This window comes from Rhamphochromis sp. 'chilingali', assembly GCF_963969265.1.
Source record: "Rhamphochromis sp. 'chilingali' genome assembly, chromosome: 3".
NCBI classification, from domain to species: domain Eukaryota; kingdom Metazoa; phylum Chordata; class Actinopteri; order Cichliformes; family Cichlidae; genus Rhamphochromis; species Rhamphochromis sp. 'chilingali'.
The window spans coordinates 44,352,912-44,865,460 of NC_137931.1; the positions used below are offsets into that span (position 1 = coordinate 44,352,912).

General features: G+C 41.2%; 23 protein-coding genes and 2 long non-coding RNA genes across 38 annotated transcripts in view; 10 read left to right on the top strand and 15 right to left on the bottom strand.

Moving 5' to 3' along the window:
- Positions 1 to 4,434: 4,434 nt before the first annotated feature.
- On the top strand, positions 4,435 to 14,624 carry LOC308393337 (vitamin D3 hydroxylase-associated protein-like). Its single transcript, XM_080877021.1, has 15 exons — positions 4,435 to 4,629; positions 4,979 to 5,092; positions 5,438 to 5,578; positions 5,918 to 6,051; positions 6,203 to 6,409; positions 6,507 to 6,547; positions 6,673 to 6,797; positions 8,764 to 8,889; positions 11,058 to 11,155; positions 11,390 to 11,489; positions 11,568 to 11,611; positions 11,714 to 11,753; positions 11,829 to 11,937; positions 12,486 to 12,631; positions 14,255 to 14,624. Exons 1-15 carry the CDS (start codon positions 4,450 to 4,452, stop codon positions 14,375 to 14,377), a joined length of 1,728 nt encoding a protein of 575 aa, XP_080733147.1. The 5' UTR covers positions 4,435 to 4,449; the 3' UTR covers positions 14,378 to 14,624.
- Positions 14,625 to 33,920: 19,296 nt separating this feature from the next.
- Positions 33,921 to 47,558, top strand: LOC308393336 (vitamin D3 hydroxylase-associated protein-like). The gene is made up of 15 exons (XM_080877020.1): positions 33,921 to 34,243; positions 34,581 to 34,694; positions 40,288 to 40,428; positions 40,572 to 40,705; positions 40,857 to 41,063; positions 41,161 to 41,201; positions 41,327 to 41,451; positions 41,681 to 41,806; positions 41,897 to 41,994; positions 42,229 to 42,328; positions 42,419 to 42,462; positions 42,568 to 42,607; positions 42,683 to 42,791; positions 42,978 to 43,123; positions 47,291 to 47,558. The coding sequence occupies exons 1-15, from the start codon at positions 34,064 to 34,066 to the stop codon at positions 47,411 to 47,413; spliced, it is 1,728 nt and encodes a 575-aa protein (XP_080733146.1). The 5' UTR covers positions 33,921 to 34,063; the 3' UTR covers positions 47,414 to 47,558.
- A 14,083-nt stretch (positions 47,559 to 61,641) lies between these two features.
- LOC308393335 (vitamin D3 hydroxylase-associated protein-like) lies at positions 61,642 to 78,577 on the top strand. Of its 4 annotated transcripts, XM_080877018.1 has the most exons (18): positions 61,642 to 61,758; positions 62,898 to 62,970; positions 63,549 to 64,020; positions 64,097 to 64,654; positions 65,562 to 65,675; positions 65,914 to 66,054; positions 66,939 to 67,072; positions 67,270 to 67,476; positions 67,562 to 67,602; positions 67,722 to 67,846; positions 69,073 to 69,198; positions 69,963 to 70,060; positions 70,260 to 70,359; positions 70,546 to 70,589; positions 70,688 to 70,727; positions 77,000 to 77,108; positions 77,538 to 77,683; positions 78,031 to 78,577. In XM_080877018.1, exons 4-18 carry the CDS (start codon positions 64,475 to 64,477, stop codon positions 78,151 to 78,153), a joined length of 1,728 nt encoding a protein of 575 aa, XP_080733144.1. In that variant the 5' UTR covers positions 61,642 to 61,758; positions 62,898 to 62,970; positions 63,549 to 64,020; positions 64,097 to 64,474; the 3' UTR covers positions 78,154 to 78,577. The 4 variants fall into 4 exon arrangements, 3 of the variants coding, with proteins under 3 accessions (XP_080733144.1, XP_080733143.1, XP_080733145.1); XR_013970965.1 differs by having other exon boundaries at positions 62,898 to 64,020; positions 77,000 to 77,082; positions 78,031 to 78,167; XM_080877017.1 differs by having other exon boundaries at positions 62,898 to 64,020.
- A 14,144-nt stretch (positions 78,578 to 92,721) lies between these two features.
- Positions 92,722 to 98,654, bottom strand: LOC308393808 (diencephalon/mesencephalon homeobox protein 1-A-like). Its single transcript, XM_080877818.1, has 5 exons — positions 98,466 to 98,654; positions 96,351 to 96,518; positions 96,002 to 96,180; positions 94,700 to 95,135; positions 92,722 to 94,508 (listed from the first exon to the last, which is right to left on the bottom strand). The coding sequence occupies exons 2-5, from the start codon at positions 96,502 to 96,504 to the stop codon at positions 94,090 to 94,092; spliced, it is 1,188 nt and encodes a 395-aa protein (XP_080733944.1). The 5' UTR covers positions 96,505 to 96,518; positions 98,466 to 98,654; the 3' UTR covers positions 92,722 to 94,089.
- A 40,771-nt stretch (positions 98,655 to 139,425) lies between these two features.
- On the bottom strand, positions 139,426 to 142,283 carry LOC308393394 (transmembrane protein 275-like). 3 transcript variants are annotated; one of them, XM_080877114.1, is made up of 2 exons: positions 142,174 to 142,283; positions 139,426 to 141,769 (listed from the first exon to the last, which is right to left on the bottom strand). In XM_080877114.1, the coding sequence occupies exon 2, from the start codon at positions 141,745 to 141,747 to the stop codon at positions 141,178 to 141,180; it is 570 nt and encodes a 189-aa protein (XP_080733240.1). In that variant the 5' UTR covers positions 141,748 to 141,769; positions 142,174 to 142,283; the 3' UTR covers positions 139,426 to 141,177. The 3 variants fall into 3 exon arrangements, with proteins under 3 accessions (XP_080733240.1, XP_080733241.1, XP_080733242.1); XM_080877115.1 differs by having other exon boundaries at positions 139,426 to 141,788; positions 142,174 to 142,254; XM_080877116.1 differs by having other exon boundaries at positions 142,179 to 142,248.
- A 2,159-nt stretch (positions 142,284 to 144,442) lies between these two features.
- Positions 144,443 to 149,935, bottom strand: mknk1 (MAPK interacting serine/threonine kinase 1). The gene is made up of 14 exons (XM_080877632.1): positions 149,783 to 149,935; positions 149,103 to 149,165; positions 148,526 to 148,628; positions 148,305 to 148,403; positions 148,130 to 148,227; positions 147,888 to 147,967; positions 147,705 to 147,778; positions 147,488 to 147,592; positions 147,333 to 147,388; positions 147,142 to 147,237; positions 146,830 to 147,024; positions 145,745 to 145,909; positions 145,579 to 145,622; positions 144,443 to 145,251 (listed from the first exon to the last, which is right to left on the bottom strand). The coding sequence occupies exons 2-14, from the start codon at positions 149,154 to 149,156 to the stop codon at positions 145,032 to 145,034; spliced, it is 1,389 nt and encodes a 462-aa protein (XP_080733758.1). The 5' UTR covers positions 149,157 to 149,165; positions 149,783 to 149,935; the 3' UTR covers positions 144,443 to 145,031.
- A 428-nt stretch (positions 149,936 to 150,363) lies between these two features.
- On the bottom strand, positions 150,364 to 156,996 carry mob3c (MOB kinase activator 3C). Its single transcript, XM_080877633.1, has 4 exons — positions 156,675 to 156,996; positions 153,980 to 154,591; positions 152,951 to 153,153; positions 150,364 to 150,607 (listed from the first exon to the last, which is right to left on the bottom strand). Exons 2-4 carry the CDS (start codon positions 154,395 to 154,397, stop codon positions 150,578 to 150,580), a joined length of 651 nt encoding a protein of 216 aa, XP_080733759.1. The 5' UTR covers positions 154,398 to 154,591; positions 156,675 to 156,996; the 3' UTR covers positions 150,364 to 150,577.
- A 5,052-nt stretch (positions 156,997 to 162,048) lies between these two features.
- On the top strand, positions 162,049 to 175,964 carry elovl1b (ELOVL fatty acid elongase 1b). 2 transcript variants are annotated; one of them, XM_080877814.1, is made up of 8 exons: positions 162,049 to 162,189; positions 173,659 to 173,759; positions 173,847 to 174,037; positions 174,234 to 174,314; positions 174,420 to 174,476; positions 174,570 to 174,675; positions 174,890 to 175,026; positions 175,118 to 175,964. In XM_080877814.1, the coding sequence occupies exons 2-8, from the start codon at positions 173,690 to 173,692 to the stop codon at positions 175,448 to 175,450; spliced, it is 975 nt and encodes a 324-aa protein (XP_080733940.1). In that variant the 5' UTR covers positions 162,049 to 162,189; positions 173,659 to 173,689; the 3' UTR covers positions 175,451 to 175,964. The 2 variants fall into 2 exon arrangements, with proteins under 2 accessions (XP_080733940.1, XP_080733941.1); XM_080877815.1 differs by lacking the exon at positions 162,049 to 162,189 and adding an exon at positions 170,590 to 170,901.
- Positions 175,965 to 176,732: 768 nt separating this feature from the next.
- On the bottom strand, positions 176,733 to 183,974 carry zfyve9b (zinc finger, FYVE domain containing 9b). Its single transcript, XM_080878517.1, has 15 exons — positions 183,486 to 183,974; positions 183,251 to 183,350; positions 182,967 to 183,169; positions 182,735 to 182,846; positions 181,284 to 181,406; positions 180,890 to 181,045; positions 180,553 to 180,777; positions 180,392 to 180,474; positions 180,147 to 180,251; positions 179,917 to 180,067; positions 179,185 to 179,265; positions 178,782 to 178,944; positions 178,428 to 178,533; positions 178,162 to 178,341; positions 176,733 to 177,385 (listed from the first exon to the last, which is right to left on the bottom strand). The coding sequence occupies exons 1-15, from the start codon at positions 183,687 to 183,689 to the stop codon at positions 177,224 to 177,226; spliced, it is 2,154 nt and encodes a 717-aa protein (XP_080734643.1). The 5' UTR covers positions 183,690 to 183,974; the 3' UTR covers positions 176,733 to 177,223.
- A 1,968-nt stretch (positions 183,975 to 185,942) lies between these two features.
- Positions 185,943 to 197,512, bottom strand: btf3l4 (basic transcription factor 3-like 4). Its single transcript, XM_080878062.1, has 6 exons — positions 197,345 to 197,512; positions 196,942 to 197,003; positions 189,164 to 189,277; positions 188,839 to 189,040; positions 186,620 to 186,679; positions 185,943 to 186,379 (listed from the first exon to the last, which is right to left on the bottom strand). The coding sequence occupies exons 2-6, from the start codon at positions 196,993 to 196,995 to the stop codon at positions 186,333 to 186,335; spliced, it is 477 nt and encodes a 158-aa protein (XP_080734188.1). The 5' UTR covers positions 196,996 to 197,003; positions 197,345 to 197,512; the 3' UTR covers positions 185,943 to 186,332.
- A 2,660-nt stretch (positions 197,513 to 200,172) lies between these two features.
- Positions 200,173 to 203,659, bottom strand: ptgfr (prostaglandin F receptor (FP)). Its single transcript, XM_080877888.1, has 3 exons — positions 203,524 to 203,659; positions 202,390 to 203,197; positions 200,173 to 200,547 (listed from the first exon to the last, which is right to left on the bottom strand). The coding sequence occupies exons 2-3, from the start codon at positions 203,182 to 203,184 to the stop codon at positions 200,239 to 200,241; spliced, it is 1,104 nt and encodes a 367-aa protein (XP_080734014.1). The 5' UTR covers positions 203,185 to 203,197; positions 203,524 to 203,659; the 3' UTR covers positions 200,173 to 200,238.
- A 9,649-nt stretch (positions 203,660 to 213,308) lies between these two features.
- On the bottom strand, positions 213,309 to 225,876 carry st6galnac5b (ST6 (alpha-N-acetyl-neuraminyl-2,3-beta-galactosyl-1,3)-N-acetylgalactosaminide alpha-2,6-sialyltransferase 5b). Of its 2 annotated transcripts, none has more exons than XM_080878706.1 (5): positions 225,737 to 225,876; positions 224,960 to 225,181; positions 217,901 to 218,310; positions 216,235 to 216,342; positions 213,309 to 214,383 (listed from the first exon to the last, which is right to left on the bottom strand). In XM_080878706.1, exons 1-5 carry the CDS (start codon positions 225,824 to 225,826, stop codon positions 214,140 to 214,142), a joined length of 1,074 nt encoding a protein of 357 aa, XP_080734832.1. In that variant the 5' UTR covers positions 225,827 to 225,876; the 3' UTR covers positions 213,309 to 214,139. The 2 variants fall into 2 exon arrangements, with proteins under 2 accessions (XP_080734832.1, XP_080734833.1); XM_080878707.1 differs by having other exon boundaries at positions 213,316 to 213,435.
- Positions 225,877 to 235,088: 9,212 nt separating this feature from the next.
- On the top strand, positions 235,089 to 302,332 carry slc44a5b (solute carrier family 44 member 5b). 4 transcript variants are annotated; one of them, XM_080879095.1, is made up of 23 exons: positions 235,089 to 235,381; positions 254,609 to 254,657; positions 267,882 to 267,955; positions 273,011 to 273,095; positions 273,377 to 273,461; positions 273,595 to 273,708; positions 275,785 to 275,845; positions 275,947 to 276,070; positions 277,825 to 277,908; positions 279,306 to 279,418; positions 279,713 to 279,844; positions 280,455 to 280,554; positions 280,640 to 280,732; positions 282,027 to 282,114; positions 282,571 to 282,833; positions 282,941 to 283,035; positions 283,138 to 283,241; positions 283,357 to 283,430; positions 283,911 to 283,981; positions 284,416 to 284,504; positions 288,998 to 289,082; positions 290,736 to 290,854; positions 302,251 to 302,332. In XM_080879095.1, exons 1-22 carry the CDS (start codon positions 235,345 to 235,347, stop codon positions 290,831 to 290,833), a joined length of 2,118 nt encoding a protein of 705 aa, XP_080735221.1. In that variant the 5' UTR covers positions 235,089 to 235,344; the 3' UTR covers positions 290,834 to 290,854; positions 302,251 to 302,332. The 4 variants fall into 4 exon arrangements, with proteins under 4 accessions (XP_080735221.1, XP_080735220.1, XP_080735222.1 ...); XM_080879094.1 differs by lacking the exon at positions 302,251 to 302,332 and having other exon boundaries at positions 290,736 to 290,991; XM_080879093.1 differs by lacking the exons at positions 290,736 to 290,854; positions 302,251 to 302,332 and adding an exon at positions 289,327 to 290,612 and having other exon boundaries at positions 235,092 to 235,381.
- On the bottom strand, positions 294,979 to 301,191 carry LOC308394673 (LIM/homeobox protein Lhx8). The gene is made up of 9 exons (XM_080879097.1): positions 300,885 to 301,191; positions 300,144 to 300,221; positions 299,359 to 299,484; positions 299,063 to 299,184; positions 298,207 to 298,427; positions 297,955 to 298,058; positions 297,117 to 297,212; positions 296,432 to 296,621; positions 294,979 to 295,532 (listed from the first exon to the last, which is right to left on the bottom strand). Exons 1-9 carry the CDS (start codon positions 300,963 to 300,965, stop codon positions 295,456 to 295,458), a joined length of 1,095 nt encoding a protein of 364 aa, XP_080735223.1. The 5' UTR covers positions 300,966 to 301,191; the 3' UTR covers positions 294,979 to 295,455.
- Positions 302,333 to 310,362: 8,030 nt separating the features above from the next.
- Positions 310,363 to 324,579, top strand: erich3 (glutamate-rich 3). Its single transcript, XM_080878528.1, has 14 exons — positions 310,363 to 310,586; positions 311,900 to 311,993; positions 312,085 to 312,210; positions 312,328 to 312,399; positions 312,521 to 312,649; positions 315,112 to 315,270; positions 315,549 to 315,749; positions 316,076 to 316,256; positions 316,369 to 316,555; positions 317,524 to 317,753; positions 317,842 to 317,982; positions 318,170 to 318,523; positions 320,310 to 320,444; positions 320,526 to 324,579. Exons 1-14 carry the CDS (start codon positions 310,567 to 310,569, stop codon positions 323,714 to 323,716), a joined length of 5,220 nt encoding a protein of 1,739 aa, XP_080734654.1. The 5' UTR covers positions 310,363 to 310,566; the 3' UTR covers positions 323,717 to 324,579.
- A 130-nt stretch (positions 324,580 to 324,709) lies between these two features.
- Positions 324,710 to 338,010, bottom strand: tnni3k (TNNI3 interacting kinase). The gene is made up of 25 exons (XM_080878717.1): positions 337,905 to 338,010; positions 337,575 to 337,683; positions 337,314 to 337,399; positions 335,282 to 335,379; positions 334,901 to 335,011; positions 334,729 to 334,827; positions 334,494 to 334,632; positions 334,068 to 334,212; positions 333,882 to 333,986; positions 333,695 to 333,789; positions 333,457 to 333,606; positions 333,295 to 333,378; positions 333,153 to 333,209; positions 332,546 to 332,638; positions 332,409 to 332,466; positions 332,119 to 332,313; positions 331,307 to 331,411; positions 331,168 to 331,220; positions 329,931 to 329,983; positions 329,293 to 329,425; positions 328,850 to 328,959; positions 327,346 to 327,405; positions 327,086 to 327,255; positions 325,988 to 326,067; positions 324,710 to 324,987 (listed from the first exon to the last, which is right to left on the bottom strand). The coding sequence occupies exons 1-25, from the start codon at positions 337,942 to 337,944 to the stop codon at positions 324,908 to 324,910; spliced, it is 2,508 nt and encodes an 835-aa protein (XP_080734843.1). The 5' UTR covers positions 337,945 to 338,010; the 3' UTR covers positions 324,710 to 324,907.
- Positions 338,011 to 339,519: 1,509 nt separating this feature from the next.
- Positions 339,520 to 343,327, bottom strand: fpgt (fucose-1-phosphate guanylyltransferase). Its single transcript, XM_080878718.1, has 4 exons — positions 343,136 to 343,327; positions 342,881 to 343,048; positions 341,913 to 342,005; positions 339,520 to 341,509 (listed from the first exon to the last, which is right to left on the bottom strand). Exons 1-4 carry the CDS (start codon positions 343,206 to 343,208, stop codon positions 340,101 to 340,103), a joined length of 1,743 nt encoding a protein of 580 aa, XP_080734844.1. The 5' UTR covers positions 343,209 to 343,327; the 3' UTR covers positions 339,520 to 340,100.
- On the top strand, positions 343,297 to 347,227 carry LOC308394407. Of its 2 annotated transcripts, none has more exons than XR_013971207.1 (3): positions 343,297 to 343,357; positions 344,087 to 344,236; positions 347,091 to 347,227. It is a non-coding gene; the product is annotated as an uncharacterized lncRNA (long non-coding RNA). The 2 variants fall into 2 exon arrangements; XR_013971208.1 differs by having other exon boundaries at positions 343,312 to 343,357; positions 344,110 to 344,236.
- On the bottom strand, positions 344,764 to 353,407 carry acot11b (acyl-CoA thioesterase 11b). The gene is made up of 16 exons (XM_080878719.1): positions 353,152 to 353,407; positions 352,288 to 352,486; positions 351,158 to 351,227; positions 350,651 to 350,711; positions 350,455 to 350,556; positions 350,214 to 350,349; positions 349,981 to 350,134; positions 349,195 to 349,314; positions 348,913 to 349,051; positions 348,718 to 348,773; positions 347,640 to 347,706; positions 347,445 to 347,528; positions 347,056 to 347,189; positions 346,016 to 346,147; positions 345,723 to 345,849; positions 344,764 to 345,573 (listed from the first exon to the last, which is right to left on the bottom strand). Exons 2-16 carry the CDS (start codon positions 352,475 to 352,477, stop codon positions 345,415 to 345,417), a joined length of 1,731 nt encoding a protein of 576 aa, XP_080734845.1. The 5' UTR covers positions 352,478 to 352,486; positions 353,152 to 353,407; the 3' UTR covers positions 344,764 to 345,414.
- Positions 353,408 to 353,939: 532 nt separating this feature from the next.
- On the top strand, positions 353,940 to 371,273 carry ssbp3b (single stranded DNA binding protein 3b). 2 transcript variants are annotated; one of them, XM_080878720.1, is made up of 18 exons: positions 353,940 to 354,122; positions 354,846 to 354,918; positions 355,059 to 355,120; positions 355,208 to 355,292; positions 363,760 to 363,849; positions 364,962 to 365,036; positions 365,264 to 365,326; positions 365,408 to 365,471; positions 365,583 to 365,656; positions 365,878 to 365,942; positions 366,036 to 366,084; positions 366,359 to 366,394; positions 366,496 to 366,550; positions 366,636 to 366,700; positions 368,578 to 368,656; positions 368,817 to 368,845; positions 368,934 to 369,035; positions 369,177 to 371,273. In XM_080878720.1, exons 1-18 carry the CDS (start codon positions 354,067 to 354,069, stop codon positions 369,204 to 369,206), a joined length of 1,152 nt encoding a protein of 383 aa, XP_080734846.1. In that variant the 5' UTR covers positions 353,940 to 354,066; the 3' UTR covers positions 369,207 to 371,273. The 2 variants fall into 2 exon arrangements, with proteins under 2 accessions (XP_080734846.1, XP_080734847.1); XM_080878721.1 differs by lacking the exon at positions 364,962 to 365,036.
- Positions 369,289 to 376,214, bottom strand: dio1 (iodothyronine deiodinase 1). The gene is made up of 4 exons (XM_080878722.1): positions 375,611 to 376,214; positions 375,393 to 375,536; positions 374,903 to 375,102; positions 369,289 to 374,519 (listed from the first exon to the last, which is right to left on the bottom strand). The coding sequence occupies exons 1-4, from the start codon at positions 375,945 to 375,947 to the stop codon at positions 374,454 to 374,456; spliced, it is 747 nt and encodes a 248-aa protein (XP_080734848.1). The 5' UTR covers positions 375,948 to 376,214; the 3' UTR covers positions 369,289 to 374,453.
- A 5,609-nt stretch (positions 376,215 to 381,823) lies between these two features.
- Positions 381,824 to 461,638, top strand: glis1b (GLIS family zinc finger 1b). Its single transcript, XM_080877293.1, has 11 exons — positions 381,824 to 381,921; positions 382,023 to 382,331; positions 414,232 to 414,424; positions 415,666 to 417,175; positions 436,745 to 436,906; positions 440,935 to 441,045; positions 446,112 to 446,253; positions 450,112 to 450,286; positions 458,665 to 458,795; positions 459,618 to 459,773; positions 459,875 to 461,638. The coding sequence occupies exons 2-11, from the start codon at positions 382,055 to 382,057 to the stop codon at positions 460,009 to 460,011; spliced, it is 2,994 nt and encodes a 997-aa protein (XP_080733419.1). The 5' UTR covers positions 381,824 to 381,921; positions 382,023 to 382,054; the 3' UTR covers positions 460,012 to 461,638.
- Positions 461,639 to 461,650: 12 nt separating this feature from the next.
- On the bottom strand, positions 461,651 to 477,505 carry LOC308393736 (adenine DNA glycosylase-like; the record flags this gene model as incomplete). Its single annotated transcript, XM_080877691.1, has 23 exons — positions 477,289 to 477,505; positions 476,767 to 476,897; positions 476,538 to 476,577; positions 476,389 to 476,462; positions 476,256 to 476,297; positions 476,096 to 476,167; positions 475,881 to 475,994; positions 475,692 to 475,789; positions 475,472 to 475,616; positions 475,282 to 475,369; positions 475,025 to 475,207; positions 472,833 to 472,978; positions 472,593 to 472,742; positions 471,466 to 471,516; positions 471,243 to 471,385; positions 470,960 to 470,979; positions 470,306 to 470,410; positions 467,872 to 468,059; positions 464,304 to 464,384; positions 464,122 to 464,178; positions 462,348 to 462,462; positions 461,913 to 462,040; positions 461,651 to 461,818 (listed from the first exon to the last, which is right to left on the bottom strand). Exons 1-23 carry the CDS (start codon positions 477,392 to 477,394, stop codon positions 461,651 to 461,653), a joined length of 2,445 nt encoding a protein of 814 aa, XP_080733817.1. The 5' UTR covers positions 477,395 to 477,505.
- Positions 477,506 to 496,393: 18,888 nt separating this feature from the next.
- LOC308394137 (cyclin-dependent kinase 4 inhibitor B-like) lies at positions 496,394 to 502,051 on the top strand (the record flags this gene model as incomplete). The annotated part of the gene is made up of 4 exons (XM_080878310.1): positions 496,394 to 496,516; positions 498,826 to 499,006; positions 499,090 to 499,258; positions 501,469 to 502,051. The coding sequence occupies 4 exons, from the start codon at positions 496,394 to 496,396 to the stop codon at positions 501,470 to 501,472; spliced, it is 477 nt and encodes a 158-aa protein (XP_080734436.1). The 3' UTR covers positions 501,473 to 502,051.
- A 6,294-nt stretch (positions 502,052 to 508,345) lies between these two features.
- The window catches only part of LOC308393847, a 5,164-nt gene continuing 960 nt past the window's right edge, over positions 508,346 to 512,549 (bottom strand). The window contains exons 2-3 of one of the 2 annotated variants that reach the window (XR_013971039.1): positions 511,857 to 511,925; positions 508,346 to 509,446 (exon numbers count right to left, since the gene is read on the bottom strand). This is a non-coding gene — a long non-coding RNA (uncharacterized lncRNA). Of the gene's footprint in view, positions 509,447 to 510,858; positions 511,034 to 511,856; positions 511,926 to 512,549 lie in introns of those variants that run through there. The other variant, XR_013971040.1, reaches the window with a different exon arrangement.

Sequence of the window (512,549 nt, forward strand, 5' to 3'; positions counted from 1 at the left end):
TTCCTTCCATCCCATCATTTCATATATCACTCTCCACTTGCTGTCTATCTGAGAACAAGGCACAACTTGCTATTGCAATAAACTATAATCTAATTATCCACACCTAACAACTCTTGCACTTAATCTAAAATAAAATGATGACAGAAAAATGTTATAGCACTGCCTTTAGTAGCCTCATACAGCGCCTACTGTTTCCTCCTCATGTCCTTACCAGCCATGTCTGCACAATGTTATATCATGAGTAATATTTTTTTTAAATCCATCTAAATAAAACACACACATGCACACACAGTGACATTTTAGACCTTCTTCAGAATACTGTATATACTATGGGCATCATGGTGCTGATCCAGAATCCTTACATTATTATTCATTACTAGAGCTACAATAATAAAGCAATGAGGAGGGGGAAGTAAAAAATATGAAATAATGTATTTATGATGATTCCATTTGTTTCACTATCCACTCTGTGCAGGGCAAAGCTTATTACATGTTTAAACTGTAGAGATACAATCATTTTACTGCTGTAAAATCCAACTTTTGTCTTATTTAAAATATAAATCTAATATAATCTGCTTCTTAATGTATGTTTTTTAAAATACAGCTTGTGTTTTTTAATATATTATAATTATAATAATTATTATGTGGACATGCATATTAGATCGTTTTTTAGTGAAATATAATCCCTCCAGAAAGGCAGGAAATGCCCAGAAACTTACTCTAAAACTAAATATGTTCTAAATACTTTAAAACTAAATATGTTCCCTAAAACGGTGACAGAGCTACAGACCCATGACAGCCTTACACAGGTAGCCAGCAGCTATGACCAGCACTACTTGTGCAGTTAATAAAAGGACAGGTAATGTTTGTCGCGCTGTTGCACACACAGCACGCTCGTTTGTTTCAGTTCGTCAGTTGCAACAAGACAGCTTACCAACGTGTACGTAATAAGCTAATACTCCTGGGTGCTACACACTACAGTGTGCGCTGTACACCTACTTACTGGTTTTGTCGCATCAGTCTGTGTCTCTGAGTTAACTTGTGTTTCTCCTACAGCTCCGGACCGCAAAAAATGCGCGTGCTCTTTGTGAGCTCGTTCCCGGCTCGTAACCAGCGCGTTCTGCCGTCGAGGGCGATCATTGGTTAATAGTGATCATGTGACTGATGCAAGCCAGATCCTTTTATTTAGCAAAACTGTGATTAATAGTTAAATATTATTGTTGAGGGGCACAGAAAGGACTCCGCACGCACACACACATAAAAAAATAAATAAAATTTTTTTAAAAGTTGCCTCAACAAAAGGGCACTTTGGGCACTCATCAGGAAAGGGGCGGGTGCTCAAGCCCCTCTAGCCCCCCCCCCCCCCCCCACGTCCCTGGTCTACGTTAACAACAGATACTGTAACCCTGGACACGTCTCCGTTAAAGTTTCGGTATACCGTCCGGACCTGGAGCTGCTAGCTGTTAGCTTGCGGCCATATTATCTACCTCGGGAGTTCAGTCATGTGATCTGTGTGTGTGTTTACATCCCTCCGAGGGCTGACTCAACAGCTGCCTGTGAGAAAATACACACAGTCACAGCAAGACTTCAGACACAAAACCCCGAGGCTTTCATTATTATATCTGGAGACTTTAATCATGCCACACTGGATTCTACTCTGGCTGCTTTTCACCAGTTTGTGAATTGTCCCACAAGGAGCAACAGGACAATTGACCTACTGTATGCTAATGTGAGAGATGCATACAGAGCCACCCCCCTCCCCCCACTAGGGAAGTCAGACCACAACCTGGTTTACCTACAGCCACAATACACACCCCTCGTCCAAAGGCAGCCTGTCACAACGCGCTCCATCCGGAGATGGACCCCAGAAAAGGAGGATGCTCTGAGAGACTGCTATGACACCACAGACTGGGATGTGCTTCTGAGCCCACATGGTGAGGACATAGAGGGGGCGACACACTGTCTTACAGACTACCTCAACTTTTGTGTGGACACAGTCGCCCCTGCTAAGACGGTACGGTGTTATCCTAATAACAAACCGTGGGTAACACAGGAAGTCAAAGCTGTCCTCAACATTAAGAAGAAGGCTTTCAGGAGCAAAGTGAAGGAGGAGATGAAAGCAGCACAGCGGGAGGTGAAACGCTGCCTGAGGGAAGCAAAGGACACCTACAGGAGGAAGGTGGAGCAGAAGTTGGAGAGGAACAATATGAGGGAGGTCTGGAATGGTGTGAAAACCATCACAGGCCACAACACCAAGAAAAGTACAGTGGGGGGGACTGTGGAGAAGGCAAACGAAAGAAACAGGTTTTGACCAGCCCACAACCCCCACCCTCACCCTCACCTTTACTACAGAGTCCTCTCCCCACTCTCCTACCTCCCTCGCTTCCCCCCTTCCTGACACTATGACACCCCCCTCCTCCAATCCCTCTCTCAGCAGCAAGACATCTCTCCCCCCCCCAAACATCTCCCAGTGTCACAGTGGATCAGGTCAGGAGAGAACTGAGGAAGCTTCGCCCCAGAAAGGCAGCAGGCCCAGACAAGGTATGTCCTAGGATGCTAAAGGCATGTGCTGCTGAACTTGGGGAGCCGCTACAACGAGTCTTCAATCTCAGTCTGCGACTGGGGAGAGTGCCCGCCCTATGGAAGACATCCTGCATCGTCCCGGTCCCCAAAAGGAACCGGCCCAATGAGCTGAATGACTTCCGAACGGTGGCACTGACGTCACATCTTATGAAGACTCTAGAGCGGCTCTTCCTCAACCTCCTCCGACCACAGGTACAACATGCCCAGGACCCACTACAGTTTGCATACAAGGCGGATGTCGGAGTGGAGGATGCCATCCTGTACCTCCTGCATAGAGCCCACTCACACCTGGATGGGGGAAAAGGCACGGTCAGGATCCTGTTTCTTGACTTTTCCAGTGCCTTTAATACCATCCAGCCCTGTATGCTTCAGGAAAAACTGAACAGGATGGAGGTGGACCCCTGCCTGGTGGCTTGGATCTCCGACTACCTCACCGACAGACCACAGTACGTCAGGCTGAAGGACATCACGTCGGACACTGTGGTCAGCAGCACAGGAGCACCACAGGGAACTGTGCTGTCCCCTCTTCTCTTCACCCTGTACACCTCTGACTTCTGCTACAACTCTGAATTATGCCACATTCAGAAGTTTGCAGATGACACAGCCATCATGGGGTGTATCTGGGATGATCAAGAAGAGGAGTACAGGAGCCTGGTGAGGAACTTTGTTGCATGGAGTCACACAAACCACCTGCAACTCAACACCTCAAAGACTAAGGAACTGGTTGTGGACTTCGGGAGGTCTAGAGCAGGTCCACTGCCGGTTCAGATAGAGGGGGAGGAGGTGTAGGTGGTCAACATGTACAAGTACCTCGGGCTGTGGGTGGACAACAAACTGGATTGGTCATGCAACACAGAGCACCTGTATAAAAAAGCCCAAAGCCGACTGTACTTCCTCAGGAGGCTGAGGTCTTTTAACATCTGCAGGAAGCTCCTGTGGATGTTTTACCAGTCAGTGGTTGCTGGAGTACTTTTCTATGCTGTGGTGTGCTGGGGGAGCAGCACAGCAAAGGAGGACTCATCCAGGCTGGAGAAACTGATCAGGAAGGCTTGCTCTGTGGTCGGCATGAAGCTGGACACTCTGGTGACAGTGGCAGAGAAAAGGACACTAAAGAAACTGCTGGACATTATGGACAATGCTGGGCATCCTCTGCACACGGCCATAAACAACCAGAAGAGTCTGTTCAGTGACAGGTTGCTTCTCCCCAAGACAAGAACTAACAGACTTAAAAACTCCTTTGTCCCACACGCCATCAGACTGTTAAACTCCTCTCTGGAGGGGAGAGGGAGGGGAAACAGGAGGACAAGGGAGGGGGGAACAACTAAGCTGTAGTGCCTCTTCACTTCACTGTGCAATACCTTTTGTGTAATACTTTTGTTAATAGTCAATGGTGCAATAGACTCAATACTTGAAATGTGCAATTCACTTGTATTTTAATTTTTATTCCTATTTATCCCCTTCGTATATTTTATTTATATATGTCTCTGTATTTATATGTGTGTGTGTGTGTATATAATATTCTGTAACTGTAACTTCTGTCGGTGCTGTGCTTTTGGAAACCGAATTTCCCAGAGGAACCCACCCGAGGGATTAATAAAGTTTTATCTTATCTTATCTTATCTCTTATCATATTAGTTGTTGGTGGCTACTGGTTAATGAGTAACTAAAAAAGGCTTTTTGTCTGTCCTGAAGTTAATCAACCCTACATGCTCACCACGCCCACTTTAGTTCACAGCTAAAACAAGGCAAGCCTGTCGCATTTAAACAGCTGTGTGTTAGGACCATGTGGCATTTAAACCAATTTACAGCCCCAGGACAAAGACGAAAATCATGCAGAACACTGAACCGTTTATTAAGAGAGTGAAGATGGACAACTGGACAGCGGCTCTGCTCACTGGTGTTGCCTGCATTGGGGGATACCTGGTTGTGTGGGTGAAAAAGATCAACAGCCTCCGACAGGCGGAGGAAAAGATCAAGAGAGCCAGAAACAGGAGAGATGAGAGCTTGCAGCACGCAGAGCAGGCGGTGCTCCGGTACAAACAGTCGGTGAGAGTTCAGAGCTTTGGGGATTTTTCTAGTTTCTCTTTATCGAGAAATGTCCGCTAATGATCTGCTTTCAGTTTAACCTGGTGGAGGGTTAGTCACTAAATATCAAAATACTGGCACTTTTCAATGTCTCCATGCTTGGGCCTACTTGAGCATGAAAATTAAAGTTATGACTGTGCAAACCGTTTAAGTGCAGTGAACTCATTGCTGTGTTTGAGAAAGTTTGTAAAAAAAAAAAAAAGTGGAAGGAAGAATCCTGAATCTGTACATGGATGTGGTTCCGTCTCTTTGTTGCAGCCTTTAAAAGAAATAATAACATAATGATTCTGTGTGGGTCTGTGTCTCCTAGCATCCGACAACTGACTCTGCTTTCATCCTGACGCTCTCCCTGTCTGAGCTGACACAGCAGCTGAACGAAGGTTTACTGCGCCCCGAGGATGTGCTTTACTCTTACATGGAAAAGGTTCAATATCCAGCATGACACAAATCTTTCATAATAGATCAAATACAGCAAAAGTCATTTTTAAACAAGTAATCATTTAAATTAGTCAGACTTTTCTTAATGTTGTTTATTTTTGACATTACTCCTACTTATAACTCACTGCTTTTTAGTTCTTTTTACACAGAATTGTCTTATTACAGTTAAAGTTTAGACACACTGGATAATAATATTCATATAAGCAACACAGACTGATGTGTCAAGTAATGTCTGTGTTTCCAACAAGAGTTTAATATTTTACAAAGATTAAAATCCCTTTAGGTGAATAAGTTAATCTCAAACTGTCTGTGCTTGTTTCCTTTCCAACAGACTCTGGCTGTAAACAAAAAGCTGAACTGCTGCACTGAAATTTTGCTGGAGAGTTTGGACCAGCTGACAACTGTTGGCTCCAACAAGGATGGTCTCTTGTACGGAGTTCCAGTTAGCATCAAAGAAAATATTACATTTAAGGTATTACAAAGGTTATGCAATGCAAATTTCAGTTACAGTTAATAATAATAATAATGGATTGGATTTATATAGCGCTTTTCAAGGCACCCAAAGCGCTTTACAATTCCACTATTCATTCACTCTCACATTCACACACTGGTGGAAGCAAGCTACAGTTGTAGCCACAGATGCCCTGGGGGATCGAACCAGCGACCTTCCGGTTGCAGATGACCGTGGCTCAGGGGGTTGGGAGTATTGAAGTATTTCCCATCAGTATTTATAAGTATGGTACAGTATTCTCGAGCATCATAGCTCAGGTATTTGATGTAACATTATCATCTTTGTTTTTTCCAACACTAGAATCATGACTGTTCTTGTGGTGTGGTCATTAACCTGGACCAGCCTGCTGAAAAGGACAGTGTGCTCGTTCAAGTCCTGAAGAAACAAGGAGCTATTCCCTTTGTGAGAACCAACTTGCCTCAAGCTCTTTTAAAGTACATCTTTTATCAGTTACTCACATAAAAATCTACAGCACATTTAAAACTGAGTGCATGTGTTAAGTTGCCTTTGTCCATTCCAAATGTGCAAATAATGAAAATATGAATGAAAATAATATGCAAAGACTCATTAACTGTCTGTTGACAGCTATGACTGCAGTAATCCTATCTACGGGCAGACTGTGAACCCTCATAACCCCCAGAAGACCTCTGGAGGTTCATCTGGTGGGGAGGGGGCTCTCATCGGGGGAGGGGGCTCTCTGCTTGGTATAGGCACTGATATAGGTGGCAGTATCCGTATTCCTGCATCCTTCTGTGGAATCTGTGGTTTCAAACCAACTGCAGGTCGGCTCAGGTGGGTCTCATTCAGTCAGTTTCCTGGAAATTTATTATACATTGAGTTACACTGAGTTAAACTCTTGTCTTTGTTAACACTTTTGTGTAATGATTAGTTTACAGGGCCTTCGTCCAATTTATCGAGGGCAAAAGTCGGGTAAGAAACATATGTACTTTACATATAAAGTAAATGTAGTTACATAACCACTGTATAGCAATATTTCACAGACACAAACTGTCTCAAATATTTGAGTCACTGCTTTATATTTCGTATGAAACTAGTGTCGTCATCTCCTGGACCCATGGCAAGAGATGTGGACAGCCTGGCTCTGTGCATGCAGGCACTTCTTTGTGACCACATGTTTTCTTTGGACCCCACTGTTCCACCATTACCTTTTAACATGGAGGTGTGTCCTGTACTGTGAGGTTCATATAATCTGTTAATGATTTTTTTTTGGTTAAAAACTACAAATTAAACCGATACATAGTTGTCCTAATCCTTCACTTTATATTACGCTTTACAGGCTGTAATCTTAAACTTCGCAAAAACATCTGATTATATTTAATTGACTCAGGAAATGAAAAAACCCCCCTGTCCCCTTCTGGCTGCCTCTGCCTCAATTTTATCCCACAACTTAGACATTCACATTATTCACACTCTCATCACACATACATATAGGATCTCGGGGGTGGGCACAATCACGGTGTCCAAATCACCATCAGGGTGTATACCTCACCCCTGACGTCGTTGCCCACCTCTCAATTTTAAATACACTTAGTCATTGAGGGTTAGCAGGAGGGACTATGCGCTTACCTGCTGCTCCTTGGCAGGTAGCTCCATGCCCTCCTGGGTTTTAATTGCACCTTAGAACACATATGCATCAACACTACAATGAGCGGGTGGAGGGAGGTTTGGAGTCTTCTCCCACCCCCATTCTCTGCGGCCTGCTGGAGCGGGAGGGCTAGTAGGAGGAGTTGGCCGTCCGACTGCGGTCTGGGGTGTGGGGCCTCCCTGCTGCTGCGGAGTCGGGGTGGTCTGCCTCTCCCCACCGCAGGGAAAAGGGTAACACCACCTGGGTCTGGGTGCAATTCCCCCCTCCAGGGGCAAGGGTACCTAGACCCGGTTTGTAGAGTACGCTTGGGGAGTGTGATTGTGTGTACAGCGTCTCTTTATGTCTGTCTCCACGTTGGTTGAGTGTGGAGTGAGTGCATATGAGAGCATGAGGGTGGGAATGGATGTTTGTGTCTGTGTGTGCCTGTATGTCTGTGTCTATATGTCAGGTTGGGTATCAGATGCCACCTCTCTGGGGACACCTTAGGCCCTCCAAGGTTTGGAGGCCTATCTCCACCCACCACCACTTCCCCTGCCGGTGGCGGACTCCCTCAGGTGTCGGTGTGTTGGTGGTTCTTTGTGTCTGGGGGTGGGCGTCCGGGTACACACCGGCTCACTCCTTGGCGGCCGCTTGTCGGGGCCTGGGGCCTGGGGCTCGCTCGGGCCCCTTTGGAGGTGGGGTGCCCCCGGCCTCTCGGCCTAGGGCTCGGTCACTCAGGCGCAGCTGGGGGCCGGCGGAGCTCACGGGCGCGTCACTGCAACTCCCCCTGACTTCTGCTCCGCGGCTGCTGGGCGAGCCCTCATCTGGGACTCTCCTCAGCTCTTACTGGGACAGTGGCGCGGCTGCCCCTCTGTTGGTCTTCCATGGTCTCTTGTGTTCTGGGGGCCTCTGGATGTCTGGAGTTTTGATCTCCTCCATACCCGCTTCACACCCTGGAGGACGGGGCTGTGGCCCCCCCACACTCCCTAGCAGATCATTACATGGAGAAACCTTTGGAATGCAAGCATGCTGATCCACACAGGTATGCACACATGGGTATTCACAGACGCGGACTAAAGCTTTCTTGGCTGCTGCCTCAAAGCACACTGTGCGCTGTCTATCTTGCGTGCTGCACAATATCGTTTATTACTTAGTAAATACTGATATCTATGACTAGCTAGTTTATTGTGATGGTGCTTTGTTTTCTCTATTATTATGTTGCTCTTTGTTGTTTGCTGTCTCCTCTGTTTGTTTTTGTTTGTTTGTTTGTTTGTTTGTTTTTTCTCCATACAGGTGACCCAGGAGTTTTTTGTTTTTTTTTTTTTCTCTCTCTTCCCCCCCCTTCTCACCGTCTCTTCTCCCCTTTGGTTTTCTTTCTTTCTCTCCCCCTCTCTCTCTCATTCATTCCCCCTGTCCTATTTATTAAAAAAAAAAAAAAAAATGACAAAGGATGAACTGAAGCTCTGCCATCACGTAATGTCGCATACTGCTGTTTCTGATGTCATTTAGATAAAGAAAAAAAAAAAAAAAAAAAAAAGGAAATGAAAATTCTAACCCTTAGATATACAGAAGCTCCAGACCTCTAAGGATCGGTTATTTGGAAAGCAATGGCTACACGCATCCATCTCCAAGCATGGCCCGAGGCGTCAGAGAGGTCAAAGCTCTGCTAGAGCAAGCAGGGCACACAGTAAGACGTCACCACACACACTATGATCACTGTCAAGCCACGTATGTGATTTAGGGCTGTGCGATATCACCAAAATCTCATATCCCAATATAGGACATTTTTCATCCTGATAACAATAGATATCACAAAACAGGGCATTTTCTGTAAATTCTGTAAATCTCGGGCAACTCGACTTGCGTGAAGTATTTTCAGCTGGGCGTTGTGTACCTGGAGTCGAGTACTTTGAGCCATGCATGAAGTTATACATTTTTAAACATAAGTTGTGACAGGGGCTCCAATTTCTATTTGTATGTATTTATTACATGGCGTGCTGCGGGGAAAAGCCTGTTCTAATGTTTGAGTCTAAAGTTTATTTTGAGCACCTGACGACTCTTTTTTGCTTCCCATCCATAAACTCACTCCATACGCTTTCACATGATTCTTGTGTAGGTGGTAGAAGAAGTTTGTCGTGTTTGAGTCTGTGGTGGTGAGTGGTTTGCAGCGTAATTTGCATAGTACAGTTTTCCGCTCCGCGTCAGTCCTTTCATAACCAAACCATGTCCATGCTTCAGAGGTAATAAGGTCCTTGATTTATTTTGACTGGTCCTTCCATTTGGAGCTACCTGTTGTTGCCTCATTTTCACTGGCTAAGCTGGTATTCTCTGTGTCCCGATGAAAAAATATTGCTGTAAACAGTTTATTTTGCGACACCATGCCAAACGATAGCATATAATTTGAAATGATAGATGTTTTCATAAAGTCATCTGATATACACTGAACAAAAATATAAACGCAACACTTTTGTTTTTGCTCCCATTCCCCATGGGATGGACGTAGAGACCTAAAATTCATTCCAGATACACAATATAACCATCCCTCCCAAACAGTGGTCACAAATCAGTCCAAATGTGTGGTAGTGGGCACATCTGCTATATTGAGATAATCCATCCCACCTCACAGGTGTGCCACATCAGGATGCTGATCTGACATCATGAGTAGTGCACAGGTGTACCTCAGACTGCCCACAACAAAAGGCCACCCTGGAATGTGCAGTTTTGTCTCACAGCAAAATCCCACAGATGCCACATGCAATGAGGGAGCGTGCAATTGGCATGCTGACAGCAGGAATGTCAACCAGATCTGTCGCCCGTGCATTGAATGTTCATTTCTCAACCATAAGCCGTCTCCACAGGCGTTTCAGAGAATATGGCAGCACATCCAACCGGCCTCACAACCGCAGACCTCGTGTAACCACACCAGCCCAGGACCTCCACATCCAGCAGGTTCACCTCCAAGATCGTCTGAGACCAGCCACCCAGACAGCTGCTGGAACAATTGGTTTGCACAACCAAACAATTTCTGCACAAACTGTCAGAAACCGTCTCAGGGACGCTCAACTGCATGCCCGTCGTCCTCATCGGGGTCTTGACCTGACTCCAGCTCGTCGCCGTAACAGACTTGTGTGGGCAAATGCTCACATTCGATGGCGTCTGGCACGTTGGAGAGGTGTGCGCTTCACGGATGAATCATGGTTCACATTGTTCAGGGCAGATGGCAGCTGAGAATGTCCCAGTTCTTGCATGGCCAGCATACTCACCGGACATGTCACCCATTGAGCATGTTTGGGATGTGCTTGACCGGCGTATACGACAGCGTGTACCAGTTCCCACGAATATCCAACAACCTCGCACAGCCATTGAAGTGGAGTGGACCAACATTCCACAGGCCACAATTGACAATCTGATAGACTCCATGCGACGATGTGTTGCACTGCATGAGGCAAATGGTGGTCACACCAGATACTGACCGGTTCTGGGTCCCCAGACCCCCAATAGTGCAAAAAACTGCACATTCCAGGGTGGCCTTTTGTTGTGGGCAGTCTGAGGTACACCTGTGCACTACTCATGATGTCAGATCAGCATCCTGATGTGGCACACCTGTGAGGTGGGATGGATTATCTCAATATGGCAGATGTGCCCACTACCACACATTTGGACTGATTTGTGACCACTGTTTGGGAGGGATGGTTATATTGTGTATCTGGAATGAATTTTAGGTCTCTACGTCCATCCCATGGGGAATGGGAGCAAAAACAAAAGTGTTGCGTTTATATTTTTGTTGAGTGTATTTCGACATATCGCATAGCCCTACGAGTCATAGGTCATTAATCCTGTCATTTTTGCCTTTAGCTCGTCCCTTACTGTCCACTGAAGATGGATCAAATTATCCCTGAACTATTTTTAAAGGGTTTATTTGCAGATGGAGCTACCACCCTGCTACAAAAACTGTGAGTTGTTCCATTTAATAAGTCAGTTAGTACCATTTGTTTTCTAAACTTAAATCATCTAACATTTAGAGATTTTGTTTCTTTTTAGTTCTAACCACTAAACATCACCATGCTGCCATTGTCTTTACGAGCAACATGGGGTTGTGGTTCTTTTTGAAACCATTACAGTAATTCTCAGTTCAGTGTCTCTGAACAGACTGTTTTCTCCTGTGCCAATGATCTCTTTCATTTTAGGGAAGGGGGACCTGTGGACCCTTGTCTGGAGCCTCAGGTTTTTCCTTACGGCTTTCCCAAGTGGTTGAAGAAAACCATTTCATTCTTGCTCAAACCCGTGGTGAGTCCTTGGTTTAACAGTTAACTTCACAGTTCAGTCTGATAAAACATTTATAAAGATGCTGATTTTTTTTGGCAGTTTCCTCGTGTTTCTGCCAACTTTGATGCTCTTTGTGGAGTTGGGTGAGAAAGTATCCTTGAAATTCTTCATTTGTGCTTGAATCGTTTCTTTGTTACATTTCCATGTGCTAGGAATTATATCCAAACGTTCTGCTTCATTCTTAGATCTGTTCCTGAGCTGTGGAAGCAACATGCTGCTGTTGAGGTACTGTCAGCTGATGATGCATGGTCACGTATGAAAGTCTGAAGGAGAAATTGAGATTTCCTGTGTTTTCTTTAGGACTACATTCAAGAGACAATAGCACATTGGAGGAGCTGCAACATTGATGTGCTGCTGTGTCCTGTGACTGGTCCAGCCTACAACTTCTTATACTGTGGCAAACTTTTAAGTATGGCTGATTATGATAGCTGTAAACTATAAAAGGCAAAAGATTGCAGGGACTAAGAAAACAACCGCTTTATTTTTCCAGTTTAATTTTTATTGTGTTTAGTACTTCTATTTGTAAATGAAGTTTAGCTAAAGGTGTAATTCATGTTGTAGTGGATTCAGAGAGTTTCCTCACTGGGGAACCGGATACATATAAGAAACAAAACAGAATGACAGTGTACAAAACAGTTACATGTTACAATACAAGAGTGTGACAGGACTTAAAAAAGTGAAGAAAAAGAGACATTTCATCAAAGATGAGGACGACTGCTTTTGTCTACTGCTGGGAAAACTGGGCATTACAGGACAGAGTGCAGCACAGTAAGAGTCATGAAACTGTCTCCAGACATTACTTGATTAAAAGGTAACCTGGATTACAACATCTGGATAAAGAGCAAAGCAAAGGCATTACTGCATTAACTACATTATATTTAAATTAAACAATAATTGCATTTGTAAAGGCTAAGAATGGTGTCTATGTTTCTTTATTTTTGTTTTCTACACCTTCAGCTGCTGCCAGCTACACGATGCTCTACAATCTCCTTACCTTTCCTGCGGGTGTAGTCACTGTTTCCACAGTGACCACAAAGGATGAGGAGGAACTCAAGCACTATAAGGGCTGTTATCAGGACATGTGGGACAAACTCTTCAAAGAGGTAGGCAACATGTACCAGTGAGATAAGACTGAGTGAGAACATAGAGCCAGATTTACTAACATGTTGTCTCAGGACAAAACTGGGTTTTAGCATTAAAAAGGCATAAAGTAGATTTTTGTAAAGAAAGTGCAGTAAGAGTAAAATTAGTGCTGCATATCGATGTTGATTCAGTTTTATCGCAGACATCCAGAAATATTATAATTCTGATCATTTATCAGTACATATTCCTATTGTTATATCTATGTATAAAAACAAAGCTGACACATGTGAGACTTTATTAGAAGTGTAAGCATCACAGCAGATGCCTTTGTGTCAAAGTAACTGAGGATAAAATACAGAGAATGTGAATCAGATTTTCCTGGCCTGTCTTTTTATAGCAGATAAATGCCTTCAAAATATTGTGCAGTAGATTAAAAACTGTTGCAGTTGTTTCTGTTCTGGACGTTTTCACTGTAACTTAACGCTTGTTCTTTTCTGCAATTTAAAATAAAAGTAATGTTTATATCCACGTTGTAGACTGTGTCACTATTTTCGCCCTGCGGCATATGAATTGAAATCAGCTGATTGTATCTCATGTGCAAGTGCAACCGATAAGCAAGATCGATAGGCAAGCAGACTAACCATTCCAAGGAACTGACTACCAAACCACTTAATGCTAAATTTATTCAATGAAGTCAGAGGTGACTTGTAACCTTCAAGCTAAACGAGTCACACAATGCCAGCGGCAACAAAACTGCTTCCAGCTCTTCAGTTTCACAGCCTGTGCAATAGGGTTCAAAGAGAAGCGGCCAAAAAATGGAGAAACAGGGAGGAGGACAGCACTGATCCTCAGAAGAATCAGACCTTTGAAGGACATCATACTAAACAATGTATTTATGTTGATAAAAGTTATTAAGTAAAAGTGTGCTTTTAAAGTTTTATTATACTCCACTTAAACAGTTATAATTCCAGGATCATGAACAGCACACGGTTTTCAGCACATCAGCTGTGCTCCAACACCATTACTTATTACTGGTGGGTCTACACATATTCAGCTGCATGCACTTTGACAATACGTGAGATCACAGATGTACACGCGTACACATAAATCTGGTGTCATAGACTCAGTGTCAGGCTAGCTTTTCATGCAGCAACAACAAGTCAGGAGCCCCTGATGTAAAGTCTAAAATACAGATACATTTATTTTTTGTATACTTGTGAATGTGCGTCAGTGTACTTTAATGTGGTTTCAATCAGCTGCTGTAGCACATCTGTCTCGGGCTATGTAGAGCTCATCGTTTGATGTTCCCTATTACTCATCTGTGCATGTTGAAGTAATAATAAACATTACTTGCTTGAATCTAATTTTTCCCTTAGTATCAGTTTTATCTTGTAATAACTAAATTAAGAAATGCAATTTTTTTCTGTGGAATGTTATTTAAAAATGTGATGTATTACTCTGGACATTCACTTCAATTCTATGTACTTAACATGACTTTACACAGAACCAAGAACTGAACCAGATCAGTCTATTGCGGCTCCAATATTTATAGAGTTTCTTTTTATCACAGTAGGTGGATGAAGGAGACTGTGGTGCGTTCAGCTGCTGAGCATTAAGTGACAGGAGTGTGTTTTTGTGTTCAGGCAGTGACTGGTGGTGAGGGTCTACCTGTGGCGGTTCAGTGTGTTGCTCTGCCGTGGCAGGATGAACTCTGCCTGCGCTTCATGAAGGAAGTGGAACAACTGGTCAAAGAAAGCAAGAAATAAAGCTGCTTTCTTTGTCAGTCTCACAGGAGAGGCTGCAGACTTCAGAGGAAACATGTTAACTTGAGTATTTCCTGTAATAATGAGCTAATGGTGTCATAAATGGAATATTCTCTGCACTACAAGCTTAATCTGGGCACTTTCTGTTTTTTGGCTGTTTGCTAAAGGTTAAATAAAAATTAACTGGCAAAATTATGCATTTATGTTTTTTGTTCTTATATTTTAAAGGCAGGTCTTTTATATATGGTCTTGCTATCACCATTGTTATCATGATCATTTATCCACTTTTAGGAACCTGCAGTCAAAACGCTTCATCTTTTGGTGTATTTATTAAAGCATTGGATGATCAAAAATCAGCACATACATGGATCTCTTCTGTTCAGAAAACTACAGTGTGTCCGAAAGTCTCCTTCTATTTCAATCGCATCGCTATAAGTGCAGTGTTAATTTCTGCCGATAAGTTCCACTTTGTTCTTACTGTTTGCTACGGTCCTGCCGTATCACGAGTCCGAGGAGCACTAGGCATGTTTTTCTCCATAAGTGCGGGGGAATAGCGATCTCCAGACGTGTGCGTTCCTGTGCAAATGTGAGTCAAAATCCCTCCAGTTCTACGAGTCCATTCCCACTTATAGCACGGGCTGTACTTTGACGTTAATTACAGGGGGTTTATGCTAGGAGATTTATCGAGATTGATAGAGGCATGTGACTAGGGTTGCCAACTCCCTGAAAAATAAATAAGGGACACCTCGTGGCCAGGGCCGGGCAACCCAGTTGTCTTCACCCTTCCCAGTGTGGTAGCTCTTTTTTTGTGTGTGAAATTATTTTTTAACCATTTGACTTGAACTTGATTTAAGCAGATGCATATTCTTTGTGATATGACCATATGGGAAACAAATGATCATTTAGCCATTTATTTTTAGCTCACAATGACAACATTAACACAGTAAAACAGGTCTCTTTCTTAAACAGAAGCCTGTCATGCTTAACTTTTGAGAATATAAGTAAATCTTTCTTTAAAAGAACTCTGTCCTACTTAACTTAAAATTATATAAATTAATAGAAAGCAATAGAACGAAAAATATTCTTGTAACTGTGCACATTTAGTGCATTTAGTACAATTGGCTTCAGCTGAGGTATTATTTCAGCTTTTCTAATGCTAATCAGCTGCTCCTGTTTGTAAACCCGCTTGTTCCCATGATTACGCATCTTAACTCATCATCATTATTCATCTATGTATTACTTTTATGTATTAGTGATCTATTTGTTGTAATCATCTATCCTTGCAGTTGTTTATTACACAAAATAAATTATATTATCACACTTCTGGCCACATAGCCCTGATATTCACTGCACATGCCCATATTAACCTTAACCAGAGGGTTTAAAAAACAAACAAACCAGTGTTTACATACCATATCTGCTTCTGCCGTGGCCTGGCGGACAAAAAATTGGTAAAGGGTTCCCCGAGCTTTCATGCCCCTCATGTTCTTCATGTGCCCACCAATAGAAGCATGCCTATGGAAAAAGTGCGCCAGCACACAGTGCAGTGCGCTTTATAGTGCACTTTTCCAGCCAGGTGTTTTCCTTTTCCCATTCCTCCCTGTACTTTTGCAGCCTTTTTTTTTTCTTTCTCTGAGCGAACAAACATTGCTGCTCTAACGCTGGGCTCACACTGTGCGATTTTTGGCCCATTTTGAGCCGATTTTTGAGTCGTGCGACCGATTTGGTGATCAGCCCGATTTTGGCCTTCATCGTGCGTCGTGTAGTATACGTGGGGTAACGAGAAGCGATTAACACCTCACGACCAGCTCCCGATCATCAATCGCTCGTGAGGGTGTCACCGCAGCTGCTCACGCGCAAACACGTAAACGTCGGTGAAAAAGACGTTGCAGCACAGCTGTGCAGCGTGTGATCTGGACACAAGCGATGGAGGCACAACTTGTAGAACTTTGGAAAGCTCATCCGAGCCTTTTCGATGTGGCATCACAAAATTATCACGACCACAACAACCGTGAAAATAGTTGGATTTACACTGCTGCTCAATCACAGCTGCCTGATCATGTTTTTCATTAGCAATTTAGCAAAGTTGATGGTGGTGGTGTGTCTGTGTGAGTGTAAGACAGAGAGAGAGAGCGACAGATTTTCTGTTATAACCTTCATGTTATGGACGCACAGTGTGCCGTCCGAGACTTGCACCGCAGTGTCGGCGTTTGTTTCCCTGTTGACCATGCTTCTTGTTGTGGTCATCGGTTGTCTTCCGGTATTTTCTCCGCAAGCGACCTTTCCTCGACCAATGAGATGAGCGGTAATCTGAATTGTCATACTCGAATTGTCATAAGTGTGCTGTCAGCTCATTGGTCACAAAGCAGGAGAGGGGCTGGGAATTATGTTTTCAAACAAAGCGTTAATTCCATTAAAAGTTATAGACTACTTTTGATTCTCACTGTATTACGGGACAAAGTGCGTCCCTTATTAGCTCAATACGGGACGTGTACTTTTGTTTCGAAATACGGGACGATTCCGTTTTTTAAGGGACGGCTGGCAACCCTACATGTGACTTACCACCGTAGCATTTGTTGCGGGTTGGATCTGTGCACCGCAGTTGGGTTATTTAGCCACTAGAGGGCACTGAAGACCATGTAATTGCTGACCTTTCCTAATTTGGGGGCATTAGGTCTTTTCTGTTGCCTGAGATATGCAGATATTCTTGTTTCCTGCCTGTTCAAATGGGATTGTGGGACTTTCTTATGTCAGAGCATTCAGCTGATTATTTGTGTTACAGTTCATTATATTGGCATGATGTTGGGAAGTGACGATTGTTGTTTACATGTGAAAATTGTTTCTCCTTGTTTCTTGTTATTCAGAACCACACGTCTGTCCACCCCTCCCACATTCGTTAAGTATGCCTACTGCTGTACTGTTGAGCTGCTGTTAACTTCCATTAAAGTATATCCGGACATCACTCTCTGTGCCCCACTCTCTGACCGGAGTTTAAGTCCTGAGGGAGCTATCATCCCAGCATCCCAGAAATAACTCTCTAACATACAGTCTGCAAGCAGTCAACTTCCAAAAGAGAGTAAACTATCTTAGCAGTTATAGAAAGATTTACATGAGAATGTGCATCTGTCTGATTGGTTGAAAGAATGACACAGGGAAAGAGCCGTGGTTAAGAATTGGCACTCCCTGATTTGTTCTCCTGATAGTCTTTCCACGTGGCAACAGTCATTGGCTTACAGTGAAAGATCTCACTTGACAGAGTGCCCCGTGTGAGAAAACACCTTACCTCAGTTGTTATCAGGGATGTTTTATTGTCATGCTGATATCAGCTTTAACCGACACAATAAATTCTCTCTTTCTTATTGCAGAGAACGCTGTTAACGCTGTTTGAGACGACCAGGCCCTCAGCTGCCACACCACTTCCACCCGCCCCCAGCACTGGCACACTAACACTCAGGGAGCACCAAGTGAGGTGTGTTCTAAGGTCAGTGAATCCCAGGAAGGCGGCAGGTCCTGATGGAATACATGGAAAGGTTCTCAGAGCATGTGCTGACGAACTGACCGGAGTCTTCACTAAAATCTTCAACCTTTCCTTGTCATCAAACACTGTCCCGCCCTGCATCAAAACCTCCACCATCATCCCCATCGCCAAGAAGACAGCTGTGGCCAGCCCAAACGACTACAGGCCTGTTGCACTTACGCCTGTAGTGATGAAGTGCTTTGAGAGGCTGGTCTGTCAGCACATCAGGGCCGGTCTGCCTCCCAGTCTGGACCCCCACCAATTTGCCTACAGGACAAATCGATCCACCGAGGACGCTATCACCATAGCGCTCCACACTGCGCTGAGTCACCTGGAGCACCGAGGAAGCTATGTGAGAATGCTCTTTCTGGACTTCAGCTCAGCATTCAATCATATCATCCCGGAGATCCTGGTCCAGAAACTGTCTCACCTGGGACTCTCCACCCCCATCTGCCTCTGGATCAAGGACTTCCTGACAAATAGACCACAGTCTGTCAGACTCGGCCCCCACCGGTCCAGCACCATCACACTCAGCACCGGGTCTCCACAAGGATGTGTTTTGAGTCCCCTCCTGTTTACGCTCTACACATCCGACTGCTCGTCTCCACGTCAGCGTCTCCACTTTCTGAGAGTGCTCAGGAGGAACAACCTGGAGGAGAGGCTGCTGGTGACATTTTACAGAGCCACCATAGAGAGCATCCTAACGTACGGCATAACAACATGGTATGCAGGGTGCTCAGCTGCGGACAGGAAAGTACTGCAGAGGGTCATTAACACAGCCCAGAAGATCACTGGCTGCTCTCTGCCCAGCCTGGAGGTCACTGCAAACTCTCGGTGGCAATATCATCAAGGACCACTCTCACCCCAGCAACCAACTGTTTGAACTATTACCGTCAGGCCGACAGTACAGGTCACATAAAACCAGGACAAACAGATTCAGGGATAGCTTCTTTCCCAGAGCTATCACCGTAGTAAATAAGCACAAAACAATTTAACCTGCTTAGCTATACCATACCGTCACTGCCATTATATTATGCTGCTATTCATACTGTCATTATATTAATGCTGCTATCCTGTATATATCATACTTACTATTGTTTGAGTACTTGCGATTGTTTTATTGTACTTTTTATACTTTTTATATTTTACATTTATATTTATTATTGAATCTTGCACCAAGGGAGTGGCACTCCAATTTCGTTGTACTCTGTACAATGACAATAAAGGCTATTCTATTCTACAAAAAATATAGAAGTATAAAAGGACATCTTAACCATACATGAAAATATTTCTCCCTAACACCATCCATTTCATGTAATAAAGCATGAAAAGGCACTAAAAGCCTGAAAACTAGAAGCATGTCAATATTAGGCAAAGGGACAGTGCTAGTACAAGTTTGAAAATATTGAAAATTAACATTAAACGATAGGTATCGAAAATAATCTGCACAAAACACACCTATATCTCTTTGCTCTAAGCTGTCTGTAACATTCGTTTTATGTATTTTACTAAAGTCAAGTCAGTTGTATTTGTACAGGCTAAAGTCATGTGTGTTTAAATTGCTTCACAGCTAATGTTTAAAAAATAAGCTCACTAACATATAAAACAGAAACTGTGTGTGTGTGTGTGTGTGTGTGTGTGTGTGTGTGTGTGTGTGTGTGTGTGTATTTTAGTTAATGAATGGCAATGAGCAATCTGTGTTGCAACATCTATGTCCTGAATGTGCAGCAACTTATAGATACTAATCTTCAGAAAAAAGGTTTTGAGGTCAAGGTAGCTGGTGCAACCCAGTTTATTTTTTAAATATAGTTAGCATACCATGATATTCACCCAACAGCATATGTTTCAAATTATTTTGGATGGAATTATATTATAAAAATGATAAATTACTCTTTCTGGACTTTAAAGTGGGCTAATTTCCTGTTAACTGCTCCTTCCTGATAGTTAACATGTTCCCTGACAGCACTCACTGAATTACTTTGAACTGAAATTATTGTAAAATAATAATAAGAAACCCCCAACTTATTTTCATTGATGGTGATATGAGTTAGTACATAGTACATTTGCTTTTGTGTCGTATGTCATTCATTATGTAAACTTTTGGGAAAATATTTTTTTAATTTCATCATAAATAAATAATGAAAATGTTGCATTCTGAGCAGAAGATGATACAAAACTGAGAAGGCTGACAGAAAGAGTTCTATTTGCCAGGCCTAATATGATGAACCACATCCCCTAAAATCAAGAGAGTCACAAGCTCAAACTGAGTAAAAACAACAGAGACAGAGAGGTCAGAGTCAGAAGCTGTATGAGAGCCCTGGTGGTGACATCCTTTACTATAAAAAAGCTCAGAAAATGATTGCACATATTAGCAGAAACTTCCAAACAGACATTCAATGGAGTATTAAGAACAGCCTCAATGGTTTTAAATAACACAAGTGGGTTATGACTGTTGGAAGAAATAATATTTGCAAAGTATTCCCTTTTTGCCTCTTTGGCAGTGTTCTAGTAGCAATTCCAGCAGTCTTAGAGTTTGAAATAATATCTAGAGCCACAGATTCCAAGATAGTTTGACAGCAAGAATAAGACCAGGAATTAAGGTCTTCTGTATCAGAGGAGACAAAGTCAGAAGGGCCACAGGGCTGATTAAAAGCAACAGAAAACTGCGTGGCAGTGGAGGGGTTAATAACCCGACAGTGCAGAGCGGCAGCGCGAGATTTAACTGCAGTATGTGTAAAAGCAACATTGAATAACACAGGCATATGATCTGAGAGCACAGAGTCACAGATCTCCAGGTTAGTGACAGGCAGACCACATGAAAGAACAAGGTCCAGTGTGTGTCCGTGCTCATGTGTAGGGCCTGGCACGGACTATACCAGGTTAAAAGAGTCAAAAGGCCCAAAAAGTCCTTTACCAGTGGTTTATCAGGACAACACACGTATATTAAAATTGCCAGCAATAAGAACATGATCATAGTTGGGCATAATCCCAGCTGGAAAAAATGGAAGTCGTTTATGAAGTTCTTGTTTTATTTCCATGCAATAGATGAGGCGCAGAAAACCGGGTTTGTGTGACTCACCTCAAGCGAGGTAAGTTCGAAGCTGGAGAATGAAGGCTTCAGAAAACACTGCTTACATTTGTCATCCTTTTTGTAAATAGCCGCTGTGCCTCCACCTCCGCCTGACGTCCGTGGCGAGTTAAAATAGCAGCAATCCACTGGTAGAAGTTCAGACAGAGCACTGGACTCGCCACCACTCAGCTACGTCTCAGTCACACACAGGAAATCCAGATAACGGGAACCGAAAAAGTCCAGAAGATCAAAAGTGTCGTTCAAAAGCGATCTGTCACTCACCAGGCCAATCCTGGCAGGAGCTGGAGCAGGAGCTGGAGCTGGAGCAGGAGCTGGAGCTGGAGCTGGAGCAGGAGCTGGAGCTGGAGCAGGAGCTGGAGCAGGAGCTGGAGCACGAGCAGGAGCAGGAGCAGGAGCTGGAGCTGGAGCTGGAGCAGGAGCAGGAGCAGGAGCAGGAGCTGGAGCAGGAGCAGGAGCTGGAGCTGGAGCTGGAGCTGGAGCAGGAGCTGGAGCTGGAGCAGGAGCTGGAGCAGGAGCTGGAGCAGGAGCTGGAGCAGGAGCAGGAGCTGGAGCTGGAGCAGGAGCAGGAGCAGGAGCAGGAGCTGGAGCAGGAGCAGGAGCAGGAGCAGGAGCAGGAGCTGGAGCTGGAGCTGGAGCAGGAGCAGGAGCAGGAGCAGGAGCTGGAGCTGGAGCAGGAGCAGGAGCTGGAGCTGGAGCTGGAGCTGGAGCAGGAGCAGGAGCAGGAGCAGGAGCTGGAGCAGGAGCTGGAGCTGGAGCTGGAGCAGGAGCTGGAGCTGGAGCTGGAGCTGGAGCAGGAGCAGGAGCTGGAGCTGGAGCAGGAGCAGGAGCTGGAGCTGGAGCTGGAGCAGGAGCTGGAGCAGGAGCTGGAGCTGGAGCTGGAGCTGGAGCTGGAGCAGGAGCAGGAACTGGAGCAGGAGCTGGAGCTGGAGCTGGAGCAGGAGCTGGAGCAGGAGCTGGAGCTGGAGCAGGAGCAGGAGCTGGAGCTGGAGCAGGAGCAGGAGCAGGAGCACGGGCTTCAGCAAGTCGAGAAATCCGACGCAGCGGCCTCAGGTTTCACGGCGGAGGTCATCAAAGCCGACCACGACTAAGCAGATGTTGCCCCCCTGGTGTGACAGGTGCCTGGGAGGGGTGCGATCCTAGATCCTGCAGCTTATAACGGTATACTTTCATTCACGAGTTCACAACAGTCTTATTTCTTCTACTGTGTTACCTATTAGTCATTTTGAGGACTAGTAACCCACCTGTATATTGAAATAAAGAGGCACAGATCATGAACTTGTTTACGTTTCAACTGCAGGATTTATTCTGCAGATTTGCCTCCCAGGGGGGTTTACGCTCCTCCCGGCCGCTATGCGCCACCTAGTGGTATTTTTTAAGTAATGCCATGGAAGATGTAAAGTGTAATTAGAAACTAGAAAGCGAAAATTTCTGAAGAAATTTTAAGTGTGCCTATGCCGCCGCTAATCAGTATAGTTTGCCATTCAAACGGCTACAGAGAGCAAAACTCAGCAGAGCAGCCATTCTCCACCATTAACTATGGTAAAACCAAACACCGCTCGCGCCTCACAGATGACAGCTTACAGTTTTGTGTAAAGATGAGGTGACTTCGTACAGCCCCAATTTGTAGACGCTGTGCGCAGAGGTTCATAAGCAGACCCGACAATGTTTGCATGAACACACTTTGAAGCATTACGTTATGGACCACTTTTCACACATAGTTGCTGTACCCACACAGCCGGCTGTAGCTTTTCATCTCACAGCCCGACACATACAAAAAAAAAAAAAAAAAAAAAAAAAGCAGAGAGAGCACAGACTTTACACCTGAGAGGCGTGATTGCAGATATCGCTGAGGTGGGTCCACCTCCCCTGCAGCGGCACTGCAGACCACGCCCTGCCACACACATCAAACACGTAAAATAAATATTTATGCACTTTTCATTCACTTTTTGTTTTTTGTTATTTTTACACAGTGTTCTGAATGATTAACAATGGTCTACAGCCAATCTTGTGTATTATTATACAAACTTTGGTTGTAAGATTCAGATAACTATTTAATAAAAGCTAAATATTTTATATGAGAGTAAGAAAGAAAAGTATATCTTTGTCTCATACTCTCATCAGACAATACATGAACCTCTCAATAAACAAAATATATGCTCGGCTTAAATGACAAACCGCTATTTTACACAGTGGAACACTTATTTTTAAACAAAACCAATGCAGTTCGCCACTGACAGTGCTTACCTTTGCACATCACAGTAAACACTGAACCAAGATGGCGCCCACGCGAACGAGGAATCTGAACTACGGTGTCCTGCAGAGGACAAATGGTCAAAATTGCTAAAATTTACAACATATATGCAGCTCAACAGCGACACCTTGTGACTTATTCCAGTCACTACCTTACATATACATAACGTCTTACCTGACATTCAGTTCACCGGACACTCATACTGAATCACCAGCCCATATAAATGAAAAATAAGTCCAGCAGCCAACCAAGAGTCATCACAAAGACTAGGGGTGACACGACAGCGTGAGCGGGCCTGGGTGTCAGCCAGCCCAGCCTGGGTGTCAGCCAGCCCGACCTGGGTGGCAGCCAAGCCGCACTAGCCAGCTAGCCGGCTAGCTGCCATGCGGCGGTGAAACGAGAGCGTGAGCCGGCCTGGGTATCAGTCAGCCCGGCCTAGGTGTCAGCCAAGCCGCCCTAGCCAGCTAGCTGCCATGCGGCGCTAGCAGTAACATCGTGAGAGATATGGGACTTCTTGATAAAATATGGGACTTCTTGATAAAACGAGCAGATATTTGAAGTTTACACCCCTACATTCTCGCCTGAAAATAGGGGAGGCTGTCATAAAGTTCAAAATCAGTAACTTAGCGCGCACAGCTGTATAGAAACTCCGTCGTGCTAGCTAGCACGCAGTACAGTTATTGTAACTGTCAGCACAACGAAAATAAACTACACCTAAACTCTGTTTATATCTGACCCAAATAGAGTGCAGTTAATAACGTCTTACCTGAAATTCAGTTCACCAGCCGCCTGCTTCTCCTGCATTGGGTTTCCCTTATCCACGATTGAGCTCCGCGTTAGCCACCACCGGTCGATCGGTGTTTCTTTCCCGCATACGAGGGGAAGAGACATATACCGGTGGCTAACGCGGAGCTAGCTAGCCACCGGTATATGAACAACTCAGTTATTTTTTCCACATCGACCAGCATCATCGGCCCATATAAACGAAAAATAAGTCCAGCTAAGACAAAGACTGTTTGCGGAGCGATCGGGGGTGAAAGGAGTTAGAGACGCCTCACTGAAAGCCAAGCCTGGGTGCTTTTGAGCGAAGCGGCGCTAGCTAGCCGGCTAGCCGGCCGGCCAAACTAGCTAGCCGGCTAGCAGCAACATCGTGAGAAATCTGTTGCTAATATTGGATGTTTTGACAAAACGAGCAGATATTTGACGTTTACACACCTACATTCTCACCTGAAAACCGGTCGATCGGCGGCCGCCTCACATGTTTCTTTCCCCACATATGAGGGGAAAGAGACACATACCGGTGGCTAGCTAGCTCCGCGTTAGCCACCACCAAACAACTCAGTTTTTCATCATCGGCCCATATAAACGAAAAATAAGTCCAGTGTGAAACAGTCGCTTGGCGAGCGATCGGGTGGTTTAGCGAGTGTCAGCCTCTTAAGTTTAAGACAAGCCCGGCTGCTTTTTAAGCGACGCGGCGCTAGCTACCCAGCTAGCGTCAGTACACAGGAACTACTTCCGGTAGTTATACAAAATAAAAGCGTCCACAGGGACACAGCGGCCGCCTCGCATTACTCCCGACATACCACTAGAGTGAGCCAGCACACCACAAATGAAGTTTTCTTGTTCTCCATTCATTTCAATGGGAAAAAACTTGCATTAAAATATTCATATTTAAAAAACTATAGAAGTAATAAACACCAAAAGTCATAGCAACTCATTCCAGCTCCAGCCGCACACAATGATATATCATATGTAAACCTTGTCTCAAAACTGTGGGGCGAGTTAAGGTCCAAAATTTCAGGCGGAAAAAGAATAATAATAATAACTAGAAAGCGAAAATTTCTGAAGAAATTTTAAGTGTGCCTATGCCGCCGCTAATCAGTATAGTTTGCCATTCAAACAGCTACAGAGAGCAAAACTCAGCAGAGCAGCCATTCTCCACCATGAACTATGGTAAAACCAAACACCGCTTGCGCCTCACAGATGACAGCTTACAGTTTTGTGTAAAGATGAGGTGACTTCGTACAGCCCCAATTTGTAGACGCTGTGCGCAGAGGTTCATAAGCAGACCCAACAATGTTTGCATGAACACACTTTGAAGCATTACGTTATGGACCACTTTTCACACATAGTTGCTGTACCTACACAGCCGGCTGTAGCTTTTCATCTCATAGCCCGACACATACACCAAAAAAAAAAAAAAAAAAAAAGCAGAGAGAGCACAGACTTTACACCTGAGAGGCGTGATTGCAGATGCCGCTGAGGTGGGTCCACCTCCCCTGCAGCGGCACTGCAGACCACGCCCTGCCACACACATCAAACACGTAAAATAAATATTTATGCACTTTTCATTCACTTTGTTTTTTGTTATTTTTACAGAGTGTTCTGAATGATTAACAATGGTCTACAGCCAATCTTGTGTATTATTATACAAACTTTGGTTGTAAGATTCAGATAACTATTTAATAAAAGCTAAATATTTTATATGAGAGTAAGAAAGAAAAGTATATCTTTGTCTCATACTCTCATCAGACAATATATGAACCTCTCAATAAACAAAATATATGCTCAGCTTAAATGACAAACCGCTATTTTACACAGTGGAACACTTATTTTTAAACAAAACCAATGCAGTTCGCCACTGACAGTGCTTACCTTTGCACATCACAGTAAACACTGAACTACGGTGTCCTGCAGAGGACAAATGGTCAAAATTGCTAAAATTTACAACATATATGCAGCTCAACAGCGACACCTTGTGACTTATTCCAGTCACTACCTTACATATACATAACGTCTTACCTGACATTCAGTTCACCGGACACTCATACTGAATCACCAGCCCATATAAATGAAAAATAAGTCCAGCAGCCAACCAAGAGTCATCACGAAAGACTAGGGGTGACACGACAGCGTGAGCGGGCCTGGGTGTCAGCCAGCCCAGCCTGGGTGGCAGCCAAGCCGCCCTAGCCAGCTAGCCGCCATGCGGCGGTGAAACGAGAGCGTGAGCCGGCCTGGGTATCAGTCAGCCCGGCCTAGGTGTCAGCCAAGCCGCCCTAGCCAGCTAGCTGCCATGCGGCGCTAGCAGTAACATCGTGAGAGATATGGGACTTCTTGATAAAATATGGGACTTCTTGATAAAACGAGCAGATATTTGAAGTTTACACCCCTACATTCTCGCCTGAAAATAGGGGAGGCTGTCATAAAGTTCAAAATCAGTAACTTAGCGCGCACAGCTGTATAGAAACTCCGTCGTGCTAGCTAGCACGCAGTACAGTTATTGTAACTGTCAGCACAACGAAAATAAACTACACCTAAACTCGGTTTATATCTGACCCAAATAGAGTGCAGTTAATAACGTCTTACCTGAAATTCAGTTCACCAGCCGCCTGCTTCTCCTGCATTGGGTTTCCCTTATCCACGATTGAGCTCCGCGTTAGCCACCACCGGTCGATCGGTGTTTCTTTCCCGCATACGAGGGGAAGAGACATATACCGGTGGCTAACGCGGAGCTAGCTAGCCACCGGTATATGAACAACTCAGTTATTTTTTCCACATCGACCAGCATCATCGGCCCATATAAACGAAAAATAAGTCCAGCTAAGACAAAGACTGTTTGCGGAGCGATCGGGGGTGAAAGGAGTTAGAGACGCCTCACTGAAAGCCAAGCCTGGGTGCTTTTGAGCGAAGCGGCGCTAGCTAGCCGAGCTAGCTAGCCGGCCGGCCAAACTAGCTAGCCGGCTAGCAGCAACATCGTGAGAAATCTGTTGCTAATATGGGATGTTTTGACAAAACGAGCAGATATTTGACGTTTACACACCTACATTCTCACCTGAAAACCGGTCGATCGGCGGCCGCCTCACATGTTTCTTTCCCCACATATGAGGGGAAAGAGACACATACCGGTGGCTAGCTAGCTCCGCGTTAGCCACCACCAAACAACTCAGTTAGTTTTTCCTCATCGACCAGCATCATCGGCCCATATAAACGAAAAATAAGTCCAGTGTGAAACAGTCGCTTGGCGAGCGATCGGGTGGTTTAGCGAGTGTCAGCCTCTTAAGTTTAAGACAAGCCCGGCTGCTTTTTAAGCGACGCGGCGCTAGCTACCCAGCTAGCGTCAGTACACAGGAACTACTTCCGGTAGTTATACAAAATAAAAGCGTCCACAGGGACACAGCGGCCGCCTCGCATTACTCCCGACATACCACTAGAGTGAGCCAGCACACCACAAATGAAGTTTTCTTGTTCTCCATTCATTTCAATGGGAAAAAACTTGCATTAAAATATTCATATTTAAAAAACTATAGAAGTAATAAACACCAAAAGTCATAGCAACTCATTCCAGCTCCAGCCGCACACAATGATATATCATATGTGAACCTTGTCTCAAAACTGTGGGGCGAGTTAAGGTCCAAAATTTCAGGCGGAAAAAGAATAATAATAATAATAATAATAATAATAATAAATCCGAGCAATAGTAATAAGTGTGCCTTCGCATAGGCACACTTAATAATAACTAGAAAGCGAAAATTTCTGAAGAAATTTTAAGTGTGCCTATGCCGCCGCTAATCAGTATAGTTTGCCATTCAAACAGCTACAGAGAGCAAAACTCAGCAGAGCAGCCATTCTCCACCATGAACTATGGTAAAACCAAACACCGCTTGCGCCTCACAGATGACAGCTTACAGTTTTGTGTAAAGATGAGGTGACTTCGTACAGCCCCAATTTGTAGATGCTGTGCGCAGAGGTTCATAAGCAGACCCAACAATGTTTGCATGAACACACTTTGAAGCATTACGTTATGGACCACTTTTCACACATAGTTGCTGTACCTACACAGCCGGCTGTAGCTTTTCATCTCATAGCCCGACACATACACCAAAAAAAAAAAAAAAAAAAAAGCAGAGAGAGCACAGACTTTACACCTGAGAGGCGTGATTGCAGATGCCGCTGAGGTGGGTCCACCTCCCCTGCAGCGGCACTGCAGACCACGCCCTGCCACACACATCAAACACGTAAAATAAATATTTATGCACTTTTCATTCACTTTGTTTTTTGTTATTTTTACAGAGTGTTCTGAATGATTAACAATGGTCTACAGCCAATCTTGTGTATTATTATACAAACTTTGGTTGTAAGATTCAGATAACTATTTAATAAAAGCTAAATATTTTATATGAGAGTAAGAAAGAAAAGTATATCTTTGTCTCATACTCTCATCAGACAATATATGAACCTCTCAATAAACAAAATATATGCTCAGCTTAAATGACAAACCGCTATTTTACACAGTGGAACACTTATTTTTAAACAAAACCAATGCAGTTCGCCACTGACAGTGCTTACCTTTGCACATCACAGTAAACACTGAACTACGGTGTCCTGCAGAGGACAAATGGTCAAAATTGCTAAAATTTACAACATATATGCAGCTCAACAGCGACACCTTGTGACTTATTCCAGTCACTACCTTACATATACATAACGTCTTACCTGACATTCAGTTCACCGGACACTCATACTGAATCACCAGCCCATATAAATGAAAAATAAGTCCAGCAGCCAACCAAGAGTCATCACGAAAGACTAGGGGTGACACGACAGCGTGAGCGGGCCTGGGTGTCAGCCAGCCCAGCCTGGGTGGCAGCCAAGCCGCCCTAGCCAGCTAGCCGCCATGCGGCGGTGAAACGAGAGCGTGAGCCGGCCTGGGTATCAGTCAGCCCGGCCTAGGTGTCAGCCAAGCCGCCCTAGCCAGCTAGCTGCCATGCGGCGCTAGCAGTAACATCGTGAGAGATATGGGACTTCTTGATAAAATATGGGACTTCTTGATAAAACGAGCAGATATTTGAAGTTTACACCCCTACATTCTCGCCTGAAAATAGGGGAGGCTGTCATAAAGTTCAAAATCAGTAACTTAGCGCGCACAGCTGTATAGAAACTCCGTCGTGCTAGCTAGCACGCAGTACAGTTATTGTAACTGTCAGCACAACGAAAATAAACTACACCTAAACTCGGTTTATATCTGACCCAAATAGAGTGCAGTTAATAACGTCTTACCTGAAATTCAGTTCACCAGCCGCCTGCTTCTCCTGCATTGGGTTTCCCTTATCCACGATTGAGCTCCGCGTTAGCCACCACCGGTCGATCGGTGTTTCTTTCCCGCATACGAGGGGAAGAGACATATACCGGTGGCTAACGCGGAGCTAGCTAGCCACCGGTATATGAACAACTCAGTTATTTTTTCCACATCGACCAGCATCATCGGCCCATATAAACGAAAAATAAGTCCAGCTAAGACAAAGACTGTTTGCGGAGCGATCGGGGGTGAAAGGAGTTAGAGACGCCTCACTGAAAGCCAAGCCTGGGTGCTTTTGAGCGAAGCGGCGCTAGCTAGCCGAGCTAGCTAGCCGGCCGGCCAAACTAGCTAGCCGGCTAGCAGCAACATCGTGAGAAATCTGTTGCTAATATGGGATGTTTTGACAAAACGAGCAGATATTTGACGTTTACACACCTACATTCTCACCTGAAAACCGGTCGATCGGCGGCCGCCTCACATGTTTCTTTCCCCACATATGAGGGGAAAGAGACACATACCGGTGGCTAGCTAGCTCCGCGTTAGCCACCACCAAACAACTCAGTTAGTTTTTCGTCATCGACCAGCATCATCGGCCCATATAAACGAAAAATAAGTCCAGTGTGAAACAGTCGCTTGGCGAGCGATCGGGTGGTTTAGCGAGTGTCAGCCTCTTAAGTTTAAGACAAGCCCGGCTGCTTTTTAAGCGACGCGGCGCTAGCTACCCAGCTAGCGTCAGTACACAGGAACTACTTCCGGTAGTTATACAAAATAAAAGCGTCCACAGGGACACAGCGGCCGCCTCGCATTACTCCCGACATACCACTAGAGTGAGCCAGCACACCACAAATGAAGTTTTCTTGTTCTCCATTCATTTCAATGGGAAAAAACTTGCATTAAAATATTCATATTTAAAAAACTATAGAAGTAATAAACACCAAAAGTCATAGCAACTCATTCCAGCTCCAGCCGCACACAATGATATATCATATGTGAACCTTGTCTCAAAACTGTGGGGCGAGTTAAGGTCCAAAATTTCAGGCGGAAAAAGAATAATAATAATAATAATAATAATAATAAATCCGAGCAATAGTAATAAGTGTGCCTTCGCATAGGCACACTTAATAATAATAATAAATCCGAGCAATAGTAATAAGTGTGCCTTCGCATAGGCACACTTAAATACTGATTTAACACTGAACGATATAACAAAGACCAAATTATAACTGGGGGGTTCCCTTTTTTCCTTGTATGAAGACATAAACTGAACTAACATCCCCATAAGCCTTTTTATCTCTTAACTTTTTAACTATTAGTGTAATCCAGATTTACCAGCCACACATTTCAACTTAAACACAGATGTTAACCTTTTACACAGACATCAAGCAGACATCAACAGGATCCAGAAAATGCCGAGACACAAACGATCTTGGGAACAATCCATGCGCTGGTCAGAAAACAGCAGAAAAATTCCTTCGGGAAACCTTTAGCTTCAACAGCCAATATCATTAATGTAAATTGCAATACAAAGTTATGTGAACGTAGTTTCAAAAGGATTACATCCAAGGCTTTTATTCGTTGTGAAGTTATTAAAGTTTAAATCGTGTAACAGATACATATATAAAATAAAAAATATGAAATGTTGATTTGAAAACATTGAAAACATTAAATAACACCAGCTGCAGTAGTGGTGGTTTGTTGTTCAGGAGAACAGTTTCCAGTATGTTGGCTGATCAATTTTTTGCGTTTAAAAATAATCGTTACGCTGATTTAACGCTTTACAAGAAGTGTTTTTCATTATTATTTTGTATTCATATTTACATACACTTTTATATTGTTTATTGTGTTTGAAGGAAACGGTTTCCAGGGCCTAATCCGTGGATCGACTTCCTTCGAGGCGTGGACGTCTATCAGCAGAGAATGTACCTTCACCTATCAGCAGAGAATGTCCCTTAGTCTGTAACACAGTCAAATATATTCTCAAGTAATATTCAAGCATGCCATTCAGCGTGTTAGTACGAGCTCGGGAGCAGCTTGGGAGAACAAGAAAACAGAGACTGCTTTAGATTGTCTTCCCAAAGTGACTCAACTTTATTCACAAGTACAACAGTTTATATAGAGGGTAAAATTCATGAGACAGCAGATTATCAGTTTAAACCAGTACAGACCAAGATAAGGCAGCGTCTTCCTGCCCTTGGGTGAAGAAGCATCCTTTGTATAGTGTATCAGTTCAGCTACAATTGTGATTATCTCAGCGACATATTTTCAAGGCACAAAACAAAGTTCTTTCATTAGTGAAATCTGAAACAAACCATTTGGCCTTCAACAGGCATCTAAACGATTAAGAAACTAATGTAGCTGAGGGAGTGATCTCTGTGGTATTTCAACCTTGTACCAGCCTGTGATTCTCACACATCAATTCTTGGGTCAAAGAGAAAAATAACTAAAACAAAGGGGCCTTATTGAATGACAGAGTTTTCCTGCATAATGTCACTATAAAACAATATCCAGTAAATGCTAACCGTAGTGCTAAAATACCTAACAGTGTTGTTGGACAAGAAATCTTTTAAGTCAACAGTGATACAAATTTAATGGGATTTAGTTGCATTTAATTTGTAAGTGTAGCCGGATGGGCTACTCGCCTTTCTTTTTCTCTCTCTCCCTCGCTCGCTCTACTGCGCTTGCTCTCGGCTGCGCCACTAATTGGGAACCCACCTGCATATTGATTGCAGGGTGGCGCCAGTCCATATAAAGTTAAGCCTGTCACGGCTGGGGCGGCAGTCGTGTGGAGGGTGAGAAAGGAGGATCCAATAGCAGACAATGGCGGAGGTGCAAGTGGGTTTTATTTACAGTGCACAAAACCAAGGTGTGGGCAGAACCGAACATAAACCTAAACTGGGAAAACTAATACGAAATGGAGGACATAGAGCGAGGAGCAGAAAGACACGAAGAAACATGGAACAATGTAGACTACACAGGAGATTCACAGAGAAACACAGACGACGCGACGAGAAGCACAGGCAGACACAAAATATAAATACACACACCAGGTAATCAGGAAACGGCACACAGGAGGGGACACAGCTGGAACTAATGGGCATAACGAGACACAGCCCTACAAAGTAAAACAGGACACACACAGGCTGTTTTACAACACAAAACTCGGGGACCTGTACAGAGCACAGAGGGAGACACAGGTAGGGAAAAGAAACACGACAACCAAACCCCAAGAACTAATACAAAATCAGAATAAACTAGAAAATAATAATCATAAACTCAAAGCGATGGGTCACCGACCCAGGACCATGACAAAGCCGGTGTTCTCCTGGTTTATTCCTCCCATCCGTTTGGCAAAAAGCAGCAGCCAATGCTGGCACACCACAACGGATTGATCAGCAAGCGAGTAGATCATATGACAGCTACAGCGCGGCAGTTTGTTTTATTCCGGCGTTGCGGAGAGAAGTGCTCCAGTTATCTCCACCAGTGAGAGTATAGCGCCTCCGGTCCTACTACTTTTATTAGCATTCACAATTACCGGAGGTTAAGGTTATATTTATCTGTTGTTATAGGGTTTGATTGCTGCCTTCACATCTCCCTGGCAAACTGCCCGACCTTAATCGGAAGAGTGAAACGCCTTCCCAGCTGCTGTTGTGAGGGCTCCTCCTCGGTGGAGCCTGCTGTCTTGTCTTGTCTCGTCGTGAAACTGTAGGCTTACCTTTTTCTGGTTCGCCTAGTTTTATTTTATTTTATTCTGGATTGTTGCTGGAGTTGTAGTTGACTCGTGGGGCGTACGCCTTCCAGTATTGTGTGCGTGCGCGCGCGCGTGATTTCTTTAATTAAAGTTGGTTTTAGTTTTTTATGATCTGTAGCGAGCCGGACGCTCAGTGTCCTTTTATTCTTTTAACGTATTTCTGTGTTTTATTTCGGTGAACGGAGGACGTGCCAGTGGCCCTGAGACCTCAGGTGGTGGGTCATTTTCGCACTTTCTTTTGTACAGCACCGGGTGGGCTGTAGTGATTTTCTTCTTGTGGTGCGTCGTTGTTGACAGTGTCCTAAAGTTTTAGGACACTGTCAACACGACGCTACATTTGATTTTCTAATATTTTATTTATTTTTGTTATAAATAAAACAGTTTTAATATTGGAGCCAATCTGCCTCGTTGTGCATCCTTGAATCTGTGCGGCCTCTCTTTATTCCTTTTATCTATTTTTCTTAAATATATATTTCCTGGGGGTGAAATTCCCCTATAGCGTTGTCATTTTATTATTCTTTTATAACTCCGCCGACCACTTGGTCACATAAGCAAAATGTTAAAACGTAAGTTACCACAAACTATTTTTTAATTTTGCTGAACAATAAATGTTTATGTCAGTTAACATTTAGTATTTCTCACTCAGAAAAATCAAGCTATTCTTACTGCTGTGTACTCACAATGAATAAGTTGCTCTAACTCAGCAATCTTAAGTAAGCTGTACTTTTCTTTAAGGCAGAGATTTTGCATAATTTATTTACATTCTGAGAACTAATTAGATTTTACATTTTGGAATGTGGCTTATTATTAAAATGAAAGGACATGTTGCTGTGCATGTAGATTAGGGAAGCTACGGTACACAACACGGCCACGCCTAAAACAAGACAAGCCTGTCGTCGTGTTTAAACATCTGACTGTTAGGTCCGCTTGGATTTTTGCATCTTGCAGCCACAGGGCAAAGACGAAAGCCACGCAGAACACTGAACTGTTTATTAAGAGAGTGAAGATGGACAACTGGACAGCGGCTCTGCTCACTGGTGTTGCCTGCATTGTGGGATACCTGGTTGTGCGGGTGAAAAAGATCAACATCCTCCGACAGGCAGAGGAAAAGATACAGAGAGCCAGAAACAGGAGAGATGAGAGCTTGCAGCACGCAGAGCAGGCGGTGCTCCGGTACAAACAGTCGGTGAGAGTTCAGAGCTTTGGGGATTTTTCTAGTTTCTCTTTATCGATAATCTCAGCTAATGATCTGCTTTTAGTTTAACCTGGCAGAGGTGTAGTTATTAAATACCAAAATACTGGCACTTTGCAATGTCTCCATGCTTGAGCATGAAAATTAAAGTTATGACTGTGCAAACCGTTTAAGTGCAGTGAACTCATTGCTGTGTTTGAGAAAGTTTGTAAAAAAAAAAAAAGTGGAAGGAAGAATCCTGAATCTGTACATGGATGTGGTTCCGTCTCTTTGTTGCAGCCTTTAAAAGAAATAATAACATAATGATTCTGTGTGGGTCTGTGTCTCCTAGCATCCGACAACTGACTCTGCTTTCATCCTGACGCTCTCCCTGTCTGAGCTGACACAGCAGCTGAACGAAGGTTTACTGCGCCCCGAGGATGTGCTTTACTCTTACATGGAAAAGGTTCAATATCCAGCATGACACAAATCTTTCATAATAGATCAAATACAGCAAAAGTCATTTTTAAACAAGTAATCATTTAAATTAGTCAGACTTATCTTAATGTTGTTTATTTTTGACATTACTCCTACTTATAACTCACTGCTTTTTAGTTCTTTTTACACAGAATTGTGTCTTATTGTGTGGATGCCTTAATAGGCATCCACACTATTGAGTTCCTGTTTCTCTTTATTCTTTATTATTCCGGGTGTTTCCGTACACTTTTCGCCGTGGATCTACTTCCACAATTTTTGTGCTATTTTCACCGTTCAAACTCTAAACTGTTCTGCTCTTTCTGCTTATGCCGGCTATGACTTTTGGTGTTTATTACTATTATACTTTTTAAAATATTACACTTTTTTCCTTTAATTTGTCCCATTGAAATGAATGGGAAACTTCCACAATTCTGCTAAAACTTTCTTGTCTTTGAAACTTAACTACTGCCTCATACTTTCACCTAGAAACTCCATTCAAACTTTAAAACGTTCTCAAATGATTGGGCTATTCCTGTATGATTCAGCTTTTTCAGATCTTCTACTGTTTTCATCTTATCTCTCTTTAAGTCTTCAGTTGCAAAATTGTGATTTTTCAGAAAATACATGCGTTGCTATGGTTGCTATGCAATTAACTCAGAGGGGACAGTGAAACTGTTTGAATTTTCTCTTCATGTCCAAACAACTTCTTGCTACTCGCTCAATTTCCACTCAAGCCCCACAGATTATACACCAAAACGTAGGTATTTTTGCTGGCTTTCAGAAAATGTCCCTATCATTGTTGTGGGACTCATAGTTATTTTGCAAATCTCCTCAGAGTAACACAAAGTCAGAAAACTCTCCATATAAACTCAATGGAGAGTTTGTTCAAAATCACCGCTGGATTTCTCTAATGAGAGGCATTTTCAAATTGTCATATCTCCTTAACGAAGCGAAGTTAAGACATGAGGCATGTCCCGGTATATCTTCAGACACTCCTGATGCTCACAATTCAAGAATTATTTTCTCACCTATTACCGTTCTGAGATGAGTTAGACTTGTTTGAGGGTAGGAAATTTGTCCCTCGCTCAGATTTCATCAGATTTCAAATTCTGGAAATGAGTCACTTTTTTCTCTCATCATATCTTTTTGATGGATTTCCACAGAGCCCTGAAAATTTCCATGACTGTTCACCAAAGCCTGCTGTTTCTTACGGTGAAAGAATGATTTTGATGCTCCATATAGATTTAGAGTTACCAAAGGTTGTTTGAGAGCAAGTCAAGGCAGTTTTTGCTTCGCCTCTACTCAGTTACAGTGTATTACAAGTCATATATCTTTAATAATTTATATTTTATCTCTGAATTATGAAGACCTGAAGATTCCCCCATCTCTTCTGAACAAAACAATGTCTGAATGACCGTTCTAGCCTCTACGGTTAGGAAATTATGGCCATTTGTTCGAGGGGAATCCTGAATGTCAGAAATACACTGAAGAAAACTCACACCTCTCTCTGTGTCTGCGTGTGTAAGGGCTGACTACAGCAGGTGCAGCTAATTTAACTGACCTACATATACCAAGCCCAGACTCTCAACAGCTCCTGTTCCCTTTACTGTCTGTGTATGTGTGTCTGTGTATCAATATTTCTCCTATGTTTAGGTATTACTCCTCAATCATAGTATTTCTGCTAAAGCAAAGTACTTCTACTACATCTTAGTACTTCTGCTAAATCATAGTATTTTTTGAAAAATCATAGTATATTTGCCAAATCATGGTATTTGTGCAAAATCATGGTTTTGGGGCCAAATCATAATATTTCTGTTATGTTATAGTATATGTGCTGAATATATTATATGTGCCAAATCACAGTATTTATACCAAATTATAGTATTTATGCCAAATTACAGTATTTCTGCTAAAAAGCAGAAATAGTCCTTTTTAGCAGGAATTTCTGCCAAAAGATAGTATTTATGTTAAAACATAGTATTTCTGCTAAATCAGAGTATTCCTGCCAAATCATAGTATTTGTACTGAAACATAGTACTTCTGCCCAATCACATTATTTGTACTAAATGATAGTACTTGTGCCAAATCATAGTATTTGTGCCAAAGCATCGTATTTGTATGGAGTCATAGTATTTCTTCTAAATCATAGTATTTCAATCAAATCTCAGTAGTTGTTGTTAAAACGCAGTATTATTGCAAAATCATAGTATTTGTACCCATTCATAGTATTTCTGCTAAATCATAGCATTTGTGCCAAATCATGGTATTTGTGCAAAAACATAGTATGTCTGCAAAACCATAGTATATCCCTTATGTTATAGTATTACTACTAAGGCATAGTATTTCTGCCAAATCATAGTATTTGTACTAAATCATAGTACTTGTGCCAAATCATAGTATTTGTTGCACATCATAGTATTGGAACCAAAACATAGTATTTGTCCCAAAGCATCGTATTTGTATGGAGTAATAGTATTTCTTCAAAATCATAGTATTTCAATCAAATCTCAGTAGTTGTGTTAAAATGCAGTATTATTGCCAAATCCTAGTATTTGTACCCAATCATAGTATTTTTGCCATGTCATTGTATTTGTGCCAAATCATAGTATTTTTGCCAAATTGTGGTATTTGTGCCCAATTAATAATTCTGTTATGTTATAGTATTACTACTAAGTTGTAGAATATCTGTTATGTTATAGTGTATCTGCGGAATATAGTATTTGTGCCAAATCGTAGTATTTATACCAAATCACAGTATTTGTGCTAAAACATAGTATTTCTGCCATATTGTGGCATTTGTGCAAGAACATTGAACTGTTATGTTATAGTATTACTACTAAGTCATAGTATTTCTGCGTTGTTATAGTATTTGTACTAAAACGTAGTATCTCTGCCAAGTCATAGAATTACTGCAATTTCATAGTTTTTTTTTAGGAAATCTGTTATGTTATAGTATTACTACTAAGTCATAGTATTTCTGCCAAATCATAGTATTTGTGCCAAAGCATCGTATTTGTATGGAGTCATAGTATTTCAATCAAATCTCAGTAGTTGTTGTTAAAACGCAGTATTATTGCCAAATCATAGTATTTGTACCCAATCTTAGTATTTCTGCTAAATCATAGCATTTGTTCCAAATCATGGTATTTGTGCAGAAAACTTGGTTTGTCTGCAAAACCATAGTATATCTCTTATGTTATAGTATTACTACTAAGGCATAGTATTTCTGCCAAATCATAGTATTTGTACTAAATCATAGTACTTGTGCCAAATCATAGTATTTGTTGCACATCATAGTATTGGAACCCAAACATAGTATTTGTCCCAAAGCATCGTATTTGTATGGAGTAATAGTATTTCTTCAAAATCATAGTATTTCAATCAAATCTCAGTAGTTGTGTTAAAATGCAGTATTATTGCCAAATCATAGTATTTGTACCCAATCATAGTATTTTTGCCAAATTGTGGTATTTGTGCCCAATTAATAATTCTGTTATGTTATAGTATTACTACTAAGTCGTAGAATATCTGTTATGTTATAGTGTATCTGCGGAATATAGTATGTGTGCCAAATCGTAGTATTTATACCAAATCACAGTATTTATGCTAAAACATAGTATTTCTGCCATATTGTGGCATTTGTGCAAGAACATTGAACTGTTATGTTATAGTATTACTACTAAGTCATAGTATTTCTGCCAAATCATAGTATTTGTGTGAATTTGTATACTGTAATATCACTGTAGTATGTAGTGGCTAAGTAGGGGGTGTTTACAGTGTAAATAGGTCATCTCTTGTGTTGGAGTGCCCTCTTGTGGCGCCTTTTGGGTAGTGCCTTAGTAAACGTGAACCCTGTAAGAAGTGGTATCAGACTGATTTGTAGTGGAGGAATTTGTTGCCAGTGTTCTTAATCATAGAAACCACACCATATCACCTCTCCACATCCTCCTACTGTATGCCATGCCTCCCTGTACCATCCATCTGACCGCCAATAAACTCCACCTGTGGTAATCTAATCCCTGGATGTCAGTCTCTCCTTCTGACCGAGGATAGTTACTATTGCAGCACCACCCAGCATTAAACTGACGTACACCATTCTGTACAATAGTATTTGTGCTAAAAAGTAGTATTTCTGCCAAATCATAGTATTACTGCTATTTCATACTATTTAAGCGAAATTACAGTGTTTCTGCAAAAACATGTTTGAGGGGTGGAAATCTGTCCTCCTCTCATTTTTCAAACTCCGAAAATTAAGCTATTTCTTCTCTCGTCATGTCTCCGCGACGGAGATACAAAGAGCTATGTAAATCGTAGTCAAAGTACACCAAAGTCCGCTGATTCACCCAGTGCAAGAATTATGCTTCTATCCCACCTAGTTTTTGAGTACAAATTTATACACTATCACAGACCGGTAATTCATATTGATAATTTATTACAATTCTGCAAAGTTTTATGATTTTAGCAGCTTTTCTAATATGGACCTCACATTCTTGTTAACAGTCTATGGCAGAAATACATACAAGTACACAGCCTGATGAAGCAGACAGAAGCAGTACCTCTGATTGGTTCAGCATTTTCACCTCTTATCAGCACAAATCTCAGCCTCTTCTGCTGTTTTCATTAGAATTGTAAGCTTTTCCACCTTTTTTCAGTTACGTGAGAACCAGTTTGGCTCAATGAGTAGCTGAAAAATGTCAGCCTCTTCTGCTGTTTTAGCAGGATTTCAGAGTTCAGCTTTTTCACTTGTTTTAAGCACAAATTTCAGTTTCTTTACCTCATTTCACAACAAAGTTCTTCCTCTTCACCTCTTTTCTGCTAATTTGAGCTTATGCTCCACAGTGCACATTGTCCCTCTCATCATATCTTTGCTTGTGACCAGAACTCATTTGGCTCAGAGGGTAGGGCATCTGCCGTGAGACCCGGTGGCAGAGGTTTGAATCCTACCTGTGACAGTTGCTACACATGTTCCCTGCTTGCATGCGCTCTGCTTTCTTGTGTGTCACTGCTCTCCAGTGTGTCATTACACATACAGCCATCTTCAGCAAGTACTTCTGCTTCTACACCTCTTTTCAGCTCATCTTTTTGCTTCTTTGCCTCTTTTCAGCAGAAATTCTTCTGATTCACCTCTTTTCTGCCAAATGTTTAGCTTTTTCACCTCTTATCAGCACAATTCTAAGCAGCTTCTGCTAATTTCACCACAATTGTCACTCTCTCCACCTCTTCTTTGTGTGAATGAGTTTGGTGCAGTGAGGTGAATTGCTGCCTTTAGACCAGAAGGGCCAGGTTCGAATCCTGCTCAGGGCAATGTTTTTTTGTTTTTTTTTTTTCAACCTTTTCAGCTTTTTTCAGCAGACATCTTCAGCGTTAAGGCATCCACACAGCATTTTCGCAGGAAATGCAAATTTTTCTAGTTACAGTTAAAGTTTAGACACACTGGATAATAATATTCATATAAGCAACACAGACTGATGTGTCAAGTAATGTTTGTGTTTCCAACAAGAGTTTAATATTTTACAAAGATTAAAATCCCTTTAGGTGAATAAGTTAATCTCAAACTGTCTGTGCTTGTTTCCTTTCAACAGACTCTGGCTGTAAACAAAAAGCTGAACTGCTGCACTGAAATTTTGCTGGAGAGTTTGGACCAGCTGACAACTGTTGGCTCCAACAAGGATGGTCTCTTGTACGGAGTTCCAGTTAGCATCAAAGAAAATATTACATTTAAGGTATTACAAAGGTTATGCAATGCAAATTTCAGTTACAGTTAAAGTATTTCCCATCAGTATTTATAAGTATGGTACAGTATTCTCGAGCATCATAGCTCAGGTATTTGATGTAACATTATCATCTTTGTTTTTTCCAACACTAGAATCATGACTGTTCTTGTGGTGTGGTCATTAACCTGGACCAGCCCGCTGAAAAGGACAGTGTGCTCGTTCAAGTCCTGAAGAAACAAGGAGCTATTCCCTTTGTGAGAACCAACTTGCCTCAAGCTCTTTTAAAGTACATCTTTTATCAGTTACTCACATAAAAATCTACAGCACATTTAAAACTGAGTGCATGTGTTAAGTTGCCTTTGTCCATTCCAAATGTGCAAATAATGAAAATATGAATGAAAATAATATGCAAAGACTCATTAACTGTCTGTTGACAGCTATGACTGCAGTAATCCTATCTACGGGCAGACTGTGAACCCTCATAACCCCCAGAAGACCTCTGGAGGTTCATCTGGTGGGGAGGGGGCTCTCATCGGGGGAGGGGGCTCCCTGCTTGGTATAGGCACTGATATAGGTGGCAGTATCCGTATTCCTGCATCCTTCTGTGGAATCTGTGGTTTCAAGCCAACTGCAGGTCGGCTCAGGTGGGTCTCATTCAGTCAGTTTCCTGGAAATTTATTACACATTGAGTTACACTGAGTTAAACTCTTGTCTTTGTTAACACTTTTGTGTAATGATTAGTTTACAGGGCCTTCGTCCAATTTATCGAGGGCAAAAGTCGGGTAAGAAACATATGTACTTTACATATAAAGTAAATGTAGTTACATAACCACTGTATAGCAATATTTCACAGACACAAACTGTCTCAAATATTTGAGTCACTGCTTTATATTTCGTATGAAACTAGTGCCGTCATCTCCTGGACCCATGGCAAGAGATGTGGACAGCCTGGCTCTGTGCATGCAGGCACTTCTTTGTGACCACATGTTTTCTTTGGACCCCACTGTTCCACCATTACCTTTTAACATGGAGGTGTGTCCTGTACTGTGAGGTTCATATAATCTGTTAATGATTATTCTTTTGGTTAAAAACTACAAATTAAGCGGATACATGGTTGTCCTAACGCTTCACTTTATATTACTCTTACCTCACCTGTTATTAATGTCCTGAGATACAGAACTAACTTTACAGGCTGTAATCTTAACCTTTGCAAACTGATTATGTTTAATTGACTGAGGAAGTAAAAAAGATTGACCCTTAGATATACAGAAGCTCCAGACCTCTAAGGATTGGTTATTTGGAAAGCGATGGCTACACGCATCCATCTCCAAGCATGGCCCGAGGTGTCAGAGAGGTCAAAGCTCTGCTAGAGCAAGCAGGGCACACAGTAAGACGTCACCACACACACTATGATCACTGTCAAGCCACGTATGTGATATGAGTCATAGGTCCTTAGTGTTGATATTTGTGTCTTTAGCTCGTCCCTTACTGTCCACTGAAGATGGATCAAATTTTCCCTGAACTATTGATAAAGGGTTTTTTAGCAGATGGAGCTACCACCCTGCTACAAAAACTGTGAGTTGTTCCATTTAATAAGTCAGTTAGTACCATTTGTTTTCTAAACTTAAATCATCTAACATTTAGAGATTTTGTTTCTTTTTAGTTCTAACCACTAAACATCACCATGCTGCCATTGTCTTTACGAGCAACATGGGGTTGTGGTTCTTTTTGAAACCATTACAGTAATTCTCAGTTCAGTGTCTCTGAACAGACTGTTTTCTCCTGTGCCAATGATCTCTTTCATTTTAGGGAAGGGGGACCTGTGGACCCTTGTCTGGAGCCTCAGGTTTTTCCTTACGGCTTTCCCAAGTGGTTGAAGAAAACAATTTCATTCTTGCTCAAACCCGTGGTGAGTCCTCTAATTCTGTGACAGGAACATATTAATTTAGAGATTGGTTTGAAAATTAATTTTACACCTCAGTTTGTCTTCTTTTGGCAGTTTCCTCGTGTTTCTGCCAACTTTGATGCTCTTTGTGGAGTTGGGTGAGAAAGTATCCTTGCTATTGTTCATTTGTGCTTGAATCTCAGTTTCTTTGTTACATTTCCATGTGCTAGGAATTATATCCAAACATTCTGCTTCATTTTTAGATCTGTTCCAGAGCTGTGGAAGCAACATGCTGCTGTTGAGGTACTGTCAGCTGATGATGCATGGTCACGTATGAAAGTCTGAAGGTGAAATTGAGATTCCCTGTGTTTTCTTTAGGACTACATTCAAGAGACAATAGCACATTGGAGGAGCTGCAACATTGACGTGCTGCTGTGTCCTGTGACTGGACCAGCCTACAACTTCTTATACTGTGGCAAACTTTCAAGTATGATTCACTCAGTATGACAGACAACTTAGTTTCTGTATTTATCACTTTGTTTTTAAAATACTGTAATCTAAGGACTTTAAAGATGTTTAAAATGTGAACACTTTAAACATCAACATTCAACAACATTTGTAAAGGCTAAGAATCGTGTTTATGTTTCTTTATTTTTGTTTTCTACACCTTCAGCTGCTGCCAGCTACATGTTGCTCTACAATCTCCTTAACTTTCCTGCGGGTGTAGTCACTGTTTCCACAGTGACCAAAAAGGATGAGGAGGAACTCAAGCACTATAAGGGCTGTTATCAGGACATGTGGGACAAACTCTTCAAAGAGGTAGGCAACATGTACCAGTGAGATAAGACTGAGTGAGAACATAGAGCCAGATTTACTAACACGTTGTGTCAGGCCAGGCCATCCAGTACATTACTTAATTATTCCCAGGTGAAGCCAATTTGTTACACAACTCATTACATTACATTCGTATTTCTCCATAAAATTAGTGCTGCGTATTGATTTTGACTCCAGTCGATTCAGTTTTAACTCAGATCTCCAGAAATATTATAATTCTGATCATTCATCAGTACATATCCCTATTGTTATATTTGTATAAAAAAAAAGCATCACAGCAGATGCCTTTGTGTCAAAGTAACTGAGGATAAAATACAGAGAATGTGAATCAGATTTTCCTGGCCTGTCTTTTTATAGCAGATAAATGCCTTCAAAATATTGTGCAGTAGATTAAAAACTGTTGCAGTTGTTTCTGTTCTGGAGGTTTTCACTGTACCTTAACGCTCGTTCTTTTCTGCAATTTAAACTGTGTCACTATTTTCGCCCTGCGGCATATGAATTGAAATCAACTGATTGTATCTCATGTGCAACTGCAACCGATAAGCAAGATCGATAGGCAATCAGACTAACCATTCCAAGGAACTGACTACCAAACCACTCAATTAATGTTCCCTCTAAGCTGCGCACGTGCTCAATTGCGCACTGCTGGCACGATCTCTGCGCACAGAAAATCTGCGTTGCGCACAAAATAATTCTAACCTGAATTGAAATTAAAATGAATACTTTAACAATTCTGTTTTGCAGTGTTAGTCAGTGAGTGACTGGCTGCTCCCGTATGGGATTAGAACGATGCCACCTTATCCCGTAGTCCAGCCAATGATGCGATTCATATTCGTATATACGCAGCTAATCAACGTGGTTGACAGGCTATGGCAGCGTCCTTATGTGCGACACCGGTCTTTTAGCTGGCAAAGCGGCTGATGTGGAGTGAAGCCATGTTAATGACAACATGTACAACCATTGGAGATGTGAGCAGGACAGACGGAGCAATTGACGGAAAAAGTGTGGACTTTATATCAGTTTTTAAATTGTGTTGATCGGCCACGTAAAACCAGAGTTATGATAAAAATATCTGCAATGTTTGGTTTTCTTCCTGTTTACATTTACTGCCCCAGGGCAGCTTGTAGCCACAGCTGCCCTGGGGCAGACTGACCGAGGCGAGGCTGCCATATTGCGCCGTCGGCCCCTCTGGCCAACACCAGTAGGCGGTAGGTGAAGTGTCTTGCCCAAGGACACAATGGCCGAGACTGTCCGAGCCGGGGCTCAAACCAGCAACCTTCCGATTACAAGACGAACAGCCAACTCTTTGAGCCACGATCGCCCTATTACTATATAATTAATTGCCCAGCATTGGTCATTATTTACTGTATTTTGCAGACAGAGTTACAGGACTCTCTCACAGACCACAGACTCATAATACAAGTCAGAGCTTTATAAAAAAAAAAAAAAAAAATAAGAAAAAAAGAAAGTTGTGTTTTTGAAATTGGAGTTCAAGTTATTTTTACTTCCAATAGTGTTAACATACTACACAGGTCAATGATTAGATTTTTTTTTTTTTAACATTGTCATTGTAAGTGGGCTAAAGCACTTAATTAAAAGTAGTCTAACATAAATGTAAACGTTGTAATTGGATTATTTTAATAAACCATGTAACTTGGATGGATTCGATGCTGGTGTGACCACAGTGCACACGTCTGCTGTTGCTCACAGTGGTCCAAGGGACCGCTCAAGGAGTTTGCGTGTTCACTCAGACACGTGAAAAATTGAGGGAAAATTGCACTCAATGCTAAATTTATTCAATGAAGTCAGAGGTGACTTGTAACCTTCAAGCTAAACGAGTCACACAATGCCAGCGGCAACAAAACTGCTTTCAGGTCTTCAGTTTCACAGCCTGTGCAATAGGGTTCAAAGAGAAACGGCCAAAAAATGGAGAGACAGGGAGGAGGACAGCACTGATCCTCAGAAGAATCAGACCTTTGATGGACATCATACTAAACAATGTATTTATGTTGATAAAATTTAACAAATACATTTTGAAACAGTTATAATTCCAGGATTGTAAACAGCACACGGTTTTCAGCACATCAGCTGTGCTCAAACACCATTACTTATTACTGGTGGATCTACACATATTCAGCTGCATGCACTTTGACAATACGTGAGATCACAGATGTACACGCGTACACATACAGGTCCTACTCAAAAAATTAGCATATTGTGATAAAGTTCATTATTTTCTGTAATGTACTGATAAACATTAGACTTTCATATATTTTAGATTCATTACACACAACTGAAGTAGTTCAAGCCTTTTGTTTTTATATTGATGATTTTGGCATACAGCTCATGAAAACCCAAAATTCCTATCTCAAAAAATTAGCATATCATGAAAAGGTTCTCTAAATGAGCTATTAACCTAATCATCTGAATTAACTCTAAACACCTGCAAAAGATTCCTGAGGCTTTTAAAAACTCCCAGCCTGGTTCATTACTCAAAACCACAATCATGGGTAAGACTGCCGACCTGACTGCTGTCCAGAAGGCCATCATTCTGGACATCATTCCCTCAAGCAAGAGGGTAAGACACAGAAAGAAATTCCTGAACGAATAGGCTGTTCCCAGAGTGCTGTATCGAGGCACCTCAGTGGGAAGTCTGTGGGAAGGAAAAAGTGTGGCAGAAAACGCTACACAACGAGAAGAGGTGAGGAAGATTGTGGAGAAGGACCAATTCCAGACCTTGGGGGACCTGCGGAAGCAGTGGACTGAGTCTGGAGTAGAAACATCCAGAGCCACCGTGTACAGGCGTGTGCAGGAAATGGGCTACAGGTGCCGCATTCTCCAGGTCAAGCCACTTTTGAACCAGAAACAGCGTCAGAAGTGCCTGACCTGGGCTACAGAGAAGCAGCACTGGACTGTTGCTCAGTGGTCCAAAGTACTGTTTTTTGTTTTTTTGTTTTGTTTTTTTTGTTTTGTTTTGTTTTGGTTTTTTTTGGATGAAAGCAACTTTTGCATGTCATTCGGAAAGCAAGGTGCCAGAGTCTGGAGGAAGACTGGGGCGAGGGAAATGCCTGAAGTTTTTTCATTTTTCAGCACAACCTGGCACCTGCTCACAGTGCCAAAACCACTGGTAAATGGTTTACTGACTATGGTATTACTGTGCTCAATTGGCCTGCCAACTCTCTCTCCTGACCTGAACCCCATAGAGAATCTGTGGGATATTGTGAAGAGAAAGTTGAGAGACGCAAGAGCCAACACTCTGGATGAGCTTAAGGCCGCTATCGAAGCATCCTGAGCCTCCATAACACCTCAACAGTGTCACAGGCTGATTGCCTCATGCCACGCCGCATTGAAGCAGTCATCTATGCAAAAGGATTCCCGACCAAGTATTGAGTGCATAACTGAACATAATTATTTGAAGGTAGACTTTTTTGTATTAAAAACACTTTTTTGTTATTGGTCGGATCAAATATGACATATATGAATATCACAATATGCAAATTTTTTGAGACGGACCTGTACATAACTTTCACGTGAACTCTGCAAAACCTTTTTTTTTTCTAGCTAAACGCCTATCCGCACTATTTGGGGATTGTGCTCTTTTGCCCTGTTTAGTAAATCTGGTGTCATAGACTCAGTGTCAGGCTAGCTTTTCATGCAGCAACAACAAGTCAGGAGCCCCTGATGTAAAGTCTAAAATACAGATACATTTATTTTTTGTATACTTGTGAATGTGCGTCAGTGTACTTTAATGTGGTTTCAATCAGCTGCTGTAGCACATCTGTCTCGGGCTATGTAGAGCTCATCGTTTGATGTTCCCTATTACTCATCTGTGCATGTTGAAGTAATAATAAACATTACTTGCTTGAATCTAATTTTTCCCTTAGTATCAGTTTTATCTTGTAATAACTAAATTAAGAAATGCAATTTTTTTTCTGTGGAATGTTATTTAAAAATGTGATGTATTACTCTGGACATTCACTTCAATTCTATGTACTTAACATGACTTTACACAGAACCAAGAACTGAACCAGATCAGTCTATTGCGGCTCCAATATTTATAGAGTTTCTTTTTATTACAGTAGGTGGATGAAGGAGACTGTGGTGCGTTCAGCTGCTGAGCATTGAGTGACAGGAGTGTGTTTTTGTGTTCAGGCAGTGACTGGTGGCGAGGGTCTACCTGTGGCGGTTCAGTGTGTTGCTCTGCCGTGGCAGGATGAGCTCTGCCTGCACTTCATGAAGGAAGTGGAACAACTGGTCAAAGAAAGCAAGAAGTAAAGCTGCTTTCTTTGTCAGTCTCACAGGAGAGGCTGCAGACTTCAGAGGAAACATGTTAACTTGAGTATTTCCTGTAATAATGAGCTAATGGTGTCATAAATGGAATATTCTCTGCACTACAAGCTTAATCTGGGCACTTTCTGGGTTTTTTTGGCTGTTTGCTAAAGGTTAAATAAAAATTAACTGGCAAAATTATGCATTTATGTTTTTTTGTTCTTATATTTTAAAGTCTTTTATATTGTCTTGCTATCACCATTGTTATCATGATCATTTATCCACTTTTAGGAACCTGCAGTCAAAACGCTTCATCTTTTGGTGTATTTATTAAAGCATTGGATGATCAAAAATCAGCACATACATGGATCTCTTCTGTTCAGAAAACTACAGTCTGCAAGCAGTCAACTTCCAAAAGAGTAAACTATCTTAGCAGTTATAGAAAGATTTACATGAGAATGTGCATCTGTCTGATTGGTTGAAAGAATGACACAGGGAAAGAGCCGTGGTTAAGACTTGGCACTCTCTGATTTGTTCTCCTGATAGTCTTTCCACGTGGCAAAAGTCATTGGCTTACAGTGAGAGATCTCACTTGACAGAGTGCCCCGTGTGAGAAAACACCTTACCTCAGTTGTTATCAGGGATGTTTTATTGTCATGCTGATATCAGCTTTAACCGACACAGTAAAGTCTCTCTTTCTTATTGCAGAGAACACTGTTATCACACCCAGAGCCAAGAAGGTTTCTCCTGTATGAAACTGTGTTGTTCATATACACACACAGGCCCTGAACTATTTACATCTTTTGGCAACAAGTTGTGGAATGGCTGATTCCACTTTCCTTTATCCCTGCAAAATGGTCAATTTGGTAAAGTAAATCCGTTGGGCATCTTTCTTTGCCTTTAGACAACAATTCTGATGGCAAAAGAGCCAAACAGGACAGACAAAAAAAAAAAAAAAAAAAAACATACATGAAAATATTTCTCCCTAACACCATCCATTTCATGTAATAAAGCATGAAAAGGCACTAAAAGCCTGAAAACTGGAAGCATGTCAATATTAGGCAAAGAGACGGTGCTAGCACAAGTTTAAAAATGTTGAAAATTAACATTAAACGATAGGTATCGAAAATAATCTGCACAAAACACACCTATATCTCTTTGCTCTAAGCTGTCTGTAACATTCGTTTTATGTATTTTACTAAAGTCAAGTCAGTTGTATTTGTACAGGCTAAAGTCATGTGTGTTTAAATTGCTTCACAGCTAATGTTTAAAAAATAAGCTCACTAGCATATAAAACAGAAAGTGTGTGTGTGTGTGTGTGTGTGTGTGTGTGTGTGTGTATTTTAGTTAATGAATGGCAATGAGCAATCTGTGTTGCAACATCTATGTCCTGAATGTGCAGCAACTTATAGATACTAATCTTCAGAAAAAAGTTTTGAGGTCAAGGTAGCTGGTGCAACCCAGTTTATTTTTTAAATATAGTTAGCATACCATGATATTTACCCAACAGCATATGTTTCAAAGTATTTTGGATGGAATTATATTATAAAAATGATAAATTACTCTTTCTGGACTTTAAAGTGGGCTAATTTCCTGTTAACTGCTCCTTTCTGATAGTTAACATGTTCCCTGACAGCACTCACTGAATTACTTTGAACTGAAATTATTGTAAAATAATAATAAGAAACCCCCAACTTATTTTCATTGATGGTGATATGAGTTAGTACATAGTACATTTGCTTTTGTGTCGTATTTCATTCATTATGTAAACTTTTGGGAAAATATTTTTTAATTTGATCATAAATAAATGATCAAAGAACATGATCATAGTTGGGCATAATCCCAGCTGGAAAATCAGAGAAGTCGTTTATGAAGTTCTTGTTGTATTTCGGGAGGCGATAGATGAGGCGCAGAAAACCGGTTTTGTGTGACTCACCTCAAGCGAGGTAAGTTCGAAGCTGGAGAATGAAGGCTTCAGAAAACACTGCTTACATTTGTCATCCTTTTTGTAAATAGCCGCTGTGCCTCCACCTCCGCCTGACGTCCGTGGCGAGTTAAAATAGCAGCAATCCACTGGTAGAAGTTCAGACAGAGCACTGGACTCGCCACCACTCAGCTACGTCTCAGTCACACACAGGAAATCCAGATAACGGGAACCGAAAAAGTCCCGAAGATCAAAAGTGTCATTCAAAAGCGATCTGTCACTCACCAGGCCAATCCTGGCAGGAGCTGGAGCTGGAGCACGGGCTTCAGCAAGTCGAGAAATCCGACGCAGCGGCCTCAGGTTTCACGGTGGGGGTCATCAAAGCCGACCACGGGCACTAAGCAGACATCAACAGGAAGCAGGAAATGCCGAGACACAAACAATCTTGGGAACAATCCATGTGCTGGTCAGAAAACAGCAGAAAAATTTCTTCGGGAAACCTTCAGCTTCAACAGCTGTAGCAGTCCCCCGGACCAAGGAAGAAATAGAGAGAGCCTTGATGGGTGCAGTAATTTTTACATTACCACAAAAACTGGTCTGAGCTGGAAGTGCAGCTTGCCGCTAACTAAGCAACAGAGCCCTGTACTGGAAACTACGTGTAGCTGCTCAGGCTTAGATCAATAAACAAAACTGGACCTTTACGCTCCCACCAAATCATGTATTATAAACAACATTCTATACATGATTTCCAGCTTTAACATATGCACATTACTACAAGAACAACACAATTTCAAATACATCATCAATAAACCTTCGCTAAAATACGCCTGGTGTGACAGTATTGATTGAAACATCAATTAGTTATTTTCTAATAGAACTACAAGCTTTTGAACAGGTCGCTCAACTATGTGAGGTTTGTGTGCTGTTCCCTGCTTCTTTGTTAAGCTTCGATCACCAACTTGAAGCTTGACTGTGTGGACCAAACCATCATCTTCTTCTGATGCTTCAACCACTCGAGCCAGTTGCCACTGATTTCTGTGAAGCATCTCTTCTTTGATAATGACTATGTCATTGACTTTAAGATTTCGATGTGGTACGTGCCACTTTTCCATCTACTCCAAAACTGCTCAGTGAGATACTGGACTCTGTGCCACCGTTAACTTGCATATAAGTCTTCTTTCGCGAACTTTCATGGTGAAGGCAGTGCAACCTTTGATTTCATCACTATCAGGTGATTTGGAGTTAGAGGTTCAGGAGATTTAGGATCATTGATTCCATCGACGCTCAGTGGTCGGCCATTAACGATAAACATCGCCTCATAGAATAGAGTTCTTAGAGAGCTGTCATCCAGCCTGCCTTGGCATTGAGCAATGGTGGCATTGAAAACATTGTGGATGGTTCGAATCTGTCGTTCCCACACACCTCCGGCGTGGCTAGCAGATGGGGCACTGAAGACAAACTAACACTGTTTATTGGCAAGGAATGCTTCTAAGGCATCTGTGTCATATTGTTTAAGAGACTCTTTGAGCTCATTTTTGGCTCCAATAAAGTTTGTACCCTGGTCACTGTACAACTTACAAACAGCTCCTCTTAAGCTGATGAAACATCTCAGAGCGTTGATGAAAGAGTCAGTAGAAAGATCCTCAAGCATCTCAATTTGGACTGCACGTGAGGAAAGACATGTAAAGAGGAGTCTGTATCTTTTATGCTCTTTGCGACCTTGTTTTGTGACAAATGGTCCGAAACAGTCCATTCCACAATGCATGAAAGGATCTGAGATTTCAACTCGTTCCTTTGGAAGTTCAGACATGCGTTGTTCTTCTGGTGAACGTCTTGGTTTTCCACATTGAACACATTTGCTTATAAGTTTTGCAACTTCCTTGCTCCCACCAATCACCCAAAATCCGTTTGATCTGATTTCCATGAGAGTTTGGCTTCTACCTTGATGACAAATCTGTGCATGAAAAAGAGCAATGATCAACTTTGAAATGTGATGGTCTTTTGGGAGGATGATGGGGTGTTTAAGTCCCTGACAGAGTGTTGACTTCTTAAGTCTTCCTCCAATACGGAGAAGTCCTTGATCTAGTACTGGATCTACTCTAAAGAGGGGACTTGAACTCAGAAGGTTATTTCCCACCTTCAACACTTCCATCTCTCGAGAAAAGGCCTGCTGCTGAAGAAGCTTTTTTATTATTTTATTATTGTGTCGGCAGCTGTTTTCCGTTCGTCTACTGTTACAAAATTGCCATACTAAGCTTTGCTGGATCTCAGTCTTTTTTATCCTTGCAACCATTTTAAGGAGCATTGACCAGCTTGAAAGCCTTGACAAATGGCTGAGGATATTGTCTTGTTCACTTGTTTGAGTTGTGAGAGCTTTGAGTGCTTTGACGTCTGGATCCCCTACTAACAACACAGCTGACGGGCTGGGTGCATATGAAATGTCATGTTCCCACAGAAACTTTGGACCAGACAACCAACATGTTGACATGATCTCTGATGCACTGAGCCCTCTACAGGCGTAATCTGCAGGATTCTGAGCTGGTGTCAATGTAGTGCCACTGTTTGGGATCTGTAGTTTGTCTAATTAACTGGACACGGTTAGCAACATAGACTTGGAACCGTCGTGACTCATTGTTAATATAGGCTAAGACTACTTGGGAGTCAGTCCAAAAGAACTCTTCATTAATGCACATCTGAAGCTCTGCTTTTAGCATGCTGCTCATTCTGGCTGATATGACTGCGGCTGAGAGTTCTAATCGAGGGATACTTGTGACCTTGGTAGGTGCGACTCTTGCCTTAGCCATAACAAGACTACAGTGGACCTTCTCATTGCTGAGGTACTTAATATAGGAGCATGCACCATATCCTAAATCACTAGTATCACAAAGGTGGTGCAGTTCCACCGTTACAATGTCTGTTAGTTCTGGTGGGTGGTAACATCTAGGCACTGCAACCGATTTTAGTCTTTCCAAACCATCTTTCCAGTCCTCCCACCGTGAACGCAAGTTGTCAGGAAGGGGGTCATCCCATTCAGTGTCTCTGTGACACAGTTTCTGTAGGATACCTTTGCCTCTTAAGGTGAAGGGAGCTACAAACCCTGGTGGGTCGTACAGGGATGAGATCACTGACAGTATGCTCTGGCGAGTAGGAGGCTGGTCCTTAGTGTTTATTTTGAAATTGAAAGTGTCATTTTTGATTAACCACTGGATGCCGAGCACATGTCCTTCAGCTGTTGTGTCAGATTTGAGATCGAGCGGTTCTGTGGTGTCTGCTCTGTCTGAGGGTTCCAGCTGTGAATTGCATCGCTTTAGTTTTGAGTTGAACTTGTGCAGATGCAGACCGCCAAGTCTACAAAGTGCTTATGTTTCGGTGATGAGTTCTTGTGCCTCTATAACTGATGGGACACTAGTTAGACCATCGTCTACATAAAAGTTCATTTCAACAAACTCTGAGGCCTTAGGATAGTCTGCTCTGTGCTGTTGTGCTAAGTATTTCAGACCGAAATTAGCACATCCAGGGGAAGAACTGGCACCGAATAGATGTACAGCCATTCTGTATTCTCTGGGTTCTGTATCTAATTGTCCATCCTGCCATCACAGAAATCTCAGATAGTTGCGCATGTCTGGACATAGGGCTGGGCGATATGGCCTAAAATCCATATCCCGGTATAATTTGAAGCACGTGCGGTAACGATATATATCGCGATATATTCTTTTCTTCTGTATAACGTATTTTCCACACTATAAGGCACACTTAAAATCCTTTAATTATCTCAAAAATCGAGAGTGTGCCTTATGTATGAATTCTGGTTGTGCTTACTGACCTCAAACCGATTTTGGCGTGCAGAAATCTGTTAAAAAATGTTTTAGTACAACTTTGGTAAGCCGCCCTGCTTGATGGATTGTCAGAGCATTACGGCTGCTGTGGTGAGAGCTTCGCGGAGTAATTTGGGTCCAAAACTCCGTCCGCTTCGGGTCCCAAAGTCAAACGAACACTGAGAGTTAAAAACGGTCTAAATTCTTTCATCTTTAATAAAATGATCAGCGTTGCTGCTTTACCAGGTGTAACAATTACGTTTAACATCCAGGCATCCATGAAAACAGAAGTTATTAAATTTAATGGAGTTACAAGTTAACAGGAAGTTAGCTTGCTAGTTTACACATAAACATGACATACCATGTTCTGACCGAGAGATTTTGGAAACTAATTAAAACGTACAGCTCTGCTACCACTTCCGACATAAATGAAGACAGAAAACTAAACAACAGTGGCATTTGCAGGGTTACTTAAGTTGGACTACCTGGTATATAATGTCGTGCTATGTGATTGCTAGCGACACAGCTATGTTAGCATAACATTAGCACAGTGAAGCTGGAGGATGAACGCCAACTTTTTTTCCACTCGATAAAAGTTAGCGTGACGGATTCTGGTGGTGAGGGACAAATGCAATCGCATAGCAGGATGCTATACACGGGGAAAACTTCAGTCAGGAGAACAACTGAGATTATTCATCCACAATACGAGGTTAGTTATTAACCCTTTATGACCTACCATAGAACCAAGTCCGCCAGAGCTTAGTTTATATTTTTACATGCTGTAGTGCCATTTTTGGGAGCATTTCAAGTTGCTATACATTAATACAACTGCTATAGCCCAAATTTTAATAATATTTATGCATTAAATCCATAGTAACCACATAAATTGCAAAAAAGTGCAATAAACTACAGAAAATCTTTTTTTTTTTTTACATATATTTCTAATTAGAGAAATTTAAGAGGTTTAGCCCTCAAAACTTTAAATACAAAAAAGTTCCAAAAAATTGTTTACAACCACAGGAAATTTATTTTGAGTGTCTTCATAGTTTTATTTTTGAGATACACCAATTTTTATATACTGCAGAAAAAATGAAAATCGATCCTATGATGCAAATTTGCAAAGAAAACAGCATGTGCATCAAAATAAACTATTTAAAGCAGTGCAATTTGAGTTCCAGAAACTATTCAGAAAAGCATAAAGTCAAACATGACAAACACCAGTATAGGCTTTTAAGGCCTACAAGTAAAAAACTACATTTTCCGCAAAAATGACGGTCAATTAAGGTAAATACAACCACGTCACTGTTATAAAAAAGACACACAGCTTATCATCTTATAGTTCTAAAATCGCTGTTGTTAATTCGTTTGCTAGATTAGCCGCTAGCATACGCACTGTGTTGGAGGCTTGTTTCTAGCTAGTTAGCGATGCTACACACCTGTTACTCTAATAGTTTGTATTATTGAAGGATTCAGCACTTCTTATGTTTTTTTTTAATCCATTTTTAGACAGCGATGAGATCAGCTGCACACTCCACAGAGGCCCAGAGTTACTGTTAATATTAAAAATATATGCTGTCCTTTGAGATTTTAACATAAGACTGTGAGTGTAATGGATCTAAAACTGTTTAAATCTTCAGAGCCCTCTACAACCTGGTAACATGGAGACTTTAAAAACAGCAGCATGAGGTTTCAGTAGTGTAGTGTGATTTGTTCTTTTCATTTAATAATAATCTAGGGCTGCTCAATTAATCGAATTTTAATCACGATTACGATTTGGGCTTTCAACGATCATTAAAAATGACTGAGATGATTATTAGCCCCTCCCTCATGCTTTACTCTTGCGCTGCTCCGTGTGGCAAATCGAGCGCACCTCTCTGCATTTCGAACACGCGTCACAACAATTAAGAGGACCCGAGGGAAGCTCGGAAAGCTAAGCAGAAGTTATTTGGAGAGGAGAGTGACTGCCGTTGGTTGAAAAAAGAGGTAAAAAAACCCAAAAAACTTCAGTGGTGTGGAAACATTATGGGTTCGCGGAGTCAGACGTGTATCAAGTAGACATAGTGTGTAAACTTTGCTACGGTGTCGTAGCTGCACCACAGAGCAACACTGCAAAGTTCACTAAACATAGATGTTTACATTTTTCATTTATTTCTTATATTGCAAACATTTGCACTGTTATCAGTATTTTTACACTATTTTATATTATTTTTTAAAGTCATTCAATACATTGTTATTGTTAACCTTTTAAAGCCGGTCAGAGCAGCACGCTCCGTTTTGTGTAACTATTTTTAAATCCCTGTAGAACCTGAACCATGTAAGCTAGCGCAATTTAATTTTTTTGCATATATGAAACCAGAGGAGTTGTACTTACATCTTATGCCATCAGCTTGTCCTAGGTCCCGGTTTCCTTCCACATAAAGCTTTGCAAAAATTGCATAAAAAGTGCTTGCAGGAACAAAAACATAATAATCCAGAAACACGCTTTGCCGATCCGATCAGCTGATCGTAATACTTCCCACTTTGAACAAGACGTCATGTCCGCCATTTCCTGCCCGAAACCGGACGTGACGTCATTTTCGCGGAAAACGTAGTTTTTTACTTATAGGCCTTAAAAGCCTATACTGGTGTTTTTATAAGTCATGTTTGACTTTTCTGAATAGTTTCTGGGATGCTTAGAACTCGAATTGCACTGCTGGAAATAGTTTATTTTGATGCACATGCTGTTTTCTTTGCAAATTTGCATCATAGGATTGGTTTTCATTTTCCTGCAACATATAAAAATTGCTGTATCTCCAAAATAAAACTATGAAGACACTCAAAATAAATTTCCTGTTGTTGTAAACTATTTTTTGCAACTTTTTTGTATTTGTATTTGTATTTTGTTTTAAGGGATAAGCCTCTTAAATTTCTCCAAGTCGAAATATATGTAAAAAAACAAACAAAAACGATTTTCAATTTTTTTGTAGTTTATTGCACTTTTTTGCAATTAATGTAGTTACTATGGACTTAATGCATACATATTATTAAAATATGGGCTATAACAGTTGTATTGATGTATAGCAACTTGAAATGCTCCCACAAATGGCACTACAACATGTAAAAAAAAATACTATAAGCTCTGGCGGACTTGGTTCTATGGTAGGTGTTAAAGGGTTGAATAAATATCATCAAATAATCTAGATCTCAATTTCAGTGAAAATAATCGTGAGTATCATTTTTGCCATAATCGAGCAGCCCTATAATAATCCATATTATATCAACAACTACATTCACCCTGGAGAGAAACTAGTGAGGGAGACCATCAGGACCAAGCTGAGTTTCCTGGGTCCAGAGGTTTGGAGAAACTTCTTCCCTTTCTTTCATCACAGCTGTCCTATGCCAGAAGTTCTGTTGACCCACTGAAAGAGGCATCATTTAAGAAACAACAGGAAGACTGAAGCTCATCGCATTGATCAAGCAGAACTCATGATCTTCACCAGCAGCTCCCTGACAGGGAAATCTTCAGCACCCCTAGGCCCGCCCCAGGTGATGAATAAACCCAGCATTTCATGAAAACTGTGATGGTGACCTTTGCTTTGTGTAATGTTATAAATACTCTGATACTCCCCAGAGGCTCCGGACTTTTACATAAACATAATATATTCAGTCCTGTAGAAAGTTATATATTTAAAAATATATGATCCTCTCTGGTTACTCTGGTATGAATAACTCTGAATTACTGTATGGTAAATAACACTATCTGCAAAAAACTGTGAAAGAATTCCAGATGACAAGTTTGTAGTTCAACATAGAAGTGATGACCTTTGACCTTCATCAGGTTTTATTAAATTGTGTTAGACAAAATCTCATATGCTCTTCATGCAGCTGAGTACATCAAGTGTTTAAAACGGAAGCTGTGCAGGTCTGAGATCAGCAGCTCTCTGAAACACCAAATTGAGGTCCTGTTAATGCTGATATATAGTGACACAGTTACATGGGTGATTAATCCTTTTGGTTTTTTGTCTTTAACTTTATCAATGAAACAGCTGCATCTTTCATTAACCTTTGTACTATTTTCATCAGTTAATTTTGCAGTTAACATATGAACATGTTGGATGATCTGTCTGCTGTCACTGGGTGGTGCTGAGGTCTGAATCTGAGGGCAGCTCCTGTAATCACAAAGACAACAGAACCATCCATCCATCCATACATTCGCTTCCGCTTATCCTTTTCAGGGTCGCGGGGGGCGCTGGAGCCTATCCCAGCTGTCATAGGGCGAGAGGCGGGGTACACCCTGGACAGGTCGACAGTCTGTCGCAGGGCCAACACACAGGGACAGACAACCATTCGCACTCACATTCACTCGCACATTCACACCTAGTGGTAATTTGGATTATCCAATTAACCTATCCCCACAAGCTGCATGTCTTTGGACGGTGGGAGGAGGAAGCCGGAGTACCCGGAGGGAACCCACGCAAACACGGGGAGAACATGCAAACTCCACACAGAAAGACCCCATCAAACTCAAATATAAATTTTATCCCTCAAAATTGAAATAAAGCTGATTCTTCTGTCCTCACACACTCAGGATCTGAAGTTCTTCCCTTGCATTTTTTTCAGTATTACAGTACACTACAGTACTTTAATCCATAGTTCCTGATTAATGAGGAGTTACTGAAGTACAAGCTTTAAAAAAAAAATGTTACTGTCTTTACAGATGTGGCAAGAGACTGAAAACATGCTGTTGTTTGCACATATTTAATATTCAGCTCTGCACAGGAGCTGCAGGAGGGTGCAGCCTGTTGTTTATAAAGTATAATACTTGTAATAAAAGTACAGTAACAGTAATTAGTGACTGAGCAGCCCGGAGCGTTTCTCTTGATTTCTTTAGTCAGGGTAAATTCATTCACCTGCATGGGTTAGCTAAACGAACCCTGACAGCCGAGTGCTCATTTTAGCTAGCTAGGTCTCAGGAGCTAGCTAAGGATGGTAATTACGGAGTAGCTTACAAACACATTTAACTTACCAATCTCTAGGGGGGCTAGTGCTGATGGGCAGTCATAACCAATCAATAGACCTACTTCACAGTTCTGCAATGGCTGTAACTTGTTAGCTAAGCCTTCAAGGTGTGACCACTGAAATGCAGTTTCATTGGTAGGGATATGAGACGTGTCAACTGGGTTAAAGTCACGAGAGTAGGCTTGTTCTATTCGGACACAAGTCTCAGAGTCAAACCCACGCACCTGTTGTTGGCAAGTTTACTTGCAACAACTGTGTCGACGGAAGTCATGGTGCTAAGCTTTAACTGCACTGGTTGGGCATTTACATTTAGTTCTGAGGCCAAATCCTCTAAAATAAAGGATGAGTCACTCTGGGTGTCAAGCAGGGCATATGTAAGTATTTCTTTCTCAGGCTCAGATGCAACTGACACAAATACTGGTACTATGCTGGATGTGGAAGATGTTTTGCTTGTTAGTACATGAGTCATAACATTATGCACTTCCTTGTTTGCACCTTCATCTGGGGATTTAGAATCCTCAGTTTTCCTTTCTTTAGGTTCATTCGCTCTTTTTGTGTGTAGACAGGTGGGGTGACGCCGGCCACACTTACTACAGGAGTGACGTCCTCTGCATTCTTTGGTTACATGACCCCTTCTCAAACATCCAAAGCAGAGAGGATTTTCCTGAATGAAAACTTTCTTGTCATCACTAGTTTTCGCTGCAAAAGCAGGACACTTAGCTATGCCATGCGATTCTTCTTTGCAAAACTAACATGGGGGTTTAGGTCTAGAAGTGGATACTGGGATTGGTGGAGACTTTGGTTGAATGGTAGTACTGAGTGCCTTCGCTCTTTTAACGTGCCGCTCTTCTGATGCCCTTTCGTTCATTAGGAATGGTGAGGCAACAGGATTGCAAACTACTTTAGCTTCGTTTTGTATGAACTTTGTAAAGCGAGCGAAGTTGGGGTAGTCTTGGCTTTTGTCTAGCTCCTCCACTACAATGTGGCTCCATCTCTGTACTATCCACTTAGGCAGTTTTCTTAGAAGCTTGTGATTTTTCTCACAATCAATAAGGATATCTAGGCCTTTGACTTGGGGGATAGCCTCTGCACAGCTTTGGAGAAAATCTGCAAACTCCCTCAGTGCTATAGGATCATTGGCAGCTATTTTAGGCCATTTTGTGAGTTTAGCCCTAAAGGCTCTTTGGATAACGAATAGGCTGCCATACCTTTCCTCTAGAACGCTCCAAATGCCTGCGTATGCCTGCTCACTGTTGGGGAAGAAATATCCCTCTACTGCCTTTCGTGCTTCACCTGCAAGATAGCTCTTTAGATACAACATTTTCTCACACACAGGTAGAGGTTTGTCACCAATTAGTGCCATAAAGGATACCTTCCAATCCATAAACGTTAGGGGGTCGCCACTAAAGATGGTGGGCTCATGTACAGGAAGCCTGTTTAGGGTAAGAGCGCTGGCAAGGGCTTGAACTAAGCTAAGTTCTTCTTGTTCTGGAGTAGTATTGTGAGGTCTAAATGTCGGTACTCTTTCCTTTTAAAGTCGATCATTAAAGAGCTGATTGATATTTTCCTGTCGTTTAGCAATAACTTCCCAAATGTCAGTTGTAAGCACTGCACAAGCATCCATTCGCTTAACAATGTCTGGCGTCATGGATTGGCTGCGGCGAATGGGTTCATAATGCTGTTGTACTACAGCGTGCTTGTCTCTTATGTCATGACTGATATTATTTAGTTCTTTAGGTGAGCAGAAAGTTTTCAGCTTTGTTCTGATTTCTTTAGCTGCCTTCTTCCAAGTGTCATAAACCTTGTTAAATGCCTTCTCATTTTTCTTTGCCTCATATTCCTGCATTTCTTTACCTTTTTCAGTTAAATGCCTTTCCCGATTGCTGGTTCTCACTCTTTGTTGCTCTGAGTCGTCGGCTTCTTCAGCAGGGTTCAACATTTTGTTACTGTAATGTGTATGTTGCTCTATGTGATAACGTCTGGACTTACTTTAACTTTTTGGAAACAATGCTCACATCAAACGTTTACATCACATAAATAAACAGATTAGCACCCACATATTGGACAAAATGTAACTGTAAATCCTGCTGATATACCATAACGTTACTTTCAAGAAGAATAAACCAATACAATTTAAAGATTGTAATTACTTAGTGCAATACAGTATACCTTTAAGGCTGTAAACCACAAAATATTTAAGGCAAGTTACTCTGAATTAGTGTGCAGACATTTTAACTTTGTTATCAGCAAAGTCCTTAATGGGCATAACACCTGCACCTTTGTAAAGTGACCATCAGAGTTCAAAGTGGAGGTAGGCGATGAAGCAATGATGATGTCGACTGGTGTAGAAATTTCTCACAGCTGACACACGGACCCAGCTCGACAGGCACGGGCTGCACTCATCTGGCATGGCAGCTAGCAAGTAGTCTTCACTCAGCGACCGAGTTTTCACTGTAGCAGTCCCCCGGACCAAAGAAGAAATAGAGAGAGCCTCGATGGGTGCATTAATTTTTACATTGAGATTCATTCAGAATCTAACAGTGCTGAGGTGCGCCAATGCACTGTGAAAACTAAACAAAAACACAAAGTACATTTTCTTAGACGCTTATTACAAATATGAACTCAAACAAAGCAGAAAATACAATAAAATATCAACTAAGCAATCAAATACAAGCTGGAAGTGCAACTTGCTGCTAACTAAGCGACAGAGCCCTCTACTGGAAACTACGCGTAGCTGCTCAGGCTTAGATCAATAAACAAAACTGGACCTTTACAACAGCCAATATCATTAATGTAAATTGCAATACAAAGTTATGGGACGCTTAAATGTAGTTTCAAAAGGATTACATCCGAGGCTTTGATTCATTGTGAGATTATTAAAGTTTTAAATTGTGTAACAGATACATATATAAAATAAAAAATATGAAATGTTGATTTGAAAACATTTAAAACATTAAATAACACCAGCTACAGTAGTGGCGGTTAATTGTTCAGGAGAACAGTTTCCAGTATGTTGGCTGATCAATTTTTTGCATTTAAAGATAATCGTTACGCTGATTTAACGCTTTACAAGAAGTGTTTTTCATTATTATTTTATATTCATATTTACATACACTTTTTATATTGTTTATTGTGTTGTTGGACTAGAAATTTTTTAAGTCAACAGTGATAAAAATTTAATGGGATTTAGTTGCATTTAATTTGTATGCAAGAAAAATGTTAAAACGTAAGTTACCACAAACCAGGCACGTGCAGAGGGGGGGCTAGAGGGGCTTGAGCACCCGCCCCTTTCCTGATGGATGCCCAAAGTGCCCTTTTGTTGAGGCAACTATTTTTTTTAAAAAATTATTATTTTTTAATGTGTGTGTGAGTGCGGAGTCCTGTCTGTGCCCTTCAACAATGATATTTAACTATTAATCACAGTTTTGCTAAATAAAAGGATCTGGCTTGCATCAGTCACATGATCACATTTAACCAATGATCGCCCTTGTCGGCAGAACGCGCTGGTTACGAGCCGGGAACGAGCTCACAAAGAGCACGCGCATTTTTTGCGGTCCGGAGCTGTAGGAGAAACACAAGTTAACTCAGAGACACAGACTGATGCGACAAAACCAGTAAGTAGGTGCACAGCGTACACTGTAGTGTGTAGCACACAGGAGTATTAGCTTATTACGTACACGTTGGTAAGCTGTCTTGTTGCAACTGACGAACTGAAACAAACGAGCGTGCTGTGTGTGCAACAGCGCGACAAACATTACCTGTGCTTTTATTAACTGCACAGGTAGTGCTGGTCATAGCTGCTGGCTACCTGTGTAAGGCTGTCATGGGTCTGTAGCTCTGTCACCGTTTTAGGGAACATATTTAGTTTTAAAGTAAGTTTCCGGGCTTTTCCTGCCTTTCTGGAGGGATTATATTTCACTAAAAAACGATCTAATATGCATGTCCACATAATAATAATTATAATTATAATATATTAAAAAAACACACGCTGTAATTTAAAGAACATACATTAAGAAGCAGATTATATTAGATTTATATTTTAAATAAGACAAAAGTTGGATTTTACAGCAGTAAAATGATTGTATCTCTACAGTTTAAACATGTAATAAGCTTTGCCCCTGCACAGAGTGGATAGTGAAACAAATGGAATCATCATAAATACATTATTTCATATTTATTACTTCCCCCTCCTCTTTGCTTTATTATTGTAGCTCTAGTAATAAATAATAATGTAAGGATTCTGGATCAGCACCATGATGCCCATAGTATATACAGTATTCTGAAGAAGGTCTAAAATGTCACTGTGTGTGCGTGCATGTGTGTTTTATTTAGATGGATTTTTTAAAAAAATATTACTCATGATATAACATTGTCCAGACATGGCTGGTAAGGACATGAGGAGGAAACAGTAGGAGCTGTGTGAGGCTACTAAAGGCAGGGCTATAACATTTTTCTGTCATCATTTTATTATAGATTAAGTGCAAGAGTTGTTAGGTGTGGATAATTAGATTATAGTTTATTGCAATAGCAAGTTGTGCCTTGTTCTCAGATAGACAGCAAGTGGAGAGTGATATATGAAATGATGGGAAGGAAGGAAGAAGAGAAGCAAAGAGTGATTCACAGGCAGAGCCTAAATTATTTCTCACAGTTTTTTGTTGCCAAGCGCTGTCACCAATCTTTGCATTTTGTTATTATCTCATGACACTTGTTTAATCAGCTACCATCTCTCCTATGGACTTTTTAATGTCTACAGTCTCAGATCAACACAGCCCTGCCCTCCAGCACTATCAGCAGCAGCCCCTCAACAGCAACATTGTACCCATCAGGTAAAACATTGGCTACGTTTGCTTTGCCTTGTTGCCCATATTAGATTCTTGATGAATGTGTGTTGTTGTTATTCAGCCTGGTTCAATGAGCCCCATTTTAACTTTGAGCACCCGCCCCTTTAAACCTCTCTGCATGGCCCTGTGTGTGTGTTTGTACGTGTGTATTTTAGTTAATCAGTGGCAATGAGCTGTCACTGTTTAATGAGAAGCAAGATAATAATACCAATCTTCTGAAAATGTGTTTTTGAGGTCAAGGTAGCTGGTGTTCATTTTTTTAAATAATTAACATACTATGATATTTACCCCACAGAATATGTTTCAACAAAGTATTATGAATGAAAATATGTTATAAAGGCAATAAATGACTCTCTTTTTTTACCTTTTACCTTTTTAGTATTTGCCTGTGGCACTTCTCTACTGATAGGTATCATGTTATGTACACATGTAAACAAACACACACACACACGTGTATATATACACGCCTGCGAGGCATTGGCTGGTGCCACAGCTAATATGTCTTTTAATGTCACACATTGCGCTGAATTCATTTTTACTTTCATTTTCTTTTTCTGTCTTAGCCTTTCAGCTGAAAGTTTTCACACTAAACTCTTCAATAAGTCACAGCGAAGGTAGGAGAGGCCCAAGTGTCATTAAGAGATTTGATTGGGTATTACAGTGTCGGCAATGAAAATGAACGAATGGGCTAGAATGGTGCGTGTATGGTACAGTGCGCAGCGGTGCTTCAATTGGCCCCGAGGTGCGTCGGGTAAATTAACTGTCCACCCCTAAATTAAGGCACGGTACATGCACAACACGCCCACAGCTAAAACTGTCATGGTCCCTGTGCCTCCCCGGCCAGCCCAGTGTGGCCACAAGTGTTTGTTGTTTTTCTCTCACGCTGTCTCTCCTACCTGTCTGCCTGGGCGGAGCTCTGATTGGGCTCCTGCCCTTGGCCCACGCACCTGCAGCTGATCTCGAGCGGATTGCAGTTCTCTGGCTCTTAAGGCTGGGGCTCTGAGCTGTTCGTCGCTGGAATATTGAGTAACTCTCGTTAGTATTGCCTGGCTTCCTTGCGATTCTACTGTTCCCGTGTTTGCCTTCGACTTACCCTCGTCTGTGTAAACAGGTTTACCTGGATCAGCCCTTTTGTGACCCCTGGACCCCGTGAGTAGGAGAGTGAGCTGAGCTGCTTGTGTGGAGACTGTTTGGACGAGGAGCAGAGCGAGTGCGAAGAAGTGTGTCTCCCCAGCCAAGTGATCCCCGGGACCCTGGTGTTTCCCCCCCCTTCACGTGTATATAGTGCACCAGTGTGATTAATAAAGTGTCGTTGAACTGTGCTACCTCAGTCTGCGCCTGAGTCCGTTCCACTCCCGTGACAAAAACAAGATAGCCTGTCGTGTTTAAAAAGCTGTGTGTTAGGTCCACTTGGATTTTTGCATTTTGCAGCCACAGGGCAAAGACGAAAGCCACGCAGAACACTGAACTGTTTATTAAGAGAGTGAAGATGGACAACTGGACAGCGGCTCTGCTCACTGGTGTTGCCTGCATTGTGGGATACCTGGTTGTGTGGGTGAAAAAGATCAACAGCCTCCGACAGGCGGAGGAAAAGATCAAGAGAGCCAGAAACAGGAGAGATGAGAGCTTGCAGCGCGCAGAGCAGGCGGTGCTCCGGTACAAACAGTCGGTGAGAGTTCAGAGCTTTAAACACTGAAATGTTTAACTTTTTCTTTAGATAGAAATCAAAACAAATGATGTGCTTTTAGTTTAAGCCTAGCGGAGGTTTAGTTATTAATTTCCAAATTACTGACACTTTTTGTTGTCAAAAAACTTAAAAACACATTAATATTATGCTGCTCTTCTGGATTTGTTTTGTTGGCCCAAGTTGACACATAACTTCACACACGCGGTTTGTCAGCTGCACGTCTCCTGTTCCACCTCACCCTAAAGTTGCTCTGTTGGATCTGTGGTGGCCCCTAAAGACGAAGCACGCACAAACTCCAAAACACTTGCAAAATCCAAAACTTTTGTAAGTGTTTTGGATTTTGTGCGTGCTTTGTCTCTAGGGACCACCGTAGAAATCTGGTGATTGTGTAACGCGAGGGCTCACTAGATGGTTTGGAATCTCTCTGAATAATTAGGAACAGCAAGATGGAGATGGATAACTTTTTAGCAGCCTCTTTACTCTCCACACCGCAACAACTCACACTTTCTGTGTACCGCCCTCATGAATACTTCACTGGCCTCTCAGAAGCCAGGAAATCTTGAACTCAGATCAGAACAGGGAGAACAACTAGGTAGATATAACACATATTACTGGTTTGAACATGCATGTCTAAACATTCAAACGTGTAAACATGTAAATATCAAAACACGTAACCACCAAATAGCTACATAACTAGCTTTATAACCTTTGTAAACACCTCTTTGTATATCAAATTAGATTTAAATTTACTTCTACACTTTACAATTGTGCAGAAGTACAGGAAGTAGGAGTCCTGAATCTATACACTGATATGGTTTTCTTTCTTTCTTTCTTACAGCTTTATAAATTTTTATAACATAATGATTCTGTGTGGGTCTGTGTCTTCTAGCTTCCCACGACTGACTCTGCTTTGATCCTGAAGCTCTCCCTGTCTGAGCTGACACAGCAGCTGAAGGACGGCTCACTGAACCCTGACAATGTGCTTTACTCTTACATGGAAAAGGTTCATTATCCAGCATGACACAAGAGTTCACTGCCTAACATAACACAGATCTTTTTATCTGAAGGTTGACCGAAATACAATATATACACCAGTTTATTTTAGCTAGCATAAACACTAAGTAATCTATTTTATTTTCCAGTGAGAGTTTAATATTTTACAGAGCGCTTACACAGATCAGTATCCCTTTAAAGTAAATAAGTTCACCTGAATCTGTCTGTGCTTGTGTCCTTTCCAACAGACTCTGGCTGTAAACCAAAAGCTGAACTGCTGCACTGAAATTTTGCTGGAGAGTTTGGACCAGCTGACAACTGTTGGCTCCAACAAGGATGGTCTCTTGTACGGAGTTCCAGTTAGCATCAAAGAAAATATTGCATTTAAGGTAAGAATAATTTAATAAATTAATGTATTTGTAGTGCAAACAAATGGCAGTTACGCTATAGGCAGTATAATAATGGACGAATGCAGCTAGGACACCAACCATTGCTTTCTGGAGTCCAACCTCAAGATGAACTTTTCCACCATTGCCAAGTTGGTTGCAAAAAGCTAAACCTGACATGGAGGAGTGGGTCTAAATTGCTCACTTAGCCAGTGAGCAAGCAGTTTCACAATATCCTTGGGCAAGATACTAACCCATATTTGCCTACTGGTGGTTGTCAGAGGGCCCGGTGGCGCCAGTGTCCGGCAGCCTCGCCTCTGTCAGTGCGCCCCAGGGTGGCTGTGGTTACAATGTAGCTGCCATCACCAGTGTGTGGATGACTGAATGTAGTGTGAAGCACTCCGGGGTTCTTAGGGACTAAGTAAAGCGCCATTTACCATTTTACCAAGTATTAGAATTAAAACAGTTAATTTTATAAATCATGAGCAACACATAAATACTGACTCTAGTTCTTATTTCCACAGAACTTGGAAAAGCTGGTTTTAAATGGTTTGCTGCCTATGAATTAAATGAACTACACAAAAACTATGATGTTACAATCTTTGATTTCATTTGATAATTTAAAAAGGTTTTAGACACATGTCTTTGTTAATTTGTGATCACGTTTACTGTGTTGTTTTATCTTTCTCAATTTCTTGGCATTTTTTGTAAGCAGGTCCCTCTTTAGAAAGAGATCTCAATCTCAGTGAGAATACTGTATAAATTAAGGTCTTAATAATAATGTTATTTATGATCTCTGAATTTCACTTACAGGTTTTCAAAATATTAAGGTATGGCATTTGTGTAGTCTTTGATGCACTCTTGTGTTCTTTAATTTACTTCACAAGGATCATGACTATTCTTGTGGTGTGATCATTAACCTGGACCAGCCCGCTGAAAAGGACAGTGTGCTTGTTCAAGTCCTGAAGAAACAAGGAGCTATTCCCTTTGTGAAAACCAACTTGGCCCAAGCCCTCATGAGGTACATTTTTTTAATCAAGAATTCAAATTTAAAACAACTCTGTGTACTCATGGGTGAATGAGGAGAGTGCTTTAAGTCCCCTGATAGAGTAGAAACACACTATATAAGAACCAATACATGTACCATTTGCATCTTCCATGTGTGTATTTTATGTAAAGACTCATAACCTGTCTTTGTTTGTCTGCGTCCACCTTTAGCTATGACTGCAGTAATCCTATCTACGGGCAGACTGTGAACCCTCATAACCCCCAGAAGACTCCTGGTGGTTCATCTGGTGGGGAGGGGGCTCTCATTGGGGGAGGGGGCTCCCTGCTCGGTATAGGCACTGATCTAGGTGGCAGTATCCGTCTTCCGTCTTCATTCTGTGGAATCTGTGGTTTCAAGCCAACTGCTCACCGACTGAGGTAGATCCTTTTTAGTCATAGAAAATTATTGTAAATTGATGAGTTAAGGTTTCTTTATTTGTTAACACCTTTGGATAATGATTAGTTTACAGGGTTTTCGTTCAATTTGTCGAGGACAAAAGTCAGGTAAGAAACCAGCACATGAAGTAAATGCAGATTATATATAACCAGTGTCTAATAATATTACACAAATTTTCTGGAACATTTTGTTCAAAACATTTGCTTTATGCTTGCTACTAAACTAGTGTCGTCATCACCTGGACCCATGGCAAGAGATGTGGACAGCCTGGCTCTGTGCATGCAGGCACTTCTTTGTGACCACATGTTTTCTTTGGACCCCACTGTTCCACCATTACCTTTTAATATGGAGGTGTGTCCTGTACTGTGGGATTCATGTCCTCTGTTGATGATCATATTTTCTATATATTTTCAGATCATTCATAGATGTTAGAAACTAGAAATTAATCAAGTTAATTTTCTTAACACATCTCTCTATGCTAAAAGACGAAGTTCTAAAGGACAAAGTTAATAGTCTTCCTATAACATTTCCAAGTGCTTTTTTTTATGAGAGCAAACGATTTTCAACATTTTCACCATTTCTAAATATACCAGTTTTCTTTTGAACACATACACTATTTCTGTTTACACACAATCTTTGAACTGTAGCAGAAATACAACAAAATTAACCTGGGCCAATAATATAATAACCCCCGGAAAAGCTGACCTTTTTAAAAGTCATTGCATTTGTAATGTTCAAAGCTCTTCAAGTTAAAACTGAGGGCTATTTTCCAATTTACAGTACAAAAACCTCAGGAAGGGTTTGAGCTGTTGAGAAAGCATCATGTAAAAAAAAAAGCAAATAAATACATAAATAAAGTTTTAAACTTGAGAAAAAGAATTGTTAATCCTTGCAAAGGATGAGATGGTTATACAAAGTTATCACAGCATTTCCAAGTGTCACAATGTGGAGTCAGAAGTATCAAGAAATTCAAAGAGAGCCACAGAGTACAGAACAAGCCTGGCAGAGGTGAAAATTGAAAGATTTAATTGATTCTGGGAAGAAAACTAGTGAGAAATATGTCTAAAGACCTTAGCCAGGACACTAGTGAATGTCTTAACCAAGCCTGGAATTGTAATCTCAAAGAAAACATTCGCTATGACCCTGCATACAGTCAGGTCCATAAATATTGGGACATCGACACAATTCTAACATTTTGGGCTCTATACACCACCACAATGGATTTCAAATGAAATGAACAAGATGTGCTTTAACTGCAGACTGTCAGCTTTTATTTGAGGGTATTTAGATCCAAATCAGGTGAACGGTGTAGGAATTACAGCAGTTTGCATATGTGCCTCCCACTTGTTAAGTGAACGTTATTGACTGGCCTGCACAAAGCCATGGCTGTAATCCCATTGAAAATCTGTGAGTTTAAACAAAGACCAAAGTAAAATAATGTAACCATCCAAAATAAAATTAAGATGCTTGGAAAAAACCGTGTTAACAATCCCTTGCTCTTCTTAACAGCACTTGGGAATACTTTTAAAAAGCTGAAATTTTCTTTGGTGGGCTAATAATTCTGTCCTCATCTACAGATATACAGAAGCTCCAGACCTCTTAGGATTGGTTATTTGGAAAATGATGGCTACTTGCAACCGTCTCCAAGCATGGTCCGAGGTGTCAGAGAGGTCAAAGCTCTGTTAGAGCAAGCAGGGCACACAGTAAGACGTCACCACACACGTAATCGTTACTGTCCTGAATTGTTATGAACCCCCTGTTATGTTACAGGACAATCAATCAATCAAGGCTTTATTCGCCACATGCACGTTGCCCTGCTGTGAAATGGCCCCCCCCCCCCCCCCCCCCCCCCCCGACCTTACACACACAACACAGACATCACATGGGGATACAAGTCGGAAATCGGTAGCGTTACAGAAAAACACTGAAATATACACTACAATGGGAAAGTACAAGAGGAAAAAAAGAGACCTCTACTCATGCTGGGCTCCTGGGAGGACAGCATGAGAACGGGAAACAAAAAAAACCTCCTCTGCACAAAAAGCACATAAATGTCCACAGCACAACATTGGGGGGGGGGTGAAGAGTAATCCGAAGCAAACGCAGCAGCCATCCTGCCCTGCGCTATTATTCCAGCGCGGGCCCTGACCCGCCGTGTTCCCAGGAGGGAACAAGCATCGAAGGCGTTTGGAAAGGGAGGGGGGATGAGTGAGTGCGTATCAGTGTATGTGTATGTGTGTGCGTGTCCAGAGTTCAGCTGAGACAGTGTCCAAACTGACCCTTTTAAAAGTTAAGCCATCTAAAAAATCTAAAAAATTGTTAAAAGTATTTTTTTATATAAAACTTCTTCTGCTTGGCTTAAAGAGTGTAAATATGTACACACACACACACACACACACACACACTAATAATCACTGCCTAGTATTTGATAGCCATACATCTTTAATGTTCTCTTTTATGCCTTTAGTTGGTTCCTTACGCTCCACTGAAAATCAGCCAAATTGTTCCTGAGCTATTAATAACGGGTGTATATGCAGATGGTGCTACCACCCTTCTACAAAAACTGTGAGTTGTACCTTTTAATAATTCATCTAATCACTTCTCATGAACTTAAAACATCTAATAAATGTATGATTTTTTTTTCAGTGCTAAGTTGCAGGTGCTAGCATGATAAACTAAAATACTGTAGAATACTAAAATCATTACATGTCATTAAGTGTCAACACAGTTATTTTGTGTGTGTAAATAATTCATTTCATTTTAGGAAAGGGGCACTTCTGGACCCTTCTCTGAAGCGGCAGGTTTTCATACACTCGCTCCCTAAGTGGTTTAAGAAAATCCTTTCCTTCCTACTAAAACCTGTGGTGAGTTTTCTCATTTGGTGACAAACATGTGTAAATTCAAGCACAGGACTGAACATAATCTTGGAACTTTTATCTGATAGAGCCTATGTTGTAAAGTGCCAGAATGTTTAAACTCACAGATTTTCAATGGGATTAAAGCCATGGCTTTGTGCAGGCCAGTCAATAACGTTCACTTGTTTTTTGCAGTCACCTCGTCTGTCTTCCAACGTGAGTGCTATTTGTGGAGTTCGGTGAGAAAGTATTGTTGAAATTCATCATCTGTACATGATTCTTTTTTCATATAATACATGTAATGGGCAAAGTCACAAAATAATGCTTTATTTTTTAGATCTGTTTCCGATCTGTGGAAGCAACATGCTGCTGTTGAGGTAACTTTAACTTTCAACTAATGATGCATGGTTGAGTATCACAGTACAATTTCAAAAGAGGTGGGACACTGTGTATAACGTAAATTAAAACAGAATGCAATGATTGGCAAATCTTACCGACCTACATTTATCCACAATAGCACATAGAAAACAAATCTAATATTCAAACTGAAAAAATAATGTATACCATGTTCAGAAAAATGATTCTTCTACTACAAAGCCATGCTATTGTAATAGCTGCAATATACACTTTAGCATTGACTTGCTCAAATATCTTCAGCAAGAAAATATCATTCTAATGGAAGTTTTATGTTCCTCTAAACCTAAACCTGTACATATGTCTGTGAAGGTTAAACCTGTACACAACTTTCAGCATTAAAAAGTGTCTTTCCAGATATGCAAGCTGCCAATGCCATGGCACTGAAACATGCAGGCTTTTGAACTGAGCACTAATAACAAACCAGATGGTTCCTTTTTCTTTAGTCCGAAGGATGCCGCATCCATGTTTTTCAAAACTAATGTCAAATTGTGATTTGTCTGGCCACAAAACAGTCTTTCACTTTGTGTCAGTCCATTCTAAAGAGGTTTGGCCCAAAGAAGGTGGTGGTGGTGTTTATGGATTATGTTCATATATGAATTCCCGTTTGCATGAGCTTTAGAGCTTTAAGCTATATTTCAATAGCGACAGCTCATTTGGAAGAATTGAACATGATTTACTGAGATACGGAGTTCAGCTACTGGTTTGGCGATTGACCCATCATAGCAGAATCTTAGAGGTGATAGCAATTAGAAGTAGAGTATGGTAGTGGTGAAGATGAAGCTGGAGGCTTGCATGGAGCTCTGAGTGGACAGGCTAGAAGATGAGTGAACTAGAACAACGCTGTCGACACTGAGTTTGGCAGTGTGGAAAGAAAAAGTTATATAACAAAGATTAGCAGCCAAACATCCAGGACAGCAGGCAGATGAGTGATCGTATAAAGACAACACATAAGATTCATTTGTGGATAGCATGGCGAACTGTGTTCGCAGACAGTGATCTCTGGAAATGTTGCTGAGCCAAAGCAATGATTTCCATGACAAAATCATCCCTGTTTTTAATGCACTGCTGCCCAAGGGCCCAAAGTCTCTGAATCATTTAATGATAATGTACCATAGATAATGAGATAGTTAAAAGTCTTTTTGTTTGTCAATTTTACATTGACAAATATTATTTTGAAATTGTTCTGTAATATGTAGATGCAGTTTTCTTTACTTCTGAGAAACTCTGCCTCTCTGAAAAACTTTATTTTTCCATCAGAGTCATGATACTGAGCTAATTAGCTGCATCGGTTTCATCCAGCTCTTTATTTCTCTTTTTTTCACATATCTTTTGGCTTTTGTTGACCCCCTTACACCTTTTTTAGGTCTGTTTTTGCTGTCATCAAAAACAAAATAAGGTAATGTTTTTCATGAAAAAATTAAAAACATTCGAAAAGGTGCAGGAGGCATTGTAGCAGTCAGGTGCAAGTGAGTTAAACATGAAGGGAAGTATTTTCATGTGTGATTTAATATCCATATAGAAAAGAAGAAAATGTAATGAAGCGATTTTAATGAAGTAACCTCTACCTCATAGACAGTGTTGGGAAGTTTACTTTTAAAATTTATTCCCTTACAGAATACATGCCCCAAAATGTATTCTGTAACGTATTCCGTTACGTTACTCAATGACAGTAACGTATTCTGAATACTTTGGATTACTTAATATATTATCATGCTGTTTACAACTACGTGAATGTACTATTGCTGTTCCACACCGTAGTAAAGGGACCTCTGACTAATACCTTGGGCTCGTAGCCAAAAACTAGCTTTACTTTGTTGTCTGGGTCACTTTGCTAGTGAGAGACAGAGAGAGGCGTTGAAAGACTGCTCCAACGGAACTTATTGTTTTCAGAGGAAAACACGAACACGGTGTACAGTCGAGTCTTAATAGCTTACTTACACCTGGGCTCGTCAGGCTCTCTTCTTGGCTGCAGTGGTTATTATTATATTTACATGCTTCCAGCTCCCGTTTTTGCTCGATGACAACTCGTACCTTTCCTTTTTCTCCCTCCTCGCGCTCACAGACACATAACGGGTATGGCAGTCCATTCTCCCTGCAGCACGGACTACACTGCCTATGATGCTACATTCTTTAGAGCTATACCTATAGCATTCTGCCTGTTAGCTTAGCACAACAACAAAAAGGCGCTCTCTCTCACCCAGGAAACACGCAGAGAGAGAGAGCGTCACCCTGTAACCATGGCATCCATAGCTGTCAAACAAAACCCAAACAGTCCTGACCCGCGACAATATGAAACAGGGAAGTACCGCCGTGTAATCCATTTATTTCAACAAAGTAACTGTATTCTGAATACCACCTTTTTAAACGGTAACTGTAACGGAATACAGTTACTCATATTTTGTATTTTAAATACGTAACGGCGGTACATGTATTCCATTACTCCCCAACACTGCTCATAGATACCTCAGAGATAAAAGTGGGTGAAAAGTCAGAGAGAGAAAGGTTCAAGGTCAACAACACTGAGTGAATGTACACAGAGGAAGAGGGGACAAGAGAGTGGGGGATGCAAATGTGAAAATTAGTATAGAAGAGGGCCTTCAGGGAACCAATCCAGGGCGAGAATGGCATTTTTTTTGAAGGAGAAGGTGGCTGAAGCAGTCCACAGAAGCCAAATCGAGGGAGGCTCCAGCCAAGAAATTGGTGTATAGACCCAGAGAAACTGGTGCTGGAGCAGAATAACATCATCACAGTGGCCCGCATGTGGCCTCCATCTGAGGGCCCAAGAGATAGTGACTCAGGAGGCATGGGTCACCCTGCGTAATGTCTGCAGGTGGGAGAAGATATCTGCGCATCAGTGGAGAAAATCCCTCATTTGATGGACAAAAAAGCAGAAGAGCAGAAGAGTTCATGTGGAAATTGGGGCAGGTCTATGACACACTGGGCCATGTAGCCAGTAAGTCGAGACAGAGAGCCACTGGCAGACAGCAGCAGATCTGGATTCCCACATGCCAAATTAGGCAAGATCGGAAGGTCACAAACTCTGTAGTTTATGGAGCTCAGTGAAAATGATAAGAACAATAAAAATAAAAAAAGAAGACTAGACGCTGCATCACAAAAACAATCCAAGCTGGGAGAGAAGCAGGGACCAATGGCCAAGAATACCAGACCCACCACCCAGCGGGAAGAGTGATTATTCTGCAGCCTGAGGGTCACAGAACAGTAAATATTTGGGAACAAGGGTGTGTGTGTGTGTGTGTGTGTGTGTGTGTGTGTGTGTGTGTCTTTGTTGGTGTTATTTGTACCCAGGGGGTATGCAAACATGGCACACAGCCCAGAGCCTGTCTTGGTCAAATTGACTAAGTAAACAAGAGAATGTCAGATTTTAACATGTGTGATTAAAAAAAAACAAAAAACACTTATATTGTGTATATTGTGATTGGCATAGTTATAAATAAAAAGTAAGAAAAGCAGTCCTATGTGAATAAGTTGATGAAAATCGTGTTGAAATTAATATTCATATGTCATTGAACTATTAATAAATCCTAGTGAAGAAAAATAGCATAAACTGAATAAACGTGTACGGAAGTATATTCATATTGTGATTTAATATTCATATGTGATAGAATGTTTTATAAAGTTAAAGTGCAACATAGAAAAGTAGAGAATGCAATGAAGTGATGTTAATGAAGTAACCTCTGCTCTAGTTAAAAGTGGGTGAAAAGTAAAGACAGAATCATAAGGTATGAAGGTAAGATGCAGTAGGTATGGATATGAGATACCTATTGTGAACAGAAAATTTACAAGGTGGTAGAAAAAATGACTATGTTGGTGGACAACATATATAGAAAACCATCTAAGGTTTTAAGGTAAACCAGCATTTAAGGAGTGGGTGGATACAAAATCAAACCAAAAAATTCTTTTTATTTATGGGGATTTCAACACAGATGTGATAAGTCCAGAAAAACATTAATAGACTGTATTTTAACTAATGAATCAGAAAACAAAATTGCCTTCTAATTAGTGACATCAGTGATCATTGTGCATTTTTTCCAGTATATGACAACAATCATATTAACGACAAACAGGAAAATAAATTAAAATAAAACAGGTGAGAACAGAGGAATCCATGAATGCATTTAAAAGTGACCTACTTGAGGGGAAATTTGGAGGTAGTGTCTAAGGAAAGGGATATTGATAAAGTTTATGAGACATTCTTAGGAAAATTTAAATTATTATATGACAAGCATTGACTAATAAAGCAATACTGCAACAAAGAAAAATATGCAGTTTGCCCATGGATCACAATAGGATTACAAAATGCATGTAAAAAGAAAAATACCATATATACCATATGAAATTAAAAAGCTGAAAATAAATATAACAAAATGTAAATTAAATAGAATTTTGACAAAAATTGTGCAAATTTATTAGACATGAAGAAAAACATTAACAGAGATTTGGAAAACATTAAACACCATTATAAAATAGGTCTAGGCATTTAAATTACCCTGTGTAATAGGGTATTAATAAGGATACAAATATTAGTGATGTTGATGAAGTAGTTCATGAATTTAATAGATTCTTTGTAAGTGTTGGACCAGACTGATAGAAGTTTTGCAGCGAGAGCAGACAAACTTCAATGTTTGTATCAGCTGTGGAAGAAAAGAAAATCATGGACATTGTTGGGAAACCACAAAATAAAACTTCTACAGACTTTAATGGCCGTGATACAAAAATTGTTAAATAAACTATTAATGGTATCTCTAAAGCTTTAAGCATAAATGTGCGAATTCTCTCTACAAACTGGTGCATTAACATCACAAAAGTGATACAATTGTACAAAAATGGAAATCACAAATTACATGTACAGACTTTCACAATTCTCCAAAATACTGGAAAAGGTTTTCATTAACAAGCAGGGTTTCGTGAGGCTATGGGCAATTCGTTGATAAACATAAAATATTAATGGACTCAGTATGGTTTCAGATCAAACAAATCAACTATGGCATTACTGGAATTAATTGAAAACATCGCTAATTACATAGATACAAAACACAATATAACAAGACAATGCACACTTTAGAGTTTTCATTGATCCAAAAAAGCTTTTGATAAAATTAATCGTGAAATATTGAAATATTACTTGATAAAATGGAGCACTGTGACGTTAAAGGAGTTGTGCTTCAGCGGGTTGAGAGGTATTTGGAAAAATTGGGAAAATTGGGGAATTTTCATTTAGTGTGCAGACATTGTTTGTAGAGTCCTACAAAGGTCCGTATTGGGATCAAAATTGTTTATCCTGTACATCAAAGACATATGTAAAGCATCTGATATATTGCATTTTATTTTATTTGCAGATGATACAGATGATACAACTACTTACTGCATTAGGGCGCATTCAGAGCAGATCTTGAAAATTGTCACACAAGAAATGATTCAGTTAAAAACATGGTTTGATAAAACTAGTTATTACTAAATTTGAACAGAGCAAGTGTATACAAGAGCTGGGGGGAAGAAATGATGATTACTGTAAATCAATAGATTGCTAAGCACGAGGTAGGGATTAATAAGTATGTACATACTTCTTCCTACTCCATTTTGGACGTGATGATCAAGTGATTTTATGTCATATATGTGTGTGTGCACATATATATATTCAGCTATCTATGTATATGTTTATGCGAATATATTTGTTTGTTTGTTTTGTATGTCTGAATTATAAAAGGTTATCCCATTATCCCATTCCCATTGCCTCCAACCTCAAGAAGGACTGGGCAGTTCCCCTCAGCCATCGGTTCCATCCAAGCCCTGCACTGCCTGCTGTGTAATACTCATAGGATCAGAGACTAGACTATTTATCTAGAGTTCCTGTTTTGGAGTGCTGGTTCCACAGATCAACATAGGAGGAGACCTCAGAGTAGAACCAGGACATGCAGAAGAGGTTATTTCTCTTGGCTCGCCTTGAAAGGCCTCGTTGTTCCCTCAGATAAACTAGAGGAGGTGGCTGGGGAGAGAGAGGTCTGGGCTTTGCTTCTTAGGCTGCTAACCCTGTGACCCGGCCCTGAATAAGTGGAAGAAAATGGATGGATAGATATTAAAATTTCTCAGTTTAAATATTTCAAAATTTGTAAATCACTGCATTTTGTTTTTGTTTACATTTTACACAGTCTCCCAAATGTTTTGGAATCGCAGTTGTATAAAGGATCAAGAAAATTTCCTGTTTTTTCTTTAGGACTATATTCAAGAGACAATAGCACATTGGAGGAGCTGCAATATCGATGTGCTGTTGTCCCCCATGATAGGGCCAGCCAGCAGGTTATTGCACGCTGACAAAGTTTCAAGTATGGTATACTGAGTATTAAAAAAAAAGCATTATTGTCCATCTATCTCTCTCTTTTTTTCATTATTGTAATCTCAGGATAAGTTTGTGGATGTATGAAATGCTCCTAGGTGGCAGCATAGTTCCTGGGATTTGGGATCACATAACAATTATCTCATAAAAAATTAGGATTGCTGCCCTTCTCTAGTGCTAACATGCATGATTAAAAAAGGCAGAGAGTGAAGAAAAACAATATCTCCAGACATTAGTCAATTAGGAAAGTCACCTGTAGATTAGAACATTTGGACAAATAATAATATAAAGGCACTGTTACACTAAATAAATCACATGTTAATTAAAGAGCAACAGAATTTTGAAGGGCTAAAGAAAAGTGAATCTGTCTTAAAATTTTTCATCATAACTAATCTACTTGTATTTTCTGTTATTTCAGCTGCAGTCAGTTGCACGATGCTCTACAATCTCTTAAAATTTCCTGCGGGTGTAGTCACTGTTTCCACAGTGACTGCGATCGATGAGGAGGAACTAAAGCACTATAAGGGCTGTTATCAGGACAGTTTTGACAAGTCCCTCAAAGAGGTAACACATACCAGTGTGGGGAGACGGATTGAACACATTTACTGTGAGACCAGTTTTTCATGCAGTTTTAAAATTTCTAAACAAATGAATACAACTTTCAACTACACTGACTACACACAGGAAGATTTCAGGTGTGGTGGTGGGTAGGCCCATCTATCCTACATGGAACCAAGAGCTAAACCAGATCAGACGATTGAGACAATTTTTTCTTGTGGTTCTGTAATTTATTGACTCTCAGTTATACATGAACTTTATTAAATGTTCCACAATTTGTTAGTCAGCTCGAGGCAGAAGACTGCGGTCCAGCTGCTGAGCATTAAGTGACAGGAGTGTGTTTTTGTGTTCAGGCAGTGACTGGTGGCGAGGGTCTACCTGTGGCGGTTCAGTGTGTTGCTCTGCCGTGGCAGGATGAGCTCTGCCTGCGCTTCATGAAGGAAGTGGAACAACTGGTCAAAGAAAGCAAGAAGTAAAGCTGCTTTCTTTCTCAGTCTCACAGGAGAGGCTGCAGACTTCAGAGGCAATGTGTTGACTTGAGTAGATCCTATAAATGAGAGCTGAATCTTTCATAAATAGCAGAGCATTCTCTTTTTTTACAAATATAATCTGGCAATTTTTGTGCCTTGACTATTTGGTAAAGTTTAAATAAATTTTAACAGTTAAAATTCAGGTTAAAGTCAAGGCAGTTTTATTTCTTTATGCCAAAATCACATGTAAAGGTTCTTCACAGGGAATGAACAAATAAATACATACAGCCATTAATAAATGGAACAGTACATTTTAAAAAATTGAAATCACTAAGATATTAAAACAGACATAATTTATATGTATAGGAGTATCTATGAAGCGCCTTGAGGCGACTTTTGTTGTGATTTGGCGCTATATAAATAAAATTGAATTGAATTGAGTGTGTGTGTGTCTTCTTATTCAGTCACAATGACGGAGATATTCATGATACAATATCTGGGTTAAAGAAAGCTGGAGGACGCAATGAAGTAAGTTAAAAATCAGCATCTGCTGTCAGTCAGGATAAACATATTGATACTATTTTTATGAGAAAACTTTAGGGGACCATTCGTTCTCGTCATACTCGAGAGGTCAAAGTAGATTCTGCTGCCCGATATTTACCCTGTAATATATGCTTCAGCACAGTAAGGTGTATTAAACCCGCTAAATAATGCTATTTTGTTTTCTTTAGACTTTTAAGTCCACTAATTGTCTGTTGACAGCTCCCTTCTGACATGTAACCGTCTCCTGGCAGCTCTCACTGAATTACTTTGAAACTAAAAACTGCTATTCTTAGGCGAGCTCTACTGATTATCAACTCCTTCCCTATGAAAAGTTACTGCGTGTGCAGTTAATGCGCAGTGATTTACAATAGACATACATTTTGTTTAACATGCCATTCACCAGATGATTTCTATTTTGGAGTTTTTCTTTTAATCATAACAAATGAGTGGTAAAATTTTCCTTGCAAATTTCATGAATGGAAGTAGTAGACCAACAGGTTGGTCAAAGCTTTAAAATTAACATTTTGTAAATAGATGTGTAATTAGCACATGGAGCCATCTGGTAAATAGTAAATGGACTGGTTCTTATATACAGTAGCACTCTTCTACTGTAAGCTGCTTTATTTAACATGCTTCATTCATCCATTGAAACACAGTCACACAAGCACTTTTTCTACACCTAAGGGCATTCTAGCTGACATTTACACATATTCATACTCTGATGAATGCATTGGACAGCAACTTGGGATTCAGTCTCTTGCCCAAGGATACATCCAGGGCTCAAACCAGCAACCTTCCAAGCTGCTCTACCTCCTACACTGCAACCACCTGATGAGCCATTGTCAGGATGTCAGGGGAACATGACGGTTTCCACAAATGTTGCACACTCTGTGGTGACCCTATTTTTATAGGATTAAGCTTAAGTTTATAAAAATTTCTCAGTTTGTTGGAAGATGTAATTACACACTAATTAATGTATATTTATGTATTCAATATTAAGATTTTGTATTAAATAACCTTTAAAAAAATGACTGCCTGCACATTTAACAAACCAACCCTTCTGGGGGAATGCTACTGTCCACCTGTTTCTTGTGAATAGCTGTTTCAGGAAGACCCCCACCCCCTCATAAACTTCTACCAGAAGAGTTCACCCTTTTATCAAAGTATATTGAGATTCATTTCAAACATGCTTTCAACCTGTGGTCATGTATTTTATTTTGTTAGTAGATTCTTACTGTTCTTGTTTTTGACCCAGCAGTTTTTGCTGTTGTATGAAGAATGTGGTTCATTATTGACATGAACATGAATATTAGTGCTTTATTACTAGATAACCAACAGAACTTTACTCTACCACTGATTTTTGAGGTTGCATCTTCATGCTAATTTGCCCCCTTTAGAAAGTTAAAATGTTAATTGATTCAACTCAGCTCTTTCACATGCAAAAACAAAATAAATATCATGCAAAAGAAAAAAAAAACAACAACAACAAAAGTGTGACTCAAGTATGATTCAAAAGTATTTTTAGTATTAATACTAAATATAGTTAAGATCTTAACTTAATTATCATTAGCATTATTAATATGTTAATTGTTTCATAAATCATGACACACTCCCTCTGCAAGTGTATCTAGAAAGTTCTTTGACTCTTTGCTAAAGATTGAATAAATGTTAACTGTAAAAATTAAGGTTTTATATTTTTTTAAGACCAGGCTTTTTATTTTGTCCTCTGCTCTCAATTTTACGTAATAAAGCTTGAAATTAAATTACGGACTTCAGAGAAAATGCAGTCATGTAATAAAAAATGTTGAAAATTAGAATTCATAACAGGTATGAAAATTGGTAGCACACCCATGTTTCTTCACCCCAACCAATACATTAAATAATACAATACATTAAATATATATATATGGTTAGACTACATGTCTTTGGAGTGGAGGATTGCAAGTTCAATTCCCGCCTGGGGTGTCTGCATCCAGTAAGGGTCCTAAGGCTAGACCCCCCCATGCTAAGCGAGCCTACCGCGGACATGATAGATGAATATGAAGGCATGCTGGCTCGGACGTCGCCCGGCTCAATAAGGTCCGCGTCAGGTGATGAGGAACCAGGGCACCCTGACAAGAAATGGGCTACTGGAACAAGAAGCTATCAGTGAGCAAGAGACAAAAACAGGGCGTTTTTGGCATGCTACTACGCAAGTAACCCTGGCAGAAGGGGCTACATGAATAGGATGAGGGACCTATGGATTCTTCGATACCCAACATCCACGACGACGAAACAACTAGTAGCTCAGTGTTCCAACATTCAAAAGAAGGGACTGCTCTCACAGCTAGAGATTGATGAGGTACAACATAAATGCCACGGCAAGGGGGAGCCAGGACACCAGGTCAGGGGGGAGATATCATCACCCCCACCTGAGATGGTACCACGCCCCAAGTGCGATAGGAGAAGGATCGTTGAGTGTGAGAGGAACTGACCTGAAAGATAAGATCATGGCCAAGCTTGAAACCTGGACCCCCCACAGGCGGTTACCCAGACTACATGAAGTACCCTCAGAAGGTCTGCTAGATGATGTTACGGACGATACCTAAAGCCATCATTACCAAGACTAACAAGCTGATTTACAATATGGCAGCAGTGACAAGTGAGATGCGTGGCTACAAGTTGAACAGACACAAGGGGGCAGTACCCTCCATGGAGAAGGAGGCTAGAGGTTAAGATCAAGGTAGCACTGAGGGAGGTTAGCCAACTATCAAAGCTGCAGAAAGGTGGGACAAGGTGTCCCGTTTGGTTCTTTTGCCATCAGAATTATTGTCTAAAGGCAAAGCAAGATGCCCAACGGATTTACTTTACCAAATGGACCATCCCAGCCTTACCGTAATGGTCTATTTGATTTACCTTTGCTTTTATTGTTTATTTTATTGTATTTTATTTCCACTTGCTACACACGGGACAGACATGACTGGGGGAACGAAAAGGGTGAAAAGGTGTGAAAGAAAGAGAAATACAAAACAAACAGAGAAAAAATACATATATGAATCACCTGGATCACCTGCTGAGAAAGAAAAAAGAGAAAACAAGCAAAAAAAAAGAGAGAGTTGTGCAGCACGTAGGATCAACAGCACACAGTGTGCTTTGAGGTAGGAGCCAAAAAGGGTGTAGTTTGTGTGAGTGAGCACCCGTGTGTACACCTGTGAGCATGATTCATTAGTATAATATGAAATAAATTCTACATGTGTCAAGTTGTGTGCCAATATTTGCTGTGTAGTAGAACTGAGACATAAGTCATTGCAAAAATTTATTTGAAATAATATTTAAATTCTCGGTAGAGAAAGCAGCTGGTGTCCTACAGCTCCAGGTGGTTTGCTACGGCGTTGATTAGCCTTTCCTCCATATTGAATGAAGAATGAAGGGCTTTGGCTGGATCTACCCCTTTGACCTAGGTCAGAGCATCACGTCACCAGGCTCTTAAATGGTTGTCGCAGCGTGACTTGACGCTGGAGTTCCTATTTTTCCAACTTGAGCGGTAAACGCAATACGGTCAAATGCACAAAATGCAACACACAAACAGCCGCGCGTATTTTTATTCGCGCGAGCAAGTAGCGCGACTGACGCGTTTTTGCATCGCAAATCTGCTTCTGAATTTTCGCGGGATGTTCTAGAGGGTGAATCGGGAGCCCGGGAGATAATAGAAAGAACGACAACCGCCCACCGAATGGCCAGGCACTCAACAATGCTATACCAAGATTCACGCTCTGACAGTTTCCTGCTGATATAGACCGCAGGGCAGTGACTCCCTTTACCTGCGGGACAAAATGGCCTCCAGCCCTCTGTTCAAGGCATCAATAGGCAGAATAAAAGGGAGGGAGAAATAGGACTGTGAAGCAGGTGTTCCCCACAGAGAGCCTACTTCACCTGCACGAATGCCGCCTGGCACTGCTACCTTGACCTGGGGCACCCTTCCAGCTGAGATCAGTCAAGGGGCTGATCAGGTTTTTCAAAGAACCGTCTCAACACTTTTTTCTGCTCTCTCTTTCTAGTCCCTGTCAGGACTCTTGCTGCAGCATTTTGGATTAACTGAAGTTTTTTCAGGGAGTTTTTTGGACATCCTGATAATAATGAATTACAGTCGTCCAGCCTGGAAGTAATAAATGCATGAACTAGTTTTTCAGCGTCACTCTGAGACAGGATATTTCTAACTTTAGAGATGTTGCGCAAATGGAAGAAAGCAGTCTTACATATTTGTTTAATATGTGCATTGAAGGACATGTCCTGGTCCATGAGCGCTGGAAAGTGGCTGGGGCTCCGAACAAACCGAATGGAAGTGTGACAAATGTCAGCAGAGAAGCGGTTTCAGCCTCTCTCCGTGCTTTAAGGAGGTTGAGGTGTTATATCTGTGTGACCATACCATTTCATGGTCTACGTCACCCCCTCGCCATGTGACCACGAAGGGTCCTTGCCACTTGGTGAGTAAGTTTGACCTGGAATAAAGGAGTAATACAAGCACTTTATCTTTACCTTCCTCCCAGTTTTCTTTAATTAGGTCAAACAACCTCCATGGCTTCCGGATGAACAGTTATTCAAAGGAAGAAAATCCCATTGAGGCCTGGGGCAGATTCCGCACTGCAAACAACAGAGGGTCTAACCAGCAATCCCAATTGCATTCATCCTCGTGAATTAACTTACGGATCATGGACTTTAAAGTTTTATTCAGCCTTTCCACCGGCCCATTAGACTGAGGGACAGTGTTGGGATGTAGATATATATTTTTAATGCTTATTTTCTGCTTATATTGTTTTATGTATTTTAATAAGAGAGGCCTTTGGAAACCAAGCCCAGACGAGACAAAAACTAGGTCAGAGGGTGACAGGTCGCCCTGGCAACAGACTTTAGAAAGGGGAAGTTTAGTGCAGAGCTGCACAGGAAATCAGACACAAAAAGAAAGAGGAACTAACTGTGTGTGTGTGTGTGTGTGTGTGTGTGTGTGTGTGTGTGTGTGTGTGTGTGTGTGTGTGTGTGTGTGTGTGTGTGTGTGTGTGTGTGTGTGTGTGTGTGTGACGTGCTGCAGAACTATATAACCATGCTGGCTGCTACTGCATTCAGACCTGAGCATGTGTGTTCGGTCTCCATTTCCCGAAATGTAAAATAAAGATTATTTTTTTGAGCTATAAAATTTTTTTTTATTTATTTATTTTTTTTAAATTAGGATTTCTTCAGTTTTATTGGCCCACCCAATGCAGGGCCAATAAAACCGGGCCTCTATTCGCTCCACAGTTTTAACAGAACCCATATGACACGCAATATGGCTGTAATGAGCCGCCTGGAAATAATTTCAGGCGGCTTTTAGACACCAACAAGCAGCAACTACAAAATACTTGTCATTTTGTATTATGATTTATGTCCACTTTGTTTGTCTTGAGTTTATTCTATAGTGCCATCGTTGTTCTGTTTAGCTTTTGATTATTCGATTCCCTCTTGTGTTTGTCCTCTGTGTCTCTTTCTGTATGTCTGTGTTTATATTTGAGTTCATGTGTCTTGCTTCCCTCTTCGTGTTTCATTCTTTTCCCCGCTGACTGTCATGTTTATCCATGTTTCCCCAGTCATGTCTCTGTGTTTCTGTCTGTGTCTCTGTACGCATGTTCCTGTTGCTTCCTGTTGCTTCCTGTTTTACTTTGGTAGGCTCCTGTCTGTGTGCACCATGTTTGTTTTTCTTCTCTTACTTTGAAGGTACCTCGTCTCATGTGTTATGTTTAGCCTTGCGTCCTCTGTCTCATTCTGTGTAATTTGATATGCTGTGTGTTTCCTCTGTGTTCCTTGAAGAGTCCTAGTCCTGGTTCTAGTTTTCCCCAATTTGGTGCCATGTCTCTAGTTTCCAGAGTTTTAGTTCGCACTCTTTATTGCTACAGCAATAAAGCTGCCTCTTTGAGTTAACTTTTTGAGTTTGAGTCCTGCATTTGGGTCCACATCCTGCCTGCGACACAGTGACATTTACTTGTCTTATTTCTTACTTAGTTTTTCTCATATTATGTTTCCTTTCTTAAATTCTGTCATCTTGTACTATGTTTTTATGTTATTTGATTATTTTCAATATACAGGTCAACAGCTGTTATTTTAGATGTGCTATAGAAATAAATCACACACACACACACACACTTTGACTTAATGTGTGTGTATACTCAGACTTTTTACTTTTTAAAACATGTCAGTAAATTGTGTATAAGCATTCTATTTGTATTTATAATATGTCAGTATATTTATGCTATCTAAATCTCATTTGCTGGACCACATGTGGCAGTATTGCTTATGTAATGACAATAAAGAGTCTTGGCTCTTGGATATTGAAGCTGAAATGAACGTTTTTTCTGTTAAATAAATAAAAAAGTAAAAATGATGTATAAGTCTTCAACAATCATATCAACTCTGTTTTTTTAACATGACTTCACATCAGAATAAATGCACTCATGCACAGGCAGATTTCCAGTGTGGGTATGATAATGTAATAACAGGCCCTTGAACACAGGCATGTAAAAGGCCGGTCCATCCTGCACAGAACTGAGAACTGAACCATGAGGTGACTCCAATAATTTTAGAAGTTTTATATCTTTTTTTCTGCTGATTCTGTTACAGTTTTTGTCACTTGTTAGTCTCCTTGAGGTCATACAGATATATACAGTAGTTCCATAGTTTGTCAGTAGATGGAGGCAGAAGACTGTAGTGAGTCCAGCTGCTGTGTTATTTTGTTCAGGCAGTGACTGGAGGTGAGTCTGTCGGTGGTGGTTCAGTGTGTTGCGCTGCTATGGCAGGATGAACTCAAGAAAGCGGAACAACAAACAAAGCAAGAAGTAAAGCCTGTTTTCTTCCTCAGTCTTGCAGGAGTGGCTGCAGACTTCAGAGGCAACATGTTAACTTGAGTATATCCTGTAAATAAGAGCTCAATGTGTCATAAACAGTGGAGCATTCTCGGTTTTAAAAAGATGATATGTTCAGTTGAGTCAATCCTGTGAGATTCTAGTTGCCCTTCATATTTTATGAACGATAGCATGAAAAGGTGCTACAGATGCTTCAGAGAAAAATTAGATCATGTAATCACGAGGGACAAAAACGTTAAACACTGTAGCAAAAGTAATGCCTGAGCATTTGTACCCTGACATCAGGGTACAAAAAACAACAGCTTTTCTTTCAACTGATTTGCACGGGAAAAAATTTGATTATTATCCACAGCAAAAATCTGTTAAACTACGACTCTTCTTTCTCTCTTTCCTGTACATCTAACATCAGCTGTTAACATATATTATGTTTGGCTTGTGGTAGATTTATGTGTCCTTTGAATTACTCCTGTTCAGTAAACTGTTCTGTTGAACTGTGCCAGTATTTAATAAACTACCTTCACCTACACAAACGCGCATCCTCGAGGCACCCGAGGACGCGTGTGAAGGCACAAAACATCTTCCTTTACCTTCTCCCCCCTCCACCTCAGCCTTTCCATCACGGTCCCACAGATGAGCGCAGATCATTTTCATTCATATTGTGAGTGATTGTTACACTGATGATAACAGGAAAAAGAAAAGAGATAAAGGAGACTAATGACACATGGCGCCTCCATCTCCAAGGCCAGCGCACCATGTCGTCATATTGTGATTACCCTGTGCTATTGTAAATATGTGTTTCTCTTAGGCTTACATAAATTTACATATGTTTTAAAACTCTCCTGGGATGGGAAACCATTAGGGACAATGTTAGCGTTTTCCATTATAGGCACCCACGTTTTCAGTGCTGTTTCACAGAATGGAAATGGCCATGCGCATGCAATAGAGGAAGGAGGGCACATTAGGCGAGAAGGAGAGCTGGAATTGAGAGGTTGTTCTTAGCATTATCTGAGGCACATAGAGAGAGAGTGTGTGGCTCTTGCTGTGCTACTCAGTCAGGGAGCATTAAGCTTTAAGAGGCAGTGAAGAGTCTCAGGTCTTCTGAGGGAACTTGACATTGTTCATAAATCCCTCAGGATCTGAGACAGAAGTAATGGTACACACACACATACAAGTGCCTGATTTCAAATTGGCCTATTAAATACAATTTTGCAGACATTACGATACATTTAAATATTATTTTTGTCCAGCATTGTGAAAAAATAAAACATACAATATTTGTTAGTATGCCAAAAATGTGTAGTCGTTATGTCATATCTTCGTTTTATTTTTTACAATACTATCAAAACCTTTTCCCTTTGATTTTTTTAATTTTAGCATTAATATTTTGCAAAATGGATAAAAGTGTTCTTTTGTAAATGGTAATGTGTTATGTGTTTAGTCATTAGTAGTAACTTAAATTTTGCTGTTATTGGCAGCTTTCTGGAAATCATTGCAGATGAAAAATTGTTGTTTTCAGCTGATGCAACGAAATTAATATTTTAATTTGGCCTAATTAATATAAGCTCTCCTTTGGAGAATGCAAAGACTTATGAGTTTATAAGTAGTACAATGGCTATTTCAGTTATTGTCTAATAACTGCTTATTATACAATACAATACAATGCTGTTATTGTATTTTATTTTGGATGTGTCATGTGGTTTGAAGTTTCCACTGTGCTGAGAACCAGGCAGGTTTTAGCAAGAACCCCTTTCCCAGCCGCCAGCACTGATAAAAGAGGAGAAAGAAATTAATAGCAAATAAGATTTAAAATATGTTGTGCAAAGAGATGGAGCATGGTGTTTCTGACTTCACAGGTTTGTGGCTGCAGGTGTAGCTATCACATCAGTGTCTTTGATACCGGGTAGTGCACAGATGGGGAAAGTTCATATCTTGTTGTATCTTGTTGTAGCATACATAGGCTTGTAATACACATATGCCGTAATATTACATTTTAATCCTGGTAAATTTAGTCATTTCCTGTAACTTAGTTCTTACTGTGAATTCTGCACAGCTCCTTTCTAAATTTGAACAGGTGTGTGATTGCAACTGTCCAAAAAACGTATATACATCTGCATCGCCAACACAGCAACTAGTTTTTTACACTTTTTAAAGTAATTAACAAAACCCTGTGCATTTGCTAATCATAGTCTTAAGGATTAATACCATAATGTTTTCATAAAAGCTACTGAATATAGCACCAAAACTTGAAAAAGAAAATAAGTGAAAGAGAAGGAACCTGTTGTAATCACCTAGTGAAAGCATCCAGTGGTCTTCACAGTCAAGACAGTGCCAGGTGTTATTCTCATGTAACGTCTCATTGATAAGAGCAGCAAACACCTCATTTACAGGAACCTTAGGCTATAAGATCAGGTACTTTAAAAGCCATCCAAACACATTCAGACCCTGCCTGTGAGCCAGCAAATAAAACACCTTGATATCACCACAACTAAACTAGGATGATTCTGTCTTAATGTCCCATTTCAGGGACCAAGGAGCCCATAGTCTTTATGGCTCCACAGAATTGCAGGAAGTAATGTTTGACACAGCAGGAGTCCTGCCTTTCAGATGATCAAAGTGACAAGTTCATCCTGCAACCAGAGCCACTTACAGGCGACATCAAGAAGCAGCAAGATTGGCAGCTTTTAGGTCCTTGGTCCATTTCATCAGCCATTACTACCAGCAGTGGCGGCATGCTGTGGAGGACTAGTGGGAGGAGGGGAAGGCAGATTAACAGACAGCTGATACAGGTGTATAGGCGGTATCAAACAGCAGCTCTGTCAATACTGCAGGCTTCAAAATTCTTCAGATGGGGCTGGGATCCCTAAAGTATGCCCACTGATTTCACTATGACAGGATTAACTGGGAGCTTCATATGATTTTCTCAGATTCTGTGACTCAACAATTCAGTGATCCACGTTCTATCGGCTTTAAAGGCCCCTATCCCAAGTTTCAAAAGCTTACCCTTCGGACAACGAATGCTCTTTTTCTCCCATGGTTCCGCTTTTCCTTTTTTGCTGCATTCACGTGTTCATCAACCCCCGCATCTTTGCCAACTCTCCCATCCTCCTTTCTCTGCACATCTGCTAGGTTTGGGTTTTCCTTTCTTCCCTCCAGCGCCTTGCTTGGCCCAAGGCCCTTATAGCCAAATTGGTTTACATTGGAGAGATAAATGCTCTGCAAATGCGCTTAAATGCGTACAGTAAAAAATGCAGACAGTGCGTGTCAGGATTATCACCCAAGTCAGGGGGAGAAAGGAGAGCGTCTCTGTAGCACAAAGCTTGGGAGCCAGAGTGAAGCCTGCAGATACAGTCCGTCTCATCCACTTCTCAGGAGAAAGAGAGGAGGATTTAGCATTTGCATGCTAGTCTGTAATTCCTAGCATTATATAACTTGTCGCCAACAATCAAACTCCTGTGGTATTGTGAAAGTATTGTTTCACATGGGTGAGCAAAGTGCGGAGTTTCACTTTGGGGGAAGGTGTTTTTTCGTGGTGCTGTATAGTGGCAGTTGGTCCAAGATGCATCCCGGAGACCACCCTGTAATCCCAGTTGGAGTAGCTATTCTTCAACACAGCCTGAGGCCCAACTAGAGAACATGCACTTAAAAATCCTGAAAATATACAGCTTAGCGCATAAATGACTTACTTGGGCGTGTGATATGTTCAAAGGGCAATTTAAAGATTTTTCACCAGAGATGAGGGATCAAGGATTTAGCACATTATAGCTACTTATGCTGTTCCCCCTGTGTGAGTGTGCCATGTCCACATCTGTAAATAAATCATATTGCCTGACTGTGATGTGGGTGCTGTAACAATACAAGTTGCCTTTATAGGCTACTGACAAAGAAACCGTGACGCTCAGTGTGTGTTCTTTCTTTGAACAGTTTATATTTATTGGGATGGTGAAACACTATGAAAATGAACCCTTCACGTGGTTAAATGTCTTTAACACTTTGCTAAGCTTATTCAGTATTTGTATTCAGAGATGGGCTGTAACGCGTTACTGTAATCCGATTACTTTGTTCAAGTAACAGGTGATGTAAGGGATTGCTATTGCAAAAAAATAATTAGATTACTGTTACTTTCCCGTAAGCACACTGCGTTACTGCGTTGCTAAACTGTCTTGATTTTATTTGTGAGAGTGTCTCATGACAATAACGTAACCACGTGTGACAGACATGTGCAGATCAACAATATGGAGCGCGGGAGAGAGTACGACCATGCAGCGTTTAAAGTGTGGACGTACTTACATTACTTTAAGTTTTAGTCTGTAAAAAGTGACAAAAACATTAGCGTCCGCTGTACGCGCGTGGGAGGAAAGCTTCTTTCTGCAGTGAAAAATTTAACTTCAAATCTGAGCGAGCACCGAGCACGCTGCCACGGGAATGTCACATTCATAGACAAAGCACCGGACCCCCCCACTGACATGACCGCTGTATTCAGGTGGTGTATCATGTTTTTAAAAAGTAACTAAGTAACTAATTACTTTTGAAAATATGTAATCAGTAAAGTAATGGGATTACTTTTTTGGAGACGTAATCAGTAATTAGTTACTAATTACTTTTTTCAAGTAACTTGACCAACACTGTTTGTATTATATCAGCGGTCCCCAACCCCGGGCCTCGGACCGGTACCGGTCCGTGAGTCGTTTGGTACCGGGCCGCGAGAGTTGAGGCTCAGGTGTGAAATGTCTGGTTTTCAGGGTTTTTATCGGTTTTCAGCGTTATTTTGTTATTGTTTTTATCGTTAACTCGGTTTTCCTGGGTCTTTTCACGTGTGTTATCAATAAATCTTCTTTTTTCGGTACCGGTACTAGTTTTATTTTGTTGTATTTATCCGCGACACCTTAAAGGCCGGTCCGTGAAAACATTGTCGGGCATAAACCGGTCCGTGGCACAAAAACGGTTGGGGACCGCTGTGTTATATGACACACACAAAATCCTGTTTTTAATTTCTGTGTCCACTTTTTATGTACAGTCTATAGGACTGACATCATCATTTCCATGTTTACAGCATTTTCACTGCTAACAGAGAAGCATTATTCTCTAAGGTAATGTTAAAGCATATTCAGTTTGATATTGTTTCCTTTCTGGCACTGTTCAGAAATGACAAATACAAGATTTGATGCACAGGGAAAAGATGCAACAACTCAAGTGAAGCCATTTCCAATGACAATGTTCAGACTCACATATGAAGAGTGCAAAACTGTAATGGTTTGGGCTTAACATATGGTTTCCCATTGTATTGTGTACTGCAAAGTTTACTTTAAATGCAATTGCATGTTTTAATAACATTTTTAAAGTTTCTAGTGTAACTTAAGGAGCCCATTACAGGCTATACGCTGTAAAACAAAAATAAGCTTATCTACACAGAGGCATTATCTTAACCTCAGAAAGCCTACAAGTGTAAAAGAGACATGATTCTAAGACGCTGTGCCATCACAAGGTGAAAGAGCCTTCACGTTGCAAAGGCAGGCAGGCAGGGCTTATACAAAGTGAAGAAACAGCTTTCTTCCTTCCCACCTGCTGCTGCTGTCGTCCCCTGGGGGACACGAAACTGCTGTCCCTGTCTGCTAGCATCAGTGTAAAAACCCTCCACATGCTCTTCTGTTTGGATTTGGATGTAAAACTCCCAAGAAAGACCAAAAGCAGCCCCCCCCCCCCCCTTCTCCAGCCTCTCCCCCCCAAAAAACCTTTTTCTCATCCCCCTGACCTACCCCTCCCTCCAAATCAATGCAGTCCTCCCAGACCTCCCAACACAAAGCCCTTAGAGCAAACCCAGCACAGAAATCATAGCACACCATTCAATCATTGTTTTTTCCCCTCTCTCACCCCTTTTATGGTCCCACTAAAGGTTTTAACCGGGCAGAGAAGGAGGGCTGTCACTGAGGAAACCTTAGCCCATTGATGAAGTGACAGGAGCTGCCAGAATATGATCCTAATCCTGTTTCCAGCATTCTTTTAGCCTGCTGGCATCGCAATTCCTCCACACATTCTCTGAGCTGTCAACTAGGAAAATCCCTCTAATAGCGCATTGCCCAGATACACATCAAAGAGCTCCTGGAAACCTTCAGCGGCTTAGCTGCCATAGACACACTAGCACACACAAACACACCATTCCCAATAACATACATCCACATGATCTTTAGGAACACACAAAACCCAGATGTCCGTGGAAAATTGACCACATATTTAAAGTAATAAACCAAGGATATTGGAATGAGTGATCTTTGCGCCCCCAAAATTATTTTTACACGCTGTAACCATGCCCTATTTTAAAACAGCCACCTACCTTTTGCTAGTCAGAAAGTGATATAATCTTTATGGTCGTGGATTTACGGGGCAGGACAGAGCAGGGGGAAAACAGGTGTCTGAACTTTGCTGACTCTAGAAACCCTTTTAGCCCTATTTTATCTCATTCTATTCTTACTTAATCCATCGATATTCCAACCAAAGGTAATCTTCTTATGGCGAAGCATTCTGTTTCGGTGCAGCCAAACCTCTGCTGACAGGGTGGGGGAAGAGGGGAAGCAGCGAAAGAGAGCGTATGAGGAGTGGGTGGGTGGATGGTGGATTGGGAGACTCTTTAGGGCCTGACACTGTGCTTCAGTCATTTCATTTGGGATTAAATCTTCTGCAGTGAGTGAACAAGTGGCAGGTTCTCCCCTATCTGGTGTGTAAACCTCAGCATGAACCCTGTGGATAAATTATTTATGGATCATCAAGGTGTCTTCAATAAAACAGGAACTAAAATTTAATTTTTACTATAAAAAAGTGAAGGTAAGTTTTCTGAAATTTTAAACCATTTATTATGAGCTAGACTTTCTCTGGTCTGCACAATCTAAGCCAAGCCCACCCTTGTTTTGTTGCCAACTTATTCTCATTGGAAAGTAACGTCTGTGAGAGGGCACGGTAACTGGTTCAATATCCTGGTTAGAAAGTAAATGGCTTTCCTGGTCTTCTTCAGACTCACCTTTTGGCTAACTTCCTTCAACTCATCCCACAAGAGTTTTATCATGTATTTTATGAAGAAGTTGATTTTTTCTCAATGTCACATTTTCTTAATAAATACTTAATTACCTAATAAATAGCTGGTTTGAAAGTGTTAATGAAAAAATACAGACAGACATTTTCATGCTGTGAACATAAGTCATTCTTATGTTTTGATTTATTCCCTTGCATTGAACAGATAAATTACTCACATTTAAAACAAATGAGAAATACATGTTTTCAATGTACAGTCATATAATACATAGAGAACTGGCCTGTGCATTTTTCTGCTGAAGCCACCGGCTCAGGAAAAGTGGTGAGTTCAGTCTGACAAAAATAAATGTTGGCGGTGCGAAATTATTTTTAACTGTGCCTCATCTGCAGATTCTCCTCTTTGCTTCATTTTCTCTGTTAGGTCCTTTGCTTAAAGCCAAAACTGGAAAATACATGGGCTACTTCCTGTTAAATCCTTTAAAAAGAAGAGACATGGAGGTATTCCTTACTCAGGAAGGTGGACAAATACTGAAGGATATTTACAATGCTCAATGGATTCTTGAAAGCTGACCTGAAAGCTCTGACTGTGAAAGTCATCTATCAAGAAAAATGTATTTGGTTGTGAGATTATAGTAACCAATTTGATATCAGAACTTTACCCTGCTGCCAATGCCATGTCAACTATGTCATGTGGCTATAAGCCATGCTTCAGTGGGGTACAAGCATGCATAGTTCGAGTTCTTGTAGGATTATAAGATTTTTTTATATATATATCTTTCATATCTGTCCTGGAATGAGACTGACAGCTCTGGAGGTCAAGCCTTCCTGCAGTGACTTTATAGAAGAAGCTTAAATCATAGTGAACAGCTGGCATTAGAACTTCCTGATTCTATTGACCAGGTGGTGTCAAATGCAAGCAAGTGCTAAACAGTGCTGTTCAGTCACAGCTTCAGTCCAGGTGGGATTTTCATTAAGTCCGTTGAGTTCTTGTCATAATCGTATTTTCTCTTCGGTCTATCCAGCAGAGATGTTCTTTGTGTTTCCGTGTGCTCCCAGCAGTGAGCCGCATGCTCAAATGATGGTGTTGAGGATAAGGGCAATACATGAACTGACAACCCTGGCACTCAGTTAAAGGAGAGCCCCTAAAACATGCTTTATGCTCTTTTGGTGTGTACTTACAAATACTTTGAAACTGGGTTTATTTAAAATCGACAAAAGAGCAAACAAAAAATCTCAGCTGTGCAATTAATTTGTATGAGCACAAATTTGAAATGTGGGCAGACTTTGTGATTCTCATTACAACATCTGAAGAGCAAATAATCTTGACATTAAACTGGAGAGGGTTCTACTGCGGTTTTGGAGGTAATTCTGAATTCTGGGTGGACACACAGTTCTTTTGCTGGTTCATGAGAGGTCAGGAGGAGGTGTTGTTAGGTCACCTCCTGTGCAGGCCTCCATTCTGTAGCGTAGTCCCTGACCTAGAGGCCAAGCACGTACAACGAGCAGCCAAGCTTCAGTTGGGGAGTGTATCCAATCCCAGCGAGGCCGCATGCTGCTTGGCCCTCAGACGGAGGTTTTCGATGCTGGTGGTCTTGCTGTTGAGGCTTCCTGGGAGGTTGCCCGGCGCTGCCTGCAACAGTGGGTTGTTCCATACCTGCTGAGCCTGCGACAGGGTCTGGTAGTAGGACTGGCAGGGCAGCGACCCCAGTGGGGAAGGCATGTTAACGTTCATGCCCAGGTAGGGCAGACTGGACGGCGTGCTCATGTCAAACGATGGGTAGTGCACCAGGTTGTTGGTGGCCGCCATGTGTTGCCGAAACTGCTCCTGCAGGCGAAAGAGACTGAGAGGAGACGAAGCGTAGGAGTTGCTCTGCGCTAGACCACTGCTTACACTGCTGGAGGAGGGCAAGGCGGGGGAGCTCAAAGGAGAATCTGGAAGACAGGAAGCGAGAAGGAGGACTTCAGTATGTTTTGACGCACCTTTTGCATGGATAACTTCTGTATATACCGTCCATTTGAATGAATTCTATAAAACTATCTCGCACATGGATGGATTTCTAAAATAAAGTAATTGATTAGAGACTACAAAAGAAAGACAAACTGAATATGTTTGTTTTTTTTACCTGAGCTTGGACTCAGCCGTTTACAGGATGGGGAGCTGCTCCCTGTCGGCAGTACCCCCTCCCCCTGAATCTCCTCCCTGAGTTTCACCCTCGTCTCTCCTCTTATTTCGTCCTCCTCTCTGTCAGCATTATCTTCTGCTGCTGACTCGCTGTCTGATGGTTCAGGGGAGGTGACGTTTACTTCCACGCTCATCTCGCCAGGCTGGGGCCGTGCTGCTGCCTGCCTCTCTGTCTCTGAGTGAGAGGATGAAGAGGAGGAGGGAGGAGGAGGAGTGCGAGTCTCAGGAGCCAGGGTAGTGGCAGTAGTGAGATCATTCTTGGAGTCCTCTGTAGCACCTTCGGCAGCTCCTTGAGTTTCTTTCTGTTTCTGGAGCTGCTCCTTTTGCAAGCTGCGCTGCTTCTTACGAAACTTGGCCCGACGGTTCTTGAACCAAACCTGGCAGATAGAAAAATAGATAAGTGCCTGAGTAAAAGAGTAAAAATACATTAAAAGTTAATATTCTAATATTCTTCTTCTTGTGTGTTGTAAAAATTTAGTATGGCTACCATGGCTCTTTGGACAAAAACCCCTGATGTGGTGCACATGTGAAAAACTAAACTGAGCCTCAGGAAATTCATCGTCTACCAAGGCAAATGTCCTGTTGTACAATTTTAATGAAAAGGATCCAGTCAGTCTTTCAAGCAGGTGTGTAAATAATGAAAACAGCAGGCCATTTCCCCAATTTCATTTTTATTTTTAGATTTTGCAGGGTCTAGAACGTCACGCCAATGAAAAACTGTAGTCTTACAAGACTCTTATTAGAATACCTTGATATGTTTTCTGATATTTAATGAACTGCTTTTGCCTTGATCTGTGATAGTTTTGCCTTAAAAGTGACTGAACGCTGTGCATTTCTTAAAACATTTACTTCTGCAGAAGCTTCTGGTCTAGGTCTAATTATGGTTAAAGCATGATCTTAAAAAGATCTTTTACGTGGCTTTTTACCAAGAGAAAAACTACGAAACGAACACTTTTTTTGCGCACCCACCTGACTAATCAGGGAGCCTCTTGGCAGGTGGGCTTTAAAAGATACAAAAGGCTAAATCTGAGTATGCCAGAGTTTCAAACAGAGGTGAAAAGCAGTGCACTGTATAAGAAAACAAACGTAAGACTATCCTTATAGGATAGTGAGTCTGAAAGAGCACAGTATCGGCTCGTAAACAGCGAAAAACGACCATTCATATCACGTGACTGCGTTATTTCACATTTTTAATAGCGAAACGAGACTGCTAGACAAATGAATTTTGGGTTTGTTTTTTTACCTGTACACGTGCCTCGGGCAGGTTGGTGCACATGGCCAGGCGTTCACGCATCACCACGTCAGGGTAGTGCGTCTTCTGGAAGGTTTTCTCCAGAGCTTCCAGCTGCTGGGCGGTGAACGCTGTCCGACTGCGCCGCTGCTTTCGGTGCTGGGAGCCATAGCGGGCCTCAAGGATAATGTCTTGAAATGTACAGCCGTTGAGAAACAAGAAACATGACCAGTTTAATTTAGGGACAAGCTAAACGTTCACGCGAGCACCTTCACGTGCCAGGGTCACATAAATATAATAACTTAACTGAGAACGGGAGGAAGTGACAATTTGGGATAGAAAATGAGCAACTGAGTCTTACCAGCCAGTCTCTCCGCGAGAGTGAGCGCGTGCACCGAGGGCCTGTAGTCAGGCGCGTGCTGTGCTTGCTGCGCCGCCTGCTGGTGAAGGTTGTACATGGCGCTCAGTGAATTCATGGCGTGCAGAGAGTAGCCGTTCACTCCGTAGTGCTGCATGACCGGCGACCTGACTGAAGAGTCACAAGCTGCTGTGAGTTTCAGGCCTCGGAACAAACAAACTTACTTCTAAATAAAAGTTTAAGCTCCAGGAGGCCATTTCTTATTTTTTATTTTTGTGTGCGTCTTTGTTCCGAGAGGAGAAAATTAAATGGCAACAGGTGAAAGACAAGCTTTAGACTCCCGCCAAAGGGAAGATGGTTCATTTTATAAAAGGATAACAAAGCGAATAACTGATAATGATTTATGAGTTAATATACAGTTAGAATTTTCAAAGAACTTTCATGTGTGTCGTCAGATCCGCACAAATGTAGCAAAGTAAAACGAAAAACTGAAAGAAACTAAATCAATTTAGTCAAAAATATCATCAAAAACATGGAAACTAGAAAATCGATAACTTTTATATTACATTTGATTAAAGACCCCAGCACCAAACACTTTTTGTTCAATTTAGTGTTGAGAAAAGTCGTAAAATAGATTCTCCATTGATCTCATTGCTAATAATCTGCTTTGTATTTTGCTAATATAAAGTGTTGTTTCAGATCAAATGTATTTTTAAAGTAGTGTATAAAGTAGAATTTTCAATATCGTCTTTTTTGGATTGTTGCATTATTCTGTGGCTTTTTGTGGTGATTTTACCTTATTATTATTAGTATTGTAATACAGTTCTGTAAAATCATTATTACTGAATTATAATGCAGGCATGTATTATTATTATTATTATTATTTTTATACAAGTCTGTATAGTAATAATAATAATAATAATAATTATTATTATTATAAATTAAAGTGGTTTAATTTATATCCAAAAATATTCCAGTGAAAATTATCTTCAGTATTTTTTATCCACGGTCTGGGTTTAAAATGAGCTTTTACACTGAATATATTTTAATCATGATTATTATTGTTATTAATATTTTAAAGGTTTATTTTTGCGCGCTCGCAGTTCACGGTAATCGCTGCCAAACCTCTGCAGTCTGCACCGGCAGAATTGCGGGAAAATATTTACTTTGCTCCCTGTGAGTTCGCATCGAGTGGGAGCCGTTTATTTCAATCTGTGGCGGGTCCCAGGTCGGTTCCAAGCGCCTAGAGGCTGACGGCGACGTGTGACAGGTCTGCGGTGAAATATGCACAAGATCGCCGGTTGGACTCCTGTTTAATGTGGGTGCAAATAGGTTTCAACTATACAGGACTATTAATTTATCATCAGGCCTGACACGTGAAACGTGGGCCCCGGTGGGCGTGTGTGTGTGTGTATAAATCACTGTTTGAGAGGAAACCGTGTAACTAATACAAAATTTTCTTTCGCTTTTAATTTTCTTTTTCTTTTTGTCTGTTTCATTGCATTATTTTGCTAAATGAGCCTCTGGCTGGAAGTATGTAATCTGCTAGTTTCCCCCCACATCTACAGCTTAAAAATTCAACATAATGCTCTTCTTTCAGGACAATGTCACGATGCCTCGGGCTCTGATTTAAGTCTAATTATGCTAATTGCCGTGGATTTATGAGTTATACTGCATTTACTAAAGAGTGCCTTGGGGCCGTAGTTCTGTATGCGTGGCGTCAATCCATCACCATTTACAAACTGAAAAGGCAGAGAGAGCGAATGGGAATCATTAACCTACGGAAAATTAACAACATGGAGTAACACACCGAGAGGAACCGAGGGATCTTCTGACAAATCCTATAACACTGCGTGTTATTTTACAGTCAAAAATAAAGGGAAACCGAGCAAACACGTGCTGTTATTGACCGCTGCCACTGTTTATTTTGGACACCTCGAGATCGCTGCACTTTGGGAATCATTTCTATCAGGAAGTTTGGAACACGATGTAAGCGAAGACAAAAACAGAAGAGACAAGGCTAAAACAGTTTTAGTTTAAACGTTTGTGTAGTTTAAAATCTAAAACCTGTAGGAAAATGATCTGTAATGCCCAACTTGCGTTCAGCAAACTTCTTACCTCTCTGTCTTATAGAAATTTCTCAGCCGAATATTCGCCTTTCAAATCTTCTGCTCTAAAATCCCCAGGTGGTTGATCATCTTATTCAGTTCATTACAGTTTTTCATTCAGCCAGATATCCTGAGAATATTCCGGTCTGTCCGCTCCGTGCACCGGCTCGCTTCTCTGCTTGAGGGAGGATGCCGAGCTGCCATCTATCGGCCTTTAAAGCGCTCCGGGTGGGGTCACCGGGGCGCCCAGACGCTTTCCTCTCTGTGCCAATCACGTCGCTTTCCTCATCCACCCGCCCCACCTCTCTTCTATACACCTCACTTTGTGGGTGAGTGCTGCACCGAGGTGCCGCTGTACTTGTTTTAACACGTTCTGTCACATTGGACAATTATTATTACTATTATTATGATCATTATTATTATAGGTCCTCCTTGTTTTAAGCATATCGCTCGCAGGTGACCGTGATGATGAAATGCGTGTTGCTTTTTGCAGGCTGACGAAGTTTCATCTTGATAACTTAAAGTTGTTTTGTACAAATGTAAAGAGAAAATTACGCGACAGCGTGAGTTTGATTTCATAATTTCAACATTACAGGGTTATTCTGAGAATTTGTTGCTGAGTAAGCGCTTAAACCCACTTCAAAGGGGAACCTGTACTTGTTTTCATTTCTAATTCTCAGTTGCCATTCTTTACTTTTAATTTTAGTATGTTTCATGCTGCTTTATTAAAAAAATTTTTTTTTAGAAAATTACTTAATCCACTACAGAGAAAATACAAAAATAAAAAAGTCCATTAAAGCTTCCGTTTGTTTGCCTGTCAGTGATGCTTTCTGGATTGATTTTTAGCTCCAAACAACCTTTTAGAAAACAAAATAATGAAAACAAATCCGAGATAATCTAGAAAGTAAACATTTGCTTCACATGATCTTTAATGTTTGTAAGAAATATGAGCTGATTTAGATGAAACTCATAAAAATCAGCAAAAGGAAGGGGGGAACGTTAATCACACGGGTCTTAATGAAATGATATGCAAATGACGAGAAGCTACTGGCCTTTGCTACCCTCTTGCAGTGACTACAGCGACTTTCAGGTTAATTCCGTGCATTAATTTTATTTTCCTGCTGCCTGGCAATGACTACATTTTTTGGTCGGAATGCAGCTGAGATGGAGAGATGCGGGCTGGGCTGCACTGCCTCCAGCAGCTCCCCGGCCCCGAGGGATTTAGGTTAGGATTGGGTAGACAAGACGCCATTTCACCCTCCAAAAAATGTCTTAAAATGACTGCTGGTAAGAGGATTAAAACAATAATGCCCCTCTCTTCTTCTTCAAGGTTTTTAGAAAAGATTTCTTCTTCCGAGGAAAAACCGTTTAGGCTGGAATTAAGGGCAGCGAAAGTAGCCTTTTAATGTAAAGCTTGCATATTTTGTTGAATTTTCTCCGAGAGTGAGGGAGAAAGACGAAGGTGGGCTGGGAGGGGGTTAAAATCCTAAATTTGATCTTTGCTCACCTTCACTCATAGAACTTTAGACGTCTGAAAACAGGCTGTATGCGCCTTATAGCTCACGTCAGCGCGTTTGAGCAAAGATCAAAGTCCCTCTTTAGATTTTTCATGTTGTTGAGCTAAGGTCGGTGTCTTATAGAGCTTAATCGAGAAAGTGCAGAATATGAAAAAGCAACAATGAAAATCAACGATTTATAGCAACAAGTGGGTTTCACTGCGCACATGGGTCTTAAAAACCTGTTAGCTAAACATAAGTTCCGATTTCATATATATATATATATATATATATATATATATATATATATATATATATATATATATATATATATATATATATATATATATATATATATATACTCCGAAGCTATGTTTTGTCCTATGCCTTTTTTTGCCGGAGAGCATTTGGGCAGAGAGGAGAAGAAAAATCGGATTAACTTGTGAACCGATGAAAATAAGAACTTAAACTGGAGGTAAATCTGTCCAGTGTCTCTTTGTGGGAACCGTTTCTAAAGCAATTAAAGCGAGAAGGAATTCCTCTCAGCTGCTCTTCCTCAAAGCAGCTTTTTTACGGAACGTATAATGCGGGCTAATGTCCAGCATGGCTGAGGGTTTTAGCGCAAGTGTCAAGAGGGCCTGCTATTAGAGTGATATTAGGCCAGTGGAGCAGCAGCCCCTCCCACGCAGGGATTGAATGGACAATAAACTCACTGTGATTTACAGAATTGGTTTTAACTTGTAAAATAACATTTAGACAAATTATAGATGTAATCTTTTAAAATGTAATCTTCCTAAAAGTGAAGATGCTTTCAAAATATTGTTATTAATAGTCGTTATGTAGCTATTATAAATTATAAGCTTATTTATCAATTAAGAAAAAGGAGTGAAAAACAGTTTTAAAGTAGTATTCGGTGAGATCAGCCCTTTCCCTTAGAAGAGGTGAGTCTGGGTTCTTATTAGCATGTTGCAGAACTTGCCCCAGTTCCTCTGTCTTCTGTTTATTTCTTTAATGTTGGACAGAATCATGATGTTGAGCTCAGGGCTCACACTCGCTGAGGCTCTTCATGACTCTGGACTCTGGGATGTCACATTTTCAGGTGATGTTTTTTTTAAATTTAAGTCAAAATAATAGGCATAATCTCAGTTTTTAAAAGTATTCGACTTCTGGTGCCTAAAAGATGATTTGGACAGGCATGTCTGGATTAAATCCCAACAGTGTGTCTATTGTATGTGGTGTAACAGAGCAATTTAAGAACAAATTAAATGTATATGAATTTGTTTACCTTTCTTACTGGTCTATCATTAAGAGCTTGTGATAAGGGGAGAGAATGTTTGACATTTATAATGAGAAAATGTTTGTTTCATTGAAACGGTTTAATAACATCTAATCTAAATTTCGGATGTGGATAAAACAGGTCATTTGAAACATGACTAATGGGATTATTAATAATGCATTATTATCATTATTATGTATACTGATTTACCTTTAGTGAATATAATGTCTGCTTTTCTGAGCAAAACATCACCAGTCCCACTGGTGTCACCATTGCTTGTTTAAATGTTCACTCAAGTTTATTCGGTTCTCAACCATCTAAAACTGTAAAATATAAAAACTATCAAAATATTACGATTTATCAGTCAATTGATTTGCAAATCATTGACGTTTAGAGAAAAAATCAGTAGTTCCAAATTTGTTATCCCTTGCAGAACCTCACTGCTGTTTTTGAGGCCTAATGATAAAGATTATTCTGAATAAAACCCGTAGTTCACCCCTCGTCATTTACCATTTTCAAACCACACTTCTCATCCTGCTCACCTTCAGGATCTGAGCACTGTTCACCCCAGGCTAACTTTCTAAACCCCAAATTCATCTCAGATTTCTGTGGATTTTATCAGCACACTCATTGTTCTCTGCACTCTGGCTGCATTCAGGCTTTATCATGTTAAAGCCTCTCCTCAGATCTGAGTTATCGCCTTTGCTCTCAATCATCCTCGCGCCTCAAAACTTTATCCCTGCATCAGGACTTTGGCAGCCTGAATCAACGCTCAGCCGAGGAAGCAGCAGCGATTTATAAATCATCTTCAGTTTTTAATCAGGTTTATAACGCATGAGTGTTTGTAATTTCTTCTCCTCAAATGGCTCCCTATACTTCCAAGTGGCATTTTACATCAACTCCAGGAGAAAGTTGATGCCTTCAGCCTTCAGAGCCCATTAACTTTTGTCATTAGGTTTTCTTTAACTTCATGAATATATTAGGTTTCAAACCAGCTGCTCTGGCCGGCACATGCTCTTAGTCAAGGTTAGCTTGTGCTCATTTGGGTAAAATTAATCATTTTGATGTATCGTTTAGAATTGACTGCTTCCATGGGACTTGTGTGACTGGAGTAACAAAGCAACTTGCCATTAGCAATTCTCCAGCTGTGTATTAGCAGGGCGTTCACCTTTAAGACCGTCCTCATATGTGTTGAATACCTGATTTAAATGGACAAATCTCCAGCTCCATAGACTTTGTTTCCAGACTTCATGTATTAAAACACTTATTTTAAAAGTAAACAGCTTTCTGTGCGACAAAAGCAAAGCAAAGCATCACATTTAAAACTGCACTAACTGCCTTTTATTTCGTCATGTCAACACATAACTTACACCTTTTTGCATTTATTAACTTGCAATGTTACAAATGCTAAATTGTCAGTGCTCATCACTAATTTGTCTGACAGCTGCCTGTTGCTTACCACATAGCCTACATAGTGTGAGTCTAATAGATCTGCTGTAAACACTGGTGACTTACTCGCCCCTTTTATCGCCAACTCTTTTCATAATACACACAGTTGTCAAATCAGCTGTTTATGTAAAATTATTATTAGTGTACCGTTTTATAGAGTACTCTGCACTCTCTATACACTGATTAATATGAGATAGTAAAAGAAAGAAAAAATACACATACATTCAATGCAACTGTCATTTTTCTATGTTATCTAATGCAACTCAAACACCAAAAGCTCAGTCAGAGACTCGGGTGTGTTACCCCAGCAGCTCACGATGTAGCCTCAAGCCTGCAGATTCGACCAGTTAGCGATGTGGTTGTGTTAACCTCACTTCTTCTAACTCCACAACCTTCAGATTTCACTTTCAAAATAGCCTTCAGGCCCACCTGATGCTGACTTAAGTGCCATCACTTAAGAGCTATTTTTAAAATACTCCACAATATCTATAAAAATCTCCCCAGAGTGGAGCATGCATCTGAAACTTTCTACATTAAGCACTTTGGTAGAAACCAAAGTGAGGTGAACAGAGAGCACTGAGATAGAGACACAGTTATTCTCCACATGTGAGGCTGACCACAAGTTGTTCACTCTATTGTTTATCCTTGTATGATCCTGTAGATGCGGCGCACCATGCAGCAGCCAGGGCCGCTCCTCTGAACGGTTTCTGTGGCAGACTTGACATATCGAGGTTGGCAGGTTTGTTTCCTCCCTCTTTCTCAGAACTGGTCTTTGGTTGTGCCCCTCAGGCTGCGGCCCAGCACAAGGGTTCCTATTGTCAAGACCTAATCCAGGGGCTACACAGCTTTAGCAACATGGTGGGATAAAAGCCCATCAAACCACTGCTTTATGGGGGCAAATCTTTCCTAATCCCTCGCTTTATCTAAACAAAAGGAGAGAAACAAGAGGATAGAAAGAAATTGTGCAGACACAGGGCAAGACCGGGAGCTAAGATGCAAAGAAGTAGTTTCACTGGAGAAGCTAACCATTTTTGACAGGCTTTCACTAAAAGACTGACAAAAAACAGACACCAGGATTCCAAAAAGGGCTGTACAGGGTTTTTTTCTTTTCGAAAGTTAAGCTTTAAGATCCTTAGAGGGATATGTTGAAATTAGCGAGATTAAATGCAAAAACCTTAACTATTAAGAGTACTTGGCAGGGGACACCTGTCAGATGGGGACGCTATAAAAATTTGTTCTCGGTTTGCTCGGTTGATGTAAACAAGCGACAACTGTGTGATCTTGAACCTATTCTTTTGCGCTTTTCTCAGACTGCGAAAAGGGAGTATGGGAATTTCTCTTTCCCGCCTCACACACTGCTTAAACCCCCCAGCTCCATCACACCGACTGGGTGTTTCAACCATGAAGTCTTTACTTTTAAGAACCGAAGTCAGAGAGAATGTATTTCATTCAATGTGTATGGATTCTTTAGCAGACACTAAAATACAGCAACAAATTAATATTTTGATTCAAAGCCTGTTTTTTAGTTTATCTGCAACATCATTGAACTGGCTACTCATGAATTCCTGAAACTTACATCTTCATTATTTATATATATATATATATATATATATATATATATATATATATATATATATATATATATATATATATATATATATATATATATATATATACGTATACGGACATATATATGTGTGTGTGTGTGTGTGTGTGTGTGTGTGTGTGAGAGGGTGTCGGGGGCAAATCCCCTGACCCCATTTCATGTCTGCTGCCAGTTCCAATTTCTATCTTTGCTCTGTGGCAACTCGCTTCGAATCCCAAGTGTCGCATCTGCAAATGACTGTGAGTTAGAGGCTCCATTTTCTGCCACAGCCAAGATGCTCCACAAGAGGACCATTTGGAGCCCGGCGGTCACAGAGCCGAGCAAAGATTGAGAGCAAGCCAGTTCTGGCTCTATGTACATAAACCACGACAGCCGGGGGGCTTTCAATGTCCCGCTCGCTCTCTCAGGTACATGAACAGAAACACGGTGACATACATAATTCACCACCTGACAGTAAATACACTGCCCTCATCCACACACACAACGATGTTCAGGCTTTTGAGCACAAACTATTTTACGCGCATTATATTCCTTATTTTTATTTGACTGCCCGCCCCCTGCTTGCCTGTGTTGTTGCCTCTCGAATGGGGTAATTAAGAGACAATAGGCTGGGGATGTTCATCAGGGACTGAGTGATTAGTGATTCATTACATAAGCTTAGAATGAGGAATAAGAGAGGAGGGAAGTGGCTGGTCTTGGGTGGGTGGGTTGGGTGGGAATACTGAAACAGCCTGACAAATTGCCGATGGATTTATCCAGTGTAATTAACTATCACCGAGGGAAAGGGCTGGGACTTGGGATATCAGTAACCTACATGGAGCCATCATGCGGAGGGGAAAACTCACCTGCCAGCACCTCCACAGCTCACATATTTATACAGTGTCTCACTACTTTTTTAGTGATTCACAGAATTGTATTCTTTTCCTTTAACGTGCTGCAAGACTTATTATTTCCCCAAATATGTGCTGCTTAGGTATCTGTATAGCCTGTAGCAACTGGGTATTTTCCACCTGAGAAAACTGAGTAAAAACTACAATGGGATCATGCTACCCATGATGCCAGTGAGTGGTCATATTGTACCCATCTTTCAATATATTATTTGTTCAGATACTAGATAAAGATACTTAATATGGAGATAAAGCAATGCATTACACAGCTGAAACCATGACACTGATATTCCTTAAAGGGGAATGTCTTTGTGAGTAGGGAGTCATTTATCTCATGCTTTTAAGTCAGTAAAACCCGTTCACGTAAGGATGCATTCAAAAGTGGATGTGTTCTGACACGCCATTTTGATGCATGACTGAAGGTTTGAAAGATCTTCCCACTGGTAAACAGGTGGATGGACATTTGTGGTTTTTCCTGCTGCAGCAGATAAAGTTTTTCCAAGGTGTGGATGTCAAAGGTGAAAACAACACCAGTAACATTGTTACATTCTGCTCTGTGATTCTCTGACTTTGACTGATAACCTTCAAACTGTGAACTATGACAGGCCATTAGAGAACTGGTTAACCAACACAAGAATCTGAACAATACTAATTTTCTATAGTCAAAGAGTATTTTGTTTATAATATGCTATGGAAATATGTTGACGAGTTATGCTGTCTCCTTAGATTCGTATTTATATACAGTACTAGAAATATACAAGAGCGAATGAGAACACAACCTTGATAGTGTTGTGGGTAGTGTTTCCCCTCTTGAGTCAAATGAAATGCTTATGAACATCTGTTCTGCAGATAGTTCTGTAAATACATGGACAGACATCATGAGCATCACAGCCAAGCAAGAAACACGCACAACACTCTACAGTTGTGTAGCTGTGACCAAAACTCAATAATCTGAGGGTGTGGTCGAACCCTTGAGTGCTGAGTTTATATGTTATAATGTAGCCATGACTATGAGTCATATATAAAAAATGCTGGCAGGTTTGCAAAAACTGGCACAGAAATTCAAACCAAACTGCTAAAACATTTTTCTTTATTTGAGTCTGTTGATTTTTAATGCATATATACATTTAGTGCTATGTTCAGTAGAAATAAAATAAGAAATAAAATTCTATTCTTTGTATGGCACACACACACACACACACACACACACACACACACACACACACACACACACACACACACACACACACACACACACACACAAATGGCTTCCATCCACTTCTTGACTGTAATGTATAAAGTAGGAAAGTCTATATTCCTGTCTTCATAGTCCTTCCAAAGCCTGCCTCCCATGCAGGAGTAATCCTCTCTGGTCCATATCAGCCTCACAAAGCAGCACTCACTTACATGGAGAACTTGGTTTTCTCTGTCTGTTTTATCTGATTTGGAAGCACTTAGAAACAGCTCTAAGTCTTTCCTCAATTAAAGGGATGGGGAGAAAAAAAACTCAGCCGGTGTGATAACCACTTCCCTTATACAAGCTACCGCTCAACATCCAACATCTGTCTATTGTTGTTAAATCTGCTTTAAAGCATCTGCGGGTCATCTGGATTCAAACATTTAGTGAATTGAGGCTCATCTGTTGAGCTTATATCACTCTTGAGTTGCTTTCCTCTCCTCTTTACTAGTGAGAGCCCCTCACGAGAATAACGGCTCTGTTTCAAATACCTCTTGAAAGTTTCTACCTAACGACTAATAACTGAGCAGTAATCGCGTATCTGTATGTGTGCAGAATATACCGTTTTTATTAACAGCACTTATTTTTGCTTACTCACAGCTCCTCACTTATCAGCTTGCAGAGAGTGCAAAGAGTGCAGCACACTGGACTTGTTAAGTCAAGCTCTTTCCCCATAAGCTTTATTATATAGTGTTTTATGAAATGAGCATAAGGGATTGTTTTATTGTTATTTTATAATCTGGATTTATGCCTTGTTCGGCCAAAGCCTTCTTAGAAAGGCTTTGGATTGCCATCAGGACACAGCGACATCCAGCATTAACCCACTGAGTGTCCACGGGGATGCCAACTGAACATGACCACTTACACTGGAGTGAGACAGACTTTGGCAAGAAGAGAAGAGACAATGGTTTAAACTTTGTGGCTAATTATATTTTAATATTTCTCTGTTTGCTCTGAAAGTATAATATATATATTCACAGTTCCTGTGAATAATTTTTTAATATCCACAGGAATAGAGGGAACAATAAAAGAGCTTAGTAAAATTTAAAGTGTAGACTTTGTTACATTAAACTACCCTTAATTACTGTGTTTCAACAATGGGCAGTAAAGATGGCATAATATTTTATTGGGTTACCTGCAGATCAGCAGGCCTGCTCCCAGACATTTGCTTTCTAATTACATACAGTCTGGTGCAAAGACTGCCGCAGAGATGGCAAGCCAGTGTGGATATAAGTGCTTAAGAAATTACAGTGTGACATGGCCTGAGGCCATCAATCTCTCTGCAGGGAGGCTGCAGTGGACCACTTAACTTACCTGCACACACAGATCGCACCAATCAGGGACGTATGAAGAACACTCATTGCAACACTAAAGTGGTTGAGGTGAGACAGAAAGAGTAAGAATGAATTGAAAGGGCACAAAACATCAACAAATTTTCAAGCATCAGGACAAATCGGGTACAAATGGGGAGAGAGGGGCTTTAAGAATAATAAGGTTTCGTGCTGGGCCCAACTGGCCATGTAAAGAGTCGGGCCATCCTGGCTGTCAGATGGCGACTGAGCAGAAACCACAGGAGTGAGAGCCGCAGTCTTCTTGTTAGATAATCCCTCAAGCACACATCGCTCACGGGGGGAGGCCTGAAATAAAGAGGCCATGGATATCTATACATGTTTATCTGTTTCTAATTAGCTGATTCCCAAAGTGGAGCGTGAGCATGAGAAAACTAAAACATGGCATGAAGAGGATGCCTTTTTTCAAAATACCTTAAAATAATTTCCCACATTTTTTTTATACATTCTCTTGTTTTAATAAACGCTTCACAGTGGGACTGTGATGGTTTATGTATGTATTTATTACAACGTGTGTTTTGAGTGCTTTTTCTTGCCTCAGGGTCTTGCATATTATTCACACACACACACACACACACACACACACACACACACACACACACACACACACACACACACACACACACACACACACACACACACACACACACACAAGTATCAGAAGAGCCCTTTGGCAGAGATCTGACTCACATGAATATGAATGAGGAGGTAACACACAGGGGAAAGCTGGAGAATCTGATGACAGTGCAGGAAAAGACCAGAGCATCTACGGGGATGTATGACTTCTCAGCCGGGCCACTGATATGATAAAGTGGCTGAATTTGAATAAATGTGTGTGTGGGTGTGTGCGCCGTGCCTCTGAGCGGGTCCCATCAGATGGACATGAATAATGTATCGATAGCCAGCCCCTGTGATAGTCCATACAACCCTGCGTGTGTGCGTTGTGTTTAGCCTGCCCAGCTGGCAGGGTCACAGGGGATGCACACACATTATGTCACAGTCCCTGGAGAGGTGTGGGTGCATGTTCCCTTTTCATCATCAATCAGCAGAGCAAACTGTTTAACAACAACAAAGAGGCAGTTAAGAGGCCCCTCAGTTCATGCCAGAAGTGGTGATAATTACCCAAACATGAAGTTGTCAGTCTTCTCCCTCTTCAGCTTCTCTCTGCATCTGCCCCTTTGTGCGCTGAGTCAGGCGTGACTCACTCACAAGTGAGACAGACAGTAATTGGTGAGATTGATTTTTAAAAGCTTATTCATTTGACCTGCCCCTTGTCCATATGGAGCATTTTCTATAAGCTTGATAAATGCCTCAATACATTTCCACGTGCTCTTTGCTTCCCAAAGGTTTTGTTTCCATTTTGCAAAACAAATTTAAATCTCTGCGGTTAGCTGTTTTCTGTGCAATCACCCATTTCTGCTAAAAGGAGCAGTTAAACACACCCCCTGTCAAAGGTCTGCCTAAAGATGCCAAATGCATTACACTCCCAGATCTGCCTCCACTTGTGTGTTTGCTCATCTTTCGACATGTTCCACATAGTGACCTGTTTTCGCTCTCAGTCTTAGTCCCTTACAAAAAACAGAAGCAAACAGAAATCAAAGAAGAATCATTTGTTAAAAAACTGTGAACGAAAATTCATGGTCCAATGTGTTTGGAAACAACTCAAAACTCACCTTTTTAAAACTGCTTTATTTTCTCTTTTTAAATCTTTTTATGACTTGTAATCTGATGTGCAGCACTTTGTGATTCTGTCTTGAAAGGTGCTATATAAATAAAAATTTATTTATTTATTTATTTAAAGCTGATAAAAACTATTTTTTATTTGGTAAAAAGCCGGTTTTTATAAGTGAAAGTAGGGAAACTGCCCGAGTAGTGATATCATTTTGTTAAAAGCACCAGTTTGTACATATAGTTGTGTTTTTTCTGATTAAAGAAGTGTTTAAACGATTCATATTTAGTCTATTTGTAGCCTGTCTCGGCTGCTCTTTTCAGCAATGTGTCTTTTGTCCTGTTTGTCGCCGCTCACACCCAGCTTGGTTGTGGCAGATGGCTGCTCCTCTTTGAGCCTGGTTCTGTCGGAGGTCTCTTCCTGTTAAAAAGGAGTTTTTCCTTCCCACTGTCGCCAAATGCTTGCTCATGAGAGATTGTCTGCTTGCTGGGGGTTTCTCTCTTTGATTGTAGCATCTTTTCCTTACAATACAAAGCTAACTAAATTATACTATATATACTATATATATTATAATATATATAAATGTGTGGCTCAAGCTAAATGCTCCACTGTTTTCTGGTCGTCAGTCTTCTACAGAGCAATGTGTATCTATTTACTACTACTTGAATTTAAGTGATTTAATCAGAAAAAATCTCAAAATTATCTTTCATGTAAAATAAAAGGCATAAAAGATTGAAGTGACCCCTTTAAAGTCATATATACTCAGGTTTGCTTTGTTTCCCCCCACAGTACTTCACCAAAACACTTGCACAACTTGAACACAGTGTTAGGAGCAATTTAAAGATCATGGAGAAACAAGCACCCTCGTGATCTCTGCCCTTTGGAGCGCTTGGCCCTCGATTGATTTCTGAATTTTTCTGCCTTCAACACATCATTATGTGTTAGCAACAGTAAAGAAACTCCTTGTTTCGACAGTGTACAGTAAAAGACAAAGCACAGGAGCTGAAGAAGAAATGAAAAAGGAAAGATAATGGATCTTTAACTGTATACACTAGAAATCGTTCATGTGACCACCTGACAAAGAAATAACAACCTTATAATATTAATCTATTTTTTTCTTTTTTTACTGTACAGCTGTGATTTTTGTTGATGTTGCGTACAAGTGCGGCTTTACTTAAATTCTATCAGAGGACTTTATTTGCACTGAGAATTTTGCAAAGGCAGACTTGAGAAACGTGCTCTCAGAGAGTTGGATAGCCTTGAAACACAGAAACTAATCCATGGTATTGATCAGTGTGTTTCATATTGGCCCCTGTAATCCATCAAGCTAACAAGGTGGGATAGGCCTAATTTATATCATCTGAAAGGTGTAATCAAAGATGAATGAACCCTAGCGTGATAGAAATGTGCGCTGGGTCATAATTTCTACCACTGTGAGTAATGGTAGGAAGGGATAAACACAACGGCCGCTGTGGAAAATAGGCAGAAATAAACCCAAGGTTTGTAAAGCCCTGCTGAGCGTGCATGTGTGGCAGACTTTTTTCTACCACCACCTCTGAAAAACTTTTTTAAATGAGATGAGCATCCTAGTAAAGCATGAACTGGCCATAACATAAAAAGGGAGTGTATATATATTTATGGATAAGCAAACTTTACTTCTCTGGAATAGCCTACTTCATCTGGGGCTTTCACCTCAGCCAGGCTTATTCAACCCGACCTGAAGTGTTGTCACCAACGCAGCCAACAAAGCTGTAATAATTTAAACTCCTGATGAATTTTGAGCACTTTAAAATTCAAATCCAAATTCAAATTCAAATTTTATTTGTCACGTACACAGTCATACACAGTACGATATGTAGTGAAATGCTTGGACAACTGCTCGTGACCTAAAGAAAACAAAAAAGGAAAGGCTATGAATAAGATAGGAAATAAATATGAAAAATTAAAAAGGGTAAATTTAACTAGGAAGGAATAAAATATAAATTAAGGTTAAAAATGAAATAACTGTACAACACAAATTAGAATGAAGGGTAAATTTAACTGGGAAGAATAAGATAAAATATATAAATTAAAGTTGAAAATAAAATAACTGTACAACAAAATACACAATACACAATATAGAACTATATAAGAATGTATGAAGAAATCTAAATATAAATAAATATATACACAATAACAGCAGCTGTACAAGTATTAACCGGAAATGAAGAATATAGTGACCAGTGTTGTGCAAAAACAAAGTCCAGAAAGTCCAGTGTTGTGTGTAAGAACCATATGTGTGGGTCAGTACTGTGTGGTGGTGTGATTGAGAGACCGTATCGCCTGCGGGAAGAAGCTCCTCCTCAGTCTCTCTGTGTTTATGGCCTTTATGTACTCTTTACAGTAATTAAATGAATGAGCCGGTCAAACAGCTCCAGTTTCCCCTAATGGTTCCCTTTATAATAAAACCCAAAGGTACAAAAATACTTGTACAACATGTAAAATAGTTAATTTTTTATTTTATGTGCACCAAATACATTTCTTTATGTATTTATCTGTGTCTGTATCTTATTCTGTATGATCTAAAGTAGCACACAACATAAAATTTACATACATTTTTTTAAAATGATACAATAACACCTTTAGGGAGAAAATGTAAGGAGATGACACGTATCTACAGTCATCTGCTGTGAATTATTTGAATGTACATGTTGCCAAAAGCTTCAATAATATCTTTATCCACTGTACAACAAGGATGCTCTTGTACATGGCTGACCCGGAGGGTAAAAGATGGCAGTGAGGGAGCCTCAAGCGGCTGCGGAGAGGTAGAGAGAGTAGCAGTAAATATATGTGTAAATATATATAAATGTTTCCTTTTAAAAAGCCACTTAAGAACTCCAACCCTTTAAATAAGGCCAGGAATAATCTGTTTCCTCCTTTGCGGTAGATCCAGCAGGGATTTGCAGAAACATTCGGCAGTGACACAGATCTACATAATCATTTTAAGTTTCTACCCGCTCCTTCCAATGATTCTCCTGCTGTCACTTTAGATACCGCTAAAACTGATTTGGGCTCCCTAATCTCCCAGTATTTCTTAGACTTTAAAAATCTCTAATATTATAAGGAGATTATTTCATTTATAATTGATTGAGTGCATTTGCTGTAGTGCCACTTCAAAGTTGCTGAATTAAAGATGCATTTAAGAAGCCTGGTGCCGGGCGTTGTGAGTCGCAGGGTGGGGTGTGAGGTTATGATGGAGAAGAGGATGGAGGAGGGGGGTTTGGGAACAGTGGAGGTGGTGGTGGGGGGGAGGAGGCTTGTGTCTTCTCGGTGGCTGATCCACGGAGATTTCTTAAAAATTGGCTCTTGCAAAGCACCGCGCTTGGAGAAGGCACGAGGGGACTGGCAGCCCACCAGCCGTGGCAGCAATCTGTCTGAGGTGCCTCTCGTTACATTTGCTTTCTCAGAGATACGGCATCAAGTCCTGTCCATCCTCAGAGTTCTTCTAAGAACACATCAAGAGGATGATTCTCAGGTGAAGTCCGCTTTACCTGTAAGGCAAGGCAAGGCAAGGCAAGTTTATTTGTATAGCACAATTCAACAACAAGGTGATTCAAAGTGCTTTACAGAGACATTAGAAACAAGAACAAATAAAAAGCATGATTTAAAATTGAATAAAACAAGCAAATAAACTAACTAACTAATTAACAAACAAACAAACAAACAAACAACAGTATATAAAATCAAAACAGATAAAATCAGAACAGTAGATAAAATCAGTAGTTAAATGTAAGTTTTGAAATTTAAGCTTAAAGTGTGGATTTGGTGCTTTATTCAAATGCAGCTGAGAACAGGTGAGTCTTCAACCTGTAAGAGATTTTACCTAAATATCTTCCTTTTCTCTCAAGTCAAACCACTTGGGAAGGCCAAAAAAGTGTCCGTTTTTCAAAAGCCTTTTTGCTTAAGCTCCATCTTTGGATTCCCCAGCACACACGACCCTAAAATCTTCACAGGCCCAGGCTGAAATATGAAGTCCCCTGATTCCTCCATCTGCCCCTTTCCCAAACTGAGTAGGGCTCCCACCTCCTCATTGGCTTACCAATACCACTGGTCTTCATTAAGGCAGAGAAAGAGATAGAGAGTCTTTAAAGAAAATCCTCCCCAGCCCGAAAGAACAGGACGAAGATATGGCCTATTGGAGAGCTCAGGTCTATTGGAGTGCTTAGTTCTGACTAAATGAATCTTGACAGTGAGGAGGATGCTCTCCTCCTGCCCAGTATTGTACCAGCCAATATGTGCCCCCCCCCCCACATCAAGCTGCCTTAGATGCTCTGACTCCCCCTCCCCTACTTTCTCCAGCACCACCACGGCCCAACCAGATCATAATCCTCTTAACGCTTTGCCTTATTAACCACTCATCTAAATGACATGAAAGCAACCGGCTGGAGAGGGGAGAGGAAAAAAAGTAAATTATTTCCATTGGAATAAAGTCCTGGCCCTTTCACCATACAGTACTTTGTATTTCACATTTGATTATGTGACAAGTGTATCTAAGTCTGCTCGGGGCTCAAGAGAAATGTATTTTGGAGCCCATCAAGCAAAGCAAATTTAAAAGAGGGTCTGACGTGCCCCGTGATTGTACATGCTCACACACAAGCTGCTACACACACACGCGCACACACATACACACACTCCTAAATTGAATTCCAATTAAGACCCAGATGACGAATAAATGGATGATCCATTTGGCTAACTCTTTCAATTGCAGAAACTGTGAAACACTGATCCCTCTTAACCCCCGAGGAATCCACTCATTAGGCTCCAATTCTAAATTAAGAATTTACCTCTATTTGCCCCCTTGCCCTTTATCATCAACCCGCCTATACAACCTGGTGAACCTTTATATTACTCAATACCAGCACCTGTAAATTAATTCTTGGTTCAACCATCTGACCCAGTTTTGGCTTCAGAGGTAATAGAGGTTTGTCCCTCTGTGTATTCTGACCAAAGCTTAAGGATAACTAACCGTGTGGAAATTACTTGCAGTCACAGAGCTGCGTGCGCACACACACACACACACACACACACACACACACACACACACACACACACACACACACACACACACACACATGCAAGTCAACTCTTGGCTGACATATTGCAATCAATATATGAAGTCCTTAGGTCAACTTCATATTTCAGTGCGTGTTCTTTACATCACTTGATACACTACAGATTACAAGTGTATGTAAAAATCACTGTTCTTCTTAAAAACAAATATATATATCTTCTAACTACATTTATCGACAGTTTTATAAAAGGCTTTAGGCTGTTTCAGCTGGTTCTTTAAGCACTTTTTCCAGCCATGACTGTAACGGTCAATTCAATTCAATTTAGTTTTATGTATATAACACCAAATCACAACAACAGTCACTTTAAGGCGCTTTATATTGTAAAGTAAAGAGCCTAAAATAACAGAGAGAAAGCCCAACAATCAAATGACCCCTTATGAGCAAGCACTTTGTGACAGTGGGGACAAAAAACTCCCTGTTAATAGGAAGAAACCTGCAGCACAACCAGGCTCAGGGAGGTGCAAAGATCTGCAGAAACCAGTTGAGGGTGATGGGAGGAAGATAGGATAAAAGACACACTGTGGAAGAGAGCCACAGATTAATAATAACTAATGATTAAATACAGAGTTTTGTTTAAACAGGAAGAGAGGGAAAGAGGTGAGTCCTGGTCCTGGGACTATGAACCAGAGGTTGTGTTTGGACTCTGGGGCGATCGTGGCTCAAGAGTTGGGAGTTCGCCTTGTAATCGGAAGGTTGCCGGTTCGAGCTCCGGCTTGGTCGTTGTGTCCTTGGGCAAGACACTTCACCTGTTGCCTACTGGTGGTGGTCAGAGGGCCTGGTGGCACCAGTGTCCGGCAGCCTCGCCTCTGTCAGTGCGCCCCAGGGTGGCTGTGGCTACAATGTAGCTGCCATCACCTGTGTGTGAATGGGTGGATGACTGGATATGTAAAGCGCTTTGGGGTCCTTAGGGACTCGTAAAGCGCTATATAAATACAGGCCATTTATTATTCTGTTTTGTTTATTATCCGAGTGTTGGTAGTTTGAGTCCTTGTTTTAGCGCTTCTTGGTTTCTTTCCTTAGTTTACCTTCAAGCTTAGGTTTAGTTCTTATGCTTTTGTTACTGATTCCTGGATTTTTAGGTTATCCCCGCTTTTCCTGTGTTTCCCGTTAAGTTTCTGTCTGTGTAACATCCTTTGTTAACTACTTCCTGTGTATTCTGATGGTGTATTGAGTTTGACTTCCCTTGTCTTGCTATCAAACCCTTCTCTCGATTTGTCCCCGCCGTATTTCCCACCTGGTTTACCCAAGTGTCATGACCTTGTGTATAAATGTCTGTATCTTCCCTTGCTCTTGTCCTAGCTCCTCCACTGCCATTATCTGTATTTGTATTTTTGTGTATTTGGAGAACCTAAAGAAATCTAATGAAGTCCTGAATACTGGATCTGGATCTTACCATTGTGATTCGTGACAATAAGAAGGAGCCGTTTCCAAATAATTTTCACGTTGTCTTCAAAGTGAATTGGTGGCTTTCAATATTTTGTTCACGACGCGTTGCTGTTTAAAGTTGATACAGATTCAAGAACTATTACCAGTAGTCACAGAATTAAGTTTGCCTCATCATCAGACAACGATGACTGCGGTTCACCAAAAGTCTTTGTGTTATTCACTAATCTCATGTTGTAAATGTAACTACTTCAATGTGAAAAAACAATGTTAATTAGATCAATCAGAAGGAAATCAATTAAAAAAATAATCTTAATTTGATTCACAAACAACAGGCAGAGTTTTAAATATCTGGGGGAAATAAAGCTTCTCATGTTAAATAAAAGAAACCTGCATATTCTCTAGCAGCTGTCCAGGTTTAAAATTCCTCATACACTTCCTGCCTGCTAAGCCAGTGTGTGGACTGTATTATCGTGACTGTGACAGAATCTCACACCATGACCATACATGACACTGCAAGGCCCGAGTCCGTGTTTAGCCAGAATGAACATTCCCCTCATGTCATCAACGGGCAATAAGTAATATATTATATTATTTGATTGCCTCAACTCCCACAGGACACTAAAAAAAGTGCTCCCCTCAAATATCATAAAATGCAGAGAGAATATACACGTTGAAATAAATATTGTACACCACTCAGAAAATTGATTTAACAGCTCCTCAGACTTTTCCTCCATTCTCTGTTGCTATCACTCGGGCACTTTTCGGCATGAAATGCAGAGCACTGGTGTGTGTTTGGACCTGCTAAGATAAAACGGAGTTCAAATTCGCCTTTTCATTTTCTCCCCTAAGTGAACACCATACTTCTGTTAAGTTGCCTAAAGACACCATGTCCAGGGGCTTTGTAAGGTCTGTTTGGTTTCCCCACATCTTGTTTTCTTATGGCTCCTCAGCACTCTAAGTCCTTTCAGGGAGTTTATGAGGGCCTGCCTTGTGGAGAGAAAGATCTGGCTATGTTTGCTTTGGGAATAGTCTCCTGACAGGGTGCTAAAGGAGCATGTCAGAGCACGGGTCCCAAAGTGTTTGGGTAAAGAGAGCCGCTACCTCTTGCCACTGAGGAATCCGCCCTTCTTCGGTAATCTGTCACACCTCCTTCCAAATAAAATGGCTCAGAGATTTTCACAGAAGTCTGTCAGGGTTAATATTTACCCCGTGCCCTTTGGTCAAGAGGGAGAGAGAGACAGAGGGATGGAGAGAGTGAGAGAGTAGAAGTTTTTTACAGGTAGTCCTCACAACAACATAGTTTATCTGACTTTTTTTTTTATTCTAATGACCAGATAGAATTATGGTGTTAAAATCGACCAGATGTCATATAAAAGGAAATACTGGCATCTAATATGCCTTTACAGAGTTCACATTTCTCTACTTAAAATTGAAACCTGGATTCAAATGGTCATTTTTTAGCTAAACATCATGAGTGAAAGCTAACCTGGCTCTCCCAAACAACATTAACACCCACCCAACAGCATGTTACATCTCGTTTTGTTAATTAGTGCAAAAGTAAAGCATGAAAACCACAATTTGTTTCTGCCGATAACACACCATGAAATCACAAACTGTCATTCTCACTCTTTGATTTTGTACCTGCATACCAAAGAGCGATCTTTAGGGAGCTAGAAGGTGAATACACTGGACACTGGCAATGTACTGCTATTATTTTTTGTGGATAGATGATTTTAAAACTCCCTTGTATTAGTTCCTCTGTTTTTTTTCTTCTGTCTGACTGTCACAGCCTGTCAAACACATGTGACGGTGGATGAATTGGGGGAGGAGCTGCAAGAGAGTACAGGAAGAAGGAGCAAGTGGGACGTAGGGGAGGAGGCAGGGGGATTTAGCATGGCCTGTCGGAGGGCTAATTCCTGTGCTGGCGTTGGAGCGCCTCAGCTCCGCCATGGCTCAGATATTCAGATTTGGGCTGGGCTGCCATGTGGGCTCTGAGATACTCTGCAACCGGCTCCTCCCCCGCTCTATTCAGGGCCTGCGAGAAGCCTAGGGATGGCGTTAAAAAAGAAGATTAAGTTTCCTCTAGAGAGTAAAGCTCCTTAAGGGGGTATCTGTGTGCCTCAGCCGCCTGGTCAGTGAAGGATGCGTGAGGGGGGCCTCGCCATGAACTCCGCTGAGACAGTGGAGGGTGGCAGGGCGGGTTGACACGCAAGAGGTGGGGTAAAGAAACCGAGGGAGGCTGACCTGACTCGCACCCCATAACTCCCACCACTCTGACCCTAAATCCTGCTCAAATCCTGATCAAATCTGATTCACAGGTTTGGTGATAGCTGAAAGAATCCCCTGATAAATGATGGTATCAGTTCAAAGGATTTGATTTGACTTGTCTGGCTTTTACTAGGTAATCATGTCATTTCAGAGTAGATCTCAAACGTTTGCTGAGCATCTCCAGTAGGGTTGGGAAATATAGCCTCAAAATTATGTCACAAAATTTTTAAAGAACATTTGCTGTAATGATACCGATACTAATCCTGAAAAATACAGAAAAATGTTTTATGGGGTAAAGCAGCTTTCAGGTTGCAGCTTTTACTAGTGCAAACAAAGGACATTTTCCATCTTTTTCCAACAAATTCAAAGTGTGAATCTATTGCCATAAGATAGAAGCAGCAGCATCAGCAGCATAGTGTAATAGCAGTGAGACAGTATATATCAAATTAAATACAAAGGTAGCGCATTTAGGGTTTTACCTAAACTTTTCTAAGTATAACATAACTGTTTAACACTTTAATAATAACAATGACTAAAGTAACTTAATTTTGTAACTCATGATCTGCATAACAGTTATTAAATAAATTAAATTCAATATTTTCTACTTTAAAGCCAGTGGGTGTCATATACTTCACCAAACAACATGTAAACACATCAGCGATGGAGTCATATGGAGTGCGGTTAGCGAGTGCTCCCACGTTGCTCAGCTGAGTCAACAGTGTACGTGACGGTGTCCTTTTGCTTCGAGTACTGAAGCAAGTTTGTTGTTTCCACTTTTAGTGGTTTCTTGAATATTTTGCAAAGTACTGTCCTTTGTTGGAGGTGCGACCTCTCGCTCTCACTCTCAGACATGGTTGGGCTTGTGTTATGGCATTCGTATATCATTGATGTTACAATGTGATACTTTTTATTACATACAGATTTATGCCAGCATTATTGAGGAGATACAGTATCTCTTTATGTAAAGGCCTCTGTCATTGTTAGACCTTTAAAACTGCTCTGTAAATGTAGTAGATACAATTTGTAACTGAGACTAAAGGCTAAAACACACAATATGTTTGTGAACAAAGAATAAGCTAAATGTCAAAACGATAAAGTAGAACCTTTCTTTTTGATGGATGGATGCATGGATTGTGTCAGAATCACTCGAGCATCTGTACTTCAGATATAATCATTCAAGACCACATTTATAGGCATCTCCCATTTAGAAGTAAAAGAAATGAAATCTTCCCTTCAAACGGCTGCGATTCATTCCTTTGAATGTAAAATTGCATTAAACATTCCTTTAGTTGATTAGCAACAACGCAGACAGGGTGGAAAAAAAATCTAATGGTTCCTTCATCTTTGCAGCATAGCAGGGCTGAAAAAGCCTTATCTGCTCCATTCAGCAGTGGTCTCTCCTGGGAAGGGAGAATCACTGTGCTGTGGGACTGTCAGGTCCTGCCAACAGACGTAATGGGCCCTAATTCCACTTTAATGCAGTCTAAATGAAGTGTCACAGGAAGATTGATCTGGTGTGGGCCTTGTCTTGATGAAGGTTGTTCTGGTGAGTGGGTGTCTCAGTGGACATCTGGTTACTCTCTGCAATGCCCCAAGGGCCTCATCTGAAACCTGCAGAGGAACCTGTCATGCTATGCATGCTTATGTGCATAATTGCACATTCAAAGAAATCATAAATATAGTTGAAATTCTGTAATGTAGTCAAAATGAGAGAGTATTTTTCTTGATAAATGCTAGCAGATGAAGGGACTCATCTGTCCTGTCTCTAATGTTTTGAAAATCGTCTAACATTTGCTCAGCTCCTTTTCATGAAGGTACATTTTTCGTCATGTTCTGTTGTCTGACAGGTGCATAGGCCGGATAATGCTGCCAGTGGGAGACTTTGCAGGAAGCTTAAATACAACCAGTCCTCCTACTGTACATATCTAAAACCCCATTTTACTCCTTTCCATTAATAATTCTTGTCCATAGAAAAGGATTTTACTCACTGTCAAGTTTAAACTGCTACTTTTCCTGTATGTAGCGTATTAGGCTAATCATGCAGTAATTCTCATTCCTCTATGCCTGTCAAAAAATGTATATTTAGCTGGGCAGCCAGTTTTGACACAATCAGTTTTTCTTTTTTTTAATCTTTATAGTGGAGGTCCTAGGCAGGCCAAATGATTCACAGATGTTATTGTTTATTTCTGTTGGTCCATTTTTATCTTTTGGGCCTAATGATAAGGGAAACATTTTTGACACATATTATAAAATATTTAAAATTGATGATGAATTATGAAAAACAATAATCATCTTGCACTTGCACACATATATATCTAGTCCCCATAGAGCATTACCAGGATATCAGATTACGTAATTTTATTGAACTTGGGGAATCTATTTGTTTTTAAAATATTCTAAAGGTTTTGTTCAGAATTAATTTTGCTTTTCTTTATTATAACACAGTCCATTTTTCACTTGACCCTAATGATTTGATGTACAGCTTTAAATAACACCTATAGTTCCCATTTTATGTTTAAATCCCGTTCCTGCGGTGGTAACTATTAGTCATGAGGCTCACAGTACCAGACACACTTCCTTCAGTTAAAGTAGTCCTCTACAGTTAATTGAACTCCAAAAACGATATCTCATGGAGTCAGGGTTGGAGAGCAGGATTGCAACAAGCATGGCAGTTTGTTAGTAAGTGTGTGCAAGAACACGTCAATTTTATTTATTTATTTTTTAAACTGTGCATACTTTGTGTGTATAACTTCGGCATTAGAAGCAGCGGGGCACGGGATGAGCTTCCCAGGTGACCCAGAAGACTGCAGCAAGTGTGTCAGTGTCAGTTTGATTAACTCTAATACCAGGGCTTTTGGCACATGTGGTCAGGTTAATGAAACTCAGTGAGAAGGCACTTTCTCCTGGTTCCCTCCCTGCCAGGAAGCTGTGGGTGACGGGATGAGGTTCAGTAGCTCACCCCGTTTCTCCCTCAGCAGCCCCCCTCTCCACCAACGGGGCGGTCCGATACCCTCTTTAGGTGCCAGAGCTGTTGAGATGTATGACTCTTCAGCTGTACATCCTACCTTCTTCATCATATCCTGCTGATTTTCAATAACCCCTTCAATTTATACTCCACTAATGAGATCATCTGTTTGGTTCTGTTTGCTATGGGGAAATATCAAATATAAAGGGACATTTTAAAAAGAAGACTACTTTTTTCTCCGTTTTTAATGGTTTTATCCACATTAACTAGAGAGAAAACTTGATTTTAGAGATGTACATGTGGATTACTCGAATCCTGAAAACTTCCTGCTTCAGAAATTATACCAGTAAAATATTTTTCAAACACACACTCGTTTAAGGTTTTCTTGGGGTTGCAGAGGTTATCATGACAACTATTCTCCAAAACTGCAAAGTGTTTTCCTTGCTCTCTCTTTTTTCAGTGACAGAGAAGTAGGGCACACCGGAGAATAAGCAACACAATTGGAAGGTATCCTGTCGCTTTAAGAGGGGGACCCATCTAATCTCTCCCTATCCACTCAGGCCCTGGATTTATAAATTTCCTGCAATCTCGATACTCAAAGCTGTCTTGATTTTGAGAGTGTGTGTGTGTGTGTGTCTCCTTGTGAGAGAGGAAGTTTAGGACTGGCAAGAGGTACTATTGGGGGGTTGTGGTTTGTTTGTGCTGTCCTTTAGAAAAAGAGCTTACGGGTTCAGCAGAAGAAACGCGGGGAGCTAATGTGAAGATTTAGGACTTTCTCCGAGGCTTGGCCTCTTCTAAGCTGTGTTTGCTTGAGCCGTTTGTGGGGTCCTGCTCACACTAAACCCAGATTAATATTCCCCCCATATCCAACCAGCCCAGACACCGGCTCCCGGCCTCCCTGTCCCCCCCCCCCCTTCCCTGCCTTTTCTGGCCGTGATCATCTCCCTGCCTCTCATCTTCCTCTTTATCTCGTCTAAGTAAGCACCTTTCTCACGGCTTCCTTCCACGAGGGGGAAGCAGCAGGAGGAGCATAAATATGTTTTTTTCCCTATCACTCCTCATTGCTCACTGACCTCTCTAGAGGTGTGATTATCAGAGTGACTGCTAAGCCCTGAGATTGCTTTTAGTCAGGTTCACCAGGGGAAAGTAAGGCTGGCTTTAATGGCTCTGCATTGGTTTACATGCAACCCAAAAAACACAGAAAGCATTCTACTTATTGTATCAGGCAATTATTCTCAACACTTATGAAACAATTTACCCAAATAAAAAATAAATTTATATCCCAACTCCCCTAAATTCTACCTTTGTTTTATTCATGTGGCATCCGCACATTTACCCTTCTGCAAATGCCTCATGCAAAAATGTTGAGCGTTACGGCTATTTTCCAAAGCTAAATGCTGTTTTGTATCAAGTGTGGACCAATTTATAACTGATATTTTGCACAAAAACAGCATGTTAGTGACACTTTGCTAGTGGTTTCCAAGACTCTTCTTCTCCTCACTTTTTTATTTTTGTTTCTTTCCTTCTTCTTGTTCCCTTTCTCGCATCTGGATAAAGATTGAGGGAAGAATAACAAACACATTTTGAGCCGAGGAAAAAGGAGATGAATTTGGCGTGCTAAACAGGCAGGCTAAACCCATTACCTAAGTGTTCTTTATCTTCCCCTATGCTTTTGTTGTTTAATCAGCTTTGTATCTCTCTAAATCCTGGATTGAGATAACAAACAAATGGATGAGCTCAATGTGCAGAGTAAGAAAGCCTTTTTGCTGGCACCTTTCAGCATCAGATACTATCCCGGTACTGCACAGTGGTCAGAAAGAAAAAAGAAGAAAGAAAAAAAACTTTGTTACATTCTTTGATTTTTGAACTGGGCCAACGTCAAGTTGTCCATAAAATTATCTTCTGTGCAGCCTTCTTGATGTTTGGGAATAGCCTTCGGAAGAGGGGGAATGGGGAAGTAAATCTCAAGCTCCCAGATTTGCAATCTTCAGCCACAATTTGTGTCTCCTTCTTCTACATAAGAAAAGACGGATTCTAGATTATCTCTGGCAGTCAAAGCCCGGGAGAGTCAAAGACTCTTTGAATACAGATGGCCATTTGCTGCCAATATGGTTGCATTTGTTGTTATAAGAGTGATCTGTGGGTCTCTGTGAATATGGTTTGTATCTGTTTCCCTCATTTTATGTTGACCACATATGGTTAAAGGTGATAGTAAACTTAAAACAAATGAAAGTGATTCTTCTTCATTTTTAGGATCATTTGTCTTTGATTAACACGTTAACAGGTTTTTTGTGTTTATTATATTCTGTTCTTTTGTAATTTGTATTTAGTTAATTCCCTTTCGCTCTCTTTAGTTACATCAAGCCAGTCATGTCTCAGTGTTTTTTGTCTTGTGTTGATGCTTCCTGTCTGATTTTGATAGTCCCTCATATTGTGTGTGTGATGTTCTGCTTTAATAATAATAATGGCTTGCATTTATATAGCGCTTTTCGGGGCCCTCAAAGCTGTACAATTCCACTATTCATTCACTCTCACACACTGGTGGAGGCAGCTACAGTTGTGGCCACAGCTGCCCTGGGGCAGACTGACAGAAGCGAGGCTGCCATATCGCGCCATTGGCCCCTCTGACCACCACCAGTAGGCAACGGGTGAAGTATCTTGCCCAAGGACACAACGACCGAGACTGTCCGAGCCGGGGCTCGAACCAGCAACCTTCCGGTTACAAGACGAACAGCCAACTCTTTGAGCCGTGATCGCCCCACATTGCTTCCCTTGATTCATTAGTAGATTCTGTTCAGCTGTGTACCCCAGGTGTTTCCACTCTTCAGTTTTCCTCATATATCCTCTCGTGCTTTGTGCTGCATCTTTCCTCTATAGTGTCTAGTTCCAAATTCCTGGTTCATGTCTTTCCAGTCCAGAGTTTTATATTTTAGTTCTTGTGAATTCCAGCAATAAAACAGTTTTTTGAGTTCACATTTTGTCTCCAGATTCCTGCATCAGCGCTAAACAGCAAAACAACTACGAGTTACTCTTGAAGTTTGATCTGGAATAGTCGCCTTTGATAACCTGTCCTCAATGTGGAAGAAAAAAGAAAACCTTTATGTAACAGTAAATGTTTATGTCTTATATGTCTCAACTAAGATGTGATTTAGGCTATGTCCACACGTACCCGGGTATTTTTGAAAATGCCAATTTTTCTATGCGTTTGCACCTTTCGTCCACACGTAAAACGGCGTTTTCGGTCACTGCAAACGGAGATTTCTAAAAACGCCTGCCAGGGTGGATATTTTCGAAAACTCCATTTTTGCATTTACGTGTGGACGAGAAAAACGCAGAAAACGCAGCGTCAAAGGTGTGCGCCTTTTTTGACGTCACACTGTGCGCCACGTTATTGTTTCGGTGAAATGAATTTCTACAATACTGTTACTGTTAATTGTACTCTCTGCAGTGTTTAAATGCTTACATATGCACACAGTTACTGTCCCTCCACACATACGACTCGGTTCTGCTTCTATGCCCCAGCTTTGTTTACTTTTTCCCACCGAGGCTTCCAGACTTCTGATTGGCCAGCATTTCTGCACGGTTAGGAATATATCGCCACCTGTTGCTTTGGCATGTTCATAGCAGCGTTTTCCTTCATTTCTGCGTTTACGTGTGGACGGGATTATTTTTTAAAACGAAAACGGAAAATCTCCGTTTTCAAAAATACCCGTGTACGTGTGGACGTAGCCTTACTTTTTTCATTCATAATTTATTATCATTATCATTGGATTCACCTAACAAAGTGAGTTCCTAGTTCAGTTCTGGGAGGGGACACAAAGCCCTTTGGGGGTACATCAGGAAGGGCATCCAAAAAAAACCCAAAACTGCCAAATCAAACATTTGGCACTGCCCCCTGCAGGGACCCCTTGAAATGACAATGTGGCCGTTAAATATTACAGTGGCAAGGCAAGGCAAGTTTATTTGTATAGCACAATTCAACAACAAGGTGATTCAAAGTGCTTTACAGAGACATTAGAAACAAGAACAAATAAAAAGCATGATTTAAAAATGATTAAAACAAGCAAATAAACTAACTAACTAATTAACAAACAAACAAACAAACAAACAAAACAGTATATAAAATCAAAACAGATAAAATCAGAACAGTAGATAAAATCAGTAGTTAAATGTAAGTTTTGAAATTTAAGCTTAAAGTGTGGATTTGGTGCTTTATTCAAATGCAGCTGAGAACAGGTGAGTCTTCAACCTGGATTTAAATAAACTGAGTGTTTCAGCTGATCTGAGGCTTTCTGGGAGTTTGTTCCAGATATAAGGAGCATAAAAGCTGAATGCAGCTTCTCCGTGTCTGGTTCTGACTCTGGGAACTGATAAAAGACCGGATCCAGATGACCTGAGGGATCTGGAAGGTTCATACTGGGTCAGGAGGTCATTGATGTATTTTGGTCCTAAACCATTCAGAGCTTTATAGGCCAGCATCAGAACTTTAAAGTCTATCCTCTGACGGACAGGCAGCCAGTGTAAGGACCTCAGAGCTGGACTGATGTGGTCCACTTTTTTGGTCTTAGTGAGGACTCGAGCAGCAGAGTTCTGAATGAGCTGTAGTTGTCTGACTGATTTTTTAGGTAGACCTGTAAAGATGCTGTTACAGTAATCAAGCCTACTAAAGATGAATGCATGGACTAGTTTTTCCAGGTCCTGTTGAGACATCAGATCTTTGATCCTTGATATATTCTTGAGGTGATAGTAAGCTGACTTTGTTATTGTCTTAATGTGTTTTTCTAAGTTTAGGTCTGCATCCATCACTACACCCAAATTTCTCGCCTGGTTTGTGGTTTTTAGATGTATAGATTGAAGTTCTCTGGTGACCTGTAATCGTTTTTCTTTGGCGCCAAAGACTATTACCTCAGTTTTGTTTTTGTTTAGCTGGAGAAAATTGTGGCACAACCAGTCATTGATTTCCTCAATGCATTTACCAAGAGCCTGTACAGGGCCTCGGTCTCCTGGTGACATTGTGATATATATTTGTGTGTCATCTGCATAGCTGTGATAGTTTATTTTGTTGTTGTTTATAATCTGTGCCAGTGGGAGCATGTAGATGTTAAACAGAAGGGGTCCCAAGATGGAACCTTGGGGAACTCCACATGTGATACTTGTCTGCTCAGATGTGAAGTTACCTATTGATACAAAGTATTTCCTGTTTTCTAAGTATGTTTTGAACCAGTTTAGTACAGTTCCTGAAAGACCTGTCCAGTTCTCCAGTCGTTTGAGTAATATGTTGTGGTCAACTGTATCAAATGCTGCACTGAGATCCAGTAAAACTAGGACTGACATTTTTCCACTGTCTGTATTCAGACATATGTCATTAAACACTTTGGTCAGAGCAGTTTCAGTGCTGTGGTTCTGTCTAAAACCTGACTGGAAGGCATCGTAGCAATTATTCTGTTTTAAGAAGTAACTGAGCTGTTGAGAAACTGCTTTTTCAATGATCTTACTTAAAAACGGGAGATTTGAGATCGGCCTGTAGTTGTTCATTTGTGTCTTGTCAAGATTGTCCTTTTTCAGTATAGGTTTGATTACAGCAGTTTTTAGTGATTCTGGAAACACACCTGATAATAAAGAAAAGTTGACGATCTGTAACAGGTCTGACTCTAAAGTCAGTGAATGCAACATTCTGAGGTTTTGGTTGATATCTGAATTATTCTCACCGTGGATTCTGTTCCTCGTGCACCGTCATGGTAATGCCAACAAAGTGATGTTGCAGAAAGAAAATGCAAATGTGCTTAACTCACATTTTCATTTGACTCTTGACCCTTAAAACGCAATGTGTTTTTGCAGATCAATTCAGCAACCACCAAGACCCACAAGCAATACTGCATTACTTGTTTCGAGAGCTCGGAAGTTCCTCAGAGTGACACCCAAACTCATCTTTGAAAGAAAAAGAAAACATGCACAGAAACAATTCTGTTCAGACCAGTGAAAGTGATGATCAGAGTGGGTGCAGGCGACCTCAATGTGCATCTCACAGTTGAATTCCCCCAGGGTAGAGGGGCTCATCGCCCTGTCTTGTTCCCCCCATCAGCTACACACAGACACACACACGGACACACACATGCACAGAGTCTTGGCATTCTGAGGGAAATAGCCCTCATTTATTATTGCCACACTCCCTCGACTCGTCCCCTCGGTTCAGCGGGTGCGCCGCCAAAGCACGTCTTCCACCGCCAATGTCACACAATTACCTCTTAACTGCTCAAACAAATAGAGCGACCCAGAGAGTGACATCAAATCAAAACTGTCACAGGTGATTGAGTCTAGTCATCAAGGCAGCCGCCCGCTACCTGTCAGGAGAGTGTGGGAATGAAAGGGAAAGGGAGAGAAGAGGCGGAATGTGATAGCTGCCTTATAATAGACCCCTAATAATGTATAAACACCCCCTCTCTCGCTCTCTCTCTCTCTTTTTTTTTGCTGTACTCATATTAAAGTTGGGAACAGAGTGCACAATGCCCTCCTTTTCAGCCTCTTGGGACTCAGGATGGAGAGAAATGGTGGTGAATGGAGTAATGATAGGGAAAATGATAGAGGGGAGATTGAAATTTCCATCCGCTCTGAACCATGCCAGCTCTGCTCCTGAAAAGACATTGGCTGCTAATGGGGTTAGATCACACGCATGAGAGTTTGAGGGCTGAGTGATGTTAGCTCTTGATGCTCAAGACGCAGATAAAAATAAATAAATAAAATAAAATAAAAGTAAAACTCCCTTTAGATTTGGTCATTGGGTGAGTAGCCAGACCACAGATTCAGCCAAACTCTTTGGGTTTCACTCTGCACAGGAAATCACAAGTGGATCCAGAAAACAACCAGGTGCAAAGGACACAGACAGGCAAATGATACAGGAGGGGAAAAACAACAAACTAAAGAGCATGAGCAAAGGGTTGAGCAAGAGCAAGCCAAGGGGACATTAGCTATATGATGATGTTGTCAATGCCTGATGTAAATTCGAGAATGACACAGTCAACAGACATGGTTGGCTGCTCACTGCAGCAACGCGTCGGGGCTGTGACACTGACAAATGGAATATTTCACCGGACTTAATCAGAGGAAATGGGGTTTGGTCTGCAGGTGACACAAGTCCCGCTCCAGTGCTTACAAAAAGGAAACTGATTTCTTGCTTTGAGACACCCATCATTTCTGTATATTTCTGTCTTTCTCTTACTGTTTTCCTGTCATTCCAAGAGATGCTTTACCATGTGTGCGCAATATAAGTACTTTTAATGAATGATGAAACCGTACAAACGAGCTCAAGCAAGAGTATAATAGACATAGAGTGTGCAGTTCTGTTGACTGTTAATAGCACTACAGCAAAAGTAGGAAAGAAAAATAAGCTTAGAGGCTGTAGTCCAACAACACCATGCGTACAGGTATTGCTGCATGTTTACTATATTCAGGTTAACATGCAAACTAGCGCTAAGTGCTAACTGGCAAAAATAAAGATTTTGTGGTATGCGTCAAGTAAGATTTTTCTGTAAATAAGAGAATAATTTGATCATAGTTGACATGCTTATAGCCACTTTATTAAGTACACCTCTTCAATTGCTTATCAGTGCAAAACTCCTGATAATCAGCCAGTCACATGGAAGCAACTCAATGCATTTAGAGACATAGACGAGGTCAAGACGACCTGCTGGAGCTCAAACCTAGAATCAGAATGGGAAAGAGAGGTGTGACATGCGTGTGAACGTGGCATAGCTGTTGGTGTCAAATGGGCTGGTCTGAGTATTTCAGAAACTGCTGATCTACTGGGATTTACCTGCACAACCATCTCCAGGGTTTACATAGAGAAAATATCAAATAAACAGCAGTTTTCTGGGTGAAAATGCCTTGTTGATGCCAGAGGTCAAATAAAAATGGACAGACTGGGTCAATCTGATAGGAACAGTAACTCATGTAACCATTCTTTACAACCAAGGAAGAGCGTCTCTGAATGAAACCTTGAAGCAGATGGGCTACAAGAGCAGAAGACCACCAGCTAAGAACAAGAAACTGAGGCCACAATTAAAATGATCTACTAGAAGATTTTTTATAAGTGCCTCATCTGACAAGTAGAATTTAGTAAAAACAACATGAAAGCATAAACCCATCCTGTTCCTGTATCCATTGTTCAGGCTGCTGCTGATGGTGTGGCTATATTCTTTGATAAACCTGAGTATTTTTGCTGACATCCCTCTGTTACACACTAATGACTTCTTCCAGCATAATACACCATGTCTTGTGATGGAACAACAGATTCACGTTATAGATGCACAGCTGACAAATCTGCAGCAACTGCGTGATGCTATCATGTCACCATGGACCAAAATCTCTGAGGAATGTTTCCAGCAACTTGTTGACTTTATGCCATAAAAACGAATACTAGGAAAGTGTAATTAATTAAATAAGTTTAAATAAGACATGAAAACGACTGCCTAGATACCATTCATTGATTTACAAATTCAACCTAAAACCTCAGTTTTTAGCATTATGGTTTTTGTCATCTTGTGAAATGTGAAGTGAGTTTATTTTGGGAAGATTGGTCATCAGCAAATTCTGTCAAGTTTGGTTATTAAGTTGTATCAACAGACTGTAGGGGCACATCATAGAGATACGGAGCATATACCTGAGCATTGTTGATAAGTAACATACGAATAAAATATTCAAATTTCACTCATCAAAGCTGGATCACAGATTCTTGGATGGTCTATTAATAAAGTGAAATACAAAGCAAATCATATTATATATCATATTTAGGAATGTTGAAGCCTAGCACACTCAAAGTGAGAAATTAGTACTGTAAACGTATTTCTGCTAAAGTTGGGCGTTTAGCACAGATGTCTATGAGCATTAGTGTTGTGTGTAACAGAGTTGGGCATTACTGAAATCAAATTACATTTTTCAGTTATGTGGTATACAATGATGTCATAACTTGAATTACAAAGGTTCTTTGGTTATCGGCATGTCAGGTTTCTAAAACGGGAAAGAAACGTCAAATAAACATGTTTTTCTGCTTCTTGCGCACTCACGCTAGAATCAACTGATTTCATCCAGGACAGAAATAACTGCATAATAATGCTAAAGCAACTCAAGGTTTTTGCAAGCATCTTCTCAGACAGAATGCTAATGCTAAGCTAGCCAAGAATCCAGCGGGATAATTTAAAGCTGAGCGCTTGCCTCAGCAGGCAGACCCTGAACACTGGTTTGAATCTTTGCTATGTGTTCTCTGCATTGTGTTCATACCTAAAAACTAAAAGAAAGATCTCATGTGTGTCCTCATTAGGAGAGGGATTTGTGTTGGTGCGTGGACTGTAGCTTCTAGGTTTATATTGTTAACTGATAATCATGTGACTGTGCGTTTCAGGTCATTTGTTACAGAGTAACAAGACAGTAATGAAATGAGTAGTTTAATTCATTATTTTCTCCTTAGCTTGCAATTATGTAACAATTATGTAACATTCTAAATTGCTTTCAAGAAGAGTAATACATTGTTTTCTTGAGTAACAACCCCAGCACTGATGGGCATACACCTCAATAGCCTCAAGTGGCCATTTGAGAAAACGCAGCTTCTGGCATTTCTGGAATAATTGTAATTTTGCAGCTCTACTTGAATTAGACAGCTGCAGGTGCTAAATATTAAGTCAGGGGATTACCAAAGTCATTATCTTTGGTCCTCCATAACGTCCACACAAAACCTTCAGAGAAAACAGTTGAAATGTCTTAAAGCTGCTGAGATACTCCAGTCTGCCCCAAAGACGCAGCATCCTAAAGCCATGCTAAACACTTGTGGCTTGAACAGTTGTGGCTACACAACATAGTACAATAACATTGTGTTCTGACATATTGTGTTTTGCTTCTGTCACTGTGCCGCAGGTTACCACAGAGTTGCATAGGAGCAGTGATTGATTTCCCTGCTTAGAAAGTGGGGAGAGTAGACAGCACACGGCTGCTGCACAAGTAAGAGAGCAACGTGAGGGCAAACAACAATGGGTGAGGAGAAGAAGAAGAAACAATAAAGAGAAGTTGTTGTTTTTTTAACTTCCTGCAGGTGACTTTGCTGTCTGAACAAAAACAGCACAAAGTTAGCATCAGAATTCATGCCATGCGAGACTCTTGCTCACAATTAGCCTTATATAAAATTGCCACCCAGGAAGCAACAAAAAAAAGCTGACATCCATCTCCTAACGCCTTTGTTTCCAGGACGCAGCATGGCAGTGCCACCAGAAGCTGCATGTGGCTATGAGACTGGTGATTTGGTGCCTCAAGTCCAGTAGTCCCATGTAGCGTATGAATCACAGCAAGGGGCGGCTGCCCTGTCACAGCGGCTACAGATCAATGATAATTACCACCTTGACATGAGTACGCTTATTACTGAACAGGATCAGGGACAGGGGCCCGAGTTGTGGTGGCCGTAGGGCCCAATCGATAGTCCCGGAATAATGGCTCTCTGGGGCCCTAGATTGGACTTTGCCACTAAACAAGCCATTACAGCTGCACGCATGACAGCTTAGGTCTAGATATGCGTCCTAACTCTCCTTCTCCTGAAGGCTTCTCTCTCAGAGCTCGCCTCACTATGGCTCTCACATGCCTCAGTACTCAATCTTGTCATGGACTGTTATGGGCAGGCGAGACACATGCCTCTGGCTTTGAGACGTGTTAACCAGAAGTGAGTGATTATGGGAAGCATGCTGCTACAACACAATGTGCTCCTGTGCAACACACCAGAGAAAGGGGCCTTGCAGTGTGACCTGATGATTGCCACTGAGTACCGAGATCAAACACAGCTGCACCGCAGTGTGTCTACATGTGCATACCAACACACACGCACAAACAAAATACACAAGCAAACACATCAGTGGGTATAAGCGATGCTGATCCGTCTATGGCAGCCCTCATCTTCTTTTCTCTTTGATTTTTACCATTTCCCTCCTCCAGATCCCTTGTTTTTTTTCCCTCTCCTTTTTTAATCCGGTCATACCTGTAATCGGGCTCTGCGACAGGAAACTTCAGAGAATCAATTAGTCCTCGCCTCATCCGGGAGCCAAGACGATTCCTCTCGACTTGAGCCGCAAACTCCTTCTATCAGGAGTCATTCTGCCTGCCTAACACCCAGACTCCTCTCTCCTGAGCCCGGATAGGTTTGACTCTAAGCCTCTAAAACGTTGACAACCCAAAGCGCCTTTCTCTCGACAAGCCCTAACCGCCTGCCTCACCCCGGCCCCTTCTCCTCTTTCTAACCGTCATTGCTACTAAATAAAGAAGGATTTGGGGTTTTTTTCTCCACAGCAGAACTGTGATAATAGTGCTGCGTTATGGTGCTTCATCCACAATTTAATAAACAGTCCCTTTTACAAAAACATCCCAACTACATTTTATGCTAGAGTTTGATAAGACTGGAGAAGCCGGTGACTCCGGGCCTTCCTTTATGCTTTCAAAGTTAGCCACTAAAGAGGCAGTGTTGTTTGACGGTGTTGTTTTTAAAATGCCGCCACATGGCATAAAGGAAAATGCAAACCTGGGACTCTGCCGGCTACAGCGGGCCCTTGAGTGGAGTATGGAACAAACAGAACACTGAGGGGTCAGATTTAATACCCCCGCCCCTGCCTTTTGTATTCAGATTAAAGACTAAGGAGGATTTGCAGGAGCCTAGAGTCTCTTGTTTAAAGACTGTGTTCTCCACTTAACCTGCAATTTACCTGTCACTTAAACCAGCAGCAGCAATCATCCACACCTCTGGAAGTGAAAGGAGCTGTTGTTTTTCTCTTGGTTTTTTTCACAGCTCTGCAGAAAGGCTTTGTGCTCACTAAAAGTGGCATAATGAATCCTCTGACAGATGCTGATTAAAGGAGCAGCGGCATTTTGTGAAAGATAGGTAATGCTTTGGAAATCAACACAAATGAGATTGCCGCTTGCACACACATAACGCACACGCACACACCTCTACTTCTAATAAACCAGAAATCACTTCTTCACCAGCTGGACTGTTCTGATGAGGTTGACTTCACTGTGTACTCTCTGGAGTGCCATGAAAGAGATGCCTGCAGGACACGACGCAGAAACACACTGGGAAGCCTTTTGACTTGATTTGTATTGCCAAGCTTTCTCATCTGCTCTAGTGAAAAATCCTGCCATGGAAACCTGACCTTCTTTTTCCCTCCATAACCCTCTCACAGAGGCCAAGCATGATTCATCTCCCCCAGACCAAGTCCGGGAAAGAATGAAACTGCCGTCATCTTTCTACCCCACCTCATCCATTTCATCCTCTCCTGTGAGTTGTCTTGCCCTCCGCTGGACGGCCATAATGCCCTTCTAAATCTTCCTCCTGAACAGAACTAGCAAGTTCCACAGCAGCACTAAAGTGGACCATTCGTTTTCACAGCACGGCCAAAAGGAGTAATGGGAGTGATGTTGAGACATTATCAGTCACTCACGGCTGCCAAAGCTCTGTGAGTCACTTCTGCCCCCTTTTTTTTCAAACTACCGTGTGCAGATGCCCACCGAACTGCCTCGCTCTTGATGGAGCTTTACACAAGTCTTTGATACGTCCCTTAATCTCCACTAAACTATCCCACTGGTTTTAACACCCTTACGCATTAGCCTATGTCTTATAACTTAAGAGTTTATCGTTATGCACTAAATTTACTTAAGACTCAAGGCAGCTTGGAAGCTGTGTGCGTACAGCGTGCAAAATTATAAACCTCCTGACTTAACAAAGAAACTTAACAAAGAAAATGGAAAATGTTCATTGTTTTCGAAATCACTACCTTCTGTAATTGAGCCATAACAGATTTGGAAAATCATCTTGATGCTGGAGATGATTTTCCACTGGGTCTGTAAAGACATTTAAAGGAAATTTAAAGGAAAGTAAATCTCTCTTAGTAAGCCCGAAGGGAAGGGCAAGCCCGAAAACAAAAGCCACTCGTCTAGTGAAACCTTCTTCCTGATTTCCTTGTGTTAAAGAGGCTCACCATGTGGTGCAATTTATTTTTAGAACATTTCCCGTCCTGCTCTTTCCTTTTCCTCATTCCATTCCCTCTTTCTCGAAGAAGTCAGTTTTCTCCGGTGCCCGTGAGAGTTGCCTTCGTTATTTGGTGGGAACCCACCTGTCCGCCTACACATCAAACCCATCCCCGGTGGGCTTCTGTGTTAAATTCCGAAGTTAAAACCCATTACCGAGCTATCAGCCCACTCGTAATGCTGTCTAACGACCTCATTTCCCTAAGTGTCGGCCCTGTCACTCAGCAGAGACCCTGTCAGCATGGCCTCCCGTGTCCGAGGGTCCCGGCTGCTCTCGGGGCATCACCGCCACTGCCGCTGCACGCACCTCAACTCGGCCCATCCTCATCAAAAACAGGATAGAGCGCTCAATCTCTAAAAATATGTCAAGGCAAAGTGACTGGGGACACAGGGGGTAAGAGACTTTGGAATGAAAGTGCTGGGTATTTCATTTACCATATCCACTCTATTAGTCGGAGCGGCACAGTCAATCAGAGCCCCATTTTGATTCGAAGGGAGTCAGGGGAGTGAATTGGGACACGGCAAAATGGCTGACGGTCACGGCGTGGCCATTCCTGCTCAGCCGAAATCAGTTTTAGGAGTTGGTGTGTATAAAATGGATTATTACCATATGGATCCAACACATCGCTGCCCGTCCTTGTTAACTCAGGAGGACGCAATGAGCAGGCGCAGTGAGCACAGTGATGAGAGGGGGGTGAGGCTGAGGCTGAGAGGGTCGAAGCCGTAGGTGTAAGTGTGCGTCCGTGTGTGCGTGTGATTGTGCTGTCTGCTCAGTCTCCTCTCCAGGTCTCCTGGAGTTCCTTTCTACGAAATGATTTGGTAAGTATGGAACGGGGCCCCTAGGCCACACAGGCTCTGCCCTTCTTTTAGGAGTGGATAATTGACTCCTTTTCCTCCTTATAATTCATTGCTTGCATATGCCAGCTAATACAGCAGCTGAAAACTGCTCTGGCCCTCATCTCCCTCGACACGCACATGCACACGCACATCGCTGCCCAGAGGAATGAGCGACGGAGGAGACACTGAGCATAAAAAATGGGGATGACAAATGGGAGCACTTCTAGATCTATGAATGAATTATGTCTTCTAAATACCTTGAGCAGAGGCAACTGTCAGCCGTCATCTATACTAATCTGGGACAAAATATGACCAGCTCCACATTGAAAACGGAAAGAGCAGAGCTGCTAGAGAATGAGGCGAGAAATGAACGTGCAATCAGGCCATTAAAATGTGGTGTCTGATTCAGCTTTGGTGGACATTTGCACATTTATCATGAGATGGAAATATCCCCCCTCCCCTTTGTCATTTTAATGCAGTCCCTTCCATTCAAATAGATTAGGATTATGCCAACAGGACAGAGATATCATTTGTTTTACAATAGCAGAGTCAGCACTCACACCAGTCATTAGGAATTAGAAGAAGGCAGCCGCTGTTTGGAGGGACAGTGCGCAAACTGAAAAGAAGGATAAAATTAATGGCACTTCATCTTCAGAGGTGGGATATATTAAACACCCCGTTTCCCCCAACAACAGAAGTGGGATGGAAAGACAAATGGCTTATGCAAGATGGAGGAGGAAACTATTTATGAGCTGTAACAAGTTCAGTGTGTATGAGACACACTGGGTCACTCACCTGGTGATGATTATGTTCACAGAAGGATGCAAAGACACGGTAACCTTGCTATTGTTCTAGCTTCCTGTTATCTGGGAATGTAGTGTATTACCTGTGGGAAATGCATTTTTACAGGCAGCAGCTCTGAGACAACCTGGACGTGGTTCAGAGCCACAGGAGGATCACAGGAGGCCCAAGGACGATGCAGTACAGCCACCAACAGGAAAGCACAGATAGAGGCCGTGGTGCATTCGTGGTCCACACACTGTGAATGTGAGAAAAAATAATAATAACAGTGACCACCCATCTGGTGTAATGAAAAGTCCGTTATGTTACTACCATGATAACAATATTCTATATTGATTAAAGAAAAAAATCAGCAGTTGGATAGAGTATTTAATTAAAAATAAAGCCTATCGCTTTTTATTTATTGGTTCTTAAAGGTGTTTTTTTTTTTTTGCTTGATCATTTTCTTTATTTGACATTAAGCACGTGTGAATTAGCAGATTATGCCGTTATGCTTTTAAAATCCAAGCTCTCAAACATGTTTTGTACTGAATTACTTTGTTCCACACAAAGAGGCACAAGAAAAAGATGCAAAAAGAAATCTATGAAAAATGCGGATGAAGGCGTTAAATGTAAACATTTGACTTCTGCTATAAAATAATTTCACTGTTAGACTGTTAGATTCAAAGTAAGCGGAGAGAAACTCTGTGGGGATGATACTGACTTTAAATTTTAAATTTTCTGCAAAGGTGCAGTTTAAAACTTCTGCAACGTGGACCTGTGCAGTTTTACATTTGTTTTTTTATTCATACTTGCCCATTACGTTAATATTAGAACGAGACTGTCTTAATTCTGCGGTATTCATTTTGCTAGGTTGGGGACACTTTAATTATGTTCTTCTGGGGTACAAACTAGAAAAGCGTCAAATTCTTACACTTTTTAGAGTTAAATTTTACTTATTACTAATTAAATGTCCTTCACCACCACATTAATCCGAATGACCACCCACCCCTCCAAAAACAGAAGAAGAAGAAGAAGAAAGAAAGGTTAGTGTACCTTGGATGATTATCGCGCTCAGAAACACGGTGAGAACGACGATACTGCCCTCTAGTGTCCTAAAAGAGCATTGCATCCTATACAGGCCAAGAAAGGAAATAAATACTTTTTCTCAGTTATCTGATTTGGGGATATTCATATTAGCGTTTTTGTTTTTCTTTGTTTTTTATGGTGATAATCTGAACACTGAATTTAATACATAATCCACCCACCTGCACAAATCATCAGACTGTCGCAAGGCTAACACATATAACCGTTCGCACTCACACCAGTGCGCATTTTAGAATTACCAGTTACCCTTACCCAACTGATTTCGACTGCAATAAGCTAGCACAAGAGGAAACGTGCAAACACCACACAGAAAGGCCCGGATGGTGGAGTCGAACGAGGACAACATGATCAGACTGAGTCAGTCACAGACTTGGATGGGAGAGCGCGAGGTAATAATTATTCATTATAATTATTAATTACTGCAAGACTCACCAGTGACACACTACACACTACACACACACATTTCAATGCACACTTAAAGCTATGTTTACATATTGGGTCAGTGAACGGCGCATAGTGACACTCACCCTGCAAAGGCATCTTGCAAGATTGCTGGAAACCCACAGAACCAACTTTGTGTGTGTTTCAAATATAAAACATCTTGGCTTACATAATATAAAGAACTGTCCGACAGTCCTTTAGTTATCTAGGTGTTTGTTATGCCATCTGTAGACTTATACATACAAAATGCAATAAAAGGAAAGTCCCATCACTTGTTTAGTATATAGCAAAGAATTATTTGGAGAAGCTTTATACAGACTTAATACTTACCGATGAGTCAAAAGATTCAGGGTCTGGGCACAGTAGTACTGCAATGTTCGTCCCATGACTTGGAGTAACTACTAAGAAGAGAATAGCAGATAATTTATCACTACACGCAGTACAGCTGCTGGCCATAATGTTAGGTTTAGATTGGATATACGTAATTATTGCATCTGCATTACTGCATTTATCAGCGCTGATGGGTACTCGATGTTCGATATAAAAATATGAGGGCATATTTAAGTGGAAATAAACACTCTTTCAACCGTAAAAAATGTATTACCAAGAAGCATTGTTACAAAAATCGCTCAGACTTTCATAAGTTTTGTCCCATGTTTATAAAGCAGTGATATACGGTACTGCTTTTCATCCACAGGGTGGAGTCATGAGATCAGATATATCTCCCGGCTGAGCCGAACTCTTTTTAAGCTGATTTTAACTTTGAATCAAGCAACGAACATTCAGTTTGAACCATTGCTCAAATTAAACAAACTTGCTGCTCTTTAGGTTCATTGTATCCACTTTGTCTAGACTCTGCTTGTATCTCTGTGTCCAGAGATAAAAACTGTCAGACATCAATTTAATGTGGTGAAAGATGATGAGACGATTACTCACTTTTATTTGGATTTTATTATTTAATATGCTAGCCGTGGTAGGTTTTTTGGGTAGGGAAATACTTTACAGCAATGTTCCTGCAGCAGTGTGTTGATGTGTAGAAAATATATGAAAATAAATATTAAAGTGTTTAATGTTTGAATTAAAGAAGAAAAAGTAAATGTCAAGATGTTCTGTGCTTGTGTGGAGGAGGAGAGACATGAGATCATTTTCTGTGAAAAAGTGAAAAAAGACATCATCATCAACAGAAAGTATCACGAGTAAAATTAAAATACATCTGTTGGCTGATATATTGCTTTATAGGGCATTACACTGTTATTAATGATGATGCATCATTACAGTGCATAAGTAATATTCTGGTGAAAACAATTAAAAGGTTTACTTCAGTGGCTGACAGACCCCAAACTGTCATTCTTGACTTTTATGATTAGGTTTTACAGGTAGCTGCAAACCTTTTATAGCTTTGCAAAGACAGTTAATTTACAAATAATATATCACCATCAGATCAACTAGAATAGATTAAAGCTACTTTATAGGTTATTGAGTTTGCGTTACTCTTAAAGTTTAGAGTTGTGGCACGATTGCTCCATTTTTTCTAACAAAATTAATTGTATGCTTTTATGAATAAAACTCATTTTGTTTCTGCTTTACTTGATTTTCTCTCAAACGTCCCCCTTTGTGTTAGACAGGAGTGGGTGCTCCTTGAGATGATCTTGACCTGTGTCCAGTACAGACAATAAATAATTCCTATTCCTGGAGGCTTCTGTGGGAATACTTCCACTATTATGATCCCAGTGACAACACAGGTCAGAGAAAATTTCCAGTCATTGCTTAGCCTCAGAGCGTCCTTCATGTTCCAGCATGCCTCAGGAAGTTGTCTGCCATTTACTGCACACTGCGCTCTGGCTCGGGGCTTAGAAATGCCTCGATCCTGAACAGAGAGAATAAAACCAGAGCACCAAACTGGAAATGCACACTCCTGCAAGCCTTTCTAATAACAACAAAAAGGAAGTATAAAGAGAAACTCCACATTTACGGTAAAAAGAAGCAGCTGCAAGAGAGTAGTTCAATTCAATTACATTTTATTTATATAGGACAAATTCACAAAAACACTTGCCTTAAGGTGCTTTATGCAAGTTACAAACTACAGTATTCGATAGAAAACAACAATCAGACAACCAACTATGATCCAGCACTTGGCAACAGGGATGGGCAACTGGTTATACACAATGGGAGTAAGACCTGGTACACAGGAGGCTTATCTGGTGGTGGTTAGGGTTAGAGATGCTAAGTATTTTGTTGAAGTGACCAGGATGGACAAGATTAGAAATGAGTATATCAGAGGGACAGCGGTTTGGAGACGAACGTAGAGAGGTGAGGCTGAGATGCTAGGCTGGGATGGAGGCAGATGACCTGCTATAGCTATTCCTAAAGCGGCCAGTCAAAAGAAGAAAATGATATCTATGGATAAAAGTTCAGATGTGCCTTGGAATGGTGATTTGTTCAGGGTTTAGCGCACCTCTCATCCATGATAGTGGGGTTAGGATCAAGTCTGCATGAATGGATGGAAGTATTTTTTTTAGATAAAAATTGCTCAGTTACATTAACCTTTGCTGAGTTAAACCCAGCCCTGCGCTAAATTAATCCCGCTGTGCCATTCTTCAGAGCAGCATGACCTCATTACTAGTTGAGCTGAGGTTGCCAAGACATGTCACCTTCTTTACAGAAACGAGTCATTGAATAACTACAGACACCCACACAGCCTGCCTGTATCCACTCAAAAAACACTGCAATAACAGTGGGCGTTGGCCACCGTGTTATCTTTTCCGTGGTTTGATTGTGTGAGGGGAACACGCTGTGTTTGAGGACAGCTGATGTAAAACGATGAGTAAACAGGGCTTTCGCATTTGCCAGCAGCTGTTGGGTCAGACGCCAAATGATGGGCAACGTAGCCGTTTGTACAGTCCCTGCTGGGGTTACTCAGATAACAAATGACTTATCATCACAGCCTGTGCATCTTCTCATTTAGCCTGACAGTTCCAGTGGCTTTGTTTCTGTGTATTCTTCACAAAGGGGGTCAGTAGAAGTATTATTATTATAATTTGCTCAAGATAGCATCCTTAATAGTTTTAGTGAGCTGTCTGAATAGATAACTCTTAACTTGAACAGAAGTATATAGTGTATCTATATTTATAAAATATACAGGGGTCCCAAGCATGTATTAGCACCTGTAGTAATCATGCACGACAACACAAGTAGAGAAATTCACAAAACACTCCTGAATCTATTTTAGCACAGCTCAAGGTTACACCATCACTCAAAGCAGCTGGTGCAGGAAATAAGAAGAAGAAAGAAAAGTTATGTTGAAGTGTGTAGAAAAGCTGTGACTGCATTCACCCGGCTTTTATAACTGCACTGATCCTCCTTCACAAAGGTGGCAAACACTAACCAAAATCAATCCATAGGAAACGAATACACAATGAATACACAATCACTAGATGTGTTCTACAACAAGAACTACATAACACAGGCACTTGGATTACGGTATCATCTCCTTCCCTGTTTCATTTCCTGGAAAGATAATGTACATCCTGGGACAGGGCAGTAAAAGTACAACTTCCTGAAACACACGGAATAATTATCAGGGAGTTTGCACAATACATTTACGCTCACAGGCTGAGTCTGCAGGCCTTTTCGCTCTTGTATCATATTACCACGCCATCATTCTAGTTACTTAAGTCATGTGTTATTTGAGTTTACCAACTTTGGCATGAATAAAGTACGACTTAGCTTATAACTTATAGTAGCAATTAATCCTTGCAGTCACGCCAGACAGTGTAAACAGAACAAAGTCCACGCTATGTAGTGATCTGATCTATGTGGAAGTGCTCTCCCGGGAGTCAGAGCTCAGAGTGGGTTTATCTCCAGTAACACCAGTGCCACAGGTCTCTGTGTGCTGCTCAGTGGCTTCATCCTGACAGGAAGGCAGGGCAGTGGCTTCCCCTTGGATGGAGCTGGATTTGTGAGATGAGCTAGGGGAGTTGGTGGGGCTGAGCTGGACAGCTGTCGTGTCCTGAAGCGTGTGCTCGCTCGTCTCCATCTCAAAAGCAACTGCCCCCATCCTCATCAGCGCCCATTTCTCACCTCCTTTGGCCTTATGGGCAGTGTGGGCTTGAGGTCTCCTGCTGATGACACAGCAGGCTGTAAAGAAAGCCAGCGCTATGAGTAAAAGAAGAGGCCCAATGAAGATGGGAGGATTGCTTGTAGGGATAAAGGTACCAAACGCAAAAGCTCCCACCAGGGTGATGTTGATGCCAGCCAGCATGATGCACAGCCCACAGGCGCAGCACAGGGCTGGAGAGGGCATGCTCTGGTGCCTCGGAGCATGCTGCTCGGGGGTCTTCTTGGGAGCAGATGAACTGGAGTTTTTTTCAGGTAGCACCATGTCTCAGGAGAGCTCAGAGAAGCTGTTGATCAGACAAATGGCTGAAAATAGATCATTTGATCTCTTTAGAAAGAGAGGCTGAAAAGTAACATGACACATTTTAGAAGCAGTGCAAATGTTTTAAAGACTTTTCATTCTTCTGATTTTGAACTCTGGCAACTTTTTTTTCTTCCAAAGTAATTTCTTAGCTGTTAAAAAACTGTGAGCATTCCCGTCTAATTAAACGCATTAGTTATGAGACTTTAAACCTCAACAACATTAAAGCGCGAATACAATTCATCGAAGGCAACAACGCTGATAATGCCAAGTGAGAATCTGCAAATATAAAAACAGTCTTGTTCTCTCGCCGATGGTCCACAGACACACACACAAACCTGAAAGCAACACTTGCTGCAAAATTTCTCTGCACCATTCTGTGTCGCTTACCTTACATCGGACACATGACTCTGGCCGTTTGGGCGCTTTGTCCGTGTGTCATGTTGCACAGGAGCGGCGGGTGTGATCTGCTCCTCCTGCAGGTGAGCAGCGGAGTGATCTGCAGCTGATGCACTGCTGAATATCGGCCACTGGCTGCGCTGTGGAGCTGCTTCAAACAAACAGCCCAATCACAGCCATCACCCTCTGAAGTGCTTAAGCTTCTAACGTGTCACATTAAAGGTGCTCTCGGGAAAAGTGGAAACACACACACCACTGCACTCCTACATCTATCTGATGTTTATTTCCTTAAATCTAATGATGGGAAAAGTTTGTGAAACCTGGGTTATTAAAGTGCAAAAAAGAAAAAAGGCTCGAGACTATGGCCTCGCTCCTCTTTCTCCTTTGCTTTTCAAAGAAGTCTCAGCAAGGACACGGCCTCTGTTTCTTACCAGTGTGCGTAGAGGTTATTCACCATCTCCTGTCCCCTCCTCAGCTGTTTAGTCCAAAACAATGAGTTGTTACCATTTATCACTCCTGACTGAAATAAATCTTTGTAAACTAAAGCACATCTGCTGCAGTGAAAACAAAAATCCATTTGCTCACGTCTTGTGAACGAGACCTTTGAGTGCACAACACAGTAATATTGTCTTGATGTAACACAGCTTAGACAAGAAGAGCTTTTTATTGAGAACACAACATGCCAGTGAAAACACGCTCTACACATGAGAGCTTTATGCATAGGACCCCATATGAGCTTTGACACATTTCAGAGCGACTCTATAATCGCATACCAATTACTGCATCTCATTCTAGGCCATCTCAAGTAGACGGAGGGAAACAAACAGCTTCTTTTATGAATCATACTAGTGTGGGGGCTTTATCATAGCAAGCAGTCGTTTCCTAACATGTGTATTCATTCTGAGCAAATCTCCATCAATTCATGCCAGCCTATGAAGGCCCTTAGTTGCTATAGGGATGGGTTGTCCATGGCAACAGTGTGAAATAAGGGAATGAGTTGGCACTGGCACATAAACTTTGTAAGGTACGATAAACAGGAGCCTTTGGAGATCCCATTCAAACACAGACAGTCTAAATTATAAGACAACATAAAGAAAAAGTAGCTTCTTCTAAAAACAAAATCAAAAATCAGAAAATATCAAAGAATTCTCAGTTCATCCATAACAGTTTCCATTGGCACAGACAAAATCAAAACAGGGACGATTAAAAAAATATTTAACAGTTTTATAAACTCACTTCACAGAATGGAATCACGTATCTCACTAGTGTAACATAAACTATTCTCTCATCCCTTTAAACCAGCCATGCAGGGCTTGTAACAGGTAGATTACACAGATACCATCAACAAGTGCTTGTGATGCAAATCTAGAACAAGGAAAGGCTTATCCACCGCTAAACGTTTCTACTCGCTGTCAACCGCTTTCCCTCCCAGTGACACTTATCTGAAGCAGCAAACGATCTCGCTCAGTCCCGTTCTACTTTTTTAAGCCACACCATTTGCTTTAGCTGCAGCTCTTTTGAGGACTGGCAAACCCAGTCACTGCTGGTTGATCTAAGCCAGCGAGCCAGCCCAGGAATCAGGAACACTACAAAATACAGAGACCATACCTGCTGCTCATAGGGTGAATAATCTTTGTGTGCACACATTAACATCATATATAAAAGTCCCACAGTTCAGCTTTAAGTCTCATGAACTGCATAAAACTTAAAACAAATGCAATTTTCACATTTCAAGTAATTTAGACTTAAAAATATATATATATATATATATAAGATCACTAAGACAATAAGAAATTAAGCAAAACCTCTTGGAATAATCTGCATCACAACACCAAACATGACCTCCAACGAGAAGTTATAGCAAAAGCGCTGAAAAGATAAATACTATTTTTAAGTGTCAAATTCATATCATTGGTGAAGCTTTAAAAACACAAGAACCTCCCATTCTGGGCAAACTAAATAAGATATTTATTTTAAAGTACATCAGTGCTGCAGGTAGCTTGTATTGACATGAGAAGAAAAAAAACTTTAAGATCCAGTCTCACTCCATGAGTTTCTGCAACCTCCAGCCACACTCTCAGGTAGTCATGAAGACACAGCTCGACAAAAGAGTCAACAGGTAAAACAGGGGAAAGGCCCTGTTTAACCCTCAGACTCCTCTAAGTGTTGTCTGTTTTTATCACTTAAATCACATACATTCACACATAAAAATCATATAAAAAAAATTAAAAAAAAAGAAAAGAAAAGAAAACATGCTTTAAAAAAGCAACAAAAAAAAATCCCTTTTCTTTAGTCACTAAAAAGCTTTCAAATAAAATAACTAATTCACAGCTGGAAAAACAAGTAATAAAATAAAATAAAATCTACCTATAAGACGATATTGCATTAAAGCAGCAGCTGCTGCTGCGTAGCTGTCCTGATTCTTAAAATGCTGTTTTTGGTGTTGATATGTATTTTAGTAAAAACTGCTGGCACTGAGAGCAGTTTCTGGTGTTTTGGGTAACGATGACTAACCCAACCTGTGAAGACAATACATAAATTTCTTAAAGCCAAAGTTGTTCTGAAAGAAAATCAAACCTTTGTTAAAAATACTCATCAGCTTAAAGTAACTCCTGGCCAAATCCTGGAAGTTTTACTGTTTTCTATTAGTAGGCAGAAGCTGAGGTTTAACTGCGCACTTGATGTTCAAACTCTCACTGATAAGAATACTGGCCAAGGAGAGGACTTTCAACAACAGAGACACTTTCCATACTGTGTGACCAATCCTACAAGGCTCCCTATAAAAATAAAAATCCACACAGGAGGTAACTAAAATTATTCAGATAACACGATAAGGAGGTTAAGGACCCTCAGGCTGTGGCGTCATCTGAAGTGGGTGCAAAGTCTCCGTGCCGGAGAGCACTGGACTGTGCCCGTCTGCGAGCCAGCCTGGAGTTAGAAGGAGGAGAAAGCCTCATGGAGCAAACAATGGCTCCGACGTCCTCCCGCTGCTCCTCGTGCTGGGATAGCTGCCGGTTGAAGGCGATGGCTTCTGCTGCAAACTGGGTCAGATCTTTGGTGCTGCTGTTCCTAGAACAAGAAAGAAGGCAGAAAAAGATATGAGAGACATCTAAGCACATTTCTGCCACTTCTCACTTTAATAATGTGATTAGAATAAAGTATCCTAGATCCTTGTTTCATCTATCCCAATATTTTCCATCTTAAAAAACAAAAAAACAAAAACAAAAACCATCTTGAAGCAGAGAGAACCTGAAATTGTTCTCAAAATTAAAAAAAAAAAAAAGTTGTTCATAAACAAAGGTATGTGCAGAAACTCTAGTTTCCTATGAAAAACCACAAACACTAAAGGTCTGATTCTACTTCAACCACAGAAACGGAGCTAAAATAAAGACAGACCTCTGCAGAACACGAGGAGTTGGAAGACCTCTCTCTGGAGCATTCTGGAAAAAAATAAATAAATAAAAGAAAGAAAGAAAAAAAAAAACTCACAGCTGGAAAATAAGGACAATAATTCCAGCTGTCTAACATTAGACAAGTAGTGCTCAAATGTAATTATACCCACCCCCTGCACCCAAGGGTGCTTGAGGACCTGAGCAGCACTGAGGCGCAGAGTGGCGTCCCGAACCAACAGCTTTGATATGAGGTCCTTGGCACCCACTGTGATGTGGGCCCAGTCCTTGTCTGGAAATTCATATTTGCCCTGCTGGATGCTCTCAAACAGGTGACTCTGAGGGGAGAAGATCAAATAACCTGCTGATAAGTACATGCCATTTACACACACACACACACGCACACACACACACACACACACACACACACACACACACACACACACACACACACACACGCGCACGCACGCTGCATTATTGTGCTGCATTCATTTTTGTAATGGTGTTGTCATTCTGTTGTGCATTATAAATTCAGACCTCACACCTTCTTTACAAAAGTGAGCTTTTTCTCCAAGCAGCACAAAATTCAATAAACCAAACCAAAACTCCGCTCAAGCCAAGATAATGGAAGAAGAACCGACGACATCCATCTAGATGAAGTGAAAGCTAAAACAAGGTTTTCCCTGGTAAATCTACAGAACCTCTTCCCATTTCTTCTCAGCCCTAATACTCTACTACAAAACAAAAAAAACAAAACCCCAAACTGTACTGAAAGTGTTTGGCTTTTCTGAATAATTCACATAAGAGCATTTGACATATGGGTCAACAGCTAAAGCCAAATCAGCCGTAGTGCTCCTATACATCGGCTTTTCTCTTTTTTTTTTTTTTTTTTAAAAAGAGATTTCAACCTACATCTAAGCCTAACTTTACCTACATTACTAATTATGTTTCTTAATTAAGCCAGTATACAGCAAAAAAAGAAAAATTTTTAGTTACTTTATTTGAACTGTCTACCATGGACATGATAATCAAAGAGGCCAGCATTAAGATGAACAAGCTGTAATGCCAGCTAAAGGAGGCATTACAGAGCATGTGTTCTTTTAAGACCTCTAGTCTGTAGTTTTATATTATTTATAATGTCTTCATTTCAGAATGATAAGCGGGGACACACAGTGAATCTCTGGTGCAAACACTGCTGAGCTGAGCAATTATCCATGGGATGGATGCTAAACAACAGTGCTGATTGGAGGGGGCATACCTGGCATGTTCTGCATCTTTCTCCCCGATCCCAGCCACAGTCAGAGCCACAGTGTCCTGTGAAGGGTGGGCTGCCACTCAGTAAGATGTAGAGGATGACCCCGAGGCTCCACAGATCGCAGCGTTTGTCGTAGAAGGAGGCCTCATCAGTGAACACCTCGACTACTTCTGGAGCCATGTACTCTGCCGAGCCACACTGAGAGAGGGCAAAGATCAAAAGCAAAGAAGAGGTAAGTCAGTGTAATCCCTTATTAGTTAATTGGACAATATTATGTGTCTATACTTGGCCGACAATTTAGAATTAGACACTTACTGGTGTTGTGAGCTCTGGGGTTGTTATGGGTGTACAGGCACTGCTGAGCTTTACTCCACTTCCTAGATCAAAGTCACAGATCTTTACTGGCGACACCTAAGTAGAAAGAGAGTAAATATATGATTATGTTGTTAAATTATAAACCTTAAGGGATAATTAATGCCTTTCTCAACTCATTAAATGCCAATTACCTGATCAGTGTATTCACAGAGTATGTTTTCTAGCTTAAGGTCTCTATGGGCAATGCCTGCAAACAAAAACACTGTCACCTTTACACTCAAAAACAAAAACAAAACCTCTATTTCCTTTGGATTTCAGCAGAACACCTGCTTGAATTTTGACCTACCTTTTGTGTGTAAAAAGTCGAGAGCTTGGGCAATATCTTTCACTACCTTACTAGCCTCCAGTTCATCAAAGTGCTTTCGGTTTTGGATATGTGTAAGAATAGAACCTGCAGAAAGAGAAGAGGATCACTCACGGGTATATTTGTGCGCTCATAATGAGCCATCTGGCAACAGCTCTGTTTGCATTACATAACTGTTGTGTTAATTATTCACACTTACCACCACGCAGCTTTTCAAATACCAAATAAAAGCAGTTGTTGTCCTCAAAGAATTCAATCAATTCCAAAATATTCCTGGACAACGATATGTTTAGGTGATCAGAATTGTTTTTATTCTGGATAAGTTTTCTTTTCTCTCTCATTTTTTTTTTTTTAAATATTAATCAGACAAAAATCAACTCACTTATTTCCTTGACACTGATAAAGAGTCTCCACTTCTCGAAAGACTCTGCTGCGGCTGTGTCCTGCACTCTTTTCTATGATCTATGAAGGCGAGCAGCAGAAATTGTGATTCAATGGACATTTTGATTGACTTTAAAAAAAAAAAAAAAAAATGCAGTACAGCTTTAAAGAAAATGTTGCCATTAAAGAGCAACCCAACCTGTTCAAATGACATTTAAATTTGGCAAAACTGTCCCTACTTACCTTCACGGCATACTCATGTCCATTCTGCAGGCTGATACATCCTTGAACTTTAGCATATGCTCCCTGGCCGAGCACCTCATGAGTCAATTTGTAGAGATCTGAAGAAAATAGGAAGTGTTGGTCAATTTTCCTGCTTTCACACGTACTGCATGTGTTTCAGTTTTAGCCTACTTACCATCAAAAGTGCCAGTGGAGCTGTCTGTCGCTCTAGTTCTTTTCTTCTTCTTTCGTTTACCTGTATCTGGGATGTTCACTGGCTGGCTTTTTTCACACTCTGTAGAGGCAGAAATGAATCCATACACACAAATTAAAACATTGCAATTTTTTTTCACAGTGCTCTCGCTTTGTAAAGTTTACAAAGCTATAGAAATGCTAGGAAAAGTAAAGCATTTGTACCTGCTGGGTCTTGGGAAAGATTCTGTCTTTCCTCTGAGGTATTTCGGTTCTCCTGAATGCTCCCACAGTTTTGCCCTACTTGGCCCAAAGCAAGGGAGTTACCCTGTTACAGAGAAGGAGGCCATACGGGGGGGACAGGGGGAGGGAATAGTGCAAAATCAGCCAGTGATCAATGTTGGTACAGTAGAGAAAAAGCAAATGAAAAAAGCAAAAAAGGAAAATTTTAATTTGGCCTTGGTAATAAATACTAAAAATAAACACTAATCCATAATATAATAAAATGTTCTGTACATATCATAGGCTTGCAACTGTAAAATGACTAACTGCAGTTATAGGGATGCATCACCACTACTTTGATCATTACAACCACCTATGGCAGTCTGCCAAAACAGTGATCAATATGATAATACTGGAAACTCCGTGACAGGCCTTATCTGAACTTTACCAGAAACATTCAAACAACAGGGCACAGTGCTTTGATGAAACTACTGTGCACCATTTTCTGGTCCTTTTATCTTATCAGACATGTTTCAGGAAGTCAGCTTTTGTAATCACCACTAATCATAGAGTAGATCACCTGGAGGGAGGGCTGGAAGGGCTGCAACTCCGTCATCACGCCGTGCCTCACCATATCTGCCAACTGCCACATACAAATATAGTTAGTCACGTAAACATACGTAACAACTAAATACAATGCAGTGATGAGGCAAAAGGCTAGAGCAATGGAGAAGACACCGCCCAGCGTTAGCTTATGTGTTCCAGTTTCCTCTTTCTTTCATTCTTTGGTATTACATTGTGTATCGCTCTGAGTTTGCGGTTACTGTTCATCTACATGACCGCAGAATATTCACTTACAGCAAAGTTTATTGAATTAGTTAGTTCATACTAGTTAAATGTTATGTTTCGGTTAGAAAAACACAAAACTGATAATTAGCTGTTAGCTAATGGAGTTATACCAGCAGTTTGTATCGATACTGAAGTTAATAAATATGTGTACGGACAGCCAACAACGTCCACTTAGATAATTACTTAACATTAGCAACGTTGTCCTAGTTACCAGGAGGGAATTCTGTATAAAAGATCATTACGGCATTACAAAAGCCAGAGCTAGCGGTGGCTGCCTACTATAGCTGTTGTTAGCCCCAGCTAGCAAGAAAGAACTCAGATAGCTTGCTAAACCGATTTACATGACCAGTTGCTAACTGTATTCAGAGACTGTTTAAGCGACGTTAAAATAAAACCACAAATGCAACAAACCCTTCAAACGTGGACTCCACGCCAGCCAAATCCCTGCAGTCAAAGCCTGTGACAGCTGATGTAAGCTCCCATTGCTTTCTGTTATCGATCAGTCCAAACAGCTGATGACGTACCGGGCGGGAAAACGCGAGAGCAGACGTTTGCCCCGCCCCTTTCCGGATTAACTCCTCTCCCATTGGTAGCGTGACCGCACTGATGCAACGTCACTTGGCAGGGTTCGTCACCACGCCTCAGTCCACGTAGTGGGGATTTTTGGTGCATGATGATGGCCTTTATTTATCCATGTAACAGGTTTGGCAAGTGAGCAGTGATAATAAGTATGCTATATCTGTTGTTGTTGTGATTTTCTTTTTCCTGCGAAAATGAAAGCAGACGCGATTGGCTGATGGGAAGAACTTTTATGCCCTTAAATCAGATTTTAAACAGTGAAAACACATCGTACAAAATACAAACTCTGGTCAACGAGAAAACAAACAATGCATCAAAACTTACACGAAGATAAAACATATACATGCACAAGAGGAAAGACAGAGTACAGGAGATGCAGTGTATAAAACAATACAGAATAATGAGGAAACTCACAGCACCATAATGAATGTGAAGTGAAAAGTTCTGTAAAGGAACTTTGCCACCATCTGCAGAAGTCTACTGAGTTTATGGGCCATGTCATATGCTTGGAAACCACTCGTACAAGTGTACACAAAGCAGTTCTCTGTCTGGTGTTTTGATGCGGAAGTTTTCTCAAGGGGCTCAGATAACGTCATAATGTAAACTCCTTTGTCCATGTGGCTTTGTCTAATTGCATATCTTCTCTGTCATCTCTTTCTGCAGGAAAAGAAAAAGAGGAGATGTTAATAGATAGAGTCTAATATGTTGTTTGAGAAAATGAATATTTACACCGTCATGATTCTGAGAAAGAAAGCAGTTGCTCCTTGAAGACTAAAAACAAACATAATTTCCTGGGGCACAAGAGGTGGGGCAATAAAACGAGGTCTATTCAAAAGATTTATCTTTATGCAGCGTGTTGACATTAATGCCTTGTCCCTGTTTTCACATTGCAGGGGGAATTATGCAGCCCAAGCGAGGTAATGATGATAACTGCAGCTTTTTATTGACACTTGGAACACCATTCCCCATCAGCTCACATGCGATAGAGGCTCCTTAGTTGGAAAACAGAAACAAGTACAGTCTTTAATCACATGACTATCCAAAGTCAGCAGATTCTCTTATGAGTCTTTTCTCATCAGACCTAGCCATTTCCTGGATACATTTTGTTCATGCTGGAAAACTGAGTGAAAACTAATTAAATTTGTGTGTCATATGGAATATATTATCTTAATGAGAACGCTATGAACTTCAGACTGAGTGATTTTATTGTCGGTGCCTTCTATGTACAGTGGCTTGCAAAAGTATTCGGCCCCCTTGAACCTTCCCACATTTTGTCACATTACAGCCACAAACATGAATCAATTTTATTGGAATTCCACATGAAAGACCAACACAAAGTGGTGCACACGTGAGAAGTGGAATGAAAATCATACATGATTCCAAACCTTTTTTTTACAAATAAATAATTATTCAGCCCCCTGAGTCAATACTTTGTTGAACCACCTTTTGCTGCAATTCCAGCTGCCAGTCTTTTAGGGTCTGTCTCTACCAGCTTTGCACATCTACAGACTGAAATCTTTGCCCATTCTTCTTTGCAAAACAGCTCCAGCTCAGTCAGATTAGATGCACAGCGTTTGTGAACAGCAGTTTTCAGATCTTGCCACAGATTCTCGATTGGATTTAGATCCGGACTTTGACTGGGCCATTCTAACACATGGATATGTTTGGTTTTAAACCATTCCATTGTTGCCCTGGCTTTATGTTTAGGGTTGTTGTCCTGCTGGAAGCTGAACCTCCGCCCCAGTCGCAAGTCTTTTGCAGACTCCAAGAGGTTTTCTTCCAAGATTGCCCTGTATTTGGCTCCATCCATCTTCCCATCAACTCTGACCAGCTTCCCTGTCCCTGCTGAAGAGAAGCACCCCCAGAGCATGATGCTGCCACCACCATATCTGACAGTGGGGATGGTGTGTTCAGAGTGATGTGTTGTGTTAGTTTTCCGCCACACATAGCGTTTTGCATTTTAGCCAAAAAGTTCCATGTTGGTCTCATCTGACCAGAGCAGCTTCTTCCACATGTTTGCTGTGTCCACCACATGGCTTGTGGCAAACTGCAAACGGGACTTCTTATGGTTTTCTGTTAACAATGGCTTTCTTCTTGCCACCATAAAGGCCAACTTTGTGCAGTGCACGACTAATAGTTGTCCTACGGACAGATTCCAGAGTCACCATGGGCCTCTTGGCTGCATTTCTGATCAGCGCTCTCCTTGTTCGGCCTGTGAGTTTAGGTGGACGGCCTTGTCTTGGTAGGTTTACAGTTGTGCCATACTCCTTCCATTTCTGAATGATCGCTTGAACAGTGCTCCATGGGATGTTCAAGGCTTGGGAAATCTTTTTGTAGCCTAAGCCTGCTTTAAATTTCTCAATAACTTTATCCCTGACCTGTCTGGTGTCTAAATCCAATCAAGAATCTGTGGCAAGATCTGAAAACTGCTGTTCACAAACGCTGTCCATCTAATCTGACTGAGCTGGAGCTGTTTTGCAAAGAAGAATGGGCAAGGATTTCAGTTGCTAGATGTGCAAAGCTAATAGAGACAGACCCTAAAAGACTGGCAGCTGGAATTGCAGCAAAAGGTGGTTCTACAAAGTATTGACTCAGGGGGCTGAATAATTACACACACCCCACTTTGCAGTTATTTATTTGTAAAAAAGGTTTGGAATCATGTCTGATTTTCGTTCCACTTCTCACGTGTGCACCGCTTTGTGTTGGTCTTTCATGTGGAATTCCACTAAAAATGATTCATGTTTGTGGCTGTAATGTGACAAATTGTGGAAAATTTCAAGGGGGCAGAATACTTTTGCAAGCCACTGTATGTACGCTAAACTGGAAAACACACCTACTCAAAGATGAACAATAAGCACATCAAACATTCACGCAGCTGGGATAAAGCTGGCAAGATGGTAGATATTCTCTGCTAGACTGACAGTTCCTCCGTTACAAAACCTCCATCTGATCCTTTTTCATATGCATCCTCACTTCACACTCATACATCTGATGTCTCACCAGAGGCTCCAGCTCAGAGTGATCAATGAGGTTGAACTCTGAGATGAAATAATAATAGTGTTTGTAGCAGGTATTGATGTGGGCCTCTGCACCCATACTGCAGATGCTGTCAAAGTGATGGATGTAAACGTGCACAAACACCCGGAAGAGACGGCTCAGGATCTTCTTGCACACCTGCTGGAAGTTCTTGGGGAAAGGTACTCCTAGGATGAAGAAGGAAAACAATAAGATATAAAAGGACTTCTATTCAGAAGCTGGTCTAATAAAATAATAGATTTGATAAAGGAAACTGTAGGACTCAATTGTAAATGGATTTACCATGTATGCAGATTTAAAAAGCATCATTAATCATGCTTATCTACAATAGGGCTATTAATCTACTGAATTTCCTAAATAATCTATTGAATAGTTTGTGTTTCAATCCCAAAACACTTAATAAAAAATATCTGTGTTTTGTGCTGAAGAGCTGAAAAGGCCGTGTGAAGAACAATCTAATTATTCGTATTTAATTTCTAAGCAAAGCGAAGACAGCATTGCTGTCTTATTCTCCCTCAGGTCCATGGAGGATTGTGATAACTGAGCAAACGGAGGGACAGAAACACCCTGAAGGAGTTGTCAAGCACTAACACACAACCAAAACCCATTCACACTCGTGGGAAATGTTTTCATCATACCTGACTAGCATGTCTAGGCTTGACATAAGAAAAGAGAAGTCCCAGAATGTCAGTGCTAACCACTGCGCCACAGAGAGGCTCTGAGCTCACGCTTCTGTGACGCATGAAGTTCTCACCTCTAATTTAACACTATGATCACCTTGTCAACAACCCCCTCTAAATGTCAACATTTTATTGTCTAATTAACCTCTCCTTGAACTCAATCATTGCATTCGTGAGCTTAATGAAGGAGACAACCTCTGCACTCTGTGCTGATACTTTAGTATAAAATCTCTGCAGCCAGCACTCAGTCATGTATTAGCTTACGCACTCAAGAGCAGTCCGATGGTTTCATTTGTAAACTCCTCACACACACCTACTCTTGTGGGGAAGATTTCCTCATTATTGATCAGTGACTCTATCCAGTCCATCAGCAGATTCATGTACTTGAGAGCAGGCAGCTTGGTGGGTCTCTTGTAGTCTTTACCGTCCTGCCATCTGTACTCATATCTCAGTCCCCCAGACATGATAGGGCACGTGCGCTCGCTGCAGTACTCGCTCACTGTGCCATAGATTAGGTTAATTCTGTTGAAGAAATCCACCACGTGAACAGCAATCCAGTCATTGAGGTTCTCGCCTTCTGGGAGCTGAACTACTTTCCTCAGGTCCAAGCCAGATTTGAGCGAAGCCTGGGCCTTCTTGTACAGTTCAAACCGCTGCGTACCGGGCTCAAAGCGCTTCTTTGGCCTAAATGTTTTGTCTTTGCTAAACACTTGACCAAGACACAATGCCATTGACTCAGTTATTTCCCCTGAGATAAGGGGAGAGTGCGCAATGATGAAAAATAATTAGGTTGGAGTATGAGAACGTGTAGCCTTCCTGGGAGAGGGGAACCAGTCTGATTTCAGCTCTTGGAATGGTCACAGGTGGTTAGCGTCTGTCGTGTAGAGACTGCAAGGAGCTCTTGTTTTCATTTGGCACGATGGCACTGTGAAGACAATAACAGGCATGTTTTGGGGTGAATAAAACATAAAAGATAAAACAATTCATGCAATATTTAATTACAACAATTGTTATAGCTACCATAAAGTAAAAAAAACAAAACAAAAACCTACATTTTCCTAAAGAAGACCAGCTAAAATGTTTTTTTATAGTCACAGCTGCTCTTTGTGACCCAAATGACCTCAAAGCAAAGTTTTCAGTTGCAGCTACCAGTAAAAATAGCAACACTTTCAGTCTGCTGTACCAAAAGTCAGGCCAATTGAGTCAGGCATAACTGGGAAAATGAATAGTATGCTGTGATCCACTAAAGATTAAACTGTCCTCAAGAGGACTGTGTGAGAAAATGTCCTGAGTCAAATAGTTTTAATGCTCTTAAAGGCAGAACCACAACTTTAATTTTGTGCGGGACACACACACACGCACGCACGCACGAACGCACGCACGCACGCACACGCACGCACGCACGCACGCACGCACACACACACACACACACTAAATATGGATAGAAAACGGCCCATTCTTCCTTGAGAAAGTGGATATGAAATTAAATTAAGAGTTTATGGATATTTTTTGTGCAAAACTATTGTCCATCTGTCTGGTGATTTGCTTGTATTGGGAGCATGACCTCACAGGTTTTGAATGTCATGGTAATGAAGCAGTAATGATTGCACAATTTATTTGATATAATATGGTAAATGGTAAATGGCCTGTATTTGTATAGCACTTTACTAGTCCCTAAGGACCCTAAAGCACTTTACACTACATCCAGTCATCCACCCATTCACACACACATTCACACACTGGTGATGGCAGCTACATTGTAGCCACAGCTGCCCTGGGGCGCACTGACAGAGGCGAGGCTGCCGGACACTGGCGCCACCGGGCCCTCTGACCACCACCAGTAGGCAACGGGTGAAGTGTCTTGCCCAAGGACACAAATATTAACTTGGAGGATTTACTTTAAAACAAGAAGATGGACGGTTACATTTTATAGTCTCAAATATGTTTTGTAAACATGTTAGCGTGGCAAAACCGAATTGAATTGTACATTTCTATTCACCGTTTGAAGGATGTGGGAAGAATGTCCAGAGATCTGACACCTAGATTAAAGCAGCTGTGATTGCAACACATGATACTGCAGCCGCATTGAGTCCTGAGTCCCATTGTTAACCCTCTCAGGCCCAAATTACGTTTTTTGTTGCTAATGCACAACCAAGTCCTGCAGTGGTACTTCTGAGTAAAAAAAACTCATAAAATATGTATGTGGGGTAATCAGGTTGTTAGTTCTTAACTGTTGCAAATCTGCAACGTCTGCCTGGAGAGGGTTAACTGCCGTATTCAGAATTTCCCACGGTTGTAACTGAGGCTCTGGTGACTTGAATTAGCAGATGTTTCTGTCACTTCATGCCAGTCTGTACTCCCAACACGTGATATTGATATGGGTGTTGTTATCTTTCTATTGACAAAATAACCTCAAAAATCACAACCCACAGGCCTCTCGCATGTTTGTAAAGCTTCTGGAGGACTGGGGTCCCTCCTGTCTTAATCTGAGGAAAAGGCAATGGCTAAAAATAAAAACACATGTGATCATCTCCATTGGCTCTTTCCACTAGCTTTCATAGTTTGCCTGATCTCAGTTCAAAACTCACCACTGGGGGAACTTGAATACGTGGTCAGTCGATAGCTCTGAATATGTCCATAACAAACGAGAGTTAGACAGAGCTTCATTCACTCCTAAACTCTGAGAGACACTGGTTCAGTTAAAGATTCAGCTCAGACATCTTTGGGATACGAAAACAGTTATGATTTATACAAAAGTGACAGTATGAAGGAGGAAGTGACTGTTGACCAATTTCTGTCCCTACTTGCCTGAGCAGTCACACTGAAGCATGTTAGAGCATGCAATGTGGCATGCATGCTTTGTTTTCTTCTTTTTCTACCAGTTTTCCATCAGACACTGCAATTTCTTGAAAGTCTTTCATTTCGTGGTGCAGCAACAACAAGAAACAAATTGTCAGTGGGAAAGCAAAACAAGACATTACAGAATGGAAAATCTCTGTGCACTGTACCTGGCCGAAATCCTGCAGCGGAGTATTTGGAATGTGGTGGAGAGTTGTGGGAAGTTCAGGGAGGATTCGAGTGTCTGGATCCTTTGATTCTAAACTCCCTGTGAAAGCCTGCTTCAGTGACTCTGCCCCCTCTAGGTCCTCTGAATTTTCTCTCTGCTAGTTGCTAACGGTCTTAAGGGGCTCCAACTTCCCTCAGGAAAACAGACAACACACTAAAAGAGAAAAAAGATATTTGCCTTCTCTTCCTGTAGGTGATGTCACTTCCTGACTTTGTCTAGTAGGTTCTGCTATCTGTGTGTGTGTGTGTGTGTGTGTGTGTGTGTGTGTGTGTGTGTGTGTGTGTGTGTGTGTGTGTGTGTGTGTGTGTGTGTCAGTATGTGGGTGGGTGTTTGGAGGACCTATAAAGTGAAAGAGAAGAAGGGCTGAAAAAGGCCTTCCCCGAACACTGACTCTGCCCTCCCTCTTTTCCATTTTTTTTTCTTTCTTGTCGATTTGCAGGCAAAGCAGCCAACCCTCTTATCCAACCAAAGCCCAGCCCTCTGGTAAAGGTCCTGAGAAAACATCCCTTCTCTTGAGCCACTTATAGGACACAGGGAAAAGAATAATCCCACAAACATTTCTGGATGCCTGGCAGTCCACGACCATGATGCCTGGCTATTTTTTATGAAGTCTCAATAACATATTATTTAAATTCTTTGCCTTTTAAAGAAGTTGCTTTGGAATTCAGTAAGTTCCCTACATGGAAAAACTGCTCTTTGAAAGACACAATTTCTCTTTAAACGACTAAAAAAGCTCTGTGTTCAAATCATGAACAAACAAGCCACGTGTGACTTTAACAGTCAAATTCCTTGTGACCTTAGAAGGTTATCTTTTTTTGTGATAGCTGCTCTGTTTGTCTTACGGAAAAATGGTGATACTAAAGTGCACAGGCTGTCTACACCATGCATGAAGAAGCTCTCCATACTTTTTGTGAAATTGTTCCCTCCCAGCTGATAATATTGTATATGTTTGTGTGTCTGTACATACATATGAATCCATATATATGTGAAAACATATTGATATGTCTATTTGACAATACAGTCAAAACTTTATGGTGGGTGGGGAGTGGGGGAAGGTAGATCTAAATTGCAGTACTCCAACATTTCCACCTGAGGTCAGCATGACTGTAATGATGGCGTGTGGGTGGAGATAATGAGAGGCTAGTCAGAGCTATCAGTCAGTTATCAGCAAGGGAAATTCCCTATTTACTGATGAGCAGCTGATTATCTTTTTAAATAACTAAATCATGATCACATGTCAGTGATTAAAAAGAACTGACAGGTCAGATTGTTTTTGTTGGTGGTGGTTTTTTGATGCCATACATTTAACAATAAAATATAAAGTCACTAAAATAAAACATAAGTTTACTATAACATTCATAAAGAAAGTACAAAGCCTGGTTAATGGTTGTGCAAAACACAAATAGACTGAACTGCTTAAGTAATTATTGAATTATTGTGTAAGTTGGTCTTGGTTCATTTTCTAGGTTTGAAGATTAACTATAAAATATTAAGCTGCTCCAATAACTGAATCTGTGTAATGGTTGTTTCCAATATTGTGAAAAGAAATGTCCGTGTATTAAAGAATCAGGAACTTTCTGGCACATTTGAATAATCAGTGTATGCTTATTACATTTACATTATTATAGTTTACTTTTTCAACCGATCATTGTGTTTCAAATGACCAAAAGCATTCGAACAACTCATTTATCTGAGTTATTCAAAAAATATATTCATCAATATAAATAAATAATAAAGCAGAACGTTAAAGAGAAATAATTCAAACTCTGAAATTTATATCCTTCCCTTAAGTTGAAATAGATTCTGATGTAATGATTGTTTACAATGTTATTCATATTTTTTCCGTGACATACACAGAAAAGCATGGATGAATCACACAGGTGTGCATTTATGATTATTCCTTGCCCTATGCTCTAGTTTTCCATGTCAGAGTGAGTGTCATCATCCAGATATGTGACAGATGAGGAAGCTGAACCAGTCGTGCATTTCCTCACCTGCCTCATACCATCACTTAGTGTAATACTCTGCTATTATTCTCTTAAAAACCCACCACCTTAAGCACCATATATTTTTCCACTCCTTGAATGTAGCAGGTAGATTTTCTTTAAAACAAAACAAAAAAGAACAATTTTTTCACATGCATATGATGAAAAACATTTAACCTTTAAAAAAATAAAGCAAAAATAAATGCCTTAAATGTATAAAACGCACAATTTCATAGAGTTACAGTTTAGTACAGCTGTTGGTGTTATGTATCTTGAACTATTGCTGGATAAACCTACATGCTCTAAGTTTGTGGTTAATATTAATCCAGTTTCAACAGCAGTATTTGTACTCAGTTGTTCTGGAGCTCAAAAGTGAAAAGTATTGTCTCAAATTAAACTGTACATTCAAGCGGAGGTTATACATTTTACAATATTATTCTCAAACATGGGTTTTCACTGTTTTGGATTACTAACCTGCAGGGTCGAGAAGACCTTTTCAAATCCTTCAGAACTGTATAAACTCTGTTTATGTTTATGTCTCTTATACTGTATTTCTATGTTTCCAACTGCTGACTGTTTTGTAAAGGTGTCCCTTCTTGGCCACATTCACCTTAAAAAAGAGACTTTAATCGACTTTCCGATTAAATAAAGGATGAATTAAAAAAATAAATAAACAATCCTAAATTAACACACGCACACATAAATGTTATAGTTATGGTTATGACCATAACATTAGTTTCATTGTTGTTTATTTATAATGTTTTCTTGCGCTTTACTCAATTTCTTCAATTCATTACATAATTTGCTTTATGATGTTTTATATGATGATGTAATGTTGGCTTGTATGGACCCCAGTAAGAACAAAGGTCATCAGTTTGTGACTACAGCTTTAGGCAAGGTGGTGAGCCTACGACATTTGCAGGTTATTCATTACACCACAAGTAGAGCACATGTCTGATATGTGGTGTCATGGCTTGGCTGGAAGCCTACAGATCTTCCACAATGGTCATTATAGTTAAATCTCACCACCAGGACTCTGCTGCCCAGGAGATTTGAATGCATCTACTGTTTTTACTTTGAAAGGCCAGGAGTGTGTGACAGCTTTGGGCAAATAGAACCAGCTCAACTGAAAAAACAAGCAAATAAATTTTTTTTTTAAATCGTAGTGTGTTACATAAACTGACACATGTCTGGCATGAGGAATGCAACACGTGTGTTTATATAAAACATGTTGCTTCTACTTGTTTGACAGACAAGCCGACTTTTATCGCTTCCTTCCATCATGTTTTGTTGAATAAGAACACCAGCGTGTTGTGCCACATGTTATATCCTGCAGTACACTTCGAAAAAAAGTAAACACTGTTGAAGCAATAAAAGGCACAGCCGGGTTGCTGAACTGTGTTTCGGGCCTACTATATATGTGTAATTATTCTATACGCACGGACTGCTTTTGGTGTGATTATTTGAGTAGCTTATTAATTGGCTTATTACTTACTTATTACTTATTTACTGGCTCAGTTCCCAGCTATTTTAAACAAGCTATTGTTGAACCAATATTAAAGAAACCAAATTTGGATCCATCTCTTCCAAGCAGTTACAGGCCAATATCAAAACTACCATTGGTGTCAAAGATCTTGGAAAAAACAGTTGCAGAACAACTTAACAACTTTTTGGAAAAGAACAATGTTCTGGACATTTTCCAGTCTGGTTTCCGCAAATTGCACTCCACTGAAACCGCTTTGCTTAAAGTGTCTAGTGACATTCTGATGGCAGCAGACTCTGGAGAGTACACTGTTCTGGTTATGTTGGATCTCAGCTCTGCTTTTGATACTGTTGATCACAGCATCATGATAAATAGGCTGAAGGACTTGTTTGGGATTACTGGTGTTGTTTTAAAATGGTTTATGTCGTATCTATCTGAGAGATCCTTTACTGTCTGTATAAATCATGTGCTGTCGGAAACATCAGTTCTGTCTTCTGGGGCACCTCAAGGATCTGTTTTAGGTCCTATTCTCTTTTTGCTGTATATCCTCCCTCTAGGCCACATTATCAGGCGTTACAATAATATTTCTTATCATGTCTATGCTGATGACATTCAGTTGTACTGTTCTTTCAAAGCTTCTGAGTTGTATAAATTGTCTTGTTTAAATAATTGTCTGTCAGAAATCAAACAATGGTTAAATGACAGTTTCCTTCAGTTAAATGCAGATAAAACAGAAACTTTGATTATTGCACCTGATCACATGCTCTCAGAAATTAGGCAGCATATCAGTTTTTTAGACCCTTCATTTCAGTCGAGTCCCAGAAACTTAGGTGTTATATTTGACAGTTCGATGTCTCTTGAGAAACACTCTAAACAACTTGTCCGGAACTGTTTTTATCATCTAAGAAACATTTCTAAACTCAGGCTACTGGTGTCAAAGGCAGAACTTGAGATGATGATTCATGCTTTTATCTCTTCTCGTTTGGATTTTTGTAACGGTCTTTTTACGTGTCTCAACAAATCAGCTCTGGATCGCCTTCAGTCTGTACAGAATGCAGCGGCAAGACTTTTAACTGGTACAAACAAGAGGTCACACATTACTCCAGTTCTGGCTTCTCTTCATTGGTTGCCTGTAAATTTTAGGGTTCATTTTAAAATTTTAGTTGTAACTTTTAGAGCTCTGCACGGTGAAGCTCCCCAGTATATCTCTGACCTGTTGAAACCTCATGCTTCATCCCGAGCACTTAGGTCTTCAAGTCAGAGGCTACTGGTGGTCCCACGTACCGGGTTTAAAACACGTGGGGATCAAGCTTTTCAGGCACTGGCACCTAGGCTGTGGAACTCTCTGCCGTTGTCTTTACGCTGTCTAGACTCTACTGACTCCTTTAAAAAGCAGCTGAAGACATTTTTATACAATTTTAATTAATTTAATTAATTTTAACTTGTATGTCTGATCTTATTGTAAAGCACTTTGTGATTTTTATCTGTGAAATGTGCTATATAAATAAATTTTACTTACTTACTATTTAACTTACTAATTGTATTTTAGTTTTTCTCTAAAGATATGGCAACTTACCTATACTCTGCATACTTTTATTCACATATGAGAGGAACCAAACTCAAAGTCATTTCTGTGTGTCAGTCGTTTTTTTTTTTTACAATTGTAACCAGTAGTAGTTACAAAGAGCAGAAAATGAGCTCGAAACTCTACAGAATTTACATTACAAACTGTTACAATGAAACATCTGTGAGTGACCGCGGAATGGAGACGAAATGACATTTGATACACTGAGATGATTACGTCCATATTAAGCGACTAGCTCACGCCAGTGTAGAGATGACTCCACCTTTTTCCGCCTCCATCAAAGGGTTGGGTCAGGAGGAAGATTTAAGCCGAGAGGAAGAGGAAGCACCGCTAACTAAAGCCACGCTTTGCGTCTTTTCTCCAGCATTCATTCGACAGACTCCACAGGTTTACTTCAGTAAAAGTGAGTAGCTTTTGGACATTGTTGTCAGACTGTTTAACAGTGAGTTAAATGTTGACTCAGGGAGTTACTTTAAGGTGCTGCAGTTTTTTTTCCTCCCTCAGGGGAGGGGGCCAGATGTCAATTTAAACAATGTCAAATTCAAAGCTTTCTTTTGTTGTTTGTCTTTAAAGGCTCTTTTTTTTCTTACGCCTACAGTAAAGTAAAAAAAACAAACAAACTAGAATTTTTGTGTATATAATCTTCTTTTTTCAAAATTTTTTTAAAGAAAAAAACAAAAACCCTCAAAGTTAGGCGTTACCCCCTAACCAGATATCCGGTGTTGACAGATATCCGGTGTTGACTGGACTAATTGTATCGCCTGTGCACCTATTGTTGTTCTGCACTTTGAAGGGTTTTGATGTCATTTGCCATTTTGTAGCTGTCATGCATCTAAAGGGAGGCAATAAAGACAGCATATTAATGTGCATACTGCAAGCTCCAAATGTGCTTCCGCGAGAAGTGAAATATAGTTTACCTGCTGGTCAAATGTCACAACGGTTTCTAACGGTTAACGCTAAGCCAGAGCGACGCAGAAGCGCACACTCAGCTTCCTCCAGCTCAGAAACATACTCGCCTTTAGCTAATCTGTCAGGTGAAACATGGTTACAAAGTCAAGTTGTTGCATATATGAAGGGGCAAAACAACAACAACTAAAAACAACTTTCACACCACTAGCAAAATTTAGATTCTCCACTAAATGCTGTGTGATCTCTTATAGTGGCGAGGCAGAGAACTACATCAAACATCACATCTGTTATGTAACATGTGATTGACAAAGAGTAGGCGTGTGCATGTATTTTTAATTAGTGTAACTTATTATTGTGTAATGTTAACATCCATAAGTGCATTTAATGTATGGAAAGTCTGACTATAGAAGAAAGGGATGCCATGCTAGAGATTTAATGGCATTGCTATGCATTTGATTGCCCACAGTCTCTGCAGCCTCTGCATTATTTGAATTGCCACAATTTTCCACTGTTTAGCTGGAGAGATTACACCGATGCAAGAAGTAGTTTGGTTAAACAATTTAAGCTTTGTACAGTTTTGATTAGTTCATGAATGTGTTTAAATGCCCCCCTCCCCCCAGTTATGTCCCTGTGAAAGTAGCCTTTGATGGTTTCCAAATTGTGTGCCAAGATAGATTATGGGCTACTAACTGAAAGTTACGACAAATGTTTACAATGTCAACAAACAATTGTGTGACTTAGACAAAAAACCTCAAGGTCAACCAGCCCAGCCATATCTCTGATAGCAATGTAAACACTACAGCAGTGCTGTGGCTGTTAACAGTTCAGCATCATACTCTTATCACTTCACCTTCAAATGTCAACACCTTCTCCGATGGCCTTGGGTAGTTTCAAATAGGGCTGGGCGATATGACCCAAAATTCATATCTCGATATTTTTTAGCTGGATGGCGATATAAGATATATATCTCGATATATTTTTTTAAAGCCATAAAGTAAGAACAAAAAGAGAGTTCTTAGTCAAAGCTGTGTCCCAGATGTCACACAGGCACTTTTATTAACATAGAACAGATGTACATAAAATTTACTCAAAAATAAATTATGAGCATTTATTAAATAATAATGCTCCATAAATAAAAGAAAACAATGTTGTTTTTGTGCATAACAAAAAGCTCACAATTGTGCAGTCAAAATGTAAACTAAAAGACGCTGAGCGTAATAACAAAGACAGACAGATTTCACAGCTGCTCTGTTCCCAAGTTTTACTGCGTGACTGACAGCCTGGAGTTTGAAATCCGCTTCGCAACCACGTCTCTTAACAGGTGCCATTTATGGTCCTTATACACAGTAGGGTAATATTACGTTGAAGCACAGTACGTATCACTCCGCGAGGCTCAGCCGTAATGCTCCGACAATCCATCAAGCGGTGCAGCTCCGTAGCTTACCAAAGTCGTACTAAAACGTTTTTTGACAGATTGCTGAGCGCCGTGTTCCACATAAAATCGGTTCGCGGTCATCAAGCACAACCAGAATTCATACATAAGGCGCGCTGTCAACTTTTGAGAAAATGAAAGGATTTTAGTCCGTGCAGCACCTCTGGGCTGCATGGCGTTAGCGTGGTTAGCTCGTTAGCGTGGTTAGCTAGCTAACACGTTGACGCCGTCCAGCCCCACGCACGGGGCAATGCGCAGTAACTCGTTAACGGAGATTTGCCGTGTCCATCTTGTCGCTTCCTGCAGGTGAAGCGATGGGGGAGGAGGGGAGGCCGAGTAACGTTGCGTAAAGACGAAAGTGGACGAAAGAGAGGCAAACTTGCGGCTCCACATAGACTATATCGATATAAAGGATATTGTCACATCTTATATCTCGTATAAAAATATATCGATATTTTTTAAAAACTCGATATATCGTCCAGCTCTAGTTTCAAATATAATCTTCAACCAGTAGAAATGACACTGGGTCTTTTTAAACGGTGTGTTTCTGACTATGCTTCTATCCAGCAGTGCCGAGTGTGGTGGTGGTGGTGCAACCACACCTCGCATGTGTAGTGGGGGATGTGTCATTTTACTTCACCTCATGTTAAAACCTGTTTTTTGGGGGGGGTTTTTAAATGGGGAAGCAGGATTTTAAGGTTGCTTCCCCAACTGGGTTAGTTCACTGACATTTTTAAGATCTGCCCTGACATGATTTTTTTTTTTTTTTTTTAAACTCTGTGTGTGAACTTGGCAGATCTGACTGCTGTCAGTTAACTTAAGGCTTCTATTGGCTCTTTAAATGTTTTCCAGAAACTCTCTGAACTCCTGCTTATTTAGACAAATGCCTTCATAGTCTCTATTTATGGACCGACTTGTTCTAAAACAACTTCCTTGGAAAATTCTCCAATTGGGAGTAAGTTGCACGTTCAAGGAACCTGCAGTAAATTTGACCTCTGATGTCTATAAACAAGTATTTTAGAAGGCTCATTTCATGTTTCTCCATTCGGGTGGAGAAGCTACTGTACCTGATATTCAGCATTTCATTTAGCCAAATGTCTGAATGTCACTTAAGTGCTCACATGCTGATAGGGAACTTTGTCGAGGGGAAGAAGTGTGACGTTGTCAATTAACTGTTATCTCTTTTGTTTGGGGTGTGGCCATAATGCGCATGAACGGCAGCAGTAGACAGTATGGGTTTCAGTTTGAGGCCTTTTAAGTGAGCAGATCTAAACAGTTGATCTAGAAGTAATTAAAGCTCAACGTTTGATGTGCACTTCAGTCTGTATAAGCATCTAATATTTGAATTCCTATGTTGTAATTTAAATTCTTCAATTCCAAGAAGAGGAAGTAAAGTACTGATTTTATGTCCTCCAGTATGCTATGACTGGTTCTGTGTTTTGACCAGCATGTTTAGTTACGGTGGCTAAATGGAAATCAATTTTCCATTCGCTTGTATCGTTTTATGGAAATGTGTGCCAAAGGTCAAATGATACAAATACTGTAAATTAAAAACTGACAGACTGATTAGTAATACTTGAACCCTTTGTTTTGTTGGGGGAGGGTTGCCCTTAAGAGTTTAAGTGTATGTGTGTGTGTGTGTGGATGTGTGCAAGCCTAGGTTCCTACGTTCTGCAGGTATCCAGACAGACACAAAGTCTCATTCACTCATGTTAAAGTCTTGCCCAGTCTCAACATATAAGATAAAATTTTATTAATCCCTCGGGTGGGTTCCTCTGGGAAATTCGGTTTCCAATAGCACAGCACCGACAGACTTGCAGAACGTGAGCAGAATTTTATTTTTATATATATATATATATATATATATATATATATATATATATATATATATATATATATATATATATATATATATATATATATATATATATATATATATATATATATATATATATATATATATATATATATATATATATATATATATATATATATATATATATACACACACACACACACACACACACACACACACACACACACAGAGACTTATATAAATAAAATATACAAAAGGGATAAATAGGAATAAGAATACAAGGGAATTGCACATTTCAAGTATTGAAGTCTATTGCACCGTTGACTATTAACAAAAAGTATTGCACAGTGAAGTGAAGAGGCACTACAACCTAGTTGTTCCCCCCTCCTTTGTCCTCCTGTTTCCCCTCCAGAGAGGAGTTAAACAGTTTGATGGCGTGTGGGACAAAGGAGTTTTTAAGTCTGTTGGTTCTTGTATGTTTCAATATCAAGTCTGAGTTTTTAGGTGCTGTAAACTGACTTGCATATTCACTTCTGTTTTTAATGAGGGATTATTGCAGACATTACAGTGTGCTCACGTTTGGCTTTGTCTCTTAAATTGTTTAGATGGCTTATTACTAATCTGAAGAGTCAAGTTCCTGTGTTATAATAGCTGAATGAGGAAACACGCCCAACTTTTCATATTACTAATGACTCTAATGTCTGGTTTAAAGTCTCAGTCCTAAGAAAATAAAACTCATATGCATCCTCCAGCTTCGCTTGTTTATGTTATTAAAGTTTTTTTTTTTCCAAATAATTCCTTTATGCATGACCACAGATTAAATGATTGCACCATGCAAATTTACTTCATGCTTCCTGTACGTGCTAAAGTGCAGTGGGGTTGTTTTGGTTACCCCCCCCCCCCCCATTTCTCTCTCACGCACTCACTCACCATGAAGTCAGGTGGGTTCGCAGAGTGGACTAACAGCTATGGAAAGTTTCAGAAATCTGAGACCTGTACTCTGACAGAAGGAAGGAGGGAGGTGCTTTAAGAGAATAGGAGCAGTGTTGAACGTCCAGACGGCAGGTAGGGGAGATGCAGCCCCCCCAATACCATACACACCCAAATACAATTGAGGGGGGGCGTGAACATGCCAGTCCTGAGACGAGTTCAGCAACATTCCTGTACTGGGGAGTAGTGGTTTCTACAACTTCAGCATTTGGTTGTTGTTTTGCATTTTATAAAACATGTCACTTGGTGAGACTAAAGCATGTTTTCAGTCTTATCATATGTAAAATCTGCTATGGCTGCTTGATAATATGCTAATCTGCATTCAAATCTGAGGATTTTGACTAGTCACTGTTCCAATATCACACAAGTTCATGACAAAGGTTCTTTAGACAAAGGATATTTAATCCAGAATAAAACCAGATTATGCAACTTGTATTATGTCAGCAGTCTGTGTATTTTTGCCAGCAATCAAAGCCTGCAGAGTAAATGCTGAGGTTTTTGTTCCTTGCTCTATAGATTGAATCTTCAGAGAGTCTGTTGGTGGGGGAGTATATTCATAATATTTTTTTTTCATTAGGCTTATATAAGAGTAAAATTCTTAGACCACATCTTAGGAAAATAAAAACAAAATGATTAACTTAAGCATGCATGGAAAAAACCTAAATATTTACATAATTGCTGAGCATTCTTTCAATAGCATTACTGTAATGTAATATACACTACGACAAGTTTTTAAATTTGACACGTGCACTCAGGTGTTCATCCAGATACTTTCACATTCGCACACTTTCTCAGCCTCGCTGCCCCTAAACGGTCGTCTCGTTTTTTGCAAGTATGTGAGAGCACATACCTGTCCAAGAGGTACATGTGCTCTCAGTGTGTCAGGATGACGAAGCTGCAAAGCAAGTTGGGGTTTGGTTGAATGAAACCAGCTTATACAGCCATGATTACAGTTATCAACTTCAGATAAAATTGTATAAAATGCAGTCAGCCTGAAGATTGTGGTCCCAGGTGACAGTTCTGTCCCTGAGGACATGAACATACTACTAATACCTTTTTTTGTTTTCTCTGGCGTCTGTCATCCAGCTGGCTTGACTGGAATGTGTGTCGGCGTTTTGCCACATGAGGTTCACGTTAATTTAGCTGACTTATGTAGCCAGTCAGTGTGCTGTCAGGTTTTTGATGTTGCTGCCTTTAGGACTTTCTACCTGAGGCGAGACTGCAGACTCTCAGGAATGCAGTTTGTGTTAAACAATTGTTTAAAAATTTCCAGTAGCATGCCTTCAGAGGTGACGTTCATACACTCTATAGAGTAATGGACGTTTTTGCTTTATGTAATTTGACCAGTTATTTTTACCCTGGCGGGAGAGCCTGATTTGTCACACCACTTTGTGACATTCTAGTGGAAATTCTGGGAGACTTGTGCTTCCTGCTTAAAGCATTTGCAGCACACAGTTTGCTCACTGTGCTCTTTACATCTCAATCTACTGAGATTCTACAGTTTAATTCTGAGCTATTGGTAAATATAAAGTTTGCATCAGTGTCAACAGTTGAAGGTGTACACCTTTCAAGTGAATTGATTTTACCGTGTAAAATGGGCTTTTGGTGTGTGTCTGACACTGAGGTTAACACAACGTGTGATGTGTGCAATATTACCAGCTTATGTGTCTGAAAGCATGTACATGCTTGTACTTGGAAGGTTTTCACGCAGTTTGACATCTGACGTCTGTCAAGCAACTTTTGATTTAAAAAAATAAAAATACAGGTTTTATCAAGATGTTGCTTTAACTTTCCCTTAGATCAAACCAAAATACACTGAATATTTATCTGTCAGTCATATGCAGATAATGGTCTGAGTGGAAGTGAGATAAACATCAAAACTGTGCTCAGCGTCACGTTTATCAGTACGGGAGTAAAGTGGCTGATCTTGGAAACCACCGTTTGTGGCACTTCCGCTTCTGTCATATTCTGTATTTTGTTCAATGGGAACAAAAAGGGTTACTGGTTTCACTGAGGAGCATGACTGTCATATTTGAAAGGGCTTTGTCAGCACCTCAAACTGCAGCTGATCTCGTTTTTGTTGTCAGGTGTGTTTTGGTATTTGGAGGAAGGGCTGAAATGCACTGGAGTGCTACCTTCACTCCCCCATGTTGCCCCCAGGGCCAGAACAACAGGCGAAGCTGGCTGGGTCGGATACTGTCTCACTAAACGGGGCCTTTTCCACTATAAGCTCATTTGTGTCATGCTTGCAGCTGGCTCGAGCTGTTTTTATCAGTGCTACAGGCATTTTATGGGCTCTTGTTTCTGTGTCCTTATCGGCCTCTTTAAACAAAGGTGTGTGTGTGTGTGTGTGTGTGAGTGATCTTTATACAAAGCTGTCTAGTAGACTGATAATAAATGTGTGGAATTTTAAAAACAACTTTTTTTTTCTTTCATTTTTTTTTTTTTTTTTTTAAATAATGATTGCTTGTAGTTTTGACTAAAACTCAAACCCACTTTTTGTTACTTACAACTAATGTTTATTAGATCCCAGTGTTTCTGTCCTATTGAACTTTAGCGTGTACAAAATCTGTGTTGCCAAGGCTGAAATGATCCATAACCGGGTTTTTCCTGGAAGCTCTAGATGTGCCTTTAAGGGACAAATGAGTGTGTCTTATCTTATAGATGTTAGATGTGTTTTCCTTTCATTTTTTTTGACCATGTAATAAGATTAAATTACATTTATAATACTTAAACTTTCTTTTTTTCTTTTTTTCTTTTTTTTTTTTTTAAATGAATCAATCGCAGTCTTGGTGTTTGGGAAAGGCCAAAAACTCCTTGGATGCCAAAGGTGTAATGTGCAAAAGCATGTGGTGTAACTCGTACTACACATTTTTTGTTTCTCCTTATGCATGGCTGGGTGTGGCAGTGGGATCAGGATAAGAAGTTTCCTACTGAAAGCAAAACCTCCTTTCACAACACTAAAGAATTTTAAGCATTGCCATATGAGTCACTTCTTCCCATTGCAGCAATTAATTTCATCTTCCTTTTGCTTTGCTATCCAACCCTGAGCAAACATCTTTATAGCTCTCTTATCTTGCCTTGTAGTTTAAATTTATCCAACACCTTTTTTCACTTTTTCCATGAGGCCACCAGGAGAGGCTTCTTGGATTTTTCCTTTTAAACTGGACTTGCATGTGTACCTAATGAAGCTGTATTTCCAGTTGGACAATACAGGACAAACACAAACTATAGGAGGAGGCTAGTCTGCCTTATTGAGGCATTTTACTCATGCCGTGGATTGTCCAGCAGTGCAGGAGAAGAAATGGAGGCTAGTTTTGCTTTATGGGTGTTGGCCAGGCCGAGGACCAGTAAAGGCGTAACAATGGCTCCCTTCATGATAACAGAGTCTCTACTGATTTCTCGCCCGCTCCCTGTGAATAATATTATCAGCCCACCCCTGAGAGGAGCCGTACAGGGTGACTCCAGAGTAGGGTTTCTGGTGTTTCAAGTGAGTGAAGGGTGTGACAAGGAGAGCAAAGTAAGGAGGGGGTAGGCGAGTGGGTGGGTGGGTTTTGACGGCAGCTTGGTGAAACCTGGGGGCGGTCACAGAATACATACATCAAGGTAGTGTGGGATTTAAACGGAGGTAATCTCTCACCTCAGTAGTTCTCTCTCTCTCTCTCTCTCTCTGGGTTACACAGAGCAGCCACTCTCTTCCCTCGCTCGCTCTCGTTCAGGCTCAGCCTCTTTCCCTCCCTCTCCTTGTGTGAACTAGTTATTCATCCACTGTATGAGTCAGGGAGGGTGGAGTTATGGAAGACCGCTGTACCAGTCACACTTTGTCAGTTTACTTTCTCAATCCCATCTCTTTCTGTCACTTCTCTGCTGCTGCCGTCTGCCCTTGTACTTTACACTTAGGCTTTATCGTGCTGTGCAAGAGGAGTCCACTTCGGCTTTTTAAGTGGAAATTTTTTGTCTCAGCAAGGGTAAGTTGCTCAATGTTATGTTAAAGGTGAACTAACTTGTGTGTGGAGTCTGTCAACACTTCGAGCAGTTCAAGGTTGTTTTAAGCTTCTGTACTCAAAGGTTTTGGTTCCTTTCGGTCAGGCTGCTTTTTGTCACTGTTGTTATAAGATAATTGACTGTATGCTTAACAAATGGGTTCCTGGTTTGCTCCCCCTCCCCCATCTCCTGAAATTTTTTTTTTTTTTTTTTTCCCATCATCTCTGCTGCTCCAGTTTGTTCATCATTAACTCTTAACTCGTGAGCTCCCTTTTTCCATCCCTATGATTCATTGACATGGCTCTCTTAAGAAAATGTTTCCCCTCCTTTTTCACTGTATCTCTGCTGCGAACCAGCCACACCATTTAAGTCAAGGTCATTTAGTAATGGATAGGTGGTTGTAGTGGGACTGGTCTTTTAGGACTTCACTCAAAGTGTAAATTGGAATTCTAAAAAGCTTTTAATGATTTCTATTCAAAGTAGAAAGGGCCTTCAATGGCCACATGCCAGCTTGCATTACATCATTGGAATCTAACTTTTTTTTTTTTTCTGGACCCCTCTCAACTATAAGAGGAAGTTGGTGTTGACCTGTGGAATTACTGATAAGAGATGAAAAGTGGCGACTGGTCGGGCTTCAGTGTACTGCTAGTCCAAATCCTGTGGTGATGCTGATGTTTAACTGGTGGACAGTTGGGTGGCGTCATGTGTCGGTTAATTGATAACTGGGTGCAATAAATGATACTTTATTATCCAGGTGAGGCAAACTGACTGCTGTTAGACAAACATTATTGGTGGTAATAATTCTAGTTTCTCTCATGGAGAAATGGGCGGGGGGGCATCCTGTCCTGAGAACACAAAAATATTCATTCTTGGTTGTTTTGTCATGAATCACAAGACTATCCTTCTGACTTGCACAGTCAGATTTATTCTAAGTACCCTTTCTAGGCAGTCACATGTTGCCTGTTCATATTTGAAAATGGGATATTTTTTGGATTACTTTCATCTTGTTGTGGTGGGATTTCCTTAAACCTGCACTTTTTAACAGTGGTGATGCTGTATTATTATTTTTATGAAAAGCATCACTTGCTAAACCATAATGTGATCAATTTAACTTATCAGCATTTTCCCTCAGAACAAGACTCTGTACAACAGACATGATGATACTCTTGTTGAAATGTAAGGTGCCTGACCAAAGGCCTCATCCGTCAATTCAAAAAAAACAAACCTTTGTGTAAGAGGCGTCTGAAATACACTGATTGTCATACTCGAATTTTCATGTCACAAATAAACAGCTCTTTGGTTTCAAAATGTCGTTGGAAGGAAGCGATGTGGCTATCACAAGAAGTGGTCTGGAATGCTGCAGTAAATTTGGAAGCTTAACAACTATAAAAACAGTGGTGTTGACACAGTGCTTAGGTTAACAATTTCTTGAATGTACAAAGCGACGAGGAAGGAGGATGAGTTTGACACAAGACACTAATCCTGTGATGCTTCAATTATTTTTAACTTTAATATTGCTTGAAATATTAAAGTTTATCACAAACTGTTTGAAATGCATTTGACTTTTGGATTGTGCAACAGTCACTTTCTCTTCTGTTTTCACTTCGACTTGGTTTCTGACTGAAATCCCATTTGGGGGGAAAAACAGAAGAGAAAATGACTTTTGCACTTTTGCACAAATTCCCCAATCTGATTTCTAACTTTAAAAAAATGGATTTCCTGCCTATCAAATCGATCTAGCTCATTGTTCACAAAATGCATAACCTGAATCCACATGTACTTTTCTTTGCCCCTCTAGGCACCCGTGTGAGCTCGGGTCACCTGACCTTCATTCCTCAGGCTTAAATTATTAGCTTTTAATTGTATTGACTTTAGGAGCGCTGTACTTTTTGGCAGTGAAAGAGCATTGTAGACTCGTATCAAACAATGCATCCTCTGGGCCCAGTGTGGCTTGCGCTGACCGCACCCTGCGTATAAATATGTTTTGTGGTTTACATTTGAAATCTGCTTTAAACATCAGAAAATGTCCAGTTTTGAAAGCAGAGCAGTTTTCTTGTGTGCCGACTGCTTTTAGTGGTCTCTATAAAACTGCCATGTCACAAGAAGGAGCAGTCGTCAGTTTAATGGGTTCAGTGACCAGAAACTTAAACTGCTGGGTTTATTGGTGGAGGCAGTATTGTGCCTTAACTCGTGGCCTGGCTCTTGTACACAAACAGCCAGCCTCAGTGTGGGATGAGGGATGCCCTCAGTTCCTTGTAGCACCTCCTCTCAGATATCAGGCCATGTCTGATGAGTGGTTCGAACCAGGGCAAAGCATCTTGGGAATTTCTGTTGGGAGTGTTTGTTTGGTGAGGGATGAGCTCTCTGCTCCAGTAACTGCGTTTCAGACCTGCTGAATCAGGAAATGTAAGAATGCGCCTCCCTGAGGACACCGGCAAGACAGAGGGAGGGGGGGTTGTATTTTTTTCTTTAGAAAATAATTTTGCATGTTTTAATTTCTCTAGAAATGTAACTGTTTAAAAATTATCTGTTCAGGGTTCTGTTTGAACAGGAAAAATGATCCCGGCATGACAGGTTTGACCTTGAACCTTTGTGTTTTTGACACAGTTTAAAACAAATGCTGTTCTGCTTTGAGTCAAATTTCAGCCCTTGGGATATTCTCATGGAGCTCTGGAAGGATTGTTGCAGTGTTTTCCTTTCAGCTAAAACTAACAATGAGCTTTTTGTGTATTTGTTTGCAGATAATTGGGTCATAACAATACAAGAGCCAATATGCTTCAGGAGATTCAGGAGATGGGCTCACATGCCAAGGATATCTATGATTTCCTTCTGTCGGGACTTGGTAGGTTTAGTTTTTTTGTTTTTAAACACTGAGAAAATACAGACTTGTGTTTGTTTGTCTAAATATATTTCCCCTTCCGCGCTCTAGATCCACGGATCACAGATTATCCTCTGATGCAGAGTCCCATAACCATGACGACAATACTGCTGGGCTACCTGTTCTTTGTACTGTACCTCGGACCTCGCTTAATGGCCAATCGCAAACCTTTCCAGCTCAAGGAGCCTATGATAGTTTACAACTTCTTGCTTGTGGCCTTGTCAATATTCATCGTATATGAAGTAAGAATCTGTTATCTAGCATTTAAAATATTAAAAGAATAAAGTTAATGCACATTGTTAGCATTTCATCATTTATTCAAGACTGCTTTCCTCAATGGATATTGTTGGATATATTCATTTGGTTGAACCTGCATCTGTAAGGATCAATGCCCTCAGCAAAGATAAAGTCCTGATAAACTTGTGTTTTTATTTGCAGTTTTTGATGTCTGGGTGGGCCACAACGTATACTTGGAGATGTGATGCAGTTGATACCTCTAACAGTCCTCAAGCACTACGAGTAAGTCGCCCTAACTCTATAACAATTACTATTATTAAAGACGATGAATATAAAAACTGACTTTCCTTCCACTGAGTCACAAACTAAAAAGTCTCTCATTGTTAGATGGTCCAAGTGGCGTGGCTGTTCTGGTTCTCCAAGATTATTGAGCTGATGGACACAGTAAGTTCGCATATTCTGATGCCATGGTTTATAAAATGTGCCTTAATGTTCAGTTTTAGTAAACTGTGTTCTGACCAGAATCCCCTCTGTTAGATCTTCTTTGTGTTGAGGAAAAAGCACGGCCAGATTACCTTCCTACACATCTTCCACCATTCCTTCATGCCCTGGACCTGGTGGTGGGGAGTTGCGTATGCTCCAGGTAAGTACATAACCTTAAGTTGTCAATGGTTAATGGAGGAGGGAGGGGGAGCATTGCGGAAGTGTTATGTAGTTAGCTCATCCTGCATACCAATCTTGAAGATAAGATAGTCTTTTTAAAGCCTTTCAAGAAGCTTTGTGCAGATGACCTGACTATCGATATGAAAATGATTAACCAAGGGAATTCGGTCTGATGTTTGTGGTTATCACTTCAGGTGGAATGGGATCTTTCCATGCCATGGTAAACTCTTCCGTCCACGTTGTTATGTATTTCTACTATGGCCTTTCTGCTGCTGGACCTCGCTTCCAGAAATTTTTGTGGTGGAAGAAATACATGACTGCAATTCAGTTGGTACGTATAGCCTATACTGACTCAGTGGTGTTACCAGTAGAGCACATTTTTATTGTGTATTTGGCTAATTTCTCATTTTTCTTCTCAATAGATCCAGTTTGTGCTGGTATCTCTCCATGCTACCCAGTATTACTTCATGAGCAGCTGTGATTACCAGTTCCCTGTGATCCTCCACCTCATCTGGATTTATGGTACCTTCTTCTTTGTTCTGTTCTCCAACTTCTGGTTCCAGGCTTACATTAAGGGCAAGCGACTGCCGAAACAGTGTCAGAACAGCACAGCTGTGCACACAAATGGCAAATGCTGTGAGAATGGCAACAGTGTGAAAAACGGTACTGCCAATGGTGTATCACACGGGGTTACCAATGGCTCGGTCCACCACGAGAATGGCAGCTCTTACATGGGTAAGATGAAGAAGGCCTAGGAAGTCTGGAAGGAAAAGCCCAAGATGTATGGCCCTGTAAACCTGATAAAACTACTACAGATTCCAAATAATTTGTTCCTTTCTTTTTCTGTTTTTAGTTTTCTATGTAAAATGTGGGAGGATGATGTGGTCAGTGACTTCAACGGGTGGGGTCCCAAATTTGGTTGTTTGGTTTGTTAGTTTCTTTGCATTGGGGAACCATCTATGGAACACAATGTATGAAGAGAAGATGTTTTGACCCATGTTGTCTTCACTGATGTTGCAAACAACCTCCTAGTTCAGTATCACTCTGGTGGCCTTTCACCACACTTGTCTTCACTTCTTATCTGACCCCCATGTCCTCCTGACACACTGTGGACAGATGACTGTACAGTTTCTATCAAACTTGAAGATGCTTTTTGTAAATAGTTTTACAAAAAAAAAAAGAAACTAATTGTATTGCTATACTTTAGACTTTCTAAAATTTGTTACTTTGTATTTAATTAATATGCAAATAAATTCCATTTTAAATGATCAGCGTTGACTCCCCCCCCCCCCCCCCCCCCCCCCCCCCAAACTCTGACAACAGTTTATTGGATATGTAACTTGATTTCACTTAGCAGATCTTTGGGCTCCAACATTTTGCTGTCGCAGCAAAAGCATTTGCATTGTCTGCATGTGCTTCTTGTCTCTGCCATCCCAAATATGTGCAGCAAGTAGGAGGTCAACAAGGGCTCTATTCTTCATGGCACAAGGCAGAAATGGCATCCCGCAGACCGGAACCACCAGAACAATTCCCGCTCAAATCAGTTCATCAGGGTCAGGAATGGGGTGATTGCAAAAAGGTTTACTTTGCCTGTGTGAGGCAGATAATTTATCTGCCTATCCAGAATATAAAATGATGTTAAAATCATTAAATTACACTGCAGATTTTTTTTTTCCCTTATTCTGCATAGGCAGCCATAAATGAACTTAAAATTGTTATAAATTGGATAACAATTCAGAACTTTTAGTTGTTGGTGTGTGGGTTTTTTTTTTTTTTTAAATGGTGGGAGACCTAAATCGTTTATAGCTACAATATAATGCCTTTTGATGGTTATATTAAAAACTGTAAATTTCCAAAAGCAACCTAAGGAGGTCACAAGTACATGTTTCTAGGTCTTACAGGAGCAAAAGTCAAGTCTCTAGGAATGAGTTGGGGGGGGGGGCGGTAAAAAGCATAACCTTCCTTTTGATGCAAAATGGCAATATTTCAGTAAAACCGCTCAGGGTCCTTGGGCAATAGACAAGAACTCAGTCACTGTTGCAAGTTTAATTCCAAGCTAACATTACATTTCATGAGCAGTCAGTTAAAATTCATCAAATATTAAAACATTCTCCAGGCATTCATTCAGTGCGCATGAAGCTGCTATTTGGATTTGATACATAACTTCAAGTCATTCTCTTAGCTTTAAGGTTGTGAGCTATCACTTTAAAGGTATTGACTGTAAAATATGTATTAAACATTGTGACATTGATGATTTCAAGCCATGAAATTGCTACTACAGTGCAAGAGCTGCACCCTTATCTAATGGTCCATCGTAGGTTTCATGCGTAGCCTGATTGATTGTGGCTGGGCCGAGTGAGATCAGAAAACCACAAAGAGTCAGATCTCTTGGATGAGATGGATGCGGACCTTGGATATGATCCGCTTTGCCTTTGGAATGCTTTTATTGCCCTGAAACTGGTGAGAAGTGCTGGAGATGAAGCAGTGGTCAGGGTTAAGAAGATGAATTAGTGGAAAGTCTGAGTTCTCTAAGTGATGTTCTCAAGGATGTAAAAAATGAGCTCCATCACTATGGGCTCGCCGTCCCTCTTGCGCCCCCTGCTGTGGATGACAGGAATCAGCACGCTATTCAGCGCATTGAGGTACTGAGCTGGGAGGGGCTGCCCATTGCTCCCTGCCACAAATCCAGCCTGAAATAACAAATAAGCCACTTATTAGTTTTTAAAAAAGCCACAGTGGTGTTCTAAACTTTGTTCAAAGCTTTCTTTACTAATGAGATAAAATTCTAGGCTAGGTTTTCTAATTTTTTTTTCCACAAGAGAACGACGTGTTGCTGTAGTCAAAGTTCATACTGGGAAGTAACACAAGCTGTTTTATTTCACAACAAAGCTCGTGTTACTTGCAGAAGTGGGTGTAGCACATTATCTCAGATAATCTGTCTATAGACCACAGTCTGCACGTCCAGCCTACGATATGGAAGCTTTGGTAAATCCGTCTTAATCACCACATACTGTATGCGATCTGGTTCTCAGTCATTGCTGCTCATCTTCTTATGAATGGAAGGTTTTGCTACTATAAATCACCGGCCTGCTCCAATACACATTCAATTAGCTAAAAACATTTTTGCATTAGTGTCTTTTTTTCTTATTTTTCCGTCACTTAAAAATGTGTTTTTTAATTTGTCTCGACCAGTGAACAAATTTTAAATAGTTAAAAATGAACTCTGCTCTCCATCTAAATTACTAGTGCAGTGCTACGTTTTTACCATAAAGAACCCTGACTATTTTTTGTATTTTATTTTTGATTATTATTGTTGATGTGACCTTACATGGCTCAGGGCTGATGCTTACAAGGCCAGTTTAACCAGACAAATTGGCAGAAATAGATCACACGTTAGTTAGTTAGTTAGTTAGTTAGTTATACATCTCTCTCTCTCTGGCTACAAGAAGCTAAATTCTTTAAAGACCTCTTGGGAGTCAAAAGTGACACGCAGTCCCAGTTTGGCCATCCCGTCCTCTTTCAGCAGTTTAAGGTGTGGACACAGTGCCAAGCAAAATGCCCGGGCGATTCTCTCCGTGAGCCGGTTGTGTTCAGCAGAGTCAGTCACTGCTCCTTTGGGATTATCACCTGTCTGCAGAAAAAACACCTGCACAAAATATTCACGCAAATGTAAAGACGGGTGGCTGTACACATGGACATGCTAACTTTTTTTTAGCAGATCATTATATATACTTCTGTCCAGCGGATGATCTTTCCATTTTCTTTGTATTCGGACTTCTGGAACATCTTGGTACTGCTGATAGACTCCATTGATTTCCCATCGATGGGGCTGATGATGCTGGAGAACACAAACATTGATATGCGGTTACATGTACACACAGTTTAAAACAGACTGAAAAGGATGTGTCCTGCTTACACTGGACTCTTACACGCTTTTTTGCAGCTCTTTGTTGGGGTGTTCCAAATTCTAATCAACTAATGGCCCACCGTTAGTTTTTCACAGCTACCTTTTGAATGGGTGCTATATTGTTCTACTGGACTGAACACAAAAGCCTTCCTGCACTTCAAACAGTTGGACACACTCACCCCTTATTCACAGTGCATTTCTCCTCCACCCACTGTACACAAACAAGCTCCTGGCTCTCTGATTGGTCCAGCCGTCCACAGGTGACAGTGTGGTCTTTCATCTCCCGTAGTGATCGACGGAGCTCCGCCATGGTTTCCACGGTGATCTGCACCATTAGCCCATCTGCGAAGAGGGGACAGCGATACAGGAGAAACACACACAAACACACACCAATGGGGAGACACACGCCTAGACAAACAGTCTGTTAAAATGTACACAGACACACACATACAAAGATCAACAAATTCTGAATAAGCCAGTTTAAGCAGGGGCGCTCTACTTAAAAATGTAAATGATGGCTATCCTCAGAGGTGAGGAGAAAGTAATGGTTAACCTGGCTTCTCTGGTCAGAGGGTATCCTACCTTCTACAACGCTGGATTTGGCCAGGTATCCTGCTGACGCTTTCAGCGCACTACTGAATATAATAAAGCATGATCCAGTAACTAGGAAGGAAGGAAGGAAGGAAGGAAGGAAGGAATGTCATTTTGATCAGTCTTTACAGTGACAAGGCAAAAACTACAAGTGCATGCACTGCCACCTAGAGTCACATAACTGGAACTGGCCGCGATTAACATCTCGAACCACTGTTGTTCTTTCATTTTCGAATTTTCTCCTACTTTTGCTCCGCTGCACTTAAGTTCACACTCAAACTGTTTTGTTTTATATGCAGTTCCATGAGCTACATATGTTTAGATGCACTGTAATAATATTCAGTGGGTTTGCACAATGTTTTTGTTGTGCAGAATCCATTCAGTTTGTGCAGCAAATTTACTTGAATGCCTTCTAAATTTGAAATGTGTAAAATCTATTCTTTGCTTCCAGTGTTCTCTGGAGTATATTCAGCTAAAGATTTACTGTAAGCGATAAGATTTCATTGATCATTTATCGATCATGCTTAGCTGTTTCAAGCTTATGCATATCTTTTAGCTGATTTATTAGATCCTCGTCGTTTAACAAAACTAGAGAAGTATTAGTACTACTATACTTTTAGCTGCTGTTTTAGCCTCATTTGTTCAGCTTAAATAAAGTAATTTCATATTAGCTGAGCAAAACTTTCCATGTGTCCCTTCCTGCCCCAACAACTGTGTTGTTACCTTTACGTGGTTGATTGTGGATGCTGATGGCTTGGGTCTGATACTGGCCATCGTCTGCTTGGACACAGATGAGGTGGGAGTCTGCAGTGTCATTGAAGCATGCCCCTATTGCCAGCACATGCTCATTGGACTTATTCACAGCCTTCATTAGCTAACATGGGAGATAACACGGGTAAATGATAGAGAAAGAAACTATATGTAAGAGTTAACTCTGTGAGGCTTAGTGTTACCTCATTATACCCAGTGTTCGGTATTTTTATGCAAGTCCTATGAGCTTCTAAGTCCACAGTGAGCCCCGATACCACTGGTAGGCTGTAACGGTAATTCCTAAAGTCCTGGAACAAAGCAGAATGGTAAAAAGATCTGGTGTCGGTTACACCATGTTTAATAAAAGTTGTGACACCAAACTTCCACTGCTGACAGGAAGGGCGGTTTTGCAACAACACAAAAAAATGTTACAAAATGCCATACTCACCACTAACAGTCGCATTATTGTGTGACCTATATCCCCAAACAAGGGCTTCCTAAAGCGTACACTGTACAGAGGGCATGGGTAAACTGGAACAAGAGACAGAAAGTGGGTAACTGGGGAAGAAACATTATAACTCAGAGAGCTTACATAGTTGCCTGGCTTACATCTGTACTCAGCCCCCAGTCGCAGCATGAGGCGCAAGGGAAAGGCTTTGGCCCAGGCCACCTCTGCTCTGTGGACCAGCAGGCCAAAGAGGTAGGGCTGGTTTGGCAGAGGTAGACCTTGAAGGGACTGGAGAGTGGAGCGAACGTACAGGAAGCCTGCATGATCCTGACTGCCAAAGAAGCTGCTGCCAAACAGGGAGAGTGACAGGTGTTTCACAACCTTCCCTACAGAAACATAAAGATGTCGAAACGTGTGTTATTATAAGAGGGAAGAAATACTACAGTCGTGAAGTAGAGACTGATAATATTCTGTGTATGGGCTTGTAATGTCTCTGACCTGTGAAAGTGTCTCTGTACAGCTGAATGAAGTGCCTAAAAATGTCTTTGGGGAAGCTTTTTTCTTCAGGTAGGCACTGCAGCAGCACCACCAGCTCCACCTGCCCTACAGCGTGCATTCCCTTTGTTGTCACACACCAGCACTTCCTGTTAACGTCTAATCAGGGAAATCAAGCATAAGCTGGCAGTCACATATGGACATTTTAAACAACAAATACAAGATGTAAGAGGTAGAAATATATACTCAGAAGTTATATTTAAATTTTAAAAAAATGATCAAAATATTTTCTGCATAGTGATGTAATTCTTGACACTGCTCAATTTTAAATGTGTACATTAAGTTCTGTATGCAGTTCATAATGCACAGTAAAAGGCAAGAGGGGAAAGATACTCACAGTTGACCAACTTCACCATAGCGAGCAGGTTAGCATTGAGAACAAACACCAGAGGCTTGGGTCTGCCGCTCTCCAACTCCTGAATAAGGAGCATCTCGGAGGGCTGCTCCTCCACAGTGTAGTCTGGGGGGTAGATTAGAACATCTTTTAAAGTGTTTTCTAATCTACTCTTACTCACCACAAAAAACAGCCCAGTATTAGATTAAAGATTAATATTAGAGTGTGGCTCTAAATAAGATGGCAAGTAGCAGGTAGCTGTTATTAATAACAGATCAGTTTTATTAATGCCTTGGGACTGCCCCATTTAACCAGGCATCACAGTGTCCACGTAATAAATTAAAGTAGCAGCATTCGAGTGTAGTAAGTCAGAACACCCAACACATAAATAAATAAATAAATAAATAAATAAATAAATAAATAAATAAATAAGGACCACACATGTGGAAGGATTGCCTGGTTCTCTTAAACAATGCAATCACAAAGAGCAGCAAAGAGGCATCGGAGCATGTGCACAAGCTAGAGCAGCTGAGTGAGCATGAAAAAAATAATTGGAATTATTTACAGCAAAGTAGTCAAATGTGGCTCAAGTTGTTGGTAACATAAAGACATATACAGATTCATCATGCATATTTGGTATTGTGAAATTATGAACTGGCTCTTTAGATTAATGGGTGGAAATCATGCATATATGTAATACTTGCTGTAGTTGTCCCTTCTGGTTAGTGCTTAAACCAAAACAAAGGTGCTAGTTTCTGGTCAGTGGTTCCCTTGGATGGGATAAGAGTTATAAAAGGGGAGGGGCAGTGAAGCTAAATTACAATTACAACATTTGCCCTGAAAGCAAGCCATGGACAGGTCTGTGAAAGGTACTGTTGGTTAATGCTTAAATAAGATTGAAAAAAAAAAGCTGCACTAACCATCCAAACATCAAAGCCTAGAAAAAATGTCGAGGCAAATCTTGGCTTCACCATAGTGGGCTATGGAGAGAGAACACTGTGTTTTTCTTGTCATAAAATAGTAGCTTCTGACAGCAAGTAGCGGAACAAGATGGACACTTTACAGAGTCACTTGTTCCTCATTTCTTTTTTTGCACACCGAAGTTGTTTTTCTGTATTAACTATGGGGAATGTTATAGGCAAAGGAGGGTGAGCAGAAAAAAATGAGGAACCACTAATTTATTCAGTGTGAATCTGTAATTGCTGCTTTCACTAAACTATTAACTGCTCAAAATCAGAGACCATTTTTTCCCCTTGCCATGGGCTGCCCAATTTACATAGAACTCCTATTTCTTTGTGACCCGCCATCAATATTTGCACCATGCACTATGCAAGACATGAAAGCATTAACAAAAGGGGAGGAATATAATGAAAAACAAGAAGTATCTGGATCTGAGGAGGAAACACAATAAGTTTACTTTACACTTTTAAACTCTAAATTCGAGCTAGCCCTACCTCCTTTGACTCCTGTGGAGGTGAGTATGGGTGGCAAGCCATCCAAGGGAATGAGGTTAGCAGAGCTGCTCACTAAAGCTGTGGTTCCCCAGCCGTAGGGACCACAGGCCTCCTGGAGTTGAAGGGAGGCAGAGTGAGAATACATATATCATTCATTTTCCTCTAAATCACAGAACAACAACAACATTTTCCCTGTAGTCGAGTTTTAGTGGCACGTTTTGGGTGAACCTACACCAATCATTGTTCCATGTGGCCTCAAAGTTCTCCTGATCTGGGGTGAACCCACAGGACTTTTAACAGGCCCACCCAGCACTCGACTCATCAGCGGTGAGAACGCGGGCTCCCTGACGGGTGTGGTCGGGGCAGACTCTGAATGCTTATTGGTGAGGATTTCGTCTGCAAACCACACCCTTCTTTTTCCTTTTGGAGACATCCCTGAAGAGAGGATACAAGAATGATTTCTGCATGATTTCAAAAATACAACTACAGCAATACCTAAAAAAAAATTACGCTCACTTTTAATGAGTGCTGAATGACAGGAAATGCACACTCGTCCCTCCTTCCCATCCAGGTGTGTAAGTTTGAACTTCAAACTGGAGCAAAGTGCACAAAAAACCTGACGACACACACATGCACACACACCACACATGAACAGAGACACACACGTACACTCCACTCCACTTACAAGTTGCTAATTTTATTTCACTTCAGATTTAATTACACAGAAATGAACTTTTAAATCATTTTTTACCTTCCCACAGGCACGGCAGTGGTGCCTCCTCTTGGTGAATGTAAACTTGATACCACACTTCATGCAGACCTGCGCTTCGGCATCGGGGACCCACACGGGGGCCACCTCACCAAGGACAGTGACTCGATCCTTGGACAGAATGCCAACGGGGCTCGTCTCAGACATGTCATCGAGATCCACAGGAGAAGTAGCGCACTCACCCATCGCTTCCTCCCCGCGGCCTGCCCCAGCCTTATTGGTGTTTGTCTGATCTCCTCGAGATGGTCCCTCCAAGCTGCAGGTCTCATCCTGCTGCTCCAGCCCACTTTCCTCCCGCTCCTTCTCCTCAATCACAGAGTCTTCCTTTGATGGGAGAACCGGCGACTTCTGGTTCTTCTCTTCCTCCTCCTCTGCCCACGCGGCCTCTGCTGGGCCCAACACTAGAGGGCTTGGGGACTCCTTTTCACCCCATGTGGAGATGGAAGTCACAGTGCAGCTGCCATTCTCCACTTGGGAAGCAGATTCAGTGGGATGTTCAATAGGTTTCTGCTCACAAGGTCCAGATTTGCTTCTGAGCGTCGCATCCGATGTGGCTTTAGATGGAGATTGCGGTCTGATTTCTCTACAGTCCAGTGCAGGTTTTGACACATCTCCATCTTTGAGCACCAGCAGACAGGGTCTGTTCAGCCAGTGGTGCTTGGTGTCCTGAAGAGACGTACTGTCCCCTTCATCTGTTTCAATGATAATGATATCACCAGCAAGAAGGGAAAGTCAACATCTCCATCTCTCTATCTGTCAAACATACACACACTAGGACATACAATGATGCACGTCCTGCCTGCTCATTAAGGCGAAAAAGCTGTTCACTGTTAAATAGACATCTTCTAGATTTCAGCCCTCACTAATGGCAGCATTAGTGTGGTTGCCCTTGAGAGGTGTATCTGATGATCAAAATAGCCAGTGGTAGTTGTACAAGAGATTAATGATACCATAGAGCAGCTGGTTCCCTAGAGAACAAAAAGTTGAGCAGTAACTTTGTGTTTAAACGTGTCAAAACCGTTGCTGCTTCCTTATATTGAGCCATATTGTTACACAAACACAAATACACACACAGAGGCGGATGTTAAATATGTGTAATGAACAAATAAAAGATGTTTCAAGTGACAGTACTGTGTTTATTGCATGTTTCAGAATAAAAATATGCAAGTAAGCCGCTTGATTCTGCAATCACTCCATTCAAGGTTTCTACATTAAGAACACCTCCCGTAATTACAGCCAATTACTGATTCAATGCCCTTCCCAGCACATTAGCAGCCGGCAGCGCAAAGGGAGTTAATGTATGCACAACTGATGTTTCATTGAGCTACCAGCGTTTCCTGAATAGGCCGGTTTAAGGGGATAAGGCTCTTATAGGTTTAAATGCAGATCGTCATGTATTTGATTATTCGATTGAAAGTCTTGTCAAAACATTGGGCGCTACTGACTAACTGTACACGTTAAACTGCACTGCAGCTCATTTACAACAGAAAGCCATCCTTAAAAAACATGAAGAAAAAATAAAAAGCTGGCGGCGTCATTTCTACCGAAGGCAACAAAGTGAAGACTTCCCGAAACAGCGGCGTGCCTGCCTGCACCGATCCGGCTCACTGAGCGCTCACTTCCCGGGACAGTGACGCATTCCACACACGTGCAAATGTTTAATGTGCTCGCGGGCACAGAGGCCGGAGGCAATGCGACATTCATCCCGCACCCCGGTACACCGGATCAGCCGGGACACTTTATTGAGGTGACGCTGAGTGAGGCTACAGTGGAGTATGTATGTAAGCAGCCCGTGTTCACGCGAAAGTGCGCAACACGCACACATACGCGCACGCGCTTTTCAGATGACGCGGTCTATGCGCGCAGCCAAGTGTTATATCAGCGTTTTTTTCAGTGGCACACACACACACACACACACACACACACACACACACACACACACACACACACACACACACACACACACACACACACAAGCGCGCGCGCACAAGCAATGAATGGGAGTAAACGCATTCCCACCCCGGTATTTCCAGAGCAATCAAACGTCTTACCCTCAGTTATTGCTCCCAAAAGGCTTTCATTCTCATCATCCCGCGCTGTGAAGAACTTCAGCATTTTATCCTGTTACATCTGAGCGCGGAGGAAAATGGATTCAAGCAGCAGTGCCTTGCTCACAAGCGAAAGATGGGATGAATTCGCCTCTCTCTTACCCCCCCTTCTGTGTGATCTCCCTCCTCCCCCGTGCCTCTCTGCAGCTCTTTGAAGAAACTCAAGAGGTGTGCAGAAATGTCCCTCCCCAGTTTGCTGTCCACACAGCCCGCAGGACGGTGTACAAGCCAAGACAGCAGAGCTAAGGTGCCAAACATAAAAATCCAGCCTTATGCACGACCTGTCATTCTGTAGGAAACTGACGAGGCTTCTTTTCACATGAATCTGCACACAATTCTTTGATTTATTGATAAAAACATTCAGAACATTCAGTCAATGATCACAGCATCATTTTAAAAAAATGTTAAACGTCTTTTTTGTTTCATAAACAAAACACACACAAAAAATCTCTTAAGACTGGCTTTAAAGACCACAGTAATCTGATAATGACTGACAGTGTGGAAGAGATTCACCGTTTACCAGATGAGCGTTGGGTTCTTATTCTTTTCTCTCTCTCTCTCTCTTTTTTAAATACACAACCTAGTAGTGCTAGTGTGTGACTCAGACATCTGTAGGTCATTGGAACTGTGGGATATATTTGGAGATACTGTCTGATATGCCCGGATCACTACACTCAAAAAGACAGACGGAGGCTCCACTTCAGTCCAGTGAATTTTTCTGTCAGTTTGCCTCGTTCTTTGATGCTTCATCAAAGTTCTCCACGAGATCTACAGAACAGCAAAAGCACAGCATTAAATAGTTAAACTAGAGGAACAATCTAAAGTCACATACATGAGTTCAACTGTAGTAACTTTTCAGGGCTGCAGAAAAATATTCAAAAGAGCAAATTGACTTAAATTGAGTAAAAAGAGCAATCTTCTATACTACGATGAAAATTTAACAGAGTGTAGCTGTCTCTAAGTTTTCATTCTGATCATTCTTCTTTTTATTCATGTGACACTGCATACCTGGCACATCATCATCCTCTTCCTCAATGTCCTCTGGCTTTGGAGCCTTGCTTTCAAGAGCTAAGACGAAATGCACAAAAAACACATTTTAGCTGGAAAGTGATAGAAAGTTGCCTCAAATAATGACTTTTAACCTATGATGAAGCATATCTGTATACGAGTGTTCTCTTCCAGTATGACAGTACTCCATTCACAAACCATGAGCGATGGATCATCGGCAGTGGCCTTTGGCATCACCATGTTAGCATTCTCCACAATAAGGGAATAGTTTCAGAACAATGAGGCCCAGAGACTTGAAGAATCAATGAAAGGAGCACTGAAGCTGCACTGGTGGCATGTGGAGACACCGCTTGTCTCTGTATTTGGCAAACAGAGGTGAGAGGTTTTTTTGAGCTGAGTTTTCTATCATATATGCTGGTATTGATCTCTATGATATGCCAGTATTGGCTCATATCACTTGAAATTGAGACTTATTAGACCAGGCAACATTTCTTCCAGTCGTTTATTGCCTTAGCTTGTTTGAATCGCAGTCTCAGCTTCCTGCTGTTAGCTGACAGGTTGCTGGTTCAGAGATGATTTTTTTTTGCAAAACTGTTGCCTTTCTATTGGCTTGAAGCAGTCTGGCTAGTCTCCTCTGATCTCTGGCATTAACAGGGCATTTTCATCCCGAGAACTACCACTCACTGGATATATTCTCTTTTTCAGACCACTCTCTGTAAACCCTTAGAGATTACCTTCTTGTGCGGGAAAATCCCAGTAGATCGGCAGCCTCTGAAATACTCAGACGAACGTTTTCATGGCATGGCACCAAAAACCATGCCATGTTCAAAATCACTTTTACCTTTCTTCTCCACTCTGATGCTTGGTTCTGTGCCTAAATGCACTGACTTGCTCTCAAGTGATTGGCTGCTTAGATATGTTTGTTAAAGACCTAATAAAGTGGCCAGTATATGTTTATACCATCTTGGCTCATCTGGAAAAACTCATCTTTAAAAGATTTGCTTCACCTTGAAAAGTAAATATTAAGTATAAAGTGGATTTTGCATATTTAACTGTGTTGTAACTCTTCTTTGGCTAGAACTTGACCGGGGTTCAAATGGAGCAAACTGATCTGACGGGTCATACAGCAGCATAGAAAGTCAGAAACCTGCATATACACTGAATGTTAAGACAAAAAAAAGACATTACATGGAGAAACCTTTGGAATGCAAGCATGCTGATCCACACAGGTATGCACACATGGGTATTCACAGACGCGGACTAAAGCTTTCTTGGCTGCTGCCTCAAAGCACACTGTGCGCTGTCTATCTTGCGTGCTGCACAATATCGTTTATTATTTAGTAAATATTGATATCTATGACTAGCTAGTTTATTGTGATGGTGCTTTGTTTTCTCTATTATTATGTTACTCTTTGTTGTTTGCTGTCTCCTCTGTTTGTTTTTTTTGTTTGTTTTTTTTTTTCTCCATACAGGTGACCCAGGAGTTCTTTTTTTTTTTCTCTCTCTCTTCCCCCCCCTTCTCACCGTCTCTTCTCCCCTTTGGTTTTCTTTCTTTCTCTCCCCCTCTTTCTCTCATTCATTCCCCCTGTCCTATTTATTAAAAAAAAAAAAAAAAAAAGACAAAGGATGAACTGAAGCTCTGCCATCACGTAATGTCGCATACTGCTGTTTCTGATGTCATTTAAAAAAAAAAAAAAGACAAAAAAAAAAAAAAAAAAGACAAAAAAAAGACGAAGAAGCCACCACAAGGTCGCACGGCTCTCAATCGACCTCTGTGATGTTAATGTGGCTTTAACTGTTCCAAGAAGCACTTGACCACCTGAACCGTTCCTAGAATCAGGACCAGGAACCAGGAAGAACTGGATAAACTGCACATTTCCAGGTGGACAAAGATTGTAGAGCCTTACCCAAGAAAACCAGAAGCTGTAAATGCTTTGGAAAGAGGATACGAATATTTTGCACATGAGCTGCTGCAAGAATTTCTTTCCCATGAATCAAAGTATAATCAACCTGTGGTGTCAACTACAAATTATCCTCCCAAAAAGGAAGCGAGTGAAAATGAATCCCAACTAAAAGGAAAAAGTTTAGGCGTTTACTTAACAGGTAAACTTTGTGTCTCCTACCTCTTTTATCCTTTTTGGTACAAACAAGTTAAGCTGATACCAAAAATGAACATAAAATCAATGAAATAAAAATCAAAGCCCTGAGGGGCGACCCACCTTGCCGAGGGAACTGTTCTGCGAGCTTGCGCAGGCTGCTGAGGCTGTCTGCTCCAAGCTGACTGAGGATGGCGGGCAGCATCTCTGTCATCTGTTTGGTCTCAGCGTGGCCGGTGATCACAAAGGTGTTGGCGGATAGAGAGGCCTGAACTTTGGGGTTGTTAAAGTGAATCACAGTCCCGTCATCCTTGATCATGTTCACCTGAGGAGAAAAGATCACCCAAGTTCTCTCAAGTCACCCAAGTCCATGCACGTTATTGATACCTTTGAAAAACTAAACAGTGGTCTGCTCTACACGACCGCACATTCACCTACGTCAGTTTACCTCCTCAATGCCAGCAATATTGTTGACAGCAAACTTCTTCAGTGAACTCTGAAGCTTTTTGTCATCAGCTGTTGCAGTTCTGTGAACCACCTTCTTCTTCCTGCGTGCAGTGCCCTGAGAACATAAAACATACAATCAGATCAACACTTTTCTAAGTCATAGGCTGTGACTTAGAAACAGAAGAAAGGAGGAAAATACAGTGACAGAAAACGTTTGGCTAGTTACAAAATATTGTGTTTAAATCCTCTGTCCGGTTCTGATTGCTTACCACTTACACTTTCACTAATAGTTTTAGTCATCATTTAACCTTTTACAGAGTGAAATGATGTCTTCAGCTTTCTTCCCTGCCTAGCCAGTCACCCTGAAGCCAAAAGTAAACTACTGTGCAACTAGAGAGATCAGAGCCTGTTGCATAAAAATACCATTGTGAGTTAATCAGTTATAAAAAAGACTTTAGCTTCAATCATGAGGAAGTGCATGGGCTGATCTTTTTTCGCAGTTTGCATGTGTGTGTGGCGGGGGGGGGGGGGGGGGGGGATTAAGAAGGTATATACAGCATCAACTCAAATGTTTTATCATCTCAAAACAAAACATGTCAACACCAATAACAGCAGACAACTTTGAAACTGGTTTTCAATTCACACCCCTAATAAGGGCATAGGGGGGCCATTCACTGTAATATAAATGGTTAAAGATTAGAAGAAATAATGGGTTAGAGAATAAATCACATACTGAATCCAAATCATGCCGTTAGATACAAAACAAATAATGTATTCATCTATTTGGCGATTGACAGAATTTTCTGAATTATTATGAATTAATCATTCGAGGATTAAAAGTAAAGCCTAATCGATATAAGAGTGATACTAGTGGTCATTTAAAAATCTAATATTCGATTATATCAGCTGATATTTTTTTCTTTCAGACACAAAAAATACCAGTAGTGCCAGCAGTACCCCTCAGCCTCCTAGTAGAGACACCTGTCAATAAATACATTTTAAAGTCCGACATACAAACTTAACCTTGAGGTCGACGTCACCGATATTCAAACTCGTCCAAGTTTTTTAGTAGGTACACATGGTATCAATTTATATCCTACGTTGCTTGGTACTCAAGTTCACAAACTTGAGAACTTGGTGACAACGATAGCACACATGAGCCGTGAAAGGCTGATGGACTTCCCTAACATGTGCCCTCATATCATGGTTTTCTCTGTTTCCTGTCTATTACTGTAAGGTCTGTACAATATAAAGCATCTTGATTCAACTCTTGTTATGATTTATCGGGTCCCAATCAGCCCAAATAGTAAAGACAAATGAAAAATGCATGCCATGGAAGAGTTTTATCAGACGATAATTTCAATTTTATTGATCAGTTCAGGTTCATATATATATATATATATATATATATATATATACATATACATACATATATATATATATATATATAAAAAAAAAAAAAAAACACCCAGCACGCCCCTGCGGGCGGTTTATCCTTCAAGCTCGGGTCCTCTACCAGAGGCCTGGGAGCTTGAGGGTCCTGCGCAGTATCTTAGCTGTTCCCAGGACTGCGCTCTTCTGGACAGAGATCTCCGATGTTGTTCCCGGGATCTGCTGGAGCCACTCGCCTAGCTTGGGAGTCACCGCACCTAGTGCTCCGATTACCACGGGGACCACCGTTACCTTCACCCTCCACATCCTCTCGAGCTCTTCTCTGAGCCCTTGGTATTTCTCCAGCTTCTCGTGTTCCTTCTTCCTGATATTGCTGTCATTCGGAACCGCTACATCGATCACTACGGCCGTCTTCTTCTGTTTGTCTACCACCACTATGTCCGGTTGGTTAGCCACCACCATTTTGTCCGTCTGTATCTGGAAGTCCCACAGGATCTTAGCTCGGTCATTCTCCACCACCCTTGGGGGCATCTCCCATTTTGACCTCGGGACTTCCAGGTTATACTCGGCACAGATGTTCCTGTACACTATGCCGGCCACTTGGTTATGGCGTTCCATGTATGCCTTGCCTGCTAGCATCTTGCACCCTGCTGTTATGTGCTGGATTGTCTCTGGGGCATCTTTACACAGCCTGCACCTGGGGTCTTGCCTGGTGTGATAGACCCCAGCCTCTATGGATCTTGTGCTCAGAGCAGAGTTGGACAGCACCAGGGCCCGACATGGTTCACGCCTACTGGCTAAAGAAGCTGACTGCACTCCACGAGCGTCTAGCAGCACAAATGAACCAGCTGCTAGTTAATGAGAGACACCCGGAATGGCTAACCGAAGGTCGGACGGTCCTGATCCCCAAGGACCCCAAGAAGGGACCGGTCCCCTCCAACTACCGACCAATAACCTGCCTCAGTACTACATGGAAGCTCCTGTCAGGCATCATATCGGCTAAGATGAACAGGCACATGGGTCAATACATGAGCGGGACACAGAAAGGAATTGGCAAGAATACCAGAGGCGCAAAACACCAGCTACTGGTAGACAGAACAGTCAGCCGAGACTGCAAAACCAGACTGACCAACCTGTGCACTGCCTGGATTGATTACAAGAAGGCCTATGACTCAATGCCCCACAGCTGGATACTGGAATGCCTAGAATTGTACAAGATCAATGGGACCCTAAGAGCCTTCATCAGGAACTCAATGGGGATGTGGCGTACAACACTAGAGGCCAACTCCAAGCCCATAGCACAAGTCACCATCAAGTGCGGGATCTACCAAGGAGATGCTCTGTCCCCACTGCTGTTCTGCATAGGCCTGAACCCCCTCAGTGAGATCATTAACAAGACTGGCTACGGATACCGACTACGGAACGGAGCAGTTGTCAGCCACCTCCTGTACATGGATGACATCAAGCTGTATGCCAAGAGTGAACGAGACATCGATTCACTGATCCACACTACCAGGCTATACAGCAATGACATTGGAATGTCGTTCGGACTGGAGAAGTGTAGTCGGATGGTAACAAAGAGAGGGAAGGTAGTCAGAACTGAGGGGATTGAACTACCAGAAGGCAACATTGCAGACATAGAGGACAGTTACAAGTACCTGGGGATCCCGCAGGCGAATGGGAACCATGAAGAGGCCGCTAGAAAAGCTGCAACCACCAAGTACCTGCAGAGGGTCAGGCAAGTCCTGAGGAGTCAGCTGAATGGTAAGAACAAGATCCGGGCCATCAACACCTATGCCCTGCCCGTGATCAGGTACCCTGCTGGGGTAATAGGCTGGCCAAAGGAGGAGATAGAAGCCACTGACATAAAGACAAGAAAGCTCCTTACCATGCATGGAGGGTTTCACCCCAAGTCCAGCACCCTGAGGCTGTACGCTAAGCGGAAGGAAGGGGGCCGGGGACTGGTGAGTGTCAGCACCACAGTCCAGGATGAGACAACGAACATCCAAGAATACATTGGGAAGATGGCCCCAACTGACCGAGTGCTCAGTGAATACCTCAGGCAGCAGAAACCCAAGAAAGAGGAGGGAGACGAGGAACCATCATGGAAGGACAGGCCCCTGCACGGTATGTACCACCGGCAGATAGAGGAGGTGGCTGATATCCAGAAATCCTACCAGTGGCTGGACAAAGCTGGACTGAAAGACAGCACAGAGGCACTAATCATGGCAGCACAAGAACAAGCTCTGAGCACAAGATCCATATATATACATACACATATATATATATATATATATATATATATATATATACACATACACATATATATATATATATATATATATACATACACATATATATATATATATATATATATATATATACATATATATATATATATATATACATATATATATATATATATATACATATATATATATATATATATATATATATATATATATATATATATATATATATATATATATATATATGTGTGTGTGTGTGTGTGTGTGTATATAAAACACCCAGCACGCCCCTGCGGGCGGTTTATCCTTCAAGCTCGGGTCCTCTACCAGAGGCCTGGGAGCTTGAGGGTCCTGCGCAGTATCTTAGCTGTTCCCAGGACTGCGCTCTTCTGGACAGAGATCTCCGATGTTGTTCCTGGGATCTGCTGGAGCCACTCGCCTAGCTTGGGAGTCACCGCACCTAGTGCTCCGATTACCACGGGGACCACCGTTACCTTCACCCTCCACATCCTCTCGAGCTCTTCTCTGAGCCCTTGGTATTTCTCCAGCTTCTCGTGTTCCTTCTTCCTGATATTGCTGTCATTCGGAACCGCTACATCGATCACTACGGCCGTCTTCTTCTGTTTGTCTACCACCACTATGTCCGGTTGGTTAGCCACCACCATTTTGTCCGTCTGTATCTGGAAGTCCCACAGGATCTTAGCTCGGTCATTCTCCACCACCCTTGGGGGCATCTCCCATTTTGACCTCGGGACTTCCAGGTTATACTCGGCACAGATGTTCCTGTACATTATGCCGGCCACTTGGTTATGGCGTTCCATGTATGCCTTGCCTGCTAGCATCTTGCACCCTGCTGTTATGTGCTGGATTGTCTCTGGGGCATCTTTACACAGCCTGCACCTGGGGTCTTGCCTGGTGTGATAGACCCCAGCCTCTATGGATCTTGTGCTCAGAGCTTGTTCTTGTGCTGCCATGATTAGTGCCTCTGTGCTGTCTTTCAGTCCAGCTTTGTCCAGCCACTGGTAGGATTTCTGGATATCAGCCACCTCCTCTATCTGCCGGTGGTACATACCGTGCAGGGGCCTGTCCTTCCATGATGGTTCCTCGTCTCCCTCCTCTTTCTTGGGTTTCTGCTGCCTGAGGTATTCACTGAGCACTCGGTCAGTTGGGGCCATCTTCCTAATGTATTCTTGGATGTTCGTTGTCTCATCCTGGACTGTGGTGCTGACACTCACCAGTCCCCGGCCCCCTTCCTTCCGCTTAGCGTACAGCCTCAGGGTGCTGGATTTGGGGTGAAACCCTCCATGCATGGTAAGGAGCTTTCTTGTCTTTATGTCAGTGGCTTCTATCTCCTCCTTTGGCCAGCCTATTACCCCAGCAGGGTACCTGATCACGGGCAGGGCGTACGTGTTGATGGCCCGGATCTTGTTCTTACCATTCAGCTGACTCCTCAGGACTTGCCTGACCCTCTGCAGGTACTTGGTGGTTGCAGCTTTTCTAGCGGCCTCTTCATGGTTCCCATTCGCCTGTGGGATCCCCAAGTACTTGTAACTGTCCTCTATGTCTGCAATGTTGCCTTCTGGTAGTTCAATCCCCTCAGTTCTGACTACCTTCCCTCTCTTTGTTACCATCCGACTACACTTCTCCAGTCCGAACGACATTCCAATGTCATTGCTGTATAGCCTGGTAGTGTGGATCAGTGAATCGATGTCTCGTTCACTCTTGGCATACAGCTTGATGTAATCCATGTACAGGAGGTGGCTGACAACTGCTCCGTTCTGTAGTCGGTATCCGTAGCCAGTCTTGTTAATGATCTCACTGAGGGGGTTCAGGCCTATGCAGAACAGCAGTGGGGACAGAGCATCTCCTTGGTAGATCCCGCACTTGATGGTGACTTGTGCTATGGGCTTGGAGTTGGCCTCTAGTGTTGTACGCCACATCCCCATTGAGTTCCTGATGAAGGCTCTTAGGGTCCCATTGATCTTGTACAATTCTAGGCATTCCAGTATCCAGCTGTGGGGCATTGAGTCATAGGCCTTCTTGTAATCAATCCAGGCAGTGCACAGGTTGGTCAGTCTGGTCTTGCAGTCTCGGCTGATTGTTCTGTCTACCAGTAGCTGGTGTTTTGCGCCTCTGGTATTCTTGCCAATTCCTTTCTGTGTCCCGCTCATGTATTGACCCATGTGCCTGTTCATCTTAGCCGATATGATGCCTGACAGGAGCTTCCATGTAGTACTGAGGCAGGTTATTGGTCGGTAGTTGGAGGGGACCGGTCCCTTCTTGGGGTCCTTGGGGATCAGGACCGTCCGGCCTTCAGTTAGCCATTCCGGGTGTCTCTCGTTAACTAGCAGCTGGTTCATTTGTGCTGCCAGACGCTCGTGGAGTGCAGTCAGCTTCTTCAGCCAGTAGGCGTGAACCATGTCGGGCCCTGGTGCTGTCCAACTCTTCATACTGGAGACCCTTTCTTGGATATCTGCCACTGTGATGGTTACTGGACCCTGTTCAGGGAGGTCGCTGTGGTCAGCCCTCAGATCCTCTAGCCACTGAGCATTGCCGTTATGGGTTGCATCCTTCTCCCATATGCTCTTCCAGTATTGCTCCGTCTCCAGCCTTGGTGGTGCTGTTCTCTTATTGTTCCCTTGCCACTGAGAGTACACCTTTGCTGGTTCTGTGGAGAACAGCTGGTTTATTCTCCTGCCTTCTATCTCTCTGGTGTACCTCCTCAAGCGGCTGGCCAAGGCTGTGAGTCTTTGCTTGGCAGTTTCCAAGGCCTCAGGTATGGACAGCTTGCTGTATTTCTTAGGCACCTTATTTGTCGCACCTTTCTGCAACTCCGTTAGTTGGCTAACCTCCCTCCGTGCTACTTTGATCTTGCCCTCTAGCCTCCTTCTCCATGGAGGGTATATATATATATATATATATATATATATATATATATATATATATATATATATATATATATATGTGTGTGTGTGTGTGTGTGTGTGTATATATGTGTGTGTGTGTGTATATATATGTATATATATATATATATATAGATATAGATAGATAGATAGATAGATAGATAGATAGATAGATAGATAGATAGATAGATAGATAGATAGATAGATAGATAGATAGATAGATAGATAGATAGATAGATAGATAGATAGATAGATAGATAGATAGATAGATAGATAGATACTTTATTCTGTGTCTAGAGGCAGAACTGGAGAAAACCCCAACAATCAAGTGACTCCCTTTGAGCGAGCACTTATGACAGTGAGAAGGAAAACCTCCCTTTAATTAGGAAGAAACCTCCAGCAGGTCCAGCCTCAGAGAGGGCCAGCCATCTGCCACAAGCAATAGGGAGGGTGAGAGGAAAGAGAAGAGAACAGAAAAGGTGAGCACAGGGAGACCAGACAGAAACCAGACTGAGGGAGAGGAGATAAAAATATAATGACATGTTGCAGCGGTGTATAAACACAAAGAGATGAAGCACTCAGTGCATCACATGCAGTTCTGCAGCAGTCTGACCTATAGCAGCATTACTAAAGGATGGTTTACTGTCCCCTGAGTCATCCCTAACTAAGTTGTATCAAAAAGGAAAGTTTTGAGTCTAACCTTAAAGGCAGAGAGAGTCTGTCTATGAATCCAAACTGGGAGCTGGAAGGAGATCTGCCTCCTATTCTACTTTCAGAAACTCCAGGAACCACAAGTAAGCCTGCAGTCCTGCGTCTTTAAAAGATGACGGGCCAGACTATTAAAAACTTTGCATGTGAGGAGAATGAGGCAACTTTTTTAAAAGGGTTGATATGATCAAGCATTTTATTGTGTAAAATTAGGAAAAACTGTAATAAAATACATAAATTATTAAAATTATCGTATATCAGAACTTTAATACACCACTTAATGGGCACTTTAATGAATACTTGATTCATTTTTTCATTTTTTTTCTTTTGTTTTTAATCAACCAATTTGATTGTCCAATCAGTGCTTATTTTCTGCAGGCAACACAATTAAAAAAGACTTTAAAAAAGAGCAGTAACTGGTAATTATAACCACGAACTGGAGAACTACAATAACCACCCTGCTTAATGTGTCCTAGGTGATGCTGTACCAGCTCAGCAATCAAAATCCCTTCATTTTTGCAACTTACCTTTCCTCCTATCCGCACCTGGGCTTGAAGTTTTGCCAGTTTTTCCTGATTCATGTTCTCAACTATAGGAGGAAAAAAATAAAGACAAAATACATTTATTTTTAAAACAACGGGAGTATTTGAATGCTGCTGCAAAATTAGCTGGAGCAACAATATGAGCAATGTTACAAAAATACGGAAAAATATCATTATTATTACTATTATTATCATTATCATAAAAACAAGGCGAGAGAATAGAGATGTTAAAGAGACAGGAAAGCTAGATGTAGCAGATACAACTGTATCTGTAGCTCCAGAGCTGACACTAACTTGACAGCAGACGCGCGTGTGTGTGTGTGCGCGCGCGCGTCTCAGACAGCTGCTGAGATGAAAACACAACACTCGGCCCACAGTGAACACACACCGTATCGCTGCTACGCTCGCGCCGGCATTTGCGCTCCGTCCGCAAACCAACAACCGCACGGGCCGCAAAAACCGCACCCCTCTCACAAAAGCCAGCATCTACGGGAACGAGCCTGCTCCATTAAGCACAGAGGCATGCGGCACCGAAAGATGGAGGTGATGAGGAAGAGATGACGTCACACATCATATGGCTGATCTCCCCCCCCCCACCGTCCCACCCCTTCTTCGTCTCCGACCAGCGGGAGGGATTTGGTGTCGTGCTGCCACCTATGGGATGCTGTTTAAAACTACACTAATAACTGTAAAGCGACACTGTCAGCGGACTGGACCACAGTGTGGGAAACTGAAGCCACTCTGGTTATTACCCGTGTACATGTCCCCTTATAGTCAATATTACAGAACAAACAAAAATTGCATGACGAGTGTGGGAACAACGTGTGGCCGCTAGTATGTGTGTGGGACTTTTCACTGATGCCTGATAAATCTAACTTTTAAAAACTCACTCAGTCACAAACTGCACAGTTGCAGGTTTGTCATTGCAAATGCATTTTTCCCAGTGAACAGTGCTACGTTAAGCATGGATGGAAGCAAACGTCTGTTTTTATGGCCTTCTGTAGCAGGCTTATTTATTCATGTATCCCCTGTTTTCATCTGCTGTTCTGCTGTTCTGACTAACTGAGCTCGTCTTGAACCACAGGCTTAGTGAGAGACTTAAACATGTTGAGGTGGGTGCTGTTGTGGTTCCTGGTTTAAACCCCAACCAGGGCCTTTCTGTCTGGAGTTTTCATGTTCTCACTCATGGGTTTCCTCCAAGTACCCCGTCTTCCATCCACTGTCCTAAAACATGCAAACATGCATGTTAATGTTAATTCAAACCCAAATGTAGAGAATAAGCGCTGTGTGAATGTGTGATGTTAGTCCATTTCCAGTTCTGCTTTTGAAAACGATTGTTAATCAAACAATGTGTGCCCATTTATAAAGTTCTGCATGAAGTGACAGAGTGGAGCTTGGAGTGGAATGTAAGTAGACGTCTACAGTGCTTAAAGCAATGTTATAAGACTACAGTTCAGGACACTCAAAGTAAAGATTGTATCTCATATTTCTGTTTTGTCAACAGATGGGATGTAATAACTAACTAAATAATAACATGTCGTTTTAAAATGACACTCACAAAAGCAGCAAAATCCATTCTTTTTCAAAATACATAATAATTTATAATAAGAAATCACCGATTTCTTGCCTATTCTAGTCTCATATTTCAGACTCCTTGGGGCTAAAACAAGACGCACTCTGTCCTCGAAAGATGTTTTAGGTGGAGAAAACCTCGCTGTGAACTCACATTATCTTGACTACAACGCATTAAAAAAAACCATTTCCACCATTTTCTCTTTAATGTTTATGGTTTGTTTTTCCATTTTCCGTTTTATTACACAGTACAGCACAAACACATTGGAAAGTTTTGTGTTGTTTTGTAAAAAAAAAAAAGTGTCATGATGCAGAAGCACCGGTGCGAAAAAATCACATTTACAAAGTAATAACGCACCTACCAGCAGACTACTTACTGCTGAAAGACGATCCTCTCAAAACATCTGCTTTCGTTCTGATCATGATCACACTTGAATGCAGCGTTACATACTTCAATCAGAAACTTCTTACTCTGATCATTCTTTACAACACTTTGAAAGAAAAGCACAACACTCACCCGAACCATTTAAAACATCAAACATACTGATACAGGCAAAAATCATGTTTTCAATTGGTCCATGTTATAACATAATGCAGGCTTAAATTGTTTAAAGGCTGGTACAGTATACACCATCACGTTAACAGCTCACACACTATAAAAAAAGAAAACACTTGATGACATTCAAAACACTCAATGAGCAAAAGTTTACTGTTGTGGTGAAATTGTTGGGAGAAGCTTGTTTTAAACATCAACTAGACTTTCAGCACAAAATATTTGCTTCAGGTAAAACAGTCCTAAGTACCGGTATACCCTTACTGCTTCTGGTCCTGCTAAATGCCAGGGTTGCCTCTTCTCTTTAAAAGCATGAAAGCAACATGGCTTAAGTTTGCAAAGTCGCATTTGAACAAACCACAAGACCTCTTGAATAATGTGCTTTGGACAGACAGCACCAAAGTAGAGATGTTTGGCATCAATGCACAGCCATGTTTGATGAAAACTAAGTACAGCACAATATTAGCACAAAGACATCATACTGATGTCAGCATGGTGGTGGAGGATGATCATTTGTTTTTTTGCACGCTTATTGTCTCTTGCACATCTGTGCAAACCAAATGATTAACACATTATACTGGAATCCTTATAATAAAAAGTTAACATGTAAGGTCAAAGAAGACTCAGTCACAATCAATAAATAGTAGTGCAAAGACACAGGCTGGAGCTGCACGTGGAACAAAGCCAGGAATGAATAAAACAATGTCTACGACTTAACAGTGACTGTTAGTTCGTCTCTAACACTGTGACAGTTTTTGATAGAACTTGTCTAGTGCCCCTGATGCAGAAGGCGGGGCTAAAAGTTTAGAACAAAAAGTCAATACCACAATATACAGTAATAGTGACAATTCATGGTGATCATTTTGCAAATGTTACAAGAAAACATTTGTGGTTTGTGTAAGTGCATTTTTGATAGTCTTCTAGTGTCTCAGTGCGTCTTATTCATCTGCAGGAGCTGAAATGGGATGAAACTTTGCAAAGAGGAAGAGCGCATGCAAAGGAAGAATCAAAGGAATTTTGTTTTGGACCTGGGTCACTTTAAAATTGACCTTAGGATAAGCGTTCTTTAGAAATGTCCTTCTAGTATTCCAAATGATTTTCTTTCCTTTTGTTTTTCAGCACCTTGGCGTTCTCAGATAAAAGACTCAGGACAGGGTTCAGGTGATGGATTTGATGACTACATCATGCACAGGTGTTTTACCGAGGCAGCGGCAATCAGATGACCCACTGGAGCTGCTGGTCTCCGCTGAGCTGTGGAGCATACTGCGCTGCCACCGATGGAGGGTGTAAAATTTCGAGCCACAACAGCCGTGAAGCAACATGAAGATTTTCCTGAGAACAGCCTTCCTCAGCAGGATGTAGACCCACGGGTCCAGGATCTGGTTCCACGTAGCCATGCGTATAGTCAGCAGACTAAAAGACGGAGACTCATCCGTGGCTCTGGTACTCAGAATGGTGACATGGATCTATTGGAGTGGTAGAAAAACAGTTATTCTAAATATTTATCAAATACTTTAATAGAAAACAATTTTAGACTGGTTGTGTTAGACTGGTTGTGATAGACTGGCTGGGAAGTTACAGGAAAAACGAGGTAAGATTAGTGTGTGCAATTTTGCATCTTTGTTGTTATTAAGAGATCTCTAATTCAAAGCATTTACTTTCTTTCTTTTTTTTAAATATTAGAATTGCTTAATTTGAATAATAATTCAAAACCACGATTATTTGGAAGAGTCTTCAAAGCAGCTGCCATATTTTTCAGCTTGTCAGGCATCTATTGCTTGGCATCACAAGTCCTTAATTAATACATTTGCTGATTTCCACCAGTGTACAACAATTAAACATCAGACATCTTTTACATGATGATGACAAGGATAGAAAAGAACAGTGATGGAAGTGGAGAAAAACCTGTTTGTATCAAACCCTTTAAAATGCAAAGACAGACAAACAGAGCTTTCTTAGGGCACCACAGACATGCTCGGGTATAGTAGGATCTGTTTTCTCACATTCTGTCTCCGTTCCTTTTGGTGATAACAGCTATTATTTCTGCTTATTTTTTCATCACCTCTGTTTCATTTTCCTCCTTCTCATTTCCATATCATTGTCATTTTTAAAGGCCTCTCGATGGAAAACCCCGTCACCAATCACACTCGGCTCCATCACCGCTCGCTTATAGGGGTCATGTTACTCTCCACCTCCTTTATCTGGGAGTCTGCATTATGATGACTCTTCTCTCTGTCTTCATGCTCATGCTTCTGCAATCGATTTTCTTCCAAATGGTTTCATCTTATCACATTTATTGCACTTTTTTTTTTTGACTTTTTGTTTTTAATTCAGTGTTTTTTAATTTAAATTTCAGTTTAAATGTTCAGTTTTAGTTTAGTTTTCATTTGTTTCAGTGTTACTTTTATTTTTTTATTGTTATGAGTGTATGGAGGCCATATGTCAGAAGCAACATTTATGGAAATCAATGTAGGTGCTAAAACAAAAACACCTTTTGAACGCCGCTGACTCACAGTCTTGCAGACATGCAGAGTGTCAGTAAACAAATCTATCAAAGTCTCATCAAGGAAGCTGAAATATTTGTATTCTTTTTTCAGTTTATGGGAGTTTCAACGATCTGGTTTTTATTTTTAATTTAACTCACTAAAATGTTTGCTCACACCTGGTTTTGGTTTTAGCATTTAGTTTTAGTTGACTATGATAACACTGTTATTAAACTACTGTGAAAATGCAAACATTACTTAAATTTGTGTGTTTAATCTAATTGACATGAACCTTTTAATCTTACTTGGTTACATTGACTTTAATGTAATTTAATTTATTGTTTTATTTGGGAATTTTTAATTAAATAAATACTAATGCTGCAAAGAATCAGATGACTGGTAATATTTAATCTCAATTTAATTTAATCTCATTCATTTAGTATTGCTGTCATTAATATTTTAGCTATGCTCAGTTAGGCTTCTATTGTTGTGGGAGTGTGATGTGGTTTCTTGTTCTGACCTCCAGTAAGCAGCTGTTAAGTTTGCTAACAATTCTAGTATTTAAAAAAAAAACCTCCCATTATTGCTGTGATGTCGATGTACTTACTCATCTTCAAAATGCATCATGGACACACTGACCAACAGCAGTAGTTTAATGATCAGAAATGCAACATAACACTGCTTTAACAAAGATATATGGAAAGGCTTTAGGTAGCAGGGAACAAATCCAGCTTAGCTTCCTCAGTGTCACTCTACGCTCTGTAATTTTTCGTTTTTCCCTGTAATTTTTAACTGTCTGTTAAAGGTGTGCTGAGGAGGTCTTACCAGTAATGGGCCCCAGCATATGCAGGACACCAGCATGATAGCCAGGAGCTGGCAGATCATCTCTATGTGATAAGGCATGCTTCTGCAGTGATGCTTGTGGCGCAGTTTGGCCTGTATTAGAACACAGCCTGTTAGCGTGTTGCAGGCAATGGAGATCAGCAGTGCCAGCAGCCCCAGCAATGAAAATAGCAGCGGCAGGAGCACATCCAGCCAGTCTTTGGTTTGCTCGATAAGGAAAAAGCACCAGCTCCTGGACCTTTGAACCTTGTAGGGCTTCGACAGCATTACAGGCAGCGCAGCCACCAGTGCAGCAAGCAGCCAGGTGACCCCAAGGAGCCTTTTCATGTGGTGTGAGGCCAACACTGTGGAGTGGAAGATAGGCTTAGTGACTCCAATGCAGCGCTCCACAGCCATAGCACTTCCCAGGAACAAGGGGCTCAAGCCAAAGAACACCATACATGCCCCAAAGATGGTGCATATGATTTGATAAGGATCAAAATTCTCCCATTTCTTTTCAGCACTGTACACAAAAAGCACCAGGGATCCATTAATGAGGTGACCCAGCAGATCTGTGATCACCAGGCTGCTGGCAAACAGCAGGAAGGATGCCCTGGACTTGGTGCGGATGCTGCTGTAGGATTTCAGCAGAATGAACAGAGCAAGGCTGTTGGAGAAGATGCCAACAGTCATAGAGATTACTGATGCAGTGATAGACAGTTCCTTCTGGAAACAGGTGTTATTGGTGGGTCTAACCTCTGACCTGCAGCTGGACTCTGAACTCCCATTAGCTGACATGGCTGGAATAAGTCTGAAAGAGAAGGTAAATGGAAAATATCTGTGTGATTCAATTAGACCAAAACAATGGTTTGGATGAAATCTACTGATAAAATTGACTTGGAAGCAAGTAAGACACAAGTTTAACATTATTAATATTTTCAAGAATAAAGCTTATATACACTTTAAACTCCTATTGCGATTGCTTTTGTAGTAATTCCCACTCATCCATTTCTCTTTCCAATAGGAACAATCAGACCACATCAGAGTGCAGTGAACGCTTCTTTCCTCAAATTCATGACCTTTTTCTGACTATTGAAGATTCCTCGGTTTGGTTGATTTCAATAAATAATTCCTTACCTCAGGTTTGGGCTTCGCTGGGATAGCTCTCCATAAGTTAAAAGCCCCCTCGTTCTCTGTCTTTAAAAACAGAAGAGACGGCAGTTAATGTTGTTCCAGTCCTTGTTCCGTCTGCGTACAGCAGGTGCCAAGTCTCGATGAGGGCGCATAGGCGAGCTCTGAGCTCAGACGCAACTCAAGAGGCTGCACACCAAGAAAGAATCTGCTTTCGTCCTCTTGTATGTGCGTTAACACTCTGGTTGGGGATTGCACCGACTGATAAAATGCTGCCAAGCTAACATGATTTAATTATTGTTATTAATGATTGTAATTATCCATGGAACGAAAAGCGTCTCCAAGTGTGAGCAAATATATCGAAAAGTTTTCCTCTCTTTTCTGTATTGTTCTATGTATTTAGTCGCCCGCACTATTTACGCAGTTATCAGCAGTGTCGGTCGCGTCTCCTGAATTGAATATTCGATAACAAATGTCTTCATAAAGTTGAACCCAAGCGCCCTAAGACCACATCAGTCTTCTCTGGTGGACGTGCCCAGGCGTTTGGCTCTTCAGGGCAGTGTCCTTTTATTTGTTGCACTCCAGATTATTAGTCAACCCCGCCTTTTTTTTCTCCACATGGTAAAGTGCAGCCGGACATTAAGTCATTTTTGTTCATCTGCCATCAGGCGTCTCGTTTTCCACGGAGGTCTGCTAAAGAAAGAAGCCATGACCTTAAGAAATGCGAACAAACTAAAGGCTGGTGAACTGAGCAAACCAAAAGTCCCATAAAAAGATCAGGAAAGGCCAGCGACCTTCTAAGTGCGCATTTCTGTCAGAAGAAACAACCCATTTTAGTTGTTTTTTTTCTCAGAAGTTTTAAAAGTCATGTGAAGGACATGCTGTGCTTAACATTATTTTAAAGAAGTACTAAACCAAATCATCACTGCAGTCTGTGGAGACGATGAAGGGTTTGATCGAAATCGATTCAGTGTTCAGAGCCAAAAAAGCAAATGTCATCTTATCATCACTGGCCTCATTTTTCTTCTTACTGCTCATCATAATTCCACTGGCGACTGCTGGACCGGAGATTTGTTTGTGTTGGGTGACGAGCACCACGTGTAGTTTTGAGCCATCAGCCTCAATCGGATATAAGAAAAGGGTTTTAGAGGTTCGAGGCATTACTTGATCCAGTGCATGAGATTTCTTTCAGGTACTCCTGAAGTCACAAAATAATTTAAATAATTTTTTCCACTACATTTGCAAAACTAACTTAAACCTATTTTGATATGTAAAATCTGTAGAGTTACTCATTTAAATAATGCTTTAAGCTAAAACTGCAGCTGTTTTATGGCTTATTGAAAGCTGACATGTCTGGAGACTGGTAGGTCAGCAGCAATTAAGAATTTATACTCTTCCATAACTACAGCTCACTTCCCCACAGTCTTTCTCACAGACTGACTCTTCTCCTGACTCAGTGTGGTTCAACTCCACACATTACCCAATCCACATCTGTCCTTCTATCATATTTGTACGTTTTCCTTTGTCTACTAAGTCTGATTCTAGAGATTCTCGCTTCTGACAAAATACATACAATCTGTTAGGAGTGCTGTTTATACACGCTGCACATGATTCTAGCACTGCCTACAAAGCAGATGGAATATGTTGAAGTGCAGTTTTGTCTGCTCCAGGAGCAAAGTTCAATCTTTTTGATCCTTTGTGATTTATCTGATGAGGAGGACAAATTGCGTTCATACTCCACATGCTCCACACTTACTTGCTCACAACAAGGAGCAAAGGTTTCTAAGAGGAAATATTTATTGCAGGGGAATAGTAGAAGAAGAAGAAACTAGTTGCACACATACTGCTGATACTTACATGATTATGATTACTTATGAATCATATGATTATTTGGAAATGAAAAAGAGGTTTGGGTGTTAAATGACTGAAAACAATAAAACCGTTACAATGATGGTGTTTTTACTTAAAAACAAGATTTTTCTCATAATTTTATATATTAGGAACAGTAAAGTTGTATTTTTTCTTAGAAGTGACCTGATAATCTCTGTTACCTCAGCCACACAGAAGTTATAGCTCCTGGATCAAAGCCTTTATTGATTTGTATCAGTAGCTTGAAGTATTAATAAGAGCACAATAGTCCCAAGTTCTTTTTCTTTGCTATTGATTTCCATCCTTTGAATAAAATAAGCCAAACCATTAAGCAAAAAAATAAATAAATAAACGTGCTAAAGACCATTCAGGAATAATAATGATATATTTTGCCAGAACAATCAATTAGTAATAAAAGAAACATACCTACTCTTATCAAATTAGATAAGAGTAGGTAATTTTTATGAAATGATATTTTCATAAAATAAATTGCCAGTGAAAGCGCAGTCTGAACAATGAAGATGCAGGTCGGAGATGATCCAGCAGCCTCCCTAGCTGCGTGTCATAATACAGCTTTCAATGACCACAAGAAAAGATGAATGAAAAGGAGAAAAGGTACTTTTCTTTTCCATTCACACGGATTTTATCTCCTGAGTCTGTAATTACCGTTGTCTGTTCTCAGTGCGAAAACAGAATGTCTTATCATCTTGAAGTGGTAATGAAACCTTTCTCTTTGCTGTCTTATGGTGGTTACTAATTATCTGAAAAGGTAACTCCTGATGCAATCATCTGAGGAGACATTACACCTTCTACTGTAGTGTTGACAAGTAGCAGAACCAGCATAAGCACAGGCATGGGAGCACAATCGCGTTCTTTTGTTGGGTGTATCTAATGGGGCTGTTCTAATAGTCAGGCTGACTCAGCAGGGTTCAGATGGAGCTGTGAGCAGATGGGGCAAAAATGGGAAAATAACCCATAATGCAGGCTTTTTGCCAGTGGTACTGTTACTTCTTCTTCACATCTCCCATCATCTCAGAAAACCACTCCAGAGCAAAGACTCACAGGTAACGTACTTTCTGTTCTCACTCGTCTTCTCTCTTCCGTCATTACTTTGCCCCATTTGTCACTCAGTCTCTGCAACCCTGCCCAGCAAATGTCCTTCAGTTTGAAATTGTTAATTCAGCAGAGTTGGTGCAAAGTGGGAGAAGTAGCAAAATGTGCTCAAAATGGAGTCACTGGCAAAACTGTTGAAAATCCTCAGCAGTTTGGACACAGGTTGGATGAAGGCCAAATATCTCACATTAACCTCGTTTTCAGATACAGCACAAATTTGATCATGCAAGTACTTAACACTTGAGAGAGAAGTGGATTATCTGACAATAACAACAGCCTACAGCTGCCAGTTCCTGGCTCACCTTCCAGATCCACATTGTAGTTTTGTGTCATAGTCCCTCTTCCCTGACCTTGGATACACGACAGAGATCTGTAGGGACATAACTTATATTGTGATAAAGGATTTATGGTCTCATTTTACATCTGCTGTCGTTGCAGTGAAGTTAAAATACTAATTAACTAAACCTACGTCCTTCTCATGTCACTTGCTTCTGTTTTTGCTGTTTCGCTAACAGTCTCTTCTTTTAATTACTTTTCTATTTTTGAAATGATCATGTCAGATTCTCATAAATAACTAATAAAGTTTCCACTCTGTGCCACACAAATAAACAAGCACAACTATCTGGCTCTGAGGACTCACAAATGGGTGCTGCTGTATGTAGTTTTGTGAAGCTGCAGGTATCAAATAAGCTCAGAGGAAAGACTCCTACAAACAGCTTGAAGCAACAAACAAGTTCAGCTCCTGTTGGTATTTACTCAGATCTGGAACACATTCTCTTGAGTCTCATTAAGCTAACGACCTTTGTGCGCTCCTCCAGCATGTTAAACAAGTACGCCTTTGTCTTTTGTGTTTTTTCATGTTCAGACTTTCTTTAACTCTGTAATCAATGAGAAAGTTGAGGCTTCTTTTTCATTGGCAGGAGTTCTTTTTATTATGAATTAGGAATAGTGTAGGAAAGTATTATGATTGCAGGCAGTGTTAGGGCAGCCAGCTCTAATACTCTCCAGGCAGTGCAGATTATTTATGTGTTCTGTCACTTTTTCTCTGCCTTGACTCATTGGAAAGGCTCCCTGTCTGTGTTCCAAGACCTCCTGTTTTATAAATCAAGCACTGGGTAAAAATATGAATAATGAGAATAAAGAAACAGATGAAAAGTAGCTGCTGCTGCTTTTTGTCTTTTAGCAACATGAAGAGTAGCAAGAAAGGAAAGAGATTGTTTCTTTTGTTTTTTACAGACGTTACAAGGCAGCACTGGAGGCTGTTGTTGTTAACAAGGACCCCCAACTGATCCTGTATGGAAAACTCTTTCTTGATGAGTTTAGAATAATGTTCCTCAATATAAAATTGTGAAGAATTGAATATCTGATCATCTACAGTACATAATGTCTTCAAAAGATTCTGAGAATCTGGCAAAATCTCTGTGTCCAGGGCCAGGGGCAATATGATACTGTTATGGAAATGACTGTATGGGCTGAGGAACAGCTCCAGAAACATTTAAAATGCCATTGACAAGTGTAGGTCAAAGCTCTATCACCCAAAGAAGAAACCAGTGCTTGTGGAATTGTCAGTTTACACATCTGGAAGGGCGCTATTGGTGCTGCAAGGTTTTACAGCAACAGATGCTCCCATCCAGATGTTTTTTTCAGGCAAAGCCTTGCATATTTGTGTACACTGAGTCTATTATAATAGCGTGCGTGCAGTACGGACTTTTCACCAACTGAAAACATTTCATGCGTCATGAAATGAAAAAATATGAGAAAGAAGTCCTGAGACTGGTGAGCACAAATGGGACAACCTTCCTCTAACAAAAGTTCAGCAATAACATCCTCAGTTCTCAAGACGTTTGCAGGACTATTCCTAAAAGAAAAGGGAATGCTACTGAGTGCTAAACTTGACCCAACTTTTTTGAGTCATGTTGCTGTCCTCATATTCAAATTGCCCTTTTATCTTTACTTGAAACTACATTTGATGCTTTTTTTATGTTCTATTGTGAATAAAATATGGGTTTATGAGATTTGCATTCTGTTTTTATTTACATTTTATACACCGTCTCAGTGTTTCTGAGTTTGTACATTCCTCCTAGCTCATGTCTGGTTCACCCTCTGGCTCAGGGGGTTCAGTATTCTTCCCACAGTCCTGAAGGACACGTTGGAGAGCTCAGGAATGGACCATCACCTCACTACATGGACTTTGGACTACCTCACCGACCGACCACAGTATGTGAGAACTCAGGGCTGCGTGTCGGACAGGGTCCCACAGGGAATGGTTCCGGCTCCGTCCCTCTTCACCATCTACACTGCAGACTTCTCCCACAACTCCACCCAGTGCTTCCTGCAGAAGTTCTCTGACGACTCTGCAATAGTCGGCCTCATCACTGATGGGGGCGACAAGGATACAGAGGACTGACCCATGGTTTGTGGACTGGTGCCAGCTGAACTACCTCCAGATCAACACTAGTAAAACCAAAGAGCTGGTGGTAGACTTCTGCAGGCACAAACATCCTCCATTGCAACCACTGAACATCCAAGGTATGGACATTGAGGCTGTGGACAGCTACACTTGGTGTTCATCTGAACAACAAACTGGACTGGACTCATTACTCAGACGCCCTCTACAGGAAAGGGCAGAGCAGGCTGTACCTGCTGCAGAGACTCAGGTCGTTTGGAGTGGAGGGCCCACTCCTGAAGACCTTCTATGACTCTGTGGTGGCCTCAGCCATCTTTTACAGTGTGGTCTGCTGCGGCGGCAGCATCTCAGCCGGGTACAGGAAGAGACTTAACAGGCTGATCCGCAGGGCCAGCTCTGTTCTAGGATTCCCTCTGGACCCAGTGGAGGTGGTGAGTGACAGGAGAATGGAGGCTAAGCTGTCATCCCTGTTGGACAACATCTCCCACCCCATGCAGGACACTGACAGCACTGAGCAGCTCCTTCAGTGGCTGCAGCACCCACGGTGTGGGACGAAGAGATTTTGTAGGTCTTTCCTCCCCACAGCTGTCAGACTCCACAAAAAATGACTTCAACTGATCAAACACACACATCCACACATGTGCAATAACAATAACACTAAGTGCAATACTCTTTTCTGGCATCGTTGTATTATACTCAATTGTATATAGCATTTGTATTCTATTTTATTCTATTGTATAAAGTATTTTATTTTATTCTATTCTATTGTGTACAGTTGTGTACAGTATATTATTCTTATCTTATTCCAGTGTTTTTTTCTATGTAACTTTGCACTGTCCGCTTTCTGCTGTAACAAAACAAATTTCCCACATGTTGGACTATTAAAGGTTATCTTATCTTATCTTATGTTTATATTTGCACAGAAATAGATTTTTTTTTTTGCAGGATTTAGTTAAATGTGACCTCTTCATAGAATTATGACTATTTAGAAAAAAATAAATATGCTCATTCATGGTCGATCATAGGAGCACTTTACACTGTTTGCCTTTGACTAAAGTGAGCGATGGCACATTGCCACTAAGCTTAATACTGATTAACAGAAAATAAGCTAATAAGATAGTGCTGGTAGTGACTCATATAATGTAAGAGATTTGTGTTTCATTTGTTTACCACAGCGACCACACACTCCCAAGCTGTGGATTTTACTTAACTTTGCTTCACTGTCTGGGTTGAATCTAGCTTTTGTCTTTTTAAATGTTCATGACTAAACTTACACTTGCTGTAAAAGTTGAGATTGAGAGCTTACTGCTTGAGCAAGTTTTCATGCAATTTGTCTCATACAAATTGAAGGACAATATTTACTAGGTTAAAATATAAATCTAAGAACATTTAATAAATGAGGTCCCTAAGCACAGTGTTGCACACATAGCACCTCCTGACACAAGAGTTACAAGAAGAAAACAGCCTGTTGTGTCTCCATCTGCTGGGTTTAAGATGAAAAGATGAATTACATCTTAATTTAAGTTTACAGGGATCTATAACATAAACAAAGATTAATATGTGTTTTTCTCTGACAATATCTGACAGAGCTTTAAAAATCCAGAACTAAGTAATGATAATCTGAAACAACTGTTTAAGGTATCAGAATTCATTTTTTAATAATATTGTAAAGGTATTTTTGATTTAGACTATCTTTTAGTTAAATGATGCACATTCATATCAAGCATATCAAGGAGTCATTTAAGTCGTGCACAAAATAAGTCACATCAACATGTAGTGAGTATATTTTCTACCCTTTCCCCAAAAAACAGTAAGATGACCAAACTTTTCTTGGATGAATTCAGATTTCATCATTACAACGTTTACTTTAAAGAAAACATTTGCATGGTAGAAAAAAGGCAACAATGATTTTAGTGTGTTGTAATCAATCAGATTCTCTAATCTTACTTTCATGGAAAACAGCAACATTTTATCAGATTGTATCTTACATGTGGGGATGCTTCTGCAGAAAGCTTTCAAATGACAAAGCACTTAAATTTATTGAGCTATGAAACATTCAAACCATTTTAGTACATTTTGGTTGATTTAAATCTAACGTGTACAGAAGTGTAAGCTGTCTAGCTTTTCTCTTCAAACCTCTGGCATTAATAGTTCATTTTTACCCAGAGAACTGCTGCTCACTGGATATCTTTTCTCTCTTATTTGGACTATAAGACCAGTAAATCAGCCATTTTTGAAATACTCAGATGAGCTAATCTGAAAAAAAGAAAAAAGAAAAAAGAAATCTACATTCAAAGTACTTTAAATCACCCTTTTTCCCCATTCTGATGGTCAGTTTGAACTTCAACAGGCCATCGTGACCATGTTTACAGGTATAAATACAGCCTGACACATTTCTCATATATAGTACTAAGATGTTATCAGAGGAATTTACCGTGTAAAAAAAATGCTGATAATCTGTGAAGCCACCAGGTGTCAGTGTAGACTCAGAACATACAGACCTGAATGGAAATTACCATTACAATATTCAATTTAAGCACTTGTTTCAATATTTCTCTTTAAAGATAATTTACAGTTTTTTAGGCATTAAGATTGATGATGTGTAGTCTGAGAAAACTAAACACCATGAATTCTTATCTCTCACGTGTCTTGGCTCCACATAGGATGATGGTATTTTGCAGACTTGCTGATAAAACTCAGCTGTCATGAATAGGACATATTTGTCACTAGCCAATTTCTGTGCTTCCACAGAGTATATGTGATATGTACCATAATGGAAAATACTCCTGGAGAGAGGAAATTGTGACTTTATCCTGCTGCTGTTTCAATTACTCCCACAGAGACCTCACAGCCAAGCACAGAGGGAATATCAAACTCAAATTGGAACACTGGTAATGGAAATTATAGATTTGGGGATTTGTTGGATGTTTTGCACTGTTTCTGGTAGTGACTCAGAGAAAACATAGCTATTAAATTGGATTAAACCTTTACTACCAGGGCAACAAACACTGATATGGCATAAATATATATGTGCGTACATTTTATGATCAGTTTCCTATATAATCAGTTTTGTTTGAAGGGTCTTAATCCAGAAGAGGTTACATGATTTATATTTCAGTGTAATCCAACAATAGTAAAGACACTTACAGTTTGCCTATTTTTTGTCAGGGAGTAGTGATCAACAAAAACAGCCCAGCAAAGAAAACAAAGGCATTTTACACACTAGTATTATTAGTATTAATGTTATAATGTTTCTATAGTATGTTTGTCACATGAAATGTGCCGTATCGATAAACTCAGCTTGGCTTATTGCTTCTCTCTGTTTCCAGTGATTTTCTTAGAATAAGCTCTGGGTCATTTTCACTTACAGAGATAATGATGGTAATGGTCTTTTTATCTAACTCAGAATATTTTAGTCAAACTATTTATCTAATAAATTATTATTACATTTAAATGATGTTTTAAATGCCATTTGGCATCCAAGATGTATGATCTGATAATTTTTTCAAATTGCCTACATCACAGCTTTGATGTTATCCTTTTTTTTTTCTTTGAACGGTTCCACATTTAATGGAAATGATTATGCGGCCTCAAGGAGGTGTTTAAGATAGCAACAGCAGGCTCATTTGCAGCCAACTTGTCCTTTCAGGTCTTTAAAATTCAACCTTTCTACCTGAAGAGCCAGTAATTGGTGCACAGTGCACACTGTTCAGATCTAAGGAGCAGTGAGTCCACTTAGCATGACACCGCAGCACAGCGTGGGCTTTTCTCAGAGCACCTGAGAGCCTTACAATATTAAGATTCAACCTGAGTGCTGGTCCTACTGGTAAAATGTGAATGAACACAGAAACAGGCAGCACTCTGCCTTTTTCTTGCAGCCCGCCTCTGCGGGATGAAACAACTTGAATTCTGCAGTAGTCATGCTGCTCCCCCTAACCCCGGAGATATGGTTGGATAGGTCAATATCAGGCCCAGCTAGAATCCAGTTTCCCTCTATTGGTATGCTGAACAGAAGGGAGACAGAAGCCTGTGGGTCAAGACCGAAGCGGCTGCTCAGGACACTTTGATATAATCATTTTTATCTGTGGTAGAGTAGCTGACTTGGCTGGAAGTCAAGGAAAAAGCCTTTGAGGACTTGTTCTGACATTTGGATTTAATCACAGAACAAATCATGGCCTCGAGTATCAGACACATGGGCTGGCAGGGCTTTCTTGAGGGCAATCTGTTACAGAGAGCTAGAGAGCAAAATGAGACCTAATTATCATGTCTCTATAAACTGGACTGTGTCTAAATACGACTTCCATCGAGGGGAGATTACATTTACACATGATGTACTGTGCCATGTTTGTGACAAGAATTTTATTTCCATCACATTTAATGCCAAATATTGGCAAACTATACATGACTTTCTTACAAGAATGTGGAAACACAGACATTAAGAGCATAAATGATCCAACCCAGTAATGTAAAAATTCAGTCCAGCCGTGCGTTGTCACTTGGTTGGTCCTCCACTTTCATTCAGGCTGCACCTATCGGATAAATTCCCATGAAATTTGTCACAGACATTTATATCCCAAGAGGATACGCTTTTACATCCACCATGAAGCTGACATTTGTGCTTGTGAGTGAAGTGTCTCATGAATTCCAATCACTTTAGTCGAAAATCATAAAGCTAGGTTTATTATTCATGAAAATGATGAATATAGTCCCTTCTTTTTTCGCCACGCGTGAATGGACCTGTGCATAAAAAATAGCAGTTGTAAGCATGGCATTTCATGACATAATCATCAGTGAACACCAGCAGTAAAGTGGTCTGTTAGCCTACTACTATCCTTTATTCCATTTTAATTGATAGAATAGATGAGACATGCACCCAGTTTTTCAGTGTTTACTGTTTTCCTTTTGCCTGTTTCCTCTCTGACAGCTCAAGTGTTACTAAAGCGGCTCTATTTTGTGTAAAAAGCACACTTGAGACAACCCTCATGGCTTTGATTCCAGTATGAAATTCATCCTTTTAGAGTTACACTTCCAAAGCATTGTTGAGGCTTTGTGCTGCTGTTACGCAATGATCCCATTCTGCCAAGCTGCTTAGACAGTCGGCTAACAGCCACAAGCAGCTCGCTCTGTCCTGCTGCTGTCTTGTGTATTCATACTGGCCAGAGAGGGAATCTGAACGCTGAAAACCATCCACACACATATTTCACATTTCTGGGGATCGTCTCTGGGGTGCATTTCAGGATCCGGCTGGATTTGCAGTGTACGAGCCATTCACGGTGGTGACGATGGGAGAGGGCTTCCAGTCTGGCTGGTAAAAGTGGATGTCACGAGTTCGAGCCCAGTTTGCAAATACCGCCTTCTCTGTGATGAAACGGTGGTGGCTTCCTCGCCGATTTCTCTCGTGAGAAAGATACATGGAGCACTCGTTGGGCCCCGAGGGCTCATAGTAATGATATGGTACAGTAGGATGGGAGGAGGATCTACACAGGCGAGAAGAGAGAGGAGGAAGCCATGAAATAGCATGAAAGCCAATGCGCACAGGGGGGATGTCGAAATAGTGTGTAATTATGAGATTCATGGTTGGGGAGGGGGAAAGAAACAAGTCGGAGAGGGGAATAAAGAGAAGAAGGAACAAAGAAAAACAGAAAGATCAGAAGAATCTGCACTCACAGAAATGTTCATTATACACTCTCCTATTCATCTGACACTCACGCTAACACAAAGCTCAGTGGAGGAGCTTTCTGTGACACGTGAGAGTGCCATGAATTTTTCAAAGTGTTCTTTGTGCTCTTGTCCTTGCGGCCAAATTTTAGAAAATAAAATCAGCAAATTTTCCAGTGTCTCTTAAATGCTAAAAACACATGGTGAAACCTGTACAGTATATTTTCAGCAGCGCTGTTTCACTGTAAAATGTGAAGATGTTTTCAGTGGTGCTGTCGTCCACTGCAGGGAGTAAATGCTATATTACCAAGTTGGAAGACATCATTAAAGATGCACTAGACACGATTTTATGTGGAAACATCAGTGGTGTCGGCACACACTAAATCACAGAGTGAGGCTGCAGCACAAAACAGAAGAAGTGTTCCATTCGCTTCATGCACTATTTGGCCCACTGGCTCAAACAGGAAGTGACAAACTGAACCTGCCGTGAGGATAAAGCATCTCAATGCATATTTTAACAGACAAAACTCGATGCTAAGGAGAAAATAACATTCACAAACCAGTGAATAAGGGTTAAAAGTGCGTGCACGTGTGACACGCTCTTTCTCAGTACAATTATTTAATTCTAATAACATTCGGCGGATTGGTATGTCTTGTTTTCTGCTGCATTGTGCAGCTCCAAACCCACTGCACCCATCAGACAAAGCTAGTTAGTAGATGTTAAATATGGTGGAACATTGATATTTCTTTTGGGAGTTGGTGGAGAGCAAAATGCTGCAAAATGCAAAATGCTCAGATGATTAAGGAGCTTATCTAAATATTTTTTTTAATAAACATTGCTGTAAAGACACAAGAGTTAGCCTTGGGATCATTTAAATATGTGGTCCCTGGCTACATCTTAAAAGGTAAAAGGAGAAGAAGAAAAAGAAAACATACCAAAAGCCCAATAGTGAAGGGAAACGAGTTGGCAATAGGAGAACAACCAACTCACTGCTTTGTATCTGCTTATCAATCAACTGATTATTAATTTATTTAACTGGCATTTCAAACTCTGCTGTCTGACGCTGACGGGTACAGAGCTCCACTCTAACACACCTTTACATTTAATGCAGACTGACCAAAAGAGCTCGTCCTCAAAGAAATAATGCAGTCCTGTAACGTCAGACTTCTTTTCATTTGTTTTTTGTTTATCCTAGTAGTAATAAACCGACTAAATAGTGGAGAAACCATATTGTGTAAAATCTGACAAATATGAGAAACATTCATGTATTTAAGATTTTCAAGACTAAATAACTGTACGTCTGTAAAATTAAACATTGCCAATAATAATATGTCATTTCATCATAGGTTTTCAATGCTCTATTATTCAGTAATTACATTGTAGTCTATTAAAATTCCCATCACACATCTTGGTACTAAAAAACATATCATATTTTAGAATGGTGGGGTCTTTACTTTATAACATCAAATGAAAACCCTGCTGGCCTTTTACCCAATTATAAACTGACACAATATTACTGAAAACCAAAATATTTGAATTGCATGGAACTATGTTTTGGCCATGGTGGTTTATCAATAAAAATCTACAAGTCATATTATGCTAAGTTTAAAAAAAAATGAAGCAAAGCTAATAAATATTTGGAGAAGAAAAAGAAACTGCAGGAATCTACCTGCAGAAAGCAGGAGGCACCATGCCATAGACGTTGATCCTATCACACAGCTCCAGGGCTATAGCCATAGTAAACCAGCCGGTGCTCAACCAGGAGTTGGAACTCTTCCTGGAAGAAAAGAGAAGCTTACCATTTTCACAAAAATATACTGAGCGCACTTCCTTCTTACTGCCTGTTCAGAAAAGATTAAAGATGGTAAAACCGTAGTTTTTAGATTTCATCTGATCAGTCGCTGAAGAGGAAACCCTGTAGCTGACTGTGTGACAGTTGATACATGGGCAAGAAATAGAATAGAATAGAAAATAAAATAAAGATAAATACATAAAAACATTCATTCTGACACTGGCTATTGCTACATGAGAGCAGAAGTCACTGGATTGCCATTCAAATGCAACATTTTTCATTCAGTTTTCATTCTGTTGGCTTATTGTTCACATGCAAATGAGTTTAGATGAATAGCTGCATTCACGACAGTGAGGTGTCTTTGTCTGCCTTTGTCTTTTTTTGCAAGGTCACATTCAGCCATTTTCACTTTGCCTGTCCCGCGTATGCAAAGAGACAATTACCATGTATTAAAAGTCAGGAAACGTGCCTCCGCTTCATAATCTCTATAAAAGCAAAGAACGTGTATACCTCTTTGGTAACCCAGCTTGAGATTTTTGATGATAAAATGTTTTCTTTTTTCCAGCTGAGACTTTTGTGAGCTGTTTCTTTAGAATGTTATTACTTTTTAATGCAATATTAAAGATAATTTTATTCGAGATGCAGGATTGGGACTACAGTGCAAGCATTTCACTTCCTGATGCCTACCAGCTGCATAAACCTGTTAGGCTTTCCCATAGGACAATTATACCTTTGCATAAAATGTACACTGGAGGTATGTTATATCTGTAGATCCCTCTGAAACCTTACACTGATGATGAAATGATGTGCTGCTTCCTGGAAATGTAACTACATGTCACATGAACACAGCCTACAATGGTTGTGATTGGCCAGTTTAGTAGCATGGATTCTTCCCATGCATTACTTTTTTTCTCCAGTTTTCAGATCAGTGAGTGAATGATGATGATAGCCTCAAGATAAGGACTCACAGATGTCCTGAGGGGAGATTGCCAAAACGATCACGAATGCTGGCAAAGGTGTCGGCCACTCATGTAGTTACATCTACAAAGATTGAGTCACATGTATCAAAGGGTTCTGGCATGTCTGGGAGCTGCTGCAGCTCTTCATTAAAGCCTCATCCAAATCGCAGCCTCTCGCTCAGCTCATATATCCATCACATCCTGTTTGCACAATCAGGGTTTGGAGTTTGTTCACAAATTGCATTTTACATCTCGAAGGTAATATCAGTGTCTGGTGCATCCTGTTGTTTTTGCATTCTTTAAACTGTGTTTACGTTTATGCGTCAAAACAAAAAATAATGAATAATGAATCCCTTACTCCTGCCTTTGCTTATGACAAACATATATCTGCTGTGTACTGAATTCTGTACATAAAACAATAGGTAGGAAATTAGTGCTTTCTATCTTTGTAATATATTCCCCTAATATAAACACTACTGACAGTTCTTTTGTGTGTTGTGTGTCTCTTGATTTCTTTTCACCTCTCCATCTTGTCTCATTCAAGTCCCAAAAATATAAAACTTGCTCATCATGTGAATATTTACCTGTCAATCCCAGTTTCCTTTTTAAATAGTTCATCAAACTTCAGCATCTTGATCCTGGAAATAATGTAGATTTTAAGTTTGGGTAGCAGCTGGTTTAAAAGCTTTAGGTTGTTGTAAACATGGCCTTTTCCATCACGTCTCATGCAACTGCTCGGTCCCCAGAAGATGAACACTGTGTCTTGGCTCATGTTGAGGAGCTCCTGCCTGCTCCGCAGCACCCTTTGCAGGCTGGAGTGGGCTATAACACGCAGGCTTGCGCGCCGACCGACATCCTGCTGATACCCGAGGCTGGGAGCATCGTTCATACGAATAACACACTCAGAGCGGTCGATTTCTTCGCCCCTCTTGCTCGCTGTCAGTTGCCCAGAGCTGGTCACCAGGGCACAAGTCCTGCAGTGCATGTTCAGAGGCTGTGAAGTTCAAAGTTAAAAAGTCAGACATCGTTGCAGTTTCATTCACATTATGTAATGAGACAAAGTGGTGGAAGAGAAAAATCCAACTACAAGTCGCAGATGGACTTAACAGTTTCAGATAAATAAGTTTAAATCTCTCTGGCACTCCGTAAAACCAGATGTAGCTTCAGAGCGAGGTCCTAACTTGATGTGCAAGATACTGTATTATTTTTACTTACATGATTGAAAATGTATCTTAAACACATGAAGATAAAAAGTGTGTTAAAAAGTGTTTTTTAGCCTTTGAGAACCAGAAACCAACAATATTTGCGTTCAGTAGTTGTTGACGTATTTAAATGTGGGAAATGAGATACTATCAAGTCAAATCTTATTTTTTCTGAGATGCTCTGCTTGATTTTAAAATGTGGCAACCACGAAAAGCTTAAGCAAGCTTGAAGGATATAAAGCATCAGCAAAGAGGATTCTAACACTGGAGTTTAAAGCAAATTCGTGTAGAGCCCTTTCAATCATTGATTATGATTCGGCTGCATTCAGACGGGTCTTGAATCAAGCAGGTAGACTTGTATTGGGCGACTCTGTCTGTTATTTAAACAGTTGACAGTATAGAGCAGAGGCTATTTGACACAGTGCTTTCATTTTCTATCAACATCACACATTCAGCAGTTTTCACTTAAAATAAAAAAAAACATAAAACAGGGACAACATGCACTGGTCAACATCCTGTTCATGCAAGCTTTTTGTGCAGCATTGGAGTGAAGAGTGCTTGTTTGGGCTTGAATTGAACCAGGTATTCATGTTGCGGCATCCAACCAGGTTTTTCAAACTTGAAAAATGCGAGCTCAGACTGAATGATCCGACAGCAAACACCCAGAGACTCTTCACATGAATTATTCCCCACCCTAATAGAGAGCTGCATCGGCATTCTGAACTGTGCTCGGTACTTCACACTCCCACTTCTGAGGTGGGAACGTGTGTGTGTGTGTGTGTGTGTGTGTGTGTGTGTGTGTGTGTGTGTGTGTGTGTGTGTGTGTGTGTGTGTGTGTGTGTGTGTGTGTGTGTGCAGACAGGTGATTTTACCAGCGCCAGAGGCTGCACTGCTACCACAGCTATATTTATAATACACCCCCCCACTATCTCTGTGACCCCACGCTGAATGATTGCCATGTGTGCATGTGTGTCTCTTCGTAAATGTGTGTATGAGTGCAATGTCTGGGGATGTCTGTAAATCTGTGTGGTGAGTTCAGTGTAGCCCCAAAATATGTAATGAAATCATGTTTCTCTGGCAAGAATTTGCAACAGTCTGAAAAACATCTAGATCCAAAACTAGTTGGAATTCCTTCAAACGAACACACTCAAAGTCTTTGTTCGGAACACTCATCACATTTCCATTCTCCAGCAGATTTCCCCCCTGAAAATCATCCCTGTTGGGATGTGCGCGCTCTCTCAATATCAGGTAGGTTGGAGCAAATTACACACTTGGTTGCACAAACACACCCTCCCCATCTTGGCTGGGAAGAATCACAGTCCTTTTAGGTCTTTCTTTCTCTGCAGACAACAGAGAGACAGAAAGTGCATTTTCCCCTAAGCACTGTCCAAGCAATTACCGCAAAGCATAATCCAAATTATAATAATGTTAAAAGTCAGGAAGGTGTGTTAAACAAGTGAAAGTCAATTGAAGGTTGCCAGGCTGGTGTCATAGTTTAAAGTGCCTGTAAAATAATAAAAGTGTCCTTGACAGCGATGCTGAAGTTCCAGCTTCAGCTCCCAGAGCTTCTGACAGCTTGATGTTGCTGGGAAATAGGCACTTATAAATCCTGTATCACAGCGAGACTGGCTTTCAAAATCACAAGCAGAATATTTCAGAGGCCAGGCAGCTGAAGGTGCAACCCACAGACTAGTGACTGGATAAATAAATGAATGGAATTCATTACAAGTAGTTTTCACTCATAATCAGCCTTGAATTACCTTTGATTTGTCCTTTGATTCGTGAAACAACCATCACTTTAACACCTGCTGACTCCTACGCACACATATTCAGACTTTATTATGCAGACAGAAGGTTGTCTACCTTGATCAATAGTGCACAACCTATAAATCAATACGCTTTCCTGAATTAACGTGACCTAAAAAGACACTAATTTCAACCGAGGCTGTTCACTGAAACATGATGAAGCTGACTGGATTAATGAGGTCCATATTGTTAACAGCAGGACAAGAAGATGCAGTTCGGAGTACGGCTCTGGTTCCAGTCCCAGTCAATTACCGCCCACTCTCTGACTCCAGACTAATCAGTATGATCCTGATTATACACTTCCCAGGGGAACCCAAGATCATAATTGCTTTCAGAGCAAACCCCATCAGTCAACCTTTGATATTGAACAAGAGCTTCTTCTATTGTGCCTCCAGTCTCCAAATTCATGTCTGCAAACCTACTCGGTTAAAAAAGGTTACAGTGCACAGACTTGCAGGAAGAAGTCGTGGGATGTGATATTTAGAGGTCAGACAGACCTGATGAAGAAAACCTGGGAAAAAAACGTCTCTTGCTGTCGTAATTAACCACAGATTAAACCCCAGATAAGGAACCTGAAGATTTATACCTGCTTGTCTCTCACCACCAGTTTCTGACTTATCTTTTGGACTAAGTTGTTTTTTTGGATTTAGGTAAAGCTACCTGTTATGTTTATGATCAACATGTAGGGTCAAGGTTGGAAAAAGAGCATGTTTTAGCCAAAGACATTACGAAACTGAATTACCTTCAATCAGAGATTTTTTGTCCACTTGTTCATATGACTGTTAGATATCCAGGTAACTTGCTTTGGTGTCTGTTTAGCACTGGTTATAATGGTATTAGTCTACAGAGACTGCTAGAAGGTAGTGGAGTGGGCACACTCCATACTGTATCTCAGCTGACTCTTAGACTCAAGCCCAGTGGTCTCCATAGAGACATTTTCAGAAACAATAATTGGGGCTTTATTTATTTTATTTTCAGCTGCAGATTTGAAGTTCACTTATGGAAGCTTAACTGTAGAAACATGCTATCTACAGTGTGCCTCAATAATTAGTTTGTAATCATTTTCAGATAATAACAAAGCTCTGCATACACAGAAAGAATGCACAGACAATAACTGCTTGATTTGGTTTTAGACTTTTTTATTGGATTTCTGATTATTGTGAGCAATAGAAAGACTTATCCTGTGATAGGAGCAGTAGTGGGGAAAAAACAAGATGCGTTTTCTGGAAATGAATCAAAATCATTTAGATGTTGAACATTGTCACTGAATACTTTCCAAAGTGCACAGAATTGGGCTATAGTGGCTCAGCTGAGAGCAGGAGGAGATGGAAAAAGCCCCTCTTCTGTGGCACGAGGGATTCACGATCAGTGCTGCTTTCTTTTCCCAGAGACCAATTAATTACAATGAAATCCTCCCGACAGTTCCCCTAGACATCTCATTAAGCTCCTGCCAATGACACACAATCAGGTCGCGATTCCAAATCTGTTCTCAATTTGAGGAAATAGTTAAGACAATAACAGCACCTGTCTTCTTCTTCTTCTGCTCGAGTCAACTAAGAGAGAGAAGAGACAAAAAATCATTTCCTGCTGGTGATGTTTACGATTTCCTCTTGACTATTGCTATTCGCCTAATTTTTCAGTAAAAACTAGACAACAAATTAGGCGTTGTATTATCATTCTGAGTGTTACAGCTGATAACATCGCCTGTTTTACCAGGAGTGCTCCCTTACCTTGAGCTGAATTTAAATGTGTATATCCTAAGTCATCCAATAAGAGAGCTCAAAGAGCTGAATTTATTTTGTTCCTGCTTTTTTCCACACGCTGACTGTTAATATAAGCTGCCTTTGTACACTACGAGACAGCTTTAAATTGAACGTCAGACAGGTAAAGACAGAATAAGCATTATAATGGCACCCATTCCCCCCAGGCTGGCTGCATTAAAAGCTGTCAGAGCACAAAGAGGCATTGCCCATAATAAGTAGGTACATCATAAAGTTGCGCTGGCACACAGTCCGCACTCGTGCTTTCACACCGGCTTTGTGATTAGAGACTATAAAGGCCAATGTAGATTGGCTCTGCTGACAGTTCTTCAAAGGTCAACATCTCTTTAACTCGAATCGGCAAAACATCAGTGAGGCTGCAAAGATGAGGGGCCAAGCAGAAGATGGAGCGAGAGTGTGTTAACCTGTGTGTGTGTGAAAGAATCTGTTCAAGTCAGCAGCTCTAATCACTGCAACACGCCAAAGAAAAGAAACACATACCAGAGGCAGAAATCTCCCCAAAAGAAAACTTGCAGACGCTGCGAAAGTCATACAGAGAGAAACACAATGAGAAACTATTCCACACAAATATGCACCATAACTCTGATGTGTGATCTCACAGTACGGAGATTTGTGGGGTTCAAAGCTGCTGTTTTCTTTTCACACATTTAAGCAACGAAATGAGAACAGAGGAAAGCCAAATGTTAAGCCTATAACCCTCTGCTACATGAGGCAGCACAGTCTTAGTGATTAATGTGTGCTGGGTGTTTTGCCACCTCTTGGGTGATGCATAAATGAGCAAAGCCGCCACAGACCACCACCCACCTTAGTGAAATCACAGCCCATGTGAACAAGATATGCACATAAGTTAATACAGGCAATAATCAGGGTCCAGCAGGCACACCAGATAGAGCTTTCCTCACATTCCCAAGCATCTCTGGCTCTGATGGGGGCATAAAATTTTAACAGCGTGTCTGCGTGAGTGTACTCGTGCTGTGTGATGGTGTGTGTCTCTGTGTCTGCACACACACTTGTGTCAAAGCCAAGATTCCCTCCACTAGAAGCAGCAGCAGACCTGAGATGACCCTAAAAGGAACTATACGCAAGGATCCACCCACTCCACAGATCCTGCAGCAGGTCTGCTCTGGTTAGTCATTCTTGGGCTCTGACAGAGGATGAAGCAGCAGCAGCAGCAGAGCTTGAATCTCCCCCAATGGGAGGGAGGTACAGAGTGACACTAAGCAGTATGAAACTGTCGCAGTGTGGATCCATCACAAATCACCTGTCAGCTAGGAGGGGTTGGATGAACGGGAGAGACCATGAATAATAAAGTGCCCACGCGCAAAGTCCAAAGTGAAGCAGCTTGCGTTCATTTCTCCTAAGACTACCTGCAAAATCTGAGCGCTGATCTTAGAATCAAGCTTACTCAAGACAGCACAGAGACAAATCCAACAGGCCTAAGTGCTGCCTGAGCATTGCAGCATGCTTTCCACTCTGCTGTGTCCTGCTGTATATCGTTCTCAGCGAGGGGAGACGTAATGCTGTGTGAATGCTCCATCTATCTCAAAGACGAGCCTGTGATAATGCAGTGGGTCAGAGAATCGGGCCTTTGTACTATATTACTGTTGAAGGTGCCGCTTACACGACCAAAAGATTACAGTGGTCATATCTTGAGTAGACATTATAGTTGAAATGCACCCTGTTTTAAGTGCTTTTGTCACTAAATATTTTATGCCGAAGACATTAATTATGAATTAAGCAACAGAGTGAACTATAAAGAGAACTTTGAGGTCATGCTTAAGAGATGAGATGGTATTATAAAAGCCTTTGAGGGCAAAATAAACCTTTAATAGACTCGTGCTGCTTTCTTAATGGAAAGTGTTAAGCAATTTTAATTAACTGGTTTTTAGAACTTTTTTATTGTTGTGAAAAGTTCAAACGAAAAGACCTCACTGCTGCTGCTGCTGCTGCTGCTGCTGCAAAAAGGAAAAAGGAAAACTGTCTGGCACATAAAGTAGTACAAAAATTAAATACACAAATGAGTTTTCAGTCACTGGGGGGGATTTTAAAAAACACATTTTTAGTGGACACCTGAACTCTGCATGCTACTCTCTGCTTTACCTGGATGACAGCAGAATACAAATTAGGTACAGCTGCTAAAAAAACAACAAAAACAAAGCAATCAGCGCAATCAATGTGCTTTCTGATGATGTTTATAATATGACCATCCGATTACAAAGATGTCCAAATGCACAGGGTGAATTCACCTTCCTTTGTGTAGTCTGATGGAGATGGTTGGAGAACTGTTAATTTGTCAAAAAACGTCATAAAGATGCTGAATTCGAATTTCTTGCTCTTTTCCAAACATTGTCACTCTGCGGTATGTTATGACCCATGAGTTTCTGTCGTGTCACTGGTTTCTGTGCGTCCATGTGCCTAAATCAAAACACATTTAGCCACCAGACACTTCACTTCACCTTCAAACATATATTTTCCAGGACTAAACCTCCTCCTCCTCCTCCTCTCTGTGCAGGCACCTAATGCACTGGCAAGGACCCAAACACTCCAAACAAACACTGCTATTGTGTGTTATGTTATATCTTTGATATCTTTGAAAATGGAAACAGTTTCATTATTGATTTTCAGGTGAGATAACATTACTGCTAAACATCTGAGATGATCTATATCCTGCACAGTTTCAATTCCTAAGCAGCTTTTATAAAAAACAAAAAGACAAAAACAAATGTGGACCATAATATCTCTGTTTGTAATATGCATGCAAGTGCTCTGGAGTTTCAAAGAACCAGGTGCAGCATCATTACCGCCCATAACAGGACTTGACTTGGTTCACAGGGAACAGATGGTCCGTATTTACCTTATGATCCATGACACCTGAGTACCCCTCCAGAGATGTTGTTTGGAGTCTCTGTGATCTGTCCGGTACTTTAGTGGACTGAACTCGCGCATCCAAACGGTAAGAGGACGATGAGGACGAAGAACTTGATGAGGAAGCTGATCTGTCACCAGAGCTGCTGTTGTACACCAACAAAAAGCCGGTAACCATGGTAACGATGATGATGCCACCAACCCCTTGGCACTGCAGGGACACGTGAAACACCAGAAAGACAAATCTCAACATCACGCCAGAGCATGATTCAGCCAGTTCAGGACCGACACAGCCACAAGCTTGAGGATGAAATCTGCACCTTTGGTCAGGATTGTTTTTCGTTCTTTCTTTCTTTTTGACTAATTAACTGCCAGCTTTCAAAACAAATGCAACATAACAAATGCAAGGCTCAAAACGTAATGCCAGCTATTCTTCTCAAATGCGCTCAACATGCTCTGTCAACAAGGAAACACGTTTTAAAACGAGGCTGCAAAAATACTGTTAGGTTGCTCAGTTCAGACGTGTCATATTTAACCCTATCCCCACTCCCGACCCACGCAGGGAAAAAAAACTTTAAACGGCCGAGCTGTTGTAGGATTATTCTCTGTGAATATTACGCGTATGTGGCAAAGTGCAACTGGGTCACATTCGGTGAAAGAGCTCAGTCTGCAACTCCACTTCTGAGAGGCAGAAATATATATATATAAAAGCTCCCCACAGCGGAATATTACAGTGATACTTCCGACGGCTTTCATTCATAATTACCACTTTTATCTTCATCTTCATTTCCCCTTTTGTCGGCTCTTCATGCAAGGCGTCGGGACTCTTCAGCATGCAACACTTGAGCGGCGGCATTACTGGGATCACCGCGCAGCTAAAGAAAACGACACTCCACTACTCTTCTCCCGTTCTCTCCTGGAAGCCCTCATTCAACAGCGCGCTCCTCATGGTCCTAAACAACTCTACCTCCCGACTTTCCTCCGTCAGCCTTTTCTAAATAGTAATACTCCTGCACCGTTTCTCTGTCAATATAAATTCACATGTATTAATCTCTGGTGTTATAGACATGTGAATTTATTTTAAAAAAAAAATACTTCAAATGATTAAGAAAAAACAGGCAAAAAAACATCTGTCCCCCATGTTTCTCCAAAGCTCTCAGAAATTAGTTTAGTTAGATATATTAAAGCATCAGCTGGGCAATAATTGATTCCATGCCAGATGGGCGGCTCTGAGCATTTCTGCCGTTCTCTGGGTGAAAATGTGTTGATGCCAGAGGAGAATGGCTCGATTTCTGTGAGGCGATAACAAGACAACAGCCACTCAAATAACCACTCGTTGCCACCAAGGTATGCAGAAGAGCACCTCTGTTCCTTGTTGAACCTTAAATCAGATGAACAGCAACAGAAGACCACGCTAGGTGTCATTAATGTCAACTAAGACTGGGAAGCATGAATCCATCCAGTTTTGGCTCACTGTTTCTGGTATAATGCCATAGGGGGTCTCATTTTGACACACCATGGGCTCCATGGCACCAACTGAGCATTGTTTAAACACCACAGTATTGTTGCTGACCATGTCATCCCTTTATGACCACAGTGTACCCATCTTCTGATGGCTGTACAATGTCTCAAAACTCAAATACTCTCCTACTGGTTTCTTGAGTTTGACAATGAGTTCACTGCACTCAAATGCCCTCTGCAGTCAATCTCAAACCAATCTCAATCCAACAGAGCATCTTTGGGATATGGTGGAGTGTGAGATTTACATCATGGATGTGTAGATGACAAATCTACAACTACAATCAATATGGACCAAACCCTCTTAGGGATGTTTCCAGAACCTTGTTTAATCCATGAACAATTAAAGCCGAAGGAACTGTACTAGCAAGATGTAACTGATAAAGCATCCGGTATCTCCTCAAGAAATAAAAGAAGCGTGTTGCACTGTTTTGTTCTAGATGTGAGGCATTTGGTAAAATAGAAAAACAAATGAGGCAATATTCTGATTATATTCTAAACGTTTAACTTTACCTGGGTTTTTACAGTAAATAAAAATATTCAATACATTTACATATATTTCATTTTGTGTCTCCCTCTACCTGATGGGTCCACTGGTTTCCTACCACAATGTAAAGACAATGATTTCTGCAGGTGTGAGATAGAGCTTTAGTTAGTAAGCACTGTGCAATCTTTCCAAATATATCAATTAATATATAAATAACTGAATTGGTATTTCTTTAGATTTTTTTCCTTAAAGTTCCAGAGGTCTACCAGCCTTCTTCCGAATGCACAATGTTACAAATAAGTTCCCCTTGTTGGAAAACCTTAGATGGCACCACCCTACTGACAGTGTGTTGAATAAGGTGCTTTTTTCTGAAAGTGTATCTGTATATACTTAGACAGTCAGAAAAGGAAATGTAATTTTGGCTGTAGTCACGTACTGGCTTTATATCATGAATTAAATATGTCGAGGGAGTGAAAGCCTTTTGTATTTGAAATGAATCTTGTGCTGCACATTATAAACTGAAGGAACAGAAGGAGTGATTTCAGAAAATGGTTTTTGAGTTATTTGAAGAAACCTAAATGTTTTCTTGCTTATGTCCTTATGTCAGTGATAAAAGACAAAAATGAATTGTTTGGTGCAATTTTTATTAGTAAAGTAGTTTTTTTTTTTTTTTTAATTCTATTTAAAAAAAAAAATTTCACAAATCATGGTCACAATACATAATGAAAATGTTGCGATTATACACAAAAAAACAAAAAACAAACAACAACAAAACAACAACAAAAAGAAACCCCTCCCTCCCCACCCGAGGCTCATGTAAAAAGAAACAGAACAAAACAAACAAAAAATGTATGTCACACATCTGGAAAATACGTTTTTATATAGTCAATAAATGGGTTCCAAGTCGCAGAGAATTTTTGTTGTGATGAGAGAACTCTGTATCTAAGTTTTTCCAGTGGTAAAAAAAAAAAAAGCACCTCCTTTAACCATTGTACGTATGAAGGAGCCTTATCAGACTTCCAGTGGAATAGAATAAGTCTACGGGCAAGCAATGTAGCAAATGCTATGGCATTTTCCTGAGATTTACTAATTTTGTATTGAGATGGCATAACTCCGAAAATGCCAATGCGGAAATCAAGCATTAAGTTCTGCGCACTGATATGAGATAATACTTATATATATTTCCCCAGTAATTATCCAGGTTCAGACAAGACCACATCATGTGACCCTCATTTGCTGGATTATGTCCACACCTGGGACAGGCAGGATCGGCTTCTGGGAAAAACTTTGAAAGCCTCTCTCTTATATAATGAAGACGAGGAAGAATTTTAAACTGAATTAAACCATGGCGAATGCAAAGGGAGGAAGTATGTATACGATTCAAACAAGATCTCCACTCATCATCAGATAAATCCACCCCAATGTCTTTTTCCCAATTATTTTTAGTTTTTTCCCAAGTAATAGGCCTTAAGCTCTGTATCAGCTTGTATATGACGGAGATTCTCCTTTTGCCAAAAGGATCCATTTCCAAAATGGTATCCACTTGATTTTTAGGAGGTAGGTAAGGGGAAAGAAGGAAACAATGTTTTTGCAAAACTTCGTATTTGCAGGTATCTAAACATATCAAAAAGTAGATTTTTGAATATCCCATTTAAGCACAGGAATATATATATTTTATTTCTCATCGCAACATGAGCTACTAAAGCTCCTCACAGGGGATGGATTTGCTAGAACAGGGGTGTCAAACTCAAATACACAGTGGGCCAAAATTCAATATTGAAAAAAAAATCTTCCTCCAGATATAAGAATGAATCTTTTCTTATGGACTCAAACACGTTTTGCTGAAAAACTGAATATAGAACAAGCAAAGCTTAATACTAAACAATATATATATTAGCTGTATAATACCAGTAGGCCAGCTCTAATAGTAATTTGGTATGGCTTCGCGGGCCAAATGTAATTAGGCTGCGGGCCAAATTTGGCCCACGGGCCAGAGTTTGACACCTATGTGCTAGAAGCTGGAATCAAGTCAGGAGCCATCTTTTTATAGGCTTCTTCTAGTATAAACTCTAGTTTAAATATAAGAAATGTATGTGAAAAAACAACACAAAGTACAACAATTAGAAGATGATCTTTAAAAAAAGAGAAAAAAATCCGAATAGCCTCCTTAAAAGCGATGGGAACAGCATGTGTCCTCTTTTATGTTTTTGGCCTGGATTTACAAAACTGCCTTGTTGAACTAATTAGCTCAGACATTCTCTGCATGAAAGAGAGATGCGTTGATTCATATAGAATATAAAAAGATACAAGATGACACAAGATAATGCAATATATTACATCACAGTGCAATGTGTCATATGGTTCAATGTGTTACCACATAATTTGATAGCATAGGACACAAGAACAAGTAATATTTAAAAAGACAGAGTGATATTGCATAACCACATTATAATTTTATGTTCCAGTTTTATTTTACATCAAAATGTTTCCTATAACCTCTCAGTTGCTCATTTATTCCCGAGCTGAGATTCTGCTTCAAACGTGCAAAAGATGACAAGATTAATCCAAAGGGTCTCAAGATGACTTACACCAAATGTGAGAAGATTCACAAAAAGATGGTTACTTTTCCTGACTTATTTTTGTGTGAAACACTCACTGAGATTTTGTCTGTTGACACCTTCAAAATGAAACAGTGAGAGAAGACGCATGCAACGACATAAGCTCCATGTTGAAAGAGTCATGGTTGCTTTGTGTTAGGTATTAAGGTCTCATAGACCAGAAAGGAAAAGGGTCAGTGCTTCAAGACATCCAAAGAATAGATGCAGCTATTTGAAAAAGCAGATTCAGTTTAAACTAAAGCTTGGACACCATCTGTCCAAGAGCTAAAGCTTGGACAGATGGTCTCACATTTGACTCAAGAATAGTTTGGTACACAGTGGACTTTACGGTCGACTCGATGATTTCAAAGAGACCAAGTCCCGTGGCTGCAAAACAAACCCAAATCATTACCCCTCCACTTCTGTGTTTGACATTCAGCAGATATGAGCCCTTTGTGCTGAGGTGCTGTTTTTAGTTTTGCTGTGATTAAACTGCAGGAATGTCTTAAAGACAAAAAGACCTGGATGGCCGCTAACTTTCTGCTTCTTAATTCAGATCAAACTGAGGTATTTGTACTCGGCCCTGAAAAGCCTAGAAATATGGTATCTAAGCAGATTCTTACTCTGGATGGCATTACCTTGGCCTCCAGTAACACTGTGAGGAACCTTGGAGTCATTTTTGACCAGGACATGTCCTTCAACGCACATATTAAACAAATATGTAAGACTGCTTTCTTCCATTTGTGCAACATCTCTAAAGTTAGAAATATCCTGTCTCAGAGTGACGCTGAAAAACTAGTTCATGCATTTATTACTTCCAGGCTGGACGACTGTAATTCATTATTATCAGGATGTCCTAAAAACTCCCTGAAAAGCCTTCAGCTGATCCAAAATGCTGCAGCAAGAGTCCTGACAGGGACTAGAAAGAGAGAGCAGATTTCTCCTGTTTTGGCTTCCTGTTAAATCCAGAATTCAAAATCCTGCTCCTCACATACAAGGTCTTAAATAATCAGGCCCCATCTTATCTTAATGACCTTGTAGTACCATATCACTCTATTAGAGCACTTCGCTCTCACACTGCAGGCCTACTTGTTGTTCCTAGAGTATTTAAAAGTAGAATGGGAGGCAGAGCCTTCAGTTTTCAGGCCCCTCTTCTGTGGAACCAGCTTCCAGTTTGGATTCAGGAGACAGACACTATCTCTACTTTCAAGATTAGGCTTCAAACTTTCCTTTTTGCTAAAGCATATAGTTAGGGCTGGACCAGGTGACCCTGAATCCTCCCTTAGTTATGCTGCAATAGACGTAGGCTGCCGGGGATTCCCATGATGCATTGCGTTTTTCCTTTCCAGTCACCTTTCTCACTCACTATGAGTTAATAGACCTCTCTGCATTGAATCATATCTGTTATTAACCTCTGTCTCTCTTCCACAGCATGTCTTTATCCTGTCTTCCTTCTCTCACCCCAACCGGTCGCAGCAGTTGGCCCCGCCCCTCCCTGAGCCTGGTTCTGCCGGAGGTTTCTTCCTGTTAAAAGGGAGTTTTTCCTTCCCACTGTCGCCAAAGTGCTGCTCATAGGGGGTCATATGATTGTTGGGTTTTTCTCTGTATCTATGAAGCGCCTTGAGGCGACTTTTGTTGTGATTTGGCGCTATATAAATAAAATTGAATTGAATTGAATGCTGTGCATTATAGCCAAGCATCTCCACTTCAGTCTCAGAAGCAAGTCCTCTGATCTATTTACATCCAACTTTACAAATCTTTGCCGTTGTGTTCGTTGTAAAGAGATTATGTTTTCTCCTGGCAAACCTTACAAGTGAGCAATTCTTGTTCAGACTTCCTCTAATTGTACAGTGTTGAACTGTAGCACTTAAAATGCTAATAGAGGCTCGTAGTGTCTAAGGGAACCTGATGGAACGTCCACTTCTAGGAAGATTGTGGTCTGAATGATCCAGACCAACATATTGTCAAAACATTTATAGATGTGCTCACACTTGCTCGAGGTCAGTTAACCAAACGCATTTGATTAGCACCAGGCTGCTACTTATCCTCTTAACTCCTATGGAAGCAATAAGAGTATATTTAGTTTTGACAGACATTGGTATTTCAATATAAGCGAATACTGTACAACTTAGACAGATACAACTGTTTTTGAAAACCCATGTAAAAAGGCTTGATTTACTTTGTTATATAGTGTTCAAAGCAATCATTTACTAACCTAAGCCTCTGAGAACAACACTGTCAGGTCATGTTTGTTGATTTCAGTCAGTATAATTTAAATTAAGTCCTACATAGATTTCCAAAGTTAAGATACTGTCATGTGTGAACATTTCTGTTTAACAAAAGATCAGCTTAAAGAAGTGAGTTATATTATAGTGGACTTGGCCAGTGAGCGATGAAAACCTATGATATCGTATGACCTACCACGCTTAGTTTAGAGCAGTGCCAAAGTTAAAATGAATTATATAACAGAAACAACCACAGCTTGCAGGTTGAGGCAATAATGATTACCTGCAATGGATATGCAGTATAACATCCACACCTTAGTTTTGTAAAGAGTTTTGTTATTGACTTTTTTTGCTGTGGCACTAGATGATAGAAGCCTACACCACCGGTAGACTATTTGTAATCGCCAAATTATCTGCAACACCAAGGAGCAGTGTCTCATACAGCACCTTGTTATCGTGAATCCAGAGGATTAGGTGGCTAGCAGTCTGTGTGTTTTGATTAGACGAGTCCCCGAGGTCTCAAACGCATCTCAAAACACAGCCTCAGGGAGCACACGGCAAGCAAAGCAAGGCAAATGTCTGTGGAACAAAACCTTTTTTAATTAACTCCGACCTCCTATTCGGTGAGGCGCCAGGCAGCTGTCTGGCTGTGTTGAGCCAAACACAATATGAAGGAAATAATCTGCTCTCTTTGCACCTGTTTGCTGTGCCAATAGCAATTACTCGTTATATTGTCCCCAGTTTGAAGAGTACATGGGTGACATCTAAAAAGCTGAAAGTCGAGACAGTGCTCTTACCTCCCCAGTTAACAAAGTTGTTTATGTTAAAGAGTAAAACGCTGAAAAGTTTGACAACAGTGTAAATGAATCAGAGCTGAGCATCTTCATGTATATTCACTGGTTTAATGACATTTTATTTTCTCTCCAGCAGAGCTGCCTAGACAAAAAGATACTTTATATAACATTATAATTATTGCCTTATTATTGCAAAGTGATGAATAATAGTGAAGAAAGTGAAATACCCAGTAGTATCCTTATAAATGATTTGAAAAACCAATGCACCGGTTTAGCTGTATTACCAAAATAAGTCTGTAATGCACCTGAAGATAAGAATGGTGCAGGTGTTGGTGTGGCAATTAAAATGTTATTGCACTCTCTCTCTCCCAGGCAAACACTGGAGCCTATACTTATCACACAAAAGAGAGAGTATCAAAAGCTGGATACAAGCTCTGGCATTGTGAAACCCAGAAAACACAAAGTGTCCATTCTCTTTGTAAATTGTCTCCCCTTACACAAAGATCATTGACTCCTCGGCCGGCATCCTCACCAATCACAGATGCAATTTCCTGTTACCCATTGTGCAATGTATGTCTCTCAGATTTGTTGTGTTTATCCAACTGATTGAAAAAAAACACTATACCAATGACCTGCGGCACTCTATACTTGTTTTGCTCATCAGTACGGCGATGCTCGGTCTGTACATTGGCACTAAATTACCCTTTATGAATGAACTCATGGAGGGTTTCAATTTGTAAGTGTCTGCGGAGTTGATTGAAACTGCAGCAATTGTAACCACTGAAAGAAAAAGACAAAGGGTGATTGTGTTAAAAGCATCGCCTTCTGCCTCTGATTATAAAAGTTAAAAAAAAACTCACTCTCCGAGCTGCAAGAGGAGAGCTGATGTGGATAAAGAAATTACCTGTTTTTCATAAGGTGTGAAAAAACAGATAGCAAACAGCGTAAAATGTGACTGCATCTGTTCTGTACCCTCATGATTATGCAATAAGCAAGCTGGTGGCATCCATCTCTTTCACTGAATGACAGTGGAGGAGATGGATGCAAATGGAAAGTCTGGATAATACAGTTAGCAGGGAGCCACAGTCTACCTACTGTACGAATCGTGTTATTGTTCTTATATATATATATATATATAAAAACACCCAGCACGCCCCTGCGGGCGGTTTATCCTTCAAGCTCGGGTCCTCTACCAGAGGCCTGGGAGCTTGAGGGTACTGCGCAGTATCTTAGCTGTTCCCAGGACTGCGCTCTTCTGGACAGAGATCTCCGATGTTGTTCCCGGGATCTGCTGGAGCCACTCGCCTAGCTTGGGAGTCACCGCACCTAGTGCTCCGATTACCACGGGGACCACCGTTACCTTCACCCTATATATATATATATATATATATATATATATACATCAATTGTATTAGTCACGCCTGAGGGTCTCAGTTGGATCTCTGTGTTGTTTCATTTAAACTGTTCTCATCCATAAAAAGCTGAGAAACTATTGTCCTACACCAATGTCACAAAGACAAATTGTCCTACATTTACTTTATTGCACTTGGCTATAATGTGATTCTGATTCTCCTGGTGTGCTACTGGCAGTGAATCTGCCACATCAACATGCAATCTGTCCCCGGGAAGTCAATCCCTTCTTAATGACCAGCCTTTGGCAGCCTGAGCTCTCATTACTTTTATTCACAGCGCTCTAAGAGAGACATCACTTTTTAGATGTCAGTTTAATACAAATGCCCAGTCCAGTTTCTCATTAGGTATTAACATTTCAGATATACTGTCATTAAAAGGTGATTATATTCCATTATAATGGAGGTAACATCCAGGGCTGATCTCTGAGGTTGCAGCTTTAATAGGTATGGTGACCAATCAACTCTTCTGCTCATTGATTTCCTGGTTAGTCTCCACATCCTGAGTGGACATACAATACCCACAATCAATGTTTTTCCATGAGTGCAAGACTGAGAAGTGGCCTTCTTTCACCACATTTCTCAAAATATGCAAACACGTTTTGCAGTTTATTATCTCTGCCCGTGCGCTCACAGAGGTATTGTACTTGTTCTGTGCAGCTGGCCTCCTCAGCATCATTTATTTTCAAGGCTGACTGTGATTCCAATGTCGAACACTAGGTGATTTTTAACAAGTGTCAGACCTGATTTAAAAACCGATCCCTTGCAAACCTGAACCTCTCAGATTTTTTGGCAGGTTTTCTGTCACTTTTGGTGACTTCAGGAAGATGTGCAATGTGACGAAAAACCCAGCTGAGGTCAGTGTTTCTCCACTGGACGGCTCAGTGCGGACAGAGTGGCCACTGCCTAAAAATACTAGCTGCAAAAATGACTGTATTATTAATTAACACAAGTAGCGGCTACTCCTTTTGCAGGAGTTAGCGTGCTAACTCTAGCCTAGCAGTTCACCAGCTGCTTAAATCGGCTGCTGCCTGATGCCCAAACTGCACAATATCCTGCGTGTGTGAGAGAGCTTTGAATGTAACAAAGGGAAGCGGGACAGGGGCCCGGGGTGCGCAGCGTCCCCTTTAAGGCCGTTTTGGAATAATTAATGACGTCGCGCTGTAAACACGACTGACGCTCAGCTGCGTGGCCGAAGCATCCTCCGACCAAGAGCCCAAGACCTCTGTGTTTATTTCACGACGGGACTACTGGGAGGCATTGAAACAGCTGGGGTTCACCTCGTCTCTCATATGCAGTCTCCAAAACCAAGACGACGGTGCTGCATCTGTCCTGCTAAGTGCCATGGCTAGAAAAACGGACATCCCCACCTCTTACTATGGTGAGTCGGGTTGTCTTTGTTGTAGGAGATTTTCTTCTGCCTTTGTACCGTGTAACGTTATGACAGCAGGATATAACAATATCTTCTTTGGCCCGAGTCTTTATTATTAACCCTTTGCTGTGCGTTCAGGGACGGTAGCTAGCTTGCACTATCAGCTGCTAACTATTGTAGGGCTATTTAAAGGTTGGCGTGAAATACGCAGTAACGGTGTGACAACATTTCAAACGGATGTTGGCTCAAATAAGTAGAAGGACGTGTTTTCGAGTTTCGTTGCAGGATATGCTTCGAAAAGAATCCGTGCGTCTGGCTTTGATTAACTGCAGTGCTGTGATCTTTTGCCTTGCTTTGTTTACCAGGTGTAAAAGTGCCCACGGTAGGAGAATAGTCCCATCTCCACTTTCTGCTCCACTTATTATGTCGCCTTTGTTGTCAACGCCGATGTATTTATGCCCTATAACTGCTGTATACCATCATGACAACGGGACAGCTTTAGGGTTTTAGTGGGAGCTGCAGTTAGCCACCATTATCGATTAATCTGCACACAATTCTGTCGATTAATTGATCAATTTTTAGTTAGAGGGGAAAAAAATGCCCGTCGTTTTTTTTCTGATGCTCCAGATGATGTCATCAAATTGCTTTGTTTTGTCCTACACCAATCCAAAGCCAAAAGATGATCATGTTTTATGATAAAAGACCAACTAAGTAGCTAATTAGAGACAGGGTCGTTATAAAATCATTTTATCATAATACTTAATGATATTTTAGTTGGAACAGTCAGATGATAATTCCTTCTAAAGCTTTTTATAAAGCTGACAGTGCATTCGTGTGACAGTCACCTAATGCATTCGTCATTTGAAGTTAACTAGTCCCCTGCTCACTCTGTGTAATCCTTTTAATCTCGATTAATATTCCCTGCTGTGATTTACAGGGACTTAAGCAAGGTAGGTCACCAGTGTCCACTCCTGAGAACTGTTTAGCCTATTTGACGTCCAACAACATTTGGGGTTTAAAATAAAATGTGCAGGAATAATTGAGGTGTAGTGTTTTTTTCATTGTTTCCTAATTTAGCATTCCAGATAATGTGTCTTACAGTAAAGGTTAACAGCAAGTTGTCCTTCTTCCGTAACAAAGGATATTTCTTCTCTCCCACTTGCATGTTTTTGCCCCTGCAGGCATATAATGGAATATATAATCCATGTGCAGATCCACTGTCCATTAACCCGCTTGAGTAATCATGTTGTTCATCAAAACAATATAATCCTTTATCAACACCAGATGCTACACAGACAGTAGAGTATTTTTTATGAAACAAAGAGTTCCCTAGCTAATACAATTTTTTTTCTCTCTATTGAATGATTGACCTTTTTTCCCCTCTCACAGATTTACTCCTTTTTTCAGCTGGTACTATTGGGCTACTGAAAAGCAAAGCTACGGTGTCACTGAAATCCAGACAAAGCTATCTGCCACAGTGATAGGCCAAATCTTTGGCCCTTTTATGTGAGAAATGTGAGAAAGAATCAAAGGTATACCAAAAGATATGTTTCAGTTATTCGGTTCAACCGCTGGGATGATGCAGAACTTAATTTGATAGATGATATGTCATTCTTATCGGTTTTCACACAGCCTTCTGCATTATTATCAAGTACACGTGCATTTTATCATGAATCGTTGATCAAATTGTACACAGTCACAATGCCCACAAAATAACTCAAAGTAGCACAGGCATTGTCAGGTCTGCTCCTGACAGCTTCTACTGGGGATAGCTGCTGTGTTTTCTTTTTTCTATTTTTTCCTCCCTATATTCTGCCCCTGTTTGTCCCCCAGACCTCATGACTCCAGCACTCTGCCAGTCAAGACTACAGCCTGTCAGCAGTAGTTGATTCTCAGTGCTCTACACAGACATACAGCTCACCACTGGGAATGTCAGACTCCAGTCAGGTCCTGTTCACAATTTTAAGCTGGTACTTTGCAGCGCATCATAAACCTGACATGTGTAAAATGCCACGAGTAACAGGCTAACTGAAGCAAACACGTGTATAACTTGTAATGTATACATTATTAATGTACAGAATACGGTTGGCGTTTAGTGTACCTGCACTTATATTCTATTGCATTGATGGATTAGAAGGCAGCAATTAATTAGGGGATATAATTTAGCCTTAATAGCATGGAGTTATTGTGCCTCCCAGTGTTCAGGTCAGCTACTTTATGTTGTTGACTCCCCGGTGCTTTTATTCAAACGGCTAGCTTGGCAAAGGAGCAATGTAAAGGTTTTTGGGTTGTTTAAATTTAATACCAGAATACTGTACATCATGATATTGTTGAATTACACTGGAAAGTAAAGTTTCACACACTAAAACATCTGTTTTGTGGATCACAGCACATAGTGAGTAACCCTAAAAGTTCAAAAAGACTGATAAGGCTGAAGACCTTCATGATGACTCAATGATGAGCACTTCAGTTTATTTTACTAATGTCACACTGTTACCTACCCTAATATAAAGTTAAGCTGATTAATGATTGTATTTGTAAGAAAAAGAGCAACATAATGCATAGAGCCATAATATCCTTCACATTCAACTGTCCTATATTTGCTTAATAGTCAGATTCAAGTGTTCTCTTGAGGCCAGTTTATTATATAACATTTCTAACTATGTAGCAAGTGTTCACTGTACTGCTGAAATGTTCAGTCAGTCAGAAAAATAGGAGAGTAGCTCATAATCATTCTGTGACAGCTTTGTAAGTAACAGTATAGATATGAGTTCCATTCACCACAGAAAGTGTTGAGTCGGGCACACTGTTAATTAACAAATTTCTCGCATGGGCAGCTTCCCTAAACGCTGCATTTTTATACTGAGTCAATGCAGACTGTTGACAGGAAGCTGAGGGCAATGGTTTATAATCGAAACATTCACAGTATCTTCGTGTGAAATTGCAGTTGGAGAAGGTTGCGGCTGAATGGCCCATTTTGCACCCTAGACTAAGTGCTATTAAAGGCTTTTTAAGTGACACTATTCACTCCAAATACCTGTTTCAAATGAAGACTAATGCTCACCCTGCAGAGGATTTTGTTAGTATTTGTGGCATTTCTTCTCATTATTTTTAACAAGAGCATGTGCTTTTGTGTGCATTTTCTTAAGCAATAGCCATGCCAGTGCCTGAAATTTGAACTATATTATTCACACTTATGATAGGGTGTGTCAGTAAATATTTTCTGAGATTCACTTTTGCATAATACTGGATGGCCGTTCATTTGAGTCTGTGAAAAAGACATTTAGCAGAGAGGTTTTCGTGGGCAAAACGAGCAGAATTGAAATCTCCACTTAGCAGAACAAATATAGTCAGTGTTTATTTAGGACTAAAAGGATAAGTGACACTGAAAGTGACTTATGAAACACAACCCAAAGACCCATGCCAGGCACATAGTCTTGAGTTGTTTTAAGTCTTGGGTGATCAGTGGAACTAGAGAAGACTTGTGTGCCCGACAGCATGGCTACCTGTACTCAAACAATCCATGCATTTTCTGCCATTGATCCAGATTTGGATCACAGGGCAGCAGTCGCTCAGACCTCCCTATCCCGGGCCATCTCCTCTGGCTCATCGAGGCTTTCCAAGGTCAGCTGAGAGGGATAATCTCTGCAGTGTGGGCCTAGTAGCACGTGGTTAAAATGTCTTACCTAGGAGGTGTCCACAAGGCATCCTAGTCAGTTTACCGAACCACCTCATATGGTTCCTGCAGGAGTGGAGCTGTGGCACGAATACATCTGACGGTAACTAGAGTTAGTACTTCACACTTTTCTGAATGAGCATCAGTGTATTAAAGTGGGAGATGCTGATTCTCATCGCAGTTGCTTTAGTCTCAGCTGCAAACCACCTTAATTTATTCTGGCAGTCACTGCCTGATAAGGCAGAAGAATGACATCATCTGCAAAGAGAAGAAATGTGATCCTGAGGCCGCCAATGCAGAAACCTTTTGCCAATAGGCTCCACCTAGAAATTCTATACATAAAAGTTAAGAACTGATTGTGACCTACACCTGTTTTCGTACCTTGGCTCGTGTGATTAGGTAGAGGATCATTAGGGGGTCCATTGTCCATCTTGGGGTGGGGGGCACTCCCACAAGGCTTAAATCTCGGACTCTTCACCATTTGAACCTAGAACTGAAGAAGCTTCTTGGATGAGAGGTGAAATGTCTTCAAGCAACTTAAAGAAGTCCAGACGCTTTTCTTTCCAAGCTCCTTAGACCTCTTGCCCTTCCTGAGTTACCTGATTGTTTCCCAGAATTCCTTCTAGGATGACCGAAAATCTTGCTCCAAGGCCTCACCAAACTACTCCCACATCCCAGTTTTCTCTTCAGCTACTTCTATATGCAAATTCCACTTAGCTTGTCGGTAACCGTCAGCTGCCACAAGCCACCACAGCTCACTTGGACTCCATCTTCAGCTTGATGGCTCCCTTCACCTCTGCTGCCCACCATTTGGTTAAGGGGCCAACCACCTAGTGGCTGCTGCTCCTTACAGCAGTGTCGACAATGGACATGTGGACCATGGACCACTCTCTCTCAATGTCCCCAGCCTCCCTTGGAGAAGAGCTTTTGCAATTAGTATGCCTAAAAACAGAGAAGATGAGCAGAAAGTTATGCATTTGAGACAGTGAAGTCAGCAAATGTTTTTAAATGTTTGCATACAAGTGACTGAAGTTATTAAACTAATATCAATTAATTTGCTTTAATCACCTAATATATTAATGGACTAATTATTACAGTTCTACAAGCCAGGTGCTTGACATTTAACAACAGACTAAATTGACAGACCTGGATTTTATTTCTGCGAAGCATTTCGTCCCTTCGAGCTTCAGCAGTTTGCCAGCCTTTTATTTAAAAAAATATAGCAGTAGAAAAGAGTGCATATGATGACATTTTTTAATAGCAGTGTTACATCCTTCCTACTGTGCTGCTACTCCTAAAAGCGCAATTGCATCATGCTTCACATAAAACTTTAATGTGTAAAATGAGATGAGGCGCATAAACAGGAAAAAAAAAACTCATCTCAATTAGTCATTCAATGATTACAGAAATCTTAAAATCTAATTTTCCTAAGTCATGCAAACAAGCCTGCCTAAAGGGTAGGATTATATGATTATTAGGATTATATATGGTAACTTTTTCCACATATACTAATTATCAGAGCTGATCAGTTCTGTTTTCGTTGTCTTTAAAGGCTAAGGCTGTTTTCATACATCACTACAGAGGCACTGTGAAAGAAAGAGTGGGTAATTGCAGGAGTTTGGCCTTTTTTTATGTATGTAGAGTATGACACCCTAAATATGTGTTTTCTCACCTTGCATATTTGGATATTGAGATCTATCCTCTTAACTCTTAAGTCTTTATAAATCCTGACCTAAGCCAGTTGAGCATGTCACTAATCTACAGTAGCAGTTGCGAGTCTCATGTCACAGAAACCCAGGGCTGCCACTGACATGCCTGGAGCCTCCAGCAGAAGTAACCAAGGTCACAAAGATACAATACTGCTACTTTTCTGCTTGGAGCAGCAGGCCAAGCTGTCAGCATCTGACACTCAGATGCTGACACCCCTCTCGGGGGCTGAATCCCATCCCATGTCCCACTATTCTCACTGCTTGAAAGGATGTCAGTTACCACTATGTGCCCAGTAAATGCTCTTCATTTACTAGTAGGAATTAACCCAGAGGACTAGCAAGTCAGATACTCCAAGTGCAGTTCTTGACCATCTGCTAAGATTTAAGAGGATCCCAAGGGACTCCAGTACATAAACCTAAACCAGAGCTTGAGATGTTGTTGTCTTGTTACAATGAGGAGAAAAGCACTTTAAAGGCTGTACTGTACTCCAAAGAGAGAAAGTACAAGAAAGGAAGAAATATGATTCTGTGCAGAAGAAAGGCAGAGAAAAAGGGTGAGATGATGCTACGTAGAGATTTGTCCATTTTTCTTTCCTTTTTTAAAAAACAAACAACACTAAGTCTTCTGATGTAACTGTTTGATTCTTTCAGAACAGATTATTGTGTTTTTGGCATGAAACTGTAGGAGACTTGCAAGTTAACGTTTGGCTTCGTGACCCTGTGTGATCCTACGTGTGTATTTCCTGATTCAACTATGAAACCTTGACAATAAACCTGTGCTTTACAGAAAATCCTGGTATCTCCTTTTATAGTTAATCCACCCAAGTAGGTCTGTTGCTACTGTGTCATGCAGAAGAAACCTGAATATGTGTAGCTTTTTAAATAAAGACTACAGGAAAACACAAAATCCCAAAGCCATATTACTGATGTTGCTTTCCTCTATGGATTGGCAAAAGCCAGTGCTTTGATCAAATATGAATGAATATACTGTACACAGCATTCAGACTTACAGACTATGCCTCCCCTGCCGAGCAACATCATTATGCTGAATTTTTAAAATTTCTGTTTTCTCTTTTTCTTTTTAACTACTGCTGGATCTAACACTCTAACCCAACGTAGCTCTGACAGAAGTGAAATCTCTCAGCACTTCACTCTCTCCGGCTCCTGGAAATGTGGATTAATACAGAGAGTGAAAACAACAAAAAAATAGTCCTTTCCAAATGGCTCCTTTGACCCAACCCATGCAGAGCACCTGCAGTGTTCGAGCTGTTTGCCTGACCACTGTATGAAAGAGGCCTGTGTTGGACAGTGGAGCCAGGGGACACTGGTGCCTGTGTCTGCCTGTGCTGATGTTGGATGTGTTTATGGCTACAAGCTGAGTAACCCTGGGAAGGGGAAGGGTGGAAACGGGTTAAGGGAAGTGAACAAGTTGTAGTCTGGAGGGTGTGTTATGCTGTACTCCGCAGTTAATATTTCCACCCATTTTATGTGTGGTAATCGATATATGATGTAGCGCAATAAATGTGCGTGTAATCTCTGAGCAAGTGACTCAAAGGAGGTAAGTCTGCAGGTTATTCTCCTAAATTTTGAAATGCACTGAAATGAACTGCTTCTCTGACTTCTCTCTGAAGTCCTATCACTCCAGGGCAGTTGTTAGATCTGGTTTGCTTCCAGCACTGTCACTTTGAAGTTGATTTTCTGTAGTCAGTGTTAGCACATCCTGCACTTCAGAATCTGACAGTAAATATGGGCCTTGAAGGTCCCATATCATACCCCTTTTAACACATTAACGCAAGTCTCACATATCTCCAAAATGTGTCTTTCAAGCACAGATCATTCTTTCTTCCATCTCTCTATATGCTTTTTTTTGGTTCGCTGTTCCAGTGGGCTGTTGCAGTATCTGTAGCTTTAAATAATAATAATGGATTGCATTTATATAGCACTTTTCGAGACCCTCAAAGCACTTTGCAATTCCACTATTCATTCACACACTGGTGGAGGCAGCTACAGTTGTAACCACAGCTGCCCTGGGCCAGACTGACAGAGGCGAGGCTGCCATATCGCGCCATCGGCCCCTCTGGCCAACACCAGTAGGCGGTAGGTGAAGTGTCTTGCCCAAGGACACAACGACCGAGACTGTCCAAGCCGGGGCTCGAACCGGCAACCTTTCAATTACAAGACGAACTGCCAACTCTTGAGCCACGATCGCCCGAAATCCAGCAGGGCTGCTGCTGCCTACACCCTTTCAGGAAGACGTATATGCGAGTACAGAGAACCAATGAGAGCAGCATTCACTTGTAGGGCTGGGCCATATCACACCGTTCACGGTAATACCGGTATAATTAGGGATGGGTACCGGTGTCCGGTGCCATCATGGCACCGGTTCTGACGTAAACGGTAGTAACCAGACCGAAAAGCAGCGCACATTTCGGTGCTTTATTTCGGTGCTTTTTTTTCCTGAGCTGTGATACACTTCTAGCCAATCATTTTACGTTTCCGAGGATAGTAGGCGGGTCCAGGTACGTACGTTCTTTTAGAGCAGAGCTACAGATTAAAAATGTCCAAGGCGAAGCGGTCAAAAGTCTGGCTGTACTTCACAGCAAAAGATGCAAACTCAGCAGCAACAAGTGCTTTAAGCTGATACTGTGATACTGTCAAAGGAGGTAACACCTCGAATCCGATGAAACACCTGGCGACGCATAGCGTTTTTTTTAAAAGCCCAGAAATGCGCCGTATTTGATAGCTTGCTGCGAGACCTCACACCGAGCACATCTACTGCGGGTGGGTTGCCTGTTATGCAACATCCCCCCCAAAACACAAAGAGGAGAGTCCTGGCCCCTAGCCCTGCCAGTGTAGCAGAAATGATGAGGATGATGATGCAGCAGCAGCCGTTCTTCTCTGCGTGAGTAGCTTAATGTTGTTCGTGTGTAATTTACGTTGAGTAGGCTAACCACGTCATTACATTAATGCATGTAAGGTGAACTAGCAAACATCATCATAGCTACATGCGGCTGTCTTCTTGTTTGATGGCAGATACTCTCTTCACCCTGGCCAAAAAGGCTAAAATGACCAAAGAAAAAGTGGAAAACAGCTGAACATGAGAGGTTTAGGACAAAGTTTGTGTTTTTTCCATTGTTTAAGCACTGCTTCCAGCCAAGAGTGATACCATTAGGGTTGCCAACCGTCCCTTAAAATACGGAATCGTCCCGTATTTCGAAACAAAAGTACACGTCCCGTATTGAGCTAATAAGGGACGCACTTTGTCCCGTAATACAGTGAGAATCAAAAGTAGTCTATAACTTTTAATGGAATGAATGCTTTGTTTGAAAACATAATTCCCAGCCCCTCTCCTGCTTTGTGACCAATGAGCTGACAGCACACTTATGACAATTCGAGTATGACAATTCAGATTACCGCTCATCTCATTGGTCGATGAAAGGTCGCTTGCGGAGAAAATACCGGAAGGCAACAGATGACCACAACAAGAAGCATGGCCAACAGGGAAACAAACGCCGACACTGCGGTGCAAGTCTCGGACGACAGTACACCTAAAGCTGGGCAGACACTGTGCGATTTTTTTTTCAGTCGCGTTATTCAGCTCCTGCTCAAACTGCACGATTGACTCGCAGGGGTTAGAAGTTCATAGGTCACGATGTACTCTCACACTATACGGCCCGATGCTCTGATGCCTGACCTGAGTGCTCACACTGTGCCTCCATAAAATGAAGGTTATAACAGAAAATCTGTCGCGCTCTCTCTCTGTCTTTCACTCACACAGACACACCACCACCATCAACTTTGCTAAATTGCTAATGAAAAACATTGATCAGGCAGCTGTGATTGAGCAGCAGTGTAAATCCAACTATTTTCACGGTTGTTGTGGTCGTGATAATTTTGTGATGCCACATCGAAAAGGCTCGGATGAGCTTTCCAAAGTTCTACAAGTTGTGCCTCCATCGCTTGTGTCCAGATCACACGCTGCACAGCCGTGCTGCTCCATCTTTTACACCAACGTTTACGTGTTTGCGCGCGAGCAGTGTGAGCGGCTGTGGTGAGACCCTCACGAGCGATTGATTGATCGGGAGCTGGTCGTGAGGTGTTAATCACTTCTCGTTACCCCACGTATACTACACGATGCACGATGAAGGCCAAAATCGGTCCGATCACTCAAAAATCGGCCAAAAATCGCACAGTGTAAGCCCAGCATTAGAGCAGCAATGTTTGTTCCCCTCAGAGAAAGGGAAGAATGGGAAAAGGAAAACACCTGGCTGGAAAAAGTTAATATGGGCATGTGCAGTGAATATCAGCGCTATGTGGCCAGAAGTGTGATAATATAATTTATTTTGTGTAATAAACAACTGCAAGGATAGATGATTACAACAAATAGATGACTAATACATAAAAGTAATACATAGATGAATAATGATGATGAGTTAAGATGCGTAATCATGGGAACAAGCGGGTTTACAAACAGGAGCAGCTGATTAGCATTAGAAAAGCTGAAATAATACCTCAGCTGAAGCCAATTGTACTAAATGCACTAAATGTGCACTGTTACAAGAATGTTTTTCTTTCTATTGTTTTCTATTATTTTAAGTTAAGCAGGACAGAGTTAAAGAAAGATTTACTTATATTCTCAAAAGTTAAGCATGACAGGCTTCTGTTTAAGAAGGAGACCTGTTTTATTGTGTTAATGTTGTCATTTTGAGCTAAAAATAAATGGCTAAATGATCATTTGTTTCACATGTGTTCATATCACAAAGAATACACATCTACTTAAATCAAATTCAAGTCAAATGGTTAAAAAAATAATTTCACACACAAAAAAAGAGCTAGAAAATTCACCACACTGGGAAGGGTGAAGACAACTGGGTCGCCCGGCCCTGGCCACGAGGTGTCCCTTATTTATTTTTCAGGGAGTTGGCAACCCTAGATACCATATATGCCCCACAGCTGCAGAAAAGGCTAACATTGTTATCTTTTTACAAAAAACAGCTGAACATGAGAGGTTTTTGGACCAATTTTGTGTTCTCCATTCTTTAAGCACCGGTTTGAGCACCGTTTGAGCACCGGCACCGTTTCAAAAGAACTGGTTTGGTACTGGTATCGGATAAAACCTAAACGATACCCATCCCTAGGTATAATGTTGGGCAACGATAAAAAAATGAAATATGGCGATAGAATATGGGTAAAACGCACATGTTTTCATATGCACATGACGGAAAAAGCATGGCGGCGACGGAGAACGAGAAGGGCGAAAGCGGATCGTTAAATGAAACAGATGAACCAGAACTGGTTTGTAAAAGTGCTGCAGCTTCACTGGTGTGGAACTGGTTTAGCTTTCGTCCGTCAGATACACAACAAAGCACTATTTTTGGTAGCGCATGCTAGCGGGCCGTCGTTATTACCGTGTTGTTTGGAAAATACGGCGCACTTAAAATCAATCCTTTGATTTTTCTGAAAGTCGACAGAGCCCCTTATAATCCCGTGTGCCTTATGTATGAACTCTGGTTGTGTTTACTGACCTCGAAACAATTTTATGTGCACGGCGCTCGAAAATCTGTCGAATGTTTTAGTTCGACTTTGCGAAGCTACGAAGCCGCACCGCTTGATGGATTGTCGGAGCGTTACGGCTATCATAGGCGGAGCCTCGCGGAGTGATACGTACTGTGCTTCAACATAATGTTACTGTATTGTGTGTGTATAAGCTCTTTTTAAGTTTTGTGGATATCATACATGGTTATGCTGAGGATGTGTCGGCCAGTTTCCACTGGAAACGCCTTTTGGTTAAACTGTCAGCGAGGAATTTGCATTTGCACTGTTAATTTTTATATAACTTTAATGCACATAAAAAACAGCTGCTTGTTTAAGTGAAAATACATTGATGGGGTTTTTTGCACTAATAAAGTTGTGGAGTTGTAAAGTATTTTGTCTCGTGTCAATTATATCGTCAGTTATATCGTTATCGCAAATTTTCAAATGTATATCGTGATAAATATTTTTGGTCATATCGCTCTGCTCTATTCACTTGACAGCACAGCAGCTGATCAGGAGTTAAGTCTGTTGCTTCTAACATTTTGTTTGAGAAGTTATTTTTAAATGTAAATACAGGATTTCAGCAGTGCAGTGCAGCGGCTTGAAAAAGATGTCTTGTGTCAGTGAACTAATACGTAGTTAATTGGCCACATCCAAGTCATTATTCTATGCTTGTTCCCTCCCAGAAGAAACAGAAAAATGTGCATATGAGAACAGCTTTATTAGAAATGGAGCTGTATTGAAATGCAGTATATGTGAGGACAGAGAGGAGAAGGGACGAGGCAAACGGAGAGGAAAAGAGCTGACGAGTTAATACACCCAGTCCTTTGCTTATTGGTTTATATTGATCATGAAATTGTCCACAGATGTCCCTTAAAATGATATTTTTAGCATAGATCTGGCTTGTGTGCTTTCACTAAACAATAAACATGTTGTTGGGTTCGGAGTTGGCAGTGGTAGTCTGTTCTGCTCTGCCGCCTTGGTGAGTTTGATCTAGCAGGTAGAAATCCAGTTTTCCACCTCCTGCAGTTTCTGGTTAGAGTAGCTGTAGAAACTGGCAGCAGATTTTTACAGCTACCTTCGGTGGCTGCGGTCCAACATCATGGAGCTGGAGGTTCCAAGGTTCCAACAAGAGAATCTAGTAAGAGGTAGCTTAATGATTTCCAGGGCTCCCACAACAGCGTCCTGGGGGGGCCTGCTGGGACTAGCTGGTTAATGTGCCGGAGTTTTCAAAACTACATCAAGGAAATTCTGCTCGCAGTCGTGGTGTGCAGGTGAATAAATGTAAAAGAAAATGTTCAAATTAGTCACCAGATAGACCTGGTTAGTCCGTTCAATTATACTCTGGGAAACAGAGTGGGACATAAACAATGTTATGGTGGCTTGGGGTCAATAAAAAAGTGTATCAGGCAAGTTGATTGACCATCCACTGGCACTGACCACCAACCAAAGTCACCCGTGATAGAAACTGAGTGAAATAAAACATCAGTTTCCTAAAAAGTGTTTTGTTTCTTTTTTTCCTGGAGTCACTATTTCATTGTAGCCTAAATAACAAGACTTGCATGAATTATTCAGGCTATGCAGCATCTTTTTGTAATATATATGTTGATGACAAAAGAAACAATCATACAATAATCACAGGTGGAATATATGATATACCCACCACCCCTTCTTTCTGATACACATACAACAGGAGAAATCTTGGTAAAGTGAAAGAAAAGGTTTGTCTCAACTTGCGGGCTCGTTTCTGTTGTGCAATGAAAATAGTAGCGTGTAAAAGGCCAGTAAGAGTCCTCGTCACACTAGCTGTTCTACAAACCTAAACATGTAGGGAAAAGGATCTGCGTCCATCAACTGCTGAAACGTCTTTTATGAGAGAGCAAAAGTTGCTTGTATGCAGATATCCTGTTAATTTTATGATAATCGAAAGTGTTTAACTATTTTTTATGCATGTTCTCACACCTCCAAATGAATCCATAAATCCTATTGCTGTGGGAGACCAGCCAGGAATACAAGTGGAATTGTGGAGAGATGTTTCTGCCAAAGCCTTTGTCTGATCCTGATGTATAATTCTTCAGCCCATGAAGCCTTATTTTCTCAGAGCTTTCGATTACCACCATGATTGTTGGGCTGTGCATAAATCTTTCAGTCACAGAAGGACACGGTGGCATTATCTAACACTATGTCAATAGAGGAGACCAGCAGTTATGCAGCTAACAGCGACTCTAGCTGTCCCAGTGTAGCATGCCTGCCAGGCTTTTTCCGAACGTTTTTGACTACAGACCCCCCTTCAGTCTGACTACAGCCAGCAAACTCCACCAGACTCATCTCCTACACTGGCAGACTGCAGTGCAGGCTAAACAGCCGTTATCTAATGCAGAGTCTGCTGGTGGCCCAGCATCGCTGATGATTTTCAACACTTTCTCTTAACCCTTCGCTGAAATCTGATTTGAGGGTCGGAGAAAGGTACAACAGCCGGGTGGAAACACTCAGGCTCGTGTTGTGAGTCAGGAAAGCAGCTAAAGCTAAATTTAGCTCAGGCACATATTCCTTCTCCTCAGTGCTACTGTGTTAGAATGAAGAGGTGTGAGATTTTTTTTTTAGTGTATCTAGATATTAGGTATTTATTTTAGATATGAGTGAACTGAATTGCTGAATATTTCTGCTATTGTAGAAATCGGGTTTTTAAGTTCCTGTTGCAGCATTGTTTTGGCAGTTTTGGGTTTTAACCAGTGCCAGACCACTTGGTCCCTCTGCTGTGAAAAACCTGGAAAAAACTGTGCCCCCTGACATTTATTGCACCACAATCTGTCTTCTCACCACTGACTCTCCTTGATCCCAGTGTGATTCAGCTCCACTCACCATATGGACTAACCTGTTTCCACCGCAATAGTTCCAGCACTGTGGAGACGGACTTTTGTAATATTAAAATAAAATCTGTATTCTTACTAATAGTTGCCTTGTCTAATAGTCTAATTGGTTGAAATATTATGTTAATGAGATGAAATGATGCTGTTATAGGGAAGTGTTTCCCCAAACAAAGATTTTACAGTTATATTAACGACCACCCAAATATATTTGTTGACCTACTTTAGCATTTTTCTTTTATTTCATCACATCCATTTGAAAGAGCAGCATCGTCTGCCTTAGGTTTACACTTGAACAAGCTTTTCAATGTTCATTGGCTGCTAACCAGCTAACTGGGCCCTTACTGTCTACAGTTTCTTCACAGGCAGACAAACAAGGTCGCCCTAGTATTCAGTATTCAGAGAATCAGACTGCACACTGCCTTATTCTTATCTGTATCTGTATCTTTGGGCTACACCCAACAGAACCTGCAGCAGGTGGTGAACGGGTTTATGTGGCTACCGAGAAAAACAAGGACTACTGGTGCACACGGCAGTCCACTGCAGTCTACCTGACTGTAGGTGCAGATAAAGAGGATTATAGTTGCTTCTCTCTTTGTCTGACATAAAGTACTTGGCAGCTAAATTATTTGTGGAGGATCTCATAGTATTGCCCTGTTGTTAGCGTTGATTATTTCAGCTTACCTGTTGTGTATCTGTTACACAATTTTAGCATTTCTGTGCTCTTTTGTCAACCTTACTGACTTCTGAGTTAAAAACAATAAGCTCAGCGTCGTCTTATTCAATAGAAGTGCGACAAAAGCTGCAAAGAGCATCTGGTTTTGTGACATTGTGTCCTTGGGTGAGGAATTCACACAATTAATCCAGAGCATCTACCATTTTTTGACCTAAAACACCACTCAAGTGAGTGACTTTCACTGATAGCCAAGCAGATGGCTGGAAACGGAAGTTTTTAACAGCAAGGACAAACGGAAAGGAAACATTTAAATTCTCGTGTCAAATGAAGTAGCATGAGGGGGACAGCTCGTAGCTTTTATTGCTTCTGTGACAAAGAAGCTGAAATTGTCATCATCACACCTACACACATTCGAAAGTACATCCTTTAAAACCTTTGATCTTCTTCTTTCCTCTCTACTATAGGTCTTTATCAGAATGGAAAAAAACACGGGACCCCTAAAACAGCTCTACCAGAGTTGTTTTTGTGTGCTCACAATACTGCGGTGATATCAGTGTTATATTTCCACTGATCCGTGAACAGTTGATGTGTTTGTTGCTTCATATAACTGAATGTTTCAGATAATATGGTCAAGAAAGACAGTGTGACACTTTCCTGATGCATTTGGTTCTTATTATTTTAAAAAGGCCAGTCTCACACAGTAGCCAGGCTGGTTGGGGTCGTTATACTTCAGATGCTGGTGTGGTTCACTGTCTCGTGCTGTGGACAGTGTTGGTCAAGTTACTTGAAAAAAGTAATCAGTAACTAATTACTGATTACTTCCCCAAAAAAGTAATCCCGTTACTTTACTGATTACTTATTTTCAAAAGTAATTAATTACTTAGTTACTTTTTAAAAACACGGTTTACAACCTGAATAGGTGATAAAGTGATAGATCTTTCAGCCCAATTCTACTTTTTCTGCATAATCCATCATACAAAATGTAATCAAATGGAAAAGTCTCTTTTTAAAACTTGTTTTATTAGTTTTAATCTTTTAACTTTATGCATCAAGCAAAGATTTAATTATATGCAACATTCTCTGACTGGAAGAAATTAGTTTAACATTTAAACCTATTTTCTGCACATTCCAGCTCATAAAATAAAATATTTTTTGTGTTTACACTCAGTCTTTCAAATACATGCAAGTAAAACACAGCAGAAAATAAATAACATCAAAGACTCAGCGGTCCTGTTGCTCTATTTTCACCTGTAAAGCAGGAGTGGGGTAGGCGGAGGTTTACCCTGGTGCAGGTGTGCCGCGGTCAGTGGAAGAATCCGCGAGTTTCTCTGTGAGTTTCCCATTACGTCGTAGCTACTCGGTGCTTGTTGGAAGTTTAGGGGTTTTTTTCACTGTAAAAAGAAGTTTTCTTCCCACGCACAGCGGACACTAATGTTTTTGTCACTTTTTATGGAATCAAACTCAAAGTAAGGTCAGTACTTCCACGCTTTAAACGCTGCACGCTCATACTCTCTCTGCACTCGATATATGATCCACTGTTGATCTGCACACAGCTGTTGTCACGAACGTCGCACTCGCTTACGTCACTGTCATGAGACATTCTCGCAAAAAAATCACGGTTTTAGTAACGCAGTAACGCAGCGTTCCTACGGGAAAGTAACGGTAATCTAAATACCGTTTTTGCAATAGTAATCCCTTACTTTACTCGTTACTTGAAAAAAGTAATCAGATTACTGCCCATCTCTGGCTGTGGATGTCTTGCTGTACTACTATTTGATCTTCACTTGCGTGTGGTGCTATAAGCATTAAACTTGTGTGTATCATCCTTAATTGTAGCTCAAAGCCCAGCAGTTGCTACTTCAGTTATTGAGATCTGTGTCATGCCAAGTCTGCTGCCATCACAACTATACAGTCTATTTAAGCAACAGCTAGTGAAGTCATCCACTTCCTCTGTTTTACTCTCGTAGTCCAGTGGTTCAGACTAGTGCCTGATGTGCTCAGGGTGCATTTATCTCTCCCAACAGATATATGCATATGAACATGTAGAATATTTTGGCAATTGACAAAATGTTTCATATTTGAAGCTTTCTGGTTTCTATTTGTAGTCTTGAGTAATGACCCAGTAATGTTCAGCAGGCTTTGGTTGCATGCAGGTATGCAGTCTCTCTGGAAAACAAAAGAGGGACCGTTTTTTCGACCCGTTATCTGATGAACCTTTCTTGTTATTTGTGTTTTTATGCTTCATCTACATACATAAATGACAAATGGTTCATTATTCGTGTGTAGCTTTTTTTGTTCACTTGCCGCAAGCCCATTTCTTTCCTCTTGGGTGAGGGTTTTGGCATTTCTGTCCTTCAGACTGCAGCACTTTAGTAAAAAATGGCCTGCATTTGTATAGCGCTTTTCTAGTCCCTAAGGACCCCAAAGCGCTTCACACTACATTCAGTCATTCACCCATTCACACACACATTCACACACTGGCGATGGCAAGCTACATTATAGCCACAGCTGCCCTGGGGCGCACTGACAGAGAGGAAGTAATGTGATTTTAAAGGACTCTGACTCATTTTACTGTCTTTCAGTGTGTTGTCATTATACGGCAATATTGGCTTTAGAAATCCCTCTTGTCACACCACATAGGAATAACACTACGCCAGACACTTTTTCAAGAGTGGTAAAACACTCACTTTGGGATCCGTAATGTAATCTGGCAGTTTGTGAGGAGCAGCTTCTGGGCTTTACTGAAAGACGGACGTGATACAGGTTGGTTAAAGATAAACTGAACATTTCATGAACAGTAGTAAACGGACTATAGAGGAATATGTAATTCTAAAAATGCACAAGTGTACACAGTCCACTGAAAGAAAGTTGAGCCAATGCTTTTGTTCATTTCACATTAACCTCTGCAGTAACTCATGCTCGATGGCAGAGATGAATTAACTTTGGCCTTCAATGTTCAGCTGGGCGCTCTCATTGTGTTAATTTTTTGTTTTTTGATGTTAGGTTTCTGTTAAGTCACTTCCTGTTTTATTTTGTAACTCTTCACCTGCTTATACTTTTGATAATTTTACTTCCTGTTTTGACCCGTTTGTGATTGTTTGCCCCGTCGTCATTACTCTCCTTGTTAAGCTTTCTAGCTGTGTGCTTGTGCTTATCCTCTTGTTTTCTAGTTTATCCTGTTTATTGTTTCATTTGTTATTTGTGTTTTCTTGGATTTTCTCATCTTGTGACTTTTTTTGTTTGTTATTTTGGAACTTTTCTTCAGACTTTATTGGCCCAACGCAAAAGCTTTACACCATATGTGTCGCATGCTCGGCCCAGTGAGTTGCACCAACACCCTGGACATCTTGCCTTTTTGTCTGCCCCTGTATTGTTTACCTTCTTTGACTTCTTCTCTGCAAATAATTAAAGACTTTATTTCGATTTCACTGTCTGTGTCCTGCGTTCTTCAGCCGCGATTGTTCCAGTTTTTCAGGTAAAAAGCCACATCAGACGAAAGCGATTATCTTGATGTTATACTTACAGGGAGCACATTTTAGGCCTAAGGTTTGTATTTTCGCCTGATAATAGAACTAGCATTTAATGCAAACATGCATTCCCTTTCCTTTTTTCATTTAAGTGATGAATGCAGGTTTTTTTCAACAGTAATGACAAATAAATAAGAGCTACAGAAAATGCAGTAACTTACTTTCTGTGCTCTAACGGTTGAGTTCCCTTGTTCAGGAGAGCAGAAAGCACGCTATACTTTGCAGTTTGATTACTAAAATGCAACATTACTATACAGTAAATGTTTTTAACCAAACAAAATCAAACTGACAATGCTCTTTGTGGAGATGTATTGATTTCTGGTCTTTTTAGTGGATACGAACATGATTTTTTTTGTGTGTGAATTTTTTTTTGGGGGGGGGAGGCGGTTGTGGGTGTTCTAAAATAGTACAGTACATTAAGAACAGGCTGAATAATATGTATTTGCTATGTACAGTGTACTCATTCCTCACACTTTCAGAAGCAAAACTGGCTCATACGTCTGGACAGGATCAGCCTGGGAAAAAGGCAGATGGGAAATAGGCCCACTCGTGATGCCCCTAAGTCTGCCCCAGCTGCTTACAGATATTGCACTCCATGTGTGATGATTAATAGGTCCTCAGCAACACGTCATAATTAGTTTCAGGGTGCAGGCTACTTATAGACCAAAGAAGCAACCGATGATAAATGCAGTTGCATCTGTTTCACATACAAGTCAGAGTACGGGTGACAAATAGTGCTGCAACTGTGCTTCAGTTTCAAGTTGGGTCAAATGGGGAAGCCTCAGTATGACCCAAATAAGCTGCTAGGATTAAGACTCGTTAAGATGATTTATTATACTTCCCTGTTCATATTGTTTTGGCCTTTACTGTAGTGCTGCCTTACTGTACTGCTCCCACTCTGCCAGATTTGCTAGGAAACTTGCACTGTGAAATGACCTAGTTAGTTGGTGCTGACCGTTTGAATGCCACAGCAGGTGAACATTTTCATCGCCTGTGCTGTAATAAAGTGTTTTCACAGATTTTTAGCAAAATGATCCTGCTCTTGTAATGTTTCTTTTTGCTCTACGTTTTTGCTCAAAAGCAGAAGCGTCATAAAAATGGTCATCTGACTTAAAGAATATTTTGTCTGTTTTGCTGTGGCATTATCTCTGTGCACTGTTTGCTAACTCTGTCAATGAATAGCTGCTTCGTTTGATCGCTCCACAGTATTGTTACTAATTTGTCTGCACTGTTTTTTGTCTTATAGGTGAACCTCGCAAGTTTGACCCGAACTTCAGAGGGCCTGTTCAGAACAGGTACTAAGCATCCTCAGACTACTGTGTAAAATACATTTACAGACACACTTTGAGACATTGTATCATCACCCTCATTCGATAGTTTATAACAAGAAGCTAATTTTTATTCACCTGGATTGTGTAAGACTGGAAACAGAAGACACCGATACAACTTTTTAGTGTAATATGCATTTTTTTATTTTGATGAACTGACCTTCCAAACATCTGACTTCTTACATGTGTATTGAGTTTGCTCACTGTATCATTTTTTTGGCGCACACTGCTGTTTGAGGCTGACAGATTGATTATTTGTCATGCTACATTAATAAAGACTGAGGCCTGAGTGCTGGCAGATCTCTACACTCCACCACACAGATCAATGGCCATAAGTCAAGCTGGTGGCTGGAGTTAACCCAATGACACACATTAGCAGCCAGCCAGACACACACGAAACAGATGTACACACAAGAGATTTCATGATAACGAGTACTCTGTCTCCAGGCTGTAACAAAATGTCCACATTACTAAGTGTTAGCATTATACAACAATGCACCGAGGCTCTTATTTACTTTTTTCAGCTAGCAAAGTGATAGCAAATACTGAGCTTGACACTGCTTATATCTGTAGTAGCCACTGTCTGACAAATTACATGTGTGCGGAAAAAATAAGTGTGCCCTATGATTCAGTAGCTTGCACAACCACCTTTAGCAGCAGTAAGTTGGAGTATTTGTTTTGTCAGACTTTATCGGTTTCTCACATCATTGTGGATCATTTAGACCTGCTCTTCTTTACAGTTTGAAGGCATTTGTTTATGCACAACTTTCTTAAGCTCCTGCCATAACATTTCAGTTAGGTTGAGGTCTGGACTTTGACCGGGCCAGTGTGACACCTTGATTCTTTGCTCTTCAGTCATTCTGTTGCAGATTTTCTGTTGTGCTTGGGATGATTGTACGGTGGCCCTGAGAGGCCAAACGGACTGCAACTTAAGAAAACACCAGCAATAAGAAAAACGCTGCAAAAGCACACAAAACACAAAGGAAATAGTAAAAAACAAAACAGAAAAAGGAAAAACAGATTTCCAAAAGCACAAGGGAAGTGTTTCTGGGGAGACAATAACCCGACGAACCAAAACATGCTAGGTAAGTGTGTTTTAATCTCATAGGCTAACACACTTATCTTTCATCTTTTCTTTCCTCACAAAACCAATAGATCCTCCACTTCTTTTAAGTGTTTCCCAGCGCATTTCTTAGCATATTTTGGTTCCTGCAACTGGTCCGTCAGGTTATTGTCTCCCCAGAAACACTTCCCTTGTGCTTTTGGAAATCTGTTTCTCTTATTTCCGTTGTGTTTTGTGTGCTTTTGCAGCGTTTTTCTTATTGCTGGTGTTTTCTTAAGTTGCAGTCGGTTTGGCCTCTCAGGGCCACCGTATGATTGTCCTGCTACGTGACCGAGTTTCAGCCAAGTGTTAGTCACTGGACAGATGGACAGCTTCACTTTTGACTCTAGAATACTCTGATATACAGTGGAAGTTGACTCAATCAAAACAAGCCTAAACCGCCATGCTGATAGTTGGTTTTAGTGCTGAGATGTTATGTTTGGGTTTTGCCAAATGTCCAAAAGACGTTGTTCCAGAAATCTAATAGGTAATTTAGATGCAACTTAGCAAACCTAAGCTATACTGCCATGTATTTTGTAGAGAGAATAGGTTTTCTCCTGGCAGCTCTTCCAAACAAGCCATACTTATCCAGTCTTTTTTCTAATTGTACTGTCAAGAGCTGCTAATAAGCTTCTGCTAATGCTTGTAGAGTCTGAGATGTAGCTCTTGGGGTTTTTTGGGGGGGTGGGTTGCAATTTCTCTGAGCACAGTCTGATGTTGAGGTGAAATTACTGGCAACTGTCTTGAATGTGTTCCATTGTACAGGAAGAATCATAGACTTGAAATTGTTTGGACATGTCCTTCCAAAATAATGGGCAGCAGCAGTAGCCACTTTAAGGTCATTGCTGACACTTTCCTTCTTGACATTGTGTTTATATTAACTTCAAAATCCTTGGACTAAATGAAGAAATGGATAGGCTCAACACAACAGGAACTCAGCGTAATTGGCAGTCCACAAATATAATCAAACAGTATATGAACGACTTTGGTCTTTGCGATGCATGGCGCTCTCTTCACCCCACCAGTAAGGAATATACTTTTTTCTCGCATGTTCATCACTCTTACTCTCGTCTGGATTATTTTTTGGTCAGCAGCTCACTGCTGTGTGACATTTCAGACACTGAGATTCATCCTATAGCTGTCAGCGATCATGCTCCTGTATCTTTAACACTAATGCACAAGAATAATACTACGCCAAGTAAAAACTGGAGATTTAATATATCACTACTTAAAGATGAAGACTTTATTAAATACTTTAAAAAGGAATGGACTTCATATTTAGACTTTAATGACACTCCCGGAATATCTGCTTCTGTTCTATGGGAAGCAGGGAAAGCTGTGATGAGAGGTAAAATAATTTCTTTCTCATCACACAAAAAGAAAGAAGAAAACAAAAATATTCAGGAATTAGAAAAAAACATCAAATCACTAGAAGAAGCCTACGCGCCCCACCAAGATCAGGAAACATTGAACAAAATATGCAAAACAAAACTAGAATTAAATGAAACTATTAATAAAAAAACACAATTCCTTATACAAAGACTTCGCTTGCAGAATTTTGAACACAGTAACAAATCAGGTCGATTTCTAGCTAACCAGCTAAAAATAAATAAAGAAAAAATAACTATATGTGCTGCTAAAGATTTATCGGGGAACACAATATATGATCCTGGAAGAATAAACAACATTTTTAGGGATTTCTATGAAACTTTATACTCACCACAAATAAACCCATCTAAAAATGAAATTGATCTGTTTCTTGACAACGTAACTCTTCCAAAATTACTAGACAGTCAAGCAATGGAACTGGATTCGCCACTGACGCCAAGTGAACTCCAGGAAGCCCTGATAAGTATGCCCAATAATAAGGCTCCAGGTCCAGACGGCTTCCCTGCAGAATTCTACAAAGAATTCTGGACAATTTTGGCACCAGTATTCCACAGCATGTTGCAGGAAATCGAGGAAAAGGGCAGACTACCACCAAATATGAATTCTGCCAACATTAGTCTCCTGCTAAAACCAGGCAAAGACCCTTTATTTCCCTCAAGCTATCGTCCAATTTCTCTTTTAAATGTAGACCTTAAAATAATCTGCAAAGCTCTCTCAAAGAGATTAGAGAAAATGACCCCCCTCTTAATTCATCCTGACCAAACTGGTTTCATAAAAGGTCGGCACTCCTCAACAAATACACGTAGATTACTTAATTTAATAGACTACTCATACGATAAAAACATCGAAACCATAATATTATCTCTAGATGCAGAAAAAGCATTTGACAGAGTTAATTGGAAATTTTTATTCGCAACTTTACACAAATTTGGTTTTGGAAACTCTTTCATAAACTGGATAAGAATATTATACAATTCCCCAACGGCTCGTATCAGAACAAATGACCAGACATCCTCCAGCTTCTGTCTCCTGAGGGGCACCAGACAGGGATGCCCACTCTCCCCTTCACTTTTTGCAATTTTTATCGAACCTCTAGCAGCAGCATTTAGACAGGCTACAACAATTAAGGGCATAAAATGTAAGAACATAGAACATAAAATCAGTCTCTATGCGGATGATGTGTTGCTTTTTCTGCAAAACACACAAACCAACCTCTCTGAGGTAATTACTTTAATAAACTGGTTTTCAAGAGTTTCAGATTATTCAATTAACTGGCCAAAATCTACAGTTCTCCCCATTAACTGCTCCTTCCATAATTCTTCCTCTGCCCCACTGCAATCCGGAAATATTAAATATTTAGGTATTAATGTCTCTCCTAAGCTTTCAGACTTAACTAAACTAAACCACATCCCACTTCTAAAGAAAGTAGAAGGCGATCTGACTAGATGGAAATCTTTACCCATATCACTCATGGGAAGGGTCGCCACTATAAAAATGATGATCTTGCCAAAAATAAATTACTTATTTTTGATGATCCCTAACAAACCATCACAAGATTGGTTCAGATCTCTGGATTCATATATTTCCAAATTCCTTTGGAAAGATAAATCCCCGCGTATTAGCTTAAAAACGCTACAAAGAACCAAGGATAGAGGAGGATTAGATCTGCCTAATTTTCACCAATACTTCTTAGCCAACAGGCTTCAGTTCATCTCAGAATGGTTAAAACATACCTTCTTAGTTGAGCCCTGGCTAGATGTTGAACAGGCACTATGCAAGGATCTAGAGATTTCAGACCTACCATTTATTAGCTCAAACATCAAAAGACATGAATGCTTTAAAAGTATCAACATCAGCTTTTCTCTAACAGCATGGTGGGAGTTTCTAAAAATAACGGAGTCTTCATTAATCCCATGCAAACGTACACCTATCTGGAATAACCCTGACATATTACAAAACAATAATATGATTAATTTCCCAGAATGGAGTTGTAAAGGAATTAAATACTTAGAACATATATTAGAGGGAACAGAATTTATTCCATTTGACAGACTAGTTGAACAATATGGGATCAACAAGACAAGGTTTTTAGAATATCAACAAATTAAATCCATAGTAAAAAAGAAATTTAACCTCAGTCAAGTTGAATTACAAACACCACTAAGTGCGGCACATTTTCTTACTCTTAAATCCCCCAAATTATTATCTAAAATATACAGAACACTTTCGAAATTAGATGAATCAATATCCCTTCCTACTGCAAAGTGGGAAGCAGATTTATCAGTCAACCCAGACCAAAACTTCTGGTCTCAGATTTGCTTAAAAACTTTTAAATTAATTAAAAATCCCAGTCTGCAATTAATACAATACAAAATACTTCATAGAGTGCACTATACAGGTCATCGGATGTTCAAGATGGGCTTTACATCTTCCAACAACTGCTCACACTGTCAAGGCAATACACCAGACAATTACATCCACGCTCTTTGGTTCTTTCCACCAGTGCAAAAGTTTTGGCGCGAGATATGTGAAGACTTATCAAAGTGTCTGAAATGTAACATTCCAACTTCCCCCTTAGTGTGTTTGTTGGGCAGCTTAGATAATGTCACTTCAGAAAAGAATATAGCCCATATGATCTTCACTGCCCTATGCATAGCCAAGAAAACAGTCCTCATGAACTGGAAAAATAAAAATAATCTTAATTCTAACCAATATAGAAATTATGTATTAGATTACATTAGTCTTGACACAGCCTCTGCCACCACATTAGATCAATTGCTCTGGGCCCCTTTTATCAGCTCCATCACCTAGTGGGGGTGGGGGGTCATAGTTTGGTCCCGCCTTCACTGTTGTGATTGGTGAGGGGGTAGGGACAGGCTTAGGGCGTCGGGGGGTTCCCCGGAGGCATCTTCCTTGGGGGGCTCAACCCGGGGTAGCGGTCACGTCCAGTTGGGGGCTCTGTTGGCTCTCAGGTGACTGTTTCCTCGCGGCTGCGTGCAGCGGGGCTAGGGGAGGGTCTGTGCTGACGGACGTGGGTTACTGACCTGGCAACCTGGCTGCCCCTGGGTGGGTCCGGGATGGGCGTGAGGTTCTGGGGGCGCTCCGTCTCTGGGCTGGGACCCGGACCGGGCCTCGGGGGCTTGGGTCCTGGTTGGTGTGTTGCCGGGGTTGTGGGCGGGTGGGTGCATGGGGGCCCGGCCCTGGAGCAGGGTGCCGCCGGTGCGTCGAGCCGCCTGGGGGGCTCTTCAACTGGTGGGGGGGATGGTCACATCTTGCAGGAGCTTTCTTCTCTTCAGGAACTCTCTGCAGGAGGGGGAGATACAGGAGAGGTGGAGGAAGATCTCAGCCTGGGCGTTTACCGTCTTATGTAGTCTGGAAGATGTGTGGATGGTGGGGTGGGTGCAGTTTTCTCTGTGGTGGGGTTGGGTGGACTGTCCCGGGCTCTGTGGAGCCGGAGGGCGCTACTGCACTGGGCCCCGGTCTGATGGGCCTGGGCCCCCCTTCCCTGGCGGGTCGCGAAGGGTGGGAGTGCCTACTGGGGTCAGCGGGGGAGCTGGCCCCAGGGAGGGGTTACCTGCCCCTCCCTTCCTTCCCTCCCCATCTCCAGCTGCCTCCCTCTTCCCGCTCCTCCACAACCACCCACACATGCAGGGCCTTGGAGTGGGGGTATGTCACCAGGGTGCAGAGGAGGCTACCCCCCCCCCCCCCCCCCCCGTCCCCTTCTGGCTGCCTCTGCCTCAATTTTATCCCACAACTTAGACATTCACATTATTCACACTCTCATTACACATACATATAGGATCTTGGGGGTGGGCACAATCACGGAGTCCAAATTACCATCAGGGTGTATACCTCACCCCTGACGTCGTTGCCCACCTCTCAATTTTAAATACACTTAGTCATTGAGGGCTAGCAGGAGGGACTATGCGCTTACCTGCTGCTCCTTGGCAGGTAGCTCCATGCCCTCCTGGGTTTTAATTGCACCTTAGAACACATATGCATCAACACTACAATGAGCGGGTGGAGGGAGGTTTGGAGTCTTCTCCCACCCCCATTCTCTGCGGCCTGCTGGAGCGGGAGGGCTAGTAGGAGGAGTTGGCCGTCCGACTGCGGTCTGGGGTGTGGGGCCTCCCTGCTACTGCGGAGTCGGGGTGGTCTGCCTCTCCCCACCGCAGGGAAAAGGGTAACACCACCTGGGTCTGGGTGCAATTCCCCCCTCCAGGGACAAGGGTACCTAGACCCGGTTTGTAGAGTACGCTTGGGGAGTGTGATTGTGTGTACAGCGTCTCTTTATGTCTGTCTCCACGTTGGTTGAGTGTGGAGTGAGTGCATATGAGAGCATGAGGGTGGGAATGGATGTTTGTGTCTGTGTGTGCCTGTATGTCTGTGTCTATATGTCAGGTTGGGTATCAGACGCCACCTCTCTGGGGACACCTCAGGCCCTCCAAAGTTTGGAGGCCTATCTCCACCCACCACCACTTCCCCTGCCGGTGGCGGACTCCCTCAGGTGTCGGTGTGTTGGTGGTTCTTTGTGTCTGGGGGTGGGCGTCCGGGTACACACCGGCTCACTCCTTGGCGGCCGCTTGTCGGGGCCTGGGGCCTGGGGCTCGCTCGGGCCCCTTTGGAGGTGGGGTGCCCCCGGCCTCTCGGCCTGGGGCTCGGTCACTCAGGCGCAGCTGGGGGCCGGCGGAGCTCACGGGCGCGTCACTGCAACTCCCCCTGACTTCTGCTCTGCGGCTGCTGGGCGAGCCCTCATCTGGGACTCTCCTCAGCTCTTACTGGAACAGTGGCGCGGCTGCCCCTCTGTTGGTCTTCCATGGTCTCTTGTGTTCTGGGGGCCTCTGGATGTCTGGAGTTTTGATCTCCTCCATACCCGCTTCACACCCTGGAGGACGGGGCTGTGGCCCCCCCACACTCCCTAGCAGATCATTACATGGAGAAACCTTTGGAATGCAAGCATGCTGATCCACACAGGTATGCACACATGGGTATTCACAGACGCGGACTAAAGCTTTCTTGGCTGCTGCCTCAAAGCACACTGTGCGCTGTCTATCTTGCGTGCTGCACAATATCGTTTATTATTTAGTAAATATTGATATCTATGACTAGCTAGTTTATTGTGATGGTGCTTTGTTTTCTCTATTATTATGTTGCTCTTTGTTGTTTGCTGTCTCCTCTGTTTGTTTTTTTTGTTTGTTTTTTTTTTTTCCTCCATACAGGTGACCCAGGAGTTCTTTTTTTTTTTCTCTCTCTTCCCCCCCCCTTCTCACCGTCTCTTCTCCCCTTTGGTTTTCTTTCTTTCTCTCCCCCTCTTTCTCTCATTCATTCCCCCTGTCCTATTTATTTAAAAAAAAAAAAATGACAAAGGATGAACTGAAGCTCTGCCATCACGTAATGTCGCATACTGCTGTTTCTGATGTCATTTAGAAAAAAAAAACAAAAAAAAAAAACTTCAAAATCCAGACCTGAAAAATTCTAAAACGTCTGTTTTTATAGAGGCGGTCACGCTTGCTGGTGAACTGACATTTGATATTTAATATACTATTTAAATTTTCACATAGGGCTTCTGCGTTTTTGTTAACTATTCATCAGAATCTCAGCTAAAAGCTCACAAAACCATTTCAACAACATCAAACAGCTAAAACAGCTAACAATTAAAGAGCAGGTAAACATCCCCCGTTTACCCGACAGCACGGACAAAAGCCGACATCTGACAGATTCAGAAACTGCAAGTTTCGTCACTTTCATTCCAGAGTTCACTGAACCAGCAGCAAAAGAAGACGAAAACTATGCTTCATGTTTGAAAGACATTGTCATGAATTCCCTCTTACTTTTGCTGTCTTATTTCCTGCATAGCTCTATCACTCAGTGTGCTTTGAGACCAGATTTACATCAGAAATCTCTATTTTCTGCATTATTCGCTAGCTTATTACGCACCAGTCTACCATTTTTACCACCTGTTTTTCCCCCAAAAGTGACTCTGACAAGAAAGCCTAATTTCTGCTATTCAATACCAAAGAAATGTTGACTTTCACAAATTATGCCAAATTTTGCAAAGCTGTGTTTCTAATAAAGCCTGAGCAACTTTCTCTGCTTCATTTCAGCAGCATCAAGCTTTGTCCATATGTTGATTCATATTGTTATAAGACAATTATTTTTTGATCTGCCGCAGCACATTTTCAAGGGTGTCATGTGCTATAAAAGACCAGACCAGGAAAAACTCCTTTATATTTTTCTGTTTTATCCTCAGTTAGTTTGACACAGTGGCATCTGCTGTGATGCTTACACCTGTGATGAAGTGCTAGCTTTATTTTGACACCAAGATATTTTACACAGAGTTTGTAATTGCAGAGAAAAAGTCAGGTCACGTTGGGCATGTCATTTTAAAGCAAGACGCTTTAAAGTGGGGGGGGGGGGCCTTTACGGGTTAAGTAAATAAAAATGTAATTTGTTGTTATTCATCAGAGGTTGTACTTACTTGATTATATAACCTGCAAGAACAAGATTCTTTTTATTACGTCCTGATACATAAACATGTAAAAAGGCCATACTTTCTTCTTCACGTGGCTGTAAATCTGATGAAAAAGATTTGATATTAGTAGCATCTTTATCCTTCCTCAACCTGATAAATTAGATTGTAAGAAAACGTTTTTTTATTACAATGACAGGTGGGATTTTGCAATGAAGCAAAACTCCTTGAGGGTGTCACTGTAGGCTTTTCTTGAATTAGTCATTTTCAGAGATAATGTAGGTTTTTACTTCTTTTATGTCCAACGTCAGACTGGCACGCTGCTGCGGAGGCATGTTCCAGTTCTCCTGTGCCTCTTTATCCCACCCTCTCCAGCCCATTTCTCCGCTACTGGTGGGTGAAGGCACCAAGGATACTTTGATGTTTCTGTGGCCCAAAGGCTTTTCTTAATGAGAACTGGAAGAGAACCAACTCTGTGGTCGCCTTGTTTTCATGTAAGCTCAAAGCCTAAATGAAGTAACCATATCTGTTGATTGAGCAGTCCTCTGCAAGCTACACAGGAGTGGGCTTGCTGTAGTGCTAATTTTATTTGCCTATAAGAGTCAAAGATCCAGTCATTGTCACATCTCCACCACTCTAATGTAGTCCTTTCTATAATTACCCCTTCAATAAGTGTGCCGTTAAACTTTGCTTCCGATTCTTTCTCTTCGCCCGAACTGGGCCTAATGTTTGTCAGGAATACTGTTCACTTGGAAATTTGTCCCTAATGGCTCTCATGACCATGTGAAATATCCCTTTTGTGTGAAGATCTGCCCTCCTTCCTGTAAATGTCTGTTACAAAGGAGGGACAGTCTGGCAGATTCACACCACAATGGCACCCACGCTATTCTGTGGCACTTCTGCCATCTGTGTCACCTTGGCTCCTGCAGAGTATCAGCCTTGCAAATATAATACTGACACAAAAGTTTCCCGTAGCACTGACAAAGGTTCCAGTACTGACTTTTTTTTCTTGCTAAGCAGTACTGCGTGCAAACAGAGTCCACAAGCAGAGAAAAGTGTTGGTTCGTGTGAACGTATGTGTAAGAGGCATCTGAAGAGAGCTAAAGCTTGGGATTGAGCCCAGTTTGGAAGCCAAATAGATTTTGTTTAATTATGTTTTCCTGAGATAAGAGAACGAAGCAGAATTGTTTTCACTCTGCTCACTTTGTCAGCTTCCCTTAAACACTGACCGTAGCACGTTTCAAGGGTCGCTTTCTTTTAGCGCCGAGTCGCTGTGTTTGCACTGTGTCCTCCTTTGTTTTTTTAATTGCAGTTGTTTCCATATGAGGGGAATGAAAATCACAACAGACTAGGGCTGGGCGATATATCGAGTTTTTTAAAAATATCGATATATTTTCATACGAGATATAAGATGTGACAATATCCTTTATATCGATATAGTCTATGTTACGTTATAATTATACTTGTGGAGCCGCAGGTATACCTCTCTTTCGTCCACTTTTGTCTCTACGCAACGTTACTCGGCCTCACCTCTCCTTCACTGAACACAACTCCGCCTCCCCCATAGCTTCACCTGCAGGCAATAACAAGATGAAAGCGGAAAATCTCCGTTAGCGAGTTACCGTGCGTGGGGCTGGACGGCGTCAACGTGTTAGCGAGCTAACCGCGCTAACGAGCTAACCGCGCTAACGACATGCAGCCAGGAGGGGCTGCACGGCCTAAAATCCTTTCATTTTCTCAAAAATCGACAGTGCGCCTTATGTATGAATTCTGGTTGTGCTTACTGACCGCGAACCGATTTTATGTGGTACACAGCGCTCAGCAATCTGTCAAATGTTTTAATATGACTTTGCTAAGCTACGGAGCTGCACCGCTTGATGGATTGTCGGAGGATTACGGCTACCGAGGAGGAGCCTCGCGGAGTGATACGTACTGTGTGTGTATAAGGACCTGTTCAGAGACGTGGTGCAGCTGTGAAATCTGTCTCTTTGTTATTATGCTCAGCGTCTATTAGTTTACATTTTGACTGCACAATTGTGAGCTTTTTGTTATGCACAAAAACAACATTGTTTTCTTTTATTTATGGACCATGATTATTTAATAAATGCTGATAATTTATTTTTGAGTAATTTCTTCATGTACATCTACGCTGTATGTAAATAAAAGTGCCCGTGTGACATCTGGGACACAGTGTGACTAAGAACTCTCTTTTTGTTCTTAACTTATGGCTTTAAAAAAAAAAATCGAGATATATATCTTATATCGCCATCCAGCTAAAAAATATCGAGATATGAATTTTGGGTCATATCGCCCAGCCCTACAACAGACCTACAGTAACAGTCAGTGTGACGATGAAGCGATTTCAGCTTAAGACTCCCAGCCCTCATATCTTCCCAGTTCATCAAACAGGATGTGTGACTGAGTGATAGCTAACTTATTTACCAGCTGGAGGATAGAGAGGGATTCAATAATTGCCATAGCAACACTGACAGCTCTTTTTTGAATTAAATGAAACGATACTCTCTTGCCTCCCTTTGTTAATAACATGCACAATCTCAGCAACTGTTTTGCTGGTAGTGTAGCAGGTTGTCTGTGTACACCGCATACCCACTGTCAGTGTAAAACTGCCGCTGTGTTCACTTGGGAGAACTGTGCCCACTTCAGTTGCCTTTGTTCCTCTCTTATCTCCAAAAAATAATTGCAGTGCTTCCAGAAAATGGTTTACACCTCAAAATATTTCACAAGTGCCAAGTGTCTATTTAAATCATCAGATAAATCTCTCAGTCAAGTCACTCTCTGAATTCATTGTCTCATCTATAAAATGCCAGAAAATTGTTACAAATTGTAACAGTTTCTATCACTCCATAATCAAAGTATTGATCTTGGATGTGAAACCAGATACGGTAAAGCCATCTTTAAAAGCACGTCCAGGTTTTGAGTGGCTAAATCACGTTTTGTGTTCGCAATTATCTGCAGTCTTAGTGCAGGTCAGATCAAAGAGATGATAATAAAGTCGTTTTAAAACCGCAAACAATGAGTATAGGCTGCCTTGCTGGGACAGAAGAGATTTCCTGCCCTCTGTTTTCAGCAAGCTACCACCGCTGCTAAGACAGATTGCGAGCTTTACCGCAGTTATTAATGCAGGGCTATAAAAATGATCTACTTACTGTACTTGAAAACAGTCCTAAATCCTTTGCAATCCAAGCTTAAATTAAACAGCAGAGTCTAAATCTCAGAGTCTGAGCTAAGCATACAGTCTAAATAGTTTTGCTTGTTTCCTTAAAAATGCATTCAGTTTACTTCACTCACTGTAAACACATTACTGTCTATTTAAGCTACTCTCCCTGTCTCCATGGGTTCCTCCACGTTGTGTATTATGTCTGTACATCAGTGGCGTACATCTTACTGCCTGCTTGGTAATTGTGAAGTAGTGTTTGGAGGCTGAAGAGCAGTAGTGCCTGTAAACAACCGTGTAACCATGCTGCATACAAAACAAGGACAGTTCACTTGTTCAAAGAAGCACACAGAGGAAACACTGCACTTCTCTGAGTTTAGGCCTCCTTTGACCTTGGCTTTGAAATCCAGAGGAGATGAGGGTCTCAAGTCAATTTCATTACCATATGGTGTAAAGGGGAGGTTATGCATGTATGGTACTGCTGGGCACGGTAGATTAAACTTGGCTTCATTCATGGCTGAGGCTGGCACTAAGAGGTTCTGAAAACAGGCTGGATGGACAGCATTTTTTAAAAGGAAGTCGGGGCGGGGGGGAGGAAGCTTGTTATTTGGGAAACACTGAGACGGTGAATAAAGACTCAGAGGGAGAAAGACTCTGAGATGCAGTTTTAAACTAGCAGACTAAGGCTGCTGAAGTGAGAGTGGAAACTTCAAATAACGGTCTCTGTGGCTGCGGGTCAGTTAACCCTGAGAGGCATTCAGAGTCTCATCAGGAAGTCAGTAGAGCTCCACTGCAGGTTCTCTGAAAACACAGATGACACTTACTCGTCTCTGGAAGTAAAGTACTGAGCTAAAACTCCGTTACCATACAATAGCAATTACATTGTCAACACACACTATGCATTCTTTCTCTCTGTGAGGTGAAGCTAATTTCATATTCCCCCTGGGGACACTTTACTAAATATATTTGCATATATTACTGATTTCCACTGTTTTCCACTCGTAATCTTGGATTCCTGCGTCACACACTGTTCCCACATCCCTCTTCTGTTTCCAGGAGCTGCACTGATGTGGTTTGCTGTGTTATCTTTGTCATTGTCATCCTTGGATACATCGCTCTGGGTACTGTGGGTGAGTTTGACAGGTTGCCAGTGATTACATCACACAAACTTTCTTAATGACACACAAACGTGTACACACGATGATGAGGTATGTGTGGCTGTGGCGCAGAAAAATGAATTTCTTTGATACCCTGTCCTTGCAGGTAGTTTAAAGCGCACCATATGGCTGATGGTATAAAAAGGAAAGGTGAATGCAAATCGTGTGCTCTGCCTGTGAGGTTTTGTCTGAAGAGGTCAAAACTCCAGCCAGTGTTGCCACAGTTACTTTGAAAAAGTAATATATTACGGACTACTGATTACTCCTTCCAAAAGTAACTTAGTTACTTTACTGATTACTTTATTTTTAAAGTAACTAAGTTAGATTACTAGTTACTTTATTAGTTACTTTCAGAAGCTGCCAATAACACTCCCCACTGCCTCAACATAAAAACATCAACCGATTTTGCCAATACTCACTTTATTGGAAGTGTATTTTAACAGTAATGTCAACAATATATCTCCTGACATTTGAAGTTGAACTTAAAACTTTTTTCCTGACAGAAATACTTGTTTGTATGAAAATAAAGACAGTCTTGTTACTTCACTTAACATAAATACTTTTTATAAAAAAACAAACAAACAAACAAAGAGTCTTTCTTGACTTCCCTTAAGATACTTTTTATACCATCCACATGTAAGCACTATTGTCCGCTTTTGTAACTTTGGACTAATCTTATGAAAAAAAAAAAAAAAAAAAAGAGACTGCAGGTCCAACTTAAATTGCCTTACTTCCTTGCAGGTAATTGTTTTAAGTTAATCAACTTGAAAACTTTAATAAGTTTATTAAGTGACTTTGATAAACTTAATTCAATTACTTGTAAATAGTTATTTAAATTGGATTCCCCATTCTCTGTTTTTTCAGTATATGTTGTCATCGCATGTTATGGGGGAAACAGTAGAGTGGAGCGAGTAAACCAGTGGTTGTACCTCATTAACAGAAGCTTCTCAAACCTTTTGTCAGAAAGTCGATTTCTTTTAGGCGTGAGCACCAAACCTCCCAGACTAAAAAGTCGCTCCACAGGAGCACTTGATGGGGTTGGAGTGTTATACTTTAAAAAAAATTGTCTTTATGCTTGAAAATTTATGCAGAATCTGAAGGTCGTAGCCTGACATCAGGTAGTCCATGACTTCTTTTTCTGCAGAATAGGTCTCCTCCTCTGGCTCTGCCTCAAAAGTGAAAAAGTCCATCTCACCTTGGCTGCTAGATGTAGTAGCACTGGGCACACTGGCAGGGTTTTTTGCCAGAGGAGCAGTGGTGCAACACTCTGCTGTCAGAAGCTGTTTTACTCGCTCCCTCCTTCCTGCATCTCTCAGCCATCGGAGTTTGAATTTTGGACAACTGGCAGCTGCAAGAAGGGCATCTTTGTCATCCAGCACACCGGCGAAACGAGTCTGAATAGCCTAAAAAACATAATTGATATTTTTATGCCTACAATTTATTATGTTATTGAATTATTTGCAAACCATGCCTAATATGAGATCAGTATTATGGATTAATTTTGTTTTAGGTTACTTGTAAACATTTTAATTGTTTTAATCTTATTTTTCAATGATAATTAATATTCTGTTCCATGTTTGTGAATTGTATGAAGCAAAAAATCTGACTAATTTCAAGATAGAGCGTACCTGTACAATGGCATCTGGAAGGCCTGCAGTCATCCTGGAGAGGTCATCTTTCACAGCCTGGGTCTTCTGCATCAGAACTTCAAGTGTTGGTAGTAAAGTTCCATATGTCCAGTGCTGCAGTCAGAGGTTTCATGGCCATGCAGTACTCATGCAGGAACTGGTATTCTTGATCTTTGAAGCACTTCAGTCCTAGCTTTGTGCACAGAGTATTCAGCTCACCCATGGGGATTTCTGCAATTCTCTTTACAGCATCAAAAAAGGAATTCCACCTTGTGGATGTTGGTATTAGGAGCTTTCTTTTGCTGATTTCTTCCACTGTTTCTGATGCAAGTGTAGATCTACTCGATTTGGTCCAAAGAGCTGTGCATTTTGCTGTGCTGCTCCTATACACAGCCCTGCTCTCTGCATTGGTTGTTAAATGTTTCTCCACATCACGTGTGCAAATTATGTTGATGGTGTGCGAAGCACACCTGCGGTGCGGGGGAAGAGACAGCTGACCATCACTTTCATTCTCAGCCGAGAGGATTTCTGACAGATCAGAAAAAGTGACATCATCGTCTTTGGGGCTGGACTCTTCCTCCTCCGTCTCATCATCGGACTCCGTGACAGGATGATAAACTTGAAACGCCTTAACAAAGTTGGATCCATTATCAGTAACTGTTGCAACTACTTTGTTGAGTAATCCATAAGAGGAGTGAATGTTTTCGATTTCTGTACCAATGACATCATACGTGTGTCTACCACGAATTCGCCTACATGCTAATGCAACCTTGTGACGCTCTAATGTGGTTCTACTGATCCAGTGGAGCGTTACTCCCATATAGCTTCTGTTGTTAGCAGTCCAAATATCCGCGGTAGTTGAAACAAAGTGTGGCCTTCAAATTTCTCTCCATTTCTGTAAACTCCTTCTCCAAGTAAGAAGTAAAAGTCGTTCGGTGAGGCAGCTCGGCATTAACAGAAGTAGGGATCTTTTTTATTATGGCACGAAACGAGGGCGAGTCAACAGTGTTTATAGGTAGCATTTCTTCTACAATATGCTGCGCGACCAACTTCTTCAATTCTTCATCACTTACTGGTTTTGCACCAAAGTCCAACTTTTGTTGTTTGGGGGGTGTAGGACCTTCTGCGGAAGTCACGGCTCTCTGCTTCGGACCACTTGGTGGGACTCTCTCTGTGAGTTTGACTGTGCTGTGCTGCGACTCCAAATGTTTCTTTAAGTTTGACGTAGTGTTTTTGAAGGTAGATAACACTTTTTCGCCAACACAGAGTGTACAACGAACCTTAATATTTAAATCTTTAGTTGACAGAAACTCAAAATAGTGACCATATTTCCAGCTAAAGAACGAACATCTCTCTCCCTCCATTGTTGTTTACACTTTTTTACGTCGCTGGCTGCTTGTGAGCGGGAAACGTGACCTGTCGCTTATGTGACGTTTCACGACACGTATGCGTTTGTCATCCGCTGAGACGAAAAGAAAAAACCAAATCTTTTTGCTTAAAAAAATAGTAATGCACAGTGGTTTGGACAAGTAACTTTAATCTGACTACTGTTATGGAAATAGTAACGCGTTAGATTAGTCGTTACTGAAAAAGGGGTCATATTCGGAGTAACGCGTTACTAAGCAACGCGTTACCGGCATCACTGACTCCAGCTACACTTGTAATATATCAAACAACTTTACTGCTTGACCAAAGCTGTTCAATATACACTCACCGGATGCTTCATTAGTTGCTCCTTAATGCAAATGTCTAGTCAGCCAATCATACGGCAGCAACTGAATGCATTTAGGGATGCAGACAAAGACGACTTGCTAAAGTTTAAACTGAGCATCAGAAGGGAGAATAAAGGTGATTTAAGTCACTTTGTGTTTGACATGCTGGTCTGAGTATTTCAGGAACTGCTGAATTGCTGGGATTTCGCAACCCAACCATCTCTAACGTTTAGAGAAAAAGAGAAAATATCCAGAGAGCAGCAGTTCTTTGGCTGAAAGTCCCTTGTTGATATCAGAGGTCAGAGAAAAATGGCCAGACTGCTTCAACCAGGATCTTTTTTTGGCACCCATAGTACCAGCGGAGCATTATTTCAAATGCCACAACCAACCTGAGTGCTGCTGCTAACAATGAAACTACATTGTTATGTGCCATGCCACAAGGCTCAAATCATCTGAAACTGGTTTCTTGAAAATGAAAATTAGTCCACTGTGTTCGATCCAGTAGAGCACCTTTAGGACCAAAATATCCCAGGAATGACTTCAGCACTTAATTAGCATAGTTCTGAAGGTTCTGTTGACTTTCTAAAATTTGACCGTCTTCCACCTTGGAAGTGTTTTACCTTGTGGTAGCAGCGTCTACACTCTGAGGTTTTGTTTGACAGTAATATACCACAAAAAAAACTTCAATTGTCAGCACTTTGTTTTTTTTTTAGTTGACCTGGTCAGAATTTCTAGAATCCCATTTCAAAGAATGGGAGTTTCTCATGATAAGTAGAAGAAGTTGGATATATTTGACCTTTCTTTCTTTACTCACTGACCAGCACGTTAATGCATCTCTTCTCTCTTTGTAACACAAAGTTGGGGAAAGTCCCAGTGCTGTCACTAAACTGGGCTTTATCTTGCCAGCTTACTGCCAGTTGATTCATGTTTCAGTAATTGGAAAGGACTTCCTGTTTCCAAATAATTTTAAAAAGAGCGACGTGTATGACTCCGCACGCAACATGTCTGCAGTCACCTAAAGAATGTGGCCTTCTGCCTTCATCCTTTGCAGTTTCATCCTCCTTGTTGTGACTTGTAGAGCATCTTAATTGTGCTGCCTCACATTCAGCACAGTCCCTCATTGACTGGCAAGGTGAAAGGCTTTAACACTGTGTTGTTTAGCTTGGCTAAATTAATGAAACACAAGCATTGCTCAGAAAATTGATTTTTAGGGTTGCCACCGTCCTATCTAGAGAAAAAGAACAGAACAAATTAAAGGATTGATTTCTTTGTCTTTTGTTGTGTTTCTTCTTAATTACTATTCATACCCTTGCTTAAATAAATGAGCATTTTTGTATTCTTAATTGTTTTGGTTGCTTTTTAACATGCATGACCTTGGCATTAGGCACAAATGTTATTGATATAGTGCAGAGGTTTCGTTTTGTTACAGCTGTATCTGAATGCTAATGTGTGTCTTTTGGTTTTTATCAGCAGATCATTTTCTTAGTTATATTCAAAGTAAAGTAGATGTCTGAAAATGTTAGTATTGGTCATTTAGGAAAACAGACAGTCTGAACTGGGGTGATGGGCTGGCCAGTGGCCTCATGTTCTTCAGCAGGTAGACCAGTTTGAGTATGATTTGGGGGATGATTGTGCAGATTTTAAAATCCAAGCACCTGAAATGAAAAGCTCTGTTGGTGTCGTTTCAGCCTGGATTCACGGTGACCCCAGGAAGGTCGTCTATCCAACAGACAGCCGCGGTCAGTTCTGTGGCCAGCAGAACACCCCCAATGCGTGAGTGGAAAACTGTCTTCTTCTTAAATTGTTTACAGTGGAATAATTATGTTGTCCAATTTGTCTGTCAGCATTATGTTGTTATCTTTACATGAACAATAGCCATTGTCTACCATTCAGTACACTGAGATGATTCTTGATTAATCCTGGCAAGTTTTATTGCACAGCACACTGTGAGTGTGAGCACCTCCATGCTGGCTGATAAAACATTGCACAGTAATGGACTTTTGGATCTGTCTAATCTGACTCCCCTTTTTTGTCTTCATCTTTTGTCTTCACAGAAACAAAGCCATATTATTCTACTTCAACATGCTGAAATGTGCCAATCCTGCAGTTTTAATTAACCTCCAGTGCCCTACAACCCAGGTAGGAGATTGAACGAAGCCCCGTTTTGTAGCTCTGTGTACAGTGCTTGATGTCTCTCTCCAACTTTTTCGCCACGCACGATTATGCAAGATTGATGGGCGCTCTCATTAAGACGATGTGTTGCCTTCCTCAGCTCTGCGTCTCGAAGTGCCCTGACAGATTTGCCACTCTCCTGGATGCAATGAATACCAAAAACTGGGAATATTACAAGCAATTCTGCAAGCCAGGCTTCGAGATTGGCAGTAAGGTGAGAGATGGAGGGTAACGGGGCATTTTGTTTTTTTGCAAACTCAATGGAAGTGTGAGATTGTGTTAAATCATCGCTGCTTTGAGACCAGCTCATGTACAATACATTGGACACTTAGCTGGGAAATATGTGCAGTTACTTAATGACACGTGCAAAAATAAATATAAAAAGAGTGTATACGAGTATCTTAGGCTACGTTCACACCGCAGGTCTTAATGCTCAATTCCGATCTTTTGATCAAATCCGGGTTTTTTTGTCTGCGTGTTCACACGACAAATAAAATGCGACAGCAAACGCGCTCTAGTGTGAACGCGCTCTGTTTAGACCCAGACCAAACAATATTGTTTGACTGATGGCCTTAATATAAAGACTTCAGACTTTACGTTTCCCAATTTTTACTTTAAGTTATTTTGTTATTTACATAATAATGTAAATAACCTAATAATGATCCTTATTGCTGCTTTAGAGGAGCGGTGCTGCAAAGGATAGCTGCAGATTTCTGTCAGAATCTGCAGATTATACAGAACAAATAAAATGTTCACTGACATCTACGCTGGATGGCCAGGAAGCGTTCGCAATGTCTTCTCAGGCGCTTCTCTGGCGCTGATAATTAGCGTCTGTCTTGTGTCAGTGACGTAATTTAATGCGACATGACCATCAAACAGCAGTCGCTTTCTAAAACATCGGATATGTATCGGATTCAGTACCACGTACGAAAGTGACCCAGATCGGATTTGAAAATATCGGATTTGTGCCGTTCACACTGTCACACCATGATCGGATAGATGGGTCGCATAGGGTCAAAAAAATCGGATTTGATGCGCTTTCGCCTGCAGTGTGAACGCAGCCTAACAGGCTTGAAAGTCAGTATTTGGTATCTGCACCTTTATTCTTAAATACCACCTGATCCCAAGCTTTCTTCAAGTAGTCTTCAGGAACAGTTCTCCAGGATTCTTGAAGGACATTCAAAGCTCTTCTTTGGATGTTGCTGCCTTTTGTTCTGTTCTCTGTCGAGATGATTCCACACGGCTTCAATACTGTTGAGGTCCGAGCTCTGAGGAGGCCAATCCATGGCTGACAGTGGTCCGTTGTGTTTTTATATCCAGGAATGCTTGTACTGCACTACTGTTTGGGAATATTGTCATGCTGAAAATGAAGTCGCCGTCAATCTGACACTTTTCGGATGGCACTACATGAAGGATCACCATCTGATGGTACTTCTCTATGTTCAGAATTTGAACAAGACCCTCAACACCACAGCATGACTGAGCCTCCACTATGTTTCACAGACACACTGTGGAATGGTCAGGTGCATCTCTCAGTTCCTTTCAGGACTTTGTTGGATATTTGTTCCTATTTCTTAGATATTTTTTTAGGCCTGACACTTGACTCGTGACTTTAACACAGAACTACTCCAAATTTTTCAGAGCTCTTTGGACCTTTTCTTTTTTATCTAGAACATTTTTGAAACGATTTAATCAGTTTTAGTCTTTCTAATAACGAAGAGCACATTTGGAGTGAGCTTCGCGAGATGGGCGGAGGTGAGCTAGCAGCCACTCATGCTTATCACAGCCCTGTTCCGTCAGCTGGCAGCAGTTCGGTGGCAGTGACGCTGGCGTTATGGTGCATGAAAGTGAGGTGTTGTGTGGGAGCACTTTACAGCTCAGACTGTCTGAATTGAATCATAGTTTCCGCTTTCCACGTCATCACTAAGTATGACAAACTCTGTTACATCTGTCTGTAAAATCTGTCAGTTGTGTGTTTAGTTTACTTTAGATACGTTTTTATTTTTTAGATTAATGATAATTATTGTAACTTGCATAAGTATTTTTAAATTGAATTTATTTATGGTGCATTTTCAGTTGGACATTTCATTGCAGGACTTGAAAGAGAAACATACAAGATTTTTTTAAATACTCAAGCAGGCACGACAGATTCAAACAAAACAAGATCACAAAGTTTAATAGAGAAGAAGTTCTTTTCTGTCTTTGTAATAAAGGCTGCGAGGAGTGAACGCTCAGGGAAAATCACTTGTTTTCAGCTCTTTGAATCATTATCTCTTCTGTTCCCTTTCAGTCAGTCAGAGAAGTCATACGAGATGAAGACTGCCCGTCTATGATTGTGCCAAGCAGACCTTGTAAGTGAATCCGAGCAACTCTAAATACATTGCCTCAATAACTTACTGTTTGTTCTGCCAAGAGGGTAAATACAACAAAAATATCTACAAATGTGTTTCAGTCCTTCAGCGGTGCTTCCCTGATTTCATTAGAAGAAATGGGATTTTAACTGTAGCCAATCAGACCATCTTCAAAGACGGTGAAAATAACAAGAGAAGTGTCGACGATCTCAAAGATGCTGCCAAGTAAGATCTGCTCCCCTGCAACACCAGTCTTTGCCCTACTTGTTTAACGGGTTCATTTTTAGCAGTAGGAGAATCACAGATTACGATTTGGCAAACAAAACAAACAATGAAACTACTTTTTAAAAATCCCCTCTAGAATAAAGTGTTTTTAAACTGTTATACTGTCTGTAGGGATGCCGACTCTGCACCCAGAGAGATCTGGACAGAAATAACAGGGTAGGACCAGTGGGCATTTTACTGATGCCCATGAATGTGCTCAGTCACATTCAAAGTCATCTGCATGCTTATTGCATGAAAATAAAGCTTACCTACAAACTCAACAGCCTGAGCCAATGTTATGGGTCTCTACAAGCTTAGCTGCTTTGTATGTATGTATATATCTATATGTTATCAGCATGTAAAAGGGCAGAGGCAGCAAACTTCAAAAATCATGTATTTAAACCAGTGAGCTGATATCATGATCATACATGATTTGTATGGCTGCAGTAATCTACCTTGAATAATATAACTTGATGCTTTTTCTTTAGCCAAGTAACCGCCAACATAAAGTAGAAAGGGTTAAAAATGATTTATTTCAGCTTTTTAACTTTGCTTCTGCTTTAGCCAGTTGCTTTATATAGACTAACCTGCTGTTTATCCATAAGAATACATAACTATATTTTTGTTTGTGGCATTAGATGCAAAATAGGGCAAGTTAATACCTCAAAACATCAAGTCATCGCCTCTACCTTCTGTGTGAAGTAAATTGGAGAGTGCTGTGCTGCCCCCTGGTGGTCATTAGTTTTGCTCTCCTGGCGCAGATTGAGCGATCCAAACTCTTGTATGTGTGGACACTGAACAGTGACCTTAATTAGACAGTAAGATTTAGAATTGATGCTGGCGTCCTGTTTGTCCCACAGCAATGTTATCTTGCCCTCTATGTCTCGCCAATTTCAAGATATACCTGAGTCACTTCTACAGTAAACTTTTCAGTAATCATATTCTGACTTTGCTGCCAGTTTTGTAGTTTAAATACTCTCCAAGTGTTTAATGACAAGTGGAGCTATTTAATGAACCCAGAAGGCGAGCTTTCCTGTGAAATAAACAGGCATCTTCTTTTGTGCTTATCTGAGTTAGAGTGACGGGGACCTGAGGTCTATCCCAGCTTACACTGGTGTGGTATGCCCTGGACACGCTAACACCGAGAAACAAACTCACATCCACACCTACCGGTGCAAAATTTCTGATTCCTGTTCTGTTTGAATTCTGATATTCAACAAAAACTCTGTGTGGGTTTTAAACCAGAACATCTTCAGATAGAAAGATAATACTGAGTCTGTGACGTTTACTATCTGAAGCATTTATGTTATTACTGTGGAGATGAAAATGTGGCTCCTGATCTAACACATCCATTACTATTTGCTTTACCACAAAGTGCTCGTCTGAATGATATTCACTTCTATACTATTTCCCACCCTGCTGTAATAGCTGCCAGTACTGCTTCTGTAACTCTACTTGTTTTGTGGCTCTTTGATATGGAACTTGAGCAGCTCTTACAACTGACATTATCGAAAGCATTTTAGAGCTATAGCTGTCTCTGTTCCATGATGAAAGCAGTAGAGATCAATCGGCTGTCAAAACGTTTTTGAGAAATCCTTGTGAACTAAGCGGCATTGGCCTAAATCCACCAAAGTGCATCCCTGTGCTGTTTAATCACTTTCTGTCTACTCCTCTTCCTCCTATTTTTTCCATTTCACCTTTTTACTGAACCACAGAGGTATCGCCAGTCTGCTGAATGCCAAAGAAGTCGGCATGAAGATCTTCGAAGATTATGCAAACTCCTGGATCTGGATCCTCGTGTAAGAATGGCCTTTCCTCATTTTAGTGATTAAATTCATATGAAGAGAAAAATCTCTGATTCATTGATGAGATTATGAAAGTGTTCACATTATTACTTTGATGAAGATGCTCCTGCTGTTTGTGATCTTTTAACCCATCAATCCAGTGTCAACTATTATTTGCAGTCATGTTTAAAGAGGAAGTTGTTTGGTTTGTTATTAGAACAACCAAACTTGTGATCCACTAAAAACGGTGGATATACTTTAATAATATAAATCCTTTAACAAATAGAAACTGATAGATCTTATATTCTGTTGTATGACGTACATCCAGGCCTCAGACATTTGTTGTGTCACCTGTAGCAGAGGTTATTTCTCATACGTGTTTTGCACATTTGTTCACCAGTCTCACATCAGCTTCCTGACATTTTTGACCGGATCGGTGGATTTGCTGTGATATGACAGAGAATTCTTGAAACTGTCCAGAGCCAGAGGCAGCAAAGCTAAATCATAATGCACCAACATGCTTCATGCTGGTCAGAACACCCAAACAACTCAGGGATGTTTTATTCCTGTTTTCAGAGCTTGTTGGTCCTGGAGACACTGATTGTAACAGCAGTTTGACTGTTTTCAGGACTACTGCCTGAGATTAGTTTCTAAACAGCAGCGTCACAAACACATTGCAGTCACAACACTTGACACCAAAGATGAAATCGAGGCTCTGAGATGCTTTTAACTAAGGCTTCGTCCACACTAATACGTTTTCGTTTGAAAGCGCATCTTTTTCTCCCCGTTTTGTCCTCCCGTCCACGCTGAGACGCCGTTTTCGTTCAAGGCAAACGCAGCGTTTTGAAAACGCTCTCCAAAGCGGATACATTTGAAAACACCGTTTTCCCGTCCCAGTGTGACAGCGAACCAGGAGCCTTTTCGAAAACGATGACACATTTTAGTCATGTGATGCAGTCATGTGACCCATTAAACTACGATAGCAGAGGGCAGTGGTTGTTTTGTTTGCTCTCAGTTTTGACAGCCCTGTTAAAGATTAATATCAGTTTGTAAATGCTCCAGCTTTTCTTCAAATTCTTTAATTCTCACTCGCTTTTGCAACTTTGTACTTTTGTGTTACTCGCAGCAACAACTCCAGCTCATTTTGCCGCGACATTTCAAAGAGCCCGAAAGTAAATAAGCGGCAGACAGAAATCCGAATCTTCTTGCATTTCACGCATGCGCAAAGCGCCTTGAGGCGACTGCTATGTAAATAAAATTGAATTGAATTGAATGCGTAGGACTGGAGCGTAAGCATTTTCAGCCGCTTCAATGTGGACGCACAACTCTGAAAACGACTGAAAACACTGGTGTGGACACGGAGCGTTTTCAAAGACTTGATATTGTTTTTTGTTTTGTTTGTGGTGTTGCAGAGGTCTGGTGATAACCATGGTGGTCAGTCTGCTCTTCATCTTGCTGCTGCGCTACACTGCTGGTGTGCTACTGTGGCTCGTCATCTTTGGTGTCATCGTTGCAGTGGGATACGGTGAGGATGCAGAAACACTTGTAGTCATGTGGCTTGCTGTGTATTTAGTCCAAGTGTAAAAAACAATGAAGTGAATGAACTGAAGAAGCTTCTCGGATGAGAGGTGAAACGTTTTCAAGCAACTTAAAGAGGTCCAGACGCTTTTCTTTCCAAGCTCCTTAGACTACGATGACCTGGATGACTGAGAACCTTCACAGACGTTGAAAGAAATTCTTTTACCTGAGCCTTTCCCACCAGATGTGCTGTGAGCAGTCATGGCTAGTAGATCGTCTTCACTCTTTCATTCTCTCTCAGGCATTTGGCACTGTTACTGGGAATACAGCAACCTGAGCAGGAAGCCAGGCTCCAATGTCACCATCACTGACCTTGGCTTCCACACAGACTTCAGCATTTATCTTCAGCAAAGCCAGACGTGGCTCATCTTCAGTAAGTTGTCATCCACTAGCAAAGCAGCACTTACTGTAACGCTGGTTTCTGCTTTACATGCACGGCAGTTTCCTGGTTGTATGTATTACTGCTGTTAATTCCTCACAAACCAAACAGAAATTGTGACATTGTTTGTCTTGGTGAGCTTTTCAAAACTGTGATTATAGCAAATATTTTTGATTTAGATGCTTGCACTGGGACTGTTTCAATCTTTTATGCGTGTAATCCCAACCTTTGCTGTCGTGTCAGGTTGGTATGTTGTTCTGTACTTACAGACATCCTGTTCTTGTGGAAAGGAAGTCTCTTGACCTCCTTGTGGGAATTTATTTAAATTTGGCACAGATGTCCGTTTGAACTCGTTTGAACTGATTAGATTTGGATGATCAAAGGTCAAGGTCACTCACTGTCAGCACCCAGAGGGAACTGCTTTACATCTGGCACAAACTGACTTGGACTCACAGATGACCTGATCAGAAATTAGTATTCAAGGCCGCTGTGATCTAACCAGCGCTTTTTAGCCATGACTCATGTGCTCATTTTGAGCGAGCACTTTCTGAATATCTAAAAGCATATTTGTTACGCTGCTGTTGACTCGACCTTTATTTTGCAGTGATCTTGCTCTCTGTGACTGAAGCCGTCATTGTGATAATGCTGATATTTCTGAGGTCGAGGCTGCGCATCGCTATTGCATTACTGAAGGAGGGAAGCAAGTGAGTATGGATCCTGCTTCTGATAATTAAACAGTGCGTTTTGCTCTTTTTCATGAATTTAATGTTTTTCTTGGGGGTTTTTCAGGGCAATCGGCTACATCATGTCCACCCTCTTCTACCCTGTCATCACCTTTTTCCTTCTGGCCATCTGCATCGCTTATTGGGCTGTCACAGCAGTGTATCCTTCCAAATACTGACAAACTGAAGCAGAGTTTCGTGTAGAGAATTAAAGGAGTTGAGCTGCCTTGAAGCAATCTGTTTTTTACTACAGACGAATTGCAGCATGTTAATTAGAATCATCCACAGGATAATGTGTAATATCAGTAAAGCTGTTAGATTAAACAGGTTAAATTCAGGTTTTTTGATGTTGTGCCACAGCATAATTTATCTCAAGACACTTGAAATAGTAAAGTAAAGACTACAGTATTAGAGAGAAAGCTAGTAGTTCCCTTTGAGCGTGCATTCAGCAACAGTGGAGAGGAAAAAGTCTTCTAGAACCAGGCACAGGTAAGTCAGACCTCTGCATGGATTGGTTGTTGCATATGCTCACAGGTGACTTTGCTAGGTACACCTTGTTATCACAAGGTTGGACTCTCTGTTACTTTCATAACTGCCTCAGTTCTTAATGGCATCAACAAGGTGCTGAAAATATTAATTTTGGTCCATGTTGTCCCGACAGCATTACACAGTTGTTGCGCATTTGTCGGCTGCACGTCTAGGATGCAAAGGTCCCGTTCTACCACGTCCCACGGGTGCTGTGTTGGATAGATCTGGTAACCGTGGAGGCTGTTTGAGTATACTGAACTCATTGTCATGTTCAGGAAACTAATTTGAGATTATTTTTTGACATGATGATGGAAGTGGTTGTTGCTGAACAGCCGAAAGTATCCTCCACACGATTACACCACCATCACCATCCTGAACCAGTGAATTAAGGCAAGAACGTCCATGCCATCATTCATATTGTTTATGCTAAATTCTGACTGTACCATCCAATTTTCCCAGCTGAAACTCATCAGACCAGGGAACATTTTTTTAATCTTCTGTTGTCCAATTTTGGTGAACTTATGCTGCATCAGTGTTTTTTAGCTTACAGGAGTAGCGTCTGTTTTGGCCGTCTGTTTCAAGTTTCGATATCTTGTGCGTTCAGAGATGCTGATCTGCGTACCTTGATAAGAATGATTGTGGTTGTTTATGTTACTCTTCCCTTCCTATCAGATCGAAGCAGTGTGGCCTTTCTCCTATGACCTTTGACATCAGCATTTTCACCCAGAGATGTTCAGCACTTAGTTGCTTCTTTGTGATTTGCTGATTAGATATTTGTGTGAACAATCAGTCGAACAGGTGTACCTAATGAAATGGCCCGTGAGTCTGTAACAAGTAAGTGAAGCAGTCAAGGAAGTCCAACTACATGTTCTTTAACTCACTGATTCTTGAGTGTTGAATTTTTCCTTTAACTAGTTTACCCTCAGCTTCTTAGCATCATCGGGTAACGCAGTCTACAAGGTCACACCTGCTGATGATAAATGCATGTATGCAAACCTCACATGCAATCCACAGGTTAGCCCTATGCTCCCTTACAGTTTATTACTGAAAATGTTTAGTTACCGTGTAATTTCTCCATCACTTGGCATGAAAAACATCTCTTGATCGGATTCGTTCTCAGCAGTAAAGTGTAATTAGTCAAATTAGGTGTAATAGCTGCTTTATGTCTAATTAATAAAATGTCTTAATGTAAATACATTAGATGTTCCGATGTAAATCGAGTTCAATTAGTGGCTGGCAGCAACAAACATTTATCTGACAGATGTTATTTATCAGCCAACAAGTAATTTGAGCATGTAAACAGATGAATATTCAAGGATTCCCTTAAAGCTATTCATGTGGAAATAATTTATATTCAAGGTAGAGGCAGGAAAGACAAGAAGAGAAAAGTATCTTGATTATGGTGACAAACAGAATCCTGTTATTTCTATCTGACAGCGCATCAAGATCTAATCTGCTGCTTTATTTCAGACCTTCAGTAAGACCAACATTACCAAGGTGTGCCCCGGGTCACAGTGTATGTTCGCCTTCTACGGTGGGGAGAGTCTGTACCATCGCTACATCTTAGTTTTCCATCTGTGTAACCTCTTTGTGTTCCTCTGGCTGGTCAACTTTACCATCGCCCTGGGCCAGTGCACCCTGGCCGGGGCCTTCGCTTCCTACTACTGGGCCCTGAAGAAGCCAAAAGACATCCCTGCCTGCCCCCTCTACTCCTCCTTTAGCAGAGCTATACGGTGAGTACAGTCCCAAAACAAGCGCAAATCCACTAAGACGCTGAAACGTGAAAGTAAGAACGTGAGGAAAATGTTTTCATTTAATATTCTCCATTCTTGTGGCACAGTTATCACACAGGTTCTCTGGCCTTTGGGTCGCTAATCCTTTCTGTGGTGCAGATGATCCGAATTGTTCTCGAGTACCTGGATCACAAACTGAAAGGCAAGCTTGGAAACCCTTCGAGGCCTCTTACTAATTTATTACTGATTGTTTCAAATGACTTTTTGTTGATGATATTTATTTATATTCCTGATTTTTATCCAGTTTCTCAAAATGCCTGCGCTCGATTCTTGCTCTGCTGCCTCAAATGCTGCTTCTGGTGCCTGGAACATTTTATCAAGTTTCTAAACAGAAACGCATTCATTATGGTGAGTAATTTCTAGTAACACTCATTTATTGCAGACATCTGTTAGCAGCTGTTAATTGGTCCAGCTTCGGTGCTTAACTACCCGCAACCCAGCACTCACTGCTTCTCACCAACAGATGGCAATATATGGGAAGAACTTCTGCACCTCCTCCAAGGACGCTTTCTTCCTCTTAATGAGGAATGTTGTTCGGTAAGTCCCAGTTAAATGTTTTAGAGCCACATGGCTAAAAAAACCCTCAGCAGAGTACAGATGCTGCTGAGGTGGTAAAGCTTCTTCTTTACCATAAAAAATGCCAGAACGTAACAGATACGGGCAAAAAAACAAAGAAGTATATTTACTGTCATCATGTTTGTGAAATAATGGGGCAGTTTCAGTTGACGTAATGCACGGGAGTTTGTATCTCTGCTGTTTGTGTTTCTCTTCTACCTCAACTTGAGGTTGGCTGTAACTCAGGAGGTAGAGCAGGTCATCTAATTGGAAGGTTGGTAGTTCGATCCCTGGCTGCTCCCGTGTGCATGCCAAATATCCTTGGGCAAGATACAAGTTGCTCTCTGATGTGTCCATTGGAGTATGAATGTAAATGTTGGGTGAATGAGGGTGCTCAGCTGGAGGTGAGAGGCACTATAATAGGAACCAGTCCATTTACTCACGTTGTCTTCCTCCCGGCAGGGTGGCCGTCCTGGACAAGGTGACCGACTTTCTGCTGTTCTTGGGAAAACTGCTTATTTCAGGAAGTGTTGGTGAGTTTATCTTTTATTTGGATGCATGCAATAAGCTCTTTATTTACTTATTTAATTTGCATCATTATAAGTTGACACTTACATCCCAGTAGGTGGCTGACATGAATTTGGAGGACCTTGATTTTACTTCATTTTATAAGAGCTTATATATTAAACGTAAACCTTGATTCTAGAAGTTACTCTAATTTATACTTGCAGTGTTTGAAAGGACTTATTGCGTGGCCTAACCACTTGTTTTGTTTCAGCAGCTTTTTATATCTGCAGGTCCTTTATTGTAAACCTTCAGTATATCATGAGACCCTTGTTTCAAGTTCCACCCACTCGTGTTTAATCTGCTTTAAAGCCGATGAGGATTTGACAATTTTTGTTTATTTCAAATGATGTAAGAAAATATATATTTGCTTGTTACTAAATCAGATTTTTTTTTTTTTCAGGCATTCTTGCATTTTTCTTCTTCTCGCGTAAAATACCGTTTTTTCAAGAGGAGGTGCCATCACTAAATTACATTTGGGTCCCTCTATTGGTAAGGAATTAAAAATCTACAATGAGAATATGATTATACTGTGATGAATATAGTTAGTATTTGGACAATGACAGACTTTTTCTGTCAAAAAATCAAACAATCAATATGTGATTGAAATGTAAAGTTTTACCTTTATTCATGGGGTTTAACAAAAATGTGTTTGTTGTTTGTTTTATCTTATTTAGGTACATAGTACCCAATTTTCAGAGGCTCACAAGTAATTCAACTACTTACTAGCAGGCAGTTTAATGGCCTCAGTAACCCTGGATCATATACAAATAAATCTATCAGAGTTCACTGCTGGCAGAATTATTTCCATGGTTGAAAAAAACAGCAACAATGTTATTAACTAGGGGTGCAACGATACTCATATCGATATTGAACCGTTCGATACAGTGCTTTTATGTGGGTCATTCCTACTATTCGGTGCCCTTTCAGTGTGATCACTCTTCATCAAAAAATACAAAATTTTGAATTATTTTAACATTTCATCTAAAAGAGGGATTTTCAACCTATAAGAAAAATGTATTGGTCCAGCTAAGGATATTATATTATAATATTTTTTAAAATCAAAGTCTTTACCCATGACGTGCCAAATGTCCACCCTGTTACAGGACATTCAATTTTCTATTAATAACTGTTTTGAATACACAGTTATAGTAATATTTACATTTTCTAAAAGCTACAATGTCCCTTTTTAAAATCTGCAAGGAAATTTCAAGGAAGTATTTTAAACAAGCATTATATTGAAAGAAGACAGGTTCAGTTTTAAGACACAGTGTAATTTCAAAAGATTGTTTTTAGATTCAAAGGGAATATAAAAAAAAAAATTGGCTCCATTTTTAAGTAACTTAATTTTGCTGATTCATTCCCTCCCAATAACCAAAGAGACATGCATTATGTTTGTTGATTTGATTTAATTAACAAAAGAAACACACAGGTAACAGGGTGGACAGAGGAGAAACAGGGTGGACAGGAGGTAACAGGGTGGACATAACATCAGTGACAAAAAATACCACCTTAAAGAAACTTTGAACACCTTCACCATGCCCGTCCAACCAACACAGGTAGATACATGTCCACATTAAACAAGCAAATTTTCACTGTACACCCAACATAATGAACATTTTTCTCACACATTTTACCTATGCAACAGACCAGCAACTCCAGTTTTTTTCAAGGAAATCCCACACTTTCCTCTCCAGCTGAACTGACCTCTTATTAATTTATTAATGTTCTTAATTTATAATTTTTAAAATTTATTAATTAATGTTCTTATTAATGTTGGTTCTTTCATCAGACACACAACCTGGTCATCCCTATACCAGGTTATGTCCTCACGTGGACTTGGCCAGTGGAACTTGTTGGTCCCGTTCTTGTGAATGCATTTCACTTTAACATCCTCTTCAACCTCCAGAATGATTCCTGGGTAGGGTTCACCATCGTAGTTGATAATCCACCACTGACCAATATGATCTTTTGTGATGTTCTCAGGCCGGGTTGGTCCCTCAGTGCAATGTGGACTTGCCTCTTGACTAAGGCTTATCTCCTTCAGGCCATAGCATTCACAGTCCAGTACACCTTTGTCTGCCTGGCAAAGGCAGGTTATGTCCCTGTATTTTATTGTTCCTGGAGAGAAACTGAGTACTTGGTGGACTTTCATGGTTCCTTTGACAGGCACAAGTGTCGGTCCATCAATAATTTCTTTTACTTTCCTCTCAACATCATCTTCTTCTAACCTTGAGGGTCCTGGTTGCGGGGCATTTTCTGGCTCTAGGGAATATTCTGGACTTAGGGGAGGAGTATTCATAGCCTCAAATTCTGTCCTGCCTTTGGCACTAGCCCTCTGCTTTCTTTTCCTTTCTCGCCACTGCTTTCTCTGTGCTCTCTTCTGTCGTTCACTGAGATCTGCCACTTTCTTTTTTTTCCCTTCCTCTCTGTCCTTTCTCCACTTCTCTTTCTCTTTATTGAGATATATCTGTCTTCTCTCAGGGTCAGCATCACGACGTGCTCGGTAGCGCCGCTGCTTCTCCGCAGCAGACATTGGTGCCATTCCCTGAAAAATGTATACTATTCAAAATCTTCTAAAAGTATATATATACAGGTTAATAATAATTACCAATACACACTTGTATAGATAACTCTAAACACTAAACTTCTATCATCTTACGTCCCCCCTGTTACCATGTGTCCCCCCCTGTTACAGTGCATAGCAATAACAGGGGTGACGGTAACAGGGGGGAGATTTTATGCTAAACTTAGCCATTACTACTAGTATGATGAACAACAAGCTAGTACATGGTGACCACTAAGAACCATTTTTAACATGTTTATTAGCCATATTATAAAAATTACAAAAAAAATTTGTTTCCACTATTAATAAGCGTAACAGGTTGGACGTGTTATGCTTTGCCACATTACAAAATCTTGCTAAAACATTGAAAAAAGGGTTGATTAAAGAGTGGTACTTACTCGTCTTCTTCTTGAAAGTTTTCCCTCCAAAATATGTTACATCCGGGAGTGTCATGTGACTAAAAGAATAATCAGGTGATGTGTTCTATGGAATTCTTATCAGAGTAACAGGGGTGACAGTTGATTCAGGGACACAACATTTTTTAAAGATTTTAAGTATTAAACATGCATTAATAATAAAAAAGAACATTTGATGAGGAACATTAGAAATAAGCCAATCCAGAAATGATGAAAAATCTAGATTTCTTTTTTTTTTTAAGTTATATTTGTAACTGAAGTCGAGCAAGCATGACTGGGGACATAGTACTTTAGTGACTTGTGCTAAAATAAAAGTAATTTACTTTTAATGTATTTATCCTGTGTATATATCAATGTGTTCTATGGTAGAGGGGGGTTAAACATACGAGAAAATGGTTTAGAAATAAGCATTAGACAAGTTTTACACTAAATATACCATATTATGTCATTAGGACTCAAATGGCACCGAATAGTAAGAATGACCCATGTTCGGTACGCATATGTATCGAACAATACAAAATTTTTAATTTATTTGATCAATTTTTCTTCTGACGATGCTGTCTGTGTTGAGCGCTCAGTGGATCTGCGCTCGACTACTCCGCCCAGGCTGCACTGTCTAGCGCAGATCCACTGAGCACAGCGCAAGCTAGCAAGACAGAAGCTAAGCTCGTTGAAACATGGCAAATTGAACCTCCCCCACCCTCATTCAGATCTGGCCTTTGGAACTATTTTGGTTTTCATGTGACGTATGACCCTGAAGGTAAGCGCGTCATGGACTAAAGTAAAACAGTATGTTGGATGTGCCACGCAATGCTCAATTACATGGGTGGGAACTAGTGCGTTAGCGCAGTTAGCTCGTTAATGTGTTGGCCGTCTAGCCCCATGCACGGGGCGATCCGTGGTAGCTCTTTAACGGAGATTTGCCTTGTTGTGGCGTTAACGTCATTTCAGATTAACGCTGACAGCACTAGTAGGAACACAACGAATATGACTGCACATTTACTCCGACATCATCCTCGTGCAAAGACAAGTGGAAGCAGACAAAAACAACAAGCAGCATGCTACAAACTTTACCGAGTCATTTAGACAGCCGTTAGCACAGGATTCTCCTTATGGGGACCTGATATGTTTAATATCCTGCTGAGAATATAGCCCAGAAGAAGCGTATAGTATAGCTTTTATTTTGGAAAGAGCCATTTCTCTGTAATAAACTCTTTTCCAAAGATTAGTGATTTCTCCATCAGATAATTTATTATTTTATCCCTTTGTTGTTTCAGCAACATTAAATTTAAAAACTGTACGTTTGAGTTAAAATATATATTTATAATTTTAATGAATGACAAATTAAAAAGGCATGAACATTTTTTTGTATCGAAAAAATATCGAACCGTGAATTTTGTGTATCGTTGCACCCCTATTATTAAGTTATGTTAGTTTGTCTAGTTTAAAGTGAAAATGAGTGACTACTATAAAAATAATGTTAAAGCTGAAAGTCTGGACTTTAGTCACATCGTGATTATTTGATTTAAAATTCTCTTTACAGAGGCACAGTCACGAAACATATATTTATTCTGACTTGGTCTTTTACACAGAGCACAAAAAAATGATGCAATCTATATTCTTTGTTGTACTTTGTTTCCTTGGTACGGTGGAAAAATCACTTCTTATGTTCAGACTCAACCAGTGCTTCTAAGCAGCGCTCCTCTACTTGTGTTTTGTTTAAATATAGTCGAACCATTATTTTGGCAAATATTCAATAATAAATATTTAACTCTTGGTAATTACATATTTATTCAGAGTTGTTCTGGAAAGCTTCACAGCTTTACACAGTTGCAGTTTTTACAGTGCTGCACAAGCTAATTAATTTGCTCCAGGATTTATGACTCAGCGATTTATATTCTTCATAATGTTTTTGCCGTTTGTTGCAATGCAGTGTGCACAATAAAGCTGGAACACAAGACTACAGTTAAAAGTGTAAGACTTTCACCTGTTAACTCTTTCAGACGGTGATATTTGGATCCTACATGATCGCACATGGCTTTTTTAACGTCTATGCTATGTGTGTGGACACATTGTTCCTGTGCTTTTGTGAGTATGCTGTTTCATGTTTAGTTACGGTGCAGAAGCACTTCTGCTGTGGTTAAAAATCGAATGTCAGCAGCTTTGTGTGACTCTTTCTTCCTTTTAATAACTTGAAATAATCGCTGTCTTGCATATCTTCTTGTTTATCATCTCTGCTGAGTCTCTGCTTTCCTTTCTCTTTGTGGCTGCCGCTCTGTGTGCTGTTTGCTCGTCCTGCTCCTCCTGTTCCTTTGCGGGGACCTGGCCTCAGGTGAAGACCTGGAGAGGAATGATGGTTCTTCCTCCAGGCCCTACTACATGTCTCCTGGCCTGCACAAGATCCTGCGCAAAGGAGAGGAGGGTGCCAAAACTTGCGCTGCTTCCTGAGTGATGCATTTTACTAAACTCTTGGCTCTCTGACTCGCTTCTCCATATCTGACGTGTGCGTGGGGGTCTGGACGCTCGAGAGCAAATACTGTAGGGCTAAACATTGAAACTGGATGCACCCCGCCCAGCCTGTCAGGGATGACCTGTGCATGAAAGGACATGCTGTTACTTCGGGTCCTCGCAGAAAAGGCATAGGGGACTAAGATAACTGTTCACTTCCTCTCTCGAGCCAACTCAGATACTTGCCTTTTTTCTGCTACACTTTTGTGTTTCTTTGTCATTTTCTCGTCTGTATTCTCTGCTGACCTCTGCCTTACCGAGAGGGTACACGTCAACTCGCAGGATGGATGCACAGGCTGAAAACTAAAAACGAGACAAGCTTTTCTTTCTTTTTTTTAACCCAAACAAACACGAGGACCGTAAACAATGTACAGATGCCACTTTGACATAAGGCATCACCACGGAAAAAGTGGTGGACTTATGGGGCACCCTCTTGTCGCACTTTGGTCTTCTAATGTAAAATCATGTTTTGTATGCACTTTCACATACAGGAAACGAACCATGTGATTTCTTTCTTCTGTGTAGCATGATTACTTTGCTGGCTGTTGGTGTTTACCATTGGTTTTATAACCACTATATTTATACTAACACAAGCACACAGATCCAAAAATGGTGTGAACTCTGCACTTAGCAAAACAGGTTTCTCTCATGTTAAATCAGCGTCACATTAAAGTTTTCATTATGCTCATAGATGTACTGTAAACCAGACAGAGGCTTTGTTGGAGGTCAAGACTTCAAAAGACATTTAATGGTTTATGCTTAAAGAAAAAAGATGTGAACCGAGCCTGAGCGTTTTCAGGAAACTTTTGAATGCAGCCACTAGTTTATGTGCCTAGATGTGAAAAAAAATAAATAAATAAATGTTCCTCTTATTCTGTTTTAGACCTAACACCAGGAACCTTTGCGATACAGTTTATAAAAGGATGTCAAAGCCATTTTTGGTAAATTTTTTTATTGGATGGTTCAGATGTTGTGCTGTTTTAATACTAAGTATAATACACACATCTGTCTGGAGGTTATTCAGTGTTCTTTTTGTATAGGAGAATTTTTTTATCAATGAATCCAATGAAAATGTGAATCTTTGTTTTCGAATAAACATAAATGGTTGAACTACTGACCCGTGCATTTCCAGAGGCGTTCATTTTTTACAATCAAGGTGATCACAGGTTAAATTTTGATGTGCTGCATGATTCTCTCGCCATTGGTTTTTAACATGCTGCTGCTGCCTCGTAGTGTGGGACCTGGAGGTGAACGACGGCGCTCCAGCCCGGCCCTACCGCATGAGCAAAACACTGAGGAAGATCCTCCACAAGAAGAACAGAAGGAAGTAGCAGGAAGGAGAAAGAATAAAGGTTAACACCAAAGCATGGTACAAGCCCACGTGGCATATGGGAATAAACACTTTGCCATATTTAATGGAAGTGTACACAAGTTGAAGCTGTACACTATAAGAGACAACTTGTAGCTAAGCAACATGAATAATTAGATTCACCCACACATAGTAATTTATGGACTCGGTGATAGTTATGAATATTTTTATATGTGTCTATGTAAAGGAAATGTGTGTATTTGTGTACATTTTGCTGCCACATACTACACAATGCAACAGATTTGTTTTGTGTGCGTCTCAGCTTTGGGTTCGTGTAGTTGCCAATTTTCACCACTTGGTGGTGCCAGTCGTTACCAGATGACCTGTACACTGTACCTGAGTTCCTCACATTGAGAAAAATATTCACCACTCATTGCTCACTGTTTTTATGTTTAATTGCCAAGTACATGATGGCACAGCAGTTCAGATTACTTCAGTCTCAAGTGTGTTTTGCTTTGAGTTTCTGAATATTGAAGTATACGTGCTTTGGACATCTTTATCAAGATAAGATAAGATAAGATAACTCTTTGTCATTGCACAGTCATACATAGTACAGTAGTACAATGAAATTGGAAAAACTGTCCTACGTCGGCACTACATATAACACAACACGACACGATATGACACATCACAACGTAACAAACAACACAACACAGTATATTAACTTAGTATAAAAAAGAAGAATAAGTGTATGTGTATTGCACACTGTTATTATTGCACATTAATTATTATTGCACCTTGTTATAAATATAAATATTATTGTTATCGTTTTAAACATTGTTACCTCCCCCTAAAAAGTCCAGGGAGGTATCCAGTCAGGTCAGCTATTTACATTGATCAGGGCTATTGCCCTGTTGTAACAGCTGTCCTTGAGTCTATTTGTTCGGGACCTCAGCAGCCTGAACCTCCTGCCAGACGGCAGCAGCTTAAACACCCGGTGTCCTGGGTGTGTGCAGTCCCGTAGGATGCTGCGTGCCCTCTTGAGACAGCGAGTGCTGTACAGGTCCTTCAGGGAGGGAAGAGGATGTCCAATGATTTTTTGGGCCATGTTGATGACCCTCTGGAGTGCCTTTCTGTGTGCTGTGGTGCAGCTGGAGAACCACACACCGATGCAATATGTCAGCACACTTTCAATGGAGCAGCGGTAGAAGACGGTCAGCAGCTCCTTCTTCAGGTCCATTTTTCTGAGGATTCTCAGAAAGTGGAGACGCTGTTGGGCCTTCTTTAAGACCGCAGAGGTGTTAGAGCTCCATTGGAGGTCTGTGTCTATGTGCACACCCAGAAACTTGAAACTGGAGACCCTTTCCACGCACTCCCCGTTGATGCTGACAGGCTGCAGCTCGGACTTCCTCCTTCTGAAGTCAACTACCAGTTCTTTTGTTTTGGTGGTATTGAGGTCCAGGTTGTTGTCTGCACACCAATCTGACAGCCTCTGAACTTCAGCTCTGTATGCAGTCTCATCTCCCCCTGAGATGAGCCCCACCACAGTGGTATCATCTGCAAACTTGATGACTGTGTTGTCTGGGTGGGAACTAACACAGTCATGTGTGTACAGAGTGTACAGTAGGGGACTCAGTACACAGCCTTGTGGAGAGCCGGTGTTGAGGCTGAGGGCTGAGGAAAGATGAGGCCCCACTCTAACTCTCTGTACACGGTCTGAGAGGAAGTCTCTGATCCAGCGGCAGGTGGTGGAAGGAAGTCCAATTTCCAGCAGTTTATCTATTAGTCTGTCCGGGAGTATCGTATTGAAAGCAGAGCTAAAGTCAACAAAGAGCAGCCTGGCGTAACGGCCCTGCACTTCCAGGTGAGAGATGGTGGTGTGGAGCGTTGTAGCAATGGCATCTTCAGTTGATCTGTTAGCTCTGTATGCAAACTGGAGCGGGTCGAGTGTGGGTGGCAGGCAGGACATGATGTGACGTCGGACCAGTTTCTCAAAGCACTTCATTATAACAGGTGTTAGAGCAACTGGTCGGTAGTCGTTGAGGCTTTAACATTCTTAAAGGGATATTTAACAGCAAGAGATGTCTAACAGGTCTGGTTTATTAGCTGTGGGGGAAGCAGAATGACATTATGTGTTTGTGTGCAGCAGAAAATGCAGAACCTCCGAATTCTGCATGTGTTTTGATGAGGGCTTGTGTATCAGTGACAATGCACTGAAACCAGTGACAGGTATAAAAGTGTTAAAGTGATCATCTTTGAAAGTTACCTCATTAATGTTAGAGTCCATTCTTACTGGATTTAAAGGCTTCCATCACAGGACGATGACGGCGGTCACTTTGAATAGACGTCACCGACGGCCTTAAGTGATTGTGGATTTCCAAAATAATCCGAGTGCCCTTGGACGCTTCCTGTAACCACGCCTACAGTTAGGGCTGTCATGGTATCGTGTTTTCACTGCATGGTTATCGTGGTCAGACTAATCCAAATAAAGATAAAAATCATCATCTCTGTACAGACCATTGAAAAGCAAATAATGCTGTCAGTTTAAGTCGTCTTTAATATTGTGGTTTTTGTGTGTTTTGTTCCTATTTTTATGACACTAACCACCAGTCCAGGAGGTGGAAAGAGAGCCTGTACCCACAACTGTGCAAATGGAAATATAAATTAATTGATAGTGAAAATACAACAGCAAATCCACAAGGCTTAATGTCCGAGTTTTAACTCATTGCTGGATTATTTGTGATATAATCATATGTGTATTATTGAAACAGTATCGATATGTATTTTTTAATATATGATGGCTTTTGTCGGTAATGATGCCTCACACAACCCCTGCTTCTCTACTGACCATTTTTATCTTTGATAAGTTTAAGAAACATATAATTAGGTCCCATTATGTGGCAAACGTGTGCATGTAACACGACTGTGGGGCAGAACCAAACCAACAGTAGAGGAGCTGCTTTAAAGATGCTGGATTGGTTTTAATAAGTCTTTTAAGTTCACACTAAGAATATTTGAGTCTTGTATTAATAACCTTAAACAATAACAAAGTTTGTTATTGGAGTAACAGTGTTAAGTGTTTTTGCTACTATGTGTCCTGTTCTTGCATGGTTGTTTGTAACACTAGTGAGTCGCTCGTGTCAAAGCTGCCGTTGGATGGATTTATTAGGTTGGTGAGCCACAGATGAAGCTGATTCCTGTCTGGGAAGAAAAAGATTTAGAGGATTTTGGGAGATCAGTTTGTGGTTTCAAATTTCCCTCAGGCATCGACGTTGGCGAGAGCGGCTCTGTGTGTCAGCCCTGTGATGGACTGGCGACCTGCCCAGGGTGTACACCACCTCCCTCACACCTTGTGTTTTACTGCCATCAACCTTTTACTAGGTTGTGCTTTTTTCAGAGTAGATTCACGCACCGCTTAGAAAGATGTTCTTTAGATCTTTCAGACGTGACTCATGTTTGTGTCTCTGCGGCGTGCTTGTCAAAGCTGAGAACCTGCCCTCATGAGTGACAACACTGCCAGGCTGCCTCACACACCTCCCGCCCCTGTTTGAGCTGAGCACGCTGGGACATGTAACATTAAAAAAAAAAAGGAAAAAAGAAAAACAACTCCTTGTGTATCTGAAAGAAAGAAGAGAAATGATGCATGTAGAGCACAGTGGGGCGTATTACGCATGCAGCAGGTTGTTTTCTTTGGTCTTTTTCTTCTTCTTTCTTTTCTCCACACAAAATAACTACCGTACTCCCATCGGAGTTCGATATCTCTTTGTGTATGTAACTCAGGTTCAGTTTCACTCCAGGTAGTGTGACTTCGTAAGATCTGATAAGTGAAGTAAAAGTGTTTTTATATGCCTTCTCCTCCCTCCTGTGTCTGGAAATTGGATTCTTTTGGTCAACCACAGTCAGCAAGTAGACACAAGTTAAACGTCGCTCTCGGTATAACGCGAGACAGTTTTCTAACCACAAGCTCTTAAAAGTCAAACTCTGAAGATGCTCGAACCTGTCGTAAACAGAAACACTTCAGTTCTGTCTGTATGTCTGCAATTAAAAGTTTCAGGTGTTTGTGTCTAATCAACACATGTTGCCTGTGTGTAAGTTTGACATACAGATATTGTTGTGTTTTAATAATGTTTGCTTTCATCAATAAATCGTTTTTTCTATTTCCTAATTTGTAAACATGCCGAGCCGTGAACGCAGCACGGCCTCAGCTCTCGTGTGTCAAAGCTTTTCAATGACTCCTCCCGGGTTTGTGAAATTAGACATTTATTCTCAAAAGAGACGACACATACAATAAATTAAATTGCAACACTGCTATTCAGTTCATCTTCATGTGGAGTCGACTTTTGTGGGGCTGGTGGCTTTCACTAAGAGTAGCACAATCAGACTTTGTCACCAACAAACAGACAACAAACAAATATAAATATATGACGTCGTGTGTGACGTGCACCGAAGCGTTGCCATGATACATCAGTACATTTAGGGCTGTAAATTATAATGATCCAGAATTTGCTTAACAAACAATATTACGGCAGATTTTATGGTTCACAAAAACTTTAAATTATATTTACCACACGTATCAGATACTGCTGCTAATAATGGAAAAACATTGGTCAGCTGTGTGTGAGTGTAAGGGAGAGAGAGGGCAGCTCAGGCGTTAGACACAGGCAGCGAGGTCATGGCGTGGGCTGGCAGCAGCGGATGAAACAAGGATGGAGGCGAGTGTACTGCAGACACAGAGCAGAGTGACAATATTGATCCAGGTCAGTTTTCCACAAATTGTATTCAAATATGTAACAGACGACAGCACAGTTATGTATTTGCATTGTGATTTGATTGGATGTTTCCTCGTTGCGCTCCTGACAGGGTCAAATATTACATCTCCACAAGGGTTCGAACAGCTGCTCCCTGATTTTCTCATCACAGCGGACGGAGCTGCACATTTGCTTTGTCACAGATTTTATGCCAAATGCCCTTCTGGATGCAACGCTCCCACTTATCCAGATCTGGGACCCTAACCCCCCCTCCTACACACACACACACACACACCCCTCCCTGGCTGGGTTTGTGTCTCCTCCTACTATCAAACAGGGAGGGTGAAATGCTACACCAAAGGCAACAACAACAAAAAACATTATAAGGTTGATTATCTGCTATCTGACGACAAAACTTCCCAATCTCATCGTGTGCGGCGTGGCTGCCAGATCATTTTTTATTACCTGCGCCATTTCATTTGTCATCCTATAGTCTAGTGACGTCATCTACCACTCCTCTAACTTTGATGTTATTTTACTGAGACAAAATCTTAAGCAGGATAAAGTTTTTCTTTCTTCGTCTGGATTTATTCTAGTCGTTTCTACTGATTGTCTAGTTTTCTGGGTCAAAGTAAAGCAGGAGATGGAATAAAATGCTGGTTGTAATATTTAAAGTTCCTGGATTTAAAATCATCTTTATTTCAGAATAATTGTGTTTGGAATTTAAGATATTTGTCCATTTATCCTAAATGCAAATGTTCAATGGGGGCAATTAAAATAAAATAAATATATATCGTTTAGAAATAAGAGAATAAAAAATTCTATTTAATTTAATTACAGTCATGGAAATGTATAAAAAGTCTCGTGCTCACTGTCTATGAAGGAGTGGAGTGCTGAGAGCATCGACCCCTCTGGACCTCCGTAGGCGGTGTATTGCAGCTCCTCGGGGGTCGGGGTGGGCTGGGACAGGTGGCTGGGCTGCAGTGAGGTCATGGGGGTGCTGGAGGTGTGGTTGGGGCTCACGTGCTTCTTGTGGCGTGCTCGACAGTTCTGGAACCAGACCTGAGTTAACGGGACAAGCGCCTTTAGCAGGACTGCATTTGAAAGTCCAAGATAGAAGCACGTCACTGTTTTAGCTCATGTTTCGTCAGCCAAAACAGATGATTTTTTACAGAGTTACAGTCAAGGAGTCATCTTTTGTCCTGTGAGTAAAGCCACTGTCACTGTCTTGTAGTTTTTGGACAGTCAGCAACAGTCAGAACAGATAAAGGTGTCTTATCTAAAAAGGGTTAAACTCTAGAAGCTGCATTACAAATCTGCTTAAAGTATCTCAGGCTTCAGTTAAAGCTTCAGAAAGCATTTTTGTCTTTACAGGCTGAACTGTTTGGTTATTTAGGAGTTTGTTTGGGAACATACGTCGTCCGGATAGTGCAGTAATTACACACAATATACATTATACACACCACATGATATATATTGAAATCCAATAAGAACAAATGTCATAACAGATGATATAGCCATCATCCGTTTGGTCTTCATGCACCGATCTTTACTGACCTGAATGACTCTTCGACTGAGGCCTGTCTGCTCTGCTAGTTTCTGCAGTGTTTGGGCGTCTGGGTTGTTGTCCTGAGCAAACTGAGCCTGCATCACCTGCATGTGCACAAAGTAACACAAAGGTTTACTATGTGGTCCCGTGGGAAGGAAATCCATGATTCATCTGAACATGAGTAACTGTGAGGAGATCTGAGAGCTGCCTTTTAAAGTCTGCCAGAGAGGGTTTAATTCACACAGACGGATAATTCTAATAAAATCATGGAACATATAAGCATTTTGGGATATTCTGCATAAATCTAAACCATTTATTACATTTTAATTCAATAACAAAACTACAGTGGGAATTGCTGAAATAATGTGCATTATAAATATTATTATTGCGAAGATCAGACAAACTTCACATGGTCCAATTTAAAAAACAGATTTCTTATTTTTTTTTCTTCTCTAGTAATTCTGTCCTCTGTGTCATTCAGACTAAATGTATTAAATATCTTGTATCATGTCATCTCTGATGTCAGACACAATGACGCATCTTATCCACCTGTGAAAATAACATCAGGACATTTTTTCCTCTTGAATCCTTTGATATTTTTATTTTTTGACACATAGAAGTGAATTTCCACAATTTAAAAAGTATATGTATACTATGTAAAAAAAAAAAAAAAAAGGAAAAATAATTTTTGAAAGAATTCCAAAAAAATCATTTAAGGGCCAGAAATTCAGCGTTTGTTTGTTTTCTTTTTTATACATTAATTAATTTTTTACCTAAACACAATCTACTTATTTTGTCTTTGTTTTTTCTTATGTGATGAATGAAGAAGAGGAGGAGGAGTTGAACCTGCAGCTGGTCAGCAGTGAAGCTGGTCCGAGCTCTCTTGGAGGGTTTGGGCTGGTTGATCTCCTGTTCGGTGGGCACAGCTCCTTCCATGTTAACGCTGTTTCCTGCAGCCAAATATATTAATATGTTAAAATGAGACATGATACCGTTTCCGGTGGCTTCATTGATGATTCATAAATTTCAAACCGATATTTCAAAAACAGAGAGCAAATTATTCGCGGTCATTTTGGTGGGGTGAGACTTCGGCCTCACCCTTTTCCACCGCCCGCTTGAGGTTGTCCAACATGCAGTCGTAGTGAACCCTGCAAAGCACTTTTCCCTCCACCAGGGCGAACTCCTCCCCGGTGGACAGCTGCCTCTTGCAGGAGAAACAGGCGAAGCAGGCCAGGTGATAGACGTTGCCCTTCGCCCGGCGGACCCAGTCTGTGGAGTGGATGTTCCGCCCGCAGCACGCGCACCAAGTGCCGTATCTCCTGCAGGTGAAGGTCAAAGGAGACAGCCTGATGGTATTTAAAGGATAATAACAGTTTAAATTCCTATAATGATTCCTGCTATTTATGCGTGTAGTTGCACAAAATAATGACCTCACAGTCTAAACAACAACAGGAACGGTGAAAAATCCCACCTGACGTCGATTTAGGCCCCGGTACATGAAATATAAGATGGACCTTTGCCCTGGACCTGGCACACAATTTGTTCCAATTATCCAAACATACGGAATAAAATCCACTAAGTCGTTTTATTAATTTTTATTTATGTCACTATGAAGTTCGTCGACTCACAGAAATTAATGTAAGAAATAATAATGCATTTATTGGTCATTTATTAATTTCATATACATGATATTTGAATAAAATCGGAAACAAATCTCAGGTCCGACTACAGTGTATATTATTATTATTGTTACAATGAAAGCACAGTAATAAAAGCTTAATGAAACAGGACTCAGTGTTCGATATATCTAATTTCTCAAATGCATTACTTGTAGTATTTTTTTTTTTTTAACAGATCGGATTTCATGGGTATTTCCTTTAACGAAAACAGACCCAAACTTATGTTATCGTTGAATCTGCGCTGATAAGCATCTTTAGCAGGGCGATATACTCACCGAAAGTAATCCAGTTTGCAGAAAACCTCTTTTTCTTTGATGTAGCAACTTGTGTGGCTGCCAAGTGAAGTCTGGCACACGCTGCAGGAGAGACAGCGCACATGCCAGCACAAGTCGTTAACCTAAAGCAAAAATATGATGATTTGCTCGGTGAATAAAAGAAGAAAGGAGGGGAAAGAAAAGCAGTTTAGAGCCAAACAGCAGAGGGGAGAAAAAACGTATTCTAGTGTTAAATAGGCAGGAAAAACAATGCATGCAAAATAAATAAAATAAAAATACAAAATGACAGGATTTACCTTTAATAGATATTTATCAACTATTTCCTCGTTGCAGCTCGCACACACAGTTCTGCCCAACAGAGGCGCAGAGGACATCGCCTGCAGGGACGACGCTTCTTCATCCAAAACTTCCACCGGTGCGCCCTGAGGAGATCAGACCTGCGGTTAGAAAATTACGCACAGGAACGCATCCACTCCTAACCTGCAGTACAGCATGAGCTGGTACGCACTGTCACCACCAATAAACAACGTGATTGATAGTCTGAAAAACAACCACAAGAAACTGTCTCTTAAAAATTTACCATTTTTCCCGAATTTCTGTATTTATTTGTTTTAACTGTTAAATCTCGGTCCAGTCACGCCTATCCTTGTCTCCTGGCCACCTGCTGAGTTAGTAATTAAAGTAAAAGGAAAAAACATAAAGAAAAACACTGAAAGCAAAGTTAAGAAGCTCAAAATAGCTAAATCACACTACAGAATAAAATAGGTAAAGCCATAAGGGTCACAGTTTGACCAACGCGAGAACAAAAAGCTTTAAAGTCCAAATCCAAAAAGAAAAAGTCAAAAAGATAGAAAAGTCTGAATAAAGAATAAAGTGCCTTGCGTTTTTATTCCTTTTAGAAGCCAATTAGTGACAAATCCATGAGAAATACATGTCATCTTTCACTAAAAGTTGTCATTTTGTCTGTCCACAGACACAAAAAACAAAATATAATAAATAAAACAACTTTAAAAATTAAAAACAACGTGCTCGTTTTTGAGAATAAACCAAATTGTGGCTGCACCGTTTCCTTCCCGCCTACCATTATGTCTCTCCTGTCTTCAGTGCATTTGCCCAGCAGCTCTTCGTCTCCTTTGCAATCTTCACACATGACGAGAAGCTACGGCGAGAAGAGGATGCTGGTTTGTCAGACTGTCGCAGCTGCCTTAAATGCCCCCTGCTCCTTCCCATAAATATCATGCCTTTCACTTTTCACCATGACAACGCCGGCGATTAAACCAAAATGACATTTAAAGAAGAGAAGGATAGTCATTACTTACAAAAACAGACAACACTTGAACTAATACTCATCCCGTGTCCATTATGTTCTCGAGCTCTGAATTTGTGATTCAGCCGCTGCTCGCGGGCGGGCGCGCGCGCGTGCGCGAGCTGCGGTTAAACCAACCAACACGCCAATTTCACGCGTCAATCAGAAAAGCAGCGCGAGGTCTGAAGGAAAAGGGGATTGATTTATTTAATAACAGCAATTAAAAAGGCTAAGTTCGCCACAAACGTCTACCCCGGGCAACCAAAAGGTGAAGAGGTCTCATTAACTACTTGAGTTTTAATTGCAGAATTCAGGGAGGGCTCATTTTCTTTGACATTTCTTCAAATTGTAAAAATACTGAGCCGCAGCGTGTGAAGGCCGGCTTTAATGACAGACCGAAGCCCACTCTCATTTAATTGGCAAAGCAATTACGACTAATATTTAATCTCTGATACTGACTCACGGCTCAACCTGCTGATCGCGAGTGTACAAGCTACACGCCCGCCCTTCACTCACCTCGTCGTTGGACACCAGAGATCCGTTTTCCTTCTCCTTACCGATGCGACACTCTACTTTTACCTCACTTTTCCAGCGCATGTCTGCGTCCAGCCTGGAAAAGTCGTCCCACTTTCAAAGCGAAGGAAATAAAAAATAAAAAAATCTAACCGCTATCCTTTCCTTCTCCTCCAGGGTTCCTGTGCTTGTGTCAGTCAGTCTGTCCCGAGCTGTTTCCAGAGGGCGTTTCATAACTCCTACTTTCTCCTCGGTGTTGGTCGCGCCTCCCCTTTGGAAATAAGCTTTGAATGCAACTTTTGAGAGGAGCAAAAGTCTGGCGCAGTGAGATTGTTATAAATATTTTTCAAATGAGCGCTTGATTGAAAAAATCCGCATGTTTAAGTTTTACTTCATGATTTCTTTGAATGATATGCAAGTGGTTCAAAAATATTTAAAAGTGTTTAAATATTGCATGTAGTTCACAACTTGTTTGACAGCAGGTTGTATTTCTGCTCCTTCAGAAAGGCCTGCTGAAGCTCCTCTTGCTCCTAAAAACAAAACAGGTGTAATTATGAGGCAAATTATAATAACATGGTAGAATTTACACAAGCTACAAGAAAGTGAAAAGCAAGTGGATGGAAAGATGCTCTATTAAAAATAATAATTGTTTAATATTTTTTAAGGCCTTAAGGAAGAACTTAAAGGTAAATTCAGACCACAGATCCTGTGGCTGCAGGCTTTACAAACATGTTTACAGTGGATTTAAGAAAAGTAATCTGATCTCCTCCAGGGTGGATGTAGCCGTGAATATAAAGACCTTCAAATCAGCAAGGTGCAACATGCAACACTGAGGTGCAGTAGCAATAATAATAAACTAAATGGAGATCCAGTAATATATATATATATAAACTATATACTATTTACTAATGTTCTTAGAAAGAAAGATGGGAAAGATGTAATTCCTACATAAAAGGTGCAAGTGGGTGAATTTTACTGCTATTAAGACTCAATCTCTTTATTTTCTAATCTTTACAATATTATTATATTATATTATCCTGTGTGAATATTTATTCTGCCACAACTAATTACTTCTTGAGCTTTGTGCCATCTGAGCAGAAGGCCAAAAACACTTCAATCTCATAGTTTGTGCTCAGTGAAAGTTCCTGTTAGTTTACAGTTTGAGAACCTTTAAATGTGGTCGTTTATTTTATTATTATTAATTAGAGATCATAAGAAATAAAATCATTCTTTTTAGAGGATTTTTTAAAATCATTGTTACTGCACTGTTAAGTATCTCACCCTGTATGGAGGTCTTGAAACTCTGTATTATTTTCCTTTTTCTTTTTTTTAATGCATCATCTTCTCTTCTTATTTTCATGCAGAACAGAACTAAAGAACGTGCACCACAGTCTCTCCAAACCGCTGGACCCACATTGGATGATTTTGTTGGTAACCAGTTTACAGCAGAGCAAACAGCTAAAACCAGTTGATATGCAGCACCACAGACATCCCGAGTCTCTCTTGTTCTGAAGGCTCGGTTATTCAGTTTTGTGCTTCCATTTGAATTATTAGGAATCCTTTTTCTGTCACGTTTGCTTAAATAAAAGCGATTCAGTCTGTAAGAAATCCAACGTCTGTAATGGTTTTAATATCCTTTTTGTTGTGTGTTTGATTTTTTTCTCTGGGTGGAAATATGAGAATTAACTTTCACCGCTCGTCCTTAGGAGAAATAAACTGATTAAATAATTTTATTACTACCACTGTATGACCGTAAAAGCAGCCTATAATATAAAACAAACTATATCCAGTTATTATCACCCTATCCAGCCATCAGCCGCATGAGTACAATATGGGGAAGGAATAATAATCAGCAGACTGCTCTGTAACAGTTGGATGATTCATGAGATGACTGGTTGTCTGCTAAAGCTGCGGCTCTGCCAAAAAAAACAAAGAGGAAAATGCAAATTGTTAATTTTTGAAACTTGGGAAGCATCAAGAACTGATTTTTTTGGTTTGTTTGTTTATTTTATAAGTTCTACGTTAGTTCAGTTCTAAATGAATTATTATTATATATGAGTGTTGGGTTTTTTTGCACATACTGCAACAGAAAGACCCACCTGCTCTAAGTTGGTATGCAAATCAGTGACACGAGGACATTATATGTTCTCTTTAGGTGGAAATGTAGAAATCCCACAGGGATCAGAAGGGCTGGAATCTCATCAACAAACAGCTTGAGCTACTTTAGAGAAAACACAGTTTGTTGCTTTTTTTTTTGTGGTTTGTTTTTTATTTTTGTTTTTTTTCTTACTCTCACTCATTCACCAACTCAAACCTGTCACTCACGCAATCCAACACTCGGCAAATCCTTTCACTCCAGCCACCACACACACACACACACACACACACACACACACACACACACACACACACACACACACAAATGGATATTGTCTGCCCACAGCTGTTTTGGTGGGAGCTCTGTCTGACCTGCACCAGCATGAGCCTGCATCTGTATCGCACCATCGCAGAGGCATAAAGGAGTTAGCGTGCCTTCAACGAGATGTGTCCTGTTCCACCTGGTGGACATGAATGCTCCTTATCAGATCACGCAGCTCAAACATTGCATTCTGCGGATCAGACATTTCAACTAAAACAGACACAGAATCCTTCGTAGCAGAAAGGGTTTTGAACACGGTAGGAAAAAGTCGGAAAACTGATTTATGTTCTTGTCTCGAGTTCACTGGGAGACGCCAAAGGTGAGAAAAAAGACATGAGCATTTTAACATGAAAGACAATCACATCTCACTCCAATTGACCGTCTGTGGAAAACCTGATATGAGCAGATGTTGGGAAAGATGGAGATCTGAGTGTGTAACAGTTGCATGTTTTCATTTTCAGCGTTGCACGGCTGACTTCGAAAATGTTTTGCGTGATATGGACCAGACAAGAACAATTTCTCATCTGTCAACATACTTACAAACTCGTTCTGCTGCTGCACTGCTTTACATCTGACTGTGGGTGGCGGTTTGGGTATATACAGTCTGTGTATAGGTACTCAAGCATATTGTATGAGAGGTTTAAAGTAGGTCAACAATAGTGGCATCTGAGGTGATGCACAAAAGGGTTTAGGTTAGAAGTTGGGTTCACACTTTTGGATCATTGTGGAACCAAAGAGCAAAAGTAAGTTGGTTTTTGTGCTTTTCTCTGACAAAATTGGGGCTATTAATGGATTCATGTATAACTCATATTACATATAAAAGTAGTTTCCACCATAACAACAGTGTTTAAACTCGTTTTAGCACTTTGTCGCCAGGCAAAGTTAAAGGTTAAAACTCACTTTAGCTCAGTGGCCACATACAGCCCAGTTTGATCTGTCGTGGGCCAACCCTGTAAAACCGAACACATGTGAGATTAGTGTATAATTCCTCTTTCTTTTAGTGAAAATAAGTTTGTATGCATTTCAAATTCAGTAAAACAGATGATGAACAGGCTAAGATTTTTCTTTTTTTTTTAAGTGCAGGTTCAACACCCAAGTTTCTCCACAATCAGTCGGTCTGCTGTCATCAAATGAAAGAATTGCATCAACACGGCTCCCTGGCTGAACCACCTTACTTTTGGGCTACGGCAGCTTTGTCTGTTCAAAAACAGTATAACCAGTGAAGATGATGATTCAGGATAAAATGAACAATTCAGACAACCACACGGAGAATGTGATCACTTTCTATAGGACTTGTAACACAAGTTACAAAACAAAGTGAAAGGTTGTTCTATGCAGTGTTTCTATTCTGCAAAAACCTTCCAGGTGGCCAGATCGGACCAGTCAAAAAAACATACAAAGCACAGAAGCCTTTCAAAGTAAAAGACATCAAAATGTGTTTAATATAGTTCTGAACAGATAAATTAGACTGATTGGTATTTCCTTCATTTCATGCACTTTTTATTTTATGCACAACCTGAAAAATAAAATAAATAATTTGGCACAGCCCAGGAAATAAAGAACACTCAGTGCAACATACAGTGCAATAATACACACTGATAAGTAAAATAAGATAACATAAGTAGTAATAAGAAATGTGACGGGGTAAAAGGTCCATCCTCACTTATATGAAGTATGAAAATAGGAAATGTCTGCTGTGAAAATCCGAGCCCTGCGCGTAATTGTTTTGTTTTTTTATGCAAAAATTTCTCTACATACAAATTATATTTTATTATTTCGTGAAAGATTAATTTCCGAGGACACACAACATCCCCTAATATAGTAAGAACAAGGAATGTGGACGAGTCTCAACCAGTGAAGCACTGAGCGTTTGACCCTGACCAGTCTCTCTAAGAAACTCTCCTAATTGGCTACTTCCACATGGACCTTTGCTTTCTTTAGAGCTGCAACTACTCGTTTATTTCATTGAAATCAGTCCAAATTGGGGTGGTTTACAATTGACACAACGAGTTTGGCATGACCTTTTCTCCTTGCTGTAAATGGGTACTCATTGAATTTGAAGGGGGAGATGGGGTGCTGGAGGGTGGGAGGTGGCTTGGAGGGGGGTGGAGGAGTGTGGTTGCATTAGGTGGGGTGGGGGGGAGGCGAAGGAGGGATTGGGTGGAAATCACAGCAGTGAAAATGGCAGTGCAGTGAAAGAGGGGCCTGATTGCATTGGGACAGCATGTGCGAGGGAGCAGCATGCTCAGCCCAATCAGAGCGACACAAGGAAAAAGTGCTCTTATCAACGAGTAATGGCCCACTTCACAATCACACAGGCACAAAACTGTTCTATTTAATGCTGATTGCAAAAACTGCTCCCCCCCATTTCTGAACCGCATGACTCCCCGAGATCTCCCTGCCACCTCCCAGCTTACAGCCAAGACCCTTTCCTGAATGGAATTTATAATCACCCCTCTTCCATTTCCACGCTAATTGTTATTTTAAGACCTGTGTTGTGTATTAGGTGTTTAGTGCTGGTGAAATTTCTGCCGTGATTACTGTGTTTATTGTGAGCGTGAAGGCAGAGCCATCTTAATCCCAGCAGCTTGACAGGTACTGAAAGTTCAAACAGGAAACTCACCTGCCCGGCTCGTTCACCTTTAGTGTACATCTGTACGTAGAAAGGTTATTGATGAAGTTCCACAAAGGATGCTTCCCATGCGGCTCTGATGACTGATGACAGCATGTCATTCCTTTCAACTTCAGTCCCTGTTTTTTAATTTTTTTGTATACGAAACTGTATCTTTAACAAGAACAATGATCTATCTGCCTGTCTAGAGAAAAAGATCGATAGATGTGTGCACTACCTGCACAGGTACAGCAAATACCTAATCAGCCAATCACCTAGCAGCAACTCAACGCATTTAGGTGTGCAGACATGGTGCAAACAACTTGCTGAAGTTCAAACCGGCCGTGAGGGTGGAGAAGAAAGGACATTAAAGTGACTCTGAATGTGGCATGGTTGTTGGTGCCAGATGAGCTGCTGATTTAATGGAGTTTTCTCACACACAGCCACCTCCAGGGTTTACAGAGAACAGTCGAAAACAGAAAAAAATCATCAGTGAGTGGCAGCTCTCGGGGAGAAAAGGTCGTGTTGATACAAGAGGTCAGAGGAGAATGGCTAGACTGCCTCGAGCTGAAGGGAACCACTTGCTGCAACCAAGGTATGCAGAAGAGCATCTCTGAGTGAACATCACGTGGAGCTACAGCAGCAGAAGAACAGGAAACTCAGGCCACAGTTTTTTGCAGGAAGACTGTAAAAATGTTGTCTATCTGATTAGTCTTGATTTTATTTCGATTTCCTTTGAATGGTAGTTTAAGAATTTGGTGTAAACACCATGAAAGCATGGATGGTGGTGTAATGATGAAGGAGAGCTTTTCTTGGCACACTTTGGGCCCTTTCATACCAACCGAGCATGTTTTAAACACCAAAAGCTGCCATTATATATACAACATGTCCATTCCTTTATGGCCACAGTGTACCCACCTTCTGATGGCTGCTTCCAGCAGGATAACACTCCATGTCACAAAGCTTACATCATCTCAAACTGGTTTCCATAACATGACAATGAATTCACAAAGGCCTCCACAGTCACCAGATCTCAATCCAGTAGAACACCTTTGAGATGAGGTGGAAAAGGAGATTCAAATCAACAACAAATCTGCAGCAATTGTGTGATGCTATCATGTCAATATGGGCCCAAATCTCAGAAATGTTTCCAGTACTTTAGTGAATCTGTGCCAGAAAAGATTATTTGTTACATGTGCGGTTAACTTTGCTTCAGGATAATATTTGTGAACAGTCACACACTGCAGTTCTGCTCATTAATCCTCAGCTTATCAAGCTGAATTTATCAAATATACGTGAAAAAAAATTCCCCCAATTCTTAACCAGGGAGCATTACAGATGGTGTGCATGTATGGCATGTTGAAATACAGTTTCTGATGCCTAAACATACTGTGGTTCTTCTCTCAGGCAGGACATTAAAGACCCTGCTGAACGTCTTTACTTGTAGAAGGATGCTGACAAGAAAACCTCCAAGAAAAAGGGGGATGCCGTTCAGCAACAGCATCAATTCTGACCACTGACCCTCCTGTGCACACAGTGCCGTGATCTATTTATAGGTTGCATGTCTGTATCTCCTGTTGAATATTTGAACCGTGTAGAGCAGCTGAGTACAAAAGCACAGATTGATCCTCTCTTGTGAGCCAGACAGTAGCATGGCTCCCCTCCCTGGCTAACCCTGGAATTGACAAGCCATCAAGTGATTATGAAATTGAGCTTTTTCAGAGAACTCAGTGATGTCTGACATTTTGTGTCATACAATAACAACGTAATTAGACGCTGGAGGATAAGAAGCAACTGATGCAACACTTAATTAATCAGTAATACAGAAGATAAACATTTGAGCAAATATACCGTTTGCATTTGCTCAAACATTTAATGAAGCGCTGCCTTCAGACCTGAAACATGCTACTACATCAATATAAAAATTATGGTGCATTGTGGTAAAAAATAAATAAAAATAATAATAATAATGTTTTTTAAAAAACCCATAATTACAACAGTTGTTCACATTTCCACAAGAGGGCCACAGAGGACCTACAGACCCCACTCCAGTCCCACTGTGGATTTATTGATGGTGGTGGAAAGCGATGGTTTTGCCACTGGACCAGTGATTGTTCAGGTCTACGGGTTTAGTACAGCTCACATATTCAGCCATCACTAAGAATCAGTCATGAAGGAGAGAGCACTGATTTTCACGCCACTGTAGCTTCCACTCAGGGAATTTCCACAGCAGCAGGACTATGCTACACTCACCATTTTAGATTCCCAGGGACACTGACAATGCTCGCTAGTAGCATCACATTGTGAGCATAAATATATTGTGTTTTATTAACTTTTAATATTTAGCCCATTAACTTAACTCCTTTTCTATGTTTGTTTGTTGATTTGTTGCAATCTGGCAGGGATAGCTCAGTAGGTAAAGTGGTCGCCCCATGATCGGAAGGTCGGCGGTTCGAATCCACCTAACGGCTACCCTGAGGTACCCCTGAGCAAGGTACCGTCCCTACACACTGCTCCCCGGGCGCCTGCTTAGTGGGCTGCCCACTGCTTCACTGAGTGAATGGGTCAAATGCAGAGAAAAACAAGTAATTTCCCCATGGGGATCAATAAAGTATCCATTATTATTATTATTATCTAAACAGATTGTTTTTGAAATGATATAGTGGTGTTTAAAGATTTGCTTATTTTAGTTCTGAATAGAAAGCTAAACCTAAAACACTGTGATTTTAACAGTCCCAACAACAGCTAAAGAGGGACCCTTTAAACAAATGACATAAAAATATTAGATTTCTTCATGTTTTTATTAAATATAAAGATCCAATATTACAGCTGTGAATTTCAAAAGCAGTTATGCAGAAATATAAGAGAGCCATGGGCTGTAAAGCAACATTACATAAGATGCTAGAGGTTCTTCAGATTTTAATATTTGATCTTCATTGATAAGAGAACAACATGATTGTCTTACAAATAGACAAATGTTATGATAAAGTTTCTTCAACTTTTGTAACATTATGGGCCAAAAGTTGAATAAGTACTTAGTTACTAATGAAAACTTGCAATACAACTTGTATCTTATAATACAAAGTTACAGTTAATCACGCATGCCCTCACTCAGTAAGGTTTTTGGTACCAGGACAAAAACAGGTCTTAAAATGAGTTAAACAAAACCTCAGATGAACAAAAACACAGAACACCGAGAAGCCCAAGAGTTATATCTCAGGCTCTGGAGGCCTCAGTAAATGTTAAAGTTCATAACAGGGCTATTTGAAAAGACTGACCAAGTTTGGCTTTTTTCCTCTGCTACCAAAGTATTTTGGAGTCAAATGTGAGGCCGTCTGTCCAACAGCCAAAACTTGGACCAAACCAGATCATTCATCAGGACGATGATCATAAGAACAACAACAAATCTATAAGAGGCTGAATGAAACAGGAAAGGATCAAGTTGTTGCAATGGCCCAGTCAAAGTTCAGACCTCAGCACGGCTTTAATGCTGTGAGGAGACCTTAAGACTGCTGTGCATAAATATACTTGCAAACACAGAAAACAATTATTGCTTCTGAAGGTGCTTCAGGTGTACTTGGTTTTTCACACACTGCTTCTGTGCACATACAAATTCTTCATCTAAAGCTGTATTAAAATAATTTAAAACCTGGCATTCACATGAGAACAGTTTTTTTATTACAGGATATAAGTTGTATTACAAGTTTTTAAAACATAGAGAAATAAGACTTAAACCCTCTGTCTGTACTTTCAGCTTTAAAAAGTGCTTTACAAGTTGAAAACTACTACAAAGTACATACACAGATAAAAGGTAGGTAGATATATTAAAAAAATAAGTACATTACTTATTTAGTACATAGTCAAACATGGTTCTTAAATCTCAATCTGTGCAATAAAAGAGCATATTTATATCAATTTGATAGGTTTGTATATTTCACTTCACTGCATTAGTAAGATAACTTTGCACAAAAAGTTAAGCTTTGCTTCACATTGAAGCTTTCCCTGCTATTAGAATATCTATCACTTATAATCATATATTTTATGTCTCAAAAGGGCTTTTGTCCATTTGTCAAAAAATATATTTTGCAAATGTGCTTAAACAAGATTTTCAATGTGAAACTTGTAACTATTTTTTTTATTTATTTATTCATTTATAAAGCACATTTAATAACAACAGGGCGTTGACCAAAGTGCAAATTAAACAGTGGCATTAATAACAACAACAGATAACTAACTGCTTCTTATTTTGTTTTCTCATCATTTAAGGTTACAATAAAATAAATAATAAACAAATTAAGGAAGCTAACCGACAGAAGTAGTTGGTGCTCTTAATGGAAAAACTGACAGATGTATATAAATCATTAGTTTGGGACGGACGTGTGCGTGTGTCAGTGGGAATCTGTAAGTGGAAACCAGCCCTGCTGGCAGACTCGTCACGTGATTCGCCATGGCAACCAGGGACTGTCATCAGTTCCGCTGTGGGAGAAGTGCAGCTTCAGTCCGACTCCGCTCAAAATTTACCTTCCTCACTTTATAACAACTCCCGTCTGTTCTGACATCACGTAAACCTGAACGTCTCCCAACGAGCACCGAGTGCCCTGCCTCCATATCTCAGACGCTGGGGGGGATTTTAAAGAGAGGGCAGACTGAAAGCCATGAGTCACCTCAACTCAGGGTAAGAGCAATTTATGTGTTTTATTCAAAGAGGAGGGAGCCGCTTGGTTAAAGCTGCATGAGTTTTGATTCCCCCCCTCGGAGGCTTTACGCCAGTTAACCTCGGCACATTTCTTTTCATGTTTTTCAACTGCTTGAAAAGCTGGAAATTGACTTCATGCTAATATTAAAGATCTAGCTGCATAATAGCAAGAACGCCCATTTAACCATTTAACTATGCCTGCCCTGCTTATAGAAACAGTTTAAAAGTGGTTGTGAGTCACCCACAGTGTCTGTCAATATAGTCAGCAATGAGGCAAATGTTATTGTGTGTGCTAACGGGTCCACTCAAACCCATAAATGAGTCAAAGAAAACTTCATAGGCAGCTTTGCTACACACTTTATTATGAACAAGAAGTGTCACTAGAACCAGAAAGAAGCTGAAACTGAAGTTTCACCATGAATTCAGATTTGAGGTTTTCCATCTAATGCTACTTTTAATGCACCACATTTCAGAGGAAAACACTCTCAGTGGTTTTAACGCAATGCACAGCGATGGGTGACAGACTTTAAGTTAAGGAAATACAAGTTTAAATAGTGTGTGTATAAATAAGTGTTAAAACAAGGATACGAGATGTGCACACACACAGGTGAGATTCTCTGTGCTGCTGCGTTTTCCCCCATACTGGTATATAAGAGAATGCACACAGCATGATTTTTGTCTACAGGATACCTTCATACTGTAACATAAACTATTTTTTTAAAGTGCTTGACTCCTTATTCCTTATTTGCAAAGACTAATAAGAGCTCATCAAGTTCTGTCATGACAAGTAGGATGCCTCTTAACTGCTTTGCAGCCATGTGCCTCCACTTCACCTGCTCATAAAAAACTCACGTCTAGAATGACAGTTTTAAATGCAGTGCTGTGATCCAGGGCACCAGAAACAAACAAGCCCAGTGCACAAAGAGGAGGCAGCCCGGGCTAAGTGTGCCGTTCCCTCTCATTCCTGTAGGTAATCAGACACCTGTAACAGACTCTATAATTGTAAGATCCTGTTGTGTCGTACACAAATGCCGGTGGAAATCAAATCTGTATTGGAAAAAAAATACTGCTTTCACACAGGCCACTCTGGGGACGAGCTGATGTCTCGTTAATGAGGACAAGAGAACAACTGCCAACAAACAAACACGGCGCTGTGCCCCAGTAAAGCATTTGATCAGGGTTCCGGTTTTCCGATAGCTTTAATCAACACACGGCTTACACGCTCCCCCTCACCTGAACTGTGGCTGTTTAGTGCTGACTGGGATTAAATACTTGTGTTTTTGTCTCTGCAGACTTCTTTCGACCTACAACAGCCTCACAGACAAACATCTTGCTGGATACTTTAGCAGCACTCGAATCAAGAGACACCTGCAGAGAGCGGGACTGGTGCGTTTAGGTTTTTAAAGCAAAATTATGAAATTCAGTTAAAAATATCGATCGACGGGTTGAATTTTGTTGATATTATTGTTGTTATTAGATCACCAGGAGTGGGCGCATTGTCCCGGACAAGGAGTACAGACACAAGCTGATCCAGAGAGCGCACCAGAGACACGTTCGAGAATGTCTGGCACAGGCTATTTTCCACAAGGTGCTAGAGATGGAGGTGGGAAGAACACGATGTAAATGAGACAAAGTCAAAGGAAAAAACACTGTCATGTAATCTGTGTAATTTTCCTTATGCAATAAATCCTGATAATTTGTCCTTTTTCCACCCACACAGCGTCTCCACCAAATCGAGATCAAAAGAAAACTGGAGGAGTTTGCAAGGAGGGAAAGAGTGCATAAGATCAAGGTACGTCTTTAACATATAAACACTGCTTTGCTGCCCTATTTTGTAGGATTCCTAATTTATACTGGAAAACTTCTCATATATCACTACATACTATATAATGATGAATGGTGTTGTTTGGCAGGTGGAGCGCTCTAAAAGGTATGAGGAAGGCATTGTCCACATCCTGTCTCCACACCCTCCCGAGGGTGCCAGGGGCATCCGGAAACAGCACTCTGGGCCCGAGGGGGAGCACTCTGACTCCTCTGAGTCGGTGGGTATTAAATCTACTGCTTCAGTGTTTATTGTTTAAAGTGTGACTGTTTAATTAATCATACAAAGTAGATTAGTGTCTTTAAACATGATACAATGATAAAAAATTACACTGATGGTTTTACGAGAATTATGTATGAGTTCGAAGCAGCAACCTTTTGTTGAAGAAGCAATTTTAAGCTCGTCAGTGTAAGTGGGAGAGACGATTATTTATGTATTTATTTGTGGAAATAGATGAAACTGTAGTGTACACTGAAACTGGGAACAGAACTGCTCTGATAAATAATACATTCATTTAGTGCAATAAATATATAAGAAATCAGCGTTCTTTTGTATATGCAAGTACTGACTTTATAACAGATGTTAGATAGATATAGATACGGACATATAGATAAGATAAGAAAGCACACCCTTTCTATTCTATTAAGGTTTTATGCACATAAAACAGAATAAAAAGTCACTAGGTTGTAAAAAATCATTTGAAAAACAACCTCAGATGAAAAGCAGCACATTGTCCTGATATATTTAACAAAAATGAAGCCATAAAACAGAATCAGTGTACCAACTACACTGTTCCTCCTTCCATGGGAGGCTAAGTAGCAGACAGGTGCTGCCTATCAAATGCAATTAACTCATCATCAGCAAGTGTGAGCATCTGTAAAAAAGCAGAAGTTTTGGCAGTTTGCTGGTGTGAAGCCTTCAGGTGCGTGTTAACACAAAGCCAAGGGAGGAGGACATCAGCAATGAGTATAAGTCGAGTTTCAAATAATTTGAAGTCCATCATTCTACAGTGAGAAAGATCATTCACATGTGGAAAACATCCTTTGGACAGATGACACCAAAGTGAAGATGTTTGGCCATAACGCTCAGCACCAAACAAAGAACATCACCACAGATACCTCGTGTTAACGGTCAAGCACATTGGTGGAGTTGGGTTTGGGCTTGTTCTGCAGCCACAGGCACCTCCAGTCGTTGATCCCTTTACACCAGTACAAATATTCTAGAGTTACAAATGTGAGTCCACCTGTCCAACAACAGAAGCTTGAACCAAACTGTGCCCTGAAACGGGAAACTGAGTCCAAGAACAGCAGCAAACCTACAAGAGCGTGACTGAACAAGAAAATCAAGGTGGTGCAACAGCCCAAAGTCCAGACTGCAACCCGACTGAAATACTATAGAGGGACCTGAAGAGAGCTGCATTTAAACAAATGCCTGCAAAACTCAGTGAACTGAAGCAACACTGTACAGAAGAGCAGGCCGAAATTACTCCCCAGCGATGTGAGAGATGAAAACAGTAAACTTCAAGTTATTGCTGCTAAAGGTCGTTGAATCATGGCGTGTTTCACACACTGCTTCTGCATTTTGGTGTATTTTGTAGGAAATAAAGAAACATACAGTGTAGTATGTCCCGTTGTTCATCTCAGGTCACCTCCTTTTAAGGCTTGGATTATATTTTTATTATGTCCTTAGATTCTAGTCTAACTCTTAAGAAGCAAACATCTTGCATTTTCCAAAATGTATAACTGATTATTTCATTGAAGAACTTGCATTTAGTCAATTAGTTAGTCAACTGTTTTGTTTTGTTTCTTAATTGTCATCTTATAGACGGGCAGAAAAAATTAGCATTCTTTGTAACACAAATAATGTTACCTGAGCAAACATGGAAAATCTGACCTGCAGGTAAGGAGATGATGTCCAGGTGAGAAACTGCTATAGTGTATGTTATAACCTGTGCATCCTGATAGTTGCCATGTTTATATTGACACTGCCATTTTAGTATGAAGACTTCCAGCTTCAGCTGTTTGTTTTGTGCGCAGACGAGTGTTCAGAGTGAAGTGCTGGGATTAGCTGTGTGTTATCTTTGAAACATAAAAAGTCACACACCTTGATGCCAGAATAAATAGAGCCAGTAATCCTGTCTTTGATCGCTGTGATCGCTCCTGTCTTTGACCCCACCTTAACTCAACAGAAATCACATACTAAAGCACGCTGAGCCTTGCCTGATATACATCGATGGGGATTTGTTGCTAATAGCTAATATGCATTTTGAATACGTTTATTGTCATCATGATTTCTTGTGAATTTATTAAGAAGTTTGCAGTTTTTAAAAGTAGTGGGAGACGTTAAAGATCGCTAACAATAAAAAAAATTTTAAAAACTATTTAAACAATGTGATTATACTACCAAGAATAAAATATAATTAAAAGATAAAGATTAGATTAGAAAAGAACTGCTTTTTACATTCAGCAACGAATGACAAGCCCGAGGAAAGAAAAGTTTGAATAGCAAATACGCTTCATTTCACAAAACACCAACATAATGAGCAGGTCGCTTTGTGTTAAAGGAAACACAGTATGGCATCACTGTAAAAGCGCACCATAGTGACGGTTCAGGAGCAGTGCAGATTAGCAGAACTGCATAATTAGCAGAATGCAAACTGAATGTCTGTAACGCGATTTTTAGCCGAGCTCATCTCGACCCAACACGGCCCCGGGGAAGATGCAGAGGCCCGTGCGCTTGAAACCGATCCACAGTAACAGCACCACGGCTTCGGTCAGACACAGCTCCCCTTACAGACTGCTCCAATCCTCTCATGACAACCACCTGCCATTCAACTGCACTGTGAGTGTGAGACTCAAGATACTCACCTGTATATGAGTCACAGCGTTTTCTCTGTAGACAAATTAGATTTTCAAGCGATATGAAGTTGCAATTTCTTTTTTTTCAAACTGTATTTTTGGAAACTATCTATTAGAAGTGTAGAGATATAGATGTAGGCCTCAGCATGAAAAATAATTGATAGAATCACACCTATAGTTCACTGCATGGAGAGAAGCCACAATCACAGAGCATCAGTATCAGCAGAACCAGAGTAAAGACTTCATTAACCTTCCTACCAGATGGACAAAGAGCCTCGGAGACGTTTGACTGCAGTGGAGGCCTCCCATGGCATCTCGCCCTATTGCCTCCCAGTTATCAACAACTTTGTCACTCCGGTGCCTCCAGCTACGAAGAGGAAAGAGAGAGGGTTAAAGGGCACTGCCAGCAGTACTGTCAGAGGCCGCAGACTGCGCCCGACCACCGCCTCCAGTGGAGCTGACGTGAGTTAGGTCTTTATCTGTCCTTGTTATTTCCCTGGCAACAAAAGTATCCACAACAAACATTAAACTGCACTTCCTTTGGATAAATCGGGAACAACAAATAGCATTTCCTGTGCATGGCACGCATTTTCTGAGACAGTTCATGACAAAGTTGACAAATGAATAGTATTAATGCGTCCTTGATTATATTTATGATATAGAAACAAATCTCATCCACCTCTGTGCATCGCTAACATCAGAGTTTGGATCAGGAAGTTCAAATATAAATGTAAAATATCTTTAATCAGTAAATAACACACCAAAAACGTGTCACTTTTTCCACCCAGGACGCCCCACTGCTGAGGAGCTCTGTTCACCAAAGCAGAGTGTGTGTCAACATGGTGTACTTTGGCAAAACGGTGCGTCTTTCCAGCGACCTGACCGACATGAGGGACGACGTCAAAGTGTTTCAGCAGCACTGTGGAGGAGAGAACCTGTGTGTGTACAAGGGAAAGCTTCATGAAGGGGGTCAGTGTGTGAAACCGGGTTGTGTTTTTTGGATTTGTATATGTAAATATATACTGACAGATACCCCAAACCATTCAGAATGGCTTTTTGTGCCTCATCATTTCTGCTTCAGAAACTTTCCAGTTTATTTCACGTCGACACAGAGGCTTCCCGTTCAGCTTGACCTTCTTCCTGAATGGGCTGCAGGTGGAGCGGCTGAGCTCCTGCTGCGAGTTCAAACACAGGAAAGGCTCACGACTCGGCGGCAAACACGGGCACTTTGGCTTCACCGGCGTCGAGGGGGCCTCTCCATGCTACAAGTGAGATCTCTACAGAAGCTTTAACCTCCTAGGACCTGGCGTCCACATATGTGGACATCACATTTTGGGTTATTTAGACCAAAATACTCAATTTTGCTCTTCAAAGGCCTGATATCCACTTACGAGGACATTGTACTGCTACTGTTCTATTTAAATTTTAAACGAATATCCTCATATGTGGCTCTCATTTTTCTCAGAAACAAAAAATAGGTAAAAAAAAAATCTGGTAATTCTTTGTTTTTACATTCATCAGGTCAAAAGGTTGAATATAAAACAAAGTGAACAACAAAAAGGAGACATGTGAAAGGAAAAGTTTAACATTTTTACTCATGAATAAATGATAAGCTTCTGTCAGCCACTTTAGTTTAGCATATAAACTGCGTGTAGAGAAAGCAGAGAGCCTGGTTTTGTTCAAAAGTAAGTACAACAAACATTACAGTCTTCTGGAAACCAAACCATGTAGTGTGTATTTAGTCTAACAGGACCGTGTTTGAGCTTTAAACGGGCTGGCAGCAAAATTAATTGGCATTTTTCGACCATATAAACTGTTTTCCCCATTTTCAAATGTTATTGCACATTAAACTAATGGTCTGCTAGTTGTAGCTCTATATTTAAGCAGTCCACACTGGCTAGAGTGTCCCATAGATGACCTTTTTTTGGAGGCCAACTTAGAAGTTAGCCCGCCTTGGTTATCCTGGAAAAAAAGCCGGTGGGATTTTGGATAAATCCACAAAATAAGCTCTGTGGAAAGAAACTTTGTGATACACAGTTTGTTCAACAAGATTATCCCTGCATACTGATGATTTTAAAGTGAAATTAGAATATAAATGAACTACAACATAGGCAGATTACTGTGTTCAGTGTGGTGGTTTGAATGCACCCCACTCGTTCTCTGGGTGGTTTATTGATTTATTTATTTAAACAGGAACAAAATTACTTTTTAAACAGACTTCTTGCTCATTGTTCAGATGCATCATAGCAATGGGACTGGACAAAAAGCCCACTCCTCCACCAAAGAGGATCAAGGAGGATACAAGAAGAGAGGAATCAGTCAACAGCCCAAAAGATGAAGGTGAGATGGAGACGGAGAGGACTGGGGAGGATGCTGGCTCCCACTTGGAGGGTGAAACCAGTGAGCCGCAGAACATGGAGACTCCGGTCAAAGAAGAAAGAGCGCTCGATGAGGAAAAAGGCAGAGGTGGTACAAAAACTGGTGCATCTGAGCACAAACTAAAGATTTGTGTGCCGCGCATACTGAAGTCTGTATCTATAATTCTCTGCTTCAGATTATGAAGAAGACTTTGAAGCAGATGATGAGGGAGCTGCAGAGGAGGCAAAAGAAGAGAAATCCCCATCTCCAACCAGTGCAACAGACAGGCAGGTTAAAGAGAGGGATGCCTCTGAGACTGACAATGATGACAGGGATGGTGGGTGAATCACCTTAGTTGTACACATAAAGCTTAAATCCCTGTACAATGTTTAACTATTTAAAATCTTTTTTTTTAAGACACAAAGTATTTTAATTACAGAACAAAACCATCTTTTGAAATGTTTAAATGTGCATTTTCCTTCTTGTAGAGTACTTATTGGTGTTCATGTGTAACTTTCTCGCAGACATGAGATCTCATTCAGGCTCCAGCTCCTCGGGCAGCGAGCACGACGAGAGTGATGCTGAAGCCACAAGAGACATCAACGAGGACAATAAGGCAAAGCAACAGAAAGAGGACAGTCAGGAGGAAACCATCGCTCAGCCCGAGGAAAAAGATGAACCAAATCCAGAAGAAGATGTTGCCACGGAAGCTGAGTCTTCTGCGGCCAAAGACTCGCACATGGACAGTGCTGGGGACAGCACGGAGATAGAAATATCTGACACCAGCGTCCCCTCAGGAAGTGAGACTAGACAGAGTGATGACAAAGATGCTGAGAAGCCTGTAGAGGAGGGCAACCAGGAGGAGGAACACGAGAGAGGTGAGTAAAAAACAAAGAATATACAAAAACACAACATTCAAGACCACCTAGTTAGTCACATGTTTTAAATACGGCGCTGTAATACAATCAGAGCAGAATAGCTTAATGTCATACTGCTACAATATCATCAACGTGTAATGATTAAAATAAAAATTTTAATAGTGGAAAAATACATGTGTGCCATCGCAATGATTCGTTTTCTATCTGATCCACATTTTATTTTTTTACTTTTTTCCACATTTTTTATATACTTTTGTCTTGGTTTGGGTTTCTAAAAATAATGTGTAAATATATAGTTAAGTAAACAAAGGCAAGCAACACCAGGGGTGAAACTGCAATCAGCGAAGAAGAAGTAAGCAGCCGTGAAGAAAAAATCCCAGTATTTGCATACTGTAGAGCAGCTCAAAATATGCGTCTGTGACGAGCTGCTGCATATTCATTCATTTATCATAAGAAATCTGCTTTTGCATGACAAAGAAAAGCAGATTTGCTTTGTTTTTCCCTTCCTTCTTTTTACCTCGAATGTTTTCAGGGCGCAGTAAGTTACTTTTCCACGTTCTACAGCAGAACAAGCAGAAATGGACGAGAATCACTGACTTCGCACTGTTTTTGTGTTTTCACCTGGAAGGATTAAAGAGATATTTATCTGTCACTCAAATACATTAAATTCCTCAGTCATTTAACCTCCTGTGACCACATATGTGGACGTCACATTTTGGGTTGTCTGGACCAAAATACTAAATTTTGCTCTACAAGGGCCTGATATCCACTTACAGGGACATTATACTGTTACTGTTCTGTCGAAATTTAAATGAATGTCCTCATATGTGGATCTCAAAATCAGGTAAAAAAAAATAAAAATCAGGTAATTTTTTGTTTTTACATTCATCAGGTCCCAATCAGCCCAAAAAGCAAAGAGAAATTAAAAATACATGTCGTGAAAGAGTTCAGGTCTTAGGAGGTTAAAATTCTGGACACTTCTTATTTGCTCCTTGACCCTCTTTGAAGCAGGAGTGGGTTTTTGTCCAGTGCCATTGCTATGATGCACTTGAACAAACGATGTTTGCTTAACCTCTGGGAGGTCCTAGAAAAATGCATACACTATTGGTCTTAGAGCCACAAATCGACCACGCCATAAAAAGTGCTATAAAAAGATTATATATTAATATTTTTTCCACTTTAAATTAGCCAGTCTTTTAAAACTACTTCTCCCTGAAATATTCATACAAAGTTTTAATTATAGTTTCGTTGTTTTAAGGGTTAGGGTTAGGGTTAGCACCAACATGTATTTCGATCCACTTTTATTTTTTTTTTGCAGGAGCATAAAAAGCCCTCCAGGCGGCCAGCTGCTGGCAAGCTCCCCACAAAGACTGAAGGTGGAACGATCACGATCCCTTTAACCGTAATTAATCTGCAGTGAAAAATAGCGTTTATAATGGGTTTCAATGGGGCACAAATCGACCACTAAGACCAATAGTGTAAGTTTGTCTGTAGCTTAGCCACTGAAGCTAATTTCCGGAAGTCATACTGAAATTTTAACAGTAAATGTGACCAAACTTTTTTTTGCAGACTTTCGCTATATTCCATTCAACACAGTGCAAATGGCGTGTATACGAACAATGAAAAATGGCACAAATCGACCCAAGACCACCCAGAGGTTAAAAAAGGAGATAAATAAATCTGCACTGGTGTTTATTGTTGTTGTTATCAAAGACAAATTAATTTTGAAGCTTTAACATGTCCCAGAGAAGGATGATCACAAGTGTCCTGGTCCTTATTTTTCAAGCCAAATCTGTGCAAGAAAAACTGTCAGAAGCCATACTGAAGGAGTCCCAGTGCAGCTCCGAGCCTGAGCTGAGTGACACCAGCACTGAGGAGGAGGAGGAGTCCACACATAAAGGCCCTCAACAGGACAACAAAGGTATCAGATCTTTATTAGAATTAATTCATAAACTGCACAAAGACTGTTCTTTATTTTGAAAGTCCATTTTGTATTTTGCAGATGCAGCTCCAGTCAAGCTTGTCACGCCTACAGAACAACAGCAGACCATTGCAGAAGAGGCAGAATGTGAAGAAAGCGATGCTGGTGACGTGGTGGTGGCACAGACACAGGAAGATTTACCCGAAACCAAAGAACAGAGTGGAGATGATGAGCAGGAGCCTCAGGAGAACAGCAACAGTACTGAAGATGAGAAGGTTGAGCAAGATGACAAGGCTGCAGAAGAGGAGGATAAATCAGAGGAAACGGGTGAAGCTTTGCATCCTTCGAAAGAAGAAAATGTGACACAAGATGACAAGACAACTGAGCATCTTGAAGAAACCCCAGCTGAAACTGCTGATACTGAGGCTGCAGAGGAAGAGGAAGGAAAGGAGAAAACCGCTGAGGAGACTGACGTTCAGCATGACGAGACCGGGCAAGGGGCAAAAAGCAGTGAGGAGGATGAGTCATCAGAGCCGGATAAAAAGACTGATGAGACAGCAGCGCCTGATAATGCAGAGGCAGAGGCAGTGACAGCCAGAGAAACAATAGAGATAAAAGCAGAGTCCTCAAAGGAGCAAGAGGCCCTCAGCTATGAAGAGGCACCTGTAAGTGACGCAGAAAAGGAGGAGCAGGCAGACAGCGAGGACAGAGCTGCAGGGTCAGAAACCGAAGTCAATGCAGAGAACTCGAGCAGCTCGCCAAGTGGGAGTGGAGAAACCACAGTTGAAAAAATAGGAGATAGAGGTGAGGAAAATGCAATAGAAGAAAGCAGTAAAGATGACATTAAAGAAGAACAAGTATTAGAGGATGAGAGTCACGAACAGTGCGAGCTGCGAGAGGAGAGGAGGACTGGAGCATCTGAGGAAACAGGTGAAAAGGAAGACAAAGAGAAAACTGAGGAGGGTGGAAAAGAAGAGGAGGAGAAACAAACTCATGTAACCTCTGATAAAGGAGAAGATGAAAATACTGGGAAAAGAGATGATGATGATGAAAAGGTTAAAAATGAGGAAGAGGGTAATGAGGAAAGTAAGGAAGATGAAGGGACAGACAAGCAGGAAAACACAGCAGAAAGTGCTGAAAATGGCTTTAAAACAAAGGAAGACGAAGAAGAAGCTGTGAAATCTTTGAGCGAGGAGGATAAAGTCGCCGATGACGAGAAAGTTGAAGAAAAGACAGAAAATGATGAGAACAGTGAGTGTGTTGAGAACAAACTGGAAGAATCTGAAGTAGGTGATAAAAGTGAGGGTGACAATGACAATGAGAGTAAACCAGCTGTTCAAGAAAATGATGATGAGGCAGAAAAATCAGAAAATCTAAACAAAGCTGAGAAAAGTGAAGACAAAGAGAAACATGATGAAGAGGATGACAAGGAAAAGGACATAAGTGAAGCACCTGTAGAAGAAGGAGAAGAAATATCTGAGACCACAGAAGAAGCTGAGAAAAGTGCAGACGTTGGTGCAAATGAAGCAGCAGATGGGACTAAATCAGCTGATGAGACGCCAGAGGCTGAGAGTGTTGAGCAAGATGCTGGAAAAACCAGCAACACGAGTGAAAAAGAAGAAATTAATGCTGAAAACGGGGAGATCTCTACTGAAGCCGAGAGCAATAATCATGAAGACGACGGAGAGTCTCAATTAAAAGACAAAAATGACTTGAAAGCCAAAGAAGAGGGTGATGAAGAAAGCAAAGCAGACGGGCCTGCTGACGACGAGAGCGCAGACATTAAAGAAGTCGCAGTGGAGTCTGAAGAAGGTGCTAAAAAACACGATGCTGACGAGGTTGATCAGGCTCCCGGGGCTGATGAGGTAGAACGTGATGCTGAGGGTGACAGCGTGGAAAAAAATGATGAATCAACTCCAAGCAACTCACAGCCTGAGACAGCAGGTACAGAAATGAAAGCGGAGCCTAAATTAGGTGACAGAAAAGACGGCGAGGAAGCAGAACAAGATCAAAATGGCAACAAATCTGACTGTGATAACGAAAACAAAGAGCCAGACTTGGTAAAAAAGGAGAGCAGCGCTGAGGAAAACGTGGATGAGGTCGCAGCTGTTTCTTCAGGGAATCAGGAACAATCACCGGTTGCTGTTGACTTAGATGTTCTGGCTTCCAAATTAGATGAAGAAAGCAAAGATACAAAGTCTGACATATGCCCACAGACTGACGAAAATGCAGTTGGTGGTGATCTCTCTGCTGCCGACGGAGAAAATGGAGTAGACGCAGAAGATGCGAGTAAGGCCTCGGAGGAAGGAGCAAGTGTGCTGCTCAAACCTCAAAACAATGAGGCTGATTATACAGAAGAGACTGTCGCAGCTGGTAGAGAAAGTCCAGAGGCCTTGGCAGCAGAAGACAGCACAGATCTAGTCAGTAACTGGGTCAACAAGCACCAGTCATCAAAGTTTTTCGAGACATTTGTTGAACCACTGGAGGATATGAGGGAGGAGATAACTGACACTCCAGCGTCCAGCTCAAATAAAGAAGAGACAAAATCTACTGAGCTGCCAGGATCAGACAGTCCACTCAAGATGGTGAGGGTGTCTGAAGATGAGGTGAAAGCCTACAGGGACGCTGAAGATGAACTGCAAGTGGAGGAGAAGGCTGAAGTGAAAGACTTAATACTAAAACCTCAAACTGAACAAAGTGAGGAGGAGTCTGCAGCCTTGCAGAAGATGAGGTCAGAAGAGCACAAAGGAAGCATGGGATCTCTTCAAGAGTGTAACGGTCAAGAAAGTGCAGAGAAAGGAATTAATGAGGAAAACGCTTTTTCCAAAACTGAAGTGGAAAGCACTTCAGGTAGTCTTCATTCAGCCACTGAAAAACCTGCGAGTGTTTCTAAGAGCCAACCTGATGAGAAAACTGTCGATAACAACTTCAATGTAACAGAGCCGCAGACTGAAGAAGGTAATCAGTCCACGAGCCCACTTGGAACCGAAGATGTCAATGAAACGTGGGGAAAAGCAGACGAGCAAAGTCGAGAAGTTACAGAAACAACTGATTTTACAACATCGAAGTCTGACGATGGAAGCCCGGAGGACTCGCGCAACGAGGAGATCGAAGGCAAAGCGTCAGACAGGAGCGTCAGCAGAGACAGAAAAGACCTGCAGCTGATCGAAGACATCAAACACACGCTCAGCGCCTTTTCAGTGGATGACACGTTGTTTGCTCACAGTTCATATCCTTTACTGACTGCTGCGAGTGCTGAGAGCGGGCATTAGAGCCGCTCCGGTCAGAGTGACAATGAGGGAAAGTGAAGCTTTACTACTTTTTTAGTTTTTAATTTTACAAAGACGCCTATGAAGTCAAGTTGTACAAATGAAAAGTCTGCAGATTCTCGATGCACAGACAATCATGTGGCTTCAGACAAAATGTGACATGCGCGTCAGTTTTTCACAAAAGCCCTCCGCTGTCTCGTGCTTTCTGCTTTTAAATTACAGCAGCCTCGTAAACCATCATCATCTTTCACCATCAAGAATCCACATAATGAGTTTTGACTGCTGCATGAAATGTTTACAATAGATCATCTCTTCCTTTTGTTGGTAACAAAGAGCTCTTGGTTGATATGAGGTATCGTGTACAGATGCTATCAGCTATCACCTGAAAACAGATACTCGCGCACTCACACTCACACGTGGTTGAATAATTCATAGATGTTGGACTCCCACGTCTTTAGCTTGCCCCAGGTACTCTTTACATTTCCATTGACTGGGTACAAGTGGTGCAGCTTTAGCAGAGATCTGTAATCGAACACTGTTAATGGCATCATCAGTCAGTCAGCACACTCACATAATTACGGGATCGCAGTAGCTAGGAGAATATACAGTAGAACAACAAGAACGCAAAGCTCAATCTTCATCATTAGGCTGATGATAATTAGTTTGGTGGTGACTAGGAAATGTCAAATGTAAGCTCAGTTGTTGTTTGTAATGCTGCTAACTCTACCTCTACTTCCACTGATATGTTTAACATGTATTTGCATTTCCCTTTTGTCTTTTTTTACGGCTAGCTTGGGTTTGTGAGGCTTAATCGTTTCATTTGATATCTGTCAGTAACCGAAAGTTTCTGTGATTTTCCAGCTAAAAATAAAAACAATCAGACAAAAATAAAATACAAAGTTTTCTGTATTTTTTTTTGACAAAAAAATGTCTTTACATTTAAATTTATCATCAAGAACAAGAATAAAGAGAAAACTTTGTTCTACATGTGCGTTTTTAAAAAACAGTGTAACTAAGTTTCAGTTCACAAACAGATCATGCATAGACCTTATGTTATAACCAAATAACAGGTAACCTCAATTATCATCATATGCAGTTTCTACAGATTTATTTATTACATCAAAAATGTCACAAAATACACAACTATCTGTATTAATAAGATGATAATAACAGAGTCTGGAGCTCGGGGAGTGTTCAGTTACTTTCCTCAAAGCTGCCGCTGCTGCTGAGGGAGGAACAGAATCTCATGGTGCTCATGGGATCAGACACATACCCTGAGGATGAGAACAACAAGGATTTTTTTTTTTAATGTGGTGGTTAAGAAGGACAAATAACAGTTCAAGGGCTGATGGGCCAATTCATTAGATACACCTTGCTAGAATTCTTCTTTTTTGCCATCAAAACTGTCTTAAGTCTTCAGGTCATAGATTCAACAAGCTGACTCAAGGAAACAGTTTCATACTTGTCTACCAACAATGTGACTCTCTCTGTTGTTATAGGCTCTTTGCTGCAATGGTAAATGGCCTGTATACACTACATTCAGTCATCCACACATTCACACACTGGTGATGGCAGCTACATTGTAGCCACAGCTGACAGAGGCGAGGCTGCCGGACACTGGGGTGAAGTGTCTTGCCCAAGGACACAACAACCGAGACTGTCGGAGTCGGGGCTCGAACCGGCAACCTTCCGATTACAAGACGAACTGCCAACTCTTGAGCAACGATCGATAAGCGGTTATCTGTGTTCCTGTTGCCTTCCTGTCACGCCATTCTCCTCTGACGCCTGGCACCAACACAGCATTTTACCCATATAACTGCCTCTCACTGGGTATTTTCTGTTTTTTCCAGGTCATTCTCTATAAACCCTTGAGATGGTTGTGTGAGAAAATCCCAGTAAATCGGCAGCTTTGAAAATAATTAGGCAGTCTGGCACCAACAAACCATGCCACATTCAAAATCACTTCAGTCACCTTTCTTCATCAATCTAATGGTCGGTTTGAATTTTAGCAGGTCCGCTTTAACATGTGTACATGCCTAAATGTATTTGCTTGGTTGATTAGAGGTTTGCATTGCATCAGCAGGTGCACCTAATGCAGTGGCCAGTGACTGTATACCAAACCAGCCGCTTTAAAAACGGGTTAAAAATTGGGCCACATTCAAGTTCAGAATGATGACAAGCACTAACACAAAAGTTTTGAAATGCAAGAGATCTACTTAAAAAGTAATTTGTGTAATCATACAGTGTTACTGACTCTGTGTTATGCACACAAACCATTTCGATCGATGGGAGAGAACTGCATGCTCCTTCTTAGTTCCTCCAGTGAAAGCCCTCCAGATGCTCTGCGCTGCTCACTGAAATTAAAAAGAACATCCTCAGCATTTGTTCATTAATCTACTGGAAAACAATACTTTGGAATATATACTGCTGCATTTACAGGGAGAAAGACAGATGAGACGAAGGCAGCTCCAAGCAAAGAAACTCAATATGTAATGTCAGACTCAATAGCTGCCTACTTTCACTTTCTCTGCAGGTGTGCTGTATACAAAATTCATGACAGGTATAAATGTGCAACCCCAGCTCATAATAAGGAGACATAATAATAGGAAAAGGTTATTTAGGTTAAGGAATTTGACTTCATTGCTCCGATTTCTGAAGTTTTTTACAATATATTTACGATCTGTGAAACATGACACTAAATGTGGCTGAAAGTTGCAGAGGAGTTTTTTTTTTTGTAGGACAATATTTACAAAGAGGGCCTTGTCTAATTTCAGTACTCCATATTGACTGTTACCAGGCTCTCACTCTTCTCATGCACACACACAAACAAGCTCAAAGACAAGTGTCTAACAGAGGCCTTCCTTCACAGTCAGAATGACAGGACTGTTTTATTACATTTGCTTTCCTTTGCTTCCTGGTTGGTATCCGAGCAACTCTACTCCCCACTGAATGGAGTTGCTCAATTTGCCTGCTTGTTATCAGCATGACAGTTGTTGAAAGTGTTTACAGGATTTGCTTTTACATCACATGTTCTTGTCGAATAAGCCCAGACATGTTTTTATTGTATATACTCACATATACATTGTTGTATATTTTCATCTCAAAACTGGCCTTTTCTAAATATTGGTTTGGCTCGAGATCCACTTTCTTTATGGCCTTGGCAGGGATGTGCTCTCAAAGGAGCAATCAGAAACTTAGAAAGCTAGCAAACTAAAGAAAACGCGTCCATCTTAGCCAGAAAGAAATGTTAGAGAATTAAGATATTAACCCCAGTGGGCTTTGGCCAGCAGCAGAGGACCAAATGAGTGCGAGTGTGGTTACTGTGCAGTAAATTATTCCCACCTGTTTAAGGAGACGCTCGAGTTGTCTTACCTCTGGGTCCAGAAAGCATAGGCGCGAGTGTTGAGAGCATACTCGAGTTCAAAACGAGAGCGCAGGGCGGCCACGTGGCTCCGGCCGGGTCCTCCTCGCCCGAGCAGACAGTCAGACGAGGAGGAGGGAGAGAGGGAGCCGCTACTGTTACTGGAAGCTGGAGACATCAGCTGTGATACATAATAGAGAAAATGTAATTATTACAACATGCATGTCATGCACAGCAGAAGGCATTTAATTATATGTGGCAGATTATGTACCTCAACATTGCACAGGCATTCCTCCAGGCTGGAAACCACTTCAGAGAATTCAGGCCTGTCCTAAAATTTCAAAAGAAAAAAGAAACTATATTTATTTTAGCATTTTTATAAACACTCAGACATGCATCAGGCCTATCCCCAAAAAGATGCACAGGTGTATTCTCTCCAAAACTGGCGTGTATATTCTGCTTATTCCACCCACACACGAGGCAAAGGTGACCTGTGCTTTTAAAAGCAGCCCTCAGATCTCTCGCCTCGCTGTAAGAGAACAAACACTGCCACCCTGCAAAGCTGTTCAATTATACATCACATCCAGAGAGAGCGTCTGTCTGCATGTCAATGACTGAAGCCAAGACCAAAACAAATGTAGGATAACATTTAGGAAACACTTAAAGATATATAAAAATGGAATACACGTTTTTAAAAACCTTTTCCCTACATTATGTTTTCAAAAGGTTTTACAGCAATTTATTATTAACTTTAGGAAATTTAAAAAAAATGTACATATGTATGTTTCAAAAGCAACAGTTTGCACTTTCAACAAGTTTAAATTACACAGATGTCACGGCCGTTCATCTGGAAATCTACAGTACAGCATGTCCCAGTGTGAAAACCACGTGAGAACCAGTGTACTGCACAGGTGAGGCACCAGGAGAGAAGCCTGCATGTAAGATCCTGTGGCAGCCTGCTCTTGTTAAATAAATGCTTTCATGACGTTGAAGTGGGACAAGCAGATCACAAAAGTAAACAGATAACTAGTTAGCAAACAGGAAGTCGATGTACCACTGAGAGGAAAATGTGCCCGCATGATCAGCCGTGTGATAACATTAAGGGGAAGAAAAGAAGAGGAATCCCAGCTAGTTATAAACACCACAGCACAGAGGGAGGATCATCAGTGTCCTGAGTACTCCTAGATGTGAACAGCGATGCAATAATCTGTCATCTGGGGATCAGCTTCTCTCATTCATTACTGCTGCTTGTGCACTGAAGGAGCAGCTGACTCAGCATCCTGTGACTCTCACAGCCTTATTATGTTTATATAGTAATGGCTGATATAATATGGATGACATCATAGTATTTTAGATTTTAATACAATAAAGCTCTTAATAGTTGAGTATATCCTGACGAGCTGTAATTTAAGAACAAGTTGCGGGGCGATCGTGGCTGAAGAGTTGGGTGTTCGCCTTGTAATCGGAAGGTCACCGGTTCGAGCCCCGCTCGGACAGTCTCGGTCGTTGTGTCCTTGGGCAAGGCACTTCACCTACCGCCTACTGGTGATGGCCAGAGGGGCCGATGGCGCGATATGGCAGCCTCGCTTCTGTCAGTCTGCCCCAGGGCAGCTGTGGCTACAACCGTAGCTTGCCTCCACCAGTGTGTGAATGTGAGAGTGAATGAATAGTGGCATTGTAAAGCGCTTTGAGGGGTCCCGAAAAGCGCTATATAAATGCAATCCATTATTATTATTATCCGAGTAATTACTTCTCAGCACAATCAGGCCGTTTACCTCTGGGCAGGAGTTCCAGCCCCTCATCAGAAGTGCAGAGATGGGTTTGGGAATGGAGTAACCAATAGGAGGCCGGATGTGATGATAGGCCATGTCTGCTGCTGCAGCAGCTAAGGACAAAACAAATATCTTAAATTCAGCTGTAAAAAGTGTTATCTGAACTGCTTTTGTGATCTATTTTACTTTTGTGGTGGTTAGTATTTGTTTGTAGTGCAAGTAGAATGTATGCATGCTTTGTTTACTGCTAATTATCAGACATTTCTGCACTGAGGTGATGAGCTAGCTCATGTCTTTGCATTTACTGAATGTTTTCTTGAAAAGTCTGAAAACTCTAAAATACCACGTGGACAGTCTTTTGGCTAATGTATGGATCGGGCACTAATTTTGCAATACGAGATGTCACTGATTTAACTTCTGTTTGAACTCATTTGATGAAAAATGACCAGGCTTCAGGTGAGCAAAGGGAATTTCTCCTGTCAGCAGCTCCCACAGACAGAGGGCGTAGCTGAACATGTCCGCCTTCACTGAGTAGCGAGTGCACTGGGTGAACACCTCAGGAGCCATCCAGCGCAGGTTCTGCCAAAACACATGTGGAGATAAAGGTTGTTGAAAGCTCAAGAGGTGAGGACGGACGTGTATTTTTAAAATTTGGTCTACTTTAATGGCAGCACACACGTATGCAAACAAAATGAAGCCCAATTAAAACCATAAACGCTGTGTCCCAGCAAGGGCAAGTAGATCATCATAACAGGCAGCTCCCCGGAGATGAAACACACTTAACACCAAACTGCAGGCCAAGCACTGTGCAGGATTGAGTCAGCACATTCATACAAATTCTGCATGAAGGCACTTTTCTTTTTTAGCTGGCAGATAATTGATGGCAGTTGCCAGAGAAAGCACTCACTTGAAGTCCAACAAAACAACAGCTTATACTTTTTATCTTTAAATTTTGAAAGTCACTCAGTCTTTCATGGATGCTGCAGATGGTGTCAGAGTTATTTGGCTAAAGAGGGGAGAAAACTCATTCCATGAGAATTTGCACCTGTCATCAAGTAAACGTGAAAGAGCAAACAGCACTGACCCCTGGCTGCTTGGTCATGTTGTCCTCTTCAACAGACTGTAGAAATCTGGATTCTGCAGAGAGAGGCAACGACATTTATAACATCACGCAATTTACAGGCTGAAAAATGAAAAGTAACAGCAGCACAAGTGCACAAGTGTTCCTGGGTAAGTGAAGAATTAGAATTAGAATTAGATAAGTATTGAGCTACTCGTCATTACAGACCAAGTCAGGCTAAGTGTGCTGAACAGATCAAGAGCAGATTTTATTGTTAATAAACTTTTCTGATGGACTGGTTAAAAATGTATATGCTCGACTGGAGCTCTGGGCCATCAAACCTCGGTTCAGTGGATGGATCTGATCTGTTCGTAGGAACAGTAGAAAGTGTCAGCATTGACCAGCCTGGAACCAAATCTTTTATTGTTTGTAGGACTTTTTTTTTTATTTTGATTTTGAGTTAAATGAGTGCTAGCCCTTCATTTTTTTTTAAGGCTAAACTTACTAATTTTAACCACTGCTGCAAAATTAAAGCGAGAAATTAGCCATCAAGCCTCTGCTAGCTTTTTAGATGAGTTTTTTAAAATCCCTAATGCAGTCTCGCAAGACAACTTTTATCTAATACATTTTTTTAAGAAGGTTTGCTGAGTCTTCCAACACGGTTTCAAGAGTATGGAAGCAACACTGGGAGCCCATTAACCCAGCAGGAGGACCAGTATCTGCTTTGTGAAAAGAGAAACAGGAGGAGCACTCCCAGAGCCCAGAAAACAGCCTCAACCAGTTTCCTCATACGCATGTTTCTAATCAAACTGTTGGACATCGACTCCATTAGCATGAAACAACTTCCTTTAGTGGGATCTGTGCTGAACCCCATCACCGTGTAGCTCCACTGGTATTTTCCAGAAAATAACCCAACTGGCCGGTCCACCAATGGCGCCTATTCGCTTCAGAAATATGCAAGAGCAGCCTAGTGGAGGTCATGTTTGCGGAGCTCTGGCAGTTCCTTCTTGCACAAAGGAGTAGCTACCGGTCCTGCTGATGGGTCAATGCTAATTTTACAACCAGCTCTCCTCGTGTTTTTTGCGACTGAAAACCAAGTCGGGAAGGTAGACCTTTTAAATCAGCTTATGATTGGAAAAGTTCTTATAGCATTTACATTTATCACGTTACTGGAAGTTATTTTATTTGTTGCTAATAACATTTGTAACATTTTAGTTGGACAAATAGAAAAGAATAAAGAAAACATCATCTATGGCCTCACCTCCGAAATCAGCCACCACTGCGTGTCCATCCTCATATAGCAGAATATTGTGACTGGAAGGAAGACATGTATTATTTGCAGTGACAACAGTTATTCTCCAATTCCATTCCAGCACATACGTTTCCACTGTGGCACCTACCTGTTGAGGTCCCTGTGGATAATAGGCTGTGTGAGGTTGTGCAGGTACTCCATGCCCTTGGCCACATCAATGGCAATGATGAGCTTGGACTGCAGGTCGATAAGCCTGTCCATTGACACATCATTAAAGCAGCAACCACTTAGTACTAGATCAATGACCCCTGCCAATCACACACAGCTCTTTACACAGATCAATAGGACAGCCTATAAAGACATCACCTGACCACACAGTTAGCAGAACACTTCATCTGGATCAATGATGATTCAGGCTGAGGGGAAGAGACTGGTGAGGGGACACTTCCGAGGATGATAATGGGACCCGAAATAGTCAACTGCGCCGTGCACACCCCTCAAAGTAACTACCTAAAGTAGTCTGACCTCTTTTTACAACCTGTTTATAAGGACGATTATTACTTACTTCACTGCACCAGAGTTCTACTAAGTTATTTAGGATTCCTTTTTTAATTTGGAAGTAGATTACTAGAAATAGATAGTAGAACGTATGTAACATCTATAATGCTGAGTTTGTATGTAATGGCAAAGATGACTCGGTAATGGTGCATGAAGAAGGGGAGAGCTCTAACTGAACTGTTTGGGTTTGTGTGTGCATACTTTATATATTTATGTTGTTCTGGCACAAATCGATTTACTCAGTCAGAATGTTCAAAGTCTAGAGACAAAAAGTAAAGGCCCATATTGGGATTCTTAACTTATGCTATCCAGGTTAGAGTTAAGTAGTAGTGTATGGTTAAGGTTTCAGGTAAATTGCTAAGACATGATAATTCCCAAAATAACTCACAAAAACTTCCTCACCTCTTCTGCTCATGCAGCAGGGAGAACAATGAGCCTCCAGACACATACTGGGTAACGATGGCAAACTGACTGGGGTCGTCCAGACATGCTCCCACAAACTGGATGATACAGGGATGATTGAGGCAACAGAGGATGGAAACCTCTCTGCAGAACATATCTACATCTGACTTTGAACAGTACGTGTTCGCTCGATAACTACAGAAAACATTAAAGATTCAAGGGTCAATTAGATCTTTCCACCTTCTAATAAATGAATCCAAAAGCATATCATCAGCTGTGTGAATAAATACCGCTTTATGGCGACAATTTTATTTCTACATTTGCCTTTGTAGACTCTTCCAAAGGAGCCTGTGTGGGACACACATAATAATATCAGATCTGTAAGCACATTAGATGGGGGGGAGAAAACAACAGGAAATAGACTCACCCGATCCAATAATTTCATTAAACTCCAGCTCAGACAGCTGTAGGTGGAAGTGAGATGGAAGACTGGCCCTGAGCACAAGAACTTCTGCTTTCTCTGAAAAGAAAATTTAAATAATCATTAACCCTACAAGGCACAATGTTGCTTATGTTAAATGCCTGCACATTTTCCTGTTGAACCTGCAATAGACACACTTTATTTTGATGTGTTATTTTAAGACCATTGCAAAGGTTTAAATCAAATAACATTCTTATAATGGTCACAGGATAGATGGCACATATAGCATGTATAGCAATTAAAATACATTTAAATCAATTAATTTTGGCATGAGTAAAACATTTGACACCTTTATATCATTCCCTGAAATGTAGCTTTCCAATTTCAAACGTTGATATTTACACAGTTTCAAGCTGTGTTTTATCAAATTCATATCAATTTATTATGCTGGAGACGCATCTGTAGTTTACACCACCCCCAATTTCACAGCAAAAGACACCAAGTGTTATTATCAGCAGCTAAACCCCTTCGTTTGGCAGCAGACGTGGCGTGCACTGCCTCGTGAGCTGTCAGCGATGTTGGAAATCAGCTGTGCTTCACTCCACCTCAGTACCTTTAGTCATGCTTTTGATCTTTCCTAGAGGAGACGGAACAGAGACGTAGGAGCCATCTGGAAGAGATGCATGTTCAGACACATTAACAGGAGATTATGTGGGGATTTTAATCCAGATAATATATTTCAAGTGGTGACTAACCCCCTCCTGGCTGAGAGTACTCATTGCAAGGAGAGTCATCTGGACGTTTGTAGTGTTTTAATAAGGTGACTATGGCATCGTGACCTGGAAAAAATAGTAAGTGAGCAGCAACATTTATTTCAGCTTTCCAAGCTTGCTGAGCTCATAATAGTCTAAGCAGACCTTTTTCATAAGCCCACATGAGGCATGTCTGTTCGTCTTTCTCTCCACTGGACCTGCTGGGGTCGCAGGCGACAAGGTTCATGTCTGCACCACTGTCCAGCAAGAATTGTACCAGGCGGATATGGCCATGGAAACAGGCACTGTGCAGAGCTAAACAACACCACAGGACACACAGATAATAATGAAACTCAGTGCACTGTAAAGAAATTAATAAATCAATTAGTAAACGAGGTCTCACCTGTGTGTCCATCTCTGCCCTGATAGTTGATGCTCATGGCACTCTGGCTCAACAAGAATTTGACCATCTCCAGATCTTTCCCGTAGGTGCATGCACTGTGACATGAGATATGAATTTAACATCACCTCAGAGCAATACGTTAGCTGTGAAATGTGTTTTTGCACACTATAAATTAAGCTAAATATACCTGTGAAGTGCTGTTTCACTGAATATGTTCTCCTTTGAAAGACTGTCTGTACCAGAGTACTGTATTAACTCCTTCACGGCTGTGAATTTGCCGTTGTAGCAGGCCCTGATGAAACATAGCATTCATTGCAATTCATGTCATGTACCAAAAACTCAGAGAAGACCTCTAACACTGCAGATGATTTACAAGTGTAACGGCGTATCCCCGTAGATGTTCACAGAGTGAGGCTGTACATCAAAGCTGCCCTGCAGAAGAAAGCGGACAACTTCATGGTGACCAAAACGAGCACAGAAGTGGAGGGGGACGTGATCTTCATTGTCTTGGGCATTTACTGGTGGGGAGAATACAAATGTTAGAGGAAATTCAAATTTAGAATTCAAGTAGCTTCTCTGTGGCTTCTGAAGAAGGAAAAAGCTTAAATCAAATCAAATCAAATCACTTTTATTGTCACATCACATGTGCAGGTACATTGGTACAGCACATGTGAGTGAAATTCTTGTGTGCGAGCTTTGTAAATGCTTTTGTATCAATATATCAACCATCAAGTTTCTCTTACAGACCATCAACCCATGTCAATTTTGATCAGAGCTCTCTCAAGGTCTCGGGTCCTACCGTTAGTTTTGCTTCCCTCACTCAGCAGCAGTTTGACAATACCAAGAAAGCCCTTGGCAGCAGCCAGATGCAGCGGGCGATCACCCACCTCACCACTTGCATTCACATCTGCCCCAAACTTCAGCAGCAGCTTCGTCACCTACAAAACAGGAGAGGACCAGAAGAAGCCCAGAGTACAAATACAGGTGTTTACAAAGATGCTGTCCCCACATGAAGTTTAACATGAGGAGTTTACCTGCTCGTGGCCATTGTAGGAGGCAATGTGCAGTGGGGTAAAAAAGACAGCATCCTGAACGTTAACATAGGCTCCGTGCTGTAGAAGTATGTCTGCAGCCTGGAGGTGGAAATAGCCACAGATCAAGGAACGAAATCAACACGGTCCATAACGGCTGATGATTTTCTCTCACCTCATGATGCCCGGCCAGTGTGGCAACATGAAGGGCTGTGAGAGCACCGTATCCCAACTGCTGCACATCTGACCCACCATGGAGAAGCGCAGTCACTAGCTCAGCATTATCCTGCAGCATGCAAATAAAACAGTAATACTGCATTTCCACAGATCCTGCAGGGTTCAATATAAGCATATGTCATTTTTAATCTGCAGTATTATCACAATTAATAACTAAAAACATGAAGCTATGTCCATGGTACCTTTGTGTGCACTTGCACTCCACCATGTGGTAAAAATTTAGAACGCTATCAACCAGATAACATATAGCATAACAAAAGCAAGACATGGACACGGTTCCACCTTGAAATTTACGTTACTGCCCTTTGCTTCTCTGCACCTTGTAAGCAGCCAGGTGGAGAGCAGTGAATCCATTCCTGGTCAGTCTTGAAGGACGCAGGCCTTTGAGTATCAGGGTGCGCATATGGGCCTTGTTCCCTGGACACAAATATGTCACATTATGCACCAGTGAAATATCTCCTTTCAACAAAACATTATATTTACTGCAAATGAAATAACAGGGTGGACTGGAATGAAAAACTAGAGAAACCACAGTTCTAGCCTTTAGTTGCATTATTATCTTCTATATTTAACCTTTATGTACAGTGATGTGATAAAGTATTTAACCCCATCTTCATTTCTTAGTTCTCTGCATATATATTTCAGATCATTAAACTTAAATTTAATATTAGACACAGTTAACTCAAGTGAATACAAATTCAAATACAATTTCACTTGCCACACCCAAACTGGATTACTGCCAGATCCGCTGAATCAGGAAATCACTTAAGTAGTTGGAAAAACCTCTGAAAAAGCAGCACAGTGACCCCAGCACAGCTATGATCTAAAGAAAGGGCTACAAAGTCATTTCTAAGGCTTTGGGATTGCAGCAAACCACAGCGAGAGCCATTATCCACAAATGAAGAATATTCAACAATAGGAGACTGGGCAAAAATGCCATCGATGGGAAAGTTCCAAGGAGAAAACCACTGCTGACCAAATGAACACAGAAGCTCGTCTCATATCCCAATATTTTGTGGACTGACCAGACAAAAGCAAGACTTTGGAAGGTTTGAGTCTCCTTACGTGTGCTGTAAAACTAACACAGCATACCAACAGTCAAGCATGGTGGTGGTAGTGTTATAGTCTGGCGTTGCTTTCCTGCTTCAGGACCTGGAAGACTTGATGTAATTGATGGAACCATGAATGCTGGTCTACCATAAAATCCCAAAGGAGAATATCCAGCCCTGAAGCTCAGTTGCACCTGGGTTATGCCGTAGATTAATAATCTGAAACACACCAGCAAACCCACCTCTGAAAGGTTTAGAAGTGGTGGAAGGCTGGACGGACTGAGATGCTTTGGCAACCTCAAACAGACTGTTCATGCTTAAACTTCGTGCTTGGGGTGGCTGTGGCTCAGGTGGTGGAGCAGATCAGCTACTGATCGGAAGGTTGGTCGTTCGATTCTTGGCTTCCCCAGTCTGCATGCCAAATATCTTTGGGCAAGACACTAACCCCAAGTTGCTCTCCGATGCATTCATCGGAGTGTGAATGTAGTTTCGTTTGCACTTGTGTTTAGAAGTGCTTGTATGAATGGGTGAATGAGGCATGTTGTATACAGCACTTTGAGTACTCCGGGAGAGTAGAAAAGCGCTGAATAAGAATCAGTCCATTTACCATTTAAACTCTCCAGTGTGACTCAATTAAATCAATTCTGGAAAGACGAGTGGGCTAAAATTCCTCCACACTGTTGTGAAAGACTCAATGGCAGTTATAACAAAAACAGTTACTAGACTTAGGGGCAGTTACTTCTTCATGTAGAGCCAGGCAGGTTTTGGTGGCTTCTTTTTCCACTTTATAAATGGAATCTTGTTATTGTCATTGTGCTTTTTATGTACTCAGGTAATCTGTGTCTAATATTTATTTTTGTTTGATGATCACTCCCAACCAGTCACGGCAGATATCGACCCCTCCCTGAGCCTGGTTCTGTTGGAGGGTTCTCCATGTTAAAAAGGAGATTCCCCATCTCACTGCAGCCACGTGCTCATAGTGGGTCATCTGATGTTGGAATTATCTCTCTCTTAGCAGGGTCTTTACCTTACAGTATAAAGTGACTTGAGGCGACTCTTTGGTGCAATATAAATACAACTGAATTGAATTGAATCTGAAACTTGTGTGACAAGTATGCAAAAAAATAAGAAATCAGGAAGGAGGCAAATACTTTTTCACAGCACTGTACGTTCATTTCAATTCTGTTTAGTTCTGTGCTGCTTACACCACAAACAATAATGTCCGTCAGGCTACAGTAATCCTTCCCTCCACCATCACATTTTGTTGAGGAGTTATTAATAGACTCTAGTAGTCATGCATACCTCCACACACGCAGCAGAGATGCAGCAGCGACAGCCCCTTCTCTGTTCGGTAGCTCACATTCACCTTCTGAAAAGCTTCATCGGAGCTGAGCCACAGAAAAATCAACATCACCTGCTTGTGAACGATATAAAACCACTGACAGAGAATTATTCAAACTAGGTGGAATTCCAACAGAGGAACAGTGCACGTCAGCTTAAATGTAGTTCCTATAGTGACTCATACAGATTGGATCGCTCACAGAAATATAAAGAGTTTGTCACCTGAAAGCGAGCTTAAGATCCACCAGCTCGCTGTCTTTCAGCTGGAAGTCGTCTTCCAACTTCTCAATGATCACAGAGTATGACTCGCCAACTTTCTTCTTCCATTCATCTTTATAACACCATCATCAAGGTGGAACATTAATAACAATGTAATATTTTATCTTACATTTCTAATTATCTATGCATATATTCAACAATCTACCGAGTATACACATAGCCTTTTGCAGCTTCAGTGTCTGTAAACTGTAACTTATCCTCTTGGGCGTCCCTCCTTCAAATGCAAACCTCATTATCAATCATGTGTATACATGTGGGAAAAAAAGTCATTACCTGTACATGTCTGAGATGGTCTTGATTTGTAATTTCCCATTGAGGGGATCCTTCTTGTTTTATCTGTGCTGTATAGTTTGGTGTAGAAACTAGAGTAAGACGGGAACACAATCTCTCCCTCGGCCACAATTGCACAGGTCCACATCAAAAGGGGATCATAGCCATGAGCTAAAAATAAACACTACTGAGTGGAATGTCTAACAACTATGACAACTGATCTCTCTCCCCTCTGGGTGTATATATGTACAGTATAAAACAAAGCAGGTGATTGGTGTCCTACAGTGTCCCACTGTCCCGTGGCTCACGAATCTGAACATGACTTAAATGATTGAAATTATTTTTGGGGGAGTTTTATTTTTATATATTTCTGTAGCTGATCTTCACTGATGGAGGAAAAACTGAGTAAATAGAAGCAATGCTGCTGGACTCTGCAGTCTGTGAAAAAAAAAAACTCAAATAAAGAAGAAAATCCAATATCTCCAGTGATGTATAAGTATGCAGATTTCTCACTTTAAAAAAAGAGAAAAAAAAATACTATTATGGGTCTACAATAAAACAATAAACTTCATAAAAAATATACAAAAGTATTATAACTATTTAATATTAAGGTGGACTATAATCTTGCTTTGTTTTGTCACCTTTCTATATTATTAAAAATATACACTAACCAGCCACTATATTAAATCAACTGCTCATTAATACAAACATCTAAAGCAAAAACATGGCAGCAACTCTACGTCCACACGTACCCGGGTATTTTTGAAAACGCAGATTTTGCACTTTTCGTCCACACCTAAACGGCCTTTTCGGTGACTGAAAAGGGAGATTTTTAAAAACTCCTGCCAGGGTGGATATTTTTGAAAACTCCGTTTTTGCGTTTACTGTGGACCAGAAAAACGGAGAAAACCAGCGTCAAAGGTGTGCGCATTTTTTTGACGTCACACTGTGCGTCAGGTTATTGTTTCGGTGAAATGAATTTCTACAATGGCGGACTTACACAAAATACCATTACTGTTACTCTCTGCAGTGTTTAAATGCTTACATATACACACAGTTACTGCCCCTCCACACATAGGATTCAGTTCTGCTTCTATGCGCCATCTTTGTTTACTATTTCCCGCAGAGGCTTCTAGACTTCTGATTGGCCAACATTTCTACACGGTTAGGAATATAGCGCCACCTGCTGCTTTGGCATGTTCATAGCAGCATTTTCCTTCATTTCTGCGTTTACGTGTGGACAGGATTATTTTTTAAAACGAAAACGGAAAATCTCCGTTTTCAAAAATACCCGTGTACGTGTGGACCTAGCCATGGTGAAGACAACCTGCTGAAGTTCAAACTGAGCATCAAAATGGGGAAGAAAGGTGATTTAAGTACTGGAAGGTGGCATGGTTGTTGGTGCCAGTCAAGCAGGTCTGAGTATTTCAGAAACAGCTGATTAGCTGGGATTTTCCCACACAACCATCTCTGTGATTAACAGAGAATGGTCTGAATGAGAAACAGTAAGCTGCAGTTCTCTGGGTGAAAATGCCTCTTTGATGCCAGAGGTCAAAAGAGAATAATCAGACACCTTTGAACTGAGAGAAAAGCAACAGCACTCTTTCAGGTTTGTTTTTGTCCTTTATTTCACATTTGTCTCATTTTAATCAAGTTTTACAGAAGGCTGAAGTTCGCCTTTGGTTTTACTGTCCTGATCGTGTCCTTCTAACCCTTTTCCTCATAAAGACAACCCTCCCTGTACCTCTAATGAACAGTTTTGACACCTGGTTATATATCAATAAAGATGTGGTTTGATGACCATTAGAAGACATTCTGTCTTTTTCCCAAGGGTAGATGCATGGGTAGAGATGACCTTCATGAACTTCTGATGCAAACACAGTTATTTTGTTCTATAGGCCTGAAATATGACAGAAATTGTTCAGTTCAGAAAAGAGCTTCAAGGATCGTTCCTGGTAGGCTCGCAAGGGGTAAAAGTTCAGGTGATATTGGTATTGTCCAGAGGGGGGAAGGAAAAAAAAGTAAAGTTTTACCAAATTAAATTGGATGGACCCCTCCCTATGTTTATAAAAAGCTTGTATTGCAGATTGTTTAAACAAACAACAAAAACAAAACAATTAACCATTGAATCATCACCCAAACTCATACAGACATAATTAAACTTTACATATGAACTAAATATGCATAAACATCGTCATTTTAGCTGCTCAATCTCCCCTTTATGATGTCCTTATATAGTCCCTTCCTGAGCTCCAACATCTCCTCCAGGTTCTTAGATTGTAAACACTCCTGCATCGACATTAGCTTTGTGTCTTTGGGTAGGGGGCTTGTAGAAGCACTCTGGATGGCCTGCAGCATGTTGAGAGATGTTAAGAAAGAGCTTTGCTGGTCAGAGCAAACTGGAAACAAACACGCGTTCCACAAATTACAGTTGGATGCATCACCAGAGAACCTCAGGACTTCCTTCTCCATCCCCCACATGGACAGACACTTTTCCAGGGTGAACCCAAAAAACTTTAGCTCTTCCATATATGCAGGAGTGCCCACAGTGTACTTGAGATTGTCATTAATCCCAAAGAAGACAGTAACAAAGCTGGTTTGGTCGTGGTGGTTCACACAAAGGGAGTGCATGAAGGCTTCATCGGGCACTGACAGGCCTGGACTGACCCAGCAGCTGCTGATGATGGAGCCTTTACCCACAGACACTCCTGCTCCCAGTCTGGAGTACTCCACCACTGATCCAGCACCCACAGAGCAACTCGCATTGAGGACACTGTACATAATGCAGCAGCCAGAGGAGCCCTCAGGGTTTTCATTCACGGGCACACTGAAGGCAGACGACAGGAGACCCAGCTCGTCCCTCAGAGCTGTGTGCTCAGTGAGGTGAAAGAGGTATTCTGAGGTGGTTCCAATGTGATAAAACTTGGAGTTGTTGAGAAGAATGACATTCAGAGGAGTCCCTTTCAGAAGGTGGAAGATCTTCTGGCGGATTTCCACCAGACTGCTCTCCTCTTTGGTGACATTAGCAGTGTTGTTGGTGTATTCTATTGTGGCCTTAGAGCCCAGTGCTTGAAGAAAGTCCCCGTATGCATCTATCTCACAGCTCAATGGCCCCAACTCTGTCAGCACATTAAGAAGAGACTTTGCAGTATCAAAGTCCACATAATAGGTACTGTCTGTGTAGATAAACTCAGAATCAGTAAACAATCCACTCTGCTGCTTACACACAGCTCCACTTCCTCGCATCTTATCAATGCTTGGCTTGTGCAGGAAGTGCAGGCAGGAAGCATTCTCCATTTCTGAGTACGAAGATTTTTCTTGTGGATTCAACACAAAAACGCCGTGGGTGGTTCCTACTGAGAGCAGGGAGGGGTGGGCTAAAGCTGTAAAGCCAGGTTTATCAAACTTAACACTCTCCTCCTCTGCTATACTGTAGAGCTCTATGTCATCTGCACAGGTCACTAAAACACCAGGCTTCATTTGTGATGGGAAATCCACATACATGGCTAGTTTGAGCTCCAGCATCTGAAAGATGGGGTCACCCAAAGGCACAGCCATGAAGATCTTTCCCAGAGCGCTGGCACTGGGCAAACGCTGACTGAACCCCCCTGGAAGAAGGAGGCGATTTAAAGGTGAGATTGAGAATTAATTAAATAAAGTATGTTGCATTTTATAAAATACGTGAGCATTACTGTAATTTACAGTGGAACAATCAGACCAAACACTTTCATTTGAAGGCCCTAACTTCAAACTCATATAATCATAAATATGGGTGGAAATGCATAACAGATATTTTATTAGGTGACTTGGTAATATTGCCATTCTGTGTTTTGGATTTTGTGTAGAAGTGAAATATGCTGACAGTTACTGCAGCTCATACTGGAGTAAACAAGTAGAACCATACTGAAAATGTAAAGTGAGAAGCCAAAAGAAGACAAAGAAGAAGAAGGAGGAGGAGGAGGAGGAGGAGGAGATCATTTTTCACATTTAAGAATGAAAAATAAGAAATACCTGCATGAATCAGGATTACTCTCAGTCTGCCCAGAGACTTTCCATAAATGTCATTTAGTTGCTGCAGTGCGTGCAGAGTGGAGCCCCCATTCCCTTGAAAAGACAAGGAGTAATAATAACAACAATAATAATAATAACTAAAGCTGCAAGCAGTAATAAGAGGGCCCTTGTACCCTAGCGCACGTCCAAGCATCCTGAGCCATGCTGCGTTCAAGCTGAGTTAAAGCTCTGGTCTGCCGTGACTGAGCAGTGTCACATGGTCATGTGGATGCTAACTAGGTGTTGTGTCATTTAGCTTCTGAACGCTTATGCCCACTAGGTCGTGATGTAGATCAGCGGTCCCCAATCCCTGGTCCATGGACTGGTACCGGTCCGTGAGTCGTTTGGCACCGGGCCGCGAGAGTTGAGGCTCGGGTGCGAAATTTATGGTTTTCAGGGTTTTTATCATTATTTTGTGTGTTATGAATAAATCTTTTTTTTTGCACTGGTTTTATTTTGTTGCATTTATCAGCACCTTAAAGGCTGGTCCGTGAAAATATTGTAGGACATAAACTGGTCCGTGGCACAAAAATGGTTGGGGACCGCTGATGTAGAATACCCACTAACTATATGTCACGCTAACATCATGCGCTGAGCAACCAATTAAAATTTCTGGTACATGGGATGATGATTGTCACCTACTGCTGATTTCCAGGTGCCACTGGGAGGCCCCATAAGTGTGACCCAGTATTGGCACATATTTGTCTCCAGACTGCCCTGCACCGAGTTAACAATCCAAGATGGCGGCAGTGAACGTAAACAGTTGTAAAACTGTAAAATGTTTAATCTGTACAGTCACTGATGTGTATATGTGACATGCTATTTATAAGGCTCTATCCATGCAGTAAAAAAGGTGATGCATTTCGTTAACTACTACTACTGATACTGATGATGATGATGATGATGATGATAAGGTAGTACTAGCTCACCTATTTTCGGTCCAGGAGGATCTGAGAAGACTTTGTAGTGAACTCCAACAGGAAGCTCTTTTCTGTCAACTTTCTCGCTGATTTGCAGCTCATACGCTTTTCTCTGACTCCCGTCCACAGCAGTCACAACCACTACATCCCAAAACTCACCAGGCTGCACCTCTCGACCTTCAGGTAAACAGGAAAAAAACATTCATAGCTACTTTGACTAAACTTCAAGGCACATTGAGTCAGATCATTGACATTTAATCTCACCACGCAGAGAGTTAAACTTTCTGAGTTTTTTTCTTGTAGCAGTTTGAAGCCTCCTTGTACAGTCGTGGCTCATACTTTCGTTTCTGATACAAATTAAATATAGAAACTAGAATGAAGTATTTCTCATATATATTCCACCACGGAATGACAGTCTCTTACTTCCGGGTTTGGTCACATGGCTCGTTGCGCTATCCAATGGGAGGAGGAAGTCGGAGCCCTCGAGTAAGTACAGTAAATCCATTCAACGAGCGTGTGTTTTAGTTCATTGTTGTCATCATTACGCCTGTCTTTACTAGATGCTGTGAATATGTCGTACTCGAGTGCCGCGTATGTGTATAGGCACTGCTAATGCTAGCGTGAACAGATACGTCTTGTTAGCTTGGAAGTTGTAGTGGTTTATGCTAATTCTCGCCCCAACTGTTTACACTTGGTTATAAGAGCTGGAGCGGGAGAGTTACTTACTTTCTTTTTACCTTTCACTGTCAGACTCAACGCAGGAACACACCGGTTACATTAAGTTGTTTTCAGTTGTTTCTACTCACTCAAAATCACAACAGTACCAGGATCGATACTAAGCACCTATTTCTGGCCTGAGTGATAGCCTGCTGCCCTGAACACTGACCCTACAAGCTGCATTCCTGCGGAGTTGCTTTAACATTAAACAAATGGAGTCCTGTATCTCCAAGATAACATAAGTGTAAATTTAGACTGGTTGGCAAAAAAGGCCTTGGCATTAGGCTAAAGGAAAACTAAAGGACCGATTATCATGGTCTCTTAAAAGATAAACAAAGATTACTGCTACATATTACTCTACAAAATTATAGATTAATTAATAGCAAAAATAATTATAATAAAAAGGAACATATACTATGGATATATCTGTATGTATAATCGTAACAGCAACTCCTCAGTGATCTGAGGAGATGCTTTGGTTGAATACTGTGCACTCAGGAAACTTCACATCCTTCATCCAGAAACGCTGACATGAGATCCAACATGTTGTTACGCCAGTCTGTAGGAGAAGAGATTCATCCAGAGGATCCATGCTTGCTCCAAGTGATGTGTGAGGAGCTGATGGAGGCATAAAGGCTCCGGATACAGGTTAGAGCTATGCTGCATTTCTACTGTTACACAGCAACAATGCTGGTATCTCCCCAATCTGAAACAAGGACATCAAATGTCAAGTTTCAGTGCCCTGCAGAGCAGATAGTTTTGAGCTGTAATAAGATAATAATCCAGGAATCTTTGCATCATTTGTTTTACTGAAATTCAGTCTTGTTTGAGTCTGTTACAGTTCAAATTTGCTGAAATTCTACAGTTCAGACTACACCCTTTTATATGCAGATTGTCTTTTTTTTATCCTTGTGTTCAACCCTTTATTTAGCATGAGCATAACTGAATGATTGTGCCTCAAGCAAAATACCTGGAAAACAGCATAACCGACTCCTGCCAGATCAGATTGTTCACAGACGCCTTTTTATTCTACTTTGCTGGCCTCGTGCAGCTGTTACAACACTAGAAGCTTACAGTGGAATACTGTGAGTTATTGTTTCCTCTGATTTTCTTTCTGTTCACTTAAGAATGGTCAAGAATCCAGTGGGAAGTGAGCAACAATAAAATAGTTCAAATAAGCACAATTTTAAGTTTATTGTTTCAGTTCAATCATGATTTAAGATTTTTGACCATCAAGCGTCCACATATGATACAATCAGTTCAATTACATTTGTGCAAAACTATACATTGTGGACTAGAAAAAATATACAGCATCATTACACATGAAATGTACATATTAGCTGCATCAATCGAATGCAGCTAATATGTTTAATCAACAGTTCAGACTTTATTCGAGGTGATACAAAATACACAAAGAAAACTGAACATTTCAATTTTTCTTTTTTTCGTAACAACTGGCAGTGCCAATAAAAACATGGCTGTCTAAAGATAAACAATGAGATTCTGTTAAATATTTAAAACTACGTACCAAAAACAGATCCATTAATCTATAAATTAATATTGCACAGAAGGTTTAGGCTCTAAGAGGATTCAAATCCAACATTGAAAATATAGTGTACCGTTACTGCACCATTATTACTGGTGCAAACAAGTAGAAGCTTCTACAAATCCAATGCCTTTTATAATCCCAGCGTTTCAAAGTTAACGTTGGACTTTACTGGCTTTTGTGAGCACCTTTACAAGAAATGGGACGAACAAAGAGGGCTGATCCTGTTCTTTCCTCCTGATTCTTCTTCTTGTCTCAGTAGACTGTGGTAATACTGGTGTCACAGCACAGAGGGCGGCAGAGCAGCCAAGCTATCCTTGTTGGCCAGCAGGAATTGGCTGCAGGCCGAAAAGGCGCTGTAAAAGCTTGAGGAGAGGCCCGCAATGTCTGTGGAAATGTAGGGGAGGACACCTGGTGTGGCCTGGTTGTAGTAGGTGATCTGAAACACAGCAATCACAGCGTGTGACTGATAATTAACCCTTTCCATTTTTTGCTTTAGTTTTGGAGCGGTGACTTGTTTAAAGCTACAGCATAAAAATGCAGCCCAGCAACTACAGGTTGTGTTTGTGCCCCTCTCATTTGGCTAACCTTGGTAACAGAACTGGACTCTTCCCAGATTGTGAAGCCAGCACAGAGCACCTCTCCCCTCGTGTACTCTTCCGTGGGCGGGTGAGTGGGCAAAGTGACTGAACGTAGAGCGATCAGATACGGATCTCTGAGATGGACAAAGGCAGAGAGCGTCATGAGAACTTATGAAAATGCAAACATGAAGCAGGGAGTGGGATTTCCTCACCTGGATGATTGAGCATCAAGACATTTTAACCCACACAGAGTTTTGTGCGAAATTATCACGTGACGCAAGCAAGGTCATATCAACGCACCTGGAATCACAGGGCTTCCGTCTAGATGCCAGCAAGATGAAGTCCTTCCCCTTTCCCCCTTTAGTGACAGAGGGTGTAGCTACGCGATATATGGTGTCCTCCTCATCTGCCTGGTTGATCACCTCACACTCTCTGCAGTTGAAACCCAGTGATGTGGATGTTTAGAGCTTTTAGATTATTGAGCATTATGTCACATTAAACAATCCGGTTATGTCACTGAGTTTATTTTGAATATCCAGTGAATATAAGTGGGTTCGTTTTCATTCTACTGCAATAAAGAGCTGCATGTGTTTTTGCCCCATAATGGAACGACATTGAGAGATTACATGTAAACGTAACAGTCTGTCAGCCACGTTGTTTACTGTATTTGTTTAAAAGATGCATTAGCAATGCATTAAACAGTCTGTCCAATAAACTACGATTATCTTCCATACAGCCACACTGCCTATGTGCTGGAAATATATGGGAATAATACTGTATCTAACATTACCCTCCTGGTCAGGGGGATTTCCAAGATTTATTTAAATAGCGTGGCAGAGGTGGCAACCGAGTACCTGTCAGCGGAGGATGTGAAATCAGAAAATTCTGTCAGAAATAAATATCAAACCAAACCTGCTGGAAACTAGTTAAATTTGGTGATTTATAATAATTTCCACTTTGCACAGACCTCCTGTCTCCAGAAACACTCATTACAAGATGTGGCTGTCCCAAAAACCATATCAGCCTTGAGTGGTCCAATCACACAAAATGTGTTTTTCTGTCAAGTGGTAGAAGTAAAGAAAAATGTTTCACACATCCTTTGGCTTCAGTTCATTTTTGTGAAATAAATTACTTGGGGAATTGTCAGTGGACTATACCATTATGAGTTATGGGGGGGGGGGGGTCGTTTCTCAGAACATTTATTGTTCTGAGCACAAGCTTTCAGTACCTCATTGTGGTATCTAACACTCTATAGTTAAACTGACAGTAACTTTTCTCCTCAGTAAAAGGATCTGAACTCAGATGATGCTGCTAAATACCAAATGTGTCTAAGTACTGACTCATAATGCCGGTCCCACTCCATTCTCCTCCTCAGGTCTGACAGTAGATGGAACGACTGCTCTGCCGAGACTCTGACGTTCATCTCCACCTTGAAACACAGCATTTGGTTTTCCTCCAGTGTGTACAATCTGACCTATGAATTAAAGACATCCACAAAGAGGAGGCAGGTTCAGTGTCTATAAATAGGATTAATTTCTGGTACCTAACTGGTGATTATACATGCTCCTGGAATGACTTATGCTAACATAGTTTTCTTGACCTATTCTGCAATATTAAAGAATCTACATAAAACACTATGACCCATATTTTGAGCACCTCACTATAACTGTGCAAAATGCTGGAAAATCCAATGAGCTATACCCTGAACAGATATGCAAACATTTGTGACCTTATTTTTCTCCGAAGCCAACACCCAGTTGTTCCTGTTGTCCATTAATTTCAGCGCTGAGACATTGTTGTAGCTCAGGTACATCTGAAAATATAAAGCGTTACTTTGTATACAGTAACATTATCCAGCTCTGAGTGTCTCTGTTAACAAAACAAAAATAAAATTAGATAAAAATTTAAAAAACCAAACAAACACCTGGTTACTTGGATCCCAGGGAACAGACAAGGGCACTTCAGTTTGCTTGCAGGAGATGATATATTTCCTGTAAACATGAAGTACAGCAATGATGTTCTGTAGCTCAGGGCACTACAGAAAGACCAAAAACACAAGCACTTTTACTCAAGCAATGACCCAACACATCATGTTATCAAACAGAGGAATAAAGATTGCACTGTTTAGAGTTGAACAATGAACTCATTATGCCTGCTCGAGTCTGCGGTAAAGTCTGCTCAGCCGTGATGCATTGGTCTGCCAAGTCATTAGCGCCTGCAAACTCTTGTAAACAATGGATTCGGTCATATGACCAAAAAGTAAATCCAGTGATGAGACCGTTTCAGTTCCACTGCTTTATAATGCATCATGATTAACAACATGTTTGCATACAAACACGATTTAAAAGGTTCAAAATGTAATTTAACTAATTTACTAAGGGAATAGATTCATTGTGACTCTTTTAGAAATATTGGTTATTTATTTATTGCAAAGCATTAAATAGCCTAACCTGTACGCTGTCAACAAAACAATCTGCAATAAACAACAATCGTTACTCTGACACATAAACAGAAAACAACCCTAATTGTTTTAAAAGGGAGCTGTTCTACTCTACTGTAGAAGGGTAACTTTGCATTGTACAAAAATCATTCATAGTTATTCTGTGCTGGGCCTTTGTGCAGCCACCTCAGTTGAAAACAAGCCATTTTAGCTCACTTCCTGCTAAGCCAACATGCATCTGATTCGTTGGCCCTCAAAAACTGAAGGTTTCGATCCAATGTGCAGAGCTGTGGACTGGAATGATGATTCTGGAGATATCTACTCTCAGAGACATCAAACGGAGCTCAGAGTAAACCTGCCTTCCTTTGCTGACAAAAACTGAAAATATGTGAGTCTTTAAAGTACTCTAAAGCCTGAGATTTTGGCTCATTGAAATTATCTGCACGTACACCGGCCTCATTTTGGCCTTTTTCAAAATGTGAGGAACCATAACTTTACCAACGTAAATATGACAGAGAATAAGATGACACAAAAATAGCTCCTCCTGATAGAAGATATTTACCTATCAAGGCGAATCTTCTTTCTGGCAATAGCTTCTTGAAAGCGTCTTTTTCCATCCTGTAAAACAAGAGATGATCTAAGACTGAAATTCTTAATATGTATACTGTGTACACTATGTTAAAAAAAGTTTATTTTCAGTTCACCCTTCATCTAAGGGCCTCTAAAAATATAGAAATAAGTCACTCGGATAACTTACCACAGGCTCAGGTCGTATCCGTGGCAGCGTGCATGGTTTCCTGTCACTGTCCAGCACCTCAAAGGTCATAAAGGCACTATTTATGTGGCGCAGAGGTTCTCCACCCTGGTAGGCCTCAGCACAAACTCCCACCTCCATGCTAGTGTGCGCAGGAATGTGGGTTAAAGAAAACATATGCATCCAGCAAACAGCGCTCCAAGTGTTATAATCACAAATTAGAAGGTTAAATATTTAATGAATTGTTTTATTTTCTGAAATATTTGTCATAATGTGTCGCTTCACCTGTGCTTGAAGGCATTGTTAACAATAGCTTTCAGTACCAGTCGGTCGCCGATGTGAGACGGGCCACGAAAATGGAACATGTCTATGGACCTCAGGGTTGGATGAGCGTTACACAGGCGACTGCATCGAAATATAAGGAAAAAGAAAAACAGTGTTTTGATTGGGTTTGTTTGGCCTCATTACAAATAAACAGTTTCTCTTTTGGAAACTCAATCTCCTTTTTTCCAGCAATTAGATGAGAATATCGATACGTGTGGTAGTGCCGCTAGCTTCCACCAAACACACATGACAATAATACACACTCACTGGCCACTTTGTTAGGTACACCTTCATTGTACCAGGTTGGATTGCCTTTTGCCCTGAGAGCTGCCTTCAAACTTTGTAGATTTTGGTCGATATTGACATGATAGCATCTGCACATCCATGATGCAAATCTACCCTTTCACCACATCCCAAAGGTGCTCTGTTGGATTGAAATCTGGTTACTGTGGATCCCACTTGAGTCCAGTGAACTCACTGTAATGCTCAGTGCCACGTTATCCTGCTGAAAGCAGTAAGCAGAAGATGGGCACACAGCATCAACACTCAGGTAGAGTAACCGTGGATTTTCATCCAGGGAACTAAAGCTCACGTGATATCTTGTTGTTTTTGGACCATTCTTACAGTAGGTGTTCTCAATAAAGTGGCCAATGAGCGTAGCTCTTATCCAACTCTTAGTAATCTAACAAATGTTTTTGCTGTTTGAAAAAAATTACATGTATACAAATAGAAAAGCTTTGTGCATACCTTGCTGCAATTGTAGCCACATTTTCCATCCAGGCCATAATCTGGCCCCCAAAAGTGCTGACTTGGTGGTTGGCATGGGGCGGAAGCACCAGCTCTACACTCTCAACACGTGTCCGCTCAGCTGCCACAGCGTCCTGATACTCCTGGCATTCTCCTGATGAGTGCACAAAAACAAGGACGTTTAATGAATCTGTTTTTAAAGTGCCGTGTGCTATAAAGACTTATGTCTGTACCCAGCTGAGCTGTGCTGCTGCTCAGTAGGTCTGTGATAATCTCAGCGTGGATGAGCCTCATCCTCCTCCGCTCTGCTGCCAGGCTGTACTCCATCTGCTCCATTTGTGTGTGAGCAATCACCTGCTTCAGCTGTACCTGTGAGGACACAACAAAAAACAAATTTAAAAAAAAAAAGCCAGAGATGTTAAATCAAATTTATTAAAATGCCCCTCTGCCCATATTTTGATCTGCGCTCTTTACCTTCCCAGCTTCTGTCCTTCTGGCAACAAAGGTGGCAAAGGCGTGGCAAACCTTCCACTGCCTGTCAGTGTAAAGGTCCTCGCAAGTCACTAAAATGCCCACCTGAGATGAAACAAATCACTAACGTCATTATATTCCTTCCCTAAAAAAATAAAAAGTTTAAATATCCCAAAAGCACAGAGTGCCACCCGCTAACCTCCATACTGGACGTAAAGGCTCTGTTGACCTTTGCGATGATATTAACAACCTTTCCTACCCTGGAGGAGACAGACACAGACGCCATTCTTTACTATCAACAAGGAGAAGTATTTGTACTGCACATACTCTGAAACCTTTATGCTATGAGACATAATTTTCAGTCAACAGCAAGGCATGTTTGGCCATGACACTTGCTATCTGCAATTGGAAAGAAATGTTTACTATATTTTCATGAGTCACCTCTTATTTTTTTAACGATTAAAAAAATTAAATTAAGATTTATGGAGAATATCATAACTAATGATTTGTAACCATAAAACTGTCTTTCTTGTTTAGTAGCATTTGTCCTTCAAACTTTACTAAAAGTTGAGTTCAAGTTGACACTTTATCCCAAAATGACCCTTTTTTCTCTCCTCTCCTGGCACTGCATGCAACGTGTTGTCTCTGCAGTCATTACTCAGTTTGAATTAAACCTTGGCAGTCAGTACTAAGATTAATACCTTACCCTATGGTGTGTTCAAAATGAATGTCATCCACCGATGCAGTGATACAGGAGCAACCTGCATGTCTCTCAGCTGGAAGATCAGAGATTACACAAAAAACTTAAGCAGTGCAGCAGAAAGCATATGTGCAAAATACTAAATTTTATAAGGAGAGTGGCTTATTGAGTGGCTCCACAGTGTAGTGGTTTACACATTTTCCTAACAAATAAAAGCTCCCTAGTTCAATCCTGGAAAGAGGTGCAGATCCCTTTGGGGTAGCGTCATACGGCATCCGGCATAAACACTTTGCCAGATCAAACATTTGGCACGACTGGAGATTGTTATTCGGGCTTTTATCTCATCACGTCTGGATTATTGTAATTAATTTGTCAATTTTTTTTAACAAAACTTCCTTGGAACATTTGCAGGCTGTTCAGAAAGCTGCTGCAAAGCGTCAAAGTCTTCTAAGTACTAACATGTCACACCATTTCTAATTTCAGAGTCCACTTTAACAATCTGGTTTTGACTGTAAAAGCTCTGCATGGACAAGCAGAGCTTTTACACCCATACATCACCAGCAGATCCCTGAGGTCACGTGATAAGGGCCTGCAGCACTAAGGGTGACAGAGCGTTTTGCAGCAGTGGCCCTCAGACTTCTATGTAAGAGCAGAATTCATGAGTCCCCGAGTTTCAATTTTTCGTGATACACTGAAACCTGTGAGTATTTTTGCAAATATCCCTGCTCCATAAAGTGAAGGTAATCAGCACTGTGATATGAGCATTCACGTAACATGACTGAAGATTATAGTGGGTGTGACAGCGATTACAAAACAAACAGCATCAAACACGTTTAAAAAATTCAATGATCAGACTCTAACTCATGCCCATTACTTCCACCTACAATATTTCAGTTGAAATGATGGTGGATGGTTAATGGTGCTACCATGGTCTGTATTCAAGGTTGCAGTTGCATTCAAATGTTTGAGTTAATGAGCGACTTGCCAGAAGCAGAGTTACAGAAAGCTCATAAGAATTTTAATGCAATCATTTAGCCTTTATTTGCAGCTTTAATCTCCATTTGGAATGAGGCGCATCGGAGAAGAGAATCTCCGATTAAACTGTACATGTGAGAGTTTTCCTGATCCTTTCCTACCAGATAAACAGGCTGTGGAGTCCATCCACTTCAGCAGCTGTCCAACACTCAGCTCCCCACAGTGATTGGCATGACAGGGCAGCACGATCTGACTCATCTGCACTTCAGTGGGGTTTCTGTACACTTCCCCACTCTCCTGGATGAGCAGGGGGTCCGGCATGGTGTCTGAATCTTTATTTTCTGAAGTCATATCTCACAACTCCACATAAAGGAAATACAGAAAAAGAAGTTACAGCAGAACATTTGGTGTCGGACGTAATGGATTTGATTCAAGTCAGAACAAATGCGATATTCTATAAACATTTGTGAAATCAACAAGCCCAGAACCAAACCTGAAAACTGCAGGTTGATTTCGTCCAGCACTGCAGCATAAGACTGTAAGCTTTAAATAATCTGCAGCTAGGTTTGTCCTCTGTGTTGCTCAACATTTTTTCACCCCTTACTCAGGGATCAGGAGCAGAAATGCATATTTATGAAATTAAAACTCTGCGGCATTTTAGGAAGTGTTCTTAAAACTATGCTAATTTACATGTAGTCTAAATGGAGCTTGTTACTCGTCTTTTTTTAAAAGTCGCTATCACGCAAACTATTTCTGGGCATGCCACTACACTAAAGGGGGCATTCATGGAAAGTATTTGGTGGGACAGAAGTGTTTGCCCACAGCTACTGCTCCAGTGGGGTGAACATTTAGTCACCTGTCTCTCTTATAAGTTATCAATGTAACTTATATATTTGTAGAGAAGTAACACAACATTTGAAATGAGCGTCTCACTTAATTTAATATTTCAGCATTTAAATATGTTATCCTGTGACAGCTATCGCGCTAATGACGTTGAAACAAACGACTGAAAATTGCTTACTCACTTGAAAACTTCCTGCTGAAGCTGACGTCGACAGAAAGTCCGTTTAGTGCCAAAGAGTGTCTTGTGCAAAACACAAAGTCAACAGAAAAAGTGCACAAAGCGACCCCAAAGCGGTGGCTCTTCTCATTTCACCCATTCCTGAATAACACGGCAACTGAATAAACACACACAACACAGGTTTAGTGAAAGGTTTCGCCACTGGAGGGAGAAAGAGGGAGAGAGACCGTCCCCCGTAGTGGGTTTAGTGTTTAAGGTGGAATTAGAGTGAATGTCTTTAAGTTGGGAGATTCAAACCGTTATTCAATAAAAACGTAATACATATCATTTTATAAGAAGCTGAAAAAAATAAAGAAAAAAATCCCGACTACTTGAGAATACTTTTTTAAAAAAAATCGAGCTTTATTCGATTCTATTTTATGGTTGTGTCAATATTTCATTATTATTTTAACTTGACTGAATTCATATAAATATAAAGCTTTAAAGAGTTCTGGTAACCTTTCGTGGGCTGATTAAAAATACGTGTAAACATTTTTAGAAAGGTAAAATATACATTTCCTTTCATTACCAGAATGCTTTATTTACACTGTAAGCGTAACAAAGTCACGAAACGAGGCCTCCACTGTGGATTTGTGCGCTAAATCGCGCACTTTTGTTATCGCAGAACCGACGTTAAAACCAGTAAACGATAAGCACGAAAAGGCAGACCTTAAGGCGATTGTTATGTTTCTATTGGCCTATGGGAGCGTCAGTCAGACGTGGCTCCGCCTCTTTCTCCCCCTCCTCCGGAGCAGGCTCGGTTGAGTCGTCGGGTTGAGGAGGAGTGCGGTTGGAGTGCGAGAGGGTCGCGGCCGCGATGATCTGACAGATGAAATAGCAAAAAAGAGAAAGAGAAGGCGGGCGTCCTCCAAACAAAACAATGTTTCCCAAAGGCAAAGGGACCCCGGTGCCGTCGGACAGCCAAGCACGAGAAAAGTAAGCCGAGAAGCGTTTATTATTGTGTATTTTTTACCTCGTAAGTTGCTCCCTCTTGCTCTCTGTTGTTTGCTGGACAGGCTAGCAAGAGGCGATTTCCTCTTACCGAGAATGCAATTGAATGAACCGCCTTGTCTGCTCGCCATTCCTCCTTTGAGCTGTGTTCTGCTCCATGTAGATTATTGCTGATTTTGTACACATTTCCAGCCGATTCCGGTTGTAGTTTACTTGTGTTTTTATCGGCAGTTGTTTGAGATTTTTGCGGTTATTCGGACGACGGTGCGGAGAGAGTAAAACAATAACATCGCCGTGCTACAGTACATTGTTTTCTCTGTTGCGCTCTCTGGATAGGCTCCGTTTTAATTTCCCTCAGCCCCGTCACTGCCACCAACATACTGTACCTAGCTAATACACAACAGGCTGCTGTTGTTTTCTTTAAATACTTCGCATCACGACGTTAAATTACGCCGTTGCCTCCACACTTTCTTTTAACCTCCTGATTGTTGAGAGTCTTCACCAGCCTTGGCTTTGCTTACGAGTCCCAATTTAATTTTTTGGCATCTGGTATTTGGCAGCCATTGTTCAGAGGGCCTTACCCGACTCTAATCACTCATTGTTCGCGTACAGGAAGATTCAACCTGATGTTTGGTGATTTTGCTTTGCTACTTGGTCAAGTTTGTTAAATTAGACCTCAATTTGTAATTATTTTTTTCTCCCCTGCAGGTTGGCTCTTTACGTGTATGAGTATTTGTTACACATAGGGGCACAGAAGTCTGCACAGACCTTTTTATCAGAGGTATGTGGCATTTAGGTTAAAAGTTTAACCGTATTAACACGTCCTTTATATTTTTAAACATTTATTTTTATTCTTCCAGGACAGTATTGTTAAAGTGTAACTGACACCCATAGATAATTATTGAAATTGTGCTGTCCTAGATCCGATGGGAGAAAAACATAACACTTGGTGAACCCCCTGGATTCCTACATTCATGGTGGTGGTAAGTGTCATCTCTTTGTAATGTAATAAAATGTCTACTTGTGTGTGAGTTGGGGGTTTTTGGCTTCATGAGCTCTCTTGTCCACAGTGTTTTCTGGGACTTGTATTGTGCTGCACCAGAGAGGAGAGAGACATGTGACCACTCCAGCGAAGCAAAAGCTTTCCATGATTATGTGAGTACTGCTTACAAGGAAACTGTTGCAAATATTGCCTTTTGTTCACCAGGAGAAGACAATAAGTTTGTGCTTGAGGCTGAGAAGTGATGTCTTTATATATAACTTTTTTCATTATGTCATAATGTATTCCCTGTAGCACCTTGTAGCTGTATTTAACCATCTAATGCAATTTTAAACACTTTGTGTCTGCTGCTGATTTATGATCAGCTATCATGATCTGTTGGTGTGTTGAATGCTGCGCCCAACCATGAGCTTTATGGGCTTCTGGGAAAATGATGCTGATGTCAGCATGTCCTGAGTCAGACCTGTCAAGTGCTCTCCCCTTAGCCCAAGCTCCCCGCTGCCTCAGTTGTGAAGACGAAGAACCTCCGGTGTGTTCTGCACAGCATCTGAGAATTTCATGCACACAGCTCTATTTCTGTTAAAGACCTCCAGCTGCCTGAATGTGTGGTAGCGCCAATACATGTTGAAACATATTACCTGCAGTGACATAATCCTAATGGATTTGAAACAGAAGAACTGCTGGAGCAGCCTTACATCCTGAATTTATGAGGTGTCACTCGGTACATGTGTATGGTTTGGTAGCGCATTGCTTCTCTTACGATAGCAGTTCTATATTTGCATGGTATGGGTGCTTTGCATCTTGATAATTATGCAGTTTTGAGGTGCTGTTGTCATTTCATTTCCTGCTTTGAGTCAGCATTCAAAAAAAGAACATTAAAAAGAACCTTGCATAGATCAAAAGAAACTGTGAACTGAATGTCTATGGCCTCTGCCGTTCGCCTCCCAACGTCTCTTTCTGCCTCCAAAGATTAAAATGGTGCTGCTGATGTAAATAAAATAGAAAGACTTTTCAGGTTGTGCTGTATCAGCATAGGAAAGACATTAGAGGTTAAGGAGCCCTCTTAGGATGATTGATGCACCGTCCAGTTTGTAGGCGGGTTAGTGGTGTACCAGACAGGAAGGGGTTAAAACTGAGATGTTGGTCCTGCTCTTGGCAGATAGGGTTGTCAGGGTAACAGGCCTCCTGATCTGGCAGGTGACCTGGGAGCCAAGAGAGAGGCTACAGCGTGGCTCTGCCCTTTCAGTAACCACATTCCTTATTATTGCAGCTCATACAAAGGAAAGACTGCGTTTTTGTTTGACAGTCAGCCTTAATTCAACTAGCCTACTTAATGGTAATTGATTGCTTCTGGTTGCTTGCTTGTGTAGAATATGCTTGTCCTTTTCTGTGAATATGTCAAAGATCGGAGAGTCTGTTTTGGGAAAATTGTATTTCCATACATGAATTAGAGAATTAATCTCTGGGAAAATGGGAACATCATTTTTAAAGGAAGTAAAAACACTAAATAGGATGTTAAGTTGTGTCTTTTGGTTTGACTGAAGCCATTTCCTTTGAATGGAAAACATTAAGCAAATGAAGGAACAGTGAAATGTCAGTCTGGGGAGTGTGCTGCTGTGGCGTGGAGCTTTGAGAGTTTCTGCACGGTTGGTTCTCCCTGACATCTTGTGGTTACCCTTCAGTTTGATGTTGGTTCTCTTTGTGTTTATTGAGGAGGTCAATGAAGTGTGTGTGTGTGTGCGTGTGTGTGTGTGTGTGTGTGTGTGTGTGCGTGTGTGTGTGTGTGTGTGTGTGTGTGGACAGTACTAGTCCTTGGACCCAAGCCTTTGTCTAGGTGTGGGGGAGGTGAGTGCTGTTCTGTTAGCCGGCAGCCCTCGTAAAGCTCCGGCGTATTCATGCTGGGCCTGACGAACGCTCCCCAGGGGCCCTGTCGCCATGGTGTCAGCAGCTGATTGATGGCTGTCATGGAGCTGAGGGGCATATTGGAAAAAGAAAAAGGGGAGTGGCAGTGTGGCATATGCCCAGCATCCACCACCGCAGAGGAGCTGAGGGAATAAAAGAGGAGGGGGCTGGGGAGGAAGACTGGAGGGAGATGTAAAGTGGAGGGGACCTGCGAGGGAAAGAGAGCATCCAGTCAGGATCCAGAGTGGGTTTTATGATGTTGATTGATGGTTAAACATTTACAAGCTAAACATAGGGACTGGTTTCTTTTGAGAATCGGTTCCAGTGGAAGAAGTGAGGCTGTTAGGAGCATGCTAGCTCATGAGCCGGCAGTTGGGTGGTCTGTGCTGCGGCTCAAACGCCTACATCATTTCTCTCTTATCCACTTTAAAAAGCTTCATTTCTTTTCTTTCTTTTTTTGATTTATTATATTTTAAAAATTACCCCAGTCAAGCTCTTGGTTATCCTCACCCTCCTCTTTACTTGTTTCTCTTCCCTTGTCCCCACCCCCCTCCCTCGTCTTTGTTTTTGTAAAGGGAGCACAAGCACATCCGCCGCCACTCTGGCCTTTTGTAACCTCCTTCAGTGATTCAAGCATTCAAAGAGAATTTGCTTGGCTGGAATTACTTGTTTGCCTTAAAGTACACACATTCACACGTGCTGAATCATGATGGGTGGGGGGTGGTCGTCTGTCTGTCTTAAAGGAAAAATCCCCTGGGAAGTTGTAAGAAAGGGCCCAGACAAGAGCCTCGTAGCCCGGGGCAGGACTGAGACATCTGCCCTTTTCCGGTACCAGAGAGTCGTTGGGGAGACGTAGCTTATTTAGACCAAACGCAGCACTGGACTCCTTGGAACAGTCCAACAAGCACAGCTGTGGCTTTAGAGCTACATGATAAAGATCTAACATAACATGCCTGGGAACTCACCATGCACGTAGCTTTTCAGTCTGGCAAACAGTGTCTGTTCTTCTACAGGGATGTAGATTGTTGACGTCTTTTTATGACTTTGCGGTCAATACCTTAAATACAGCTTTGTTTTACTTCATTATTTCTTTGCAGGCCTCATTCCAGGAATGGGCTACTTAAGGGTAGAGGATCAAAACAAACGCCAGTTTCGCTTTGGAGGGGCCAGACAGGGATTGTATGAACACAAACCACTTAACAAGCCATAAATGTAGCTTAGCCCTTTTCTGTGATAAACACAGTGACAGCTGCTTTCAGTTTTTTAATGTAACAAAAAAAATACAATCCCCTCTTACACACACACACACACACACACACACACACACACACACACACACACACGGTAGGACAAAGAAACTCAAGGAAAAGAAATTAATGGTTATATTTTAATTGTTAGGTTAACTGTGGGGCTGTTTTGGCTGATGTGCTAAATGGCTAGAAATCATAAAGCAAAGCTAAATCCTTATATCGTTGTTTTCTTTAACAAATGTAAAATTACAGCTTGTAATATCAAGAGCTGTTTATGCTATTTGAACTTAGAACCAATGAACAACTTTACCGGAGCACACATACACATTTTAGATGTAAGTAAATTAATAAAAAACGAGTCTTTATGACATTACTTTGCATTTCAGGAAGTTACAATGAAAACAAAGTTAAAACTACGAATAACAGTTTTACCTACAGTTCCGTCAGTAGGGTGCAAATAAAACCAAACAAACAAAACTAAAAGTCAGCTCAGACAATTTTTTTCCTCCTTTGGATAACCTATTAGTGTCGAGTCCATACATTAGATTTGGATTCAATATATATGATGGTTGCTGAGGCCCCTCACTTCCTGTTTTGTGCCTTTGCTGGTGATTGTTCTCAGTTGTTACAGTTTTGAAAATCAGTAATGCGTCTGATCAATTTTGTGAGGCTTTGTCTGAAGATTAACGTCTGCTACTTTTGGTGAAGGGTAGAATTTTTTGTGTCCTGTTGAAGTCCTCCAAGCAGTATTACAGCATCAATGATTATTAGTATTGTGCCCACAGTTACAAAATTCAGTTTAAAAAAAAAAAAAGTTCACTTTCCCACGTGGACATAATTGCACATCAACATATCAAAGCACCATTTAGATTTGGCCTCGCTTCTGTTTTGCAGTGTCACCTCCGAGGTTTGCTCGCTAACACAGGCAATGCTTTAGAAAACTGAGAAAACTTGCACTAAATTTTGTGAGACACTTTTTTGACAATTACAAAACAAATTAAATAAAAATAAATTAAATTAAATCTAATGTGATAGAAAAGCCAGGATGTCATAAAGGATTCTTATGTGTATATGAAAATTGGCCCAAAAATAACTCGAGAAGGCAGAAAGGCTTTGGGTATCTGCTCAGCTTCACTGCAATAATTTATCGTTACATTAGATTATTGTTGGGCTGCACACCTGCTCTAATCGAGTGGTTGCTCAAGAGAGAAACCAGAAAGACACTCAGGAGTTAACCTTGATCATTGAGCATACGGGGATAATATAAAATAATGAACAGGTAAACTAGTGATACGTCATCACATTTGCCTGTTTTTTGTTTTTAAATTTCCTTTTTTCATTTTAGAGTATTTTTTTTAAGCCTGTTTTGGGGGAGAACCAGGGAAAGCTTTTGTCTTAACAAAGCCTTAGCCAGATATCAACTCAAGCCTTAATCAAATATATGCTAAACAACAATCGCTCCTTTTCTTTTCTTGCAACTTCTTTCACTGGCTTCTAAGTCCGTGGCGTTGTCCCTGACTGATCACAGTGCTGTTAACTTCCTGTCATAAACCTTAAAGCAGCAAGCATATAAAACAGTAAAAATGGTAATAGTGATAACAAAGACTGTGTGGGGATGGGTGGCAAACTAAAGGAAGACTAAAACATCTGAGTAAGGTGTTGGGCCACCACATGCTGCTAGAACAGCGTCATGGAAATTGAGTCTGGACACTGAATTGGAGGGGATTACTCTGTCCTGTTTCCCTCATTTGGCTTTTAATGGGGATGATGGTGTTGCAGCCCAAATTTATCTACAAGAAGGCGTTAAAGTGGTTTAATATCTAATGACTGCGAAGATAAGATAAGATAACTCTTTATTGTCATTGCACAGTCATACATAGTACAGTAGTACAATGAAATTGGAAAAACTGTCCTACGTCGGCACTACATATAACACAACACGACACGATATGACACATCACAACGTAACAAACAACACAACACAGTATATTAACTTAGTATAAAAAAGAAGAATAAGTGTATGTGTATTGCACACTGTTATTATTGCACATTAATTATTATTGCACCTTGTTATAAATATAAATATTATAAATATTATGATTCAGATTATTTTTCATTCATTAAAACATTTATTTGACCCCACATGAAAGAAATCCACCCTCACATCAGGACAGAAACCTTTCATTGGAAGCTTTTATTGATTTCTAGTGACCCTTAATTCTAAGCGGACAAACTAATGCTCACAATCTAACAGAGTCACTGGATCCCTTCACTTTGGGGTCAAGGGTTCAAACCTGTATGTATTCAAACCTCATCTGTTGGGTGATGCGTTTCTCACTTATTTTTTCGTGTGTGCATTTTTGTAGATCAGTGGTTATCATTTTTACATCACTAAGCTGTCAAATATGCATTGATCTTTGAAATGTGGGGATTATGCACTGCGAGCCTGCTATAATAACTCTGTGTATGTAATTGTCAATGAAGAGTTTTTGCTGACACAGCCTGATCACTGTTATTGACGTTCTCAGGCAGAGATTATAATGTTATGCTGTTGTGGGCAGCGCACTGAGCCTCGAGCTCACCAGCTGTTGGTAAGATTTACACCCGTTGGATCCAAGCGGACTATGGCATATTCACAGATGCTGAACTATAACATCCAGGTCAGTCACCCGAGGAAGAAACAGCCCTGTTTCCTTCCATATTGCACTAATACAAGGACATCACAGCTATCAAATATGTGGTATCAAACAATAATCTTCAGTGTCTTTCTCATTGACCAGAATTTAGATCTTACCGTACCGTACTACAACGACTAACACACCAGACACTTGAGCAGGAGACTGAAGCTCCAGTCACACATGCTTCCATAGTGAGCCCTCTTTCAGAGTCATAGCTCTCGCTATCTTAATGCAAAATCGGAAGCAACTGGCCTTCTCAGCATTTTTGTACATGCCGCAGTGCATGACTGGATCCTGATTTCTTAATTGTACTTGGCAGTACACCTGTGTGGAAGTGGGTCTGCATTTGCTTTGACAGGCTACTCATTGTTTATTTTTCTTACAGTTAGTCACCTGGTCTGTGTTTTGCAAGTATCCTTTGGTCAGGATGAACCCAATGCTGCTAAATTTGAAGGGTTTTTGGTTTGTTTGTTTGTTTGTTTATGAGGCTGTGTAAGTTTGACTATTTCCTGGTGACTCTTCCACGTCAGTAAATGTGTCAGGCAGGATCCTGACATCCTCCTCGTTTAATTTGCATGTGGATGACTTGCCTGAGCTTTTTAAATCTTGCAAAACGGGTTGTGTTCATGTATGTGATGATTCAGTTATATTTTCTGCTTGTAACATGTCCTTCCCACTAAAGAAGGTGAAAGTCCTTTTTCTAATTTTGCTTTGATAGAAAGGCATGCCCAGAGAATTTAACATGAAATATATGTAATGTAGTATATAATGCAAATGTGTTTGATTAAAGCCAAAGTGCATCTGTTTAGTACTCTAAACTGCTCACCTCTGTTTAGAATGAAAAATAGATTAATGCAAAACAGCATCAGCAGAGTTGCATTTGTGAGGATTGTGCACAACTCTGTATAGATTAGATTACTCTATATGATCAGAATCATGGATGTTTCCACATGCAAAACAGAGATAAGAACCCCACAGAACTGATATATGTGCAGATTCATAAGCTAAAGCACGGCATCACTGATCAACCCGCAAGTCTTACCAAAAGCTCTGGTGCAGGAGTCGATCTGTGCATTGTGAAAAATATGATCTGCCAAATTAAATTAACATGGATTCATTTTACTGTTTTGATCCTGGATAAAGGAAAGTGCCACACCTTCCTTCACAGCACTGTTAAAATGCTGTGTTTTTAAGGTTTTACTGTGGACACGGGCTCACACAAAGCGTTGCCTCTGTGAGCGTAAATGACCAGAGACGATGAAGATTTACTGAAGTGAAAGCCTCTACTGTCGACACGGGGGGTGAAAATTAAAACCAGCCTTACTGCTCCAACTTGTTTGAATGTAGAGTCGTGAGTTTTTATTGGTTTTCGTTGGTTTCTCTGGCTTTTACCACGTAGAGTATATTAGTGCTTATGTTGAACATCCTCAGTATGGATGTTTACCGTCTCTCAGCATCGTATCATTTAATATGGTACTTGTGTATATTTAATGTTCGGATATTTTTAATAATTGTTACCTAGTGCCCATGAAAGGCTTTAGCAGTTAGGTTAGCTCTAATTCTTAGAAGTTATTTGTACATTTGTAAATTTATATTATTCAGTGATTTCTCACAGTATTATTTTTAATACTGGCCTTCGGTTTTCTATTCAAACTCTGACAGGAAACCCGTCTAATTGAGTGGGCCGAGTAGTGAGTTACTGCTCAAGACGGGGGAGGAAGCATATCAGTAAACTGAAGAGCAACTGATATCTTCACTAATTTGTGCTTGCCTTTATGATGCAGCAGACCATCTAAGGGAACCCCAGATTCTATGAACGCTTGACGATTTCTCAGTCTCGCACCATGCTGAGTTTTCCACGCCGCTCAGTAGAGAAGTGGAATTTATGCTGCCTGCGTCCTGGCGGTGAAGGAGCCTGATGAGATGTGACTTTTCACTGTGGCTTCACTTCTCTCCCTGCTGAGGTATTTCACAGTGGCCCTGCAGTGGCAGCCTGAGCAGATATAATTAGGGAAGGTGCAGTCGATAAAAGGGAGCGTGTTGGATATTGACCAGCGATGTCTGTAAGGCTCTGGGCATCGAGAGCTATATGTGAGTGTGGATGCTGATGCATCCGTTCTTGTAGTGTCAGTGCCTAGTTGCCTACACTTCACTGAATGAGCTACGCATTAAAAAAATATGACTGAATGTTCTTCTCTCACTTGGTGTCTGTTCTTCGGAAGCTAAACCCCACAGCTCTGAAGACATTAGCCCATCTCAGATTGCTTCAGCTACAGGGAAGAAAAACTCAGTCAATTAGGAGCGTGTGACCGAAGCAAATGGCACATTAGTGAATTAGGGCTGCGGTTTGAGCAGGAAATCGGCCCAGCTCGCCCCTGCTGTGCAGCAGCACTTTGGAGCCACTGACTCACTGCATCCCACTGATGCTTATCTGATCCACTGGATTCTGAATCAGCACGGATCAGACCTCAATAAGGACCCCATTAATATATTATTGAGGGCAGGGGTGTGGGGGTGGGTGACAGTTGGTTGAATTAGGTTTAAAAAGGAAATGCATGAAACTTTATTCACAGAGTTGGATAAGATTTTTGGCCATTAACCCATTACAGCTGAGATCAGCTCAGATTCAACCACTGTCCAATTTCTCACATGAGCTTTCCTTGTTAAAAAGTGACGTCTGCCGAGAGTTTCCTCCTGCTCCTTGGATTTGTTGTGGGGCGGTGTTGTTAGAAAAAAAGACTGAAAGCATAACCCAGCGGCTTGACTCGTTCTCCTGTTTTCTTCTTTGTCAGAGTGCAGCAGCAGCTCCCAGCCCCGTGATGGGAGGGATGCCCCCTGGTGATGGCATGCCAGGGGGCCCAATGCCACCTGCCTTTTTCCAGGTCAGTCCATAAACTACGCTCGTATTGTCTGCAACTGTTGGGAATGTCCCTCGACTTTAGCCCCTCTTTTTGATATATCAGCTGATATATCATGTCAACTATTGTTTCATATAAAAATCTAAAATATTATTTTCCTGTGGGGGTCGGAGGGATTATTTTGATGCTTGTAGAGCTTTTCATGTGTTGTGAAGATGTAGGTCTCACACTGCCGCTTTTCCCTTTGTTGTGCTCCGTGTACTCGGCGAGCTAGTAGCAAACATCACAGCGGTGCTGTCTGTCTGGACCCCTCTTGTGCTGTAAACAGGAAGGTGTGGCCAGGCCATTTTCTCCTAATGGAGAAATCGAAAGGTGCAGCACCTTCTGTAAATCAATATCTCATGAAGATAAACTTATCACAGGCAGCTGTGTGGAACCGACTCGTTACGGGTGACATGAAGTTGTAAACCTCTGTCTCTACTAGACCAAACTATTCACAACACATCCAGCAATTTATTATAAAGCAGAAGCCACAAAGCTGCGAGTGATTATGTGATCGCGTTATTCTCAGAATAGAAATTTTGAGGTTTATCCATCAGTGCATGCATACACTCATACTTTCCCTACCAGGAGCAATTTGAGGAGGCTCAATTAGACCCCTCTCTCTGTCAGTTCAGCAACATTAGTGACACAGTGCCGGTGTTTAGTGTTTTTATAAAGCTAATTGCATAGAGCTTAATTGATGCTGTTAATTCAGGAAAATTAGCAGTGATAACATGCTGCATGTAGCACGCTTCTTAATGTCTTGACTGACAGGCAAAAGAGCGTACATCCTCTCCATCTTTCTCTTTCTGTCACTCAAGGCTGTCATTTGCTTGTTCTTCTCTGCTCAGTCTCACACTCTTACTGTTTGGTACATGAACAAGAGTTTTATATTTTGTACGTTTTTTATTTTTTTTGCGCCACACTTTGGTTCTTGCACTCCGACTGTCCTCTGCCCTGCAGTAACCCTGCTTCTCTGTCTGTCCCTCTTTTGTCACTTTGGTTTCTCGCTCCCTCTTTCTCTCTCGTCTCATCCTCCCCACTGTCCCTCCTGTATCGTCCTCTTTGCCTCTTCGTTTTATGTGATGCCACAGGGTCCTCCTGGTCCCCAGGGCTCTCCTCACCCTCAGCCTCCTCCCCCTAACAGTATGATGGGACCTCACAGTCAGGTAACGCTGCCTTTCTCTCTCATTCTCTCTTTCTTTTTCACCGGTTTTGCTATGTGCAGTCATGTGGCAAGGCTGGTTCTCAGTGCTGATGCTTCATGCTTTGGCATTTGTTTCAGCTTAAAGCTTTATGCTGCTTTCAGTATTCACACAACATGAAACCTAGAAATGGGTGTACATTTTAAGAGACGTTTGTCAAATCTTTATTTAAATGTATGTTTGTGTTGTAGTCTTTCATGTCGCCTCGCTTTGCTGGAGGCCCAAGAGGTCCACCCATCCGGATGGCCAGCCAGGTAGGGATCCTGCACACCCACCCACCACAGAATCGTGTGAATTTCAAACTGCAATTTTCATATTCAAGTTTTTTCTACTAGCCACCCGGTGGAGGACCAGGTCCTCATCCCATGCTGCCCAACATGGACCCCACACGGCCACAAGGTGTGTGTCATTTCACTTTAATGACATGCATCTGCACATCATGCATTAGTGTGGAATTATTTTCATTTATAATTATTATTATTTTATATCTTGAATGCCTTTACTCTTCAGGTCATCCTAACTTGGGGCCAATGCAGAGAATGAGTGGCCCTCGAGGAATGGGACCTATGGGGCCTGGCCCTCAGGTAGGCTGCTTACTTATACAGAATCAATCATCACTGCCTTGATGAATCTGTGGTTTTTACCCTATTAGTTCTTGTGATAGGAAGGTATTCGTTTTGCCGACCAAATCCAAACCAAAAGCATTTTGACAGTGTTAACAGATGTGTCCGTAGTAGGTTTGCAAGAGTTTTTATTTTTACCCTGTGGTTTCAGATTTGAAGCTGATTTTTGTTTGTTTTCTCAGAACTTTGGTGGTGGGATGAGGCCTCCACACAACACCATGGGTCCTGGCATGCCAGGAGTGAACATGTGAGCCTCCTGTTTATTTCTAAGTATTGTCTGAAATGTATTTTAAATCAAGTGCAACATTTTACCAAGATTTCCATTTGCGTTCTTATGTAGGGGCCCAGGAACGGGTCGGCCATGGCCCAATCCCAACAATGCCAACTCTGTGAGTAGAAATGCAGGCACACAAATTCACACATAAGCCCAGAGAAATGCTCATTCTTTGCAACCAGATCTCCTCTCTGAGCTGCAGAGGTCTGCAAGGTTCTACTGTGGGGTGGGATGTAATTGTAGTATTATGTATCATGGTTTCCACAGACAGTTGGACAGACAGCCATAATGGTATTAGGACGATCAAATGATGAATGATGACAGTTTGGGGTACGGAAAGGGTTTGTGCTCCCATTTCTGGTCTGTAATGTTTATGTCTTTGGTTTCAGATGCCTTACTCATCACCCTCTCCTGGTGCATACGGGGTGAGAACACATCCTGATGTCTTAACCCTCACACACTACAGATATTACAGCATAGAAGGATAACATTTAATGCATTTTTTATTTTGTTTCATTCTCCAAAGGGGGCATCTGGAGGTGGAGGGCCTCCTGGCACTCCCATCATGCCCAGCCCCGCAGGTTAGTGCTTCTTTGACTTAAGCTGCTAAACTTGAGCCTTTTCTTGTGCTATCCACGACTGTACGTTTACACTTTTCCCCGTCAGACTCAAACAACTCTGGTGACAATTTATACACCATGATCAACACTGGACCTGGCAACCGGAATAATGTGAGTTCTGTTTTATTTCTTTGACCGAACTGCTGATTTCATCAGAAGTAATAATATATTTAGCATAATGTTACAGACAAAACACATAACAGTGGTCCCTCGCTGTAACGCGGTTTCACGGCCTCGCTGTTTCGCTGATTTGATTTTTTTAATTTAATTTTATTTTTTTTGTGCAATTTTGCGTGGTTTTTTTTCTTTCTTTCTTTTTCTTTCTTTTTTTTTTTTTTGACCATTGTCAACCAATCTCGTGCCACGTCTCCTGTACAGTACAGAATGCGTTCGCTTGTCGACTTCACATAAATCTTCGATTGCTAGCAGTGCGACTGTGAAGTGCTGCGCTGTATGTTTGTGCGTTTTCTCCCCAACAAACACAACAATGTTGAGGAAACGTTTTGCCCTGTCAAAGGCAACCGTGGGTGCCTTTGACTGCCGCGATAAACGAGGGACCGCTGTACTGAAAATTTATCTCTTTTCATTACACAAATAAATTCTTTACGTTATTCTCGTGTCAACCGTGTGATAAAGGTACGAACCTGTTGTAACTGTACACCATCAAACTGCCTTTGTGGCTGTGTGAGTGCAGGTGGAAAGACCTGTAGACACATAAACCTGAGCTTTGTTATTATAATTATTTATTTTCTGGTTAGTTTTTAATTTTGTAAGTTTTTACAGCAAAGTTACAACAAAGTTTTTACTAGTTTTGCTACAGTAATGTTGTCCTGTGTGTGGTGCTGGTAAACTGATATACTTAATCTCATTGGGAAAAGTAGAAAATGTGGAGGTAGATGTAGTTCTGTTGCTAGGCGATTGCTAAACATGTATAGTTTTTTTTTTAATTTTTTTTTATCCATGCTTTTTTTTTGGGGGGGGGGGGATTAGATGTTATTGTTAAATACAAACTGATATGATGTTTTTACAAGGCATTATAGATGCATAAATGCTAAAATGGGCGCTTTTTAGCACGTTACTAGGTAGTTGTGAGGAAACACAAAGACGTCACGATATCTGATATAGATGAGACCCTTCAAGGGGCCTAAGATGTTGGATTGCTTAACCCCTGGTGGTCTGAGAGGAGTTTGAGGACAAAGAAACAAGCGCACACACAGCCAGAGGTTTGTGTATTATAGTCAGATAAGGTGGGTGTTTTCCATGGGAAATTTTAAAGAGAAATTAAGGATAAGGCAGCACAACGACAAATATGCAACACTATATGAAGGCACTTAAATCATAGCCATGTAGAAACCACCGGAACTCTCAATAAACACGCTCCAAAGAGTCATTAGGAAGGTTGTGTTAATACATTTTCCCAATTAGTTACAAAGAAAGCTACAATGTTTCATTAATTTAGTTAAAGTTAACTATAATGACTTTGCTTCATGCTGCTGATGAAGGGAGTAAAACTACCACAGAAGACACCAGAAGTATCTTTTTACAGCCTCAGATTGACTCATTGAATGTGTGGGTTTGTGTGGGAAATGCCACTTCCTATTGCATGACATCACGCTTAACGTAAAACACTAGTAATTCTGGTCTTTCTAGAGCACGCTGTCACTGTTTACCAAAGAATACACAGCAGAGACGCAAAGCACTTGTTATACTGTGATATGTGATATTGGAGGCTACTGTTTCACCTACACTCGTGGTAATGAAAGAATCAGACAAAGACTTCAAGCAGAACGTGAGGCTGATCTTATAATGGCATAAATAAATAAATGCACTGTTATAATCTTTAGTAATTGGGTTTCAGGCAGCTTGCACTTTTATTCACTTTACTTTAAGTTTGGTAGTTTCAATTTTGGTAGTTAACTAATCGTACGGCAACTCCGCTACGGAGCTGTGATAAGTGTTCATGCCACTACCCCCCCTCCTTCCCCTAGTTCCCTATGGGCCCAGGCTCTGATGGACCCCTGGGAGCCATGGCTGGGATGGAACCACACCACATGAATGGATCACTAGGTAACACTACTCACCACAGTGCATTAAACCAGCACAGCAGTGAAGTGTTTGGATTGCATCCCCACCTGTTAAAGACAGCACATGTATTTATCTGCACTCACTGTATAAAATGGGCTCATGAACATTGTTTTAATTATTTCACACATGGTTTAATTTTCAGGTTCTGGTGATATGGATGGAATGAACAAGGTAAAAAAAACAACCCCAATGCAGCCATGTTGCTTATCTTTTCAACCCAGATAAACTAAACTGGTAACTTCGTCCTCTTCGTTACTAGAATTCCCCAAACAATTTAAGTGGCATTAGCAATCCTCCCGGGACCCCGAGGGATGACGGGGAGCTGAGTGGAAACTTCCTCCACTCCTTTCAGAGCGAGAACGTAAGTTGTCAGAGTGTTTGTAGCTGTAGCTCCACCGTGATGAAGCCGGAGACACAAGCTAGGACATAAAGCAAGGTGTAAACTATAGTAACACATGGATGTGTTTTAAAGCTTCCTTTTCTTGCGTGTGTGTTTCCATAGTACTCTCCAACCATGACGATGAGTGTGTGACCCCCTCCCCCTCTTCACCCGACCCGATTTGCCATCATTCCGAGGATCTGAAGTCACTGTAGGACATGGCCAAACACATCAGCACCAAATCAGGGACAGGCGCCATTTTGGTTCCACACTAACGCCAGAATGCTGATTGGGGGACAAAAACAAAACAAAAAAATCTAAATGGCTGGCAAACTACTGCTCCTTGCTCAAAATGAAGGACAATTACACCATTTATCACAACCCCTGTGTGAGAAACCAGCTACTGAAATGCATAAATGACACGTTTTATGTTCTTTGCAGAACCTCCTGACCCCGCTCAGTCCTCTCAGCCTCTTTAATCCTAGTGCGAAGAGAAAAAGGTTGGAAGTTTACCTCTTGTACTTTTTAATGATTGCTTTGTGGTGCAAGATGTGCAGGAAATATCTGCTTTTGTCACTTAAAACACTGGAGAGTTTGCATACGCATTGTGAGCTTGGAAAGTCTCTGTCTTGTCATTTTACTTATCGCCATGCATACGGTGTCACAGAAATGGGTTGACACAGGACTGAGGATTTGTCTTTTACTCTGTGGCCACCTTTCTGAATAATGTATTACTCTGCCCAATGCCCACCTTTCTATTTAAAGAGACTTAAAAATGGAAACGATGTGAAAGAATATGGCTTTTATTGTGACAGCCTTTTGCAGCGGTGTTGTTACAGTGTCACATTGATCCAGATTGATCAGTCTCTCAAGCCCTTTTCAGACATGGGATTTTTAATATTGCCGCCTTCATCAGTCCCTCAAAGCGATGGCATTCTGTTAGGCTTTGGTCACTTTTACATCAGTGTTCCTCGCAGCTTTATTCAGACGTAACCATGACAGCTGCAAAGAGAGCCACGGTATGTGAGATATTCACCATATGTGCAAAAGAATTGTCGCATTCGTGGCAGTGAGCATTAGGCATCTAGTGAAGTGTAGCCACACTGTTGAACGTTTAACTCGATGTGACATTTTTACCAAGATCAGGGTCTGTGTGAGTGAGTGAGTGTGTGTGTGTGTGCATGTGCGCGAGTGTGTGCGTTCTGCCACAGCTGCCCCTGCCCTTTGAACACAGACTCTCTCTTCTGCATGGGGAATATGCACTGCATTAGAGAGCGACGTTTTCACCTTACTGAAAATGAAAAATAGCTTCCGATGACATAAAACGTCACGTCATATTTTATTGCTGTTTGGGGCAATCTCTACATCAAAGATGGACGAGAGATATGGGCAGTCATAATCCTGTGCATCGGTTAATGCATTCAGACATGTGCCAAGTTGAAAGTGCTAGGTCGGACCTAGTTCGAGATTTCCGTCGCAATCTTTGCAGAAAAGTGACCGGGGCGCCCGTTCGGGTGCGAAGCCGACGCGTTCGCGGGTGCTGTCAGATTAATGGAAAAGGACTGCATGTCTGAAAGGGGCTTTGTTGTTGACAGTTTGCTACTCTGCCACTCTTGGCTGTTTAAACAGCTGGACTGCTGCCGCGTGCTGTCAAGGGAAGCCAGACTTTGGCATAAAAAGTGAGTGCATGAGTGCTGAGAATCTGTGTACAACATACTACCTAGTGCTGCTCTTCTCTATGTGGACACCTGCTTTAAGATGTGGTGTATATCTCTTTACCTGCCTGTGCTTAACACTCTGTGCGCTTCATCGTCGTAGCCTTCTGTGTTACTTCCAATTTGGTTGATGGATATATGGATGAGTTGCCCATTTTAATCTCTCACACATACTGGTTAACACTTCCTTCCTGTATCACTGGTCGTCCCTTTGGTCCTGCCCGTCTCTTGCCCATCCGCATATTTTTTTATATTTTGATACAAACTTTGACTACATATATTGCCCCAGTTATTCAGTTAGTCAAAGCTTTCTAAACTGATTCTAGTAGGCATCATTATAAACTTAGCCGCAGTCTTGTAAATGTGATGAGAATTTTTGTTTCATTTTTTTCCCTGTGAACATTATGCATTATACACATCTGTCCTATGTTGCCTTTATTTGCTGATATTTTTTTATTTCAAATTGAGGAAAGATTGCTTGTTAATATAATTTTACAATAACTTATCTCACCGTGTGGGCTGTTTTTGTTTTCACCGTACATTAATATTAGAGTAACTCAGGTTTGAAGATACTGCTGAAGCTGTGGACAAATAAACGCTTACATTAGAAAATGAGTTATCCACAAAAAGTGTTGAACTGTAAGTGCTGTTACCACTTGTGTACCTTCTATTTATCAAAAATGCCAAGATTACTAGCACAGATTAACGTCCTGTGTCTTTAAAATGGAGTTGTCATCACATCTTGCTTGCAGTCAGTGCACAGACCAGTGGTGGCTTCGCTAATCGGTGCTTTCACTAAAGCTAGAGGGTGCTGTAGTCAACAGGTACCAGAACAACAAGAGGAAGTCCAGAGGGAGCCTTTGACTCAAAGGAAACTGCAGCTCTGGCTCAACGGCTGTGCATGAAAGATGAGGGACAAATCGTTTCAGCTGTTGACATCAGTGGGTTTGGGACAGTCACCAGCTCAGTTCTGTTACAGTTTGTTCCATGTAGCAGAAATAACAGTTTAAAAGGTGCATGTAGGAAATATTTTACATTTTCTTTGAACTGTGTAACTGTGGTTCGCAGTGGGGATTGCCGTCAGTCTACACTGTATGACAAAAAATCTTTACTCTGCAGAAAACAATCACAGCCAAAGAAACACTTGAAGAGCAGCTGAGATTGTGGAGGCCTCAAAGATGCACTGAGTTATTTGGACGATGTAACCTTAAAGATTATAGGGTGATTTCTAAAGTTATGTCAGTAGCTTTACGTCGCATCATGAATGTTTATCCTTTGGATTAATTCGTGACTGTCAGTAGAGTAAGAGTAAATTTAAGCTGCGAACAGCCACCTTCACGCCATTTACCACCATATAACAATTTACCTTCAACAGTTTTCAACCCACAACTTACCCTTTGCTGGGAGATCGTCAAGCTTCGTTTCACGGCGTAATGGTGAGTGGCTCCAAAGGGTCTTTATAGTTTCGTTTTAGACGTCTGTGTTTATTTTAGCCGGGATCTATTTATTGGCACCTGCTGGAGGAGGCAGTCGGAGCCACTGAAAGCTCCGGGAGTTGCCAAGCACAGCTTTCCCCTAAACTCTGAGGACAAGCACACTTTGCTTTTGACATCAAACTGCTGTTACAATCACATGGTGACTCATTTTTGTTGCACTTCCATCTTGTAAATGTTTTTACTTGCAGCTTAAGAATTTTAAGACAAGTAAAGGCCAGAAGAGCAGCACTTGGAATCTACAAACGCTTGATGAAACGTTTTTATTCTATTAAATGTCCTTCACTTTCCTTGAATGATGCATCTGTTATCTTAATATAAGACTCACTTGAGCATGATCGGTTTTTCCCCTCAATGTCTTTATGTTGCCCTCTAGTGGGCTTCAATACACACAATGCTTTGCAAATGCCCATGGCTTTGACACACATACTGCACATCCATAGTTTGGTTAAACTTTATGATTCAGACCTGAATCCTGACAAAAGTTCATCGTTGGGAGGATCCTACAGTGTTGTGGTTCCTGTCTAACAATGGGAAATGAGGCTAAGCTGCTGCTGGCTAGCCTCCACAGGATGTGGCCTGACTGGGCAGCAGCCAAACCTACCCTCCAACTTCAGTCACACAAGAAATGTTATGAAAGCTGTAGCCTTTGTTCAAAACATATCTGTGTCATATACTTGTAAAAACAGGATTTAAAAAAAATGAATAACTAAAACCTTATTTCATTTCAGTTTTGCTTTTATTATTGCCACAAGTCTCACATTAGCACTAGTGTTTATGAGACAACACAAAGTATTCTGGCAACTAAAAGAAGTCAAACTACAAATTATTAATGCTTGGATCGAAATTAAAATCCGATTCTTTTCTCCAATACAAAATTTTATCAAAATACTTGAAAGCTATCTTGTGCCCTTTCACCAACTACACCAAGATAAGAACCCTCATTAGATTAAATTATGTAACATGGACACTGGGTGCCAAAATCATCTGATGTGCAGATAACACAGTTAGATATTAAGGAATCTGAACTTTACAATCCACACACAGTGCAGAAGGTTTATCATTTCCAGACAAGACAGCAAACAACAGGCAGATTCTCATGTGGGAGAAATCTGCTCTTTGTTGGTATTAAAACTCTGAAAGCATTTTTTGTAATAATGGAGAATTCGAGCTTTGCAACAATCATATTCTCTTTTAATGGGTCAAGCGTGAGTCACAGTGACAAACACAAAGTGGCTAGCATACGGTGCTGCTGCATGTCTGACTTTGACAAAGTGAGTACTCTTATGTTGAGGTGCTACCGGATGACTTCACATCCAAGAATATTCAAATCAATAAGTGTCCAATAATAAATTAACCTACGTAGTTCAAAGACTTCCAGCTAGAAGAGGTTTTGACTGGCATTGTCATGTAAATAGTAGCCAGCTGTTGAAACTGTGGAGAATTCATAAGTGTGCACTTGATAACTGACACTGAAAATGGGAAAACTTTCAGTGCCTTAAATCTTCAGGGAGTTTAACTGAAGAAGCCAGGCAACATAAGCAAAACACATATGGAAGCAAACTACATCTGCTGTCTAGTCTGTGATACAACGAACATGACATGACTGAGGTTGGCCGTCTCCCTGCGTTTCAATGCATCTGGCTCCAGAGACCAGAGGTTTAATCTGTAGCCGTCACTAAGAAACACAGAGAGGGGGTTGCAAGCTCAGAGGCTGACATGTCGTTTAAGACTACAGAAAGGTTACACACCATTTCTACACCTTTTGTGATTAATGTGAACGACTGACAGTAGGACTACATGCTGATGTAGTGGAATTACAGTTACAATGCAGACAAACCTGCGCCATAATAAACCCACCACGCAACCAAAAAGAGAATATGGACAAAAAACACATGCATGCTCACACAAATTACATCTCCTGTATGCGCCGTTTTATCACAACCGCTGAGTGGACTGTCTCCCTGTGTTTGAATGCATCTGGCTCCAGAGTCCAAAGTTTAATCTGCAGCCGTCATTAATTAACACTGAGAGGAGAGTTCAAGCTCAGAGGCTGATATCTTTTTTTAAGACAACATGAGAGCCTGATTGTAAAACCCCCCACCTATATAAGTAATGTATACTGGTTAGAATGTAGATAAAACCCACCCCTTAATAAGAAGAAACCTTTATTCATATAAGCGCAGAGTTTCTTATTTTATCTTCTCCAAGAAGGATCGCACCTCCGCTGGGTTGTAGCCCCAAGGCCCTTTCCCTCCCTGAGGAACATAGTAACAAATGTTAAAAGCATAATTAATTACACTTTATTATAAAGATACTAATTTAATTCAAACGAGAGGACCAGAAACAGGTTTTTGTCATCTAAACTACATATCTGGTCCGGCTGCCATGAGCCTGGTTCAGTGCCAAAAATGTGCCCTTGTTATGCTTCTTCAACTCCTGCACCACACGCGATAGCGTGTGTTGAGATAGTGCAGATTGCACTCACGCCCATAATGCTGGTATGACTTCAAATTGCGTGAGAGAAGCAGTGAGTGGAAAGTGAAAGAATTTGGCCTTGTTGCTCTCTAAATACAACTCATCAATTAGCAGCTCAGAAAGAAACTATTCAAGAAATTGCCCGTTTTTGCACCTGTCTTACCTTGTAGAGCACTTTCCCAGCCTGCAGAATGTAAAGCCTCTCAGGCAGAGCTCCGTATTTTATGGTGGTGACGTCAGTCATTTCATCCACAACCACAGGACACAGGGGTTCACTCTGAACCAGGACCTGTGCCGCAGACAGCCTGTCCTCCAGGCTCTGGTGCTGGTTGATGTCATAGTTGTTCTTAAAGGCCCAACCATCTGCAAGTGAAACCAAAAGTGCGTTTTCACATGATTGCACCAGAACAATATAAACAGAAAGCATATAAGTAGTTTGTGTGTTCATAGAGATAATGAATGCTATAACTGGATTACAAACGTCCAATAGCCAATCACAGATCTGCATCTCCTGGGTTTAGTTTCAAGCTAAACATTCATCAGCATTATTCAGATCTTAAAGAAACAAAAAACCTTCACTTTCTTGCTTGGTGATATTTTGGCCACATGTTTCCACCCACAAATTTCAGGTTCTGCAAACAACTTGTACTCACCTGTCGAATGAGCCTCTGCGATGTAGATCACAAGAAAGTCGGCTACATCGCTGAAGTCCTTGACGAGTTGCTTGAACTCATCAAGTTTGTACATAAACGGGGGTCAGGTGCAACTTCCAAAACTCAGCACAAGCGCTCTGTTGCCTGCAGAGAAACGGCAATGTTGGCGCAAAGAAGCATTGCATAACAGCAGATGAGCCTGGGTTTCTTTAACGCACCTTTTAAATACTTGGAGATGCTGGTTTTCTCGCGGTCCATAGTAACCACAGGTGAGTCTGGAGCTTCTCCTCCCACAAACGCCTCTTCTCCGAGAGACAGCCACATGTGAAAAGAAGCGGTTTTGATAAATGCCAAGGACATAAATGTCAGACCCCAATCCTCATAGTTAAACCTGGGATTCTGGGTCATGGTGATCTTTTCACCCATGCGAAGTATGAACTTCTTCGCAAGGCTTGGTGAGAAAAACTGCAATATCGCCAGCATGAGAAACAGTCCCAACATGTAGCAAAACATGCATGCTGTCGACAAATAAAGCAGAATTTTTTGCAGAAACATGGCAGCAGCTTGCCGGTGGTATGTCCCGTGTTTCAAGGCGTCTCCAGCGGAACTCTTTGGATCGCTCGTTTAAAATTGTTGGTCAGGCTCCCTCCCACTCTGCTGCCTTCACGGTCTTTCGTGTAAGATCGTTCATTTTACCAACAGAAACAAAAACTTCCATTTACACGACGGTAACAGTTGTTATTCTGCGCTTTAATACGCTTTCTGTTGATTACATATTAATACCCGCGTTTTCATCTTGCTAAACATCCCATAGCGTAGTTGGGAGCTAATTTTCTTCAATATTTCCCACCGTGAAGAAACATCAAATCAAAGCCAAATCAAAAAAGGCTGGTAGCTCTCGTTTATACAAACAAGTAGAAGATATAAATGAGTACGACTGTCTTAAAATCAGCCGATGTCCTGTTTTATGTCCTGCTAGTAAGTGGTTGCTTGGCAACATGACCGTAGGCGCGTAAGAGGAGTTCACGGACAAACTGATATTTGGTTATTATAATAAGATTAACTTTAATTATAATTGTAGGTCATCGAGACATAAAATCAACATTTCATTTCATAATACAAAAGTTTGCTCCAAAACGATGCTTTGAAAAGTTTCTGTCCGGTAGTAGGAAACACTGATGATTTTTTTCAGCTCAATGTTTAATTTATCGCTAATGACGTCTAGTAATCGCCTCACATACCTGTATTTTCCAAAGCACCAGTTAGCTTTAGCACCGGGTACCCTACTGATTTGTGGGAGAAGGATAAAGGAGAAAACAACCGCTCCGTGAACACTGCTAACGAGTATGAGGTTGTTTTTCCACAGGGCTCAGTGGTAGTTATTGGCGGTTTGCTCGACCACTGTTTAGCTACATGGGTGTTAAAGGGCAACAGGTGTCGCCGTCTTCTTTTCAGGCCACATAAATGTAAGTTTGACTTAGCTTTGCCTGCTTTCAGTTTATTTAAACACTGGTTTGTTAGCAAGCGTGTTAGCCAAGTGCAGTTCAGCTTTGTAGCTCCCACGTGTGAGTGTATTGTAGTGCTGCAGGTAATTTAACATCACAGGGGAAATTGTTCACAGTGGGATACAAGTGTGTAACCTCTTTTATGGTTACTTCTTTGGTAAAGGCCATAAGGCCTTTCAAGTGATGGCCTTTCTGTGGTGACTGTCAAAAAAGGGAAGAAAAATAGATATAAATAAATATATTTTTCCAGATTAAGTAAACTGGACTTGCCTTTTTCAATACGATGTCAAATCATAGGTTCATGCATACGTGGACTTTAAAAACCTGAAATTACTCATAAGATTTTTTTTTCCATAATTAGCTAAGGGGATGTAGTAATATTGTGATTGGAGCAGCATGTCACATTTCATTGCAATTATTTTGTGTTTCTTGAAGCACAGACAATCTGAAGAAGTCGTTAGATTATGCATCTGACTTACTTTACGTCAAAAGCATATAGCTCAAAAATAAAACTTATGAAATTTGTCCAGTAAGTTTTTTCCTAAGATTGAAATGATGACCAAACGTCATGCAACTAATGGGCATTTTCAAACTCGTGTCTACTTTTGAATTGTTTAAGAGAGTTTAAACTATCTGCTGCACTATTACCTCAATAATAAAATGAGCTCATTAAATTTGGTTTTCATTAATTCCTGAGTATGTTTGGTTTGTTTTTAAAAAAAATAAATGTTTAGTTTTGGTTAGGTCTCCTGGTTTCAGCATTAAATTATTTATTTATTTTAATGTTATACCAACACTTTGTGATGACCTGTCACGTCGACATCCTTGTCTTAGTTATAGCATACACATACACCAAATCTCTTCCTGTATATTAATTTTATATATTATAAAATATGATTATATTTGTGAGTACAACATAATCCAACCTTTTCAGTCAGTTAAGTTATAAACCTAATGAATAATTAATTCTCCTGGAAAAACAGCCATAGTTTTTAGATGAAGTCTAAACCTTTTAGCCATCTCTAATGGGCATGAGTATTATGTAATGGGGGTTTTCCCCCTCTTTCCTTCAGAATAAAATCTATTCCCTTTTTCTGTGGACCTTTGTACAGCAACATAATCCTAAAACAGAGAGCATTACTTGTTGACATTATAACCCTTAAGATTTGTAAGTAGCTTACAAAAAAGCTTCCTGGTTTGACCTGTATTTTTATATTTGTTCTTTTCTTGCTGCCAAGACATTTAACGCCAAGGCCACAGGTGAAGGAATAAGACTAAGTATATCTAAAACTGTCTAATATGCAATAAAAATACACCTAAACACGTGAATTTCATGCAAATTCCAATTGAAACTATATTAAGATCTGCTTGTCCTTTAAAGATGTGGTAGCGCTAGTGATAAGCATATATTAACTTTCACAGTGCACTTTTTTCAGCTTTCCTTCATGGCATTTGCTGCAGGAACAGTCTTGTATTATGTTTTTATTCTCGTCATATATGTTTAAAATTATACGTTGTTCTAAGAAAAGTTTGCATAATATGTTGCATTAGTTACCCAGTGTCAATGGCACAGTTTTCTGTAAACAGGCCCACAGCTAAATTGTGAAAACCGGGGTTGACAACCCACAATGTAACTTTGTCATGTTAAGAGAAGAGAAGCTGTTAGGTTCAGACAAGCCAAATAATGGGGAAGATGTCCCGGGACTGTTGAACTTGTTTTACTTGTTTTCTAATTGCAGGCCACCAGAAAGATGTATAAAAGTCATCTTATCTCTGGGGTAAAAGAAAGGGAGATTTCAAAGTCAAAAAGGCGCGCTTAAGCCTAAACCTAGTTTTCAGTGGGACGAAGGAAGTGCACTTTTTACCTGGCCACATGGCAAATTCTTTCTTTGACCAGTTTCTCCATGAATGAACTCTCAGATGACAGACTACCTTTTATTTTCACAAACATGTTGAGCTTTTCTAATTATTCGCAATATTTGAATTTCATGTATTTATTTACATGGTATTTATCGCAAAGTGAATTTCACTTTTATCTGGCCAAAAAAGTTACATGATGCTTTTCTTGTGAAACAGTGTCATGTCCAATGTTCCCTCTAATTTTTCACGTGTCTGAGCGAACACACAAACTCCCTGAGCGGACACTTGGACCACTGTGAGCAACAGCAGACGTGTGCACTGTGGTCACGCCAGCATCTAATCCATCCAAGTTACATGTTTATTAAAATAATCCAATTACAGCATTTACATGTATGTTAGACTACTTTTAATTAACTGCTTTAGCCCACCTACAATGAAAATTGTAAGTGGGCTAATGCACCAGTGACACACTTGGCTGCCTTCACCACCCGTATCTGATCTTTTTTTGTTTCTTCTGTGCAGCTGGTGAGCAGTAGGTCAGAATACTCTCTACTGTTGACCAGTAGAAGTTGGGCACATTGGTAAATAGTTTTTACACTGTTTTTTTTTTACACAGGTCAATGAGAACCCCGTAATGTAAAGTTTTTGGGTAAAATATGAAGGCTTCCTTCCAGTGTTAAAACTTCTACATTTGCAAACAAAAAAGCTGGGATGCTGTGTAAAATGTTGATTAAAACAGAATGCAACTGTTTCCATATTCTATTCACAATACACAGAAAACTGAGGAAATGTAACATTTTAAGGAAAAGTAAGGGAGGTAGTTTTGAATTTGAAAAAATAAAAATGGTCTCAAAAAAGAGTTGTTTTTATGACTGTGTATTGTGTAACTGAAATATGCATGGTCTTTCTTAAAAAAGAAGCCATCTGGATGGGAGCATATTTTGCTCTAAAGCCTATGTAGCTTTTAGCATTGATGGTGCATTTCCACATGTGCAAGCTACTAGCTCCATAGGCACTAATGCACCCTCATACCACGAGAGATGTAGGCTTTTGACCTGAGTCTTGATAACAAAATTTGTTAGTGAACTGTGTTGAGAAACAGCAGTTTCTAAAACTATTGCTGAACCCGTGAGGTGATTCATTCATGTTAGAAAATCTTTAGATGTTTTCTTTTACCTGCAGCCCTGGAAAGACCAAATCGTCTTGGGAGAAAGTAAAAAGTATAAAAAAAATACTTCAACCCATTAAGAAGGCTTACTTATCTTAGCCTAATCTTATAGGCTATATGGTCAACAAGTACAGGCTTAGTGCCCTCTGCTATGTTGCTGCACAAAGGTCTAAAGAAGCAGACAGCATCTCCACTTTACTTTTTGAAACAATAGTTATGCTGTGTGATGTTGATCTGTAATAAAATGGTTATTGTAAGCTGAGTATGATTTAAGCATGCAGTTAATAATTAAAATTACAGATTAGTATGCCACATACATGTGCCGTTCAATGAATCCTTGGTCTATAAAATGGGTGAAAAAAATCTTTTTAAATGATTTTTTTTTAAACGTAGCATCTTCAAACTGTCCCCTCAAACTCTCTTAGAGATAAGTCTTAGAGATAAGTGCCAGGCCCTGAAGTCTGGCCGTGTTACATCCTCCAATTCATTTTCTGCCGTTTAGCCAAATAGATAAGAGGAAACAGAGGAAACGAAAACTGTCGTTTTAAGTAGCACACAGGAAATTCAAAACAAACTCAAACCTTTAGTTTAGTTTAGTAAATTGGAATAACCGGATGAAGAAACAAAGGCAGCACAAGTCGCGCATTTTTACAGCCGATATTTTCCTCACACTTTACAGCAGCAAAGTGAGCGCTTACTCCCGCCGTTTATCTCCTAAGGCATTTATAAACTTTCCTTCACCTCCGTGACAAATCTAAACAGTTGCGTACTGTTTAGATTTGTCTTTACTGAGCATCTTCGCTTCCATGTAAACACCGCAAGATGGCGCTGCAGAATTGCAATTTTCTTGTTAAGAGAGAGAGAGAAAACCCAGCCACTTACAGGGTGAGGCGCCCGGTCAGCGTCGCAGGAAAGAACCGTTTGATCATAAGCACTGAAATTAAATCTGTGGGTTAATTAGGCAACAGTGGTGGTTTTGATTGGTGGTTTTCTATATGAAGGTTTTGTGTTACCGCTGATATTAAACTTGTTTAGATAATTATTAAGTTTGGCCACAGAGTGGTGGCGCTTGCCTCTCAAATGACTGCCATAAATAACAGGAAAGCTTTAGAATAATTTGTGCTGTTTACATTATTTTTGAGAAATGTTTCCAATTTAAGCGCAACAATAGAGATTAAATCCCATTAATATTACTAGTTATTGAAAACTTTTTTTTAAACGTAAGAACTCGTGATTTTCATGAACAATTAAAGTAACTGAAATCATTTTGGCGGCTCAAGCAAACTGACCAATTTAATTGAATTCAAAGGGATTTATTGGTATAAACAGTTCCCCTCACGTTTTTATTTTTCTTTAAATTAAGCCAAGCCTCTGTGGAAAAGCAGCATGGAAACCACAGACACAAATCCATAACCAAACGAACTACTGAGATGGAGAGTCCTGATCCGATCTGCTCAATAAAAGCCTCGGAATAGCCTTGTGCATATGAAACTATGCTTGTTCTCGTAAATGCTTACATTTCCCTCAGGAGCTGTGGGTCATTAAACGCTGAAATTCAGTGTTGTGACATAGTGTCGATCACATCATGATTAGTAACAGCGAGCTTTGAATGATACCGGGCGCATCATAAACACGCATGATGATGCAGGATATTGCACACAACTTTATGGGAGTTTATTCGAATCTTGATTCGTGCGTTACTCAGAACTGCTACATCGTCCCGATCCAGATCTTATCCCCCCACGGAAACACGGACACCGTCCTTATTGGCGCTCCTGCATACCGGTGCAGCTATTGGGTGTCAATCTCACGCAAAAAGAGGGGGGAAGAGAGAGAGAGAGAGAGAGAGAGGTGTGTGCACGGGATGCTGTGATGTCTGGTCGCCACTGAGAGGATGCTATCGATCAGGCGTGCAAATGCTTCCTTCTCCGCTTTGATAAGCATGGTCGTGTACGCGTTTAGACTCTTTCTGCTCCTCGTAAACAAATTGGACAAGGTAGGTGTTGCCAAATCCCTGAAGTTTCCCAATGTGACGATTTCCCCCTGGTTCATATAGACTGCGGCGATTTGTTGACCTTTTTCTTTTCACGCGCACAGGTAATGTGAGCGGGGACCGCACTGGGTCATTAATGCAAAACTCCTCAGCGCTGTTCGGGATGGTGAGCCACTGCCAGACCCCTGCTTTCACCGACTTCACTGGCTTGACGCTCTCCGTGTACGGCAGCAAGGGAGACATCTGTGCGCGACGAGCAGGGAACGGCTTTGGATCGCAGATTTGCCGGAGCCCTCATGACACCCCGACTCACATGAACTGCGCCAGCCCGAAGCGACTCTCCGCGTCCGAGGAAAAAGCGCATCTGTCAGGCAAAACTGCGCGCTTGTGCTTCTCTCTCCCACCGGTGCAAGGTAGGCTCTGTCGGCACTCCTGCTGCTGAGCATGGAGGATGTTGCAAAGTCCTTTAACTGAGTGGATTCGCCAGTTGAAGGAAATTGAAATGTTTTTCATCTCTTTATTTAAAACAAACGTTATGGCACATTCAGCCAGACAGTTTGACCAGTTAGCAGTTCTGGTTATTTGAGAGTGATTTAAAAAGCCATCATCTGAATGAATATTGCTTCCACATGGCTTCTAAAGAGCGTCCTTTGATATAGCTGCACTTTGGTGTAAAGAGCATTGTTTGCAGTTGTGCGTTAGGCCTTTTAATTAAACTCAGACCTCCTTTGGGTGCTGGCCAATTCATAAACAGTCTATCAAAGACTTCTGTGAAGGGATATAGAAAGCTGCCAAGCAAATGTGCACTTCCTATGTGTGTTAACAAGGAATAGTTGAGTTCAGTGTCACATTGGCTTATCTAACAATAGGAAAACTCTTTCTTGGACAGCTGCAACTGTCTATTTTGTCTCAATTTGAGAAAAATATTAGGGCTTTTAGTTAACTAAGTAGACATGCTTAAATTGCTAAAATATTCTTATATGAGTCCTTTGGTGCCTGTTGGTTAAAAAAAATCAAGAAGCAGGGCTGCGAGTTTATCGGTGAAGGGAAAATCTTTAAAGCAAAAATTCCATAGATGAAAGTGGAATATAAATAGTATACAGAGTGGAAACTGTGTTTTTAGTCTGTGCTATCCTGTTTAGACAGTGTTGTTGTGAGTGGGTGGAGGTAATTACAGCCCCGTCCTAAATTCTGATTAGACTGAACAGACTTTTATATTAGCAATCACCCTTGCAGCAAGAAGAGGATCAACGGATTTGATTATTGTTTCTTGGTCCTAAACACAAACCATATGTCTGCTGAATGTCTCTCGGCATTTATGAGTTCTCTCAGAGCACAGTTGTGCCCTCAGCCCTCCATCCCCAGCATCCCGAACCAGAATGAATTGTCTCATTGTCTTTTCAGCGCTTTTGAACTCGCTTCCCGTAAATTGTGGGAATGCAAGATGTGTTATGTGTTTGTAGTTCACGTTATGCAGATTAACACTGAGGCAGACGCATTCTTTTTTTTTTTTTGGCCTGAATGTATAAAACAATTGAGTGAAATTTTAATAAGGTCATCATTTTTATGGCAAGCAAAACTTCATCCAGCAAGAGTTTCCTTAAGCACGCACTGATTCAGCGACATTATATTTTATTGTAGCATTCAGGAATACAAAGTTTAATTACGTTTAATGTGAACTCTAATGTTTCTAGCCTGCACAAATATGTGCTGCATTACAGGCATTTTTACAGTGTTTTATAGTCAGTCTTGGTGAGCATGGAGTATGAAAATGATCTCAGTACTCATCAGTCTTTTGTATAATGCCTCATTTCAGCCCGGTCATATTACATACTCCCATTTGGGGACAGAGCTGGAATTAAGGCTGCATTCTCAACCATTACTTTAGATTTATTCTGAAAGGGATCTCAGAACAAACAGTGCCTGTAATATTTCTCCTAATGGAAGTGAGACAGCGGAGGAAGACTTAACTCAGATAGGAGATTCCCGACCTTTTCCGTGAACCCTGTAATTGCAAAAAGTGAGGTATTACTCAGTGATAACAGCGATTCAAATGTAGGTGGTGGTGTTTCATCTAATCCTTGGAGGAAAGCTGTCACGCACCACAAGATGTTTGCATTTGGAACTGCTTTGCTGGTTTTCTAATTGCTCCCAAACTACAAAAACCATGCTCTCTGCCAGTTTTTCTTCATTGTGTTCGATTGTTTGCATAAGTGTTTACAAGTGTAAAACCACTGACTTGAATGAGAGTCGGTGAATGAGAGAGCATTCGACAATACATATATATATCTATATATCTATATATATATAGATATATATATGTATATTTATAGAAACTATAGAAAAGCACCATTTTCTCTATTTTTCTTCGCACCAAGTCAAATAACACTTAAATCTGTGCATGACTTCAGACAGTGTGCTTATTTTTTCCGTCCTCTTTGTTAGTTTAACGGTGGCTAATCACTCTAACACTGCAGGTCAACTGTGCTATAAATATTAGCGCCCACCAGCAAAGAAAATATTAAGCCTGCAAGGAAACCAGCTGAATATCAGCTTGAATGAATTGTCTACTCTAGCATCATTTGATATCTTACTGAAGTTTCTCCTGGCCAGAACGATGCTGCTGAGTCTGAGCTTATTTAAGGAAATGTTTGAGTCTGAAGAGTGTGCTGGTGTCCCACACTGCTGCTCTCAGATAATGCACAGGATGTCTCTAAAGAGATGAGTAATCAACATTTGAGCTTGTATGTTTTTGTGCCACATTATCATGTGAATAGCACCGGTGTACCAGTGTAAGCACATAAACTCACCAACCTCCATGGCATCGATCTTATATATTGTAAACAGACACTGTGTGAGCCTACACTGCGTGCACACATCCGCTGATATCCTCAGACACTATTTTTATGGGGAAGTGGCTTTGGTATCAATGTGAAATTCCCTCAGACTGACTTGGTTTCCTGTGTTTTCCCCCAGACGTCAGACTGTGGGGCGATAATCTGACTGTTATGAGAAACAACCAACCATTACAGTGCTGCTTTCAGCCTCTGAAGTGTAATACACTTAATGACAGCTTCCCAGTAGCCCGTGAATAATTTCAGTTGTAAGTGCAAAGTCTTTATTGTGAGAAAAGCAGCGGTTCCAAGCAAACTGTGTGAATTGTTACCCGTGTGGTGTCAAATGTATCTGAAAAACAGAAGAAAAGCTTGTCAGAGTCGCCTTTTCTTAAAAAGTCAGACAAATCAGAGTAATTAAATGTCCCAAAATATCCTTCTCATTCATCAAAACCCAGTGTTCAGCCAAGCCTAAGAGGAAACTGGTGATTACATAAAAATATCAGTATTCCAATACTTTCTGTTGGCTAGATTCTGAGTATAGGCTTTCATCTAAATCATTAGATTTGTGTCACATCAAAATGTTTATATATCTATAATTCTGGGAGAATATTTGTTTCAGCTGTTTCAAGGGGTTTTAAATTTCTTAAACTACCTGTGACTTGAGGCTTAAAATGCCTTTAAGCGTATTTGATGTATGCCCAGACAATATGATTTATTTTGCTTGGATTTCACTGTTTCTGGGGGGAGAGTTCAGTTGTGTTATTGCTGAACTGTTTTGGTTTAATGCTGAAAGGTTAAGAAAATCGACACAAATCAGTGACTTCACATCGTGGTTTGTTAACTTGTTACCAAAAGCAGTCGATGGAGTTCATATAGTTTAGTGAAGTCGTTCATTTTTTTCTCCCCAGTATTCTAACACAAAGCTTCAGGAATGAAAAAGTGTCATAATGTCATAGTTGGTAAGGTAATTAATTAAATCTAGTCTAGACTAAAAGTCTAGAATTTAATGAAAGTTCATGTATTTTTATATTTTAGAGGCTGTTAAGCAAGCTAGGAAAATTTGGTTTTACCCTAATCGGGTCACAAAAAAATCAAAGCAATAGTTAAAGAATACAAATCCTCATCTGGGTTAATATTCAGGTGTTGCAGTGTTTTGTATCATTTACTTTACAGAGTCATTTTTTGTTGCTTGCTTTTTAAACTTTTTGCCAAAACCACATTTTACTTTTTAAATAGTGAATCATTTTCATCTTTTTTTTCTTAAAAATATAATTTTTTTAAGAAAAGAAAGGAAAAGAAAAAAGTTCCTCTGCCGATCACTTTTCTGTTGAAAGGAGAAAAAGCTGACACGAGCACTGAAATATCAGTTTATTCAGTGCGGCTGAAGTTTGAAAGAAGGCTGTGGGTCTCAGTATCGCTGTAACTCCTTTTGCCAAAAAGTAGTGGCAGTGATGAAAAGCTTATAGGCGCTTTTTCTCGAAGATATTTTGAAAGACCGATCAACCCTCAGAAACGTTTTGCTGCTACCGCTGCTCTGTGACATTTGACCTTTTATTGAACGTCTTCTTCGCTTAATTTCTCTGCTGAGGCTAACCAGATAGTGAAAAACTACACAGCACATTTTTTGGTTATGCTTTTTTTTCAGCCAGCTGTACTTTATGTGGAATGCGTCATCGTGAACGGTCTTCTCTTTGTCCGGTTGTTCTCCTTGGAAAAAATACACACGGACCTGTTTATATATAAAAAGTAGCACAGTGATAGTAACATTCTTTTCCTGGGTTTTCTCACCGCTCGGTGCATTCCCATGAGCTAAAGAGCCTCAGCCCACGTCTTTGCATATTGCATGAGCTCAGCAGTGAGTTATGGGCAAATGTGAGGGTGCTGCCTGGGAAGGGTGTTGCAGGGTGTAATATTTGCAGCATGTTCCATTGATTCATAAAGCGAAGGCCCGGTGATGATTCTGCAACGGTATTCCCGTAAACCTCTGCCTGAGACGCTGGATGCTGGGTAATGGAATAAAAGCACTTCCTGAGTCACAGCCACTAGAGAGGGAGAACGAGAGAACACCCCTTGTGTGGCATGTGCTGGGCTGAATCACCTCAGCCCAACTCGGCCTGAGATCCACGTGGTGTGTATGGAATCAGGAGGTACGGCAAAAGGAAGAGACGAGAGTTGCATCAGCTGTGGTCGGATTCTGATTAGATTTGCTAAATGAGCTTCAAAAAAGCTAAAATGTGATGTTTGCTGTGCTTTTCCTTTTCTGTTGTAAGGTCAGATGTTCTCATTCTTATGTGACCATTGTGGTATGACTATGGCATCTCACTCTAACCAAAAGCATTCTGACTTGCATTCTGCCAAGGAATCCAAACAGTCACACAGCAAAAATATGATCTGGTTTGAGTAAGTGTCGAAATATCTCTGGAATACCAGAAGAAATTTGCCCGGGGCCTCAGCTTAATCAAGAAAAAGCTGCAACGTTGGCTCAGATATGTCATCGTAAAAGTGTATTTTTAGCACAAACCTTGCCCAAAACTTTTATGCGCTCTTGGCGGTGAGAGGAATAAGCTGCCAGGTGTCTTTGTTTTGGAGCTCAGCATAGAAAAGATAAAAAAAAGACTTTTCTCTGTTTGCCTGGACAAGCATGCCGCAGCTGACCACACGTCTATACAGTCTGCATTACTCATGCATTTTCAGACAGCAGCGACTCCTCTCGCAGAGCTCTCCGTGTATGACTTAGCACATGGGTGGGTTTTTGATTTACATCCCGGCTGTGCCACTTGCTGTTCTTGGCTCAACGCTGCTGTGTTTCATCAAAGAAAAATCCGCTCCACTCTTGACTGTGGCAGTAAAGACGACCGTCCGCCGCCGTGCTGCCTCGGCTAGAGTGCGCCTGGAAGCTTAGGGGGCACTCGCAGCTGTCAGCTAGAGAGAGAGAGACAGGAAGAGAGCAAGACATGACGGGGGAACGAAGAGGACGTAAGGACTCACTGAGCTCCCTTAACAAGTGCTCAAGACCCAAATTGTATGAGTATGAAAAGGCACTGTTTGCATCCGAGTTTTAAGAGAGGCTCCTATTTCATCTTTTTCTGCCAGAGAGTATGTCAGCAGTTTATTTATGCTACATAAAAGCTTACAAAGTCTGCATCACAGCTCGGTAAACAGATCACCATTTAAACCTGCAGCAAGCGACAGATTTAAATGCGAGTCAGCCTCAACTTCTCTAAACGGTGTCTGAAATGTCCCTTTTTTATGAGGCTGGGCATGTTGGACGTTAATCAGCTAGCCAATCAAACACTGGCTTCAACCGAGTGGTCAAAAACAAATGGGCAAACATGATGTTTTAATGCCTTCATTAGAGTGGAGGAGAAGGCAGCCAAAAGGCTCGAGTTTTATCCTCTCTCTCCGTCTCTGCCAGGAAGCTGCCACGGGGCAGTGCCCAGTCAGCTCACTGCACCATTGGCTGGCGCTGCCCCAGTGGACTATCAGAGACATTATAAAGTCTAATAGTGCAGTTTATATATTTTATTAGTGCTCGTTAATCGAAGCCTAGCATTCTGGAAGAATTAGTTATTCTCTAGTCATGTGCAAAGCGATCCAGCCTGAGCACTGTATTAGCTTACCAAGATTATTAAGTGCACAAAAGAACGATGGAACGAAGGCTGCTTAGAGGAAAACTCGTGCACTGTGTCTTGTCTTAAAGTGATGTGGGTTGACATCAATCATAAACACTGAGCGTGACGACTTGACGTTGTTGGACTCAGATATTAACGTGTGCGTTACGTCTTGGCAGATTTTTAGTTTACGAATCGTCCTTTACAGACAGTCAACTTGCCTTGTGGTCGGGATCTACTGATTTTCATTTATTTATTTATTTTTGTATAAAATCTATTTTGAAACACAAATCTTTGGATAGAAATTTATGATGGCATACGTATCTCTTAAACGCGCAACAACTGATGATTAGTGTCAGCAGGGTGGCGCAGATAGACTGGTGCTTCTTTGTTATTGGTGAGTCTGGACAGGCACGGTTGTGCATGCTGGGAGGAAGAGGAGGATTTTGGGAAAGCGATGCTGCTGTCTTGTTCAGGTTAAGGCTTTTAAGTCCAAGTTGCAGGGAACTGGGAGACTCGCCAGACCGACTCTGGATGTTAATAAAGTTTAGCGGCTCCATGCCAGCACTGTGATCTGCAACGCTTAGGGTTATTTTTACAGACTTTTTTACAGACAATTATATTTGAAAGAGAAGGCTGTTTTTCAGTGGGCTAATATCAGTGCAAGGAGATAATGTGTGTGATAAGAAGATGCAATTTCCCATGATGTGGTGCTGCAGAGGGCTTTTTTTTATGCGTGGGAATATCTTTTGCATGAGAACTTCCCCTGCAGTACTGAAAACACTATATTACACTTTTTGCTTGTAATATTTTAATAGTGGTTTGTTAAAAGCAAACATTTAACTCTAACTGTTCATGCATTTCTCCACTTAGCTTCTCACCCTAAAAGTTATCAAAGTACAACAAGGCTCCGGCATTTTGTGGGGAAGAACGGGGATACAGATCCAACATTTCGGATACCAGTGCAGATGCCTTGGCTTTTTATTGATCTGACACCAGTGTAGAAATTCTCATTCATAATCAGATTTTATGTGCAAGGAAACCTCATTTTAAACACTGTTTTGTTACTTTTTATAAGAAAAGGTAGCAAATCAATGAATAGATATATAGAAACAGTGGATTAGTGTTAATAAGTAATATTACAAGTGAAAAACAGTAAAAAGTATTTACATTAGTGCGTTTGAGTGTTTACTGTATGTTTACTGCTGTCTCTGCTCTCACTTTCACCTTCGGTGCACCTCCTCACACACAGCAGATAAGACACAGGTGAGAGTGAAGATAATGTTCAGTGTGTTATGGATTATATTACCGTAACTGCACTAAAAGCTCCCCAACATAAGCAGACAAGTCTGTCTGTGGAGGTTTTCATGGTTTTTTGTGAACTCACATTTAGCTGCAAACAAGTAAAGAAAAAGTCGTTGCAAGTGAAAAATAAATCTGGGTAGATGAAGTTTTCAAGTTTAAGTCTTCTTTATTTACACGATGACATGGGGAGGACGGAGCGCTTCACAGATATATGACAGCTTGAACAAAGAGGCCGAACAGCGTAGCTATTCTGCTGTTCTTCACTGCTGAATAAAAATACCATCCAATCGTCTGATATTTGTTCTGTTAGCTTGAGTTTAATAGATTGGCTCCGTACACTAGATCAGCCTTTTGTTACCAATTCCCGATCTGACTTTCTGAGTCATAATTGGACCGATGTCTGATCCACTTATCAGATCAGTGCATCTCTTTGGAAGAGTGAGCACAGCTGATTTATATTCCTCGTGGTTTTTCCCCTTTTTTTTGTTTAGCATAACCAAGCGTTGCTTATTTGCTCTCCTCTTTTTACCTGTCACGTCAAGGTCTATGTTTGCCTGACTAGTTGCCAAGCCAGGAGTTGAAGACATTTAAAGCTACTCTGACTTATAGCTGCTGTACTGATGTACTGATGTCATTGTCTTCTAGGCATCTCAGCCTGATTTTACCCTCTAGACACAAAAACCACATCTCACAGATGTGCTGGCTGCTCTGTCCACAAGTTTCCACTGGAAACAGTAGAGACATCTGCTATCTTCTGGCTTCTGTGTCTTTTAGGTTGTTAGTTTTAAATTCCATTTTAAGGAATATGAGCAATTTTCTTTCTGTTTTTTAATATTATTTGATGAAATTCTGAATAGGAAAAACAGCTTTCCGCAAGCATCGTCGAAGACATCGAGTTCTACCTTTTGATTTATTGCTGCCAAGATTAAGAGTAGGGCTCCTTTTCTCCGTTTGTAGAAAGTGTGTTAAATGGGTCCACATTGCACTGAGTAATACCTTCAGTATGCACTCTTCATTAACATGCTTAACATTCCCCCCAAGACCCAGAAGTCAGCTCCTATAATACACTGCTTAACACAAACATCATGTCGTACACTTATGATCTCTTATGGGGCTCGTTGTTGGCCGTTTCAGGAGCGAGCTGATTTGTGCGTTTGTAAGTGTGTGTTTGTAAGTGTGTTAATGCCGGAGTCCAAGCGAAGCTACACGATGGACAAGTTGAACTCTGAACATGAAAGTTGAACTTGAAAAGTTAATAAAATATGCACTTTTTGCCAGCTAACTGGAGCAGAGATCCATTTGAAAACTCTAGTCAAGAGGTTAGTACACTGTGGTCCAAAATGTGTTCTTTTTGTTTGGCTTGAGGATGAAGTCTGTTGCAACACTGGTCATGTTGAATGTTTCCCAAACAGGACACACAACTTAGTTTTTAAAAATAAGAAATGTTAATACTTGGCAAAATAAATGCTGAGCCAGTGCTAATTTTTCAGCAAGTGTATCAATCACCAAAAAGATGTTATGATCATGTAATACTTTAGGACAGGGGATGGTTTTGTGCATTTCCAAAGACTGGATGTGATTATAAACTTTCCTTTAGAAATCCACATGTTGATGCATTTAAAGAGACCTATTATGCTAAATTACATCCTTGTATTTTTATTTTTGAGTAACTTTGCGTGATTTACAGGTATAGTTGTCTACTGTCTGCAACAAGCTATATAAACGAAAAGCATAATAGATAATAATGATGTGCTGGTGGCCAGCTGTTTTGAAAAGGAAGGTTAATAGGAACCAGCTCCTAACCATCCAACTGGCTTGACATGTGTGTCTTTTCTCCTGGTGTTTAGCTTTAAACCTTTACGACAAAGCCAAAGCCCATCAAGAAGAGCTTCATTCACCTTGAAATCAATACACTGAGATGCTTGGATCTACATAGACAAGACACTTGGAAATTCCCATGGCTACAGTAACCAAAAAAAGCTACCCATTGCAGGAAATGTTTCTTATATATCACCCGGGATTTTAGGCAAGAATATTTAGGATGAGTAGCTGGCTTTTTCCCCAGAATGTCCTCACCAAAGCGAGTCAGAGATTTACTGAACTGATAGAGTGAGTGAAGAAAGGAGAGAAGAGCAAGATTTTTCCAGTCTCTTCTTTCTGTTTATCTAACTTTTGCCCTTAAAAAGTCAGCTCACAGCACATGTTGGCTAATACCAATAAAAAGCCTAATCAGGCACTTTCAGCTCGTATCGGCTCTTCATCTAATAGGCTTGTGTTTGAGAGTTGAAATGAATTAGGCAGCGTCAGAGCCATGACAGCCAGGTGCTGAGCACTTGGCCCAGTGTCCTGCAGCCTGAGCCAATTGGAAAATGCTTTGCAGAATTTATCTGCACCCTTCTCCCTTGACAAATTATTTTATTGTTCCTACACAGTTGGTTTTCATTTAGTCTTTTGGCTAATGATCGGCTGAGAGCATGTGCACCATTGTTGTTCCTTTCCCTCAACTTTTCTTCAACATGGATACTCTGACTGGAAGCGTGCACGTCTGATAGCACACTTTCATGACACATAGAAGGTAGAATGTACACAGATTGGGCAACTGTTGCATATACTGTATGTCCCGAGTGTCTATAAACCTGGGAAATCTTTCCCAAGGAATAACTTCTTCTGATCTCCCCTCAGTGAGCTCCAAACCTCACTGCAAAACCTTTAATCACATTATTCAGTGTTTCATGTACCACGACTAGCAGATATGCTCTGTGAGGGCGGCAGATGTGAGAGATAGGTTGGAGCTCGCCTCACGTCCGAGCCCTGCACTTTGCATGACCTGAGCTCAGTACATCAGGACTGGGCCGCTAATCTTTTACAAATGCTCCGAGTCTCCATGACCGGGCCCTCGCAGAGATGGCTTAGTCAAAACATCCCCGCTGCTCCCGAGCACAACCTCGGCCTCTAGCTTAATTCAAACACTGATTAACTAACAAATACCTGCTGCTTGTTCCATGGCATTACACAGCCCGGTGCGCTCCGCTCGGCTCCATGGAGTTTGACAGTGTGTTTGCTGTTCTGCAGAGGAACACAGAGACCTACTGTGCAACAGGCTTTTCAGGATTTGTACGTAAAATGATACAGGACTTGAAAAATCGCTAACTAACAATTTACACTGACAACCATAAACGGAACAGCCAAGATTTTAACTGTTTGGCTTGAATTGTGATTAAGGTCGTTGGCGGTTGCGTCATCAGTGTTTCCTGCCAGTAGATGAAAGAAAAAGAGCATTTTTATCAGATGATACAGGTAGAAGTGATAATCATAAATCATGGCCTTTTGTCGAGAATCAGATTTCATTGTAGTAACCACCAACAACTCCCCAACCCCTCACACTTCCCAAGTTTCTAAGAAAGTCTTAGTTTTCCTGCCAAGCGCACTTCCCATTGAAATAAATAGAACTACTTGTGCTATAACTCGGCATCATTGAGAAACTGCTCTGTTTTTATGAGTATTTAAAACGACATTGTTACAGAATGTATTGTGAAATGAAACTAAATATGTGTGGTTTTCTCAGTAATTGTATGTGATAAACGATTCAAGTTTATTGCTCATTCATTTCTATGCAGCTGTGGCCAGGCCGAGGCTATTGCTAACATTGGGGTGGCACTAAAACTGATGTCTCATCAATTATTTTCAGTTTTTTGTGTGGGGATTTTTCCGTAAGCCAAATCGTCAAATTTGCAGACATGGCTGCAAAAAAGTGGAACAGTTTTGTAGTCATTTGTATTGTTGATAAAGCTGTGTTTAAATAGGTGGTTGCACTGAAAATGTGGCCATGTGCGATCAGCAACCTTCTTCTAGAAAAATAGTTCTGTGAGTATTTGAGTAGCACTGGTTTTTAGGGATGGGTACCAGTATAATGGCACCGGTTCTGACATAAACGGTAGTAACCAGACCGAAAAGCAGCGCACATTTCAGTGCTTTATTTTGGTGCTTTTTTTCCCTGAGATGTCAGACACTTTGGATTCCAGCCAATCATTTTACGTTTCCGAGGATAGTAGGCGGGTCCAGGTACGTACGTTCTGTTAGAGCAGAGCTACAGATTAAAAATGTCCAAGGCGAAGCGGTCAAAAGTCTGGCTGTACTTCACAGCAAAAGATGCAAACTCAGCAGCAACAAGTGCTTTAAGCTGATACTGTGATACTGTCAAAGGAGGTAACACCTCGAAACTGATGAAACACCTGGCGACGCATAGCGTTTTTTTTTAAAGCCGAGAAATGCACCGTATTTGATAGCTTGCTGCGAGACCTCACACCGAGCGCATCTACTGCGGGTGTGGTGCCTGTTATCAGACCCGGAGTTAGCAACATCCCCCAAAAACACGAAGAGGAGAGTCCTGGCCCCTAGCCCTGCCAGTGTAGCAGAAATGATGAGGATGATGATGCAGCAGCAGCCGTTCTTCTCTGCGTGAGTAGCTTAATGTTGTTCTGTGTAATTTACGTTGAGTAGGCTAACCACGTTATTACATTAATGCATGTAAGGTGAACTAGCAAACATCATCATAGCTACATGCAGCTGTCTTCTTGTTTGATGGCAGATACTCCCTGCACCCTGGCCAAAAAGGCTAAAATGACCAAAGAAAAAGAGGGAAACAGTTAAACATGAGAGGTTTTTGGACAAAGTTTGTGTTTTTTTCCATTGTTTAAGCACTGCTTCCAGCCAAGAGTGATGCCATATATGCCCCATAGCTGCAGAAAAGGCTAACATTGTTATCTTTTTACAAAAAACAGCTGAACATGAGAAGTTTTTGGACAAAGTTTGTTCTCCATTCTTTAAGCACCGTTTAAGCACCGTTTAAGCACCGGCACCGTTTCAAAAGTACTGGTGTGGTACTGGTATCAGATAAAACCTAAACGATACCCATTCCTACTGGTGTTGTGGGTTGGCCAAACCTTTGTCCCTCCCATGGTTCTGCCCCTGATCTGTGCTGTTTTGATTGCCATGGTACTCCTATGTCCATGCAGTGTGACGGTGCTGCAGAACTTGCATCCAACATAAGTTGCCAGTGTTTGTCTGTTGATTTTTATACTTTTAAAATGATAGGACACACTGGGGATAATAAATCTTTTACAATTGTTCATATGAATGATACTTTTATAGATATAGTTGGAATTTTAACACTATCTATAAACTGAATGATTTTATTGTAAATGAAACTTGTGCAATGATGTGCTTTAGTTTAAGGGCTGCAATTAAAAATGTTTAACGTATAGCCCACCAAACCGCACTTTAACTAAAGTCAACAGTACTTGTTAGCCATACCCTTGATAGCCTTGGCTGTAAATGTAAATGCATAGGTTACCGCAGCATCCACTTTTACAGGGCCAGTTTGTCATTTGACACAAAAATACGGCCAATCTAGGCCACTGTAAAGATGCCAGTCTCATGCAACCCTCAAGAGCTCCGAGCCTTGAAGGAGCCCGGCGAGACGGGCGAAGCATCGGCATATGTACACTGCAGCCTGCCAAAGTACACTCATTTAACAGCACCGAAAGACTTGAGCTGAGAACCTGCATGTTTATGTTAGGAATGATGTAAAATGGCTAGAATTCATATTTCACATCAAATTTCTGTTTCAAGATGGCTTCTCTCAATTTTTACGTGTAAGGAAACAAACATTTGCATTTCAAAGTTCTTCAAATAAAAATAAATTAAAAGCAAACCATTTTATGGGTTTGGAGACTCTATTGGAAAACAGGTCAGGGGCGAAATGAATATTTTTTATGGTTCATAAAAGAGCTTCACAATGAATGCCAGGTTATGTGAAAGGCTTGACACATGGTACGGGCCAGAGTCCTTCGAGAGTCCCTCTCTATTCAGACGCTTACACTCTCGGCCAAGCCCGGCCAAACAAACCTCACGGCATAAGCCAGGATCCAAATGAAGAATGATTTCTTTATTTCTGCTCTTTATCATCTAATTAAGCTCCTTCTCACCAAAGACCAAGGAAGTCGACATCCTTCACTTTTTACTTTTCAGTTCATCTGTTTCAAGTTCATTTACAATTAACTCAACATTCAGGGCCAGCTTGGTATTTTCTGCCTTTTTAGAAGTTATTTAGGGTCATAGTGTCAAGTGTTTAACTCTCTTTTATATGTTCACTGACTCTATACATAAATATTTGTACATAATATTTTTATTAGGTATTTTAGTTTAGATTTCTATCTGTCAGGGAGCTGTATCGTCCCAGTTATTCTTCAGAGCAAACCTTAAACATATATCCAGATCTTTAGTGCATAAATGTAATATGTACCAGACTATGCTGGTGTTTGAAATATTTCTGGAGTACTGAAGCGTTTCCTTATTTTATAATTTCGTGAAACTCTGTGAATGGACATGCTGTTCATTCAGTATTTATCGTGTTTAAAATAACCCATCGTCTATAAGCCTGCGTACTATATTTAAAAGGACCAAATAAGCCACGTTTCCTTTCTCTGCGCTTTTAACAGAATCAATTTAAAGTCGCAACCTGATAAGATGGAAAAAAGCTGTCTTGTTCTTCTTTGCTGTTCTTCCACAACAAAAAGAAAACGTTTGCGCTACGATATCCGAAATCTCAAATCTGGATGTATTTGTTTCTCTAAGCCTCTACAAGCTGTTGTTTTTCTTTGGATTCAGGCCGTCTCAGTTCAGGCTCCTCGTGTAATTCCAGGCTGCCTTCATGATGTTGAGAGCAGGGCTCTGTGGGATTCATACCATCTGTTGCGGGACTCGTTGTTCTTATTGTCGGTGCAGATACAGTACATGTAGTTCTTCATGATCCTGACTGTATGCTTGTGGTCAGTACTTGTGAATGAATCTGGGGCAGATCAAATGTCTCTGATGGTTTTAAGGGATGTGAAAGAGTTGGAAAAAGAAAACTATGAAATACATGACATAGAAAAATCACATCTCTAAGCTAATATATAAAATCAATACAAAGTTGTTTAAAACAGAATGTAGAACATATAGTTGGGAATAATCTCAGTTAGAGAATAAAAAAGTGCATTGTTCTGATTTATTTATTTATTGTTATTTATGACGTTTTTGGACTGACCCACATTCAGTTGGAGTTATCGGTCGCAACTCCCAAATAATTTCACAAAAGTCACATCTCGCTTTGCTTCTAACCGTCGTCTGACTCACACGGTGAAGGGACGCAGCGAGAGCAGTAATCATAACAAAAGGAATCTTATTACAGCCATTAAACAAGAGAAGGAAAAACACTGTAGGCCTTCATGCTTGGACATCTAAAATGCTTACGCAGTGAGAATATATTTGCTCGTAAAGCTCTTTGATGGTGGCCCTGTCTGTTCCAATACGCAGGGCTCCTGTCTGTGTAAATACCTGCGTATTGACCTCACACCGCACAAGATTAAATGTGTTTCCATAGGTGTCACTTGGTGCCATTTTTGGCTTTAACGGGCCCCACTGTGCCTTAGTCCCTGTAACCGCGGGGGCTCAGGAGTCACGCCATCACTTCTCATGTGGTGGCTAACAGTGGGCTCTTCCTGAGTTTGTAGATGAGGGCTTGATTGAACTGCAGCCCCCTCATCCTCCTCACAGCGGCATTGTGGAAATTTGTTTGATGTTTCGGTGATATATAATGTCTGGTAGACTGTCCATCTCAAGTTACTTAGAGAGCGTGCTCCTGCCTCTGTGTGCTCTCTGTTTTGCGAGTCTGTGTGTGTGTGTGTGGTGTGAGGGGGGTGGTCTTCAATGCCAAAGCCATTGGTGAATGAGGACTCCCCACACAATAAAAGAACGGTATTGCTGACTTCCTTAGGTATGTGTGGTTTGAAATTCAACACAGGTTTGCTCAGTGGAGAACCTGGGCCCCGCTCTTATTTATTCTGTATATTTATGAAAACCCCAGTTCTGTGGTGCCCTCTGGGTCTACGAGGAGGAGGTCCCCAGGCCAGGTTATGGTCATTATTATGGCCCTTTGGTGGGAGACTGCTGTGCAATAGCACATTTCCTTAGTGTTACAGATTATTAGCGATTTTGTATTTGTGTGTGCAAAATAAACACTTTGAGCCAAAGTTAATTCATTAATTAACCACAGCTGGGTGCTCTCATAAATGATCTTTTTATTAGTCAGCGTATCAGCTTGCTACAGTAATCAAATCGCAAATAAAGCCCTGGCTCTTAGTTTCTGCTGTCAAAGCAAATTACACACTTTTAAAAAAAGCTCCTTTTCCTGCATTTTCAGGCTGACTTGAAGCCCAGTCATCTTGACTATAGCTAATATTCATTCTGGACACTGTGGAGGAGCAGTGACCCCAGCTTTAACCAAAGACTTCAAAAGCCAAAGCAATTACTATGCATGCTTTGAACATATCCTTTTCACAAAGCAACATTCCATTATTCTTCCTGCGCTACAACAACAAAAAGTAAGAAAGAAGTAGGAAGTGAAATCGGATTCCTCTTTTGCTTCCCAAAACATCTGGTTTGGCCCTTGTTTTAAACAACTAGCATCCCCTCTGAGAATAACAGAAGGTTATGTGCACTGTGTGTAGGTAACAGAATAATCATTTTCAAATGTTGCTCCATCCAAATGTGATCTAATTACCAACACTTAAATTCAACCTCTCAGTTGGACCACCGACCATCAAGGGAGTTTTCCTCCAAACCTTTTCCTAACTATTCATTTATTTCTCCCCCACTGCTGGCTCGAAACCATTAAAAGTATACAATAATTGCTGAAAACTGATTACTTGTTTTACAGACGTCACATAAATCTTTTCTTTTGTCAAACTGTAACCAATGGCACGGAGCGGTGCCGGGCGAGAAGAAGAGATATTATCTGTCAGAAGGTCCTCGATGCCCCTGCTGCATGGAGATACTCTCATGTTGTGTGGTTGAGTTTGGCCACTGTCATTTCCAAGGAATTTCCTGCCATCTGTGTTCAATCGAATTCTCTCACAGATCTGGGCTTGCTTGTAAATATTGGGTGCTGGCTGAAGAGGACTGAAGAAGTACTGTGAGTTTTGTACCAACAGCCTTTCGGCCCATATTGAAGAGGCCACTGGCACAGCAGGGATCACTGAGACTAAAGGGCAGCATATTATGTGGCTGTTCTGGAAAGGGGTGATTACTTACTTAGCTTTAATTTACATTGATTTAATCCACACGGTGAACTATAGCTAAAAGTGTTGAACTGATCGCACTGAAATGAACAGATACACGTTTCCAGAAAATAAATAACTTTGGTGATACTCCCCGACTTTCCCTTCACCAGCAGCCCAAAGTTTTCCCACATTATCTGTATTCCAGGGATACTCAGTGAGTAAAGTGGTTGCCCCATGATCGGAAGGTCGGGGGTTTGAATCCATTGAATGGCTACCCTGAAGTACCTCTCAGCAAGGTACCGTCCTCACACACTGCTCCCCGGGTGCTGCACTGGTGGTGGCTGCCCACTGGGTGAATGGGTTAAATGCCGAGGAGTAATCCCCCTACGGGGACTAACACACACACACACACACACATTCCCTCATTAATTGTCCTGAATATTTTTTGGCAGACATTTTTTTATTATTTACACTAACCCTAACCTGTTAATCTTCTGACTTTTACTTTAGTGCCACCATGAGATTTACTGTAGTTTTCAATAAAATGTCTAGAAAACAGTTAAAGCCATGAAATTTGGACCAGATGTTAATGTTTCCTTTATGATTTCCTCTTGCACCGTTATCACTCAATACAATTAATTTGCTTTATAAAAACGACCAATTACCATTTTGCTCTGCTGTGCGGTAGCTTGCCAAGCAAAATGTTGAGTACGGTTCATTATCTGTGTTATATATCAGCATGTTGCTGTTGATGTTGTGAGCCTGTTACCATGACGTTTAACTCAAATGTTTGGAAATGCATAACAGTCGGTTACATTTATTTTTAAAGTAAATTTAAAGTAGTAAGAGGAGATTACCGTTAGGCATCACTGCCTGTTGACAAAGGTACGGTAACTTATCAGAGCACATCCCTTTAGAAATTCTTGAGCATGCTAATGATATACTCACTGGCCACCTTCATAGTACTGGGTGGGACCCTTTTTCACTTTAAGAACTGCTTGAATTCTTTGTGGTCAGGTCCATATTGACATGGCAGCGTCTCACAGTTGCGACGGTTTGTCAGCAGCACATCTGTGATGTAAATCTCCTGCTCCACCACATCCAAAGGGTTCTCTATTGGACTGAGACTTGATAACTGTGCAGACCATTTGAGTACTAGTTTGGGATGATTTGAGCTTAGTGGCATATTACCCTGCTGGAAGCAGCCATCAGCAGGTGGGTACAATGGGGCCATAAAGGTAGAGACAGCAACAATACCCAGGTTGTGGTATTTAAACGATGCTGTGTTTCTACTAAGAGAAACAAAGTTACAATACATTACCACCAAACTGCTGATAGGGGAGGACAGATCTGTACTTTCATGTCTTTTTGTTTTATTTCTGTCAAATGCTGACCTGCTATCTAAATGTCACAGGACAAATCTCTCCTCCATCAACCACTTAACCAGTCACAAGCTTATTCGTTTTTCTCAGCAGTGACAATTTCAGTCACCATAGCTGTTACTGTTTTGGTAGTTACAGTAGTTATAAAAAGTAACCAGAGGACTCTAATAGTTTAGTTATATTTTACTTTGTTTCTCATGACTCCCAGCACATTTTTTCCTCTTTTTGAAGTCAGGAAGTCAACTTTCTAATTACGTAATCATTGTCTGCTTTATAAAACAAGTACATGCCAAGTAACTCACTCTAAAGTAGTTCAACTATTTTAGTCTTAACATAGTTTCAGTATCTAAATATGCACAATGTGTTGGTGTTAAAGATGAGTAATAATCAAATATACAAACTTATTGTACAAAATCTGCAAGTAATTACAATGTAACTTTTCTAGTCCCCATAATTTGATAACTTTTTGTAACTTGATATTGTGTCATGATATAAAGAGAAGCTTGATCCTGTAAAGTTCTGTCAAATGTTATTTTGCTCAGAAAACAGGAAAACGTCTGACATGAATCTGTCTTTTGCTTTCCTCTTGGAATGCGTGCAAAACATTTCAACATTGAAATAAAGCCTTCAAATCGAGTGATGTTTGTCTAAAGTTACCTTCTTGAGCCAGACATTCTCAACACCACAGATTTATTGCACTATTACAACAAGTAGAGGTTCAGGCTGATGTTTGACGAAATGGATCTGATTTCAGTGAAGTTTCACAGGGACTTCTGCTGTGTTTTGATACGACTTCAGTGGGCACACAGACAAACTGAGGCCTATTGTTTAAGGAGGGAAACGCAACTTCTGCACTAAATCGAAATGTTTATTTTTAATGGCAGATTTATATACGCTGGTTATTCTCACGAGTGGACTCAAACAAACACGCATACAAAAACACAAGCGCTCAAAAGTAGTCTCTACCTACAGAGGTGTGGGCTCTAAAGCTTTTTAAATAGCCACTGATTTATAACATTTAAAGTACTTTGTAAGATTATTTTGTTTAGTTGTTGAAAATAAGAACCTGATTCTATGGAGAAGTATACCAGACACATTAAAGGCTTTCTCTGAGGGTGCGGTACTTCGTGCTCGTCAGTCCCAAACCTCTGGACTGGCTACATCACTCTGCCAGTATTTACTGCTGCCTCCCCAAACAGAGCCACCTCTTGTCTAGCTTTGAAGCACCTCCTGATCCCATGCCGAGGCTTCAGCGCTCTTGGCCAACCTCCGGAGCCACGTCGTTCACCAGCCTTGTAAAGGTGTCTGTCACCAAGCCAGGCGTCCCTGTCACGTCTGCCAGCAAAGTGCATCACGATTTGTCAGTTTGCTGGTCGATCGGGTCGGTCCACGGTCCTCACTGATGCTTTGTGCGCTGTTTGGCCTTTACATTTATGTGGCTTCGCTGTCAAATTATAGGATGTGGTTTGGCTCAGCGCTGCTTGTAAAACTCTGTGATTAATCCTGGCAGTGTGTAGATTTGCGGGCAATATCTTGTTATCATAGTGATTGTCAGGAGAAAGTTGTGGCTACTTGTGGCTTTATTGTGGTTTGTTGACTATGCACATTTTTGCTATATTAACAAACGTTCTAAAAGAGTTTGACTTGAAGACAAAAGATATGCTTATTTTTGTGATAATCAATCATTGCTGTGGTGCTTTGGGCTTTTTTCTAAATTGCCCTTTGCAGAGGTCACTGTGCAAACAATGGGAGTACTATAAGGACTTTCCCCATATTTCTGTCTGGATTTGTGTTTGCTGAGTTATTTTCTTTTTTTGGTTCAGATGCCATTTTGTTTATGCTGCTCGTGCTAATGTCATCATCCTGCTTTTATACATCTTAAAACCTGGATGGGTCATTTTCTGAAGTTCAGATAGAAACGGATCCGTTTAATAACTGAGAAAAGCTGTGACGTGGAAGTTTTTTCCATTTATGTAAAGCCTTTAAATGAACATATTTAAAGTAACATCTAATTTTATTTTTTTTACTAAATTTAAGTGCCTCCAAAACCGATAAAATATGAGCTATTATTTAAAATTTAAACCCACCCCGCTTTCATCCAATCCCAGTTTCTTTTTCAGCCTTAGGGATCGCCTGCTCAAATCTTTGTTCTCAAAAAAAAAATGATGGCCTGTGAGGGAGCCACCAGTGACAAAATGCTACCACCAGGTGGTGACATGCACAAGTGTAAAGTTTTAATTATGTAAATCAGGGAGGACATCAGGGGTGATCCCAGCCTCTCACTCTCACACATATAAAAACTATAAAGAGATAAATGTTTGTGTGTATCTGGAGTCACATAATCCTGAAGCATTCTCTCCTGTTTGGGATTTGAATGACTCTTTTAGTCAAAGCAGTTGGTCTTTGGGACTTGGCTGGTGCGCAGGCTGGCACTGGAATGGGGTGGGTGGGGTTGGTCGGTGGGGATGAAGATGGTGGGTTTTTGGCTGCCAACTATTTGTTTGTGTTCATGACTGCGGTTAGCAGTGCTCCATTTGAAGAGCCTGGCATTATGAGGACCCCTGCTTCTCACAACATGTTCTCTCTTCTCTAAAAGACAGCAGAGCTAATCATTTACCGACCGCTGCGTTTATCGGCGCGCCTTGAAACTGTGCAGGCACTTAGTAGGAACAACCAGTCGTATCCACGATATGCTGTTTCAGTTTTTATTTACACTTTTATTAACGCAGCTGATTTTTGTTCTTTTCTCGGACACAGTCGCTTCTTTTCTTCACTCTGAGGTTGAACCTGCCCGTTTGGCTTTCTTGCATGTAATCTTCGGTTTTTATGTGACCAAGCTGAGCATGAGAAAACGGGGACAAGCAAAGATACCTGGTCTGTGAGGGGCTAAAATCCGCCAGAACCAATTGATTTTTTATCCTCCCAAGGTTCTCATGTCTGCTGGTTCTTGTAATCCTGCTACGAAAACACTGACATTTCTGTGCTGCACCAGTAATTTAATAGAGTTTTTCTTCTTCCCTTTACTCGGCACCTGCTTTAAGAGGAGCTTCCTCCCTAGACGTTGTTATTTTTCATTTACTTGTGCCCTCAGGTTTTCAATCATACATCCATTTCTAAGCAAACAAATAAGTTCCGGGCCTATGCCGCAGACACAAATATAGACATGAGTTATGAGATTCAGAGGAGTCGGGAAAGGCTTTGGATGCTAATACACAACATCTGCACCGGACAACACGCACAACCAGAGCATCCCACCGCAAAGACCCACAGTCTGCTGACACTCACTTATATGCGCTGACCTGTCTCCTGTCGAAACAGGAATGATGGGGGGAGAACCGTGGCAGGTGGTGGCGCTGGGGCAGACGGGGATAAAATGATCATTATTAACTGTTTATGTGCTGAATGTTATGATTTATGGTGCCAAAGTGGGGCCAGTCGAGGTGTCACGTTGGATTTCCAGAGGCATCTGTCTTGCGGTTTTGGCAGCTTGTTGTACCTCGGGTTCAGATGTTTGCATCACACTCCTCACATCCCATTTCCTTCTCCGACACCCCCTCAGCAGCCTCCCCTTGCTTTAAGTACAGTACACCTCCGATCGCTCCCCTTTCCTCTCCTTAAACCCTCGATCCATCTGCACATCTGCTTTTCATTGAGGCCTGCATGTCTCTAAAGACTTGAACGCATTAAACGCTGGCACAAGTGCAGTCTCACTCTGGCACTTAACACACTGCTTAGGTGACTTAAAAGGGAGAGGCGAGAATTATAGAAAATGAAGTGGCACCAAAATAAAAAATGGCCCCAGATTACCACCAATTACACTTAACAATCCTGTCCAGACCATCTGTTGATCAGATGACCGACTGGTACTGTCTATGGAGAAACATGGAGACTAAAGAGAGTCGGAGGGAGAGAGATTCATATAGGGAGACAGCGACACAGACTTGAAACTATGTAATGATGTGGTTTGATCTTTTCAGTACTGTGTAGATTGGAATGCTTTGTATGGTAATGCAGTCATAACGGAGTATCTTGGGATAATAGTCATGTTGTTTCAGTGGGGTTAAGTTCTGTTTGATTGAAGACACATGTCTGCTCTGCTTTATTAGTCATTTATTAGTCACTGAGGTCAGGCGAGAGTTTTTTAGCCAAGGCACAACACTGCTGAATTTGAACATGACTCTGATCATCAGCCCTGCAGGCAGCCTGAATAGGTGTACAGTTGCAGCGCACCCTAACTGGCCCTGAGCCGCTACGTGAAATTCGTCCAGTTATGTGAAGCGTGTTTAACAATCAGCGTAATCACAGTCACAGTGACCACAACCTTCCACTAAAGAGTGAGTCGTGCCCTAATTATAAGAATTATCGAGTCTGCATTCATTCATTGTTCCTGTCCATTGTCTTCATGTTCAGCCTCCATGGCCACAGCGGCTACATTAATCAGCGGGGAAAGGATTAGAAAGCCCTTTCCACTCACGATCACGATGCATCTGATCTTTATAACTTTGTGTGCTGTGTTCCCAAGGGATTTTTTTCAAATGAGGAAGCATGACAAATGGATGACATCAGAGCAGGCGGAGTGTACGGGTGGCTGGAACTTTATTTCTCGCCACGTAGTCGGCCAAAAAATAATCAAACACGTCCCAAAACAAGTTCTCCAATAACCCCGTTTATCCAGTTATAATTGCAATCTTATTTGAGGGATTAGTTTATATACTCATGTTCAATGGAGCATACGTGCTGGCTCCTTTAGTCTTATTTCCTCTCTTATACATCTCATTGAGCTCTGCAGTTTACTGCCATCCTTTAGTGATGTGCACTGAAAGGAACGTGGTGCTTTAATTATACAGGAGGCAGATTGAGCAATAAAAACCATGTGATGACATTTATGGAACAGAAGATACCACTTTGAATGTAAGAGTATTATTAGACATTGTTACAAAGAGGGCCCGTTTCCTGTCATTCCCAGAAGAGACCTTTTTTTCTTTTTGGGGGTGGCGTCTTAAGAGACAGATAACAATAGACTCCTTATTTGTGGCTCTGTCTTTAGTTGGCAATGCTAACATCAGTGGCTCTTTGTTGGGATGAGCCAGCACATCTGTACATGCTCTTCGTACTGAAAACAGCACTTGCCCCTGGTGGTTCTGGCGCTGCCCTGCCTCTTTCTCTCTGCCCCTGCTTTCCTGATCTCACGGCCTTACAGCATCACTCCCTAATTGGGCCTGAATGTTTGCAACCGTGTATAACAGAGGACCATCCCACCCTGCTTGTTCTGTAGTGCGTAACGGGATTGGACACAGTACTAGTTCAAGTTCAACTTAAGGTTTGGAGTTTCCTCTTGAAGATTTTGTTTTTACGCCTGTGAAGGTTCTCAGTCATCCAGGTCATCGTAGTCTAAGGAGCTTGGAAAGAAAAGCGTCTGGACTTCTTTAAGTTGCTTGAAGATGTTTCACCTCTCATCCGAGAAGCTTCTTCAGTTCTAGGGTCAAATGGTGGAGAGTCCCAGATTTAAGCCCTGTGGGAGTGTCCCCCCGAGAGGGAGAATGGACCCCCTAATGATCCTCTACCTAATCACCCGAGCCAAGGTGTGAAAACGGGTGTAGGTCACAATCAGCCAAGGTTTCGGGTGAGCTCATTGTGAAACCTAGCCCTGACCTAACATGTGATTTCCTGAGGTCAGATGGCCCAAGATGTGAGTGGGCATTAAGGCGAATTGTTTTTACATTTAACATTTACTATAAAAAAAATAATGTGTTGGTTAATGAAGTTGGTTGACACTTAAGAGCTTGGCTAGCATGGTGCACCCATAGTTAGCTACTAAATAGTGCTAACTAATGCCTTAGCCAGACAGACTTAGGGACTAGTCGGCAAACCCCGCCCCACCTCCGGCTGCTGTGTATTCCCCAAACGGTTGTTGAATGGCAGCTGGTTGTCACAGGGTGAAATCGGAGACAAAAAAACCTAATTTCTGCTTATTTTGACTGGTAGTAGAGTTCAACTTCGACTTGTCTGAGCTGTAGTGAAATTTAAACATTTGGCTTAATTAAAAGTTGAACTTTACGACCGCAAACAAAACCTTTCACAATACGTTTAGTTTAAACACGAGTAATCTCCATATCCAATTTGCACAGCGCTTTTCGTCGTTTCAGTAACACTCGGCAAGTAGTTTGCATGTTTTTGCAGACAAGTTGCTGTCTGCTGTGCAACTTGCTGGTGACCATGTCAACCTGTTAGCCAACCGAAACAAATACAAGAAGCTTTTCCGTCTTCACCCCTTGCAGCCAATGCTAGTGACTTTCAACAGCCTCCAGCAATAATTCGCAAACGATTCACAGAATATAATTTTTTTCCCAGCAACCAGTGGTTGCTGGATGGTCACTAACCGATTTCTAGCTCAGTATGACTCGGACCTAATACACACACACATTTCTGGAATTTAATGTACAGGGTGGGCTATTTATATGGATACACCGTAATAACATGGGAATGGTTGGTGATATTAAAGTCCTGTTTGTGGCACATTAGTATATGTGAGGGGGCAAACTCCTCAAGACGGGTGGTGACCATGGTGACCTGCGGTGTTGCTATCAGTGTGTGAAGAGTGGGAGAAGAGGGTTGCATTGACAATCCAACACAATGGGCAGCACATTGAACACATTTTATAAGTGGTCAGAAACTTGTAAATAACTCATGAAAGAATAAAGTTACGTTGAAACCAAGCACACCATTGTTTTTCTTGTGACATTACCAATAAGTTTGATGTGTCACATGGCCCTCTTCCTATTGAAAAAACAAAAGTTGTATCCAAGATGGCCGACTTCTAAATGGCCACCATGGTCACCACCCGTCTTGAGGAGTTTGGCCCCTCACATATACTAATGTGCCACAAACAGGACTTTAATATCACCAACCATTCCCATGTTATTACGGTGTATCCATATAAATGGCCCACCCTGTACTTAAGCTACAGTAAGCACATCTTCTATGGGCTTTTAGTGGACTTAACCTCATAGTAAGCCATATATTTGTCAGACTTGAGTGCAATAGCACAAATTTGCTGAACTCAAGCTCAGCAAACAGCTGCTGCTGCCTGTGTCAGCATCCATCAGTCAGTCTGGTCATACCTTTAGTAATGCACAACTGCCTCAATATAATTTTAATGGGTAAAACAAAAAATATGAAAGGGGAAGTTAGCTGTAGAGAGAAAAGATGTTTTTGTTCCAGGCTATAAACCTGTTTATGTCTGCTCGTTTGAAATTTAGAGTGTGTGGGGATCAGTTGGCTTTCGTTTTGGAGCCAGCGTCCAGTAGCCATTTTGAGGGACTGCAGGTTTTGATTCTTCATGTTGGTTTAATGTTTCCAGCTTCGGATATTGCCCTTGTTCCTTGCTGGCTCATTTCTTTGTTCCTCTATTTAACGGCTGTGTTGCCTGTGAGCTTGTGATGAAGCCGTATAGGCTGCTCAGCCATGATCCATTCAACTATATTAATGGATTACACAGACACACATTTCTCTTTCTCAAGTGTTTTTCAGAACATAACAAGAAAAAAATTCAAACTCAGAGCCAAGGGAATGTAAAGTATGATGCATAGCTGCTTCGCTCAATAGGCGAGTCATAACCTCTGCATAATCCAGAGAATGATCACCTCTCGCTCTTTCATTCACACACACACTCTTCACCTGTCATTCTTGTTGGATGTCTTACATTTCACCTCAGTCCCTGATGCTCTATCTGGCTCCCACCAACAGTGAATTACCATAGCACATTCAATATAAACTGATTTTACGTTTGGATTTGGTCCAAACCTCCATATGGCTGAGGAGGCTGCTGTTTCCCCAACCAGAGCATGACTGATTCTGTTAATGTCACAAAGCTCTAAATCACTGGAGCTCCAACTCTCTGCAGTGAAGGGATCAAGAACTTTAACACTCATGAAACACTTTTACTTCAATGTCCTGGAGAAAATCAGAAGGTGCCTCTTGTTGAAGACAACCCCTGAGTTGCAACACCTGGATACGGGGCTACTTAAGCAATACTTGGATGTGAATATTGGACACAGGAGCATAGTATGTTCATACTTTACATCTAATTGGAAACTGCTGGAAAATTGCGTGTAGAGTCCCACATAAGATCATAGGAAGTCAATAAAACTTTGTGTAAGTGTAACTTTTACTGAAAGAATACACAAAAAAACACCTGTAGATTACTTTGCATGTGCTCAGTGCTTTTTTGTTTTGCTGCTCTACACAATTTTTGCTCAAACATATTTAATCGATCAGGTTTCAGGTTCTGGTTTATTCATTTATATTGCACATTTACCAACAACAGGGTTGATCAAAGTGCTTAACAATCAGCAAAAAACAGCAAGAGATTAAAAGTTAACAAACAAACACACCAACAAACATCAAAGGTGACATAAAACAGGCCTGATGATGGTTAAAACTAATTTGATCCAAAAGCCAAAGTAAAAAAATGAGTTTTAAGACGCGATTAAAAAGAATGAATAGACTCAGAATTGTGAATAGAAGCGGGGAGACTATTCCAGAGTCTAGGTGCTGCAGTTGCAAAGGCCCGATCACCTCTGGGCTTCAGCCGGGATCTAAGTTGTTCTGAGAGCATCTGGCAGGATGATCTTAGTGCCCTCCTGGGCTTGTACAAGCAGAGGAGTTCAGTCAGGTAACTGGGTGCCAAATTGTTTAAAATTTTAAAAGTAAGCAAAAGAATTTTAAAGTCTATACGGTGTTTGACAGGGTCACATCATCATTAATTTTATTCAGTTTGTGGTTTGTAGGTTGGGCAAACAGATGTAGTCATAGTTCATATTTCTCTGTTTGGATCACGTGGCTCTTTCTTTGTACCCAAGAGGTTTTATGTCCTGCTGACTACTTCCTAGTCCGAAAAGGACAGAGACAGAAGAGTTTTGCTGTCCAAATGAAGGGCAGTGCTGTGCATATTTTAAATATATAAAGAAACAAACTTTTGAATTTGATGGAAACAGATGAGACAGGACCTCTATGTAACATCTCGTCTTCTTTTAACGAAGTCTGGGACCTGAGGAGACCAGTTGTTGGACTCGTGGGAAACTTGTCTCATTCTTGTCTGATATAGAATCATAGCTGCCCCACAGTCCTGGGTTGTCATAGTTTTGTTTCATTATGTGCCAGATGTTTTCATCTGGTGCAGTCCCCAGGTCAGTCGAGCGCTCTTCTACCACCAAGCCGCGCTGTTGGAATAGCCACAGTTTGGGGTTTAGCATTGTTGCTGTGAAACCTGTATATGCCTTTAAGCATTGATGGTGCCTTTCCAGATGTTCAGGCTGCTAACTCCATATACACCCCTATAGCATCAGAGATACAGGCTTTTGAACGGAGCATCTCGTATTTTCCAAAAAGAATCTGACCAAATTACAGTTTTCCACGTTTCCTACATCCATTTTAAAGAGCTTGGCCCAGAGAAGACGGCAGTGTTTCTGGATACACTCACATGGCTTCTTCTTTGCTTTAAACCTGCCTTTGTGGATGGCACAGTGAACTGTGTTTAAGACAGTGTTTTCTGGAAGTGTTCCCAATCTCATGGTGTGATTTCCATGGCAGAATCATGCCTGTTTTTAATGCGGTTCCCTCTGAGGGCCCGAGGATCACGGGCCAGTGTTTAGGAATTGGGTTTGTAGTTAAGAGTTAAAAACACAACTGTTGAATTTCTTTTTTCCTGCACATTTTTTTTTAATATAATAAAAAAATGTAGAAATTGTCTAAACACCTTGAGCCACACAAGAACCTTAAGCAAGTAAATATAATGTCAGATGAGCAAAAACAAAAACACTTCACATGTTGCACTGTGACAATTTATATTTCACAAAAATCAAGCCAAAATGCAGAAACCGTATGTGAAGCATTACGTACACCCTTTTGAATTGTGAGCTGCTGGGAGGTTATTTATGAGGCTGTTATTCTACAGTGAAAAGATTATTCACAGGAAAACACTTAAGACAGATGCACATCTTCCCAAGAGTGGATGTCCCAGCAAACTCACACAGGTCAGACTGCGCAGTGATGAGAGAAATGTAAAAAAGCCAAGAGCTTCATCTCTGACGGTACAAATAGAAAAAGACTGAGTGGGCTGCCAGGAGAAAGCCTCCTCTCTCAGAAAAGTTCGAAAGAGCAAAGCGGATATGTTTGGCCATAATGCACAGCTCCACGTTTGGAGAAAACCTAACACCTCACGCCCCAAGGACCTCAACAGCTACAGGCCGGTGGCTCTGACATCCCACCTGATGAAGACCCTGGAGCGGTTGGTCCTGGCTCAGCTTCGGCGCCTAACAAGCTCATCACTGGACCCACTTCAGTTTGCCTACCAGCCTGGCATTGGAGCGGATGATGCCATCATTCACCTCCTACATCGTTCCCTCGCTCACCTGGAGACCGCTGGAAGCACTGTGAGAATCATGTTCTTTGATTTCTCCAGTGCCTTCAACACTATTCTTCCCTCGGTTCTGAAGGACAAGCTGGAGAACTCTGGAGTGGACCATCACCTCACTACCTGGATCCTGGACTACCTCACCGACCGACCACAGTATGTGAGGACTCAGGGCTGTGTGTCGGACAGGGTCGTCTGCAGTACGGGGGCCCCACAGGGAACGGTTCTGGCTCCGTTCCTCTTCACCATCTACACTGCAGACTTCTCCCACAATTCCACCCAGTGCTTCCTGCAGAAGTTCTCTGATGACTCTGCAATAGTCGGCCTCATCACTGATGGGGACGACAAGGAGTACAGAGGACTGACCCAAGACTTTGTGGACTGGTGCCAGCTGAACTACCTCCAGATCAACGCCAGTAAAACCAAGGAGCTGGTGGTAGACTTCCGCAGGCACAAGCATTCTCCACTGCAACCACTGAACATCCAAGGTATGGACATTGAGGCTGTGGACAGCTACAGGTACCTTGGTGTTCATCTGAACAATAGACTGGACTGGACTCATAACTCAGATGCCCTCTACAGGAAAGGGCAGAGCAGGCTGTACCTGCTGCGGAGACTCAGGTCGTTTGGGGTGGAGGGCCCACTCCTGAAGACCTTCTATGACTCTGTGGTGGCTTCTGCTATCTTTTATGGTGTGGTCTGCTGGGGCGGCAGCATCTCTGCTGGGGACAGGAAGAGACTGAACAGGGTGATCCGAAGGGCCAGCTCTGTTCTAGGATGCCCTCTGGACCCAGTGGAGGTGGTGAGTGACAGGAGAACGGCGGCTAAGCTGTCATCCCTGTTGGACAACGTCTCCCACCCCATGCAGCAGACTGTGACAGCACTGAGCAGCTCCTTCAGTGGGAGACTGCGGCACCCACGGTGTGGGACGGAGAGATTTCGCAGGTCTTTCCTCCCCACTGCTGTCAGACTCCACAACAAAGACTTTAACTGAACAAACACACACATCCACACATGTGCAATAACACTAAGTGCAATAATCTTTTCTGGCATCGTTGTATTTTTACTCAGTTGTATATAGCATTCGTATTCTATTTTTATCTTATTGTATATTTTTATTCTATTTTATTCTACTGTATATAGTATATTATTTTATTCTATTCTGTACAGCTGTGTACTGTATTTATTCTTATTGTATTCTAATTTTTGCGTCATAACTTTTGCACTGTCCACTTCCTGCTGTGACAAAACAAATTTCCCACGTGTGGGACTAATAAAGGTTATCTTATCTTATCTTAAATTGTCAAGCAAGGTGGTGGAGGGGTGACGATTTGGTCTTGTTCTGCAGCCGCGGGGCCGAAGCGCCTTGCAGTCATTGAGCCAAACGTGAAAGTGTTTTAAAGTCAAATGCGAGACCGTCTATTGGACAGTGTATTAAATCTTGGGGTGTACTTAGTTCTTCACATAATGCTTCTGCATTTTGCATTGAATCGACAATGACGAGGTGAACTACGTCATATTATGTTGTTCGTCTCAGGTTATATGTCCCTAATTTAAAGACGTTCAAAGGACATAAATTATTATATCCTGATATATAAAAGCTTAGAAGTGACAGAGGGTGCACTTTCTTTCTGTTTAGACTGTCCTGCAAAACAGCAAATGAATTCTGCACCTGTTATTGTAAATCAATTTTAAGACAGGTTATCATCGTTTCTAGATATTTATCTTGTTTATCTCTGTTTGTAATTCGTTTCTTTTCCTGCAAACATCATTATTGTGGAAGGGAGTAATGAACACTGTCTCGTATTTTGTTTTTTTATTATTAATAAAGGCTGGTAACTAGGACATATGTGTGCGAGTGCATGTGCATTCAGTCAAAGCCTGATTGATTTCTAACCTAAGGCGGGGAGATGCTTGGTTCACATCGTCGGGCCTTGAAGATTTCATACAGAAACTCATTTGTATACACTAACCGGTGAGATGCTCGGCCAACAAATGGTAAAAATAAATAAATAAATGAAATAAAACAAAGTGGAGCGGTCCAGATTTTGATAAACAGAGTGATTTGTGTTGCTTGAAAACAGGCGAGAGCTGAAATTCATCTCGCCTTCTGTTAACAGTTTTGAGTGAAAGCAGCGTTGTTCCCTTGGCGATGCTGCACTGTTTGCGTTGCTCGCTTTGCCTTTTCTCTACTTCTTTGTGTTTCTGCTGTGACCCACGAAAAGACAAACGCAGCGGAGACTTGGGCTCGTCAGCTGTAGGAAGGATATGTGAAAATATGTTTGTTAAACTGAGGATAACATGACCACAAAGTGCCCTTGTTTTCTCTTGTCTTTTGTTCATTCTTATAACCTTTTTCCCATATTCCAAAACATTCCCTCCCTCTCTCTCTTCTGTTCTCTTTCCATCTGTTACTAATGTTGTAATAGCTTTCTTACGCCTTTCTTTTTCCTTTTTCATAAATCCCTATTTTTGCACGTTTCACTACATTTAGTAGATTTTCTCCTTTACGTGCTTTTTGTCTTTTTTTCCTTCTTAATGTTTTCTTTCACATACAGAATAGTTGGTTGGTTTTATTAATTATAGCTTGTAGTGTGTGATAACATTATCAGTAATATTGTTAGCAGAAAATTAAATTTAAGAAATTGAGTTAAGAAAGTTGGAACAGGGGACGCGCAGTCGCCTGCACACGAGCGTGGGGATATCGACTTACCCTTCAAAAACATTTCCTCATACACCAAGCCCTCCCTTCTCTCACATTCATCCCTCTCTTTGTTTTTTTATTACATTTATGGCCACAATCATAAAGTATGCAATCTTCATCAAGTAATCGCATTAGACAAACGTGTTAAAAAACACATTTGAATAAAATGACAGGTTATGACAGATTTGAATTTAACACATTTTCCTGTTTTTTTTCTTTAGTCAGAAAAATGAATTTTGTCTTAACTCCTCAGCAGTTATGCTCCTTTTATTTATTTGTATATTTTTAATTTATTTTTTCTGAGATGATAAACATCTTTGTGTTTAGTGCAATAGCTCTTGATTTTTATGTTAACTCACCGCCTACTTACATTAGACTTGTTACAAAATATAAATTAGCCAGTGAAACAAATAAATGATAAAATGTGATAAATGATAACAATTAAAATGATTGATATTTAATTTTTTTAAGTAAAGGTCTTGAAAGATAAAACAGTTTCACTTCATTTGGCTGAGTTAGCTCTTTTTCCAAAATGACATTTGGATTAGAATTTCTTCGTTACTCCAGCACTAATATGTGACGTTATTCTTACAGCCACCAGTCGGATATTGCCAAAGAGCTCTCTGTGTATCACTCGACGCGGTGATAGTTGAGGCAGCCAACAACTATTCCTCGAGAGAATATTCATAATGTAATAGAGTTTCAACATGTCCGTGATTGCATGCATCCCATTGTAAACTGATTATTTTCAGCTGGCTCTTTTTCCAGGACGGTCAGCAGATCACTGAGCTTTAGCTTTAGCCAACTTTTAATTTGAGAGTAACATCGGGTCAGTGTTCTTCTAGCTAAAACCATACCTTGATATCAGCACGCACAACGCATGTGTTGGTCTGCTTTGACAAAAGGTGTGCAGTTTGTGAAGTAGACTATTTAGTAATATTATCTCTGTCCATTTCCAGTGAATGGGACCTACTGCTCAGAGAAGGATGCAAATGCTGAGCTGGGCAATGCCGAGGGCCCCCTGATGCGATGTGGGCAGAGCCTGCTGCTTCCAGCGGGAGGTCATTCGGAGGGGCTTTACTCCCAGAGCCTCCAGTGCAGCAGACCTACACCTGACCTCCTTCTGCAGGATGGGCCTCATCAAGACGCCAGGTGAAGTGTCACTGTTCCCGTTTGATATCATATTTTTCCACTTCCAGTTCTGAATGTTTCCTGTTTGGTGTAGTGTTACTAACAATATGCAGGTACAATATGGTTCTCATTATGTTTGCTATTGTGAATCAGTTGCACACATATGTTGCTAGACAGCATTGCCCAGCGGCCTCATAAAACACACTGAAGTACAACATTTATGCTACACTAATGCAATTCCTCCGTGTGCAAATTGTGACTACTGTTGGTCAAGGCAGAAGTGGATTTGTCCTCCTTCTCCCTCCCCCGACTCCTCTCTCTCTCTCTCGTCTTAGCCATCCGGCTGAAAGCGTCTGGACAGACTTTCATTTCTCCCGTATTGTCTCTCAATATTTCCAGTACAGCCGAAGAGGAAATGAGGCTACCGAATAGAAAAAAAATAAGAAGAGGGGTCAAGTCTTTATTAACAGCAATGATGACAAGGCCTGCCAGTGGCTTTCTCCTGTCCCAGTTAGCATTAGTGCTGTTTTTTCCTGGGCGTGCTCTGGGGAAGAGACAAAGACGACAGCCAGGGAAAAAGAGAGCTCTTCTCACATCACTCAGGGGCTTTGGACAAAATCCATAATGAGCCAACTGACAGGAATGATTATGTAGGAGATCACAGCAACGCATGGAGAAACATGACCTGGGTTCCCCATTCAGCAAGGCAAAGATTCCCACCATAATACACAGTATTGTAAATGGTGACCCTTCATAGGCTGCAATTATACCACCAAAACAGGTGACTCCCTATTTATCCCCACTGTTGGGTTGGGTTTAACCCCTTTGTGTCATCAAAGCCCGTCAGATGGACACACCAGCCAGTGGCCTCTCGGTCTCAGTCGCCATCCAACCCTCCCCCTCGCTCTATTATTAGTCTTAAATGCCCATTCATATCCCCTCACTACAAGAAGATCCTCTTTCATTTATTCATTAAAAAAAGCCACTTTGGATTATCAACAATTTTCTGTTGCTGTTCGCTTGTCATGGTCTATTCCATCCATAACTCCCTTCTGATACGGGAGGCTCAGCTGAAATATTTTAGGTTATTGGGACCTTTTACGTGATTTTCATTTTAAACTGAAGGAAAATAGAGTATGAAACGACAGTATGAAAAGGCAGAACACTGACAGCGATGTTGGTGGGAAGGATGAACCAGCCTGTCTGTCAACAGGCACTGAGCTAATAGTGCTCACATTCCTTTTGTATTTTTCTCCCCGCAGATCCTCCTCTGCCTTCGGGAGGACCCTGCCAGGGGCCTCACCCAGCCTGGGCTGCGGCGCCAGCGGCGTTCGCTCCTCTCTCCCTTACCCAGTCAAACAGGAGAGCTCGATGGGCTACAAGATCTCCAACGTGGAGTCTTCATCTCAGGCTGGATTTCAGGCCCACGCTGCAGGCCAAGTTTTGGAGGTGGCCAGGGATGAGATGGTTGGGTCACTGCATGTTAGCAACAGCGGTAATGGCGTATGTGCAGTGAGCGGTGTAGGTAGCGCTGTGCCAGGAGACGCAGGACAACCGTTTAATAATGAAGATGGCTCCTCCCCGCTGGCTTTGTCTCCAATTGGCTCCCGTCATTCAGCGCGGCTGCTCAGCGCTGGCAGTCTGAAGAGACGCTGCCTGTCCCTGGCCTCGCAATCCACCGCCGCTGCTGCCACCGGTTCCCCATCAGCTGTTGGCACCGCTTCTGAGGAGATCAATATCACCGCAATCATCTGCTCCTCCTCCCAGATGTCGATGGTCGCCTGCGTCAACGGGTTCCGTGCTAACCTCTCGCCAAGCAACACCAGCAGCGCCGGCTTCTCTTCCTCCTCCTCCTCCTCTACTGCTTCCCCACCCTCTAACTCCTGCTCACGGGAAGCCCCCCAGAGGCCCCCACCACACAGCAGCCCCCAGCAGGCTGCACTGCAGGAGAGCTGTCAGCTGTCCTCACCTGCCACCTGCCTGTTGTCTCTTTCCTCTTCCTCATCCTCTTCTTCAGTGTCATTAGGGGAGCCGGAGCAAGGCCAAGGGCAGAGCCTGGGGCTGTGCGAGGAGCAGGGCTCCATGCTGCAGGGGCGTGGGGCTGGAGGAACAGCTGAGGGAGGAGGAGGAGGAGGCTCAGACGGGTTGGGGCTACTGATGAGTGGGGCCCTGATGTCTGGGACTCTGCATTCGGGGCCTCAGGGTGGGGGTCTCCCAGATGGGGGCCAAAGATCTGGGGCTGTCCTCAAGCAGGAACCGCTCGACGACTTCTCTCCCAGCGAAGACAAACTCTTTCAGCACCACTATCATCATCACCATCACTTAAGTGGGCGCAGTGGGAATCTTCGTCACGCTCACCACCCACCTCGATCGGCCATGCCTCCGCCTTACCACTTGCACCAATATGTGGGGCCCACTCCCAACGGCCCACTACACCATCACAACCAGCAGACAACTCCAGGCTCTTCCCTCGGACTCAAGCCAACCTCAGGAGGCCCTGCGGTGGCCCACGCAGCCCCCGAGCCGGAAGAAGTCGGAGGAGGAGGGCTGGTGGATAAACAGGTGTGTCGCTGGATTGACTGCAGTGCTGCTTTTGAGCAGCAGGAGGAGCTTGTGAGACATATTGAAAAGGTCCACATCGACCAACGCAAAGGTGAGGACTTCACCTGTTTCTGGGCTGGCTGTATTCGGCGCTACAAGCCCTTCAATGCACGCTACAAGCTGCTCATTCACATGAGGGTCCATTCTGGAGAGAAACCCAACAAGTGTATGGTGAGTCATCATAAACCACTAAGTTCTTCTCCCACCACAGACCAAAGCCAAAAGATTCAAAACATATACGTAGAATATTGTAAAACATCCCCTCGTAGTCAGCGTTCTTATTCCTTCTGAAGGTCTTCGTTGTATTTATTACTTTAATATGAGTGTAGTTTATCTCATAATTGAAACCATCTGGGATTTTTTTTTTTTGTTTAAATTAAATACAAGCACATATTTCACAACATAATACAGTAATTCAAGAAGATTTTTTTTCTCAGAAAGATACATGTTGTATCCAGAAAAAAAAGGACTGGCCTTGCTTCACTGCTGATTAAATTTCAACAGAAACTCTTATTTTGTTTTGGTTGAGAAACAGTTATGATTGTAATTCCCGTATTTCAAGTGGAACATGCAAAACACAAAAGAGTTTTTCTTCCACTGGAGATGTGAAATGCCGTAAGAGCAGCAGTCCTTCGTCAGCATAAATAGATTTGCGGTTGTATTTGCAGGTAAGGCTTCAGGTTGCACAAATCAACACACTAATCAGCGTCAAGCTGTCACCTCCCAGCGTCCCTTCACGAATGGAAAATGCCCTCCAACCTTTAAAACGATTCAGTCCAAATACACAATTAGTGCACAATTTGTGTAGCAAGAAGCCGTGTTTATTTTCACGGGCACTTCGTTTTTTGAGAAGGGATTCAGTCGTGAAAAGCCAACGCATGTGGTTAACATAACCAAACAATGCCCACATTAAATGGGAGCTTTAAAAGTTTAGCTGTCCCACAAGTATTAAGTGAGTTGGATTCATATCCAAGGCAAACATGAGGAGAAATGTAGTCTGGAGAAGTGAGACACGGAGGCTTCACCCAAATCTCTCTCTGTCAGCGGTCTTCTTCAGGTTGAAGAATTCATCCAAATCCAAATGATAATTGAAAAAATGTATTATATTTCTGTAGCGCCTTGTTCTCCAGATCTTGTTTGTTTTCCTAAAAAACCAGTGGCTTGTGAAATGAACTAAAGGGAGAGGCTGGTTTTACCGTCCTTGTGCGCTAATTAAGACATTCATGCTGAATCTACTAATTCTCCTGCTTGCTGTTACACATCTGCTGACCGAAGGCAAAAAGACACAAACTCAACTGTTGCTGCTGTTCTCCCTGCTTTGCGTCACTCTGGGGTATTAGTGTCTCTGCTTCCTTGGCTCAGTAAAAATTTGGAAGTAATTTGCTGTTCGTGCCTAAACTGTTAATTCAGCTTCAGCGTTGCGTTGTATTACAGGCTTTCATTTGTCCCTTTTTTGTTGTTGTTGTTGTTGTTGTTGCTCATTAAAGCAATGTGTGTTTGCACAGCAGGCACAGCACGTCTGGTGACACACAGCAGATTTATGCGTTTCGTATAGGTGTGCATAAATGTTGCGCTGAGGTGTGTTTTTGGAGATGTTTACCACATGTGAGAGAACAATTCGTCTCAGTGTGGACACGACGCTGGACTTTGTCTGCGGATGTGAGTCACTGTGAAACTCACCTTAACCTCCTGTTTATGCTCAATGCATGAAAAAACAAAGTCACGGCAATGGCAGTACATTGAATCACTCTCACAATAGGAAGTATTGATTCCATGTGCAGTACAATGAATTGTAACACTCGTGGTTTCCCCCCAGAAAAAACCAACATAAATAAGAAATGATTTAAAGCTTGCATCAACACATCTAATCATCTGGGATTTAATGTATGTTGATCCGGGACTTCAGCAGATAAACTCTGAGGCCCTGGGAAAATAAACACACTCTGTGTGTGTGTGTGTGTGTGTGTGTATTTGTAACTCTGTTTGTGTTTTTGTAGTCTATACACGTTTAAGTAAATGCTCTGCCCTCATTGGAAACCTTGTGTCTCTGTGTGCGTCTGAAAACCGTCTCAAGTACCTTCTTAGTTTTTCTTTCTTTCTTTTTCTGGTGTCTGGGTACGTGCGCTTTTTTCCACTAGCACTGATGCCTCTTGTGCTCCTTGTGCTCATGCAATAGACAAAGGCATTTAAGAATTCGAGCAATTCATATAGAGGAAACAGATGAGACCTTCTGTTTTAGGACCAAATGCTCTAGAAACAACAGGGCTAATCCTTTTATTATCTTTCTAGCGGCAGATTCCAGCAGGCGCTCATGAAGCGAGGCCTGCCCGACATCCAAACATAACACATCTCCCCCCCCCTCCTGCTCCATATATACACTCTTTCTACTTTCTTCATGCAGCTGCACAGGAGTCGCTTCATGCTGCATCTTGACGGCAAAAAGTCATTATCACAACACACAGTCGTACCTCGTCCCCTGCGTGGGTCTGTCACCTGGCTAATATCTTACCAAATGTCCCATTTGAGAAATAAGTCGACGACTGAATTTGAGGCTCTTAAAATGTTGCGCTACCTTTTTAGAAAATATTTTTTGTTCCTATTCTCTCCAATTAAAGCCAGCCCTGAGTTGTTGCACAGGGCAAGCAAATGCCGAGGGACACACGGGCGAAAAGGAAACAACATAATCTCTCTGCAATATCCTGTTGTGTTTCATGCCTAATTCACTTGTTGTTTTAGTTTATTGCATTTTTTCCTGCGTCTGCATAAATATTAAAAATATATCCAGCAAGAGCAGCCCTGTCATGGTCCTAGACTTTGATATTGTTCTTCTTTGTCAGAGGCCGGCCTTGTGGATTTGAAGTGTCTGAAGGCTGCACTGGGAGCTATGAACTTCAGAAAACATCTTTCTTAAACCGCTGAAGCGCTGTGTGCAAAGGGCGGCGTGTTTACATGGCACAGTGACTTCAGGCAAGAGTACAGTGTTGTGCTCTTTATTTGGTTGGTTTGGCAAAGCAGTTTAGATCAAATGTTGGAGAAAAATGTGCTCATAAAATTTTAAAACATTGGTGCGCTTTAAATGTTTTTAAAAGGGGCTTATGTTGCGGCGGGATGCAGGATTCATTCTGCACTTCGAGCATAAATAAAATGTTGCTTATTCCAAGCTGTTTGTGCTAAATGTCATAGTAATGGTCTTTCAGAAGGACTTTGTAATTTTAGAACAAACACTGTTGATGCGGTGAATTATGCGCAGCACATGGCAAGTGCAATTTTGTTTTCATATGGAAACATTATTAAAGCTTCATATAAATATATATGTTTTATGTATTTCAGGTAAAATGATTATTGAGTAGGATCTTGTGACATAAGGAGACGTTTTAACTATTTCAAACGTCTCTATAAAATGATACATTTAAAGGTTTTCGTGTTGCTAAAGGCGAGTCAAAGAGCCGCTCTTCCATTTCACAATGACAAAAGCCAGCCAGCATTAGCTGCTTAATAGCGCTCTTTCTAAACGTATGCACATGTGTGTATACGGAGACAAACACCAACAAACACGCTCGCTCTGACTGACACACAGTCAAAGGACTTGTTGAAGGAAAGTTGGATGTTGAGGCCTGCTGGAAAAAGGCATAGATCATGGAATTTCCTCTTTCTTCACTGGTGTGAAACCAGCTAACATATATATTTAGATTTACTAGACTGTTTTTTGGAAGAGAGTGGCTGCGTCCCTCTGCAGCAGACGCTCAGATGTAGAGTGCAGCCTGCTGCCAAGATGCCGTGTGTTTCCTGGAGTAAATGGAGTCTTTTGTGAGCAATCAGCTCAGGTGCATGAGATAAAACAGGGAGTGCCATTAGCTAATTAAAACTGAGGTTCAGCACATGACCCGACTTTTCCTCTGAATGCTGCCTGAAACTGGAGCTGTGTGAGCAGCGGGTGGCGAGTGACGCAGATATTAATGTGCCCGTATGAGCCTCGGACACTTTAGAGGCCACAATCTCTGAGCCCAGCTTCTGACTCCATTCACAGGTATTCATATTAAACTTTCAAGTAAGATCAATATATGAACAAGCCAAAAGCTCAGACTGCTCTAAGCACTCAGCTTCAGAAATGTCTTTTTCTACTCCTGCACCTGTATGATGTCAGTGCCTCCATTCCCAATATGGCTCTAAGCACTGAAACCATGTCCACCTGTTGTTTATGAGGTGCACCGAAGCCCACCATAAGATGCATACGGATTATTTTGAACTGTGAATCCTGCAAAGCTTCTTTAATAAAATCCCAAAATAAAAATGTCTGTGCGTGATTACTCTGTGGCACACAAGGAAGCCGAATTACCAAAACAACATGTTGTGTTTCTGTAAGTCCAACAAACGCTGCAAGCTGCACACGCATATTCAGTCCCACATGGAGGGAGAAGATACGTCTGTGTATGGCTCATTTAAAGTAATCAGTGTCAACAGAAGAGAAAGGCAATGGTTTAGCATGTCAGGAGTAACTCCATGCTCAGGAAAGAAAGCTCCTAGTCTGTTAAGTTGGCGCAAACGCAAAAACCTAATCAGGACCTAATAAGGACCTGGAAGAGATCAACTTTTAGCACTTCATCTGAAGCTCCCTCTGCTACTCATTAAATAATTTTCAGCATTAGCTTTGTCATTCATTCCCCAGGCAAATGAGTTCATCAGGTAGCTACATAATTTCTCTCTACAAACCCATAATTCCATCCTGTGGCCATCCTCTGTCTTCCTGTCATATCAGCAGTGCTGCTTGGCAGTCCAGTCGTCATGCTATTAGTAACCCAACACTGTCCATATGTGATAGTCATATGATGAAATTGCTGGCGAAGGGGCTCTGCCACTGATGTTTTGGCATATAAATGAAAGCCCTAGATAGATGAATGTTGCTTGTTTTCCTTGTTGAGGAGCCCCGGCCAAGAGCTTGTCAGGCCGAAAAAGTTTTCCAGTCAATCTTTGTCAGTAATGTAGTCCAGTACTCAAGAGCCTCCCTCCCAGCATCACCCCACCTTTCCCTTATTGTTCAGATCTGAACATAAGACACTCAATCTACACAATGGCAAAATATACCTCTATTTCCCCTCCTTAATCTGTATGGTTAGTGCTTTATTTAAAGACAACATTTGTAGTTGATTAAATATTGATATAATCACTAGACTTGCTTTTAAATATTAAATGTAATTTTATGCTGCCGTTGGGTACATGTACTTTAGAAAGTTTGCCAGCCCCGAGCTGCATAACATACAGGGAAAAATATTTTATATTTTAAATGAAACGTTTCACGGTGAAGAAAAATGAAAACGCTGGGGGCACAAATTCCTAAAAAGTTATTCTAATAATAAGCAGTGACTTGGGGTAAAATCTTTTCTTGTCTACGTGATTATTTATCATTTAATAAAAAATAATAAAAAACAATAAAGAATCACTGCCTAATGGCACATTCGTGGGTTAAAATTGCCATAAATAATCTGTTTATTTTAATGCCAATTTTCATGCTTTAGAATATTTAATATGCACTGAAACAGAATCTGATTCAAATAAGTTGAAGATTTTCTCATTTTCATTTTATTTCAACATTTAATATCTCAAATCATTTAACTCTGTTTCAGTTGTTTCTACACGCGTTAGCATGTCAAAGTGGGATCGCTATGTTTCTCAGCTATTGCACCACAGGTCTGAAACAAGTTTTCACAGTCGTTTTTCTTCCTCTTTATCAAATGTCGGATGTAAAAATTGCCGGTGGCACACCAGAAATGCAGCTTGGTTGGTATCCAGCTCCACAACTTGTCTCACTGATTGTTTGTACAGAGGAAAATTGCTTGATTTGGGCCCATTCATTGCAAAAAGTGTCACCAGCTTACGTGTCTAAACTGCAGGATTGGAGCTGCTTTGTGTAGAGGTTTTGCAACTGGAGAAAAATGCGTTAGGACAGAATGTTATGTGAGCTTTTAGCTTGGAGGAAAAGTTTGTTATTTAGTTACACACACACACTTGACAGAGCGATGTAAACCAGTGCGTGCGTGGGCAGGTCTGATCTGTCTATAGCTAAACAACAACCGTCCACAGTGGCAAAACTCCCTGAACAGTTCATGCTTGATTCTTGCTTTTAGAAATAACCAACAATGTATCACAATATCAGCAATCGAGCATTTCTTGAAATCTGTATCCAGGTCACCTACAGCCTTCAACCTCTTACCCTGATCAAAGCATGCAGGATTTGCTTCATGTGATCACACTTTAATCGCATTTCTCTGGAATGCCGTATTTTGAGTTTCCCCATTTCCTCAAACTTTTTACCACACTCCGGTATCAGGAGCGGCTGGTCATACATTGCACAGACATTGTGTCATAATTGTGTTCCATCCACAACCATAATTGGTTTAACCTCTCTACTGAGGCAGATCAGTTTACTAATAAATGAGCAATACGAAGCCGGATTGTGTGTCTGAGGTCTCCACAGTGTTCGGACGGCTGTTTCGGGGATACATGGAGCAGACAGAGGATGGCTTGATGGTGAAGATCTGTGAAATCCCTTCTAGACTCCTAAAAACGACCCTGGTTGTTAGCGCTCAGTAGCAGTGCTTTCGCGCTGTGTACAGTCACGGATCATGTGCATTATGTGTGCATAACCGTTTCTCTGCAACAGTCAAAGATAATTATAGCCACAGTTTGTGGTATTTTATAAAGCTAAGGCATAACAGGTTCTTTCTCTTCTGAGGCTGCCATCCTCTCCAACTTCTCGTATTCACACGCCGGCCTTGTTTTGTGCCAGACACATTTGTGCCACAGCAGCCGCTCTGTAAACACTCACCAAACTGGCTGGTTTGTAGTATGTGTGCTCTGTGTCTGTGGAACAGAAGTAAATCTCTTAGTGTTTGCTTTTTTTAAAATTATTTTTTGCTGACTCGTCTGTGCTGCAGAAGTCACTGCAGAGTATTTATTCCAGAGCAACATCTACCCCGAGCCATCCTCGCATCTCCAACCAAAAAAGCAAATAAGAAGGACATTTATACACACCGGGACTACTTTAGTGTCAGGGCCACAGTACAACCCCAAGGCGGCAGTATCCATTCGCCCACCCGGGCACGTACACGGCACCAGACCTGCGAAGACCTGCAGCCAGCGTACATGTGAAACTGAGTTGCTACCGTACAAAATAAACACCAGGAGAAGTACGAGTAAATTATGCAGCGAAAGACATGTTTACGTTTAGGGTGTCAAGTTTAAATTATGCACCGTGGTGTTCTGTGGTTAGTGTGCCGGGTTTAATTTGAATGTTTGTGAGAAAAAGTGAAGGCTGAAAGAAACGGAGCCAGACAGGCAATCCAGCTCCACTGATGTCACCCCAAAAATGACATTTTTGCCCAGAATTCATCACAAGGCATTATGCATGACAAGTGATTTGGTATGCACTGAATGCAGACGTTAAGAGCATTTTTGAAGCATTAGCAAGGCTGCTGCACAGAACTCGAGCTTTTGATACAGGTCGATCAAGCTTTCCAAAGTGAGACCGTGTATATGTGTTTACGTTGCCCTCCAAAGATTGAAGAGAGATTCCAATGAAAGAGTCGAGGTAGAGCATTAAACTATGGTGGAAAATGGTGCAAAGCATTGATTGAAAGCAGTGGAGCAACGCATTACTCAATAGGACATAAAAGGTCAGGATACACAATATGTTTCAGTTTCCTATTACCCTATTTTATGATTGTGTGACCCAGCAGAATTGGCACCACAGAGACTGATATTTAAGCAGGGATTTACCTCTCTCCCATAGACTTTTATGTCCTTAATGATCTTTGTTGCTGTTCGCTTTTAAAAGCATCTGTTTCATGTTCAATCTGTTCAGCTTTGGATTTAGTTTAACATCAACGTAAAAAGGTTTATTTCAAACCAGATTGCTTTTGTTATTTGGGCAGAATGACAGTAGTACTGAGAAGCCTTTAAGTTAAATCATATCCCTTTTGCTCTGGATTCATACGAGAGGCAAAACAAACAAAGCATCAGTCACCCGTTCAATTTCTTTTCTTTTTTAAGAAAATAAGGCCAAGAAATGTAGATTAGGTCATGCATGAACTGAAGTGCAGTTAGGAAATAAATGTTGTATATTGGGAAGATGTTGTAATGGGCCAGTTCAGTAAGTGCTCGTATTACACCTAAGATAAACATAAGAGTGATGAGAAGTTTGAAGGAAATATTCTATAAATATGAAAACATCTACCACAGAATACCAGTGAGTAGAAGAATATTGTTGTTTTTGTTTGTTGTGCTATTGATGGATCGCTGAGTGCACGGTAATTGCACAGGAACGACTGGAGCGGTTTTCCAGAGCAGTAAATGCATCTTCTGATTGAACAGACGTGTAAGTGTCGACTGCATTATTGAAAATACGAATTGAGAACTATATACTGAAATGTGGTCGAGTGATTTATTGAAATGTGAATGAATGGCGATGTGCTTGCGGAGAATGCCCGAGACATGATTGGACTCGACACATCGAATGTGTAGCGCGGCCTGATATATTGCAACCAGCCTCATCCACATAACTGGAAACTGGACCTCGAAGCCCACGGAGAGCAGAAAAGAACACACTTGGCACGGCGAGGAGTGAACAAATCTAGGGGCACCACGGCATCGCAGTTGCACCACATTTCTTAGGCGGCAGCTTTTTTACCCAGAAGGCTTTGTGGTCTGGTCCCCCTCCAGAGGGTTGCATAAATGCACTCTCTTCCCCTTCAGCCTCCTCGAGTCCTTGGGCTGGTGTCGATCACGGTGCCATGTTGACCTATTGTTTAATTTTGCTGGCATGTTTTTTGTTCAGTACTATAGCACTTCTGGCATGGAAGTATTTTGATTGGCAACTCTCTGGCCTTCAGCAATGTTTATTTGTTGTCACGTCAGAGTTATAGAGTTGCCAGTGTGTGCCACAGTAGGCGTGATTCTTTAGACAGCTGTGTCAACTCTTGGGTTGTGTGGAATAGTTTGCCAGAGAGGGAGAAGGGCCTTCACTTCTTTTTTTTTTTTTTTTACCTAACAAGCCTGTGCGGTACAGAAACGCTTGATTCCTCCTGTTCGTTATGTTAGGTCGTCACACACACGTTTAAATCACTGCGCAAGATGGAAAACTAACATTCATCTTATCGGCTGAAACAACAAAAAAGGGAATGCAGAAGAGAAGAGTGTGCGTGTCTGCATCACAATGAAAATAAAACTTGGCCGCTTGTAGTATGAACTATTCTCTGACCGCAGCAAGAATCCAAATTTTAACAAAATAAACACTTAAGCACTTTTATACTGTTAAAAAACAGCTACTGGCAATGTACTTTGGTTTACTGGGTAGATGCTGTGGTTAACTAGTGGGCGTGTTTTTTTCTTTCTGGGGCATAAATGGTTAATGTCAGGAACTGTGGTCAGAGCAGGGGCATCTTTCCAGACCTGTGGCAATGTGCAAAGATGCCAATTTCTCCATTACCAGCAGCCTTAAAGCACTGAAATGAAATCCAGTCCCAAGACGTGCAACGTTTTGAGCAAGCAGGGTGGCACATTTTCTTGGAAGGTTTTCAGTCTGCGAGATTAAGGGCTATGCATGTAAAGAGGAAGCAGATCAACACAAGGCAGGTTAAAGTATAAAAGAATTCGAGTTACGCTTAAAAAGGAAAAGTCACAGAAGAAGGAGAAAATAATGGATGGCTGGTTGGAGCCAGTAAAAACAGACTAATCGTCACATTGGACTCGTTTTACAGCATGTGTCAAATAATTAATAAGAGTCATAAATCTCATCAATTAAATGTAATTATTTTTGTCACCACTGGCTCTTGGTGAATTGGCGTCTATCATCCCCCAATACCAACAGTAAAAAATGGAGACACTAAGGCAGACCTTCCCAAAGTGTGGGGCCCGCCCCCTGGGGGGGGGACGAAACGCTTGGACACTGCTAGCGCTGCGCCCACAGAAACACAAAGCAGGAGATGAAGCATCGCTGCATATGTTTCCAAACCAACTTCATTCTAAGGCTATGTCCACGCGTACACGGGTATTTTTGAAAACGAAGATTTTCCGTTTTGGTTTTTAAAAAAAAATCCCGTCCACACATAAAAGCCAAAAACGAAGGAAAACGCTGCTAGGAACATGCCAAAGCAGCAGGTGGCGCTATATTCCTATCCGTGTAGAAATGTTGGCCAATCAGAAGTCAGCCTGGGTGGGAAAGCGTAAACAAAGATGGCGCATAGAAGCAGAACTGAGTCGTATGTGTGGAGGGACAGTAACTGTGTGTGTGTAAGCATTTGAACACTGCAGAGAGTAAAATTAACAGTAAGTATTTTGTCTACGTCCGCCATTGTAGAAATTCATTTCACCGAAACAATAACGTGGCGCACAGTGTGACGTCAAAAAATGCGCACACCTTTGACGCTGCGTTTTCTCCGTTTACCTCGTCCACGTGTAAACTCAAAAACGGAGTTTTTGAAAATATCCACCCTAGCAGGAGTTTTTAAAAATCTCAGTTTTCAGTCACCGAAAACGCCGTTTACGTGTGGATGAAAGGCACAAACGCATAGAAAAATCTGCGTTTTCAAAAATACCCGGGTACGTGTGGACGTAGCCTGAGCCAAAGACTAGAACATATGATGAAGCAAATCTTCCCTTTAGCTTCACCTGCACAAGTGCCGAGGTAGGTCTCCCTGCAGATTTGTTTTCCCTTCGTCGGGAGCAGCGCTGGGCTGTTCAAATCACTGACAAACAGGATCCCACATTCTTGATTTTTAGTTCACAAACACTTGTTTTAATGAGTAACTACTCCTGCAGATAGAGACAAAATACTGTTAATCTGCCATTCTGCAATTCATCTCATGTAAACAATAACGTGGCGCACAGCTGACGTGAAAAAAGGCGCATACCTTTGACGTTGCGTGATGAACACTGTATTCCTCGTCCACACGTAAACGCAAAAACTAAGTTTTAAAAAATCTCAGTTTTCGCTGCTTCGAAACGCCGTTTAGTGTGGACGACACAGCTGCGTTTTCAAAAATACCCATGTAGGTGTGGACGGAGCGTAAAAGAGTTAGTAGTTTAATTTACTACTACCTGTAATTTGTTGCAGATTACTTGTATTTGCTTAATTGTTTACTAAATGTTTGAGGTGTGAAATAAACCGCAATGGGGCAAAATATGGGCGTGTGTGGTTGGAGGATGTGTTTGTGCGTGCACGCGCGGGGGGGGGGCAACATTTTTCTTGTAAAACAAAGGGGGGCCCAGCAAGAAAAGTTTGGGAACCACTGCACTAAGGTATAAAACACTCCATTGCAGTGCAAGAGGAGCTTATTGGCTGAAGAGGGTAAAAGAGAGACAGCAAGAGAAAGCGAGAGTGCGAATGGAGGCAAGTGTGAGTGAAAGGTGCTGAATAGATTGAAGCCCGAGTGTTAGAGGATGCCGTAGCTCATGGGCCTGTCAAACAGGATCCTGCATTGACTGCCAGTAACATCAGTCCAGGCGCCGGCTCGGAACACAGATCATGTTTAGGATTTTCATTGCGTAACCCCCAGTCTGTCTTTTTCATGGCGGGTTCGGATTTCGTGAATGGGTTTATAATTAATGTCTTGATGGTTACTAATGGCCGTGGCCCTGCAAGCTTTGTGTTGCTCTCTAATTAGCCATTATAAATGCTTAGGATTGCTGCGACTGTAACCCTGCTGTCATGATACAAAGTGGGATGGCTCTTTCAGCAGCTGAACGGAGGCATAATAGGATCATGTCTCATCCCCAAAATAAACACCCAGAATCCTTCTCAAACACAGCGGTCATTGAATCGTTAGGGAACACTGATGCAAGGACACTGTCCAAATCAATTCTTTAACAATTAAATTAAGTCAGATGTGGAACAGATTTGAAAAGAAATAGTTTTGAGACAATAGTGTTTCTCACTACATTGCTAAAGAGGACAGTCGTAGGACCAACAGTTCTGCGACTGAGTGCAGTAAACTGTTGGTCTTATTGGCTTTGAAAACAGCGACCAGGTCGGCAACCGATCGCAGTGTTTTCTTCAAAGCAGCTTTGGTGCAGTAAGACAGTGATGAAACAGCAATAAGATGGAGTCAGTCTGCAATGAGTTTCCAATTGAATGAGGTCAAATTGACAATTACATGCAATCTGTGCGTGATAATAATGCAAATAGCTGTGATAATTCAGCAAAAATCACAAATCTGTTGCCGTCTTCACACTCAGAAATTCACATTAACTGCTTATATTCAGAGTCCAACCAGAACCACACAGATATTCAGAAATTTCTCCTCAAATAGCGACTGCAGGATGGCGATTATCTGCAAAATGACATTGCTGTTATTTAGCAATGTAACTGGAATACAGCTGGCAATCTCCTATTGCAAAAAGATGCTTTGCAGCTAAGTTGCGCTCACCGCACAGGTTGACTCAACCTGATCAGTGTCTTGGCAGTCGGTCTGCTTTTATAAAGGAGACGGCAAACTTTTGCCACAATCTGAGTTGGACTGAGGTTGTTTGAGGGCCTGTTGCCTCCTACCAGGCGACCTGTGAAATTACCTTGCAATCAAAAGTCATGGCCCAGAGGTTGAGCACGCAAAGAAAAAAAAACTCAATGCAACCACCGATTTTTCCTTTTTGCAACGAGGCTGCCGATCTATTTTTACTCTCGTGTCACTGAGGCACGAGCTGTTTGATATGTATGCAATCAATAATACTGCTTTAAAATGAACTGCAGATTTGGCTTGTTTTCATTCAGTCGAGTATAAAATATGTCCACGTGAAAATTATTTCTTAACACCCTGATCCTTTGCCCAGAAGGAAAATTAAATATGCCAGTGCAATTTAGCTGGAATTACGTTTGGTTTTTCCACTAACGCTTCATGATAGCGCAGTAAATATCCTTTTCCCTGTCAGCTCACTTCATCTCAATAAGAACGTGACCCTGGATTTTTTTTTCCGCCTCAACCTGATGAACCCGTAAAACCCAGGCTGCCAGGTTTAAGGGGAAATCACATCTTAGCTCCCTAATGTGAAGCAGGGCTGCAGAGCTGGTCGACATTTGAACGGAGGTCTCTGGATCACAGCAGGTTAAGTGCTTCCATGAAAGCTCACCGTGTTGTTGTGCACCCAGGCTTGCACCGTGCCAGGCCTCCACCGCGGGAGCAGGGGTTCAGACCCATCACTACACTTCCTCCTCAATCTTCAGCAAACAGCGTGCGAGAGAAACAAAACAGCTGGGCTGGCTCATTATGTGAGCCCCATTTAGTCATCATAGGAATGCTTCCTGTTGTGCCATCCACGTAGTTTTTAATCTGGCCCCAAAACTATTCAGGCATGAGTGCAAAATAGCTGTTAAGAACAATTTCTTTAGTCATTTACATGACTACTTCCTCCCACCAATTTATCGGCTGAGCTCTTGCTCTGTTTTCTTGTTCATTCGCATCTGGACAACACTCCCTCCCTCGCAGTCATGTGTGTGCGTGTGTGTACTGATATCTCACATTCATAAATCAAAAAAAATTAGGCAAAGTAGAAAAGATGCTTCAAAGCAGGCGGGTGTGAATTAATTTTTCATCTTATAAACAAAAAAAGCCGCTCGCTATTTTTGATTCTTTTTAATGCTCAATTCACAGCAGATGAAGCTGGCTGCTAAAAGGATCTCGGTTCACACTGGAAATGATATGTGTAAACTATGTAATGCGAATGTTTTAGCCAAGCTGTGTTTAATTTTGTATCTTGACGAAGCGCATGAGAAACCTGCCTCTCCTTAGCTGTCTCGTTGAATCATATGGATATAATTTCATCCATTTACGTTTTTCTGCTCTTTGCTGTGGTTGCCACAGGGCATTTGGAAGCCGGCAGATTAAATGCACATGTTTCTCTCATCCGCAGCCGGGGCACTCTGCTCCACAGCCTTCCCTCGGAACAGATCCTGAAGTGTTGGTGGTTTTCCTCGTTGGTCAGGGCAGAGAAAGACACCTTGTGATAAACCAACTCATTCCCTCAAACTCCCTTTTTCATACCTATAATGTTATACAACCTGCTTTTGAGCATTGGCACTTTATACCATGTTTTATTTGGCAGTGTTTTCATTTGCAACCAACACTTCTTACCCTCATCTTGCCTGCTAAGAAGCCTTAATGTATGCATTGGGTTAAAACTAATTATAGAAAAGAAGTCGTGACTGTTAGGCTCAGAGAATCTTTTAATGGGGAACCCCCAGAACATGAGAAATGGGGAATTTCATGCTAGTTAGCAATTAAACTCGTTAGTGAATGTGCTGATGTAGAGATATGTGATGTAGGAGGGATTTGTAGCAACTCCATTAAGGTGAGCAGAAAATCCTGGAGCTATTTTTGGGGGGAGGGGAAATGACTTCTGTCAGTGATGACCTTGGCTGCAAGGGCCACAGTCAGATATTATTTTTCAGGAGAAAGAAAAACCTCTGATTTGCTTCTGATTCTGTTCTGCACCGCTCCTCGAACACCATTCATCAAGGCTTTTAATCAGATTTCTGTTACACATGTCAGCAGCCATATTTCCCGCAGCACCCGTCCATAACGGCCAGTTTGTTCCCATCATCCGCAGCTCCGGCAGGTTGCTAATGAGCCGCTGCATGTGAGGAGAGCGGTACACTGCTGCCTTTTAGCTCTGAAACTGTTTGGCCTTTTACCTGCCAGTCAGGAGTCATTTCCCATGAAGGCCTCAGGCACGACGCACCGCCACTCTTCTGCATGCTGGGCCCATAATCTGTCTGTTGTGATCGGCGGCCTGTCCACCCTTTCAACCCGCTCTCGCCCCCTTCAGCCGTGTCAGGACCCCGCTGTCATGGCCAATGTTTACTGTGCTACTGAGCACCCCCCAAATCAATGGTGAGATGGTGTCAAATGGGGCTCAAATCCCACCACGCTGCCAGCGCCGCTCCCCTCGTGCGGTCATCTGCTGGTTTACCTTAGACAGAGGTTTTCAGAGAGGAAAACTAAACATGTTTAAAGCAATTAATGTGATTAGCTCCGCCTAAAGTGTTTGCATAGATAACATCAAAGGTAAAATCCACCCTGTGTTAGAAGCCTCAGCCACCAGAGCTCTCTGTTTATACCACTTCAGCCTGTGTGTTTGCTATGTGTGTTTTAGTCAGCTTCTCATGGATGATGCAGGACCCCACTGATGTACAATATATCTTCAGTTGGAAATGAAAACACACAGCATGACATATAAAATAGCCACGATGAGACCAAATATGTCCACGTGAACACTTTTAATCCCCTTGGACATTCAACACAAGCAGTATACATGTATTTCATTTAAACACCAAATGAAATGAAGCCGACAGGGATCATTTGGACCCGTAGATCGGCCACGCTTTAACGTCTTACTTTAGCACAACGTTTTCATGCAGGGTTTCTGGTACAAACTCATGCTTAGAGGTGACAGTGCCTGTTGGTTTCTCAGCAGGCAGGAAAACCTCATACTCTGGCTGTCTCCATGCAAACTGCAAGTGGTGATCCCGCAGTAATAATGTGCTTTACAAGATTAACACGGTTTCCCCAGCGGACCCCTAACTATAATTCAGCCTCAAATTTATATTGCAGAAAAAAAGGAGTGAAAGAGGGATTATTCCCTTATACATAAATAAACTTTTGGCACGTCAATAATAGCCATTTTTGTTTTCCGAACTCGAACGCCCGGCGCCGTGTTTCAGCAGTAAGCAGAGACCTTGTCTGTCGCGAGTGGTACGGCAGCGTGGATGTTCATTCGCACAGATTTTATTAACTTTTCCCACCGTTGCTGCCTCTCTTGTTTTCATCCAAAACATTTGCCTGGTATGACTCGAGAATAATGTTTTCCCGCGTTACAGCATTGTATGATGTGAACTCTTTAAGACATTTTTATAGCTAAATGCTGAACCCCAGACAGCATGTGTTTGTGTAGTGTTGAGGAATTGTGAATATTTTTCCTCATCTTTCATTTCAGTCTGGCAAGCAGACGTTTAGCTGTGATCGTACTGCAAATTTTCTGCATTTCTTTATGCTTACTTTGATAGCATCTCAGCTTTACAAGCTTATCTTTACCCAATCGAAGCTCAGCAGTCAGGGATAAATTATGAAGAACTTGAAGCAAGTTTATTTATATGCTGGAAATAAAAAATATTGAAGCCTTGATTTTAGCATTATGGCTGTTAGGGGAGAGCAATATAGCCTCAAAGTTGTAGGAAATTTGCAATACTGGTATGTATGAAAATAACAAGAAAAATGCTGAAAAATACTCTACTGGCTTGCAGGCAGCAGCATTTATTAGTGCAAAGGGCATTTTCTATCCTTCTTTTTTCCAATGAACTGCTGATGATAGACGACCTCATTCGAAGTGTGAATCTGTCAAGGTGCCAGCAGCAGCAATACAGTACAATAGTCGTGACACAGGATGAGTCAAAGGTAAACACGAACGTAGCCCAGGTGGTGTTTTTCCCTGGAAATTAAGTAAAAGTGCAGCATAACTGCTTAACACGCTAACAGTCACCACCTTGTTACGCTTCAGAAACCTGTACAATATTGTCACATAATAAAAAATGGAAACTGAAAAATTCCTGGGATGTTGTCTGGGGTCGAACATTTGATTCAGCTGCTTAAAGCCCTCTTTTAGCTCCATGTAATTGCATCAATAACCTTCCTGTCATATGGAGTGCAACCAGCGAGTCTCCTGCGAGACCTTTCTTGAGTCATTTGTTTACTTTTGGGTTGCACATCAGCAGCTGCTAGCATCTCCTCCTTTCCAGCCGTCACAGCCCGGCTGTACTCGACGGTGTGTTTTTGCTTCAAGTTTTGTTGTTTCCACCTTTGTCAGTAACAGTTTTCTTCCATATTTTATTACTGTGCTTTGTTGGAGATCTAGCCTCTTGTAGCCAAACAACTTCCATACTATTAAAGAAGCTCTCGTTTTAAGCACCATATCATCGCCATGACATGCTACCGTGCTGACAGAGATGTTTGGGCTTTTGTTGTTGTGTATTATCATTTTACGATTGTTTTACATCATTTTAATTTTTCCGTGCCAAAAGTGGCTGTATCAGCTAACTAGAGCACATTTGGCTGTGAGGTGCATCCATGGAGTGTAAAGTAGCCTCACCTTTATGGATCTGGCTGAAGTGCCGATAAGCTCATTCTGTGGCAACGGGTCCATCCATCCTGAATTCACAAGAGTCAGTACTCCGTCTTTAGAAAGGTCCGAATTGAATTAAACTTGCACACAATGATCGCCAAATGGGTCTTCACACAAACTGTGTTCAAGTCAAGCACATATGTGTTGTTTTATGGACGTTAACCTGTGAGTTGTGAATGGTACAAGAGCCGGATGAACTACTATGTCATGGATGTTCTAGTTTTAACTCACCAAATGAAAGCCAGTATCCTTCCTTCATATTTGTCAAAGAATTGAACAAACATATGAACTTGTTTACTTCTGCTGTAAAGTTGAATCTATGAACTTTGAGTCACATTTGAATCCAGCTGGAGGTGGCCTTACAAGGAAGCGCAGACGTTGACGGTTTATCAGCTGCATTTTTAAACCAGAGTTTGCAGCTTGACTGAATGAATTTGTTTATGGGCCCTTTGGCACGTGTTGACTTAACCTGAGGGCCTCAGTTTTATCCATTTACAGCACAATGAGACAAGTACAGATTATGCAGACCTTGGCTGGAAATGCTTCATTTCAAACTTCAATACATTTTAATTGCTGATTGTTGAAAACTGATGAGAAACTGTTTCTCAGGTATCATAGTGCCACCAATATCCAGCTACAGTTTGGTGAGAAAATACAATTTTAAGGCATTAATAGTCCCATCTTTCTTTCTTTTTTACCAACTTTCAGTATTTTTTAGTCAGTCTCATTTTTATTTTGCAAATTATGATGGAAATCAAATGGAAAAATGCAACTTGGTGAAAGGAAGCTTTTGTTCCATAGTCATCCACCCAAAGGTCTTACAAACTTTATGAGGAGCTATGCATTGAGTAGCCATAATTGGGCAGATTAGGACTCTCTTACTGAGCTGCTCAGTCACATGCATAAACCTGCAGATCAGCATGGTCACCCAAAACGGCTCTACCATGTCAGGCTTAGGTTTCGCCTATATTAAATGGAGCCTCAGTGAATAGAAGGTCCTGCCTGCACTGTGCGAGTGAATGAAGAAGACCAGGGATGAGTATTGAGTCTAGATGTAGCTGAAGGACCGTTAGAAAAATGGTGTCACTCTCTCCTTAGCTGTAACCTGACCTGTTGTCAGGAGGCTTCGCTAAAGGTCAGCGTACAATGGATACAGCAGAAAGGCCACAACACCCCTATAACAGCCTTGGAGCTGCAGTTTTATTTTGGTTGAGATCCATTCAGGCCGCTTCCAAAACTGGTTTTGAGTGGAAAAATTGTTTCCTGTATGAGACTTTGTATAAAATTTATGGTTTAAGAATTTTATAGTCATATTTTGACCAGAGTGGATGCTTTCCTGGCTCACTCTGAGTGTTTTAAATTTTATTTTCTTGACATGGTTTGAATGAAGCCCTCACTGGGTGACAGAAAAATGACTGTTCAGAAGAAGAGTCCTGACACAGCTTTTGCTTTTATACCGAGTGATAGTAAAGTGCATGAGGGTACGTACAAGTAAATAGAAAAAAGTACCAGTGAGCTGAACTTCCTTTTCTACTGTGCACCAGTAGACTTTGTGACTCTTTACACAACATCCACTGTAGGGGGGCTTTGATGGGGACTGCCCTTTCCACCAGCCTGCTGTGTTTTCTCCTTAAGAGAAGAAGCGGATATGCGAGAAGCTTCATGAATCATTCACATGTTAACAAATCTGTGGTGTTCATTGGCAGAGTGGTCGGGATCAAATGAGCCAAGCTGGGTCGGCTATGAGCTTGTTTACAGTCACTGTCACTTGTCAGTCTAATGAACTATACACAGCAGCACACTTATCTCATGCTATGCATTACAGCCCATTAACTGCTGCTGTACGGCACACTCCAGTTTCCCGGCAATTTAGATGGCAGCCTCGAGACAAGAGCACTGCCATGAATGCGGCTGTTTTTCAAGTGGATGTGCTTTTCAACAAAGGTCTTTGGATCTGCAACATAATAGCCATGGAAAAAAAATGCTCGCACTTACACCACCCACATTATTAAAGTGGACAGTTTCTGCTAATTCCCAGGTCCATCTTTTATTCTCTGCTTTACTAGAGTGGCTTTGCACGAGTGAGTTCAACATAATCTTTATTTCTCTGGTATTGAGTCTTAGTGCAAAACAAATTGTTTGCAAAGTTGCATTTAAGCCAACTTTCTTCTGATTGGCTGACCCTTGTAACCGAAAGGTTTGAAGCCTGAGCTTGTGAATCACAAGTTGCTATCCTCGTGTTTAATCTGAGCATCTCCCACCGTAACAGCGTAAAAGGTTTTCTTTAAGTATTTAATTTCTTTTCCATAACTAGTTAATATATCGTTTACAGTGAGCTCCATCTGTGTGAGTAATTATGAGACTGAAGGAAAGATTGGAACAACTTATCTCTGAGTCACATGCACACACATATACACAACCCACACGGTTCTAACGTTTGCCAGCTTTACACTGATTGATTTCAATTCTTTTGTGTGCATGCATGTGGGCTTTTTGCTTATTTTTCCTGTGTGGTCCTGTGCATACCTGCCAAAGTGTGGTTGCCTTTGTGCTCTAATCTCTGTCTCCCCTCCTCCACAGTTCGAGGGCTGTAACAAAGCGTTTTCTCGTCTGGAGAATCTGAAGATCCACCTGAGGAGCCACACAGGAGAGAAGCCGTACCTGTGCCAGCACCCTGGCTGCCAGAAAGCTTTCAGCAACTCCAGCGATCGGGCCAAGCATCAGCGCACTCACCTGGACACGGTCAGAATCCAAGCCTCTGCTCTCTCACCTCCCCCCTCCCAGCGTTTCACCAGAGTGTTTAATCTGAACTACTGATGTTTGCATATGTCGTCATTCACTTTCTTTGAAATCCATTTCGGGATTAGTTTGAGGAACTTATCTGGATACCGTGCTGCAATTGCATCACATCAGCCTCAATGTCAGGATGGATCAGGATGCTTTAAAAAAAGGACAAAAAAAAAAAGACTGTTTGGCAGGAGTGTGAAGGTGGGCAGAGGCGACTTCTGTTGCCCTCTACTTAGCGCCCACACTGATCTTTGAACTTTCAATAATACATCGCTGTATAGTTTCATTCATTTCATTTCATTTGGTAACTTCTGCCCACGTTCAGACATGTAAACACTTGACAGAGTAATCCAAACCACCTTTGTTTTAGTTCCTGCTGTAGTAGGCGTCTCCATGATCATACACAACCAAACACAGACTACGGCTGCCAACAATAAACGTGACTTTTTGAACGTCCCCTCGGTGTGTGCGTGAGTGTGCGTGAGTGTGCATATCGTGCGGTATCCCTGCTCTGATTTTACAACATTCAAATGCCTATTTCCACATCGTGACAGTGTTAGACTTTAACTTGCTGTCAGTCAGTGAGCCGTGTGGCATTCTCACCCACTTTCCTCTTGCAGTGACATGCCACAGATCATTAAACGATCAGTGTCATTTGGCCAAGTTGCAGCTTGTGCCATAACAGGCTTGGATTGGGACTGCAGGCTCAGACAGAGCTTTGTCTGTTTCTCTGACCCGTGGAGCGAGAAGGAAAGGTTGAGTCAGCCATTGCTGCCACTCGTCATGTCTCAGTAGCCCCACCAATTTACCACCCACTTTATCACCATCCGTATGCCAGCACAGCTAGGGAGTAAAGAAGTTGTTGGGCTCAAATTATATTCTTAAGTACGTTGGGTTTCCTCTGCAAGGGAGAGATTTTTTACTTTTTTCCCCTTTAAGTCAATAAATCGAATCCCAATAATTTTTTTCTGACATCTGAATCTACAGTCTGCGTTTGAAAGATTACTTAAATCTGATTTGAAACAACCAGCTCAATATGTGCCTCCCAGTAAAACGCTGGACTAGAGCACTTTTAATCGTACAGTGCCCAACACCATCGGGTGAGAGCGCGACTGTGATTAAGTACTCATTTACTTGAATTTTGTGTAATTTTTAATGTATTTCTATGTTCTACTTATGCTATATCCTATTTTAGATGCAAATATTCTGCTTTGCGCCATTACAGATCAATCTACCCTACCACCATTCCCTACCAAGCATACACAATTATGCACCACTGCTTTTCATGCACGTTGATGGTTTTCTGCACCATTTTTATTTCTGATTACATTTCTGAGTTCAAGGTGTGTAAGTGTGCGTATTATTGAGTAGTTATTTGAAGGAGTATTTCAAATTTGTATATAATGGACTTAAGTCCCTTTTATAAAGGGGGCAGCTGTGGCTTACATGGTAGAGCCTACAATGCTAAAGCTCAGTGGGTCAATTTTTGTTCCTCTAGTCTGTATTTTTATCGGTTTAGCCGATGGTGCGATATGGCAGCCTCGCTTCTGTCAGTCTGCCCCAGGGCAGCTGTGGCTGCAACTGTAGCTGCCTCCACCAGTGTGTGAATGAATAGTGGAATTGTAAAGCGCTATATAAATGCAATCCATCATTATTATTATTATTATTATTATTATTTTGGAGTAAGAACCAAGAGTTGCCTCCAAAGCATCAAAAGTACTGCATGAATGTGTCTGACTGACTGAATAAGACTTATAAGCTATGAGTGCTTGATTTGATTGTCAGTACCAGTCCATTTATTAAAATTTAATTGTTTAGAAATAAATAGGAAAACTAAATTCAGGTGTTGTGCCAAAAAGTGATCGTCGGGCAGAAAGTGATCCCCGTGAGCACGCAGCTGCTTAAAGCTGCAGCGCCCAGATGACTTACAGCTACTTCTGTGCAACTGATACAAGACGCGGTAAACTGAACACCGCTTCAACCGTCTGTTTGTTGGAAAATAGTAACGGACCACATTTTCTTGTTAGTAACGGTAACGGCGTTGTAACGATAGGAATAGTAATTAGTTAGATTACTCGTTACTGAAAAAAGTAACGCCGTTACTCCCATGACTGAACACTGGTAATGCTGAGCGGTTAGAAAAAGAGTAGCAGTGGTCAGGCAGTGTCACCCTTGATTTTCTTCCCAGAGAAAGTAATTTTAGCAGTATTTTTGCAACCAGAATGTTTCCCCCTGTTTTCACTGAACTGGCCGTGCACCAATACTTTTCTATATGTAACAGTAAATTATCAAGTAGTAAGAGTAGAAATGTTAATGCAGACGTTGTGTTATTCTGTCAGTGTGGGATTTTCTTCCACTGCACACTCTTTCCACAGTAGTCCAAACGATACAGCTAATCTGGGACCCCGATGCTCATGGCCTCACATTAACACCCCACGATGGCTTTCACTGTGCTGCCCAGTCGGCTGCGCTGCCAGAAACACTGAGGAGGAAAATCATTTTAAAGCTTAATTATATTTATCCTACACAGAAGTTTTACTTCACTCTTTTATTTTTCTTTTAAAGTCGGCGCTCTGCGCTGTATCGAGTCGGTTTCTTGGCAAAACAAACAGAGATGAGTGGCATTATAAGCACTTTGGGATGACAACAGGTTACTTAGAGAAAACGTTAAAGTGCAGAGATAATAAAGTCTGTAAAACTTATGTTACTGAATGTAAAAAGTAAAAAAATCTCTATCACCATCCTTCATTTTAATTAGAAAAATGTGAAATGAAAGTGGTGTACTCCATCACGGTGTATGCAGTGTGCATAATCACATAAATGCTTAATTATTAAGAATACTCCTCAACATGGTTGAATAAGATCATTTATACACTCACTAGCTACTTTATTAGGTACGCCTTCTAATACAGGGTTGGACTACCTAATTCTTCATGGCATAAAACTCGAGTACTGGAAACATAATTCAGAGATTTTGGTCCATGAATATTGTTATATACAGGATAGCAATAATTAGATAGGCTGTGTCATTTATACATGTGCCCAGAAAACATCCCCACACTTTTACAGCAGCACCAACCAGCTTGAACTGTTGATAAAGGCATGAAGGATTCATGCTTTCAGGTTGCTCACATCAATCCTGACCCTACCTTCAAAATGTTGCAGTGAGGTCGTAGTTTCCTGTTCTCGTTCTTGCTGATGGGCACCTTGTGTGGTCTTCTGCAGCTTCAGCCAATCTTATTCAGGGTTTTATGTGATCTGCATTCATAGATGTTCTTCTTTAGTTACTGTTACCTTCTTGCATCAAAAAGGCATTTCTGTGTCTTATTGAATGTTTTCTGTTTTCAGGCCGTTCTATGTAAACCGTAGAGATGGTTGTGCAGGAAAATGTCCGTAGATCAGCAGTTTCTGAAATACTCAGTTTGAACTTCAGCAGGTTGTCTTGAACACGTCTATATGTTGCTGCCGTGTGATTGGCTGATTAGACATTTACATTAACGAGCGGTACCTAATGAAGTGGCCAGTGAGTGTATTTCTTGCGCTGATATATTATAGTGTTTGTCTTTAAGTCTTTATACATTATTAATCATGCAGTATCGGTGCTGTCAGTAGCAAGAGAGATGGGTTTCATTGCTGAGTGAATGCAACTGCAAGTGAAATACGATGCTTTAAACCCTGAAAAACTAATAACCAAAGAGATGTTGTGGTATTCAAATTTTTGTCAACTGATTGTCTTTTCTTTTCATCCTTTGTCTGGTCTTCCTTTTACCTCACATTATGTGTCTTTCTCAGCCAAAAGGTAGGACTTTATCTTTGCCTTTACTTACATAAGTTTCATATTTACTGCATGTTAATTTTTCTCCTTTCCTTTACAATTTTCTTTTTTAGCTGCTTATATTATTCTGTCTCTCTGTTATTAGAAAAGCTACATTTATACATTCTGCTCTGATAACTGAACAGAAATATTTCCTCCCTCCTCCCAGAAACCGTATGCATGTCAGATCTCCGGTTGTACCAAGCGCTACACGGATCCCAGCTCCCTACGCAAACACGTCAAGATCCACTCAGCCAAAGAGCAACAGGTGCGTAGGAAGGTAAGACACTCTCTGCTAGAGTGAGAAACAGGACAAAACACCTGTGTGTAGTCAGAGGTTTAAAAAGAAACATCATAGAGGAACCAAAAGTATGTCAGCTGTTACCGCTGACATTTGTTGTTTTCTTCATTTTTAAGTAGCAAATTAAAGCCAGTGGACACTTAAAAACTGCTGCGTCATGGTTCATTTATTCTTAAATAAATTGTTTATAAAATCGAAACTATTGAAAGTAGAAGGTTTAGTGAAACTACGGACATTATTAATTATGTTTAAGGCTAAAAATAATATATTACCTGTGTTTGGGAGGTGAGGACAGCTGAAGGAAATATCATTTTAAGCATCAGCTCGCTGGGACCACGGTTACGGGTATACGACTGTGGAACTCTCTTCAGGACCGGATGCTGCAGAACCTCCGTTCAGACTTCTTCCATCAGGAAGGAGGTTCTGCAGCATCCGGTCCCGTACCAGCAGACTGAGAGACAGCTTTTTCCTCCAGGCCATCAGACTGCTGAACACTTCATAGACACCTCACCTCCACTACTAGAACTTCAACATTATGCACTACATACTGTCCATTAATGCCACTGTTTTGCACAATATCCAACTACCAACCTCTGTATATTTAATATATTTTATTTTATTGCTTACTCTATTTAATTTGTAAAATATGTGCACACACACACACACACACGTAGAAAAACATATTTAGTATACACATCCAGTAATGCATATACTATTATATATTGTACATATATTTATTAGTCTCAGATTTAATCATTCTTATATTTTGCTTGTTTTACATTATTGTATTTTTGCACAACTCTGCTGCTTGTGAAGCTCGCACACAAGAATTTCACTCGCATGTGCTGTACCAGTGTACCTGCACATGTGATGTGACAATAAAAGTGATTTGATTTCATTTGATTTCATTATAATCTTAAGAGTTTTACATTGTTTTAAAAAGTGTTACATGTTTAAAACGATAAATCAATATGAAGAATACGCAATAAATTCGAGCTAACTCCTTATTTTATTTATTTATTTTCTCCTTGTTATTATGTGCTGAGGTATTTGCTGTTTGGTCTGATAAATGCTCACGTGTTCATTGGTTAATGGTGCCCACTAGTTGAAATGTAGATGGGGGGGCAGGGTTTAATAAGAATATTTTCTTCTTCCTTCTCCTTTTCACTCATGGTTGCCGTGTTATATCAAGGGAAAGCCTGGTTTGTGTGTATGAAAGGATAAAACTGTTGAAACTGTTGAACCAAGTGTGAAATAAATAAAAAATGAAATGAAATTTTGCAGCTCAAGCTGATCTTTTTCTGCAGCTAGTTTCCTGCATGACCTTATTCGGGTCATTCGGGTAGAGCTGCAACTTTAACAAGATTTGTTCTTTCTTAGGTCACATTATCTGCAGATCCATCAAGTTGCTCTAACTGAGGGGTTTTGAAGCATTTAGCTGTGTAGTGGAGTATCTTTAGAATCATTTCCCCAACAATAGATCAGGTTTGACCACATTTCATCATGCTTGTGGTCAAAAGCCCATTCTTTCCCTAACTGAAAGTGGGTAAATAAGAGAGAGAAAGGGCCCATTGTTGTGTAAAGGGCTGGATAGTGGCAGGCTGGATGATGTGTTTCTTTGCTTAGTGTCGTAAAGGGAAACACATGTGTGCTTGTAGCATTGTTAATAAGCTGTAGTGCAGAATACCCCAGTGGCCAGATGTTATGGACAAATGTCAAACAAACGCTCTTACTCCACTCTTGGATTTGGCCCAAAGCAGGAAAAAAAAAACTTTAAGAGTGTCGCTGTGGAGAAAGCAGAGCCCCAATTACTTGCAATGAATGCTTTGCAGGGCTGTCTTAAGAATCCCCACAAGGACACATTTACTGATTTACGGCATCTAAATGTGAAATCAAAACATGGAAAATGCCAGCTGTAAAGCTGTTAGGTTTAGCTTTTTTGGGGGAGGAGTTAAATCACTTGTGATTTGACTTTTCAGCAAAGCCAGAATCTTAAAAGATACAAGCCATAGATAAAATAATCTGTTCACTTACTGCTCTGAATGAACTCTGAGGGAATAATCTGAGAGTCGAGTAGATGGGATGATACTGCTGCTGAACAAGGTTTCCACCCACAAACTGACCACAATATCAGAACTCAGACAGATGGACAAACAGACTGAGAGGGTTGCAGTGATGTTGGAAAATAAAAGAAAATCTTGGATGACTTTGTCCTTGCCTGCAAATCGAGTACCGACACTTGACTTCAGTCGTTCAGAGGGTCCACAGCAACACTGCCAGGGTTTTATGCCTCTTGGCATCATGAAGTTATCACTCATTATTATTATTATTATTATTATTATTATTATACACTCAACTGAAAAATATGTATTAGTCAGCATAGTTATTATCTCAGCACGATTACAAAAACACAAACTTGATATACATTTAATGATGAAAGAAACTCGCATATTGGATTCAAATGTTTAAGAGTTGCACCAGCTGCTCTTTGGTTTAAACTAAGCCTGCTTATAATAGATGTTGGCCAAGTATAAACATAAAATACAAATTTTTCATTTAAAAAGTGTTGCTCTGCACAAACTGTAGAGATTAGTTTTACTATTACAAGTTTCACTGTTAAGTAGCTGAATCAACTAGCAGTGCCGTCGATTCAGCAGATTTTCAAACACAACCATCTCTACAGAGAACGCTCTAAAAAGAGAGAATGTCCACTGAACCGCAGTTCTCTGTTGATGCAAGAGGTCAAATGACAATAACTAGACTGCTTTGAGCTGATAGGAAGGCAAGAGTGACTCAAATAACCACTCATTACAACACAGTTGATGGTCGACAGCAGCAGAAGACCACGTGAGGTACTGCTCCTGTCAGAGAAAAACTTCAGGTTACAAATTGTGCAGGCTCACCAAAGTTGGCCAACAAGAGATTAGAAAAACGTTGCCTAGTCTGATGAGTGTCCCTTTCTGCATTCAGATAAAACATTCAGAATTTGGCATTGCTCCTTCCTGCCTTGTACCAGCCATTCAGGCTGATGGTGTTTTAATGATGTGGGGGGGTGTTTTCTTGTCACACTTTAGTACCAAGTGACCAAAATTCAGTCACCACAGCCTGAGTATCGTTTCTGATCATTCCCATCACAGAGTGTGCCCATCTCCTGGTGGCTGCAGGATAGCACGCCATGTCACAAAGCTCAGATCATCACTGTGCTCGCTCGGTCCCCAGATCTTTGGTGAAGTGTTTTCAGTTTTCAGTTTTATTTGTCATATGCAAGTTAGCACAGGGTCAACATCGCAATGAAATGTATTTGACGAGCAGCAGACAATCACTCAGCAGAATGGTACAGTAGAAAAAAATGTAATAAAATAAAATAATAAAAAATAAATAGAAAAATAGTAAGAGCAAAATATTAATAAGGTGTAGTAAAAGAAAAAAGAGATTTTCAGTTAACTGACTAAATATATGTATATGTGTAGATATATAAATATATGTACACACAGATATTGCACAGGAATGAGCAGCAGTACAAACTAAACAGTACAACAGTTTTTGTTTTTTGTGGCAGTTGTTACAGTATTGCACTTTTTCTAAATATAAATATCAATACAGTGGAGTGACCAGTGCAGATTATACAGTGTGGGAGATTCACGTCATGGATGTGGAACTGACAAAATCTGCAGCTGCAAATCTGCAACATCAAAATACACCAAAAAGTCATTTTTAAAAAAAGCATCCCTTTTATTCTGCAAAGCAGGTCTGAGCCTGTGCTGTTAGCCTGTGTGGTCATTATGTTTAATAAGAATAATTAGAAGGTCAGTGGTTCTAACCTCTGCTCTTCCCCAAACCAAAGATCCTAAACCCCCCATGTGTGTGTGTGTGTCGGTGGGGGCTTTTGCCTTTATTGGACAGTGACAGTGGAGATGGACACAAAAGAGCGAGAGGGGGGGGGAAGACACACAGCAAAGGGCTGCGGGTTGGACTCGAACCCCGGCCGCTGCTTTCTGGCCTTACAGCATGTGGTTGCCTGCTCAACCAAAACCCCAGGTTGACCCTGAGGAAGTTATTGGTGTGTTTGTGCAATACATAAAATGTTGTATGTGCAGAAAAAGCGTTTCTCCTGTTGTGTAAAGTGTTTTGGCCCATATAATCCGAAAAGCACTATGTAAATATCAGTTTAGTTTATGAAGCTCCTGCAGCAGTGGATTCTTCACCAGGACCGTTGCCATCACTCTCCTTTAACTTGTCAGTAAATGTTGTGTTGAATAGAGGATGAGGTTAACAGTAACTGGTTGTCATTGATCCTTGTCTCTGTAACGGTGTATAAGCAGATGCCAGTAGGATCGTAGGTCGATTCCACTGTTCTCTAGTCAGTGTCTTATTTCTCGGTGGCCATATTTGCTTTATACACTGGAGTCTGAAGTCTGTTTTTGTGCCTACATCAGATAGTCAGCTATACTATCCTATTCTCTCTTTTTACATCTTGGCAGAAGTCCTGTGTGTACCTCAGCAGCTATAATGTTTTATTACATAGAAATCCAGTAATGTATACAACAGAGTTCAGCTATTCCACCGATCCATAAGGCAGATGTCTCATTTTGTCAACTGACACAGGTTTCATTTGGTTTGAATTTTATCTTTGTGCCGTGTGATCTCGCTGAAATGTGTCTTCAGTTGCCCCCATTAAAGTTGGCAGGGAAAGAAACAGGAGCAATCTCACATTGGCTCTGAGTTCATACCAATTATGTCTAAGGCCAACGCATGACTCAAAAAAGAACATATGATCTTTCCCCCGGTTCCCCCTGACTGACAATTCTATTCTCATTTGCTGATTTACTGTTTCAGATCAACATTACAATCACATTATTGCAAAAAGATGAAGCGAACGCTCTCACACACACGAGGTCCAAGCCACGAACAGGCCAAACTGAAGTCGTCTTGTTCTTCGATTGAGTAATCTTGCAGACCAGATGGAGTTCTCTCCATTTAAATGGCTCATCATCATTTCTTGTAAGCATTTGAAGTTTATTCTTATCGTTGCTTGTTTTTCTCAGCTTCGGCCCTGCCCTCACCTGGAGCAGGATGTCCTGAGCGACTGTCTGTCCATGCAGCACCTCCAGAGCTCCACCTCTACGCAGCACCTCTACAATGGCAAAGATGGCCATTCTCCTGCATTGGGCCAAGACATGTTCACAGGTACACACCTGTCATCTGTCATTCTCAGATCTTCCTCTAATAATTGATCTCTTAATTAATCGGTTTCTTTACCAATAAAACATCTCAACTTTCCACTTATTTTTCTCATAAAACGAACAAAAATTGAAGTTCGGTAAGAAAACATGTGGCATAAATACAAAATATAATGTGTCACCAGTAGTAGCAACATCATTCATGGTTAAACAATTTCAAATATGAGTGAAATCGACTGGCCACATCTCAAAACATCGAAGCCCAGGGAGTATTTGTTCCAAAGCAGAAGAGCACGCCAGCAAGTGAGGTCCAGACCGCCAGAAATCCCAACACCTGGCAAAGCAATCACCGAGTCATTGGTGGTAATCAGCAGCCATGTCAACATTCCTGCAGATGTATTGTGGTAATTCTGCACTCTCAGGCAGTGAAAATCATACTTGGTGGTGCCTTTGGTCAAAAGATAAACAATCCACACCACATAATTGAACTTTAATTGCTCGTGCAGATTTTATATCAACATTTTAGCCGTTAGTCCATACTTGAGTTTATAAGGGAAGTGTTACAGCCTTGTGCTTTTGTTTGTTTGGTTTGGATTTCATAACCATGTCATGTTAACCTGTCTCCCTGTCATGCAAAGACTGCAAAAACCATTAGCAGCCACTAGAACTGGAAAAGTTTATTCATCACATGTGGCCTTTAAGCTTCTTTTAAACTTCCATTTTTCTAACTGATGAGTTTGACCGTCACTAAAAGTCAGCGCCACACTGAATTGGGAACAAGAGAGAGATAAATGGATTATAACCATCCTAAAGACGAGAGAGATTCCCTGCAGCTTCCTCCCTTTATGGACACATCTGTCCTTGTTTTCTGCCTCTACCACAGCCAGGCTCCCCACTGTTGTCTGTTATTGTTGCTGGATCTCGGCGCACCGTTGATGACCATGAAAGCTCAACTTCTTGGCTCTTTACCTCTGCTCCCCTCTCTTTCTGAGAGATGTTGCTTTCTGTCTTGGTTTAAATCGTTTAAAGCCCCAGAGGAGCTAAAGCAGTCAAGGACGCCGTGTTATTCGAGGTCAGAAAAGGTTAGACTTCAGGATCTCTATTTACACGACTTTCTCTTTGTTCTAGAGCCAATAGGATGCATGTAAGTAGTGGGCCAAAGTGGGCAGCCATCCCATCATTAACACTTGTGGAGCAGAAAATGAGTCATGCTTCCAGTCAGAGCTAAACTTGTTTTCCTGTTCACTGCTTATAAGTCTGTTCCTATTCACATGTCTGCAGCAAGAGTTACGAGAACCCCCCCTCTCTGTTTTATAGAGCATAATTAGAGTGTTCCCTGATTAACCAGAGGAAGGACTCATCATAGTTGAGTACAGAGGTTTATGTGCTCCTGCTGCTATCCTCTCAGTTTCTTCTCACAGAGATTTCTTCCTGAACTCAACAAGAAGCTTTTCAAATCCGCTCGACAGCGTCTTTGGTACATAATCCCACTCTAACTCTTAAAGAGCAACATCAGATCCTTTTTGTCTTCCTCCACAAGGAACTGGTGATGAAATTGAGGCAATCACAGCCATTATTTGTCGACTGTTTTGCCGGTGTGCTACCAGATGTTGGGGCTAAAGGGGAAAACATTTAAGGTCTGTGATTGATGATTTCGGGGTAATGAATCAAGCTTGTAACCATTTCAGAGCGCTGTCAGATCAGGCCTCGGCATGCTTCCACTTGAGAACAGCTGGCCTGAAAACTGCAAAAACCAGGAGCACCCATCTTTCCTCTTCCTTTCATCTCCTCCCGTCTTCTGCTCTCGTTGCCAGTTAACTGCCCCAGACAGTCAATGTGCTTCTCGCTGTTTGGATGCTGGGAAAGAAATCAGCTGCTAAACTTAGCAGAAGATGCAAAGAGGAAAAAAAGGAAAGATCAAGTTGACTCTTGCTTAACAAGACTGTCCAGAGTGGGGCAGGCAGTTCTCGTCCCTGTGGATGATGATTTTTGATTAAATTAAACTGGTAGAAACATGACTTTGAGATACTGTCCATCTGGTGTAGATTTTAGTGGTGGTTTTTTCTTTTTAGGCCTGGCACGTCCTCCGCTTCTTCAGTTTGTTCAAGTTCTGTGAGCACACACTGAACACCATGTCAACAAATGCCAAGTTTTATAGCTGTGTGAGAATCACCTCGTTGGTGAAAAAAATACTATTTTGTGTAAGTCAGACTGTTAATTTTTTGGCCTTTTTTTAACTAAAGAAATTAGAATAAAATATGTGTTTTTGTGACAGGCTCATTTTTTAAGTTGTTTGACGTCTTCCTCTGAAAACGGTTGGGTTCAATGACTTGACTGAAAATGAGTCAAAAATCCCACGGACTAATCTCAAATCCCGTGGTGATAGAGCCTTCTCTGTGGCAGGTCCCAGACTTTGGAATAGTCTCCCCTTAAATATTAGATCTGCACAAACACTTGAGCAATTTAAATCATTACTAAAGACACATTTCTATGCCCTGGCTTTTAACACACTATGACCCAAGTATTTTGGTCTTATTTGAATTAGTTTAGTTATTGTTTTAATACTTTTATTGTCCTATTATTGTTTTTTATTGTTATTATTGTATTACAGTGTTGCTTTTTAATACCATTTTTATATTGTTAAGCACTTTGTGCAGCATCGGCTGTTTGAAATGTGCTATATAAATAAATTTGACCTTGACCTTGAAAAAGCACCAATGTCCAAAGAACGACTTTTACAGACCTTCAGAAATCCTGGAGAACTGTTGCTCAAGACATCTTTAACCCTTTATTGACCAAGATTTATGCAGGTCTGAGGGATACATGTATGGTAATGTGAATGTGGCTGATTTTTTTCCTGTCTGTGTTCGAACAGTGCCTTGTGATACCGTAGTACACCAAACATAAAGTTTGTCTTCTCTTCTTTCTGAAACAAGGTGGATTTTGTCTCCAGCACAAACAGCAGTGGAGTTGGGATCATTTAAAAAGTGCTTGTAAAATGGGCCTGCCGGTGGACCCGTGTTAAATGAAGCGTTAGAAAATTACGAGAGCGCCAGTGGAACCAAAATATACAGAAATGAGGGAAGGCTCAAGACTTGTGCACAGTCGTGTGGATCTCCAAAGTCTAACTAGCCACATGTTAACAGCAGTAAGACAGTAACAGTTCCACTCGTTTGTTTTATCCTTTTAAAATGAACACCCCTGGGATTCATTTTTGGACAAAACAGCCCGTTTTTTGTTGTCAAATTGGGCTTTGGAAGCATCTTCGCTGAAGATAATAATAGTAAAAACAGTTGTGACAGTTATTATTTGCAGTTCCTAGTTTGCAAAGAAGAAAAGGAGTCCGTATTTAATAACAGTTTGCAGCTTGAAACAGTAGAAAAGGTTGGCAACATGCAACCAGTAAAAGAAGATAATAATGCCCCCACAGACCGGTGCATCAACAACATGTAACTGTAATATCATTTGGAAAAACTGAAATGATCAAAAAGTAAAAGACATATTGGAACAGTCAGCAGATTATCACATGCTCTTCTGCAGATTTCCTTATATCATATATTTGTAGCTTTAAAGGACCTACTGTTCAAAGTCACTGAACACATGTAACATTTTAGTTTATTATTGTGTAATACGAAAAAGGACAAACAAGGCGAGGCCCTGTGGCAGCACAAACAATGTACCCTAAATTACACACAGCGCAAACACAGAACTTTTTGTTTTACAAAGCACACTGATTGGATGAAAGTTGTCAAAACAAAATCCTGTTGCCATGAAATGGCTTTTAATTTGCTCGAGGGAGAGATGAAGCACGGGGGCCTTGAGTTTATTTGGCACGTTTACCGAATTAGCTTTGTTTGTCTTTCAGGCCTGTACACTGGCTCCAGTACCCCCCATCACAGCGCCCCAGTGGAGCTGCTCACCCCCACCCCCAACTCTGGCTCCACCGCTGACCTGCCGACCCGACAGCACCGACTGGATCGAGACCTCGGCAGCCCTCACCACCTGTCCCCGCTGGCTGCCATGGACGGCACGAGAGACGGGTGAGTAACAAGCCCTCGATTTGTATTTAGACGCTGAGGTATGTCACTCCGAAGGTCTGGGTCGCTGGGAAACTAGAGATGTGTCATGAAGGGTGGGAAATGTAAACATGAATCTGATTAATGAATGAATAATCCTGCAAACAGTCATGGACGGCTTTGTCACAATTCTGTCATATAATTGAAGTCATATCACATCATGTTTTGAAAAGGTCAAAGGACACCGAGTGTTTGTTTTACTGCATACAAACAACGTGTACGACAAAGTTCAGTGAAAGTGCAAGCGCTGTTCTTCTCTTAAGACGTTCCCTGATATTATGATTACACTTTACTGCCTCCATTATTTTTCACCTATTTATCATCCCGAGTCCCGGCCGAACCCTCTTAGCTCATGTTAGGTTAAGCCTCATGGTCCTGCTGACAAACCCATCTTGGCTTTCTTACTGGAAACAAAATCAACTTCTCAGCTCCTTTGACGTCCCTCGTGGGAAGACGGGCAGTGCTGGTCACCACGCGGTCAATGTGACACATCACCAGCTCTGTTTCGAGCGGTCACGGTTCACACTTTGGTGAGAGTATCAAAGCCGTGTGATAGCATCGTCCTCTTGTGTTTATGTTCTGTGAGCTCTTTCACCATCGAGCGGTTCTCTTTAAAAACCTCGAGATTACATTTTATAGACTTTGATGTACTGCTGTTGTTCAGCTATGCAACAAATGCAAGCAACACAATGACGTTTAAACCAGTGATGCATCTTTCAGGTAATTGTGAAAATAAGCACATCTGGAGATACTTTTAAGAAGCAATAAAACTGAATACGGTTTAGTAAGAATACCAGTGTTGCTACATCTTTAGTCAAGACAAATGTGCTTCCACTGAACCAATCCATGATCCCGGGAATTCATTAATTAACTGTATCTTTGCAGAGCTCCCGCTTAAAGTCGACGCAAACATTTCAAAAGACGACGCACGAAACCCGCAGCTCCTCCAGGTGCGACTGCCTTGCTCAGCAACAGCTCGAGCAGCTCTTCTCGTGCATCTCTGAGTGTGTGCATGTGTGTGATTTGCAGGATGTTTCCTATTAGTGCTGATGATTTCCCCAGAGAGCCTGCAGAGCAGAGTTACAGAACCCGGGTGTCGTCAGGAGGCACAGTGTGTGCTGTGCTAAAGCAATGTGTCTAAAAACCAGGGAGGTAGGGAAGGAAAACAGTCCTGTACAGTTTAATAACATTGAGAAAGAGTGGATGGAATCAAGCATCATAAACTGTGTTACAAAAGTGATTGTGTTACATAAACATGCTTTCTTTTAACTCCGTGCTCCCCTCTTTGGGTGTATATACAACACCCGCATATTACAGAATGATCTTTGATGGCTTCCTTACTTTAAAGAGCTGCACATACATTTGTACTTATGTGTGTGTGTGTGTGTCTCCTTGTGTGGGGGCGAGTTTACATATCCAGGAAATACACGTGATTGGTTATGATTGGGGTGTGAGGTACAGCAGACCGCTCGCCATCCAGCACAAACAGAGCAGCCGAGCAGAGCGGTGAAACCGCCTGGATGTAAACGTCCGAGCGGCGCTCAAGAGACGTCGGGATGGCCGGGAAGCATCTGGAAGCTGGTGTGTTGTTTCAAGCCTTGAAAGCAGAAGGAGAAGCCTGTCAAAATTACCTCGCGGTTCCTGTGGCTCTTTTCTCAGCAGCACGCACAATTAGCAGTGCGAGCACAGGCATGGAAAGTGAAAAGGACTTTGTGAGGGGATACTCGGCTGCACAGGCAGGGCGACATATTGGAAGTGAGAGTCGGACTGCGTCTGCTCCTGTCCGTACTTGATGAGGAACATGCCGGTGCAGCTTGGTGATAGTGCCCCATGTGGTCCAATGACGTAGCTCCCTTTTCATGCACATCTTTGCGTCCCCAACTTAACTCGAGTAACGTGATGACAGCATTGCATTAAAACGACAGCAATTCCCAAATTTGCACATTTCAGCAGCTCGAGATGACCTAAAAGAGCTTTCACGAAGGCACATGCTGTAGAGCTCTATCTGTTGATCACACGGTATAGACGGAGGGCGGGGGCGAGGCGTCAGACCTGCAGCAATGTCTGCTTGCATTTGCCTGAAGATGGAGCGTTTGATTTACATGTTTAAAGCCTTAAGTATACAGGCTGTTGCCAAAGTCAATATCAGCACTGCATTTGTTTTTCCCCAAACGGTTTAGCAGGACATTAAACATTTTGACAAAATTATCAAACTAACCTTCCTCCGGTGTGGCAGCCTCTGACCTCACGGCTAAATGTGTTTACCCTGGCTCAAATGGGCCATTTAGACTCCTTTTACTTTGTAAATACCAGTGTCATTTTTCTGAAGCTAATATTAAGATATGCCAGTTAAAATACACCTAGCAATCACTGCGGCACAAGTGTGCGCGCAGGGCCCCTCTCACAGAAACGGTTGTTCGACCACGGCGGCCTCCGAGCACAGAGAGACGGGTGGTAAATGTTGTCATTCACTGCTTCACCCGAGTGTGGTTATATAATTGCAGAGGGGGTGGGGAGCTGCAGCCTTTACCTGCGTATTGATATTAGAGCCCCTCTGCAAATATTAGTCTGAGGCGGTTTGATACCTCGGCAGTGATTGACGCAGGCTAATTGGATTAGAGTGGCAGCACAGTCGGCACAGAGCTACATTAAGAGTTCCCGCTCTGGAAGGGGCACGTTCATGGCTTGTAACTCTACACTGTCTTTCTTCCAGCCATTATCGTTCTCCAACCAGCCAGAAAATGAGTGTCAGTCTCAAAACCCAAACAAAAGCATTTTTGAGGTAGTCGCTCATGGCAGTATGTGGTCAGTCACTCATTTTGCGGGCCTCAGTTAATAATGTGTTGCCTTCAATTAACCCGACTACACAAACAGTTAACTGGGAGAAAAGATTCAGATGATTTACAGTAAGAATTCCTCAGAGTAGGAGACTATAGTGATTAAAGGTGGATCTGCTCAGTTTGGGGCAGATATCTTTCTGGGACTAACGGAGGCTGGGGCCTTCGGGGCTGGCTTAGCTTTAGCTTAGCTTTAACCAGGATGCTGTTGTCTGTCTCTCAAACACTGTTTTAGTTTGCTAACCAGAAACAGAAGCGTTCCCACCGATCTGTGCCAAAGAAGCCCCTGTCATCCATCAGAGGGGCTTAATGGTCGGCTGCAAAAAAGTGGGGGGAGACGAGAGGGGAGGCGAAGGGTGTTTTGGGGAGTTTGCAGGGCCTGTGGAGAACAGGGTCTTATTCCCGCTCCCTAGTGGGACAGTTAGCTGCAGGTGAAGGAAGATGAACGAGGAGCAGATCAGCACTGTTCATGAATCTTCATGTTACTTTCCATCCCATCATGCCTCCATGCAGGGAGCCAAGACTTCACGGGTAGCTTATCTTTATTAAGATGAGCTGTAATGTTTCTGGACAATAGCTGCAGGCTAGCGGAGATGACGTCCATGCCCGCATACCTGAGTACAAGCAATTTTATGACTTCAGGGCGGCTTCAAACAGCCCAGGTTTGAATGTCCCTCTGATCTCCTGGTAGCATTTCAAACGGCAGAGTTTAGTCACCTACCTCATTCCTCTGAATCACAAACCATCCAGTCAAGTTAAAAAAGCCTCTGATCTGAAATGAGCAACGATTTCCCATCTCTATAAGTAAACTTTTTCCAGCACAGGTCAAAGTTTACGTTATTCATCAGTATGTGAGCATTTTTGAAATCTTCAAATTCCTTCTTTGTAAAAGAAATATCAAAGCCTCAGCTTACTATCCCCTCCTATTCTAGCTTCAGAAATAATAAGGTCAGGGGTCAAATCCCTCTGTCCTTACATTAGGACAGAGGTGGGGTGACCGGGAAAAGCAGAGGAGTGCAGGATGGTCAGTGAAGGTGAATTTCAGGGAGAGATTAATGTGGCATATGAAAGATTCCCCTCATACCTTGAGCTTGAGTGGCTAGCAAGCTAGAGCAATGCCTGAGGCAGCTGGCAGTGATTAGCTTATGATTCACTTTAGCTACACATAGAGGCAGCTTGTAAAAATATGAACAGTATAACTGTTTCCTGAGTTTGTGCTGACAGCAGCTCCTGGGGGAATGGTGCTCTCTGCAGGAACACATGGCCACGCAGCGGCGCCGTGCCAGCACATGGATTAGCCAGGCTCGCAGCGCTAGCTTCTCCAGGGCTGGAGTCACACAAGGTGTCACACAAGCACCGTCAGGTTTGTGCTGATGGGCTCCAAAGGCAAGGGCAGCAAGGAGAAGGCACCTTAAAGCCTTAAACAGTAATAATCAGCAATCCTGCCACCTCGATTTGAACTTGTATTTCAAGGTTTCAAGGTGAGTTTTTGAGAAAGTTTTTACAATACTAAAAGTGGCTATATAGTATGTAGTCCTTTACATTACAAACATCTACCTGAGTGACGCATCAAAGGATATGAAAGCAGTTCAGTTGTTGTGTTATTAGAGTTTAATTAGTGAGCTAAGATGTAAAAAGAATCACTTTCATAAGCTCAGTATTCTTTCTGTATAAAACCTATATCTGCATTGCCATTTTCTGACAAATAAAACAAACGTGCTTTATTCTCCTCGTAAAATAAAGAGGAATCAAGGTAAGTAAAAGTAAGCATGGTTCCTTTCATGTTCACTCGCTTCAGGGTCTGTTTTTCAACCAGAATTCGTGGGAACTGTTTTTACATTTATGACACAGGTGAACTGACAGGAGCAACAACACGACCTTTCTTACAGAACCGAAGCCAAACTGTATTTTCTGGATCCAGTTTTATGATGAGCACCGTGATAAATGTAGAAGCAGCGGAGCCTGAAGCGATGTACGGCTAAATAAAATGTTAAATAATTCAGCAAGAAAGCCTTCCAAGTTTTTGCACTTTCGCTTGACATCGTTTACCGTCTCCTCTTGATCGGTGCTCTCTGCCAAATGCCCCGCACGAAGCCTCTGCCAGCTACTGAGTGCTGGGTGGGACGCCCCTCGTGCATGGAGCAGTAGGTCATATAGCAGGCTCCAGCCAGGCCAGCAATGAGCAGTCATCTCTGGGCTCAGCTGCCTCCAGCAGCTCTCTGTCATCACAGTCATATAGCGCTTAGCACAAACCATATGCCCCTGCAGCACAGCGCACATAGTAACACAGCAGCAGTTTATGTGTTGGCATTCCTGATATGCAGTAATAAGTAGCTGCTGAATATTTGGGGAGGCGACTGGGCAGCTCCATTTTTTAAAAGCAGGTCTGTTGTCCATCAGTCTGGATTTGGACCAGCTTTCTGTTTCATTAAGTTAATGCCAAGTGTACAACATTAAGTCGTTAAATCGCTCATTTTGAGTTTTGTGTAAACTTTAACATCCAGGCAAGTGTCTGAATAAATACCAGACCTGGTTCTTACTGCTTCTGGATGCATTTATTACCATGATGTGATGAAGGCATACATTAAATCCACTTTTTTCCTCCTGTTTGTTTAAGCTTGGCCTGATGTGGCCTTTACAGTAAAGGAATAATCATTCACTTTTTTGCCAGCGTTACTTTGAATATAAAACTAAAGCTGTCTGAAAACGGGGAAACCATTAGTCTGGAGGTGGAGTCTGCCTTCCAGCACCTCCAAACATCAATAATGAACAAGTCACGTATCGTTTGTTTCACCCTTGGCTTCTTTCATTTGTTTTATATTTTGGTCGGTTTTATTGATTAAAAAAGTGTTGCAGCCATTTAAATTTTGGGATGGTGGTCGATGTGTTTTCCATTTCGAGTCAACGAAAGAACGAATAAGCATGTTTTTCTGTCTGCTCTCGCTCCTCAGTTTGTCCTTAACAATAAACAACCAAACCTAACTTTAGTGGAATAAAGGTCAGTGCGGTAGCCTCAGCACACTGTTGGTTGTGTGTTTTATAGGCCTGCCACAAACGATTATTTTGATAGTCGACTACTCAGATCATCATCCATTGAACGTAAAACGTACAGCTTATTGCACCAGCAGCATCTGCTCTTATATAACTATCATTAGCTTACAGCTTTAAGTGTTTAAGGTCTGTGCTAACTAAAAATAAAGACAAGATGATAGTTTATTAAATTGTAATGAAATTTGCAGATTGTTTCAGTGAAGTTTAATAAACTCCTTGCTATCTAAACTATAACAGGACACCGGAGTAAATTCTCCAGCATCTCACACTTCTGATAATCAGCTGTCTGCTTGACGTTTATTCAGCTGTGTAAAAACTATAACTTTAATCTCATCTAAACCGATTTACTCAGGAACAAATAAAATACTAAAAAAAGCCAAACAATAACATTGTGAAGTTATCTAAGTGACTTGTATATGTTTAACCTGAGTAGCGAAAGACGGCGGTGGGTTTGAAAACGATTTGCCGGGAGTCCGGTGTTCTCACGGCTCTAGTGAGCCTAGCTCCCGGCTAGCTATCGAGCTAGTGGGTAACAGACGTCTCCGAAAACGTCGGAGCGCTTTTGAAAATATGCGGTGTCCTGATAAACTGAGCAGATATTTGAGGTTTACACAGCTACATTCTCGCCTGAAAATATGTTAAATGTTTATTTTGTGACCCAGAAAGAATAATAAGAGTAATATTAAAACTAACTAGCTGCCGCCATTGTTGGAAGCTGAGCTGGGCTGCGCTATGAATTCTGGGACACAGCTTCTTCTTCGGGGTTTAACGGCAGCTGGCATCCTTGTACATGTAGTGCTGCCATCTTCTGTTTCAGTCCGTTATTACACTCTTAAATCCTGCTACTTATTCCTGCGTCTTTTGGGATCTTACAAAGCTTCAAACGACGCGTCGACTATTAGTCGACTATCAAAATCGTCAACGTAATCGTGACTAGTCGCCTAATCGTGGCAGCCCTAGTGTTTTATGAGGAGACTAAATCGCCATTGTGTTGGAGGCATCTGAAAGTCAGCATGCGGACGCAGAGTGTCCACGCCAGCTCATACGATGCTGAAGGTCATTAAGGGTAACTTGCAGTAATCTCCCAGCATATATTTAGCAAAGTTATATTTGTTATTTTTAGACTTTTAAGACTAGGACCACCAAACCAGCAACTTCCTTTTTACCACGTTTCTTTCATTACTTGTCATTATGCAGCATCAACATCAGGACTAAATCTGAGGGAATGGAAACAAATTCAAACTATTAGTAATGAAGTCAGACTGCAGTGTGATTTAGTTATAAGTTACTTTTCTAGACAAACTAAGCTTGAAACTCAAATTCCATTGAAATACTTCAATCATCTTTGAGATCAGGAGATTGACAGACGGTGTGGCATCAGTAGTAATATGGACTGTATATGTTTTACTGGATGTAGAGAGACCTTAGGGTGGATGCAAAGCTGCCTCCCTCCCCTCACCTGTGATCATGAGCTCTGACCAAAATAATGAAATTACTGATATAAATGGCAGAAATGGGCTCTCCCTTAGAGATAGGGCGAGACCAGTGGAGGCCCACTTGGGAGCACCTTGTTGGCTCCATGGAAGAGCTGGGGGCTCTGGATGTCCCTGCTTAAACTGCTACCCCCACTACCTGTCATCCTGTCAACAGAAGATGGATGGATGGGTCATAGTCATCATGACAGCAGGAAACTTCACGTTAGAAAGTAAGATGTGGTGATGAAGCACATTGCAGTTTTCTGATGTCATACTATAGATTTTGCAAAGTCAATTAGTTCAACTGGCACCGAACAGCGAAAACATTTCATAATTTTGCTTTGATTTCAAGATTTGATGTCATATTTGTGGCTTTTCCAGCACAGAGTGCACCTCTTAAATGCAGAGATTGAAGAAAAACCAACTCCGTTTAGCCAGGACTGGCACCGTGTGAAGCTTGGAGATTTGCTGCTGCTGTATCGAATAACAAATGGGTCCAATAGCACAGAGGCATCTTTACCTAAAATATCATTATCTGCACAGGCTGGAGTCCACAAAGTCTCAAACACGTTAACTTAATATTTCTTCACTTAAATGTCATGAAGGTAAACAGGGGTTGCATTTTTTTTCTTCCCCGGCCACAAAGCCAAGGGTTACTGCACTGGTGTGTGTTCGCTTCAACGCACACTCTGCTGTTTGTTGACTTAAGATCATAATATGCGGTAGGAGGAAGATTACGTGTGGGGAGCCCAAGTTTCCACATGCCTGGACTGTTTCTTCTTCTATGTGTGTGCAGGATCACTGACTGCTCCGCTGGGTTTGTTGGATCATGTGGTTAGCAGGCCGGCATGCAGCTCCGGCTTTGATTGGGACGTCACAGTGCATGAAGCATTTTATTGAGAAACTACTGAGGCTGTCAAGAAAGGAATGACTTTAAATTGAGAGCTTTTTATTCCTAGTTTCTCCGTGTCTGCTTCAGGGTGTCGGGTTCCCTCCTGTCTCCTGGGATGAAGACAGCGGGGACATCGCCTCCTCCACTGGAGAAACAGCATGTCCACCCTCACCACAAGCTTTACCCTCACTATCACCAGCATCAGCCTGCCAGCGACGGTAAGGCTAACCCCGACACTCAATGCAGAATGCAGCTTAACTTCTTTCAGGAAATCTGTTTTGGCTTGAATTTGAATCACTTCCTGCATGTTTCAATTTAATATCCTAAAATGGTTCCTGTGGCAGGTGATTCAGTAACTCTATGATTTCCTACGATAGGAACAGATCACCTGAAGATAATTACAATCTGAACCCAACTCAGCTCCTCTTCCAAAAGCTGCAGCACTCACTGCCACATAAAAGAGAGAGGAAGTTGTCTCTTAGCGCGCCGATACAGCCCCGCAGCTCTGTCGGACCGTTTTTAGGACCCCGAGAGATTCGAGTCGTAGAGACAGAGTGGGGAAAACCACATGCCGGAAGCCTTTTCCTCGTGCTGAATTAGCCAACAAAATGCTGGCTCGTGTATTCGGCCGTCTCTCAGCGTCCTAACATGGCAGGTTCAGCTGTCACTCCCGAGCATTTTTCCCAGTGCCTTAAACACTGTTTTCACTGTAAAGATCTACACATGGACGTCTCTCAAACCACGCTGTGGTCAGCCAGTTGCGTAAATGCGCTCCAGGAAGGGCTGCTTTCCCATTATCATGACTCCTGCGGTTGATCTGGATCACAAACTCAGACGATGGGGACAAATGCTACATACCGTGTAGCCTGGCAGTGTTAGCACAAACACAAATATAGCATTGTCATAACTTAACCATATTACGTTTCAGCCGGATGGACCGGGCGCTTAGTGACAGTGGAAACAGTCCCTCTGTAATGGCAACTGATGAAGTCCAGCTTCTATTTTTCTCTCTCCCTCTATGATTCTCCAACATTTCTTAGAATACCAAGGCAGCTTCCAGAGCTGCTTCCATTTCGGAGACTCCTACAGGATGGAGCAGACAGTCGGTGGCGTCCACGTCCCGGGAGATTCTCACACCTACACTTCACATCAGCCCAATGGCTTCCACATGTCGACGAGCAACACCAGCTCTGCGGGTGAGGATGATTGTCCTCTTAGCCTGTGTACAGGCTGAGCTGCAAGTATCACCATTTAATCAGCATATTAAACAAACTGTTCTTCCCTGCATCTGTTCCAGGCTTCAGCTTGACCCAGGAGCTGCAGGGAGGCGGCGGTTGCCAGTTCTTATCCAGCCCAGAGGATAGCATTTTCTTCCAGGTGGGCAGCTTTGACCGTAGCTTGAGCCACATGTCCTCCATCTACACAGAGACATAAAGGAACACCGGAGCAAGACAGGCTTCACCACACTACTCCGCGGTCCTTCCTCATGCATCCTCACACGCTTAGATCTTTTTTTTCTTCAGTTCTGGTTTCATTTTTCCAAAAACAGAACAAAGATCACATTGTAAGTGGGTTATTCTGACTTAAGTGCAAGATAGAAACCAATAAAGAGGAAAAAATAAGGCTAAATATAATGTAAATGCAACTGTGACACTGAATGGAAATGGCTTCAGTGGCAAAAACAATGGTAGTGTTTCCCAACCTTTTTTTTCCCTCATGACTCCTTAAAACATTAAACTGTCTTCTTATGATTGCGCCTACTCAGCTGCATCTGCTTTGATCAGTTCAAGCAAACAAATACTGACTTCTTTTGTACAACATGAATAACTTCAAAGGCCAATGTACAAGTAATAACACTAAAATAAGCACGAGACTACAAAAAGGTTTGAAAAAAGGACACCAGTGTTTGAATAGTCTGATAATGGGGCACCCCATCATGAAAACAGTCAGATATTTCTATTTCTATTATGGAAACTTCCTGCAGTCTTTAAATTCGTTCTAATTCATGCTAATGCTAATTGGCATTCAGACTGAAAAACAAAAATCCTGTTGGGATAAAGGTCCAAGTTACCAGGCTGCAAACTGCTGGGCACGATCGGCAAATAAATGATGTTGTTGATGGTGCAGGTTTTAGTCTGTAATGCGCCTCGAGGCAACAGCTGTTGGCGCTATATAAATAAAACTGAATTGAATTAAATGTTATTAAATGACATTGACATTAAAACCTGCACACAGACAGTACAATCAGCTCGAGCTTCTACATACATCATCTCATTTTAACACCACAAACCTCTCCTCTCCTCCTCTTTGTTTTTTTTCTCGGTAATCTACACGTCTGCTCCACACTGACGTGTAGAGGAGAATATAACGTTTTGCAGTGAAGTTTTATCAGTGGGGAAAAAAAGTTTGCATTTCTCTTGTTAAGTAGTTTTTTGTTTTTTTTGGCTTTTGGATTTATCTCGGGAGGAGGGTTTGGGCAGAGAAACCATCCTACTTTATTATAATTATTATTATATGTATAAAATGTACAGTTTGTTTACAGCAATCATTTGAATGTTTGTCATTCCTCAGTTTAAGAAATAAATAACTGAATCATCACGCAGTGTCTCTTTTTTAAAAAACAATATAAATGACAGATTCTTCAGGTGCTCACATTTGTTCTGTGTTTATTATATTGTTTGTTTTTATAAAGACAACTACGTAACAAATGCAACACACCAATGCATTTATAGCCCGAAATATTGTGCAATGTCAGTCCCCAGAGCTAGTTGTGTGTTGAGCACCCTGAGAAAAACTTTCACACTGTGGACTTGTTGCGCCCTCCAGTGGTCGCTGCGAAGTACTGCAGATTTATTTTTTCAAAAAATAAACCTTTAATGTACATCATGTATAATGCCTATATAATTATATATATATATATAATTATATATATATATAATTATATATATATATATAATTATATATATATATATATATATATATATATATATATATATATATATATTAGTGTCTGTATTTTTTTTTTTTTTTTAAACCGTTGTGTTTCAGCTGTGTGTTGCCTCATCACGGCGTCTCATTTCTGCTTCTTCGTCTTCCTGAGGTAGCTCTGATAATAAAAGTTACTGAAGAGGATGATGAGGGTGATGCAGTAACCAACCACCACAGCATTCATGGCATCAGGGTAGTTGCAATCTGCGAACAGGTTGTACGCTGTGTGCACAACGATCAGGACAAACTGCACCTGGAGAGGCGACACAGTTCAGATCGGCTTAATGATTCGAACATGCTGGTGCGCACATTTTTGAATATCTCACTACAGAGCTGGAGACGCTCACCAGCTGCAGAGATGTCAGGTACCGTTTCCACCACAGGTATTTCTGCATGTGAGGGCCGAGTGCAGCCAGGCCATAGTAAGAGTACATTATAACGTGGACAAAGGTGTTGATCAGGCCGACGAAGAACGCTGCAGGAAACAACAGAAAAAGGTTTTCCACACAGAAAAGCTGGTTTAAATATATATTTGAAAAAGGATTATGGAGATGGAGCTGTTAGGCAAGCGGGAACGAGGAAGACCACTAAGAGGACTAGTGTGACAGAGAAGGATGCCAGAGATCGGGGAGGTGGAGGTAGATGAGCCACTGTGGCGACCCCTAAAGGGAGAAGCTAGTTAAAGCAGTGGAGCTAATTTTACTCTTAGTGGACTTTATGGTTGTTTGGGGGAATGAGGTCACAAATCTGAGGACAAAATATTTCAGTATGAGAATACTCACACTGTCCACCTGCCACATACTTTACTCCCGACCACCAGTTGAAGATCATCGTACTGTGATGGTAAACATGAAGGAACGTCAGCTGATTGTTCTTCTTCCGCAGGATGATCAGGAGCTGTACACAGAGAAATGAGCAAAGAGCTACAGCTAGCAGCTAGCAATGTATATGCAATGCAGTCACCAGTCACCTTTCTCACTCACTATGTGTTAACAGACCTCTCTGCATTGAATCATATCTGTTATTAACCTCTGTCTCTCTTCCACAGCATGTCTTTATCCTGTCTTCCTTCTCTCACCCCAACCGGTCACAGCAGATGGCCCCGCCCCTCCCTGAGCCTGGTTCTGCTGGAGGTTTCTTCCTGTTAAAAGGGAGTTTTTCCTTCCCACTGTCGCCAAAGTGCTGCTCATAGGGGGTCATATGATTGTTGGGTTTTTCTCTGTATCTATGAAGCACCTTGAGGCGACTTTTGTTGTGATTTGGCGCTATATAAATAAAATTGAATTGAATTGAAGTTTATGCAGTCGCCTAACGTGAATGATCCCCATCTGTAGCTACATCATATGTGAGGAAAGAAAAGATATGACATATCAAACATGAGGTGCTAGTTGCTATGGTGATCTATTCCTTGAATAAAGCACCAGACAAAAGTATTTTTTCTTCTTCGCAGCTTTAGCAGACACAGACACCACAGCATAAGGAAGGAGAAAAGTGCCTGTACTAAGGGCTAGAAGGAAAGGAACTGAACAGGAAGCATAAATACTGAAACATACTGAGAGGTGACAGATGGGTAAAATCAAAAGGAGTAATTTTCAGGGATGAAGAATAAAGAAAATAAGAGCAAATGAGAGAAAGTTAAATCATAGAGTCAGGGCAGCAGTGAGTATTGAAAGAAAACACAAAGCCGGTTGGTCCAGATAGAATGGACACGTGTAAGAGGAGCTGCGAGGTTTACTTGGAAAGTGAGACATTGTATGATTACTGGAAAAAAGAGAAGGAAATTCCTAAGACTACGACTGTGCCTTTGGGGTATTAGGTGCATACAAGACTGTCGCAAAAGAAGAGCTGTACTGCATGAGGACACTGAGAGTAGCAGAGACGTATGTGATGAAGAGCACAATGTTAATCGTTTTAAGCTTTGGAACATCCTCACCTTTCTCTGCCAGAAACAAAAACTTACAGTCAGCACCAGTAGCAACGTGGAATGATATATTCCTGGAGCTTATGTTAAGATCAATCCATCGCATATGCAAAAAATTTCTCTATGCTCCCACTTGCTAGTCTTTAAAAAAATGGTGACAGTGTGGACTTGAACCCCACGCTCTGCTTTAGCCTTACAGCAACGGCAACGATTGTCTGCTCGACTGCATCCCCACCTGCTGTTCTATTCTTTGAAAATGTCTACGGGCCAACAAACATTTACAACATTTTTTAATCTCGTTGTTTTTGAACAGCACCTAATGTGGCGGACCCTCCAAAGAGGGTCTCAGCATTGATCCTGAGAGTGACAGATGGGTTTAAGATGAAGGTTCAGTTACACTCTGAGCTTTTCCCGCTTCCAGTGGCAATGGACAGGCTGATAGAGCAGAAAAGGTGATGGAGGATGAAGAAAAGGTGAAGAGGTGGAGAAGAGCAGGGTGGAGTGGATGGAAAACAATCAGGAGATACAAGCAACATTTAAAGGGAAGGTTTAGAAGTTGGTACGGAGGCGATGCTGCTGTGACACAGGATCAGGAAAGAGTGCATCAGCTTAGGTTGGGCTGTGTAGATACATACCGTGTCACTGAGCTCTATGACCTTAGAGAAGAAAAACCACCAGCACACTCTGGCCATCTGGGGAAAAAGTGTAACTTCTGTATAAACTGTTTGTCAGGTATGTATGATATGCATCAAACTTCTCAACAGACACACACACAACAAACAAACCACAAAATATACTCAATGCATAACTTTCTTACCCTCATTGCCAGCGGACTGGTGCTGTAATCTACAGGCTGACACAGCAAGCTGTAGTTAAGGAGCCAGGATGTAACAAGGAACTGAAAATAATCAGGCAGTTATTCATCTTCACATATCTCATGAAACGAGACTTTCTAAAACACAGTTATTAATAAATTAAATACTGTACAGAAGTATTTTAACATGTGTGCTTTGGGTCATGCAGTCAGGTTTATCAAAGTATTTGGAAAGTTTGCATCTGTTCACCACCACAATGGATTTTCAAGGATTAGAAAATTGAGGTTATTGACACTAAGATTTCCAGCTGTAGTTAAAGAGGTTAATGAGGATATTGCAGTAGCACTTCAAGAAGAACAAATAGATTTTTTTTAAACATGTTCCTCTGTTTTTTAAGTAGTCCGATAGCCGACGACGTTTGGCTCACACCCTCATTTTTTATGACCAATATGAAAATGACAATACCCGAATAACAAGAACTAATTCATGTTGAGGAATTTATGAATTTGGGAGTGCTACTAGACTCGAAATTATCCTTTAAAAACACGTTTAAAAAGTAGTGAAAACTGTAAATGTTAATATACAGAACTGTAGACATATCCGCACATCATTAACAGACAGCAGCGACTACATTCCTGCTCTCTGTGATACTGGCTCATATCGAATACTGTATTACTGTATTGATGTGTTTCCGTTATTGTTATCTATATTCTCCTCTGTGTCCACTAGGGCTGCCACGATTATGTCGACTATTAAAATCGTCGACGACTGATTTAATAGTCGACGCATCGTTTGAAGCTTTGTAAGATCACAAAGGACGCAGGAATGAGTAGTAGGATTTAAGAGTGTAATAACGGACTGAAACAGAAGATGGCAGCACTGCATGTACAAGGATGCCAGCTGCCATTAAACCCCGAAGAAGAAGAAGCTGTGTCCCAGAATTCATAGCGCAGCTTCCAACAATGGCGGCAGCTAGTTAGTTTTAACTTTACTCTTATTATTCTTTCTGGGTCACAAAATAAACCTTTAACATATTTTCAGGCGAGAATGTAGCTGTGTAAACCTCAAATATCTGCTCAGTTTATCAAGACACCACATATTTTCAAAAGCGCTCCGACGTTTTCGGAGACGTCTGTTACCCACTAGCTCGATAGCTAGGCGGGGGCAAGGCTAACTAGAGCCGTGAGAACACCGGACTCCCGGCAAATCGTTTTCAAACCCACCGCCGTCTTTCGCTAGTCAGGTTAAACATATATATAAGTCACTTAGATAACTTAAAAATGTTATTGTTTGGCTTTCTTTAGTATTTTATTTGTTCCTGAGTAAATCGGTTTGGCTGAGATTAAAGTTATAGTTTTTGCACAGCTAAAACTGTCAAGCAGACAGCTGATTATCAGAAGCTGGAGAATATACTCCGGTGTCCTGTTATATTTTAGAAAGCAAGGAGTTTATTAAACTTCACCGAAACAATCTGCAAATTTCATTAAAAATTAATAAACTACCATCTTGTCTTTATTTTTAGTTAGCACAAACACTTCAAGCTGTAAGCTAATGATAGTTATATAAGACCAGATGCTGCTGGTGCAATAAGCTGTACGCTGTACCTCCAATGGAAGATGATCTGATTAGTCGACTAATCGCAAAAATAATCGGTGACTAGTCGACTATCAAAATAATCGTTTGTGGCAGCCCTAGTGTCCACTCTTCTTGTCATTGTTTGTTCTAATATGATGTGATCACTGTTTTTAAGGTAAAACCCAACAATCAAGTGACACCCGCTGAGTAAGCACAGAACAAAAAACAAAAAAAAACCTAAAAAAAACTCCCTTTAACAGGAAGAAGCCTAAAGCAGGCTCAGGGTGGGGCAGCGCATGTGGAGACAGTACAAACACAGACCAAGGAAGAGAGGACAAAAACTGAATGACACGCTGCAGTCGTGTAAAGACACGTGGGCAGAGAAAAGAGGGGAGTGGTGAAGAAGCGCTCAGTGCATCACATGAAGTACTGCAGCCGTCTGAGACAACAGCAGCGTGAGTGAGGATCGTTCAGGGTCACCTGATCTAACCCCAACTACAAGCTTCATCAAAAAGTAACGTTTTGAGTCTAATCTTAAAATTACAGCGTCTTTCTCGTGAACCATGCGTTTATTACTTCCAGGCTGGACGACTGCGATTCATTATTATCAGGATGTCCTAAAAACTCCCTGAAAAGCCTTCAGCTGATCCAAAATGCTGCAGCAAGAGTCCTGACAGGGACTAGAAAGAGAGAGCAGATTTCTCCTGTTTTGGCTTCCTGTTAAATCCAGAATTGAATTCAAAATCCTGCTCCTCACATACAAGGTCTTAAATAATCAGGCCCCATCTTATCTTAATGACCTTGTAGTACCATATCACCCTATTAGAGCACTTTGCTCTCACGCTGCAGGCCTACTTGTTGTTCCTAGAGTATTTAAAAGTAGAATGGGAGGCAGAGCCTTCAGTTTTCAGGCCCCTCTTCTGTGGAACCAGCTTCCAGTTTGGATTCAGGAGACAGACACTATCTCTACTTTCAAGATTAGGCTTCAAACTTTCCTTTTTGCTAAAGCATATAGTTAGGGCTGGACCAGGTGACCCTGAATCCTCCCTTAGTTATGCTGCAATAGACGTAGGCTGCCGGGGATTCCCATGATGCATTGAGTTTTTCCTTTCCAGTCACCTTTCTCACTCACTATGAGTTAATAGACCTCTCTGCATTGAATCATATCTGTTATTAACCTCTGTCTCTCTTCCACAGCATGTCTTTATCCTGTCTTCCTTCTCTCACCCCAACCGGTCACAGCAGATGGCCCCGCCCCTCCCTGAGCCTGGTTCTGCTGGAGGTTTCTTCCTGTTAAAAGGGAGTTTTTCCTTCCCACTGTCGCCAAAGTGCTGCTCATAGGGGGTCATATGATTGTTGGGTTTTTCTCTGTATCTATGAAGCGCCTTGAGGCGACTTTTGTTGTGATTTGGCGCTATATAAATAAAATTGAATTGAATTGAATTGAATTAAATTGAACCCAACAATAGTAAAGACAGATGAGGCTTTGCTACAAACATCTAGACGGACTAGTTCTGGAACAAGATTCGTTGGACAGACAAAACTAAGACGAACGTTTAGCAGAAAGAGAGGAAGAAAAGAAGGATTCAAGATCCAAAACACACCACATTATCAGCCAAACATGTTGGAGGGGATGTTGTGACAAAAACATGTACGACCGCGAGTTAAACTGGTTCACTGGTGTTTATTGATGATGTTACTGCTGATAAAAAGAGCATGTAGTAGTCTGATGCCTATAGCGCTATAATCTCTTCCTGACCTGAACCCAACCTGCAAAGCACAGATTGGACACGGGTCTCAGTACCCTTTGAACTGAATCTATAAATCTTCTCTTCAATCACAGCTGAACTCTATATTTGAATTCATTAGGTTGGTGCACAGATGCAAGTACAGAGACATTGTGCCACTGTTCAAACACATCATTGCTTTGCTCATAAGCTGGTTGGTTAATTAGTTTCCCTGTTATAACAGAACAAAGAAGCAGCTTAAACACACCTCATGGCACATATACACAGACAGGCCAACCATGGCGAAGTTGTAAACAATGAGGACCACTTTGAGCTCAAAGGGTTCCCTGTGCTTCATCAGACGAGGGCCGGCCCAGATTACAAACAGATAAAGCAGGAAGATGAGCGTCACCGGGACTGGGGAGTAGACCAACAGCCAGGGGTCCGTTCTCTTGTCTGGACAGCAGGAATTGCAGGTTAGGTTTAATTTAAAAATGAACAAATGTGTTAAAGGAAAGATCCAAAGTAAAATAATGATTGGAGCTGCTGTGATCTCACGAATTTCTCACCAATGATTCCTGAGATGTGGTTTTTGTCTCAAGGCTGCTCAGGAAATGCAAAAAAGTGAACCTTGCTGTAACTTAGTTAATATGCACTCCCCGGCCACTTGATTAGGTACAGTGCTGGGCCACCTTTTGCCTCAATTCTTCATAACACAGATTTCAACAAGGTGCTGCAAACCTTCTTCAGAGATTTTGGTCCATGTTGACATGACAGCATCACACAGCCGCTTGCATTCTCCCAACCCACCACAAAGGTGCTCTCGTGACATCTGGTGACTGTGAAGGCCCTTTGAGCACAGCGACCTGTTTAAACAATGATCACTTGGTACTAAGGGACCATGAAAATACCCCCACCAGAGATGGGCATGTAATCTGATTACTTTTTAAAGTAACGGGTAAAGTAAGGGATTACTATCGCAAAAACGGTAATTAGATTACCCTTACTTTCCCGTAGGAACGCTGCGTTACTGCGTTACTAAAACCGTGATTTCTTTGCGAGAATGTCTCATGACAGTGACGTCAGCGAGTGCGACGTTAGTGACAACAGCTGTGTGCAGATCAACAGTGGATCATATATCGAGTGCAGAGAGAGTATGAGCGTGCAGCGTTTAAAGCGTGGAAGTACTGACCTTACTTTGAGTTTGATTCCATAAAGAGTGACAAAAACATTAGTGTCCGCTGTGCGTGGGAAGAAAACTTATTTTTACAGCGAAAAAAACCCCTAAACTTCCAAACAAGCACCGAGTAGCTACGACGTAATGGGAAACTCACAGAGAAACTCGCGGATTCTTCCACTGACCGCGGCACACCTGCACCAGGGTAAACCTCCGCCTACCCCACTCCTGCTTTACAGGTGAAAATAGAGCAACAGGACCGCTGAGTCTTTGACTTTATTTATTTTCTGCTGTGTTTTACTTGCATCTATTTGAAAGACTGAGTGTAAACACAAAAAATATTTTATTTTATGTGCTGGAATGTGCAGAAAATAAGTTTAAATGTTAAATTTCTTCCAGTCAGAGAATGTTGCATATAATTAAATTTTTGCTTGATGCATAAAGTTAAAAGATCAAAACTAATAAAACAAGTTTTAAAAAGAGACTTTTCCATTTGATTCCATTTTGTATGATGGATTATGCAGAAAAAGTAGAATTGGGCTGAAAGATCTATCACTTTATCACCTACTCAGTTACTTTTTAAAAACACGATTTACAACCTAAGTAATTAATTACTTTTGAAAATAAGTAATCAGTAAAGTAACAGGATTACTTTTTTGGGGGAGTAATCAGTAATTAGTTACTAATTACTTTTTTCAAGTAACTTGACCAACACTGACCCCCACACACCATTACACCACCTTCAACAGTATGAACTGTTGATACAAGGACGGATGGATCCATGGTATTCATGCATGTTTCAGATTCATCAGTACAGGCAGCATTTTTCCAGTCTTCTGTTGTTCAGCGTGCAAACTGTAACTTCAGTTTCCCGTTCTTAGCTGACAGGCGTGGCGCCCATCTGCTCCAAGGGATTTTTATTTTTTGTTTTTGAGTTACAGTTGCCTTCCTATCCTCTGACCTTTGACACCAACAAGGCATTTTTCAGCCAGAGACCTGCTGCTCACTGGATACTTTCTTCTTTTTTTTGGTCCATTCTCTATCAAATGTAAATACAGTTGTGTGGCAAATATAACAATGTCATGTGCCATGTGATTGGCTGATTAAATATTTCTCTAACAAATAAGGTTGAACAGGAGCACCAGTGAGTGTACATGTACATGTGCTGTTTTCAAGCATTTATGAACAAGCAGCTAAGCAACTAGTTTTCTCCATAAACATTCTTGGTGAGTGAGCTTGGATGCCTGCTGCTCCTCTATGCCTATTACAAAGATAATTGTAACAAGACAATAACAAGATAAAAAGTGTCACGCTCATTCAGACAGTCATGTGGCAAAAACCACAGAGCAGTCACTGTGAAGCCGAGCTCTGGAGCACATCTGCATCTTCCCACTCATTCAACAGACTAAGACAAGGTTTCCTTTTACACTGAAAATCTGCCCAACAACCACACGAGACACAGGGATGCAAAAAGAAAAAGCAATAAAAGCGTAACACACATGTGGGAAAATAATCAACATCATACCTCCATTGTCGACTATCCTCTGGTGTACAGACAGGACAGTTTGCCGTGCGGAATCCATCTGAGAGCTTTCAAGGACTTTAAACAAAAAGAAGAAGAATAAAACCCCTCAAACGTCCTGCAGTTCAAGACAGCAATTTGCCCGCTGATGCTCAGACGCAGTAAACTTCAGTGACAGCGTGGGGGAACCTTTGGACTGGGCTTAAAGTTCAGTAAATGTGAGCCAAGTGCAGCTGCAGCCCTGCGATAAAATGAAGACAGACTGGAGCAACCAGCCGTGCCAGAAACAGCCGCGCTAACGCAGGATCGGCTGCAGCTCAGGCAAACAAACCAAACACTGCACGGTGACACAAAGCGTCTTTCGCTCCAGTTTTTCCATGTGTAGAAACCGTGATTTCGATCACTTCCTGTTTCATTCGGCCCACTAAGGGGCGCTGTTTCCCTACAAGGTTTGGCTGATAAAGACTTTTTTACCTCCTTACTTATGCAGACAGTCAGACGAGGTCATTTCAATACAAATGAATCCTTCAGAATGTAAAATGGTCATTATTGTAAAAAGATACTTCAATCTTTATCTTGATTTGGCCTTACAGATGTTGGACATTCAACTCACACGTCACCAGCTCAAGTGAAGACTAGAGCTTATCTTTTATTTACACTTCTTTCCCATGTTACAACTTTATTGTGGCAACAAACATGACAATTATGAAACATACTAAGTGTAAAACACGTCGTCGGCTCATATGAAATTACTTAAAATCCTGCAGTTGGTTTACAATGAGACAGAAATCAGTCGTTAAAAAATAATAAAAAAATATAAAAAAATCACACAATACAATTTTAATCAAAAATGGATTGCTATATTAATAGCTTAAAGTGGAAACCGCAGTGATGGCGATATTTAGGTACATGCATGTGGAAAGGCACTTTTCAGGGACACTAACAACATTCCTCTTTCACAGTCTTGAAGAAGGAACTGAGGGAGAGCTGTCTGCCGCTGCTCGCTGCACTGAGTTTGTTCTTTTTAGAGCTCTGCGGCTTCTTGTTATCCATTATTCCCGAGTCCTTTTGCCTTTTTCCATCCTAAGACGAGCAGAGACAAACAGTTACGGTAGGATTACATAATAAATTATCTGAGCAGTTTTACAAATGTCGAGGCTCACCTTTGTGTTTTTTTCCTTCAGACTGTCCACAGAATCATAAAGCTTCACAATCTGCAGGAGATTTAATGTTGATGTTTCACACAGACCACACAAGCACAATTAGATGCTTTTTTAAATACGTTACAGAAACGTGAGACAATCTTGACGACATTTTACACATGTATGTGTATTTTCTGTGACATTACTGGGGGACTATTTGTTTATGGCTTTACATTCAGTTTTATTCGATCAGCCTTTGACCCAAAACATTTGTGTGTAGTAGCAGAACAAAGCAGGAAACGTTCTTTATCTGACTCCACCAGTAAAAAAACCTGATTTAAACTTGTCTGACTTCCCCTTTGAACATCTGCACTGAACCATGGAGCTCAAAACTGCAGTAAGAACGCCGCATGTGTCAAACTGACTTTCATGTTGAGGCTTTTCACAGAGATGAGCCAATAAAAGCTTTTTAATGAAGAGTGCATTTTTGTGGATAATCACAGGATGTGCTTTGTGAATTAATCCCCGAGTGTCAGACTGTCAGAGCAGAGAGGAGGAACCCCTGAACTGTGGCTCGTGTCATCATGTACCAGCACACAGCAAATTGAAAACACACCAACACAATCTTCTTCTCCCACCCTCTGTTCTACTCAGATTTATCTGCTTGGCTCTTCATTTCTTGTATTTTTTTTTTGTTTGTTTTTTTTTTGGGGGGGGGGGGGGGGGGGGGCGTTCTTGCTTATTTGTTTGGGGTTTTGTAATCAATGAAGTCACGGAAAGTTGTGACCGAACCGCAGCTTTTGTTCTTGTACCACCAAGCGGTACCTCAGTGTGTGGGTTGCCAGTATTAAGGGAAGCTACACACTGCGACTTAGGTTCTGTTTAGCTACTTTGTTTTTGCCTTTTATGAAAAGGTTTGTGGTCAATGTTAAGGATCAGCAGGTGATGATCTGAATCTGTTTGCATAGTGAAAATGAACTTTGACAGCACGAGCCACTGCAGCCCCGTTTTCACTATATCCAATATATATTTGGAAAGGTAAAGGCAGGTTGTTATAGCATGCTTTCTCTAAGTGACAATCAAGTGCACTCTTATTGCTACACAGACAGAATTCACTCAGACAAGTGCATAAAAAAACAACCACAAACCTTTTTCAGTCCTGTGGACACAGCAGCTCCCTGTAGAGTAGATCTAGTGAGCCACTGTGTGTTTTCAGTCTCTGTGTGTCTGTCCCTCTCCTTTAAACACACACTGTAAACCACATAAGTCTGGTGGATGTGGGAGAAGATGTGGACCACCTGCAAACAGCCAACCAGTGCAGCAGAGTTACACAAACAGCTTATTTCCTATTAAAGGCAGATGACAGAGGGTCTAAATATCCAGCTTACCTCTCCCACATACTGGAACAGGTTTTCAGTTAAATGCGTTCCCAGTATTCTGCTGATTTCCTCGCAGAGCGCCCCCTTCTGTTTCTTCTCAGAGTTTTCAACCTCAAGCAGAAGACTTGGAAACTCCCACAAGCCTGCCAACAAACCTGCAGCCCACCCAGACAGATTTACTTACTTTTACCGTTTTTCTTATGTGTGTCCGAATCAAGCTGCACAATGACTGAGACATCCACCAAAATTATAGCCTGCATCCAGACCAATGCATCACTCCTAACCAGTGTTGGGTAAGTTACTTTAAAATAATAACTTAGTTACATTACTAGTTACTTCTCTCAAAAGTAACTCAGTTACTTCAAGTTACTCGTTACTTTCAAAGTAACTAGTTACTAGGGAAAGTAACTTTGGTTTTACTCAGAATTCTCTTGTTAATGTGTTGCTTCCATAACTTTGCCAGTCTCCTAGCTTGCTTACTTGCCACAAGTGCACTGTGCCACCGACCAATAGAAAGGAAAAGATAATGTGCATATTTCCACGAGAGAAATCCCACGCCTGGACCGTCATTGACTGCTGCCATGATTCTAGCCTACGTCACAGAGTCATGTGCGCCTTTTACATCCAACACAAAAACTGCAGTCGTGGTGCTGTCGATTGTACTCAGAACTCGGAAATTCTGCCTTCTGAATAGGAAGATGTAGGTAACACCAGACTGCAGATGAGCTGCTTACAGGGCTGGACTGGGACAGAAAATTGGCCCGGACATTTTGACTAGAGACCAGCCCACCGTTATAGGAAAAATCATAAAGCCTTTGAATGAAAATAAACACTGTTGTGACAGTGATGTACACTGTTCTGATGGTATATATGCATCAATCTATCAATCGTTTGTTGTAAGATTCAGATAATTATTTTTTAAAAGCGAGACATTTTAAATGAGAATAAGAAAGAAAAGTATTTCTTTGTGCCCTCCTCTCCCTGTTAATGCCCTACATGCCCCCCTGGCAACACTTTGCTAGACCCGCCCCTGCACAGTTACCAGCTGTCAGCTACCTAAAAAACGATCCTGGTGTTATTTGTCTCTCAGAAACAGTTCATAACTTCCCTTCAACTCATCCATGTCACCTAAAAGGTAAACCTGTTTCTCCATCACCTGTTCAGCTCTGATGATCCAGTAAGGACATCTCCTGGTTTCATCTTCATGTTTCCCTCTCATCACATAACCAAACCGATATCATGACCAGCAGGTTTACAGCTGTGGCTCCAGCAAACATCAGCTGATACTAGAAATTAATATTAAATAAATTCTAACAACAGCTGATCAAGCTTAAACGTGCTGCTGCTGTTTAGCGCGACATCCGCTGGTTCCTCTTTCGGCGCAAAGTGAGCGATAAACAAACAAGAGAGCCGATCAGCTGATCATTGATCAGTTTCATGATTGAAGTAGAAACAGGAGAGGGAGGGGGGAGAATGAAAGAAGAGGCAGCTGTGCAGCAAAGACAGAATAACTCCAGCTTTGTGTCTTTTCCATTGTAGCTGAATTACGGGACAAACTGTTCCTTTTCACCTCAATAAGAAACGCGTAATATTTTCTCTGAATACCAGACGGGACGGTTGGCAACTCTAATAACTTATGAACAAAATAAAGTTCAACATCAGTAACATAGCACCACCCAGCTGTATAGAAACTCCGTCATGCTAGCTAGCACGCAGTACAGAAAAAGTCAGAATAATGAAAATAAACTCCACCTAAACTTGGTTCATATCTGACCCAGAGAGACTGCAGGTCATAACTTCTTACCTGAAGTTCAGTTCACACTTGGACCGGCGGCCGCCTCGGGTCTCTTTTCCTTCATCCACCTGCTGCCTCCACCACTTGCTAATGTTACTGAATCTGTGGAAGCTCCGCGATAGCCACCACTCGAAGTAACGAGTAACGACCCTATCTAAATCCCAGTAACGAGTAACGCGTTCCTGATTTTGGCATAATAACTAGTTACCGTGCTCGTTACCACAATAATAACGTAGTTACTGTAACGCGTTACTTAATAACGCGTTAGTCCCAACACTGCTCCTAACACTAACAGTTTTCTCAGTGATTCAAGCAGTCTGATTCAGTCTCGTTATCAGGATACAATTGTGCACATTCTGAATCCAACGCTTGACCAGCACAAGCTGATGTTGCAATCAGTGCTAACCTTTGCTTGGCCTCTGTATGAGCAGGAACCTTTCTTCCCCGTCATCTCCAGGCCTCTTCACCACACAGGTAAGAGTTCGCTCCACCCGGGGGGGCTTCTTCGACGGCTTTCTGGGGAAGTTCTGAACACCCAGCTCATCATCCCAGGGCTCCGAGGGACACAGGGGACATGTTACACTGTTCGCTTCACATATAGAAAGATACTTTAATTTCAGGACTATACAGACATCTGAGAGGTCTGAAGGGGAGGAGACTTACTGCAGTCTTCTATGTCAGGCAGCTCTGAAGTCTTTGTACCCAGCTTCCCCAAAAGCTTCTTAGAGTTTTGCTCTTGTTTGACAAGAACCTGTGCAGACACACAACATGCCTCATGCCATTAACTGGAGAGAATCTTTTCTAATCTGTGTTAGCATTATCGGTACCAGTTGCAATTTGAAATCATCCCAACCTTGTGATAAGAGTGGCAGTGAGACTGCACGGGGCACTGACTGCACAGGGGCCCTTTAGGGGTGCAGACTCGTGCTCCCAGCTCCATCATGGCCTGGTTAAAGTCTCCAGGTCTCTCAGGATCCACCAGCAAATTGACCAGATCCCTTAAACACAAGAGAAATAAAAACATTCAAAAGCTTTCCGTTTATATATCATTTTGGTTTGGAGGTGAATCTCACCAAAGTGCCTCTGTCACTGCTGGACTTGTGCTGTCAGCTCCAATCGCCCTCAGGCGACACAGCACCCGAATGACATTACCGTCCACAGCTCCGGTAACCTACACAAGAGAGATCACATCACTATGAGTGATTAATAAGAGAGTACCTAAGACTTTGCTCTGCTGCAGATATCCATGTCTAATGACCCACCAGCCCCTGTGCAATAGAGCCTATAGCTGCAGCAGTGTAGCGTCCCACTCCAGGCAGCTGTTTGAGCAGGCTCTCAACCGTCTGAGGCATCTGTCCCTTTAGCTCTGACACCACCTAAAGGAACATATAATGAACACCCAAACACAGAAGGTGTGAGACTTCTCTGCAGACAGACTGTTTAGAAGTGTTAGATAAAGGGAAGAACACAATCAGACCTTCTGCGCTCCTTCATGCAGCCTTCTTCCACGGGAGTAGTAGCCCAGCCCTGCCCACATCTGATTCACCTCCTACCAATCAACACAATCAGTACATCCAAATTAAAAACATCAGCATTTTAAAATCATTGTATGTGCATTTGCTGCTTTAAGGCATCACCTCTAGAGTGGCAGCTGCAAGCTCCTGGACTGTGGGCCACCTCTGCAGCATAATAAATAGAAGCTTTAAGTTGCACACAGTGAAATCAGTGTCACAAGAAGTCCAGTGCACAAGAAAGCTACACGATGCACACCTTCATCCACTTGTTGTAATAGTCTTTTACTGTGGCAACCTGAGTCTGCTGCAGCATTATTTCTGAAACCCATACTGAAAAAAGCACATCACTTTAAGCAGCAGTTAAAGATGTGTACATTTGTCAAGAATGCACCCAACTCTTCTCACCTCCATATGTCCTGATGTTGATGTCTGACTCTGTTATAGCCTGTAGAAAGTAAAGAAAGGCAAAGCTACAAATTTCCTCTGAGAAAAAAAACTAAAAATACGACAGAAACCACCAGAACACTGACATGGCTGAAACGTTAACTTTGAACCAAACTTATTTCTATATCACATGTTACATTAATGTATATTAATGATGACAACGAAGTAGTATAATATAGTTTCTTTTTACCAGAGTCCTCCATGGCAGCTCTCTCTTCTCCTTGTTGTACCAGTTAAGGAGTTGAGAGCGAAAGCGGACGACATCAGCAGGATCAGGGAAAGTGTGGTGCGGAGATGGTGAGGAAGCATCTGTGGTTTCCTCTGGAAGACCAAAAACACAATTCTCACTCAGACTAAAGAAATCTCACTGAAATCATATCTGCCTATTATGCCGTTATTAAACGTTTCTATTGTATACTATAATAAATATGATTATTAGATTGAAACAAGTCCCATCAGACATTCATGCCATTTCTTGCAGCAGTATCAAACTTTACCCAACACGAGCCTGCAGGACCCGGTTTGGCTGTGCACGCATCTGTACTGCTGTAAATTCTGAAGCTGCTAAAACATTCTGGCACTGCTTAAACAGTTTAGCATCATTTTTAGCATCAGGGAAAGCGATGTGTTTACTTTCAAGTATGCAATGAAAGCTGAAATGTAGATCTCTCTACGACGCGCAGATATTAAGTAACAGCAGCATGGTTGCTACCTTGTTTCACTGCTGTCTTTGACTTCTTCCGCTTCGGTAATGCGCTTTCTACCACCTCCACTGCGGCTCGCTTGCCTTTCTGCATCGCTGAACGTAACCTGCTCATAATCAGAAATAATATAAAGCAACCGATTGTGTTTCTGTCCGCACAGCAGGACCAGACACGTTTGCTTCATGCATTCATTTCTGGCTCCCGCCACGTTAAGGAGCGACGGTCCCGGCTCATCCAATTAGCTGTGAGGAAATCCGTTACGTATGCTAACGTCAACTCCGGTGGGCGGGTCAAAATAAGACCAGTCATTTCTTTATATTTTGCTAGAAAAAAAATGAACGATTTATTGAAAAATAGGCAAACATACATGGAAATACAGCATATAAGTCAAAAACAGAGTCTTTAACAGCCTCCTTGTCATTTATTTAAGTAGCCTTCAGGAATAGTTTTCCAGGTTGCTTGAGCGAAATGCAAAGCTCTTCTCTGGATATTGGCTCCCTTTCTGATCTGTGTCGAGATGATCCCACATTGCTTCAATAACATTAAAGTACAGTCTCTGAACCTGCAGCCAATCCACGATTTAGACAACCCTACTGTGTGTCTTTTGGCTGTGTTTGGAACCATTTTCATGTTGAAAAATGAAGCAGCTGCAAATCCGATTCTTTCCAGATGGCATCACCACAGCCCTACCCAAGGAGCTGCAGGTGTCCTTCTATACACACTGTGTTGAATCTGTACTGACATATTGCATACCAGTGTGGGCTGCCAGCTGTCCAGCACTCCAGAAGGTCATCAACACGACACAGAAGATCATCACCTGGTTGAGCCGTTACCCTCAGGTAGATGGTACAGGACAATTAAAGCTAAAATGAGCAGACTGAAAAACAGCACATATCCTAGGATGTTGCAATAATAAATAACAAACAACAAATGAACAGTGTTATGCCCCCTTTGACTCAAACACACACAAACAGCAAACACACACACACACACGCAGCAGGTAATAATCAAAAGAGTTGCCGAGAGCCAAGGACCACTCATGAAGTGCTACAGAAACACCTGGAATAAGCAGGTACAACTGTTTCAAAGAAAACTATAAGTAGTGCTGTCAACCACCATGGCCTGTATGCACACTCACCACATACGACTCCATTGCTTAAGCATGTGTAAGGTTTGCTGAAAAACATTTAGACAACCCTGTGAAATACTGGAAGGATATAGTCTGGTCAGATGAGACTAAAACTGAACTCTTTGGATGCTGTAATACACACCATGTTTGGAGGTCAAAAGGCGCTGCATATGTCTCCAAAAACACCTTAACAACAGTTCACGTCATGGTGTGTGGCTTTTTCCAGCATACGTTACTGGCACGCTTCATATTATTGAAGGAAGAATGAATGGAAAAATGCACCGAGACATTCTTGATAAAAATCTGCTGCCATCTACAAGGATGATAAAGATGAAATGAGGGCGGACGTTTCAGCAAGACAGTAACCACAAACACACAACCAAAGAAACTCACACTTGGTTTCAGAGAAGGAAAATAAAACTGCTCGAATGGCCCAGCAGTCACCTGACCTGAATCTACTTGAAGATCTACGGAAAGAACTAAAGTTCATAGAAGGGACACAAAGAATCTGTTGAGGATTCCACGTCGATAGCAACTTTAAAAATATGCTTAGAAATTGGTGAAGTGTTTAATTGGTGTGTGTGTGTGTGAGAGAGTTTACTTGTGTGAAAATTGGGGCCTTCTATCAGCTCACACACCAGTCAATTGAGTACTCCTCTCCCTTTGGGGACCAAAACACCGTCCCCAAGTAGATTTCAGAATCAGAATCAGAATACTTTATTGATCCATAGGGGAAATTATTTTATAGTGCTCCATTATAAACAAATATTAACAGGGACAGACAATACACTAAGAATAGCCCAATATATACAGGCATATATATACATAAAAGTCACTTATTAATAAATAGCTGATAATGTTACCTCTAATACCTCTAATAATGTTCAGCATGCTCTAAAACATGTTTTAATCCAAAAACCTTCCCTGTCCCCAAAAGTGACATTCTTCTGATATTTTATGTATGTGTATGATGTCTCCCTCACAAACTTTCTCTACCTGTGTATAACTCTATGTTGCCCCTAGTGGAAGAGTAGGAAATTGTAAAGATTTGTATGAATAGTTTTATATAAATTAACATTTTTTTTCTTGACTAATCAATAGAAGTCAGTACATTATTTGTTAGCAAGTAGTTGAAAATTGGAAATTTGCTTTTTTCCCCTTAACCACAAATACTTGAGTTATGATAACTATGTGACACTTTATAGCTGTATTGATAAAAAGAAAAAAAGCCCATGTAAAGTAAACTGAGATTACAGCGCGTTTATGCTGAAGACACACACTTAGATGTCCTCTCTTTCAAATCCTTCTGTGCTGCCCCTGATTTTAAGTATAAAGACTGCAGCTGCTTTCTTATAGCATATATCTTAGAGTCATCTGATAGAGTAGCTGTCACGGACCCGCTTCCTGGGACTCGGGGTCTGTGAGCAGTGTGGACCTTTATTATTATTATTATTGTATTGGATGTATGTTTGCTGCACTGTGCTCTTGTGTTCCATGCTGGTGTGTGTGTGTGTGTGTGTGTGTGTGTGTGTGTGTCTGTCTCTGTCTGTCTGCGGGTGTGGCTGGACAGCCACCTGCAGGCCTGATGGGCGTGGCTGACCAGCTGCTGGTCACGCCTAGGTTCTCACACACCTGCTTCTGATCAAGCTCGTCGGGGGAGCTACTTAACAGAGTGATGGAGCTTCCTCCGGCGCAGGATTGTTGAATTAGATGCCATGGCAGTGTTTAAAGTGCTGTTAAGTGTATGCCTGCTGGAGTTGTTGCCGTAACGACTGCGTCTGTTATTTTTTTCCCCTCGGGAGGAGAGCGGAGCACAGGACAGCAGGACGCACGGGGTGTGCGTAGGCACGGGAGCAGAGAGCACGAAATACCAGCACTTAGGAGAAGGCACAACACAGGAGTTGAGGGAGCACATTGGAGATTTATTGTGTGGTGTACATTACCCCACTGTAAATAAACGCACTGTTCATTGTCCAGCGTTTGGGACCTTTCTCCAACATCCCCACGGCTTGCCCTGGCAGACCGTGACAGTAGCAGCTTTAGAGCCAGTTATTAGCAAAATTCAACAAGTTGGTAATGAAGGCTGACACTGTTTTAGGTAGTTCTCTGAAACCTCTAGACAACTGTGCAAAGACGTAGAATTTGGCTAATCAGTAGGAGGACTTATACTTCATATTTCAGCTGGTACTTGATTTTAGTGTTTTTCTCCCCAGAAAGTTAAAGTGTGTTGTGCAGAAAAAGGATTGTAGTGAGATATTTTTTTTTAAATCTGAGTGGAAGAGAAATCCAAAAATCTTTAAATGAATGAAACTAAATTAATTTCAAAAATAAATGACAGCACTAGACCCCTGTCTATGTAGCAGTACTCTGTACCTCTTGAGGTTCAAACTGCACAACCCTCACTAATAATACAACTATGATGTAATTATTTTGTTTGATTATACATACACATCTGCATTTGATTTTTTTTTTTAATGGTATGGCAAAAAACATCCCCAGGCCATACATTACAAATGGAAAATCTCACAATCAGCGTGGCTATAAGGCTTAGGAGGCCACCTCTGCTTTGGCATTATGCCCTGGAAAAACACTTGAAGGTAAAACGAAAAAACAAACAAACAAACACAAAAAATCTTACTGTTGCAAAACATCCTAATGGCAATCTTTATTGCTACCAGTTAGTGCCATTTAAGCTATAATCCAGAAGTGGAATTGACCTTTACGTACATGTTCAAAGCGGAACTTTTTGATGTCATTGTGCACATCATGTTTGAAGAAAGACTGGTTCTGCATATCACCCCAAAAAACAAAATGCAAAAAAGCTTTGTATGCCCAAAGCGAGAGCTGTGTCTGCGTTCTTGGCACAATGCGGTGCTTGTTCCCAGGGCAGGTTAAGCTATGCCTGGGCTGGCCCTTGTCACCAATTCTGTTTGTGGTTTTTATGGATGAAATTGTGTCTAGTTTGTGATGCTTCTTTACAAGTGATGGTAGGATGTAGCAGGAGTTGGAGGTCGGATTCCACAGTAATGTGGAGGTATCACTGTTATGATAAAGAAACAACTGAGCCAAAAGGCAAAGCTCTCAATTTACAAAGGTGTCTATGTTCTGTCCCTACAACACGTTATCACTCCTAACTCTTCAAATATGGACTCTTGGTCAGGGTCCCTCTGCTTCACTTATCAACACGCCGGGTACTCCTCTCACGTCATGAATTAACTTGCAGGGTACTCTTATTGTATACTATAGAGCACCCTAAACGTTGGTAATTGATGACAAGAGCCTGCTGCAGAAGAGCCTGTTGTCCCTATATTTATATATTTCTGAAATCACATTGTAGTGACGTATACTGAACACAAAAAATTATATAATGTAAACAACTACCTGAGAGAAACAGCAGATAAATTAATTATAGGCTATTACTTTTGTATCAGTTGTTGCATTGATGGAGGGAGTGATGTATGCTGGAAGTAGGAGTTTTTTTGTTTTTTGTTTTTTGTTTTTTTTTCCTCAGATATTTTTATTAAAGTTTCTGCATCCATTTTTACAAAAGACAAATTGAACAATATGCCGTTTTCTTTTTGAAGAACATAAAACAATATGAAACATACACTCCCACCTCCTAATTATAGGAGTACCAGTGGGTGTACAAAAAGAAAAAAGAAAGGGTCCAATCTAATAATACGAGTAGCAAACCCTGGAGTACAAGATAACAGTTCCTGAGTGTACAAGAGAGATGTGGAGAGTTTCAAAGCCCACACCCCCACACAGGCACAGAAAAAACAAAACACACAAACCAAGAAAAAACAAAAAAACAAAAAAACAAAACACAAACATAATGAGTGGTCAGCTTAGTTGTAGAGATAAGTCAATTCTGTAAGAGAAAAGAAATATGTATAAAGTAGGTAAGTAAATGCCATCATAAGGCGCAGGCACAACAGAGTCCATATACTTAAACTTAAACATCTTACTTAAACATAAGATAAAATAAAATATAATAAACTCTGACCTGGCTAATTGGGAGCGTTGCGAGACCGCAAAGTCTGAACATGGTCAAAAAAGGGTTGCCAGGTCTTAAAAAAAAGTAGGAGTTTTGGAGTGAAATGTTTTGTGTTTCATGCAATGTTCAGAAATCTTTTCCTTTTTTTTACTTTGTTACAGACACGTCTTCCTGCAACTGTTAGCAGCACTTCAAATGAGCCATATTCCTCAAAGGGGCACAACTGTTGTTTCTTGTTTTTGCACTCAGGAAAAATGCTGCTGTGGTCAGACAACAAATACAGAGTTTTGCACATCATTACCCAACTGTGACTTAGTGTTCTATCGAAATTTAAAACGAATCAAGGCAGGAGATCAGGCAGAGTATAAGAGAGCCCACTACGAACTGCATCAGAGCAGCAAAGCGGGCCCACTCACAACAATTTGAAGGCTACTACCTCAACAACAACACGCACAGGGAATTAAAGCTGTCACAAACTACAGGGGAACCACAACAACCACAGACCCCTGAGACACCACCCTTCCAGACAGTGGCGGTCCTAGCCTGTTTGGCGCCCTGGGCGAACACTCCCCCCCACACACACACACACACAGACAAAACATATTAAGGATTGCACATTAACATAAAACTGTTGTACACACACACATATGAAGAGGGAGAGAGTATGCATAGTATGCAAACGGCTACTATCAGCCATAGCAGCCATAGCAGCAGTCTTTACTCTAATTATTAGAGTAAAGACTGCGAGCCGCGCCCTCTCATTCAACGTCAGTGTCTGACCTCACAAATGTGCTTCTGGAAGACTGGTGCAAAAACACACTCCTAAACTTTTATTAAAGCCTTCTCAGAAGAGCTGAAGCTTTTATGGCTGCAAAGGGTGAGTCGATATCATATTTAACCCTATGGAAAAAGAATAGGATGCCACTTAAGTTCATATGGCTGTGAAAGCAGACGAGCAAATACGAAAGTATATCCACACTCTAACACAGGGGTGGCCAACCAGTCAGAGACCAAGAGCCACTTTTTTTTTTACTGTGTTACCGCAAAGAGCCACATCATACGCATGGGCACACATGAACATCACCCATCCTTTCCCCTCTCTCTCCCTCTCCCTCCCTCTCTCCCTCTCTCTCTCTCTCTCTCTCTCTCTCTCACACACACACACACACACATATCTCTGCTCAGCCAGATTTATTGTAAATGTCACACACCAACATGATAATGACAGAAATGGACTCCTACAGTACTAAAACCACAGGCCAGTCATTTTCAACAATGAACATTGTGTGCACTGTCTCACACACACAAACTCTCAGTTCAACCAAGTCCACAAACAAAAATATAATAATCTACAATAGCATTTACTTTTATAATGCATGTTGTTTAGTGGGACTTCTGGCATTCCTTGCCTTGAACAATCCTCTTTAAATCTGGCTTGTATTCCGTTGTTGTCACTTGAAGCAATTCTTTCACATGTGTGTCAGTCAGAACAGATCGATGCTTTGATTTCACATGTTTTAGGGTAGAAAACACAGACTCGCAGACGTATGTTGACCCAAACATTGACAGTATCTTAAGCGCAGCCCGTTTGACATTGGGGTATTTTTCCATTGGCACACTTTTCCAGAACTCAATGGTCCCTTCCCTTAAAGCAGGTTTCAATTGGTCCTCTTCACAAAGATCGATCATCTCCAACTCAGCCGCAGCTTCATCTGTGACTAGCGGGACTTTCAAACAGCCGGTCTCTGCATTAAATGGGTCGACGAGGAACGTAATCTGTGGCCTTTTCAATTGTAGATCATGGAACCGGGTCACGAAGCTTTCGTGCAAGTTTTCAATCAGCGTTGCATATCTGGCTCTTTGCTTACTCAGGGCAGCACTGGCGACTTGCCCGCTGGCTTTTAGCAGAGTGGGAAAATGCGTTAAATCTCCCTTTTGAATATGTGTCTTGAACAGCTTCAGTTTGTTGACAAACGCAAACACACTTTGCACTAGGTCAGGGAGCATTTTTAACTTACCCTGCAGGGTCAGGTTCAGTCTGTCCAAGTGACACAGCATGTCGACCAAAAAGGCCAGATCCATAATCCACTTGAGGTCCGAGAGCTCGGGATAGTCCTTGTCCTTCTTTTCCATAAACAGTTTCACGGCATCCAAAAGCTCAAAGAAGCTCTGACCGCTTCGTAAATTTTTGGAAAAACTGTATCTGCTTTTCTGCCTGACTTTTCAAAGTGGCCAACTCGTACTTGCGAAGTTCAGTCCCTTTTGGAAATTCCTGGTCGATGTTAGCATGGAGTGAGCTGAAGTGGCGCTGAAGATTTGAAGCTTTGAAATGTGCTAATGACGTCTGACATATAAGGCAGAATGGCTTACCATTGCGTTCAACAAAAAAATATAAACTCTCCCACTCTGTTAAAAACGTCCTGTGTTCATCTTCATATTTTCTTTTTGCTGTGCATTTTTTTCCTGCCATTTTAAGGGCGAACTTGCTCCTACTGGGAAACTTTGCGGTATTTTCATCTCACACACATGCGCATTTGATGAAAATACCGTATTGAACTCAAGCGAAGCGAACGCGCACATTTTAAAACAACAACATAAAAAAAATCAAAACACAAACTTTGATATGAACGTAAGAGCCGCATGAAACCAGGCAAAGAGCCGCATGCGGCTCGAGAGCCGCGGGTTGGCCACCCCTGCTCTAACACAAGTTTCTATAAACTCTGCTGAGTAACTCTGTGGTGTGCTTCTTCCTCCTGCGCTTCCTGACTCACATTTTTATACAATCCCAGCAGTCTGTTGTGGTACATGAGTTCCTCCTACTCTACATTTACTAGGGGTGGGGGGGGGGAATCGATTCTGTGTCGTATCGTGATATTTTGTTTGCTAATAATGTATCAATACAGGGACAGCAGAAATCGATATTTTGTTATAAAAAAGGTTTTTGTGCTCTGACTTCAGAGCATGTTGATCCTTTTTCTGAGCAAGAATCCTGACATTCCTTCACTGTCCAAATGTGTTCAACTTTTTTTTGGCAGCAATAAACATGACAGTTTACTTATTGTAATTTAAGACATGTTTTATTTTAATTAAGTTTAAAACTTTTTTATTTAATGTAAAATTATATTTTGTTTTAATTTACTTTCAAATTCTTCAGTTGCTGAATGGGCTGCATAGTTTTCATAAATTGCATAGTTCAGAATAGCTGTAATTGTACCAGATGGTTGCATTCAGTTAGTACATGACTTAATAATTGATCAACAAATCGATTTACTCTGCCTTACAGAAACCTGGTTGCAGCAGGATGATTATGTTAGTTTAAATTAATCAACACCCCCGAGTCATTCTAACTACCAGAAATCTCGAAGCACAGGCCGAGGGGGCGGTGTGGCAGCAATTTTTCACACCAGCCTATTAATTAATGAAAGACCAAGACAGACTTTTAATTCATTTGAAAGCCTGATGCTTAACATTGTCCACCCCAGCTGTGAAACTCAGAAACCAGTCTTACTTGATATCATCTGTCGTCCACCTGGGCCTTACACAGAGTTTCTGTCTGATTTCTCAGACTTTTTATCTGATTTAGTTCTGAGCTCAGATAAAATAATTATTGTGGGTGATTTTAACATCCATGTAGATGCTAAAAATGACAGCCTCAACATGGCATTTAATCTGTTATTAGACTCAATTGGTTTCTCTCAAAATGTAAAAGAACCCACCCACCACTTTAATCACACTCTAGATCTTGTTTTAACTTATGGCATAGAAACTGAACATTTAACAGTGTTTCCTGAAAACCCTCTCCTGTCTGATCATTTCCTGATAACATTTACATTTACAATAATTGATTACACAGCGGTGGAGAGTAGACTTTATCACAGTAGATGTCTTTCTGAAAGCGCTGTAACTAAGTTTAAGAATATAATCCACCCACTGTTATCATCTCCAATGCCCTGTACCAACACAGAGCAGAGCAGCTATCTGAACGCTACCCCAACAGAGGTCGATTATCTTGTTAATAATTTCACCTCCTCACTACGTACGACTCTGGATACTGTAGCTCCAGTGAAAACTAAGGTCTCTAATCAGAAGTACCTGACTCCGTGGTATAATTCTCAAACACGTACCCTAAAGCAGATGACTCGTAATCTGGAGAGGAAATGGCGTGTCACAAATCTAGAGGATCATCATTTAGCCTGGAGAAAAAGTTTGCTGCTTTATAAGAAAGCCCTCCGCAAAGCCAGAACATCTTACTATTCATCACTGATTGAAGAAAATAAGAACAACCCCAGGTTTCTCTTCAGCTCTGTAGCCAGGCTGACAAAAAGTCAGAGCTCTGTTGAGCCAACCATCCCTTTAACGTTAACTAGTAATGACTTCATGAACTTCTTCACAAATAAAATTTTTATCATTAGAGAAAAAATTACCAGTAATCATCCCACAGATGTAATATTATCTACAGCTACTCTTAGTACCATTGATGTTAAGTTAGACTCTTTTTCTCCAATTGATCTTTCTGAGTTAACTTCAATAATTACTTCCTCCAAACCATCAACGTGTCTTTTAGACCCCATTCCTACAAAACTGCTCAAAGAAGTCCTGCCATTAATTAATTCTTCGATCTTAAATATGATCAACCTATCTCTAATAATCGGCTATGTACCACAGGCCTTCAAGCTGGCTGTAGTTAAACCTTTACTCAAAAAGCATCTCTAGACCCAGCAGTCTTAGCTAATTATAGGCCAATCTCCAACCTTCCTTTCATATCAAACATCCTTGAAAGAGTAGTTGTCAAACAGCTAACAGATCATCTGCAGAGGAATGGTTTATTTGAAGAGTTTCAGTCAGGTTTCAGAGCTCAGCACAGCACAGAAACAGCTTTAGTGAAGGTTACAAATGATCTTCTTATGGCCTCTGACAGTGGACTCATCTCTGTGCTTGTCCTGCTAGACCTCAGTGCAGCGTTCGATACTGTTGACCATAATATCCTATTAGAGCGATTAGAACATGCTGTAGGTATTACAGGTACTGTGCTGCAGTGGTTTGTATCATATCTATCTAATAGACTCCAGTTTGTGCATGTAAATGGAGAGTCCTCTTCACACACTGAGGTTAATTATGGAGTTCCACAGGGTTCAGTGCTAGGACCAATTCTGTTTACATTATACAGGCAGCATCATTAGAAGACATAGCATACATTTACACTGCTATGCAGATGACACCCAGCTCTATCTGTCCATGAAGCCAGATAACACACACCAATGAGTTAAACTGCAGGAATGTCTTAAAAACATAAAGACCTGGATGGCCGCTAACTTTCTGCTTCTTAATTCAGATAAAACTGAGGTTATTGTGCTCGGCCCTGAAAAGCCTAGAAATATGGTATCTAACCAGATTCTTACCCTGGATGGCATTACCTTGGCCTCCAGTAACGCTGTGAGGAACCTTAGAGTCATTTTTGACCAGGACATGTCCTTCAATGCACATATTAAACAAATATGTAAGACTGCGTTCTTCCATTTGCACAACATCTCTAAAATTAGAAATATTCTGTCTCAGAGTGACGCTGAAAAACTAGTTCATGCATTTATTACTTCCAGGCTGGACTACTGTAATTCATTATTATCAGGATGTCCAAAAAACTCACTGAAAAGTCTTCAGTTAATCCAAAATGCTGCAGCAAGAGTCCTGACAGGGACTAGAAAGAGAGAGCAGATTTCTCCTGTTTTGGCTTCCTGTTAAATCCAGAATTGAATTCAAAATCCTGCTCCTCACATACAAGGTCTTAAATAATCAGGCCCCATCTTATCTTAATGACCTTGTAGTACCATATCACCCTATTAGAGCACTTCGCTCTCGCTCTGCAGGCCTACTTGTTGTTCCTAGAGTATTTAAAAGTAGAATGGGAGGCAGAGCCTTCAGTTTTCAGGCCCCTCTTCTGTGGAACCAGCTTCCAGTTTGGATTCAGGAGACAGACACTATCTCTACTTTCAAGATTAGGCTTCAAACTTTCCTTTTTGCTAAAGCATATAGTTAGGGCTGGACCAGGTGACCCTGAATCCTCCCTTAGTTATGCTGCAATAGACGTAGGCTGCCGGGGGATTCCCATGATGCATTGAGTTTTTCCTTTCCAGTCACCTTTCTCACTCACTATGTATTAACAGACCTCTCTGCATTGAATCATATCTGTTATTAACCTCTGTCTCTCTTCCACAGCATGTCTTTTATCCTGTCTTCCTTCTCTCACCCCAACCGGTCGCAGCAGATGGCCCCGCCCCTCCCTGAGCCTGGTTCTGCTGGAGGTTTCTTCCTGTTAAAAGGGAGTTTTTCCTTCCCACTGTCGCCAAAGTGCTGCTCATAGGGGGTCATATGATTGTTGGGTTTTTCTCTGTATCTATGAAGCGCCTTGAGGCGACTTATGTTGTGATTTGGCGCTATATAAATAAAATTGAATTGAATTGAATTGAAAGTTAAGTTGGACTAGACTGTAATACAAACCGTTCAGTTTGTCACCAATATAACTGACTGAAATGAGAGAAAGACTGAGTGTGAGACTTTATCAATATTCATTTTATCTAATATCAAAGTTTACCATTATGTACAGAATCTGAATATTGCAAAATATTTTAAAAAATTGCAATAATATCGTATCGTGCGTTAAGTATTGTGATAATATTGTATCGTGGGATGTATGGTGATTCCCACCTCTAACATTTACCCAATAAAAAGAACATATTTCTATTGAGCGTTTTTTATTTGCTGTGTTAAGACAGAATACAAACTCGTCAAACTTTGCGTTTATGTATTTATCTTTTTACAGGACACTAATTATTTTACATACCAACATCAAGAATACAGGCAGTTATGTGATATGTTTTGGTATAAAAAGTGAAAACAATGCAAAAACACCTGAATGTGGGGACCCTACTGCTCACATAGAATGTAATAAAATGCCTATTTAAATATTGCTATATGAGTAAACACACAATGTGACAGACCACAAGTCTTTGCTGTCACTTTTGTTTGTGCTGCATGTGTTGGCTCATGTAGAAGTACAGTTATACAGAAGAGTGGCAAAATTTATTGCCCAACAATGTGACAGACTGATAAATTTAAACAAACTCATCCTTTCAAGGTAAAGCTGCTAAAGGTGGTTCTACAAGCTACTGAATCAGAATCACTGGGTGTATTTAGGTTGCTTTTTTAATGTACTTATCCCTCCTGATAGTTTTTTTTCTTTTTACTAGTTCTGCTTTTGGTTAGTGTCCTCGTCGCTCTGGCTGGAGTGAGACGTTACTTTACGCCCATCGGCATTGCACAGGTAGTCAAACATCTCTAGGATGACACATCCGTACATGCCATCACGAGATCCAAGCGTAGTTTCAAGGCAGCACAATATCTTCCACCCCTCGCCCCCCACCCCTCGTAGCAGATGACTACCCCTGCTTGAGCCTGGTTATGCGGGAGGTTTCTTCCTTTTAAAAGATATTTTTTCCTTCCCGTTGTCACCAAGTACTTGCTCATAGAAGGTCATCTGATTGTTAGGGTTTTCAATAAGAGGCACCCTGTGAAGCAACAGTTGAAGTTGATGTGAGATATGGATGATGCAGAAAGATATTAATTTGCCACTCACGACAATGCGTGCCCTCACGAAGGACTGGCAATATTGTCATGGCCCAAGAGCTGACAATAGAATATGTGCATCAACGTTCACTTATGCACATGCATGCGTGTGTGCATGTTCACATATACACGCATGCTTGTGAACATGCACACATTTACCCTTGTGTGCATGAGTATGCACAGCATGCCTCCCGTTGGAGGGTTTAGATTAGCTGATTGCATCATTGAGTAACAACTAACCGTTGAAAGAAAGGGAATGGCACAGAGCCTCTTAAAAAAACTTCTTGTATTCAGAAACTGTGTTCAACTCGATTCTTGTCTGAAGGCTTTCTAACAGTTGACTCTTTTATATCATTCCTCCATTAAAAAGCAGACTAGAAAACCATAGCAGAAGCAATACCCTGTAGCTCAGTAGTTTCTATGTTAATGTTATTTCCTGGATGACTATTAAGCAACCCAACATCCAAATGTTATTTTAGGCACTACAGAAAATAGTTCTTCACAGTTTGTATTCATTATAACTGTGATAAAGTTCATAGTGCATGCTCATCGTTGAGACGAGGAATGAGGAATTTCCAGAGATAGAAGTACATGCTGCATAGCAGATGCAGCATGTACTTCTATCAGTGCTAAACAGTCATTCATGTAGCTGCCCACTTGGAATTACCACTCATGACGCAGAGAGCTTCGACTGATGCAACTTTATTCTCTCCTCTTTTAAACCATCGACAATATGGCACCGTTAAAACTATAAGGATGCACAAACAAATGCCATTATAACATTTTAGTAGAAATGAAGAAATTCACATTTTACATCATAGAAAATTATATGTTGAACTCAAATCAGGACATTAACATAAATCAGCACCTTTAAACAATTTATGTCACAGCATTTAACAAATGAAAATAAAGACAACCTGTGTCTTAAATAAAATAAACAATCGTTTGCAATCATTACACAAACTTCTGCTTCCAATCATGCTGAACCTGCTAGCAGCCTCCTCATCTCTTTGCCAGTCTTTCCACACCACAAACCAATGACATGCATGTACAAAACAAAAAGCAATTCAACCACATTGTATAAATGTTCCCAAGTTATAGCATGTGACAGGTAAATAAAGTTCATGGTTTTACATGAATATTTCCAAAAATAAAGGTTGTTCACTCACTCTGAAGCAACGTGTTTGTGTCGTTTCACTGAGAACAGAACAGGAAGTCTGACACAATAAAAGAGGAAGTGCTAAGGTACTCTTAAAAATAAAAGCGCAGGGTAAAGTGGCCTTGCCGGTATTTGCCAAAAACTGATTGCTTGTATTTAAACTGCTATAAATAACTTGCTGGTCTATAATATGTGAAACATATGTCAAATGTATCCCTCATGAATGATATCATGTCATTTTCAAATCAAATCAAATCAAAATTTATTTATATAGCACATATTAAAAACAACAGTGTTGACCATAGTGCTTCACAGTCAATAAAAACATGAGACAGTTAAAACAAACAATAGAAGAGGACAACAAACAATAGGTAACAACGCAACAAGCTAAAACAGCCAACTAGACAGAATCAAAAGCCAAAGTAAAAAAATAAGTTTTAAGACGTAATTTAAAAGACTGGATAGACTCGGCAGTGCGAATATGAACGGGGAGGTTATTCCAGAGTCTGGGTGCCACGGATGCAAAGGCCCGGTCGCCTCTCGACTTCATTCGAGTCCTAGGTTGTGCTAGGAGCCTATGGTTGGATGATCTAAGTGCCCTGTTGGGATTGTATGAATGGAGTAAATCAGAAAGATAACTGGGCGATAAATTATTCAAAATATTAAAAGTGAACAAAAGAATTTTAAAATCTATACGATATTTAACAGGGAGCCAATGTAATTTGGCTAAAATTGGAGTTATGTGTTCATGAATTCTTGTACCTGTTAAAAGACGCGCAGCTGCATTTTGAATTAACTGGAGCCGGCAAAGAGAGGAGTGTTGGAGGCCCGAGTAGAGGGAGTTACAGTAGTCCAATCTGGATGTAATAAATGCGTGGATAAGCTTTTCAAGATCTTTTAAAGGAAGGAACGGCTTTGCTTTGGAAATCTGACGCAACTGGTAAAAGCTGTTTTTTACCACAGTGGACACCTGTTTCTCGAGTTTAAAAGAGCCATCCAGGAACACTCCGAGGTTTCTTACAGTGGACAAAAGATGGCTAGCGAGAGGGCCTAGGGCGTCAGCTAACTGGTCTAGCGGAGTGTGACTACCAAAGACTATGATTTCGGTCTTATTCTCGTTTAATGTAAGAAAATTATGTGATAACCAAATTTTTACTTCATGCAAACAGTTGAACAGAGGTTGCAAAGAAGCAGTCACATCGGATTTCAAAGGTAAATAAATCTGGATATCATCGGCATAACAGTGAAAGGAGATGTTATGTTTTCTAAAAATTAATCCCAACGGCAACATGTACAAAGAGAAAAGAGCAGGACCGAGCACGGACCCTTGAGGCACACCACAATAAATAGGGGCAGAAGCCGAGGAGTGTTGCCCCATAGCAACAGAGAACGACCTCTCTGAGAGATAGGATTTAAACCAAGATAAAACCGTACCTTTGAGACCAACAACATGTTCCAATCTTGATAGAAGAATGTTGTGATTAACCGTGTCAAAAGCAGCAGACAAGTCAAGTAAAACTAAGACCACAGAATATCCAGCAACAAACAACATTCCTGTAACAAGGTAGAAGCCGCAATCAGTTTTTGGCAGTGACTTTATGTATCCTTTATTTATGCAGTTAAAAAAAGTTATTGTTGACTTTAAATCTGGCCAAGAGGACAGCTGAAATTGCAACAAATGCAAAAATAGTTATGTAAACATATTTTAAGTGGACAATAGGGAGGACATAAGAAGCTAAGCAGGGAAGATAAGGGCAGGAGAGGAGAAAAGTGCGACCGCCTTCGCTGAGAGCCAAAAGAGAAGGCTCTGTCTTTGAATCTGACTAAAGTCTGTGTAAGTTTTCAAATGTCTCACATTCCTTGTTTGCAAACAGCTGGCAGTCACTGGGACTAAACATAGCCTGAGCAGTTATGAACAAGACTTTTTGTCTTAACTGTAACTTCCAGTTAGTGTGGGTGTGCCTGGCTACAGTTTCCCGTCAGATTTGCATAGTCAGAACTTCCGGACAAATGAACTACACTCCTTTCAGCCCTAAAACACTTAAAACAACTGACACAGCACATCTCGCCACAATAGTCAGTTTGTATGACAAACCAAATCTGGGAGTGGCTGATGCATTCATCTACATGCTGCAGAGAGGTTATACTTCCATCTAGACAGTAACAGCTGCTAGGCTTTTTTGATTTCTTAAGTGCGATTCGGCCATTTGGTGATGCACAAATACATCAGAGATAAGCAGGAGCAGGAGTACAGCACAGATGTGTTGGATTTTGTGGAGAGGTATGGGAGAAATCCCAGATGTGAACAGGCCAGAGAGATGGTGATGTTGATGTGATGTGGGGAAGTACCAGTACCTGTGGGGGGACACTCCCACTAGGTTTAAATCTGGGACTCCCCACCATTTGACCTTAGAACTGAAGAAGCTTCTCGGATGAGAGGTGAAACGTCTTCAAGCAACTTAAAGAAGTCCAGACGCTTTTCTTTGCAAGCTCCTTAGACTACGATGACCTGAATGAATGAAGTCACTTTGAATGCGTTGTGATTGTTGGTGCTAGACGCAGTGTTGCCAACTCCTCAGTAAGGAAAATCGCTATTGGCTGTGCTAAAAGTCGCTAGAAGTCGCTAAATGACGTCATCGCCTAATTTGCATAATTGGTCATGCTAATGTAATTGTAACCTGCGTTGTTGGAGAGAGGAATAACATCGTGGAAGAGACATAAGGTGAGTAAAAAACGTCTTAAACGAATTTAGAATTTATTTAGAACTACAAATTATTATTAAATTTCTTTAATTTATTACAATTATTATTTTTTAATAATGTCACAATTCCAACCCTGCTCCTTTATCCGGGCCTGGACCGGCAAAAGTGACCCGAGATTGGCACTCTGGTGGAGTTAATTTGTGTGTAGGCTATGTGTGTTTATAAGTCGTTTTAAACCTTGTGATCCACAAAACAGCATAACAGTAAAAGAAGAACAGACTGTGTTACAGTCAGTGCGGAGCAGCGACTTTGCTCATAAGCGATTCATTTGCAGTTTGGACGCACGGGTGTGAACATCTCCTGCCCTGATAGCGTGTTGAGCTGGGGGAGGACCATCCTCCGCCCGTGAGCGCTTTGGAACGGGCGAGGTGCCCACGGCAGCACCGCTGCTTGTTGAGAGTGAAAGCGATACGCGCTTTCACGTCAAAAAGTCGTCATAAATAAGTCTCCAGTAACACCAGAAAAAGTCGCCAGATTTGTCGCTAGTCGCTTTTTAGAAAAAAAGTCGCTAAGGGGCTCTGAAAACTCGCTAAATATAGCGACAAAGTCGCTAAGTTGGCAACACTCGCCAGACGGGCTGGTCTGAGTATTTCAAAAGCTGCTGATCCGCAATAACTGTCCCACCAAATGAGGTGACCGTAGATGCACAGCTTGTTACAGGAGAGGGCGGCAAAGACAAAGAAACTAAAAGCACACAGGCCGTGACGTGACGAAAAAGAAATAGAGCTCTTGCTGTAATGTCGTAATAAAAGGCGCGCATCGTCTGCGCCAGCGCGTCGACGTTTCAAAACATTCACATGGACAATGAATGAAGGCACCACCATTATTACCGTGTTATGAAGTTCCGTTAACCGTCCCGCCTATGAGCCGATGAGGAACCGTCCAATCAGGCCGTCTCCTCCTCTTTGGAAAGAACCTCTGATCTTCACGAGCTGTGGATTCATCCGAGAGGCTTTTTTAAACTGAGAGGAGGCTCGCCTCACGGTGACTGCGCGACGTTTCTAACGAAAGTCATCCCCGCGTCTCGCTCCCTCTTTCATCCTGTAACAGGTTAAAAACGGAAATACAAACTCGAATTACTTTTGAAAACGAGCGGGAACTGCCAGTAAATGCATCACATGCTTGAAATCACGCGTGGAGGCCACATTTTATTTTTTCTTTCTTTTCTTTTCCTTTTTTTGGCTGTTTTTCGGGGGATTTTCAGCTCGAGTCGTTTGGAAAATGTGATGCCACGCACTGAACAGCAGGAGGAAGGTGTGCTACGGTTTTAATCTCATTTGACGTAAGTTTTTATATTTATCTATTTAATTATTTTGTGTTTTTGCTTGCTTTTTGTTATTCAGACATCATTGTCACAGTTCTGGCTTTGGTTCCGTTTTTTCAGGGTGCAGGCGGCTTACTGTATCCCTGACATATAGATATTGTGAAAAGGCTCCATGCAGCTTTTTCCATAAACAGGCCCAAACATCACATCAATAAAATGTCACGCAGGAAAATCAGCAGGGGAGCAGGAAAAATAGGCAAAATCTGTAATATTATTTTCTTTGAATATTCTAATTATGACCTACATGGAGTATATCAGTATCTCGGGAAGGGTGGGAGAGGCATCATTTATTTTGCTGCTGGACAAGCATAACATGCTCAAATAGAAGCTGTAAACATGTAATCAGTGTTGATTGTACTCTACCGGAGTACTCGAAGCGCTCTATACAACACGCCACATTCACCCATTCACACAAGCACTATCTTCTATGCTTTTTAAGTGCTTTCTAACTACCATGCACACACATGGTGTTTTGTATTCTGATCGATACAACTTGGAGTTGATATCTTGCGCAAGGATATTTGGTATATGCCAAATATCCTTGCGCAAGATATCGCTTGTTTCATCCAGTTTCATCATAATAAAACTAATGAATTAGTCCTATCTCCAGTCATATATTTTCTTAATTTTGCTTTCCCAGTTCTAAAAAAAAAAATCAAACAAACAAACAGACAAAAATAAAACAATGTAAGGGGGTATAAGATATTTTTAGTTTTATACATAAGGACTGCACCTAATGATATATTTTTAAATTTCAGAATAATTAGTTTAGGGGTAACTTGTCAAAAACCAGATGTGCAATAAATCTCCAGCTCTGCCGTGTGTCAAAATAAACACTGAACCCACGGGGAAGCCACTGAGCTGAATACAGCTCAAAACAAAATCGAGATATAATTAGTCACTTCTAATATTTGAATTTGAAGTGACTAATTTTGTCTAATTCTTGTTCAGTAACAGCTTGAGCTGCACAGTCAAGGATGATGTAAGGGTGGGAGGGACATGTTTCAGATTTCTGTATTTGGCCAGTCCACCCTCCCGGATTATTTCAGTCTTCAACACAGCCTACAGAAAAATTTTAGGTGATAAGTTTGCTTTGTATTGCGTTTTAAAGGGACACCTGATATGAGTCTCTCTGACCAACTCTGCAATGCCTGTGCAACTGGAAATCTATTAGAAATCATAACTTTACTGCAAAATGGAGCTGATGTAAATATTAAAAATGTGTTTAATAGGACTGCAATACAGGTAAGTAATAAAAACCGTTTGAACTGGCTTTTTTCCAAAGTGATTTTAAACATATTTGGACGATTTCAGTCTGTTTTGCTTGCTAGCAGCTTGATTTACTTCCTTGTTTTAGTGCTTTGTGTTAGAGGCTGAGGCCTCCTCACATGTGCTCTTCAAATATCCACCAGCTTCGATAATGTCATCATTATACTGAATACAATCGTCTCAGATCGATGTAAATATTTTTTGAAGTGCAGAAATCTGTATGTGGCAGTTATAAGTTTGGACTCTCCAAAATAGATTTAAGTGTAGTGAAAAAGATAAACAGTTTACCAAAAGTCTAAAAAGCTGAAATTCATGATTTACTATCAGATTTGAATACATTTATAGATTAATATAAATACATATGTATGTGCATGAGTGTGTTTTATGGAGTAATAAGATGTTCTGTTATCACTTCCTTAGTTTCACAATTTCTTTTTCAAATGCAGATTTTGTACTTGACTCAGAAAGAGCTGTAGTTTTTTTTTTTTATCACATGAAGTAAAGAATAAACTTGTGTTCATATTATTGTAATTAAGAGAAATCAGCAAATCCGAGACAACATTAAAGTCTGAAATTGTCAATGGAGCTGAGGAGCAGCAAAATGGTGGTGTTAAGGAAATGGTGAGTGAGGGTGTTAGCTGTTAAAAAGAACCTGGATTTATTCAGATGTACATTTTTTGCTTTAGGACAAAATATATAAATTGTTCAAGTCTCTTAATTTTACAAGAAGCGGAAAATAAAGAATAAGTATTTACTGGTTTATGGTTGTGGGCAGAGGTCTGAACAGATCCTTTATGTATCTATCCAACACCATGTTTGGGGAAAAAAAGTCTTAGTCTGAGTTTTGTTTTTGTTTGTTTTAGTGATAACTTTTTAAGTAGCAGCTGCATTTCATCATAAAGTAGGGCACAGAAAAGAAAGCAGAGTCGTGAAGCATGAGGCACACAGACAAAGGACGCGCCCATGTCTACAACAAACAAGGAAAAAGGAAAAAGGGCTGCTTCCCACATTCTAACACACACGCACAATCACATACGCACATGCTCGCGTATCAACATTCCACTGAACAAATGTATTCATTATTGTATTACTTTTCTTGTGTATAAATAAAGACAAGTGCAAGAACAGAGCATGCACATCACAGGGCCCCCACTTTGGTGTGAGCGCTCTGCCCTGCAAGTAAAAACTGCAGCGTGTGTGTTTCTACTCTCTGACTCTAAGCTGAAGAAGTGTCTTTAGAATAAATCTCTTGACACTACAAAAACAGAATTTTCCATTTTTTATGCTCGTGTCAAATATAAGTTACTAGAAAAATATTGAAAAAATGAAGAAAAAAACAACAATTCGATGCTTAATTAATTTCCTGCTATTAAAGATGATATCACTGAAAAAATTACATTTGAAAACCAAACAAGATTTTGAAATCCATACATATCTAGTTTAATTGCTTGCTTGCTTGATTAAAATTAATTCTTCCAGGATGGAGTTACCTTTAAGAGCAAACCTGTTCAGAAAGGCAAATAATCATGTGCAGCAGTTTGACCAGAAGGCCTGTTTTTAGCGGAGGTAGCGAAGACATTTAAGTGGGAACTCCAGTCTCATGAAAATGAACCAATGGGCTGCTGTCAGTGCTTGTTAGGCCTGCGCGCAGCGAACCAAAAGTCCGTCAGCCCAACGTGAAAAATGCCCGGTTTGCCAGATTATCAGCCCGTGCCCTGCTTGGATCTGATTTTAAACGTGCTTTTTTGTTGTTGTTTTTGCTCGTGCACTGTCTGCGTGTCACACGAGGTTTAATATGAACGATCGTATTGGGTGCAGGCCTGCAGCTGAACGGTCCACTCAGAGAGGAAGCTCCTCCTCGTTGACCGCTCATCCAACATATCGTGTGCTCGCGAGTTCATAATTATGCATAGTAACTTTGAAATTCATACATGCTGACGTGCACGAGTCCAGACGAACTGGTGAAGATGTTTTTCACCTATCTGTATGACGCAGTCCTTACCTGTCTGCCACCAATAGAAACAGGTCCGCTGAGGCTGCTGTCCAATGGCAGGCGCAGATTTTCCCTGTGACGACAAGAAACGTCAGGAGGAGAGGCGGGGCCAATGCGGGGCCAATGAATTAATAGCAATACATTTATTGAGCATTAAATGCATTAAATTGGGATTTGGTGTCATGGGATGATAATCGCCAGGCACACCCTGGGCAGCTCCTTAAAGCTTCTTCTTCTCCTAAATTATCTCCCGCATCCATCCTCTCTCTCCCTCCATGCTGTGTGTGTGCAGGTAGTGAAGTTGGGGGACTCCCGGGTCATTGAGACTCTGCTGCAAGCGGGGGCAAATCCAAATGTGCCAGATACCTTCTGCGGTCTCACCGTGACCCACGATGCCGCTCGTGAAGGATTCGTGGATTCTGTGCGCGTGCTGCTAAACTATGGGGCCGACGTTAACATCGCAGATGAAAGAGGTACGGAATTAAATGATTTGATTTACTTCTGTTTTGTTTTCTTCTCGCACCTGGTTTTGATTGACCTATAACTCCATATGAAGGTAACCTTCCGCTGCACCTGGCCGCCAGTAAGGGTCACCTGGAGGTTGTCAGGCTGCTCATTGGATACACCGAGAATCGCGGCGTACGCAACAATGACGGACTCACCGCCGAGCAGCTCGCGCGCGGCAATGGCCACACGGACACAGCCACGTTCATCCAAAACCATCAGTGAGTGGATCAAACTGCACCTTACACGAGAAGAGTTTCTGCTCCCAAAATAATATGGGAGGGATTTTTCCTGAGCCCAGTTAAGTCAAAAACACAAAATAAAGGAACAAAACAAAAGTTTTAGTGTAGTGTGTGTGTGTGTGTGTGTGTGTGTGTGTGTGTGTGTGTGTGTGTGTGTGTTTAGCAATAAAGAGCCATGTAAAAGATGTAGGCTAATTATTTTACATGTCAGTACAGTGGTTTGTGCTCTGAATATTTTGTAGTTTTGTGAGTTTTAAGGCTTCAGGCGTGAGTTTGTTTTTTCTTGTTCTGTTAGTTTTTGTAATTCTGACCTTATTGGTTTAATTATGAATGACCTAAAATGACATTAGTGGACAAATTCCAGCTGCTGGAGCATAACAGTGAGATGTAAAAATTATGTCACGTCAATAACACACATAATGGTCTTAATTTTTTTTTCATCTTTTCAACACTAAAAGATACATATTGAAAAATAAAAAATAAAATTCAAATAAAATTCAGTTAAATTTAATAATAAATAACACAGGGATAAGTGGTCGTGGATAGAGTGAAACTATTGTTTCTATCAGCTTACATATAGACTTAATAATAATAATAATAATAATAATAATAATAATAATAATGGATTGCATTTATGCTGAAGCACTATAATCTTTCATTTGTTTCTAGAACCTTTGTGAAACTAAATGAGCAGATTACTGTCTGTGGCCACAACATGTGCTGTGTGTTTAAATCTGTTGCATTTGAGTCATCTTACTTTGCTATTACATTAACAAATGAAATCAAATTTGTATTCTGTTTTTCTTTAATATTTAGGTGACATTTACAGTCACCTAAGTACAGTTGTGCTTTCACATGTTTACTAAGCAGAAGTTAGGAAGTAAAGCCATAAGATTTACACTACAGAGAGTAGTGCAAGGAGCAATTTTATACTTATTAAACCAGTATGCACCTTTACAGGCTACACAATGAATTTAAGGATAATGTTTACATGTTAATAGTCAAATCGTTAAAATCTGTCAATAGACTCTGAGCTTTCTGAGGCCCGTCCATTGTGTGCCACAAAACAGCGTTTCTGAATGTAAAGGAAACATAATGCTGCTGTCACCTTTTCTATAAAATTATCTAAATATTATTTTCCAGTTCACAGATTGAACTGGTTTGTTTGTTTCTTGTGTTTCGTCAGCGAGGCTTTGAACTCTAATAAAGCGCCTCTTTTTGATACTCAGCTCGAAACATTTAACCGAAAGTGAAACTTAAAATCTTTCGCGTGCAGTTTGAAATTAAACGACCGTCTTGTTGTTCAGTTTTCAATAGCAAATAATTACACCGAGCTTGTAATAACCCAGTGGTGATACTGTTGTTTAACTTATTCATTACCGGAATTAGAATTATTGCAACCTGTATTTGAAGTGTGTCAGCCTGAACTCGCGAGCTTTGTTTTTATGTCAATTCGTTATCAGAGGAAACCGGAGGTCGCTGTGTTAAAGCTTCTTTCTGAAATCATCTCCAATCAGATTCCAGTCAGACGTCAGCTCATCGTTAATGAGCATGCGCATACGCCGCATCTTCTTTAGTTTTTTTTTTTTTTCTCAGACAGGACCGGACAGCTGAACCTGCAACAGAGCGAGCGCGATTTTGACTTCACCTCAGGTCTCCGCCACCACAAAGTCCTCGATATGCGTGGGTTTTTGTTTGTTTTGGGGGGTGTAACTTTAGATTGTGTCTGGGTGCATATGGAAATAAAACGCACACTGCTGACAAAGCTTTCCTTTATGGCACAAAAGCAATAATTAAAAGACTCTCACGTGACCGCACATGAGAAGCGAAAAATGCCCACCTTAGAGGAGCCTAGGCAAGAATCGATCAATCCGAGACAAATGACAGCGTTGTGGAGGATGTAAGCGGGCTGAGCGCAACGAACAGTTTAAAGGTGACAAACCAGTTTTTCTTTTGCTTCGGAACAAACAGAGGTTTCAATGTCAGTTAAAATTTATCCCAGGGTTAAAATCAAATTTGCGCTCATGCCTCGTGGAGCTGACCACACAGTGAAAATGTTTAACTTTTATAGACTGTAAAACACATTGTAGTTCCACTTATTTTATAATTTTTCAGGTCTAATTTTAGTTAGTATGCATGGATGCAGAGGTTAAATATGTGCCATGAACTTCCACATTTTTCTCCCACAGCTAAGAGGAAGGATGTGATTAAGAGAGCCTGGAGTCTGTTTGGAAAGCAACTTCTTCTTCTGATCTTTTGTTTCCCGAACTTTTTTGCCGGACATTGAACACGTCTATACGTTAAAAACAATAATTAGCGCTACAAAAACTAAAGAACAAAAATCTGGGATTTATATTCACAGTCTGGTGGAAAGAATACTTTGCAACACTTGCTTACTAAATGAGAGAATGTGACTCTTTCATATGGTTATTGAAAAACTGTGAAGCTGAGTGCATAAAAGTGTTTTTCATTGTTATTTTTATGCATTTACCAAACTAATACCTTACATACTGTGAAACATTGCTTTCACATTCACCATTAGGTGCATCTACACACTTCCGACACAGTCACATAAACATTAACTTCTTTTTGATGCTGCATTTTGTTTGATGGTGTTATGTTCTGGTCATCAATGAAAGCTCTCAGAAAACCCCTGGCACCTTTGTGTCTGGGCTAACATTTATCTAAAGCTTCAAAGTTAGTACAAAGTTATGTTGTACCAAACAGCAAGCATCAAAGTGTATCATCTAATTGTAACCTACGGTCTTCTGTTTTTTGTGCACGCAAATAAATCACACGTGAAATTTTCTTCTTCTGTATTGTCTGTTTTATTATTTTCCTTTAGCACATCACAGTCATATTTACTCTTACCAACAATAAAAGGTTTTGCAAATAACCATTAACACACATAATTTATCATATAAGAAAAGTTTGCTCTTTAAATCTTTAGTAGGTTTTTTTTTTAAATCCAAAGAATTCCTGTGAGTTTGGTTATCTTAATTAGAAGCCGTCACTCTGGATTGTGACTAAGCAAAACTTTGTGCAGGCGTGCTGAACGGACATGGTTCACTTTCCAGCGTTGGGTGTGTTCAGGGATTTCAACACATCCCGTTATAAGTGAAACGCTGAAGCAACGCCACATAGTATCACACTCACAGATGTACACATACAGTATGGTACATTTGTTATTTTTTGCATATTTGTCACAGTAAAAAAGTTTCAGATGAAAAACATTTTAATGTTGGATAAATATAACCTGGGTAATTACAAAATGCAGTCACTTCATTTATAAGGGGGAAAAAAGGCTTTCTATGGTGGCCCTGAGAGGCCAAACGGACTGCAACTTAAGAAAACACTTGCAAAAGGAAAAATGCTGCAAAAAGAAAAACGTTTGCAAAAAGAAAAATGCTGCAAAAAGGAAAACACTTGTAAAAAGAAAAATGCTGCAAAAAGAAAAACACATCCAAAAAGAAAAACGCTGCAAAAAGAAAAACACATCCAAAAAGAAAAACGCTGCAAAAAGAAAAATGCTGCAAAAAGAAAAATGCTGCAAAAAGAAAAGCACTTGCAAAAAGAAAAACGCTGCAAAAAGAAAAATGCTGCACAAAGAAAAACGCTGCAAAAAGAAAAACACTTGTAAAAAGAAAAACGCTGCAAAAGCACACACAACACAACGGAAATGTTTCTGTGGAGACAATAACGGGACGGACCAGTTGCTCGAACCAAAACATGCTAACAAGTGCACTGGGGCTGTGTCCCAATTAAGAGACTGCACGCTTGAAGTACGCGCACTACGCGTACTACGCGTACTACGTACGGTGCGTACTATAAGTACGAGAAGTGTGGAAGTGAGAGGCTTGTGAAATGGGACGGTATACGCTTCGTCGCGCTGTTCAGGTGCATTTGGAGTATGCATTTGAAGCACACTTCGAATTGGGACAGCCGTCGTCGCGTGGCGGTGACGTAACCGCACTTAAAATGCGTACTTCAAGCGTGCAGTCTCTTAATTGGGACACAGCCTGGGACTGGGAGACACTTCAAAGAAGTGGAAGTGGAGCGGCCAAAGAGTAAACTTTCAAAAGTAAGTTCTGAATATTATGTCACTTATTTATGTGCAAATGTTTAATAATGAGGAACATTAAAACATTACTGTTGGCCACATGCCGGCAAAGTTATGTGACATTAGCGATGTTTGTACTTTCAGCGTTTACTTTGTTTTAAAGCCTTTACTTTATACGCCGTTCAATAGTTGACCTTAATCTCACAGAGAATATGATGATTTTGTGGATAATTAAAGTCAGTCATATATCCACAAACACAACAGGCTGAAAGTCAGTGACGCTGCTCTGTTTGCAGTCCTGAATATCACAGCACAAGCAGGATCCACTGCACTGTTAATGTGAGCTATGTTATATTGCTGCCTCTGTTCGGTGGACAGACTGAGGGAGCCACTGCTGCACATCATCTGTGAGGCTTTGCAGCCCTGATGATCCACCAGGACAAACTCAGCAGTGTGTGAGGAAGAGGAGGAGGAAGAGCCAGCAGCAGCTGACAGATGGAGAGAATAGACAGACTGTTCCCTGTTTGTGAAGGACTGCTAGGAAAGTTTAACATAACTGTCTGTGCTGAATCAGTCTTATTAGGTAATGTTCAAATAATGTGATCATCCCAGTGTTTCCAGTGTGGGAGAAAGTACTCAGAGTACTCAGGGCCTTCAAGTTACACACTATGAAAGGCAGCAACAAGTTTAATGTTCAGAAACCTAAAGTCTGTATCAGCAGCAGAATGGAGCTAAAAATAAATGTTGGTTTCAGTTCTATGAAGCTTTGAGTATTTTGGATCAGTAGCTGCTGTGTTTGTTGCATCATATTGCTGTAATTGTTTATATGCTTTATATATTCTGAGCTAAGTTGATCTATAGTGTTACATCATATTCTATAAGGATGTTATGTGTTTGTAGACTTCCTGCCCAGTTTGATCCATTTAGCAGAAGTCAGCCTGTTTAAGACTCTGATATCTATTCTGTATGACTTAAAGCAGTTATGACATGGTCTGATTTTCTCACCCAATAAAGGAATATTTAATATATCAGTCGACTCTTCATTCTATCAGAAACAGTTATCACAGCTCGTACATTTGCTTTTTCCACATATATGTAAGCATTGAGCCAAATTTAGTAATGCCAACATATTAAAAGAACAATATTTGTCTCTTATATATGATACACCTATATATGCATTGTCAAAGATACTTGTCTTTAAGGTGATAGGAAATATAAATAACTGCAACTTGAATCTTTACTGAAGCTCAGAGTTTGGCACAGAGTTCATGTTCACTGCTGTAATAACTAATAATGATTAATATAATATTGGCCATATTATATTTACATTACCAAAGTGAGATGACTTTAGTCTCATGAACAACATGAGCTAATTGTTATTTACTAGCTAATCTTAAAATGACTGTTCAGTGCAGAAATGAAGCCCAAAAATCATGTTTTACTGTCCTGTGGTCTCAGCCTCAGATACTTATCAAATCACACAAAGTTCAAATAGAAACAAATGTACAAAATATGTTCTCCTTCATTTCTGTCAAACAAAGCTGTATGAAACGTTTCCAGCTGTTAGTATCATGGTTGCTAGGCAACCTGGGCAGCGTGACGGAGGCTAGACCGTCCCATTTCACAAGCCTACAAGCCTCGCACTTCACTCAAAGACCTCAGCGGTCTTTGAGTACGCGGCCCTTGAGGACCGTTTAAGGCTGCAGACCCTGAATTGGGATACAGCCATACATACATGTTTTGGTTCCTGCAACTGGTCCGTCCGGTTATTGTCTCCCCAGAAACATTTCCGTTGTGTTGTGTGTGCTTTTGCAGCGTTTTTCTTTTTGCATGTGTTTTCTAAAGTTGCAGTCCGTTTGGCCACTCAGGGCCACCGTAGCTTTCCAGACCTACGTGGCCCTGTGTGAAAAGTACTTACCCACCAAGAACTTTCACATCACCGTGGAGAAACTTTGGTCCACCATTTTTGGCAGAATTGCGCTTGAGCAGGAACGTTAACGTTGTAAAGACACACCTTTCAGCACAAGCACTTCACCAGATGCTAGTGATGTGTCGGTCGCGAACGAAACGGCTCTTAGAGCCGGGTCTTTGACGTGAACGACACAATCCGGCTCCTTATCCTTATCCTTTACAGCAGTGATTATTACGGCTGTTTACATTCCCCCACAAGCCGACACTGACCGTGCACTCAGGGAACTGTACAGCGCGATCAGCAGCGAGGAAACCGCACACCCAGAGGCAGCGTTTATCACAGCCGGAGACTTTAATAAGGGAAACCTGAAGAAAGTCTCACCAAAACTCCATCAACACATCCTTTTCAACACACGTGGAAACCGGCTACTCGACCACTGTTACACCTCTTTCTGGGATGCGTACAAAGCCCTCCCCCGCGCCCCATTCGGCCAATCAGATCACTGCTCCATCCTGCTCCTGCCCGCCTACAGGCAGAAGCTGAAACAGGAAGCTCCAACCCGGAGGGCGGTGCACTGTTGGACGGACCAATCGGAGTCTGCGCTGCGGGACTGTTTTGATCACGCGGACTGGGAAATGTTTCACGTGGCCGCCAGAGACATTGATGAATACACAGACTCAGTCTGTGGATTTATCAGGAAATGCGTGGAAGATGTCGTCCCATCCAGAACAGTCAAATCCTTCCCAAATCAAAAACCCTGGATTAACGGAGATGTTCGCGCGGCACGGAACACCGCCTTTGCCTCCGCGAACACATCGGACTACAAACACGCACATTACCAACTCCGGAAGACGATCAAAGCAGCCAAACGTGAGTACAGGGACAGGGTGGAGCAACAGTTTGACAACCCTCGGAGTATGTGGCAGGGACTAAACACGATCACAGACTTTAGAGGGAAAACCAGCACACCGCAGACCACGGCCTCTCTGTGTGAGGATCTAAACGTATTCTACGCTAGATTCGACACAGCGAACACCATGAGACCGGACAGTGCGCACACTGTGTCTGAGGAGGATGTGCGGAAGTGCTTCAGGAAGGTGAACGCACGCAAAGCTACTGGTCCGGACGGGATTCCCGGCCGCGTCCTCAGGTCATGCGCGGCTCAGCTGGCTGGAGTGTTCACGCACATCTTCAACCTTTCCCTCTCTCTGTCTGTAGTCCCAGCCTGCTTCAAAATGGCCACCATCGTCCCTGTACCCAAATCCTCCACCATCTCCTCATTGAACGACTGGCGACCTGTAGCCCTGACCCCCATCGTAAGCAAATGCTTCGAGAAGCTGGTCAGGGACGTCATCTGCTCTGCACTACCCGACTCACTGGACCCTCTACAGTTCGCATACCGCCACAACAGGTCCACTGATGATGCCATAGCCCTGACACTACACACTGCCCTGTCACACCTGGAGAAGAGAGACACGTATGTGAGGATGCTGTTTGTAGATTACAGCTCAGCATTCAATACCATCGTTCCCTCGAAGCTGGACAGGAAACTGCAGGATCTAGGACTGAGCAGCTCCCTCTGCAGCTGGATCCTTAGCTTCCTGTCTGACAGACGCCAGGTGGTCAGACTGGGCAGCATCACCTCATCCCCCATCACACTGAACACTGGTGCTCCACAGGGGTGTGTACTGAGCCCTCTCCTATACTCACTCTACACCTACGACTGCACAGCCACTAACAACTCCAACATCATTGTGAAGTTTGCGGACGACACTACAGTGGTGGGTCTTATCACCAACAGTGATGAGACGGCTTACAGGGAGGAGGTCAGCGCCCTGACCCACTGGTGTCAAGACAACCATCTCACCCTCAACGTCGCAAAGACAAAGGAGTTGATAGTGGACTTCCGGAGGTGCAGAGAAGTACACACCCCCATCACCATCAACGGCGCTGCTGTGGAGAGAGTGAGCAGCTTCCGGTTCCTTGGCGTACATCTGGCTGAGGATCTTACGTGGTCAGTACACACAAACAAAACAGTGAAGAAGGCGCAGCAGCGCCTCTTCTTTCTCAGGAGACTGAAAAGATTCGGCATGAGCCCCCGCATCCTCAGGACCTTCTATCACTGTGCCATAGAGAGCATCCTCACTGGATGCATCACCACCTGGTATGGCAACAGCACCGCCTACAACCGCAAAGCTCTCCAGCGAGTAGTGCGGTGCTCTGAACGGATAATTGGAGGTGAGCTTCCCTCCCTCCAAGACATCTACAGGAAGCGCTGCCTGAGGAAAGCGGGGAGGATCATCAAGGACTCCAGTCACCCCAGCATAAACTGTTCAGACTGCTTCCATCAGGAAGGAGGTTCTGCAGCATCCGGTCCCGTACCAGCAGACTGAGAGACAGCTTCTTCCATCAGGCCATCAGACTGCTGAACACGTCATAGACACCTCAGCTTCACTACTGGAACTTCAACATTATGCACTCCATACTGTATATAAATGCCACTTGTTTTGCACATATTCAACTCTGTATATTTTATATATTTTATTATTATTATTATTATTATTTTTTTTTTTTTTTTTTACTATTTAATTTGTAAAAATGTGTATACACACACACACACACACACACACATAGGAAAATATTTAGTATACACATCCAGAAATGCATACACTATTATATATTGTACATATATTTATTAGTTTCAGGTTGGCCATTCTTGTATTTTGCTCGTTTGTGTTGTTGTGTTTGCACATCTCTGTTGCTTGTGGGGCTCGCACACAAGAATTTCACTCGCATGTGCTGTGCCAGTGTGCCTGCACATGTGATGTGACAATAAAAGTGATTTGATTTGATTTGATTTATCGCGAGCCGTGTTTTTTTTTTTTTTTTCTCTCACCCTCTTTCTCGCACTTTTTTCCCGCTTCACTCTGCAGGCGAGCCTTGTGCTTTGCGCAAGGTTAAATTTCCTAAGTGATCGGTTCAATTCTGTCTTTGTAAATGGCATATTCAATGAATCATTTGTGTCGTCAGCTTGCTTGCAGTATCTCCCTGTTCTCTGCTAGTGTAATTTCTCTTCCCCTTTGACCTTCTTCGCTAATATTACATGAGCTATGGATTTTAACAAAGGTTTTTGCCATCATATCTGCCTTTTCTTCTTCTTTCACCGCTGTGACTTCCCCTTCACTTAATACTGGATACCCATATTTACTTGTAATGCCATTCATCCTTCTGATCACTGACCATACCTTACCTATGTCTGCCTCTCTCCCCACTGAATTACAAAAGCTCCTCCAACTGTCCCTCTTTGCAGTTTTAAGGGTTCTTCTCACAATAGCTTGTGATTTTTGATATTAAACAAAATTCTGATAACTCTGATTTCTTTTTAACATCCTAAAATCTTTATTTCTGCACTTAATTGCTGCATCACATTCCTTTGTCCACCAGGTTACAATCTTCCTGTTTCTGCCTCCTTTCAGCTTTAATTCAATTCAATTCAATTTTATTTATATAGCACCAAATCACAACAACAGTCGCCTCAAGGCGCTTTATATTGTACAGTAGATCCTACAATAATAGATACAGAGAAAAACCCAACAATTGAGCCCGTTCTCACTCCCGAGGCGTAACATGCTGACATTTTGTCATGTCCCGCGGCATTCCTGAGGAACGTGAAAGGTGACCTTCCGCGTTCTTGTGGTACGCGCTGGGTTATGGATGAAATCCAGTGGAATGACGCTCCCGCTGTAATAGACGTTCCAGCCCTGTATTCCAGCCCTAAACCTAACCTTATCCCTAGGCCTAACCATAACCTTATTCCTGACCTTAACCAGGACTTTAATGACGTTAAATAGCATGTTTCCAAGAGATTTGAAGAAAAAGAGTGAACATGTGTAGATTGAGTCCAGACGGTTCTCACATTTCCTCATTTTACCGAGGTCGTCATTTAGGAACGTGTTGGGTAGTCGAAAACGTAATATGTTGACGATTTGTCACCTAGCGTAAAATGTTACGCTTTGGAAGTGAGAACGTGTTGAACAATCATATGACCCCCTATGAGCAAGCACTTTGGCGACAGTGGGAAGGAAAAACTCCCTTTTAACAGGAAGAAACCTCCAGCAAAACCAGGCTCAGGGAGGGGCGGGGCCATCTGCTGCGACCGGTTGGGGTGAGAGAAGGAAGACAGGATAAAGACATGCTGTGGAAGAGAGACGGAGATTAATAACAAGTATGATTCAATGCAGAGAGGTCTGTTAACACATAGTGAGTGAGAAAGGTGACTGGAAAGGAAAAACTCAATGCATCATGGGAATCCCCGGCAGCCTACGTCTATTGCAGCATAACTAAGGGAGGATTCAGGGTCACCTGGTCCAGCCCTAACTATATGCTTTAGCAAAAAGGAAAGTTTGAAGCCTAATCTTGAAAGTAGAGATAGTGTCTGTCTCCTGATTCCAAACTGGAAGCTGGTTCCACAGAAGAGGGGCCTGAAAACTGAATGCACTAAAACCAGATCGAGTGTGTGGCCACACTGTTGCGTTGGTGCAGGCACACATGGAACTAAATTAAAAGAATCAGTAAGTTTTGTTTTTTCTTATTTCCGTTGTGTTTTGTGTGCTTTTGCAGCGTTTTTCTTATTGCTGGTGTTTTCTTAAGTTACAGTCTGTTTGGCCTCTGAGGGCCACCGTAGGGTTCACCCAGCGAGAACGCCCCACCTGTGGTGAGTGTGGCCGGCAATACTGCATTTCTGACTGCTGCTAATACGTTTCGAATTGAAACGCTGAAAAAGCACAGCGTATCCAGAAAACACATTATATTCCGCGATACAAGCACTGCCCCAGTGTCCCCTCTCCCTACTGGCTTTCAGCGACAGGCAGCAGCAAACAGGCTGCGTTTAACATCGCCTACGATAATGTCAAAGAAGAGGTTCCGTTCACTAAGTTCAAGTCCGAAATAATTCTTCACAAGAAAAATGGCTTGAATGTAAACCCAACATACGGTAATGATGTCGCGAGCACCCAGTTTATAGGTGTCGGCGCAGACACATTGAAAATAAAAGAGAAAAAAGGCAAAATTACAGGAGCTGACGGTCTGAGGGGCATGTGACTGCAGTGGAGGATAGTCCATAAGATATCGAGCTGCTCAGATATTGAGATGTTCAGTTTGAAGCCTTTGAGACACTTTGAGGTCCTTTTAATTTAGATTTTCCTTTTATTTAATATATCTTGAGATGTTTTAAGTTTAAATTTCAGCTCAGTGAAGCACTAAGCACAAACACTTTTCAGTAACTTATCTTTCTTTTAGAACTGGGCTCCAAATAAAGAATTTTGTGTTGAGAAGATTGTTATTTAATCATTTACAAATCAATATTGTCTGTATGGACAATCTTGATTTATCTTGTGCTTTTGTTTTATTGATCTTCATTTTGTCATCTCTATTATGTGTTTGATTCTATTGTTTTTTTTTGTTTGTTTGTTTGTTTTTTTTGTGTCCCGTTTGGATCTTTAGCCATCAGAATTGTTGTCTTAAGGCCAAGAAAGATGCCAAGCGGATTTATTTTACCAAGTGGATCATCATGGCCTTGCTATATTGGTCCATTTGATTGACCTTTATTATAATTATGTATTTATTTTATTTTCGGTTGCTACAAGCGGGACAGACATGACTGGGGGATAGGACAGGGAGAAAGAATGAAAGAAAGAGAGGGAGAGAAAGAAAACCAAAGGGGAGAAGAGACGGTGAGAAGGGGGGAAGAAAGAAAGAAAAACAAACAAAACACCTGGATCACCTGTATGCAGAAAAAAAAACAGAAGAGAAAGCAAACAAAAAAAAGAGCAACATAATAAATACAGCACCATCACAATAAACTAGCTAGCAGTAGATAACAGTAGATACTAAATATTAAACGCTATTGTGCAGCACGCAAGATAGACAGCGCACAATGTGCTTTGAGGCAGCAGCCAAGAAAGGTGTAGTCCGCGTCTGTGTACACCTGTGTGCACACCTGTGTGGATCAGCATGCTTGTATTACAAAGGTTTCTCCATGTAACGATCTGCTAGGGAGTTTGGGGAGTTTTATTCTATTGTTAAGTGTCCTTGGACTCAAGGTGCTTTTTAAAGGTGCTTTTTAAATAAAATCTATTATTATTATCATAATTATTATCATTATTATTATTACTTAAGTTATTTCTTTATTCAGCAGATCTGGCAGTAATCAGACCAGCAAACATGATATTTACGTCAAGTTTATGCCATTTAAAACAACGGTGTAAAAGCAAAATGTACACATCAGGCAGCTGGTTTGCCAGTTTGAAGAGACCGTAATGCTAATTTGACAAGTACAATTTTTTACTTGTATAATAAGTTTATGCTTTTGTATGTAGATAAAGTTTTGAAATGTAGTCTGACTGAATGTATGTCAAGCACCATAGATAACGTATTGGAATGTGTTACTATTGAAAGCCATGTTGAAAAAGCTAACAATATAATTATAAGTTGCATATATAGGACACCAGGATCGTGCCTTGACACATTCAATGAAAAACTTGCTGCTATGTTTAGCAACCTAAACATGCATGTCCCAGAGTAAAGCCTGCAAATAATGAACTTACCACTAAATCCCAGTTCATGAGCTCTAACAGAGTGATTGCCTCTGGAGGATTGTCGATTCCAGTGCAAGCCTGTGAGAAGAAAGCAAAACAAAAGATGAACTGCAAGTTTTATTACTTTTATTTATTGCAACGACACCTTGGAAACACAAATGTGCAAAAAAGGCAAAAAAATGTGTGTCACTTATAGTGTCAAAGGATTATCATACCAAAAACTGACCCAGAATAAACTAGGTGCATCTGTAGCTTTAATTATATTTTAGTTTTATCTACCTGAAGGCTAAAAGAAGTCATGTGAGATGTCCCTTCTTTGGAGAAAAAAAACATTAAAGGTAACTGAAGCTTTAAATCTAAAACCTTAGCATTTTTTTTCTTTGCATGTAAGAGACCCAATAAGGGAATGTGCATGGAGGCTAGAGGGAAGGTTGTAAATGCTCTGCTTAACTATGTGGCAGGGAGCAAATTAACAATTGTATCGCCTGCTCATAAGAATGACCCCAAAGAACATTTTCAAGTACTTGGGAATGACTTTAATGGAAAGGAGACACTGTAATTTTTATAATAATTTATAATATTTAGCTTGTCAACAGCAAAATGTACACATCAGGCAGCTGGTTTGCCAGTTTGAAGAGACCGTAATGCTAATTTGACAAATACAATGCTTTACTCGTATAATAAGTTTATGCTTTCTGTGAA

Bases quoted from the DNA above. Each gene is read 5' to 3' on its own strand.
- btf3l4 (XM_080878062.1), bottom strand. From the start codon at position 196,995: ATGAATCAGGAAAAACTGGCAAAACTTCAAGCCCAGGTGCGGATAGGA. The intron at 186,680-188,838 runs GTGGGTCGCCCC...ATTTCGTCTTAG, and splicing joins AGAACAGTTCCCTCGGCAAG to CTCTTGAAAGCAAGGCTCCA. The intron at 186,380-186,619 runs GTATGCAGTGTC...GCTGTTCTGTAG, and splicing joins AGAGGATGATGATGTGCCAG to ATCTCGTGGAGAACTTTGAT.
- slc44a5b (XM_080879093.1), top strand. From the start codon at position 235,345: ATGGCTAGAAAAACGGACATCCCCACCTCTTACTATG. The intron at 276,071-277,824 runs GTAAGATCTGCT...ACTGAACCACAG, and splicing joins GATCTCAAAGATGCTGCCAA to AGGTATCGCCAGTCTGCTGA. The intron at 280,733-282,026 runs GTATCCTTCCAA...GTTTACCCTCAG, and splicing joins TATTGGGCTGTCACAGCAGT to CTTCTTAGCATCATCGGGTA.
- st6galnac5b (XM_080878706.1), bottom strand. From the start codon at position 225,826: ATGCCGCCGCTCAAGTGTTGCATGCTGAAGAGTCCCGACGCCTTGCAT. The intron at 216,343-217,900 runs GTAAATATTCAC...CTTTTCTTCCAG, and splicing joins AAGGAAACTGGGATTGACAG to GAAGAGTTCCAACTCCTGGT. The intron at 214,384-216,234 runs GTAGATTCCTGC...TCGCCTGTGTAG, and splicing joins GTGCCTCCTGCTTTCTGCAG to ATCCTCCTCCCATCCTACTG.
- LOC308393337 (XM_080877021.1), top strand. From the start codon at position 4,450: ATGGACAACTGGACAGCGGCTCTGCTCACTGGTGTTGCCTGCATTGGG. The intron at 4,630-4,978 runs GTGAGAGTTCAG...TGTGTCTCCTAG, and splicing joins TGCTCCGGTACAAACAGTCG to CATCCGACAACTGACTCTGC. The intron at 11,754-11,828 runs GTACTGTCAGCT...TGTTTTCTTTAG, and splicing joins AGCAACATGCTGCTGTTGAG to GACTACATTCAAGAGACAAT.
- zfyve9b (XM_080878517.1), bottom strand. From the start codon at position 183,689: ATGGGTGAGTGCGCTACTTCTCCTGTGGATCTCGATGACATGTCTGAG. The intron at 181,046-181,283 runs GTGAGTATCTTT...TTCCCTGATTAG, and splicing joins TATGGTGAAGTTGGTCAACT to ACGTTAACAGGAAGTGCTGG. The intron at 178,342-178,427 runs GTATATATAATG...TATTTTGTGCAG, and splicing joins AGATCATCCGCTGGACAGAA to GTGTTTTTTCTGCAGACAGG.
- LOC308393336 (XM_080877020.1), top strand. From the start codon at position 34,064: ATGGACAACTGGACAGCGGCTCTGCTCACTGGTGTTGCCTGCATTGTG. The intron at 40,429-40,571 runs GTATTACAAAGG...TTCCAACACTAG, and splicing joins AAGAAAATATTACATTTAAG to AATCATGACTGTTCTTGTGG. The intron at 41,995-42,228 runs GTGAGTTGTTCC...CTTTCATTTTAG, and splicing joins ACCACCCTGCTACAAAAACT to GGAAGGGGGACCTGTGGACC.
- LOC308393808 (XM_080877818.1), bottom strand. From the start codon at position 96,504: ATGCAGCACTACGGAGTGAACGGCTACTCTCTGCACGCCATGAATTCA. The intron at 96,181-96,350 runs GTAAGACTCAGT...GTACATTTCAAG, and splicing joins TCTCGCGGAGAGACTGGCTG to ACATTATCCTTGAGGCCCGC. The intron at 95,136-96,001 runs GTAAAAAAACAA...TCTATCTGCCAG, and splicing joins TGCCCGAGGCACGTGTACAG to GTTTGGTTCAAGAACCGTCG.
- LOC308394673 (XM_080879097.1), bottom strand. From the start codon at position 300,965: ATGCGCTGGAAAAGTGAGGTAAAAGTAGAGTGTCGCATCGGTAAGGAG. The intron at 297,213-297,954 runs GTTCAACTCCTC...GTGCACATGCAG, and splicing joins TCACTGCTGACCAGCTGCAG to GTGATGCAGGCTCAGTTTGC. The intron at 295,533-296,431 runs GTGAGCACGAGA...CTGTGTCTGCAG, and splicing joins ACTCCACTCCTTCATAGACA to TACACTCGCCTCCATCCTTG.
- LOC308393394 (XM_080877114.1), bottom strand. From the start codon at position 141,747: ATGGTGCTACCTGAAAAAAACTCCAGTTCATCTGCTCCCAAGAAGACC.
- LOC308393335 (XM_080877017.1), top strand. From the start codon at position 64,475: ATGGACAACTGGACAGCGGCTCTGCTCACTGGTGTTGCCTGCATTGTG. The intron at 66,055-66,938 runs GTAAGAATAATT...TTACTTCACAAG, and splicing joins AAGAAAATATTGCATTTAAG to GATCATGACTATTCTTGTGG. The intron at 67,073-67,269 runs GTACATTTTTTT...GTCCACCTTTAG, and splicing joins TTGGCCCAAGCCCTCATGAG to CTATGACTGCAGTAATCCTA.
- tnni3k (XM_080878717.1), bottom strand. From the start codon at position 337,944: ATGGGAAATTACAAATCAAGACCATCTCAGACATGTACAG. The intron at 333,790-333,881 runs GTATATTTAGCT...CTCATGTCACAG, and splicing joins AGTGAAACAGCACTTCACAG to TGCATGCACCTACGGGAAAG. The intron at 327,406-328,849 runs GTAAACGGCCTG...TTGAAATTTTAG, and splicing joins GCTGGAACTCCTGCCCAGAG to GACAGGCCTGAATTCTCTGA.
- erich3 (XM_080878528.1), top strand. From the start codon at position 310,567: ATGAGTCACCTCAACTCAGG. The intron at 312,400-312,520 runs GTACGTCTTTAA...GTTGTTTGGCAG, and splicing joins AAAGAGTGCATAAGATCAAG to GTGGAGCGCTCTAAAAGGTA. The intron at 316,257-316,368 runs GTCAGTGTGTGA...TTTCTGCTTCAG, and splicing joins GGGAAAGCTTCATGAAGGGG to AAACTTTCCAGTTTATTTCA.
- mknk1 (XM_080877632.1), bottom strand. From the start codon at position 149,156: ATGGTGAGGCACGGCGTGATGACGGAGTTGCAGCCCTTCCAGCCCTCC. The intron at 147,238-147,332 runs GTAATTGGCATT...CTTTCTACTTAG, and splicing joins TCTGTGAATACACTGATCAG to GTGTCGCCAGTAAAGATCTG. The intron at 145,623-145,744 runs GTGGGTATAATT...ATTTTTTTCCAG, and splicing joins AGCACCCTTGGGTGCAGGGG to AATGCTCCAGAGAGAGGTCT.
- glis1b (XM_080877293.1), top strand. From the start codon at position 382,055: ATGCAAAACTCCTCAGCGCTGTTCGGGATGGTGAGCCACTGCCAGACC. The intron at 417,176-436,744 runs GTGAGTCATCAT...CCTCCTCCACAG, and splicing joins AGAAACCCAACAAGTGTATG to TTCGAGGGCTGTAACAAAGC. The intron at 450,287-458,664 runs GTGAGTAACAAG...TGTCTGCTTCAG, and splicing joins ATGGACGGCACGAGAGACGG to GGTGTCGGGTTCCCTCCTGT.
- acot11b (XM_080878719.1), bottom strand. From the start codon at position 352,477: ATGACTTCAGAAAATAAAGATTCAGACACCATGCCGGACCCCCTGCTC. The intron at 347,707-348,717 runs GTAAATATCTTC...TCATGTTTACAG, and splicing joins AAGAAGATTCGCCTTGATAG to GAAATATATCATCTCCTGCA. The intron at 346,148-347,055 runs GTCAGTACTTAG...TTTCAACTGCAG, and splicing joins GAGTGGGACCGGCATTATGA to AGAGTGTGAGGTGATCAACC.
- ssbp3b (XM_080878720.1), top strand. From the start codon at position 354,067: ATGTTTCCCAAAGGCAAAGGGACCCCGGTGCCGTCGGACAGCCAAGCA. The intron at 354,123-354,845 runs GTAAGCCGAGAA...TCTCCCCTGCAG, and splicing joins GACAGCCAAGCACGAGAAAA to GTTGGCTCTTTACGTGTATG. The intron at 355,293-363,759 runs GTGAGTACTGCT...CTTCTTTGTCAG, and splicing joins CAAAAGCTTTCCATGATTAT to AGTGCAGCAGCAGCTCCCAG.
- elovl1b (XM_080877814.1), top strand. From the start codon at position 173,690: ATGCTTCAGGAGATTCAGGAGATGGGCTCACATGCCAAGGATATCTAT. The intron at 174,477-174,569 runs GTAAGTTCGCAT...CCCCTCTGTTAG, and splicing joins TTATTGAGCTGATGGACACA to ATCTTCTTTGTGTTGAGGAA. The intron at 174,676-174,889 runs GTAAGTACATAA...TTATCACTTCAG, and splicing joins GGGAGTTGCGTATGCTCCAG to GTGGAATGGGATCTTTCCAT.
- mob3c (XM_080877633.1), bottom strand. From the start codon at position 154,397: ATGGCATTGTGTCTTGGTCAAGTGTTTAGCAAAGACAAAACATTTAGG. The intron at 153,154-153,979 runs GTGTGTGTGAGG...TCTTCATCCTAG, and splicing joins AATCTTCCCCACAAGAGTAG to GAGTACCTTTCCCCAAGAAC. The intron at 150,608-152,950 runs GTGAGACATCAG...CTTTTCCTGCAG, and splicing joins ACTCTGAGCTGGAGCCTCTG to AAAGAGATGACAGAGAAGAT.
- fpgt (XM_080878718.1), bottom strand. From the start codon at position 343,208: ATGAGCCACGACTGTACAAGGAGGCTTCAAACTGCTACAAGAAAAAAA. The intron at 343,049-343,135 runs GTGAGATTAAAT...GTTTACCTGAAG, and splicing joins AAAGTTTAACTCTCTGCGTG to GTCGAGAGGTGCAGCCTGGT. The intron at 341,510-341,912 runs GTATTTCTTATT...TCCTTCTTCCAG, and splicing joins AGTAATCCTGATTCATGCAG to GGGGGTTCAGTCAGCGTTTG.
- ptgfr (XM_080877888.1), bottom strand. From the start codon at position 203,184: ATGTCAGCTAATGGGAGTTCAGAGTCCAGCTGCAGGTCAGAGGTTAGA. The intron at 200,548-202,389 runs GTAAGACCTCCT...CCACTCCAATAG, and splicing joins TATGCTGGGGCCCATTACTG to ATCCATGTCACCATTCTGAG.